Source organism: Pogoniulus pusillus, chromosome 1, assembly GCF_015220805.1.
Source record: "Pogoniulus pusillus isolate bPogPus1 chromosome 1, bPogPus1.pri, whole genome shotgun sequence".
Taxonomy (NCBI): domain Eukaryota; kingdom Metazoa; phylum Chordata; class Aves; order Piciformes; family Lybiidae; genus Pogoniulus; species Pogoniulus pusillus.
Genome location: NC_087264.1, coordinates 46887516 through 47443247, shown reverse-complemented (window position 1 = coordinate 47443247; position 555732 = coordinate 46887516). Strand labels below are relative to the sequence as shown.

The window sequence follows — 555732 nt, the reverse complement described above, 5'->3', positions numbered from 1 at the left end:
TCCAGAGGACAACAAGGCTGGTGAGAAGCCTTGAGCACAGCCCTATGAGGAGAGGCTGAGGGAGCTGGGATTGTTTAGCCTGGAGAAGAGGAGGCTCAGGGGTGACCTTATTGCTGTCTACAACTACCTGAGGGGAGGTTGTGACCAGGAGGAGGTTGCTCTCTTCTCTCAGGTGGCCAGCATCAGAACGAGAGCACACAGCCTCAAGCTACGCCAGGGGAGATTTAGGCTTGAGGTGAGAAGAAAGTTCTTCACTGAGAGAGTCATTGGACACTGGAATGGGCTGCCCAGGGAGGTGGTGGAGTCGCCATCCCTGGAGCTGTTCAAGGCAGGATTGGAGGTGGCACTTGGTGCCATGGTCTAGCCTTGAGCTCTGTGGTAAAGGGTTGGACTTGATGATCTGTGAGGTCTCTTCCAACCTTGGTGATACTGTGATACTGTGATACTGTGAAAAGAGCATATCAAGACCAATTACTAATATAGCACATTGCTTGGTTAAAGTTATTGCTTATTTCATTCATTGTAATGAGATGATGTAAGATCACATAAAACCCAGATACTTTTAGCCTCTCAGGTACTTTTGCCTATTCTGGTGGTAATTGATAGTGACACAGCAGTATTTTTGAACAGGGAGCTTCTCATTCAGGTTACAAAGTACTTCCCAGAGAAAGAATCTTTTGATAAAAGCTACTAGAATTATGTTTTTTCCCCTCTGGAAGAATGGAGGAACTATCCTGCTATACTTGCTTTGCTTCATATCCAATGCAACACTGCCTGTCCAGGAACCCTGTCAAGCAATAATATATGCTGCAAGGTTGGAACCAGAGCAACCATCCAGCTGATTTAAGGTGTAGCACTGGTGAAGATGAAGGTGAATCCTGCTAAATACTAATATGACTCTGTAAGGTACATGAAGAAAACTTAATGGGGCAGAGAATGATCTGAGCCTAAATGTGATCAGTCCTCTGCTTTTCCCCACCAACTGCTGAGCATTTTAAGTCAATATTTTAAAGCATGAGAATATTTTTTTTTTCACTAGCTACTGGCTTTATAAAGTAACATTTATTACTAAAGCAATCAAGAACCACTGTGGTCAAAACCCCTCTGTTCTGATGCTGGCTTAGCCACTGGTTTCATATGTCATGACAGGCAGCACACACACTGAATACTTCAAGTTATTCATAATAATTGCAATCCTGTGAATCAGGGCAGAATATGGTATAGCTTCTTGGAAACTATTAACAACAGGCTTTATTCAAAACAATAACTAGTTCTTTACTCAAGCAACATGCCTGATGATGTAATCTATAGGAATTTATGTTTTAGAATAGCCTTCATATTATATAGTTTAAGGTTCTAGCTATTCTTTAAAGGAAACTGTAAGGGGAAAATATTTTGAAACCCTATAACTGAGCAGATCTTTTCTCTCTAATACATTTGATGATAGCATAATAGCTTCTATCTGTAACTTCCATAGTTAGCATTTATCTCCAAGATTATGGCAGGGAGAAACAGGAGTAGATAAGCACATCAGCTACCAATTTATCTAGTGCTTTTTCTGTGAAAACTTTTCCAAATTACAGCATTCTAGAAAATTATTGCCTTAACAGCATGATGAGAATGGATGTCTAGACCAAAACTGCTTTTGCTGTGGATCCACACTGTACAGCTTCCAGAGCACTCACTTCAGTCTGTTTCTGGACTGGTCCTGAAAAATGCATTTATCTAAAGCATGGTAATGTGTGCATTACTAGCAGTTCACTTCCAGAGTGACCTGATCTGAACTATTACAGATACACCCCACAGCTGATGCTGAATTAGCAGTATTTGTGGCACATATGCATTAGAGGACTGTGTGTTCTGTGTTAAGTGTGGAGGAAGTATCTCCAAAACCAGCTCCTAAGGCCTGTGAAGAGGAGAAAATCTGCATTCATCTACGATCTCAGCTAATTCACACAGAAGTTATTTGGAACAAATCATAATCACTCCTTCCTGTAATGAATGCGAATATCCAGATTGCCAGATGGGATTCAAATGAGCGGCAGCCTAATTTTGGCTTAAACAAAAAAAAAAAAAAAACCCAAACAAACTTAAATTGAAATATTTCTGCCCCTCACCTACACTTGTTAATAATGACACGTGGGAATGTTTTGAGGAATATGAGACCTCAGGGCACTATGTAGCATTTGAGCATTTGAGCCATGGATTCTACCACGTAAAGCCTTAATACAGTGTGGCAGAAAAGTGAACAGAGAAACTGTATGCTATAGACTTATATACAGACTATAGACTTAGCATCGTGTCCACGTATGTTCAGTGTTTATACAGTTTCACCAACAGATCTTTGATTTCAGTAGTCTTAATCAAAAGTGTCTGCCCATTGACTAATATCTATTATCTATATTCAAAATTCATCAGTTCTCTGAAGTGTGAAATATGACCCTTTAGTATTAAGTGAATCTGCAGTTGCAAAAGCAGAACGTGTTTGGACAGCAGGGAATCTGCACAAAATGCATTACTAGTGGCTTTGCACTTTCTACTTTATTTCTCTGATTTGACAGTTTGTTTTCATTGCAAAGATGCCATTTCTTAGCTGCTTCTATTTGTATGTCTGCTTTAGATGGAAAATGCCTGATTTTTCTGGAAATTATTTCTTTTCTGTGAGAATCACAGTATCACAGTATCATCAGGGTTGGAAGAGACCTCACAGATCATCAAGTCCAACCCTTTACCACAGAGCTCAGGGCTAGACCATGGCACCAAGTGCCACATCCAACCTTGCCTTGAAGTGCCCCAGGGATGGCGACTCCACCACCTCCCCGGGCAGCCCATTCCACTGTCCAAATCATCACACTGTGGGACATATCAAGAACAATGGTAACATTCGTATTTGCTGTGGGATGTCTTTCCTGGTGAACTTCTTGTGCCAGAAGATGAGAGATGAGGAAAACCACTGCAAACAATAGGCTGTTGAATATCCACTCTGTGTTGTTGCACTGCATAGGAGCTAATGGGGACTTCAGAGAACCACAGGGTTTTTTTGCTAGGCTGGTAAAAATATTTCTCTAAGATCAAACTTCCAGATTGCTTCAGACAAGCAGGATGGGGCAGTGCATGGAGTAACAGGCAGTGAGACAGACTGAAAATGCAAAAGGTTGTTTCTTTTTTTTTTTCCAAAGTCTCTATATCATGAATCAAAGGCACTAAGTACATCTTCAAGGTGTTGTTCCATGAGGAGGCTGCATCTAAATGCAATACTGATGTCTATAGGATGTAGCTGAAATAATCTCTCCAACTTCTCCAGTGGTGCATGTATTGCTCTTGACTGTATTAACAAAAGGGTGCAGGCTAGAGTCTAGAAGAAACTTCTACTTCTGGATCGCTCTGGTGTACTTCTGAACAAGGGGAGTTTCTCTGGTGGAAATATTACCACATGCTCAGCAGCCTTGTTGAGCCCTAAGACTCCTCAACAGGAAGGTGGCTCACAATAGAGCACTGGTTTCTAAGGAGAGATCTCTTTCTGTCTTGCTATCTTAGCTGTACAGATTAATTCTCCTGCTGCTACAGGAATGATTCACTTTGTGCAAATCAATTACAGGTACTGTCTAGGTGTGGAAGGTGGCTGATGTACATGTAAAGAAATGAAAATGTCCTCTCTGTTCTAACAGTAGAAATGAGTAATGAGACATTATTTGTCTTTTCTGCCAAACAGAATTTGAGGAACCCCTTTGTGCCAATGGACTTCTGATTGCAGGAGGACACAAAGAATCCAAAATATCAGTCCTGATTTTCTCTTTTTTTTTTTTTCCCTGACTTGTTATTTTTTATCTTAGTTGTATGCCTCAGGCTCCTTCAAGTCTCTGTAAAACAGCTATAAGAGGATTACAGTCTAACTTTCTCATCAACAAAAATTCTCCTTATCAGATAAATTGCTACCTTGAACAATCCTCCAAATGACAGCCCACACCCTTGGAGTGTGTGGCAAAGGTGAGAAAGGTGACAAATATCTGCCAGGACATTTGCAGAGATAGGGAAGTGTCTTCATATCACCTACCATCCACTCCAACCTTGCTGACATTGCCCTTTCCCTACTACAGTAGGCAGCTTTACTGCAGGTTATTCAACACAGGATATGATATCCAGAGAGCTCCCTGTCCTGAGGTTACAGTAATGACAGGCAAAATCCAAGGGATTATGTTATGCTTCTACCATGCTTCTAAGGAATGGAAACTGTTGCTATTAGATCTTTTCTGTGATACAATGAAGTTTCAGCATCCTTATAAGTGCAAGGAGAAGTGAAAATGCATTGCCTATGACCATAACCAGACCTTACATCTAATAATTTTCTTTTTTAACACCATTTGCAGTCTATAATGTGATGCCAGCTCAGGTTCACCAGTTGTTTCCCACCTAGTGAACTATAAGTTTCCTGATATGGAAACTTAGAGAAACCATCTAATAGGCAAAGCACACTCGGGAAGGCACTTGAGAATGCCCATCCTAGCAGTTTAAGTAATACTGAGAAACGGAGTTAAGATTTACTAGTCTTTAATGATGAGCAATTTGCCCCACTAGCATTAACACCTTAACCTGTCTCATAAGTCCAGGAGATATGATTTAGTGCATGGAAGTTCACCTTCCAGGTTTACTTGTGGCTGATAACTTGTGAAGCAGTTGTGACTCATCTCCTAGACCACTTACCATCTTTGCTTTAAAGCAGATGAAGCTTTCTCTGCCTCATGCTGAAACTCACAGTTCTAGTTCTCTGAAATGGGTATGTCCTTTTCCCCTTGGAATGCTGATAGATGGGGGAAAAAAAGAAATTAAAAAACATGTAAGTGCACAGCTCTATATTATCAAAAGATCATCTTTATCCTGATCTGCTATTCTGAGGAGTAGTTTTCCAGTAAGATAGAGCCAGGGCAGCAGCCATACTCTACTTAAGATTCCATACCAGTGTGCATGGGAAGAAGGCAAACCTACTAAACAAGCTAGGTCATGGGGGCTTATCTGGTACCCAGTCTGTATGTCACTAAATACTCATCAGGAATTCGCTAGAGTAAATAACAACTCAACAGGAGGCTGAAGTTCTGTTGCTTTTTCTCAGTTGATGGACTTGTGTTTCCAAGCCACCATGTCTGGATGTGCATCCTGACTGTATCTTAGCACCATCTCAGAGTGATCTTTCCTGGTCATCTGCCACCAGCCTTCCTCAGGAGTTCCAGGCAGCAGCATCTGCAATCGAGCCTCACCACCCTGGGCTAGACGCCAAGCACATATTCCTCTAATTGCACCTGCAGCTCTTTTTAACACTTTCCTCTGAATTATTCAGATTTCCTTCTAAGTGGAAAGTGTGAGAGATCAAGCCATCTGCACTTCAACCCATAGAATCAGAGCCTATGTTAAGAATCAGGTGCTTGGCATTTGGGTTTCACTCCAAACAAATAAAAACTACAGCTCAAATGCTGCTGATAAGGTCACCACTGCTCCGGAAGGATTCCTGCAGAGATGTGGTTCCATTGAATTGAGTTTATCACTTGTGGAGACGTGGTATGACTGCACTGTAATTAAGAGGATACCTGCTGATCCAATGGGTGTGAAATATAGAAACCCTCCATGAAAAAAAATCAACATTCAAGCAGGTGATGTTCCCATTCACTATATGACTGGCAGTAGATAGGCTGTTGCCAAATGCTGTTGGACTGCAGAATACATCTGGGCTGAGATTTCTTTTTTCACAGATAACTGGAAATTAATGGCAATTATATTAGTAAGACTGAAGATAAAATTATAACTTGCCTACCATGTGATTGCTCAGTGACATTAAGTGTTGACCTCTGAGTACAAAGGACTGGTAGCTTTTCTCTTGTTTCCTACAAAGGGTCACTTTTTTCTAAGGCACCAGGGAAGAGAAAGGAATTTTGCTATCAGCCCATATCACAGTATCACAGTATCACCAAGGTTGGAAGAGACCTCACAGATCATCAAGTCCAAACCTTTACCACAGAGCTCAAGGCTAAACCATGGCACCAAGTGCCACGTCCAATCCTGCCTTGAACAGCTCCAGGGATGGCGACTCCACCACCTCCCCAGGCAGCCCATTCCAGTGTTCAATGACTCTCTCAGTGAAGAACTTTCTCCTCACCTCAAGCCTAAATTTCCCCTGGCATAGCTTGAGGCTGTGTCCTCTTGTTCTGGTGCTGGCCACCTGACAGAAGAGAGCAACCTCCTCCTGGCTACAAGCGCTCTTCAGGCAGTTGTAGACAGCAATAAGGTCTCCCCTGAGCCTCCTCTTCTCCAGGCTAACCAATCCCAGCTCCCTCAGCCTCTCCTCGTAGGGCTGTGCTCAAGGCCTCTCCCCAGCCTCGTTGCCCTTCTCTGGACATGCTCAAGCATCTCAATGTCCTTCCTAAACTGGGAGGCTCAGAACTGAACACAGTACTCAAGGTGTGGTCTGACCAGTGCAGAGTACAGGGGCAGAATGACCTCCCTGCTCCTGCTGACCACACCATTCCTGATGCATGACCACACCATTCCTTATGCAGGAATTTTAATTATTTGAATTTTTTTAATTATTGAAATTTTTTAATTCTTTGAAATTATAGGCAGTAAACAAGGTCTGAATTGACTTAATCTTCTGCTTTGGAAGTAGCTGTTATTTGATTTAGGAGAAATACAAACTGATTGCTACAGAGCAGCTGGGAAATCAAACTGCTGATTTTAAGTTTCATGAGTAGGTATGTGCTCTCTGGTGTATGGACCAAAGCTTGTCTCAGAAAAGGCTTACCAATGCTTGTCATCATAACAAGGACAGCACACCCTGAAAATCACATTTCCTGATGTGTTCGTTGTGCTGTGGTGTTATGGAAGGCAACTATGGAACCATAAATAGTTACTGAATGACAGATCAGGAAATAAATAAGAATCAAACATATACATTCTTTTTTTTCCCTTAAACATGGAACACAGTGAGACTGCCAATCAGGTCTTTGCAAGTGAGAGATGCTTAGACATAGACTGCTTATGTCATCTCTTGCTTTTCCCCATACCCAAGTGACACTGCTTAAACAGTACAGTTAAAATGACAGTTCTTATACTTCACTTAGCTCTCTTGGAGCAGTGCAAATTAATATTATGGATGAATCATGCAACCAGGTTTGAACTATGCCATCTGAAAAAAACAAACAAACACACATAACTTTCCAAGACAAGGAGAATGAATCATAGATAAAAATGTTTAAAGTATTTAAAAGTATGCCTGAAGCCACCTCTGCATAAGATTCCTTCAGCAAATCATAACCTGTAGCAGGATTATGAAAGCCAGGCTATGTGTCTAAGCTCTTCAAAATCAGCTATTACTGCTGAGTAGATGACATCAAAATGACTTGTTAAAAAGATAGAGAAAGAAATTAGGGGGAAACTGGCATTACCTTAGGTCTTCATGACTACACTTTTGTTCCATGATAGAGAGATAAACAGCGTGGAATCTAGGTAGCTAGTTCTCTTTGTTAGAGTTGTGATGGCTGGGCCATTTCCTAAGAGCCCTAATGCCCCAATAAGCCTCTGTTTCATATGCATATTTCTTAATTCCAGTCCTGGTGGTAAGGGAAGAATTCTGCCAAGTGTCAGGCTTTGCCCTGAAAACTGCAAGTAATGAATTTATTTATTGGATCTTGTCTTGCCTGCCATCCTTGCAACACTGAATAAGCTGGTATACTGTGGTTATCTGTAGGAGGAAGCAAATGAGACTATATGAGTGGATAGGTCTTTTCCAGCACTGCATTTCTGAAGACCAAGAACAGCAAATACCTTCCTCTCTGTTTTGTGAACACGCCTGCTTTTGGGGCAAGGAGGAAAGAAGAGTCAATACAGCACCCATTTTAAGAGCTAAGCTTAATTCACCATCAAAAAATATTAAACATATGACAATTTGATACAATCACATTAAGAAAAATATTGTTCCTATTTCAAAGTCTGTTCCATGATGATGACTGACTGAGTTGCTTTAGGGAAAGCTATCCCTGAAAGAAGGTATAAACAAGGACCTAGCTGCACCAGTAACTGGCTGCACTCATCTTTCAGTCCTGTTGCGCTCTACAGGGTATGACTTGGTTCTGCTGTTCAAGAACAGCAAGTATATGCCAACCTAGAGAAGCCATACCAGATTATGTGAATACTTCAGAGAGGTCTTCTTTTAAGCCTGGAAAATTTGGTCAGATTGCCTGATATCAAGAAGTCATAGAGGAAAAGTCTTGCTCATCCTGGATGTATGAAACATGCTTTAATATGCATCTGTTGGGCAATTCTGTGGGTGCTAGAAGTAGTAGCTTTCTCTTCCCTTTGCAACCCAGATGAAGTATGATTTTATGTAGCATGAGTAAAGGAATCAAAAAAGATCATCTGAAAATTATTTGTCTTCTTCCTGAAGGTCAGTGCTTACTGTGGCTGTACCTGCTTGCACCTGCTTGCATGTCTACAAAAGTTAATGACAAAACCACACTGAGTAATTGCATTTGCCCTTCTGTTCTGTATTACAGAGAAGTGATGTTGAAAATATGTCATTTGAAGGCACTTCTGTTTATAAACATGGTATGTGTCAAGCAATACAGTAGTTGCATTACTGAAATTTTTGAGATATGATAGGAGTCTTGAAAGCCTCAATTTCAAGTCAGTGACTGTCAGGTTCCTTAGTGTGTTTCTGGCATAGAGAAAGGAAGTAACAATATATTATTGACTCTGCCATCTAAAAGATCAAGGCTTTCCACATGTCTTGACAACCTCTTTTTATCTCTTTGGTGATGCTGGGAAAAAGCACAGATACAGATGAAGGTTCTAGTGATACATTTTGAATGTTCCTTATGCCTTGCCCAGAAGACAAGGTGAGTTTTAATGTATTTCTTGAAGTATGTGGAAAGCACTTCTCTACATCATCAGTACCCATCATCACAAAGCTGCAGCTTTAGGCAATACTTTAATCCTCATGATAATGATTCAAAGCTACAAAGAGTTTTTTTAGACTCTCTGAGAACAGTAGCAAAAGCTCAGCAGGAGCTCTGGATACCCTAGAGCTTTCTTTTGAGCAGGGAATCAAGAAAGGTGTCATGTCATGAGCTCTCTGCATTTGGTGATTTCCCTGACCTTGTGACACAACCCAAGAGAAGAAATGTCAGCATGTCCATCTGCAAAGTAACATTTAAGGAAAAATCAAGGATTTGGTTGTTTTTTTTTTTTAACCAATGACATAGCTGGGATGCAAATTCTTTTGATAGTTATCAACAGTAATGCTGTATCCTGGTAATTCCACAATCATTCCTCAAGCTGCACCAGGGCAGGTTTAGGTTGGATGTTAGGAAGGAGTTCTTCATAGAAAGAGTCATTGGCCATTAGAATTGGCTGACTGCAGAGGCGGTGGAGTCACCATCCCTGGAGGTATTTAAAAGGAGACTGGATGAGGCACTTAGTGCCATGGTCTAGTTAATTAGAAGGTGTTAGGTTGGACTCAATTATCTTGAAGGTCAATTAACCTGCTTAATTCTGGGATTCCATGATTCTTCTGCCTAAGCAGAAAAGTATCTGCAGGCAGTGACTGATCTTCAGAATGTGGGATGGGCATTGTATCCTCTCTGCAAAGATACGCATGTAATTGAGTTGATATGATGGGATTTGCACCAGGGGAAGGCACAGTTCTTGTGTTGTTGGGTCAGTACAGAAGCAGCACTGTCTACTTTGATGCCCTCCCACTCTGGCCTCTAGAGTTTCAGAGCAAGTTAATGCAGCTAGTTAGCTAGGAGAGATGTTAGGCCAGAGTCTTCTGGGGTTGATATCTTGCTGAGTCTCTGAACTACTTAAAGTGCAAAGAGTCTCTTAGCATTTGAGGGACGCCACCCCTACCCCGTCTCTGGAGTTACTGTGTTGGAAGCAATGAGTTCATCATAGAATCATAGAATCAACCAGGTTGGAAGAGAACTCCAAGATCATCCAGTCCAACCTATCACCCAGCCTTATCCAGTCAACTAGACCATGGCACCGAGTGCCTCATCCAGGCTTTTCTTGAAGACCCCCAGGGACGGCGCCTCCACCACCTCCCTGGGCAGCCCATTCCAATGCCAATCACTCTCTCTGTGAAGAACTTCTTCCTAATATCCAGCCTATACCTACCCTGGCACAACTTGAGACTGTGTCCCCTTGTTCTATTGCTGGTTACCTGGGAGAAGAGGCCACCCCCCACCTGGCTACAATGCCCCTTCAGGTAGTTGTAGACAGTAATAAGATCACCCCTGAGCCTCCTCTTCTCCAGGCTAAACAGGCCCAGCTCCCTCAGCCTCTCCTCATAGGATTTGTGCTCCAGGCCCCTCACCAGCTTTGTTGCCCTTCTCTGGACATGTTCCAGCACCTCATCATTTCAATGGGCTTAGTATCTAAGCAGAAATTGTTGTTTTCTTATGTGTGTTTGGGGATGGGAGCTGCTCACTTTTTTTTTGGTCTGTGTTAAAAGTAGTACAAAGCCAAATGTTGAGAACATTGGGGTGTACATGGCTACATCTGGAATGTGACTACATTGCATTCAGACACAGAATTATGCCTGTGTGCTCCTCCTAGAATCAGATAGAAGTAATTTTTTTTCATGTTTTGTTTATGATACTCAAGTCATGTGGATGTTTACTGAAAATGGTTGAGTATATCTCACTGCAGTGGGGTAATGAAGCTATTCCATGTCTGTGAGATAACATGTAGGTCGTGCAACCATGGTCTGGCAGTGGAGTGACATCCCCAAAAGCTGGAAGCCTGGGTACAGGACGGTCTCCAGAATTCAACTGTATTTCAGATTACTCTACTGAAAAAGTGTTAGCATATAAGTGGGGCATAATTCCATGTTTTCATCATTTCCTTTTCCAAGAATATACAGGTAGGTACCTGTTCTGCATCCCTAATTCAAAAGCAGCACATGTACATGGGGCAGTCAGACAATGAGAACTTCCATGTCCTGGCTATTCTGTAGCAGATGGTCCCTTGACATTTTTATCCACAAAGTAGAAGTAAATACACTGGGTCTCCTACCTTACATCCCCAACAGATCCACAGGCTGTGAATAAGGAAAGAGATGAATATGTGATTGCTCACTGCAGCTCTGGCAGCCTTGTACTTGCCTTGTGTTGATTCATGAGGTCTCTCCTGATGGCACGGTTCTAATCTGGGTGTTCCAGTCAAAACGATAAATGGCATTTGGACAACTGACCCTATGAATGCAGGTGATAATCTCCAAAGCGAGGGCAGGAACTGCCAGCTGCTTCTCTTCTCTGGAAACAAAGCACACACATAGACTAGGCATGAATGCTTTATTTGGCCAGAAAAGCATGTCCAGCATGATAGCAGTATTCAACCTGTCAACAGAGTCTGTTCAAAAAGAAAAAAAATTCCCTTCTATTTAGTAACAGCGCAGATCTTATTACCTACTGCATTAGGCCGCAGAAGTGTGTGCTGCATGGTGTGATACAATGTAGCTTGAGAGCAACAGACACAGCGTAGCTCCTTCTTGCTGGAGAGAGGTGCATTGGAAGCTTGGGCAGCAATTGCTGCAGTTGCTAAATCCTCTCTGCTATCTGAAGTTAGGTACGTGAACCATGCTCTGAAGCACTTGCATTTAATGAGAAATAGTTCTCCTTGTGCTAGCATGAGGAAAGGAATTTTTTTACAGGGCACCTTCACTTCCATTGCATCAAAAACTCATAATTGTGTTGTCTATTGATAGCTGACACTCGGCAGAGTGCTTCAGAGACAGCACAGCCATGAGCATAAGAAGTCTGAACATACGTTCACCATGTTCCAGGACATTCCCATTGAATTAGGTTTCCACAGCAATAAAAAAATGGCAAGTATAAAAGCAGAAGCCTCACAGCCATCCACAGGTATTGAGAGCTCTGCACTGACTTCTTAAACCACAATGTTAAATCACTGCAGGACATAAATTTTGCAAAAATTGTTCTAAGAGGACACTTTTCAAAACTGAAAACTTTGGGAATCACTTTGAGGTAATGAGCTTTAGATGGTTAACCTAATCACCTTTGAGGTCACCAGCCATAGTCCCACTGATTTAGATGATTGTATCATTTTGTAGTTCAATAACTTTTATGCTGTACTTCTATTTTGTTACGTCTTATTCTTGCCTCATGCTGTTTAAAACCTTGCTAGAAATCAAAGGTTAATGTTCAAACAGGTAACAAAGAAGACTGCCTGCCCTGATCATTATGAAAGCTATTTACAGACTCTGTAAAATGTATTATTCTTTAATGATAATATAGGTATTGATGTAGAAAAAATATCAGTGCCTGATCCAAATCTTTTTTGACTTCATTGATTTTAGTGGAATTCAGTAGAAGGTACTAGATTGCAAATGCTATCAATGTATTCTTTCATTTAAGATCAAAAACATGCCTTACTCTGGGTATTTTATGGATGCCTGGTTTAGGTACAGAGGAGGAAACTATGTGAGGAGTAAATGTCATATAGCCTTATATGCCTTAGGTGGTTAGTCTAATGGCCTCCCCAAACCTGTCTGCTGAATAAAAGCCACTAGTTACTTGATTCAGACATTTTTATTGTGTTACTTTTCAAAAGCCTTGCTAATTTAGTTTCAACTCAAATAGTGCAGTTGCCTGACAGCTCCAATTGCAAATCTTGCTTTATATGCTTTGAGCTGCTTGGAAGTATATTGGAGTGGAGATTGTATGGCTGCTGCCACTGGGATCAGCATGCTAACAGGACAGATATCTTATGAGGCAGCTTTATGAATTACTGCATCAATAATACTCTGCTGTAACGAAGGAGCAAGCAATAAAATAACTAGAGGAAGAACAAATACATCCTATACCAGGCCACAGGACTGCCTAGTTTAGTTGTTTCTTTGTTCCTTCTGTGTCCTAACTCACCACATCCCCTGAGAAAGGCCAAGCATCTTCCAGGTTGGAGCTGTGTCCCTGGAAAAGAGCAAAGGAAAGCCAGTTGTGCCTGCTGTTCTCAGGCCTCATTCAAGACTAGGCTGTTCTAGTGGGAGGTGTCCCTGCCTATGGTGGTGGTGGGGTTGGAACTGGACAACCTTTGCAGTCCCTTCCAGCCCAAACCATCCTGTGATTCTATGTGTCAGCATGCTCGACTTATGGTGCAGATTCCTGCTGCCAACCCTGGGTTTGCGCTCCGGGGGCTGTGGGAGGGCAGAGTGAGGGCCAAGCTGGGAAGCCATTGGGGAGCTAGTCTCAGGCTGCTTTGAGTTTCCACCTGTCCTGGAGTCCTGTATACCCCTGAATTTCCTCTCCCTCCGTGGTTTGAATGGGAGAGGAAAAGACACGAACAGACCTGTTCCCCCCACCCTGCCTGCAGGCATGAAGGGGGTGAGCAAGGGGCCCTTCCGGCATGAGGGGTGCCCTGTGCAGTGCCCACGCTGGGATCAGGCTGGGATTGGCTGTGCCCTTTGTGCCCAGGCAGTGCTAACTCTGCTCTTTGTCTAGAGAGGGTATAAATGTTGGGGGACTTCCTGCCTTCGGGGTTCCCACCTTGGAGTGCGTTCCTGCCTGAGTGTTTGTGCCTGCCTGAGACTTCTCTCCCCCTCTCGCCTGGCCTGGATACAGAAAGAGCCCAACGCTCCAAAGGCCTGCTTCAGCCATTAACATCCTCTGTGCAGACCTTAACGACCCTTAATGACTCTTCTATGGCATCAGAAGCGAGCAAGAGGGACAGGCCGTGGGACCAAGCCAGCCTGACAGTGAGTTATTTTGGCTCAGCCTTATTATTAAGTGGGAAACGCTATTCATTAATAGCTAAAGCCTTTTCCAACTTCTGACTTCCAAAATAGTCAGATTTTCAATGGCATCCTGTAGATCTTCTCAAAGGAACTGAATCTGCTAATTAAAACTAAATCAGTTTCTGTATATATTTTGGGGGGCGGGCTTTTGGGAAAATAAAATAACTCTATTTTGGTATAAAATTCCTGACTCAGCCACATGAATTCCCTGCCTCCACAACACTGCCTCAGGACAGAATGCAGAATTTACCCCAAAGCAGTAAAAAACAACACTTGCATAGAACTGGAAGTTAATAAAAGTAACAATTTCAAAAGCAAACAAAATACAGAAGGTGTTAAGGGAAAAATAATCTATACAACCAGAATTGATGATAGCCTTTCCCCCCTGGGCTAGACCCAGAGGTAAGCCTCTCTGTGCAGTACAAACAGCTTCCTGGCCAGCAACAAAGCCTCCCCAAATGCCACAAGTGAAAGCAGGGGCCATGAGAGCAAACCTTGGAAGTTCTCTCCCTGAAATAGGGATTTTACAGGAAAGCAGGAAAAGAGATGGAATAACATGTTACAATACCTGAGACCTCACTCTTGAGACTTTCCACCCCCTCAGGAGAAATTCCACTCTATGGTATAACAGTTAGCCCTTAACCTACTACACTGTTGTAATGGCTATGACAACTGTTTTGCATTGAAAAGTGAACTGGGGCATTATCATAGGGTATCATAGAATCAACCAGGTTGGAAGAGACCTCCAAGATCATCCAGTCCAACCTATCACCCAGCCCTAACCAATCAACTAGACCATGGCACTAAGTGCCTCATCCAGTCTTTTCTTGAAGACCCCCAGGGACGGTGCCTCCACCACCTCCCTGGGCAGCCCATTCCAATGGGAAATCACTCTCTCTGTGAAGAACTTCTTCCTATAGTTGGAAGGTAGAAGGGGAGCGTGGCCAGAGACAGGCAGAAATGAACTAGGATGTCTGGCCTGGAGACTATGGTCTGACAACGAAGTATGTACATAGACTGATAGCCAAGTGTTTAAAAGGAAAGTTAAGGTGAAGCCTCAGGTGCAATGTTTCCTGTCTTAAATTATCTGTCTGTCTGCTCTTACTTGTGTTGTCAAAGTAACTGAGTGCCCATCTTCAGTACTGGAGTCAGAGGAGGTGGCTGTGTTCAGATCCCCTCCTTTCTTGCCTTTGGTAGGTGCAGTTTAGATTTTTGGATAGCAGCACTAGGGATCAAACTGGTACTGTCATGGCCAAGGAAGTATCTAGGTCTTTGCTCCCTTGACAAGGACTTGCAAATATTTGAGCGATCAGACAGAAAAGTTGCAACAAGAAGGAAAAGAACCCCAGGATACTGAATTGCTCTGGAAGCCCGGGGAGACCTAGTGACTGAATGTGCATGTAAAGTAGGGTAATGCTGCAGTCACCATGGTAGCATCTCAAAGTGGTACAGTAATATTTTGAAATGTAATAGAAATTCTAATTTTTCAGTCTTAACCTATCAAGTCAGTTTTGCTATAAATATCCACACTAGCCAGCCTCTGAAACAACTCAGGCTGACAGTTATCTTAAGACTGTCCAACCAAAGATCTAAAAATAAGATTTATATTCCCTGCCAAAGCAAACTCCTTCAATTAGGAGAGCAGAAGGATTTTGATTTTAGGGAGACAAAGGCAAGACAGCACAGAAATTATGGGAGGAACATTATCTGTATTTCCTCATGTGTCTGAATTATGGCAGCCTTCATTCACCGAACATCTGGAAAAAATAGGGCTTTGTATGGATGTACACAGGCACAGTTATTACCATGAAAGGGACCTGGGGGTACTGATAGATAGTAGGCTGAAGATGAGCCAGCAGTGTGCCCAGGTGGACAAGAGAGCCAATAGCATCCTGGCCTGCATCAGGAACAGTGTGGCCAGTAGGACAAGGGAGGTTATTCTGCCCCTGTGCTCAGCACTGCTCAGGCCACACCTTGAGTGCTGTGTCCAATTCTGGGCTCCTCAATTCAAGAGAGCTGTTGAGGTACTGGAAGGTGTCCAGAGAAGGGCAACGAAGCTGGTGAGGGGCCTGGAACACAAATCCTATGAGGAGAGGCTGAGGGAGCTGGGGGTGTGCAGCCTGGAGAAGAGGAGGCTCAGGGGGACCTCATTGCTGTCTACAACTACCTGAAGGGACATTGTAGCCAGGTGGGGTTGGTCTCTTCTCCCAGGCACCCAGCAATAGAACAAGGGGACACAGTCTCAAGTTGTGCCAGGGAAAGTATAGGCTGGATGTTAGGAGGAAGTTCTTCCCAGAGAGAGTGATTGGCATTGGAATGGGCTGCTCAGGGAGGTGGTGGAGTCACCATCCCTGGAGGTGTTCAAGAGAAGACTGGCTGAGGCACTTAGTGCCATGGTCTGGTTGACTGGGTAGGGCTGGGTGCTAGGTTGGACTGGATGATCCTGGAGGTCTCTTCCAACCTGGTTGATTCTATGATTCTATGATTAGTTGTGCTACACATGACCTACATCTATGAAGGGAAGAATACATACAACAGCCTAGGTCAGAGTAAAGCATTAAGCTCTTTAAATAAACTTTCACTTGGAGGCTCTGAGCACTGCCTTTTGCAGCCGCTGACAGATTTATATTGGCTTTTTGTCAAAACCAACCAAGACAGCATATAAGTATCTTGTGTGATAAGGTACCCCATGCATTGCAGTGAGCCTGCTGACCCTGCAAGAGTTTTGCTCAATCTTGCTGTCTCCATTTTGCTGTCTCACAGATAAAAATGTGCAGATGGACCATACTTGGCCTCTGAGATGGTTGGCTCTGACCCCAGAGTTTTGTAACTGCAGTAGCCTAACTTTCTGCCTGAGCTAGATACCCACTCAGGCTGGATTACCTGAATTTCCTCCTCTGGATGTGGATTTCAGGCTCCAGACTTCAGTTATATGCACAAGGGAGGAAATAGAATTTTCTGGACTTTGCTCTCCTTCATGTGTTCTAGAAGTCATTTCTGCATGAGTTTGTGAGAACACTCTTTGTGGGTGTCCATGCCTACGAATGGAGAAATAGCAGAAAACAGGAGCCTGAAAAAAGGCAAGTTCTCACAGATGCAAAGTATGAAAGCTTCCCAAGAGCTAATAAGCACCAGAGATTTATGGCACTGTTGAATCAGCAAAACATGATAAACTTAGGACACAAAAAGACTGCCAAATCTGCACACCAGCACAAACCCAGTGTCCACTATGGTGTGTAACTCAGATCACATCCAAGAAGGCAGGGACTGCTGTATGCAGGCAAAAACTACAGGCCTAAACACATACCTAGTGAAAGAAGTGACCCCAAGGGCCCTGCAGAATGCATTGGTGAGTTAGTACAAGCCTCCATGTCTGAGGAACTAGGTGGGGTCAGCCCCCTAGCTATTGCTCCATGCAGGTAACAGGAAGCATGTGTGCACACTAGAGACAGTAATTGAAAGTACTCTGTGCTGGTTGTCTGGTCTCCATAATGAACAGCTGGATTACAGGCAGCATAACAACTTAACTGAGAAAAGGTCTTCAGATGAATGTCAGCTGTGACCTGACTCCACCTGACTTCATCCTCTGTCAGAGAAATTCACCATTAATCTCATGGGAGCTGCTGATTGCTGGAAAACATACCCTTGCTCCTCAATGTGCAAATGTAATTAGCATGCAAAGAGCTGTAAAGCGTTTTGAAGGGGTTTGCATTTGTGGTACAACTTTATACATATGCTGTTAGGCTGAAACATTTGAGTAATTACTGCAGACTAGGTTTTCTAACACACCTCCCATTTTTACCCCTGCATGCCAGACACTTAGCTAAACCCAAGACTGCTCTTGTGGGTTGGGTGCTTTGAAGCTCAGATAAGAAAAGTTTTGGAGAGACAGAAAGTGGTGTCCTCTACAAACACCAGAAGCTCAGTCTTACCCTCTGGCAGAAAGCAAAGGGCTGCAATCTGTCAGTCAGGCATGACAGCTCCGACCTCTGCTAGAACTGCTAATTAAAAACAAAAACAAAACGTTACTCCTAGTGTTGACAAGTTATATATTGCCATCTGTAGTTGCAGATACATCACAGCCAGCATTTCTTCTGAACATGAGAACAGAAACATTCAGGTGTTGCTAGCAGCTTTCCTGCTAATTACACTTATGACAAAAGCAAAATGAAATAAACAAACAGAGCATGAGAGAATGACAAGGTGCTGAGAATGTCAGATAAATAAGAGAGTAATCAGTAAACAATTCATAGAATCAGTAAGGTTGGAAAAGACCTTTAAGACCATCAAGTCCAGTCGTAACCCAACTATCATGACCACTAAACTACTCCCTGAAGCATCACATCTACATGCTGTGGAAAACAAATTATCGAACAGAGATACCAAGTCAGTGACTTAAGTACTCACTCTGAGCCAAATGTCTGCACCACTCCTTCCCAATGCAGTGAAGCTTATAGGATTAGGCTCCTTTGCAGGGTGTTGCATTGGTCCTTGCAATCAAATGAGAAAGAAGAGTTTGGCAAATGCTTGTCTACAATGGATCTTTGGTCTCTGGATAAAGCATGTCATGCAAATAAGAGTGAGCATGGAATTACATTGCAGTCTGAAGACTTTTGGTAACTCATTGCCCAAAGTTAAGAACTCAGTGGCAGCAGTGACACTTGAGAGAATTCCCCTTGGTCTCCTTCAAGGTCCCATGTTTTATCCGCTGGCCCTGAGCACATGCTTCAATTACTCTGAAATTGGGTGCATAGTCAACATACACTGAGCAGAACTAAACACCAGCTCTCAGGTGCTCACTGCCTGTCTGAATAGTGAGTGACACTGCTCCATCATTATCACTCTAGTAGTTCAGAGAGCCTCAGGAGAAACCTGTGTGCTAAAGCTCTCTACAATTGTAATAGACTATTCCACCTTCCCCGGAAGGAATGCAGATGGCAGGAACACTCAGGGCTACTTCTACTTGCCTTCCATCTGTAGCCACATCATGCACCCTTTGCAGCTGCCACCACCACCCATGTGTCTGCAGCTGCTTTGTATACACAAGTCCTTCAAAGCTGGGATTCTCATGGCAAGATCTCCCTGAGGTTGCATTTTTTACTGTGTTTTTATTCCTTTCCTTCAACTGAAGTGAGCATGCTGCAACAGGAACAGAACTTGCTTCTTCACTGTGAAGAGGAGACCCAGGTCTGCCCAACTCCAGGCCACTGCACAGGAGGACTGAAATGATGAAAAGTGAAGGACAGGCTGATAATGTGGAGGTCACTGACTGAGACGTGTGAGCAGCACAAGCGATAACTGGCAGCACTGGCTGATAGGCTCTACCAGAGGAGGAGGAGGAAGAAAGCACATGTTATTGCCTTTAAATGAAAGCCAAATGCTCGCCCACAGTCATTTTCAGGCAGAAGATTTAGATGTGGTCTTCATCCCTTTCTATTTGTACCACAGATGGTGACTACATTATCCAGATTGTCTCATTTTTCAGCTGTGACTGTTTATGTTTTCTACATGTATTCCTTCCTTTGCAGAGGCTCTAAGTGTGTTATTCTCCCCAAAATCTGACCTGATCAGGAATTACAATCACACAGTGATGGAAAAAGCAAGGCATGTTAGGAAGTGGAAAGGTCACAGTTTCAGGAACAACTGCTTGTGCCTCCTCCTTCTTGTGAGCCCTCTCTTTAAAACCTTCTTTCACTCCAGAGGCTGATTATACCCTGTTCTTTCTGCAGCATCTGGTATTAGCAAATACAAGTGTGGAACCCTTGGCATTACTGCACTGTTACTATAAATGCTTTTAAAAATATTAGTGATTTAGGAGAAACAAGGTTATTTATCTCTGTTTGGATAGTAAGATCATAGCTCTGATATTTTTTAGAATTAAAAAGTATATAGCAGAAACAATTATTTTAAAATTTCATTTTACACATTTCTGTATAAAACATGAAAAAACGTACAAAGAGCAAAGATGTTTCACAGTTCCAGAAATACTTACAGCTACATATAGAGGGCAGGGATGCCAACCAAAGGGACCTGGATAGGCTGGAGAGGTAGGCCCAGGCCAATCTCATGAAATAACAAGGCCAAGTGTAAGGTCCTGCACTTGGGTCAGCACAATCCCAAGCACAAATACAGGCTGGGTGGTGAATGGCTGGAGAGCAGCGCTAAGGACCTGGGGGTCTGGGTTATGAAAAGCTCAATGAGACAGTAACCATATCCTGGGCTGCAGCAAGAGAAGCATGGCCAGCAGGGCAAGGGAGGTGATTCTCCCCCTTTACTCTGCTCTTGTCAGATCCCATCTGGAGTACTGTGTGCAGTTCTGGAGCCTCCAACACAAGAAGGACATGGAACTGTTGGAGCGAGTCCAGAAGAGGGCCACAAAGATGCTCAGAGGGCTGGAGCACCTCTGCCATGAGGACAGGCTACAAGAGTTGGGGCTCTTCAGCCTGGAGAAGAGCAGGCTTTGAGAAGATCTTAGACCAGCCTTCCAGTATCTGAAAGGGACCTACAGGAAGGCTGAGGAGGGACTATTTACAAGGTCTTGTAATGGCAGGATGAGGAGTAATGGGTTTGAACCAGAAGAGGGGAGATTCAAACTAGATGTTAGGAGAGGGTTCTTTACAGTGAGGGTGGTGAGACACTGGAACTGGTTGCCCAAGGAGGTTGTGGATGCTCCCTCCCTGGAGGTGTTCAAGGACAGGTTGGATGGGGCCCTCAGCAACCTGTTCTAGTGGGAGGTGTCCCTGCCTATGACAGGGGATTGGAACTGGATGATCCTTGAGGTCCCTTCCAACCTAAACCATTCTACGATTCTGTGATATTCTTTCTTAATCTTCAGGTTAATCTGGAGCACTAATCTGCTCAGGCAGACAATTCAGTTGATCAAAGCAAACATTAGCTCCCAGCTTAACATTAAAACCTGAAAAGCAGTGTGATGATTTACAATAAACAGGCACTCCCTAGAGGTAAATATGAAATGCCACAGTTTCATACAAGACTGAATTTAAAGTAATAATAGCATGAAATACAATGCAGAAAAACCTCAGTAATTAAAAAAAATAAAACCCCTTTTCTAAAATGTGCTGCCTGTTCCCCACTTATACATATTTTAGAGAGAGACTGTTCACAGAAGAAAAGCTGTGAAAATATATCCGTGCTTTTAGCTGTTGAAAGCACTGAGAAGAATGCATTGGAGACAAATACATGCTTTTTTTCCAGTCGAGGAAAGGGGGGACTTTTCTAATGTACGAATTGGGACCCTTGGAGAACTGTTTGTTTTAGGATAAGGCAAGGACTGAACACAGAGTGTCACTTTTTTGTTTCTCTTCTCTCTGAACAGATGCCTGCAGGACCTGCAGGATTCCCGTTTTCTGGCTGGTGCTGTTTGCTGTTTGTTTTCCCTCATTGCATAACATAGTCTCAGTCCTCCCCGGACTGCTGCCCTTTGCAAAGCCTCTGACATCCCATATGCACCCAGCTCTGCTGTCTTGAAGTTCCTGACAAACACCCATGCTGGCCTGTGGAAGGGTAGCAGCTTCTTACATGCAGCTTAGTCTTGCTTCCAGAACCATATGGACTTTCCTGGTGAAATCAGTCAATGTCCATTGACCTCGAGTGTCCTACAGATCCAGGGCTTCTGACTCAGGTGGGCTTTGCGTTTTTGACATCTATGGTCCTGAACTGGGTTTCAGACTCTGGGAACAGTTTGGAAAGAACTGTCTGTATTTGGATTTCCATGTATCTGGTGGAGATGCAGCACTTAAGCATTAATTTGTTCTGCATGAATTTCCACAGGAGGCAAACACAGAGGTCAACAGATTATGCCATGTTGAATCATAAGGGCCTCTTAGTTCTGCCTGCCTGCCTGCTGGTCAAGGTTAATAAGAGCTGGCAAGCTCCAGAGGCCCCAGTTAGACTGGCTGCTTTAAAATCTTTCAAAGGCCACATTGACTACCATGAGTAGAATCAGCTGTTCTGGTCTCACTGGAGTTACATTTGCTTGCACCAGTTGTCAGTTTATCTGTTAAATACATTAACCTGCTGCTGAAATAATCCATCTTTGTTTAAGCTGAAACTGCATTGGAATAGGGATTGAAAGCATTCAAATAAAAAGACCAACCGAACATCTACTTCTGTTGCTGTTTCTGTGGTGCACCTCCAACATCTGCAGTGCAAAGAAAGTTTTAGAACAGGATGAAATCTCATTCTGTTGTGGCTGACATCAGACACTCCTGTGACATGAGGACTGAAGAGATTAGGCTTCCATTCTCACTAGGGTTGTTGCAAAAACATTTATCATGAAACATAAGTCTTGCTCCATCAAATAAGTCCACAGAGCACACTCAGAGGTAACCCTGCACTTCATACCCCAGTTGAACTTCTCAAGTCTGCACTGTGGAGCTACAACCTGAGGACCATATTCTCACAAGAATGAAGGCAGCATTAAAGTTTAAGAACACAGCTCCACAAAGATTGCCTGTGCCATACACACTCAAAAGCCACAAGTCTCTAAGCTCTTACATTTAAAGTTCTGCTACTGGCTGTGCCTGAAATAGCTTCCATGTTGCATGGCTGGACACCTTCATGGTTATCTAGCAACTGCACTTTGATTAGAAATCACACATTCAGTGGATGGGGAAGACAGTAGCAAAAAGACCCCGTGACAATTCCCCACAGAGTGCCTAAGGCCCAGCTGTCCTCATCCTCACACCAAAGAAGGGCAGAAGGATAAAATCCTCTGGTTTGCATGAGGCTATGAGGTGTGTTTTCACCAGCTGGGCAGAAATAGCAGCACCAAGCGATGCCAGAGCAGTTCATGCATTGGGGTTAGCTGCTCAGCCTGGACAGTAGACTGCTTTTTAGCTACCACATACTGATCTAAAATAAGACACGAGTAACCCAAACTATTTTGTGGCCGTCAGAGCAGGGGCTCTGTGGTGATGTTACACTGACAAGAATCTCTGTGGGAAGGAACAGAGTGACACTGAATTCAGTGCTAATGCTTTTGGATAAGCATAATCCAGCTGAAGGTCTTTTCAGTACAGCAGAGTTCAGTGGAGGACTAGCTCAGTGTGCTGGTTCAGAGGGCACTAATGCAATTGTGTGATTAATTTACATCTGTGCTTTCGTTTGCTTTGAAGGTTGCATTCAGTGGAGATTGGCAGCGTGATACAGTCAGTTACTCCTGCAGTGCGTTCTGCCCCCTGACAAAGACGATTGCTGGACTGAGAGCTGTCCTCTGACAAAGATGACTGCTGGACTCAGAGCTATCTCCTTCACTATTGGGTAAACAGTGAATCCTCGATGACATGATTGAAAGACAGTGAGGTGGAACAAACAAGGTAATTTCTTAATAAATATTCATTTCAAGGAAACCTATTAGGCTTAATCCTTCTTCCAGTGAAGATAATGGAAGTTATGCACTGCCAAAAGGCACCGCAACATTTCACAGTATCACACTATCACAGTATCACCAAGGTTGGAAGAGACTTCACAGATCATCAAGTCCAACCCTTTACCACAGAGCTCAAGGCCAGACCATGGCACCAAGTGCCACGTCCAATCCTGCCTTGAACAGCTCCAGGGACGGCGACTCCACCACCTCCCCGGGCAGCCCATTCCAGTGTCCAATGACTCTCTCAGTGAAGAACTTTCTTCTCACCTCAAGCCTAAATTTCCCCTGGCGCAGCTTGAGGCTGTGTCCTCTTGTTCTGGTGCTGGCCACCTGACAGAAGAGAGCAACCTCCTCCTGGCTACAACCTCCCCTCAGGCAGTTGTAGGCAGCAATAAGGTCTCCCCTGAGCCTCCTCTTCCCCAGGCTAACCAATCCCAGCTCCTTCAGCCTCTCCTCGTAGGGCTGTGCTCAAGGCCTCTCCCCAGCCTCGTTGCCCTTCTCTGGACACGCTCAAGCATCTTAATGTCCTTCTGTGATGGTTTGGGGGTTACCCCGCCCCTCCCACACTTTGTATTTGCCCCAGCTAACTCAGACGGACCCTGGGAATATAGATGAAGCAATTTATTTACAGCTAGCAGAATTTACAAGCAGCTATTTACAATATATACAGTTATATACAGTTATATACAGAAATATACAAAGGATAAACAATACAAAAGCACAACTCCCCTCCCAGAAACCAAGGTCCCCAGGAGGGGCTCTCAAACCACCCCAACACCTCCCCCCCGGCCCTCTCAACCTTACCCCAGTTCTCAGGAAGAAGAGAGGTGCAGCCAAGAGGTTAGGGAGCAAGGTTAGTAGGAGCAGGGTTAATGAGATGTGACCAGGTCTAAGGCAAAAGCAAGAGTGAGAAACAAAATGGAGAATAAGTCTTTCTTCTTCCCAAAGTTCTCAGCGTGACTGTGAGAGAAGTAGACACAATTGTTTTTCATTTCACTGCCTGTTATCTAGTTCTGTTACCAAAACATTCTAGCTTGCTTCAAACTAGCACAATCCACCCCTTGTCTACTTCGCTCAGAGTATCGCTGAGAATTATCCAATCTAATCTAAACCAATATTTACAATAAACCAATATATACAAGTTCAGTTCACACTTCAATCAGATGTAGGTGATTCAAAAGCTCAGAACAGGGACTCCCAGGTGATGTTGGGTTCGTGCTCACGTACTGTAAATTCTATCGTAGATTCTCTCAGTGTTGGGCGCCGATGCTACCTAGAACAGAAAACTCCTAACAACTTGAATTTAAACTCTCTCAGCTAAGGTTAAATTTCTCTGTGGAATACACTGGATTTCACCATTCTCCTGCATTACCCAGTATGTATGACCAGGACCTTCAGCAGAAACCACCCCTCGGACAGGTTTCCCTTCGCCCGAAGGAGAAAATACCCAAACAGTTTTCCCTAACAGATTCTTCTCACGTACAACAGGAACTTTATCACCGTCTACTGTTTGGACCAAATCTGATTGTGCAGGTCCTGCTCTGTTTACTGAACCTCTACTATTTACCAACCAGGTAGCTTCTGCTAAATGTTTGTCCCAGTTTTTCAGAGTTCCACCCCCCATAGCTTTTAGGGTGGTTTTCAGCAAACCGTTGTAGCGCTCAATCTTCCCTGAAGCTGGTGCATAGTAGGGTATATGATAGATCCATTCAATACCATGCTCTTTGGCCCAGTTTTTCACAAGATTGTTCTTGAAATGAGTACCATTGTCTGACTCAATTCTCTCTGGAGTTCCATGTCTCCACAATATCTGTCTCTCCAAACCAACAATGGTGTTACGTGCAGTAGCATGTGGAACTGGATAGGTTTCCAACCATCCGGTGCTGGCTTCTACCATCGTCAGCACATACTGCTTGCCAGAACGAGATCGAGGTAAAGTGATGTAGTCAATCTGCCAGGCTTCACCATACTTGTACTTTGACCATCTCTCACCATACCATAAGGGCTTAATTCGCTTAGCCTGCTTAATAGCAGCACAAATGTCACAGTCATAGATGACTTGGGTGATAGCGTCCATGGACAAGTCAATTGACCTATCGCGAGCCCATCGGTATGTTCCATCTCTGCCTTGATGTCCAGATGAGTCATGGGCCCACCGAGCTAAGAATAGTTCACCTCGGTGTTTCCAATCAAGGTCAATGTCAAGTTCAGAGTTGGTATCAACTTGAGCAATCTTAGCAGCTTGATCTGCCTTCTGGTTATGTTGATGTTCCTCAGTAGCTCTGCTCTTAGGCATGTGTGCATCTACGTGCCGCACCTTCACTGGAATTTTCTCCAGCCGTGCATCAATGTCCTGCCATAGATCAGCACACCAAATAGGCTTTCCTTTCCTCTGCCAACCATTCTTCTTCCAGTCCTTCAACCAACCCCATAGAGCATTGGCTACCATCCACGAGTCGGTGTAGAGGTAAAGGATAGGCCAATTCTCACGTTCAGCCACATCAAGAGCAAGTTGAACAGCTTTTACCTCAGCGAACTGACTGGATTCTCCTTCGCCATCTTTCGTTTCGGTAACTCTCCTGGTTGGACTCCAAACCGCTGACTTCCATATTCGCTTGTTCCCAACAAGACGACAGGAACCATCTGTGAACAAAGCATAGTTCTTTTCCTGATCAGAGAGATCACCATAGGGAGGAGCTTCCTCAGCACGAGTTATTTTCTCCTCTGGAGGTTTGGAACAGTCTGTGCCTTCCGGCCAGTTGGTGATCACCTCCACCAGACCAGGTCGGTCAAGATTACCCATTCGTGCTCGTTGGGTTATCAAAGCCATCCATTTAGACCAGGTTGCATCTGTGGCATGATGTGGTGATGAACCTTTGCCCTTGAACATCCAGTTAAGAACTGGCAGTCTAGGAGCTAAAAGCAATTGTGACTCAGTTCCAATCACTTCAGAAGCTGCTTTCACTCCCTCATAGGCTGCTAGTATCTCTTTCTCTGTTGCGGTGTAATTTGTCTCTGAACCTCTGTAGCAACGTCCCCAGAAACCAAGAGGACGACCACGTGTCTCATTTGGAGCTCTCTGCCAAAGACTCCAAGTTGGACCATTGTCACTGGCAGCCGTGTACAGAATGTTCTTAATGTCCGGACCAGATCTCACAGGTCCTAAGCCCACTGCATGGACTACTTCTCGTTTGATCTGATCAAAGGCTGCTTGTTGTTCAGGTCCCCACTCGAAATTGTTTTTCTTACGAGTCACATCATGCAGAGGTTTGACAATCTGACTGAAACCAGGAATGTGTAGTCTCCAAAATCCCACCACACCAAGGAAAGAAAGTGTGTCCTTCTTACTGCTGGGAACTGCCATGGTAGAGACTTTGTTGATCACATCCTGAGGAATGTAACGTCGACCATCCTGCCACCGCACTCCCAGAAACTGAATTTCTTTGGCAGGTCCTTTGACCTTGTCTCTCTTAATGGCAAAACCTGCTTGCAACAGAATGTCAATGATTTTGTTACCTTTCTCGAAGACTTCCTCAGCAGTTTGGCCCCACACAATGATGTCGTCGATGTACTGGATGTGCTCTGGAGCTTTACCTTTCTCCAGTGCATTGTGGATGACTGAGTGACAGATGGTTGAGCTGTGTTTCCACCCCTGAGGCAAACGATTGAACTGGTACTGGATTCCTCTCCAGGTGAATGCAAACTGAGGCCTGCACTCCTTTGCTATGGGGATAGAGAAGAAAGCAATAGCAATGTCTATGGTTGCATACCATTTAGCCTCCTTCGATTCCAGCTCGTACTGGAGTTCCAGCATGTCCGGCACAGCTGCACTCATGGGTGGAGTCACCTCGTTGAGGGCACGAAAGTCAACTGTCAGTCTCCAGTCGCCCGTAGGTTTACGCACAGGCCAGATGGGACTGTTGAAAGGTGAATGAGCTTTCTCGATGACAGCCTGACTCTCCAATTGACGAATCAGCTGATGAATGGGCAACAAAGAGTCACGGCTAGTTCTGTACTGCCTATGATGAACAGTTTGAGTTGCAATTGGCACTTCCAGGTCCTCTATGTCATGATGTCCCACAACTGCAGATTCATCAGAAAGTTCAGGTCTAACAGACAATTTCAATTTATCATCCTCAATCTCTACAGATGCTATTCCAAAAGCCCATTTATGACCCTTAGGATCTTTGAAACAACCTTGTCTCAAAAAGTCAATTCCCAGAATGCAAGGCGCATCAGGACCAGTTACAATAGTATGTGTCTTCCACTCTTTACCAGTTAAACTGATCTCAGCCTGTACCTTAGTTAACTCTTGAGATCCACCAGTGATTCCAAAAACAGAAATGGACTCTGTCCCTTTACAATTAGATGGCAATAAAGTACACTGAGCACCTGTGTCAACTAAAGCCCTGTATTTCCGAACTCTTGAACTGCCAGGCCACCTAATGAATACATTCCAATAGATTCGGTTCTCTCCACTATCCCTTTCCTCCTCCTGGCTGGAGGCAGGGCACCCCTAATGCTGAACATGGCATGTGGGGTGTACACAATGATTGGTGTTGTTGCGAGAGGAACTGCAACTGTTGGAACAATTGCAATTGCTCTCAGGAGCTGAAGAAGTGACAGCTACTTTTCTGGCATTGCTGCCTCTGTTTCTGCCACTCTGCAGAGTGGGCCTAAACTGGGGGGCCCAGAATTGAACACAGTACTCAAGGTGAGGTCTAACCAGTGCAGAGTACAGGGGCAGAATGACCTCCCTGCTCCTGCTGACCACACCATTCCTGATGCAGGCCAGGATGCCACTGGCTCTCTTGGCCACCTGGGCACACTGCTGGCTCATGTTCAGGCGGGTATCAATCAGCACCCCCAGATCTCTCTCTGTTTGGCTGCTCTCCAGCCACTCCGACCCCAGCCTGTATCTCTGCATGGGGTTGTTGTGGCCAAAGTGCAGCACCCTGCACTTGGAGCTATTGAATGCCATCCCCTTGGACTCTGCCCATCTGTCCAGGGGGTCAAGATCCCACTGCAGAGCCCTTCTGCCCTCCAAATTTGTAATGTATTATGACAAAAATATCTGAAGATTATGTATTTCTCACTGGGGACACAAGCTAGCCCACTGGATAAATTAACAAACACATTGTTATGTAAGTATAATAAAATGCTGATGCTTCATGGCCAAACTTTGCATGTTGACAAAAGGTAACTCAGGATTTGGTTTATTTTATTTATTAACATTTCATACTTTCAACCTGTGCTTGAAAACTCTCCAAGTGCTTCAGTTTTAAGATATTAAATCTCCAAACAGAGACAAATATTTCAGTTTTGTTTCACAGGTAGAGAAACCAAGGCATGCGAAAGATCACTGAGACTTCAGAGTCATGGGATCTGTGAGCTAAAGACTGCACCCCTGGTCACTAAAAAGATACAGGAATATAATTTTAATCATTCTCTTAATGCAAAATCCTCAGCATGCTTTCGTGAGAAGAAAGGCACCTTCCTGGTGTAAAATCATTGGGAAGGAGATAATCTTTAATATGTTTATAATGGCCAAGAAAATTTACCTTACTCTCATTGTGATTTATCTTATATTCTACTCAGAGCCTCACCATGAACACTACAAACACAGAAGACCCCAGATGGCTTTCTTTGCTTTGTGGGGCACATGTTTCTGTCTCTGAGGGGTTTGCCACTCATTTCTCAAAGCTTCTTTAAAAGTTTTTCTCATCTCTCCATGCAGATGAGTTTGCCACTTGAAGCACTGCACAGCATTGCTGGTGGGTGCTAAAGCCTGTCTGCACTCCAGACCCAATACTGCAGGCCTTCTAAAAGCCTCTGTAATTAAACCAAAGACCTTTCTTTCTCTATGGTTTCATCCAGATCACCGAACTCATTTTAAGCATTTGTACAGGTATCCTCAGTGTGGAATGGGAGAATCATTTAAATACCAAGTTTGATCTCAAAGCTGAAATGTCTAGCATGCAGAAGTGACATTTAGCAATGTCACAAACTCTAAATCTGTTTTCAAGCATTAGTCTTTACAGTGGAGGATAATTACGATCAGAGATCAAGAAAATGTAGGGATTTTTTTTTTTTCCCTTCAAGTTTAGTGATTTGTACCTTAAAGAGTTGAGTTTAGTACTCTGCTTTCTGTTTCTGGAGCCCTGATCTGCAAAGACTACTTTGATATTTATGCAATAATGTGTCAGGCTTTTTCAAAGCTTCTTTTTATAACAACACTACACAGATTGAATTCCCTGCCTTTCAGAAGTTTGGCCAGAAGCTTCTACTAACACAGGGGTGGGGGAAAAGTGATGCAACATCAAGAATATAAATAAGAAAAGAATCAAGCAAGAAAAAGATAATCAAGGAAACCTTGTGTTATTTCCTGCCATTCTGTTCTCTGTTCTACATGAAATTTGGTACTGTTTTCCTGTGGGAATGAGGTTTGGCAAGAATCTGCTCTCTTACTCTATGCCTCTAGATATGCCTTCCAGTGTCAGTGACATCTGGCAGAGGTGTAATGGTCTGAAGGAAACGATGTTTTCACATAAGCACAGGTGGTTCTCTGCAGAAGGCCAGCTCTAAGTGCATTGACTGGGAAGGAGACAGGGTGGGAATCTCACACACCATTAGACTGCAGAGGATTAAAGTGCTAAAGTCTTTATGTATGCCAGTCATAGATAAAATTTATAGATAAAGTCAATAATTTATACCTTCGATACTGTGTTGGTGGCCCAGGTTCGAGCCCTGGCCAATGCACCTAAGAAGGAGAGAAGGCTCCGTTTGGAAAAAGCGCCAAGAATTGATGTCCCGGGTTGGGGGAGGTGCCCCCCGGGGAGAAGTCGACTCAGCACAACACAAAACCCATCCTTTTCTGAAAGTCAGGGAAAGATGAAATTGTATTTTCTTATAGTATAAGTATAACAATGTAAAGAGAAATAATAACTAGAGAAGGAAGAAAGGGAAAAAAACAATACAATAACCTTAAGGGAGATGGGGGAGGGATCAAGCAGCAGCGAAGCAGCAGAAGCAGCAGTAGCCAAAACAGCAGCCGGGGAAGATAGGCGAAGCTGAAGCAGCAGAAGACAGCAGGAGAAGGAGCAGAACAAACTGTGCTTCTAGACATTAAGTTCTTGATGCTCCAATGAAATTATATTAATTTATCTATTGTTGCCATCTATGTGGCCTATCCCTGGAATGTTCATCTCTCCCCTATGTCTGAGCTAGAGGATCAGCTCAAACGGCCACAGATACAAAAACAGATGCCTCAGAAAAAATGTCCTTGGGAAACCAGCTCTACCTAGTCCTGGTTCTCAGGGATCTGCTTGTTCCCTGCCTTTTTGAAACATTTATCCACTTAGATGACTCATAGGGACAAGGACTGGCTCTTAATAGATGTCCATACCTAGCACAGTGAGTACCAGTCTCAGCGGAGTCAAGGGCTCTTCAATGGTGAAGGTAATTATACGCTGATGGAGCCTGCTTGCTATGAAACAATAATACCCAGATCAGTCAGGTCGATCACTAATCTTCCTTTTCTGCTCTTAGATACAGATAATGGAGATTTCATCTTCCATTATTCTTGTGGTATTACTGAGAGGCACTGTTTATTACTGCAGGAAATTAAAAAGTCAAAGACAAGACTGAAATTCATTCCAGCATAGTGGAGAAATTAAGTCTTCTTTAAATCTCTAATATCAGAGACATAATGCATGTAGAAAGGGTGAAGCCAGTGTCATGGGTTGGCAGTTTTAGCTTGTACTGCTTTTACTTGGAGGAACCAAGGTGGAAGAAAATCAGGCATTTCTTTCTTTTTGTTTGTTTTGTTTTACTTTTTTTACAGAAGTGGGGTATGTATTCACAAATGCATCTTGTCTTCAGCTCGCCATCACAGTCACTGGTGTAAAAAGATTCCATTGTCAAGTTTTTCTGTGCAAAGAGAGTGCCTGGCTGCTGGAGCCACATCAGTAGTCCCTGTTGCAGGCAACACAACTGGGGATGCCTCCTGGAGGTCACAGCCTGTGGGCTAAACCCAGCTGATGGATGTTTTTCCTTAGCTATTAAGCATACTCTGATAGACGTGGGATGTCTCTCTCTCTCTGGAGATATATATATAGCAGAGAGCAGGGCTTCCCTTCTCATGGCACAGCAGCTAGCATGCAGCTTTCTTTGCTTCATCACATCTCAGTCTTCCTTTCCAAAATAACTGCAGACAGAAAACAATTGCTTATGCCATATAGTTGGTAGGATGACCTTTTCCCAGTCCTAGGAGACCAAACAGACCTTCTGTCTCCTGCTCAACCCTGCCAAACACAACATTTGCCTGTGTGAGTCCAGCCTCTTGTCACCCTGGCTCATGGTGATCCTCTGCCAGTATTGCTTCCATTTCCATTTCCCTCCTCCACATCTACCCCTCTCTCACCATCTCCTTTTCCCACGAAGGTCCTGGGCAGTGTCTCCACATGCGGTGCTCCAGCTCTTCCCTTTCCAGAGCAGCTCCCACTCAGACTCTTCCATCCAGGTTGTTCTCAGCCTGCCAGCTGCGGTGACCTTTCAAGTGCATGCAGTGCCGAGTGTGCCATGAAAACATGCTTCTCTCCACATGTCAGCACAACCACAGCCTCTCATAAACTTTTGACCCTTGCTTAGTCCTCTACCATTGCCTGGCAGAAACAATGGCAGGGTTACACGCCTGGGTTCAGTTACCCAGGGCTAGGGACTGTCAGGCAACACAATGTTGCAGCTCTAATTACAATTACACGAGAGAAAAGCACTCTGAAGGCAGCAGCTGCAGTTTTCTTTTTGTTTGCACTTGTTTTCTAGGCTGTTTTGCCTCTTCTTAGATGGATGTTTTCTTTTTTCTCTCCTATTATTTGTCCTTAGGTTGCTGCTCAGGAGCCAGCTTTGAAAGGCTACATGCCTTCTAGTAACAGAGCACAGTGCCCCCTGAGCTGCATTAAGTCCCTGTTCTGGGTGGAGGCAAGAATCAGAGAGTAAGGAGGAGGCACAATCAGCCTGGACACTTAATGCAAGAAATGTTGCCTTCCCTAATTCCAGGCAGCAGGGGAAATATCCTTCCCAGGGGAAAGCAGCACTGGATACAGTTCGTTGCTTTATTATCTACTAGTAAACGAATAAATAAATGAGTGACTTTCCAGTCATGAAGCCCTGCAATGCAGAGTGTCAGTTGTTTATTTTCTACCTGGAAAAAATATATATTCATTTTGTGTAGTTCAATGACATCTAAATAAACAGTTACTGTCTTTTTGTGTCATTCTGAAACACAAACTGATCTGCAGACCATGCAGTATCCAAAGTTTAAACTGCCTATCTAGCTCCATCCAGACACTATGGCATTGAAATAAATGTGTTACACCACAGCATAAACTCACTGAGAAGAAATAACACTGATGCTAGTCACTAGATTTAACAGATTACGTTCACAAAGTAGCTGTTTCATTCATTTCTTGTCACATCCTATTCCATGTAAACTCGATATCCTATTTTTTAACAAAACAGGTCCCACAACTTTAATGACTGAGACACAGTAACTTGTTATGCTAAAAATAAACCCCAAACCACTCAACAACAACAAAACAGCTTTTTGTCAACTTCCACGAGAAAATTAGCTAACAGAGCTGGAAAATGCAGACAGGTTCAGGAACCTGATGAAGAATACAGAGAAATGTTAAATAAATTATTGCTTATACATTATTAAAAATAACAGTCACACTTCCATAGCTCCTCTCAGATAATGAACTCAAAGCTATTTATAATTAATTTCACAACTCCACATAGGTGAAAGAACTGTGCCACGTTGTTTATATGAGCAAAGAGCTGAGACATCGAGAAGTGTTTAGAGTTATGTAGTCACCACCTTGAACACCAGCAGGAAGTTTTCCCAGAGGGCACTCCACCAGACAAGAAAGGTAGGCATCCCAGTTGGTCTTCTAGGTTTTCTAGGTTTTAAGCTCCTGGAGCTGGGACCGTCTGTCTGTCCTAGATTTGGCTGGAGTCTGCCCAATGGAGTCTTCAGATTTGCCCACTGAGGCAGTGACCCAGCATTTTTAACTCAGTGGGATCTCAGGCTCTTCAACTCATCATTCCAAAACCTGGACTTGCCAAAAAGACATCTCACAGTGCAATCCTGTGACAGGGTGCTGAGGGCTTCTGTCACTGTTGTTGAAGTCTCAAAAAGTGTAATGCTGCACAGAAGAGAAAAAAGCTCCCAACGTGCACGAAAGGCACAAATGCTGATTTCATTCATGTATGGGGGAGCTGCAACTGCCAAGACTGGAATCTGTTTCGCCACATGCCGATAGAAGAGCAGTACTTGTCTGATCTGCTGACTTGCACCAAGGCAAACATTCATCTGCTGCTGAATCCAATAAGTAAATTAAAATCTTATCCCACATGATTTTGTAACATGGTATATTCCAAAAAGCTACGCTGACATTTACTGGCATACTGACAGTAACATGAACATCACACATAATGCAACTGAGTATTTTATCAGAGCTGAAGTCAACTGTGAAGCCCAGATTACTTCCACCCTTGTAGACTACACTGCAGAGAGTGCTGTGGGAAGCAGTATTTCATGAAATGGCATGGTTAGACAAGCCTCGTGAACCCAGGAGAGCGTGACTTGCCCTCCTTTTCCCTGTGCTGCTTGGGTTTCCAAATGGCACGTTTCTTTTCTTCAGCTTCCAGTCTTGCTTTGTTTCTCACTGGCAACAGAGTCAAATTGCAGTGTAGTTATACTACCCTATGACTGTGCCTCATTGAGCAATAACAACCCTGCTGTGAAACAACACATCTATTTCTTTATTGTCCTTGTGCAGATGAAGATTCGCTGCAGTCAGCACCTTCTGCACCTGCTCACTGTGTCATGCAGGGAGCAGCAGTGAGGTCCTGGAGGCAGAAAATCCTGGGTTTGGTTTATACTTCAAAAGCATATCTTTTTTCTTTCCTTCTAAAACTGTGTTTATTACCTAGTCATTTCAGAGAGGCAATGCATTTCTGCATTTCAAACACTTCCCCAGAGAGTGGTGGGCTTTCTTTAGATAAAGAAGCAGACAGGAAGGACACATTTCATTTAAAATCTCTGAAAATAAAGATCCTGGGAAATTATTATTGCTTCATTCTCATCTTGCTTTTATTTAAGATATTCCAGAAGCTTGTTGTGCTTGTGTCAGGGAAGAGATGCATGAAACTTGTCTCCAGTGTTGGGCAGCAAATGGTCCAAGGTGCATCAGGGAAGCAGATAATCACAATCACCCAACTTTCTCCTGGGCTTTCTCCAGATGAGATACAGTCAGTGAGAGCAGGTGATTTGCTATTCAGATAGCGGTAGAAAGGCTGTCAGGACTCCAGCTGCTGATGCATGAACTCTGTTTCTCATGAGAGGCTGTGCATTTCATGACCGTCAGTTTTAGTTGTACTAAATATATGATTTCCTTCTACAATGCACCATCCTTTTCATAGGATATGTTTTTGTTAGCTATTGTCCTGCAGCTTTACACTGACTTAGGGGGTAGATATGCTATAAAAACTACCCAGAAAGTGGACTAGGTGAAGATTTAATGGATACAGTGATATTCCAAATCATCCGGTGAAGAGCTGACTGTAATTTCTGTGTGTACATGGAAAGTATGAAGAGGAAATCTGTGACAAGTAATGGACACATGAATAATTTATTTGACACAAAACTACTTTGTGTCTTGGCAAAAATCCTGTATTCCTATGAAAGCAGAAGTTCCTGAGGCAGTGCAGTTTGCCTCGAGGGCCAGATGCCTTTTTTCTTATCTTCATTCCTCATTTTCTAGCAACAATCTTATTTATTCTATCAGAATTCATCATTAATGATCACTTGTCAGGAGTTTTCTGGCTTTACAGCCAGATTTTGCCATTCTGCACTGCACGTTTCCAGAGTGAACACCAGACTGTATATTCTGTATCTCGTAACAAAGATATAGCAAGAAAATATTTATGTTGTGTGAGTAAACAGAACAGAAGGGAGATCTGAACAACTGAATGATGTATGGGTTTGGGGTTTGATTGCATTTTTACCAAGTGAAATACAGCCTTAGGATTAGAAGGGAAAATATCTGCTGGAAATAAGAAAGGTTACCTCAACTCTTTTGTAGTTACAAGATGGCATTCAAAGGAAGTATTTTTATACCCACCAGGGAGCCATCCAGGGTTTATGCAGATTTGACATTTATTTCTGCTTCCCTATTCGTATCTGGAGCCTGGGGTGAACAGACTCCTTCTTATTTGCACTCTTTCTCTAAATATCTTTGTCTGGGCAGCTGTTGATTCAGGCCCTGTGAATAAATAAAATGGAGAGAATCTCCTTCCTGATTTAAGAAGAAACGCTCTTTTCTGGATCCTGACTTGCCATTTGTGATGTTAGCATTATCTTACTTAAACAAATGGCCTCTTCTCCCTCCTCATGAGCATATTAGCTTTGTAAAAGCTGCAGCAAGTGAACTTCCCTGACATTAATGGGAGGTGACGCCTACTGAGGGAAGATGCTGCCTTTGTCCAAGTGGGGGGGAAATGCTGTGAGCCCAATGCACCTGCAGTGCTCCAGCTTCCTGCACAGTTTTTATTCTCCCAGTGCTTGTGAGTGTTACTGAGGGAAATCAAAGGCAAAAGCCTTTAAAAGTTCGGTCATGCCATGCTCTGCACACTGACTCTCACCATCACTTTAGGAGGACTATTAACAGAAAACCCTCCAGTGCTCATCAGGTGCAAGCACTGGAAAAGGAAATCAGCTAACAGAAAATGCATTAACCTGTAATAATAATGATAGCAGCATCAATCCTGTCAGCCTTATGCTACACATATGAAAGTGGAGACATGGAAAAATACAGTGTGCTAAAACTGGAAGCACCAGCTAGGGCTGGCACCTGAGTGCTTCCCTTTCCAAGTCTCTCTTCTAACCACTACAAGATATTGTGTCACCATAACATGCAACTGCTACCTGGTACTCTTTATTAAGTGTGACTAGAACTTAACAGGACAGCTTCACACAACCATTTGAGGTTCAGCTGACCTTACTGATCTTCAGTCATATTTGCACTGCCTCTTGAGGACCATCAGGTGTTTTGTGTGAACATTCTTCAATTGGCAGCTCAGTGGCTGTTCATATGATTTAGCTCACTCCAGCCCTTTTTTACTCCATCAAGACGTTTGAAGGCTACCATGCCAACTACACCCCATACCTGTGTTTTAGTTCCCATTTCCTTCAGACAGTCCAAGCACAGGGAGGAAGGAGGTAAAAGGACAAAATCATAGCAACAATATACTCATACCACTGGGTAATAACAGGAAACATTTGGTGCGGGAAGCTACTAATCATTTTAAGGTTAAAAGGGCTAGGAGCACCAGAGAAAGTGATGAGTAACTTCAGCATCTGTTGCACTCAGAGACACTTAGCTTCTCTCAGCAGAAGCTAAGCATTCACCAAGATCGTCTTGATAATGAGCTCAGACAAATCCATCTCCTTGGCTGGCACAATGCAAGGAGACATGAAAGCTTCTTTAGGGCTTCCTTTGCTTTTTGCCAGATCAGAGGGATGTGCAGATGATGGAGAGGTGAGGGTGCTGATTTTTAGGTAGATCTGGAAGGACCCTTATGTTTACTGTGTCCTCATTATTGATCTTGAGGGGCACACTTCTAGCAGATCAAATTCCTTAAGTAAGCACTACAGTGCTGTTTCTTCAATATATGAAACAAGAAATAGACTTCTAGGTCCTCTCTCTGATCCAGGAGAAATTTTGGGTAGTAATGTTATTATCAGCTGACTTCTGTTCAGATCTACCTGCTGTTTTACTTTCTTCTAGCATTATCCAGGAATTTGGTCACAATAGTTTCTTCTCACCTGCCCTCCACTGAGAAAAGGACCCATGTGTTCAAAGCATGCTCCTTCCCGTTCCCCCTCCATCTCTTTCATGTTCAGTCCCATTCTCCCCAGGCCATGTGGCAAAGCTTGTACAGATGGAGATGTAGTCTGTCTTCGGGAACAGACAGGCTTACACAGTCAGCAGCTGGAGAAGGAAAGGAATACTTTTGGGGTCATATAAACCAAACTGCCTGGAAACAGAACATGAAGTCACGGAGAGTGCAAGTGCAGCATGGCAGGATGAACACATGCTGAGAGAAAAGATGAAACTAGGTCATAAAACCTAGAAAAGAAGAGAAACCATACTTATTTGTGATTCCTAGCTGCTTGTTAGCCAAGATCAAGTGTCTGATGGAGATGGATTTCAGAGTGATCAGAATGATTCCTGTTTTCAGCTCACTTTTAAAAACAAAAAACAAAAGGCAATCCTTATTCTAGAGACTAAAGGTATTCCTTACGCCAGCTGTGGCATGTCAGCCTACTCAGCCACGCAGCTGGGCTGTAACCCTCTCCCTGGGAAGATTTACATCTCCCTTATCTCACTAGTAGCATAATGCCAGCAAAGGGCAGTGGCAACCAGCCTCTGAGGTATCTAGCAGATATGTAAAGCCCTTGGGCACCCACATCTTCTTACTATATTCCTTTAAAGGTAAGATAATCCTTAAAACAAAGTCATGGGCTGTCTGCTGGGGTTTTTATCAAGTGCATCTTTAGCTGCTTAAAGTTTAATCACAATGTTAGTGGAGATGCTTAATCATAGTGAAGCTTATCCATGTAAAAGAGCAGCTCTGACTGACTACCTGCTGTGGACAGGTGTGGAAAAGAGAGCACAAAAACCCATGGATCTGTCTTGTGTCTAACTCCTTTGTGATTCTTAAAACGAAATTGTTATACTCAGCATTTCTGGTGAGACAACTCCTGAAGGGGCAGAAAAATGTTATGACTGTGCCTAGCACCAACTTTCAAATGCAGCACTGCTCCTAGAAGCATTTGCAGCACAAAGATCCCCTGCACTTTGTGGACCCCTTAAAGACCAACAGATCTATGATGAACTACGTAATATTCAAGGCTTGCTAATCTAGACCTGCTGTGCTGTTTTAGACCTGAGCTAAGGTGGGACCTTCAGAGAGAAAAGGAGAATGTATTTATGCTATGTACATCTCAGAGCCACATGTAACAACTGCCTTTGTTTTTCCTCAGGATGCTTGAATAGGCTTGCATGGGTCAAGCTCATCTGTTGGCAGATGGTCATGAACATTATACACTGCAACAGAACTTACTCTTGGAAAATCTGGCTGGCTTGCCAGGTGAAAATCTCAAAGAGACCTAGAGGTACCTCTTAGCATGAGAATATTGTTGCCAATCCAAACAACACTTTGTAAGCTTTCTCTTCTTCTTCATTGAAGATTTGTGCCTGAATTACCTTATGTGCCCAGAAATCACAGATATTTAGCCAGGAAGCAACTTGCTTAAAATGTATGTTACATTGTGGCATTGGCTTATGTTACAGCACAGTAGGGTCCACTCCTACATGATACAAATCACAGAATGGCAGAGGTTGGAAGGGACCTGTGGAGACCATGAAGTCAAGCTCCCATGCTAACAGATGAACACCTAGATCAGGCTGCAGAGAAATGCATTCAGGGGGGGTTTGAAAGTCTCCAGAGATGACAACCTCACAGCCTCTCTGGGCAGCTCTGTCACTCTCAAAGTTTCTTCTTAAGTTCAAGCAAAACCCACTGTCCCTTGTCCTATCACTGGCTACCACTGAGAAAAGCCCCATCCATATGACCTCTACCTTTAGATATTTATATGCATTTATAAGATCCATTCTCAATCTTGTCTTTTCCAGGCTAAAGAGCCTCAGGTCTTTCAGCCTTTCCCTGCAAATGTGATGCTCCAGTCCCCTAATTATCCTCATGGCCCTCCATCAGACTCTGACAAAATCTCACCCTTACCTTGAGTCTGATCCCCCAGTGGCTTTGTGCACCACCTTCTTATATTGCTGCCTGTAATGTGAAAGGTTTCTCATCTGGAAACATGGTAATGTGGCAATTCTGAGACTTCCCCTGAAGTAGGTAAGGAACAGGCTGGGATTCAAGCTTATTTTTACTCAGCTTATTTAGTTTCTTGGTAGGCAGATGTCTTTCCTCTGCATTTATCTTGAACTGATTTTTGACCTGCATTTTTCAGACTGCCCAGTTCTGTCCTTGCTGAAGTGGCACAGCTGATACCTGCCAGTAACTTGTCACAGCAACCGCTTCTTGCTGTTTGGGAGTAAAATGGCATGTCCTAGTTTAGGCAAGTGGGTTGGTGCAAAGGATTTTTCTAAGCTCTCTATTTTATGCTCTCTCTGGTAGAGAAGCAGTGTATTTGGTCAAAAATAACCACCACATCCTAGTGACAGCTTTGATGACAGAGGCAATGTGGGTATTGCCTAAAGGAGACAAAATGGCCAAAGTCCTATTCAGCTGTAGCAGACGCTAATGAAGGGGGGTGAGGTAAGTGAAGGACAGGAGTCATGAATCAGCTTGACACCAAACATCAGAAAGACGACACATACACAGAGGGACTGAACACAGAATCTTTCAAGGAAGATGCTGTGGCTGTTTTGTATCAAAATTTTCTGCTGCTCTAGCAAGTAACAGCTAGTCAAACACAAACTTGGTTCATTAGAACAAGCTCCTGGCTTAAAATGTTTGGCCTATATCATTTCAGAAGTCGACAGAATGACCTCAAACTCTCTCTCTAGCTTACAAAGACAGAAAGCAATCAAAGAAAACAACACCAAAACCAAACAAAAACATCATCACCAGCAACAACAAAACGGGCTCATTATCCAAAGTCTTACAGTGACTGAACGGGAGCCTAATTGCAAACTGCTGCTGTCCTGCTAAATAACCTCTGTAGAAACTTTCTTGCAGCCAAAATGATCCACAACCCTGAACTCTGAAAGTTTCAGCCAGTTTTGTGATTGGTGCTGTGGCTGTAACATTTGGCAAAACAGTAGAAATCTGCTAATAACTTAACTCTTCATGATCAGCTTTTAAATGGATTCATCCATGAGAAATACCCCAGCAAGAGGCCTGGTCAAAAGACTGACTGGAAGCAGTGGTAAGAGCTATGAACTGTACAGACCTTTCCTGCAGAACACAGAAACTTCAAGATCTCACACCAATCTGCTCTGAACTTCCTCCCAGGCATCGTTGTAGTGAACACCATCTCCCCTGTAGATTTAAAAACCCCTGCTTGTGGGTTTTTTTTCATTGTATTTTTATTTCCTACCTTCAGAGGGCTTTCCAAATGTTGGCTGAACATAGCTGGAGCCATGCTACAGTTTGAAGTAAAAATTATTTGTTACAGAAATGCTGCTTGAATATTAAGGTCACACCGTCCTAACATGATCTTACCACAGAGATGAATACAGATTCTGATGCATCATGTTGTGCTCTGTCAGCCTCAATTAACTGAAGACAGTTTGTCCCAAGGCTTGCCGATTCATCTGTTCGTTGGAGCTCACACCCAATTAACATACAACAAAATCAAAAGGCTCGTCGACCACAAACAGCCTGCTCATTCATCTGTTGTTTCATTGTGGTGCCATTCTTGTTACTACATTGGATTTCCTTTGTGCTAGTTCTGTACAAAAAGTATTGTCATACCCTTGCTTTGGGGCATGGAAGATCAACCAAAAAGAAAACTGCTTCCTTTTTGGGCAATCAGAATACTCAATAGGAGGTAAATTTGGAATGGCTTGCAGATGATGCACATAAAGGTATTAATCCTTACCTACAACTTTGTGCTTCTGGGTAGTGTTTTTTATAATTAACTCGCACAGGCATCTTCTGTAAATGATTTCTTTTACACACAGGAGCCTTTGCCCTTTCGGTCTCTGCACATCCCCTATATTAAAATAATGAGCATGTCAGATCTATGTTCTAAGGAGTACTGTTTGCTAAAAAGAACAGTTATTCAGATCCTTAACTTCAGCAGTGATTACAGTAAGTGAATTCTTGTGAGCATCTATGTGGAACTACCGAGCAGTCACATTGGTTTCAAAACTGAAGTTGTATTTAATAGTTCATGTAGAAGAAAAAATAATCTTACTTATTATGCAATTTTATCACTATTTTTTAATAGTATGCCATTCAAAAATTCTCAACTGTCAAGAATGTTTAAACTGCTAAGACAAATACTTTATAGTAGGTTCCTTAAGTTCAGTACTATAAACTGGAAAGACACAAGTAGAGCAGATTGAAGGAGAGAACTTCCCTACAAATTGCTCTTTTGTAGCAGTAAGTAAAACCTTTATTAAAGTAGTGAAAATTACTGATAACTAAACGTTCTCTTTTAATTAGTTTGTGACAAAGGCCCCTCAATTCAAGAAGGATGTTGAGGTGCTGGAACGTGTCCAGAGAAGGGCAACAAAGCTGGTGAGGGGCCTGGAGCACAAATCCTATGAGGAGAGGTTGAGGGAGCTGGGCCTGTTTAGCCTGGAGAAGAGGCTCAGGGGTGATCTTATTACTGTCTACAACTACTTGAAGGGACATTGTAGCCAGGTGGGGGGTGGCCTCTTCTCCCAGGTAACCAGCAATAGAACAAGGGGACACAGTCTCAAGTTGTGCCAGGGTAGGTCTAGGCTGGATATTAGGAAGAAGTTCTTCACAGGGAGAGTGATTTCCCATTGGAATGGGCTGCCCAGGGAGGTGGTGAAGGCACCGTCCCTGGGGGTCTTCAAGAGAAGACTGGATGAGGCACTTAGTGCCGTGGTCTAGTTGATTGGATAGGGCTGGGTGCTAGGTTGGACTGGATGATCTTGGAGGTCTCTTCCAACCTGGTGGATTCTATGATTCTATGATCAACATGGGAAAAAATGTATTAAAAATGTTGCATCTATTCAGCCAATAATGCACTTCACAATATGATGTGACACCAGTTAACAATGGTGTTTTTGTCAGCTACAGATTGCCTTCTCTGAGCTCCCAAACAACTGCTTTCACCAGACACAAGTGATAAATAGGAGGATGAGGAAGTAATGGATAGTAAACAGGAAGACATAATATTCATAAAGCATGTTTAGGGTTACTCCCTGAGATAAGATAATCCCTTTACGTATCAGAGAAACAAGAAAAGATTTTAAAGGCTGTTTCACAATATGCCATTCCATAGTGCCTAACAGCTCACAATTCTTAAAGGTATTTTTCAGAGGTCAGGTGGGGAAATCATACATATTTATTCCTTTGGGTTAGAATACAAAATACACGAAAAAGTCTCTGTTTGTTGCTATTAATAGTATTCTAGGATGATTCAAATATTTATTTGACAACAGTGCTTACGTGGTAGCACAGGTAATCATCCAATCAATGCTTTGTTCTCAATTATCAGTAATTAACTCTGCAAGCTTGTGAATAGCTTTTCGCCTTACTGAGATCAGGAATAAACTCCTGGAATGAAAGGAATACACAGAATTATGCTATTTTGACTAGTCTTGTGGAGTCCTTCAAAAGATCACTGATTCTCTTCTTCATGGCAATAAGGATGTAATTTTAACTTACATAAACAAGCAAGAGAAGATATACAAACTGGAATTTATTTAATTCACACAGTACAACCAGGAATACAAGAACCTCTGCTTCACATATGTATTCTAAATTCTTGTTAGGTATTTTATTTTTAGAACTTAATATTCAGTAAGAAAGTATACTATCAAAAGCCAAGTTTGAAGACCAGCTAAGATGTATGATCACTCTGTGTTATTTGACAGATTGTCACACAGGAGTATTTAAAAAACACTTCTTTTTGTTCAGTGGAAAATCAGAAAAAAATGGTTTTTAAAAGCCCATTAACATTAAATGGTGATTTACTTCCTTACATACCAGACAACTATTTCACAGCTGTCATACCAGTAGTATCCTGCCATTTCTGTCATGCCTCATGTATACAGTTGCAGCATGTCCTAGTTGCATTTTAGTAAGTGATACTTTTTAAAATGACAGAAACTGCTTAGGGCCCTTAAACCTTACCTGCTACTCAAAGCAGCACAGGCTTTGCCACAGGAATGCATTAAGTATGGTTTATCTACTTGAAGCCAGGATTTTCAAAAAGATATATGAGACATTTGCTTTGGTTACTGCTTTCACACAATTAAAAAATATGCTCATTAGAGCATAGCAAAGTGCTGTTTTAACTGTTTGAGGAGCTGTTGGGTATCAACATGGCCTGGAAATGCTTCTTCTGATTTCTGAGCAGCAGCGTAACTCCTCTGAAGATCTCCAACCTGTTAGAAACATACAAATTAATTTTGCAAATCCAAGCACAGCAGTATTTGTATCATGTGTTCTGTGCAGCACATTTCTGATGCTCACAGCTGGTCCTGAGAGTGAATGAATGAATGAATCAGAGTCAGTAATGAGGTTTTTGAGCTCAAGGTTATGTTCTACTTACATCAAGACAGGAGAAGAAAAAGACAAAAATGTAATTTTAATAGGAGGGATGCTTGAAAACAGTAACTTTACATCCCATTGCACCTGATTTCTCAGAGAACAGATAAAAGGGTACAACATGCTCAGTGCTTGAAGAGAGGAGAAATAAAAAAGAGAAGATTTGTTTTTAAACTCCACTGAAGTGTTGTATATACAGGCCAAACACAATCAGTCAGGCCTCTGTAAAAGCTGTGACTGATTACTTGCTTCCTTCTGAGAGCACAACAGTGTTGGAAAGCTGACATTGGCCCTCTGCTATTAGAGGCATGTTTCCACACTGTTTTCTATGTACCAAACTTTACTTTTTCCTAAATGGCCATATTTTTTGGAAGGAGGAAGTGTAATTAAGAAAAGCATCTCAGAAAGTGGATTTTGCAAAAAGGAACACAAACATCTGGGAACAATACATCTACTAGAAGTGATAAATCCCAGTTGAAAAGTGAAAGCAGGAGACCCTTGTTGCCTATGCATCAGTTGAAGACCTTTGTGCAGAAAGAATTCTCTGAAAGGGAAGAAATCCTTTTCTGGTCCTGGACAGAGAAGCTACGTTGGCCTTACACCAAATCCAAGGATTGCATCACCACTCTGCATCAACAGCTAGCTGATCTGGTTGCCTGTTTTCTCCCAGAACCCAAGCACATAATTTGTGCAAAAGGTACCTAAGAAGACATTTGCAGACTAGGGCTTACTCCTTAACTGGTAAGTATAAAATGCAATTATACAAAACTATTTTATGTTTCACAATGGAGAGGATATGCTTACAAATTAATGGGTTGTTCTTTCCTTGATGCATGTACTATGGTATCTGTAGGAGCTGGGCTGCCCACACAACACAGACTCATAAGAAGGTGTAGGCACAAGAAAAGGAGAATTTTTTTTCTTGTGAAAAATGTAAGGACTTGTACAAGTTTGTCCTTACCAACAGCAATGCTGGGCACTGTTAATTCAGTGCCTGAGATTCTCTTTATGAAAGAAATTAACACACAAAATTCAGAGGTTGCAAAGGTGAAGAACAGCCTTTTCTTTTGAGGTCATGGGACAAATGAATGTTATTATTTCTGTAACTCCTGATAAATCACATGACACTGTTTCACCTCACATTCTGATAACGCCAAGGAGCACAAAGATTGTGCATGGAATTGTTAACAGATTGATCATCTTCTGGGCGTTTGAAAAGTTACAAGGTTACTTTCTAGCTAATTGGCCTCACTCTGAAAGCAAATGCTACTTTCACACGCAAAGCCTCTGGGCACTAAAATCAATATGTCACTTTAGCTTTTCTTGAGTTTATGCACTCTGCCTCCTCTTTCCTCCTACCTATTTAGAATTCTCAGTAATAATAAATCCCCAACTTCCCCACCAAGCCTCACTTTTTACGTTAGAAGAATAGGACAGTGCATTGCATTACCTTCTCTGAGAGTATTGCAAAATTGAAATGGGGTTCATACATATGAGGTGCTAAAGATGAAGCAGTCTGCAGCAAAGCTCTTGCCTATTTAGAGAAAAAGAAAACAACAACCAACAAAAAACAACCAAACAAAATCTATGAGGGAGTGAAAGCTACAAGAACATAAACAAAGTTCTCATTCTTAAAAGAAATCATCCTGTGTTTTCTTTACTAAACAAACCATCTTCAACTATGTATGAGTTATACAATAGCACGTTTAGGAAGAATGCATTTTAACAGCGTTTGAATGAATAAGACTCTTAGTTGAGTTACAAAAAAGACATGTTGGGACCTTTCAATTAAGCAATTCAATTCTAAACACTGAACGGAATACACTAATAGAAGTATTTAAGGTCCCACTTGATTGTGTTTATCTATTGTCACTGACAGAACTGTCTTCAGCATCCCAGAAGACATTAAAATGCAATTTTCCATGCTCAAAATTTTTCATAAAATTATTTTTTCTCATTAGAATACAAGTAGCATTAAAAGATAATAATTAATTATCAGGATATGTATTTTCATACTGTAAATCCTATACAAAATGAAGATCAACTTGTGAATACTTGTACTAAAAATGGAGAACTTTGGAGGAAAAAATCCAAATCTTTTAGAACAAAAAAAAAAATCTGTAAATTGTTTAGAAAGGCAGAATTAGGAACTTATTAAAACTTCCCAAACCAGACAACTCTGAGTACATGCAGCAGTACTGCTGGAAGAAAACTGTGAAATAAAATATACAATCAAATATCTTCACATTTTTGTTCTTCTGTACATTATTTTATTGCCATGATGATCCTGCTTGTTCATTATACATGTGATACAAGATGAAAACTAAGACAGGAAACAAAAAAAATGGAAAGGCTCTGCAGTACTAATTAATGGCAACCACAATCTCTGCAACTGGATTCACTTGGAAATAACAAGTCTGTAAATATTATGGAACTGAAACTAAATCCACTTGAACGATCCACTGCTGGGTTTGTTTCAGTGTTCCCATGGTAATTGCTAAGTTATCTGAATAAAGTTAACTTGAGAATTTGCTTTTTAAAAACGTATTTAGAAGTCTTCATCTCAATCTATCACTTGCTGATGTATATATGAATCTATCAAAATAGGCTTGCTTCCATAAGGATTAAAACAAGCCCATGGTAGTTCAAGCTGTCCAATAAATGCATATTGATTTTCCCAGCATTTGTATAAAAGCCTGAACGCAACAAATCCCCTGTGCATGGCAATTACACACCTCAGCACAATACAACTCATTATACTCACATTTGGTATGACAAACCATCAAGCTTACTGATGTATTTATCAAGAGCCTGCTGCTTTGGGACAAAACTCTAAAGTAATCTTGTTGAAAAAGTCTTTAAAGATCTGATCTACTTACTGTCTTCTGTTACCCAACAAAAGTGTATTATCTACACTTATAACCTGAATATACAAAGTTGTCATTTGACAATTACAGAATGATAGGTTTTTGTGAGTATTGATTCAGAACAAAGATCTCAAAAACTGCAAAGCCACTGTAAACTTTGCTTGTCTTTGATGAACCACTTGGATATGCCTAAGAGAGAATGGCTTAATAGGAGAGAGGATGACAAGTGGAGGGGGAACACGCATAAAAATTATCCAAATTTTCTGCCTGTAATAGTAAGCTAGATGTTCATACAATACCTCCACTTCTTGAGTAGAAAGGGGCAAAAGGAAGCATTCTGCTTAGGCTGAGATTTAACACCTACCTGTTCGATGTGACCTTTTTGCATTTCCAGCACAGCCAAGTTGTTGTAAGCTTCGGCATAGTCATTATTGTTGACTAATGTTAACTTAAAACACTGGTAAGCCAGATTCAGGTCTCCTATTCCCTAGAAGTAAGATTGTATTTTAATTTGTAAAACAACTGGAAACAACATGCATCTGTTTTGTTGTCTGGAATATCCTTTTATCTAAAGGATGAAAGCATGGAGTACAAATTACAATGAAGTAAGAAAAAACAGAGATGTCTCTAGAAAAGAGGTCATATTGCCACTCACACTTTACACAGACTGCTAAAAAACCCCCACATGTAAGTCTAGTTTTTAGAAGATAAAAACATAAGGCACCTGACTACTCTTTAACACTCTAGTGATATGACTAACTCTGATACAGCAGCATCTTAAACATTAAAAGTGTGACAAACACCAAAAAATATAGGTATAGCACTCCTGAAGTCAATATTTTACACAGTACAAATTAATGTGCTTATCCTAGCTGCAGTATAACCAAGATGGACAGTTTGGTTTCTCTTTCACTTAAATCATAGTCAGCATTTGAAGACAACTCATGTTAGAAAGCTATCAAAAAATTCACTCAGTAACCTTCTTCTGGGCACACAGCCAAACAGAAATCTAAGATAACCTCTGGAAAACTATCTGCAAAAATGTGTAATGAATGCAAGTTAGTGCAGAAATGTAACCAACTTTAACACAGAAATTACACATTTCTATAGCTGCCTGTAAGACAGAGGAACATGCCTTCTCAACTTTGACATGTGTGTTCTTTAGTGTCTGCACACTGATGAATGTGTGTTTTTATGACAACAGAACCAGCCTAATGCTGCATGTAACATAAATAACAATCAGAGAAAAATATCTTGAATTTGGTCAGGTTACCTTATATTGCAGCAAACAGCTTCAAGGGCTGGCACATGTTACAACATTTCAGAAAGAAGGGGAGGTTAAAGATGGTGGAAAGGAGTATTTTTTAGCCATTTCGAGGCATACTCTGTAAATATGCACAGAACTTTATTCCTTTGCCACTTCCTCTCTAGTGAAGTGCAAATATGCCTTTAATCTACAGTGTATCTTATCCTGTACACTATTTCAAAGTAAGGGAGTGATTTCTGGTTATTCTTTTTCCATTTTTTTTTCCTAATTGTACTTATTCAGAAAAGTTGTTAGTATTTTTCATACCACAGCCACATGTCCCAGATTGTACCACACATCTGCTGCCTCCTCTTCATTTTCGGCCAAAAACAGTGCACGTTCAAATGAAGATAGTGTCATGTCATATTGCTGGGCATAGAAGCAACACAGACCCAGGTTGTTAAAAAGCTGACAGTTATAAACACCCATCTGCAGGAGCCGTCTAGATGGAAAGGAAAGAAGTAATTGATTTTTAAAATCAGAATTTTGTTCTAAATGACAAAGTTGAGAATTCTTCTCCTTTCTCCCTGTTCTGACAGTGTGCAGAAACTGAGTGTTGTAGTACTATACTTGGTAAAGGTTTCGTGAAGAGCAGTTCAGAGCACTCTGGATAGTAGAATTTAAGCTGTGTGAAACAGTCTTTGTGTAAATTAGCTAACTTTTTGTCTTCCTGACTGCCACATAAGACAGAGCTGTATGTTGACTTTCTTACTTTCTTCGTTTCCTCCTTCCAATCCTTCAACTTCAATTAAGCTATAATTTGCTGCAGTTGCTTTTTGCAACTCTTCAGTCTTTTTGCCTGCTTCCTGTCCTTCAGCAGTGCTGCAATCAGTAGTATTACATCTAGCATAAGAATCTACATTAGTCTTACAGCTAAAGCTTAACTCAGATTTTGATTCAAATTGATGCTATGTAATGAGTTTATTAATATTTATAGGAAAAGCAGATATGCCAAGAGAGCTAGGAAAAAAAGAGGGCTGCTGTTGGCAGCATGACTATGAGTTTCTGACCTTAAAACACATAAAAGCACTCAGGTCCGGATGGTAGTGCTTTATCTCACAGAATCAACCAGGCTGGAAGAGACCTCCAAGATCATCCAGTCCAACCTAGCACCCAGCCCCATCCAATCAACTAGACCACGGCACTAAGTACCCCAGCCAGTCCCCTCTTGAACACCTCCAGGGACAGCAACTCCACCACCTCCCTGGGCAGCCCATTCCAATGCCAATCACTCTCTCTTCTCTCTGGCAACAACTTCCTCTTAACATCCAGCCTAGACCTCCCCTGGCACAACTTGAGACTGTGTCCCCTTGTTCTGCTGCTGGGTGCCTGGGAGAAAAGACCAACCCCCACCTGGCTACAGCCTCCCGTCAGGTAGTTGCAGACAGCAATGAGATCACCCCTGAGCCTCCTCTTCTGCAGGCTAAACAACCTCAGCTCCCTCAGCCTCTCCTCTTAGGCTTTAGAACAGGAGTCAGATCGTTTGCATTGAAACAAAAAGCAAACGGTGTTCACAGGACCACAGGATGTCAGGGGTTGGAAGGGACCCAAAGAGATCATTGAGTCCAAACCTCCTGCCAGAGTAGGACCATACAATCTAGCTCAGATCACAAAGGGTCTTGAAAGTCTCCAGAGAAGGAGACTCCACAGCCTCTCTGGGGAGACTGTTTCAGTGCTCTGTGACCCTTACAGTAAAGAAGATCCCCCTTGTGTTGAGGTGGAACTTCCTGTGTTGCAGATTACATCCATTGCTCCTTATACTATCACAGGGAGCAAGTGAGAAGAGCCTGGCCCCCCCTCTCCTGACACCCACCCCTCAAATATTTATTAACATGTGTTAAATCCCCTCAGGCTTCTCTTCTCCAGACTAAACAGCCCCAGGTCCCTCAGCCTCTCCTCATAAGGCAGTGCTCCAGTCCCCTAATCAACCTTGTAGCCCTCCACTGGACCCTCTCCAGCAGATCCCTGTCCCTCTTAAACGCAAGATGAGGTCTCACCAGGGCAGAGTAGAAGGGGGAGAGAACCTCCCTTAATTTGCTGGATACACTCTTCTTAATACGCCCCAGGATCCCCTGGGCCTTCTTGGCCACAAGGGCACATTGCTGTGCCATGGTTGTTATCCACCAGCGCTCTCAGGCCCCTCCCCACAGATCACCTCCCAGCCTGTACTTGTGCAGTTTATTATTCCTCCCCATCTGCAGGACTCTGCACTTGTCCTTGTTGAACCTCATTTGGTGCCTCAGTGCCCAGCTCTCCAGTCTGTCCAAGTCCCACTGGATGGCCACACAGCCTTCAGCTGTATCAGACAAGCCTCCCAGTTTGATGTCATCAGCAAACCTGCTGAGCAGACTCTGTCCCTTTATCAATGTCATTGATGAAGATGCTGAACAGCACCAAAACCAGCACTGATCCCTGGGGGACTTCACTAGTTACAGCTCTCCAGCTGCATCTAGTACCATAGATCACCACTCTTTGAACTCTGCTGTAACCAGTTCCTAATCCACTTCACTGTCTGCTCTTCCATGCCACACTTCTTGAGTTTGCTCACTAGGATGTCATGGGAGACAGTGTCAAAGGCCTTGCTAAGGTCAAAGTAGACTACATCCACTGGTCTCCCCAGATCTACCCATTCAGTTATGGCATCACAGAATGCCATCAGGTTAGTCAAGTAAATCCATGCTGACTACTCCTGATAACTTCTCTTCCAAGTGCCTTGAGATGCCCTCCAGAAGGAGACACTCCATAATTTTTTCAGGGATGGAGATGAGGCTGACTGGTCTGTAGTTCCCTGGAACCTCCTTCTTGTCCTTTTTGAAGGCTGGAGTGCCATTGGCTCTCCTCCAGTCCTCAGGCACCTCTCCTGCCTGCCACAATTTGGCAAAAATGATGGAGAGCGGCAGAGCGATAACATCAGCCAGTTCTCTCAGCACTCTTGGCTGCATCTCATCAGGGCCCACGAATTTGTGTTGTTCAACACTATCTTTAGTACTCTGACTTAAATCTGTGGGAATCCGCATTCAAACAATGGATTTTGTGCTCTCAACTGCTCATGTCTTCAGGTGGAATCTTTTTCAAAGGGCTAAATAAGAAGTCCATGTGCATTCTGAATACAACTGAAGTTGAGAGTAACATTGTGAACTTAAACTGCTGTGAAAGGTAATTGTTTATTAATCAAATAATAACTATTTTTGTAATCTTTGTTGATACTCCTACATACTCCACATGTAACGATGACAAGTTGGACTGGATGATCTTGGAGGTCTTCTCCAACCTGGTTGATTCTATGATTCTATTCCAAGTTTTTAAGAGAGATGTAGTTATTACTGTTTGAGAAGATACTTAAGTCAGTATGCTGATTTTATGGCAATATTTGTCCAAATGCTTAATCATTCTCTCATCCCAATCACCCAATGTCCTTTCTTTGGTATGAGCATCACAAAAATCAGTCCTTCATATTACCCTCTCACATCCTCAGTTCCCCCTCCTGTCCCACAAGTGTAGATACCTATAAAACCGCAGAGCTATCTCAGGTTGGTCAGAATAAAAATGGTTACTGCCAATGCAAGCAATGGCTTCCACGTGAGTGTTGTCTTGTTTTAAGACGTCTTTATAGTATTCTGCAGCCAAGGAAATATTGTTCATTTCCTAAACAATAGGATAAAAATTAAAAAATCTGATTAGTTCTACTTTTTAATCACCAATTTTTATCATCAAACTTAATAAAATGTTAATCCACTGAGTGTTTAATCTATGCTCTGTACACTACTTAACCGAGTTTAATTATGTATGATCTTACAGTTATAAAAATGTAGAAGTATTTCTTAGAAAAAGAAACTGCTCAGAAGCTTGTGTTTGGCTTGGCTATCTCCTACTCTTAGCACAATGCCTTTTGATACACAGTGCTGTGCAATCAGTTTCCCAGTATGCTAATATACAATAGACACTTCCTCAGTCAATGTCACCATTATTTCCAATGCTTTGGAAGTCATCTCATGAATTGCTCTGAACACAAATGAGAATATAGCTGCATATGAAGAATTTCTACATGTCTTTGAAATCAGGAACTGTGTATTTATTACCAAAACTTGTACTATGCCAGTTAAGAGAACTATATTGCATAAAAATACATGCTTGGATGTAAGCTATTTGGAAGATGAATTTAGGTGAATTCATTATTGTAAACAATGTGACACTGTATCTGAGGCCTGTAAGTCATGAGAAGACTCTAACCCATATCAAGAAAATAAAAGATGAAAGCACATTTCTGCTTTAAGAGAATAAATTCTGCTGTGTGCTGCCAATACACTGTACTCTCAACATGGTTAAAGAATATGCTTTTATTTAACCTTAGCAGCATGTTTAGCTATGAAAACAAATATTGCCTGTGATTAAAAGAAATAGTACTAAAGCAGTCTCTTTAAAAATAATGTTGTGGGGTTTTTTAAACACAAAAAATGTCTACAACTCTTCCTACTGTCAAAAGGTAGTGATGGGGAAGAAAAGCTCTGACTAATCTGCTTGATGCTTATACTCCACTTGTGAGTCTGTGTAATGAGAACAGCCCTGTGCTGCAGTACAAATCTTTGCTAATGAAGCTATAATCCTGCACTCAGGTGTCACTGCAAAACTAGATCTTGTCAACTATATGCTGCTCTTTACTAATTCCTTAAAGGGTTATGCAATCTTATGTATGATTCTGCAAAATAATATCCATAATAAAAACTGTTTAACAATTCAGAAAGAAAAGCCTCCAAAAACGCAGCTGTTTTATTCTTGCTGAAGGACAAAAAGGATTTAATATGAAAATGGATTAATGCTTAGGGGTTAGATGGAAATGATGAGAACAGGAAAGAATGCCAAGTATGAATGTAGACAAAATAAATTAAAAATTCATGACTTTGAAACATTTGTTCTCAAAAAGCAAATAGCATCCTTACCAACTTTCAGAGAAAAACAGTACTAAGTTCTCTGTTTCACTTGAGAATACATACTTTTAAAATACAAAATACACAGTTACCAAGCTAAAATTAATCCTATTTGAAACAACATCTACTTCCTAAACTAAGAAACATTCACATCCCAACTGTTCTTCAGAGCTGTTTTCTGGTTTAAAAACCTAGCAGTAACGCAGAGCTAATAAAGACAACATCATCAAGTAGACTGTTTTGCTTTTAATCCTGCTAGAAGGGTGACTTCAGCAGCTTCAGTGTAATGAAACATATAAACTAGACCTAGCTAAATGGACAATATCTGGACCACTTGACTTAAAATGGACTTCCTTCTGAGTGTCAGGGGGTGTGACGGTTTGGGTGCTATCCCCCCCCTGCCTTCAGAAATCGCCCAGACTAGACTCAGCAGTCTCTGGAAATTGAATGAAGCTTTTATAATTACAGCTTAGCACAACATACAAGCAGATATTTTACAGTATATACAGTTACCCTCTCTACCTTACCCCAGACATTGCCTTGTGCCCAAGGAAGAACAGAGGGTCAGCCAGGGGGGTTAGGAAGCAGGTGGATTAATCAGGTTAGGTTAGAGAAAGTGCAGCCCAAAGCCCAGGCAGCAACCAAATGCATTATCTGTGTTTGGATTCTTGCTCTTATACATCTCAGCAAGCCTATGAGTGAAGTAGACATCACCATTGTTTCCCTTTCACAGCCTGTAGTCCAGTTCTTCTCACCAAAACATTCTAGCTAGCTTCAAACTTGCACAAGGGTAAACAGGACTACACCAGGATGGTTAACCGTTGAAGCAACTAAGACTGCAAGGCTCCCCTGACATCACTTTGGTATCTTTGAGTACTGCTACAGGTCATTGCATTTGCAGTACCAAAAATCAGCGTAGATGTTTTTTTTATGACCTTACATTCAACTATTAGGTCTTTTTCCTTGCTCAGGCAGCTAGCCTTGATCACAATAAGAATTGCATAGCAGGTGCATACCTCATGGATTCTGGCAATTCCACAAATAAGAGTTACTTCTCCAGGAAATCGATCTAAGCCTTGCTTGAAAAGGTTCATAGCTGTTACAGGCTGATCCAAGCGCAAATACACCTATGCAAATAGAGAGCAAATATAAATGTCAAACATTTGACTTTTACACTTGTACTGCTGTTTAACAAGGGACACAAAAAGAGAGTCATGACACCTCCCTTTATGCAGTAAATCATTAGCTGAAATGGTGAAGAATACTGGGGAAACAAAGGGATGAATACTGAAAAAACCTCTGTAGTGAAGATCAAATAGGCTGATGAAGATAATTAAAATTACATGCTTATCTTCTAGACATTTTTAATTCATCTGGACATTACTTATACACCAAAAAAAGTATATTGCTACTTATCATCCCATCAACATAATATACTTTGACACTGGTATCACTGGTATCTTGAATATTTGCCTGTCTTATTGTATTTTTTAACATTTATGTTTAGGCTTGAAAGAAATCTATCTCCAACTTTACTGTGCTGGAATACCAGCACACTTTAGTCAAACAGGACTCAACAGCGACATTTGCAAATCTCCTTCCTGCTCTGCCAACCTCCTTTGTCACAAACAATAATATCCTGTAACAGAACAAGGGCACTATGGTCTCTGTGATTTGGCTTCTGTCTTGATTATGACAGTGTGTGTTGTCGATATTCTTGTGTGAGAATTGGAGAGAGGACATCAACATGTTGATTAAGACCACTTCTGCAGCTGTCAGAGGAGACAGCTAAAGCCCTCCTGTTGTGAGGTATGGTAAATACAGCTACAGCAAAAGAAAAAGCTCTTCACAGCTAACTTTGGGAAACTAGATGGCTAGATTAATAAATCTGTCTCCCACTGGGTAGCAAAATGGGAATGTTCTGAGTGCTGTTGTTGGAGAAATATTACATTAAATAGTGCTAACACTTGATATGAATAAGAAAGGGAAAGAATCTGTGACTGGTATTCTGACACATTGTGCTAGTTTGAACCTAGCTAGAATGTTTTGGTGAGAAGAAATCGATTACACTTCCCGTATCAAGCTACAAAATGAATGTTTTCTTGTGAAATGCAATAAAAGAGTGAGGGTTTGGGGTTTTTGGAGGGATCATAGGATGTTAGGGGTTGGAAGGGACCCAAAGAGATCATCGAGTCCAAACCCCCTGCCAGAGCAGCACAATACTATCTAACAGATCACAGAGGAACACATCCAGACAGGCCTTGAAAGTCTCCAGAGAAGGAGACTCCACGTCCTCACTGGGGAGCCTATTCCAGTGCTCTGTGACCCTTACAGTCAAGAAGTTCCCCCTTGTTTTGAGGTGAAACCTCTTTTCCTGCAACTTAACACCTGTTGCTCCTTGTCCTATCACAGGGAGGAAGTGAGCAGAGCCTGTCCCCCCACTCCTGGCCAGCCCTCAGATACTTACAAACATTTATCAAATCCCCTATAAGTCTTCTCCAGACTAAACAGCCCCAGGTCCCTCAGCCTCTCCTCATAAGCCATGCCCTCCTGTCCCCTAATCACCCTTGTAGCCCTCCACTGGACCCTTTCCAGCAGTTCCCTGTCCCTCTTCAACTGGGGAGCCCAAAGCTGAACACAGTATTCAAGATGAGGTCTCACCAGGGCAGAGTAGAGGGGGAGGAGAACCTCCCTTGATCTGCTGGACACACTCCTTCTAGTACACCCCAGGATCCCATTGGCCTTCTTGGCCACAAGGGCACATTGCTGTGCCATGGTTAACTTGTTATATGGTACTTGGTAGACTTGGACTGCACTAATAACACCATCAGTGAACATGCTTTAACAATTTATTCCTAATGCACTCTTGCTGGGCTTGCTGTTCTGTCTAAAACAGACTTCAGGTCATTTGATATAGTTTTTTATGTATAAACTATGCAGTGGATTCTAATTAATTTTATGTCTGCATTAAATGTTGAACTAAAATCAGAGAATCACAAAATTATCAGATAATTTTGGTTGGAACAGACCTTTAAGATTGTTGAGTCCAACCACTAACTCAACTATGTCCCTTAACAGCACATCTAATTGTCTCTGTTGTGACTGTCATGGTCCTCATTTTCTTCTAGCAAGTGTTCTACAACAAAATTAGTATATGAAGAGCTTCAGTGGAAAGTACACAGATGAAAGAGAATACATAATGTAACTGAGAAGAACTTCAACTTTTCTTCACATTCTTAGAGTAACAAATATAACAAATGGAGGACAGGAACCTTGGCTACATCCTACTTTTTAAAGTTTTTTGTGCTTGTTTATGAAGTACATTTTCTGAATATTGTGACTTATGTCCATTCTATAGCTTCATCTAGAAGTTCACTCCAAAGACACTTGCTACAGATCCTCTGTGCAAATAATACATGAAGGCAACACAGCCACAGTACTCTACTACCCAATTTCCATATCCAGTGGCATATCACACTATCCAGAATCTGTACAGATTGTAGAGCTACTGTCAAGATAAGTATCAAAAGCTATTAAAAGACATGTGGGACAACTTCTACCTACTCAGAGCTGCTTTGGGTGTGACCTGATCTTTCAGGATACTAAAACTGTAGTCATGAAGCTTTGGATGCTAAACACAGAATAGCTCCATTTTTGTTTTGTATGTCTCTTATCCCTGGTAAAAAATATCCCTTTTTCAGCTATTCTGGGTCATTAAATACTTTGTAACGTCTCAGCAGCCTTTCTTTAAAGAGAGTTTTGTTTGGGGTTTTTCATTTGTTTGCTTCTTTTTAAATATCTTTTCATAAATTAACATTTCAAGGGAGAGTTAGCTTTCCAGAAAATACTTTTTTTGAAAACTAGATAGCTGTTAAAAAAATCTATAAACAAAATGTAGTTGGTAGCATAGTATTGGTCTGTTTGCACAGAACTTGACAATTCCATTATTCTTATTAATAGTTGTTTAATTCAAGTCTTATCTTTTCAGTACTGTCAGATTGAGCTATATTTCAGTGCCCTACTCTATTGCCTGTCCACCCACAGTCACTAAATCATGTTGTGAGATGCTTTACACTTGAGCGAGCTGGTCTATGGAGTGGGAGGTAGAAGTTCAAAGGCAGATCCTACTTGAGTTAATAATGATGCAGGGAGAATGTGTATCTCCCATAAAGAAACACTGTTTATTAATCCAATTACTCTGCCAATTTAATCAGTCTGTGTAGCTCACGTTTTGCAAAATGACTTCAACGAGTGACAGAACTCTAAAACTGCTAAGTTCAGTTGAGTAAGCTAACTACAACTGCTGTATTGAAGATGAGTCTCCAGACAGCTATAATAATAACTTAAATACAAAATGTAAATTGCCCAAGAAATGCAAATATAAAGCAAGTATCATAATATGATTATCTCGAGCTATCCACTAGTAGTGATGACTTTTGGAGAGGCCTGAGACAGCTGGCGTAAAGACCAATTGATTGCAGGAGAAGAAAAATAGTTCTAATTTCTCACAGGCCATCTTCTTTGAAACATCTTAGGAAAAAATATTTAGGATCTTATGTGCACTCTGGTAAACAAGTAAATCTGAGGCTTAGCTGTGCTACTCAGTCTTTTGAAGCTTTAATGCCTTTATTTTGACAGAACATTCTGTTTCAAGGTCTCTACTTCCTTTAAGCTCATTGTGTTTTGAGTTTGCTTGTGAAGCTGACTTTGAGCTTCACTCTTCACTGATTTATTACTTTATTTTCCTAGGAGACCACAGAGACCATATACAGCTACACTGTTCTTCACACTGGAACTCCAATAATTCTTTAGCCATCTAACACTCATTTGGAGTTTAAAGAACAGAAAATAGCCATGGAAAATATTACCTTTTTTTTTTGTCAAATATGTAAGCTCCAAAATCTTTTTGTAAACTACAGACTTCAGCTTCAACTGATAGCAAGCTTTGCCTCAGGTCTATATGGAAATCACACACTACTAAGTGGTGTGTCAAGCGCAATACTCAGCTGTTCTGGTGTACAAACTTCTCAGAGATAGTAAGGAATTCCACTTGATTGTTAAATAAGCAAATCTATGACTTACTTTTGCCAAATACAAGATTGTATCAACCATGTCTTGTTGCTTGAGAGCTGACTTAAATTGTTTTTCAGCTTCACGAAATAATCCTAACCTAAAGAGACAATAGATAGGCAGAGAAGGTATTTGTTTCTTGTTTTGGTTTTAGAAAAGCTTATTCAATAATGAAACAGACATGAACTGACCAAAAGCATATTTCAATGTCATACTTGTGAGCATGTTAAGAAAACCCATGTAGCTAGACATATTAAAGACAACCATTAAAAACTATTGTGACAGTTTGGGTGTTACCCGTCCCCCTACTCTTATGAAATCACCCAGACTAGACTCAGCCAGCTGGAAATAAAGTAATGAAACCTCCTATTTAGAGCTTTGCACAATATACAAGCAGATATTTACAATATATACAGCTATATACAGAAATACACAAGGAAAAGGTGATACAGAAACACAACACCCCTCTCAGAGCCCCCAGTCCCCAGGAAGGGCTACCACCCTTCCACCTCCTTTCCACTCCTCTACCTTATCCCAGAGTTTGTCTTACATGCAAGGTGAGTTTGGAGGATTGGCCAGGGGGGTTAAAAAGTAGAAGGATTAGTTACACAGAAGACAGGCCAGGGAGAAAAGTACAAGCACCAGCTGCAGGAGAGAGCCCCTGCGTTATCTATGTTCTGTGTTCTTGTTTTTATACATCTCAGCAAGCCTATGAGTGAAGCAGATATCACCACTGTTTTCTTTTCACAGCCTGTAATCTAACTTCTCTCACTAGAACATTTTGGCTAGCCTCAAACTAGCACAACTATGAAAAAGGCAAATTCACGACATTCAGGGCTACATGGGTGGCTTCTGTGAGAAGCTGCTAGAAGTTTGCCCTGTGTCTGACAGAGCCAATGCCAGGTAGCTAAAACATGGATGGGCCACTGCAAAGGCCAAGTCCATCAAACAATGATGGTAATGCTTCTGTGACAACATATTTAAGAAAGGACGGGAGGGAATTGCAGCTGGAGAGAGGAGCAAGAACATGCGAGAGAAACAGCTCTGCAGAAAAAGTCAGTGAAGAAAAAGGGGAGGAAACGCTCCAGGTGAAAGAGTAGAGATTCCCCTGCAGCCTGTGAGGATGACAATGGTTAGAATCATAGCTAAATCCTCTGCAATCACTCTGAATGACTTGCAACAAGCTCTCATCCCACCATTGCCATACTTTCCTCAGAGAGGCAAATTGCTCTATAATGTCAGGATACTCCTAAGCCATTTATATCAGATGCTCAGATTACAAGGTGCCAGCCCCTGAGGTTTTGACATCTTTGGAACTGACACTTCTTGGGAATGTACCTCTGCCAAAATGCATCTCATATGAATATCTAACTTTTTATTATTTTATCAATCTGAAGGCCTTATTGATTATAGACTTAATTTCTCAAGATAATACAGCAATATTAATTTTGTGTGGTCCAGTTTAATAATAGTTTGCAAACAATTTGACACATTAATAAGAGTGAATACACAACTTTGAGTTACTTAAAGGTAGTCATTGTTGATGCCTTTACCTCAAACATCATCTCTCTGTATATCTACTGAGAATTAACTGTAAGCACAGTGCTCTCCACTAAATACTTACTCAACTATTTGTGCACTGCACAGCAGACCCAGCAGGCCACATCCCACTCTCACAATCTCTAATTATACAACAAATGAACAGTGGCTTACCTATAGTAGCACTTCCCAATCTGGACTTTCCACCACCAGTCCTTGAACTGTGCGTGCTCAGTGGCAAGGGCCGCCAAATCTAGAGCCTTCAAAAACAAATACATGATATTAATACCTTCAATTTTTATGAACACCTTCAACCTTTTATAAAAAAGAATATGAAGTGAGCAACGTGAAGGTTTTTGTAAAGGGAAAAAAGTTTGGAAAAGTCATGGTTCACCTGAGGTTTGGGAACTGCTTTTATGTAAAAATAGTAAACACTTTAGCGCATAAAATAGCTGAAATGATAAACTGTCCCCATAAGAACCATGTAATCTAAACAACTTATAGCAATTTCAAGAAAGAAATAGAAAATTAATTTGATCAGATTCCTGAAGTGCTGCTTCAGAACACAGAATATTTGTGCAAGCCAATATATTTTTTCCAAGCTTCCCATCCTTTTGCACTAAAAGTTGTTTAAAACAAGTAAAACTATACTATGTTTGTTTGTCGTATTTTAATGATATCATCAGAAACAGTTTAAAACATTTTAAAGCAGTATTTTTCTAGCAAAGAATGGACTTGCTTTGCTTTTATAAACATTTTGCAGAATGATATGTTTCACAGAAATGAGAAACCAGCTATCTGTTACGAACGGTTCTGTGCACCAGCCACTAAATAGCTGAGGAACCAATAATTTCCAGGAAAAAAAATGAACTAGAAATAACAGAGAAATCCCAATTTTGTGTCCTACATCTGAGTTTAATTCCTGTTCTTCTTGTTAGCAAAATGAGGCTGCAAGTCATCATTAGGTGTATATTTGACATTGCATAGCAAAATCATAGTGCTATGACAACTTATACAAGTTGCTTTCTTTTGTCTCTCTGAGAATGATTTGTTTTCTGTAGCAATTCAGGTTAAGTAGCTGCATTGATGTTGTTCTCAAAGACAAAGAGACAATAGTCATCCCCTGCCTCTGTGACTGGAGAAAAAATACTGAGGAAAGTTTACAGCTTTGAAATCACTATTTATTCCAGCTACATGGAATCCTTGAAGGCCTGACATGGCAGCTCTTAATCTTAGTTGCCCTTTGTTTCTTAGTGGCTTCATAAATTGCACAATAGGTCTCCTGGAGCTGCAGGTATAACAAGGAAGATGTTTCTTTCTTTGAGACAGAAATTAGTGGTTCCTCTTCCAGAAAAATAATTTCTTTCATCTGAAGGTATATAAGCAATTTTATCCCAGTACTAAGAACATTTGGGAAAGTAGTTAATGCTAAAACACTAACTACTTTTGCTGCATTTACAAATACATAAATTATTTGTGTCTGTCAAATACCACACCGGATTCTAATGCTGCGTGAGCTAACACTTATGAGTAAGGATCATACTGCAAATAACATGCTTCAGAGACCTTTCCTTAGAACACTCCAATAACAAGCATTAAAGAAGGACTGGATTTCAGAAAACAACCTCTTCTATAGCTACACATTCAGCTTTTTTTCCCTGGTGCTGTATTATTTCTGATAACTATTTTATGCAAGGCTAACTATTCTGGCTGCTATTGTAAAGTGGGAACCAAGACTGCTTCAGGCTTAGTCGACACTAAGCTGAGCAGTTTATCTGTCAGTGAAGATCCTAAAGTCTCACTGGGATCTTATTGTTAACATAATGAAAAAAAAAAAAGCATGATTTCACTTTGAAGTTAAGTTTCTGAAATTAGGTACTTTCCTATTAAGAAAGTAGGAAAGGACTAGGAAACCCCTGTTTTGGGTACTAAACAAGTGATCACAAACTTTAATCCAAAAATACTGCATGTTATCAATATTTCTAAAATTACTTATCTGAAAAGTGTAAACATCAATGTCAGTTTTTTCTGTGCTAGTAGTTGGACTTTCTGCTGGTATTACAACAAAATCTTTTTGACAACGTGGCCTTTGAAATGCTAGAAAACTGATGAAATTAGACCTTTTAAAAGTCAAAGCCTTCATCTTGCCATGTCCCTATCAATTCCTAGCATGCTTCAATTTACATTTGCTGCAAACTTCAATTGCTCAGTTTAGGTACAAATCAATGTTCAATCTGCAAGACATGTTAACAGAAACCAGTCTGTAACAGCAGTAGCAAGTATTATGCCTGTCCTGCACTCCTGTGCATTGCTGAATGTTGGGGCAGTTGTATCAATAACCACAAGACAAAAACAGCACAGACTGTGGATTGGCAGGTAGATGTACTTGGTTTGAAACGTAGTAATTTCATACATAGTACTGCATGCACCAAGAGATTAAGTAGATGGAAACGACAGCAAGTACCTGCTGTTGTTTCACATGCTGTTGAATGGCAGTAATTCACCCAGCAACAGTTATTGACTAAAGTCTTATTTGAAGATAAATCAGCACAGGATAGTCTATAACATAGCTGAGTAAATTAAATTAGCCACAGTCAATTTGGTGAATGTCTTACAGATTTCTGTAGTTTGCAAATCTAACACCATTCCTTTATAAAGAGATTTCTATCAGAGTATTTACGTAAGAGTATCAGAAAGAACCAAGGAAATACCAGAGGTCATGACTTCTAGCCCCAAGTATATATTGTACACACACTGTTCTTCCTAATGACAGCATCTTGTCATCATTACCCACCTGTGACTAATGGCAGAACGCAATGTCAGTCTACTGCTGAAAAAAGCAGATCGGACAAGTCTTTTAAACTGCCCTTCTCTTACCTTCTTGGAAGGTAAGAGAGCCCTGCAGAGGGACCTGGACAGGCTGGATGGGTGGGCAGAGGCCAATGGGATGAGATTTAACAAGGCCAAGTGCAGGGTTCTGCACTTTGGCCACAACAACCCCAAGCAGCACTACAGGCTGGGGACAGAGTGGCTGGAGAGCAGTCAGGAGGAAAGGGACCTGGGGGTACTGATAGATAGTAGGCTGAAGATGAGCCAGCAGTGTGCCCAGGTGGCCAAGAGAGCCAATGGCATCCTGGCCTGCATCAGGAACAGTGTGGCCAGTAGGACAAAGGAGGTTATTCTTCCCCTGTACTCAGCACTGGTCAGACCACACCTTGAGTACTGTGTCCAGTTCTAGGCCCCTCAACTCAAGAAGGATGTTGAGGTGCTGGAACATGTCCAGAGAAGGGCAACAAAGCTGGTGAGGGGCCTGGAGCACAAATCCTATGAGGAGAGGTTGAGGGAGCTGGGCCTGTTTAGCCTGGAGAAGAGGAGGCTCAGGGGTGATCTTATTACTGTCTACAACTACCTGAAGGGGCACTGTAGCCAGGTGGGGGGTGGCCTCTTCTCCCAGGTAACCAGCAATAGAACAAGGGGACACAGTCTGAAGACGTGCCAGGGGAGGTATAGGCTGGATATTAGGAAGAAGTTCTTCCCAGAGAGAGTGATTGACATTGGAATGGGCTGCCCAGGGAGGTGGTGGAGGCACCGTCCCTGGGGGTCTTCAAGAAAAGACTGGATGAGGCACTTAGTGCCATGGTCTGGTTGATTGGATAGGGCAGGGTGATAGGTTGGACTGGATGATCTTGGAGATCTCTTCCAACCTGGTTGATTCTATGATTCTACATAATTCAGCACATAGCATGACTTTTAGAAATAGCTCAAAGTGTACAGAAAGCCACTTACTAATTACTTATATTTTCGGAGGGAAGCAAATCAGGAACAATAATGGACAGGGTGATAGTAACTTTTTTCAGATAAGAGTTTAATTTTCATTAAATAATCTGAAAAACTTTTGAAAACATTTTGAAGTGCTGAAAAAGTTCAGTGCTTCTCTCTTCTTGCATCCCCACATTTCTGGTAATTGATAGATTACAGATGTATTTACTTTCAATTTGAACAGAGTTCCTAGCATTATTTGGTCAGATGAATGATGCACACTGAGTAAAGATATTTCTCACCTGAAAACTGGGAGTCTTTTTTGTATGTGTATATATACATTGGCTGAATACTAATGTGATGGTTTGGGTGTTCCCTGCCCCCCCACACTTTAGAAGTTACCCAGACTAGACTCAGCTGGCTCTGAGAATATGAATGAAGCTATTTATTTACAGCTAGCACAATATACAAGTAGATGTTTACAGTATATACAATTATATACAGAAATATACAAGGTAAAAGGTGATACAGAAGCACAACTTCCCTCCCAGAAACCTGAGTCCCCAGGAGGGGCTCTCAACCACCCCTACACCTTCCCCCAGTCCTAAAGAAGAACAGAGGTTAAGAAACAAAGGTGAGTGGCAGGTGAGGTTAGGGAGATGCAGCTCAGTCAGAAGCCCAAAGAAGAGTGTGTGAGAAAAATGGGGAGAGTGTTATCTAATGTTTTCATTTCTTCTTCAGCAAGACTCTGAGGGAAGTAGACATCACCACTGTTATCCTTTCACAGCCTATGATCTAGTTCTTATCACCAAAACATTCTACCCTGCTTCAAACTAGCACAACTAAACAGAACATAAATGATAAAACTGCCTTTGCTTCAGAATGTTCCAGCTCAGCGCAATGACAAAGGAAAAATACCATCACTACTACTTCCATGTTTATCTGCCATACTGCAGGAACCAGTCTTCCAATTCTACCCATGCAAGAAGTCCACAAGTAGAGGCTTTTCAGTCTGTGTAGTCACAAGCATACCCCAACTTCCCAGGCTTCTAAGCCTTCCAAGCTCTTTCATCTCATTTAATCTCATGCAGGAAAATGTTCTTCTTTTTAAGAACATGCAACATCACACAGCAGCACTGTGCTAGTTTGAAACTAGCTAGAATATTTTGGTGAGAAGAACTAGATCATAGGCTGTGAAAGGAAAACAATGGTGATGTCTACTTCCCTCAGAAGTCTCGCTAAGGAGTTTGGGAAAAAGAAATGAAAACATTAGATAACCCTCTCACCATTTTTTCTCACACTCTGCCTTGGGCTGCTGACTGACCTAACCTCACCTTCCATTTGGCCTAACCCACCTTTGCTTCTTAACCTCTTGGCCGAACCTCTATTCTTCCTTGGGACGGGGGTAAGGTTGAGAGGGGCAGGGGGAAGGTGCAGGGGTGGCTGAGAGCCCCTCCTGGGGACTCAGGTTTCTGGGAGGGGAGTTGTGTTTCTGTATTACCTTTTACCTTGTCTGTTTCTGCATATAACTGTATATACTGTAAATATCCGCTTGTATATTGTGCTAGCTGTAAATAATAAGCTTCATTCATGTTTCCAGAGCTGGCTGAGTCTAGTCTGGGTAATTTCTAAAGTGTGGGGGGGCAGGGAACACCCAAACCATCACATGCACATAAAGCAAAGACATAAGATATGTTAGTGAATGTCCTAGCAAATGTCATCCAGGCAAGATCCAAATCAACTTTAAAACCATTAACATATGTGTTGTTTCTCTGCTGAATACTACGTGACCAAATTCTTTTCAGGAAGAAGCAAGAAAATAAATTAGTGAAATGCTATTTGTAGGAAAGGTGAATAATAACAAATGAAGACAAGTTTAAGCAGATGTTAAAACATTTACTTTTTCTTAAATTAAAAAAAATGAATGTACATGAGATTCAAAAATCAAGGGTGGACACTTTGGAGAATAGAATTACATTGAGAATCGTGTAGAAAGTGAATGAAAACAAACAAGAGAAAGCAAAGTGAACAGTTAAAAGTCTCTCCTAAGATACACATTACATTTAAAAGGCACCTTGTACTGTTCAACATGACATTACTTAGCTATCATTAGCTAAATGTGTTGATCTTCCCCTCACTAGACAATGAACAGTGTGACTAAGCTGACAGTTCCTTGTTTGCAGATGTTTATTCCAATGGTTAGGGTACATAAAAAAAACCCAAACAAACAAAATGAAAAACAGTGACTTGGGATTTTCTGCAAGGATTGTAAAACATATGCAATACAGTGTAAATACATCTCACAGGCTTTTTTTCTGGAGCATTTGGAAAATTCATTGCAATTTATAAAATTATCTGTCTAGCCTAGAGATCTTGCACATCCTTAAAGTGCAGATCACAGGGATATGTGGTATCTTACCAAGTAATCCTTTCATTCTCAGTGAACTCAGTTCTCAGTAACAAACAGCATAAATTTTAATTGGTGGCATAAAACCCAGGCACTTTCTTCATACCCAATAACAGAATAAATCTAACTGTAATTTCTCTCTGACATTTCTGACATTTGCACTTGCAGTTCCAACCACATTTTGAGTTAATAGCTCATTGCAATTCAATCCTCTTAAATGAATGCTATGCAATAAATTGACAGTGTGCACCTAGAATCATTTGATACTAGCTTAAAAAGCCATACATTTGGAAATAGTTCTGATCTATGTCAACAATAACTTTTTTTTTTGAAGAGTTTAACCTCAGACCTAATCACACACCAGTTAGCAGTACTGCACAATACTCAGTAACCATTTAGTCACATATGCAGTATTAACACAAACAGTTCTTTCAAACTAACAACAAGCAAAAAGTTCTATTCAGTTCGGACTGGGTAAATATATATCTAACAGTAGTTAAATATTCAACACTTTATCAATAGAATAATTACTTTCCTCAGCAAACTGCCAAAAAATTGCACAACCATTATCCACTTCTGAAAACTTAAGTTGATCTTACCCATTCAGTACAGTAACACAAGAAGCAAAGAAGAAATATTCTGGACAGACTGGGAGAGAAACTGCTTAATTAGACAACTTTTGGAGAATAAATGTTATAAAAAAGTCATATGGAAGACATATTTTTTCTTTTGAGACAACAAAACACCTCAGCATATGGAATTAAGTTTCTTGAAAGTGTCTAGAATTCTAATGACTTTTTTTTTGCAGTTTCACCAAATACCTTTTCTTTCCATTCACCCAAATGCATAAACAAGCATCTCAATAATTTACAATGTCAAATGATGTTCAATTCAATCACTAACTATTTTGTAGGATAGTTTGACCTTCTGTTAAGGGACAGTCTTCTGTAACTTACTGCTTTCTCTCAAGCTTCAAGAACTCTCAACTTTCTAGGCAGTTCACCTACCTGATATAGGTTAAGCTACTGCTCAAGGTCCAGTAAATTCTGCTAAGGTGGAATCATATTCATAGATGAGGGAACTAGTTTGAGGCATTACAGTGTTTTGCTTCTCAAAATAACAGTGTATGTCTTGGTATCTGCAAATTATAATACCCAAGGATTTCTCTCAAACATACAATTTAATCCTTCACTTCTGTACTCAGATGTGATGTACTACCTGGAGCTTTAGGAGAATATTGACAGAAATAACTTAATGATACTTAAGAAAAACTGAAAGTCTATTGTACAAATTACTCACATTTTTTATGTCATTTTCATGGTAAAAAATATATTCAAACAATGCCTGTGGGAAGAACATTTAAAACATTGTTACATTTGAAGATAAAAATTGATAATATTATTGATTACATTAAGCAGAAATTAATTCCTTGTGAAAGCAATCATACATCACAATTGCTGACCTGAACTCTTAATTAAGATTTGAATAGAAAAAATTATAATTGTCGTTACAGGACAACATTTTAATTCTTCATTTGATTCAAGAGATTAGTGGAATTGTTCCATATCTTTGGCCCTCAAAGTCACTTAAAATACCCACCCCAAACAGTGGCAGCTACAATTAGAAACTAAAAACAGATTTGAAAATCTGGTACCATTTTAATGACTTTTTAACTGTAAAATCAACAAATTATCTAACAAAGGCTTTTTGAAATGTATAGTTAGATGCTTATGTAGTGCAAAATCTATTTAAACACAGGTTTACTAAGAATGCAAGCTAAGCAAATTTTGCCTGAGGGAAGAATAAATAAATACAAAACCTACAGAATTTTTGAGTCTGTAAAGGAACACCTTTTGGTTTTTTTAATTTGTGAATGATAAATACTAACAATACTGCACTTCTGAAACTCAAACACACCATTGTCATATCAAAACTAAAGAAACTTACATGCATCAGCTGTGCTGTGACAACTGCTCAGAAGCCAACAATTGTACAGCAATATAACTGCATCTGTTTACTCTTGTGTAGTTAAGTAAATCATAATACCTTGCAGTACTTGTTCTGCACTAGGATATAGCAGAGGATGTAAAAGCTAATGGTGGAGGGAACATTTTAAGTGCCTAAAATGATGTTGAAAGATACTAGCTAGATAACTAAGTGGAGATCAGAAGCCTCTATTCCTAGAAATATAGTATGGACACCAGTAACACAAGGTTCAATTGAATGGAATCTTTATCTTTTTTTGCATTCAAATTCCAGTCTTTAATTACTTCAAAAGAGAACATGCAATGGAAAGATGGATAATCTAACTTAAAAAAAAAAGAGATGTAATGAGCATACTTCACAAACACATAAGGAGGAAGTATGCAGAAGTTTATACCAACATGAATACACAGACCAATTATGTGAATTTAATAGTTGGCAGACATCACCTTTTTGCACCTGGGAGACGCAACAACTCAAAGAGTTTTAAAACTTTAAGGAATGATTCTTAACACAGAGTGCTGTCTTGAATCTCATCTCCTGTTTTGAATTTAGCCTTAATACTGTCTTGTTAAAAAAAAAAAAAATCCATGTAGCTCCAACTTTAAATTTAGATCTTACATTCTGTGTGAAATGTTACTGTCATAATGTATTAGCTTCATAATACTGACAAGTACACTTGCTGCCTACGGATGTTTCTATGACTTGCTGTACAGTTTTTGCTTAAGCCTCTTTTCATATGAAACTGGAGGAAGTCAGAGCTACACCATTGCCCCAGAAAATGATAATTAAAAATCAAAACGTTTAAAATTACATAAGTTTGACATTCCTGAGAGCTGCTGTTGTAAGTATTTCATCTCATAGCTAACCTACCTTCACAAATAATACATAGTTACCAAACAGAATCAAAAGCTAGCTGTCTTTAAGCAGAACTAAGCTCAGATTTTTACAGATGTGTCTTGTGTTTCTTGATCCTTTCTAAATTCCTTACACTCTCCCTAATTTACAGACTGGTGGATTTAAAATAACATGTGTGCTGGCTGACTGCTGGAAAAAAGGCCTGTATTTTTTGCAGAACTGATAAAGAACTCACTCCTAACTGCCCTCAGATGATATTTTGGAAGTCTTTAATTATCTTGCTACACTGGAACTCACTATATTTGATATCTGTTCTTTACCTAGTTTTGGTTAAGAGGCCAAGGCACCTTGGCTCCTTGTGAGGAGCAACTAAAGAGCACAGTACAATCACATAAAATATATTTCTTTTGCAAACCAGACTGAAAAGCAATGTTCTACATCACTCTCAATTATATTTTAAAAAGCAAAGGATTTTGCTAATCATTTTTTTTAAATTAACTGAAGTTTTCAGCTGGAGGAGCTAATTTCCACTAGCAGATTATTAGGTACTATTAGCTTCCTAACAGTGTTCATTTTGCTTCTCAAAATAGTCTAAATATATGGGTTCTTGCAACTCTAGTTTGCTAGCCAAATATAGCTCCTGAGAGTATGCCTGAGGGTTGTTTAATACCTTGTGTAAAGTGAGTTGGTGGACTCAGCACAATTACTGGTTTTGGGGTTTTTTTTTGTGAACAGAACATGCACAGAAAATATCCTCTTTTATACAATTAACTGGTTGTGTTGGGGAAAGATTCAACCAAAAGGCCACTAAGGGATAAATAACTACACAGCTTTTAGTTCCTTTCCACTCAGATCTCAAATTTGTAAGGTGGGCATAATTCTACTGTATGGGCAGATAGACTCTTTCAATGGCTGTCAGTCAAAAGATCTTAACTGAACTTGAGGAACTATGAACAAAAAAATGAAGTATTAATACATAAAAGTGTTAACACATGCCATAAAACTCAAAGGATAAATACAAACCCTTTGAACATCTTTAGGCCAGGGTTGCCATCTATTTGTATACAGATCCACATTTTCAGATCCCAAAGAGAGTTCTGCTGATTTTTTTCCTTCTTCCTAGCTTTTATTGGTTTTATTTGCCCTCAGCCACTCCTATATGCACGGCTCAAAGTTATTTATCAATGAAATATTTTATACTATACAAATGCTTTTCCTAGGTTATACTTTCAACATAATCTTTTTAGACATATTTTCAAGTCTGGTAATCACTGTCAAAAGAGAAATAACGTACTATTTTTTTTAACTATCTACACCACAGTTCATCATTGTTTTCCAAATCACAAATACAGTTGCATTACAATGATGTCAGAAAATAAGGGACAGATACCACAACACTAACCAAAATAGTGTTACGTACCTTTGCCAGTTTTGGTTTTTGAGCATATTTTGCTAAATTCAGTCGAGACAGATTTATGAAAGGTCCATCTGGATTTGTTAGCATTGAAGCCTGGTGGGAAGAAAGACTTTTTCAAAATGGAAATACACTCTATACTTCCCCTGAAAACTTTCAAAATACTAGTAGTATATGAAAAAAGCCATCCCAATCACGACACTTTTTCTAGGTGCATTGCTCTGCTGTGTAGTACAGCCTCTTATTGAATTTTATCTTTTCTGAAAGCTAAGAATTTGTCTTACTCCCATAAAGTCCCTGAAACAGGCTGCATGAATTACCTCCTGGAACTAATTTTTCTCTCCCCTGTCTCCACTGTGCTAATTTGAAGCTAGCTAGAATGTTTTGGTGAGAAGAACTAGATTACAGGCTGTGAAAAGAAAACAATGGTGATGTCTACTTCCCTCAGAGTCTCACAAAGGAGTTTGGGAAGGAGAAATGAAAACATTAGATAACACTCTCACCATTTTCTCTCACTCTGCCTTGGGCTCTGACTGAGCAACACTTATTCCCTAACCTCACCCTCCATTTGGCCTAACACACTTTGCTTCATAACCTCTTGGCCGAATCTCTATTCTTCTTTAGGACTGGGGTAAGGTTGAGAGGGGCAGGGAGAAGGTGCAGGGGTGGTTGAGAGCCCCTCCTGGGGACTCAGGTTTCTGGGAGGGAAGTTGTGTTCCTGTATTACTTTTTACCTTGTATATTTTTGTATATTTCTGTATATACTGTAAATATCTGCTTGTATATTGTGCTAGCTGTAAATAAATAGTTTCATTTATATTTCCAAAGCCAGCTGAGTCTAGTCTGGGTGATTTCTAAAGTGTGAGGGGGGTGGGGAACACCCAAACCATCACATCCACTATTACCATAATGAGCCTAAGCATGCAGCTTGGACTAACTTTTTAGATAGATTGAGACGTAACAAAAAATTATGCAAGAGCAATTGAGGAAGATGAGTTCATAACTGTGATAGTGAGAAGACAACACATCTTGCCATTAACATGACATTAATCTGTATTGCATATTTGCACCAGTTAAAGCTTATTAATTTTGAAAACAAACACACATGTGAATTTATATGAATTTATGTATATTTTTAATGTAAACATTGAACAAGTAATATTTTCAAACTCTACTTTGGAAACTATTTCAATTAAAAATGAAAAACTTCCACCTCCTTCAAATCTGAGTTTAGATGCAGCTTTCAAGTCAGCTACAATTGTATCTGGACCATATACTATGACTAGGAAAACCACCATTCTGAGAAAAAGCAACATACCGTTCCTAGCCTGCCGTATCTCCCAGAAGCACTAGTAATGGGGCGAGCTGTGAGGCCTGTTCGAGGTGTTCTTATAGCCTGTTCCATAGTACTTGGCCGTCCACTTTGTGTGCTGGGTCTCACAAATCCTGTAATAGGTCTTCCTGATTGAGTTACTGGCCTGAAGATCACAGAATTGACCAGATTGGAAAAGACCTTCAAGATCATCAAGTCAAACCTACTACCCTACACCACTGAATCAACTAAACCACAGCACTAAGTGCCATATCCAGTCTCTTTCTTCCAGGAGCAGTGACTCCACCACCTCCCCATTTCAATGGCCAATCACTCTTTCTGTGAAGAAGTTTTGCCTAACACCCAGACTGTACCTCCCCTGGTGCAGCTTGTGACTCTGTCATCTCTTTCTGACACTGGTTGCCTAGGAGAAGAGACCAACACCCACCCAGCTACAACCTTTCAGGTAGTTGTAGAGATCAATAAAGTCTCCCCTGAGCCTCCACTTCTACTTCAGACACTTCTCAGAGGGCTTGTGCTCCAGAACCCCCACCAGTCTCATTGCCCTTCTCTGGACATGTTCAAGCATCTCAACATCTTTCTTAAACTGAGGGGCCCAGGACTGGACACAGCACTCAAGGTGCAGTCTAACCAGTGCTGAAAGATGTTAAGCGTGTTATCCTTAAGTTGAGTAGTATTTATTGATAGAGAATTTAAATACATATATATATCACTTAAAATTTTCAGAAGTTAAATTTAGGATTTGTTCATCTGTAAAAAGTAAACAATCACATACCTAACAGCTGGACTGGGGCCTCCACCTTGGCTAGTTCCAGGAAGCTTCAATGACGTCCCCGGTCCTACAAAATAAAAGCATTTCTCACTTCACACTGAGTTACTTAAAATTATTATCTTACAATAAACTCAAAATTCTTTGTTCAAACTGAGAGGACACAGCACTATTAAAAAAGACAGTAAACAAATACTGCATTGTAATACTGATAAATTGTAAGGAACCTGCCACAAGCATGGTTTTCTCACTCTTACCCTTCCCATTCTCTCCCCCATTCCACTTAGGGAGAGTAAGCAAGCAACTGTGTGGAGCTCAGCTGCCTACTGAGGTTAAACCACAGCAATTGTCTTCTTGGAAGCAAAAAATAGCATTGCAGTAGAAAAGACTCCTGGAACAATAGTATCACACTAAATTGAAGTGGTATGTTTTCTGTCTGAGACTAAAATAGCAGCTAGTCTTGAGTAAGTAAACCAAAAATTTCAGTGAGATGGAGAAGCATCTCATGCCATTAGACCTATGCAGGACACGTCACAATTTAGGGACCCGTAAAGTTCAGATTCACCAATATCCAAAAGTCCTCAATGAAAACACTTAATTGGCTTAAGACTAGATGAACCAATGAAGGATGCCTGTTTCCATGTATTTATCTTTTGACAGTGCATCATTAAGAATGGTTAGTTTCTGTATGTAGATTTTCCATCACCACTTCTGGCATTTGATTATAGTTAGTTTTTCTCACATTTTAAGTGAATGTCTAAAGTATGGTTATAAAAACATGGTTAAAAATCAAGATATGACATCTACACCTGGTTTGTCCACTACTTATCACCATTTACAGAAAGAAATTAAATTTAAGTTGACCTAGCCAGTTTTTGACAAATCACTGTTACTCATCTACTTACTTCTGGAACCGCTCTCATTCTTAATTTTTCCAAGAACTGAAGGTAAACTGGTAGATAGTTTCTATCCTTTTTTTTTAGCCCTTAAGATAAAGGCCAAGTTTGCTGTTTTTCAGTCCTCTTCCTTGCACTCAAGCTATAATTACATCTTAGATACTACTAGACAGACTTGGTCAAATCAGTAACTTCCAACCTTCTAGGTTTTTAAATCCATGCCCATTACTAAGCATCTCTGATTCTTACATTATTGTGGTTACAATTGTATTTAAAGTCAAATAATAATAAAAAAAGGTGTTAACCATGATCCCCTTGGTAAAGCCAAACACAATGAATCATAGAATCAACCAGGTTGGAAGAGACCTCCAAGATCATCCAGTCCAACCTAGCACCCAGCCCAATTCAGTCAACTAGACCATGGCACACTAAGTGTCTCTTCCAGTCTTTTGTTGAACATCTCCAAGGACAGTGACTCCACCACCCCCCTGGGCAGCCCATTCCAATAGCCAATCACTCCCTCTGTGAAGAACTTCCTCCTAACATCCAGCCTTTACCTCCCCTGGAACATCTTAAGACTGTGTCCCCTTGTTCTGTTGCTGGTTGCCAGGGAGAAGAGACCAATCCCCACCTGTAATATTAATATAAGGTCTAAAACTCAGGATTCTCCCTATTCTGACTGATTTTGTTGCTTAATTGCTCTTTATAGTCCCGTGAATCTTGATTTTTTTTACTTCACAGCAGAATGAACAGTCCACTCAGTAGTGCTTCTAATACACTAACTAGGGCACTCTTGTGAGAAACACAGAAAGAAGCTTTTAACTTTCCATGCTACCATCCAAAGACCTAATCTTCCACTGTCTGAGCCTTTGCAGCAATATAGAAAAGGGCACTAAAATCCCTTTTCCAGACATGTTTTAATAACTATGATTGTTTTGTGCTTCTGATGTATAGGGACAATGCCTACAGAATTTAGTTCCCTTGATCTCTCCACAGGCAAGTTAGTCATTACGCTGAGAATCCCAACTGAGCTAGCTATGAATAGCTACTGAGAGGCCACAGCAGTGGATGAGGCCACAGACAGAATCTAAAAAGCATAATTTCAGCAGTCATTGACAACTGCAGATGACTCCTTTAACTCCCTAATAAAACAGCTGTGATTATCCACAATGTCAATTAGTATGAGTGAAAAATACATTGTGAAGGTAACACTTTTAAACAAGGTTATCAAATAACATTAATTGTGTTATGAGTTTCACAGTAAAGTGGGATTTGTCTGTAAAATGTTGCTTTAGGACACTTATTAATAAACAATACTGATGGAAAATTAACACAGAAAAATAATAAAAAAAAAATATTGGTGGAAAACACACGTGTGAAGAGGAAATACAGAGCATCTGCTGTTTCCACTGGACCCTATAAAACATAGTAATTGTTTAACAATGCAAGACACAGTTTAATCTTAATGATTTTGCTACCTGGAAATTAAGATAAGAAAACAAGCAAAATTTAAATGGACATATAACTGTTGCAAAAGGATTTGCACTGCTTAGTTAGTGAAATATGCATAATACCAGTTGTAATACAGGCGCTATGACAACACATTTTCAAGTTTGTAAGACGTAATTATAGCGGGGGAGGATATTCTGGATATCCTACAAGATTTGCCACAGTAAAAGATCCTGAGTCAAGTTTAACTACAGATAACACATTTCAACAGAACTCCACAGTCAGCAAGAACATGTTTTTATTAACTCGTGTAAAAGTGGAAGTGATCACAGAATGGTTGAGGTTGGAAGGGATCTCTGAAAGTTGTCTGGTTTAAACAGGCTCAAACAGGGCAATCTAAAGCAAGTTGCCCAGGACCCTGTTTAGATGGTTTCTGAATATCCACAAACGTCCTGGGAAACCCATACCAGTGTTCAGTCACCCTCACAGTAAAAAGTGTTTCCTGATGCTCAGAAGGAATCTTCTGTGTTTCAGGTTGTGGTTATTGCCTTTGGTCCTACCACTGAGCACCACTGCAAAGAGCCTGGCTCCCTGCCCTCTGCAACTTTCCTAGTGGTATCTGTACTTAACTTTAGATAAAAGTATAACAGAAAAAACACTTCAAATGTATAAAAAGAATAAATTCAGCTGCAGAAGAAAATATATTCCCAGTGTGTCAGTGGACTTGTCTGATTTGGTGACTACAACTGAAAAGCCATGCAGATTAATTTGAAAGGATTAAGAACAGAGTTTCAAGACTCAACACAAAAATTAAATGATACACCTTAGAATGAGAAGACTTTTTAGTTTATCAAAGATGATGACTTAATAGCAGTATTAACTACTTATTTTGGAAGTACACCTTTGAAAATAAAGACTTCAAGGATAAAATGTACACAGAGGCAATGACTGGAGCTATAGTTGATAAATCCCACTAAAGATACGGCACACACCAGTAAAAGCTACTAAATTTAATAACTGCAAGGAGTTCCTTCTTACTGGAAAGTTCTTTTACTTTCTGAAACACTACAAACTAGATCCACTGGAGGTGCCTGAGCTAAAGTATAAAAAGCAAAGTCTCATCTTAGTGTTTACAGTGTTTGTACTATCCAGAAAGCCACCTATTAAAGGTTTAAATATAGGATGAATGTATTTTTCCAGAATGGCTTGTTTCTCAGTAATATTCATCAAATGATTTTTCTTAGAAGATGGCCTCTACCACAGTGGGCATAAAAAAAGTTATAATGCAATTATACAAGCAATTAGATTACCTCAATGCATAAACACAACTTGAATATTGCTTGACTATTTCTATGTGACTAAGCATGTAATGATAAATTTTGAAAAGGTAACTGGACAGATATGCAAATAACTACTTCTATCCAGATGGGAAAGGCTTTTAAAGCTTCCAGTATTGCTCTGGTATATGTCCAGTCTTTCCCCTGAATTATTTGATATGGTAGGTGATTGAGAGCCACATCTAATAAGATACATAAAAAACTTCCATGTGGATTGTACTAAAGAAATAGAAAAACAGTTGAAATAATGCCATTATTTTTAGTGGTCTTACACTAAAAAGTAGTGGAAGACTCCTGCCCTCTTAAAAGGGAACTATCTAAGCTGAAAGGAATGCATACAAGAATCACGGATAGGGATGAAGAACTCTCCTGGAAAAGGAGAGGAAAAAGTAGGAAAAAGCAGAAGAAAGAAAAATCAGTTCAGAAAACATTTGCAGGAAATTATACAAAAAGGCGATGTCAGATTTGGCCAGACTGTTGCCTACAGTACAGGCATATGGATAGGATTCACAATACATCAAGGACACAGACAACACTCTGGTTTTCCACAGTGCCTATAGAAGTTGGAAAGGAGTAAAATAAACAACTGCACTAATGGAAGAGAGATAGTGAATACAGAGACATAGGGAAAACTGAGAAAACACTGCCTAACCTCCTGTCTGACATGACCAAGTGCTACATCAAGATCACATGGTACATCTTCACATTACCATACAAGCACAAAAAACATTAGGTGAACTCAGCATGTAGTATTTTATGCTAGATGACAATCTTGACCAGAAGAACTCTCATTGCTTCAATGTATTTAAGTTGTTCTTACGTGCAACCTGAGCGATGGCATTTTCATCTAGCATCATCTCTGCGATTCCTTCTTGATCCATATCAATTTCATCCACGTACACCATTTCTGTCAAAGCTCGTGTTTTCAGGCTCCAGGCAGCCTGAACAGGATAAAGTAAAAAAGGAAAATATCTTCAGTAAATAATCCAACCAGTAATTCTGTCAGTTTTTAATTACTATTCCTTTTGTAGTTTTAATAGGCCTGAATAAGGTACTGACTTACACATGTAGGTATATCCATCCATTGCCTGATGGAGGTGAAAAGGGGACTAAGACTTAGAGAACTGTTTTGGAGTGGCACAGCTATAGTCACTGAGTCTGGAGGACAGAATTTCATGTCTCATTAAAAGTTATGACTAATTTAGTTAACAGACAACTCTCTGATGTTGTGCTTTTGAAGAAATCCCCAGCCATACAAAGCAGTGCCATACAAAGCCCTCTACTGACAGACATCTCCTTTAAATTGAGATGGGAAAGAAAGGTAAGTAAACCACTGTAGTGCAAAGTAATGTCCTTGCCAAGCATCTGTAGCAAAAGAATGAAAATCTTCTAAAGGTCAGTTAAAGATACACTACATTACCACCTAAAAGAAACAGTCTATAGAAAGATAATCTAGAACTCCTTTGTTCACAATATCAGATGTAAAAAAGCATAGATGGAGCATCTCTCAACTGTGAGATTATTGGAGCATTTGTTAGTGAACTGAACTGACTACACTGAATGTCTTGGAGCATTATGTGAGCAGTGCAAAAAGGCAAGAATAGTTCTTGCCTATGTGACAAGCTTCATGTCGACTGTAGAGACACTAAATCAATAGGAAAGAGAAAACCCAGTGGCAGCCATACAGAAGCAGCAACAAACTAAGTGCAGATCCAGCCACTTAGTGCCTGTAACATACTTATGGAGATGGTATGATAAAGGAACCTACAAGTCCATTTCCTCATCTTCCTTCAGAAACTGAACAGATCATCACAAATTTTCCAGAGTAAAAATCACTGTCAAAGCAATTATATTTGTTTCTTTTCTGACACAGGTTACAGCAGTTTGGTGGATAACTGTGTTTAATATTTACTAAAGAGACGTTTCAAAATAGAAATAGATTGATGATACCTTAATAGAACTAAAGGTCAAACACATGGAAACATTTGTTCTTTAAATAAGAGGTAGGAAAAGATCTGGACCTTGGGCTTATTTAATAATTTAAGTAATCATTCATCATGTCTCAGATAATCCTTTCCTCTACACTTCCCTTGTATTTCTATGTAACTACTTATCAAAAAGAAAGCATATCTTCTTAAAATCCTGAAAGATTTAACTCTCCTTTTAAAAAGCACTTTCTTCCAAGTGATTTAGCCACCCAATTTAACCACAAATAGAAACTATTTTTCAAGTATGAAGTGAAAGGAGCAGGACAGGATGATACAAATCTAGGCCAGACAGACATAATCCAGATCTGCCTTATTATCTTTTAGTTTATTCTTATGAAGTAGGGTGACAACCTTTAATTAGCATTGAGATTTGCAGTTGGGTGTTAAACATACTTAGCTTGTTTTCATTATTTCACAGAAGTATTTCATTAGTGGAATTTTTTTAAGAGCTTGGCTGTACACTATTTCTTGCAAAGATATATGTCTCAAGTTAACATAACCATGTCTATATTGGGAATATAATGAAATTAAAGCTATCAATACAGCCATACACAGGCTAATTTCCTAGTAGTGAAGCTGAACATAGTAATGATCTTTTCACTGGAACTGAAAGTAGCTATTTCTCTACCTTCTAAAACTCTCCTTAACATAGATATCATCACTGAGATTTTTCCAGTACCAAACATGAGACAATGTGGTTTTAAAAGCAGCATGTCTCTATCACTATTGGAAAAACATTTAACATAAAAATAGATTCCTTAGACTGCTCTTTCAGTCTCAAGTTCCTAGTCTGAGACTCTGCAGCTAATAAAAAATGTAAGTATTACACACTGTTCCTGAATTAAATACCTGCCTGTAGATTAGAGTATTGCCTGCAGCAATATTTGTTACAGGACTTCTGATCAAAACACCAGGAAAAAGAAAAATGTTACATTCATGACTTAAACTATAGAAAATTTACTTAGGGAGACAAGAAAGTTCAAAATTTCGAACAGTTAGTTACAAGGCAAACATGAGATGGAAGAACCATTTCTATGCTGCTCACAATTACGCTGTACATCTAAACCATCAGGACATGGGAAACAGAATTAGAAATGTGTACTGATACACATATACAAAGGGAGATGTAAAACTTTTTTTCTAAATAATTAAATTATCACCCCCTTTCAATTCATCAAAAAGTCACATAGGACTTTCTTAGAACTATGGTACTGTTGTAGAGGGCCTGTAGGCCCAAAAAGAGGCTTATTTATGCCTGTGCATGCCTGGACATGTTTTTCTGCCAGGACACCTTGTTGTAAACAGGTTGTGTAAGCCCCCACACACCCAGCTTGTGTCTCCCTGGGGTAAACCCATGTGATCCCCATATTTGGGAAAGTCCAGGCAAGAGCCTTCTGCCTATTATGGTAAGGTTTGGCTGACTGCCAACCTGAATGGTCATTCTAGTGGCCAAAGGGACCGTTAATGTCGGCCCACATTCGATAAATAGGGGTGCACAGGTAAACAAGGTGCTCAGCTCAGATTTGACTCACCTGCATGGCTTAGACCCCTGCACAGCTCTGACCCTCACTTGCAGTGCTCAGCTCAGACCTTCAGGCATAGACCCTGCATAGCTCAGCCGCTCAGACCCCCACGCTTGGATGCCATGGTATAGCTCCGATGCTCAGACCTCACGCTTTGACTTACTCGCAGCTCACCTGCCTGTGTATCTTTCTTGCAGAGCTCATATAAGCCTGCCTATAATATATATATAAGGAGCCTATAGCCTCCTAAGCCAGCTGTGCACAACTGTACACCACTGCTTTATCAGGACCAGATCCTGTATTGCCTTTACCTATGGAGCTCAGACTCCCAGCAGCCACACACACTTTGCGTGCCCACTGCCTATCATTGCCTGGTAAGCGCCGTTGTCACTGAGATAACCAGGAAGCAGATTCTGAATTGTGTGCACACACACACGGCCTGAAGCTGTGAACAACCGTGCCAGAGACAGCACGATATTTCTCCTGCTCCTGAAATCCTGCCAGCTGATAACTCCTGGACGCAGCATTCAGAAGAAGCCAGCAGCACCAAGGCAGAGATCGTCCCTCACCAGGAGAACAAAGGTCAGAAATATTTCCCCAGAAACTGGGAAGATTTGTCCTTTCCCCTCAAGCCGGGAAGATTCCAGCCTCAACGTCCACAGATAGGGATCCCCTGAAGTCTGGACATGAGACACAGGCTGTGACACAGCCCCGGAGGGTGACTAATAATTAATAAGAATCGTGAGTAAAAGCTTTAATACCTCTGTAATATAAGTTACCTCTGCGGTAGAGCAGAAGGAGTTTCAGCCCGCTCTGCTGGGCAAATAGCATAAAGATCCCAAATGCCATTAAGCCACGGGGAAAACATCTCTCTCTGTTTATAGTTTGAATGTTTGCTAGTCAATTAACAAATTCCTGTACATATTTTATCCTAAGTTGTTTTCATAACCGTGTACCAACCTTTAATATTAATATACAGTGGTTGGAGGTGGCAAGAGTTCAGAATATTGAATTTAGCCCTAATTAATTTCTCCCCTTCGACAAAACTGGCATAGGTACTGAGAATCCCCCTCAGCAACAGGTACAAGGCTTTTGTCTTACTTTTAAAAAGAAAATTGGAAAGATTTTTAAAGAGACTATCCCAAACAAATAATTTTTTTCTTTTTTTGTTCATAAGGATATCTTTTATCAAATGAGGTTTAAAGATTTTCTTAACACCTCAGTAACTTCAACTTTTGTTGACTATTATATAAAGAATTTCTACCAGTAGTTCTGATATTTCCTATAGCTGCTTTATCCTTGCATGAAGCCTACTTTCTGTGTTGTAGTTTTTGGTTATACAGAAAAATTCTACTAATTCTCTTGAAAGTACTGCAGTACAATATACATATTTTTTGCTCAGTGAAAACCTGCTAGGTTTTAATCTGAAACTAATACAGAAGAATTTAATTTGAAAACTTTTTAAAGGCAAGTAAAATTAATAGGAGCAGCACAAAACTGGAAGAATCACGCAGCAAGAGGAAGGCTAATTTCTAATCACAAACACATAAATATAAATGCACACATTTCTGAGTAACCACATGACAATATTATTTACACCTTGACTTTGTACAAGTTAGTTGACTCAGACTGTAACCTCAGATTCCATTTATATTAGCTGCTCTGTTTTTGTAGGATCAATAACTTTTGTGACAAGCAACAAGTCTGGCATTTATGAAGATGACTGCCATTTTTATGAAATGGACACTTAAATGGTAAGAACAAGAAAGGATTGCCTCATTTCAGACATATGCACAGTACAGTAACAGACTTAGCTTGCTTAAATCATAATCAGAACTTTACAATAGCTAATAGGAATTAAAGAGATAATCAATCTATTAAGTACTGTAAGTACAGAAATGTGATAGTATATTTCTTAAGCAGTCTGAACTCAAACCTTAAAATCTAAATCTAATTTCTGAACGTGTACATTTCTTAAAGACTTCATTCTGCAATAACCCTTTTATTATCATCATCTTTTAACATACACTGTGAGAACCCCAGAGGACAACATGCACCTTATGAAGCGCAATCTTTAGAGTCAACAAGATACCCAGCAGTATTTCAGTGAAACCATTTTGTATGCAAACAACTTTCATAACTTCATTGGAATGTAATCGGAGACTCATAAAATATGTTATTGATCTGTATTTAAAAATGCAATTTCACTTTGCATTTAATCTTTTCTGACTGTGGGCTGCAGCCAAAAGATGCCACCACCTGCACATTACTATTCTTCCCATTGCAGTAATCTAGTGCTAATGCAGACAGAGTGAAAACTGAGCAATTACTCAGTCATGGAAGACTTATGCAAAATGTAATCATGCAGTTTCAAGACTACCAGACTCTACAGAAGGCAGGCAGAGAGAATGAACTGGAACAGCATGGGCAACAGTCCACCATTATACTGCATCAAATGAAACATGAAAGCAATTCCCAAGAGCATAAATGCTGTTTTGTCTGTGAAATAAATACACATTGGCTTTTTCCTACTCTCATCAACAGATGAAGGTCATTCAGTCCAAGATAGATTCAATTTAGCTTTTAAAAGGCACTGTGCTACTGCACTGCTTATACACAGGAAAAATATGAAAGAAATAAACTTCCATAAAGGCTGCGTATTTGAAATACCCCTTATCAACTGTATTGTCTTGACAATGATAAAAAAAAAAAAGATTATGCCATTAAGGATTTAACAACTAAACAAATATTGTTCAGTGTATCAGCAATTCTTCCTAATGATCATATCTAACAATCGTATTTATGAAAAAGCATTTTACCTGAAATACTGTGTATTCAGCATCAGGCTCCTGCAAAAAGAGGACACCCATTGAGAAATGAAAATGCCAAAGAATAAAAAGAACAACACACACACAAAAAAAAGAATTGTACTCTCTGAACACCTCAAATATATTTAAATTTTCAGTTTATTATATTACCTCATCTTGCACATTATGAACCAGGTGGCCAAGAGAGCCAGTGGCATCCTGGCCTGCATCAGGAACAGTGTGGCCAGTAGGACAAGGGAGGTTATTCTGCCCCTGTACTCAGCACTGGTCAGGCCACACCTTGAGTACTGTGTCCAGTTCTGGGCCCCTCAATTCAAGAGAGATGTTGAGGTGCTGGAAAGTGTCCAGAGAAGGGCGACAAAGCTGGTGAAGGGCCTGGAACATAAAGCCTATGGAGGAGAGGCTGTGGGAGCTGGGGTTGTTTAGCCTGGAGAAGAGGAGGCTCAGGGGTGACCTCATTGCTGTCTACAAATACCTGAAGGGACATTGTAGCCAGGTGAGGGTTGGCCTCTTCTCCCAGGCACCCAGCAATAGAACAAGGGGACACAGTCTCAAGTTGTGCCAGGGTAGGTATAGGCTGGATGTTAGGAGGAAGTTCTTCCCAGAGAGAGTGATTGGCATTGGAATGGGCTGCCCAGGGAGGTGGTGGAGGCACCGTCCCTGGAGGTGTTCAAGAAAAGGCTGGATTAGGCACTCAGTGCCATGGTCTAGTTGACTGGCTAGGGCTGGGTGCTAGGTTGGACTGGATGATCTTGGAGGTCTCTTCTAACCTAGTTGATTCTATGATGGTAATTTATGGTTTACACAAAGAAAGCAGATATATAGTGAATTCATTTTTAAGATTTTTTTGCTTTTTTGCTTCTGCTGGATCTTGTTGGCCAAATCTTACATTAACATCACAAAATGATTAAACTGAAAAATGGTACATTACAAAAAAATAAACACACACACAAAAAACCTGCAAGCAAATTTCTCAAAAGTTAACCAGTTTATTAGGCCATGGCTTTAGAATGCCTATGCAATAAAAATCATCTTTGCACATTTTTGTTAGCTGCTGATGGTGATCATGCAATTAAAGAAAATTTATGCACATATGATTTTTCTTGGGTACTTTTGTGATGCAAAATTTGTATTTATTGTATTCTGGTCAGTAAAGCTGTAAGTGGAATAAACATCAAACTCATGGCTTACTGCACCAAAACAAAATCTATCAGGTGACGTTTACAACAATCTGAAGAGCAGGAACTTGCATATGCCTGAGAATCTGAAATAAAAGCAAGTAAAAACTAACGACAGGAAATGTAGCTTTAACATAATTTACTGCATAATTATCATGTTCATATGTTTAAACTATACTTCAGGGCTTTTGCTACTCACTTCCAGAGACTGAAGACAAAATTTTCCTAACTTATTACTTAGGGGAAAAGATGAGGAAGGTAAGAGAGAGATGTTACTTTCTCTAAATCACTGTTAAGTCTTTTGTAGAGTCAGATCATTTCTGCTCCTAGAGGTAGTGGAAAATTTCTTACATATCTGGTCTCCTGTAAATCTATCACAGTTAAGCCACCTGTATTAGACTGAATATAGGACCTTAGAGTAATTCAGACTAGAAAGGACTTCAGGAGGCCTCTAGTCCAAAGACCTGCTCAATGCAAGGTCAGCTCTGAAGTCAACTAAGGTTTCTCAGAGCTTTAACTAGCTGGCTCTTAATAATTCCAAGGAAGAAGACTGCACAATAACCCTGTGCAAGCTGTTTCACTGCCTGACTGTCCATATGGAGAAATGTTTTTCCTTATTATCAAGCCAAAGTCTCCTTAACTTCAGTCTGCATTCACTGTCTCTCAATCCATGCACCATTGTGAGCAGCTTAGCTTCATTTTCTTGGCAATTTCCTTGTGCGCATTAGAAGGCTGCTATTAGATCACACCAATGCCTCTGCCTCCTCCAAGCTGAAATATTGCCCAGCATGCTGTTAGCTCCCTTTGGAGCCAGGGCACACAGCTGGCTCACATTTCACCAAGAGAATGGCAAGGTCTAGCTTGGTCTCTTTCCTCACAGTGTAAGACATGGTCTAATTCTTCCAGTTTGAATATTGTCCATGACAGCAGGGACCTGAAAGGCTGGTGATGCTTTCTCATCCTCTTTGTAGTGCACTGGAATTTCTCTAGCCTTTTAAGGATCATATTTGGACTCACAGCCTTGTTAACCAGTGTTAGAATGGACAACATGGCCTATAAAATGAGTGTTCTATGGGAACTAAATGTTCATTGAGTGATTAATCGCAGTTGTCTGTGATGTACCTGGACTTGATTAAGGCACTAGAGGTAAACTAGTAAATGGTTTAAAAGCACCAGCTGATCTTCTATACCATATGTGCTACAGTAACTAATGAGGACAAGGCTAGGAATATTACATCAATACTAACTCAAACCATGCCTTGATGTTACAGATGTGTAACTCTAGGCACAGTTATTTTTTTTAATGTAAAAATAAATTTGCTTATGTAGGAACATTCATATTACTAAAAAAAAGGCAGAAATTATACCAGTCACCACTTTGAAAGAAAGTAGAGCTGACCAGTAATACTTGCTAAAAACATTCTTCTGTCCTAGCAGTAGGTGGTAGTATGCATTGTTCATACATCCTAATATAGCGTTTCAGTTTTTGAGAAGAAGTAACCTAAGATTTTAAATAACCTTCAAGCAGGTGATATGATCCTCCCATTAAACACAACTCTGGAACAAAAGCTAACTTTAAAATTGAATATATTTTAACATGGTTGGATCCAGCAGTTCCTGCTCATGCAAGTAATCCATTGGAACCAGATTCCAAATAAAGATTTCTTTGAGAGGATTAACAAATAACATTACCCTGAAAGCTTCTATCTCAAAACAAAAGGTCAAATTTATTCTTCATTTACACATATAAAGCTCCTTTGAAATTAGTAAGATTGTAAAGCAACAAAGGAAAGATTTAACCCAGATCTCTAAATCATCTGAGGGCATTTTAAAATTAATGTGCAAAGTCAGTTAGATGACCAAAATATTTAGAAAAAAAAAGTTTTCTTATGCTTATAAAGCTTCAGTAATGCTTTTCTTATGCTAATAAAGCTTCATTCTACAGTTTATTTCAGACAAGTAGGATTTAATACATGTAGCATACTAAAACTAATGTTATTTTGAAAATGCTTTTCAAATTATTAAGAGCAGGAACACAGAAAAAAAACATTACCCAAGAACATGTACTTGATTGTATGTATCATAAACTTAATAACTAGTCTTTTCAACCAATAACTGATTCCACTTGAATATACCTCTTCAAGTTCCATGTACATAAATGCACCTGGGATTAACTATTATGACCTTACAAAAAACAGTATGCAAGTAATAGTAGCTGAAAGTTCACCACTGGATAAGAAAGGGTGAATGAACAAAAGCAAATCCTCATAGTATATCACAAATGAAGTTAAAGGCAGGACACCCACTGTATGTCTATTAACTTAAGTAGGCAGTTTTTTTGTCCTTATTGCTTAACTACAGAAGGTCTCATACATGGGTGCTGGCTATTGACTTGAATCTGACATATGGAACACAAAGGAGAGTAATCAGATTAGGTAACTAAGCAGGATGATCAAAAGAGACAGCCTCGGATTGTATTTCCTCTGGGTCATGCTGTTACTATAAACATAGAAGACAACACCTATTTGCTTACAACAGAAAATAATTAAACTTAACACTGGTGCTTTATCTGTTTGCATGCTCAAATGTTAGTCATAGAAAACATAGGTTTTATTTATCCTGAGATAAGATTGTCAGTATAGAAGGAAAGTTCATCATGAAAATTTCTATTCCTAATTATGAAATGAAGAAATGCACAAGACATTTTCTAGGAAAAAATATTCAATCTTCCATAGAAATCTATCTCAGTATCAGCTAATTATTCTTCTTTGGCACATTAAGCACAATTTATTGATTAATAACTCTTCAGGAAAACATAACTGATTTCAAAAGGTTTTATTTGTAAATGTGTTCTTCAAGACTTCAAGTTTATAACAGCATAGCATTTGATACTGCTACATAAGAAAATTCCTGATTCATGCCCAGTTGGCCAAAAGGGCATTGCCCATATCTTAAAAGCCTCCTAGGGCTTACTGCATCTGGTGAGAGAGTTCAAAGAGAGTTCTAACCAATTAAGACAGCTTCTAAATACATGCACTACTGAGTCATCAGTAAATTTTTTTTCAGGCCTCAATCTTGTACCACATTCCTAAAGGAAAACTTCTTAAATATCTTTATACTCATGATTAAAATAGTTCAAATACTAAGCTATACATACAAACAGTGGTAAATTAAAAGATATATCAAGATGTACAGGTCAAGAAAATGTCTTACTACACATATAAAGGCAACTGGCAAAAATGCCTTCTAAAGTCTACTGGAGAAAGCTGACTTCAGCTGCCTTTAGTTTTGCAAATGTTGCAGATGCAATGGAGCAGAAGTGGTGTTATTATTTAACAGACCAGCTGACAACTGGGAAAAAAACAGAAAGGACTTCACACAAGCAAGGTTGTCTCTTCAGGCATGAAAACACTTAGATTATGTATTGTTAGTCTCTTCCTTTACTTATTTTTGTTACACTATTTATCTTAGAAGGCTAATTGCCTAAGCATAAAAATGTTCTGACCTTTAACAATCACAGATTAACTCAACCATTCCTGAGCACCTCATTAAAGGATACCACCACCTGTGGCTTGGTTTGTATCATACCCTAATACATACTGTTCAGAGTGAATCCCTGAACAAGTCTACTGTTACAAGATCCTTCTTTTCTTGGTTGCAGAGGTTGAGAGGCACACATTTATCAGAATGTGGAATCAGAGGATGGGAACAGATGGCACAATGATCACAGAAGTTAAGTATTCCCCTGTCCCGCACAGCAGCTCACTTAATCTAAACTTTCTGTAAGTGTTTTAATTTGTCTATTTGCTTTCCTGGTGCCCGTCATGAGATATCCCAGGCCTGATTTACAGAAGCACTCCCATGAAGGGTTTGGCTAGCAAATGTTTTAAAAACACAACAGAATTCTAAAACATAGTATTTAGTTAATATCAAAATTTACACACTTAATTTGAGAAATTTCTCCAGGTTACACTAAAATTCTACTAATGTAATTCACACAGATGGAAGACAACACCATTTTCTGGCAGGTGGCTGAAGAGCACAGAAATAAAGGTTGATCAAAATATTTAGAAACTACTGACTTAATTAACATGCCACCTTCAAAAGTAACAGACTTTGGGAATCAACAGTCAATCTGCCTGAGAATGGTCTTGGATTCTTAATTAAAAAACTCCCAAACTGTAATCTCAGATCACATTTCTAGTATTCACAACTGAAGCAACTAAACTGACATACTACCTTTAAAATAAATACAGAATAATATGATTAGATGAGGCAAGCCAGGAGAACTAAAATTTTTGAGTCTTAATTACCTGCAGACAGCCTTAGAGTTGAGTATGTTTGAAAGGCTGTCTCGGTTTCTAATTTAAATTCCCAGAGACTCTAATAAATTTGATAGAACCAATAACAATTTATAGAGTGCCCTCCCCTCTTCCCCCTCCTTTCCCAAAGATAGGGATTAGATACAGGGAGAGAGAGAGATAAGCACACCCAAATAAATCAATCTCACTCGATGTGGAAGTTAAAAAGGAAAAGTTTAACAATAACTTAGAAGGGTATCTGAGGTAGGGAAGTTTACAAAGGATAGGGAAGGGAAAAACAGCAAAATAAAAAATGTATAAATACAACCTGAGTTTGATGGTGGCCTCGTGCCTGCCACATGCTAAAACAGCTGGTAATGGTGGTATGATCGATGCAAGGAGATGTGCAGAGAGTGAGGTGTGCGTCGAGAGAGAGGAATAGGAAGTCCCCCTCATTTTATTGGCAGGAAATGGGGGGAGTGGGCTAACCATCACCTGGTGGTGTGACCCACCCCTGGAGAGGGGTCAAGACCTCTAGGGTCAGGTTCAGGGTTACTCCCCCTGGAGTGTTAACCCCATACAAAGGCTTTGTAAAAATAACAGTACACATGCTACAGTACATAAATATAATTTGCCTTTTCATTCTGTTGCATTAAGTAGGTTCAAAATAGTTTGTAAGATTTCATCTACATATAAAACACATTCTGAAGGCACGTCACGGTTTCCTTCACTCTCTCTATGCCTGAAGTCTAGTAGGGCTAACCTAGCAAATAGGCATCTGAAAGCAGCAAGTGTTACAAAATGATGAGCTGAAAGTGCAACAAAATAGCTAGGAAAAACACCTGCAAGCCTTTAGAAATGAGAACAATAAAATACAGTTTTATTGGATAGATAAGGTGAAGACAGTGTTGATAAGTATAACAAGTGTAAAATCTAAAACATCATCAGCACAGCTAACTGAAGAAGATGAATGCTATTTCACGTTCATAGAATCAGCCACGTTGGAAGAGACCTTCAAGATCATCCAGTCCAACCTATCACCCAGCTCTGTGCAATCAAATAGACCATGGCACTAAGTACCTCACCCAGTCTTTTTTTGAACACCTCCAGGGATGGTGATCTGTCTAAGCCATAGGCTTGTAATGTCTACCATGAATATTAAAGCTGTATTTTTTATGTTTTACTTTAAGGGATAACAAGTGTAACATTTTGTTTGTCAAGTTGGTATGTTTGGTTCAAGTTGCACTCTTGAAAGTTATTTAACTGATATTTTGCTTTATCCAGCCTGTGATACTAAAATAAAAAGGAAGTATAAATAATGCTACATCTTCCATCAGGAGCTGTGCTCTTTGTCAGAGCAGAGATGAATGATGAAGAAATCTATGCAGCCATTACATCACACACCATGGAGTACAGTATACTCCATGATCTTTCTCAAGAAGCATACTGAATTGTCATTTAATAACCACTTCTCCAATAATTTTATTAACAAAAAACCCCTAAACTGTTACTCCACTTATGTAGGAGTAAGATCCACTTGCTGGTGTTTGTGAGCTTGACATGTGCTTTATTCAAATGCTGCTCTATGAAATCTCTGTCAAAACACTAATGTTTTTAAAGTGCATGGAATGACTGTTCAAAGAGGGTATCACAGTATCACCAAGGTTGGAAGAGACCTCATAGATCATCAAGTCCAACCCTTTACCACAGAGCCCAAGGCTAGACCATGGCACCAAGCGCCACCTCCAATCCTGCCTTGAGCAGCTCCAGGGACAGCGACTCCACCACCTCCCCGGGCAGCCCATTCCAGTGTCCAATGACTCTCTCAGTGAAGAACTTTCTCCTCACCTCAAGCCTAAATTTCCCCTGGCGTATCTTGAGGCTGTGTCCTCTTGTTCTGGTGCTGGCCACCTGAGAGAAGAGAGCAACCTCCTCCTGGCTACAACCTCCCCTCAGGTAGTTGTAGACAGCAATAAGGTCTCCCCTGAGCCTCCTCCTTTCCTAGCTAAACAATATTCTCCATGCAAAAGTAAATATATATATATTTTGTAAAAAATACTTTTAGAAGTGATTAATTATTGCTTTAAAATAGCTCTTAATAAGGATTCCTCAAGAAGATATGGGGCCAAACTAACCATATTCCAAGGTTGCTTCTACAAAATCAGTATTTCTCTTCCATCAAGAAGTTCAGGAAGGCTTGAAATACACTGCTGCTAAAGAAAAACTTTCTCACATAAAACTGAACAGCAATACAATTCTGAAACAAACATACTGCAAGTATAAAGCCTGGACTTTTGCAGAAAACCACAACCCAGAAGTCACACTGATGAAAACTAGATCTTAAAATTCAGAGACTTCACACAGGACCTCTGCTAAGAGCTTGGGATTTGATAGGCACATTCACATCCCTATTTTACCCTATTTCTCAAAGGATAATTATCTTGAATGATTCTGCTCTTTCCTTCTTACAGAAGATTTTCCTTACAGGCCGATAGGATAATTTCAAATACTAAATTAAGTCATCAACTCTGTGTCCCAACTTTATATACTATTTGGAAAAGCTGCTATGTTAGGTCTCAAGTCTTTAAGGAGAATGGATAGTTTTGTCTAAGAAAACGATTGAAATTTACTTAAAAGTTTGCTGCCACGTGTTTTCAAAAGCCAGGTGAGATCTACATCGTCTCACTGATGTAGACCTGTTCTCTTCTTAACATTTTTCTCAGCCTTGTACATTTCAGATTCTTTACCCAACTTCAGTCAGTTGCGGATGTCCTCAGCAAGCTTCCCAGGGTTAGTGGGAACAGCCCACCAAAAAGCTGAAGTTGCTAAGTGCAACAGATCAATTTTATACTTGAGTTTCACTACACGGTAGAAGTTCCGTGGTCTTTTTATTTCCATGTTGAGACCATAGATAGGAGCCCACTACTGTCATGGTTTCATTCCTAGCACCACTCCCCCCTCCTGACTCGGTTGGGGCGGGAGGGGCACTACCAGGACCGGTGTGAGGCGTCAGCAGCCTCACACGCACCGCCTCCGGATTTAATGAGGTTAAAGGGGCCATAGTGAGAAGGCACTGCCTGGCCCGACCCGATCCTCCTCCTCCTCTTCTTCGCGGAGCACGGTGCGGCCTAACCCTCTTCGGCTCGCTAATGGGGGCTGCAACAGGTAGAGCGGAGTCCTACAGGGCCTGCGCCAGCAGGCGGCAAAAGAAGCGGGGACGCGGCCTGCTACCGACAGACACCACCCGCTCCCGCCCCGGGCAGCCACCTCTCGGCCGCTTCGCCTCCCAGTACCTGCTCGCCGGATGGGCTCTGCAGCAGCTCCGAGCAAAGCTCCGAGCACTGCCGGAACTTCCTCCGCCTGAAGTAGCTCCAGGCCTGGAACAGTGGGTCCAGCCCCATCCCACCAGCAAGACAGCTACAGCGACTGCAGCCGAGCCTCCAGTTCCTCCCGGCCTTTGAGCGCCGAGCGGGGCCGGGGCGGAGCACGGGAGGCCGATCTGCTGCGCGGAAACGAGAGGCTCCGCCTCGGCCTGGCGGGGCCTGCGTGCCGAGCCGTGAGGCTTCGGGACAACGGGCGAGCTCCTTGTCCTGCCGGGGGCTGCGGTGCGCCTTAGGACGCTGAGGGCAAACCTTTTCCTGGAAGACCCTCTCGTAGGCTGGTAAACTGACGACTGAGCGCAGTTTGATCTGCGATGCTGAGAATGGCAGATTTCAAATCGCTGTTTTTAGCTGTGTCCTATTATTTTCTGTCTTATTATCAAGAGCCATTTCGAATCGGAACGCGTGCTTAAAGCAGAATAACACAGTGCTTTAATCCTGATTGGGGTAAAATGTCTGTTAGAACCGTAGGAGTCCAGGCGGAGTAAAGATTGCTGTGAAAAGCATTGCTTTTGGTCTTGTAGCTTCCATTAATTCCTTTAGTTCTTTAGTTCTTGTAGTGAAAAGGTTAAGATTGATATATTTAGAGATGAAAAAAGCTGGAATATAGTTACTTTGTGTAGATTGTTTGCAGATGACACCAAGCTAGGAGCAGGTGTTGATCTGTTGGAAGGTAGGAGAGCCCTGCAGGGGGACCTGGACAGGCTGGATGGGTGGGCAGAGGCCAATGGGATGAGATTGAACAAGGCCAAGTGCAGGGTTCTGCACTTTGGCCACAACAACCCCAAGCAGCGCTACAGGCTGGGGACTGAGTGGCTGGAGAGCAGTCAGGAGGAAAGGGACCTGGGGGTACTGATAGATAGTAGCTAAAGATGAGCCAGCAGTGTGCCCAGGTGGCCAAGAGAGCCAATGGCATCCTGGCCTGCATCAGGAACAGTGTGGCCAGTAGGACAAGGGAGGTTATTCTGCCCCTGTGCTCAGCACTGGTCAGGCCACACCTTGAGTACTGTGTCCAGTTCTGGGCCCCTCAATTCAAGAAGGATGTTGAGGTGCTGGAACATGTCCAGAGAAGGGCAACAAAGCTGGTGAGGGGCCTGGAGCACAAATCCTATGAGGAGAGGTTGAGGGAGCTGGGCCTGTTTAGCCTGGAGAAGAGGAGGCTCAGGGGTGATCTTATTATTGTCTACAACTACCTGAAGGGGCATTGTAGCCAGGTGGGGGGTGGCCTCTTCTCCCAGGTAACCAGCAATAGAACAAGGGGACACAGTCTCAAGTTGTGCCAGGGTAGGTCTAGGCTGGATATTAGGAAGAAGTTCTTCACAGAGAGAGTGATTTCCCATTGGAATGGGCTGCCCAGGGAGGTGGTGGAGGCACCGTCCCTGGGGGTCTTCAAGAAAAGCCTGGATGAGGCACTTAGTGCCATGGTCTAGTTGATTGGATAGGGCTGGGTGCTGGGTTGGACTGGATGATCTTGGAGGTCTCTTCCAACCTGGTTGATTCTATGATTCTATGATGCTTGGGGAAGTGTGTTTGTGATGTGAAATCTCTTGATGGTTGAACACAAACATGATAGCTAAACTCAAGCCATTGGTATTTTAACAGATTATTCTGGTTTTATTGCTTCTGTGCAACCAAAACAGCTTGTCCAAGATCCATGAAACAGATATCCAACCTAGCAAGATGAATATGAAGTGGAAAGGTGCTGAAACATACAGTCCGAGGACTATGGCTTATTTTAATATGGGAATAAGTGGCTTAAACTGAAGTAACAAATGGGTTTGGCTGTCCTGTGGAGAGTGCACAGGGAAACAATGATGTGAGTGAAATCTTTTCTGGGACCCTTGGCTGCTCCCACTTGAGAAGAGTGAAAAGCAAATGGTGCTGTATTGCCTGTTCCTTTCCTCGTTTAAAATCGTTGTGGAAGCTGATATGTGCTGCATGCTCACAAAACACGTAGGAGACTTGCACAAGGAGACTGACTCTATACCTCAGGTTTTTCAGAAGAGTGGTCAGACCCATCTACTTTGATACTGCTGTGCAGTTGTGTTAGTGTGCTTGCTCTGAGTTGTGTTAGTGTGCTTGCTCACTGTCTCAAGTTGTGCCAGGGTAGGTATAGGCTGGATATTAGGAAGAAGTTCTTCAAAGAGAGAGTGATTTCCCATTGGAATGGGCTGCCCAGGGAGGTGGTGGAGGCACCGTCCCTGGAGGTCTTCAAGAAAAGACTGGATGAGGCACTTAGTGCCATGGTCTAGTTGATTGGTTAGGGCTGGGTGATAGGTTGGACTGGATGATCTTGGAGGTCTCTTCCAACCTGGTTGATTCTATGATTCTAATGATTCTAACTATGGAACTGTAAGATGTTACCTCATTTTGTTTACAAATTCTTTTAAATGGCAAATCCTTCAATGTGTTTTATAATTAGGCTTAGCAAGATGAGCAGGATATGCTGTTCAGAGTGATTGTGAACATCAGTCAAAACCTACAGATTTATTAAAAATACCAACTTGAAGTTCTATTTTTTTCTACATTTATGAAATGTACAAATGCTTTAAATGCTTGCTATTGCCATGTCAAGTAATTCAGCATGCTGTGTTGTTTTTTTTAATAGAACACAATGTGAATGACACTTTCAATTTGTAGAGACACATTTTGAGGTCAGTACTTTAGTTCCAAAGTTGTTAGCTGAAGTTAGGTGACATAAAACTGGGAGAAGTTTCATACCTCTTCAACCAAGTGACTGATTTTTATCCATCTGCCTGTCGTGGAGGGCCTGTAGGCCCAAAAGGAGGCTCGTTTGTGCCTTGCCTTGCCTGGACATGTTTTTCTGCCAGGACACCTGGTTGTGTAAGCCCCCACGCACCCAGCTCGTGTCTCCCTGGGGTAAATCCATGTGATCCCCATATTTGGAAAAGTCCAGGCAAGAGCCTTCTGCCTATTATGGTAAGGTTTGGCTGACTGCCAACCTGAATGGTCATTCTAGTGGCCAAAGGGACCATTAATCTCGGCCCACATGCAATAAATAGGGGTGCACAGGTAGACAAGGTGCTCAGCTCAGACCCTCAGGCATAGACCCAGCATAGCTCAGCCGCTCAGAGCCCCACGCTTGGATGCCATTGCATATGTCCGATGCTCAGAGGCCCAGACCTCATGCTCTGACTCATTTGCAGCTCACCTGCCTGCGTACCTTTTTTGCAGAGCTCATTTAAGCCTGCACACACACACATATATATATATATATATATGAGGAGCCTATAGCCTCCCAAGCTAGCTGTGCACATCTGCACACTACCATGTTATCAGGACCAGATCCTGTATTGCCTTTACCTACAGCTCCAACCCATTACAGTGTGTGATGTTAACACAGAAATCACCAGGGTTTATTAAGGAAAAGTCATGTGCTTGTCTTGTATAGCTATGCACACTGTATTAGAAGTGACCAGATGTGATGGTTTGAGTGTTCCCCGCCCCCCGACACATTAGAAGTTACCCAGACTAGACTCAGTTGGCTCTGGGAGTATAAATGAAGCTATTTATTTACAGCTAGCACAATATACAAGCAGATATTTACAGTATATACAATTATATACAGAAATATACAAGGTAAGAGGTGATACAGAAGCACAACTCCCCTCCCAGAAACCTGAGTCCCCAGGAAGGACTCTCAACCACCCCTGCACCTTCCCCCTGCCCCTCTCAACCTTACCCCAGTCCTAAAGAAGAATAGAGGTTCAGCCAAGAGATTAAGAAGCAAAGGTGAGTGGAAGGTGAGGTTAGGGAGATGCAGCTCAATCAGAAGCCCAAAGCAGAGTGTGTGAGAAAAATGGGGAGAGTGTTATCTAATGTTTTCCTTTCTTCTTCAGCAAGACTCTGAGGGAAGTAGACATCACCACTGTTATCCTTTCACAGCCTATGATCTAGTTCTTATCACCAAAACATTCTACCCTGTTTCAAACTAGCACACCAGATCTTAGCTAGTATGTTTTGAGAGACCTGTTACCTTCAGTGAAAGAAGAGGAAATTAAGTTGTGCTGCCTTAGTTGCAGCTGGAGTATTGTGATGACTTCACTGACTTGCAGGTAATCGAACTTGGCCTTCATTTATTTAAACCAATATAGAAAATTCAGGAATTAGAAGTAATGACCAATTGAACTCCTCTTCTGTCTATGGCTTATTCTTAATTTGAAAACTAGATATCCCTGAGACAAGCCACAACAAGAACTCTAATTGTTCCATATAGGAAAACAGCAGGGAGTTCTGAATATCAGGAATCAATGATTATTCATCTTTATTCATAAAACACATGGGTTTGTATAATTGCTTTTTATAAAATATACACTTTGTTGACAAATATATTTGTGTACTAGATTTCAGTTGTATTTCAATTAATTATTCAATTACTGGTTAAGGTTAAATACTGCTTAGAGATTTCAGCCTGCTTCCCATTTTCACCTATTTTAATACATTTTTTTTTCTTACTGACAAGGGTGCTTTAAACTGATGCTGAATACTGGCTCTGAAAGGATAGATGTATTTACATACTGTTCCAGGATAAACTATTGCTATGCCTCAAATACTTTGTATTTTCCAAATGTTATTGTGAATGTTCCTCATCAACCACTAACATTTAAACCATGCATATGAAATACCTGAATTAGATTCTTAAAAAGTGCATTTTGAAGAATAGGACCCACCAATGTCTAAGACCTCTGTGATTCTTCCATGGAAGTCTTCTGTGCACCAAAGAATCATAGTTGTTTCTTAAATCAAGAGTGCAAATTCTCAGGCCTTTTCTTTCATCATGAATGTACATTCTTATGATAAAACCAGGAACTGAACCTAAAAATAGTTTCTAATATTCTGTAGATAATTTTAGATATCTTATGCAACATTGGAGAAACATCCTGCATCACTCAGTAGCTAAGTCATTCAGAAGCTACTGCTTCTGCTACTCTCTCTTCCTTTTAGGAGTGGTAGTTCATTTTATTATGAATTTATATTTTTTGAAGTGAAAATGTGGGGAGAAGATCTATTTATTACTGTGAAAAGTGGCCACTTTATGGAAGCTTATGAACAGTAAGTTCTGCTAAAATGTTATTTAACATTCTTCCCTATATTTCTTTTTTAAAAACATTGGAATCACTTTAAATGAAGTATTAGCTATCATGAAAGTGACTGATTGAAGTGCACTATGGCTGTAGAAAACCAGCTTACAGAGCTGGGTAACTGAATCAGAAAATCATTTCAGTTTGAAGGGATCTTTAGAGACTGTCCAATTCAACCTCCCACTTAAAACAGGGTTACCTTCAAAGTTGGATGAGGTTGCTCAGGGTTTTGTCCAGCTAAGATTAGAGAATCTCTGTGAATGGGGAGTCCACAGTCTCTTTGGATCACATATTCCAGCCCTTAACCAAATTGTTCCAGTTACTAGTCAAATCTGATATCATGGAGTCAAAAAATTAATTTGAGTTTTGCACGTGCTGGGTTAATAGTGTTAATAGTGTCAGCATTATGAGAGTTAAACTGTTACTTTTAAAAATGTTTAAATATTTGATTTCTTTTGGTTCTCACTAATAAATGATGCCACATTTGATAAACCTGCATCACTGTAGTGACTAATGCAGTGACTAATGGCAAGGCTCGTTCATAATTCCTTGTGACAGCTAAGGTTTTTGAGACCTTTTGCAAAGTCAGTGCTGTGCATTATATTTCAAAAACCTTAACAACTACTGTGATGCCATCTTGAGAGAAAATTCTTCTTGCAATAATTTGCATCAGTTAGCTGAAACGCTAATTTATCCCCCTCCAAAATATTAGCAACATGTTTTGGGGTTGATCATCCTACACTATCCTAGTTATTAAGATAAAATTGAAAACAGGTAGAAAAATTACAACTCCAAGCAAGCAAGGTGTTGCTTAACATTTGTTTTGATCAGATCATCAGAGATAGCTGCCATGTAAGTAGAATTTTAAATAATCTGTATTAGTTTAGTCAGCTGTTGAAATAAATTTTAGAGTTCACAACCAGATTTTATTGTAAGTGTATTAATAAAACATTTATTGGGATTTAATCAGCCTCCCTTTATGAGTTTCACTGAAACCTGTGTAGGTTTATGCAATACCAAGTGGTGGTGCTTAATACAAGTTCTTCAAATCACCTAGGTGAATTACTTTAGTACATGTATAATTGTGCATATAATGCAAGCTGGAAAAAAAGCTGTTTAGATTCAAGTGTAAGGTGACTGCAGCCATATCATGTAAACACACTGGAAAGAAATGGAGTGCTCCAGCGAGTGGCTTCAAAATGCATTCTGGTGTCAAACTGTTGGCAGTCTGAATCACAGTAGGCTTTTACTGTATATAGACTTTAATTTGGTTTTAGTGAACTGTTCACATGTGTTAACACATATTTCAGGGCCAGTTTTTAAAACGTGTGATGGACATTTTAAGAAAATAATAGCCTCAGAAGTGGCTAACTTCTGAGACTAATATTAATCATAATCTTAATAGAGCAACTACAAATCTGGATCCAAATTTAGAAGTTCTGTTGTGTTTACTTGGAAAAAAAAGTGCTATGATGAAAATTCTTAGACTGAGATTGTTGTCATTGAAATTCATGGTAGAAAACAAACCCTTCTCTGTTTCAGAAGAGAGAGGATTTGAATTGTGGAATACAAGAGAGACCCTAAACCAAGTTCTGTAGGTGAATGTGTGACAGAATCACAGAATTAATCAGGTTGGAAAAGACCTTCAAGATCATCAAGTCCAACCTATCACCCAACAACATCTAATCAAATAAACCATGTCACCAAGTGCCACATCCATTCTCTTTTTAAACACTTCCAGGGATAGTGACTCCATCATCTCCGTGGGCAACCCATTCCAATGGCCAAACACTCTTTCTGTGAAGCACTTCCTAAACCTCCCTGATGCAGCTTGAGACTCTGTCTCCTCATTCTGTCACTGGTTTCCTGGCAGAAGAGACCTCCCCCTCCCCTGCCCCCCACACCTAGCTACAACCTCCTTTCAGGTAGTTTTATAGAGCAGTAAGTTCTCCCCTGAACCTTCTCTTCTCTAGGTTAAACAACCCTGGCTCCCTCAGCCGCTTCTCATAGAGCATGTGTTCCATAGCCCTCACCATCCTTGTTGCCCTTAAGCTAAGGGCACAACTAAGGAATGCAGTATATAGTTTTCAGTAATTGTGTGCCCTTTGCAGTTTCAGATGGTATTGTTTACTGATGTACTCACATAATTTCCTGTCCTAAACAGATTTATTTCTGCCTTAGAATGTCCAGAAGTTGTTGCTTTCTGTACTAATGATGGATTAATTTAATTTCAGTGTTTGTATCTTGCCCATCCCTTTACCAGCTGTATGTTAGGAAACCATTATGTGAGGACATTTCTAAATCAAATTTATGTGAATAAATGTACTGCAGCCCTAGTTGCTGTCTGCATTGTGAAAATTACATGTTTGTTGTCTTTTTAATATGGCTCCTACTTCTTGTGCCCAGAATGAACATTTACCAAATTAATTCAATTCCTGTGTTTATCAAAGTGTAATTTATCTTGCATAAGCAGGAAAAAATATGTCCATAATATTGTTTTATTTTAATTTCAACCACTGTATCTAGTATCACTCAGTACTAAAAGAAACTGTATAGATTTGTAGTTACTAGAGGATTGGATGATGCTTCAACGTAGGACATGATTTTAAAGAGCAGTTGCCTTTATCTCTTCACAGCATGTCAGCTACAACATTTTTAATCTGTCAGAATTGTTGGAAGTACAGTGTAATGTACTTGTGGCTTGTTGGTCTTTAGTTCCTCATTTTCCAGCACCTTACTGTGAATGTATCTCCATTTGTGACCAAACACTTGATGTGCTCCCATCTTCTATTTTCGAGACTCTTATGTGTTAAGGAGAGATGTGAAGAAATCAGTAAATATTTTTCTGTGACATTTTCTTAACCTTATTTGATTCTTTTTCTTCTGGATGATGCACTATTATCACATTCCACTTGACCTGACAGGGAGGGAGTGACTCACTGATTCCCTTGAGTGGAATAAAGTGCATGCAACACCAAAGGTCCTCTAGTTTACACTCTTTTTTTTTTTTTTTCACATAAAAGCTTCTCAGTACTTCATAAAATAATATATTTATGGTTCAACAAGATGTGGTTTGCCTTTCCTCTCACCAGAGAGTGCAAGAGAAATAGAGGCAGAGAAAGAGAGAGAGGTATCACTAATTCAAGTTCCAGTGTTGATCCTGTCGACAGGGGTCTTCAGTCTATGGGACTGCTTGTCTTTAAGCCCTGTCTGGTGCTCTTTGCCTAGTAGACCTGATGATTGTTTTCAAGGCTTTCTGCTTCTAAAACTACTTTAAACAATCCTAACCCTCTTTATTTTTAATTTACTAGTATATCTTTAATCATTTTTTTAAAAATAACTTGCGTCTTATATGTTGACTGATATGCTATAAAAATTCTCATTATTTTTTCCTTTTTCTAAAGAAGAATTAACTTGAATAGTAGTTGAGGTTGCACCATTGCCTTTTTCCCATTACTTCTTTTATGTTTATCCAGTAGTAAACAGGCCTTTGTGATCCTTAGTGTTTGCTTCAGTGCTGTTAAGGGGTAGCAAGTAATTCTTAATACCTTCTCTCTTAAATAGGTTCCTTAGTTTTCCAAACTATTCTTTTCAGACATGTTCCCATAATAGACTGAGACCTTTTTATCCCCAAGGATGTTGAGATTAATGTTGCACTGTTGCTCATCTGTTTCATAATTACTACTTGAACTAGCTACTCTGTATTACTTAGGACTTAACAGAGAATAATCTCTCATCTTGTGTGCTCTGGAATTAGCTGCGCAAGAGCATTTGTTTAAGAAATCACTTCTTTAAGCCTTGTTCCATTTAGCAGAACATGAGATACATTGTAAATATATTTACAATATGAAAGGAAGAATGTCTTCTCATAAGTATGCATTGTGAGACATTAAAATGCCACTTGATTTTGCTTAGAGAAATGATGTACTGGTGTCACTGTGTGTTAATGGAATGTTATTTGCAGCCTTGTATCTGACATTTTCAGACAGATATAAACCCCATAATTGGCAGCTGAGACAAAACAGCTAAACACCATATTTCTCTTGTGAAACACCTTGCTGGAAGTATATAAAATGTCATATTTGTCTAAAAAACCGTTTCTTTACCTCTACAGCTCTAGTAAGACCCATTCGTGCCCCTGCGAGAGCCGCTTGGGCGCGGGAGCCGTTCCTGTCTGCTCAGATCAGCACCGCGGACAGCGCCAAGGTCGCCGTCTGAAGCCGGCCGCGGCGTGGGAACAGAGAGGGGGCGGAGATGGGCTGCAGTCCTAGTCCCCGGCTACATCAGTGTGATACAACGCTGATGGAGGATATCATAGGGTCCTGGTGGCTCCTGAAGCCATGACCGCCCGGTAACAGTGACACTGGCTGGAGACGTCCAGGCTGGTAGAGGCCAAAGGAATTATGTGTGCCAGAGCTGAATGGAAAAGCTAAACAGCTCAAGGGTAAAGGGAGAGGTTGTGATACTACATTGCTTCCTATTCCTGCCAAACATAGATGCTGATTCTGTAAACTTTCACTTGCATCCCTTGTGTATAGGCATACTTTCAGCCAACTACAACAATGAATAATTTTCCTATTGGAACTTTCTCTCAGGCATTTCCTCGGCTTAGAGAGAGCAGTCAACTCCAGAATAATCATAAGAAAATACTGTCTGCTGGTGTGGTGTGTGACATGCAGGTGTTCCCATCCTCCCGGTATTGCATATATATAGCTTTTCTGACTACAATGTTGTTTTCTCCTGATCATTGAAGGAAATACAATCTGCAGCTTCCAGCTAGAGCAAATGGCATTACATGTAAAAAATTCTTCCCAATTGCTGTTTTCTCCTTCCAGTTCTACTAATGGTGGGTTTTGAACATGTAGTCTTTTGTTCTAATTTCTGAATTGTGAAAAAGATCTCACAAGATTAGAATTTTACCTCCATTGAAGTTAATACCATGCATTAGTACTGATCTCAGGAGGCTCAGAATTTCACTTTGAGTAATAACAAAATGAAAGTGCATATACAGTAGAAGAAATTAGAGACACTATAATTATGTATTTTTGTACATTTCTGTTTAAATATGAAATAAATGTGAAGAAAATAATATATTAACATATATCACAAAAAAATACTCCCACTTCCAAATGAATTTTTATAACCAAAGTATGAAACACATCAAATACCTATGTCTGATGATGATGTAACTAACATTTTAAAGTTTGAAACAAGTAATGACATACATGCAGTAATTTTTAAACCTACTTTCTCATAAGCTTCAGTTTATGAAGGGAACAATCTTGCAGTTGTAATCTTAGTTTTAGCATCAATATATTTGTAAGTTATGGAACTGCATAAACTCTTACTAGCTGTTTGATTAAATGTATATCAACATTCAAAACATTCTGTGGAATTCAAGGGGAAACAATGCAGAAATGCAGGTTCTGGGGAGTTTTGCTTTTCTGAAAGAAGCCAGTGTTATTTCTTTTCCACATTATTTCCAGAATGAGACTAAACATCATTGTTACAGACTTTCCCTGTAGCCAGAAAAGAGGTTAATCAAAAAGAGCTGAGATAACAACATAGAACAGCCATGCAGAGTTACCATCAGAAAGAATAATACATTTCATACCTCTAAGATGAGCTAGGTGGGAATTTTCCAGCTTGTTTCCCTGGCTTGTCCCACATCTTGGGTACTCCTGAGAAACTGCAGCTACTCAAGTTTCAGAGTGCTCTGGCTGTTTTGAAAGCAAATAGTAGGGGAAAAGACTGCTTATATCTGTTGTGGAAATAACATTTGCTTTATTTGTCGTTGAATATATACAACAATTTGTCCTGGCTAAGGCTAAAAACCCTCTTCTTTCATTAAAGAAATTCTTTTTTTGTAGAAGGGGAAGTTTCCTTGGCTGTATATTTGCGTCAAGTTTCAGGCTGCATGAATCTCTCTGCAGAGATCTGTTTTGTGTCTTGTGTTGTTTTAAATAAACACACGGGATTGAAAGCTGCATCTTATCCTGGTGTGCTGTCAAAGCTTGAAAAGAATACTGTGTCTGTGTTCTAAACTGTGAAAATACGGTAATATGAAGCTAACTGATTAGAATGCTTAAATGCACGTTTTTACAAAAGAATTACTCTTCCAGTACAGCAAAAGGAATAACATTAATTTACTCAAGAAGACTTAAGAGGAAAATCTCCCACTAATTAAAACCTAAGTAGAGGAGCACGAAAAAACTCTCCAACATAACTAGTTAGTTTTGTGGGAAAAGCATCAGTATGACTAATCATAGAATCATAGAATCAACCAGGTTGGAAGAGACCTCCATGATCATCCAGTCCAACCTAGCACCCAGCCCTATCCACTCAACCAGACCATGGCACTAAGTGCCTCATCCAGTCTTTTCTTGAAGACCCCCAGGGACGGTGCCTCCGCCACCTCCCTGGGCAGCCCATTCCAATGGGAAATCACTCTCTCTGTGAAGAACTTCTTCCTAACATCCAGCCTATACCTACCCTGGCACAACTTGAGACTGTGTCCCCTTGTTCTATTGCTGGTTACCTGGGAGAAGAGGCCAACCCCACCTGGCTACAATGCCCTTTCAGGTAGTTGTAGACAGTAATAAGATCACCCCTGAGCCTCCTCTTCTCCAAGCTAAACAGGCCCAGCTCCCTCAACCTCTCCTCATAGGATTTGTGCTCCAGGCCCCTCACCAGCTTCGTTGCCCTTCTCTGGACATGTTCCAGCACCTCAACATCCTTCTTGAATTGAGGGGCCCAGAACTGGACACAGTACTCAAGGTGTGGTCTGACCAGAAGAGAAATATAAATAAAGGGAGATTTTAAAATGTAACAAAATTCATACACTTGAAAAGCCAAATCTGAGCTGGAAATAAATGCAAAGGTACTGGTTTTATTTTGATTTGTAAACCTAGGTTAGATATCCAGAAGCTTTTAGAAAAGTATTGAAGTTTACAGTGTGAAACTGTTTGCACAGTCACGTAATCTGGGAAGGACTATGTTCTCCCTGAGCAAGATTTTGGACCTGGAGGCAGGCTTTTTTTTCACTGCTGGCTTAAGCACTATAGAGATGTCACTTTCTCACCTGTAGGACCAGAAAATGGTGATTTTCCCATGCAAAAAACACTTCTTCACTTTCTCACCTGTAGGACCAGAAAATGGTGATTTTCCCATGCAAAAAACACTTCTAAAGCTAAGGATGAAAAGTTGTGTCATGGAGAAAATACAGCACAGGTGTGGAAATTCCTTTCGTGTGGTGTATAAGGCAGGCAGCAGGGTTAAATACTAGCAATTAAAAATTACAGTTGACATCATCTGGGATGAAATGGCGCTGCCCACAGAGAGCAGCGTTTAAACACAGGGCTGAGGGCTTCATTCAGCCCCAGCGGCTGCTGAGGACTAGGTGGCAGTGGGTCGACAGAAAGGCAAGGAAGGGATATATTAATCAAAAGGCTAGTAAAAAAAACCCTAAATCTGGGGAACGGGGAGATGCCACAGCCTCGCTTCAACAGAGGGAGGAAAAAAAACCCAAACAACAACCGCCAGGAAAAAAGCGCGCAATGTAACTACAAAGCCTCCCGAACCCTAAGAAGGTGCGATGGTGACTCTCGTCACCTCCTGCTCGCGACTTCTCGGCCACCGGCCTCCCTTCCCTCCGCACCGCCACCTCCGCACGCCGACGCCTCGGCGCGCACCTCCCGCCGCTGAGCGTCCGCGCCGTCCCGCCCAACCGCCTGACGGCCCTGCCTTCCGCGCAGGCGCAGGCTGGGGCGCCGGTGGGGGGGTGGGGGGTGTCGGAGCGGCGCGGCGCAGCGCTCTCGCTCCGCGTCCCGGGTGGTGTCTCAGTGCAGCCATGTCTGGCGGCGCGAGGCGGCGGGGCGGGCATGGTCGGCGGCGCCCTCTGTGAGGCGGCGGCGGCGGACGCGCGGCGGCGGCGGGCATTCATGTCGGCGGGCAGGGATTAGCGCGGCGGACACCCAGCCGAGCGGAGGGGGCGGCCGACCTGTCGCCCCATTCCCGCGGGGTCTCTGGCGGGAGAGAGCCGTACCCACCTGGCGGGGGCGAAGGGATATGGCTGACCGAAGCGCGCCGAGCTGCCACCTGCGGCTAGAGTGGGTCTACGGTTACCGGGGTCACCAGTGCCGCAACAACCTCTACTACACGGCGGCCAAAGAGATCGTCTACTTTGTGGCGGGGGTCGGCGTTGTCTACAGCCCTCGTGAGCACCGGCAGAAATTCTACCTTGGGCACCAGGACGACATCATCAGGTACCACCAAAGCCGCGGGCACTTGGACTGCATCCCGCAGCGGGCCCGGGCCGCATCTGTGAGCCCTGGCCCCGCGTCTCGGCCCAACCCCGGCCCGATCCTCCCTGTCCCTCCGGGGCGATGCGCGAGTACCATTGCTTCCTCCGCCACCGCCGGCTCTTGCCCCTGGTGCCGTCCCGGGCTGTGCCGGCAATCCAGCTCCCGCGTCCAGTTAGCACTGTGGGGATCCGTGGCGCGAATCGAGGTACATCAAGGGCAGTCAGCGCATTCTCACCGGCTCTGCGTCGCCGCCGGGGCTTTGCCATGGGTAGAATCAGGCTGGAAACGGCTTTCGGCTGTCGTGTTTAACGGGCCACAGCTTGTCCCCCCGGCCACCGTGAGCGGTGCCGAAACTTGCACAGGTGGCTATAGTGAGCCCGGATGCTCTGCCCTACCCTGCAGCCTGAGGGTCTCTACTTGGACCTCGGTCACCCCTGAATGTCAAAGGGCTGGCGGGAGGAGAAGTAATCTTGTGTGCCCTGAAGTACTTGGGCTGCGGAGGAGGTTAATCTGCGGCAGGTAGACCTTTAGCTCACATTTAAAAGGCGACGATTACATGGGTAATTATTGGCCTGCCTGTAACTCAGGCAACTTTTAGCGTAAAGACCAGCCTGTCTTGCAAAATTGAGACTTCTCCTGTAGCTCAGTAGTTAAGCCGGCAGTGAGTTTTAAGATACTGAAGTTCATGAAAAAATAGTTACAAACCGATGTTGCAGAAGATGTGTGCTGGTGTTACTTCTTAATATTCTTTGCTCCAAGGATGCTTTTATAAGCCTAGTGGCGTGGTATCAGAGAGAATTTGAGGAGTGTGAAGGGCAGATGTGTGTCTGAGTCATCAATCCTTTCCTTTCCAGTAGGTGTCATTGCGGATGAATTTTAAAATCTGATTTCCTTTGCTCTTCCTGTTGGGTCAAGAGCTAGTAGGAGACAATTCTGTAGGTAATGTGCAGCACAGAATTTGTTTTTTATTATGCTTAGTGCTCCAAGGCATGCCTTCTGTATGTGTTACTCTCACAAGTAACAAGTATTGCCTTTGGAGAGCAGAACAGGTGTGATGCCTTTCGTTTAGGCTTTTAGACACACTGAAAAACTTGGTTATAATGGCCACTTTTTTTTCTTAAGCAATCTTTTTTTTTGGAAGAAATTTAAATACCAATGAAATTTGAAATATGACTGTTAATGTCCCTTAGGATGTCATGTCTGTAGTATATCTCTTGGTGCTAAAAATGTGAAGGAAAGAATAGGCAGATAATGTACCATTATAGACTGTTGTGCTATAGATGTTGAATCAAAAGTTTGGACCACTGTTATTCACGTTGTTTAATGCTTCAACATTCTCCTTGTAATCCAGGGAGGTGTTTCTTCAGGACAGCTATCAGTCTGTGTCCTTAGGTCTTGCAGAAAGTCCAGATCTGCAACTTCCCATGGTCCTTCCAAATGTTGGCTTATTACTTGCTCAGATCTGATTGTCCAAGGTTGGCATAGTGAATTTTACATGCTTAATACCATGTATTCATGAGTGCTTCTAAATGACATTGTTTCAGTATGACTTATATAGTAGGGCTATACTGTAAGAATTGCATATTTGGAGATACAACTGGGGAAGTTGTTTGTGTTTTCCTGTGGTGGCATTATTTTGCTCACTGTCTATCAGTTTTGGTACAACGTGGCCAAAACATTGTGTGACATATGCCCAAAATGTCACAGAACTCATTATTCAGAATATATTAAAATGAAAAAAAAATCTGTCAAAAGACAGTAGACCAGAGAGAAAGAATATGACTTGATCCGATTTGTATAGGTATGTACTTTTTTTTGCATGGTACTTTATCCTGGTGTACTAGAGATTCTCCTGCTTTGAGTTGCACTGTGTTGAGAGAATAATTCAAAGTATGTTAAAGCATTACAATTCTATGTAGTTAGAATTTTGCATGCTTCTTAAATGTAAAAGCTATCAGAAAAATATTAGTATGCTTATAGAAGAATGCTCCATTTAAAACCAGGATGGCTATTTCTAATAATAAGATTAGTGATCAGTGTTTCACTTGCTGCTTTTTCTGAAAGCAGTGTGGTACCATTTAACTGTTGTCATGCTGTACTTTTTCTGATTAAACTTGGGTACCTAGACATATTGGTTCTCAATATTTAAAGCAGTCGTAGTAGGAAGGTTAAGTAGCAAAAAATTGAATTTTTAAAATACAAGAAAGAGAGCAAACCCAGAATTATGTAATACAGAATCTGAAGATAACAAACTTAACTGTTGTGTTGCAAACCTCCCAATATTTGTGTTTTAATAGGCTCAGCAAGTACTGTCCAAATGCTGAGTCATTTGTGATGTTTTTGTGAAAGCAATGGGTGCATATTTTTACTAGTATGGGATCTTACTTGTGACAGCAGATCTGGTGTTTGAAAATCTGATATATTTAAAGAATCAAGCTTCCATGAGCACAGCTCCATAGCTACAAAGACTAAGTAGAATATGTTGAATGTTACATGGCGATATTATTATTACTCTTCATCATAAAAACTTTTGTATCATTATCATACTTTGGATGAGATTCTATTTTAAGCATCAGTCAGAAAGAGAGGAATTGCAATTCTTAAGTCATGGATCAGTTCACAGAATCACAGTATGTTCAAGGTTGGAAGGGACCTCCAGAGATTGAGTCCAATCACCCTACCAAAACAGGATCACCTATAGAAGGTTGCACAGGAATGCATACTGGTGGGTTTTGAAAGTGTCCAGGAAAGAACACTCCACAACCTCTCTGGGCAGCCTGTTCCAGTGCTCTGTCACCCTCACTGTAAAGAAATCTCTCCTTGTGTAGAGGTGGAACCTCCTATGTTCTTGCTTGGACCGATTGTTCCTTGTCCTGTCACTGGGCACCGCTGAAAAGTGACTGGCACCTTCATCTTGACTCTTACCCCTCAGTTATTTATAAACATTGATAAGATCTCCTCTCAGCCTTCTCAAGACTAACCAGCCCCAGTTCTCTCAGTCTTCCTTCATAGGAAAGATGACTTCAAATCCTGCAATCATTCTTGTAGCTCTCTGTGGACTATCTCCAGCAGATCCCTGTCCTCATGATTCTTTAATACTGAAAAGAAAATTAGTGAACAGATAGATGATATTTTCGTTTGGAAAACTGTTTTCCACCACTAACAATTAGTATGGCTTTTGCTGTGATGTTTTAGCTCCTTTAATTAAACATAGATATACAAAACCTATTGTAAGATTTTTCTTTATATGATATTTTAGCATAATTTATTTATAATAAAAATGTCTAATCTCAATTTTAATTAATGGCTACATGCTCTCCACCCCCAAGCCCTGGTTAACTGTGTACTAAAAATATAAAAAACTTTTTCTCAGTGTTTTGGCCTTCATTTCCATTGATTGCTCTTTTGGAATAGACAAGGGGATAGTTAAGATCACATAGGCCCTTTTTTATTAGTCTGAGTTTTGAATTGAACAGTCTAATTCTTGTATCTTCAGTTTGTCTCTAAAAAGACTTCTCTTGCTTTCTGATAAGCTTTTAGTTTTCATCTTTTGGATTTTTTTATCTTTTCTGAGAACATCCACCCAGAAATCGACCCAGTGGCCTGAAGGATAGAGGATATCATCTTTTCCATCTTGTTTATCTTCCATTTCTTAAGCATCTACATTTTTATTGTTGTGGTCCCATGTGTGTGTGGACACTTGTGGAACATGTCACTTGGATGCAGAAGTGCTTTGAAAATCGGCATTTTTTGGGGAGTGCTGATTTCCTTGTGTTTTTAGGAGTAAAGAGGGAGGAAATTTTTGTATCTGAAAACTGAAGTGACTTGCTTTGGTTATGCCAGCAGCATAACTTGGACATCTGCTGTTCTTGCAGAAGTTAAGATCCCCTGTCCAGCCTAGGCTGCATGTAGAAGATTCTCATGGTTCATTCAAAATGGGTGTTATTCCTACAAAGTTACTTATTTAAACATCTGTTCTGTAGGATTTCATAAATCATCTGACTAGCTTGTGAAGTGTAGATTGGTTTGCTTTATGGTAGAGAAGGAAACAATGTCTTAGCATGTTCAGATTATGTGTTTTCTCTGTTCTCTCTTCATAATTTTAGTGGTTTATAGGGCATGGGTTATTTAATATAGGCTGTCCTCTGAGAGACCTTAGGGGGATCCTAGTTAATCCTGATCTGTATAAAGATTCAGAGGATGCCCCCTCAGAGTATTATTTTACCATACTGGAAACAGATGCTCATGTTGAGTCTTATTTGTCTGGACTTGTTAAAGCATCTTTATGTACTGTATCTTATGGAAGGTGGGAAAATTTGAAAGCCTGAATTCATCAACCTTTTGAAATATCTGCTGGCAAAAGTGTTTGGTGTTACCAGGACTATTTTCTATGCTGACATGCACCAAAGACACTTTTAGAGTAGTTGTTCCTTTTAATGTTAGCCCTGTGTCTTTTTTTTGTGTGTGTATGTGTAAACTTCACTTTTCGCTTGGCATTGGTGATGCTATTGAAAAACAACAGCAAGCCCAGTTCTTCTTTTTGAGTTCTTTAGTAGACTTGGCAAAAATACACATTTTACGTTCCGTGGCATCTGTTCTTCGGCTCAGCTGTAGCACTCATTCACAAGTCTATCCTTGTGCACCATTATCTTTATGCTAGTACAAAGCTGCTACACAACCATGCAGGTCAGAGAAAGAACAACTACGTTTCTCTGTCAAAGGGAGACAAATTCAGAAGAGTTGTTATTGCTCTCCTGCTTTTAAAATACCTGTCATGTGAATTAGCTGGAGAATAATAGCCCTGTTGAGTATACTTCCTACAACAGTGTCTTCAGTAAACTGTGACTGCTTGAGTAAGATGACTGTAATACATTTAGGTTTTGTTGCTAAAGGTAGTGGCTGGCACATCTTGTGCTCAAAAGCACATGTGAATTTCTGCTGATAATACCATGTTTAGCTTTACTGTAGGGAAAACAGGCTGTGTCTAGTAAGTTAATTTGTCAAAAATTTTAGTATTTTTCCTTAACTTGGTCTAAGTTAGGGGAAAGAAATTATGCTTTATTTACCCTAAGGCTCATGCATAGTTCTGGTTTTAGGGGAGATGTAACTTAAATAGTTTCCAAAAAGCATTAAAATTCTTACTATTAAGACTTTTAATACAGAAACTAACAGATCCCCTGCTACAAAGACACAGAAGAAGAAAATTACTCAGTTTGGTTAAAAACACCTGGTTCTTTCCCCTTTCCTCCCCCTCTGTATCCAAGATTGTAGAGAGGTACATAACTTGCTTACAAAAAGTAGAGGTGTATGTGAGACAGGTAGAAAGAATGACAAAGCATTTCTCTGTATTCTGAAAGAGATAAGATTTGGCTGTTTTCAGCAAAATAGTTTACTTGTCTAAACCACAGCTTTTGTTAAGTCAGTTTTTCTTATTTGTTCCTCCAAATTCAGTAGGAATCACCTTGGACTTTTTTTTCACAAGGAACAAAAAGAAGCAACCAAAGCTCTGGTCACTCTATAATCTGTGATCTTTTGGGACACTTCGAGACTGTCATCTTTCTGTATTTTAGAATGTGACTCAATCTATCGAGATTGTCCTGCCTGAAATTCTGTGATCTTGCTCCTTTATTTCAGGGTGAAATAAAACATTTATTTCTAGTGTCAACATTTCTGAGGCTCTAAAATCATGTCTGAAGCACTAAAACCACATCTGCTCCCTGGTGTTAGTGCTGTCCACTGACTCTGAAGATTTTTTTCTGCCTGTTTATGCACCCTCATCATGTATCTAACTCAGCATCTAAGACACTGTTGGACTCTTATCAATTGCTTTCCAAGACTGGTACTAGGTAATGTTTTCCAGGAGGCAGGTCTGGGCTTCCTCTGTGTGTCTGTTAGCTATGGTTTGCAAACAGAAATTCTAGCAGTGCAGTGATTAGTCAAAATCCTAGTTTTGAATGACAACTCGTCTTTTCCTCATCCTCTCTTTTGTTAACTATGCGGTGTTATGACTTCTGGTGACCTGCTGTTGGACTTTCTTTGTAAACTGGCTGTGTATTTCTGCCTCATTGTATCATTCTGCGTCTCTTTGTGCCCCCTTTTCCTTAGGTTCATGGAATGTAAACCTAATGAAAGAGGAGAATATGTTTCCTCTGAAAAAGAAAAGGTTTCACAACAATGTAGAGGGAAGCTATGTTATTTCCATCTTTTCTATTCCTCCAGTGCTCTAACACCCTAAGATCCATCCTAGTTCTCAAAAACCTCAACAGATCAGAAACTGAAGGTTAAGATGCCTGCTGCCAGGTTTATTGTCTTGCTTCTGTCTGGCATAAGTGGTGTATTTCTGTGGCCTAATTCATGATGACAGTCAAGCATAAATGTTAAACAATAGATATTATGTATAGCTACAAAATTTTATCAGATAGAGTTCTGTCCTTTGGTTTGTCAGCAGATCGGAGAATTTTCTCCAGGAATTTCATGATTAGTTCTGTATTTTGAATTCCAGGGAATGTAACCAAATTAATATTACAGTTACCACATGAGGAAAAATGTCTTAATTATCCATTACATGTGCATAATTTTCCATCTCTTGAATTAGTAATTAGAAGTAAAAAGAATCTCCAGGATGTTCTGGTGAGGAATTCTTTGCATGCCCTTGAATTTTATGCATTCCAGATCTTTCTTTCTAGAAGAGAATTCTTGTATTGTTTGTTTATTTCCACAAATATAAGCTCCCAAATTATTTCAACAATCATAGATTTTGAATAAAGACAGTCGTTGTCCCTTGAATTACCTAATAACTTTACCAGAGGAAATCATAAGTAGAATCTTGAAGTGTGAAACATGTCATAAGTGGAAACACCTCAAAATGTTGCCTGTATAATACTTAGGAAACCTACGAAGGCCATACATTATGGAGTATTGACGATAGTCCTGGGAAACTGGTCTTTGTTCTTAAGTCCCAAAGAAAGTATTTTCTAGGAATCCTTTCCCATCTACTCAGTGCTGGTGAGGCCACACCTTGAGTACTCTATCCAGTTCTGGGCTTCCCAGGACAAGAGTGATACGGTGCTGCTAGAGAGAGTCCAGTGATGGGCCAGGAAGAGGATGAAGGAACAGGCCATCTCTCCTGAGGAACAGCTAAGAAACTTAGAGCCGTTTATCCTAGAATAGAGGAGACTCAAAAGGGATTGTGTCAATGTATATAATGTATCCCTGAAAAGAAAGCATGAAGAAGATGGAGCTGGGATGTCCAGTGACACATCAGGTAACTTTCTAACCAAAAATCAAAATTAGACCTCAGTCTGAACAGTGGTGCTTTCATAATTGGAAGTTCAGTTCTGGAGCTTCAGGATTTTGATTACAAACATCCATTTTTTATCTTCTTCACACATGCAAATTAAAAATGATTTCATGTAAGTCTGAAGAAACTATTTTTGAAATTATTTTGCCTGGAGGAAAATGAGACACTGAGAATAGATTGTGGTTTGTTTTTTTATGTGTAGTGTAATGTTTTCTCTGAAACCTAGCAGCTTTAATAGTCATACAGCAGCAGACTTTGGAGTATTTGCGGGTGCATTCCTGTTCAGATGTGACAACTGGGGTTTGTTCTCTGTACACCTTTGACAGGAGTACTACATTGTGCTTCAAAGAATGAGAGCAATGTAATGCTGAACTTGTGTAATAGGTACCATTCTAAGAGCTATATTACAGCAACTCAACTCATTTGAGTAGAAGTACATTAACTTAATGAATTAATTTTTGTGGATAAGGCATTTTCCTGTTCTGGATACAGTGTTTTGAGGGACTGATTGTGGTTTTCCCCTGAAAATTGAGATAAGCAACTTAAAAACGAGGTCTTCTCTTTAGCTTATTCTTAGACTTAGGTGGTGTCATGTTTGTTTTGTTTATAGTAATGATAAATCCATCTACTCTCAGTTATCTCCGGATGATCTTTAAGGGCATAATCAGTTTATTTCCCTTCACTAAAGAACTCATAATTTAGGTCTCATTAAGTCATGTTGTAATTAAACTAATGAGTCCTCTTATGAGCCTTAAGTGCAAGTATCTTTTCACTATCAGCCAAAATGGCATTTCTTAGAGAAGAAGTAATTGCTAGGACAAGAAATGCGAGAATTATTCTGTTGACTGCTTCATTTATGCCATGGTTCACAAGGACAAAGTCCCAGTTAAGCTCTGTCCAGCTCTTCATGTTAAGTGATCTCTATTTGTCAAATGTGTGGAAATCTGGAGAGATTTGTGTTCATACCTTAAACAGATCAGAGAGAGATTTAGTAACACAGAATAAAATGTGTCCTGGATTCAGTTTTGTAATGGGACTAGAGTGTCCCTGTTGTTTAATATGCTTGCATACCATTGAAAACTTCATTTTTCCTAATTAAAACCATGTGAGTAGAAATACCAAAAATAACCAACCGGAACTGAACATCTAAAGCATACTAGAAGTTGATTAAAGTAGATTGACACAGCAAGGAGCTACAGGCTTACAAGATTGCCTTCATACAGTATTCTTTACATAGCCAGCAGTCACATCGCCTTGTGATCTGATTCTGTAAGCACTCAAGAGGCACGTTTGGATCACGCCAATACTTAAATGAGAAAACATCTTGGTGCTGTATAAAATGCTTTTCTTGATTTGATAGTTGGCTCTTTTTCTAAGAACTAATGCAACAAGGTGAGACTCTAGGGCAATGTCAGAGAAGAGCAAGAAATATAATCCAGGGCTTAATAATGTTTGATAATTTTACTGCAATAACACAAGTATTGTAGGTTTTTTTTTCAAAGCATGCATTGCTTAAAAGAAAACCTGAAATTGTTCTAAAACTTTCCTCAAAAAGCAAAAATGTGAAAAAGTTACTTCTAATTGTATGTCATCTACAATTTTTGAGTGTTGAAGTTTAAGCTTATGACATAAAGCTTTAGGAATTTGGAGAACTGAGTTTTCTACATTTTATAATATCTTCAGGGTGTTTTTATTACTTCAAAATGTAGTTTATCTATTTTTTTTCGAAATATTATATACCTTACAGAGTTATGTTTTTGATTTAGGGCAACACTTTGGTCTAGCATCAAGAACTTCAAAAGAAAAGTAATTTATTACTTGTAGAAGTGGCAAATGTGGCTAATCTGGACTGATAGGGAAAACAACCCTTAGATTTCTTAAGATATGCTTAGAATTGTAATGCTGTCACAGTATTATCAAGGAAATTGATTTGTTCACAGTGTATTTATTTGCCTGGGAATAATCAGTTTTGGTACTTTCACATGGTAAACAAAGTTACTGAGCACTTGAAAAGAAAAATGAAGTTGTATTCCTTGAACTTATGTGGCAGAATGTGAAAGTTTCTCATGCCATCTTATTAATTGAGTGGAATATTTAACCTAGATGCTATTTCATGTTCTCTTCCAGATACATTTAATCAGGATTTTCTGCACACCAAAATGCTGAGATGAATGCTGTCTGGTGTAGTATGAATTCCCTTACTTTAACTCCCATCATAACAGTGATGTCCAGCTTCTTATTACTTAAATATTCATGGGGTCAACATTGACAAGTCTATTTGGGAGCTCACTTTTTTGGAGGCACCTTGGTGTTGTTTGTCTGTGGATTAGCATTGTTCTGCATCAGAATGGTGTTCCTATGCTGACAAATATTGGATTCAGTAATAACTCCTCTGGAGCCATGAATTGAAATGCTTCTTTTCCTTCAGAAAAAAATCCAGTTTGTTCATAGGAATTTGTTTACTTTAGACCATCCAAACCAATAGGTATGTAGAAATAAAAGAATCTTAAACATATACTTTAAGTTAGTTCTAAGAGATTTCTTCGAAGTTGATTCACCTAACAAGCTTCTGGGATGCACATCCAGTGTCAGAAGCAGGACCCTGTCTCCAGAAAATCCTCACTTACACATCCTTTTACAACAACCTGTGCCTAATCAGTGGGTAGTGGGTAGGATTTGTGGCAGCACAGAAGGATGCCTAGTAGATTGTTCATATCTGAACATTCCTTTTCACAAGGATTGCTGTGATGGAGTGAATATTTCTCAAGGGTTTGAATTCAAGAGTCAAGAGATATCTGTCCAAAGAGTTAGTGCCATAACCTTGGAGGGAATGTCATTTTTGAATGGAGTGGTCAGTTTTATAGGTACAGATCCTGCTTATGGTTTAGCAGGATCTATGACAGATGACATGCCTTTTATGTTGTTTTGAGAATAGGCTGTGTTACTTTTTAAACTTCAGCTTCATATGAGGTATATTGATTAGGTATTTGACATAAATTGTATATATATAAAATGCTTGGTTCAGTTGAAGAACTCAACTGAACTTGAGGCAAAGCACTCGGCATAATATTGAAGTGTCCAAGTTGAAAATCATGTTTGTAAGCTGCTGGCGTAGTTACAGTAAGTCATTGTTCTCACCTCCAACTCAAACTTCTCACTCTTACTTATGTATTGTGTTTTTTTTTTTCTTTACAAGAATTGGAGAGTGGAATTTGTAGTTATGACATGGGTTTATAACAAGGTTCTAAAACATTAGAAGGAAAACTTCTACTGCTTTACATCTTTGTGGTACTTTTCTTGTGGCTGAATCTAGTTGGATGTAATGTTAAAAAAAAAGTCACTGTACTGAATTGTCTGAATTATAGGGTAATTTAATAATACAGCTCCTGAATATATCAGGCTGTAATATAGGTGCATGCAAACTTCATACATACATACAGTTGGGGTGAAAAAGCCGAAACATACATAAAGATAGAGGTAACTTAAAAACATTTATGCATTTTAGTCATTTGAGCTGAGTGGTGGTGAGTTGTCTCCATTTTATGAAGACAGCATGCACTCAGAATGAGTTGTTTAATCCTATGTTTTGGTTAGCTGACAACTGTACAAACCTTCTCCTGATTTTTAGAACTGTGTTAATCCTTGTTCCCTGCTTATAATGCCTCTACAAGAGCAAGCAAGGTGAATGATACTTTACCTTAGATCAAGACAAGGCATCCTGCAGTAGTTGTCATTGTGTGACATTTTAAGCTAAAGTAGTCTTCCAGATAGCTTAGGGAAATAACAGGGAAATTTGAAGTACTGGTAAATGTTTGATTTGGATTTTTTTAAATGGAAGTTGCACTTCAGATGATATTTACACTCTTAGTTACAGGTTCCTTTACTTATTTCTTTATGGATTGCTGTTTCTTCCATCATAGAAATGAATACCATAAAAGTGGATAGCCTGTGGAACATTACACAGTAATAAATGAATTTGTAAGTAATGATCATTTTATCTTTTGCCAGTTACAGCATATGTTTGTGCACATTATGCTGTTCTGTGGCCTCTGACACATTTTTTGTAGTTTTTCTAAACATTAATTATGTTTTTGTAAGCAATGTTTAGATGTTGTCCCAACTTCAAGTGGTATCCTGGCTCATTTTGCCTTTCTGGGAATGAAGCTAGATGCTGGGATAGTAAACTTGATGTAAGTGTTTTGGATGTATTTGGCTTTCCTTTTCTGTCAGAAAACACAGCTGATACCTGGAGAACACCTGTAGGCCTGGTGTACTGAAGAAGAAATCTAGTGTATTTGTAGTGTCCAGGCTTGGCAAGTTGAAGATTATCTTAGTGCTTTCCTCTGCCCTGCACCTTCTTTGATTGGTAATGACATCCAGTTCATTGAAGCACAGAATGTTGTGATTCTCTTGCCTTATTTTACTCACAGCTTTGCTACTGCCTCCTTCCCATCATTCCTTATTTTAAACCAACTGCTAATTTTATCAAGGCGACCTTTTTGTACAAAAGAAAAGCCTTTCAAAAGTTGTCACCAATTATTCTGTGACTCTGCTCTTGAATATTCAGATGATAACTTCTCACATATTCAGATAGTTTTTCATAATACGTTCCATAAATCATAGAATGTCAGCGGCTGGAAGGGACCTCAAAAGATCATCTGGTCCAGCCCCCGTGCTGGAGCAGGATCACCTAGAGCAGATCACACTGGAATGCATCCAGACAATTCTTGAATATTTCCAGAGAGGGAGACTCCATAGTCTCCCTGGGCAGCCAGTTCGAGCAGTGGGCCTATATTGCCTCTAGTGTTGGTTCTGCTTGCAACATATTTGAAGAAGCCCTTTCTGTTGTCTTTGGCCTGCCTTGCAAGATTGAACTCCAAGGAGGCCTAAGCCTTCCTAGTAGCCTCCCTACATCCTCTGGCAACTGTCTTATACTCCTTCCAGGTGGCTAGTCCCTCCTTCCACAAGCTGTGGACTTCTTCCATTTGATTTTGTTCAGCAGCTCCCTACTTAACCATGCAGGTCTCTTGACTCCCTTTGATTTCCCACTCACTGGAATACTCTGATTCTAAACTTGGAAGAAGTATTTCTTGAATATTAACCAACTATCATGGGCCACTTTGTCTTGTAGTACTCTGTCCCATGCTATTTCCCCTAGTAATTGCTTGAGGAGGCCAAAGTTGGCCTTGCTGAAATCCAGAGTTGTGATCTTACTAAATATTCTGTTCCTACTACTCAATATCCTGAACTACACCATCATAGATGAGAAGACTGAATTTGTTTGATATACTTCTTCAGAAATATGAAAGGAATTTGTACAATCTGTCATTGTTTATGCAATATTAAATATAGAAGCTCTGGTATAAATTTCAAAATTAATAGAACAAAGATTAGTAGTTAAAAACTGTTGTGAATCTCTTGTAAAGAAAACAGCAAACAGTAATGGTGTTACCAGGATGGTGAAAGATTTAGAAACCAGAAAGTTTTGTATTTCAAGCAAGATTATTTAGTTAACTTGTGAGTTCAGAAACATCCAAAATAGTTTATTTTCCTTGGGAAAGACTTTTAGAAATGTTCCTGGTCAAAAGATTTGGAGCAAATGCTTCTTTGGCCTTAAATAATGGTTTTGGTATACTTCTAATTCAAGGAGTGCAAGGAGTTTTCATACACTGGAAAATTAGATAATTGTGATAAGAATTTTTGTCATTCACTTTCCCTTTGTAGCCTGTATTTTATTGCAAACATTCAAAATTAAATGTCTTCTGATTTTATAGCCATACTTGTCTCAATGTCCACATAATTAAGTGATTACAGCACAATAATACTTAATGAAGTTAATGAAATAGTTTCTTAGCTTGTAAACTGGTTAAAACGGAGTATGGGCAGTTCCACTTTGATTTTAGCTGCCTCAGGTTTTTAATCTGTGATAATTTTGTAGGTGTGTATACTTTTTCACTGCTTGCACTCAGGCATCAAGAACTGCTTTCTAACTTTTTAACTGGCAAATCCTAACTCAGTCATTTCTTAGTGCTTCTGATTTAAGTGATCTCTTTTGGGTCATCAAATGTAGTGATGCAAGAGAGCCGAATAGCTAAACTGTCTCCCTCTGAAGTTGTTGGTTGACTCCTGTACTTCTTTCTGCAGATCTTGCTCTTGTATAATATTTTTCCCCCACTGTTTTTTCCTCTTTTGATTTTATGTTGCTGGTACTGGGGAGGTTGTGTTTGACATAATTCAGGCTTAAAGAATGGATTTTAAGTTCTTGCATTTTCTCATGAGAAAAGGAGGAAGTTGAATGTTTCAGCATGTGGAATTCCATTCCTGGTTTACCTTCAGGCTTTAGTATGTCATGTTATTGTACCATCAGTTATTATAATCAGAAATGCTTCTTTTATATGAATAGCTAGTAAAAAATAGTAGAATATTGTTTTAGCAAATTTATCTCCAAATAATTTTGGAGTATATGATATTTCTGACTTCTCTGTGAGATGAGATTTTTGGCTAGAACAATGCAAGTAGTTCTGCTGCTTTCTGTTTCAAGGGGTGTGTTAGAAAAGAAATATCCCTTGGATACTCAAAACCTGGTGATGAAAGTGTCAGGATCATGTAGAATTTGGAAAAAAGCCATCACTCACAAAACAAGAGTTCTCCTATTGGCACTGGCAAAACCATTCATGTTTGAAGAGAAAGGGAATATATTTGTTTTTAATCTGTTTTCTAGAGATGGTAACCCTTTTACTAGGAAGCTTAAGCTGATCCCTTCCTCATCAGTGGAGGATATGACTATGCATCATTGTTACTGTACTCATTCTCTGTTTTCTTCTCTTTGACGTTCATCTGGTCTTTCATTTTTAATTATCTCCCCACCCCACCCTTTCTGCTGAATTTTGGAACCAATAGGAGCTCAAGGCAATTGTTTGGGTTCTCGAGGTTGCTTATAAACATTTCTTATTCAATCTGATATGGGAGAATATGGAACGGTAATGAGATAAACTGCAGCTGGGAATAAACAGCATGCAGTTTTAGTCCACCCTCCCTATCTCCAGTTCAGCCTCTCTTACTTTGAAATTGGATGCTCTTACAGTTTAAGAATCTTCAGAAAGATATATTTGGCATTACTGGTGCTATGACAATAACTATATGGAGGACCCAGCAGTGGTGCTTTATGATGACTACTGCTTTGTTTTGTCTATGGGAAATAAGTGTGTTCTGACTTGATCTAGTTAAACTTTGTTGAGATATATTTGCTGATTACAGCTCTTTCTGCTTTTAACACTTTAGTAGTATGCAAGAAACGTTTTTTAGTTTCTCCTGTGGATATGGATATGTGTCGACAAATAATAGAATACTTACAACTATATGTAAAATGTATGTAAACATACAATATAAATATTTTCATGTATTTACTTGCTGAAACAAATTCACACTTGAGATTAACTCTTAGTTAATAGATGTCTGAAATGCTGTTATTTTACTGCAGTATTCTTTTGTGCATTTTTACTGGTGCCCTAGATTTATGAAGCTCAGGCGTAGTCACATGAATATATTCTTGGATTTTCATCCAATATTGTTGCTAAGGAAACATCATCTTTAATACTGTATCCTTGTATGCATCTTGTCTGTATTAATCAATGCTATGTAAAGATGTCAAAAAAAAAATCAGAATTTCTTGTATGACAAAGTAGTATCTTATAGGCTGTTCTCCTTCAAGTACCCCTGCCACTACAAACCTCACACAGGTTGGAAGGTCTTGTCCATGTCTCTGGTCTCATTCCAAGCAGACATGGTATGGACACTTTTAATCCTTTTTTTGCCAAAAGCTGCCATTAATGTTTAATATCATTAACGTAGGTATTGTACAGTGTGTGGATCTAGTGAAAATGCTTACATGCTGCCCTAAAAGGGAGAATGAACCTTTTCTGTATGACATATAAAAGAGGAGCTTCAATGTAGTAAATTAAGAAGCATATCCTTTGCAGTATACTGTTCAAATTGTAACACTGGTAATATTGTATTTCAATCTGCTTTGACCATCTACCTGGGAAAAGACCTGTCAGTCAGACATACAGTGTATATCTCAGTTCTCTCCACAGGTCCAACCATTTGGGTTTGTGGCAGCAGTGACAGGCAGATTTTTTTTTTTTTTTTTTTTTATTTTCTACTTCTGAACTCTTCCAAGAAGTATCAAATTTTATAGCAAATTTCAAAATCAATTTTATGTAGCAGTTAGCCTAATTCTCAGTGTTTGATGGTCACATTTGCCTTTTGGACATTTTCTTTCCTATCTGTCTCTGCAGACAGACTGCATTAGATCTAACATCTGTTCTTGAAAAGCCTGGGTCAAAAATGCCAGAGGCAAGCAAGAAGGCCTGGAAAACTTCTCTTGTTAGGACTTTTTGGTTTCCTCTTTTGAACAAGCAGTGGTATTTCATTCTTCAATTTAGTCTTCCTTAAAGGGTAACTTAAAGGAAATCAAGCACAAGTTTACAGTCTAGCTGTATGGGCATTTGATCTTGGACAGGTCATTCTGGCTTTCATTACCAGCACCATAGAAGGAATAGAAGTTCTCTCCTTCTGAGTGCAGAGCTTCTCATTCTACTAAACAATCTCCTTCTTCCTGGCAGAAGATCTGTGTGAGAGGGCAAGTGTACTGAAGTCTGCAGAGCCCACCCCAACAGATTTGGAAGCTGTCTTAAGAGCTGAGCCATACTCATGTTTTTCTGCCTGTCCTCAGAGAGTGATGGGACGGATAGTAAGCAACTACTTCAAATAGCATCCCTATAGTTGTATGTTATTAATGCCTCTGTCAAGGTGTCTTGGACATCTTACCCTGGTTATCCAGAGACAGCTTGCACTCAGTGTTTGATCCTATTAACTGCATCATGCTATGAGTCAGTGGAGTCCCTGTGGAGCAATCATTTATGGTTATTTTTTCTGGGTATCTACTTTAGTGTTTTTTGGTGGGTTTTGGTGTTGTTGTTTCTTTTCTTTCTACACTGAGAAAAAGGTACTGCTCAGGACTGTTGGATGAATGAAAGATCTTGAATATGTGAGTTATATCAGTGCTTTTGCTCTAGAGGTTAAATCAAGATACTGTATTGTTTTATTAATTGCTATGCCTGTAAATCCAATGAAGGAACTGAAAAGGGTCTCCATATTGCATAAAACTGGAGTCTGATCTTTGAGTTTTCATCAGCAAATTTTCAGACCTGAAATTCCGTGTGCTGCCTCTTGGGTGTAATAATACCCAAGACTTGAGTATTGAGGGAAAGCATGTTGTCATTCATGTTTCATGTGAAAATCATGTAAATAAGTGTGGCAGTTCCTTTCCTTGGTGTTGGTATTAGAAATATCAGTCCTTTGACTCTTTCTGTGCTTTCTTTTCCATCTGTCCTGATAGCCTGTCACATAATGATTCTAAATAGTACTTTAACCTATCAGTCGCTGTTTGCTCTGGAAGAAATGGTGAGGGAAGAGTTTTTAGCCATGGCCAGCAGATCTGCTGTTATTTCCCTGAAATTACTGTGTGCTGGCATTATTTTAAAAAGCATTTTGTTTTAAAGTATTTGTCATATGTTTAATTTCTTCTGCTTTCAATGATTGTTTAGACAAGTTGTTAGCAATTTACTATAGAGACTAAAGTGATGGGGAAGGATGTTGGTAGTTGTACAGTGTTGTCTTCTGTGATAAAAATACAGGCTTTGGATTTTAGTTCGTACTGCATTATCCCATATCAAGGCAGAATTTGTGCTCAGTATACTTAAGCCAAATTTTGATGTAGAAACAATACAGTGATACTGCTATTGCTTATTATTTGACATTTGGAATCATAGAATCAACTAGGTTGGAAGAGACCTCCAAGATCATCCAGTCCAACCTAGCACCCAGCCCTAGCCAGTCAGCTAGACCATGGCACTAAGTGCCTCATCCAGGCTTTTCTTGAAGACCTCCAGGGACGGTGCCTCCACCACCTCCCTGGGCAGCCCATTCCAATGCCAATCACTCTCTCTTTGAAGAACTTCCTCCTAACATCCAGCCTGTACTTCCCCCGGCACAACTTGAGACTGTGTCCCCTTGTTTTATTGCTGGTTGCCTGGCAGAAGAGGCCATCCCCACCTGGCTACAATGTCCCTTCAGGTAGTTGTAGACAGCAATGAGGTCACCCCTGAGCCTCCTCTTCTCTAGGCTAAGCAACCCCGTCTCCCTCAGCCTCTCCTCATAAGGTTATTCATTAGAAAGAGAGGAAAGATTCTCTGTATTCACTTAGTATGCATTAAATGGAATTAGGTGGAACACATAGGCTAGGGATATGTTTTCCTGTATCTTGGTAGTGCCTTTACTATTGTCCCTTCCATCCCTGGTGTGTTGGATTTGTCACTCTGGTCTTTGCTTAAAAACATACTAACCTCATTCTCAGTTGCTGGAAGGCATTTTGTAAGGTGTGGTGTGGAGGTGCTTTGTCATTTTTGTGTGACCAGGGTGATACCTGAGCATTTTTCAAAGTTGCAGTTGTTGAGGTCATTTTCACTTGCCTGAAATTGCACAGTACACTAATAGCATAGCGAAGTACAGGTCTGAAGAGGTCAGAAGTTGAAAGACAACTGTTTTTAACTTTTGGGTTCATTCTGTCCTGTTTAAAAAAAACCCAACTATTATTCTCCTATCTTTTTTATTTCCTCTTGCATATTCTTTTCACTTCCTTTCTTGACTTCATTGTCCATATGGTCTTATCCCTCCCTCTCTGTGATATCATTGTAAAAATGAGATAATTTCAAATGCAGCATTTTCTCCCCCTCCAGATGCTTTTCCTTCTTCTCCATGCATATACCATCTGTCTGTGTGTGCTCTGGGAGATGTGCAGGTGTTGGTCAAGATTAGATGGCAGAATTAAAGTGAAATGTGACAGGTTTTGAATGCCAGCTCCTTCATCTTTTTTTAATTATGAAGTTTCTCTGTCAAATAAAGAAGGAAAGACCAGAGAAATAACTCTGGAATTAAAGAGAAGCAAAATGGGGAAATGCTGATTGCTTGGTCCTGATGCTGATGAGAACTTGAGAGGTCCAGAGGCTTTTTACTTTTGTGCAAACTTTGAAATTAAATGTTCCTCTCATTTGTACATGTGGAATTTGTGAAGCAATATCAAACAACTGAAATGCTGTGTCAAAGTAGAAGAGGAAAAAAAAATAGTGTCTTACGTAATGTAGTATGACTTACTGAAATAGTAAGCAACTTCTAACATATTTTCTCTTGCACTTTTTGTATATAGAAAATGTTATACATATTTTGAGGTACATCTCCACCCTTTATCAAAACCTGTGTTCAACTGCATGGTTATTTAACCATTGCAGGGTTCCATCTCCCTCCTTTTCACGCAATGCTGGGAAGATAAATATGTGTAGTATATGTTGTTAGTGATTCTGTCCACCATTGTCTCCAGATCATTACTCTATGATTAATTAGAGGAGGAAATATTTTTAGCCAAATAGCCAACTTTTGAAGTTTTATTTTCCTGACTAAAGTGTGATATTTTTACATAATTTTGGGCTGATGTTTGTGTAGAATATTAGTGGTTAGCTTGTTTGGATTTCTATTAGAAGGTATTCTCACCGATGTTTGTGTATTGTGAAATGTGAATCTTCAGATCTCATGTCCTTCCTTGGAGCTTTCTTGCAAACCAAAAATTATCTAGCATACTTTCTAGCTTGGTCACAGATAGGACAAAACAATTGTTGTGATCCTTTGTGGCCTTTGAAATATGAATTATAGGAAACTTCTCTGCAATGTTTGAAGAGTGAGAAGTTATTCTCAATTCTTCTGCATTAAAATTAAGACATGTAAGATATTCTTCATCTTCAGTTTAGTCATTTAAAGTCTAATCATAACATCTAGTCTAAACTTTCTCTCAGTGGAGAGATAGCTTCAGAAGGCTCTTCAGTCCTCTCATAAAAAGGGCATCAAATAGTGGAATGAAGCACTTCTGGAAATGGGTGATGGCTGTGTAAATAGCCATCAATGATAGTTGTGTAAGTAGCAAAACACCAACTTTTGTTATGCAGACTTTGTGTTTTCAAGTGTTATGAAAAAATAAAGGGAAAATGTATTTTTTAGTGCAGAAAAATCTGATATGATTTAGTAAACTGCATTTTGGAACAGAAGATTAATGCAGTTAGTTTGACTGGAGAAGAGGCTTCAAATTCAAGAGAGTGGCATACACTGTATAAAGGGAATTTTTCAGCTATTGTGGGATGTGTGATACAAAATGGTATTAATCTCTACTATCAATGGGAAAATGAGTAACTTAATTTTAAAATGAAAAATAGTAATGCAACCAACTAGGCAAATGTAAAAATATTTTGCATCTTTTTCTTTGGCAGCCTTGCTTTGCACCCTGAACGTGTATTGGTGGCAACAGGTCAAGTTGGAAAAGAACCATACATCTGCGTGTGGGACTCATACACTGTGCAAACTGTATCTGTTCTGAAAGATGTTCACACACATGGTATAGCTTGCTTGGCTTTTGATTTAGATGGCCAGGTATGTAATTAATACTTTTTTTTTTTTCAAACACTGGAATTGTTTATTTGTCAGAAATACAATTTGTCATTGTGTTAACTCTCTTGGACTCTGAATGTCTTTGGACAATATCCCCTTCTCTGGCATGTGTTTTGCATGCGTCAGTTGAGTTTGTTTTATGAATTGCTTGGGTTTTATACAGTATGTTGGGCTGTGCCATATAGACACTCCTCCCCAGCTCCACCTGCTCTGGCTACCTCGGGAAGACATTATTTATTCTTTATGTGAATCCCTGTGTAGACATGCTTAACAGTTGAAGATAAGTTGAGCTGCAAAGCATGGGAAGGTCTCCAACTTATCGTGCTGTATTTTCTTGGAGCAATATTTTTGTCCTTTCTGGTTTTACAGAGAATCTTTTTGAATTTTAGGCTTGGTGAAATAGTGTGCTTGGAGTTGTGTTGGATTCTAGTTTGAGAAAAGGTTTAGAAAGCAACAATTTTGAAGAATCAAGCAAAAGACTCTTGAAGCTTTTAATTGTTTTTAATATTTTGTTTCTTTCCAAGAATCTTGAAAGTGTTTTTTTCTTTGCATCACTCCTGAACTTGTAAAATAAATATTTAAATTCTGCAAGTTATATGTAATTAAAGGTAAAATGTGTGGTTTCATTAACTTGGGTGAGATTGCTCCTTTTTGCAGATGTCTCCTGACTGTTGCTCAGCATATGTGCTGTATACAGTCATATATATTAAACATTATAAATGAGAAATATGTTGTTATCTGAGAAGATCTTAGTTCTTTACGATCACTGTTTTGTAACCGAAGAGATGCATCTATGGAAGCTTTGACATAAGATGTCGTATCTTTAGTTCTCTTCTCTGTTGAAATGTAACGATTGCTTCTAGCTCAAGTATGTTATGAATGTGTTATAATTAAAAACTACGACTTAGGCTTTCATTAATATGCCTCCTTCTTGTTTAATTTGGACATTTTTAGCGTTTGGTCTCAGTTGGTTTGGATTCAAAAAACACAGTTTGTGTATGGGACTGGAGAAAAGGAAAATTGTTATCTGTGGCTCCTGGTCATACAGACAGAGTAAGTATAACTGGAATATTTGAGCATCAGTGTAATTTTAGTTTATTGAACCATGTCTGTGTGTAGTAGATAACAAAAAACATTTCACATATTAGAAAGTGAATTTACATGAAGCTTGAATGACTGTTTCGATATGTGCATATACTTTAGACATACTAATAAATGTGTATGTTTTTTTGAAACTGTAAACATGTAGGGGAAGCACAAAATTAATGCACTTCCTAGACCCTAATTCCCATATGGGAAATCAAAATGCAGATAATCATTTCATTTTTTCTAGTCTGTAAATGAACCTTAAGGTTGTTTGGTAGCGTATTGTAATTCCTGTAGGAGAAAAACCCGAAGATAAGTAATAAGAGCTATGTATTTATGTATTACAATTTCTAAATTGAATGAAAGGGTAAAAGTTACTCCAGTAGTTTAATTTAAAGCATTTCTGACTGTCTGTTAATTTGCTACAAGTTTTACTTCTATTGTCTATCCCATGCTAGAAAGGCCATCTCTACTGACATCCTCGATTCTTTTCTGTGCAGATATTTGATATTTCTTGGGATTTGTACCAGCCAAACAAGCTTGTTAGCTGTGGTGTAAAACACATCAAGGTAATGAAATATATGTTAAATCTTAGAAGATTTAAACTGTGGTAGTTTATAAAATATGTAAAAATAGGATCTAAAAGAAATATGTGATTATAATGTGAAACATCTTCTGTAAGAATAATAGTACTTAGAAACTGCAATCAATGGATCACACCTGGCTATACTAGACACACTAGACATTTACAAGATTATATACAGTGGAAAGCAAACCATCTGTGCTCAAGAGTTTATGCAGCCACAGAAGGAATATAGTTATCATTAGCAGTGTATGTAAATGATTGCAATATAAGCTAAAATTTAGGTTATCTAAGGTTTGCTGTTATGCTGCAGAAGTTAAATGACTTAGAGTTCAATAGAGTATGGAGGCATAGTGGAAAGAGCAAAATCCTTGATTTTTCAGTATTTTTCCTCTTCCTAACATTGTCATTTTGAGCACTCTTCACCTGTTACAGGATTCATGATTTGTACAATTCATGTTTTTTTTTCAAGCAGAGCAGAAGCACTCTGAAACACTGCTTTGTGCATGTATCAACTGCTGTGCAGAAACAGCATCTTTTCCAGCTTTAACTGTCATCAGGTTTATGAGTGCTTGAATGCCATCAGATATGTTTCCTAGTCACTGCTTTCTCCTATGCACTGACTTCTGTGTTACCACGTAACAGCAGTAGATGGCAGCTTGAAAGTTCTGTATTGCTCTTACACGTAGGTTCTGATGGTGGGAAAAATGTGTTGATTTTTATATAGTCAACTTTTAGGTTCATATGTACTAATGGTTTACTGGAAAAAATGTTCAGTGTCAGCTAGATCATAGAATCAACTAGGTTGGAAGAGGCCTCCAAGATAATCCAGTCCAACCTGTCATGATACTAATTGCCTCATCCAGCCTTTTCTTGAACACCTCCAGGGACTGCGGCTCCACCACCTCCCTGGGCAGCCCATTCCAATGCAAATCACTCTCTGGGAAGAATTTCCTCCTAACATCCAGACTATACCTCCTCTGGCACAGCTTGTGACTGTGTCCCCTTGTTCTGTTGCTTATTGCCTGGGAGAGGAGACCAACCCCACCTGGCTACAACCTCCCTTCAGGTAGTTGTAGACATCAATGAGGTCACCTCTGAGACTTCTCTTCTCCAGGCTAAACAACCCCAGCTCTCTCAGCCTCTCCTTACAGGGCTTGTGTTCCAGGCCCCTCACCAGCTTTGTCACCCTTCTCTCGACACATTCAAGTATTTCAACATCTCTCTTGAATTGAGTAGCCCAGAACTGGACACAGTATCTTTGATTTAGCATAGTGCTTAGCATGTAATTTCATAAGCTTGATTAATAAAGATCTTTATTTTCTACCTCAAGATTTAAAAGGACTGTTGTGCCAGTAGGGATCTGATATTTGGCAGTAATGATTTAGTGTATTTAAGGTGGCCTTATGATGTTAAAATGTAGCTATTTAGATCAGCAAAAAAATTGTGTGAATAGATTTTAAGGCTCTACAAAGCCTTTTAAAATAACAAGAGCACTTTAAAAATAACTGATGTTTGCTTTGAGAGACGATGAACTAAAAATCTGAATTCTAGAGATTTGTAAGCATTTGGATCATGCAGGAGCATTTTGTTGATGTGTGTTTTTCTTAATCCTTTCTTCTTGCTCTTTCAGGTAGTAATTACTTTCATGTTTGTAATACTGTTATATGTTTTCCTCACATTGATTTTATGTGAATTGTAATAATGCTTATGTAGATAATTCCAAGTGAAATGATACTGTGGAATTATCTTTTTTAATTATGTTACCTACTTCCATATTGTAGCAGTTACATCTCAGGCATACATAGATTATGGAATCTATGACCTGTGCATACTTTGGCTAAAGATATACTAGTTAAAATACAAGGATTTGTCCAATTAGTATATGGTTATTTCCTAATTACAGTATTACTGACACAGAAATCTGTGCATTGTAACTGCTTGCATTATCCTGTATGAATTGAAGTCTTGTGGCCGTTTGAGCTCAAATGGCCACAATCCACCTCTTTAGCCTCGAGAAGAGGAGGCTCAGGGGTGACCTTTTTGCTGTCTACAACTACCTGAGGGGAGGTTGTGGCCAGGAGGAGGTTGCTCTCTTCTCTCAGGTGGCCAGCACCAGAACAAGAGGACACAGCCTCAAGCTACGCCAGGGGAAATTTAGGCTTGAGGTGAGGAGAAAGTTCTTCACTGAGAGAGTCATTGGACACTGGAATGGGCTGCCCAGGGAGGTGGTGGAGTTGCCGTCCCTGGAGCTGTTCAAGGCAGGACTGGACATGGCACTTGGTGCCATGGTCTAGCCTTGAGCTCTGTGGTAAAGGGTTGGACTTGATGATCTGTGAGGTCTCTTCCAACCTTGGTGATACTATGATACTGTAAATCCCAGGGGAGGGATCCACCCTATCCTGGGACAAGTCTCTGCTAAGTGTTTTGAGTAGATTACCCCTAAGAGAGAAACTTCCTGTGAAATCCAGTTTCATAAACACATATGAGTCCAGGAAATATGCTCAGGGAATAGAAGAGTGACCTGTCAGCAGTGATGGAGTACATTCTTTCACATTTTGCGCTGGATTACTGCAGCAGCCTGCTGACTTTACAGTTTATGTATTTGGATAGGAGGTTTTGAAGGGAGTGCTGCAGACAAGCAGCACTTGCTGCAGAGGTCTCGGAAATTAGTGGCAAGTATTGCCCTGTGACAGGAGACTTTGCATGTCTTTAGTTTACAAGTCATCAGGAAAGATGGAAAAAATTCATTCTTATGTGATTGCTGTAATCACATGGTAATGGGTTGTTAGAAAGTTCTCTACCTGCCTGCCTTAGATGACTGCTTTGCATGATCAGTGGTTCTGGTGAGAAGTGGTAAGTTTATAATCAAATCATTTGCTTTCAAACACAGAAATGTCAACCTTATCAGGAACTACATTATTAGATTACATCTTTAAATGCCTTAAGTTGCATAAAGAACAAATGCAGCATGGGCCAAGTAGAAGTCCTACAACTTTTTAAAATATCTGAAGTAAACCTGACTCACAAATTATAATTTGAAGAAAAAATCAGTTTGATTTAATACTGATAGCTTAAAACTCCTTCCCAACTAGGCTGCTGTGCTGATTTTGTGGAAAGGTAGAATTGGTTAATAAAATAAAAAGTTGTAAACCATCTGGAGAACTAAATCAGGGGAAAGGGTATGAATGATGATGTATTTTGGAGGTAAGTGGCTTCCTTTTCAGATGTAAATATTAAATTATAGGATATTAGTGAAATATCAGTTTTTCTAAATTGCTTTATCTTGCAGTTCTGGAGCTTGTGTGGCAATTCACTAACACCAAAACGTGGTGTTTTTGGCAAGACTGGTGATCTCCAAACTATATTGTGCCTAGCCTGTGCAAGGGATGAAGTGACATACTCTGGTGCGCTGAATGGTGATATATATGTGTGGAAAGGAATCAACCTTGTACGGACAATACAAGGAGCACATGCTGTAAGTATAGCTCTTATAATTAATACAAAATGCTAAATGGAAATGCTGGAAAGGGCACTGCAAGATCACCTGGTCTGTGTTTCAGAACAGGTTCAGTGATAGAGACTCAGTATGTCTGACTTGAGTTTACTTTTTTTTCCCCTCTCCTTTGATTCTGTTGCTTAAGATCACTGTTACAGTAGAAAGTGAAAACTAGATTGAGAAATATACTTAGATGTCTGTGTATATACTATCTCCCATTGTCAGTGGCGGGGCACTTTCGAATCAATAGATCCTGAAATGCACTTAAGCTTGCCATTAAGTAAACATGTATTACTCATTTCAGTTACCCACACGTGGGTACATATAGTGACACATCGTATAACGCACTTGAGTATATAGCTACCTCCTCCAAAGAATATGGGTCAACCTCCAAAGAATATGGGTCAGATAAAGTTGGATGTCTGGTTAATCCAAAAGCTTCTTAGAAGGCCTGGACTCCTGTATTTATGCAGCTGGTGTTGAAACAAAGAAACAGGCTCCCAGAGAGACTGTGGAGTCTCCTTCCACATCTCTTGTCAATTTGGATGTGCTTACAACATGATGGGACACAGCCCTGAACAACCTGCTGTTACCTGACCTCTCTTTGAGCAGAGATTTGGGTTAGGAGCTCTCCACAGTTTTTCCTCAGCACCCTCTGTTCTGTCATTCTGTGAATTGAGTCCTAATGCCTGATTGTCTGATAGGTCTCTGAAGTTCATTCATTCTATGAACTGTAATGTAAGCGCAAACAGCTTACTCATTTGTAAACATACATCTTTAGTCACTTCTAGCTTGACTCAATCACTCTTTCTTGTCGTATGTTGCTGCCTTTTACTGTATTGATTTGGCTTTTTGGAACACTATATAGCTTTGAACAGTCAGGACATGCCAGCAAAAGTTCAATAATCATTTTCAAAAGGGCTTGGTAAGATATTTTTTAATAAAAACCATAATGCAAGTATGAAGTGATTCTATTGTTGCCACATCATATTTCATTATTTTTTCCATATTCTTTCAAAGCTTATGGATTTATGTTTAAAGTAGGCAGCAAAAAGCACTTAGGTGATTTACAATCCACCTGGTGCCTGCCAACCTATGAGGGTACTTGTTTCCTCTCATGGTAGCAAATCACATATGGTAATATTATGCAAGTTTAACTTCTAACTTATCCAAGTATCACTTTGAAAACAAGTAAATTAATTTGTGATTGGTTTAACCCATGCAACATGCAACTGCTGAGGTAACTTTATAAAACTGTATTATTTGCCTGTTGAAGGTTGATTTTTGTTTTGGAAACATTGTATTTTCTAGATAATAATAATCAAAGTTCCTTTATTGACAGTTTTAAGTAGTGTGAAAAAGAAACATCTGAGTTCCTATATTGCAACTTTGTAAATCTAGGTGAAAATCTGTAACAATTTATTATTTTTTCTTGTAAGAATGTATGTATTTTAACTGGCAGAAGTGGTCTGGATGGGATGATGTATGTAGCTGGAATATTAGGTAGAATGGAGAAGACAAAAATCATGAATTATATGTATACAGGAGAGGTTGCAGTCAGTCTGTAGTAAAGAAGGCTCTTGGTTTAATGATAATTTAGAAATTTACATTCAAGATGGTTGCAGCTATTGAGTTAACTAATAATTTAAAAGCATTTCGACTGCATATTCAGACACCTGTATAATGAGAGTGTATCTGATTATGAACAAAAATGAACTTTTGAAGAACATAAGTGTGGAAGGCATACTGCATTTGATATTTGTTTATATACATATAAGTGTGTGTGTATATAAAAATCACATATACACCCACTCATACCTTTCTGTATGCTTTTGCAGAGATATTAAAAGTATTCAAGGAGGCCCAAATTATCTTCCTACTTTTGGTTTATATTTCAGCTTTGAAATACTCCCTGATTCTTACGCTATACCTTCAGATCTTAGTGTTCAATAGTGCTCTGTTGTATTCTGGTTTATTCTGTGATTTCCTAAGGTGATATAGACATTTCCATCTTATGCAGAATTCAGTGAACTTAAAAATTTTTAAATGCCTATATTGTACACAGAGGCCTGGATTCCCAGGGTAAAGATTGTTTCATATACAATACTAAGCAGGGGAATAACCTCTCATTCTGTTCAGTGCTGTAGGAAACACCTGTCCTATATATTCACATATTTGTTACTTAGAGATGCAACAGTTTTATTTCTCAGAACAATGCAGTACTTTCTGGCTGTTTCAGTGTGAAATGACCCAGCTGATAAATGTAGTATGATGAAAGCTTGTTGCTCTATTGTCTTCTGTACTGTGTCAGTTCTTTGTTGACCACAGGATCAAATTTGAAATGGCATTGCTTCTTATCTTAAGCAGCGTCAGTGGACAGAGCTCAGGTGACCTTGGAGCATAGGTCTCATCTAGCCTTCTATTTTTGATTCTGTGCTTTAGGCTCAATGGAATTGAGCTTTGCAGTACTGAAAATTAAGTAGGAGCAGTAGTCCATGGCTTTGAAATTTGTTTTCAGAAGAGATTAGAGTCACTGCAAAATCACACCAATTGCACAGGAGAAAAAACATGAATAAAATCTCTTCTGGAAGCTTACTTTCCAGCAAAATGAAATCTTAGTTTACAATAAAATATTACCTCTAAGGATAATATCATCAGACTATTGTAAGCACAAAATACAGTAGCTTGGAATAAGAATGTTTCTTCAGCCAGAGTAAACTGTTACCATAATACTTGGCAGTTATGTTGTTTTGTTAATCATGACTTTTCTGTCCTGCTTTTGAAAGAAAACACAAATGAGAATGATAATATTTGTGATGTGTTGTTAAAAGCTCAGTAAGGAATTGGTTTAAATTTCAGATCACTATGTTAGTGCTGGAGTTGTCATCCCTGTGTGCCTAAATGTTTATCATCCCACATCATTATTCCTCATCAGACTGGATTTAAAGTGAAAACATACCTCATTATCTGCATAAAGTACCATATGTTCCTTTCTTGCCAAATGAACAGCAGGTATCTGAGAGACAGGAAAACATCTTCTAAAGCACATTAGTGCTGTGGGGATATTGTCCAGCCAGCTGACAGTCATATGCATTAATATAGAAGATAGGCTCTTTTCAAAGGTTGGATATCTTTGTTGTAGTTGCCCTAGGCAAAAAGACATTTTTTAATTTTAAGAGTAGTTCATTGTGACAAACAAACCATGCTGCCCCAGTATAAACAACTGAGGAAGCAGATAGCAAGTGTAATATTAGCCAGCAAAACAATAAGAATTCCCAGCCAGGGCAAATATGCTGTCTGCTGTCACAGCAATACTAAGAACTGTAGACAGATAGACAGGGAAGAGTTTCTGTCAGAGTAGAAACAAACAAGCAAAAATGAAAGAAAATAGTCTGAAAGGTCTGGAGAAGTAGTTGGAAGAGAACTGGAGAGTTGACTTAATGCAGAAGTAGAAATTAAAGATTTGGGAAAAGTGGAAATGAGCAGGAGTTAATAGTAAAGGCACAGAGTTTGTGTGCAGGGAACACTGGGAAGCTCAAATTTTAGTTTTGCTAATCTCTTCTGATAATAATACTAATAAAGAAACTTTTAGAAGGGAGAAAAACAACAGAGCAACTTGAAAACATGTATGAGTTCATTGTCATTGGTAGTACTTCAGGAGGTTGGTTGTAAGCATTGCATCTGGTTCTGAAAAGTGAATAGATACGTTGACTGAAAAGGCAAACATTAAATCTTTTATTCTTGTACCAGTACAAGGAACAGATTGCTCTATTTATTTTACCATCTTTTGTGTTCTAAAGTTGAGGTAGTCCATGATAATTAAGATTTATATGCATCCAAGATGTTACTCAGGTATTACAGCAAAATAACATGCTTATTTAAAAATGCAGTAAATTTTGAAATTTCTTGTGTGCTATGCCTTTGCCTTGCATAGTAAATGTACATAAGATGCTTTCTTGGGAGCTGAATAATTTATTTTGAGATAGGCTTTCAGAGGTACACATTAAAGTTGTGTGGATTAATGTCAGAAACTGAGGTTAAATAACAGGCTCAAGGTTAAATAACAGGCACTCTGTTAAAACTATTGCACGCCTATGTCAGCTGGCTGAATACTAATTAAATATAGATGGAAACAATATAATGAACCTAAATGAATGGTTTTAAGCTGGTATCATGTACCAACAGATTAAGTCATGCAGTATTTTTCTCCTGCCTAGACTACTTACAGGTTCAAAAAGTAACTGTCCATTTATTTCAGCCACCTACAGGTACATAAGCAACTGTGTTAAATTTTTCAAGTAATATGTCAGTTTCTTACCTATTTTACGAGCATTTTGTTAGATAGGATGATTCTGTTTCACAGTAGTGACTCTCCACTGTAAGGTTACTTACACCAGCCTTAAAAATGTCTGCAATCCATTTCCTTGCTATACAGCATATATTGGAAGAGGTGATGTATAGGCTGGATGTCAGGAGGAAGTTCTTCCCAGAGAGAGTGATTTCCCATTGGAATGGGCTGCCCAGGGAGGTGGTGGAGGCACCATCCCTGGAGGTGTCCAAGAAAAGACTGGATGAGGCACTTAGTGCCATGGTCTAGTTGACTGGCTAGGGCTGGGTGCTAGGTTGGCCTGGATGATCTTGGAGGTCTCTTCCAACCTGGTTGATTCTATGATTCTGTGTTTTCAAGTGCTCATGCATTGTGCTTGACATGTTAGCATCTCTATCTTGAATTGTGCCTAGGAATGAAAAAGGGGCACTGGACTTCTTACTGATCTGGTATAGTATCTCTGTTCTCCATATTGCTCAGTAGTAGTTGGTTGCTTCTGAAGTTTCTATATGGTCTTTCAATCTTTGCTTGATGCTAATTATAGCAAACTGCAGTCATGTATTTTAGGAATTGCATAGTCAGAGTTAGTGTGATGGATTTTATAGAAATGACTGCATTTAGGTGCATTAGCACTTGATTTTTGTCCTTTGGAGGCAACAGAAAACCTGAAGCTACTTCGTTATTGGAAGTTTCTTAGATACAAGCAGGGGCAAATATTAATACAATAGAGACTGTGTTTGTCAAGTTCTTCTTGTAATTCTCTGGCTTCCAACTATCATTTCTGATACATCAGGACATTTACTTATTTTTTTTGCTCTCATGCAACTGTTTTTCTGAATTGGAGGAAAGACAGATGTGGTACTAGCTGCATTCTGAGAATACTGCTGATTGAGATGTTATTTCCATAATTTTTCCATTCATTAGGGAGTATAAAAAAAAAAAAAAAGTAACAGAAGAATGCAGTTCATCTGTCAAACTCGTGACTTACTTTAAAATGATAGACTTTGATCTACACCTTTTTATTTTGCTTCAGGAGCATGATCAATATTTGTTGCTCACATTGTGCAATTGGATCAAAGTCAATTGTTTGCCTCCCATTACTGGTAGAAGCCTATTGACCGTCAAGAATCAAATTATGCTAATCCTTCAGCCTGAAATTGTCATTAAGTGGCACAAAGACTCCAAAGTTGATTTGCATTAACTATCTTAACATTTTCTGAATGGAAAATTTAGTGGAAGAATTATGACCAGCCAAGCTACCGGAGAAAGAGTTCTGTCTTTTTCCTATTAAGTTTGAGCTTAACAATTAAATGAAGAATAGCTAAGCTCAGCTTCTTCCATTAGACATTTAGAGTCCCAATTAATAAGAGATCCTTTTCCTAGTTTTCATCTAAAGCTTCTATTCCAGTGGCACATAGACTGAAATGAAAATGTCCTATTGCATTTCAAGTAATTGAGCAAACACAACATCTGCCAAATCTCCTTGACAACCAGTATGTCCTTTTCAAGATAAGGATATGCTGTAAAATGGAAAACAAATTAACCCTGGATCCACTTGATTTTATCTTCAGAGAGTTCAGCCAGCTTCCCACATTGCTAAATGTCTGATTCATTTTTTTAATACTAGTTAAATAATGGATTTCAGGATGTGTTAATTACAGAAAAGAGAATAATTCTATTGTCAGGGTTGCATTTCAGAAAGACCTTTAAAAGATTTAGAGGTGCCTGAACTTGGGCAGAATTCACCGTATGGTACGTAAAGATCCAGAATTCCTCTAGGTTTTTATTTGCTCAATGACACTAAAAGGTTAATGCAGTAAAACAGACACGCATGGAGAAACAAATAAATTTTGGGTTGTATTTTTAAAAAAACTCTACAGGCTCATAAAGAAATAGAAAGAGGATTTTCAGGATGTTAGAGATAATGGGAGTTAGCCTTCTAATCTGCTTATGACTTAAAAATTCCACCACGTTTCTGTTTAGACATGTACTACTCTTGAAAATATGGCTTGCCTTAAGTCTTTATCCTGAGGATGGACATGTTAAAAAAAAATTAGTTCTGTCACCCTAGTTTTTCACTTTTGATTGTCATTTGACATTCTCATAATAGGCTTTCTTTGCTGAAAGCAAAGAGCTTTCTTTTTCCTCAACTTGAAAAATTATTTTGTTACCTGATGTTAGAGAAGCAAACATAGTTCATATTTCTGTCACATCAGTCTATTACATTTTCTTTAGTTATCATTTAAGAAGACAAAAGAGCTTAGTAAAAGAGAATAGAATCATCATAGAATCATAGAATCAACCAGGTTGGAAGAGACCTCCAAGATCATCCAGTCCAACCTAGCACCCAGCCCTAGCCAGTCAACCAGACCATGGCACTAAGTGTACATGCACTTCAGCTGGGCTGCTGCCTTTACCCCTATCTCTAGCCTATCGTCCTCAGTTTCCTTTGATTTATCTCTAGTGGTGTCATGTTTAACCCTCTCCCCCTTCCACTCTAGTTTAAAGCCCTCTCAACAAGTCCAGCCAGCTCATGTGCCAGGGTCCTTCTCCCCTTCTGTGTCAGTTGTACCCCATCTGTTGCTTGCAGACCTGTGGCAAGATGAAGTTCCCCAGTATCAAAGAATCTGAAGTTATGTTGGAGGCACCAACCTCTGAGCCACTCCTTTATCAAATACGCTTTCCTATTCCTCTCTGCATTCCAACCTGTGACTAAGTGTATAGATGAAAAGACTACCTGTGCCCCTGCTCCCTCAACTGCTTTTCCCAGTGCCTTAAAGTCCCTTTTGATAGCTTTTAGCCCTCTGGTATCAACCTCATCATTTCCTGCCTGTATAACTAATAAGGGATAGTAATCAGAGGGCTGCACTACAGTAGGCAGGAGTACTTGGGAATTCTCACAAGCCGCAACATTGATGCTAATTTGTTCTTTATTTTCCCTCAAAAGCCAACCTCAACTTTGCAGAAGACTTTCACTTTGTGGGTTGATGTGCTTCATTAGTGTTAAATCCAGATCTCCAAGCAAAAATCTATTGGAACTTCACTTTTACTTCTTTACAAAACTGAAATTTCAGAATAATGTTTTAGAATGTATATATATATATATAAAAATCTTTTCAACCTTTTGTTCTGGACATGAGGTAGAGCTGGATTTTCACTTCAACCATTTTTAATGCACTACTGATTGTCTTTTGTCATAGCTGAATATTAACTATTTTTGATAAATACAGAACAGGTTTTTTAAACTTATCATACGCTTCCTAGGCAAAGTAGCTCTTTCAGAAGCTTTGCTTGCAGAAATGTGTGAACTACTTCTGAAAAGGAGACAAAGTGAATTATGTAGATGCTTGGGGTGGGGGAAACTGTATATGGCATTTAGAAAATGCATCATCTTTACTTCAGATATAGTGGCAGTGTGGATACAGTATCTTTATTTTGGTGATGGATATATCATCCTTGCCTCTTTGTTATCCTGAAGAAAACATACCTAATGTGAGTTAAAGAAAATGTGTTTTGTGTCCTGATGTCTGCCTTTAAATAAGAGCTCATATTATGTATTTTTAAATAGTATAAAGCCCTTTGCTAGTAAACTTTAATTTTCAGTCAATCTACCTTGATTTTAAAATGTAAAAAAATCCAAGACTTTTTTATGCCTGGTTGCATAGATGACTAGTATCTGCAAAGGCTCTAAACCAAGCCTAATGGAGATCATTGGATGTCTTACTGCTGACATTTGTGAGAGCTAGATCAGGCTCTAAGGCAACAGGATGTGAAACTAAACTCTTTCTGGGGATAAGAGGCAGCATCAAAACAATCGTCTTCCGGATGAAAGCAGTATTGCAACAGTTCTTTTATCTTACTGTTTGTCAGTGAATGTGAATTCTGCTCATTTTTGGTTTCTATTTCTGTCTCTCTCATGTTTAAAGTTCTTAGTAGTTGCGCTTCCACAGGGTAGGAAGACATGAGGACAGTCAATACCACTTATCATATTGGCATCTAATGTGTGCACATTGCTAAAAATAGCTTCTCTTTTTAGGCAGGAATTTTCAGCATGAATGCATGTGAAGAGGGATTTGCCACTGGTGGCAGGGATGGCTGTGTTCGCTTGTGGGACTTAAATTTTAAACCAATTACTGTGATTGATCTCAGGGAAACAGACCAAGGATATAAAGGTAAAAAGAAATCTTTTTCACTTTTGATAGACCAGTAAGATGGGAAATACCAATGATTTGAACAAACCCAGGGAGATTGCTTTATGTATGCTACTGTGCACTATTTGCAAAATAGTTTTTGAATATGCCCACTGGTATGAAAGTTTCATAGTCCTCCAAAGTTACTGTGAAACATACTATGAAGTTGTAGACACAGTTTGTTGGGGTTTTTTTTTGCTTTTAAACAAATAAAATGCACATCTTTTCTGTAGCATAGTGTTTTTTAACAAAAGAAGGTAATGCTTTAAGAGAAATTAGGAAAGACTGAGATGAACAGTGTAAAGCGAGAGAGCATACAGAAGGTGCATGTTTTCTTGCTTTTATGTTTTGTCACGTGTTATGTTACCTTGTGTTTCACATTCTCAGGATCTATATCTCTCAGTAACAATCTTTTCTACAGGTCTGTCTGTAAGAAGTGTTTGCTGGAGAGGAGACCATATACTCGTCGGGACACAAGATAGTGAGATTTTTGAAATAGTGGTGCATGAGCGTAATAAACCTTTCCTGATAATGCAGGGACATTGTGAAGGCGAGCTGTGGGCTTTGGCTGTCCATCCTACAAAACCCCTAGCAATGACTGGAAGTGATGACCGATCAGTCAGGTTAAATTTTGTTTTGTTTACCTTGGTACAGGTTTATGCAAGCAGTTTATTTTGTAGATTACTTACTTGAAATGTGTATCATTTAAAGGTATTAAAAAGTGACATTGAAGTGCTTTTCAGCCAGGCAACAAAGGGTGAGAGGTCTGGAACACAAACCCTATGAGGAGAGACTGAGGGAGCTGGAGTTGTTTAGCCTGGAGAGGAGGAAGCTCAGGGGTGACCTCATTGCTGTCTACAACTACCTGAAGGGACATTGTAGCCAGCTGGGGGGTGGCCTCTTCTCCCAGGCAGCCAGCAATAGAACAAGGGGACACAGTCTCAAGTTGTGCTGGGATAGGTATAGGCTGGATGTTAGGAGGAAGTTCTTCAAAGAGAGAGTGATTGGCATTGGAATGGGCTGCCCAGGGAGGTGGTGGAGTCACCGTCCCTGGAGGTCTTCAAGAAAAGCCTGGATGAGGCACTTAGTGCCATGGTCTGGTTGACTGGATAGGGTTGGGGGATAGGTTGAACTGGATGATCTTGGAGGTCTCTTCCAACCTGGTTGATTCTGTGATTCTATGATTAAATTAATGCTCTCCAATGTATATTTCACAAAAGTGAAACATAAAAATGTGAACAGAATTCGTTTAGCCTCACATTAAGCCGTCACAAGAATCCTGTGTTTCCTTTTCAGGAGTTCTGCTAGATGTTCACAGGTTACAATGAAAAAAAAATTAATAAAACCTTAAAATTTTCAGTCTGAACCATATTCACTTTTTCACATGCTGCAAATTCTAGTTTGGGAGTTTTGTCAAACTTAATGTATGTATAGTAAATAGAATCTATGTTCTGAGAAAGCCCAATAAGTTGCTCCTTTTTATAAGTTTGTCTTCTTTTCTTGTCAAAGCCACCTTTATCTTCTTTCTGAGAAAGTAAATGTGTTGGAATTTTTGTTAAGTAGCTTAAGTATTAGCAAACAGAAGTAGGATTATGAATATTGAAATTATGCTTTAGAATTCCAGATATATTTTGTAAATGATAGATATTGTGAAAACTTACATGTTTTCTTGTAGTAAAAATGTGCTCCTAGATAGAAGTAGATAATTGTAAGGAGTTATAAGTAATGATAGGATAAGTTTACTGAGCAGTCAGTAAAATGGTTGACAAAATAGTGAAATTGTCACAGAGTGGCCTAGAAGTACTTATTGTCATATCTTTCTGTTCCTTTTAATATTCAGAAAGTCAAATAAGATTAATCTGCCTCTTAATTTTCCCATTAGATATTTTCTTGTTATTTTGAATATAAGGATATTTTGCTATATACAAAATCTAGATTTCTGTCTTAAGTTTTTCCTTGTGGGAAATTATTTCAGCCAGGAGGAAAGGGACCTGGGGGTACTAGTGGATAGTAGGCTGAAGATGAGCCAGCAGTGTGCCCAGGTGGCCAAGAGAGCCAATGGCATCCTGGCCTGCATCAGGAACAGTGTGGCCAGTAGGACAAGGGAGGTTATTCTGCCCCTGTACTCAGCACTGCTCAGGCCACACCTTGAGTACTGTGTCCAGTTCTGGGCCCCTCAATTCAAGAGAAATGTTGAGGTGCTGGAAGGTGTCCAGAGAAGGGCAACAAAGCTGGTGAAAGGCCTGGAACACAAAACTTATGAGGAGAGGCTGAGGGAGCTGGGGTTGTTTAGCCTAGAGAAGAGGAGGCTCAGGGGTGACCTCATTGCTGTCTACAACTACCTGAAGGGACATTGTAGCCAGGTGGGGGTGGCCTCTTCTCCCAGGCAACCTGCAACAGAACAAGGGGACACAGTCTCAAGTTGTGCCGGGGTAGGTATAGTCTGGATGTTAGGAGGAAGTTCTTCCCAGAGAGAGTGATTGCATTGGAATGGGCTGCCCAGGGAGGTGGTGGAGGCACCGTCCCTTGAGATGTTCAAGAAAAGACTGGATGAGGCACTTAGTGCCATGATCCAGTTGGCTGGATAGGGCTGGATGCTAGGTTGGACTGGATGATCTTGGAGGTCTCTTCCAACCTGGTTGATTCTATGATTCTATGATTCTATTAAAAAAAGAGGAAAATACCACATCCAATGCTCTGTAGAAATTGCTGGCTTCATGCTGCATGTTACACAGCTACAAACCATTCCTTATCTTTGTAATTATTACTTTATTTTAGAATTTGGAGTTTAATAGACCATGCTTTGATTGCCCGGTGCAATATGGAGGAGCCCATCCGCTGTGCTGCAGTTAGTACTGATGGAATCCACCTGGCTCTGGGGATGAAGGATGGCTCCTTCACTGTGCTTCGGGTCCGGTACGTTACAGAAACTAAGTTACTAACTCTGTCAAGGATGTTAGGTAATTGCTTTTATAAAGTCTATCTCTGTTTGCACTGTAATGACCATACATGAGAAGATGACTTAAGTTTGTTTTAAATTGCTGATCTTGAGGGTGCTTAGGCTTTTTAAATGTGTGCTGCTTGTGTTCATATCCTTCCATAATGCATTTGAAAAAATATACTGATTATTTGTAAAGCATGACACTGTTCCAGGCAGTGTTTTCCTTCAGGGTTTAGCTTTATTAATTATTCTTGAATTGTTAAGAAAGAAATTTTCGCTATTTCCTAAATTGTTTCTGTGTGGTAGAACACTGGTATCAGGACATCACACATATAAAACCAGTGCTGCCTTCTTGCTGTAATCCCACAGTTTTAAAGGGAAAACGAAGTTTGTCTCATGTCAGTGATGTTTCCTTCCCTGAGTGAATAAAGACCGGTTAGTCCAGCTGATTTTGCTGGTGGGTTTGTTTGTTCGTTTGTTTTGGGGTTTTGTGGGGGTTTTTTTAGTTTCTTTTTTTATGGATCCAGCTTGAACAGTTGCTTTTGTTCACAATCTCTCAGCCCAGAGCATCACCTTGTGTCACTGTTTGTGTGGTGGTTTGGCTGTTACCCGACCCCCCACACTTTAGAAAGAACCCCAGCTAACTCAGACGGACTCTGGGAATATAAATGAAGCTATTTATTTACAGCAGCACAATATACAAGCAGTTATTTACAGTATATACAGAAATATACAAAAATATACAAGGTAAAAACAATACAGAAGCACAACTCCCCTCCCAGAAACCTGAGTCCCCAGGAGGGGCTCTCAACCACCCCTACACCTTCCCCTGCCCCTCTCAACCTTACCCCAAATCCTAGGAAGAAAAAGAGGTTCAGCCAAGAGGTTAAGGAGCAAGGTTAGTGGCAGTGAGGTTAGGGAGATGTAGCTCAGTCTGAAGCCAGAAGCAGAGTGAGAAGATGGCGAAAAGTGTTATCTAATGTTTACTTTCTTGTTCCCATACCTCTCAGTGAGACTGTGAGGGAAGGAGACATAACCATTGTTTTCCTTTCACAGCCAATTATCTACTTTCTCTCACCAAAACATTCTAGCCTGCTTCAAACTAGCACAGTTTGCTTCTCTTTGTGGCCATGAAGCCCTACTCAACTCTAGATACAGCAGTGTTGTGTTTGCAGATGTGGTAGTGAAGTTCACTTCATCATTTCACAGTTTTGTCCATTTCTTACAACTGGGAATATGACAGTATGATAAGGCTCTTCCATACTTATGACATGCTTTCTTTCATACCACAGAGATATGACTGAGGTTGTTCATATCAAAGACAGGAAAGAAGCTATTCATGAACTGAAATATTCACCAGATGGGAATTTCCTAGCTGTTGGTTCTAATGACAGCTCTGTGGATATATATGGTGTCGTTCAGCGATACAAGAAAGTTGGAGAATGTATTGGATCTTTAAGTTTCATCACCCATATGGATTGGTCTTCAGACAGTAAATACTTACAGACCAATGATGGCAACGGGAAGAGACTTTTTTACAGAATGCCAAGTAAGATTCTTGGTTTCCTTTTTTACAGAAAGAATGTGTAGTAGTTTTGTAACTGTAGTCAAACACAAATCTTGCTTCAAACCATTGGGTTATAGAGAATTTTCTTCTGAGTTTGCTTAAATATTTGTTATATTTGAATAGATAGAGTGTTGTCTAGCAAAGTTACTTAAATATATATCCTAATGTGCAAGAAAAGATAGTGAGAATCTAATTAGACTGTAACAAATATGTAGACACAGAAAGGGCAATCTGAGCTTGTGCTGGCAGCTTTCAACTGGAATATTAGAATATTAGAATGTGGGATTCTGAAAACTTGTTTATGAAAAAAATTTAGCAAAGTCAGTGAAGTTAGAGAAGACTTCTAAATATTTCAGAATACTGATCAGAACCATATAACACTTGAAATTTCAATATAAATGAGTAAGGAACTTACAGGTGCCTAATACAAGATCTGTAGGGATTAGTCATGGATATGACCAGTATTAGTAATCATCATTTACGTGGATTAGTGATTGAAAGAGATTGCAAAGTGTCAGAAGGTGCAGTTACTCAGTTAACAGAGCTGAAGGATCTTCCAGCAAGACACTTGACTTCCTCTCCAGGATTTAGAGTTTTAAAATTTTTACTCAAGTGATGATTTTATAATTTAAAAAAAATACTTCTTCATAAACTTTCCTTTCTGATTTATTGACCATTTTGGTTTATCTTTTCTCTGTGACTGTTCTTCGCTCTATTTAATCCAGTCCACATAAGTTCTTCCTTGCCCTATTCCTGAGGCTCAGCTCCCCACTACATCCCACCCAATCCCCTCCCACTAATCGGAATCCTATTAACAATGAGAAGGTTTACTTCAATTGTGTTACTGCTGAAGATGGAGAGGTGAATTGTCAGTGTCCTGCTTGGGTTCAGCAGTTACGCAGTGTGACACACAACTTCTGTGTTTGCTTGGTCTTCTGTTGCTCCTGCATCCTGCTTCTGTCCATTCTTGAAGTATTTATTAAATGGGCCTTTGGTCTGACTCAGTGTTTAATCTCTTATGTGAAACTTGGTGGGTTTGGAACAGTCTTACTACAGATAGAGCTGATGTGAAGCAATGTAACAAAAAGCTAAGCATAAAATTGGTATTTGCAGTAATTTACAGTGGCCAGATCTAAACGAGTTTTCCAGTGTTTGCTCTGAGTAATCCAGGCTTCTAGAACAGTTCAGCAACAGAATTTTCACAAACTCTCGAAATGGTGGCACACAACTTCAAGCAGCTCTCAGAAACAGTAAAATCTGAAGTGCCAAATAAAACTTCTGTTAGTCTTGAGTGACCTCCCTACTGATACTGTTGGTCATATGTCCTGGGTAGGGTGGATTGCTCCCCCGATAGAATAAACTCACCACAACACAGATTTTTTTTGAAAGTCAGGGAAATATGAAATTGTATTTCTTATAGTGTAACAGTAAAAAGAGAAATAAACTACTACTAGAGGAAAAAAAAAATAACCTTAAGGAAAATGGGAAGGGGTCAAGCAGCAGCAAAGCAGCAAAAGCAGCAGCAGCCAAAAGAGCGGCCAGGGAAGATAGCAGGCAGGTGCAGCTCAAGCAGCAGAAGCCAGCAAGGTGAAGGAACAAGATGTGGTTCTAGACATAAAGCTATTGATGCTCCAGTGAAATGATATTAACTTATCCAGTGTTGCTATTATATGGCCTATCCCTGGAATGTTCACCTCTCCCCTATGTCTGAGCTAGAAAATGAGCTCAAACAGCCACATCATATTAGATAAGGACAGTTTTAGATGTCAAGTTTAAGTTCTCTCTCACTTGGATTTGTTTTCTTCTTAAAGTGCGTTCTTTACAACTGCATGAGTGAATGTTGAAAAATAGGTCTTTATTTTTGTTCTCAGGTGGAAAAGAAGTAACAAACAAGGAGGAAGTAAAAGTCGTTCAGTGGGCATCGTGGACCTGTGTTTCTGGCCTTGAAGTTAATGGAATCTGGCCCAAATATTCAGATATAAATGATATCAATTCTGTGGATGCAAATTTTATTGGGCAAGTTATGGTTACAGCTGATGATTATGGAATAGTAAAGCTCTTCCGATACCCATGTCTAAGAAAAGGTAGTACCTTTAAGTTCAATTAAAAAATTATTTTTAAAAATTTTGATAATTGAAGAAAAAGCTTTTAAAAATTATATAAATGGCCAATATTTATTCTTAGAGTTCAGTTGAAGCTCAAAGATGGGAGGATGGAAAGAGACTGTTTACAAAGGCCTGTAATAGTAGGATGAGGGGCAATGTCTTCAAACTACAAAAGAGCAGATATAGATTGGGTGTTAGAAACAGATTCTTAACTATGAGGGTGGAACACTAGAACAGGTTGCCCAGGTATGTGGCTGGGACCTGTCCCAGGAGATATTCAGGCTCTGGGTAGCCTGATCTAGTTGAGGATGCCCCTGCTTACTGCAGAGGGGGCTTGGACTAGATGATCTTTAGAGATCCCTTCCGACTCATACCATTCTATGATTGTATGGTACGAACTGCTAGAAGTGCTTAATACTCAAATTGCACAAACAGTGGGAAGCAGTGCAATGATCATACATACAGGGGTGTTTTCACAGAGCTAAATATATGTAATTTACCATTTAAATAACTACCTTTTTAACGTAAAAACTATAATTGTCTAAATCTTAGTATACAAAAATGAAATTACAATAGAAATTTAACATACAAATATGTGTGTCTTCCTTTAGTTCAGCTCATACAGCACTATCATATGTCTTCTCTGTGTTTCACTCGTTAAAGATATTGGATCCTGGAATCCAAATTTGAAAAAATATCTTCAAAACATAAAAAAAACTACAAAAGGTTACTGCTATTAAATGAAATACCATAAGTAATTAAAATATTTTGATTAAACTGTTACCTCTTATAGGATTTCCTTGATATATTTTCCTAAGATGCTTCTGAAACATTTATTACACGTACAGTCAAAGAGTTTTTTGTTCTTGTTCTAGGAGCAAAGTTTAAAAAATACCTTGGTCATTCTGCTCATGTGACAAATGTCAGATGGTCTCATGATCACCAGTGGGTTGTTTCCATTGGGGGAGCTGATCATTCTGTCTTTCAGTGGAAGTTTGTCCCTGACCGGAAGTTGAAGGATTCTCTTCATATAGCACCCCAAGGTAAGTAGTTTATTAAACAATACAAACAAACAAGAAGTGGGAGGAGAGTAGGCTAAAAGAGAAGTAAAAGTCTTTGCTGCAAGGATAGAAATAAAAATTCAGAATTTTCAGGCTGCACAAAATGGTTGTCCTGTACTTTCCAGCTTCCTGAAGTACCTGATAGCATTGCCTGATACTTCCCTGTACCCTGTGTGCTTCAGTCTAGCAATTCTGTGCACAAAATTCACCACCATGTTCCTTGTGCAAAAGCAAGAATTAAAAATTTGGATTTTTATTTTGAGCACAGATTATGGGTCTGTAATACTTGAAAAAAGATACAGAGCATGTTTCCACCAGTTACTAATCAGCAATTATTCTCATGACTGAGTTTCCCATAATCAAACTACTAACTGAATGTCTCAGTTGGAAATTCCTGAAGGAGCTTAGAGACTCCTTTGGGGAAATAAGTGTGTAAAGTTGCAATGAAATAGACTGTTTCATGCTTTATTTGCTGGTATCATATGAAGTGGTATTACCACATAATAGGTAAATGAATGCAGAAATGTTAAATAGGTGCTATTTTTTTCCAGACTCACTGAAAATATTTCCACTTCCATCCCATATATGATTTTCTCTTTTTTGTTTCTGCTAATCTGTTTGTAGCTTTGCTGCTTACATCAGTGGCTCACCTAACCTTAAATTTAACTTTGGTGCCCTTCTCTAGTTTGTTTTCTGCAAGTCTTCGTTTCTGCTTTACACTCAGTACTTTATTTGCTTCTATCTTTCCTCCGGACACTAATGTTGTTTAAATAAGTTTAATGAATGAAAACTCACTTGGTTCCAGAAACAAATAAAATTTCCATACTTAAAGGCTGGTTTATTTCTACTGTGTCAGCAGAACTGATCATAGAATCATCATAGAATCAACAGCCTGTCAATTTTTAGAAGTTTCTGCTGTAGTAATATAAGCATTGATTATCAAATCAGAGACATTAAGCAGTCACTTGAACATTTTCTCATTTGTAATTTCAGTTGCTTCATTTTCTGTTTATTTTCTTGTTGGCAGAGAGTCTGGTTGATTCTAACAGTGATGAATCAGATTCAGATCAGTCTGATGTTCCAGAGCTGGACTCTGAAATTGAACAAGAGACACAGATCACTTATCGTCGACAGGTAAGGCTTTAGTTTTAATGGCAGTTGGAAAGCTTCCCAGAGTTTAAGTTGGTCTTTTATGAAGGCCTGTTGAAATGTGAAAATTGAGAAAACAGCTGAGCTGGAATTCACCAAAACTTTAGAACTGTTATCTGATGCATTCAAAATATTGATGCAATAAAGAAAGAAAAAAAATAGTGATTACCTGTATGTGTAAAATGTTCTACTAGAGTTTTGGATGTAATTTTGAAACAAGTTGCACCAAACAATTACCAACTACAGTAATGGGAAATTTTTTTTCAGTTATGTCAGTAGCTGAATTCTCAGAAGCATGTTTTTCTTGTGTATCTCTTAACTCATAAGTGTGCTCTTTCTTAAAGGTTTACAAAGAAGATCTACCTCAACTTAAAGAGCAATGCAAAGAGAAAAGAAAAAGTGCAGCTTCTAAGAGACGAGAACGAGCTCCAGGGAACAGTATAAGATTACATTTTGTTCATGGGTATGAAAACTAGGATTCTTTAAAATATGCAAGTAGATTGTTTGTGTTTTCTAGATTGGTGTTTGTAATTTAGTAATTTGATGAAAGACTTTTAGGTCAGTTGCTTTGTGATTTACTGCTTTTTATTTATTTCTGGAAAAAGAAATGTACACTAAATTGTTAGAAAAATTTGATGGCAAGCTAGAGTTAATTCTGAACGTGAATTCTGAAGTGAATTTGCACTGCAACTTTTAATTGATACTTTATTCACCTCTATGTAAACAATATGCGTGTTTTCAGTATCTGGAAACCAATAGTTCTCTTTGGTGTATTAATTTGGAATCTGCAACGGAAACTATGTGTAGTTGAAGCTGGTTGGGTTGTAAAGTGGCATTTCTCTTAAGTGTTATAATAAAAAAAATATGAACTGTTTGTACCTAAACATGTTCCTCAGCTAAGGTACTAGATGTGATGGTTAATAGGTCCTGCAGGTGCATTAAAATTCAGTTTCATTCTCTATTTGGTGTTAATTTGAGTAACAAAATGCCTTTCAGATGCATCCTTGATTCTCCTGGTTTCATCTTTAGGATTGGCAGTCTCCTATAAGTCTTCATAAGAACTAAGATGCAGTGTTTTAAAGCAAACTGGCAGTAGATATTACTACATTAGAATAATGATCAGAAATATAAATTCTTGTTAGAGCAGACTGTGTTAAACCAGGACACCTCCATACACAGAAAACTCAAAGCCTTTATTAAATGTAGGCATTGGAAATCAGGTAGTTTTCCTTTCAAGAGATGCCTCATTGCAGGAGTGCAGCTTCTTTTTAGAGATAAGTACACAGATTAGCTACAGATACTGTCTAACTTTACAGTGATGCTTAAACAACTTTTAGAAGGGCTTCATATGCAATGCTAAATAAATTAATTGGCTAAGAATAGTTCATCATTCAACTAAGCAATTTTGTCTGTAGAAGACAGAGTCTGAACAATAACTTTGGAGATAATGACAACTGAGAAGCTTATTACAGGGTTGAATGTTTTATTACTATATGATAATGATGATGATGATTATTATTATTATTATTATAATTACTACTTTTTTTCTATTTTTGATACTCTGGAATTCTCAGTTGGAAATTTTCTTATGGTTAGAAAATGCATTAAGGTGAGTAGTTGTGTATAGTCCTGAAGATCCTTAAGAAGATGTGTCACAAGCAAGGGCCCTGGATCTTTGGGATTACTGTTATTTCCTTCACAATAGAAGTGGAGCTTGACCAGAATATCTAGGAATGACCAGAAGCAGAATGTCTAGTTGAGTTCTGTCTGGTTATCCAATGGCCATCAAGGAAAGTAATGAAGAATCCATGCTGACCAACAGATTTTTCTCAATGTCCAGGCTGTTAATTTTCAAGTGACCCACACTGCCGTCCCTGGGGGTGTTTAGAAGGAGAGTGGATGTGGTGCTTGAGGCTATGGTCTAGTGATAAGGATGCTGGGATGAAGGTTAGACTGGATGATTATGGTGGTCCTTTCCGACTGTATTGATTCCTAGTGATTAGATGTTGTGCTGAGGGATTTGCTTTAGTCAGAGACTTGGCAGTATGAAACTAATGATTGGACTCGATGATCTTGAAGGTCTTTTCCAATCGAAGAAATTCTGTGATTCTGTAATCCAAGTGAGTAATAGGCATATTCTCTGATCGAGGAAGTCTTCCTTGCTTCATCTTTCTTTAGCTGATGGAAATGTCTTGGATGTTCCTTGAAATTACAAAAAGTGGTACTTTTTTGAAGTAGGTGAATAGGAAACTCTTTTTTCTTTCTTTGTGTTAGAGCACATTGGTTTTGTGTTTTGAATTTGTCAGCTGCCTTACAAGATGAATTTCAAAAGATCTCTTCATATCCTTTTAGAAGTTTTTAAACCTCTATAGTTAGTTCATGGTTTTGGAAAGGGATAAAAAGAATAATGCTGATTACGTGAGCCTGTCACTGACTAATACAGATGAGAAAGCAAATTCTATTAACAGCTTGATAGTTAAGTGCACCTTTTTCTAAGAGATCCGATGCACTCGTGGTGATCAGAAATATGTAATTGAAGTGATATGCTAGTTTGGCCTTTTCTTGACCATTCTTGCATTTTCTTTCTACCATGACAGTGGTAGTGATTCAGAAACATAATAACAACATTCAGAGGAACCACTTTCTCAAACTCAGTGCTTATACTTTCTTGTTGCTGGCAGGGAGTAAGGGTGCAGATACAAAACGTGTGTCCAGTATTCTCTCGAAGCTAAACTACTGCTCTCACAAGAATGATCTATTTTTATTTTCATATTTGATTACAATTTCAAGATGGCATGGGGATTTCTCATAGACTTAAATGAGCCTTATGACACCTTGCATAGATTCCTACCAGAGGCTACAAATAGCATCTAAAGGAACTAGGTCCTAAGTAGGTCCTACTTGAGAAAACATTATTGTCATGTTAAAAACAAATAATCACTATTATTGTGCTAAAAGTGCTAATCTCAGCCATATTTGATTTGACATTTGGTTCTTCTGGTGATTCCTGGGAGAGGGTTTCACTACATTTAGAGATTTCCTGTATATACTCTGAATAGTAACATACAATTTTCTGAACTCTTAGAGTATCATACAGACTGTGGGCATTGATTCTTTTCCCAGAGAGGGCAGTACACATGAAGCTCTTTGTTTGCTATAGGTGTGTAACTTGCAGCTGTGAGTAGGATTCAGCTACACAGTAAAGAATTTACAGTTCTGTGCCTAAAGGTAGATGGGTTTACCTAAACTTCTGTCACAGTGCATGGAGATGCAATCAGTGGAGTATAAGGTGTGATTTGGCTCTAGTGAAAATTAAACAGTGACTAGTTAGTCAGCTGAGTAGCCATGCAGCTTCCATTGACTGTATCAACTTAGTCAACAAATATTGTTGATCCAAATGTAGGTGTTTAATGTATCTAAAACACATGTTTATATGTCGTAACCTCTAACTCCAGTCTCTGCTCTCTATGACATTAGTAATAGTGAAAAAAAATGTTTCTACATAGCATTGAAGTAGCCATCTTCTGAGAGTTACTGTCATATTAACTTGACTCTGTCCTGGATTGATGGTTTCTTTAGCTGTTGCTGAGGACTACTTGAAAATTCATCAGCTACTGCAGGATTCAATGTTGTGTTTATTGTGCCTTGTTATATCTGTGATGGTTTGGGGGTTACCCCGCCCCTCCCACACTTTGTATTTGCCCCAGCTAACTCAGACGGCCTCTGGGAATATAGATGAAGCAATTTATTTACAGCTAGCAGAATTTACAAGCAGCTATTTACAATATATACAGTTATATACAATTATATACAGAAATATACAAAGGATAAACAATACAAAAGCACAACTCCCCTCCCAGAAACCTGAGTCCCCAGGAGGGGCTCTCAAACCACCCCAACACCTCCCCCCGGCCCTCTCAACCTTACCCCAGTTCTCAGGAAGAAAAGAGGTGCAGCCAAGAGGTTAGGGAGCAAGGTTAGTAGGAGCAGGGTTAATGAGATGTGACCAGGTCCAAGGCAAAAGCAAGAGTGAGAAACAAAATGGAGAAAAAGTCTTTCTTCTTCCCAGAGTTCTCAGCGTAACTGTGAGAGAAGTAGACACAATTGTTTTTCATTTCACTGCCCGTTATCTAGTTCTTTTACCAAAACATTCCAGCTTGCTTCAAACTAGCACAATATCTTATCTAATAACCGTGATTCAGAGCTTGCTTTCTTTATTGTTTAGTTTCTAGTTGCTAATCAAGATGCCCTGTAAATTATGCATCTGTGGTTTGTTTTCTGCATACAAAGACATTGTTTCTTTTCATCATTTCTCTGAGATTAGCTAATATATCAGTTATAAATTAATTTAATAATGTGCATAAGTAAGCATTTTGGAACCGTGTAGCATATTCTCAGGAATTGATACTTTACACTGAACCATGCTTCTTTTCACCTCACAGAATCACTGAACACCAGGTTGGAAGGGACTGGATTCCAATTGGAATCTCCCCAGGAGTAACTTATACCCATTACCCCTTTTTTGCTCTTGTAGTTGTAATGTTCAATAAGTAATGCTCTTGTAATATTCAGTAGGTAGTGTTCCACTTTTCCATCGCTGATACATTGCTCTTTTGATGCTGAGCAGACCTAAAAACGCAGAGTTAAGCTGGGGGGAGGTCCTCTGTTATTCTGTTAGTTTCCCTTGTCTTCAGAGGGGATGATCTGGTTTTGTGTGTTCTTTAAGAACTCCCTGCACTTGCTAGGTCTTTTATCTTCCATGGACGTTTCCCACAGGATCCCTTCCAAGTGAGTCCTGACCATGCTGAAGTTTGCTCTTCTGAAATGTAAACCTGAAAAGTACCTATATGGTCATGGAGTTAGTAAGCTGACATGTGGGAAAGACCAGATGAATTTAACAGGGTAACAAAATGTCTGTCTTTGCACGTGTTTAGTTTTAAAAGCTGGTTGTACATGAGGCTTTTTTGGTTGTTGGGGTTTTTTTTGCTTGTTTGTTTGTTTGTTTTAAATATCTGGAGGAAGTGAATTAAAATCCAAACTTCCAATCATAAAAACTTATAGATATGAGTGACAACTATTTTCCTGCATCCTAGACACATTTTGGATTTTAGGTAGTTATATGATAGATAACATTAACATATTCAGTTTCACTGTGCTAAATTTAGGGGTTATAGGTAATTTTTATTGCAAGCTGTGAAAATACTGAATTTCTGAGTTGGAGGTAGAAGGATTTGAGACCATTTTGCTGTCTTAAGGCTTTTTACTTTTATAGGTGACTTCTAAACTTGTAAGAAATTACTCAGTATTTCTAGAGCATTGTTTCTTTCAGCATACATATTTTTGAAGCTGCTTTGTAAAATAGTCTCATTTAGTGTACATATTCAATATTTTAAAAATTATGTTGTACTTGCAGAGGAAATACAGTATTTTTTTACAGAGCACAGTGCAAAGTGAAGGACAGGAAGAAGGCACCTGAGCAATGATAGGTCCAGATACCTTCTTTGGCACTGTGCCTGCCTTTGTAGTCCCTGCCCCTGAATGAATGTTGCCATGTTAAACTGTTGATGTTGGATACTGTGATAGGTCACTTTTGTTTTCTTTCTTTATAGTTTCTGTAGGTCATTGTATATTATTATGTCCATTAACAAACTAGAAAGAAAGATGCAGCTGCACAGGACAATCAAACAGTGCTTTGAGTCAGACAGAAACAGCTTTAAACAGCTGCATGTTCTGCTGCTGGCTGAAGTTGTTAGTGAAGGATATGAATGGAAAGAGAGTGAAGAATGTCTGAAGGGTCTGCATCTATATTTTGGATTTAAATTTTTGGTCACTTTGAGAAGAGCAGGGAGCAGACTTATAGCTGAGCCTCAGACCTAGTGGAGAGAGATTTTTTTTTTAAAGAGACCTTGGAAATGACAACTCAGGAGGCACTAAAAGGTTGCTGAACGAGGACCAAACCTGAAGTTAAGAACCTGCCTGTGTGTACCAGTATAAACCCTAGATTGGAAGCTTTTATTTCTGTGCTGTCACAAGTTTTCGCTGCTTTAAGAACTTCACTTGTTTGTGATCTAATGAGACACAGCCTTGGACTTCAGACAGTATCAGAGAGAATACAAATCTGGGAGGAGTGGCTGGTGCACCAAATGGCTTTGCTGCCATTGAGAGGGAGCTGAGCAGCCTAGAGAACCTGGCAAGGAGGAATTTCTTGAACTTCAATAAGGGAGAATGCAGTGCTTTGTATTTGGGAAGGAATGGTCCTAGACCATCAGCTGGTCTGTTAAAAAACTGTGAGATGAATTTAGCACCTTTTCTTTAATCGCATATCATATGACATAAGTACTGTTGCAAGTAGTCTAGGTGAACCAATGGAAATATGGTGTGTTCAGACTTGGTCCAGATAGTGTTTTCCAGTAATGCATAGATCTAGTATTTGTAAGCAGGGATTCATAGCTGGAGTTTGCAGAATAGTATTTGCTAAGATAAAGTTGATCAACTGCCTTAAAGATACATTACTTGACCAGTGCCTATAGTTGCACCACGTATTTCCATGAAATACTTATTTTCTATTTGGATTGAAAAAAAAATTGTGTCATTTAAATTTTCTAAATATCTTACATGCTATAATTGTCTTAATGCTGTCCTGTTGATTTTGTGTATGATGCTGGTATGGGTACAAGTCTTTGTCTTATGTAATAATTTATAGACCTGCACCATTGTAAAAAGACACTGCATTTATTTTTTTCTTTAAGAGAATGGAATTTGTTTGATGATATATGCTTTTAATTAAGCAAAGAAATTAGTATCAGGAGCAGTATAACTTAGACATTAGAGATTTCTGCTAGTCTGCGGCTGCTGGTGGTGAAAGTGGAGTTGCTTCATTTGTGACAAATGACTTGCTGATCATCTTCAAGGCTTTTTTCAGCTAGGTCAGTTACAAGTTGGGTGCAAAAAAACCAAAGTAGAGCCTTATGACCCTTGAATAAAGATAAGTGATGGCAAATTAAAACACATTTAAGACTGATTGCCTTCCTTTCTGTATACTTAGAAATATAACCAGATTTTCCCTGCAACCTTGTAAAATAATTAAAAAGTTGATTTACTGATGATTTGTAAGAAAGGAAGAAGGAACAGAGAGAGGTTATCTGGGAAATTAATAGCACAGAAATAGGATGTGTCAGGAGTATGTGTGTGTATATATGTATGTATATGTGTGCATATATATGTACATATATTTCAAGAGTATTGTTTATATAAGAGGAAAGGGAGGAATGAATTTAGGTTACACATTTTTAAGTGTTGCCTTCATTGACTGTCAAGGATAGCATTGCTAAAAACAGTAATTTTAAACTTGATGGTTGCTTAATGTGTTTTTGGTTTCTGAGCCTTTAAGATTACTTCTGAAGTAAGAAGATGAAACAGATCTGGAAGAAAATTTAACAAGTTTTCAAAACCTTTCAGTTGTATCATATCTGTGTTATTCACATTATTCTGGAAACTTTAGCTGGCTGATTTTTGATCAGGTAGAAAATACCCAAATTATTAGTTTTGGCTAATTTATTTATTTTGGAATGGGCTGCCCAGGGAGGTGGTGGAGGCACCGTCCCTGGAGGTGTTCAAGAAGACTGGATGAGGCACTTGGTGCCATGGTCTAGTTGACTGATAGGGCTGGGGGATAGGTTGGACTGGATGATCTTGGAGGTCTCTTCCAACCTGGTTGATTCTATTTAGTGTTGCATGCCAAGATTCTCCATGTGGTCTGAAAAAAAATTACTAGCTATTACTTCCTCTTTTAACTTAGTTGTGGAAACTATTAAACAGCCACTTTAATGTTTATCTGATGTCTGAATGTAAATGAAATTGATAAATCAGTGTTCATTTGGGGAAATATATTAATAACCTTAAAATACTGAAACTGTATTTGGTAAGTAACCTGAATTTTTACATATGCAGAATGCATCTTGCATAATTTTGGCTCAGAGCTTCAGTATATATGTGGTTATGACCTGGATGAACAAAGTTGTTTTTTTTTTTCTTTAATTAGTTACAGAGGTTACGACTGTCGAAGCAATTTATTTTACACTCAGACGGGTGAAATTGTATACCACATTGCAGCAGTGGGAGTGGTGTACAATCGGCAGCAGAACACACAGCGCTTTTATCTAGGTCATGATGATGACATTCTTTGCCTTGCTATTCATCCCTTAAAGGACTATGTGGCAACAGGCCAGGTAGGATGTATATTTATCTGCAATAAGAATTTGAAGTTGTTACTACTGAATTTAGAAAAGCCTTTTTTTTTGAAAAAGGAAGTCCAGTCTATATTTATTCAGATGGATGACTGCATGTGGCCGTTTGAGCTGATCCTCTAGCTCAGACATAGGGGAGAGATGAACATTCCAGGGATAGGCCACATAAATGGCAACAATAGATAAATTAATATAATTTCATTGGAGCATCAAGAACTTAATGTCTAGAAGCACAGTTTGTTCTCCCCCTTCTCCCACTGGCTTCGGCTGCTTCAGCTTCGCCTATCTTCCCCGGCTGCTGTTTTGGCTACTGCGGCTTCTGATGCTTCGCCACCGCTTGACCCTCCCCCATCTCCCTTAAGGTTATTGTATTATTTTTTTCCCTTCCTTCCTTCTCTAGTTATTATCCCTCTTTACATTGTTATACTTATACTATAAGAAAATACAATTTCATCTTTCCCTGACTTTCAAAAAAGAAGGGGGGTTTGTGTTGTGAATTTTCTTCCTGGGTAAGGGATCAGCCCAAACCCAGGACGCTGCATTTCTGTTGCAGATGGACTCATGTTACAAATCTGCAGCATAAGTGTTTTTTCCTATTCTTTATATTAATTCTGATAAATCTGTTAAGTTGATAGGGCTTTTTTAACTCTTTTTTTTTTGTTGTTTAAGAATAGATTAATTTTTTTATTCATCATTTCTTTGCTGCTTCATGATAACAGGTGGAAAAAATATACAATTAAGATATATTTTTAAAATTATCTTAATCGTGAATTTAGCTGTGGTATTATTACATAACATGAAGTTATCAGTTGTTATTGCATATTAGCATTTCATACACTGTTTTTGCTTATTACCTATAGCTGAACTATTTGCTGTTTGTGTATGGAACACTGATATGTATATTGCTAAAGTATTTATAATTGTGAGTTTCATCTTTTGCCAGACAGTAATTTTAGGTACCTTTTTTCACTCATATTTTTGCACAAACATCACTTCCTGTACATTTTTATACACCAGAACTTGAATGTTTGACTTGATATTTCATAGATTTTAAATTACTATTGTTACCATTATTGTTTGTGTTGTTATTATAAATTGGAGCACATGTGAACTGATTTTTTAATAGAAATAAACTTTCCCTTGTAATGTCCTTAATGTAAATAAAAATGTCTGAGCTTAACATAAATTCAGAGGTCACGTTAGAGATTAAAGGCTTAAATGTGAGAATTGATTCTGTTTAATTTTAGAGCAGTATAGAATAGAAAGGACATATGGATTAAAAAGTGTCTGGATCTAGTGCATTTTAAAATAGTTTGTGCTGTCAACAGAAAGATTCAGTCCATTATGTACAGTTTCATATAGACACACTATATACTGTTGTATACTGCATTACTTGCTGTAATTAGCTAGTGCTGTAATCAGATTCCTCATACAAGACTGATTTAGATTTTTCTGATAGCAGATGTTAGGAAAAACTTTGCAGACATGACATATTTAGTTTGTGGCAAAACCAGAAATAGAGTCTCATTCTCTTGAGTCCTACCCCTGGTCTTAAATACAAGAGAGTATTTTTCTGGTTTTACAGCCCTTTTTGTGTCTTGAAGTGCAAAACTTCTTACCAAGTTCCATTTCTTGCCAAGTTCAGTTACCTGCATTAGTGCCGTTCCTAGTGGATATGACTCCATAGGCAGCAATGCATTAGAATCTAACTTGGAGACACTTGTAATGACATCAGAAAACAGCAGAAGTCATCTTAATTTCACCAACATAGGTTAGCTTAAATACTGGCAATAAAAATTACTCTTTATTTTGTGATAGGGGATGATCGATAGAAATTTGATGGAATAAATATGCCACAGTATAGTCAATGAAGGGCTCTCCCCCCTCCCACCCCCCCACCTCCCCCCCGAATGGCTCTAATTAATTGTGATTAATGTACCTGAGTTTTTTTGAGGGAAGAATGAGCCTGATGGGGAGTGGCATTTCTAAAGCAGAAGGAATAACATAATGTTAGCCAGACAGAAGTAATACATGGAAAATTTTATTACTGTAAATTGTTTTCAAATACTTTAAAAATCACTGTGTGAAGCAACTGAGAGATTATGAGAAATAGTTATTAATATGTATAATTACAGGTTGGTCGAGATTCCTCAATACACATTTGGGATACAGAAACAATAAAACCACTGTCGGTATTAAAGGGCTATCACCAGTACGGTGTTTGCGCTGTTGATTTTTCAGGTAATAAGTATTTATTTATTTATTTGCAATTTTCCTTTTCTGCATGAAAATACAAGTTAATAAGCTCTAATGAGCAATTGTGAACTCCACCACACTGACAATTTTGTATTAAAAATATCACAGTATCACAGTATCATCAGGGTTGGAAGAGACCTCACAGATCATCAAGTCCAACCCTTCACCACAGAGCTCAAGGCTAGACCATGGCACCAAGTGCCACGTCCAACCTTGCCTTGAACTGCCCCAGGGACGGCGACTCCACCACCTCCCCGGGCAGCCCATTCCAGTGTCCAGTGACTCTCTCAGTGAAGAACTTTCTCCTCACCTCAAACCTAAATCTCCCCTGGCGCAGCCTGAGGCTATGTCCTCTTGTTCTGGTGCTGGCCACCTGAGAGAAGAGAGCAACCTCCTCCTGTCCACAACCACCCTTCAGGTAGTTGTAGATAGCAATAAGGTCACCCCTGAGCCTACTCTTCTCCAGGCTAAACAATCCCAGCTCCCTCAGCCTCTCCTCATAGGGCTTGTGCTCAAGGCCTCTCCCCAGCCTCATCGCCCTTCTCTGGACACACTCAAGCATCTCAATGTCCCTCCTAAACTGGGGGGCCCAGAACTGAACACAGGACTCAAGGTGTGGTCTAACCAGTGCAGAGTACAGGGGCAGAATGACCTCCCTGCTTCTGCTGACCACACCATTCCTGATGCAGGCCAGGATGCCACTGGCTCTCTTGGCCACCTAGGCACACTGCTGGCTCATGTTCAGGTGGGTATCAATCAGTACCCCCAGATCCCTCTCTGTCTGGCCGCTCTCCAGCCACTCCGACCCCAGCCTGTATCTCTGCATGGGGTTGTTGTGGCCAAAGTGCAGCACCCTGCACTTGGAGCTATTGAACGCCATCCCATTGGCCTCTGCCCATCTGTCCAGCTGGTCAAGGTCCCGCTGCAGAGCCCTTCTGCCCTCCAACTCAGTCACATCTGCCCCCAGCTTGGTGTCATTCTCCATTGATCAATGACAAAGAGAAGTTCTGCATGCTTTGTCCCTGGAAGTGTTTTCAGACCAAACTGGATGAGGCTTTGAGCAACCTTGTCTGGTCGGAGGTGTCCCTGCCCATGGCAGTGGGGTTGGAAACAGATTCCAGCTCAAGCCACACTAAGATTCTGTGAAATAGCAAAGGCTATCTACAAGTAATTTAAGAAGAGCTCTTGTATGCTCTGCACATCAGGAAATGTAGGGAGAGGTTCTGTGATGTTTAATAGCTTAGGAATTTCTTTTGGTTATATCAGGCAGGCACACAGATTTTGAGTATTGTTTCTGCACTTCAGGGTAACTTAAAGTCCTAAACTCTGCCTGACTGATGACCAAAGTTTAAAAGCAAATGTGCCTCTAAAGCATAAGACCTACAGTTGTTTACCAGTTTGTACATTCCTACAGTACTTGTGGCATTATAGTGTTCTTTAGTATGGTCTCTTCCTATTGTGACAGAATATTATCAATCTACTCTCATAATCATAAATTTTTATTTTCTAGCGGATGGGAAACGATTGGCTTCTGTTGGAATAGATGACAATCACACTATTGTACTCTGGGATTGGAAGAAAGGAGAAAAGCTTTCAGCAGTAAGGTATGAATTTAATTTGATTCAAAATTTGCACCTTGATTTGCTCTCAAATGACAGAAAGCAAAATAGATTCATTAAAGAATAGTAGATCTGCAGCAAACTAGCAATTTCTGTCACCTAAGTGATACAGGCAATAACATTTAACACAGCCTTAAAACTTTCTTAAGAAGAAAAAAACCAGAAATCAACAAGAATTATTACAATGTTGTTTTTAAAACATGCTTTGTTCTCAGTAAATGTAAGCAAGGTAGAGAAGGTATACATTAAGAAAAAAAATCCTAACAAAAAAAAATATTTAAAATTATAAATAGCTGTATTGTATAAAATACTTTGCTTTTCATTTCAGGGGAAGCAAAGATAAGATCTTTGTTGTTAAGATTAATCCTTACATGCCTGATAAATTGATTACAGTTGGAATTAAACACATGAAGTTCTGGCGTAGAGCAGGTAAGGAAACTTTTCAGAACTACAGCTGTTTTTAAAAGGGTAAATGTTGCATCTGTTATGGTAGGTTTTATGCATTATTGGAAAGTATTTTCTCTGTATGCCTAAGTTAGCTTTGCTTTAGTGCAAATAACATTGTTTGGCATTATGGCAGTACTGGAATTCTTTTCAAGATGAATTTGCTGTGAAGTTAGAGCTACACAAGTAGAAAGGACCTTGCATTTCCTACCGTCTGGTTTTTACATCTAATAATAGAGCACATCTGAAAATGTTACAGACTGCTAAAATCATAGAACAGTTTTTGAAAGAGGGGATCTTTCTAATGTGTATGTTATAATGAGGCATGAATTTAGATAAATTTATAAAAATCCCCATACAACAATTCAGACAGTCCTTGAAGAGGATACATGTGCTAAGTGAAACCTGTGTGTTTAAATACTTCTGCTGAATTTGAGTTAAAAAACAAGATAATGCAGCTTGTTTTATCTGCTGGAAAAATTCTGAGGAGTGAAAAAATCCATTCTCTGATATTAATGTCAACTCTAATATCTGTATGGGCATATGTACCTATCCAAATCCAGATTCAAGTACCAAGTTAAAAGTAAGTTATTTTTCTTTTTTCTTGAAAGATGTCAAATAGCACAAAAATCTTATTTTCTGAGAGTGCTTCTGACCTTTGGGGGTCCCTTCCAACCCAAACCATTCTATGATTCAATTTGTTGGGACTGTAATAGAAGGTGTAATTAATTAATGCAAGATGGGATTTTTTTCAAAATTAGTATTGTTTATTAATTTTCAATGTTCAGGAGTCTTGCCCCCACCCACCACTAATTTTAATATTAATCAGGTTCTTTTTAAACAGTCATGGAAACATTATACATAAAGGAATAACTAAGACTTTACTAAAGAGGCTTTGAGTATTTACTCACAAAAATTAATCTCCCAACTCGTGGGGCTAGCTTCAGAGAGCACCCAAACACTTTCAGGGAGCTCTGTTGGTGCCTTCTTAGCCACTTCCCAGGCTTTACAGGCTGCTGGGGAAAAGAGGCACATGATCTCTGACATGGTCCTGATTCCTCTGGTCGATCTGTGTGCTTCCAGGACTTCCCATGTTGACACAGATGTCATCCTGGCTATGCAGGCTTATTGCATGAAGGCATTTATGTCTGCCTGATAAACTCAAAGCAGGCAGTTTCCAGGCAAAATAGCCCAAAGCACAGGGCCTATTATTTGGCAGAGCTAATTTACAGCTTAGCAAAGCATAATACTGTAAAGCATGGCAGGATGCACGAAAAGCAGAACACCGCCAGAAGCAGAGAGCATGTTAAGGCAATTGGTGGCAGCAGCAAGCAAGCAAGCACATAACAAGCACCTTGTCTTTATCTGCTTATCTCTTTTATCAATACAGCCTGAGACTAATGGGCCTTTGGATACAGAATAGCCAATCAGAATGGCAGTTAGCTGAGCTTGACCATATTAGGTGAAGTCATAGGCTTGCTTTTTTTTTTCTTTTTACCCAAATTCAGGAGAACATAGGCCTTGCACCTTCCCCCTGCCCCTCTCAACCTTACCCCAGTCCTAAAGAAGAATAGAGGTTCAGCCAAGAGGTTAAGAAGCAAAGGTGAGTGGAAGGTGAGGTTAGGGAGATGCAGCTCGGTCAGAAGCCCAAAGCAGAGTGCAACAAAATGGTGAGAGAGTTATCTAATGTTTTCATTTCTCCTTCAGCAAGACTCTGAGGGCAGTAGACATCACCACTGTTATCCTTTCACAGCCTATGATCTAGTTCTTATCACCAAAACATTCTACTCTGCTTCAAACTAGCACATTCCCGCAGCTGCTTCTCCTACCAGCAGAAGGAGGGAGAGCAGAAAAACATGTCTGGGCAAGCCAGGACGTGTATAAGTCTATTTTGGAGTGAATTGGGAAAAAAGGATGTCTTGCTATGGGAAAGATTGTATGGCTTAGGAGAAATAGGTCTAAGCAAACATCTGATGACTTCTTTTTGATTTGAACAGGTGGAGGGCTAATTGGGAGAAAGGGCTGCATAGGTGCATTGGGAAGAACTGATACAATGATGTGTGCAGTGTATGGCTGGACTGAAGAGATGGCATTCTCTGGAACTTCCACGGGGGATGTGTGTATCTGGAGAGATGTGTTCCTCATGAAAACTGTCAAAGCACATGATGGTCCTGTGTTCAGCATGCACGCGTTGGAAAAAGTAAATAAGCTGCTTGGGTTTTGATATCTGAACAAAAATGTCTATGAAGTTAGGTCTTTCCCAAACTCAGAAATCCACGGCTTATTTCCACTTTGTAAAGTCCAGATTCAAAGCACTGTTTTATTGACACCTCTAATTCTTCTCATGTAGCTTGCTGATTCTCAAACCCTTGTGGTCCAGTGACAATGTACTCAATTTTTCATGACCCCTTATTAAAGAAATAGTAGTAATTTGTGACAAATAAAAGTACTTTTTTATATAAGCATCCATAAGTTTAATGGAATATGTGAGCTTCTGAGAGAGGAAAAAAATCACACTCTTACTATTTTATGCTGTAATTGCCATTGACTAGTGGAAGTATTCATCTGTAGGTCACCTCTTAAATATGAATTGGTATTTCAGTGGGATTGCTTGTATATTTGAAGTTACGTATTTTTCTAGCTGAGACCAAGTTACTCCACCTTCTAATATTTGAGTTTTAGTATAGTAGCTTTGCATAAAACATGTTGATATATTCATATGGCAAAAACTAAGCGCTCTGAAAGTGTTAATGATTTCGCTGTTAAATATACCTGTTGCTTCTCTTAATAACCTGCAAGTAATTATTGCAGATAGAATGGCACATGTATGCATGTATTTGAACAATTTAAACACTAATACATATAAGTAATGGAGTAACAGAGTGAAATACTAAAGGGATATTGAGGCTAAATATCAACAAAAACATTTCAATGTGTCAGCTAAATTATTTTTCTAGTACTGTAGAAGCTTATTGGTTAGTCCAGCCTGTGTACATGGGCTGTACAGAACTGTGTTGCCTTGGTCAAGAGAAGCATACAATTGTTTTGTTACTCTTGATCTTTTAATCCCTAACATCTGTAGTTCTCTGCATTGCAATGTTGTATGTAGTCCATTTTCAGTATTGGCAGAAATCACTGAAAATGTTAGGGAATATAATAATTGATTATAACTGGAGATTTTTGTTTGTTTGTGGTTTCTTGGAATTTTTTTTGCTGCTAGGGATTTGTCACAGGAGGAAAAGATGGAGTAGTAGCTCTCTGGGATGATACCTTCGAACGTTGTCTCAAAACCTATGCCATCAAAAGGGCTGCTTTGGCCCCTGGGTCTAAAGGTACACAGATTTCAACCTATTTCTTACTCTATTTAAAGTAATTTCTTTAGAAAACTCTCTTTATGGAATTACTTTCCCAGTGGGAGGAAATCCATATTTGACCTAAATACTAAAAATTTTTTTCTTAAAGCTTTATTGGTTGTAAATGAGTAATTTTTCTGTTGGGAGGGAAATGGTATGTTGTAGTGTCTGTTTACACATTTCATGGGTGCAGATCATAATATTATCTGCCATAATTAATTAATTTAGCCTTGTGTCTCTCACTAAGGTGATTTCCTGGGTGTTTTTTTAAAGTGGCAACCAAAAAGCCTGCAACATTTCTAGTACTGGTATATAGGAGAAGTGTTTTGTCTGATCTTTTTTCGTTTGGAAGAGGAATGAAATGGAGAATTGTGGTTAGTTTTGTAAGGTGTTAGTACATTTTATGACTTAATTATACCTTTTGAAATTACTTAAGAACATTTTCAATCCTACATTCCTGTTTCTTCCATTTATTCTTGATTGTAGTGTTGATTTACAGGTCTGATTTCTCTATGACGTTCTGGATAGCCTTTCCTTTTCTGCCCCACTGACACTCCCCATAAAATTACTTTTGCTGTGCTCTAGTTTAGATGGTTACATTTTCAAAAATTGTGAGTGGAAACACTTGTTAACTAAACCATTTTACTTAGAGTGTGTCTCATTCTCACACACATTTAATAAAAAGGTAGATCTAAAGGTACCACAGATTTTAGCAATGTGGTAGTACAGCTGATACTTCACATGGGCATTTTTACACCAAGATTGCCAATGGCTCAGGCTGATTGAATTTCAGATAGTTGAGAGGATGTCAGATGATGTCAGTTGAGTATCAGATGGGTGACTGCTAAATATTCCTAAATGAATCCAAACATGTAAGTTCTTCCATGCAGGGATGTATTTTCACTTGTTTGCAACTGTGTATATTTTTCTACAGTGTGAGTGCAGCATCTGTGTGTGTGAAAAATCCTCTTTAAGACATACTTGAGAATCTTCTGTCTTGTAACATTTTAACATTCTAGGTCTCCTTTTAGAAGATAATCCTTCTATACGTGCCATATCGTTAGGACATGGTCATATTTTAGTGGGCACAAAGAATGGTGAAATATTGGAGGTGGATAAAAGTGGACCAATAACTCTGCTGGTTCAGGTACATGTTAATTATCAGCCAAATGTTCCATATCACAACCACTATGTCATATTTCAAGCAAAGTCTATTACGTATAAGAATTATTCTCATTACTAGTGAAATTAGCAAGTTACTACCACTTCATAGCATTTTAATGCTAGGCTAGATCTTTAATAAGCAAAACAGATCACAGAATTTCATATCTTAATTTGTTCAACAAGTTCATCCTTTCACAGTATCAACAAGGTTGGAAAAGACCTCACAGATCATCAAGTCCAACCCTTTACCACAGAGCTCAAGGCTAGACCATGGCACCAAGTGCCACGTCTAATCTTGCCTTGAACAGCCCCAGGGACAGCGACTCCACCACCTCCCTGGGCAGCCCATTCCAGTGTCCAATGACTCTCTCTGAAGAACTTTCTCCTCACCTCAAGCCTAAATTTCCCCTGGCGCAGCTTGAGGCTGTGTCCTCTCGTTCTGGTGCTGGCCACCTGAGAGAAGAGAGCAACCTCCTCCTGGCAACAACCTACCCTTCAGGTAGTTGTAGACAGCAATAAGGTCACCCCTGAGCCTCCTCCTCTCCAGGCTAAACAATCCCAGCTCCCTCAGCGTCTCCTCGTAGGGCTGTGCTCAAGGCCTCTCACCAGCCTCGTTACCCTTCTCTGGACACGCTCAAGCATCTCAATGTCCCTCCTAAACTGGGGGGCCCAGAACTGAACACAGTACTCAAGGTGAGGTCTAACCAGTGCAGAGTACAGGGGCAGAATGACCTCCCTGCTCCTGCTGACCACACCATTCCTGATGCAGGCCAGGATGCCACTGGCTCTCTTGGCCACCTGGGCACACTGCTGGCTCATGTTCAGGCAGGTATCAATCAGCATCCCCAGATCCCTCTCTGTCTGGCTGCTCTCCAGCCGCTCCGACCCCAGCCTGTATCTCTGCATGGGGTTGTTGTGGCCAAAGTGCAGCACCCTGCACTTGGAGCTATTGAAGCCATCCCCTTGGACTCTGCCCATCTGTCCAGGCCGTCAAGGTCCTGCTGCAGAGCCCTTCTGCCTTCCAACCCAGTCACATCTGCCCCCAGCTTGGTGTCATCTGCAAACTTGCTGATGACTGACTCCATGCCCCGATCTGTCCAACAGACCAAGATAGTATTTCTAGGGTATTTTTTTGTTGGGTTTTTAGAGGGAGGTTTGTTTGTTTCTTTGTTTGTTTTTTAAACTGTGTAAAACAGCACATCCCCTATAATTAGCTTATTCTGAGTACTAACTACTTAGATTATGTTTAAAGTTGTCTCCTTGAGGTTATATATTATATAAATATATTTTTAAAAAAATCTCAGTGTTTTTTGGCGTACCAAACAGACTACATTTTCTAAACCTGATTACAAAACAGATTTGTTTAGTTTTTTTTCTTTCATACTTCTATAAAACCATATACTGTTATAGGCCCCATTTAAGTACTGATAGGCTGCAATAAGGTCTCTCCAGAGCCTTGTCTTCAGCTGAACAAATCTGACTTTCTCTGCCTTTCTTCATGGGAGAGGTATTCTATTATTTTGGTCATTTTTGCAGCCCTCTTCTGGGCCGACTCCAACAGGTCCCTGTGCTGAGACCTCCAGAACTGAACATAATAATCCAGGTGACATCTCAGGTGAAGGGGCAGAATCACTTCCCTTGACCTATAATCAGCATGGCTTCACCAAGGGCAAATCCTGCCTGACAAACCTGGTGGCCTTCTGTGAACAGGTCACAATATTAATAGATGAGGGGCAAGCAACTGATGTCATTTACCTGGACCTGAGCAAGGCCTTTGACACTGTTCCACACCACATCGTGGTCTCCAAGCTGGTGACACATGGGTTTGATGTGGGGACCACGAGATGGATAAAGAACTGGCTTGATGGCTGCAGCCAAAGAGTGGCTGTCAATAGGTCCATGTCCAAATGGAGGCCAGTGACAAGCGGAGTCCCTCAAGCATCAGTCCTGGGACCAGTCTGGTTCAACATCTTTTTTGGTGACATGGACAGAGGCATTGAGTGCAGCCTCAGCAAGTTTGCTGACGACATCAAGCTGTGTGGTGCAGCAGACATGCTGATGGAAAGAGATGCCATCCAGAGGGATCTGGACAATCTGGAGAGATGAGCACAAGCCAACATCGTGAGGTTCAACAAGAACAAGTGCAGTAACTGACTGGAGAGCAGCCCTGAGGAGAGGGACCAGGGGGTGCTGATGGATGAGAAGCTCAACATGAGCCAGCAGTGTGCACTTGCAGCCCAGAGGGCCAACCAGATCCTGGGCTGCATCCAGAGAAGTGTGGCCAGCAGGTCAAGGGGGGTGATTCTCCCCTTCTACTCCACCCTGGTGAGACCCTACCTGGAGTACTGCATCCATTTCTGGAGCCCCTATTACAAGAAGGATGTGGATGTGCTGGAGCCTGTCCAGAGAAGGGCCACTGGGATGATCAGAGGGCTGAAGCACCTCTGCTATGAGGACAGACTGAAAGAGTTGGGGCTGTTCAGTCTGGAGAAGAGGAGGCTCCGAGGTGACCTTCTTGTGGCCTTTCAGTATCTGAGGGGGACCTCCAAAAAAGCTGGGGAAGGACTTTTCAGGATATCAGGGAGTGACAGAACTAGGGGGAGTGGAGCGAAGCTGGAGATGGGTAGGTTCAGACTGGATGTGAAGAGGAAGTTGTTCAGCATGAGAGTGGTGAGAGCCTGGAATGGGTTGCCCAGGGAGGTGGTTGAGGCCCCATGGCTGGAGGTGTTTAAGGCCAGGCTGGATGAGGCTCTGGCCAGCCTGATCTAGGGTAGGGTGTCCGTGCCCATGGCAGGGGGGTTGGAACTAGATGATCCTTGTGGTCCTTTCCAACCCTGACTGATTCTGTGATTCTATCACCTTCTGGCCAAGTTCCTCCTGATGGCATTCCATCCCTTAGGCATGCCAACTACACCACTTAGCTCGGTGTCATCTGCAAACTTACTGAGGTGCACTCAGTCCCACGGTCTGTGTCACTGGCACAGATGTGTGTGAGGATTATTTCTCAGGGACAGGTTTCTTGTAATACCAATTATTCATTTGCTCTTTTATCTGTAAGTAGCAGGGTGAGGATTTTTTGAGGTTTTCTGTATTTCTGTTCAGCTGTTTCATTATTGTCCTCTAAAGATATGCATATTCTCTCCTGGGTTTTTTTGTTGTTTGGTTTTGTTTTATATTAACTTCCTTAAATGTATTATTTCAGTTTAAAATACAAAGTCATCTGATTCATTATGTTTTTTCAGGGTCACATGGAGGGGGAAGTTTGGGGTCTAGCTACTCATCCTCATTTACCTATTTGTGCCACTGTAAGTGATGACAAAACCTTACGAATATGGGATTTATCTCCTAGCCATTGTATGTTAGCTGTTCGCAAATTGAAGAAGGGTAAGATGCTTAGTATGAAAAAATATTTAATTGAATTCAGTTGTTGTGTGCTAACAGAACCTTTCAAAAGCAAGACTGAAGTTTTTTCTTTGCTCAAATCATAAGTGCTGAGTCCACGAGTTATGTAGCCTTTAAGCTAATGTTTGAAAGGTTTCTATGTGTTACTGCTCTTATGGCTGTTTGCAACTGTAACATATTTAAGTTAGTGAATCTACAAGAAAATTTGATCTAATTACATGAATCTGTGTTATTTACAGTATTTCAGTCTTTGCTGAATGGTGGATGACTTCAAATCTAGATTTTTTTGGAAGAAATCTTAGAAGTCATGTTGAATTTCTGTGTGAATTTTAGAAGAATCTGGTGTGTCAAGGGAAGACAACAGTCATAAAATTCTTACTTGTTTTATACATATAAGTGAATTCTGTTTTGACAGATGGCAAAATCAGTTGTAAGTCTCATCCTATCAGGAGACTTACTTTGTGATTAGACCAGAGTGGCCTTAACAATGATAGATATATATATATAGATAGAGAGAGATACATATATGTTCATATATATATATATATATTTCTCCTTTGCTAGGTGAAGACTTTATTTGCTTGGTGTTTAGTAAAGTATTTTGATTGTAAACTTTTAGGTAGCTTAGTTGAAGGTGATTTTGGTTAATAAAGTTAAATATAAGGAAAGTAATCATAAGGAGTCATGAGCTGACACAGGTAGTGAATAAACATTAAGGTTTCAAGCTGATGAAGTCTGCTCAAGTTTTAAAGATGATATTTCATAATGTTTTAATGATTAGTTCTGGCAGAAAAATACTGCAATGGATTAATTTTTTCATGAGGCACATTTTGAGGTGCTCTGATCTTACAAATCACCTGTGTGCTGTACATAAAGGTACTCTGGATACTCTGGAAATAGTATTTGATAATTAAAAATGGCAAGACTCAGTTACTGTAATCAAAATGTGTAGCTGAGGAGTAACTGAGCAGCAGAAGTCTCAGGATGTTCCAATTGATTGCAGGATGACAATTTTGTGTGACAGTGTACTTTCCACAGTACTTACTGAAGTATTTGTGTAACTTACAAGAGACTAATTAGAATATTTTTGGTGTACAGTTCTCATCTTTGTTCATCTGAAAGAAATGAAACTGAAAGTTGAGCATGGAGAAGGATGCATTAGGGTATCGTTAATGAGAGGGTTTGTGATGAAGTCAGCTAAATGAAGAAACACTGTCTGCAAGTTAGTCAGAAGAAGAAATAGTGTGGAAAATATTTGTGCTAATGGAAAGCTCTGGCATGGAAACAAATCTGTATAATCTGACCACAAATAAATTTAGATTGGAAATTATTTTTTTTCAAAAGAAACTTGTCATTTTTATTAAAAATGTTATAGAATGTAGTGATGGTAGCCAACAGCTGGATTCTGTGGGTCTAGGTCTTTTTTCAGCTGCTTTCTCTTTACCAGAGCAAATGAAAAATCTGAAGACTATAGTGATTAATCTGTATTACTAATATAGAACACATGTCAAATAATATACAAGTATATAATTAAAATTCTGGGGCTGTGTACCTGTTAGTTTGCCAATAAATTCTGTGTTCTATCACAGATGTAGAGCTTGGAAATTTTCTTGGTAGCATCTAAGAAAATTAATTAGACTATACTAGGAGAATGGCTTTCCTTTACTGTTGGAAAAGTAAAGTTAAATGAGGGCTGCCTGTGGGGGTTGTGGAGTCTACCTCTCTGGAGATATTCAAGACCCACCTGAATGTGTTCCTGTGTGCTCTGGTATAGGTGATCCTGCTCTGGCAGAGAGATTGGACTAGATGGTCCAATCCAGCCAAGGTCCATTCCGACCCTTAACATTCTGTGATTATGCACTGTAAATATATCTGAATGCCATTTCTGTATCCTTCATAGGAGGTAGATGTTGCTGCTTTTCTCCTGATGGAAAAGCATTGGCCGTTGGTCTCAACGATGGAAGTTTTTTGATAGTTAATGCAGATACCCTGGAGGATCTAGTCTCTTTCCAGCACAGGAAAGATGTTATTTCAGAGATAAGATTTTCTCCTGGTAAGTGTTTTTAAAGTGAAGATTTTTATATTATGATTGTCCAAACAAGCTTTGTAACCTTTAAAAGATAAAAGACATAGTGATTTATAGTACTCTTTCGCATGTACACAAATGATAGACTGGTAGAATATCCCATATTGGAAGGTACCCATAAGGATCATGAGTCCCAACTCCCTTCTCCTCACATGACTACCTAAAACTGAACCATATGATTAAGACTGTTGTCCAGGCACTCCTTAAAGTCTGACAGGCTGAGACCATTTCTCTGAGGAGTCTGTTCCAGGACACAGATTTTATCAGATGCAGCCTTGGACCAGCTTGGTCTGGGTTCGAGGTGCCCATGGAGTAGAGGAATAACATGAGATTCCATGCAACCTGTGGATACACGGCTCACTGGTAGGGACACAGACTCAGCACTGGTAAAGCCTAGTGCCAGCACTGCTGGGACCTGTTGACCACATGCCCAGCCTTGGACCAGAGACTTGTTGATCTGCCATCGTGAGAGCCTTCACATCTGAATTAGTTTTAAAATCTGAGATTCTGGATATGGCAAGCACCATGTAAAAGTCGTTTGAGCAAAGACCCTACATCCCTGTCTGGCTCTCATTTAGAGTGGAAGGGGAGAGTAAGTAAAAATAGCTTTATCTATGGTTCATTACACACTAACTGAAGAAATGATAGCATTCAAGGTGGAAAGGAGAAAAATCAGTACTTCCTCTCCAGAATAGCATTCACTGCTGAAAAATAGACCTGCATGGAAGTGTAAGACTTTAATCCTTTCATCTCTATATCTCTGAACTAGAACTGCCAGCACAGAAGAAATGTTCTCCTCTAATTTCTTGACTTAAATTTCCAAGAGTAACTTCTTTCACAGTGATGGAAGGAACTGAGTGTGCAGTCAGATCCTCTGTCTCAGCTATGGGCAGTACCTTGAAACCAAGCAGCTCACACTATTAGCAACGCTTTAATGCCACTTACAATTTGCACAACAAGATAAAATCCCAAAGATCCTCTCTGCATCTGCACATATTGAGATTGATTTCTGTGTCCTGGTGTGGACCAGTAAACATGCCTGTAAAGTTTTGACACTCTGGAGTATTTGCAGTGTCTTCCTGGGACTGTCCATACAGAAGAAATTTCACCTCAGCATATACAAGCTGAGGACAGGCAATGAAACATATGTCCACGCATGTCAGTAGAGATGTTCTTCACATATGCCTTGGTTTTCACCAATTGTGAAAACTATATGCTGGCAAACAGCTTCTGCATAGCTTTTTGGAAAATCCTGGGACAGGAGAAACAGAGAAAGAGAACGTACATGCACCCAAAAATACTAGTGATTTGGAAATTTTGTGCTGCAGGCAGAGCCATTTCACCAAAGACCAAGATCTGATCTGCAGCTTTAAAATGCCAGGCTCTTCGAAGCATTACATCCCAGATGTTGGCTTATGAAAGTTTTTGGAACTGATTTGTCCAGAAAGTTTTGGTGTCTTATTTCTTCTTTATCCCTCTACAGTGCTTAGCACTCCCAGTAAGGCCATTCTTTTTTCCAGTACTACAGCTCTTAGTTAGGAACTCAAGTGTATGTCTTGATCTCATAATACCACTTCAGTGAAGTACTCTCCTGTAGGAGAAATTTTCTGGAAATTACTAGTACAAATTCTAAAGCAGTGTTACCACCTGATTACCTAAGCCTTACCATGCTCTGGTTGCAATAGATGTCTAAAATGTCATCAAATAGTTTTGTGTTGATGTAGTGATTGTATATTTTATACTGGTTTTGATTATGTGATATGAACATTAATCTGTTTGGGACTGTGTATTAATTAGCAAGCTAATTTCAAAGAAATCTTGAGTGGCATATAGCTAAATTCCAGAATGTGCTTGCTTGTAATACACAGAATACTATTTTTCTTTTTAATGTCTTGCATTTCTACAAATATGTTTTAGGAGCTGGCAAGTACTTAGCTGTTGCATCCTGTGATAACTTCGTAGATATTTACAATGTAATGAGCAGTAAACGAGTAGGAATCTGCAAGGGAGCCTCCAGCTATATCACCCACATGGACTGGGACATAAGAGGTAAGTAGCATTCATTCTAAAAATCTGCACTGATTGCATTGTAGACTAAATACAGTACATCTACAGAATGAATTTGTGATATCACTGACAGATTTGTTTCTTCAGTTTATTAATATGTTCGCAGCATCTGAATAAATATAAAACCATTGGTCAGGCCACACCTTGAGTACTGTGTCCAGTTCTGGGCCACTCAATTCAAGAGAGATGTTGAGGTGCTGGAATGTGTCCAGAGAAGGACAACAAAGCTGGGGAAGGACCTGGAACACAAACCCTATGAGGAGAGGCTGAGGGAGCTGGGGGTGTGTAGCCTGGAGAAGAGGAGGCTCAGGGCAGACCTCATTGTTGTCTACAACTACCTGAAGGGACATTGTAGCCAGGTGGGGGGTGGCCTCTTCTCCCAGGCAGCCAGCAATAGAACAAGGGGACACAGTCTCAAGTTGTGCCTGGATAGGTGTAGGCTGGATGTTAGGAGGAAGTTCTTCCCAGAGAGAGTGATTTCCCATTGGAATGGGCTGCCCAGGGAGGTGGTGGAGGCACCGTCCCTGGAGGTGTTCAAGAAAAGACTGGATGAGGCACTCAGTGCCATGGTCTAGTTGGCTGGATAGGGCTGGATGCTAGGTTGGACTGGATGATCTTGGAGGTCTCTTCCAACCTGGTTGATTCTATGATTCTAAGAAGTTGTGCAATTTGAAGTAAAATAGAAGTGTCTGTAGATTGATTTGTTTGTGTTCGTTTTGGTTTGTTTTTTACATCGTCTGTGTTTATTGTTTAACTCCTTGAATAATGTACTGCATAATACATTTGCATCTGTAGCTCAGGAATTTGTATCCTTGTTGTCAAAAATAGCAAAAAGACTGATTTTCTGCCTTGTTGGGTCTTAATACACGATTCATTGAAGTACTAATGTTAGTCCTCTTTCATACAAACACAAGACAGTGTAGTTATGCAGTCTATTAGTTCCTGCATCTACGCAGTCACCTTTAAAGTAGTTTAATTTGAGAGAGTATTGTATGTTAACTCCCTCTAAGAATTTGGAAAACAGGAAGAGGACAGAAACATTAATGAGAGTTTCCCTAGAAAAGAATCATAGAATCAAGCAGGTTGGAAGAAACTTCCATGATCATCCAGTCCAACCTAACACCCAGCCCTATCCAGTCAACTAGACCATGGCACTAAGTGCCTCATCCAGTCTTTTCTTGAACACCTCCAGGGACGGTGCCTCCACCACCTCCCTGGGCAGCCCATTCCAATGGCAAAATCACTCTCTCTGGGAAGAACTTCCTTCTGACATCCAGCCTATACCTCCCCTGGCACAACTTGAGACTGTGTCCCCTTGTTCTGTTGCTGGTTGCCTGGGAGAAGAGACCAACCCCCACCTGGCTACAGCCTCCCATCAGGTAGTTGTAGACAGCAATGAGGTCACCCCTGAGCCTTCTCTTCTCCAGGCTGCACAACCCCAGCTCCCTCAGCCTCTCCCCATAGGACTGTGTTCCAGGCCCCTCACCAGCTTTGTCACCCTTCTCTGGACACATTCAAGTACCTCAACATCTCTCTTGAATTGAGGAGCCCAGAACTGGACACAGTACTCAAGGTGTGGCCTGAACAGTGTTGAGTACAGGGGCAGAATAACCTCCCTTGTCCTACTGGCCACACTGTTCCTGACATAAGCCAGGATGCCATTGGCTCTCTTGGCCACCTGGGCACACTGCTGGCTCATCTTCAGCCTACTATCTACCAGTACCCCCAGATCCCTTTCTTCCTCGGTACTATCCATCCACTCTGTCCCCAGCCTGTAGCACTGTTTGGGGTTGTTGTGGCCAAAGTGTAGAACCCTGCACTGAGCCTTGTTAAATCTCATCCCATTGGTCTCTGCCCACTCATCCAGCCTGTCAAGGTCCCTCTGCAGGGCTCTCCTACCCTCTGACAGATCAATTCCTGCTCCTAGCTTGGTGTCATCTGCAAACTTACTGATGATGCACTCAATGTAAAGGTAATCAGAAGTCACGTGCTTGTAATCAGCCATTGGCCAGGCAGTGTATGTGCATCTTAGTCCTAAGAGCAGATTGCATATTGGTCAGGCAAATCAGTTCTTGCAAACAAGCTCTGAATTAGTACATTTTGTCTACCATCTGGTGAGATAGCCATAGACAGGAGAGAAGTGATGCATTATTACAGTTTTCAAAGAGAAGAGGAAGGATTGCTAATTTAGAGTCAAAAGAACCTATATCTTCAGGAGCCCAGACTTCCAGATCTGCTGTTTATGTATGCAACCTTTTGACATGGAAAGAAACAATTTGTGAGCAACAAAACTGTCAAAATAGCCTTTTTTCCTGTTTCAGTTTTTGTAAAGTGGAATATTCAGTATAATCTTAATATGTAATATATTTTATAGGGAAGCTCTTGCAAGTCAATACTGGTGCTAAAGAGCAATTGTTTTTTGAAGCTCCTCGTGGGAAAAAACAGACAATTCCTAGTTTGGAGGTGAGGAAATAGACTTCCTTCTTAAGTTGCTACCAATTAGACTGATAATATAGCCATCTATACTGCACAAGGGAGAACGATGTATAAAACTGTAATTTAAACTGGCCTGTCAAAAATACCTTCTGTTTAGGCATTTGCTGTCCTTTATGCTTTTTTGCAGCCTATTCAATTAAGTAATGTAATCAGAATTATAAAATATATAAGGGCTATCAGATTTGTCTCTTCTGTTAAGAAATGGATGTTCGGTTGACCTGTGCGCTCATGAAGATCTCACTGGACTTCTATATGCCACTTTTGGTACCTAAATGGACTTGAAAACCTATTGTACATTACTGAGCCCTAACCTTACTGTCTGTCTTCACATAACAATACAGTATAATATATGTAATATAGGGAAATGCATAATGTTTTAGCTGTAACATTGATTTGTTTTCTCAGTCATAGAGCATTGTCATAGGAGAGTGAAATGGAATAGTTTTCAAATGGTGTTTTTTATGAGATTTGAGGGTAGTGCTGAAAAATGTAGTTTGTTTTCTGTACCCTGGGAAGGGCAGAATTTGTCAAATACTTGTAGATGTTTTGGAACTGGAAATGAATAGAGGTAAAATGAAGGATCTCAAGTGAAATCATTAATAGTTAGAAAATAAGTGGATATTATGTTAAAGTATTTTAGATGTGATGTATTTTTCAGTGCTTGAAATCAGGTATGGAAGAAAACCACCTGAGAAGAAGCGTTCTCTGTCTCAAACAAGTTGTTTCTGTAGGTAGAAAAGATTGGCTGGGCATCATGGACAAGTGTTTTGGGCTCTTGCTGTGAAGGAATCTGGCCAATAATTGGTGAAGTCACAGATGTAACTGCTTCATGCCTCACTAGTGATAGTAAAGTGTTAGCCACAGGAGATGATTTTGGATTTGTGAAGCTCTTTCGATACCCTGCTAAAGTAAGTAGTTTTCAGCTGTTCACGTAGAAGATTGATAAAGCTGCCTTTTCAAAACTGCAAAAAAATATCACTCAGAAATAGTGCTTTTATACTTTTGCCCTAATGATCAAAGAAGGCATTCAGTATTACACTACGATTTGCAACTGAACTTTCAGTTAGTAAGAATGACCATTCTGGGTCAAGCTAAGAAGTCATCTCATGTAGTGCTCTATCATTGACAGTGCCAAATGCATAAGAGAAACTGGAAGACTGAGAGTGTGTCAGGGACTGTCTGATAATATCTTGGGCATTAATACCTTCAGTGTGTTTGTTATCAGGACAATGCTTAGTAAGTAAATATAGAAATAAGGTTAGCATTTCTGCATTTCTATAGCATGAAGTTGCTGTAGGAGGACTTAGAAAATCATATAATACATGCAAATAGAAACCAACTGAAGTATAAACTGGAAAGAAATTAAGAATGTGTTGTGCACTGGCAACTCATTTCAGTTTTATCTAGCATAGTGGTTGGATTCAATCTGTGCTTTTTCTTCTGCCTTCTTAGGGAAAGTTTGGAAAATTTAAGAGGTATGTTGCTCACAGCACCCATGTAACTAATGTCCGTTGGACCTATGATGACAGCTTATTGGTCACTGTTGGAGGAGCAGACACCTCTTTAATGCTGTGGACTTACGAAATGGAAGGACATCGGGATAGCAGGCAGTGTGACAGTGAAGAGTCTGATCTAGATTCCGAAGAAGATGGTGGTTAGTAAGAACTGATAAAACTAGCTGGGTTATGCTATCTCCAGGAGACTTTACCAATGGAAAACTGCTAATTCAGAAACAAACAAGTGTTGCATATAATTGGTTAAATCTTAAACAGTGCAAAAGCTTCCAAAAAATTAAGTACAATTTTCGTTTGGGGAAAGGGCTGATAAACTCTTGTGAAGAAAATGGTAATGGACTGCTTGACACGCTGCTTTTGAGTCAGAGTATACAAAGAGACTTAACATTCTTTCAATGGAAAAATCTATGTAGAAAAGCACATCAATCACAGTTTAGATTTGGACACTGATTATCACAGTATCACAGTATCACCAAGGTTGGAAGAGACCTCACAGATCATCAAGTCCAACCCTTTACCACAGAGCTCAAGGCTAGACCATGGCACCAAGTGCCACGTCCAACCTTGCCTTGAACTGCCCCAGGGACGGCGACTCCACCACCTCCCCGGGCAGCCCATTCCAGTGTCCAATGACTCTCTCAGTGAAGAACTTTCTCCTCACCTCCAGCCTAAATTTCCCCTGGTGTAGCCTGAGGCTGTGTCCTCTCATTCTGGTGCTGGCCACCTGAGAGAAGAGAGCAACCTCCTCCTGGCCACAACCACCCTTCAGGTAGTTGTAGACAGCAATAAGGTCACCCCTGAGCCTCCTCTTCTCCAGGCTAAACAATCCTAGCTCCCTCAACCTCTCCTTGTAATTGTGTTGAAATCCATATAAAGTGAGATCTTAGTTATCTTGATGTTACAGCTAACTTGAAAGGATAGTAGACTAAGGCAGACTGATGTTCATATATGGAACAATGTATTGCAAGAACATAATATCAATAGTTACAAAGTACTATTTACATTTTGTACAATAAAATTATGTTGGTTTCACCATACATATTATTTTCCTTCTCATGTTACAGTTCCAAGGGTTAATGAGCCACCAAATTTTGTTCTTTCTGCTCCTAAGTGCAATTTTTCCTCCTTGTCAATTCCCCAGTTTTCAAGCATTTTTAAATTACCACTGCTACTTATAAAATAATTCTGTGTAATAAATTAACATCAGTTTTCATTGGAATCTGCTCAGAGAACAAAGAGACACTCCAAATATTAGAGGAATATTCCAGCATTCATTGGAAAAGAATTTTTATGCACTATCTTTCTGCTTTTCATGAAGTGTCCTTTATTAAGAGTGTTCAGGATTTCCAGCTGATTTCCTCTTCTTATGTAGTTATATTAGTAATCATACATCGACTAATTGTTCTTCTAGTCCAGTATGTCTTTGAAACCCACACAAATTATGATTTAATTATTTTTGCCTGATATCTTACTTTGTTTTGATACTGTTTGCTCTGATTTCACTAGGTTATGACAGTGATGTGACAAGGGAAAATGAAATTAATTACACCATCAAAGCCTTATCAACGAACATTAGACCAATGTTTGGAATTAAGCCTCATCTACAACAAAAGGAGCCAACCTTAGATGAAAGGTAATTGCTAAATTACAATTCTAGCCAAGAAAACAATTTGGAAAGATGAGTAATAGTAAATCATTTGAATGATATATGCATTGTAAAAAGGTGTGTATAAAAAAGAGAAGGAAAATGGTTAGGAAAAGTTTTGCTTAAGGACTTGACAGTATCCTTTTTTCAGGGAGTGCAAATGAGTACAAATTATGTATATGTGTTGTTGAGGATGTTCTTTGCTGATGCTTGATTTTATGTCCTTTTTAGAATTTAAGTACTGAGTGGTATCTCTAACTGCTTCTTGCACTATTTCCAGATAATTACCACCTTTAGTTGAAAAATTCTGTCCATGTGGTTGTGCAGTTTCTACTGATGAGTCTTAGAAAATTGATTGCTTTGCAGTGTTAGTTGTATTTCTTGGTTCACTACTGTATGCTTTCGAAGAAAAGTCAGTGGGGAGAGAGTAGAGTAAGACCATCAGGTAAAGCAGATGTGAAATGAGAAAGAATTTATGACCAATAGAACATAATTTCTTGTTGCATCCACAATGAAGCACAGGACTCTGAAAGTTGTTCGCTCTTGTCAGTGTTGGACAGTGTATGCGAAGGAAAAGGAAAGGGAGATTCCTAACGTGAACACAGTAGCAATTGAGGAATGCTAGAATTAAATAGGGAAGTGAGGAAAACTCAACACAGTATCATTAGGTGTAAAGATGTGTGAAGGTTTGGGCTCTTACCTGCCCCCTCACACTTTTGGAATTGCCCCAGCTAACTCAGACGGCCTCTGGGAATATAAATGAAGCTATTTATTTTACAGCAGCAAATATACAAGCAGCTATTTACAATATATACAGTTATAAACAGAAATATACAAAGGATAAACAATACAGAAGCACAACTCCCCTCCCAGAAACCTGAGTCCCCAGGAGGGACTCTCAAACCACCCCAACACCTCCCCTTGCCCTCTCAACCTTACCCCAGTTCTCAGGAAGAAGAGAGGTGCAGCCAAGAGGTTAGGGAGCAAGGTTAGTGGGAGCAAGGTTAATGAGATGTGACTAGGTCTGAAGGCAAAGGCAGAAAGAAAGACAAAATGGAGAATGTTTACTTCTTCTTCCCAGAGCTCTCAGCGTGACTGTGAGTGAAGAGACACAATTGTTTTTCATTTCACTGCCCATTATCTACTTCTTTTACCAAAACATTCTAGCTTGCTTCAAACTAGCACAAGATGAAATATCAGACTAGAAACTTCCTACAGGGACGTGAGGAGTTGTGTTATGATGCACATGCCTCATTTCCGCATTGAAGCTGACAGATCTGTGATACCTTTGTTCAGAAAGGCAACCTGACATTTGTGGAAGCGTTGGTGTCGTCTTTTGTTTTCAAATGGCGTTGCTGAAGGAGAGAATGGGTGCTTGTGTGTAATGCCATGGCTCCCTGTCTTGCATTTAAAATGAGATATGGTCTTTCTACTCATTAATTAGAGATAGCCAGTGCAGAAATCAGAAATAATCTGCATAATATTAGCCTTCTGGATTGATATTTACTCTTGTTAATGAAAGATTCTATTATTTATTCTGAAAAGGAAATTATAGACCCCTTGTATTTCAATAATTGCTTCTGGAAGTAGAGTGAGGTGTTTCAGTTTCAAGTAAAATATTAAGAAAATGTAGTAATGCAACTACAGTCTGATTCAGAGTTTATAAAAGTTTGTGAAAGAATCCTGATGCCTGCATTGTTTAAAAGTTTGGGACCATCAAAATAAAATATTTTTTTGTGAAAAATGAAACCAGAATGTGGTTACTGTATGCAGTTTAGCTTCCATTCTGTTGAAGTAATATTGTGTGAGATTGGTAATTATTTTAGTGCTTTCATAGATATTAATTTTTATCTTTGTTTCCCTTTCGTTTTGCTTCTTATGAAGGCAGGGGGTAGTGAGGTAAGTTCATTTACACAAAATCCAGATTCAAACACGTTCTAATAATTTGCTTCAGAAAGTGGTTATACTTTGAAACTGAAATGAAAGCTCTCTTAACTATTAAGTGATAGCTTGCTAAGGATAGAAAAGAAACAAGGGACAAAGAATAAGCCTAGTTCTCAGTTTGTGTGAAGATGAATGGGTGCTAAATAGAGTATTTTGGAGGAAGTGAAGAAATCTCATCCTCTTTACCTCAGTACTTTGGTGTAGCTGAGGAATGGCTTGATTGATGTATCTATAGTCAGTGAGCTTGCCTAACTTCTTTTTAATTTCTGTATCACAGTGTTTGTGTAGAGATCAAACATGGAATCAAAAGTGCAAGGAACATATTGCAGAGATACCTGAAGTGGCCATATAAGCAATATCACCACATCTGTACCATGTTGGTGCTGGCTTTATAGCTTCAGGGACAAAAGGAATTAGGACTCCAATCATATCTCCATATATGTAAATATTTGCCAGATAATAATCAAGTACTTCACATATGGTCCACGTGGAAAATCTTTTCCATACTTAAATCATAAGACTAAAGAAGTTCAATTGGAGATTGAAGAACTGAAACTGCCAAATGAAAGCTAAATTTTTTCCTCTGGCTATATGAACATTTTGGTTCATTAGACTAATGAAAACCTTTAAGAGAAAACTGTGCTCTAATCTTGAATAAATTCTCATTTCCCCTGCATAGTACTAGGTTTATCTGAAGGTATTTGAATTCTGTAGTTATTGAAGAACTGCATGTTATTGATTGCAAAACCTGCTTAAGATACTTTTGAATTTTATTGGGAGAGAAGATTTAGCTGTTTTCTGTATGAAGAAATAGTGCATCAGTCTTGCATTGCAGAATACAGTTGGAACTTAATAGAGGAGATTCAGTAAAACAGATTATTTTGATTGTGGGGAGGAATCCATTTGTAAGTTGTTGACACTGTTTTCTTAATTTTCTGGAAAGTTTTCTTTAACAAGTGGGACAAAAATATGGTTTGATTCACCTATAAGTGAAAAAGACTGATGCCCTCTTTGCTATAGTGGAATTAATTGCTTGATGGTTCTTAAATGAAAAACAAAATAAAACACAGGGAGTGTACCTGCTAATGAGAAGTGCCCATGAATAATACAAATATTAGGAAACATGTTGTGCATTCCCATATATTCTGTTGGTTGGTGATTTTTATGCTAGTCAAAGTACAGGAGTATGCATCTTACATGACTGAGAAAGCCCACTCAGTCAAACAAGTCTATGAAACACATGCCTGAATATTTTCAGTCAACATAAACTGAATTAGGAGGAGTATATATGAGCAGTGCTCAGTCCACCGCATATTTTGACTAGCTGAGATAATTTTGTTTTAGAATAACATGGTATTTTTATGAGTTAACTGGAACATCTGTCTTTAAGATCTGTTCTATCCCTCAGTTCATTTTAGGAATTTAAACCTGCACAACCTTTCTTTGGGTATTGCAGGCATTGCATTTGCCAAGTCTGTAACACTTGATATGCTAAAGAGTTTTTTTGGGGTCTGCCTCTGCTTTCTTCTTCTATTTACAGTAGGAATAATTCCTAATACTATATTTTTGTTTCAACACTTTTATAATTCCTATTTAACTGGATGGTATTTTTCTGTACAGATGATAGATTTAAGTAACCTTTGAAGTTACGAATAATCCCTTTGTTAGAAGAAGGTAACAAAAGAAAAAGTCAATGATAGTTATTTCTATGAGACCTAGCTTTCAGACAAACTTGTATAAGTAATCCTTTTCTCTTTCCCATTTGCTGCTGAAAAGAGGTTCCAGGTAATGCTTTTATTTTGCTAGCTAGTCTGTATTTTACTGTCATCTCCTATTTTCTTTTTAAAGCCACCTATCATGTTGGGTGCTGTACCATGCACTTATCACTCTTCAGAATATTGTTGTATTATAAATTTCAAATTTATAGGTATTATTGTACTTCTGTTCCATGTGATAAGATAGGTATTTATTTGCCCACCAATATAAAGTTAACCTCTTGGACTGTTAAACCTGCTTGTTTTACAAATAGTAATTTTTAATAATATTTATTAAAATACCAAAATTTGCCCTCATTGGTCCCTGCCTGTGAATTGGTTTACATTTGATGGAACAGTCTTACCTTACATGTCAAGGTATGCATGTTGCTAAATTACTTAAGTATAAGATTACCTATATCTACATTAATGTGTACAAAATGGCATTGTTCTTAGGACACATGAAAATGATTGTAACTTATCATTGTCAAGAAGCAGTATTTAACAACTACCAGATTTCGTTATCTTCTAATGGAAATCAGACTGTAAGATTCCACAACTGACTTGGAAAATCTTAACCAGGAGAAAACGGAAAGAACTCCTAGTGTTAGAATTCAAGTACTTCTTGCTTGCTCAGTGCATTTGGGAAGGTCAGTAAAGTCACTCCATGCTGAAGGCTAGTGCAAAATCAATTACCAAGTTCTTTGCATGTCCCCCAAAGGATGAGGTACCACTATGGTAACCTTCACTTGCAATTTGCTCTACAAAATCATGCCCGAAGTAACACTTAGATTTTTACAATGGAAATAAATGTTGTAATTGTCATAATGTGCCGTAGAACTCAAAAGGATGCATGGCAGTTTGTATTAACCACAGAAGAACACCTCTTGTTCTGTTAATAACTTTAGAAATTCAGTGTCAGTATTAAAACTAGGGAGTGAAATACAATGTCAGACTAGGTCTAAAACCACAAAAAAAGAGATTTGTTTCACAAACTACTCCAAAATGTTTGTATTCCCTTTTTATGGTTTTATAAAAAGAAATATTGAAATACATGAACTGATTACTGATTCTATTTTCATGTTGAAAATACAGTGCCAGTATTTAAAGTATTTATTTCCCCTGTGATAGATGGCTCAAACTCTCTTTCCATGTGTTCATACTGACCCCATCCATAAGTGCATTCACCCAAAATGTTACTCATCCTCTCCTTGCCGTCTTTTGCACAAGTTTTTAAAGCATGCAGGCAGTTACATATGCAGGAATATGCTGTATGTGCCATTAGCCACTTTCCTACATGTTAAATAGCAAATGAGAAGTATTTTCAACTTTCATACCTTTAAAAAAAAAGCAAAACCACTTGGAAAATGTGTTCTGGTGTCCTTCAACATTCCTGCTTTTAAATGTAGAACTTGTAATCTTGAAAGTTGATTGGGAAAAAAATACACAGATGATTGTAATTTGCATTCCAGTTTCACTGCTCTGGATCAGTATAGAATTAGTCCCTCACAGATGGGTGGATACTTGTGTAAATTGTCTGGGTGACCTGTGGTGTAGTATAGTTCAGTATAAATTGTCAAGTTTTATTGACCAACTTACATTCACTTTACTCATTTGTGTGATAATGTGCATGTACTCTAATGGTTGGCAATAGGATAGGTATCAACCTATATTTTGTTCATCTGTACAACCTTTAAGTATAAATTATATGTTCAAGTAGTTGTATACTGTGAGATTGTTTTACCTCATCTCCCATTCTATCACAAGGGATTAGCAGACAGCAAATGTTATAAAAATGCCATGTTCTAGAGCCAAGCAGCAGAGGAGTCTTTGCTTTCAGGCAGTTCTGTTCCTGAACCATATCCCTTCAGGATTTACTGCTTTAATGAAACTTCAGATATTCTTTCCTGCTTTATTTAGTTTATTTAGTTATCTAGTTTAGTTATCAAGTTTATTTAGCTTGGAGAAGAGGAGGCTCAGAGGTAATCTCATTGCTGTCTACAACTACCTGATGGGAGGCTGTAGCCAGGTGGGGGTCAGTCTCTTCTCCCAGGCACCCAGCAACAGAACAAGGGGACACAGTCTCAAGATGTGCCAGGGGAGGTATAGGCTGGATGTTAGGAGGAAGTTCTTCCCAGAGAGAGTGATTGGCATTGGAATGGGCTGCCCAGGGAGGTGGTGGAGTTGCTGTGCCTGGAGGTGTTCAAGAAAAGACTGGATGAGGCATTTAGTGCCATGGTCTATTTGCTGGGACAGGGCTGGGTGCTAGGTTGGACTGGATGATCATGGAAGTTTCTTCCAACCTGGTTGATTCTATGATTTATGCTGTATTTTATCAGTTTCTAGAGGAACAGTAATAATGCTGATACTGCTGGATTGTCCATGATAAATCAGAAATTAAAAGTATAAAGTATTTGGAAGTGAGCAAGAGGTAAGATTGGTCAGTTTTGTTCAGTCTTCTCCTATGCTCGTATGTAAAGCAGGAGAGACCTCCAGTGATAGAACCTACACTTCACGTACTGCCTGCCTGCTCATCAGCAATATTGCCTGTTACTTCTACTCCAGAGTTGTCTGTATAACCTATGGTCTTTAAATTTCATGCTGGGTTTGAGTTTGGTGGTTTGGGTTTGGCTGAGTTGTTTTGTTTTGGTTTTTGGGGTGATTTGTTTTGTTGGTTTGCTTGTATTTGTATTTTTGGTTGATTGCTTTTTGTTTTGGGAGTTTTTGTGGTGGGGATTTTTTGGGGGTGGGAGAGGTTTGTTTGTTTTCTTTTCCAAGTGAAAACTTGTTGAAGCTGCTTTTCATTTCTTTACTTCTAACACATAATTACAGGGATTTTGTCTGCTATTTTAGATGTATCTTTTTTATTTTCTTAATCTCCCCTGACTTATGCAATCATCCTTTGGTCTCTTATTTTTATGTGTCTTTGCAACAGCAGTCAAACAGGTCTAGCCTCTGGCAAGTGAAAAATGTACACTATTCCTCCTAAATTATAGCATTTCTGAAAAAGCCTTCTTTCTTCTTAGAAGCTGTAAATCAAGATGGCCATAAAATGTTTTTTATGATTCAGTTATTAGGGATTATTCTAACAGAACTGGACTCAGATCTCTACAGTTTAGACTTCTTGCTTTAGGTCAGCTGGGGCTTTTGGTGGTAATGAATTGTCGTCTCCTGTCTTTGATCCAAAGTTTTCATTTACTCTCTTGCTACTTTTTATGGATTATTTTTTAAGAGCACCATTAGTCTGCTGTTCAAAATAACAGAGACTTTGTGCAAGATTACTAGATCTAGAATCTGACACTTGTGTTCCACGTGCTGTCGTTTTCTGGTAGTCTTATCTAAAGGAGGCTACTTTTCAAGATTTCCTTGCTATCTGAAAAGCATCATCTGGATGCCTTTATCTCACCTGGAAAGGCTATCTGGGAGCATATTGTTATAAATATATAAATTTAATATGGGGAAATAGGAAAATATCCAACTTTATTAACACAAATGTCTGCACAATATGAATAAACAAACAGAATAAACTATTTACAGCTTATTAAAGTTTTGAATACCTAGTTGGGAATCTATTTATGCAAAATGTACAACAGGGATTTTTCAAAAGCAATTTAGGTACGGAAGAGAGAAATGTAAATATTGATATCCTGCACACAATTCAGATTGGAGGGTCAGGAGCTGCAATTGCCGCTGCCAGCCACAAGGTAGATTCCCTTTGCCCTCAAGCAGGGCTATTAGTGGGAAAACCAGAGACCCCAATAAACTAATAGCCAAATTTAGAATCATAGAATCAACCAGGTTGGAAGCGACCTCCAAGATCATCCAGTCCAACTTATCACCCTGCCCTATCCAGTCAACTAGACCATGGCACTAAGTGCCTCATCCAGTCCTTTCTTGAGCACCTCCAGGGACAGTGCCTCCACTACCTCCCTGGGAAACCCATTCCCATGCCAATCACACTCTCTGAAGAAATTCCTCCTGACATCCAGTCTATACTTTCCCCGGCACATCTTGAGACTGTGTCCTCTTGTTCTGTTGCTGGTTGCCTGGGAGAAGATGCCACCCCCCACCTGGCTACAATGTCCCTTCAGGTAGTTGTAGACAGCAATGAGGTCACTCCTGAGCCTCCTCTTCTCCAGGCTGCACACCCCCAGCTCCCTCAGCCTCTCCTCATAGGATTTGTGTTGCAGGCCTTTCACCAGCTTTGTCGCCTTTCTCTGGACACATTCCAGCACCTCAACATCTCTCTTGAATTGAGGGGCCCAGAACTGGGCACAGTACTTGAGGTGTGGCCTGACTAGTGCTGAGTACAGGGGCAGAATAACCTCCCTTGTCCTACTTTACTCATAAAGTAATATCTGATCAATCCTAGACTCTGCGTTGAGGTAATAATCTAAGAAATTATAATCCCAGATTGTGTTCTCAGTGCAACCACAATGCAAAGAGAGTAGTGAGAGCCAAGTGTGCTGCCAAAAGTAAATGATGGGAGCCACGTGTCCTTGGCTAGCTAGATGGCAATGCAGAACCAGCAGCAGGCGAAGAAGCAGAGCCCGATGGCAAGTGAAGTCCAGCCCTCCCAGAGCAGACCCCTTCAGTCACCCCTCGAGACAAAACAGACCACTGGCAGGAGAGGAATTTGAAACCTAACCAATCAACCAGGGTACTAGCATTGCAATGAACTCAGGGTCGGTTTTGCCAGAGCAGGACACAGCCTTTTCTCCTTCGAGAAAGTTTGGAGGCTTTTTTTCTGCTGGCAAGCATATGTGGGCTGTTGTTGCTTCACAGCTCAGTAAGGTGGCTTTGCGATTTTCTGTGTAGTCTTTAATATGCCATTGACAGTTGCCAGAAGCCTTTCTGAGTTCTACAACAAGCCAGTAGAATTGTAGAATCATAGAATCAACCAGGTTGGAAGAGACCTCCAAGATCATCCAGTCTAACCTATCCCCCAGCCCTAGCCAGTCATCTAGACCATGGCACTAAGTGTCTCAGCCAGTCTTCTCTTGAAGACCTCAAGGGACAGTGCCTCCACCACCTCCCTGGGCAGCCCATTCCACTGGCAAATCACTCTCTCTGGGAAGAACTTCCTCCTAACATCCAGCCTACAGATTGCCAGTCTTAACTTTTCTATAGTACCCCCTACTCTACTTGCTTGGTTTTATAACTTTTATATGGGATGAGAGAATAAGTAACATGGCGGTGAAAAATTAGTGACCATTGATACTACTTATTATAAGGTCTTCTTTTTTTTTCCACCACTCTCTTAGGGAAAACAATGAGTAGGACCAACAGACTCACTGGTATACACTCTTGCAGTTTTCATCATTGTGCCAGATTTCCATGTTTTAGAAGAGAAAGGTACATGTTGTGGTTGCTTAATTAAAAAAAGAAAAAGATGGGAAGTCAACATTATGTAGGTGTTTTTTTTTTAGTAACCACTTTTGTGTAAACTTGTTGGGTTTTTTTGATGCATTTATACGTGCTCCCAGTTACTTAATGAATGAGTGGCAATCATGGAAGTATCAAAACAATTAAGGAATTTTAATTATAGTTTGAAGTAATGAACCGTAGGCAGGAAAAAAAAATGCATAGCAGCTCTTTATCTCATTAACCTGTTTACAGGTATTAGATATATTTTAATAACCATAATTCTTAGCTATAAGATAACAGGATATGCATAGTTGTGGGTGTGTGCAATTCATTTAGCTTGTTAACTTTGTTCATTCATCAATAGCAGCCAGACAGAGAGGGATCTGGGGGTACTGATTGATACCCGCCTGAACATGAGCCAGCAGTGTGCCCAGGTGGCCAAGAGAGCCAGTGGCATCCTGGCCTGCATCAGGAATGGTGTGGCCAGCAGGAGCAGGGAGGTCATTCTGCCCCTGTACTCTGCACTGGTTAGACCACACCTTGAGTACTGTGTTCAGTTCTGGGCCCCCCAGTTTAGAAGGGACGTTGAGATGCTTGAGCGTGTCCAGAGAAGGGTGATGAGGCTGGTGAGAGGCCTTGAGCACAGCCCTATGAGGAGAGGCTGAGGGAGCTGGGATTGGTTAGCCTGGAGAAGAGGAGGCTCAGGGGAGACCTTATTGCTGTCTATAACTACCTGAGGGGTGGTTGTGGCCAGGAGGAGGTTGCTCTCTTCTCTCAGGTGGCCAGCGCCAGAACAAGAGGACACAGCCTCAGGCTGCACCAGGGGAAATTTAGGCTGGAGGTGAGGAGAAAGTTCTTCACTGAGAGAGTCATTGGACACTGGAATGGGCTGCCCGGGGAGGTGGTGGAGTCGCCGTCCCTGGGGCACTTCAAGGCAAGGTTGGACGTGGCACTTGGTGCCATGGTCTGGCCTTGAGCTCTGTGGAAAAGGGTTGGACTTGATGATCTGTGAGGTCTCTTCCAACCCTGATGATACTGTAACTTGTGATTTAGCAGAGAACTAGTTCCAATTTTGCCATTGAACTTCAGATATTGTCAGACCTAGTGTTTGTTCTGTTTCAAGCAATACTTGTTTTGAAAAATAGACTCCAGAGTCTGAAACCCAAACAAAGCTTTATTTATTAATATTTTGGGAGGTCAGCGTGACCATTTCAAGAAATTTGTTGGGTTTGAGTGGATTCCTTCTAATGGGAGACCTCAGACAGGAGAAAAAAAAGGTCTGTAGCTGAAGACCTTTCAGAATGAAGTCTGAGGTTACATTCACACCTGATATTTTTCAAGGAGGACTGAAAGAATGCATTTAAATACTGCTGTCTTTTAATATTTGTGTATGAGCAAGGAGACCTCTTGCCCATGTCCACATTGGACTCCTTTCCTGACCTGCACTGCTGTATCTGAGAGATGTCCCCAGATTTTGCCTTTGCTGACAAACCTCCTCCCTCTGGCCCTAAGACAACAGTGAGATTTCATAAACTTGGTCATGTTTATGTGATCCAGACATCTGACAGACTTCTTTACCAGAATTTTTTCATCATCAGTTTTACTTCTGAAATTCATTTTTGCTCCTTAGATAATTGTACAGGCTTCTAAGCATAGAGGAAGTAACTGAAGTACCTTGGAACACAGTTTATACTTGCTGTGCTATTTTGCAGTGTAATCAGTACAGATCTTTTGATTGGTACTATGGCATCAATTTATGGAAATATTAGGCAGGAAAAATGCTCAGAAAAAATGTATTATTTAAATAACTGAAAAGATACTAGCTGAATGTAGTTGATTGAATGTAGTTGAAAATATACAGTGTACAAAGAAATTGTAGTCTGTTCTTAGAAAAGCCACAATGATTATTTTGCATCAAAGTTGTTGTTTAAGAGCAGATATGGAATTAGAAGTACTTCATACTGAAAAAAGCATATCAGAGAGAGCTGACTCTGTTACTTTACGTGTAATATTAGTTTGTGATACTGCCTACTGGATTTTTTTACTGGATTTTTTACTGGATTTTATTTTATCTGGGTTTTATGGAATCTATATGTTGTTTTTTGTAATGACTTGTTCCTCTAGGATCTGATTTGTGGGTTTGTTTTCATGGCCACATACAGTGTATAAATAGAATCAATAATTGTAAATCATTATAAGAACTGCATCATTTTGATAAAACTTAGATGTGTGTTTCTTTGTACATGCACTGTTTAACTATCTGGAAAATACATTACAGATACTTATCAAACATACCTATTTACATTTCTTTATCAAGTCTGGGGCATTCAGGACAGTGGAACATAAGTTATGTCTGCTATGGTGATAGTTTACTTCAAACTAGATGTTGTTGATCAGGAACTTGTTTCTGTTGATATGAGTAAATGAGCAGGTATACCTGGAGTTCCTGATGAACTACTAAAACCAGGAAAAGTTAGGGCATGTGGGTACAGAAATGGCTACCTCAGGTAGTTAGATTAGTTAGGTAGGCCCTTAAAGTTCAGCCAATATAAGTTGCTATAGCGAATATGGGGGTACCTTAATAGTGTAACATAAAAAAGCTGAGTATTGCATTAGTGGTCCAAACTCTTATGTTAACCTCATGAGTCGTTGAAGACTCATCAGGAAACCTAGCATGTTAAACAAAGGTGTTGCTTTATTTTCCTTTGACAGAGTGTTTTGGGTTTTTTTTCTCAAGTTGAGTACAAGTATCAGGCAAAAATAGGGCTGTAAGTTTTCCATATGGAGTAGCAGTTTGGAAGTTACTGTGTTAGTATGGAATGGGTGACGGACAGCCTTCTCTTATTCGCAGTTCTTTGTTTCAGACCACCAGTTAGTAGGGCACTGCCACAGCCGGAGAAACTGCAGACAAATAATGTTGGGAAAAAAAAGAGACCCATAGAGGTAAGGAAAACATTGATCTGCTCTTCCTTTCTTGGGCTTTTTTTTTTTCTGGTTTGGGTTTTGGCCAGAAATTGACACATTGATGGACGCACTAAATAATCACGTATTTTAAAATGTACTAAAGGTGGAAATTAGTTGTAAGTAGCAAAAAAAGTGCAACTTGTACTGCCAAGTTTTTTAACATTTATTTTAAAAGTGTTTTTAAATTCATCATTGTTAACAGTTTGAAAATAAAAGATTTTCTAAAAATCTGTTAATGATGCCTTTAGCTCAGGCACTGAGTTTTTGGTTGCTGTTGTTTCTTGGTTTCTTTTTTCTTTGTTACGTAGCCAGTGCAAATAAATATACTTGCTTTTGGTTAATCTAACGTAGAAATGTCATCTAACTTTGAAAAATGCAGTTCTTCATATCAGCTGGAATGTTTTCAATGATACAAAGCAAAATGTTTTGTGAGGCATAATCAATGGCTTTTTGGCATCGGTGCTCTAGAAGTTTTAGGCTGTAATTCAGCTTAATTGCCAACCAGTGTTTGTCATTGTTTCTCAGTGTATTCTGCATCAAAAGAGCTGTGCTCTGCTTGGCTCACTATAATTTATTTAGGTACCTCTTTCTGTACTTGTACATGTCTGTATTCTAAATTGCACATATCGTACAGTATCCACCAAACTGATGTGACTGTGTATGAACAACCAGCACAGTAACCTAACAGAGGAGGGAAGGATCTCAGTTTCTGTTGGTTTGGAACATTGTTAAACTGTTTTTGCATTACTGCATAAGAATGTACTTGAGAAATAAAATAATGGAAAAATATGGTAGATTTCATAATTGCTTTAAGGTTTTGAATATCTAATATAAGTTAATACCTATTTTTTAGGACCTCATTTTGGAGCTGGTATTTGGGTACCGAGGCAAGGACTGCAGAAATAATGTGCACTATTTGAATGATGGTGCTGATGTAATATATCACACTGCATCTGTTGGGATCTTGTATAATGTGGCAACAGGTAGGAGGGAAAATGTTTCTTCACACATGGAGTTGCAGTTCATTAACTAATGTATGGTTTATGGGAAAATTATTATTTATTCCTCAAAATTCACTCTGTAGAGATGATTCATAATAGCTTCATAAGCAAACTAAATGTAAATGTTTCTGGTGACTGAATTTTGGAAGGAAGTAGATTTGATTATTTTGATATTAGCTTTCTGAAAATTGCTTGGTGATTTGATCATAGAAATTAAAACAGCTGATAAGTGGGATTATGGGAGTTGTTTAATTTTTTTTTTCCTAAGACTAACTATTTTTTATTTAATTTACTTTTCAGTCCTCTGTGTCACATAGCTTTCTTGTCAACAGCAAATTTAGTTTAAATAACCTAGACCTTTAAAAGAGTAACACAGTGTAGTGTTTGTTTTCCCTCCGTGATAACTTGGGCACCTTGATGTAGAAAACTTGAGGGAATGAAGTTATTGAGTGCTGTATGTTAAAATTGAGAAGTTTTTATTTCCTGGTTTTAAGTTCAAACATCATCATAGTGCTTTGTTCAAACAAATACTATACAGTTTTCAAACATTAGCCATGTCTATGTTTGTGCAAATTAAACTTGGACTCTTTTTTTTTTTTGTTTAGGCTCTCAGTCTTTTTACCAGGAACACAATGATGATATTTTGTGCCTCACTGTAAATCAGCACCCCAAGTTTACCAACATAGTGGCAACTGGCCAAGTAGGTATGTTTGTATATTTGTGAAAAGAAATTAACATAAGAGCATACATTTAGGGTCTTGTGAGTTCACAACAAATCACAAAAGAGTTGATTACGCTATCTCTGTTTGTATGAGTGTTACTCAGTTACCTGTCCTCTATATATGTTTCTTTGAGTGTAATTTAATAACACTGAACAAAAAGCATTGAGGCATGAAAGATGAAACTTATCTTTTGTTTTGAGCATTAACAAAGAAATCTTAAGCCCCATGAAATTAATCCAATTTTATTTAACTATCTGCTTGTCTTAGGCCTTCCACGGAGTCATAGCCCTTTCAGAGAAGCTTAACTGAGCTAGCCTTCATTTATGTATGGACTGAACCCAGAATTCTTAAAATAGGTGTTGGCTTGATGTAGATTTTTATCTCATCAAGCAGATTTGTAATGCCTACTTGGTGTTTTGACAATACATAGTAATATTCTAAGCAGAACCAAACCCATAGTTGCATTGCTGTTTTAGATTCAGAAGGGAAATACGTGTTTCGTAGTAACATTAAAATTGCTCTATGGATTAACCAGCTTAAAAAAGCCTGACCAACCAAACATAACAAAATCCCCCTGTGCATCTCCATAGCTGAACTAATACTGCTCTTCCTAAGTTCTGTTAGTGTAATTTTTGCAGTCCTATAATCCACTTGCAGCTTTCATACCTTCTAAGATCTCTTAGCGGATTCAAAACCACATTGTTTTCCTTAGTGCATAGAACAAAAAACCCAACAACCCAACCCTTAGTTTATTTTAGCCAGAATAGTTATTTTGGTTTTTTAACCTGTAGGTTTGTTTTGTTTTTCATCTAATTATGTTCAGTTTGTCAGAGTATTAGCTGCCTCCCTCTGTTTTTTGTATTCTTAGGTGCATGTCTCGTTAGAATTGACTCACTGATAGTAGTAACTGCTTAGGTAAAATTGCTTCATTTATTTTTGAGTTTGCCTTATGTCAATTTAAAGGAATCACTAATGTAAATTATTTGGATGGAAAAAATAATCAACAGCTTTTTCTTTGTAATCTGATTTCAAAGAAAACTTACAGGAATTACAGACCTTTTCTCAGTGTATTTCTTAACCTGGCCCTATTTACCTTTCTATCTGATAGAACCCTGGAAAGAATGTAGACATAACATGAAAATCTGTTCTTTGTGTGGATTTTCCTCAGTGTTATTCTTAGCCCAAGAAGACACACAGGACCCTTAATGTTTTTTTTTATTTTGTAATCATTTCTGCAGCAACTAGCAGCAGAATGATTTTAACTGTTTGGTAATGTGAAATAAGGCATACAAATCAGGAGAAGGTGACACTTAAGGATTAAACAACAAAACGTGTTTGAGGAGAGAGTTAAAGCTGAAAAATGAACTGGCAAGAAAATACCTCCAAACAACAGTTATTTTTAGATTCTGAACAGATGTTAAGGAGTACATACTCCATAAAGGCCATACTTAACTGCTGCTACTTATTCTGCTGATATGAGTAACACAAACATAGCTTCATCATGATGATTTCAATCTTCAAATGTTTATAGAAATACCATTGCAAGTATTTTTAAACTGTAATGCTGATCTGCAGAGTCTCACTAATACTTCCCAGTAGCTGAACCTTCATAATCCTGATTTCTTAATGCTCCTATAGAACATAGTCAAGATCAGACTCAAACATTACTTAGCAGAATAGCAATCATAAATTTCTAAGCTCAATCCCTATAGTAACAAAACCATGTAAGATATGGATTTTTTTCAATGTAATTTGGCAGAGAGAGACACAACACATACCAAAACTATTTTTTGTGTTGTAACTCAAAATGGAAATTTAAATGTGCTTATTCTGTGAATTTTTATTTCTGATGTGACTGCCTTTTATCAGCAATTGCTCATCCTTAACACTAAAAGCAGTATTGGTGCTGCTGCAATGCAAAGACATGACATCAGATTGTGTGTTAAGAAATTACACTAAATGAGGCATATATTTTCTTTAGCAGTTATCTTATTTCTGATCTAATTATTTTTCTGCTGCTTTTCCATTACAGGAGACTCAGCAGATATGTCAGGTAAGGGAAATAAAATTTTAACATCTTCAGGTGTAGTTAGTGTTTCAGTAGCTGTGTACAGCTTTATAGAACAATAAGTGATGTGAATCCATTTTTAGTTTATTAAAACCCTGTATCAGTCTTTATTGCTGTCAGCAGTGAATAGAAACCAAAACAGCTCAGCAGACCATAAGAACAGAAACAATTAAAATGTTAGAACATACTTAAAACCAGCTTTTGTTCCCTTCTTGCTGCCCAGTGAGTTTTAGTGCTACAATAGTGTTTATGGACATGTTGGGGCTGACAATTAACATTTGGCTTAGACACTCAATTGAGTGTAGTTTAAATAATGCATTTCTAAAGTATAATTTCATTGAGGAGGCCTAGGTGACTGAGTGAAAAAAAATTATCACCTTTCACATTTATTTGTGGTTGTCATGCAATTATTTCCACTGAACCAAAATGCTTGTTATGATGTCATTTTAATTATTTTTTCTGTATCATTTTGGGTCTTTGACAGTTTGACAGTCTTGACAGAATTATTTTTTATTAATATGTTGTTTTTTTCAACTGTAATCTTAAAAATTTGTCACCATCATGTGTGAGTGAGTTCATTGCTGAGAAGCCATAATTATCTTGTGACACATCTTTAGAGATGCATAAATGTGTGTTCGTGTGTACCTAGAATGTATAATGATCTTCACGTGGATCTAAAGCATGTTCTGTGAAGAACAAATGTACAATGGCATTTTTAATATGTGTTGACTTCTTTCATATATGCCAAATTGTGCTTGCTCTAAGGATGGGAGAAAGAATATAGATACCTTTTCCCACACTTCTTAACTGTGTAAAAGAAGCAGTGATGATATAGTTGTTTCATATGAGAGAACATCTCTATTCCTGCATATAATGCCTGGAGACCTTCTCTCTCTCACCTGCCTTCTTTCCACTACAGCTTTAGTTTGAGCTTATGTATATTAATAAATCCTGTTTTCAGGACCCTTCTGTATGGAAATGTTAGTCTGGAATCCAAGCTGCTGCCTACTTTCCTTTAGAAAGTTGCATGGTTTCACTTAAAATTTATTGATGGTTATTTGGCATCTTTCTTACTGACAGCTTTTACTTTTCTAGTTTTGATTTTCTGTTGTCTGCAATGATGCAGGGGTTCTTGGAACAGTAACATTTGTAATAGACTGGAATGGCAAATTAAGTGTCATAATGACTCAGTACAGATCTGTTTCATCTTACTGAAGGTATTTTTCATCCTACCAGCCCATGGTAGCTTTATCTAACTTCTCCCAGAAGAAGATGACACCTTAGAAAATCTCTTTTCTAAAAGCAGATGTTAAGCAGCTGGAGTACTCCACAAGCAGGGCACTGTGTCTGGACAGACTTTGAGAAGAACACTGTCAAGCAGAAGGACTCAAGAGTCCATGTTCTCTGCCCTGAAAATCTTACTCTGAAGAATTTTGTCAATTGTTATTCATGAAGTCTATATGAAAAATTCTACCTGCCACCCAAAAGGAAAATTCCAGAGAATGTTGTACGGGAAGTACACAGGTCAAGGGCAGTACAGAGTTTTAGCAATGGGAATGCTGAAGAGGAAAATAAAATTCAGAGCCATAATAAAGCTTTCCCCTTCCCTCAGCTGTCCATAAAAATGGCAGTTGTTGCCACCCCTGCCTTTTCAGTTTGATGGCATGTCTATGGCTGCTGCCATGAGAGGAAATTTCAGTGAGGAAGAATTATCTTCCTGATTACTTTTCTGAAGGTTGTTTTGGAGCAGCTGTGGAATTGTGCTCAAAAACTTAGTTTCAAGTGTCTAAAATTTTACCTGTGTCCCTGTGCCTATGGTTTCACATTATTTATGTGCTTCTGAGGGATTAAACTATTTAGAAATATAAGGCATGGAGCTGAAATAATGTAGTGTATATGAATCTGAGTCTACAACAATAACCAGTAACTTCCAATTTCTGCCATCAGATTTACTAGAGATTAGAGGCATAGATGTTGGAGAGAGAAGCTTACTGTCCTCCTGGAAGTGTCCTAGATGCTATTCAGGGACTGCAAAGTATACATGGCTTGCAAGACCTTTGGAGAAGGCATTGGCATTTGGAAAAAACTCTAGCTGTCATCGCAATAGGAGCAGAAAGACACTTAGTACTGCAAAGAGCTTGCAGTCTAGGCAATGCAGACTACATTAAATACCCTAGTTCTTCTACATCAGTAAGCAAGCTGATTATTCAGCAGTCATTCTCCCAAGAGAGCATGCATTTCAGACAGATGGCCATTTTGTAGAAAAGGAGATTTTGGCCTTGCACTGTAAACTAAGTTCTCTGCAGCTATCAGTTGTCTGAAAGGTACATGCAGAAATTACATTCTTGGTGTTGTATTTAGCATTTATGAAGGGTTTTGAGTTAGCTTGCTTAGTTTTAGTTAGGAGGAAAACAGAAGACAGCTTGCTTTCAGAGCTCCTCCTGTGCTCCAGAAGTCTAGGAACAGGTTAAGGCAAGTTTACATCCCCAGCAGTGTAGTGAGGCAACCTTCTTAGCTCTTCTTGATCTTCTTTGCTATAAATTGGTTTCCAAAGGGAGGCTAAAACCTCCTTTATTTTTTTCTTTCTGACCAGAACAATCTTCTTTGTCTTATTAAAAATAGTAACTGCTTCAATAAGCAAATCCTTAGACATTTTCACAACATATGCTAATTGCATGTTTTTATATTTGTGTAGCTACAGCTCCTTCTATTCATGTGTGGGATGCAATGAATAAGCAGACACTGTCAGTACTGAGGTGCTACCACTCAAAGGGCGTTTGCTCAGTCAGTTTCAGTGCCACTGGTAAACTGCTGCTGTCTATAGGGCTGGATCCTGAACACACCATTACCATTTGGAAGTGGCAAGAAGGTAGGAAAGTGATGGTTTTTGTAAAATATGTTTATGCTGTTAGAATTATGTTTTCTTGAGTCAAGAGCAATTGTAACATGAAAATGTCAGCACATTGAAAGTTACTACAAATAAATGCTGTACACTCTGCACTGTACGAGAAGAGGTAAAGTGAATGTACTTGCCCATTCTATTACCTGCTAAATATATCTCCTCTGCTATGTAAACATCAAGAGAGTTCATGGATTCGAGGTTAGAGTAATTAAAGAAAATTGTAGCCTTTGTTGCTTTGGTTTGGTTTGGTTGGTTGGTTGATTTCAACTCAGTCTTTTTTTTGCTGCTCAGTAGAAACTCTTTATTAAATCTTTTTTTGCTCCCAGAAGAAATGTTCCATTTTTCTCTTACTCTTCTCTGAAGTGTGATTATTGCCTAGGTTTTTGTACTCCTGAAGTTACCCTCCCAAAATGACAAACTGGAAATGTGAAGCTACAGTTCCTATGTGCAGCTGTGTAACTGATGTCTTAAGCTATACTGCGTGTTTTCAGGTTGCCTTTGATATGAGCTTAGGCTTCAGACTAAAGTGATTTGGTTCACTCCTGTCTTCAGCTCCTTTCTGTCTGTCAAAGCCATGCCCAGATTATGAAACATATTCTAGTCTTAAGAATTTATTTCCTCTCTCTTTGGAGATTTCTGTTGATCAACTAGTACCTCTCAGAAGTGTAAAGATCAGCTATAAAGTTAATAAAAAGTGAGCCTTCACAGCTTGTCTACTACCTCCTGTGTCAAATGTGTATGTATACAGTCTCAGGCAGTGTGAAGGATGTGTTGTAGAAGTCCACTGCTGTTTCACTCAGAATGTGCCTATGCTCATTCTTATGAGATGATACAGCTAAACAGCTAAACATGGCAGCTAAGGATTTAGATCAAGGAATCTTCATATGGGTCAAAATGTCTGGTCTTAACACATCCAAAGAGACTGGAAAAGCATTGCCTTTCAACCTAAGACTGTATAGTGAAGTTAGTTTCTGCATTTTCTGCAGAAAGAAGAAAGTTTTATTACTCTAGACAAAATTTGCAGAGAAGTCATTCATTAGCCTCTTGTAATTGGATTTCCAAAGCTTGGGATTTTCAGAGGACTTGTAGGAATTTCAGAGGAGATGGAAATGAAATTAGAGCTGCTAACTCTTTTATACTCCTGAGGAAATTGAAAATTATAAGTAGATGGCACCTTTAATAGATACTACACTTTGCTACTGGGTCATATGAAAAGGTTTTTTCAATCTACGCGTTAATTTAGTTTTGTCTTAAGGGCAGTTTGTGCTTTTCTTCCTAACCTTTGTGGTCTTGAATGACTCCTCACTCTCCATAATTTTTTATACTTTTTTAAAAGCATAAATACCTATTTTTCTCAATGAATTTGAAATGTCCTTTTTCATTCTGCCAGGTGCCAAAATTGCCAGCCGAGCTGGTCATAACCAGCGTATATTTGTAGCAGAATTCAGACCGGATTCAGATACTCAGTTTGTTTCTGTGGGAGTAAAACACGTGAGGTTCTGGACACTGGCAGGGAGAGCTCTTCTGAGTAAGAAAGGACTGCTGAGCTCCATAGAAGATGCCAGAATGCAGACGATGCTATCTGTAGCTTTTGGAGCGGTACGTACCTTAACAAACTGTTTTAAAACGCATGCAATCAAGAATATCTCACCTTTTCTGCCCATATTCAGTCAAACGAGACTTTTCTAACCTGCTAATGAATGGGTCAGCTGTTTCATTAAACTTGGTTAAGTGTTTCTAATACCTACCTGCTAGTTAGAAGTAAGACCAGCTTTCCTTGGAAAAGAAAGGTGGTATGTTTTCAAAAGAGGCAAACATAGGTGCTTTGGATGCTGCTTGGTATCTAAGCCAGGTAGAACAGAGCTGACTCCTAGACTGCAGGAACCATTCAGTAGAAAGAAGGCTAACTTTATGCCTACCTGGGAAGGAATGTGTTATGATCCATATGCATTACTTCACATGGGTGATCTGAGAGCACCATTGTGCTGGAGCATTCATTAACATCTATGACAGTACTGCAGTAAAGTTTTGTTTCACTGTGGAGGGTTTTTTTTTGACAGGTGCAGGCATTGTAGCTCTGTTCCATGGCTTTGCCATTTCAGGAGTTGCTCAGCACTCATCTCTTCAGCTGGGCAGATAGCCATAAATTTCCTTTGTGGAGTGGTGCTTCTCTTCTATTGTGTGCATTACTGTCCTGCTTGCTGATCTGCCTGTTGGGTTCTGGCTGAATTTATGCTACTGATTTTGTTTTTTGAAGCTGAAACTGGCCTGTGGTTTCATTTTGTGTGAGACTGTCACTTTTCCAGAGTGGTGTCTTTCTCAGATACCTCTGATTTAAAAGAGTCCTACAGAGCAGCAAGATACCTTCCACATGATAACTGTTAGAGAAATCTCTGTGAACTTTCTTATGGGATACTTAGATACTTAGCATAATAAATCAGTCTATATGCTTAATGTCCTGGACTATGGTATAAGGTTCTTGAGGATGCAGAGCTTGCAAGGGTTTTGCAAATAGATGTGCAAATTGAATCAAGCCAAAGAAGGTGTGATTTCCTGTAGGAAGCAGTTCTGGGAATGCATTTCTTCTGTGATTCTGTCTCAGAAGGAGCTAGTTCAGGTGCTCCTCAATAGGAGATAGAAACAGCCCAACAGTTATTCCACATTAATTTCCAGTTCTCTTTTATTTTGTCATTTATTAGGCCATCTGCACACACAACCCTTAAAATAGGAGTGTAGAACATCAGCTGAGAGCACCTCAAGTCAAGAAAATTTTTCCTGCCAAATCTATACATGCACACTGGTACTCTAAAATGCTACATATAATACTGAATTTGAACATTGCTCATGTAAGTGTCCAGTTCTGGGCCCCTCAATTCAAGAAGGATGTTGAGGTACTGGAACATGTCCAGAGAAGGGCAACGAAGCTGGTGAGGGGCCTGGAGCACAAATCCTATGAGGAGAGGCTGAGGGAGCTGGGCCTGTTTAGCCTGGAGAAGAGGAGGCTCAGGGGTGATCTTATTACTGTCTACAACTACCTGAAGGGGCATTGTAGCCAGGTGGGGGGTGGCCTCTTCTCCCAGGTAACCAGCAATAGAACAAGGGGACACAGTCTCAAGTTGTGCCAGAGTAGGTCTAGGCTGGATGTTAGGAAGAAGTTCTTCCCAGAGAGAGTGATTGGTATTGGAATGGGCTGCCCAGGGAGGTGGTGGAGGCACCGTCCCTGAAGGTCTTCAAGAAAAGCCTGGATGAGGCACTTATTGCCATGGTCTAGTTGATTGGATAGGGCAGGGTGATAGGTTGGACTGGATGATCTTGGAGGTCTCTTCCAACCTGGTTGATTCTGTGTAAATCTATGTAAAACGATTTTGCCCAGTAACCAGTTCCTGATGGTTTTCTTAGAATCACAGACTGTTAGGGGTTGGAAGGGACCTTGAAAGATCATCTAGCCCAACCCTTCTGCCAGAACAAGATCACCTAGAGTAGATCACACAGGAGCACACACAGGCACATTTTCAGTGACTTCAGAGAAGGCAACTCTACAGCCTCACTGGGCAGCCTGTTACAGTGCTCTATCAAAGTTTTTCCTTATGTTTACATGAAATCTCCTACACTCCAGTTTGCACCCATTGTCCCCTTTTTTAAGGGCAAGTGTTTCAAGTGCATGCTAATAAATTGCCCTTAGATTTGAAGGACAGTGACATTTGTTTGGTATTGCTTTTAAAAACCAGGAAGCAGACATAAAGAACAGGCATCTTTTAGTTCCGAGTTAAGTCACACTGCTTTCTCCATAAACTAGTGGTTACAGTAATCTAGTGAGTACCTTCACACCATGTGTGAGATGTCAAAACTATTTCTTGGGTTTATGCTTTTTTACCACATCTGGCACATCTGACAGGCTGGAAACAGATATCCCTATGGCTGAAGCTTGTCGTTGCATTTCTTCTTGCAGTGCAGAGCCTTTTAGCTACAAGAAAGCATTCTACATTTCAGACTTCAAGGAAAGAATATTGTAGCTCATTGTCTTGTTCCTGCAGGTGCTTATTACCCCTTTGACAGTTTGCTCTGCTACAGCAAATAAAAGCAATCTAGCCTAAATGCAAATGGTGATATCTTTGTTTCTGAATGTTTTTCTTCCTGCCCTGCTCAGAATCAGATGATGAGTACATTTTTCCCCTTTTCAGAATAACTTGACATTTACAGGTACTATCAGTGGAGATGTTTGTGTTTGGAAAGATCATGTGTTGATACGAATCGTGGCCAAGGCTCACAATGGACCTGTTTTCACAATGTATACCACATTAAGAGATGGTTTGATCGTTACAGGAGGCAAAGAAAGGCCGTGAGTCTTCTTTTTCCCTTGTTTTTCTGCATGCACATGTATTCTTTAAAAATGGTTTGGATTCATCCCACCTAACACTAGGCAGTTGAGACATCAATGCTAGAAGAGTACTCACTTTTGGATCCCTGAATAAGTGGTAGGAAAAAAAGTAGCCACCACCTCCAATATGCAGGTAAGCCTTCAAGTACCTGGTTTTCTTTCATCGATTATAAGAGGAAGCCTAGAGTTGCTGGGGTCCTCATCTGCTTGGTTCACTTAAGTACCTGAAGTCAAGGGTTATGAATCAGAATCTAAATGCTGTACAAGTAGTTCTTTGTAATTTTAGCTTCTAAATAACAGTAATCTTTTTAAAGCACATGTGCAAGCTTCTTGAGACATTTTATCATTACTTTACACTATTTTGGTTTAAAATAATAGGCAAGTGTAAAACAAATTATATTGCATTGTCAATTATACTACTTTATGTCAGCTAGGTAATGATCCTCTAGGTACAAATACACCATTACCAAAGAGATGAGATGCTTCTCCTTCCTTAAGCTGAAAATGCCTGAGCTATTATATCAAAAAAGCCTTGAAATCACTGTTTCATGTTACTAGATGGTTCAGTGATATTTATCACAACACTATTATTTTTGAGAGAAGGCAAAACCACTTAGTTTGAAATGTGGCTTTAAGCAATTAAAAATTACTGATTCCCTGATAGATCATTGCCTTTTCTGAAGCTCAGCTGAGGTTGTTAGCCTGGGTAATTTTCACAACTGTGATTAAGTGAATGAGAAACATCATAATGGCATAATGCAGAGCTTCTTTTGAAGGAAGGATCTGTTTAGTTCAGTGGCAGAGGCAAAATATCTTCTCTTAGATCTAAGATAGAGCAACATCCTTCGTTTGTGGGGTTGTAGGCAAAATATATCTTCAAGCATTTAATTTTTGTCTTCGTGCCTTGCTAATGATGAAGAATAAAAACTTCAGCTATAATTCAGGCTATCAGGTAGCAGTTTGCAGGGCACAGGCCATTTACTACTATTCCTCTAAACAGTACTTACTATTCCTCTAAACAGTACTTAGAGATCAATATTCACAGTATCACACAGTATCACCAAGGTTGGAAGAGACCTCATAGATCATCAAGTCCAACCCTTTACCACAGAGCACAAGGCTAGACCATGGCACCAAGTGCCACGTCCAGTCCTGCCTTGAGCAGCCCCAGGGACGGTGAAAATTTATCTATGTGTTTTTAAACTGTTTTTTTCTAGTATTTCTTAAACATCACCATGATTTTATTTGGAGAATGATCTCTCTATTACTTCACTTCAGAGCTTCTTAATAATTAGTATTTGACTTGAAGTACGTAGTAATGAATAGCAGTAAGAACCAATGATTCATCTGTGGGAAAATGGAATGCTGAGTGTATGCAAAGCAAAACCTACATTCAGGGAAAACCACATGTTTTCTTTGGCCTTGGCATTATTAATTGCAGTTCACCATCTTCTTTTGGTGAAATCTTTCTGCTGTGTGTGATGACCAGTCATAGGTCAAAGCAGTGCTATTGCAAAGCAAAGAATATAGCATTGCAAGGACTAGCAATTTGTAGTTCATTAAAGGTATTCTAGCAGCAGTAGTGCAAAAGCAGTAATTGTGATTAAACTTCTTGGAGTTCTTGTCGAAGTTGCAACACTGGCAGCTCAGTTTTGTGGAGCCTTTTTCATTCTTTGCTGTTGCTGGAGATTCTTTTCTTTGTGGAGACATGTCCAAGCTCAACTGAAAATGCCAGATTCCTAAGTGTTTCGTTAAACATTGTCTCCTTTTTACAAACTCTTTATTTGAATATGCTCTTTACTGAAATACCAGTTCTCTTGAAAATGGGTGGGAAATACTTAGTGCTTTCGTGATTAATGCCTATTGATTGGATTTCTTGTGCAATTAACGTGTGTGATTTTTCTCCTGTAACTGCCGTTTATTTCACAGCAGTGATAGTAGTGACATTTTCCAAACCAGTGAAAATCTTTTGTCACTTATTTCGTGTTTCTTGTTTCCCTTAAATATATTTTCATGATCTCAGCCTTTCTTAATAATAAGATAGAAGTTTGTTCGTACACCTACCTGTTCCTTTGACTAGACAAATTCCCTGTGAGCTACTAATTCAGACTAAGCTCAGCAGTGATCATCCTGTAGCTCATTCTGTGAAGAAGTACAAGGAGAACTTTTTGTCAGTATTTCTTATCTGGGAGGCTCAGCATGTTAACATCACCTGTTCAGTAAAAACAAATAGACTCTTTAATGACTTCAAACATACTGAAATGCCTCATTTGTAATGCATTGTGTTAAATAATAGAGTTCTTTCATACTTTAATTGCCTTTTTGTGCCTGACATTATACTCACGACTGTTCTTGATTTTTCTGTGTAGTTCCAAGGAAGGAGGAGCAGTTAAGCTGTGGGATCAAGAGCTGAAACGATGTCGTGCCTTCAGACTAGAGACAGGACAAATGACAGACTGCGTTCGTTCTGTTTGTAGAGGCAAGGTAGAGAGAGCATCATATCTTTAAAACAAAGTTTATCATTTGTGGATTGATCTGAAGCATTAAATAAGTGATAAATTGCTTCCTCTTGGTATTTGAAATTAAAGGTTGATCTAGAAGTTTTCTACAGCTGATTTCACAATGGGGAAAAAAGCTACTTTGTGACATCTTAGTCTTACTTAGGATATTATTCAGTATATATTAGTATTAAAGACTAACTAAGCAATGATACTCTATTTCCTTTTCACATTTCAGGTATCTGACTTACAATAATTTGAGTAGCTTCATGATTTGCAGACAGCTTTGAACTTGAATGAATCATTGAGGAGTTTTAAAAAATGAATTATCTGTGATTTTTTGATTATTGGATTTCAGCAAACACTTTTGACAGAACTATTTGTGTCGTGTATTACTATTCATCACCAGCAGTTCCTGTATTAGGGATAATTCTTTCACTGTTGTTCAAGGGGAAAATCCTCGTTGGGACAAGAAATGCTGAAATAATTGAAGTTGGTGAGAAAAATGCTGCATGTAACATTCTAATTAATGGTCATATGGATGGACCAATCTGGGGTCTAGCAACACATCCTTCCAGAGACTTTTTCCTTTCTGCTGCAGAAGATGGCACAGTAAGACTCTGGGATATTGCTGAAAAGGTAGGTGCTGGAGGGAAGGGACGCCATCCAGAGGGACCTTGATAGGTTGGAAAGGTCCTTTCCCAACCGCAGAAGGTTCAACAAGACCAAGTGCAGGGTCCTGTATCTGGGTTGGGGCAATCCCAAGCACCAATATAGGCTGGTCAGTGACGGGATTGAGAGTAGGCATGAAGAAAAGGACTTGGGAATGCTGGTAGATGAGAATCCAACAGTGTACGCTTGCAGGACAGAAAGCCAGTAGTGTCCTGGGCTGCATCAAGAGAAGTATGGCCAGCAGGTCGAGGGAGGTGATTCGCCCCCTCTACACTGCTCTCATGAGATGCCACCTGGAGTGAGATACAGATGTGCTGGAATGTCCAGAGAGGGGCCTGGAGCATGATCAGAGGGCCAGAGTTCCTCTCCTGTGTGGACAGGCTGAGGGAGTTGGGGTTGTTCAGTTTGGACAGGAAAAGGCTCCGAGAAGACCTTATTGTGGCCTTCCAGTATCCAAAGAGGGCCTACAGGAGCGCTGGTGAGGGATTTTTTAGGGTGTCAGGTACTGATAGGACTAAGGGGAATGGATCCAAGGTAGAGGAGGGGAGATTTAGATTAGACGTTAGAAGGAAGTTCTTCACCATGAGGGTGGTGAGACATGGGAAGAGATTGCCTAGGGCGGTGGTGGAAGCCTCGTCCCTGGATGTTTTTAAGGCCAGGCTGGATATGGCACTGGGCAACCTGATCTAGTGGAAGGTGTCCTTGCCCATGGCAGGGGGGTTGGAAATAGATCATCCTTGAGGTCCCTTCCAACCCTGACAATTCTGTGTTGTGTGTTAGGAAGTAAAAACAAATAAAAAATCCTAGACTTAGGGTGGTGGTGAAGATTTGAAACTTGTTTTGTGTTGTATTCTGGGAATAATCCATCTGGTGGTGGCAAATAATTAGCACAAGGTGCTTTTGAAATGGGAGCAAATAGAAACACTTACTCTTCTGGGTTTTTATTTCTTCACAGAAGATGCTGAACAAAGTCAGCTTAGGGCATGCAGCTCGTACTGTTTGCTACAGCCCAGAAGGCGATATGGTAGCTATTGGCATGAAAAATGGAGAATTTATTATCTTGCTTGTAACCTCTCTAAAAATCTGGGGGAAAAAAAGGGACAGAAGATCGGCTATTCAGGATATCAGGTCAGAAAATATAATGCCATGGTCTGTTGTAGTATTCTAGAAATCTGTGTTGTTCTGATGTTTAAAAATAAAGTGTCCTGTTCTCAGGTGCATTGCAATGGTATTTCAGAGAGCTGAAATCAATGAGTGAATTGTGGAGTCTGTGTGATGATTCTGATATCAGGAGTAAAATGGAAAGAGGAGGTACATGAAGATAAGAGGTAGCAATCAGTCAAAAACCATTCTGTACAGTAGGGGCAGTGTCAGATCATATTGCCAAGGATTGGTTAAAATGAAGGATGAATGGGGAAGTAAATGAGCAATAGGAAGAGACCATCACAATCAAGGGGAAGATGAGGTGTGAAAATGTGCAGGATGTGCAGGAGGTGAAATGAGACCAGAAGTGTACACATGTGAAGACCGAATGTGAGAGGTAATGATGTTGACTCTCTGTAAGTTTGGTCTTTGTTGTGTTTTGTTAGACAGGATTTAACAGAAGCAACATTTTGCTTCTGTTTCCTGAATGGAGGACAAGACTGTTTCTCTGTGAGATAAATTTTACCACTGTGAGAGAAACTTCTGGGAATCAAAGTGGGATGAGTGGGAGAAACAGAGCAAATGGGGACCTTGCTGCAGGAAGGCTTGAGAGCCCTGCTCCATGTTTAGGGGGTACCTGGAATCAGAAAGCTGTCCCAGAGTATGTCCTGGATATAGTAAAAACAAAGGAACTTGCCTATTAATGGAAAAAGGGCTGTGGGGAATGTATTCAGCTCAGGAAGCTACTTAATTCCAAGACGAGGGGAAAACTGGAGAGAATAAACCACTGCACTAAGAATACTCTGAGCAGATAAAGGGGTTGATTTCATGTCTTTTTAATCAAGACTTTTTATCCGGAAGGTCATTTTTAAATTGACAGCATTTAAGTTTTCTAGCTTAGAGCCTTGTAAGAATAGCATTAAAGGGTCAGACATCAGATAATGAACAGCTATTCCAGAGATGTTCCCAGTTCACTTACGTGGGACAGCTGAACCAAAATTACTGCTACCTTCTGTTACATATATGTTCCCTGAAAACTTTGTTTCAATAGTTATTTTCCTTATGAAACAAAATGCTCTGCCTCCCTCTTTAGTTCTCAATAGCAGATACATGAAATGCAAATTTATCTGTGCTTATCAAATATTCAAATCTGTTGGAAGTGCCAAATGTGTCCAGAAATCCCCTTTTGTCTCTTCAGGTTTAGCCCAGATTCTCGTTACTTGGCAGTTGGTTCCAGTGAAAATGCTGTAGACTTCTATGATTTGACATTGGGTCCCACACTAAATCGAGTCAGCTACTGCAAAGATATCCCAAGTTTTGTGATCCAGATGGACTTCTCTGCAGACAGCTCTTATCTCCAGGTATCAGATATTAATTGTTTTTCATCAAAAAGCATACTTAGGACAGATACTGTGCAAGTGTTGTCCTTCACAACTGCTGAATTTTGTGATGAGATGTTGAAGTAGTAGGTTACTGTTGCTACTTTGTTGTAGTGTTAAGTGGATGACAAAAATAGTTATCCTGGATACCAAATACAACAAATATGCATAGAGATGAGAAACCTATTTCAAAATCTCTGTACTGTGTCATCTTGCCTTTTTACCTCTTTGAAGCTGATGGATTCTCATAGAAAGGAGCACAGTCTGTCATTCTCCAAGCCCCAGAGACCTCTGAATCCTTCATATCATTGCCCAGAATGGTAGCATTGCACATTGCCTCAGTGCTGGCCATCATGGAGCAGCACCGTAGAATCATAGAATCATAGAATCAACCAGGTTGGAAGAGACCTCCAAGATCATCCAGTCCAACCTAGCACCCAGCCCTAACCAATCAACTAGACCATGGCACTAAGTGCCTCATCCAGTCTTTTCTTGAAGACCCCCAGGGACGGTGCCTCCACCACCTCCCTGGGCAGCCCATTCCAATGGGAAATCACTCTCTCTGGGAAGAACTTCTTCCTAATATCCAGCCTAGACCTACCCTGGCACAACTTGAGACTGTGTCCCCTTGTTCTATTGCTGGTTGCCTGGGAGAAGAGGCCACCCCCCACCTGGCTACAATGCCCCTTCAGGTAGTTGTAGACAGTAATAAGATCACCCCTGAGCCTCCTCTTCTCCAGGCTAAACAGGCCCAGCTCCCTCAACCTCTCCTCATGCTGTTACAGCTCCCAGCCACAGAGATCAAGATATTTCTTAAAATCATTATTCAGAAGGCACACTTTGCTTTCTATATTTTGCTCACATCTGAGAGGAGGAGTAAACTTCTCTCATCCCTTGGTTTACACTTTGCACAGCAACGTGTAATAGAATTGGCAAGGCATAAATGTTAGGGAAAAAGTCTTCTTTTATTTATATCCAGTAAAGCAGATCCTTTACAAGCAGAGAAAGGAAACAGGTAATGAAGAAAAAAAGCAGTAAGTACAAAGGATTATCTTAGAAATACCTTACAGTGCCTGCTCCTTGGTATGAACCCCTCAGAAACACATCCTCTTCAGCTGAAGTCTTGAGTCTAGTTGTGAGGCATCCCTGCCCATGTTAGGGAGGTTGGAGTAGGTGATCTCTAAGGTCCTTTCCAACCTAAGCCATTCTATGATAATCAAATCAACTTCTACAGTCTGAGAGGAATACCTTTGGGTCAGTTCTAAAGATAAGTTTATTTTGCCTACATACTAACACACAGTGGAGAAGTAATATGTGCAGAATATGAGGCGTTTCATGTTTTTAATCAGTTAAATATTTTTAGATGTAGGATTTCCTGTGCTTTGTCACTGTTGTATGGATTTTTAAGCATTTTCAACTCATCAGGCAAGTTGTATTAATAGCTGTTACTTACAAAGGTACATATCAATAAAATGCTTTTCAAATCCCTTCAGAATTAAAGTTCATGTCTTCTGAATTCCCTGTGGTTATCTCAAAGGTCTCTACTGGGTCTTACAAAAGGCAAGTCTATGAAGTGCCTTCAGGAAAGCAGCTTGTGGACCAGGCTTTGATTGACAGAATAACATGGGCTACATGGACAAGGTAAACGATTCACACATTGACACCTGTTAAGACATAACTTCTAGGAGAAGCACCTGCTGTTTAAAAGCATAATTCATCCCTTCATTCAGTCAGGTAGTTTCACTGAGTGCACCCATCTGCTCCAGCTCAGGTAAGTAGAGTAGTACAGAGCAGATTCCCTCAGTAGAACATGACCTGTTTGACCAATAGGACATCTGATGATAAAAAAATGACCTCTCTGATAGGTGTCTTCCTACTCACCATGTATCTCTGACTTCCTCTGGGACATCTCTGGCAGCCTCAGTAACATCTCACTGCACTGTGCAAATGTCCTGGAATACTGTGGTATTTCCTTACAATAGTGATTTGAGTGTTAGAATACAAAGCAAATGAAAAGATATCAAAGGGTGAAGAGATAACGTAGGACTGATAAAATTTGACCTGTTGACAGTATTATGGTATCTAGTGGCATTAAAGTTGTTATTAACATTTCCATATTAAAAGGTATACAACAGTACTTCAAAATATGTTAAAGTTACTATGTTTCATTCAAAATAGGCTTAGTCATTACCTGAAGAATTATGCCATTGTTTATTTTTAATCCCACATTTAAGTAATTTATGTTCTAAGCAGATCTGATTGCTTATGCCTTTTTCAGTCTCCTATGCATGCTTTCAGTTATTAGTCTGATTAGCACCTTCAGGCAGAAATTGAGAATAAATACTTGAACAACTTCCACATATGAGCCACTTTAAACAATCCGTACTGTTTGCCGCACAACCTGACTAAGAGGGGTCTGAAAACCTTATTTTGCTGTCTGTTTTCTATTTGTGTGATCCATTTTGTCACCTCTTTGATACAAAATATAAACTGACGCTTCCCAATCCAGGTCAGGATGTCTGATGTGAAGTGTTGGCTTTTTAATGTAGTGTACTGTGCTCTGGTTTGGAGGGAAAGAGTCATAGAAAAATTCTCATATCACTCATTGTTCCTGTGCATTCTTGGAAGTATGCACGTACATCATAAGCAGAGCTGAATAAAAAGCAACTCTTCTCAAGGCTTTGCAAAGGAAATTTCTTGTAAACATCTGTTTTGGAATCTTAAGGTGTTCCTTGTTAAGGACAATTTTCTCTTTCTCTCTGATTGTAGTGAGGAAGCTTTAACATGCTCAAGGACCCTTTTAATCTAATGGATATGAAAATGGTACAGAGTGAATGAAGCATAGTTGTAATGAAAATATGCCAGCTTTAATTTTCCTAATGCCTCGCTGGACAGTACTAATTTAGCCTCTGCTTCTTAGTCCTGTCATGACCCATATTATTTTGGGGACTTATATCTCTGCATGAGTTTCATAAGCAGCTATGTGGCATGATACAAATAAAATAATTGCAGAGTAAAACCTACAAGAGATATGCATGTATGAGAAGAAAAGAGAAATATTACCTTTTCATAAACCCAGTTATAATAAGGGACTTGTTTACTGTTTCCTTATTCTGTTGTTTTTTGATGTAGTGTTCAAAAGAATCTCTTGCTTTTCTGTTTCAGTGTTCTAGGGGATGAAGTAATTGGAATCTGGTCCAGGCACACTGAAAAAGCTGATGTCAACTGTGCCTGTGTCTCTCACTCGGGAATCAATCTTGTAACAGGCGATGACTTTGGCATGGTCAAACTGTTTGACTTTCCATGTCCTGAAAAATTTGTAAGAACTTGTTTTTTGCAGTTATAACAATAACTATGGTTGATATTATGGTCTTGTATTATTTTTTTCTAGAAGATATAGAGTGGAAATATTGCCTTTTCTAAATTGGTAACTTTTAAATGCATCTGTGTAACTTCAGGTAAGCTTGCTTCACCTCAGAATCTTCAGACCGTATTTTGGAAGAGCTCTTGTAGGTGCTAATAATGTCTGCCAGTCAACATTCTGCCTTCACACTGAAAACCTCAAAGTCCTTAGTTTTATTTTTCCACATCTCTGTCTGTTTAGCAGACAAGAAGTACAGCTGGAAATTCTAGCCCCATCTCTGTATTTCCATGGATAAAGAGTTTGTGGATTTTTCGCAGACACTAGCACCGTTCATTTTCAGGATTTGAGACTGCACAGTGCAAACTCTTTACACACTTTTAAAATATTTTTTTCAGTGTTAGGGTTATACACAAAATCTAGAGGTTGATGATGTGACAAGATGTATTTAATTTTATTGAGTTGGCTAGAGCATTGTCCCAGATTTGCAGGTGCTGTCTCATTTGCTCTCAGTTTAATCTGCAATGCAGCTCAATAGTAATTCCCCTCCAAGAGATCTTTCCCATTTGAAAACCCATAGAATGTTCTGAATGATGCATAGAAGCATAGAATCAGCCAGGGTGGAAGAGACCTCCAAGATCATCCAGTCCAACCTATCCCCCAGCTCTATCCAGTCATCTAGACCATGGCACTAAGTGCTTCATCCAGTCTTTTCTTGAACACCTCCAGGGACATAGAGGTGATGCATGAAGAAGGTAGATAAAAATATGTATGCCTTGTTTGATTTAGAGTAATAGAGAGTACTCAGACTTTCTTACTTCATTGTTGATTTTTGTTGTTTAGGTTTGGCTTTTTTTTTCCCCTCCAGGCAAAACACAAACGATTTTTAGGTCACTCTGCCCACTTAACTAATATTCGATTTACAAGTGGAGATAGATATGTGGTCAGTGCTGGAGGGGATGACTGCAGGTATGTATGCTTTCCATTATTGTCAAACAGTACACAGCAGTGGGCTTGGACAGTCTAAAGCTGAAGTTCAGAATCTTTGGGGTTTTATCTGTGTTCTTGCTATTCTGTGTTTTGTATTAAAAGTGGATATTTGCAACAAAATAAATAGCCTAGATCTTAATACGAAGAGTTAAGATTGAATAAATTCAGAGCATCACAGTTTTAACTGAAATTTTGACTGTGTTAGCCATTTCTTTTAACAATATTGCAGTGTTTCATAGTTCATCTTTCATCTCTTTCTGAAAATTAACAGCTTATTTGTTTGGAAATGTGTGCATATGCCTCATTGAGAGAGACATGGAGGCTTGCAAAGAGGACACTGCATGAAGTACCAGGCATGAAATACCCAGGATTGCAATGTGACATTCTACTGTGCCCTGCATGCATGAGAAGTGGTGCTGATCCAAGACACAGAGCAACCTGTTTCTGGAAGACAAGTATCTAGAGCCTGTCAGAAGGATGGACTGTAGGAGGTACACTGAGGCTCTTAAATTTGCTTCAGTATTGGGTAATCTGGGTTTCTATTTCACTCACTGCCAGATGCTGACAATGAAGTGTGTGGATAACAGGAAAATGTGAATGGTTACTCAATGTACAGTTTCACAGTAAGATCCTGGAGCTCTAATCGAGACATGTATTTCTGGCCTAATGCTGTACATTGATCTGTTTTCAGCATGAATGTTTCTTCTTTGAGTTTTGGGGTCTGGATATCATAGAAAAAGGAAAAAAAAAAGGAAAAAAGAGTATTCCTTATTTTATTACTGAAAGAAACTGTATATTAACTCTTAAGTATATAGTATTTTAATAAATGTTTAGTTATTATTATAATGGAAATGATATTTCTATGACTGGTCAAAAGGAACATCATCTGGTGAAGCAGAGAATAATAGAGCTAATTTCTTAGGATTTAAATATTTCTGTATTTAGAGGCCTGGGTCACAGTCATGTCTGGTGAAGGCCATTGGATATGCATGATCTTCATGGCTAATTTAGTGTTTTTGTTGCACTTAAACATTAAATTAGTTCTGTGAGCAAAAATACATTTGCTCACTTTGCGAGTGCCTTGCCCACAACCTAAAAGTCTAACTCTAATTCTTGCCTTGTGAATAAATGTATTCTCAGTGGAAGAGAGATTATTGCTGTGTTACTTGGCTGGGCTGTTAGCCTCTGTGCTGGAAACGTGGACTAGAGTGAGGATTTTGTAGTCTTTGTAATGGATGAAGCTTAGGATGTCACCACTTGCAAAAATAGAATTTCATAGCAATATGAACTTAATTTATTTTCTCAGCATCACAGGGGGGGGTTCGGAGAGAATAGAAAATTTCCAAACATTATATTTTGTACAGTTGAATTTTTTAAGAGTTAGGACTAGCTGGGAGAGGTCTCCACTTGAGTTTCTTTCCCAAATGTAAAAAATGTCCAGTCATATGCTTCTTTAATTGGACCTGCTGTCAGCTCCAGTGTTAAGTGCATTTATTCTGCAGTGTAACTGAGTCTCTAGGTTAGAAACAAAAAGATTGCAGTGATAATGAAAACCTGAACAAAGCTGTGTTTTGGGTACAAGGGAGGGAGATTTAGTCAATTGTTTGTCTAAGTCATGTCACAGAGATGCATTACACACCGAACCTGTTTTTCAATCAGTGCAGTGGATTTTCATGCAACACAGAAAGGAACAGAAGTCACTGGCTAGGAGCACTCAATGTCATTCTGCTGTGAGTGCAAAAAAAGCTCTTTTTCTCTGTGCAAACCAGCACTGCTGTGGCATTTGTTATTCAGCTGTGATGTTATTTAGCTCTTGCATTTTCTTACACCAGGTAAAAGTGCAAAAGGAATAAGCCTCATCTCTTCTTGTAAGCATCTCGTATGCATGGTGGTTATAGAGGGAATGGGAGGGCTTGCCTTTGGAAGAGAAGGGGAAGAAAAGTTAATGAGCCAGACTTCTGTCTAAATGCTTGTTACCTGCTATACAACAGTAGTTACCCAGTGGTCTTAGAGAATATATTTTATATACCATACCATAATGAATATTTACTGTAAAAAAGCCAATGAACTAAACACCAGATGTTTAGGCATGAAGCTTCTCAGGAAAGTCTTACCACTCACACAGCTGATATCTACGGGAGAAAAAGCTGTGGATTTGGTTGTTGAGTGAACAGGGAGATCTTGCTGGTAACATTTCCTGCTTTAGGGGAATTGCAGATGAGAAATGAGATTAGACCTGATCTATCTTACAACCATTTTGCCTGCCTGTTTTACATGTCTTGCCTATGCCAGAGTAATCAGTTGCAGAACGTTGTTCTATATCTGTGATTCTAGCCCTTGTTAAACACATCTGTGTAGGATTTCCTGACTTGAAGTGAGATTTCTCCTGCCTCTATTTTAAAGTTGCCTTTCACTGCTTTGAGTTGGATGGCTATTAAGAGCTCCCTTGTAGTCTGTCCTAGTGAACTGCCAGATCGAAGTCTCAGTTTTCAGTCTTTCTGAGTTTTCCCCTCAAAATCCTAGGCTCAGTGTCTCCTCACCTCATGATTGGCCCTCACCCAATGACAGGGGTTTGTTCCTCTGACCCCTGCCATTGTTCATGTCCTTCCCTCCCCCCATCCCCTTCATTACTGCTGTGCCTCTCCTCTGATAATTTGTAGTTGGTGCTTTTGCCCTGAGGAGCTTCAAATGCCGCACCAGCGGTGAAGTACTAGTCAGAAGCTGACAAGTGAATTGCAGCAAGGCTGTCCACGGCAGTGCAAGGCTGATAGCTGCAGCACAAGTCTGAGCCTCCAGATCTCCCTGCTTCTTCCCTCTCTTCCAAACCTCACTGCTGCTGTAAAGGGCTGGGGTGGGAGCTGGAAGCTGAGGAGCTCTTTAAGGAGCACAACTACCAGCCTTGTTTCTCCTGTTGCAGCCAGTACTGGTGGCTAGAGTTTTCCCTGGCACACCACTCAGGCCAGCCTGCTGGGAATAGGTGTGAATGCTGAGTAGTGAGTAGAGCCTCAGTTGCAGCTTTCTCCTGGAGGAAAATGTGGAGCATATTTTCTAGGACAAGGTGCAGTTCTCTGCTGAAGGGAACAGGTGGCTGTTAAGTGTGGCTAAACATGGCAGCTTTGTGCTGTTTTTTGTCTTTCTGTCTGTGATGGTGCTTGTTACTGTGCCTCATTTGCTGTTTACATTAAATGCTACTGAAGTAACTTGCTAACTGTTGCCACCCAAGCTTGAAGCAGACCTATTTGGGAAGGGACTGTCAATGTCTGTAGGCAGTGGGAGCTCATGGCTGGTTACTCAGCAAAAAAGTTAGAGCTTGACATAGCCCTGTAGGATGTGCCAGGGAAAAAGCTGGAATGTGGAGAGACTAAGTAACAGCCTTTTGTTTGGCTCTGTCTGAAACTGGAGAAAGCTTTTTCTGTGATTATACAGCACCAAGGAAGGGGAGGCAGAAGTTCTTTGTATAATTTATTCACCCATATTTGATCTCGTTCTCTAGCTTGTCTAACTCTAGCTACTGGCAAAACATACATCTTTGGGACCTTTAAAGTCAGTGATATTTTTTGTAGTAAACAGAGAATTGATTCAATAAAAGCAAAGTGACATTTCACTCAATAGAAATGTGCCCCTGAAAGATATTTAAGCATGCTTAGAAAAATGAGAGAAGGAAAGTACAGCTGTTAGGAGCAAACAAAAATTGAAAACAAACACATTTAGAACTGAAAATTGCCATAGTGCAGGAGCTGCACAACACAGTTGAGCTTAGGTTAGGAAGAGCAGATTAGCCAAATGTATTGAATCATTTAGACTTTTAAGTCTTATCTTTTTTTTAATTGTTATTACTATTCTTAAAGAGACAATCATTGTATATGATGGCAAGAAGAGATGATGTAAAACTAAAGATGAGGAAAGCACTTCAGGAAATTAAGTCTTCTTTATTACTTGTTGCCAGTTGAAGGAAAGTACACAGCCTAACATCTGACTTTGCTCAGTATCAGGATTTCCCTGTTAGCAAAATTAATTTCAGAATAACTTCACACAACTCTAGTTAATGCTGTCCTGGAATTGTACTGTCAGGAAGCAGACAGACTGCAGACAAGTTACCTCCTGTGTCTGGAAACTAGATCAAAAGGAAGGCCTTCAGTACTAGGAGCAGGACTTTGATAGCATTCATTCATGGCATAGTTGAAAACCACGATCCTTTTTTCTCAGCTGCTGCCTGAACTGCACTGTTAGACTTGCAGTGTTGCCAAGGCAAACAGTGCCCTTCCTCCAGCAAGCCCTGGGCAGCACCTCACCTGCTTTACGGCTTGCACCCAGCTCCACTTGAACATGGACTTCACTCTAGGCATGTGCAGTGGAGCCCCTTACAGGACTTGCTGTTTGTGGTGTAGTAGTGTGACAAGGGAAGGATCCTGGTTTCAAATACATTTCTTACAGCAGCAAGGTGACATTTTCCCCTATTTCATTATCAGTGTCACAGTTGTGACAAGCCTTAATCTTTATAGATTTTTTTTAATTAGCATAAGGTCTAGACAGATGTCAGTGCTTTGGACTAAGTGACTCATCCTGTAGGCTGCAGAAGGGAAAGCAACAAAGTCACAAAAGCTGGCACATCCGTGATTTTTAACGTTACTAGCTGTACTGCATTTGCAAACCCTTTCATTCTCATGGGGTTTGTTATGCTTTCTTGTCATCTGCTCTGCTGCCCTGTATAGAGCCATTGGGTAAGTACATGAGCTTGCCAAAGCCTGCCGTGCATTCTCTGTACCAGTCACTGTGATGTGGTTACACCAAGACCTTTTCTTTGGCTGTCTCCAGCCAATGTCAATTAACTTTGCCAGTTAACTTTGACTTCAGACTTAAACTCTGCATAGCTCATTTCAGAAAACAATGAACAGTTTAAGTGCATAATATGCATAAAAGTCACAACAGATTTCCTTGCCAAAGTCATCCATAAGTAACTAAAAATTAGTAAATGGTTTTGATAAGGAGTTTTCTCTAGGCTACTACTTGATGCTAGAACAGGTAACCACTCACCATCTCGTTGCCCAGTCACCAACAACATGCCAGTCATAACCTTGCTGTTTTTGTTAACTGTTAAGCCAGCAGTCCAATCAACTCAATTTTCATTTGGAAAAAAAAAAAAAGAAGAAGAAAGACAGGTGTGGAACATGTTCTCTTCTCCCCCACCGAGTGCAAAGCCAAGAAGTGCAAGGTCTGAACACGGTGACAACTGGAACTCAAACCCTATGAGGAGAGGCTGAGGGAGCTGGGGTTGTTTAGCCTGGAGAAGAGGAGGCTCAGAGGTGACTTCATTGCTGTCTACAACTACCTGAAGGGACATTGTAGCCAGGTGGGGGGTGGCCTCTTCTCCCAGGCAACCAGCAACAGAAGAAGGGGACACAGTCTCAAGTTGTGCCAGGGGAAGTATAGGCTGGATGTTAGGAGGAAGTTCTTCCCAGAGAGAGGGATTGGCATTGGAATGGGCTGCCCAGGGAGGTGGTGGAGGCACCATCCCTGGAGGTGTTCAAGAAAAGCCTGGATGAGGCACTTGGTGCCATGGTCTGGTTGACTGGCTAGGGCTGTGTGCTAGGTTGGACTGGATGGTCTTGGAGGTCTCTTCCAACCTGGTTGATTGTGTGATTCTATGATTCTTTTTGAAATTGTGGAACATAGGATGAGCCAGTAACATTTAAGCAGAAAATGTAAACCTGGAGAAAATGAAGAAGGAAGGAAAACAGGAAGGCACACCCTTCACAGGCAGGACCAAAGAAGCAGCAGGGGGAGTGGTGAGTGCGGAGCCATGCCACTTTCTGGCAAACACCTTGTTTCAGTTTGGAAGCATCCAGTGGTGGCTGGTTGCAAGCAGTGCTTGAGGAAAGGCTGCAGACAACCTTGCTGACTCTCTTGTTTTGGGCAAGATGCAGCTGCTTCCATTCATTGTTTTTTCCACCTCCATGCCTATAAGACAGCTATTTAGTGCTGAAGTACAGCAGCCAACAGAGATTAACCACTGTTGCAGTGTGGCTACAAAGAAAACACTATAAGTACAGAATTGCTATGATAGCACTGAGAGCTCAGGTTTCCCACATAGGAAAGAACCCATAGGTTGTTTTAATAGGCCTCTTCTGAGTTATCCATATTTCACTTTCCTGTGCATCTGAGCTTAAATGCATTCTTTAAACAAAACCACAAACAAAAATTAAACCAAAGAAATGCTATTCTTTAGGAAACTCTTCATCACCAAGCTGTATCAATTACTGCATCTTTCATTCCTGTTCTATTGAAGCATTATTCACCAGTTCTTGGTTCTGTTCCCAGATACGTGCAGCATTTCAGATGCCAGATTATAATGCTGTGGCTTCTGTTTGTTCTGTTTAATTAGAGGAGACAGGTGTCTGCAGAGGGCAATTCAATTCAAACATGAGCTCAGTTTTACTGTGGCGATTCCTTGCCTTAGGCCCCCAGATAGTATGGTAAGTCAGGGAAGGTGAATGTAACTTAGGCTGACTAATACATAGGGATAGAAATAAGTTAGAAAAGTTCTTGATTTTATCCTGTAATAAACCATTAGGAAATAAGGAAGTATTTGACTGAAGGTGCCACTTGGACAACTGAACTGCACTTTTGCCACAATAGCTGGGCTGATGTTTCACCTGCTAGAGGACAACTGGGTTTGGGACATGAGAGGCAGTGTGTTTTCTATTGCTCCGTGTGTTTGGATTTCTCTTCCAAAAGTCAAAACAGGAGTTCCCCGAGTTTCTGTTGCTCCTTGTGGGTTTAACTTCAAGACCTGATAAAGCGATTTTTGCACTTAGTGGTACAATGTCTTGCTTAGCTTTAGGCACAGTTGTCATGTGAGAGCTTATTTTAAAACAAAACCCCTACCCCAACCAAACCTTTGGCTGCTTCTTTTTAATTTTTAAAAGATATTCCCCAAATTCCTATGTCCACTCCAGTGATGTAAGATGTGTCTGGTTCACACAGTTCTATGTTACAAGAAAGCTAGGTGTACCCACTTAGCTCTTATCATAGCAGGTGTTTTAAACCAGAGGTCACTCGTGCTTTACCAGTCTTTCTTAAGATGAATTCTTCTTCTGCAGGGAACAAAAGCTGCTGTCCCATCAGCATGGGTAACTGCAGCTTCCATAAAGCCAATGCCATCTTCAACTGCTCGGTGAGGGTGGGGCAGAAGATGACTGCTTAAGGGAAAGAAGGTAGATGATTGGGACAAGTTTTGCATTGGTGGGTTTTGAAAAGGGGAGGCAACAGGGGTATTTTTGTATCAGTCCTCTGCAGGATTATCAGCTTTCCTGGGGAAAGAAGAATGAAGTTTTTCATGTAATGTGCTCCATCTATTCATTCCTTAGCTATTTTTTTCACTACTATTATTTTTTAATCTTTCCAAAGAAGCTCTTAACCCAACTCTCCCCCTCCTAACTCCCAAATAAGTAGTTTTTCAGACGTAGTGGCTGTGAGAAGTCAGCTGACTTCAGCCACAGCTCCACTGTAACTGTGACAATTTGAAATACCATTATGTTGATGAAAATGAATTTTCTATTCATTTAGATGCAAATTCTTGAGACTGAGGAGGAGAGGTTGGAACTTTCTATGCCCAGCAGGTAAAAAAAATATAGAAGCAAAGCATTTTATCTCCAGCACATTCCTTAAAACATCTGAATGTTTGGTGTTTCAGCTGTGGAGCTGTAAATGTTACTTCCATAACTCCCTAATTTTTTTGAAACACCAGTCACCCCCAGGCCATGCTCTGTACTGTACTCTTTGGGAATTTAATACACACATGTTCAAAAAGAACCTCCCAAGCATGAACACAGGCACAGTCTGCATGAGGAAAAAATGTTTTTCTGTACTTTTGTGAACTGTTGGTGCTGTTGGGTACTACTTTCCAAGTTTCTGGTCTGTTTTTCCTTTGCTTGCTACTACTTATCATTGTGGTGTGGTTTTAGATGCAAAATAGCTTTTTTCCCCTTTTTTATTTATTTTTTTAAACACAGAAAAACAGTATTTGGTAATTATAAGCTTTGTTTATGCTTTTTAGTTCCTTTAGGGGCATAGAGCATATTATATTAAGTAATGGAAAAGCTGCATTAGTTAATGCATTTGTTAATGTAATCTTTTACATTAAGAATACACTCAAGACCACACCGATCACTTAAAATAACATAACGAACTAAGTAGATGCATTAGAACCACTCTCTTCAGAATACAAACATGTTTAGCTTTGGCTTTAGTCACTTCTTTTCTTTCTTTGGCAGAGAAAAAGCAGCAGCTTGCCTTATGGTAGACATTGCACAGTAGTAAGTTAAAAAACATCCAAGCTGTTGAAATTCAGCAAGGGAGGTACTAGTTTTTTGCTGCCCTTACAAATTATTATCTCCTCATCTCACACTGTGAAGGAAAATAGCTTCATGGTGGCAGCTATTTCTGCAAGGGACAGCTAAGGAAGGCACAGGAAAATTCTGTAGACAAGTGATGTAATTGTAGTCTTCTATATGGAAATCTATTTCAGCATTGCTGTGTACAGCGCAAGAGCTCACCCTCTCTTCCTCCACTCCTCTGTCAGGTCAATGTAGGAAAATATTCTACTGTAGTTCTTTAAGCTTAAAATCCAGTTGTCTGTTCAGATTTGTTGTTTCATTATGGAGTGTGTCAGGTAATCCCTTTTGCTTTAACAGGAAAAAAATGCAGGGGGGCTGTGTGGAAAAAAGGGTATTTTAAACCAGTCCAAAGGTATGGTCATGTTCTGCTGTAGTAAGGATCACGGGTTTAAGTGTATTCCATTTTGGTTTCAGCCTGGACATCTAATCCCTGTAACAATGTTGTATGTTTAAAGTATATACATATATATATATATATATATAAAAATTAAATGTCAGATTTTTGCATTAATTTTTTTTTAACTTGAATATTCACTTTGAGTACTTTATTTCACAAAAAAAAAACAAAGAAAAATACTTTGCTAGAGTGTTAAGTTTCAGAATTTGAGGCTCTATTTGTCAGATTTACGTTTCAAAGATGTAGCTAACACTGTTTTCTGGTACTGAATGTAAATATTTGTATAAAGAAATTCTTTTGTATATTTTTGTGAAAATGTAGTTCCCCAAAAGATATAAAAGATTTAATAAAAAAGGGCATTTATGTTACTGCTCAGTACTTCTCATCATTGTCATACCACTTACTGTCACCAAACAGCTGATGAGTTGGGTTTGTTAGGGCTGTTGAAAGCTCTCAGTAATGGACCACAGCAGAGGGAAAGTGGGAATACGAAGGGGAAAAAAAAACCCAAACCCATAGATTTAATAAGTAAAAGATATCACCAACCTTGCTTCCCACACCATCTCCCAGGCATAGTCCAAGTTGTTGGCGGAGGGTGTATATTACAGTAGGGACTTCTGTGGTAGATTCAACAGGTGGACCCTAGAAAAGTACAGTCCTTTTGTGTCCTTCCCCCACAGCCACCAAAAGGGTATAGTCTCTCCAGATCAGACAGCAGTGCGGAGTGAGCTGTGCACAGAGGGGTAAATGCTCCAGTGCACTGTCTGCCTTTGGCCTTTCTGTAGCGTTGCAGCAGAGTCTCTTTTCATTCCTGAGTCATCTGCCAAGCTAGCAGCTCTCTTGGTTCTCTTGGAGCTGGTCCATCAAAGCCATTACCCTGTGTATTCATACCAGGTGTGTCACACCGTGTTTTGAGACAATAGAGTCATTTTGCCCTCAAACATATTTCGGTCACTTCTGCAATTACTGTTTACAATGTAAGTCCCCCCAAAAATTAAGATAATGAGACAGTATGTCCAGAAATCACAGGTACTGGAAGAAAAACAAAGTCTTGAGGAGATCCAGAGAGGTACTTTGTATTTCCCAGGTGTACATGGAGACAGCTGAAACATTTCAAGTGAAGTGATATTTCATTTTGTAAGCTTTTTAAATGAAGCACTATACTACTAATTGTTTTTTCTTATTGTTGTGTGAAGTGGGGGTCAATTTGGTAGGAGATGAAGGTTGTTGCCCTCTAGCTGAGTCCCCAGATATTGATTTACACTTGCAGCATGTATACAGGTTCCCATTGCCAGTGATGGGGACTTCACTGCAGAAACTGCTGTATGGCTTTAAGACAATACACTAGTAACTACTCACTTCATTACCTGGGACACAATACACTCAGTAGCACTGCAGATGCTTGCCACAAGGGCATTCCTCCTGGAGACAAGGAAAAAAAAACAGACAAAGTCTTCCCAGAGTTTTGTTTGCTGAATTCTTGTTCACACCTTGGGTTCCAATAGGGATGACATCTATAGCTCAGTTTTCTGCTGTGTAAAGTGTGGGGGTGCCTTATCACCTGAGTGGGCTTTTAATTGGACAAACATTTCTTCATGGCCTTTCAAGCTTGACTGAAAAAGTCAGCTTCCATCAGGAATAGCTAACTGCTGTGATGAGAGACAAAGGCATTCCACACCTGGCCTCATCTCCAAATATGGACAAGCTGCGCCTTCACCCAGTAGCAGTGTCTAGTTCAGACTCTGATGCTTACCATCAAGTAATGCTTTCCTCTTTCAAATCTTTGTGCTTCCTGTCTTTGTTTCTTCCCTGTTTGAGAAAGCATTAGAGGTATGGTAACTGTTACACAGGAAAAACACCCCTAAGACAAATCCTTTACCCTTTTCACTGGTGAAAAGATCCATCACCATTTGCCAGGACATCACTTGTGCACTGTACCAAAAAACTACTTTCAGTATGACTAAGTACAGAAGTAAGTTTTCTAAGAGCTCTTGGTGACACTTCAACACATCTAATCCTAAAGAAGAAACAGCACCCAATTAGAACACAAAATGTTCTTTGAAAGTTTTAATGGAATTCACAGGCATTTTCTCCTTACAGTGTAAAAAAAATGTAAAATTGCTTAAACTTACAAACTTGGAAAATTAGAGACATTTCAAGTATGCAATCAACATCATTTTATGAAAACAATGTGTATTAAAAGTTCAAAATGCATGAATTTTTCTCACATCCTGTGCTCCTCATGGTTATCATCCTTTCCACTACTGTCCAAAGGAGGCAAAGTTCAGTCCCAAAGTTGGATCAATCATTCGCTAAGGGGAAGGAGAAAAACAGTTCAGGTAAGTAAGAGCCCTAGCGGTCTGTAAAAAGAACTTCAGAACTGATTTGCATCCCGCCTCTGTAACGATCAAGAGCTTTGCAGAGGAGGTTAGTCAGAGTGAAAGGGTTATGCAATTCAACTGTCTTTATGACAGGCCAATGACTGCAACTTCGGTAAGCCTGCTACCAGTTTATGAAGTCATGAATAGCTGACACGATGAAGCTGTTCTACCAGAAACACTATGAGAAGCATCCGGACATTCTGTGGAAAAGACAGCTTGGATATAAGATGAAATGGCAGCAAGGAAGAGCTGAGGTTGGATTTTCAGCTTTGTTCAAATAGAACTCAGTAAACTCATGTCCAGGTAAGGAATCCAGTGACTCTGCCGTATCCTGTCTGCAGGGTACTTGTTTTTCAGGGTTGCATCACATTGGTTTTCAGCAGTACAAACACTAAACAATATGGATTCCTCTTTAAAAGAAAGATGCCTGTCACAAACAGGTCTCTTTTTTCCATACAGTCTTTGTTGTTCGTCACACACACAATTCCTGTAAAACCACACTGGTGACCTGAGTCACAGCACAGACTCTAAACCTAACCCAGAAAAACAATTTAAAGTGTCTCACCTGGTTTGAGTCCGAGTCCATTTCAAGGCATGGCGTGGAGGTACAGCAATAGTTGGATGATAGAAAGTGCAGTCCGGTCTTGTACACTGTGTATTAAATCTACAATGCTAAAATAAAATGAAAGCAAGTCAGAAGAGGCCACTCAAAGTTGGCTGGCTGAACTCCTGACAGGCTAACCTACAATACATTGCACACAAAGGTGTGTTACTGTATGACATACCCAACAGGTAACAGAATCAACAGCTACATAGGCTACTGCATTCACTTCAGCTCAATGAGAGAGAGAAATCCTTGTTCAAAAGCACTTATTAGGAGATAAATGCTTCAAATCTGTCACTGCACTGACAGGTGAAATCTGTCAGTTCCAATTCAGCTGTGTGTACAAGTTAGGCGCATCACACACCGTTATTTGAAAGAGGAAAGGAAATCCAGTGTGCCTGACTAATGGTATCTAGGCACCAACTCCTGAGGACACACAGCACTTCTGCATTACTAGGGTTTGAAAACAGCACTCAACTTCCTGGTGCAGGCAGAGACACAATCCTACAGAAGCACCCCAGTTAGTAACTCTTGCACCATATAAGTTACATTAACATACCCCAGGGTAAGTGAGCAATCTTTAAAGTTCTTGTATATTGCAGCACATTTGAAGAGTCAAGAGTTTGAAACACACTCCTCCTATACAGGCTACAAGCTGTCCCCCTCCTCTGCCCTCAGCATCCAGGCTGGGCTTGCATCTGACAACTGCTATGAGTGACTGCCTGCCTGTTTGAAACTTCCCAGAAGTATCCTGTAGAAAGACTATTTAAAACACAGTTTTCCAAATTCTTTGAGACCTTCCTTCTGCATATTCTGCTTCTGACCTAAAAGTTAAAATCTGAAAAGCAAAAAGTGTGACATTTCCCGACCCAAATTAACATATTTCAAGTTCTTCCTAGAAACTAGTGTAAGAGATAGGAGAGAATTCTTACTTTTGGGTGGTAAAATGGGCACTCCATTTTCTTACAAGCAGGAAAAAACTTGCACAGCGGGTTACTAGAGGATATAGATGGTGTGGGTAGTGGTGCTATAGTAGAAAAGAAAGGACAGGAAGTGAGCCTAGATCAGAATAAAGTGTTTTTAAAATATAAACATTAAGCTATCAATTCTTCTGCAATAAAGTATGTTTTAGGAGACACCAAAGTTCTGCAAGAAATATGAGCGGCCTATCACGGTGCACTAAATGGATCTCATCCTGGGGCAGAACAAGACTATCCAGTAACAATTAGTCTTGGTTCCTCACCATTTCAGGACAGAAGGTAGCATGGTCATAGAAATGCTTCCAATAGATTAAGCAGAGATTCTGGTAGGGAGAAATTCGAATATTAATATACCAGGCTTGCTGCTGTCTCAGTTTAAGCTACCCAGACTGAAAAGTGCAGGCTGCACACTTTCCAGGAACAGAGAGGAGCTGTTGGAAATGGTACAAGAGATAAGCATAGGGTACTCTGCCTTCTGGCAGAGCAACAAAACTGCATCATACTATAACTAATGGCTAAGCTGCTTCCAGGATATGATGCCTTCGGTGGAGTAAAGGCTTTCCACCTTGGCACTGTTCAAAGGCTCTGGAATACCAACCCGGAATCCAAATACAACTACAGCCTTCACTGGGTAACCTCATCCTTCAAAGTCATCTCATCTTTACATAAAGTTAACTCCTACAGTCACTGAGGAAAAATGTTCTACTCACACCAAGACAAAGATTTCTGTTTTACAGTCTGTGTCACAAGCTCTTGGTAGAACATGTACCAAATTTAAGAAACGTGTTTGCATAAAGCTGCAATGCTGATTAATCTACCAGAAGATGGCACTACCTACTCTGGCTCTAACATTTGTATTAAGAGTTGAAAAAAAAGAAAGTCACAACAATCAAAAACTTTTTTATTTTTCCCACTGTCAGTTTCTGCATCCAAAAATGCTTTTTTCCCTTCAGCACTTTCATTTAAAGCTCAAAAGAAAATCAAAGTCTCACCTGGTTTAGGACTTGGATGGGGAGTTCGTCGACTGGCATGAGTGTAAGGGCAGTCTGGCTTAGTGCACTTTGCATCATATTTACAGTTTGGATGGATGAACAAGCATTTGTCAGCAAATTTGCAGTTAGGAAAAACTCTGAGAGAGAAGAAATTGAGTCATAAGCCCATGCTCAGAGCAAAATCCCCAAACAGATGTCGTACACAAAAGCGAGAATATCAGAGCTGGAACTACAACAGGGCTGGTGCACATGTGTCAGTTACTTGCAGAGCAGGGCAAGCAGATGCAGTGTGCCAGCTGCACACAAACAGATCTGTATCTGGATGCTCCACGTGCAGTAAAAGCTCAACCACCTCACATTCAGTGGGGGTTGGTAGTAAGCTCCTTGTTGCGAGCTAAGACGCTTTACTCCTAGCATGCAGTGCAGAGCAGTGAAGGCACTGTCAATTCGGGTCATCACACAGGGAGACACAGGTCTGCCCAGGTAACATGGTTCATACACTGAGGACATAAGTGTTCCTCTGAATGGGTTGGATTTTAAAATGACATTCACACGCCTAAGTAAAAGAAGCTGCTCATTCTGATAACATTTATCTTAGAATTGTTTTGCTAGACTGCTGCTGCTTGTGAAAGAGAAGCCAAAGGCACAATGTGCATCCGAGAGTTAGCCCTTGCTTTCAAATAAAAAAATCAAAATCAATCACTGCATGACTATGTAGTGGTACCCTAACATGTAAAGCATTTTGACCATTAGCAGAGGAATGCCTCTTGTTTTCAGAATACTCCAATTTCCACATCTCTAAGCAGCACAGAAACACCAGCCTGCATGTCAGACTAACACAAGCACAGCTGTGACTCTACTTATGAAAAACATCACTGTAGTCTCACACATGGCAGATGGGATGAAAACAGAAGAAATTACAACGTGATGGTTCAGCTCTGAAGCTACCCTAACAGATTTACACTGTTTGGAGTATTCATTAACACTGAGGGAAATCCGTAGCACTGAAATGAAAATGTTAGGTGCGTGAGCTTTGCACTACTCACTTGCAAGGTAGCGTGGGGTGATGGTACACACACTCATCTCCATTTTTACATGCAGGCCAGTATTTGCAGCGCTCAAGCACCTTCTCCTGCTTTTGCAGGACATTTAACTGGTCCATATCCACTAGGAAGGAAAGAAAAAAAAAATTAAAAAGCCCAAGCTAGGACCTTTGCTTCTATATGCAATTCAGCACAAACAATACAGGATCATTAAAACCCACAGTACTGCCTATTCTGTATTTTAATTTCCCAGATCTGCCTGAACTTACAGCTTTTCGTAGCTCTCCAGGACTGCTAGACCTACCTCTGACCTTACTTGTGACATACTTTGCTTCAGTTTCATTCCATTTTCAGGCTCATTTATGCCATCTCCTTCCAATGTACTGAAGCCAAACAATGCAACCCTATTGTAAAACCACACCACCTGTACAAATCAGTTCCACACTGATGTGATTCCGTGTGAACTTCAGTCACATCTGTGCTACTTCTGACTAATGCAGCTAATCAAGTAAGAATCCCTAACAGAAACAGAGTTACATTGGCAGCACTTGCCTGGACCAAATAGCATCAGTCAGAAGTAAGCAAGACACTATGCTAGTACTGTTAAAAACATGCCAGTGGATATACAACATTTCTGTCTTTGTTTAAGACTGCCTAATGTGCACAGGGCTTCTGCAGCCACTGGAACTGAAAGGATGTGAACTTAGGAGTTAATCTTTCAGTTTTCCCTTCTGGTTCTCTTATAATTGAATTACACATGATTTACAGCTGGATCCGTAAGAGTTCTCTGATTAGCATCAAATATTATACTTTCTTTAGTTCAGAAAATTTGGATGCACTACTACCACAGCAAACAGAGGTCTTTATTTTTATAAAAAAACTTAAAAAAAGAAAAATATTAAAATTAATCCAAGCATGACTTTAAGCCAAGTACACAACAGGTCTATCAGAAAACACCTGCTATATTTTCACCACTGCATTACTGTTCTAAGTAATTAAAACTCACAGTTCAGCAAACAACTCCCCATGTTATCCAAAAGGTATCCTGAATATACAAACCTTGGTGCAAAATCATACATTGTTTAAGTTCTACTTTCAGAGATTCTAGCAACTTGACTCTAACAGCATCTTGAAATTAACCAGGCTCCTTTTGATACCACAAATCTACCTAGACAAGAAATATTACTACCACATGACATACTCCTGGGAGTGCTGGTTGACAGCTAGCTGAATGTCAGTTAGCAGTGTGGTCAGGTGGCCAAGAGGGCCAAAAGCATCTTGGTCTCTATCAGGAACAGTGTGGTTGGCAGGACTAGGTAAGTGATTGTGTCCCTGTAATCAGCACTGGTGAAGACACACCTCATGTACTGTGTTCAGTTTTGGGCCTTTCATTACAAGAAGGACACTGAAGCGCTGGTGCGTGTCCAGAAAAGGACAAGAAAGCTAGTGAATGGTCTGGAGAACAAGCATGATGAGGAGCAGCTGTGGGAACTGGGGTTGTTTAATTTGCACTCTACACCTACCCGAAGGGAAGTGTTAAGTGATGTGGGTGTCAGTCACTTCTCTCTAATATCAAGTGATACAATGAGAGGAAACAGACTCAAGTTGTGCCAGGGCAAATTTAGATTGGATATGGACAAGTATTTCTTTACTGAAAGTGGTCAGACACTGGAACAGGCTGCCCAGGGAGCTGGTGGAATCACCATCCCTGAAGGTGTTAAAAAACGTATAGACTTGGCACTTCAAGATGTGGCTTAACGGCCATGGTGATGTGAGGTCAGTGGCTGGACTCGGTGATCCTCGAGGTCTTTTCCAACTGAAATGATTCATCATAAAACCTCCTGTCCATCAACATGGGGACAAATGCTAACAGGTCAAACAGAAATGCATGTTTCTAGCACTGAAGATAAACTGTATTTTCAAAACAAAACCCCCCAGATTTTACCAATACTGAGATGTGTGAAGAATTGCCTATGTGCTGTATTGCAAAGGCTTCCAAAGACATCATCCCACTGAACCATCACATTTCAATTGCCTAAAAAAATACTCTAATTTGAAGCATAAACAGCATGACTGATTTCTTGGGAATCGTACATCCAAGAGTTTTATCCACAATCAAGCCACCACATTAATGTCAGAACCTTCTGGTAAGCATAATTACCATCACAGGTCTCTAGCTGCCTCATTACAATTGGCATCTGCTGTACTTGAAGACCTTTTAATCCTTTACTGGCACACATATTTTGGGTAACTGGCTTCAGTCCTTCAGTCATACACATATCTTCCTCTTCTTGATCAGAAAGGTATCCTGGTGGACTGGGCACACCATCCAGTGTCACGATGAATTTGGGACTAGATGGTTTCTCTGGCTGTGCAACCTGGTCTCTATCGAACAAAGAAATGGAGTAAAAATAGATTTTCTGACTTGAGAGGTTTGAGTAAGCTAGAAGTAGTACAAATTAGTCTATGGAAAGTCACACTGTAGCAAATTAATTATTTAATACCAATACACTCCAATTATCAGTTTGCCTTTTAGTCTCCCTGAAGTACTAATAAGAAACACAGCTTTCAATGGTATACAGCAGAGAATCTGGCATGTATACTTCAGTTTATTGTATTCTTCTCAACAGACAGATTGAAAAGCTGATTTACAGGCACAAATAAATTGATTTTAATAGAGAAATTTACAGTCTTGAGATAAAATGTGAGGGCAAATACCTCTCTTGGAATCATGAGCAATAATATACAAAACAATTTTTTCCTCAAAATATTGAAAAGTGCATTATGAAACAGTGTGTACAAATCTTTAGGACTAGGAACTGAAATACACTAAGAACTTCTATGCTGAACCTGACTGAAAGATCAGCCCACCCTAGTATCCTGTATCTGACAGTACTCATCATGGATAAAAGAGGTAGTATATAAAAAAGAGGTGCAGACACTTTCTCCAGTCTCCCACTGTCCCACCCCTCCTACCTGAGGGATTTCCTGAGTAGCATGTTATTCCAAAAATCTGAAAATGCACTGTGGAGTTCTCATCTCTGACACAGATCTCTGTGAAATCCTACAGTGCAGAATGCCTTTAACAAGAGAGACAAGCGACATACTAAAAATGCCACTGGCCAGAAATTTCAGGTTGAGGCAGTTAGAAATTGACCTGCTCACACAGAAAGGTCACTTCCTGTAGCTCAGTCAGTTTTCAGGTGTAGTCAGTTTTCAAGGGTGACACTGCAAGGTTAACTTTTGGGGTTTGTTTGTTCTTGGTTGGGTTTATTTTTCATTTAACAGGGGCTGTTTCAAGCTACTCATGGAAAGGAAAAAACCAGTTTTTCAAACACTGCAGCCCACAGTGATTTAGTACATCACACTGTTCTGAGAGGTTTTTAACTCAGGTAAAATACAAAAAATTACTTGGTAGCAGGAACTATCAAGGCTGTTAACAAGTTAAGAGAATGTGCACTGGCTACTGCTCCTTTGAAGTAATGAAAAGACATCATTTGAAACTGACATAAACTTCTCTTGGCCAAACTCACCAGTAAGGAGCCTTAAATCACTTGTCTCACGTGACACACTGCTGTTCATTTATGGATACTAGGCTACCTGCATCCAGAATGTCCTGTTTCCCCTCCAGCACAAGAGCTCAGGATCCACCAGACTCAATATTGTGCTAAAATACATTTTCAAAGTTATTTCCACGTAGATGGATTTCTGGACATTTTTCTGCTCTTGTTTTCTGACTTTGCTATTGAGTGTCAGCTCATTTTCCACAGGTGCTGACTACAGTGACAAAGCACAAGTATGACTGATTCCATCTAACCCACAACCAAGGCAATCTGACCAGTAACAGTCCTAAAAGCAGTAACTTTTTACCGTGTCTGTATTAGACGTCCTGAAAGGACTCGTACTGCCTCTGCAGGCCTCCTTCCCAATTGCTGGTTCTGCGACATTATCTCCTCAGATAACTTGGGCTTCTTCAGGATGAATGACCTAGTATCTGTATGGACCATAGATTCTGCATCATAGTAATCTGCATTGGAAGAAAAATTACATGGAAAAGACAAAAATGAAATTGTAATTGTACTCTCACAGCATCTTTTAAAATATGAATTTACACTCCTGATGAGCTAATTTTATTTTAATTTCTTACTAGTAGCTTCCAGAAAGCTTTTATTTTTTTTTTTACTTCCTTGCTTATTCCATGGAAGAAGATCACTGGGATACACAGGCCATATTAGGCCAGGCAAGAAAAGTTTTTTTACTAGAATGGCTGTGCTGAAACAGCACTGAAGAGGGTCCACACACCTCTAAAACCTCTTAGGCTTTGAACACCTAACTTAAAAAACACTTTTATTCCTTAGAGATGTATGAAACTAGAAAATACTAGAAAGCAATACAATTAATTGAAAAGGAAGTTACATTTTAACATTCACTGATTAGGAGCAGTAAATTTGAGAAATAGAGACTTCTTATTAAGGAATTAAAAATCACAAGGCTTAACCTTGAGTCACTTGCAGAGTATCTTCCATCACAGGATCAATCTGGAGCCGAGAAGAGAGCTCCTTTTGCTCAGGTCCTAAAAAACATAAATATTCACTAATTAGAAGCACATTTTACCACTTGTCAGAATGAAACTATTATGACCTGAAGCATACTACTTGAATTCCTTTGATAAAAACCAAAACCCTCCACACTTCTAACTAAAAAAGAAGCCACTCTTGCTATTATTAATTTTTTTGTTGTTTCAGAAACAGTACTGTTTTCTCCATTCAGATGGCATGTCAAAATCTAAGTCCTGAAACACTCTGGTCTTCCCTGCAATCACTGCTCAGTACTACAACTACCTGAAGGGGCATTGTAGCCAGGTGGGGGGTGGCCTCTTCTCCCAGGCAACCAGCAATAGAACAAGGGGACAGTCTCAAGTTGTGCCAGGGTAGGTATAGGCTGAATATTAGGAAGAAGTTCTTCCCAGAGAGAGTGATTTCCCATTGGAATGGGCTGCCCAGGGAGGTGGTGGAGGCACCGTCCCTGGGGGTCTTCAAGAAAAGACTGGATGAGGCACTTAGTGCCATGGTCTAGTTGATTGGATAGGGCTGGGTGCTAGGTTGGACTGGATGATCTTGGAGGTCTCTTCCAACCTGGTTGATTCTATGATTCTACTAACTAGGCCTGTGAGTACTGCAACTTAAAAAGACCAAGTTCTTCCTCTTCATTTGTAGAGGTGTTGAGAACACAGGGAAAAGCAGCAAACTACAAGGCACTACTTTAAGGTCTTCCTAAAAGAGGTGAAACAAATCAGAGCAGTGATGCTCCACGTTTGACTTATGGCTGAAAAAAAATCTCTTTTGCTTTCTGTATTTTCTAAGCAAGCTGTTATTTCAATGGCAAAAGAACAATAATATTTAGTGTAACTTTTCTGTACATTAATTCAAAAGCTAATTAAAGCTGATTATGTACAATTTCAACTATTTTATGTTATCAGAAAGATCCCAAACTATCTATATGAGAAATAAGAGACTGAAAAAATTACTCTTTTTAGTAACAAGTATTTATCATTCCAGCACTGACTGTAAGCTGATGTCACAAAGACCTTACTCAAACAAAAGTTCACACAATCTAAATATCTAAACACTTATCAGGATTAACTACTTTCTTACAGAAGATTTTTCCCACTGTCTTATTTCCATGATGCCTTGTAACTAACACAGACACATACAAACATTCTTTGTAGCAAAATCATGCTGAAAAGGTACTTTGATTGCCTTTAAATAGTATGCCATTTTCCTGCAGGAATTTTGTAACAGAAGTTAAAACAAAGCTTACTGCTCACACAGGTATCCTGCTATCAGCTGTCCTGTAACAGCTAATAGAGTACTTCAATATTTACAATAAGAAAGCTCTCACTAGAACTATCTGTGTGGTAGCAATATGCTGGAATCTTTTAATACTTCAATATGCTGAAAAAATATTCCAAATGTAGATAATTCTCTTTTGAGAATTTCTTTGTTTTCAGGGTATTTCCACATGCAACTTTTGATGTTGACTTCAAAATTAAAAGCATTTCTTTTCTCTGCTCAGCTTGCTGTAAAATGACATTCCCTAGTATAAACTTCTAAAGAACATGATCAGAGGACCTTGAATTCCTTCAACTGTCTGCTCCCTTGGCTCTTCTGCTTGAAAATGAGAACTCAGAGCAGGCAGCCTGTTTTGCACATGGATTACTTCTAATGGAGATTCTTCTGAGCTAATTCGAGTTCTTGGTGCAACTGGAACAGTTTGCTTCTGTGGAACTTGAAATAAAGAGACAATGGTAAATCATTTACATACAACCTTAATCACACAACAGCAATATATTCCCTTGTAGTGCTAAAATAACTAACATATTCACACACAAAAGCATTCCAAGCATCTTTCTCCATAAAAATCATCTTTAGCTATCTGCAGAATTCTTAGTGTGAAAGTACATTCACTCATGGTGCACAAAGTACTCTACAAGCAGCATCTCAGAACACCTACTTGTAAGACAAGACTGTATGAGAAGGATTAAAGTGACATCACCAAGGTAGTCATTGATCCACTTCTACAATTTGGTACTTTCTTATGGCAACCACTTTTCATTCCACCTTTACTATGTCCCTAAGTTTCACATCCACATGTCTTTCAGTACATTCAGTATGCGACTCAATTGGTTATTTTCCTGCACAGCTTCTTCTAATGCTTGGCAACCCTTCCAGTGAAAGAACTTTTCCTCGTGCCCATTCAAAACTTCCACTGCCACAACTTGAGGCCATTTTCTCTTATACTATTACTTGTTAACTGGGAGAAGAGACTGACACCCACTTCGCTACAGCCTCCTTTCAGGTAGTTGTAGTATGGAATTTAGGGAGCAGCAGTACAGCAGGTTGACTCCTTTATTTGCCTTCTACTAAGACCATCAGAACAGGTGGTGAACAGATAAGCATTTTCTTCCCTTGGCTGAGTATCACATCAGCACTGAACTTCTGACACATACAACTGAAAGGTGCCCCTCAGTACTAGATTTCTCATTTACAATCTTACACAGGTCAGATTACCTATCAACTTACCAGCACCTGTATGCCCTTGAAAATAGAATGACAAGAAAACAGGGAGGAAGTTCCCAGTGACCTTCTGTGTAAAAGGAAGTTATGTGTTTCCTACAGCTACTTTGCAGGTTTTGAGAGACCTTAGACAAGAGATTTTGAAGAGCTTTCAGTCTTGCTCCAGATGGTACAAAAGTCAAGGTTTAGGTAGCAAATGCTTCTTCCCTGGCAATGCACAATGCTTACTGCTGACAACACTAGATTTATTACCACCCAATTAAACGAAAGCATATGAGAGAATAGCTGGATTTGTCCTGCTTCAGCAGAAGCCTCTTCTAAGCTAGGAGAACCGAATGCCTACACACAGGCAGCTGCTCAGTTGCTGTATCAGCTACAACTCAGTACCTAAAACTACTGAACTAAAATTGCAGCCTCATCGTTTAAAGACAATGCACACTGCTATATCAATTGCTATGCTGCTTCATAGTTTGTATTTCTATTACCTATAACCAGTACATTTGGTATTTTGCTCTTTGTCTCACTTTTCTTCCTCTCTCAGAAGGAAGGGAATGGCAGAATGGCAAAGAAGAGCCACCTAATACTGAACACTTTCTGCCAGGCAACTATTAACTGCAGAAAACTTCTGGCACTTCCATTTTGTCTCTGTAAGCTGTATGGACTTACTATCTTGATTAATTTATTTTAAATAGCTCTTTCCTCTCTTGTTGATGTTTTTATAATTCATCACTGGAGAATAACATTCACAGGACATGGAAAATCCCCTATGTGTATCTCTGACACAAGGTTATTTAACATTTTGCTTTATCTCTAAGTGATACCTTTATCTTGGATTTATAAAACAGAGCTTGGAAATACAGATTAGGACAAACAAAATTGATGTTAATTACCCGTGGAATAATTGGTTGTTTTCGTGACCGATTCCTGTGCTTCAGAGATTGCTTTCAATATTAAATTCTTATTGGCCTGTTTTGAAGGTGGCAATGAAGGTCTAAAGGAGATTCACAAACGATAATTAATTGTACATGAATTGCAAAGACAACTATATCCATGTTAGATACAGGTATTTTAACAGGTTAACAGTTACGCATAACACTGATAGAAATCACCACCTGCAGTCACCTTATCCTGATTTGTTTTCAGCTTGCTAATCCATTCTCTCAGTGGACAGAGATCCACAAAATGCTCTCAAAAATGTAAGTCCAGAGGTGTGATTTCACTTCTCAGCTTAAGTTGCTGTAAAACCACACTGCACCTGAATGGCACAGATGTTGCCATTCATTTCCTCACATGCCTGTTTCTACCTTTGTGTTGGCACTTGTAATTATGCAGCTGCCCTGGGGAGTAAGATCCAGATGAAAATCAGCTCTGTTAAAACGTATTTTTAGTTTATAAAAAAAGCTTTGTCTTTGAACACAAAAAAATAAGGAAAGTAAATAAATGTGTCGTGGTGCTAAAGATAACTTCAATGAAGTGTATTTGCTTAAAACAAATCTTACACAAGCTAGCACTGTAGATCAGTAGAATCACCTCTTCCATAGTTTAAATGCTCCACCTCTCATTGTAAAAAATCAAACACTGATGTACTCTGACACCTGATATTCAGACAGCGAGCAGAAAAAAGCAACTGCCAAGACTTTACAGAAGTTAAAATCACATTAAAGAACAAGTGATAATTGGCATGAAGACTATTCTAGACAAAAATAAAGCAATTAAAACAGCTAGAAAATTATTTCACCACATTAAATACCTCATCTGAAATACACCAACATTAATGTTCTTTTGCCAGTACTTTTCCTAAATAGTGTAAAACTGCACTTGGGGCTTGTGAGCTACTTGATGCAAAACAGTACAAAACTGGAGGAAAAAAAAGGTGGTATAAACAGATATCTCACCCACAGAGTTGTGAAATAGTACAAAACCTACAAAACCGCCTCACTGAATTTTGTTTGTCACTTTTCAAAACTGCAAATGGTTTATCAACTTTCAAAGGGTTTGGTCACTAAATCCCTTCTGGAAACCACACAGAATCACTGAGGTTTTAAATACCTTCTTTCTGGCTTTGCAGGTACAGACACACTGCTGGAGATGCCTCCTGTTCGCAGTCCATAGTCTTCCTCCTCCTCCTCTTCATCTTCCCCATCATTACAGAACTTTTTCACTTTGACTACTGAGCTTACAACAGGCAACCGTCTCTTCCTGGAGCTTTCTTCCTGCAACAAAGGGAGCAGCCAAATCAATTAATTTAGCACAAAATACACATCAATAAGCCAGCAACGACAATACTGCAATTCTATCCATAACCAGAAGGTGGAGAACTTCCATTGGAGTTGCATGAATCTAGGACTACTGTAACTATCTGCAGAAAGAAGTGAAAATACTACAGAAAAAGAAAATCAGACACATTTAGCCTGAAACATCTACAGAAAAAAAAATAACTGTAAATAATGTTTAGAAAGGGGTAAGTAAAAAGTCTAAAGTACAGACAAGTTATGCAGCATTACAAAAATTCCCAAAGAAATTCATAGTACCCTTCAAGATGTACTGGTTGAGTTTGATGAAGTGAACTCTATCAACTCTAATTTCAGATTAGTGTAAGAATTAATTTCCAGCAAGCTGACACTTTGCAAAGGACACTCAAAAGCCATGCAGAGACAGGGCGATCAGTTTAAGTAGTGCAAAATCCCTTTCTCACACCAGCCACTCACCACCACAATGCATGTGGTAATGACAAATTCAAATGCTGGCCTGAGTGAAAGCACAGGAGAAAGCACACATCAACAATTCTTTAGGAACCATTATGCAACACTTAACTACACAGCAGCACAATGAGGCATCAGGATGCTAGGTTTGAACACAGTACTCATTAAATGATCCTACATCCTTCAAGAAGAAAGAAATACCCTAAGAGATGGACCTGGACTACACTGATACAGAAGATTCATACAGTACAAACCCAATACTGAAAGCAGTTACCTTTTTAAAGGTAAAACTTTCCAAAGCACAAGACCTGCTCTAAGAAAAGGTAGAATACAGCAAGGTCTACAGTTCTGAGAAACGGTTCTGTAACAACCCTCTTCTGGATATTACTCAGGAAATACTAACAGGAGAAAATTATCATAAACCCTTTTCCTAACATTTCCCAGGAGCATGTGACTGTCAGTCATCAGTGACTTACAGTCCTAAACACATTACTTTCATTTTCATTTTCACTTCCCCATATTAAAGACACTGGCACCTATCTTTGTAAAGCATTCTAGATTTCAGAATAAAATGTTGTTGCCCTTTATACAGAACTAAGTAAAAGTAGCAAAGACAGAGAACTATATAAGCAGTAACACAGATGCACCTGGACTACAAGGCATGTAAAATTCCTACTTCATTACACTATTTGCCATACCAATCTTTATTCCTCATTCAAAAGGCTCTTAGCTGATTCATATGGATAGTCTTAAAACTGTCAGGTAGGCTTATCACCCTGTCTGACTTAGTCTGGCCTCCAAACTATGCAGGGCAGCAATTATCTTTTAGTTTGTCCTTGCATAATGCCCATTTCAAGAGGTTCTTAAACGGCACGATTCTAAATAATGTAATAACCCTACTAAGCAGTGCATTTGGGCTTTAGGGACCAGTGCATATCCAGCATAGGTACAAATACACAGCATCCCAAAAATTCTGATTTACAAAGCTGTGTAAAGCTGGTGATGTACACAGCACTCAAGAATCCTATTCCAGTCATCAAAATCATTATTTCAAAATCATCACATACATCATAACAATGTGCTAACCCATCAGTCCAAATCAACGTGGCATGAAGATTTACAAGCCAATTAACCAAGAGATGCAGCAACCTGTCAGGTGATGATGTTAAACTGTGCAAAGTCTTTTTATCTAGTGGGCCCCAAAATTGAGATCCCAAACCTACTATCTGTGACAGAAGTCAACTTTGATTCCTCTGGCATCCAGATTTTACTGGAATTGTACCTAGTAATTTAGGCTCCTATCAAGTGTACAATATTGCAATAGTTTGGACCCTACTAACCTCACTGCCTACTTTATCGGCACTAAGTTTGGAGTTGGGTCTGTAACTTTCTGCTAAGCTGCTAAATGCTTCTGGACCGCAGAGCTGGCCTGCTTCCAATGACTTGCAGCTTTGAATGTCTAACTGCCGGCTTCCCTGTAAGTTGCCCTGTTGTGACAATCTGTGCACATGTATATTTCCATCTGCACTTCTGCTAGCTGGCGGTCGGTAGATTTCAGCAGAAGGACGAGAAGAACCATAAGTTACAGTTACAATAGGTTTTTTCCGTGACAAAGGATTCTCCTGCATGAAGTTCAGGTCCTCATCAATGAGGTCATCTGGTTCAGGTTTAATGTCAATTACAGCTTCAGAAGGTGACAACTCCCTCAATGGCTTGACTGTAGATGTTAAGCGAGATGCTGAACCATCTTCAGAAGACTGCCTGATAAAATAAGAAACTGTCAATTAGTAACTCATCTGCAAATAATTTTTAGATGAGAACTGTCTTTTAAACAAAGCCAGCAGGGAATAATGGTCAAAGTATTACTATTTCTACAAATCTAACACACTGATCACTTTTTTTAGCTTAATTAATATTAATATCCTTTGTTTCTTGAAAAATGGAATTAAATTCCTGATTTAATGTTTGTTTATGCAAAAAAGTTGCAGCAAAGCTTTACTCTTCAAAACAACTTTGATCTTTCTAAATGTCTGTGCTCTTCAGAATGGCTACTACAGTCACACAACTACTAATGTCTGAATATGCTTTAGTAAGTAATCAGAAGTTTTACCGTGCAGCAGCATTCCTTTGCTCCTGTGAGCTTGTTGAAACTCTTGAGTCATTTCTTTCAGTTCGAGTGCTGGAAACTGCAAGGGGTGGCAAGGTATTTTCACGCCTCATTTCATCACTTGAGCTGCTTTTGCTGGAAAGCAGGTTGCCCTCAAAGATACTAGGTTCTGAAGATTTTACACTAGTTGGTTCTGTGGAGACAGGTATCTTTCATTTTTACATGAAAGCACAGTATACAGATTTTGCAGTTAAAGTAGCTAAGAAACTGTAAAGAAGACATTGCACAGATCTGAAAACACAACAAGCTGTAAGCTGCTTCAGTTGAAAACATCATTAAGAAACATCCAGAAATTAATTCTGGACTGAATTAATTATTTACCTGAAAATATAAAGCAATTAAGAGTCAGGACCCAAAAGATGATAAAAAAATAAAATTAATGGAACAATCAGCTAAAATATTTTTTGAAACTCCTAAGACACACAACACTATACAGAAAAGATAAAGCTGCTTTCACTCAGAATTGAATTTCATACTCACCAGTAGTCACAGAACGCAGTTTATCCAAGACACCATGGAGCCTGAAATATGTAGGCAACAGGGCAGGAAACAACAACAAAAAAAAAGAACTTTGATTCAGAATAATCATCTTTCAGAAACCAGCTGCTTTTCCCCCCATAAAAAAAAGCATCCTATTTATCCAAGACTTCACGTTCCATTAACTGATGTATATTTAATCCCAAAATGGAGGCTTTAAGCATGTTGCCTCCAGAGTCTTCACACATGTAGGTAGGGTATTCATCACACCATCTACTTTTTGCATTTAGTTGGTTTACATAATTAAAGCCAGTACTTTCAATTCTTTCACTGCCATTAATGGTGCGAGTTAAGCATCTTCAAAAGGAGTGATTCAAAAACACTAAAATAGAACTTAAAGTGTAGATGAAAAATTTACTTTGTACATGAAACTTTGACTACACAGCAGTTAAACATAATTCTAAACATAAACCTAAACAGCATATGATTCATAGCATTTAACATCACACAATCACAAATTTTGTAGGGTTAGAAGGGAATCTACCAAGTCATGTCCAACTCCCCTGCAGTAAGCAGGGGCATCTCCATCTAGATCAGGTTGTTCTGGGACAAATCAAGCCTGACCTTCGATCTCTCCAGGGATGGTGCCTCCACCACATTTCTGGGTAACCTCTGCCAGTATTTCACCACTCTCACTGCAAAGAACTTCCTCCTCATGTTTAAACTCCAGTTTAGAGCCATTGCCTCTCACCCTACTGCTACATGACCTTCTAAAAAGTCCTTCTCCAGCCTTCCTACAGGGCCACCTCAGACGATCTCACTGCAGCCTTCCCTTCTCCAGGCTGAACAGCTGCAACTGTGTCAGCCTGTCCTCATTGGAGAGGTGCTCCTCCAGCCCTCTCATCATCCTCATGGCCTTCCTCTGAACACACTACAGCAGGTCCACATCCTTCCTGTGTTGGGGGCCTGAGACAGAGTACCCCAGGTGAAGGTAGAGCAGAGAGGCAGAATCACCTCTAGGTCTGCTGGTCACACTTCTGGACGTTCTTTGCCTGAAGGATGCTTAAGTCCTTTGCTGCAGGGCTGCTCTCCATTTCATCATCCCCCAGTCTGTATTGGTATCAAGGATTGCCCCAACCTAGGTGCAGGACCTTACAGTCTGCCTTATCAAGATTCTCCTTGTGAGATTTGCCTCATGAGATTCTCCTAAGCTCACCTCTCAGCCTGTCTCGGTCCCTCTGGATGGCACTCTTTCCTTCAGTCTTATCACCACACAGCTTGGTATCATCTGTAAACTTGCTGAGGGCGCACTCAATCTCACTATCTGTGTCATTGATGATGGTATCAAACAGCACTGGTCCCAATACAGACCTCTGATAGACACCACATGCCATCTGTCTCCATCTGGACATTGAGCCATTACCACTACCCTTTGTATGTCATCACTCAACCAATTCTTTAGCCACTGAATAGTCCACTCATCAAATCTGTATCTCTCCAGTTTAAACAGAAGGATGCTGTGAGAGACTTTACAGGTGTACAGATCGATGACATCTGTTGGCCTTCCCTTGTCCACTGATGTAGTTCCACCTGTGTATAAAGCCACCAGGTTGAAGAAGGACTTGCCCTTGGTGAAACCATGCTGGCTGTCTCACATCACCTCTCTGGGCTTTAGCATAGTTTCCAAGAGGATCTGTTACAAGATCTTTCTGGGCACAGAGGTGAGGCTGACAGGTTGGTAATTCCCAGGGTCCTCTTTTCCACCCTTTTTAAAAATGGGCACAGTATTTCTGCTCTTCCAGTCACCAGAGACTTCACCTGACTGCCATGACTTTTCAGACACTAATTTTCATTCTCAAGGTTCTTCCAGCATGCTTTGTATATACTAACAATATTCCTTCACAGAATCACAGAATTAACCAGGTTGGAAAAGACCTCTAAGATCAAGTTCAACCTGTAAGACATTGATGAGCAAAATCATTTCCATGAGGTACCAAATTTGCCCCTTGCCTGGGAAAAAAGGCAACAAGCTGAAGCAATTAAAAAAAAAAAAAATCAAAATGCTTTAAAATAATGCTATTGTAAAAATAAACATATTGCAGTGAAAATTAAAGAATATCCTAACACTTAAATGCATGTCTTGCTTGGAATTCAAACCTTATCATGGGCTTCTCCATAATTTAGACTGAGCATTGTTAAAAACCAAAAACATACTGAAAACTGGGAAAAGTTTTCAGACGCAGAAAATGAACTTGAAAAAATACACAACTCTGAAAGCAAGAAAAAAAACTCTCTGGAGTAAGGCATCTGTGTGGATATTTAATTAAAGTTAATTAAAGGTTTATACTGTAAGCAATATCTAGCATTAGAAAACACATGCAGCATAATGTAAATTAATCCACAGTCAGGAGTTCAGAAACGAGTTTATCTGCTACTGATGTGCCCCGCTCACAATAATTCTGTGGTTTCACTTTTGTTTTGTAGAGCTGGGTGGTGATAATAAATAAACAGCCTGAGAGGTGAGAATACCTACACATTCAGTGCTAAGCTGTGTCAAAGACGGCACACAGAATTAGATCCACTGCTCATCTGTCCTGATATAGTAATTCCCATGCACAACAGCAATCTGAAGTACTACCAGCACAAAAGCAAAGAATTTTGTCTTTGAAGAACTGTTTTCCATTTAATACAGTGAATAACATTCTCATCCTCACAGTGGGCTTTACAGGAATAATTTTATTTTCAAATCAACTTTCAGCCTTCACTTACCTGAGCATTTCACATTTCATTCAAATATTTGACTAGACTTCGGAATAAAGAAAGAATCTAAGTCCTCCCCCATCACTGCAGTAGCCTAACTGTGGATGGACTACAAATAATTTACTTACCAGACACACAACATAAAGGTTTTGATTAATATAAGATATACAATGAGAATACAAGGAAAGTCCAAAAGTCTCAGCTTTCACTTACAGAAATCAGTCCTGATTACCAGTAAGAAGTACAAGTAGTTGACAAACATACCAGACTGTAAACCTGACAGTATTGTTTCCAAGGAAAAGAGAAAGGTCTTCTGTCATCTGCTCCTGACTCTTCTTATTGGCCACCATGACCATAATATAATCTGGAAGCTCTTCATCTAACAGAAAGAGAAATATTGTTATTTCAAAGCATAAAAAAAAATCATAAACGACATAACAAACATCCTTAAACATGCAACAACATTTTTTTTTTCTCCACTTTTATCATAAAGATGCTGCAGGCAGAGGACTAGGTAAGCAAGACTTCAATTTCCTCTGAGATTTAATGCAAGTTATAGCAGAGGAATTAGAGATCATCACCTTCACAAAAGTATAAGATGAAGGTAAGATTAAAGTATTTTTAAAATGAGCAAATAAAATACAAAAACAAGATAAAAGAAAGCTACCGTCTATACACTTTTACTTGAACATTAGCAATCATCTACTTTGAATACTGCCAAATATAGCACCTTATCCTTGTCAAACTTCCTTTTGTTACAAGGATGAAATAGGTAAATATGCTTTCTGATTTGTGCATTAAAACAAATAAAATATTAACTTCCAGATTTTTTATCTACCAAACAACCACCCCCCAAAAACATCAACACAACCAAAACTTAGCAGCCCTGAGCATCTGATTCTCTAACTCCCTAATGTATGCAGTATATCAAGCAGTGAGAAACCCACTCCCTTTTTGCACTGCTCACACGGGGTATGCCTACTCATTGGGAAGTGCTAAGAATCTGACATTAATACAGTAAGTTTGAGGATTGAGTATTTGGCTTTTTATTTTGGCCTAGCTTTGATTCGGTCTGAAAGACTGCATGGTACATTGGCTGCTTGAGGGCATTATGTATGCTTTTGAGCAAATACTTCAATTTAGTTTAATCAAACACCTCACACTCTTCAACACCACTCCATGACTTGTACACAGCAATAGTAAGTGAAGAAAGCCAGGAAATCCATTTGAAATTGTGAATTTTGAATCAGGACACTAATACAGCTGTACTCATTTCATCAGGTCAATTTTTCTCTCAGTGACAGTGCTGGCATATGCCAACAAATGGCATGCAAAACTACAGCCTGCTGAAAATTTTCATAGCTGATTAATATTTCACTATCTTTATTTTGCTTTGAAAATACTAATTTTCTTTGTACACAACAAGTAAGTTTCGACTTTCTGAAATAAAAGACAGATAGATACAGAAAGATAAAAAGCATGTTTTTTGCTCACAGTGGCTAGAATGAGAGAGAACATTTTTCACCAGTTACCTAAAAGAAGGAATAGAGAGTTTCTAAAAAACATTACTTGAAAGTTGGCCAAAATAGTAAAAAAAAAAAGAAATCTGGAAAATGACATTTCTGAAGAGTGGTTTAAAAACTAAAGAGGGAAGCTTGACTTGATGATAAAGAATATAAAGTTACTTAAAGAAGTTCTGAAGCTGACTAAGAAGAAAGTCCAAATACTGTATGCTGATCTTGGGAATTAGCTTCTGAATGAAGAGAAGAGAAGAGAAGAGAAGAGAAGAGAAGAGAAGAGAAGAGAAGAGAAGAGAAGAGAAGAGAAGAGAAGAGAAGAGAAGAGAAGAGAAGAGAAGAGAAGAGAAGAGAAGAGAAGAGAAGAGAAGAGAAGAGAAGAGAAGAGAAGAGAAGAGAAGAGAAGAGAAGAGAAGAGAAGAGAAGAGAAGAGAAGAGAAGAGAAGAGTCAGAGAAAAAATAATCAGCCACAGTTGAAATCAAAGATTATTAGTATTATACCAGCATCTATCAGACATAAGAGGGTTTTTTCCCCAGAAACATAGGACAACGCAAAGAAGCATTGAAAAAGTGAAACCTGGAGTGATAGTAAAAAGCCAAAACCAAGCTATGGAAAAAGACAAGCTTGCAATGAAAAATTTATAAAACACAGTTCTCTGACACCTTCTGAGTTCAGAATGTCAGCTCACAGGTGACTCCCTTCTACAGAGCCAAGGTATTTTGATTCCATAAATACAATGGTCCCCTTTAAATATGAGATCAAACTACAGACTTTAAACTCAGCCCCAAAACTCATGGTTTCTCACAGACTACACTCTCAATTCCTTTTCTTTACATGAAATCCAGTTAGTACTACAAACAAGGCAACTGCAAGACTACTTCCAACAGAACACTGTGTTATCAACTTTTACTGCAGTAAAAAACTAACTGCTCAAGTGCAATATCCATTTAATCCTGGATTCACGTGACAAAAAAAAAAAACAAACCACAAAAACACAAACACATAGATATTCATTCACACTGCTTCTCTCTCTCCTCACAATCCAAAGTAAAATCTTATCTTGCCTCTAAGATTGTTAAGATTCAGGTATGTTTTGTCAACGTTAGCTTAATGTAGAGCTTTTACGTTTTGCAGATTTGTCCTACATAATGTTTCTGACATGGCCCTTCCCTCTCAAAGGTCAGCCTATTATCTCTGTCTTATCCTTCCTCCTAGTTTTGACAAATGTCTCACCCTGAATTAAAAAAGGGTTGAAAGGATACCCAAGGCAGACTGACTGACCCTATCTCAAAGTTGTCACGGGTTAACTGCTGCTGTATGTGGAAAGATGTTGTTTTGTGTAACTATGTTTCAAAAAACCTCCTTAAATATTCATAGACATATTGTTGCTTGCTTTTTTCCTTCAAGTACCTTGAGACTCATTTGTACCTAGAAAGGGGAGATTATTATCTTTCTTAGGTATCTACTTTTAGTTCATCGTATACATCAATGTCCACATGCTGCCTTCTTTTACAACTAGACTACATCTATTTGCCTAAGTCTTTTTCTTTCATAGTAGTCCAACACTTCAGATAATTCATGTCATGTTTAAGGCTTCTGTACAGAGCGAAACAATAAGTAAATCTGTCATTCCACTATCTGATTGCTTCCTACCTAACAATGATGAATGTAAGAAAGATTGCTAAACACATGATAAAACTTACCAACATAAGCCCCCAGCTCCTGTAACTTTCCTTTTATAGCACCCTAAAAAACAGTGAAATTGTATTTAAAGGATGGAGCAACAAAGTATTGCTAACCACAAAACAGCAGGCAGCTTATCAAAGTTCTTCTCATTAACCGTTTGAATAGCTTAGTTTAACATGTTAGCTTTCCTGCTCTGCACTGCTTATTATGCAAACGTTGCAAGAGTGGTGGACTGACAGCAGAATAGTAAGAACTGCCAGAAATCTCACACTCTCTATCCTACTTCCTATATACCAGCTCCTGGTGCTACCAGACGACCCCCAATTTCCAGCTGTCCTTTTTCAAGCTGAGACCATCCAGGCCTCATAGAGTGCAAAGCAAATGCATCCCGGATGGTTTGACAAAAGATCATTCCCAGCTCAGCAAGGAAAGCAACCTGACAGGATTTTCAAACTGTGGTTGCTAAGAGGGAGCAGCTGGCACTCAGCTACCGCTGCTCCCTCTCCCGAGCAGCCCTCGGTTTCAGGCCTACGTCCCACGCAGGCCGCTGCAGGGCAGTAACTCCAGCTCTGGGTGAGAAATGGCAGCTGCCCTTCGGGGTACGGTGGGGACATGGCTCCCCTTCCCAAAACCACGACTCTCCAGGTCGTGCCTCTCCCGGGGAAGCCCCCAGGCCTACGACCGCCCGCTGCCGGGAAGTCCCGATAATCCCGGCCAGGCCGTGAGTTCACCTCGCTGCTTCCTTCCGCCGAGGGAGGGCTCGACCGTGGAGCGGCCGCAGCACCCCGCTACCTCCGCGTCTGAGTGGAGGCCGGAGCGGGCTCGGCGCCTGAACCATCGGCCAGGCCTGCCCCCAGCGAGCGGGGTCAGGCCCCTGCCAAGGGTGGAGAAGGAGAGACCTGGGTGTTTCTCTCTCACCCGGATCTTGCGGCTGATCTCGGTGCCGATCTCCATGGTCACACCGGCCCGGTCCCGTCCCTTCCCGCCGTGCCGTGTCCCCTCCACTCCCGCCGCAGGCGCCGCCAGCTCGAGCGTCGCGCCGCCGAGTGCGCGGCCTCCGCCTGCGGCGCCCCCTGCCGGGCAGCAGCGCTACCGCCGTGTCGCTGCTTCACTGCTCCGCGGCAGAGGTCTGCAGGGTGGGTGGGCGAGCCGGGCTTGCGGTGAGGTACGCCCCAGCAAACGACTACGCACTAGCGATGGTGAGGTGAAAGTCTTGACTCTGGCGCCCCTCAGCAGTGTCTGTCTTCTCCCCGAGCTGCCCCAGCGGCTGCCTGGCGCTGAAGGCGCGCACCAAACTCTGCCGCTTTACCTGTGAGAATTGGGGCAGCGCAGGTCCGAGCGCGGCCAGGTGGGTCAGGGCACTCCTGAAGCGGTGCCGTGGAGAGAACGGGGACTCCCATGGCTCCAGCTGGGAGGCCGACGGGCAGGAAAGGGCCGTCATGGACTGTCAGCCACAGACCGCTCCTGAGCATGTGGTGGTGGCCTGTCTTGGTTTGCAAGCATCAGGCACCCATCACACGCTCGGGAGCCTGACTAAAGAAATTAATCTTAGCATATTCCTAAATAGTTTCGTTGCTTCTTTTTTTTCCCCCCTTTCCTAAATGTTAAAAAATGGTTTATAAAGTTCTTCCACGTGGGTTAGGAGAAGTACAAAGACTTAATGTCTTTGAGTTTTAACATGTTTATGGTGTAGCAACACACAAAGTACCAAAGTAACTTGTAGTGCTGTACTACAGGTATACTATTAAACGGGCTTACTATTGATTTTTAGTTCTGTGGTGCCATGCTAGACTTGCCTCTTGGTTTGGTGGTGTTAGTTTTATTTGTAAGAGGTTACAGCATCTACTAGTCTTTATTGCTACAAGGGATCAGCTGTAGAAAAAGAACTAGCAGACGTCATGTTTGAGCCACACCGTTTATCTTTTATGCCACTGTCCCAGCTTCAGCTGATTCAGTGAGTAGTAACATTATGGAATACCAGCCTACAGATAAACAGCCTTTTACAAGTAATGCCACTGGGTAAAATCAACTCCAAGCATTGTAGTTAACAGCTGTGTTAATCTCTTTCTGCATCACTGCTCCTAATATAAACCAAACATCATACAGAGATAGCCTAGACTAATTATTGGTAATGATCTGAGCTGTTTGCCTGACTGCACTTAGACTGGTGTAGCAGTGAGATGCAACTAGGAACAGATTAGTGTACTTAAATTTCATTTTAACCTTCAAGAGATGTTTTGCTCCCTGAAGACTTCAAGTGTGTTCCTTTATAATTGGAACAAGAAAATAATTGTTGAAGGGTGGAAATAGGAATACATAACTAACAGATTTACTTCAGAAAGAGAGTGTGTTTAAAAGAATTATCCTCTGTGAATAACATTTCTTCAAATTCAGTGCTGTTATGTGTAGGCAGACTGTCCATTTTCTTCTAATACTAAAATTCTATGACTTCAGTTACTTAGTAGGACATGGTTCAACATATTACAGTGCTTTATTATAAGTAAAAATCTTGCAGATATAAAATTTCAAGCTTCAAGCATATAATAGACATGTTGCATGCTTGTTTTCCTAGCATGTTCTATTCTTTCCACTACCATCAGGAAGTAATAATTCAATAAAGCTCCAGTTATCTCTTGCTTTTTCACCAATGGAATGATGATAAGCCAGGGAGGCTTCAGACACAGAGCAAAAATGATGGATAAAGTTCACTTGTTCAGAGAACAATTTTCAGTCACATGTAGAATCAGAGGTATTATGACATTTCAGTTCATTAAATCCTTATTTTGCATAGCTAGTGAGTAAATCAAGGTATTTTTCCACATGATTTCTTCATTGTTTCAGCATCCTGGGAATGCCCCTGTAACTAGTAGTTTCTGGATTATCTGGCCTGTGTTTCTATCACAAATGGATAACTCTCTGCTAGGAGGATGACTGATTCTGCTTCCTATTTGGCTCATTTTTAACTTCCTGTCACACTATCATTCAGTGCAAAGACCTGATGCTGAACAGAGTTGCTAGCAAGGTGAATACTTGAATCAGTCTTCACTGTGTTGGCTGAGATACTAAAATGCAATCATGTATTTGCACCAGCATGTAAGGAAAATCAAAACTGTTCCAGAATGGAATATGTCAATAACAAAATGGGTTTACCCCTGTTCCACTATGGGCAGGCAGTATCCAATTCACTGGGCAGAAACCTTTTAAGTTTCAGAACAAAGGCTGCAACATTCAGCTGTAGGAAATTAGTCTCTTCTTCCCATAATCTTCAACAAGAAAGTAAAGAGTACATCAGAAGATGTGTTTCTACCCACACATGTCATGAGGGTTGAAGGGGGAAAGCAGAAGCATAGTATAGTGCCCTGAGGCATTCTCTCTTATTGATAATCTTTATCAGAGTTCATCACATGTTCATGGATGCCTTTGTCTCTTGGCTCTGCTTATTAATAGTTGGAGCAGAGCAGGTTATGGGGAGTTGATTAGGAAAAATATTATATAGGGCAAAATATTCAGATAAACACAGAATTATAATTCAAACTGGGATTACAGGAAGCAAAAGAAAATTTCATTCAGGAATGAGTTTGATGAGCTTCAGAAAGAAAATGTAAGCTGCAGAGGAGCATATTGATGGTGTCATACTTGCCTCTTTTAAGGGGATGTGCTGTCTTTAAGTGCAGGGAATTGGGCAGGAAATTGATGTAATCAAGATTTAGAATGACAGAGAACTGAGACCTTGTTTCCATTATGAATTGTTTAGAAATATGAAGGTTACCTCTGTTAGCCTGAATTTTCGTGGGTCGGATTTGTCATGCATCGTATTGGTCAGTTTCATCCAAAAGGACCATAGTGCTAGAAAAGAGTATCTGCTTAGTTAAGTTCAAAGTTAATTCATTTTACTCAATATCAAATTCCTCTGAACAAGTTCTTTCCTTGTGTTAAGGACTCTGTTCATTGCAACTATGGCAGGAGGGGGAGTGTGTGTGTGGGAATATTACTCTGATTAAAGGAGAGCCCATTGTGTCTAAGAAATAATTCAGAATTACTGATAGTATAAAATTACCAACGTATTTAATCTGAGATTAGTGTCCTTCTGAGTAACTTGCTATTTGCATAGCAGTTCTGCAGGTTAGACCTGCTCAGACAGCAGCATGTTTTGTGTGCTTTACATTACTGAAACACTTTCTAAGTTTTACAGTCATGAGTCAGCGCTCATGTACTCACTTTACCTTTTTGCTCATCCCTGACCTGTTTCAAGTTTGTATATGCTTTTGCTTGGCTCACAACAGGTGAAGAGGCATACAATTTCAAACTGCACACAATTGCTGATGGAGAACACGTGTAGCAGTCTACATACATTTTTAGGACTGGAGTGCAGCCCCTTATATGATATTTGAATCAGTTAAACAGTATTGTTATTACTTAATTTGTATGCATTTAATACTTGTGAAAACAGTCGTTATTAAGGACATAATTTCTTCTGTCACCTTTGGGTATCTTAAGTCCAAACAAAGGCTGAAAGATCAGTCTTTAATTGGCATTTTCTTGCTGAGTGTATCACCAAGAGCTGAAGCTTTTCAAGGACTTGTTTTTAGCGGCAGACATGAACATATGTGCATAGAACATTTGGTGTGGCACATGTAGCTTAAACCTGTAAAGTATTTCCAAGCTGTGTGAAAATAAGGCCAGCAGATTTTCCTGGTAAGATTTGTCTTAATTGAAAAGACTTAAAATAAATGATCATACGATTTTAAAAAGCAAGGATTGCCTGCTATTAGTTGTAACCCCTATTTCTGTAATTGCCCTGTAGCCAGAGAAGCAGCTGTTCATCGCTGACATTCTCCCTGCCAGGCATTCCAACTCCGTGAGGTAATGGGCTACAAGCATACGGGCCTTCGCTTTAATTCTTTCAGCGTATCCTTCCGCATGGGTAGAGCGAGGGGAACGCCTCCAGGAAAAGAAATTAAATGAACACAGACAGAGGCAGAGAGAGACGGGCGATTTGAAAATATTCCCGAGAACGCAGTTTGTGCTCATGCAGCACAGCGTCACAGCGAAGAGGCTGCCTGAAGAGCTGGCTGGCACAGGTTTATTTTGTTAGAATATTTTCTTCCACCCCCAGCTCTTTACCCAGTGGAATGATATCCAGAGCAAGTTTTTTGAGACAGGAAGTGAGGAATGTTTTCACTATGAGTGATCTGAGAAGAAGGTGGGTTAGCAGAGATAGCAGCTGTTTCAGACAAGAGGAACACAGTAAGCAGTTCCCGAGGAATACGGATGAGATGGCTCCGGGAGAAAAAGTCTTGGAGTGCTCCAGGGGTTTTTTTGTTACACGTATTTGAAAGGAGACTCGGTGTCTTTGGATCGCCACACAAGGTAAGAGAAAACAGCAGATAGTTTAACAAATAGCGGGTGCTCATCCCCGCTGAGTACCGTACGTGTGAAGAGTTTCAAGCGTTTGCTTTTTGAAAAACAAAGGCTGTAGAACTCTGTTTCTGGAGGCAGGGGAGGTTTGAGATGTGCGCTTAACTGCTGCTTTTTCAGTCCAAGAGTCATGTCAAAGATTAACTGGTAAAACAAGGGGAGGGGAGGGTAATGATTATTTTGGCTCCACAGGTATTTCTCACATACATGTACTGTAGACATTTGAAATAATAGGAACCCGTTCTCATCGTCGTATATAGCAGTTTTATCTCACATGCTGTCATTCATGCAGGCTGTTTTAAAAGTCTTTTGAAAGCAAAATGGTAATCAGTGAGGGAGAATGGGAGGTGTACGTAAAGGGGAAAGTTACTACAGTGCTCAGTAATCATGTGTCAGCAAAGGCCATGCTGCTGTAATTCTAACAATTTTGAAACTATGTGTTTGTGTTAAAATATAAATAGACAAAGTTTGGCCACTCACTGGTTTTAGTTTTTATGTGAAGGTTCCAGGCTAGCTAAATAAAGGCGTGTTATTGTAGAGGTAAGTTCTGGCATTATGTAGTTCATTTTTGCTGAAGTAACTCTGTAACAATGCAGATGTATCCAGTTTAAAGTAATGCAGGCGGCAAATATGAGAGAACTTAGCACTGCAGAATGCTCAGCTGCTGAACAAAACCAGTACAGCTGTGTTAGCTAGAAGTACACATGGCTAACAGTAGAGGTTACTGAATGATACTTTAGTGTTACTCATCAAATAGCATTATTCTAACATATTTATTATGTCAGGAATATTTTTTTTTTTTCAGTTGGATTTTGGTAACATGAACTGGAAGTTTGTTACTTAAGTTTTCTTTCATATAAATGGGTTCCAGAAGTCATGAATTATGTCAGATGTACTGAGTTAAAGTGAAGTAATTCAGGATAAACGCTCAGTAGCACAATCAGTGCAAACTGTACTGTTGCTCCCTGTGTTACATACTGAAGTATCTGAAAGTCTGAGATTTCCAAATCATCAACGCTGACATGATGCAACTGGTTGTGGCTTTGAAAAAGACCAGTAAGTAGGTTTCTGTCAGTGCTCTAGCACCAAAGAAAGTGTGAAACTGTGCACAGAATGTGTTGGAAAATGGGCCCTGGGGATGTGAGCTGAGGTCAATCAGCCAGAAGTTACTCTGCTAGGAGTAAACCCAGCGAGGGATTCTGCTTGCAATGGGCAGAAAACAAAAAGCTCCTATCTGTACAGGATTCCCTGCGTGCTGCTCCCAGGGGGGCAGGATTTGGAGGATCAAAGTGCAGAGTGAGTAATAAAGTGAGAAGTCCCTGTGTATCCCTAAAGTTTTCAGAGAAACCTGTTGCTATCAGTTGTTACTCTGAGGCTGCACCCAAAATTAAATTGAATTACACTTAAAATCTATTTTTTTTCTGTTGAGGGTGGGGGTTGTGTATGATGGTATAACTTCTTCCAGAGTATTAGAAACCTGGTCATGAAAGGCATTTATGCTCATTCTTCAGAGCACAGTTGCAAAGATGTCACTGGGGAAAAATGCTGTGCTGCCTCCTCTTCCTCCCCATTTTTGGACTTAAGCATCTTTTGCCTCCTTTGCCATGCTGCTGCTTAAAAGGGAGTAGGAAGCCATGGAGGTTTTCACCCTAAAATCTGTGGTTGTGTTGAATCATAGAATTGCAGGGCTAGAAGGGACTTCAAGGATCATCTAGCTTCAACCCCCTACATCAGGTTGCTCACACTACATCAGGTTGCACAGAGCCCCATCCAGCCTGACCTTAAAAACTTTCAGGGATGGGGCTTCTGCCACTTCCTTGGACAACCTACTCCAGTGTCTCACCACCCTCATGGTGAAGAACTTCTTCCTTACATGCAGTCTGAATCTGCCCACTTCCAGTTAACATTGAATTTCTGGGTATGTGTGACGGTCTGGGAGTTAGCTGCCCCTCCTACCCCCCTTACGAAAATCACCCAGACTAGACTCAGCTGGCTGGAAGTTAAAGAATTCAGCGCTCATGTGATAAATCTGGACATCTGAGGTGAGACTTCAAAAAAGACGACAAGGAGGTTAGAGGAAAAAAATGTACAGGTTTGTTTATAGCTACACCTCTGAGTTTAAAACCAGGTGTGCTAGGAAGACTACTTCTTCTGGTTCCCCCACCTCAAATAAATGGCTATCCGATGTTATTCCTGCCTGATAGTTCTAAGAGTCTTCAGAAACCAAGCGACACTTTCTATAAGGTGCTACTAATACATATTAGCCTGGGGGGGGGGGGGGGGGGGGGGGAAATGCAGATGTGGTGGTTTCTTTTCAGGCGGTGCGGCGCTGCCACTAGAGGTCCTCGGGCAGAGGTCCCCACGCCAAGCACGGCTAACAATGACAGGAAGAAGCTCAGCTCTTGCCGGGGAGGCCCGGCCCGCCCGCAGGCTATGCCCTGAGGCGCAGCGCGGGCAGTGCAAGCCAGGGCGCGGCCGCTGGCTCGGCGCGGAGCGGGCAGCGCTGCCACGCGCACGGCGCTTGCTCCTAGCGCGGGGAGGCCTTGCCCAGCTCCGCCCTGCGCCGGGCGAGCTGCGCTGCGGGCGGGCCCGTGCCAGGAGCGCTTAGGCGGGGCTGGGGGCGCGGGAAGCGGTACGAGTCCCGGAGGGGCCGCGCTTTCGTTTCGTTTGACAGCACGGTAGCGACTTCGCTCGCAACACGCGTCCTAATGCCGAAAAAAAGCGCTGTGCTTGCCAAATGCTTTCATTTCGCGTGTCCCGAAAACGAGCGCCAGTGAGAGTGACAGGTTTTTTAGGCTAGGGTGCATTCAGTAAGCAGATGGCTTGATGGGAGAGAAGCGCGAAGCTTGTACTGTGCGGAGTTGACAGGAGAGGAGGCGCGAAGGTGTTTGTAAAAGGTGGGGATACGTATGTTTTCCATGGGAAAAAAAACCATAAATGTAATTCGCCTGCTCTTTTGGGGAGGCAAAACATGACACTGGAATGGGCTGCCCGGGGAGGTGGTGGAGTTGCCGTCCCTGGAGCTGTTCAAGGCAAGGTTGGATGTGGCACTTGGTGCCATGGTCTAGCCTTGAGCTCTGTGGTAAAGGGTTGGACTTGATGATCTGTGAGGTCTCTTCCAACCTCGATGATACTGTGATACTGTGACCTGAAACGTCATAGAGCAGTCGAGCTGCACGGTACAGTTTGCTGCAGCCCAGGGAAGATTGGAGGAACTAGGTTTTAATTGATAGGAAACGGCTAACGTGTGAGCTTCAGTGACACTCTTCCTGCCTTTATGTTTTTTCCATAATGAATTGCTCTTAAACCAGTGGGTCTGTTCAGTCATTAGTAACTTGGGCAGCTCAGATTTTGTGGGTGTTTTTTATTTAAATCCTGATTCAATGTAGAAATATTTTAAGGTGTTGCAGCCACACTCGATTAAGAATCGGTATTTGCTTGTGAGAGGTTTGGTTTTGCCGAAGACGGGTAGTGTCTGTTGAAAAACCAGAAACTCTGGTGCTAATTTCGTTATTTGAATATATAACAGCTCTGCATTTTGGAAAAGTAGACTGATTATTCTGATTATTTAGATTTAGAAAAAAATATACATGCTATTTTCCCATGTTGCCATTCCCCTTTCAGTCAGATTCCTTCTGATTGTTGTATTTATTCTCTCTTTCTTTTGACTCTGTACTAGGATTCCAGTGGATGCCCCTTCTGATAGTCTCTTGGTGGGAAGCTTGCTTGTCTTTAATGGATACTGCTGCTGCTGCTGGTTGATCTCTGGAGACTTTACAGCTCCTTACGTTTTGAAAGGAGATAGCTACCTGTCTCCTCTCAAGGTCCTGTTGGTAGTAGCTTTTTAACAGTAACCATCTGTGAGCAAAAAAGAAAATGCCTCTACCTTTTGGGTTAAAATTGAAAAGAACTCGACGTTACACAGTATCCAGCAAGAGCTGCTTGGTGGCTCGTATCCAGCTTCTCAACAACGAATTTGTGGAGTTCACGCTGTCGGTGGAAAGCACGGGCCAAGAAAGTCTGGAAGCTGTGGCTCAGAGGCTTGAATTGCGTGAGGTAAGCAAACCGTCGACTTTGGGTTTTTTACCGTGTCTTGGAAGGCCTGACCTACCAGGTCAATCCATACCATCTGGAGAAATCAGTTTATCTACTGGAACGGCTTTTGTGTGTTCCCATTGTTTTTTCACCTTTGCGACCTGATGGGGACTTGTTTTTCTCTGGAAGAGTTGCACAATTTACAAAGCTAGAGAATGCCCATGGGGAGATTATGTGAGAGGTAGCAGTGAATGGAAGCTTAGAGCAATAAAGAAACCACTGTTTTTAAAACCTGACACTGTTGATATTTCTGTTTAAAAAAAAAACCCCAAAGCGAGCACAAAAATTTCTACCTAACCAGTGTGTTTAAGAATGACTGCAAGACTTGAGACAACTTTTACCTAACAGTTTGAAAGAGAGTGCTAGTTGGGTGCGTGTTTTTTTTTAGTGATGTATTTGTGCTGGTATTAGTGCTGTGGAAAGAACTTAAAGCACAAAATGTGATAAGTGTACCAGTGACCGACTGTTTGTATTGCTTGTTCAAATACCACAGACGTATTTGCAGACAGTGTCTTAGAGTGAGCATGTAGTCGTTTAATTCAGGTGCTGGCCTCATGAGGAGACATGGTCTGTGCTAGTTGACTGTGTACGTATATGTGTAACCTATCGCTTTTGCCCTGGATTTCTTCCTTTGCTGGAGCGTTTATTTTGATGTTTTGAAGGATCCATTTGGAACTGAAATTCACTCTTCTCCCATGCATTTAGCGATTATTGATACATCTCCTGTATTAAGTTAATTACTTATGAAATGCTGAGCTGTAGAATGTTCTTTATAGAAATTAACATGGCTTACCAACAGATGAACCAAAGTCATGTTTGATAACTTCGTTGAATGCATATGGATATGATTGCAATTGTTAAATGTTCTTGGTCCTGTCTGAAGTGACATTTTCCACTAGGGTCTCAAAGGCTTTGTTCGTTTTGTGGCCATTAAATAGTGATAGCACATACACTTTTGGGGGCAGGAGAGAAAACAATCTTGTAATAAAAGTTTAGTCTTGCTAACATTCTTCTGAGACTGATGCTTTTGCTTTCATATATGGTCTGTCATATAACAGCATTTTGAATTTGGGATTCAAATATAGGTTTGAAAACCCTGCACTTAGATAACCGAACTAAGACTAATCACAAAAATAACTCTAATAACTTTTAAAATGCATTTTCCTTATTAAGCAATGGAAACTGCTTGGTCAAAAATTTGAGGAAATACATTTAGGACTCAATCTTGTAAACATTTGTTACCGTATGCAGCATTTATTACTGTATGGTTTCTCAGTAGGAAATACTTTATACGTAGTTGCTTTGAGATTTTTTTTTTTTCTCTTTGGAGAGTAATTAATGAATTAAATGGACATGAATTCATTTATTTCTAAGTATTTGCTTACTATGGTTGGTTTCAATCCCAATCTGTATTCCTATAGATTCTCCAAATACTGTTTTTAGTGTACAGTTATTTGGGGGAAAATGCAATTCTGTGCAACAGTATGACTTTTTTTATATATACTGGTCCTTCTAGCAAAGGGAGACTCTAACTACTCTTGCAGCTTTGGTGTTTACTCATAGCACATCAGATATCATATATTTAGAATTCAGTCATTGTTATGTGACTGGAGTTTGTCAGTTTTATCTATCCACTTTCAGATGTCTCTGCTAAGTCAACAGAAGGTAAAGAATTTTAACTATATTTGGGTTGCAAACCACAAAGACTTTGTCTTTCTGAATGATGACTGCTAGCTTTTATTGAACTAGTCACAAAGTGTTGGAGGTGCAGGTTTTTTCCAGCAGTTCTTGATTATCTCTTTCTTTGGAGCTATTCCTAAAAATCGGCTAGAAAAAAAAAAAAAGGAAAAAAAAAAAGATGGCAGTTCCCTCAATTAAGAGTCATATATCAGGCTAAGGGAGTTGACAGAACTCTGAACAGATTCCTTCAGTCATGCATTCTTGCATAGATTATTTTGGCAGAAAAATGTGTTCCAATAAAAGGGAATGGAAAATAGGGATATAAATTACTTTCCAGAGTTTGCATTCAAAAAATGTTGGTCTGCCTTTAAATAGTCAGATTTGTCAAGCAGATACTGGATCATTCCTGACTGCTTGCTTAGTAGAAAGTTTTAAGACAGAAAACTTTGCTCAGCACTTTGCTTAAATATGCAAAACCAGTATTAGTCCTTGATAATGTAAACTGCTAACTGCTTTCTGTAAGACATTGTGTATTGTTAATATGCTAAACACTCTTAAAGCACGAGTGCGAATTCAAAATGTTGAAGTAGGAGTGTTTGTTTAATACTGAGGTTTAATGTGGTTACAAAAGCCACGGCATCAATTTTGGATTTCTGTGTATGGGCCATGCAGTTATGGCAAGTGGTTCCCATGCACCTACAAAACAGGCTTTTGCAGGAGGTGTGAGGAGAATCTTGACTGTTTTTACACACTGAATGGCAAATCTTGCAAATTTTACCCCCTGTTGTAGTTTACAACTACTAAATTTGGACAGTGAACTTAAAGCTAATTTTTAATGCCGTGCCATCTTTTAAGATGTTTAACAGATCTTTATGTAAATTCAAATTACACTCTGTATGGCAAAACATCCATTTTCTTGCAATTTTTTACCGGAGTGCTTTCAGTTTACAAACAGCATACTTGTATGGATACATAATTCCAGTTTAGGAAGTGTTAAATATGTTGACGATTTTACTTTTTTTACTGAATGGTAGACTTTACAGAAATGTGAAATGAATGCTCTAAACTAAGAACATCATCTAGTATTCCCAGAATGTGACTCATCAGCAGTGGGTACGTAATCGTAATCCAGCTCTGCTGATCTGAGGAACTGGGGAAAGACACCAAAGGGAACAGGGAACATAAGTTACTTACCCTTTGTAGCACAGCCTGTCTTTTATCATGTGAGAGAACTATAACCAAACTTGATCTATGCAAAAAAGCTGGTGTGGAAAACCATTCTGGAATTACAAGTTCTGAAAAACTGCTGAGAGCTGGGATTGTTGACTGCCTTAGAAAGCATGTGCAGCACTGTTCATCTTGCATCTAGGACAAGAAAACACAAAAAAATATAGAAACACTAGATTTTTTTTTTCTTAATCTTAGTATGACTAGATACCTATACAAAATTTAGCAGGAAAGAGCACAACTGATGTACTTTCTCTTTCTGGGTCTTCTTTCAGTTCTGTTTTCTAATAACACTTCTAAAACAGAGTGAAGGGGCAAGTTGAGCTACTGTGTACAAGTAGAGTCTGACTCAACTGTACGTTCATGGTAGAGAGTTGCACCTAGGTACAAGAACTAATAGTAAGGAACTTCTCTGGAGAGTGTGTTGTGCATATGCAAGTTCCTGTGTTTGTTTTGGACATGAGTAGAAAAGAAGGAATCAAGGTTGTCCAGAATAACTTCGAAGTTCAGAAACACTTAAAAACTTTGCTCTGAATTTTAAAATGCCGGATTTTGTTTGGTGAAAACACAAATAACACACACACACACACACACACACACCCCTTTTTAATTCAGTATGGTGGTTTCTTAAATGTGTGTTTTGCATACTTAATGCTTTTAAAGTAAGACCAAGTGCAAACATAAAAATTCTTACATGTGTGTGTTAGTAAATATATTAGCTGGCAAATGAAAGTCGAGCTGAATCATGACAAGAGGGGTCATCAACATTACTATGTTTACGCCTTGTATCAGAGTTAGCCAAAATTTTAGCTAATGCTTGAAGAAGTAAGAGGGGAAGCAGTGCTTGTAGTTGAACTTCCATGGTTGCCTGTCTGAACCAAATCTTTAAAATCAGAAAAGGAGAAATTGTCATGGGAGAATGTTTATTGAAAAACTAACTTGACTCCATCATATTAAGTGTAACTGTAATTCAGGATCCGAGATAAATGGAAGGCAGAGCAGCCAGCCAAGAATCAGTTAACAGCCTCATTGTGTTTATTGTAGTTCTTCCTTTTTATGAAGGGAAGTGTAGGATTTGCATTCAGTGTTGTTACACTGAGCAGTAGTGGCAATTAGGAAACCTTGGCCTTGATTTCTTTAGCCTTTTTACAAAGTGAGGTCAGAATTTGCATGTACCACTTAATTGTCATTTTTTCACTGTCACAGAAGGTATTTTCTTTACTTCAGTAGGAAAGATACTAATTTATTTATCATTATTATACTAGTTTGAAATTTTGCTTTTTCCTGTTGTAAAGCAAGCAGAATAAGCCTCTGGTGAATGGGAACACAATGTGTTTAATGTCAGTGCTATGTAAGATGTAAGTTAAAAGCGCCTATATGAGTACATCTTCCTCGGAGCCTTGGAGTGTGTACAAAAAAGTAACATGATTAAGAAAAAAAAAGTATGTTTCTACATTTTGTAGTCATCTTCCTAAGTGGCCTGTTTCTGCAAGACATTAAAATATGGCTTGGATATAATGTCTTCTTCTACACACTATGAAAGTATTGCTTGTAAATTAGCCAGTTTAATTTTGTTGAATGTACTGATGAGTATAATCTGCTTTCTTGTAAGAAAACCATTTTTTCAAGATATTTCAAGTGTATAAAACTGTGTATTATAATTTGGGTCATACTGCAATTTGAGTAAATTAGAATTTCAATTTACCTTGCCAAGTGTTGATTTAATTTCTTTCTTATCCCTGTTGTCGTGTTTTAAACTGTAGTCAGCATTTTTGTAATTTAAATAGCATTTGTGAAACCCATATTGGAGTAGTTAGGAGAAAATAGTTGTGTAGGTGTGGGGAAAAAAGTTTTCTATGATGGAAAAACTTAGACTTAAGACTTCTCCCTATATTTGTATAGCTATCCTCCTAAATACTCCCTCCTGCAGCTGAAGATCTTGTCAGTAGAACAACCACAACAACAAAAAAAAGTAAAGCAAAACTATCCTAAAGCAAGTAGCTTCAAGATGGAGAAAATAGAAGGATTTTTATGAGGCTACCCAGTTGTCTTTTTTCCTGGAAGAAGAATTGATTGTGGTACTATGTAGAGTTCTGCAACATTCCACTCCGTGGCTGGTACCTGGCAAGACTCAGGGTTTTTTTTCTTCCCAGACTGCTTGGAAGTGGTGATCTTACACACTAGTCAGTCCAAGCTGCTCCAAATCCTTTCTCTCCTAGAAATTGAGAAGATTTGTGGAGGAGGTTGTCTGCTGTGATAAGAGTGGAGTTTCTGGAGAATTTTCAGGGCATCTTGTCTCTTTCCATAGCTCTTAACATCAGGCATCCGGTAAAGCTCTCTCTTGCTACCTGTCAGTCATGCACAGTACCAGATTATTGACTCAGTTCTTCTGCATGCAATTGATTTAAACCGAACAGTTCCCTGAATGCAGGAGCTGTTTAGTATCCAAGCATATAATAAAGCTAGACACAATGGAGCCCATGGACTAACTGGGTTTTTATAACTTCAGACACAGTGCTTATCCTTCAATAACAAGGTGGTGTTTTCAACACTGTATTCAGGCAAGTCTGATAGCTTGTTTTATTTGTTTGTACCAGTGTAAAAGAGGAAAAGCTGAAAACAAGTTTTATTTGCATTCTTCTCTAAATGCCAGTACTGTTTCCTTTCTAAAAATTTCTTGCCTCACCTTAGGATGGGTAATTCCTCAGGTCACTGTACCCTTGAGACAGGTAGCAGCTGGCATTAATTAGAAGGCACTGCATTAACAATTAAAAAAGCAATTCTCCTTTCAATTCTATTTGTTACTGGTAAGATTTATAATACAGGATATGGACATTAGCTGGGAAATAGGTAATTAAATACATAAACTCTGAATACTGCTGTGCTGCAGAGAAATGTGTGGCAAAGTCTATTTGTCCTCCCTGCTTTGTTCCACAGAAAGTGGTTGGGCTTTTTTTCCTTAGTCCAAGCTTTTATAGAAAATGTCCTTCCTCCCTTCCTCCCTTCCTCCCTTCCTCCCTTCCTCCCTTCCTCCCTTCCTCCCTTCCTCCCTTCCTCCCTTCCTCCCTTCCTCCCTTCCTCCCTTCCTCCCTTCCTCCCTTCCTCCCTTCCTCCCTTCCTCCCTTCCTCCCTTCCTCCCTTCCTCCCTTCCTCCCTTCCTCCCTTCCTCCCTTCCTCCCTTCCTCCCTTCCTCCCTTCCTCCCTTCCTCCCTTCCTCCCTTCCTCCCTTCCTCCCTTCCTCCCTTCCTCCCTTCCTCCCTTCCTCCCTTCCTCCCTTCCTCCCTTCCTCCCTTCCTCCCTTCCTCCCTTCCTCCCTTCCTCCCTTCCTCCCTTCCTCCCTTCCTCCCTTCCTCCCTTCCTCCCTTCCTCCCTTCCTCCCTTCCTCCCTTCCTCCCTTCCTCCCTTCCTCCCTTCCTCCCTTCCTCCCTTCCTCCCTTCCTCCCTTCCTCCCTTCCTCCCTTCCTCCCTTCCTCCCTTCCTCCCTTCCTCCCTTCCTCCCTTCCTCCCTTCCTCCCTTCCTCCCTTCCTCCCTTCCTCCCTTCCTCCCTTCCTCCCTTCCTCCCTTCCTCCCTTCCTCCCTTCCTCCCTTCCTCCCTTCCTCCCTTCCTCCCTTCCTCCCTTCCTCCCTTCCTCCCTTCCTCCCTTCCTCCCTTCCTCCCTTCCTCCCTTCCTCCCTTCCTCCCTTCCTCCCTTCCTCCCTTCCTCCCTTCCTCCCTTCCTCCCTTCCTCCCTTCCTCCCTTCCTCCCTTCCTCCCTTCCTCCCTTCCTCCCTTCCTCCCTTCCTCCCTTCCTCCCTTCCTCCCTTCCTCCCTTCCTCCCTTCCTCCCTTCCTCCCTTCCTCCCTTCCTCCCTTCCTCCCTTCCTCCCTTCCTCCCTTCCTCCCTTCCTCCCTTCCTCCCTTCCTCCCTTCCTCCCTTCCTCCCTTCCTCCCTTCCTCCCTTCCTCCCTTCCTCCCTTCCTCCCTTCCTCCCTTCCTCCCTTCCTCCCTTCCTCCCTTCCTCCCTTCCTCCCTTCCTCCCTTCCTCCCTTCCTCCCTTCCTCCCTTCCTCCCTTCCTCCCTTCCTCCCTTCCTCCCTTCCTCCCTTCCTCCCTTCCTCCCTTCCTCCCTTCCTCCCTTCCTCCCTTCCTCCCTTCCTCCCTTCCTCCCTTCCTCCCTTCCTCCCTTCCTCCCTTCCTCCCTTCCTCCCTTCCTCCCTTCCTCCCTTCCTCCCTTCCTCCCTTCCTCCCTTCCTCCCTTCCTCCCTTCCTCCCTTCCTCCCTTCCTCCCTTCCTCCCTTCCTCCCTTCCTCCCTTCCTCCCTTCCTCCCTTCCTCCCTTCCTCCCTTCCTCCCTTCCTCCCTTCCTCCCTTCCTCCCTTCCTCCCTTCCTCCCTTCCTCCCTTCCTCCCTTCCTCCCTTCCTCCCTTCCTCCCTTCCTCCCTTCCTCCCTTCCTCCCTTCCTCCCTTCCTCCCTTCCTCCCTTCCTCCCTTCCTCCCTTCCTCCCTTCCTCCCTTCCTCCCTTCCTCCCTTCCTCCCTTCCTCCCTTCCTCCCTTCCTCCCTTCCTCCCTTCCTCCCTTCCTCCCTTCCTCCCTTCCTCCCTTCCTCCCTTCCTCCCTTCCTCCCTTCCTCCCTTCCTCCCTTCCTCCCTTCCTCCCTTCCTCCCTTCCTCCCTTCCTCCCTTCCTCCCTTCCTCCCTTCCTCCCTTCCTCCCTTCCTCCCTTCCTCCCTTCCTCCCTTCCTCCCTTCCTCCCTTCCTCCCTTCCTCCCTTCCTCCCTTCCTCCCTTCCTCCCTTCCTCCCTTCCTCCCTTCCTCCCTTCCTCCCTTCCTCCCTTCCTCCCTTCCTCCCTTCCTCCCTTCCTCCCTTCCTCCCTTCCTCCCTTCCTCCCTTCCTCCCTTCCTCCCTTCCTCCCTTCCTCCCTTCCTCCCTTCCTCCCTTCCTCCCTTCCTCCCTTCCTCCCTTCCTCCCTTCCTCCCTTCCTCCCTTCCTCCCTTCCTCCCTTCCTCCCTTCCTCCCTTCCTCCCTCCCTCCCTCCCTCCCTCCCTCCCTCCCTCCCTCCCTTCCTCCCTCCCTCCCTTCCTCCCTCCCTCCCTCCCTCCCTCCCTCCCTTCCTCCCTCCCTCCCTTTTTTTGTGTTGGTTGGTTTTGCCTTGTTTTTTGTGGTTTCTTGGTTGGTTGTTTGATTTTTAAAGGTGACAGTAACAGTAGTGTTGTCCCAAGATCCTGGGGAATATAGTTTTCTGTTCATATTAGTGAAAAATGAAAGGCCCAGTCCATTGTGGGGGATCATAACAGGTACTGTTAAGCTCAAGTGAAATGGTTACATCTATTTGACATCTGTCATATGCAATTGTAGTGTTTATTTTTTTTTCAGGCAGTGTAAACTGTGACCAAAATAGACCCCTCTGTGATTCTATATAAAAACGTATTTCTTATACTGCTTATTAGAATAACTGAGATAGACAAATGACATTAAGATTAGAGCCAGAGTGGAATTGTGTTAGGGATGAGGCTGTTTCATATTAAGGAAAATAAAATGAAATGCAGCAGTTAGTTGCAGCTAACTAATATCAGGTGGTTGGTATACAGAAGAATGACTCTCACTGATGCCATTTCAAACTATAAAACAGGTGAGGAGTGGCAAAGGATGTTTAGTAGATATGGAAATTGCTGAGAATTTTCAGATGTAGAGGTCAGGTATTAGTACACTTTAAAAATTATTTATTTAAAAAGAGATGTTATTTGTATACAATAATTTTTCAGTAAGCTGTTTCACTTCATAGTTCCAATTCTATAAGGATACTGAATTCCATAATATTTTTGAGTTGGAAGTGACCTCTGAGGGATGCATGATCCCACCACCCTCAACTCAGGAAGCCAGCCTAGATCAGGTGGCTGACAGATTGATTGCCTTTGTGAGTTTGAATGCTTCCAAGGGTAAGGATTTGGCAACTTTTTGGGTTCCCTGTTCAAAGTTTGGCTAGTCTTGTGAAATTTTGTCCTGATTTGATTGGAATTTCCCATGTTGCAGTGCTTCTTCCGAGATGCAGTCTGTCTTTGCTGTAGCCCACTCTTAGGCAATTGCAGTCCACGAGATTTTACATTACTTTCTTCTTAAAACTGATCAGCTCCACTTCTCTCACATCATACTTCTTGCCAAGAGGTATAATATAGTCACGGCATGGTAGATCTGTGGCAGTCACACCCAATGAAACTCTTCTGCTTAGCTTAGAAAGTCTGGTTGACTTCATAACTCAAGTCACTCCGTTTTTGACCAATTTGTGAGCTCTAATACTGTGTTGAGCCTTTGATACTTTTGTGTTCTTGATACCTCTTGAAATTTTGTGCAGAAATGCTTACTATTCCTGTCTGTAATGGCAGAAAGCAGCTAGATAGAGAGTGACTGTGTTGAAATGACATGTTGTTTTTATTTCTATTGTCTTTTTTCTTTAAAGGGTCCAGGTCACAAATAATTCACTACAGTGTACCCCGAAGTAGTATTAATCTTAACAGCTTAACAAATGTTGAGAATTCTGTCATGGTGTTTTTTTTAGCATCGGATGTTGTCCTGAACTGCTAATAATAAAATGTTTTAGCGATGAATAAAAATGGATTCTATTTTAATCCCTGCAAATATTCTAGGGTGCATAAGCTCCTCCAAAAACTCACAGGATCAAATTCTGTCCTTGAAGTTAAGTGAAAGGTTTGCATGCAAGTCAGAAGACAGGCTTTGGTACATCGCATTTTGTTTGGGTTTAATTTTATTCTTGGTAGCCCAAATTGCCAAAGTTTGCAAAGGAAAATATACTTGGAGGGTTACCCAGAACCCTGTAAGTATACACTCTTCATCTTGTTCAGGCTATAAACTAAGATGTCTGTATGTGGATTTTCAGATGTCAATATAAACAAGTTTTCACTGAGAAGCACTAAAGTGACCTTTGTCTACTACCAGCTGTCACCCACCTGGTGAATTTCAGATCTGTGCTCCAAGACTTTGAAAAGTTAGAGCTTCAGAGAAAACTCCGGTACAAACTGTTTCCTAGATAGACAGTTTTCCCATGTCTAGTTCACAGAAATTGTTAATGTAGAAAAATCATTGTAATCAATGGTCTTTTGTTTTGTAACACTTCATCCTTATCAGCTTTATTTTGTCTAAGTTAAAAACAAGCGCTGGATTAAAGACGTTGGTATTTCTGCCATTCCTATCTATAGTAACTGTTTGTGTAGCAAGGACTTGGAGAATTTCCATGCAAATACCTACAGAATTAATTGATGATTTGTAGCATTCCCTTGTCCCTCTCCCTCGATTTAAAAACTTGAAATTATCCTAGTTTTGCTATGATGATAATATGAGTATTTTCCTGTCTGTGTCTGGTGATCCAGAACTGAACGATGTAGCTGCTGCAGGAGACAGTATTTTAATAATTTTGAACATACTGGAGAAATTGATATTTGAATGAGTGCTCTACCATTTGGATTTAGGGCTGGACTGTGGAGAGATAGAAAAATATTCTGGTCCAAACTCCTTCTCAGAGGAAATTTAATCAAAGTTAGATTGCACGTTGTCCAGTACGCGTTGACATTCCAGAGGTAGACATCACTCAGACTCTCAGGGCAATCTGTTCCAATGTATACTGCATTTTGTGTTTTGTATTGATCAAGTTTCCTGCCCATGCAAGGTAGCTTGCTGCTGTATCTGGTAATTTTCTTGCTCATTGGATAAGCCACACATGTACTGTAATGAGCTCGTCTTTGACCAGCTGTCCTGTGCTCTTTTGTCCTTCAGCATCCTCCACGTGAGCCTGCCTGCCAGTTCCCCAGAGAAACCATATTTTTTCTCTCTTGTTGTCCAGTGTCTTTTGTGTTTGTCCTCCTCACTTCCATTATTTTTCCTGTCACATGTAAACACTTACTGTTGTGAGGGTCAGGGGCTGTTAATAAATAAAGAATAGTTTTAATAATGTTTGAAGTTGGGGAGGGGGGTCTTGTATACATGGATCACTTATGTGAAAATAATTTCTGGTTTTGATAATAAATGTCTCTCCAGTTCCCTAGGTTTTCAATAAACCCACAGCTGTAGTCAGTATTTAAAAACCTTTATTTCTAAGTATCAAGATTTTAATGAAATACATTTTATCTAATATCAGAATATTAATATTTTTCATCATTGAAATGCCTGTTTTGCAGATTACTTATTTCAGTCTGTGGTATTATAATAAGCAGAATCAGCGCAGATGGGTAGATTTGGACAAGCCTTTGAAAAAACAGCTGGACAAATATGCCTTGGAGCCAACAGTGTATTTTGGAGTAGTGTTCTATGTGCCCACTGTTTCTCAGCTTCAGCAGGAGATTACCAGGTAGTATTCATACATATGTCAACAATTTTGCATTCAGCATTCTCAAATATATGATTTGTTTTAAAATTGTCTGCTTTCCCCTTCCCCACCCCTATAGAAATGAAAATGATTGCTTTAGGCATAATTTATGTTGAAACTGTGTATTTTTTTTCCTTTCAAATACTTAAAATATGCAGCAAAATCTATGCAAACTAACTTTTTGGCGATCTTAGGAATCTATTCAAAACTGTTTTCAGTAATAGGCACACTTGCATGATCAGACTTTTAATTGTTGTAGTCTCTTCATGTTGGTATCTTTTTTAAGCCACATGTTGCATCTGGGGATGTCCATCCTCAAAAAGCACATGCAAATTTTATTGAGCTGTGCTTTCTGTTATTTTGATTTCAGTACAATACATTGGCAAACTACAGTCTAATCTTCATCTCATTGTGTTTGTGCATCACTGGATAATGAAGAGGGATGTTAGCTTTGATATTGTATGTCCATTTCTACTATGAATCTGTGGAACATTACATAAGTGGTGATGAGCACAGGGAAAAAGTAAAGTTGAGCATATATACTGGCCAGTTATTCCCATGAGCTTGTACATTGGCTTCTAGTGTCTCAACGTGTGCAGTTGCTCTGATGTAACAGGGAAATTAGTACAAAACCAGTAAACGCATTAGAAACTTAGAACTGTTGTTTCAGAAATATGTACTTGCATTAATTAACCCATTTTCACTGGTTGCTTGAAGTTGGCCCTACTTTGAGTGGGAAATTAAACCACATGATCACCCAGAGGTCCTTTCCAGCTTAATTTATTATGTGGCTACGTGAAACTGCATCTGTATTGTCTGATGCTAAAATACTTTGCCAGAGTCCTTTCCTACTGATATGATGTGAAAGCTTTTCATGGAAATAAGCTGCTCCATACAGACACTGCTGGTGTGGTGTATTGTTCAATGCCTGGGATCTTTAGTTTTTGTTTTATGTGTAATTTCTGTAAGATTATTTCCTTTCTGACATAGTGTTGCATTGAATAAATACATTTCCTGAAAAACCTTGACTGTTGTTCTCTGGCATTTACTTAAAGAATATGATGCCTATGCTAGAACTTTGCAGTGTACTGCCGTACAGAAAGCAGGAATGTATGTGCCAACCTTATGCATCAAGATGATGGTCCTTTCTGTGATGTGTAACAGTGAGACTCTGAAATAGTTGTGAAACTATTCTGTGCATTTTTTTCATGCCTTTTCAATATATATGGTATTGAATGTGTTTAAGCAAATTATATGTTCAATTATGCCAGGAGGTAGAAACCTCATAGACAAAGGATATGGTATTTGTGCTGTCTTGAGGTAGAGTCAAGATTTTTTTGTTGTCTGTATATTTACTTTTGATAGCTGTTCTGTGGAATGAGCTTATGTTCTGCTGCTTGACTGGCAGAACTTATTTCACCAAATGCCTTGATATGGTATGGCTTTTTCCTGTCCTCTTTTTTAAGGCTTGGGTTTAGGATCAAATGTTCTTGTGTGTGCTGTATAAGGATGTTATATGGCATACTGTTTTTCCAGTAGGAGTGTTTGAAAAATACTTACAAAATATCACTGTATTTTAACAGATTGTGTTAAATAGTAAGGGAAGAGAATGATTTTTTACCCTCAGGAAAATTTCTCTGGAGTTTACCTGACCTTTTCAATCATTGAATGATTTGCAGCACACACTTCTGCGTTCTCAGGATTAAAGCCGTATTTCCAGAGATTTAGCATACAATATGAAGAAGTAAAGAAGGTTGTAAAACCAGGCTTGTAGAAGAAAGACACTCTTCTTGGCAAAGTCTGTGTAACTATAATGGCATTTTCGAGTTTTGAGGTGCTTTGGGCACTGGATAGAGTGTTCCGTGAATGGCTGAAAGGGCAGAAGTCAACTCAATAGTTGTTTTCTGTGGACAAACTGTACAGCCAGTAGTGGTTGCATGTACAAGAGATGGCCCAGGAAAATATTAAAGGCAAAGGGAAAACCAAAAATATTTGTTAGTGTTAGATAGAAATTGTAGAGATGCTTTATTTTAGGAGGTAGCAGTATTTGATTCTGCATTGACATGTGAAGGCTGAGGGAGGACTTGACAAAGGCTGTGAAATACTGGGTCTGAATGATGAGGAAGATTACCCTCCACACAAACTGGGAAGTGCAGAGAGGAATAGGAAATGAGGGAATAGGAAATGTAGATGTATTGATCTATAGTCTCTTCTAATTAAGAAGTCCACATTCTCTTTTTTTCTCACATAGGTATCAGTATTATTTGCAATTAAAGAAAGATGTTTTGGAGGGTAACATTCCTTGCACGCTGGAACAAGCAATACATCTGGCTGGTTTAGCTGTCCAGGGTAAGTAACGCAGTTTTTGTGAGTCTGCTAATGTAGCATCAGAAACTTTGATACACTTTCTAGTTCATATTTTCCATTTGTCACTCAAAGACACAATTCATTAAGTTATGAAAGGCTTACTCCTTCAAATGTTGTCATATCTGTAGTCCTGAACTTGCTGGTATTTCTGTGCAGGCCTCAAAAGTGTGCCTAACTATATAATGTGCTGGGTTTGAATTAGGCATCGTAGTTCCCTTTGGGGCAAAGGCTTTAGTCATCTGCTTAAGTCAACAGAACTTTCATCTCTTTCTGTTAAAGAGGACCCTTCATTCTGCCATGGTAACAAGAGAAAGAAGCACATTTTAATAAATAAGCAAATTTGAATATAAAGTAGTACTTGTATCTCCACTTTTTCTCCAAAATATCACAGTGTCACAGTATCACCAAGGTTGAAAGAGACCTCATAGATCACCAAGTCCAACCCTTTACCACAGAGCTCAAGGCTAGACCATGGCACCAAGTGCCACGTCCAATCTTGCCTTGAACAGCCCCAGGGACGGTGACTCCACCACCTCCCCAGGCAGCCCATTCCAGTGTCCAAAGCCCATTCCAGTGTCATGTGACCCAATGACTCTCTCAGTGAAGAACTTTCTCCTCACCTCAAGCCTAAAGTTCCCCTGGCGTAGCTTGAGGCTGTGTACTCTGGTTCTGGCACTGGCCACCTGAGAGAAGAGAGCAACCTCCCCCTGGCCACAACCACCCTTCAGGTAGTTGTAGACCTAACACCTAAGATTGTTTCAATTAAATATGCTGTATTGCTAATAATTCTTGTGTTCAGATCACTCCTGAAGACCCATTTATGTGATACATGTAGGAAAATTTCTGCTTTACTTTTTCTAGCCAAGATGAGATTGAATAGAGTATACATCAGAGAACCACCAGTCCTGAATCTGTGTGCACTGATCATGTCTAGTGTTCTATTCTACCATGCTTGTCCAATCTTAAATATCTCAAAATAGATATTTGTTTATGACAGCAGCTTTGTTTAGTGTGTTTATATTTTGCTTCATGGTGAGTGCCACTCCAGTGTATCTAACAGCAATTGCAAATATGCCAAAACTGAAAGTGACTTAAAAATCATTGACAATACATACAATTTAATGGTGGGTTTTTTTTGTCTTTGATTATATGTATTGGTAATCACCTTGAAGACTATGACTGTTTTTTTTGAAAATGTATTATCAGTGGGGTGGAAATAATATGTTAGAGCCTTGTTTTCATAATATAGTAAGTCTGTTTAATCCTGGACAGGATTGATTGGTCTTCAGCTGACAAAATCTTGCTTTATTATTTTCGTATCTTTAGACAGTATAAATGTCTCTCTGTTCAATGAGTTGTTTATAGAAATCTTTTAATATAATTGCCTGTTCAGATAGAAAATATTTATCCTTTTAGCTTTCACATTCCATTTCCAGTCATAAGAGGGGAACTGTGTGTGCTGATAACACTGTGAAAAAAATCAGAAAACAATGCAGGTTCTAAACTGAAGTTCTTTGGCTGAAGTAGCTTATACCAGATAGGTTAGTTAATTTTAGCTGGTGAGCGAATAGAAGCAGTTGTTTGTCATTTCAGGTGAACTGGTTTCAAGAATATATGTTTTTTGAAATGATTACAATAGGCTAATTGTAAACCCTGCTCTGTCTTGTTGCTGTAGCACATCACAAGTTCTCCTCGTATCTGCCATATTAATTGTTATGCTTAATAAAAATTGGCTCTGAAATGTCTCAGAATTTATATTACTGTAGGTGAGAAACTGTGGTAATGTAAATAGGATCTGTGGACTTGGGGATTGTGTTTATACTTTTGGGAGCAGCTGTTCCATACAGACTACTGTTTCAGTTTCTCTTGTGAGACTGGTACATAACTTTGCCTATTTAGACTGGTTTACATCTCTTCTCTTGGAAACAGGGAATGAGACAAAGTCCTTGCAATGCCCTTTGGCATGACATAAAATCAAAACTGTTAAGTGCCTTCTGATCATGCTTCTGAGTCCGAGGAGGCTTCTAGGTGCCACTTTCTGTCTATTTTGGAGCAGGGAGCTGCAGAAGACTCGAGAGCACTCCATCTGCTCTGCAGAGTGTTTGAGTCCAGCTGCAGGGTAGAGAAGTCTGATGTCCTGCAAGTAATTAATTATCTGACAAGAGGGAGTAAAAAAGATAGAGCCTGACTCCTCTCAGGCAATTGGCACAAACAGGGCTTTTTTTGTAAACATGTCATCTGTCATGAGAATGGTGAGGTGCTGGAACAAGTCCAGAGAAGTTGTAGAGTCTTCAGCTTCTGTATTCATAACTTGATGAGAGAAAGCTCTGAGACAGTCTGCTGTAGCAGACCCTGCTTAGGGCCTGATCTCCAGAGGCCCCTTCCAGCCTTTACCATTATGTGATTAAAAGCCAAACAAATAAAAATCCCAGGCAGTTGGAACAATACTTTGATTGTTTTATCATTTCTTCTTTTCCTGTCCACAAGGAGTGTTATCAATTTTTGTGAACAATGTAAAAGGATGGGAAATGTTTTGGTTGGCCTCTTTGTAAACATTACTGGTTGGTTTGCTCTGTTGTTTGGCTGTCAGATTATGATTCAGTGGGATGGAGATTTGCTTCTTGGAGATCCTGCTGCAACTGTTCAAATATTGAGTAATTTTCTAAAAAATGTTTGAATACATTTTTTGTTTGTTTGTTTTAGCTGATTTTGGAGACTATGATCAGTATGAATCTCAGGACTTTCTACAGAGATTTGCTTTGTTTCCAGGGGTAAGTACTTATGTTAAATTGATACATTTAAACTCTTAATCTGATACATTTAGACCTTTCTTTGGATTGCTAAAAGCAAATAATTATTACAGACATTAAAGACTCCATGAGCCATTTAACTTATTGATCCCTCAATTGTCAAATTCAGTAAAGGTCTTTTTTGAGACTGGAGTGAGATATGAGACCTTATCTTACAAAGAGGCAAAGATATTGCAAGATATTGTCAATTTTACTGGTTTATTGAAAAGAAGATTGGGATAGAAGTGGGAAAGTGAGTAAAACCACTTCAAAACAGTGTTTAGCCTTGAAGCTCAGATGCTGTAATATGCACAAAGTGGGGGGTTGGGTCAGCTGTGTAAGGAAACTGTGACCATTACATTTTGTAGATTTTTTTTTGGTTTTTCATTTTATAAATGCCATCTTACCTTAAGGGCTGGCTACAGGAAGAAAAAATATTGGAAGAAGCAACACAGAAAGTTGCCTTGCTACATCAGAAGTACAGGTAAGATTTCTAAAATACTACTCAATTTTGACTTGATTGCTTCAGTAGCTCAGAAGGTTGGGAATCTCAGAAGACAGCTGCAGTCGTTTCACCTCTCATTTAAAGGACTTTTTCACTGATAAATCTGCATTAAAAATACAAAAAAAAAAGTGTTGAATGCAAGTGGAAAGAGAACAGAATGACTTCTAAAATAAATACAAGGGTTCTGCTTGAAAATTAAGAATGCAGGGCACAATTAAATGGTATAACTTCACTGCTATAATGTTTCTGAAACTTGTTTGTATGAAGTTGTGACCCCAGTGAGGATGTTTCTTGATGAACAACGTTGGCAGATACAAAGGGTAGTAGAAACGTAGAGGCAGTCACTGTGCCAGAGTGCTTATGATATTATATAAAATGTATCTAAATGCAGTAGTCCAAGACAAAGGAAGGTTGTCTGTCATCAGTTCATCTGTGATGATTGCTGTCTACTACTACCTGAAGGGACGTTGGGGTTGGTCTCTTCTTCCAGACAACCAGCAATAGAACAAGGGGACACAGTCTCAAGTTGTGCCGGGGTAGGTATAGGCTGGATGTTAGGAGGAAGTTCTTCACAGAGAGAGTGATTGGCATTGGAATGGGCTGCCCAGGGAGGTGGTGGAGTCACCGTCCCTGGAGGTGTTCAAGAAAAGACTGGATGAGGCCCTAAGTGCCATGGTCTAGTTGATTGGCTAGGGCTGGGTGCTAGGTTGGACTGGATGACCTTGAAGGCCTCTTCCAACCTGGTTGATTCTATGAAATTCTATGAAATGCAACTATGTGAGTAATAGTGATTATTTTTTCCAATGTAGTTATAAAACAACAGTTTGAAAAAATCAGATCTGTTTTTTTTTTAATGCTGTCAAGGTAGCATGGTTAAGATTCAGCAAAAAACCCAATCTGTTCGACATTAGAAACAAAGTGAAGAAACAGATTGATGATTGAAAAGTGTCAAGAGACATAAGAGTGATTTTACAGGTAGAGGCAATGTCTTTTATGAGATCAACTGAAACACAAGCCTTTAATCCCTGTGACACTACTGCAAGTCTGTGGGAAAACTATCTTTGCCAGTTGGCCTATATAAAAAATCCTCTTTCCATGCAGGTCTTGTCCTTCTTATGTTTGCAAACCATTACAGTTCAAATGGTCAGCATTTAGAAAATGAGACTCCTGAAATGTGGCAAATCATACTGATCCTAAATATGTGTACTGCAGTAGGAGGAATTCCGTTCTTGAACACCTGTTCCAGAACAGTCATTCTGATAAAGGGAGAAGATATGGTGACAGTGTTGGACTTGAAGAAGAATGTGGTAATTGTCTGCATCAGCAGAGATGATAATTTTAACTGGTCTGTGTTGCTGTTTATACCTAGAGATGCCTGAGAGAAAGAAGTCACTAGAGTCAAATTGTAAAGGCTGAGACAAATACTTCAGCCATTGGTGCGGATGAAAACAGCATGATTTGCTCACTGCCTGGATGTCTTGGGGATGCTTTTCAAGCTTTGATAGTCTCAGAGGAAAAATAAAAAGATTATTTTTCTTATTGACAGTTACTAGTTTGTTGTTGTTTTCATTTGTAGAGGCCTTACTCCTCCGGATGCTGAAATGTTATATATGCAAGAAGTGGAGAGAATGGAGGGCTATGGTGAAGAGACCTATCCTGCAAAGGTAAACAGGGCTTTGATCTTTGTCTTGGTTGCTTTTTTTTTTTTAACCCTGTGTGGAAAGGATTGCTTTCTGCCAGAAATAAATAAAAATGAAACTCCACATCACCTTTCTTGCCCATCAGATTTGTAAAAGTTGCTTCCCATGCAACTTTACTTTCAAAGATTTTTTTTTTTTGGTTAATATTTGCATAATTCTTACAACTTCTTACAGGATAGCCAAGGAAGTGATATATTCATTGGAGCATGTCTTGATGGTATCTTTGTGAAACACAAAAATGGTCGTCCTCCTGTTGTGTTTAGGTTAGTATTGTTCTTTATTGACATTAATAGAATTTATAAATTCAATAGCAGTGATTGACCTTCACAGAAGTATCTTTGCTGTTGATAGAAGAGCTGATGTCCAGTTTCTTTCAATTGTGTAGAGTAGTAGAAAGTGCCCTGCTCTGCTTTCTGGTAGTATGGGGCAACAATGACTCTGCTGTCTAACTTCAGAAGCACTTAGGCCAGAGGAATAAAGCTTTGTCCACGTGTTTCACCCAAGCTTCCAAAGAATTCTTTATGTGATGTCTGTGTAAACATAAGGGAAAAAATGCACATTGGGGAGCATCAGAAAGTATTCATACCCAATTTCATGATCCAGTTTTCTGCTCAGTTGCTTATTTGTTATATAGCTATGGGCAGTTCTGCTGGGGAGAGATACATCGTGGTGCTTGGGTGGCAAAAAAGCATAAATGGTCCACTAATAAAATTTACAAAGGCTTCAGATTGTTTTAAGTAATTTTATGATTGTTTCTATAAGTGCCTGTGAATCAAGGCCTTAAATAAATATGACATAAAAATGGGGATGTTCATGTTTCTCTGCCTCGTGCATAGCTGTAGAAAATGCTGTCAACCACACGTACATAATGAAAATGGAAGCCATACAAATGTCTTGAGAGAGAGTCCTGTGTGTACATCATGGGTTTTTTCCCCTCTATGCACTGTAGAATACTCTTTTAAAAAATCAATGATATAGGCTTTGTTTACACTGACAGAAGTCTAATGATTTGAACTGCATTTATATTTAAAAGGAGGTTGGATAAATGTATGATATGGTATTTTTTGCAGTCTAACCTTTTCTGTCAAAATATAGGAGTTCTAGAAAATAAGGATAGAAATATAGCCAGGTGGGGGTTGGTCTCTTCTCCCAGGCAACCAGCAGTAGAACAAGAGGACACAGTCTCAAGTATAGGCTGGATGTTAGGAGGAAGTTCTTCCCAGAGAGAGTGATTTGCCACTGGAATAGGCTGCACAGGGAGGTGGTGGAGTCACCATCCCTGGAGGTGTTCAAGCAAAGCCTGAATGAGGCACTTAGTGCCATGGTCTAGTTGACTGGCTAGGGCTGGTTGCTAGGTTGGACTGGATGATCTTGGAGCTCTTTTCCAACCTGGTTGATTCTGTGATTCTATGATTCCATGTCTAAATGCCTTAATGGCTTGGTTTAATGTAGGTTGGTTTGTTGTTTTTTTTTTCCTTGACTGTATGGTTTGCTTTGAAGCAATTAGGACATTATTATTTATTGATGACCAAATTTATCTAATTTGATATTTTTAAAATTAGTTTTTTATTTAAAAAGAACCCTGAAACAATTTCAGGTGGAAGGCAAGACAACTCATGCACATATAATTATATATTTTGCACATGCTGAAGAGAGTCAGTTACAAATTTTGCTTTCAGCAACCTTTTGATGGTTATAGTAGTGATGGTCTGCAACTTGTTTAGACAGATTTATGAACTTTTTATTTGTGTGCAATTCTTTATCCATATTTCTGGTAATGGTTCTCTTTTTCCAGTTGTGTTTTCTGTGGTTTGAAAATCAGAGCTTGTTCTCTCTCTTTTACCTCCAGATGGCATGATATTGCCAACATGTCTCACAATAAATCCTTCTTTGCGTTGGAGCTGGCGAACAAAGAAGAGACAATCCAATTCCAAACTGTAAGTAGATTTTTACCTTTTTTTTCCCATTAAGGTATCAACTAGAAACTAAGACTGCTAATTTAACTCTAAGGATGAAACTTACTTTTCACATATTTAACAACTTTGAACTGTATGAGTCAAAACTGTCTCTGGCTAGCTTTCCATAGGAAGACATTAAAAATCTGGCTTTTTCTTTGAGTATGTAGACAAACTTGTTTTCAGGTGGTCATAAACATTTTCATCCATTCCAGTAGAACTTCTAGCATGTTATTCTTATTTGTAAATCTGTGGTATTTAAAGATAAACATGGTCTTAGAGCTTTGCTGGAATGAGCTGCAGTGTTCTTTGCAGAATTAATGTTATGTAGCATCTATCAGTTGCCTTTGTCAATAGTAACAACATTATTAGGCTAGAGTTTGTGTTCATGCCCAGAAAGTACTGGTGACAGCAATGAGGTTACTTCAAAATGAATTGGTCAGTGATCTTAAAAAATTCAGTGGCTTTTCTGAAAGCAGATGAAGGGTATGCATATTTGGCCTAATATGCAATTTTTTTTTCAGGAAGACATGGAAACAGCAAAATATGTGTGGAGGATGTGCGTGGCTAGACACAAATTTTACAGACTAAATAAATGCAGCCTGTAAGTACATTATTGGAACTCTTGGTGCCTTTGGAGCTTCCATTGGGAAGAGAAATATTTTAGAATTGTAATGTCTTTCTTGTCCTTTTTAGCTGGTAGTAATTAATCATTTGGGAGGGTTTTTAGTAATCTTTTGTGAGAAAATACTTATCACCAGTTCCTCAAATACCTTCTACTTAATAACAGTGGACAATATTAAACACTGAAAGCTTACCAAAAGTAATAGTGTTTGGTTCCTGCTGCTTGATTTCAGTGCTGTGACCGACTTTAGGGGCTGCTATTACTAGAATGTTTGTGAGCTACTAGAATCATTGGGATTTTGCCCTGGGCTTGCATGAACTGCTCTTAAAGGACACTCTAGAAGCCTTTAAAAGGGCGGGAAGTGTATGTGAAGCACTCCTGAAATGTGCTGGATTGACAAGTGAGAGGTATGTGGTCGTTTGGATATCCGTGGAATCTGTGTAGCTCAAGTAGCACCAATGCAAAGTAAATTTAATACAATTCTTCAAATTAAATTTAAATGGGCTGATCTCCAACTTGTAAACGGGGGACTAGATACTCCACTTCTACAGCTTTCCTCAGTTGTGAGTTACTTCAGTGAAAGAATAGAAAAACAAACTCAGTAGATAGTCTGTCATAAAAAAAAGTTGAGTCCTAAATTTTTAATTCCTCTTCTTTGTGCATGGAAGACATCTGTGGAGAGATTGGTCCAAAATTTGCTGAGGCTAGTGGAAAGGTAATGGAATATTTTGTACCACAGAGGAGTTGCTAGTGTGTTTAATGCTAAGTTATTTTATAAGAGTAAGATTGATTTGGAATAGTTTAGACCTTATAAAAATTTGTAAACCTGGCAGCCTTTTGAGGGTGGATAAGAAATACTGCTTGAAGTAGTGCATTTGTGAGACTTGAGTCAGTTTTATAGTTTTATAATGAATATCAGTCTCTAGGACTACTTATTTTAACCTCTTCACCACAACATGGTTTTCTTAAGAGGTAAAGTCACTTAAGGTTCCCTGTCATCTGCTCCTGAAAACTGTCTTATGCATGCCTGTATTACATTCAGGTTTTCTTTTAATCTGCACATACCTTGTCTCTAGAGATTCCCTGGACTCTCCACCTGAGGAGGGCTTTCAGAAATCTTCCCTCATTCTTTCCCTTCCACGCTTTCCAATCCTTTCTCGTCCTTCACTTCCCAAAGGGTGAGCTGAAAAGTCATCTTTTTTCCTGAAATCTGGCACTTTCTGCATTTGTATTATTCTGCTATCTTGACCTGTCTTGACCTCTGCAAGATGCAGAGTATGTGTGCAGTGTAGGGTGGGAAAAAAAGAGCTTAAGTTTTCTGAACCTCACATCTTGGAGACAACCCAAGACAGAAATTATGAAAATCTATGACTGTTTGCTTGAATAGTGGAACATATAAATGCAAATACAGTATAGTCACACTTCCCAGTTCCTGTAACATCTGGAACATTACATTCTGCTAATAATTATATGTCTGGTTGTGTAGAACAGATAACTTACAGTGTGAGAATTTATAAAGGGTTCCAGTTTTGAACTAGTCTCCAGCAACTCTCTTGCTTTTTCTGCCTGGCTGCACTGCTTCAGGGATGTCTCCTTTTTATGATTGATAGAAAAGAAGCAAAGAAAGAAACAAGTGTTTTTTTATCCTGGTGTTGTGATTCTGCTTATACTGTTTGTGATGGTGGCTTATCCATAGAACTCTTTCCTTTGGGTAAGACTATTTCACACAGGGCATGGCTCCAGGAAATGTAAAGTGATTTTAAACTGAACTTGGAGCATGATCTGAGGTTTGAAATAGGTCATGATGGCATTAAGAATAATTTCTCACCATAAAATTTCTTCTGTAGGCAAACACAACCTGTTACAGTGAATCCTGTCAGAAGGCGGTCTTCATCCAGGATGTCTATGGTAAGGAGAGCAAATAGTTTTATAGTTGCATTTTTATGGATTTAAGTTGACACTAGTTTCAGACAGTAGTTTCATTCAGTGAAATAAAATGAGCTGTGTAAAAGATGAGTCTAGTATGTGAGGAACTGTTTATGACTTGTAGAGAAAACTGCTATGTAGTATCTGAATAATGGAACCAAAATAATTGTGTTGAAGCACATTTTGAACACTTCTATTTCTAGTTGTATTGCTCTGTCTCTAGGAGACTAATCTAGGAGACTGTCCTGGATGTCAGATGGTAAGAGAGTCTTGGATTTGTGGTTTGTGGGATTTTTTTAACTTTTAGGGTTTTTTAAATTAATTCTTACTTGTCCTCACAGGAGAAGCCTATACTGCAGATTTAGAGATGGTTTAAGACTAAATATATATAAAACACATGCTGATTTATTAAAAAAAAAGTTGACTTATTTTTACATTAAATCATGAATCTTTAACTAACAATAAGATGCTTACATTTTTTTTAGCCCAAACCTCAGCCTTATATGATGCCTCCACCACCTCAGCTGCATTACAATGGTCATTATACTGAACCCTATGCATCCTCCCAAGGTAAGTTCATTAAATCCAAGGACACACTGCACAGCTTTAGAAGGTAAAATCTGTGATTGACATCTGCATTATCAAGAGCTGAGTGCATTCATAGGGTGAACATAGGGTAGGTTTGTATTACAACACTCATTGAAGTGCTTGCAACTTCTCTAGGCATATAGGCTATTGTGAAGTAGAATCATGGAATGATTTGGGTTGGAAGGAACCTTCAAGATCATCTAGTTCCAGTCTCCCAGCTATGGGCTGGGACACTTTCTGTTAGATCAGAGTGCTCAAAGCCCTATCCAACCTGGCCTTGAATACTTCCAGGAAGGGAGTATCCATAAGTTCTCTAGGCCAACCTGTTCCAGTGTCTCAGTATCCTCACAGAAAGGGATTTCTTCCTAGTATCCAATCTAAATATCCTCTCTTTCAGTTTCAAACCACTACATCTTGTTCTAGCGCTACATTCTGATGAAGAGTCCCTCCCCATCTTTCCTGTAGGTCCCTTTAATACTGAAAGTCCACTTTAAAATCTCCCTGGAACTTTCTCTCCTCCTGCCTGAACAACCCCAACTCTCTCAGCCTATTCTCACAGGGGAGGTTCTCCAGATCTCTGATCATCTTTGTGGCCCTCCTCTGGACCCACTTGAGCAGCTCTATGCTGCTCAGGATCCCAGAGGTCGACATTGTGCCTCCAGGTGGAGTCTCACGAGAAGAGTAGAGGGAAAGAACCAATCCCCTCAACCTGCCAGCCATACTTCTCTTGATGCAGCCCAGGATGTGATTTGCTTTCTGGGCAGTGAGTGCACACTGCTGGTTCAAACTCAGTTTTTTATTCAACACCTCCCAAGTCCGTCTCCACAGGGCTGCTCTCAATCCACTCATTTCCCAGGCTGTATTTGTGCTTGGATTGCTTGGACCCAGGCGCAGGACCTTGCAATTGGCCTTTTTGAACTTCATGAGGTTTGCACAGGCCCAACTCTCAAGCCTGTCAAGATCCTTCTGAATAGCATCCCTTCCCTCCAGCATGCTGGTGACATCACACGAGTTGTAATGGTGTAGCAGTCTTGCTGAGGGTGCACACAATTGCACTGTCCATATCACCAACAAAATGATAAACAGTACCAATACTGACCCCTAAGGAATAACACTCATTGCTGGTCTGCACTTGAACATCAAGCCATTGATGAGAGCTCTGAGTGTGATCAGCCAGTTAATGCCCTTTTTGTTGTGCAGTACAGTGTTGAATGTTTCTCACAACTCTGGGTTGGTGATGTCAGAATAACTTAAGTTGATAAAGAGCTTTAAGATCACCAAGTCCAACCATTAACATAGCACTGTCAAGTCCACCACTAAATCATGTACTGAAGCACCACATCTACATGAGTTTTAAATACCTTCAAGGCTAGTGACTTCACCTCTTCCCTGGGTAATCTGTTCCAATGCTTGACAACCCTTCTGATAAAGAGATTTTTCTTAATGTCCAATTGAAATCTTCCCTGGTGTAATCTGAGGCCATTTTCTCTTGTCCTATTGCTTGTTACTTGGAAGAAGAGACCCACATGCATCTTGTAACACCCTCTTTTCAGGTACTTGTAGAGAGCAATAAGGTCTTTTAGCCAAGGTCTTTTCTCCAGACTAAACAATCACAATTCTCAGCTGCTTCTCCTTCATATGCACTCCTATGGGATATGAGCAGAGTTAGTTAATAATGGCGTATACAGCAACTATGGACTGTGAGTTTAAGCTGACCATTTTTTTTGTGGTTCAGGTACTGAACCCAGTATGTTAGGGCATTGTGGCAGCCTTCTCAACACTGATTTTACTAGTTATAAAGATCAAGAGAGCCCTCCAACAATTCAGATAACTAAAAAATAAATTGAAAAAAAATAATGACAGGGTGCCACAAGAGAGAAGTTTCAGAGTTCACTGGACTTACAGGGTGGTGGTGAATTCAAGGGCTAAGGAAGTCTGCAAGGTACAGAAATGGGAGAAAAAAAAAGAAAAAACCTTCTAAGCAACTAAAAAATAGAATTCTCAAGGAATGTAGACTCCTAATCTAAGTGGGTTACAGTAGAGTCACAGCTGCTTTCTCTCCCTTTTTTTTTTTTTTAATTTTATCAGCAGTGTGTCCAGGTGGCCAAGAGAGCCAATGGTATCCTGGCCTGCACCAGGAACAGTGTGGCCAGTAGGACAAGGGAGGTTATTCTGCCCCTGTACTCAACACTGGTCAGGCCACACCTTGAGTGCTGTGTCCAGTTCTGGGCTCCTCAATTCAAGAGAGATGTTGAGGTGCTGGAAAGTGTCCAGAGAAGGGCGACAAAGCTGGTGAGGGGCCTGGAACACAAACCCTATGAGGAGAGGCTGAGGGAGCTGGGGGTGTGCAGCCTGGAGAAGAGGAGGCTCAGGGGTGACCTCATTGCTGTTTACAACTACCTGAAGGGACATTGTAGCCAGGTGGGGGGTGGCCTCTTCTGTCAGGCAACCAGCAATAGAACAAGGGGACACAGTCTCAAGTTGTGCCAGGGGAAGTATAGACTGGATGTTAGGAGGAAGTTGTTGTCAGAGAGAGTGATTGGCATTGGAATGGGCTGCCCAGGGAGGTGGTGGAGGCACCGTCCCCGGAGGTGTTGAAGAAAAGACTGGATGAGGCACTTAGTGCCATGGTCTGGTTGACTGGATAGGGCTGGATGCAAGGTTGGACTGGATGATCTTGGAGGTCTCTTCCAACCTGGTTGATTCTGTGATTGTAATTAACAAAACTGCTGCCCTGAAGGCTTAATCATATCTTATGCAAAGTTGCCTCAGTTTTGTTAGGGACCTTCTAATGCTACAAGGCAGATGGATTAAAAAAATACTCTCAGCAACTCACTGATAAGGGAGTAATCACATTTTATATCTAAATAGAGTTAGACAAGTATTCATGAAGGTAACTGATAGATAAATTCAAAATTCAACTGAATTCTTTTCAGCATAGTGTTGGAAGTACAACTGGATGCTTGCAACTGTTTTTGCAACTTGCCTTGGTTTTGATCAGGTTTTTCACAAAGGAGGCTGTTTGATTGTCAGCAAATTCATTAAGTGAGGCAATTATTTTGGTGAATGTGCAACGTTTAAATCGTGAAAGACATCTAAAGCAGTGACTATGTTCTTCTCTTCTGGAGTACATTAATGGCTAAGTTATTAAATGTGTATTAGATATCTAACAGATCATTTTCTGTACCCATTGGAGCAGGTGTACGTTAATGGTCAAACAGTATATAGTGTCTCAAAAACTTCTGGAGAAAAGTTAACTTGTGGGGTTTTTGTTGTTATGGGTTTGGGTTTTTTTAAGGTCTTCTGGTACTAGGAGGAAAAAAGTCAAGGTTGGTGTTTTTTTTCTTGGTTGTAGTGGGAGTCTAGAGTCTTGATGCTTTTTGTTTGTTTCTTTCTTTCTTGCTCTTTGAACTGATTTCATTAGTGCAAACCCTTTCAGTTTGTGTGATTTAAGGCTGATAAGGATATTTACTTGGGCTGAAATTTACCAAACCTGTCCTAAAGGGAAGAAAATCTTTCTTAAACTGAGACAACATTTTCCAATAGGAGTTTGCATCATCTAAGTGAACATAATGGGTTATTCTGCTGTATGTACCATAGGTATCAACTACAACAAAGCTGGGGTGTTGTTATCTATGTTGTTATGCTTAGTTTTATTTTCATTATTTTTATTTCCTTCCCATTTAAATACATGGTAAAGAGCAACTGAGATTTTCAAGATATCAAACATTATGTCCAAGACATGAAAGAAAGACATATCTAACTAAAGATTGTTCTTAAACTTTACTTTCAGATAACCTCTTTGTGAACAATCAGAATGGATACTACTGTCATTCTCAGACTAGCTTGGATAGAGCCCCTCATGACTACAGTGGTCGGATCCGCAATGGTAGTGTCTATAGCGCACACAGCACAAACTCCCTGAACAATCCACAGCATTATTTGCAGCCGTCCCCCATGTCCTCTAACCCAAGCATTACTGGAAGTGATGTCCTCAGAACTGATTATGTCCCATCCCATAGACATAGTGCACTAATACCACCTTCATATCGCCCGACGCCAGACTATGAAACCGTCATGAGACAGCTCAACAGGGGAATGGTGCACACAGACAGGCAGAGTCATTCAATGAGAAATCTCAATATCAGCAATTCGTATGCTTACAGCAGGCCTGATGCCTTAGTTTACAGCCAGCCTGAAATACGTGAACATGCTCACTTGGCTTCCCCGCAATCTAACCATTACCCCTTTAACCTGAACTACAGCTTTCACAGCCAATCCCCCTACCCATATCCTGCTGAAAAGCGCCCCGTTGTTGGGGCGGTCAGTGTGCCTGAGTTGACAAATGTGCAGCTCCAGGCTCAGGACTATCCAGCACCTAATATAATGAAAACTCAAGTCTATCGACCACCTCCCCCATATCCATACCCAAGACCTGCAAATAGTACTCCAGACCTTTCCCGACACATCTACATTAGCAGCAGCAATCCAGATCTTATCACGAGGCGAGTGCACCATTCTGTCCAGACGTTTCAGGAAGACAGCCTGCCAGTGGCTCATTCTCTTCAGGAAGTCAGTGAACCTCTAACATCAGCACGCCATGCTCAGCTGCAGAAGAGGAACAGCATTGAAATAGCAGGCCTAACACCCAGCTTCGAAGGAATAAGAATTAAAGAAAGGACCATGTCAGCTTCTGCAGCAGATGTGGCTCTTCCAAGAATTATCTCGGAAGGATCACAACCTGCCATTCTTATGGAGAGAACAAAGCAAAAAGAAAGTGAGCAGGAAGGAAGTGTGAACTGTGATCACAAGAAAACCCTTTCAGATGCCACTATGCTGATTCACAGTAGTGAGGAAGAAGAAGAATTTGAAGAAGAAAGCAAGGCTAGTACAAGTCTTTCTCCTCTCCCTGAAGATCAATCCCAACTTTCATCTGTTATGGGTGGTTATTCTCACAATTCAGTACTGAACTACCCTTACAGCTCTGTTGCTTCACCTGCTGGCCCTTTACATATTCTTGAGCCTAAATTACATATTACAGAGACGGAAAAAAGAATGAAAGATTTGAACCCTGTTCATTTACTAGTAGAAAGCCAGGTACAGAGAAGAGGAGAAGGACTGCTTACTCCATCAATGTCAGAATCTGATCTTACAACATCAGGGAGATACAGAGTAAGGAAAGATTCAATAAAGAAGAGACCTGTGTCTGATCTTTTGTCTGGGAAGAAGAATATTGTGGAAGGCCTTCCCCCGCTAGGTGTAAGTGGATACTATTACTCTTGGTTTGGGTTGTTTTTTCATGGGAGTTCTGTGGGTTTTCTGTTTCAAGCTTGAGGTTTTTTCATGAACTTTTAATCAGTGCTTTTAAAATATGTAATTTAAAGGCTATACTAAACTTGACCCTTATTTGTCTGTTTTTCCCTGATCAGCTTTGTTTAGCTGTCTTTTATCTACTCTGCTGTGTGTGAGTTCTGCTTGCGTTGTCTTCCCTCACAAATCCAGCTTTGCTACCTCCCTCCACTTCGTAATCTAGTTTGCAACTGTAGATTGAGCTAATTTGAAGTAATTTCTCAGTCCCAAATTCTCCCCTAGCTGTTCTTATCTGGAACAGACACAGCTCTTTCCATTCCACTAGAGCTTTCTTACATTCTTTTCACTGAAAAATCAGGTACAGCTGAATATGTACTTTTTGAAATCTGTTTTCTTTCTTTTTCTGATGGAAGAGGGGACCTGATGCATTAGGCAATAAATTCTTCCCTTGCATTCACTTCTTTCCTCCTCCCATTCTCGTTTCATATCCTTTCCCTTTTGCTTTCTCTTCAAGCTGGTTTTAACCCACTTAAGGTATTTCTTACTGGCTATGTTTCTTTCTCCTACTCCAGTCTTACAGAAGCCATAAATAGTGAGCAACTGCAAGTTTCACCTTCCCTGTAATTCCCACCTCATAAAAACATGGGCTGTGTGGGAGTGTACAATTTCATTGGCAGTCCTTACCACTCATTTTGCTTTAAACCTTTGTTCAGATTTCTGTAGTCTGTGGCATATTTTAGATGCATGTTTTGTATTTCAGAATTATTTGTTGTTAACTTTACCTGCCAGAGTTAGCTTCAGATAGTTTTCTGGACAAGCTGGGCTGCAGTGGAACTATCGTGTGACTGCTGCTGTGGTAACTGTTACATATCATAGAATCAACTAGGTTGGAAGAGACCTCCAAGATCATCCAGTCCAACCTATCACCTAGCCCTAACCAGTCAACCAGACCATGGCACTAAGTGCCTCAGCCAGTCTTTTCTTCAACACCTCCGGGGATGGTGCCTCCACCACCTCCCTGGGCAGCCCATTCCAATGCCAATCACTCTCTCTGGGAAGAACTTCCTCCTAACATCCAGCCTATACTTCCCCTGGCACAACGTGTCCTCTTGTTCTATTGCTGGTTGCCTGGGAGAAGAGGCCACCCCCCACCTGTCTACAATGTCCCTTCAGGTAGTTGTAGACAGCAATGAGGTCACCCCTGAGCCTCCTCTTCTTTAAGCTAAACAACCCCAGCTCCCTCAGCCTCTCCTCATAGGGTTTGTGTTCCAGGCCCCTCACCAGCTTTGTTGCCCTTCTCTGGACACTTTCCAGCACCTCAACATCTCTCTTGAATTGAGGGGCCCAGAACTGGACACAGTACACAGATGATGCTGCAAAAGCTAACCTATGCGAAACCTGCCTCTAATTACTGCTTTCACACATTTTTGTCTCGCTATGGGTGGAGTTGATTGCAGTGAAATGTACCTTCATCAGCTTCATATTATAATTGTGTATGTTTTTCTAAATCTGCTTCCTCCTGTTTGCTATGTAGATACAGGAAAAAAAAGGTGGTAACTTTCTCCTTGTGTCCACATGTAGATAAAGTCACTCCATATTTTGTTCTCTGAAAGAGACATTTTCAGCCACTGATGTGTCTACTATAATAATACTCTGCCTTTTCCTTCCTTTTATACTGACTTCCATTTACATTCCTATGTTAAATCTTCAAATGAGCTGCTGAAATTAAATTAAAACTGAAGAGGTGTCCAGTAAAATAGTTTTAAATTCAGTTATCTTTTAAGAATTCAATTGTATAGCACAGAATATTACCTTTATATGTTTGATACTGAGGTGAATATTCTAGTAAAAACTGGCTCCATCCACTATCTGTACAATTTGCTCTTCAGTGAACTCTTACTGTTGTGTTTGTATGCACTTTTAAATGTGGTCTTGTCCTCTTAGATTTGTGTTCTTTCTCCTTTACTACCATTTAGCTTTCAAAAGCAGTGGTTATCATTCAAGCAGCATGTACACTCAGATTTTCAGTGTAATTTTGTAAACAACCATATATAGCAACTGCAGGAATAATGAATTTTTCTCTTAGAGTTTAAAATGAATAATTCAAGTGTATGCCTTCCTAAAAAATACCCTTGAGTATTTCTTTCAACTAATAGATGGTGATTTTAATAGTTTAGATTCATGATCTGGTTCAGGGCTTAGATTGGTCTTCAGTTCTGTGTTCATGTTTTTTGTGCAGTTTGGAGACTTAGTTAAACATTTAACTGTATTCAAATATCTTAAAGGTATGTGCTCACTGTTGTGCCTGCTTGTGGTGAAAAGAAATGCCTGGAAACTGAGTAGTCTAGTAAGGAATAATCTTTATGTATTTTGTGGTTGGAGAGTGATTTCAAATCTGTCCAAGAATGTTAATTATCCAGAGTTGTCACCTTGGTTGTGAGCTTTGTAGGAACAATATTTGTCATTCTTATGCAGTTTCATTAACCTGCCTGGAATGAAGACAGACTTGTGTTGTGTCCCTGGAGGAATGTAGTCCCACCACCCTAATCTCTCACTGCAGGGCTTATCAAAAGGGAAAAAAAATCAGAGCTGTTTGCAGAATGGGTCAGAAAAGTATCCTTTGCTTAGTTGAACTAATCTAGTTTCAGCTTCATAACTTCTTCAGCTATTTAAGAATCCTTACAAATTTAATTTATTCTTTCGTAGGGTATGAAAAAGAGTAAAAATGATGCCAAAAAAATAGGGCCTCTGAAGCTAGCTGCCCTAAATGGACTAGCTTTGACCAGAATGCCTCTGCCAGATGAGGGAAAGGAAGAATCAACAAGAGCAACAAATGACGAACGGGTATGTTAGAGTGTTTTATGCATGATTTCTATGTTATACTGGTGAGTTGTCAAAATAAAATGTACATGAATGATGCTTTGTGTTGACATTTAAAATGCTTCGGTTTCAAAGCAATTCAGATACCAAGAACAGAAACAGTATTAATAATGAGGCTCTTAATTGATGTCATTGCTACAATTACTGGGTATAATTCAGATTTTTTTTCCTTAAGATAGCAGTGGCTCAGGTTATAGATCATGCTTTGAACATATAGGAAGCAGATTAACTATTATCTACTGACACGTTTTTGGGCCAAGTTTTTTCTGATATTTACTTTAATTTTTGAATTTTCCAAGCTGAAAATGTGTGAAAACTAAAACTTTCTGAGTGCGAGATAGAACTTAGGTGTAATTATTCATAACTCATACATACAGTACATAGAATCATAGAATCAACCAGGTTGGAAGAGACCTCCAAGATCATCCAGTCCAACCTAGCACCCAGCCCTAGCCAATCAACTAGACCATTTTGTAGTTAAATTGCAGCCCCAGGATGCAGGTGTGTTTCTGTGTTTTTCTCAGGTGGATCTCTGAAAATATAGATAGGTGGAACTTGTGTGATCTGCAGAAAGTTTAAATTTTGTAGAAGATCTGAGGTCACTGAGACCACATCAGATTCTAGAATTTGAGGACTCTCCCTTGGGAAGTGTAAGGCTCTGTCTGCTTGTGTCAGAGTAAACAGCATTGGTAAACATACTTCAGCCTGCCTCATATATCATTAAATAGGTGCAGGAAAATGAAATGCAGTCTGTGATAGGCTGTGTGGAGCAGTGCTGTCATCACACTTCTGACCAAGGTCTGTGGCGATTATTGTACAGTCTGCAACTAGTGATCTCCTTAGTATCTGTTTGTGAGCATGGTTGGGCATCCTCACCTTCAGACTCCCTCTAGCTCAACTTGTTGTCAGACACTGGGCAACAATTAGAATCTGAATGAACAGTCCTGCTCTCCCCAGCTGCAGTTTTAAGGAACAGGCAGTGACAGAAAGTCAGTCACATGGTAGAAATAGAGTCTTGGAGTTTGAAGGTTTGGAGGGAGATGTATAGGAGGAATTGACTTCCATTTCAACACAGTCAGAGTTCTTTTTGAAATATACACACACACTCCTTAAAGAAGCTAAGGAACAAAGATTAATGTTGTGTTATTGAGATACAGTTCTGCATTTAGTACCTGTGTTGGTTATTTCCTTTTATGGCCATAATCAGCTCCTGGATTGATCCTTGTTGAATTCAGACATATTATTATTACTCAGCTAGCTTTGCCCAGAGTGTTGAGGGAAAAGAAGTATCCATGAGGTCAAGTGAAAGAGATGTCAGTATGCTTTCTCTTCAGGCAGTTATGCAGAGGCAGAATAGATACCAGCCTGCAGATACTTCAGAAGACAACTTTCAAGTTGATACAGTGCTTATTTTATTGCTCAGTTTTATGTTATTACCAGTTTAAATGATGAAATTTCAGTTAAAGGTAATAAAGGAGTTTGTACAGTTGATGTATTGACGTGCAAGTTGTCTATGATTGAGATTTTACACTTTTCCTCTGCAACATTTGTCAGAGGTTATTTGATACAAGACACTTTTCTGACTTGATACCACAGAGCAGTTGGTGTGAGAGGCTGGGGACATGTGACATAGATGAAATTTTCTGGCTGAAATCTTACATATTATTCCTCTAATTATTGTTGGCAAAGAGCTGCTGAAATTCCAGAAGTGTCTTATGATTTAGAAAGAACTTGGTTTCGCAAGAGTAAATTTGCAGGGTAGGGAGAGAGGGAGCAGCTTATTAAGTAAACTATATTGAATTATACCAGTAAAAAAAAAGAAAGTTTATACTTCAGCTGCAGCTAGAAGTTCTGAAAAGGCTTTGCTGCTGTATGCAAAGTTGAGTATCTTTAGCCTAAGAAAATGTAGTGAATTATTAGCTTGACTGAGGGAAGCATTTGACATTTTTAGATGTTTTTTTCCCCATCCAAATCACAAAGTTGGCTTAAGATTTAAGGAGATCTTTTCAAATGATGTAATCTAATACATTGTGTTGAACAGAAGGATTAATAACTATTTGTTGTTCAAATGTGATTTGTGGTATAGCATAGCTATCTAGGTTCACCAAACATTGATTTGCCCAACTAGGCTGTTTTTATAGAAACTGTGAAGTCGTTTTTCTTTCACCAGTGGTATCCACATTTTTTTGTGACTCAATGAAGTATCACAGGCTTCTTAGTTTTCACTTAAAATTCCTTGCTGGTTAGGGTTGCTCCTAATTTATTCTGGTATGTTTGTGAAGACATTAACAGTTGGAAAAGCATTGAAAAATGAGGTGGGAGAGGAAAACACATGCATTTTTTCCTTCGTGAGCACTCTGTTATAACAGGCTTGCCTTCGAGTGTGACCTTGTGTGATTATTTGTGCGCTGTCTTACAGTGTAAAGTCCTGGAGCAGCGGTTAGAGCAGGGGATGGTGTTCACTGAATATGAGCGTGTTCAGAAGAAGAGACTTCGGGATGGTGAGTGCTCAATAGCCAGGCTTCCTGAAAACGCTGAGAGAAACCGCTTCCAGGATGTCCTTCCTTATGATGATACCAGAGTAGAGCTAGTCCCCACCAAAGAAAATAACACGGGTTACATCAACGCGTCTCATATCAAGGTGAGAGAAGTGCTGTTGGAGAAATGTTTTTTCAGTTCATTTTGTAACTTAGAATTGGATTTAGTTATCAGTTTTTGGTTTGGTCAGGTGAGAAAGAATCCCTCTCTTTCTGCAGAGGAGCCTGTTTGTCCTTATTGCATAGAATAATGGAGGGCTAACTGACAAAGAGGTCTACATTTCAATTCTGTATTGATCTGTTGTTTACTTTCTCTCTCTGTCTTGTCTTTCTGTGGCTAATTACTAAGAAAGGAAACATCCATTCTTCCCACAGTTAAGAAGACAAACAGCTTTGTAACAGATTTGGATCCTTTGCACTGATTATCATATTTTTGAACTCCAGTGATAATCCTTATTGTTTCTTCCTCTTCTGTACTCTCAGACTAGACTGCTGCAGGGTTCCTGGTTTGAGGTTGGGTGGTTTTTTTCTGGTTTGTGCATCTTCAAATAGCTGACCTAAGAGAAGAAGAAAGGGAATTTTCAATAATTACTAATCTAATGTCTTTCTTTTTACAGATCTCTGTTGGTGGCATAGAGTGGGATTATATTGCTGCGCAGGGCCCTTTGCAGAATACATGTCAGGATTTCTGGCAGATGATCTGGGAACAAGGCATTGCCATTATAGCTATGGTGACAGCAGAGGAGGTGAGTATAAACTGAGTCAAGTTTCTCACAGAAGTTCCACAGTGATTTTGTTATAATCTCTTAAAGGGAAGGGATCTTTGCTCCAGCAATCAAAGATAAATTTCTGGTGTCCCCTTTGCCATTCTGTCTTCGTTTCCTTGGCAGAAAGATGCCAATTTGCAAACTCTTCTTGTTGAGAGGTTGTTTTACTCGATGAGAAACCATAAGACTGTACTAGTACTTACTAGGAGCATTAGTTACATGGGTGTCCTTATGTTTCTTCTTAAGCAAGTGTTTCGCTTCTCAGGAAAGTGGGCGAGAAAAAAGCTTCAGATACTGGCCACGCCTTGGTTCAAGACACAACACTGTAACATATGGGAGGTTTAAGATCACCACACGATTCCGTACTGACTCAGGCTGCTATGCAACTACGGGTTTGAAGATTAAACATCTTCTCACAGGACAGGAGAGAACAGTTTGGCATCTGCAGTATACTGACTGGCCAGAACATGGCTGTCCAGAGGATTTAAAGGGATTTCTCTGTAAGTAGTATTTAATAGTTTCCTCAAATGGCCACTATACACCAATTAGCTTTTTGGTAAGTACATCACACATTCTGTATAAAAGGTTCCTTTACAACAGCAAGAGATACTGCACTTTAGTTTTGATGAGAATATACCTGCCTGTTTGTTAAAGTGACTATCCTGGATGTATTCCCATGTCGCCTGCCCTGGGTGATCCTGCTTTGGTGGAGGGGGTTGGTCTAGATGGTATCTATAAGTCCCTTCTAACACTTGACATTCTGTGATTCATACAGATTAAAACAATTGCATCACATACTACACGTTCGACTATGGTAGCACAGTGGCCGTGAGCTGCCTTCGATGGGGAACAAGGCAACGAAAGCCTTACAGAAGTTAGACAAGCTTTATAGATCTGTATTGCTCTGGTTGGGAGATGACTTGTGATTTATACAGTGTGTCACTTTCCTGTGGGATGCCTTCTGTTAAATTACTACTTTTCTGGTGGTCACACAGTGTAATAGCATGGTTTACAGGACTTCATCTCCTAAATGTATTCTTTTTCTCTTGTTGAATTTAACAGCATACTTGGAAGAGATACAGTCAGTGCGGCGCCATACCAACAGTACTGCGGATCCTAAGAACTCAAATCCTCCTCTCCTGGTACATTGCAGTGCAGGTGTAGGAAGAACTGGAGTGGTCATCCTTTCAGAGATCATGATCGCCTGCTTGGAACACAACGAGGTGATCCCTTTCTTTCTCATGCTTTAGATTATGTTAGATGCCAAAAGGCACATAGAGGGACGTCATGCTAGATGTCAAGAGGGACATAGAACTGCTTGAGAGAGTCCAGCACAGAGCCACAAAGATGATTCAGGAGATGGAACATCTCTCTTTTGAGGAGAGACTGAGGGAGCTGGGATTCTAGCTTGGAGAAGAGGAGGCTGAGAGGTGACCTCAAAAAACATGGAAAGGGTGAGTGCCAGGAGGATGGCGCCAGGCACTTCTCAGTGATGCCCGGGAACAGGACAAGGGGCAGTGGGTGGAAGTTGAGGCATAGGAAGTGTCATGTAAACATGAGGAATTTTTTCACTGTGAGGGTGACAGAACACTGGAACAGGCTGCCCAGGGGGGTTGTGGAGTCTCCCTCTGGAGATATTCAAAACCCACCTGGACATGTACCTCTGTGATCTGGTATAGGTGATCCCGCTCTGGCAGGGTTTGGACTGGATGATCTTTTGAAGTCCCTTCTAGCCTCTGACATTCTGTGATTCTGTGATATGCCTGCGTTCAAGAACATGTGTTGTATCTAGTCTCTCTGGTTGTTACTCAATGCACTGTTGTTCAGTGTAGTGTATTTGCAGTATCAGACTCAGCAGAGGACAAAGGAATAGTTTAATAGAATAAAATCTAGTCCTATTAGCTTGTAGCCAGAAGTGAATAGCTATAGAGTGTTTATTAATAATATAATATGCCAGCTGAGACTCAACAGTTTCGTTTTGCACCCCTGTGCTAGCACTTTGACAGACTTCTGCAGCCATTAGAGTTGTGAAGACCCCACACCCCATGAGATAGGCAAGTTTAACATAATGCATATTTCACAGATGAGGCAGTAGGCATAGCCAATAGTGTAGTACAGTCCATACTGCAGACATAAGCAATTAACTGTCAGAGCTGAAATTAGAGCAGATGGTTCTGCCCTTAGATCACTAGTACTGCTCTGAACCTCTTGCTGAAAATGTGCAAGCCATTCACCTTCCTCGCCACTCACTTGTAATGTTTTGTTCTCTTCCTTCAGATGCTGGACATCCCACGAGTGCTAGACATGTTGAGGCAGCAGAGAATGATGATGGTGCAGACACTTTCACAGTACACTTTTGTCTATGGAGTTCTCATTCAGTTTCTCAAAAGTTCTAGACTTATATAATCCCTGCCACTTCCTGAGGAACACTGCAAGAGATTACAGGAATAAGATAACAGTTGTCCAGGCAGACCTGCTCTCGCTGGTGTTTTCCTCATCTGATGAAGTAACTGTTTAGGGCTGGTATGTGACTGTTCAGTGTGAGTCAACGTAACAGTCCCTGCAGAGCAGGATCTTCGTTGGACTTCATTTTTCCCACGTTCAGCTGCAGTCATATTAAGGAATGATTTTACTTGTACTGGTCTGTAGTACTTACATATGCTCTTTAGAGTGGTGTTACTATGAGCAAAGTAAGTATCTTGTGGAATGGAAGTGCTTGGCGCAGTTTCACTAACGTGGTGGATTTTAGCATAATGCTTAACTGTGCAAAAGCTAAGATCTGTGCACATGGGGGGAGAAACCTACCCCTTGTGAATGTCGAGGTCTTATGCAGTTTAATTTTGCTTTCAATTTTATATTTAGAACAATGTATCTGTAATTTTTAAAAATAACTTTTGGGTTCCTCTGGTATACTAAGCAAAACTTGCAGCTCTTAAGTATTTTAAGCTGCTGCTTTAAGGACAGTTAACTTTTATATTCAGCATTTTTAAACGTAAAACAAAAAAACCCCAAGAAAACACACAACCAAAAAACTTTTTTGAACTCTATAATATTTTCAGGGGAGAAGTGACAATGTTTGATCTAACTTTTCAAAAGCAATGCAGAAAACACTAGGAGAAGCTATTGATATAGTGCTGTGTAATAAAACTGACTAGTGAAAAACGTTAGCTGTCAATAACTTCCATCTGAGCGGAGGATGTTAAGCTGCAACAATATCCAAATTATTTACAAGGCTATTGGAAGCAGATGGATGAGCAAAATTACATATTCAGTATTATTCATGCTTAGAGAGCAGTTTGATTTTACTGGCTGAAATCAAAGCGTTCACAAAGGTTTAAGCACTTTTCTTGCGCTATCATTTATGTAGTTAAATGTAGAAGCTGTATTCATGCATTTTTTCATATGGTATTTTAGGAAGAGCCTTTTAAGTCGATGAAATGGGAGAACCAAAATAGGAGTAAGAAGGTGCATATTGGCCAAGTGGAAGGGATTGTATGAAGCATAAAGGAGAAGGAGATGTGGCAGCTATGATTGCTGGTTGATACAGTGCAAAGGTGACTTGTAAAAATGTTTATGTGCTCAGTTAGGAAACCCTTCAAAGCACTGGAAGTTTCTGTGGAATCCTCTAGATTACCTTGGCATTACTAGAAGAGATGTTGCTAATGCTGTGCAGTGTGGCAATGAAGGATATTCGTGGAAGTTGGTTGAGAAGACCTGCAGAACCTAAGTGCTTTTAGAGGTAATGTTGGAGATGGGTATTTTAGTAGCTGTGTAGTGGCTGAACCGATGGACCTGAAGATAAGTCATGCCTTTGGTAAATTCCATTTTGTCCCATGGGTCTGATCTAATAAGAATATCCCTAAATAATCCTTAGTCTGTGGTTTTCAAATGGAGACAGTGTGGAATTACCTGCCTTTTCAAGTGTTTTGAGATACTGGGTTGAAAGTGGCTATTCAAAAGTCAGCTATTAGTTTGTAGGTATCTGGTTTAATTTAAAAACATGTCTGTGGGTAGAACAGTCTGTGAGCATGTTTAACTGTCCATTTCCCTTGATACCTGCTTAGCAAAATGAAATGAGAGAAAGTAGTTTTGGTTTTCTTTTTTTTTAACCACTGGTGAAATTATTTCTCTGAGCTGTTACAAGGATTTGGAAGCTATTATGAATAATTAACCCCCCCTGAAAACACTTCAACTTCACACTGTATGAACCCGGTGCATTTTTTCTGCTTTCAGGCAGTCTGAATTGTTCTACTTTTATCTGCCAAATGTGAAACTGGAAGTCTAGAGGATACCAGTTACTGAAGACTTTATATAAAAATCTTGCAAACAACCCAATTTGACATTATCTTTGTTAACAGAAGTACTGAAACAAATGTACTTAGCTGCTTGTATCATGCTGTGTTTTCAAAACATTACTTTTTTTGGTCACAGTTCACTTCTATCTTCAGAAATAGGAGCAGTTAAAACAAGCAAGTTAATCCAAATTCAAAGGATTATCTGAGGAAATGTGTATCCTTTGATGTTCTGTTTTGGTTTACTGAAAGTTGTGTGGTTTAGAGGCAGTTGCTCTATAATCTGGTAGTCACAGTCTTGATTTTTTTTTTAAGCATAACACTGCTACCTCCTCTACTTCAGCTTTCAGTTCTGTCCATCAGTGTCCATATTTGCATTAATAGGTTGGAACTCGATAGACTAGAAGTTATGTGAGTTTTCCTACTGAAGAGAGCAGGGTTGCTTTGTATGTAAGCAAGTGACTTCTAGTGAGCATTGAAAATAAGCAGTTTCTGTTCTAAACGATACCAAATGAAAATGAACTACATAACCTCCTGTGAAAAAAATTAGCTTTGCAACCATTGCTTAGATATTCCATAAAGTTTTGAAGGAGAATTCAGTTTTTAGCACTTTGTTCTGAGCCTTGAAAAGGGATGCTTTTTACATGTAGCTGCACTGAGTGCTTCATGGTGTGTTGGGCATCTTAAGAATATCCACTGTCCAAATCCAGTAATAGTGTTAGTCAGAGGTGAATTTATTTGTCAAAAGCTTAAAATTCCACTGTAGGCCTATTTTGCCAAATGTGCTTCTGTTTTTATGGGGATGAAACCAGATGATTAAGCAAGATTTGAGCTGACTTTCTTTTAGAAAAGGTGTATGAAGACATTCTTGCAGTAAATGGCAAAGAATGTATTAATCTGTAGGTGTGTCAGAGCTCTCAGGGATAAATAAAGGTGCTATATACTGCCAAGAGACAGATTTGACTGTCTTTGGTGGGCTAGGTGGAAAATGCTTGTAAGAATTGGATTCTGTAAAGAGTTGGGAGAAGAACTCACAAATTGTATTAAGGGCTTCTACACATTTGATTTCTTTCTTGATTTGAGAGAGATTTGGGCCAGTGAATCTTTGCAGACTTGGGCTAGCAGCTCTTCTCTAAGAATGGAAGTCAAAGCCCTACTGATTGCAAAGATGTCACTGACTTAGCAGGCTTATCTGTAGGCTTCAAATTCCTCACTCTGTTCTGTAAGGAAGATGCTACACAGGGGAGTTTTATGTAGCACTTCAGGAGCCTGCTCATCAGTGCTTTCCTACTGTCCCCCATGAAGAGCAGAAAAGATTTTATGCCTCAGTGTCACTGTCACTGTGACACCTTTTGCACAAGTGAACAGTAAAAGCTATGTAGGGTGCCATGGTTTGTATCTAGAATACATTTAATTTAAAGCAGATAAGCAAAGCAGAGGTCCTGTAATTTCTGGATTAAAAGCTGCTCTAAGTGACCATCAACATTTAGGGGAAAAAAAAATAAAGTAATAACAAAAAAAGAGTAAAATATATGTACTAAAATGGAAAAAAAATCTTGGCATTTTGAGACATTTTGGCTGCTTTGATAATCCTGTGTATCTTCTTTGGAAATGGATGGCATTGGAGACAATGTTCTCAAAAAACACCTCCTTAAATGTAATGAGTAGGACTGTATGAGGCAGCTGCTACGTTATTCTGGTTGGAGCAGCTATAAAATTTGAGTTGCCTATAGATTTCAGTGGCCTCTGGAACAAACTTGGGAACTGCAGGGTTGTTTATCATACAGGCTAGCTATGTAATGAGACCTCAGTTTTTATATCAGTAACTGAAACCCTGGACTTAAGTAGTGGACTCATTATTATATTTCAACAGTGAGTTCACATTCTTAATTTAAAAGAAGCAACACGTGCTAAGAACTCTGATATTTTAGAATCTCTGGGGGTTTTGAGTTTGGCATTGTTGTCTTTTCAGTACTGTGAGGCCATGGTCATAGTCCAGTCCTGTGAAGCAAAGCCATAGTCCAGTCCTGCAAGATGCAAAATTCCTGCAGTTCTCACTGGTACTGTGTAGGAATTACAGTGGGCTTACTGCCAGTGAAAGCTCAAGCTTTTAAAGCACGAATACTCACATGTCTGCTTTAAACTTAAATACGATTACAAGAATTAACCAAAAGCATGCAGCAGGAATGTGCAAACATGAAGCTACAGCATCCAAAGGAAAAGTGGCTAAGACAGTTTAGAAGAAATTGTCCTGTGAAAGTATGAAATGTTGGAAGTAAAGAGTGAGGATTTGAGAAGTGGCTGGAGGCATTTCAAGGAGGTTTTGGTGTCTTTTGTGTCCACAGTAGAGCTTCTGGAAGGGTTTGATTCATACGATATGTTTTTCATGGCACGGTAGGCTAAATGAATATGTAGTCATAGGAGCTATTTTTACTGGCTTTTTAACATGTGATTTCTTGAAACTTCAGATATTTTTTTCTGAGAGGCTCTGTTATTTTTACATACCTTAATTTCCAAACATATTCAGTGTAATCTGTCAGCTCAGCTTCTGTTTACTTCCTAAAGGTCAAATTTCTCTGGTTTTCCACATGTAAAACACAGAGGGGAATAGGCACACATGCAATTTAGCAGTGATAATTTCTGAGGGATGCAGGTTAGGTTGATTGAGAAGTCTGAACACTTTATGAATGCAGCCAGGTTGTTTACAGTGGGTGTGAATTGCACCACGTTAAGGCTGGGATGAAAATCAGCCATTGTAATGTGGAATTTAACCTGTGCTTAGAAATCATGTCGCAGTGCAGCATTTACAATACAGTGATATTAAAATAATATAATACTGTGCTAAGGGAAGGGAAAACAATCACAATCTTTTAACAGCTGTTGCAAACATGTATGTAAAAAGAAAAATCAAAATATTCATAGGAAGCTACTGGGGACCAGCTAACTTGGTGCATTCTGTTGGCATCATATGTTACTTGAAGGCTTAAAAAAAAGGTTTTGTTAACTTCACTGAGCATTTAAAAATCCAGTTGCTAAAAGGCCTTTGGTTCTGTTCTTTGCTGTTTTCCACATGATGCTGTGTTAAGTGGTAAAGAATAAGTTCCAGTGTATTTTTGTTCTTTAGAAGTCTATTCTTCCTCTCTAAATAGAGAATGAAGGTAGAAAGAAATGCAGAGATCTAGTGAATAGAGTTCAAAACAGATCCAGCAAGTTAGAGGGCAAGTCTGTAGATACTGTAACTTTATTTTGGTTCAGATACATGGCAATCAAAATTACCAAATTATTCATTTTATGACCACAGTTTCAGAAGGTGCCTAACTTTTATAAAGGGAATTTAAAGACTGTTTTTCCATTTGGAAATACTTGGGTAAAATTAGGAGACTTTAAAGACTTTGCCAATGCCATTAATTTTTAAAATGATAGGAAACTTGGTGGGGCAAAACTATGCAGAACCCTCTAGTTTGTCACTTTGCCAGTCCTGGATAATTCTGACAGACAAGGTGTATGCTTCACTGTGAAATGCCCACCCTGCCTGTTGTCTTTATGGCTGACCTGGGGGGGAGCTTGGATGGAAATTTTAGAGGCTTGACCTAGCAGATCAGTAAGTATGTGCGCTCCCATACAATGCTGAAATCTCTTCATTCACTCAAAGAAATGGGGTGTTTGAAGTCCTTTCAGCACTGTTGTAGGATTGAGACCTTAATGTCAGAGGAATGCAGCATCTGGCTCCTTTTTTTTCCATTTTCATTTGATCCAGTATGCAAGGATTTCAATGGGACTTTGTTTAAAGAGTAACAAACATGAAGTATTATTTTCTAGTACTAAGCTAGTGGTTAACACGTCCATTTTTGCTGTCTTGCAACCAATACTGTAAAAATGTATAATCAAAACAGCTTTAATTCTTGTAAAACTGAAATTGGTTTGTAAAGCAATGTACAAATTGTGTTTCATAGACAGGAAAGCTTGTATTACTGAATGTAATATATGTGAAATGAATATATCATAGTCTATTTTTGCCATGGAAATAAATATTTGAAGCAACTATGAGTTTTTATTGTTCCATTATTGTGCTGCTCGCTTAACTGTGTCTGAAAAGATGAGGCTTTTAACTAACATTTGTCTTCTAGGTATGCTCAATTTGATAGCATTAACCAGCTTAAGGTAAGACAACAACATACCAGCTATCCATGTACTTGGATCAGTTTTTAAATCCTAGGGAATGTCCTGTGTGTTCAGAGTGGGCAAAGCTCTCTTACTTGGCATGGAGTCAAAATGGGAAATGTGACTCCCTAGGATCTTAAGCACATAGTGAAACCACCCAGCAGTTCAGATCAGATATTATTTATACTGATTTTAGACCTGAGGAAAAGGTCTGCTCAGACACTGAATTTCCTCTAGATCTAGGTTGCTCTAAACTATAGCTGTTATTTTCCAGCCACTGTAACATCCCCATTAGAGCATTTTGGTGACCAGAGCTTGCTGACAGGGATGCAGACTGATTCTTGGATTTGTCACAGCAGGGCTGCAGTTTCTTCCATGGGAGCTCCAGGACTTGGTATAAGAGAAATTCGGGGTTCCTAGCCGAGAGCTTTGATGAATGGCACTGAATTAGCTCTTATTCATCTCTTAGGCTTGTTTAAATCTGGAAGGGCTGTGAATAGATGAAGGTTACATGAAACTCGGCAATGGTAGGCACCTAGCTGAAAGTTTTACAGTTTTACATGCGATAGTTGCTCTGCTTAGGATCTCACTGCTTTGCTTCCCCCACCTCCTGCCTCCATTCCTTTTCTGTGAGGGGTCAATGACAGCCTGTAAGTGTGTGTGTGCTCTTGTTCTTCTCTCTGTTTAGGAGCATTGTCTGCAAGGCTGGACTCTGCATCAAGACAGAAGCTTCCCAGGACCCACAGACATGTTGCCAGTTTACCTCCTGCAGCCTGAGAACTATTTGTGGATGATCACAATTTGTGAGTGTGAAGAGAATGTAACCTGGATATTGCTTGCAGCATCAGAAGGCAGCTGAGCCACAGAGAAACCAGCAAGGGATCATCGCTCAACTACCTCACCTTGGTGAGTAAAGCCTGCTGTTCCCTTAGATTCTCTGCTCAGCCTGATTGACAGTGGGGGTAAAGCTGTGGTTGTAGCTTAGTCATTTCCTTTTCAGACTTCCTAAATCTCTACATTTGCCCATAGCATCCTGTGAAGATTTTTCCCAATCAAATTAGAACCTGTAAATAAACCTAAACTAGTTTTGTATATAGTCTGGGGGCAGGAATTTCAGGGAAATAAAATAATTCTGGTTTTATAATTCCTGACTTGGCCACATTAATTCCCTGCCTTCACAACAGTATTTTAGAATCATAGAATCACGCAGATTGGAAGAGACCTCCAAGATCATCCAGTCCAACCTATCCCCCAGCCCTATCCAGTCAACTAGACCATGGCACTAAGTGCTTCATCCAGTCTTTTCTTGAACATCTATAAATTTAGAAGGAGGCAGGGAATTAATGCCACCAACAGGCCTGGAATTATCATAGTATCATCAGGGTTGGAAGAGACCTCCAGATCATCAAGTCCAACCCTTTACCACAGAGCTCAAGGCTAGACCATGGCACCAGGTGCCACGTCCAACCTTGCCTTGAACAGCCCCAGGGAAAGTGAATAAAGACTTTTCACTGGTGTTAAGTACCTGAGAGGAAAGCCCCTGTCAAGCTTGGCTAATGCTGACAATCAGTGATTTGAAGGAGCTGCATACTTTGCTTATGCATATGTATATCTGATTTCTTTTGTCTGCATGACATGACTGATTGAAGATGAAAATGTCTTTCCATTGACAAAACTATAGCAAAAGGCTTCAGGAAATTACCAAATCAAATCTTCTAATGCTGAAGATACTATGTTAGCAAGTTTATCAGGATTTATTGATTTTTTTCCTACACCATAGCATTATAGAACTCATTTGTTCTGAAGTGACTATCTCTGAGCCCCAGAAATAGCAAGGGTGTACTGTATTTCGGTTGTTCCTTGAAGACCAGGAGCTGTAGGTCTCCAGCACTTTAAATTCAATCAGTTGCCAAGATGTTTATTTCTCTCCCTGAATTAGGACAAGCAATTCAACCTCAAACTATAAATCTTAGGGAATTGTACTGACTTGATTCCTGTTCAAGCCATCCTTTCACCCTAAAAATATGACACATTTTTTTATTTCCTGACTCTTGTGGTCCTAAAAGCTATTTTGCGGAGGTAGGCCAACCATGACAGTCAGTACATCTGATTAGATTTTCCTTGAGGGTGGCTTCTGGCTTGAAAAAGAGGTGGGTGGTCAAGAGTCAAGTTGATTAAAACTTGGGCTTCAATTCAGTTCTTGGTGGCAGTTCCAGAACGATTAAGAAGAAAATCACATGCAGTGCAACAGCTCAGACAGCCTGCTGATTCCTACTTGTTACAGTGAAATATTCCTTTGGAACATTGGGCCCTAGGTCTCAATTTTTTCCAGGGTGCTGGTGGGTGATTCTTTCTTCCTCTGGATGGCTTTTTTTAACCTTACCTGGAAGTGATCCCTACCACCTTCCATAAATGCACTGTGACTCTTAGGCTGCATAGGCTCCTGTGACACTATTCTGTTCAAATGGTGACATCTGTTTTCCCCTTCATAAAGAGAGGGGAAACACTGCATTGTATTAGTAGTCAAGATCAAAATGTACTTAGGAAGGAGGAGGAAAGTGCAATTGTTCACCAAAAATAGAAGCAAACATAGAATGTTGATGAAGAATTTTTCTTCTTCCCAAGATCTTCTTGAGTTTTAAAGGGCAGAAGGAGCTGTTCCATATCCACCTTAATCAGAAGAGTGATTGGAATCTGAATGACAGGCATTAGATGTAATAACTTTGATGCCCTGCAAAACCCCACAACAACTGGCCTAAAATAAGCATTGGTGGGTGTATGCACTCCCTGTAGTCAGTGCAGAATTTATCTTTAGTGCCATGGTGTTAGTTAGGAGGGCTGCCAAGGTGAGTTTAGCACTTAACAGTGTATTAATGCTTTCAAGCTGAAAATAAAATGCTCCATTTGAGCCTGTTTTCAAGACACAAGGTCAGCCTTATTTCTCTGTATAATGCTAGTGAATGAGTAATGATAAATAAGCATATTAGGCACAATCCCAAGCACAAATACAGGCTGGGTGGGGAATGGCTGGAGAGCAGCCCTGAGAAAAAGAACCTGGGGGTCTGGGTTGATGAAAAGCTCAATAGGAGCCAGCAGTGTGCACATGCAGCCCAGACAGCAACTGTGTCCTGGGCTGCAGCAAGAGAATTGTGGCCAGCAGGGCAAGGGAAGGGATTCTCCCTCTTTGCCCTTGTCAGACCCCACCTGGAGTACTCTCTGCAGTTCTGGAGCCCCCAACACAAGAAGGATATGGAACTGCTAGACTGAGTCCAGAGGAGGGCCATGAAGATGCTCAGAGGTCTGGAGCACCTCTGCTATGAGCACAGGCTATGAGAGTTGGGGCTCCAGCCTGGAGAAGGCTTTCAGGAGACCTTATAGTGGCCTTCCAGTATCTGAAGGGGCTGGGGAGAGACTATTTACAAGGTCTTGTAATGACAGGATGAGGGGTAATAGGTTTGAACTGGAAGAGGGGAGATTCAAACTAGATGTTAGGAAAAGGCTTTTTACAGTGAGGGTGGTGAGACACTGGCACAGGTCACCAGGAACACACTGGAGGTGTTCAAGGCCAGGTTGCATGAGGCCTTGAGTGACCTGTTCTAGTGAGAGGTGTCCCTGCCTATGGCAGGGGTGTGGAACTGGATGATCTTTGAGGTCCCTTCCAACCTAAACCATTCTCTGATTCTAATTCAGGTTAATTTACGTTCTCTTTTGAGAGAAACTGGAAATACTGCACTAATCCTACAGGCTAAATTGTCCTGATAACTTTGGCCTTGAGCTGGTATGTCCCTTTGCTCACCTGCCCCATAGCTTTGCTACTGGAGCATGCCTGAGAATGCATCATGGGTGCTCTATGGCAGGGGCATGCTCTCAGCTGTTTCTTGTTTCTTTGGGTAAATGGATGGGCAACAAGGAGCTTGTTGTGCAGATGTGGTGGAGGCACTGTCCCTGGGGGTCTTCAAGAAAAGACTGGATGAGGCACTTAGTGCCATGGTCTAGTTGATTGGATAGGGCAGGGTGATAGGTTGGACTGGATGATCTTGGAGGTCTCTTCCAACCTGGTTGATTCTATGTTCCCAAGAACAAGCTCTAGTATTGAGGAACAACCATAGAGAAAACCCATGCTATGGAAGGCTACAGAGAGATCCTGTGAAAGACCTATATTGAAGCTGAAAGCCCCTGTGTAAGGCTTAAGACTTTCAAGGTGGGAGTGGGCAACCTGCCATGCAAGCTTATTTCTGGGTAAAGGGAGACTGAGATAAGGGCTTGAAGAGCTCTTTTTTTCTCTTAAAATCCACTGTTACCTGACATGATTGTGCCCAGTATTTGAGAAGTCTCATAGCCAGCTCCCAAACCTGTGCTGTCTGTGCCTCTGAGTTGAATTTCTGTTTGAAGAAGCTGTAACTCTGAGGTCCTGCGGGGAATTCTTGTGCTGAGACAAGAGTTGGTGGCCTTTTACATGTTGCTTCACATCTTATTTGGCATGTGAGCATGCTTAAGAGTGAGAGAAACAGCTATCTGGGAAGAGCTGGGGTCACCTCATAGTTGTGTTACTCATCTTCTGGAACCAGGCTCTGGCAGCTAGGAGATGTAAGGTATGCTGCAGCCCTTGTGCCGATACTGTACGGGGAGTCCGACTGGGCTGCTGAATTCTTCAGATAACTGCAGAGAGCTCTGCACCTCGTGCTACAGATCACGCTGCCTGTCCTCTGTAAGAATGGGACAGCATAACTCTCTGGCCTGCCAGGCTAAGGCTGTGTTTCTCTCTCAAGTTTCATATGCCTCTCTACTCGATTTATGTAGCCTTTGCTTGCCCTTCTCAAGGTCTAATTTCGCTGCCCTGGTGCAGAGATGGGAAGATTGCAGTGAAGGCAGCCTGTGCCCAGTGGGGATAGGTGCTTGGCACCTGTGGCATTCCACCAGCCTGAATTGTGGTGCTGGATTAAAGCCCACACCTTTTCCAGGACAGTGTTACAGTTTAAAAAATGAATGAAAATATAATGTCTGTGTGTTGCCATCTGGGTGCTGGGCACATAGCCTGCCTTCCACTGTCTGCTTGGAATTAGCTTTAGTGGGTGAACGAAAAGGATCAGACCCTTTTTAGGAAGTCTGAAGTGAGAGCCCAGCTGCTCTGGAGGCTTTCTGTAGAGAACAGAAAATTCTGTGCGTAGTAGATCCAGCATTCTTAATTTTGGTCCCATTCACTTGACCTAACTCTTCTTCCTGCTCCTTGTGCACTGCCCGACATGCTGAAGTCCTCCTAGATTGTCTTTAAGGTGGTTGGGATGGAAATGAGCTATGGGTGCTCTACAGTTCAACTGATGATTTATCATGCCAGTGATAACTGCTGATTCTTCTCTCCCTTCCCAGCAATGCTTTATCCCTGTGACATGCTCAGCTTCCGCTGGCCCACGACCTGCTACAGGCTTTGAAACTGGATCCCTTGACTGGTTGTGACCCGTGCAGGCACAGGGGCTGGTGAGGCAGATTAATTTACCACTCACCTGTTTGCGTATCACTTGCTTTGCCACTTGGAATAGAAACTGAAGATGACTGTTTCTGAATGAAGCAGATTTCACTGCAATAAAGGAAGCACTGAGGCAGACTACTTATGTCTGATATTGTTGTTCTGGGGAGTGGGAAATAGTTTTTATTAAAGTCACTGGTTGCTATTTTGTTCTTTGTGTACAGACTAGGTGTTGGCTCCTGAGAACAACAGGTTAAGTGCCTGAGAAGTGCCAACGTTTTGGTGGCTCTAGAGACATCATGCAGCTGTAGTGCCCTGCACGTGCTTATTAGTGTATGCACCAGGTGGTCAAAAACTACAATGGGATTCTGAGGTTTCCCATAGCCCCTTGAAATGCACTCTGAGTTACAATTCTGTGGTTTTCCCCCTTTTTATTATTTCTTAGTAATTTTGCAGCTAAGCCTAAATGAAAAAAAAAAAAAAGTGTAGGTGTCTTACGTTGGTGTTGATCAGAGGTAAAATGATAACTTGGGGTTTGATTGCAGTTTTTGTCTCTTTGGTCAACCCAAGACATCCAAGCACATTTTTCTGTCATCATCATTTTTACTTCAACTGACCAAGTCCCACTTTGCTTTCTAAATAAACAGAATCCTACCTTTGAATACAAGAGCCATGATGACCAAACTGTAGGCTTTAAAGGTAAGAGAAGCTTTGGTGCATCTGAAGTAAAAGATGCTGTTATGCCTGTGCTTATCACCCACAGAAATCTGGGCAGAAATGGGTTTTTGCATGGAAGATCACAGCTGCTGACTGCTCCCAAGGTTTTTACTTCTGAAGCATTCACATGTGTAATAGTGCTGTGAGTATCTGTTTTGCTGTTGATATACTCGTCTTCACAAAAGCAACTTAAATGTGGTGAGGAAAAAACCAACCACACCACACAGCCCACACCTGACCCCCTCTTGAAAAAAAAAAGGGAAAAAGTAAAGCTTGCACTGTTGATTAATCTTATCAGTGATGCCTGTTTGGCTTGCATATCAGGCTGCTTAAGTTCAAACGAAGCACTACCTTAAAGTAAATGTGAATAAAAGGGGGAAAGTTTTATGCTGTAGATAGTCTGAATTTGCTTTTGTGTCTGCAGGTAAATGATTTGATTTTATATAGAAAACATTTATCAGGTGTGGGTTTTCCCCACTGTCTGGTGAGAGCAGCTGTACAATGAGAAACCAGTGCCTTGGATTGGGCTGACTGTGCCAGCAGCTGGGATACTGGGGTGTGTGGCCTGGTTCTTCACCAGAAATGTTACTCTGGATCCAAGAACTGTTCATAGTTACGGTTTAGGCAGACAGATGCTTTCTCTGTAAAAGGTCTGTTTTAATGAATTTGCTTACAGTTGCATCTAACCAAAAAAATGCCACTGATACTCAGCTTCTCAACAGGCAATATGGTCAAGGAACTGTTTTTGTCTATGCTTGTGTTACTCATGCTACAGGAAATGAGTGTGTCATTATTTGCACCTTTCTGTGAGGTGATGTCATGGCCACTTTGACTGCTGCAGTGTTTAGTTTTTAATTTGTGGAATTTAAATGTGAAATGCTTCATCTGTAATCAGACTCATGTTGACCACTGGCCAGTTGGCTGAGTGATCTTTTTATAAGACATGCACGTTATATAGTGTAGTGATAAGCTGGGATAAAAAAACCTTTGAATCCCATTATTGAGACCAAGATTGGAGAAGTCACACAGAATGTTAGAGGGGACCTTGAAAGATCGTCTAGCCCAACTGCCCTGCCAGAGCAGGGTCACCTATGAGTAGGTTACAAAGGAATGCATCCAGGCACATTTTGAATGTCTTCACAGACAGAAGCTCCATAATCTCTCTGGGCAGCTTGTTCCAGTGTTCTGCCACCCTCCAAGTGAAAAAGTTTTTCAGTGAGGAAGTTTTTCCTCCTACACTCCACCTCCCACATCCCCAGACATCACTGAGAAGTGCCTAGTTCTGTCCTCCTGATACTTGCCTTTCACATCTTTATGAACTTGAATGAGGTCACTCCTCATTCTTGTCTTCTAGCTAAAGAGACTTTTCCTCATAAAGGAGATGTTCCACTCCCTTCATAATCTTTCTGCACTAAACTCTTTCAAACAGATCCCTGACGCCCTTCTTGAACTGAGAGGTCCAGAACTGGACACAACATTCCAGATGTGTAGAGGGAAGGACACCAAGAGTGGGTGAAGTCCTGTCTCAGGAGCAAAGAGGCCTTATACGTATATGCACCTAGCCACACTTCAGTTTTTTAACCAGCTTCCCCCCAACTCTCCCCAGCACTGTGGGGTAAAGAATGGAGAAGGAGTTTACTCAGGAATGGAGAGTAGTTTTGAACACTGGTGAGAGGACAAATCATCCCTGCACCCTACTGAATCAGCCCTAGGGGTGTGCCTTTCTAACAGAGGGATGCAAAATCCTCACGTTATCTGAACTACTTTTCAGTGTGTCGGAGCACTCAAGCTGCAGGCCAGATTTACAAGCCAGCCAGCTGAGTGCGGCAGATGAAAGGCTGGTGTCCATCTGCACAGCCACATGTGCATGGCTAAAATAAACCCAAGTCTGCTGTCACTGTCAACAAGGGCAATTTATTATTGTGGCCAAGGCAGCCAGGAAAGTGCCTTTTGCTTTTTTTTTTTTTGGGGGGGGGGAATTATGTTCTGCACTGGAATGCTGACAACTGTGCCAGAAGTACTGCTTTTGAATGGCTTTCTCTAGAGCTTTTTTAAGACTTTTTTTTCCTCCCCAAAAAAACACTTCCATTCTTCCACAGATGAAGCAGGGGTATATGTCTAGTGAAGATACCTAACAGCCACAATCAGTCATCATGGAGGCAGGTGGTAGCTGTAAGTATGAACTGCAACCAACTGGCTTTGTCACCAGAGGAAGCAGATTAAGACCAACCCTAAGAGGTATCTGAGGGCAGGCTTTATCCAGTTCCTACAGCTTTTTATAGTTCTTCACCTATAGCAAGACAATATAACTGCTGTGTGTTTCCTTGGAACCACGAGCTCATTCTGTAGTAGTGTGAATTCCAGGCAAAAGCTGTACTCTGGTTAGACAAAGAAATTTGGGCTGATTTTGTGCAACGCATGCACTGATTTAAAATTTAACCATAAAACAGAGCCTGTGTGCTTCATTTGGTGCACAATGCATCTTACATGTCTCCTGCTAGATAGTCCTAGTCAGCAATCAGTACCCAGCTTTTTTAAAGCCCTAAACTTGATGTAGAATTCTATGGCAAAGTTGTCATTAATGCAGGAAACCGGACTGTGTAGTTCAGTGTTGTGCAGTCGGAAAAGTGTTGTGGTCTTCACTTTCCAGGAATAGCAGCTGAATCATGGACAACTAGGATTAAACAGCTTAAGAGATGCATATAAAACAAACAAAAGAGCTGTGTATTAAACAGCTGAAGAGCTGCCATATGCAGTAGCTAGAGATAAATGTAGTTTTCAGTCCAGAAAGCTGACAGGAGGTTAGGCAAAGACTGAGAGCAGCTACTACTGCAAAACAGCTCTTTATACCTATTGGTATAAGGAATAAGACCAATGAGTTCATGGTTGAGGGATGAAGAAGGGATGACTATTTACTATTTACTACCACCAGATTATCTTCAGAAAGTTGCCTGTCTGTGCTCATTCCTAACTTCACCCTAGATAATGGAAGGAAAGGGTATAGGGGTATGTTCTTATCTTCTACAGTAACTGTAAAAGGAAAAAGGTTGATGATAAGAACTTCACACCTCAGTAGGATTTAACATCAAACAAAGTTCCTCTCACAGGACGGAGAAATAGCTCCACCTCTGCCCTACAGGCATGTTGCCTACAGGGTTTTGATGTGGTTAAGTTGAATTCTTGCAGATTACAAAATCTGGGATCTTTACAGCAGCACCCCAACTGCACTAGTAATTAATTTATTGGTAATAAATTATCCCCCAATAAATTTCATAACTTAATATTCTAGATTTCTAAAAATACAGGTCTAATTTTTGATATTCTCAGAAGTTCTGAGTTGCACAATTATAGACAAAATATACTCTTTTAATAACAGACATGATATGCTTTGGACTCTTATGTTAATACAGAGATTGATTAATGCCCAACTGACAGTACTCTGCTAGAGAGATTTTGGCATCATTTAAACAGAAGTAAACTGAAAATGAATCAGATAATTTACTTCTGTTTAAGAAACAACAGTTCTCCATAGAACTAGCTCTGTCATTATTTAATACCTGAGTTTTGGCTACTATTATGGATAATCATGTGAGATATGAAGGGCCTCTGCAAAGCTTTCCTCAAGTTCATCAATTTCCTTGGTGGCTTCCAAATCACTGCCACAAGTGACCAAGTTTAAAGCTGCCTCGCATGAGGGTGAAGTGTCCAGGTTCTCCTCAGCTTTCACAGAAGAATCAGATTCTGTCACAGCATCCATCATTTCAGTGACATCTTGTGAAAAGTCATCCTTGCTCTGTGTCTGCTTTGAACTTTCCCTGATTACTGATGATTCACACTGGTTTGGTTCCTTCAGTGGTGAATCCATGGTCCCAAAGAACTCTTCACCTTCTGTAGCTTTTCTTTGCATCTGACTTCCTTCATTGATAAGCTCGAGCTCTTCCATCCTATCAAACTCTTGTAGATCCAGTGAGTCAAAGGCTTCCCAGCCTGTGTGGATTTGCTCTGTGCTGCTGCTTAGGCTGCAGCTAAGGTCTGCCTTCAATACATCCAACAAGTGGCGCATTTTGCTCTAGGGGGTGAAGGAAGAAAGAGGTGACACTGCTCCAGCCCTGCAGCACTCGTGTGCCCAGAACTCAGGGCTCGATTCTGATATAAGGGAAGGGAGGCTGCTTGCAATCACATATCTAAATGATACAGAGTTTCACCAGTCTGAGCTGACTAGTGTCTCTTTTTTTGTCACTGCCTCCTGCTCTACTGTGATCCATGAGTCTCCAACTCTCACTTACGGAAAGAGATTGTTACCTCTACCTGCAAATACAGCAGTGCATTTACGCTGTGCTTTGGAAACATTGCTCAAGTCATAGGCAGAGAGGGAGAATATTAAAGAGGCAGTACCTACCTCATTTAAGTGGTTCTTGTTTTCTTGTATGTGACACTCAAACAGTTCTTCCAGAACTCTGCAAATGAATCATTAAATGGTTTTACAGGAAGAAAAACAACTTTTAACAGACTTACACACATTAATGACTGCAGTTTTAAAATTTTACTTTGTAGCTGGATAGGAGCACTAAGATTTCTGCCTGGAGGAAAAGGACTTGGGGACATTGGTCAACAGGTGAATGAATATGAGCCAGCACTATGCCTAAGTGGCTAGAACGGCCAACAGCAAAGAGGTTTGTAACAGAGGCTTTATGTCATGGCACATTGAAGCACAAGCTAGCTGTGTGTATATATGTTCTTACAAGCAAAGAAATTATCACAGAACACTAATTCCCTTTCCTTGAGGAGTCCACATGGTTTTGACACAGCATTACAAATTTGAACACAACGGTAACCTACCTGTTAGAAAAGAGCCCAAGGTTAAGAATTTCATTGGTTACATCTTCAATGAAAGCTAAATATAAAAGCTCATCCTCTCTGCAGGGAGAATAGAAGACCCAGTGTGAAATGCTTTAAAACAGAGATGCATATTAGATAGTGCAATGCAGTAGCTTCCCACACCTTTATAGGAAATGCCATTAAGATTATCTAGTTTTTGGCACCAGCTGCTGCTTTTAAAAGATGCCATTCTACCAGGACACGCTAAGGATTTTTCAATTTGAGTAATCATCATAAACACTGTGCAAAACATCAGCCTGTTACAAAGGCTGCTAAGGTGCCCATGGTTATGCTTTCTGTTGTGGTATAGATTGGTACAGAAAACCTGAGCAAAGAACTCAGCGCAACCTAAGATGCATTCAGGACCTGCTCTGTGCTCATGAAGAAAGGGTTGCTAAATGAGAAGAGAGCGTGCAGTTCAGTTGGATGCTTTGAGTAAAAGCTTTCAAAGTTGCTTCTAGAGAATCTGGCTGCAGCTGAAAATTGCTAATTCTCAATGGAAGCTCAGAAAAATATAAGTGCTTATTTGACAGTCTCCATCCCTTTCAAACAACTCTTTGATGTTCATAATCCTTGTTAATGTGAGTTGTAGCTTTTACCTCTTTGATCAATTTTCTCTCTATCTTAATACCTCTTAAAGCCATATTGATGCCAATTGCTCTAAACTGGAGACTCTTCAAAAGTTTGGAGTTCTGTTTGGAAAACAAGAAAGAAAACCCCAAAGAAAACATTTCAGTGCTGCTTCTCCTTCATAGCATCTTTCTAAATATCCTAAAGTATCCAATCAAGCTCTATCAAATCATCCTGCAGTCTAAACAAAAAATAAAAGATGGGACACATCTTGCATGACTTCCAGTATGTAAAATTTGTCAGGCCCAAAAATTATCACTCTGGTTCCCTCTATAGTCAAGAAAGACACCTGCAGCTGATCTCTGATCCCTATACCACATCCTTCAAGATAGGCAAGAAGGAGCCAGTCCTACAGCAAAAAGACTTAAAATAGCTTTTCCAAGTTCCAGTATTAAAACATTTGTAGTGTTTCTGAATGTAACTCAAACCTTTCCTAGTTGTCACCAAATTCGAGCACAGGAATGGGGCAAGAACGCCTTTCCATGTGATATTTTGTCAATGGTCGCATCACAGATAACAGCCCAAAAAAGAGCTGGAAATGTTTGAAGTGCAACAATGGGATAAGAGATGAAGTCTATCTTCTGAAGTTAAAATTAATTTTTCACAAGGTTTAGAAGCACATGGAGATTTCAAAGCACTGTAGAACAATTCATAGTCTTGTCAATTCTTCTGTGGATTGTGAACAACAGTTTATTTGGAGCTCTCATTTCCTCTTTCAAGATCATCCGTTTTGAGGAATAGTTTCTAGTGTAACATGTTGTGAACTAGCAGCAGATAAATGTTTTAAGCATACTTACTCAGCCTCCACAATACTCCTTGCTGAAAACTGCTGAGAATACAATGATGTCTCTCTAAGAAAAAAATGAGAAGGTAAGAGAGAGAGATTCTAAAACCCCTACCTCCCATCTCACTTTCTCCTGGAGCCATGCTGTGCCATTATCCCAGTTCCTCTTGCAAACAAAACCAAAACCATCAGAACACGCCCAAACCCTGCCCCAGAAGGAAAATCCACTGCTTATAATGAAGCCTGAAAGGTTCAAGAGTATCGTAACATCTTACTTGATTCACTACTCTAATATCTCAAAAGACGTTGGTCACAGGATGTCAGGGGTTGGAAGGCACCCAAAGAGATCGAGTCCAACCCCCTCTGCCGGAGCAGGACCATACACTCTAGCTCAGGTCACAGAGGAATGAATGCAGACAGACAGACCTTGATGTCTCCAGAGAAGGAGATTCCACAACCTCTCTGGGGAGCCTGTTCCAGTGTTCTGTGACCCTTACAGTAAAGAAGTTCTCCCTTGTGTTGAGGTGGAACCTCTTGTGCCGCAATTTACACCCACTGCTCCTTGTCCTATCACAGGGAACAAGTGAGAAGAGCCTCTCCCACCCCGCCTCCTGACACCCAGCCCTCAGCTATTTATGTTTTAAATCTCCTCTAAGTCCTCTTTTCTCCAGACTAAACAGCCCCAGGTCCCTCACCCTCTCCCCATAAGGCAGTGCTCCAGTCCCCTAATCATCCTTGTAGCCCTCTGCTGGACCCTCTCCAGCAGATCCGTGTCCCTCTTCAACTGGGGAGCCCAAAACTGAACGCAGTACTCAAGATGAGGTCTCACCGGGGCAGAGGAGAGGGGGAGGAGAACCTCCCTTGATCTGCTGGACACACTCCTAATACACCTCAGGATCCTGTTGGCCTTCTTGGGCATATTGCTATCCCATGGATAATTTGTTATCCACCAGGATCCCCAGGTCCCTCTCCACAGGGCTGCTCTCCAGCAAATCACCTCCCAGCCTGTACTGGTGCAGCTTATTATTCCTCCCCAGATGCAGGACTCTGCACTTGTCCTTTTTGAACCTCATTTGGTTCCTTTTTGCTCACCTCTCCAATCTGTCCAAGTCTCACTGGAGGCTGCACAGCCTTCAGCTGTATCAGACAAGCCTCCCAGTTTGGTGTCATCAGCAAACTTGCTGTTTGTCATTGATGAAGATGTTGAACAGGACTGGCCCCAAAACTGATCCCTGGGGGACACCACCAGTTACAGCTCTTCACCTGGACCTGGCACCATTGATTACCACTCTTTGTCTTGTAACCAGTTCCTAATCCACCTCACTCTCTGCTGTTCCATCCCACACTGATGTCACTTCAGATGCTGTACAGACTTAAGAATGCTTTTTTTTTTTGAAAACTCAGATTACAATTCTTTCCTCAGATAAAAATATCTTTGCAAGAAAAAGGTTAGAGAGCAAAGCAGCAAGTCATGCATGACACTTTGGTCAGCAAGGAGGAGACTCTGGTGGGAGCCCTGAGGTTCAGGCCTGAATTTCAACACTGTCTTTGTATCATAGCCAGTATTCTAAATCACAGAATTAAATTTTCAGTAAAATATGTGGGACATAGTTCTGGTCTAAGTTCTTGGCAGATCATAGATGCAAAAGGCTGGATGTCTCAAGAGCCCTCTTCCTGAAAGGAAATTCTAATTAGAATACCAATCCATGATTTAGTTGTAGCATTGTATAAGAAATACATAATCAGCAAGCTTAGATGTAATGCTTGGACGTACACAACTAATGTCTGTATTGATATGCTTGCTTTCTTAATTGGCTTCCTGGTAGAATCTTAGAAGAAGAAAACAATGAATTTTGAAGTTAGGAAAGGCCATTGGTGTGAGAAACCCAACAAATAAAATCCCTGTGGGAACAGACTTATAAAGAGAACTGGTAGTGAAGGCTTGTGGCGGCTGTGTGAAAAGCAAGAATGAATTCTTCAAATCAGGCACCTTAGGAAGGAGTATGGCAAAGCAGCTGTTCCCCTCTCAGGCTCATTCACAGTGTATCTCCTATCTTCAGCCTATAACACAGACATAAAATCTTTATTAACAGTGCAAATAAGCAGCAAATTTTACTATATAATCTGTGATTAAACAGCCCTATACACTTTATGTCTTTTAGAAGAAACTCTGGGTAAACAGAGACATGTGGCAGCAAAGGGTCAGCTTTGACATCCAGAACTTCAGTCAGGGGCAATGGCAGTTGTGGAAGATTTCTCACCTGACAGGTACATAAAAGATGAATCCTCTGAAGGCCAGAGGGGGTCAGCATCACTAAAGTCTGGTTTGCAAAAACAGAACTCTTAAGTCACATCTCTTGAGCTGCCTCCACAAAACTAGTGGGAAGTTGCTGAATTACAGCTGTCATATTTACAACAACCAAAGAAAAAGTCAGATATGACAGTTTTGATATTAAATTAGAAGTTCTCCATGAAAGTGGAGTGAAACTTTCTAAATAATCATTTAACATCTTCTTCATGATAGCTGATGCAGATCAAGTCAGGTTGTCATTTATTTTCAGTAAAGCCATAAATACATATTCTCTCTCACCTCTCTCCTCCAATGGATAAAGCATAATTATTTGCAATTTTGAGCTAGATACATGAAGACTCTGACCCTATAGCCTACATTCAGGAAAAGAGTCTAGTTATTCAAATACTTTTTAGTTTGATTGGGCTGTTTAAGATCTTGTCTGTATGGTGTCCACAAGATAAAGTACACTGTGAAGAATCCAACTTCTCATCAAATTCTTCCATCCAAATATTAGTATTAATAAAGACAATGTAACTTCAGATTTAAGTCTTAAGAAATAGTTCAGGTGGTTTTTTTGCCTGCTTTCCTCTGCTTCCTACAGATGATGCTACCACATTTAATCTATAAAATTTAATTGTCTTAAACCACCACACACTAAGGCAATTTCTGCAAGAGCAAATAACTGAAACACTAAGTTCAATGGTCACAAGTACATAGCAATTGATATCAAAATAGTGGATGCAAACATTTCTGACTATGACAAAAAAAATACTAGGAGCTGGTATTTGAATTTGAAGTGGTGTGATTTTTGCATTGAAGCATTCCAGATACATTCAGCAAGACAGAAAGCAAACAGTATTAAGGAAAACTTCACTGCCCACTAGTTTGGGTGCTTCCTCAGGGTAGGAGATGCCTGTTTCTGATTCTTTCTGTTGAGCGCTTTCTGGAATAAATTATCCAATGTAAAAATGAAGAAAAAAATATCCTTGAAAAAGAGGTACCTTCTTCTAGTGTAAAATATTATAATTATTAAAATAATATTATGATGTCAAATTAACTTTGTCCTTAAGTGAAAGTGCACTTTTAAGAACTGTTGAAAGTAGTTTAGAGTTTCGTAATACCCTAAGATCTTTTCAAATCCCTGAGTACTTTTTCTCATTCTTTATGCTCATTTTTCTGAAACTCTCCTTCACAGAACTAATTCACCTCATGACAATAAAGAAAATTAAATAAATCAGTCATTATACTGAGAGAACAATTACCTTCAATGTGATCTTCTGCTCTTCAGTCTTAACTTTGCTCTCAGATGCTTTGTCTGAAGATGGAAAGCTATAAAATTTAGAGATGCATTACATTTCCAGGAAGGCTACTCTTAAAATATCTAGGATGAGAATACTTGTGCCACTTCTGAGCAATCTCAGTGGGACCTAGTACTAAAATGTCTCAGACAGTTTAGAAAAAGAATTTCTGTCAGACTTCCATTCACATAAGAAGACTAAGTTGCAGTGCATTTTGAAGCATTACAACAGACATACTGTGATCCAAAGCTGTCATCTAGCTGCACAGTTACAGGGCCAGCTACAGCATCCAAAATAACTGTTCAGAATTGAGAGTGGAACTGATCCTCTGCATTAAAAATACACCAGGAAAATACAGCCCACAGCCAGAAAATAAATAGTTGCAATATGGCTCCAAAGCTATTGTCATTCTGGTCTTGTGAAATTCCTACTTTGTTCTAGGACAAAACCAGAGTTAAACAAGCAGTCACCAAAGAGAAAATATTTCTGAGGTGACATCAGCAAAAACAAAGCTAAAATCAAAATTTTAATTTGCTAAGGAAGTCAATGCAAGAAAAAGACTTTTCTGTTGTATAAAATATTTCACGTAGGATATGTATGAAGGCATTAAAATGAAGACAATGAAAGGCAGCATTCAAAAGATTTAAAAAAATGGATCTTTATATGCTTTGCTAATTAATGAATGAGAAAGTATGAGACTAGAGGAGCAAGAGTGGGTAACTGCTTGCATGCTTACAGGGGTCAATTCTTTAGAAAACAGAAAGCACAGCTATATACCAGAGACAGCAAAGAAAAGAAAAAAAGGAATGATTATCCTCACCAGACCTTACAGTTTGGATTTAGTGCCTATCTGAACCTAGTTTGTACAGATGAAACCAGTTGCTCCAGAGGGAAGAGAGGAAGATATGCCAGTGAAAAAAGGAAAAACCACATTCTGCTCTAGTATTTGCTGAGGCATATCTAGAATAATTTCAAAATTATTATTCTGGGTTTATACAAATGTAAATGAGAGCCAAACGTGTTGTTTTTATGAAGATACTGTTATGATAACATCTAAACTCCACAGTTTCAAAATAAAGTTTGAATCACTGTACCTGATCACATCGGTCTGTGTTTGCGCTTCCACGTGCTGCTTGCAGTGAGTTGTCCTTTTCCTCCGGGCAGGAGTGTAATATCTGTACTCTGACAGGAAAGATTTAGCACCTGATATTAATGTACGTGGAGTAAAAGGTTTTTGGCTATCAGTAAAGAATTCCGAATGCCTGTCCAGAAGATCCCCACTGCATACTTTGGGGTTGCTTCCTTGACACCTCTGGGAATGACTAATGCTGACAAAACTGTCAGTGGAGTAATTGCATGAAAGTCCAGAGCGTTTTCTTGGTGTGCTTGAAGAACTGACACTTGAGGTCGAGTTTGAGGCATTAGATGGATTCCGAGAACCTTTTCTGGCGTAGTGCACTGGAGCAGAGTGAACCAAGCCATGCTCGCTGTAAGGAGAGAGCGCTCCTGGTAGGTACTGTGCCTGCCGAGCACAGGGGAAGGGAACATCTTTGTCTTCTGCTGCCAAGAAGCTCTGGAAAAAAAAAAAAAAGACGTGATTGCTTTGCAAGTTGCCACCCTTGCTCAAGTTGGTACTCCTAGGTATTACCTCTACCAGCTTGGAGCTACCTTCTGTGTAAAAACTATTAACAACATTCTGCAAACTGAGCAGCCCTAGTGCTAATAAAATTTATAACCTTGTCACTTGAAATGAGACAGGACTAAGACCATGGTTTGCTTAATTAGCAAAGCACTGGTGTTTTGTACAGAATACTGATAGTGATGTGAAACCAGGAGTTTTTATCCAAAGCCTCAATACTAACTTTAGTCTAAAGGCTCAACATGTTGTTAAAAGTCAAGGAATCATTGCATTGAGGCAAGTTATGTTATCTAAGTATGCTTTGTTCATTTAAACCTGCCCCACCTCTCCAGCAAGGTAAGGTAGATATTATCCATAATTATCCTGACAAAGAGTTCATAGTACATATTCTCTTCAAGTGTGGAGCTGCTACCTTTCTTTCTCAATCCTATTAGCTTCAAAGCTATCACACACCAGCTATCTTTATAAAATGTGTATTCTATAAGGTCCTTGTTCCTGAAGAACAGCAAAGGTAGAAGCCAGATATGTTGAGGTGTTGCCTTGATGGTACACAGCCTTCTGTGATCTGGATTTTTTTCCAGTGGATTGCTGTGTGGCCCAACGAGGGGATATCACACCCTGTACAAGCAGCCAGTGAGTGAAGGGGATCGTACCACCACACAAACCCCAAGGAATTCAGTTTTAAAGAACTAGGCAGGCACCAACAGCAACTAAATTTATAATTAATCCATATGGAAATTAGTTTGAGACTAACACTGAACCATGGATTCTGGAATTTCCAGAGGTACTTCACTGCCTGAGTACAATATAAACCTTGACAAAATCCTTAGGAATGCCTCACTAATAATATAATATAATATAATATAATATAATATAATATAATATAATATAATATAATCTGATCATTAGAATGTGGATAGACGGTTGGATGTGTGATTTGCTCCAGCACAAAGCAGCAGTAGACTGAATGCCAACAAAAGAGGCAAAATGAACTATGAAAGAAAGACAATCAATACTTCTTGTGAGACTTTTAAGTTTCCTACCGAGGAAGGCAGTAAGGGGGAAAAGTCCAAACAACCAAGCTTTGAAATCCTTTACATTAGTTGAAAATTCTTGACATTGTAACCTACTAATGTATAGCATAGGACAGTAACATATTACTAGTTAACTAGTATAGCATATTAAGCTAATATAGCTTGTCAATATACACAGATTTTCTGTTCTATCATTCAAATCCCATAATGTGTGTTCTTAAAAGTTATATTACTCTTACTGTATAAATACTGCATAATCTCAAACACTGCTGCTGTTACCGCTTTGAATCTACACTACTCCCATTTCTTCTTTTTTTCTTTCAGAACCACTGAAATATTTTAAATTAAAACCTGAGATGATGAATATATAACTTACTATGTCCCACAAAGTCTGTTTAGAGGACTAATAAAAAAATGCATACAGTTTACCACCAAAACGAAGTCACAAATCACACGACTGTCAAAACATGTCATATCCTCATGATTCCACGCAATTTTCTCTCACATCAGTAAGACCTATCTGTGCTATTCCAGTATCCCAAAATATCCATAGTTACTGACACCTAATGCAAAGAGGTAGTTTTTTTCCTTTTTCTTTTTTTTTTTCCTCAATTAGCTGGGCTGAAATAACACCTTCTTGATGATGTCTCATGTAAGCCAATTTTATTTTACTACTACAGCATAATTAAATGCTGAACTGATAACATGCAGTAACAACGCCAAACAAATGCCTGCGTTAGCAAGCAGTATAATAAGGTTTACTCTGGTGGGTTGACTGTGGCTGGGTGCCAGATGCCCACCAAAGCTGCTCTATCACTCATCTCCTCAGCTGCACAGGGAAGAGAAAAATTACGAAAGCTTGTGGGTCAAGACGAGGACAGGAAAAGGTCATTCACTAATCACTGTCACAAGCAAAGCTAGATCAGACCAAATAGCTAAAGACAATGACTAGATAAAACTGCGAACCCAAGATGTATTTTTCTTAGTCCTGAGATGTACTCATTCAAATACTGAGAAATAAGAATATCTTTTGAAGCCTTTATCTTGGGGTAAACCTTTACTGTCCAAACAGGCAGGCAGTTCAGCCTTTGGATACACAAAGAAACAGTATCAGACACAAGGAACTATGCTGGCAACTTCAAAAAGATTTTAAGGAGCGTTGAGAATACTGTTTGTCTGCAGTTTGTCACCAAGCTCAGAGAAAATTGTTTGTACATCTGTGTTAGTGTAGGCAAGTTAACTGTAAGCAAGTAGGTTCATTTTCTTCTCTAATCTTTATCTGTAAAGATCAGTATATAGGTTTAGCTGGGGGAAAAAAAGGGAGAATAAAAACATGCCTATGAATATCCAGTAACACACTAATTGAAAGATACTTAGCTCTAGATGTCAAATGCGATACTCTGTTCAGAGATAATGAAAAAACAAATCCATGGAATTATTGTTGGTTTGGATATTAGCTCTACCAAAACCTGTAAGTAATGTAACTTGGAATGAATAATCTTGAGACCTATCTTGCTTAGCAATATATGTTCCTATTCCACTAATTCAACCAACTGTAATTAGCTTTGAAAGATATTTACTCAATGATACATTTCAGCAATAAGAACTTCCTTGAAAAGGTTTCATAAATTACATATTTATGCCTGATTTTTTTTTTGAGTCATAGAACTGGGATAAACAGAATATTACTTGCAGCAAGCTTGTATGGAGAAGATCCCTGAAAGTTCAATAAAAGAAAGCCAGGGTCTAGTTGATTAGACAGGGTTGGGTGATAGGTTGGACTAGATGACCTTGAGGTCTCTTCCAACCTGGTTAATTCTATGATATTATGATAAAGTTCAATAAAAAAAAGACCAATTCATACTGCTGGGCAAGAGAAGTAACATAGAGAAGGAATAAAGAAGTTACTTTTACTTTGTAAAAGAAGTGTAGTTTCTCAACTCAAAAGCCACTGAGGTGTTATCTGCTTTATGAAAAGCAAACTTGGAAAAGAAATCTTGCTAAATCTTTTCTCATGTAAAAGGTCTCACTGGGGCCACTGAAGTTACATCAAGTCTTGAAATGAAGTTATTGTATGAAAAAGTCCTCCAATAGAATTCCATCTGCCATCACAAAATGAGATCAGAGAGACATGTCAAGATACATAAACTGTCATTTCATAATAAATGAGCTGATTCTTTTAACTTAAGAGAGCTTCACTTATAAGCCACTGTAGTATTGCTCTGTGTGGGCTGAGCACCTGCTCTCCACTGCCTGCACAGAGCAAAGGTCTTCTGCAGTAAGAAACAAGATGCCTTTACAGTTGCTGTTCTCATAATCCCCTTGTACATCATCTATGCATTTCATTACACCCTGACATAATCAGTTAAGAATTGAGAAAGAGAAAGCAGACAATTCACACAAATATGGGACCAAGTAAGACCCCTAAGAATATAATCAATTTGCATACTGGCATCACTATGGACCATTTTTCTCATTCAAAACTATGTTCCTGTTTCATTCTTCAGTTTTGAGAGTGTGTGTGTGGCATTCAATTGTCTAATGTAGTAGTTCATTAAATACAAAAGTAGTTCATTTGTTAATACAAAAGAGTATTACTGAATGTACATATAGAAATACATTAATTCAAACCAAAATGAGATGTGATTGCAACTATGAAGTCTGAAAGGAAATCTGTACTGAAAGGAAATCCATAATTAATATTCCTGATCAAAACATATTTCTTTGATGCTCAGAAGGTTCTTCTCCTTTCATTAGTCACTTGTAACTCTCATTCTGACAAAACTACTGCAAGTACAATACATCTTCAGTCTACTATCAGGTCCCATGAACTTGTGAGGATCCAAGTGGCTCAGCAGGTCCCTTACTTCTTCCTTGTGGATTACAGGGAGACTATACTGGACCCTGACTCCATCTGCCAGTTCAGGAGGCCAGTTAGTAGTAACTAAATGTTCTGCCTTGGGAAATAGTTAGAGCACTCTGGAGCGACAGAGAAAGAAAGGAATTTCAGCTGAGATGAAAGTGAGAGAATTCAAGTGTAACTAGAGTCTGAATTTACCACAAGCACTCTTCATCTAGATACTTGCAGTCTTTGTCAGAAGGCCGACACATGCATTTGGTGTTGAGCATATGTGAGGAAGAAGCTCATCTATTTTCCACTGCTTGAAATATGCTGACTCTCCCTCATAAGCTGCTGCACAGCAATGATCAGCTGTTATTATGGGAGGCAGGTAGACGAAAATATCTAGTAAACAAAATTTAAATACCTACCTTTCCAAAAGAGGATGGCAGCAGCCGTCCACTCTCTCTTGAGCTGGATCGGGAGGCAGTTTTACCCACACTCCTTTCCTCTTCACACCTAGCTATCTTCTTTTTCAATTTCTCTCTTCTTTGCTGGTCAGCAACTTAGGAAAGAGACAATATTTGTCAGATGCAAAGTAAATCACTATTCTTTTATTTTTTTTCTGTCCTAGGTGACTTGAAAACCTCACAGGGGTTTCCAGTTGCTCAGTAAAGTCAGACTATGGAGATACATTCCCACAACTAATACACTGGTCTGCAGGAATTCTAATACTAATATTGATAACAGAGCACTCTGCTCAAAAACTCACAATTTGCCCTCAACTTTTTGCAGATAGAACTTTCTTGACTATACTCTCATCCAGTATTTTATTAAAAACCCCTATTTACTGTTAGCAAATTTAATACATAAAAAACCCCGTGCTCACACCATGGACAAATAGTCTCCCAAGTACAGAAATCCATAACAAAGCAATCATGTTCATGTCAAGAACATATAAAAAGAAGGTGAGCACTGTTGTCATGGTTTAGATCCAGCTGGCAGCTGATCCCTGTGCAGACACTTACACAGTCTCTGCACCCTGCAGATGATATAGGAAGGAAAATCAGAAGCCAAAAAAAAAAACCTGTGAGCTGAGAAGAAACAACAGTAGGAATACTAACAAAGTACTATAAAAAGCAAATTATATAGAAGATAACTATCACAACCAGTGCTACCCAGCATCAAAATCCACCTGTCCACCTCAGCCTCTCCTTATATAGCAGGCATGACATCAGTATGGTATGGAGTACCCCACTGGCTGGTTGGAGTGGCTATCCTGGGTTTGGTCCTTCCCAGCTTAATGTGAGAAAAACAACCCTATCCTAGCTGAACCAGGGACAACTCTGAAAGGGCCACTGTCAGATAAAGAGGGGAAATTATCAGTCTGCATTGATTTACAGTACAAGGCCTTGTTCAGTGTCTATGCAGCACAGGAGTTAAGCATCTGTGCCGTCAGACAGAAGCCCAAAAGATGGGTACATTTTCTGGTTTTGAGTTTGTTATCAGCTACCTACATCTGATACCCCACATAATACAATCTAGTTTTTGCACACTGTGAGCACTCAGAAGCCACAGATGAAAATCCAAATGAGGTTGATAAAAGCCATTAATGATTTAATTTCCATATGGGAAAGAAGAAGTTTATACAAGCTAGCACACTTCTGAAGTCTATGAACACAATGAAATCTGTTTTAACTCTCAACTATGTTTTTCGTTCACTTAACACAGACCCAAGTATAAGAATAGTTTGTTTTGTACAGACATCCAGACAGAAAGACCCTTACAGATTTCTTCTTTGGTTCCATAATGTATTTTTATCATACCCTGGTAGACTCCAGTCTACACACATTACTATACTTAATGCACAGAAATAGATGTAACGGTGGATTGGTGTGGTACATTCTTGTAGACAGCTGAGATCTACAGCAATCTGAGGACATTTGATCTCCAAAATACATTGGTCTGTGTACATTAACCCAACAGACATGTTTATCTGTAGGAATTATTTAAGTATATGATTTCATTTTATTAAATGTTTTAGTCCCCTTTTTAACTGAAAAATATTCTTTCAGATGCAAAATACCTGCTCTCATTCCTCAGGGAAATTACTTTTTCTTTCTTTCAACTGTTAAAATTGATATGTAAAAGTCATTCCTTTGATGGCTGTTGATTTATTCAGCATATTCCATTAGAGTACTTAAAACATGAAGTAGCTTTTATTGCTGAAAAAAAAATTAGCCAAAGTTAAGATACACTAAACTCCACAACTCTGAATTAAAAATATGGCTTGTAACATGGAAAACTACACTGTATCATTTAATAATTAATGAAAGATTATTTATTTCCTACATTACACTACTATTATGTGGCTGTTCTAAATTACTACTATTTCTAATTGTCTTCAAGTGTACAGCTGAGCACTCAGAAGTCAGCTACAGGTCAGAAGTTTTGTATGTTTGAGATGAATAACACTGGGCCAGCACAGTGTGTCTGTGTGCACATGCATGGAAGCTGTAAAAATTCAAATCCTGACTACTGCTCAAGTGAAATGGCAGTGGTTAAAATGACTGTTGACTAAGTCTCTAAGGAAACAATGAATGAATGAGAGCTCTACAAAGCAAACCCACAAAGCATACAGAAATATGGGTGTCTAGTTTTGTAAGTGTGAGCAGATGTCTGAAAGAAATTTCCTTACACTCAATTGCTTAGGTGAAAAGTGGGTTTAAGACAACACAGGCTTAATCACGTGCCATGGTTGAACAGGAGGTTGTGGGCAAAGTGCAAAGAAGTGTGAATATTAATGACAATTGAGTTCTCATGTTGTCCTTACTCTGCTCTTATAGGATAACATTTGAGATTTACATGCACAAACTATGCCTTTACTACTGGCATTCAAAGCTATAAAAGCCAACCACTACACACCTCCTCCAGGACTGTGGGCTCCAGCTCTTCCCAGCCAAAGCACAGCTTGTGCCCATGAGTAAAGAAATAAAGAGTGCTAAGCATGCCAGCTAATGCTACCTTTGGATGTCAAGAATGATTCACTGGGACTACTGTCACCTGCACTGGAAATGTAAAGTCTGCCTTACACCAGGCATATACTGAGCTTGGCTCAGCTAATTAATTTAGTGTGTTCCAAAAGCTATAAACTCACTCATGCATAGTGAAAGGCAGAGCAGACATATGCAAACCAGAATGGCAGAAAATCTCAGCAGTGTACCCACCTACTTGCCAAACTGGGATTTTTTTCAGGCTAGACGGGCTGCAAAAGCTAGGAACTGTTAAACCAGCAAAGCAGAAGATACAGAAATCATTCTCAGAAAGAGCTAATATAGATGTAAACAGATGTAAGTTAGAATAGCCCTGAGACAGTCATCAAATAACACAGACAAGGATACGGGTACAGACACAAAACCATGCACAGTGCCTACCTCCCTATTTCATATGTGCTTTCCCTAAGCACTGACTGGAGAATCCAGTCCTTCTATTTCACTTTAGTCAGGCAGAGAATGGTATCACATCAGTGACCTGAACCTTCGAGGCACTAATTACATATTACTGATGGGAGCTGAAGATGCTTAAAGCTGCCATATATAACCACTTGTTCTGCAGCTGTGGATACATTAAACCCAGACAGAATGAGACCAGCATTCAGGAAGAAACATGCAGTTTTAAAAGGGATATTTAGCTGTTAAATGGAAAGGTTGTTCACTGCTGAAGATATCTTCTGCTTCAAATGAATCACAGATATAGCTTTAGTTTTCTGTGAGGTTAATGAACTAAATGTGGCATACTAATGACTGCATTATACATAACAACTGCAATAGTTAACATCTACTTAGCAATTTCACTGCAGGTAAATTTTAGTGTACATTGGTTCCAGAAACATCTTACTTTTGCAGAGTTAAAGACGGGAAAACTTCAAGCCAGTGAATAAAAGAAAAAAAGAAAACCACTGTTTTTTTTTTTTAAATGGCTAAAACAAAAAGTATTTTTGAATGAAAAAATGCAGTCTACAGATACAAGCAACATGAATCTCCTTAAAAGCTTTATTAGACTTTGAGATTAATTTTATCTCATTAATTGCTGTGCTCAAAACCACCACAAAGACGTATTAGAACATAAACAAAGTAGTGATTTTTGTAAAACAGATAAATTCAGAGATTGTGAAGCTAAATTTCATAACGAATTCACCCCATAAATCTGTCCTCTTAATTCTATTGTTAGTGAGAGGAAGCATAAGATAGACCATAAATCTTAGAAGTTAAACAGCAGCATTCTTCATAAAGAGCAACCTGGGAAACAGTTGAAGTGTGCCACAGAATATTGTAATACTTTGCCTAGACAAAGCCATTTTCACAGAGAACACCCCACACTTCCAAAGCAGAGATTATATTATCACATTTCCTTGGTAAAATATTCCCTTTATAGGCTTGATTCTTTACTCCTTAAGCTTAGGCTGCAACAGAATTTCTAGACACACGCTTAAAATTATAAAACAAATCTCATAAAGCTGGAAGGAAGAAAATAATCATACATATCACACTCCTAAGTAGCTTGAAAGCTTTATGCTTACAAGGACAGCATGATTTGGAATGACAGTGGCTGTCCTTTGCTCTGAACTCCCAATCCCTATTATCATGTCACATTGGAGTACAATTGGCAGTTAGCCTTCAAATGACTTAATTTTGTGTAAATATGAAATATTAAGTTAGATTTGAATTCAACTTGCAAAACAATCTATCTCAAAAAGTTGTCAAAGAGTAAGCGTTTCTCCACTGTTTTTGTATCAGCTATTTTTGCAGTAAACCACTTCTGGTTATTATTTCCCTTATCAACAAATAATGCAAATATCAATTTCGTTTCTGCTGAGCTTGAAGTGCCTGCAGTGACCACAATTGAAGTGTTCAGCATATCAACTGGTGATATTCTTTCTGAAGCAAGCTCTTCCTCCCATAAGAATTTTTACTATCGGCTTCCTAGCTCTACACAACCTCATCGACTACAAACTGGATTTTGGCACTGGATGTGAAGTTTGGGTATCTCATAAATCTCTATCTAAATCTCTCAACATGAAAATTCTAGTAACTCTAAAGAGACAATTTTGCATATTCATTATCAGTAGCACTGTTTCATCCAGTAAGAGATGAAAAACAGGTGACAAAAGTTTATTAAAGGCTTGATACTACAGCTTTGCTTGTATCAAATATAAACAACTGTTTGTATCAAGAGTATGTACTTCAGAAATATGATACTAGTGCTTGGCAAAGTTACTAATGGCAAAAAATCTGGCCATTTCTAAAGCTTGGAAATAAAGCCTAACAGCAAGACATGAATCCTTCAGAGGAATTTCAGGAGAGGCTAGAAGCACAGGATTAACTCAAATCCAGCAACCTCTGATACTCACATGGGGCCCTCATCTGACAGACATCTCATTCTGTCAGGCATATGAACAACACAGCAGCCTGTGTACAGCCTACTACGCACAATCTGTGGAATGCTGCACCAATGCTGAAGAAAACTGAGTCTGCTCAGGTAAACCTCCATTTGTATGCCCTAAAGAGAGGTCCATCTGGCTTCTAGGTGGTCTTGGACAATGGCTTTTGTCTCATGCTACCACTGGAACAGTCCTCAAGGACCACTTAAACACACTGTACTGAATCAGTGTTAAGAATAAGTGAAAAGTGTAATTTCATTCCTGTTTTCTGGTATGCTATAGGTATTTTGTGATCTTCAGTAAGAGGGGAAAATGGTATCAAAACAACAACCTCCTCAGTGGGCAGATGGTAAATCTGGGCAAACTGAATTAAAATTCAGGGCCACGTTTTCAACAATAATGTCGATTCACTTCTGAAACAACTACCAAAAAAACCTCTTTTATAAGTCAAGACTGCAGACCTTTCTTGTTTATGTGCTTTATTTACCATATGCAGTATAGCTGCTAAGTTCTATGTGGATGGCTGCCATTTTTGGTCTGCTTAACCCATGAGGTCAGACCAGATGATCTGACTCGGGGGAAAATGTATTTTTGATGTACTGAGTACATACCTAATATGAACTACCTCTCATTAAAAAAAAGTTTCTCATTAAAAAAAAAAAGTAACTTCTGCAAAAAGAATAAAATTACTACAGCTAAAAAAGTACAGTCTCATAAAGACTTTTTACACATTGAGTTTTCCTGCTCTCTAAAAATTCAGACTTGATAAATATACTAGAACAAGTTTCCAGAGACATACTTAAAAACTCTGAAAACACATATGTTAGCATTAGCTGAGTGTTAGAATCTAAAGAACTTATGTTAGTTGCTTTTAACTTTCACTTTCAGAGATATATTTGCAAGGACAAGACTCAACAGAGAAGTTAATTATCAAAGATAGGGAGATTTTCTAAAAGCTTTTGTAAACCAATAACAAAATACATAAGACACCTTTTTAGAGATCTCTGCTTCTCACAGCATTAAGAGTTGACATACAATGTAAAATATGTGATCACATGAAAATTTTAAACACTGAATATAATGTATTTTTGATATTTCCACTTGAATCTAACCTCCTAAAGAGCAGAAAAACAACACTACTGACTGATCTGAATTATTGTGTCTCCCCATTTCACTACCCCCCTCCCAAGTATTCAAGTTCCTTCAGTCTAAAATAGATTTCTGGTGGTAACTTCTGGGAACACAGCTTTTTCACTTGTTTGTCCCTCATCCTCTGGTATCAAAGAGACTTGCATTCCCAAGCACACCGATTACTGAGCTCAGGCTGTACTATCAATATGCCCTGCGGAAAAACCTCTAAACATATGGGTTGAAAAGTTAGTCCTGTTAGAAACCAAGCATGTATAGCAGCAGCTGTCTTACTTGGCAGAGCTTTTGTCAAGTTTTCTGGCACAAATTCCACAACCACAGACTTCTAATGGCCATTGGCATCAATCAACATGCTTGGACTAATTCTGAACACAGAAGTTTCACATTTCAAGAAGTTTCACATTTTAACAACTATTTTAAGTCAGTAAGGCTGATCTAATACACAAGAACATGCTCACTGCCAGTCCAATGGCATGGCAGCTTGCCAATTTTGCTGTCAGCTAAGATATCAGGAAAAGAACAGTGGAAACTAGATCTACTTTAAGGATAGAACACATTCAGTCGGCCAGGGAGAATGTGAGCTACAGTATCATGTTTAATTCTTAAACACTAATGACTGACTCATGGCAACAACCCCAAAGGGAAATACCTGCTATTTTAGCATTACATGATGCACTTCTTCATGGGATGTTTTTTAACAGTCTGCAGGAATACTGTTTTGTAACTCTGTGCTATTAATAATCTTAGCATTTCAAACCGAAAATGTACCCCCTTCCCAAGTCTCTTTTGAAATAGAGGGGGAATGGAAACCTTATCTGGAATGCAGTAATTAATAAGACAAGGAACACAAAAAGAAGAAAGTAATAATATGCTTCAGCTGAGGCAATAACAGGCACTGAACTACTGAAGAATAAAGGTACAAACCCCTCAACTATTGAGATTTCCCCAGTCTTCAGTTAGATTGATATAGCAACAGTGCCTGGACAAATTATACATCTCATCTACAGCAAGAAAAAAAGAAATGGGTTTGAAATTTTGTAAGAATTATTCATTTGATTCCTCAGCCATTTCCACATAATCTGTTTCATAAATGTCAGAACACCACAACCCTTAGTTGTGTTGCTATTACAGTAATCTGTACTTCTTGATGAGTGGTAGGGAGAAAAAAACCCAACCATTCAAATTTTAGGCATGAAATTAAGTGAAATAATTTTCAATTTCATTCTAAACATTTAGAGAATAGTGCAGGCACTGGGTAAGGGATGTCTGAGTAGTCTTAACCTTAAATACCTTCAAAGCTGTAAGACCAGCAACAAAGAATTTGAAAGTTTGCCCCACGGAATTCCCCCATCGCTAAATCTGCACAGATTTCATTGTGTGTCACAGAATCTCTTAACTGTTTATAAACTGATCTCAGTCAGGAGACAAAACACAGGAAGAAAGCACATCAAAAAAGAATCAGTTACATGCCTACATTGAGCATAGTTACTAATCCTCAAAGATTTTTATTAAGAAGGAATAATTTTAAGTATCTGGTATGAACACGTACATGAAAATCCCTGACCTATCGAGATACTTTTGCTGTTGACCATTATAAAACAATTTCAACTATGGCATCTAAACTCGTTATATTCCACTAATCAAAATTTGCCTTTTGAAACTGAAATTACCAGGATGAATGCTTCATATCTAATCCTGACAGGGTTTGAATTGGATGTCTGGAAATTTTTTTTTACCTATGTAGATACTGTGACACTGAAACAGGTTACTCAGGTTGCAGAATCTCCATCGCTGGAGGTTTCCAAGACTTGGCCAACTCTTCTAGTGTTAGTGGAAGCTCTATTTTGAGCAGGAAGCTCAAGGAGGAGTAAATGATCTCTGAAGGTGCTTTAAAATCAACATTTGTTTGATTTTATGAAGGTGGGTATGTGAATGAAATCGAGCTTCTAAAACAACAGGAGAAATTACAATGTATACAGACCAAGCTGCTGAAGAGAAATCACTAGATGGGAAGTGTATGTCTCTCATCTCTATCAAGTAGAAAGACTCTCTCCTTAAACTGTAAACAGAACCAGTAAGGAAGCTATGTAACTTCCAGCCTTGTGTCTGGGGCAAGTACTGGACCCCAGTGAAAACAGATATTGAGACCCTTCTCTCTTGCAGAACAAAAGAGGAATTTTCTAGTGTGAGAAAAGTGTTTGTAGCATTTTATGCAGGCAATTTAAGATGAATGTATAATTTGGAACATTTTTCAGCACTACAAAATTAAAACAATATGTTGATGAATATTCTAATAAAAAGATATTGTTTACGTATGTTTGCTTTATTACTTTGCTTTCTATCTTTCACCTCACACTCTTATTTTCATTAGAGGACATGAAACACCTCTCAAAATAAAACCTGAAAACTGGGGCAGAGATAAAATACTGTCTTGAGAAGCTATTTGTATGGGAAAAAATATGTTTTGTTAAACAGGTTTTGAAAAATGGCAAAGTCATTGTTACTTTATAATTGGGCAATTCCTCTCAGAACAGAACATTAAGCAAACAGTTTTTTTAGAATTTGGCTAAACTGAAAAATAAAAAGCTCTAACCACACTGGCTACTCAGCTCTGGAAGGCTGAGCAGCAAGTTCAACATTTCTTCCAAATTAATCCTCTGGTGCTGACCAAGATCCTAATCTTTGAGTGATCATGCTTAACTTCACTTCATGAGCTAGCTCTATTTTGGGAATATCATCCACTTCAAGAATTAAGCAGCAACTAGCACTCCCAGGTCTTAGTCTGGAATAACAGTACATAAATGGAAGACTTTTTTAACTTTTTTTTTATTTTCTTAATTAAAGGCCTAGCTTTAAGTTTTTTTTTAGTTTCCATCACACCTTGTATAGGAGATTAAGGGTTTTGTCTGTGACCTGAACAGCACTACACAGACATTGGCCTGATTAAGATGAACTGAAAGAAACACATTACACAAAGCCTTGCTATCTGAAACAGAAATTTCCTTGCTTATAGCACACCTGCTAGTATCATGACAATCATCTCTTAAGGTTAAGCCATTCCAAAATGAATTCATTATCCAGGGAAACTCATTCTGGTGCGAAACACACAAGCTATAAGCTCTGAAGCATTTTATCTGTAAAGAGAGCAGACTTGAAAATAAATGAGCATTTGTTGGTGCTGAAGACTGAAAAGGTATGGAAGAATAATTGATAATTAGAGAATCTAAGAAAGAGTTTAGCAGGGACAGAAAGAAAAGCTAGATGAGGATTTTATTACAAAACCACATACATACAATTTTTTTTCTTGCATCAACTCTGTATTGTCATGCTTGTTTCAAAGCAAATCTTAGTAGAGCTGGAGCATGAGAAGGAAGACTTTTTTCAGATTACTGCAGAATGGGTAATCTGAAATTCCTGCTGCAGTGTGAAGACATGAGATATCCCTACAATGCTGTTGCTGCTTGTGCTGCACCTTTTAAAACAGGAAAAGACAAGCCTAGATAGAGCACCTTTGATTCTGCTGCAGTTTATTGCTTTTTTTTCAGTCTCAACCCATTACATAGAAGTACTGAAAAAAAATCTAATGAGATTGAGCCTTTCTCTCAAAAGAATGACTGATGTCCTGCACCAGCTCCAGTTATTCTGATCATTTTACAAGGCAGTACCACTGTGGTTCAACAGGATTTGAGACTAACCACAAAGTACTCTGTCCTCTTGAAATTTATTTTTCCATCCTAATGACTACATTTTTGCAGTACCTCTGCAATTGTTACTAAACACTGAAGTCAAGAATGAAGAACTCCCTCTAATTTCATCAGTGAAAAAGACAACAGAAATACATCTTTGTCAATTTAACAAACACCTGCTATTTATCTTCCCTAGTCCATTTCATTCAGTATTCCATAAATCAATGACTTGAAAGTATTGTTCTTTAGCTAACACTATGCAGCAAAGCTACAATACTGATATCTCTAAACGGTGTTAAGAAATGAGACAACTCTCAGGAAAAATAGCTACACTTTAATCCAGGCTGTGTGGCTGAGTGCTTGTGACTGACTGTTTTCTGTGAAATGGAACAGTCCCCAGATGCTCACATTCCCAAAATTCTTCTTGATGTTGCACTAGTAAGGTCTCTTCTTAAAAGTTCTAGCTCACATTGTATCAGAAGAGAGATGAAATTCTGATCCTTAACATAACTGATCACAAAACAGCCTCAGTCCGTCTCACTAGAATTACATTCACTGCAGATTTTTACAAATAGCTGCAGCAATATAGGAAATACTGAAGAAACCAACTGAGAGATAAGAGCTTTATTAAGGGTTATATCCTATTGTTACTCTCTGTTTCTCTGGCTCTTTTGTTTTGTTAGTTTTACAGAAACTTTTGCAGAATTAATGCATCATAAATACTTACGCTTGATGTTGGCCAGTCTACTTTTGGGCACTGAACAGTCTACGGCAGCTAAAAATAGGAAACAAATAAATATTGTATTTACTTAGTATTTGTGTCTAGAAAACAAGTAGCAATAAACCAACACAGAACAAAGGCTAATTTAATTAGAACATGGTAATTTTTCTCTATTTTAAAATATGCTAGTTACTCTGTATTAGACTGTTATTAATACAATCGGAGCATTTTTGAGATAAAGACGTCAAAATAAAATACATATTTGAAGGAAAAATCATCATTTAAATTAAGGTTCCTTAAGGATGAAAATTTTCATACACTTTGTGCTGTTGGCATTTAACTGCACAGCTGAGAGAGCGAGTGTGTTACATGGCAGAAGTGACAGTATACGTGAGTGCATGGACTCCGGCAGAATTCAAAGCTCAAGTGTACCCCTCCTTAAACCAGACACAGTAAAAGGAGGGCTGGAAAGAGAATCTGCAGAACCACCTCCAAACCCCTCTTTATGACAATACCTGGGAAAAGAGCACAGAAAATTTTGGAAGGCATTCAACAAAACATTGCTCTCATCACCTGTGAACTTTAATGCATTTAATTTATATTGTCAGGATATCCTGACAAGCCCTAGCATTAATATCTCCAGGACTGAGATGCTCAAGACAGGTTTATATCATAAGGAAAGAAAATAGGCTGTGAACTGTAAACAACATTAACAGCTATCAGTGGATTTTTCTTAGCTCTGTGCACAATACTCAAATGCTGCACTTCATGCTCCTTATATGACCTTAAAAAAACAACTGTTTCTAGAATGCAGTTTGTTTTCAATTATAATACTGACAGCAGAGGCTTGATTGTTTCAAATCTGAACAATTTCTAATTAGGGTAATTGAGAATCATGCAACCTTTTACAAGTCCATCAAGCTTTTAAGTTTCTTAACATTTGTCTTTTGAGAAATGTACATTCTAACACTAAAATATGTGAAAAAAAATATACATTAGCATATTTAGTGCACAATAATACAGATTAGTAGTATGATTTTCTTACCTGCAAACCCACAAGGCAATTTTTAAACTAAAAAAGACACACTGGTCTGAGTTTAATTGAACATGTTCTGCATTCATCTCTGAAATAAATTCCATGTACTTGCTCTTTCCATGATTTTCAGTTCAGCATATTATTTCATAATTTATTATTTCCATCAAAATCAGAATGAAGAGAATACAGCATAAAGTAACTTAAAATTAAGGTGGTATCTTTGGTAGCACTTCAGGAAAATGTTTTCATACAAAACTTCCCATTGCAATAATATAAAAGTATTATTAAGTAGGAGCTGTATCTCCATCCTGACATCAGTCTGAGAATGAAACAGGAAGACAACTACACTTCCTAAAACGCGGTTTGTTCCATCTTGGTATGAGCCTATTCTGAAAGAAGCACCTAAATGTGTGGGTAGAAAGTTCATTCACATATCCCCTTTTTACCTTTGGCTGAAAGGATTTTGTTAAAATGAACCACCATGTGATCTCTGATGAGGTACTGGCTAGTTAGACTTCGAGAGGAGTCGATGCAGAAAGCTGTAAGATTAGAAGATATTTAGACATTATGAAGGCAGGCACAAGAAGACTCAATTTTTTAAGAGTTATTGACCACATTTCAAAGCCACAAATTTTAAATTACTGTGTGCACAGCTTCTTTACCCAATGGCAGTAGTTTTTCTTTAGCAGCTTCCATCATGTGAAAGCATCCTGTCTCTTCTGTTGTTTTGTTTTTCCATGCTGCACCATTAACTCAAACAGCTACTGAGAGGGCCTGAAGTTGGACTATGAGAATGTCAGCAGGGAAACTTTCTGTTTCTCCATTCTATGCTTCTGAAAACAAGTGTCTGATGTGGTAGTATGGCACAGAAACATACTAGCTCATGTAAACTACTGACTGTAAGGAGTAAGCAGTAACCATATTTATATTTCAGTTGATACAGATGTCACACACACACACATACATATTTGGATATCTTGCTAAGAGTTTCCAGCTAACAGTATAGCCAGGTCAAAAACCTCTCCTCAAAAGTATTTTCAGTAAAGCATACTAAATGCAAGTACTATTAAACCTCACCAGTTGAGCTCAATGCAAAGTTTTTTATTGTAAAAACATTTTAATAATGAAGTAAATGAACTTGTAAAAGCAACCATGTCAATCTTCATGTGAAAGCACATGTATTACTTACCGTTACTCTTAGTACTCAAGTGTCCTTTAAATGGACTTGCTGGACCACATTTGGGAATGCCAACAGTTGGGTATTCGCTCGCTTTAACCAAATATCAAACAAAACAAATGTTAGGAAAAAAAGATAATATGTATTTTGACAGACAACATGAAGCAAAGAATGCTTCATCAGAGAACTCATGAATCACTGTAGTGGACATTCTTCATAGAGGGGAAAAAAAATCCTATTCAAATGCCATATTATCACTGAAGTATGACAGTACAATTAAGCAATTTGACCTAAACACCAATACAGTGGTAATACTTTCACTGGTTCAGGGAGATAAACAGCAGAAGAAACAATTAGATCACTTCAGTCTGAACTTTAAATTGGTCATTAAAGTACACAGAGGCATGGCAACAGTTCTGTACCTATGCTAACCTCTCATTTGAAGTTTTATTGATAAAATTTTATTATCACTACATAAACTGACCAATTCTGTATGTAGGCAATAACTGTGGTTAGTACTTATTGCAAATAAATATGCAAGTTTAAAAGACTAAAAGACTATGGTTGTCTGAAAATAATCCTATCATTGAGAACATGTTATTTTAGTAATCTGTTGTTAATCTAAGAGGAATTAAGTAAGAAGCTGCATTGTTTTTTAGGGCAAATTTTAGCAAAAGATACCCTATGACCAGTGTATACATAAGTATCAGTGCACATAAAGGATTCCTTTAAGGTTTCAAAAACTGCTTAAAATGTAAAGCTAAAAAACAAGGTTTCTTTTAACAGAATATACCTCACTTAACATCAATTATAAAACCATGCAGCCAATTTGTACAAATGTATTATTACTACCAAGGTCCATATGGCAGTCCCATTCCCATCCTACTTCTCATCTGTCAGTTTGAGAATATGTAGTTGCTATGTAAGCATTTCCTAGCAACTGGAGGCACTACAGCTCTGGGCAGTAACTCTACTGCTCTACACCTGCTGGTCACCTACAGCTTTCCATCCTTCATTGGAGTAAGCTGGACCTACCCAAGAAGAATGGGAATCTCATCTCAGTGGCCTTCAGCTGAGTTGACAATGGCAGATATAACTACAAACTAACTAAAGGCCATGTATGTTAAAAGGCCATTAATTACACCTCTCATGGCTTCTTACCTCCTGCATACCCAGCATGTGTCTCTTGAGATGCAGTTTTTCTATTTCATAGAATCACAGAATCATTCGGGTTGGAAAATACCCTTAAGATCATCAGGTCCAAATATTAACTCTACTCTACAAAGTTCACCACTAAACTACATCACTAAGTGCCACATCTAGACAAGCTTTAAACACATACAGGGATGGCGACTCAAACATCTCCTTGGTCAGCCTGCTACTGTATTTGACTACTGCTGTGACGAATCTTTTTTTCCTAATGTCTAGCCTAAACCTATCCTGACTCTTGAGGGTACTATTGCAACTACTACATTCTGTAGTACTTTAAGTGCAACAGAATGTTGCACAAAATAGTTAACAAAGTGTCTATGAATTAGCAAATTGCATCAAAACAAACAGTTCCTTTAATAATGTTTTGTCATCATTTTCCCAAGGGCATTCTAAAAAAAAACTTATAATTTCAAAGATTAGTTGGGAAAGCAACAAAAAGTGTGAGAAAATTAAATTAAAGTAATATGTTGAACATTGCAGAGTATTTTCTTGGAACCCTGTTGTGAAATGACACTAAATCTGAATCAATAAATTCAGTCCCCACTCTTCTGATGCCTAACAAATATCAAGGGAATTCTGAATCAGTACTTAGAAAAGTCAGCTTGTATATAATAGGGCCTCCTGTGGCTTTAGAGTATTAGAGGCAGTGTCTGCAATAATAGTGCTCCCATTACTCCTTGCTGTTAGGTTGCCAAGACCACAGCAGGAAAAGGACAAGAAAACAGAGAAAAAAAAGAAGGAAAAAATTACTGCAGACCAGCACTGACAAACTGCTACAATTGCTTTATCTTTATATGGATTTCTTGCTCATTGCCATCATATTCACATGGTTTCATTTTCTTTGTGGTACAATTCTTCCTAATATATAGCTGTGATTAAAACATACATAGGGACAATGCTAAATTCTTTTAGAAATACTTACATTACAAACATACAGCATTAAATTATTAGATTTAGAATGATGGTCTCCAAAATGGTTTCAAGCCCTTGCCACTAATGGCCATTTTTCTTTTTTAAGTATTCTATTTCTCTACCATTCACTATAACATATCAGTAGTATTCAGTGCATGAGTAGTGTTTAGCATCTAGCTGGATACTCACCCTGAAGTCACAATACTCATGTGTTTAAAGAACACAAGTCTTTGAATGCTAGATGATAGTATCTTAGTGGGTAAAAATGTGTCTTAATGATAAAAAAAAATTCAATACATGTGCACTAGAAATCTAGATTATAGCAGACACTCAAGAACTGGAAGGGTTTCATTCACAGATCCTTAAAATAATCTAAATTTGACAGTATTTTCTGCACTTCAGAGCTAAGTTATAATTCCTAAAGCAAACACATGCTCATAGATAAATGCTTACAAGATCAACTCTAACTCATTTTTATGAGGAAAGGTTGAGGGAGCTGGGCCTGTTTAGCCTGGAGAAGAGGAGGCTCAGGGGTGATCTTATTACTGTCTACAACTACCTGAAGGGATATTGTAGCCAGGTGAGGGGTGGCCTCTTCTCCCAGGCAACCAGCAACAGAACAAGGGGGGACAGTCTCAAGTTGTGCCAGGGTAGGTATAGGCTGGATATTAGGAAGAAGTTCTTCACAGAGAGAGTGATTGGCATTGGAATGGGCTGCCCAGGGAGGTGGTGGAGGCACCGTCCTTGGGGGTCTTCAAGAAAAGACTGGGTGAGGCACTTGGTGCCATGGTCTAGTTGATTGGTTGGGGCTGGGTGATAGGTTGGACTGGCTGATCTTGGAGGTCTCTTCCAACCTGGTTGATTCTATGATTCTATATGACAGAATCATGGAAGTATGTGCATCTGAAAAATGAAAAGACGTTGTAATATTTGCAGTTGGTTCTCTTCAGATAGAATAAATGTCTTTGATGTGATTTAAAAATGATGAGAAACAGGCAGAAACTTGTTGCTTTCACTGTCCTCAGCTGCAGATGCATCTGTTCGACTCTACAGGAAAACGAGACTATTGCGAAAGGTTCACTTGCTTACCATCACCAGCAGATGGCACATGGATAAACTCTAACTAAAGAGCTTCACGATTATAAATAAAATATAATTCTTAAATATATTATCTTTTATATATTTACATGTTATTATTAAATTATAAACTACAATTAAAAGAAATCAGCTGCCTCACTCCTTACTCTTTCATATAGAAGAAAACAAATGTCAGAAAGTGTCAGGAGGAGAAATACTTGACAGTTTCTTCTGACTACTTTGATTTTGGATGTATGCACACTGCAAAGATCATCTCCAATTCACACAGAATTGCAGAAGTTCCAAAAGCACTGGAAACACACCACCATGTGAAGATGTCTTAATGCAGGCACTCACGCTCCCTGTGCTGTCTTCTCAGAATTCAGTTTCTCTTGCATGCTGTAACTTCTATGTCATCAAGGTTTCAGGTCCTCAATCCAACCAAACGGATTTCCAACCAATCTCCTGCTAATTGCAGGACAACAATACTTAGTTCTTTCACAGGAATCTCTGAAGCCCCTAGGAAATATCTAGGCTATTAGAATATTGAACCATTTTCCAGGAAATGGAGGAACTTAAATGACAAATGTTTCTGACTGCTCAGATTTTAGGATGCCCTTAAATAGTCAGGGTTGCAGCCCCACTAGGACATGCTGAAAGCTTTTATGCTATTAACAAATCACATCTTCTTGCTGTTTAGACCATTTCCTTGCCAGGAAAAACTTTACATTAAACATTTTTTTGTAATACCTACTTGAATTATAGAGGTTCTACCCTGGCAAAGAGTATACTTTATAACAACTTCAATTAAAGAAATCTTCAAGCTAAAAAGTGGGATGGCAAGCAGAAAGTTCACCAAAAGGCTCAAGGACCAGGAGAACTCACTCACCAGTTATAGTCATGGGCAACAGACAGATTTCATGTGCAGAAACAAAATCAATTTAATTTAAACAAAATCACCACCAATTCACCAATTGGATCAGAGTAAAGCAGTGATAAATACAACTGGATCTCAAATTCACCTTCCCTCCCCTCCTTATTCTTGGGCCCAGCTCTGCTACCTCTTCCCCCTCAGCAGCAAAAGAGTGAGGGAAGAGGGTCTGCAGTCAGCACCAGCATGTTCCAAGTTGTTTCTGTCACTTTCTCCTCGGAGGGAAACTCCTCACAGTCCTCCCCTGCTACAACATGTTGTCACTCCCACAGACAGCAGTCCTCCACAAACTTCTACAGCATAGATCTTTTCAAGCAGTCTGCAATCCTTCCAGGGATGGACTGCTCCAACATGAGCTTTCCTCAGACTTGTGGCCTTCTTCAGAACCAGTCCTCTGCTCCAGGCTAGGGTCTTCCTCCACAAGCTGTAGCATTCTGCCCCACCATTGATCTCCATGGGCTGCAAGGGCTCAGCCTGCCATCTCACCATGAGTCAAAGGTTGGTATGATGTGCTTCCATCCCTCATTCTCATGGATCTGGGTGTCCATATGGTTGTTTCCACCAAGTCCCACTCCTACATTTTATTTCAAAGTTACAGTGAGGTAAAACTAAACACTTCATAATCACAGCTGTATTTTTTTCTTGTTCATGCAAGTCAAATAGAAGCAAGCATCCTGGACCCATTTCTGGTTTCACTGATAAAAAATCTCCAATCAATTTTGAGACTATAAAGGTTTAGAAGTAAAGATGACTTTAACAGAATCACATTTAAGTTTTCTTAATAAATGACGGAATCCACCAGAGTTCAAACTATAGTTGTTTTCTGATGTAAAATTTGATTAATAAAGCTCCAAGAAGCTATAATATCAAATTTTAAAAATAAAGTCCTAAATGTTCCATTGGAATCTTGCATGGGATCATTTGTGTCAGAAGCAAAATATATTGAATGCAGTCACTTCCTGACATATGTACCATACATAATGTCCTAAGCTGTTAATTAGGTGGGTGCTATTTATACACTTACTATGCTGGATTACACAAAAGCTCTTCTTTACACCTTCTCTTAATGCCTAAGAGTTAGGTCTCTGTGTCCTTTATGACTAATAATCTAACAGTCCTCTGCATAAATAACAAACATTCAACCAAAATTCTATTTCCAGTCAAAACCCATTTTGATGTATTTAAGGAATCTACTGCAAAAGCTGTATACAGGAGCATCAAAATATGCCGAGTCTTATTTGATTAAGCAGTTATTGAAAAATGCTTGTTACAATTTTCCTATCTATAAGCTTCACACAACCAGAAAGGAAAGTTCTGGATGCAGGTTATCGTTCTATTCATACTTAAAAAGCAGAAACAAACCACTGTTTGTTAGCAGCACATTTTGTGGTTCAAACTGCAGACAGAAGCAAATGAATTTGCATCATTCCCCTCATCATCTGCTTGAGTGGCACCACTATAGATTTAGCAGAGGCATCAGCCATTTACAGTTCTGAAAGGTATGTGAGGGATAGTGTTCCAGAAGCATCCTTACGCTACTTTTAAGTGGTATGTGTACAACAGGCAATACTCATATCACACTTTAGAAGCTTACAGCTTAAATGGTTAATAACCTGAGTTCACTAGATAGTTGCCTGTCCAAGTTGGCACAGCATAAGCCAGGACCATATGCTAACATATGGTGTAATAACAGTGCTGCTACTCAAGGGTGCTAGAACTAGCTCACGAGCAAATGTACATGCTGGATTTTACTGCTATAAGCAGATCAATCTTATGTCAACCACATGCATTTTCAAGGCAATTCAATATTTAGTGTCAAACTGACCAACTGTATACATCTAGATGTCTGCATACACTACATAGAGATTCTTCAATATATATTGGAAAAAAAAGACCTCTTTTGTTAGCACACAACCTGTGCCAATAAGGAAGCTACCTGTTAGTGCTCTCTGCAAACATGCAAAGTATTTCCATTTTATTTTAGCATCTTTGAAGCTTGTGCAAACTGCCTAAACCTAACAGTAACCTCCATGCAGCAATGATGACAACTTGCCCATTGTTGTACCCTAACAGTGGCATAAATATGTGTCATTGGTTAACAATAAGCATTATGATTTTTTTGCTGTTCAGGTATGTGTCAGTCACTGCCTGTGGAAATTAACCAGCCCAGTGAGAAGTCTGGATTTAGATGACAAAGCTGGTTTAGAGTTACAGTATTCAGATTAGTTGAGGTCATACTGTGATTGTATTAACCAACTCCTGAAATCACTATAAGAAATAAATTAATTTGAGTTTTATACCTGGAATTCACAAAATCATAATGCATTAATTTTTCAGTATTTTTATAGCAGAAAAATCTCAGCCTTATTTAAACTTTGAATAGATCTACATCCAAATACTTAGTGCCATGGTCTAGTTGATTGGATAGGGCAGGGTGATAGGTTGGACTGGATGATCTTGGAGGTCTCTTCCAACCTGGTTGATTCTATGATTCTATGATTCTATATAGTCCAATCTATATTATATAGATAGATATTTTTAAGTTTTTGCTCTCTGCTCTCACTAGACAAAGAAAGAATCCTGATACATAACAAGTATAAAAATTTGGTTGTCTCTTTACAATGATGATGCCAGGCCCAAACAAGAAACTCTGAACAGAATACACTAGGACATGAAACAGAGTATCCCACTCTTCTGTGTTGTCTTGGATAGCCAGTGTGTGAATAAAATTATCATACAGAGAAACCACAAATACAATGTGTTCTGCCTCTTTCACAAACTGTCTGCAAGCAATTGAATGGCTGTTCTGTCAAGGTTGCTCAGACAGAGATTTCTAGGTTAGCTCGCCACAAGGAATTAGTATCTCCGCCTGTGCTAATCCCTGGTGCCTATAAAGATCCTTTTTGCCTGTCTATGAAACTGGACATTGGGCTGCTCATTTCACATACTACCGACTCTGTGATTATTTCCTACACAGACAAGCAGTAGGTTCCCATATAAACAGAAATACATTTAGTCTTTTCTACTTTTGAACTCTGTTTGTTTTGTAAATGAGGAGTCATGCACAGACTTCGCTGCAATCTGAACGAAATCTGGATCTTCTGCTCCTTCTATGTTCATTTTACGGTCAACAAAGCAATCAGCATGCTTTCTGATCGACTTAAATATTTTGAGAATAAGAATAGGCAGAAAAAAGATATATTTGTGATTCTGTGTAACAAAATTGCTGTGGTGCTACATGAGAAAGTGTAAAAATTGAATGCACAAGATACTACATTTTGTTCTAAATTTCAGATTCTTACGTAGGACTAGAATTCACGTTCAAACCCTAGTATCAGACATCTTCTGAAGCGACATTTATCACTGTCTCCAAAGACTGGAAGTGACACAGAGAGACAACATGAAAGCATAATGTTATTTCAGAAGACCTGAACTTCTGCAGCTACATATGCCTCTGACATTACAGCACAGCACTGAGTAATTCCTACCACTGTTTTACATCATGCATGTCACCTAGCGCAGATCTTTTAGATATTTTCCAAGAGCCAGAGTTGGCTCACACAAACATTGCTGAAAGTTTATGCCTCTTTTTAACATTAATAACAAGTGCCCACAAGACTATTCATAGGTACAGGGCACAAGAGCAGTCCACAGCTGTTGAAATCTGGGTAAGGAATCACTTTAGAAGAGCTTCAAAGCTTCTAAGTCTTTTATTTCTCAATTATACTTGCATAAAAAAACCTACCAAACAAAAAAAAAATCTCTTGGATTTACATCCAAACACCATGTAAGCGATGTTCTACACACAGGGTAAAATCCACTACAGTCCGTGAATACCAGCTCTGGAAAAAAAGTTGACTCCCAACGGCCGAGAAATTTAGGCCTTGAAAATGAAGCGGCTGATACCGGCGGCCCGAAACATTCATCATTGCTGTTAAAATGCATACGCATACGTGTCTGCAAACTGGACAATTTAAGGTTAGGTTCCTAGAGATTCTAACCTTTTATAACCTTTCGCACATTTTATATGTAATCTTTCACAGCTCCGGCTCTCAAGCCTCGCTCGCTGAGAGCAAGCGGCTGCGTTTCGCCGTTTTCAACACCGCACGAACGGCACAGCAGCGCTGCCGCACAGCCCAGTCCCGGCCACAGCTCCCCAGGCGTCACAAACAGCGTGGCGCATCTAAGGGTAGTCGAGTATGAGAGCAGCAAGCCCGAGCACCCTGCAGCGCCGGCTGCAAAAGCCACGGCGTCTCCGGTGGGCCCGGCAGCTCCGGGCCGGCTGCACGCCCGTCCCCTAGGCTGCCGTACTGCCATGCCCGCCGGCACACGCCGGCAGGGAGCGGGAGGCACTGCCTACCCCCATCCCCGCGCAGGAAGACGGGCCGCGGCCGGCACCCCCGCGTCCAGCAAGGACACGGCAGGAAGGCAGCCTTCACCCCGCCGCCTCCCGCGCCCCCTGCTTCGCCGCAGAGCCACCATCGATTCCCCCTTACCTTGGCTCCGCCTGCTGCCGCTCTCCATCCTCAGCCCCATCCTCCCGGCCCGGCCCGCTCCAACTCATTCTCCGCCGCGAGCGGGAGCTGGGGCGGGGCGGGGCGCGGGGCCTGGCCCGCCGAGGCCTCGTTCGGCGCCTCCGGCGTTGCCACGGCCACGGGGACGCGGGCGGCAGCCTCTCCGCCTCAGCCCTCGGCTTCCGCGTCTCGCCGTAGGGATTGGCGAGGTGGAGGAGGCGCAAGGCGCTGCCGGTGCCCTCTTATCCCTCAGCCTTGGCCCCGAAGTGGTTCTTCATTACAGCCGAGCGAAAGCTTTGCCTCAGTGAAAGGTGCCTGTTTGTTCTAACTCGAGAGGAAGTGGAAGAATAATGGGCGCCAGAGAGTGATTTGAGGCAAATCGCTCATGTTACAGAGGACCAAGCGGCAAATTGAGAGCCTAAAGCATTCACAGTGACTTACACTGATGGCATTAATTCTCAGTGTCCTTCGAAATAAGAAACACTTTAGAATTGAACCAGTAACCTTCCGAAAAGCAGCATTTGATCCCATCGCTGGTGCACGCGTATTTAGTTTTTGTCAGGCAGGTTGGCGTATTTCTCAGTGTGAAACCTCGCAGGTTTTTTGCCAGAAAACCGTTTCTTGTGAGCTTTCACTCACTGATCGGCCAGGGAAGGACACTGCAGTCATCTCCACGGGCTGACAGCTCAAAAAAAGGCTACGTGCTGTCCGAGATAGAGGGACATTCCCCTTTACCCTCTAGAAAAGATTATTACTTACAGACTAAGCACAGTGCTGTTTTGTGTGATTTAATACTGTTACTTATACGTTAGGAAAAACAGTTTGACTACAGTTCAGAACGGGATAGTATTTGAAAATCCATCTTCTTCCTGACTTTCACCTTGTTCAAGGCTCCCAGTAAGTCATGCAAGTGCTTCATGCTGCTTGAAGTCTACCTCAGTACCTTACGTAGATTCTAGGAGTACTAAAGAAAACTTTCCAGTAATTGACTATTGAATGTGAGATGAAATGCTTTACTAACTCCTAGCTGTTGGTGGTCAGCCTGTGATTTCCTTTACAACTTTAGATAATTGCCATTAGCAGTATGCAGTATTTGGATGTGGCCTCAGTTCATAGTTTCACTGGTGCCTGGTGACAGGACAAAGGACAATGTATACATACACACATTGTTTATTCTGGAGAAGAGGAGGCTCAGGGGAGACCTTATTGCTGTCTACAACTACCTGAGGGGTGGTTGTAGCCAAGAGGAGGTTGCTCTCTTCTCTCAGGTGGCCAGCACCAGAACAGGAGGACACAGCCTCAAGCTGCGCCAGGGGAAATTTAGGCTTGAGGTGAGGAGAAAGTTCTTCACTGAGAGAGTCATTGGACACTGGAATGGGCTGCCCGGGGAGGTGGTGGAGTCGCCGTCCCTGGAGCTGTTCAAGGCAGGACTGGACGTGGCACTTGGTGCCATGGTCTGGCCTTGAGCTCTGTGGTAAAGGGTTGGACTTGATGATCTGTGAGGTCTCTTCCAACCTTGGTGATACTGTGATACTGGAATGCTGCAAGTTCTTTCTGAACATAAGGACAAATTTCTGTACTTTGAGGGCAATGAAGCACTGGAACAGGCTGCCCAGAGAGTTGTGAAGTCTCCTTCTCTGTGGATACTCCAAAAATGGCAGGATGCACTCCTATGCAGCCTGCTCAAAGTAAACTTGCTTTAGCAGAGGGGTTGGTCTAGACGATCTCCAGAAGTCCCTTCCAACTCCTAACACTGTCATTCTGTGATTTCCTCTCGTGTCTCTTGGATGTGAGGGTAGGGTACGTGGAGTGTATCTGATCCTCTCACTCCTCCTTACAAGGCCTACAAATCCACAAAGTCCCAAACTGAACATATTTTTTTCCATTTGACTGTGGTTTTTTTTTTTTTTCTCTCTGAGGCACACCTTCTGTTGCATACAAAATTAGAGATCTGAGGAAAGGACTTCCATAGTTCTTGTGTTTCAGCATCTCTAGTTTAGACTTTGGTATAATCCAAACAGTTATATCTGTAGATTGTAGAGGCAGAGATAAATCATAGAATCATGCGACACTGGCACAGGTTGCCCCAGGAAGTTGTGGCTGCTCCTTCCCTGGAGGTATTCAGGGCCATAGAATCAACCAGGTTGGAAGAGACCTCTTAAAGCTGTTTCCATTTCAGATATCTGCAGATTCTAGAGAGAATATTAGTCTGAGATTCTCACCTCTTTGCGATACCTTAACTGTTAGCTGTAATAGTCTTTGGCTGTAGAGATCATGCTACAGATTTTTTTTTGTTGTTACATATGTTGCTCATAGTAATATTTTTATACTTTTTACATTGCTTCATTATCCAGATTCTGAGTTTCAGGTTCCCAAATTCTCAGTGTGTAGTGCCCAACATGCAGTAAGTAGGCTGCTCTGTCTAACCCAAATGACAGTGACAGATTTCTCATAGACTCCTCTCTGTTGTTCCTATATAATTTTTTCATCATTTGGTATTAAAACTTTCAAATGTAAGTGACCGTTTTAGAAACAGACCACAACTGTTTCTCTGGTTCCTAGGCAACGCTGAAGAAATGCAGCAATATTCACTAGTTACTTCTCAATCAGCGGCTACAGCAACTTGGAAACATCCTGTCTCCAAAATGTTTGACCTGCAATGGTAAAGTATACTAAATTTCTGTGTATTTCTAATTGCTCTGACTTATGAACCTTTGGCCTGTGAAAGCACACACATATATATACACATATGATGCCCACATCCTTCTACATGATTAGCTCAGAGACAGGACAAGTTTCCTCTGAAAAAGACCATGTCTGGCAGGACCTCAAACAGTTATCTGCTCATGTGCAACAGAGATCTGTTTAAAATGTCAGAATGGTGTATTTGAATGAATTTGGATTTCTTGGAAAACATAGTTTATATATAAAGTTCAAACGTGCAGGTTTTTGGAGAGTCTGCTGATTTCAAACCACTGATTTTGTTTCATGCTTCCTTTCCCTTACAGTTATATTTAACACACAACTGCAGACTGCAGTCAGAAAACATTGCAACAGACAGATCTGCACAAAATATTCACAGAGTATTCTAGGAAACCCCTAAATTCATCACACTTTGTGCTTTATGATGGAAATAACCTCCCATGTTTAACTGAGTTTTTATATCCAGTTTCCTTTCTCAGTGTGGGTTTTTCACCTGACCTTGAGTTGAGATGTCAGCATTCTAAGCCACTCATTGGTGCTTGCAGCAATCCCCAGCCAGCACATTTGGACCATTAACTTTGCAATCCATTTCTCTATGACTACATGGAAAGCCAAATGTTTCCCTGGAAGATGATAAGAGACAGTGCTTTCTAAATGTGTTTAAACAGACTGTCTGAACAGGTTGCTTTGCTACCTATTTAGGAAATTCTTGTATAAAAATATTGCAGTAGTTCTGAGGCTGGTAGTGTGAGGGGAAAGAACGCTTGACTGCTGAAATAGTAGTTCTGTTTTGTTTTTTTGTTAGGTTGTTGGGTTTTTAAAAAGCATATTTTCCCAGGAAGAGTAACAGGTTCTCTTCTCCCTCATGTTTGCTGCATATTCTTTATTTAAAATCAAGTACAGTCTTGAAATATTATTGCACCTTTCTCAGTGATAGAAACAGTTCAGGTAAAATAAAGATAACACCCCTCAGCAGTTAGCCCTAATAAAGGACAGTTTTTCACATGCAAGATATATTGGAACTTTAAAGGGAAAAAAAAAAAAGATGTCAATGACATAACTCAGTTGTCCAGACCATAAGATATACTTTTAATAGACTTAGCTATTGTGTCACATCAAATGCTTACTCATAGTAATTAATGAGAAACAGGATGAAAACATTCTTAATATTTTAGTCAATATCAGAAAATAAGGACTCAGGCACATATAAATGATGCAACTCCATTAGATCAAACAAAACTCTTCTTTTTTAGGCTGCAATGGATCACCTATGTCCACCCAGCCTGTGGCAGACACTGGAGAGTGTCAGTGTGCCATTTGTGTGGCTCCTCCACCTTCTACACAGCTACTACTACTTGAGGCTTGCCTAGCAGTGTATTAATCCACACACATACTTGAACAAATGGGATCCTGTGTGCCACAGATAGTTCCTTCACCTTTATCAAGGTCAAGAAGGGGAGTTCTCAAAGGCAGCTTTAGAATTTCCACAGCACATTAATACACATTCATGTTGTGGTAGGCCTAAACAGGCTTACACATGTCCTGACTTGCCCAGGCATGTTTTTCTGCTCTCCCTCCTTCTGCTACCGGGAGAAGCAAGTGTGGGAAAGAGGACAAAGAACCTGGAACCACTGAGTCTAAGGACCCTAGCTTGCCCACACTTGTTTTGCTCCTGTTTACATCCTGTGGTGAACAAGGTACATACACTTGGCTTATGCCTGCCTCATGCAAGGCCTACATTTTCCCCAAATTTGGGTAAAGCAAGCCTATGGCTTCACCTAATATGGTCAGGCTCAGCTAACTGACATTCTGACTGGCTCTTCCATGTCCAGATGCCCATTAGGCTTGGGCTATATTGATAAAGAGATGAGCGGGTAACACAACATGCTCCACTGTTGTATTCATGCTTGCTTGCTGCTAGCTGCCATTGCTCTCTGCTTATGGCAGTGTTATGCCTCAATGCCTCATTGCATACTGCCTACACCTGCCAAGACAAGAAGCCCTGGAAGAGACACACAGAATGTCCAGAGGGGCCAAGATAAGGTCAGAGATCATCTGCCTCCTTTCCCCAGCATCCTGTGAAGCCTGGGAAGAACCAGATGCCTCAGTGGCTGACAAGGCATCGACAGAACTCCCTGAAAGTGCTGTGTAAAGCTGTAGCTAGCCCTGTGAGTTGGAGGCTAATTTTTGTGAGTAAATATTCAAAGCCTTTCTCTAAGAAATTATCTAACTAGATTCTGTTGTGCCTTTCTGCCTTAGTAGCAGAAAGGAGCTTCTCAAGTACCCTGGTGGGCAAGAAGTATAATTGAAACTAAGAACCTCTTTCCATTTCTAATGTTTGCATTTGCCAGTTATTTCTTAAAGTGTCTAGTTTTGCCTGCTCCCTGTGTGTATGAGTATCCAAAAAATGCATTTTGAACATTGTAAATAAGTTTTCTAGTGAGATTTAATGTTAATAAACAAATTTCATAGCTATTGACAATCTTCCCCAGACAAAAAAAATATTGATTAATTTTGCATAATTCGTAACAGTTCAATATCTACATTAATGTGAAATACAGTTTTACTAGAAATAGGCTGAAATTCCTATCTGGAAGAGCTTGGAGGTTTTATTTTGCTTTAAAAAGACACTGTAATGACATTGCCTATATGTTTATCCATACTGGAAGATTAAGAAAACAAAAAATCTCTTGAATTCCATGTTTCATAAGTGATAACAATTTTGATCATGTTAACTGCTTGGAACTGCGTGTGAAATAAAGCAATGAGCAAGAAAATGGCAAGATTCCAAGCAGAATGTGTAAAGTTTAACTATTGCAATGAAATCCTCTAAGAGTATTTTTTTCTGCAGAATTATTTTATTCACACACCCATACGCACACAATATTAGGAAGAATTGCCATGAGTATTTTCTGTTGCATTGTCTAGGACTTCCCATCAGCTGAAAGTTATATTCCAAGGAAACACTTGCACTAATTACCAAATTGGTGTTGTTACTGACATCATAAAACTTCAGGAATATCCATGTTCACATTTAGAATTGTACTGTTTTGAAATCTGATTTTTTTTTTCATTAACATGTTGCATGTATCAGAAAAAAAAAAGGGATGTCAGTTTGATGAATGTTTCACATGCCCAAGAGTCAGGATGGTCAGTTCTGTTTCTAGTTTCGTTAGTGTCTTGTGAGACCTTGCGTACACCAGTTTGGGTGCTGAGTAAGTTGCAGTCCAAATCACCTTAATATGATTCATAGTGGGAGGTGGTGGAGTCGTCGTCCCTGGGGCAGTTCAAGGCAAGGTTGGATGTGGCACTTGGTGCCATGGTCTAGCCTTGGGCACTGTGGTAAAGGGTTGGACTTGATGATCTGTGAGGTCTCTTCCAACCTTGGTTATACTGTGATACTGTGATAAAAATGGAGACATTTTGAGTTAGTGCACTTGTCTGCATTTTTGGGATGAGACTTTTTGCACTCTGCATCAATAGAAAGAGAAATGACATGTGTCCTTTGAATAATAAATATCAAAATGCAGATGACATTATATGCATGAGACCTAAACAAAAGCAATATTTATTCCTAATCTAATTGCACAGAACCCAGTAGGGCAAATAGTTTTTAATATTAAACATGAATATTTATAATGCAATATTGTAACTCCACTCAAGACTAGTAAGGGTTGAATTTGCTCTCAGTAAGCAAATCAGTTATGCCATGAAGAAGTAAAGGAAAAAACGGGAATAGCACAGAGGGAAGTTTTGTGTTGCACTGGTTTCTGTAATGGCAGAAAACATTATCATATAAATCTCTTTCATAAGATGTTCAATCACTGTCTTAAAAGTCACATGCTTTTATTTTTGAAGCTCTCTGACATTTTGCTCAAAAATTCAATTCCTTAGATGTCTAGAAGCCCTTAAATTAATGATCAGTGTATACTTATATGGTGGTTTGAGAATTTCCCCCTGCCTTGAGGCTCATCAGGCTAACTCAGACAGCTGAAGTTAAGGATGAAACTATATTTTACAGCATAGCACAAGTTTACAAACATATATACACAATATTTACAATTACATACAAGTTAGAAGTAATATTGAACAGCTAGACTGCCCAGGAGGGCTCCCAACCAACCACCCTCCTTTCCACCCCACCCCTTATCTCAGAAATAATCAGATAAAGCTCTGTACAGCTCATGTGACTACTTTTGCAGAAATCTGAGGTGAGATGTCAAAAGCTGAGAAGGAGTTATGAGGAAATGGTTAGATCAGGTTACATAGGTTTCATGCAGAGGAGTTAAGGCAAGATGCAGCCAGACACAGAGCAAAGAAGTGAAGTGCCCTTTATTTTATATTTTGATGATTTACATTCCTCAGCAAAACCAGTGAGTAATATAGACATCACTATTTTCTTTTCACAGCCAATAATTTAATTTCTCTCATTAAAATACTCCAATTAACCTCAAACCAGCACAACTCAGTCTTGTGCTCTTCTACTCACTTTTCAGAAGTTAAAACTCTAATTCTCTCTGTTCATGTTTTTATTTATATATTCTAGAAAGAACTGTCCTAGAAACATTTACCTTATTGATATGAATTTTATTTTCCAGACTTCCCACGCTCAGTTAATATTCCTATGCCTCTTTCTTCCTATGCCACCTACTGTTCATAATAACAATTCTTTTATCTTCAATGCATGTCTTTACACTTGGTACTACTAGTACTATTTGTGTTCTAACCTGCACAACATAGATTTGCAGTATTGTTATATACTTTCAAAATTACAATGTATTCTATCTTAGTATTGGCAATAGCTTCCAATTTCTGCCATTCCTACATCCCATACATTATACATATGCACAGTTATTTCACTAGATGTACTGTAAAAGTATCAAAAGTCTCCAAGATTAGTCTTCTAGGTTCATCATCTCTCTCCAGTCTCTGTACATTACATATCAGTAAAGCCTGTTTTGTCTCCCTTTTAGCTCAGTGCTTCTAAAGAACCCTTCAGCTTGCATTTGTTAGGTAAAATGCATTAGGTTTAATTGCATTTGCTAATTACTTGCACATGTCCTTGGTTTCTGCTTCCTTTCAAATACACCATAGAATGGTTTGGGTTGGAAGAGACCTCTAAAGGTCATCTAGTCCAACTCCCTCTCTAGTAAGTGGGGACATCCTCAACTAGATCAGGTTGCCTAGAGCCCTGTCAAGCCTCACCTTGAGTATGGGCCCTCAAACACCTCCTTGGGCAATCTGTTCCAGTGTTCTACCACCCTCTTGGGAAAGAACTTGTTCCTAACACCCAAGCTAAATCTACTCTTCTCAAGTTCGAAACCATTGCACATTGTCCTGTCACTAGATGCGTTCATGAACAGTCTCAATCCACCTCTTTGCGGGCCCCTTCAGGCACTGTTAGGTCCTTGAAGAGTGTTGAGGTTAAACTAGCAGACTTGTGACTGGATTACAGATACTACGTTGAGTTTTACTTTTTTCAGTATCGCTTTGAGCTTGGTAGCCAGTCATGTTCCTCTCCCTCATACAATTTTTTTTCCAATTTTCTCAGAACTATAAAAGCTAGTGACCAATGAGGACCAATGTCATCACTTTCATCTGTGAAGGGCTGTGACACTTCACTACCATAAGACAGCACATGCTCTTCAGTAAGTACCCAGTAACTCACACATTAATAACATGAGTTAGAAAATATTAGCAAGTTCTTCCATTCAGCAGAAATTATGGGGAAGGAATTTCTATTCACTTCAAAGGAGGTGTAGTAATTTGGTTCTTAGTGATGTTTGCTAATAAGTCTAGGAATTGAAGAGGTAGAAATATGACACAAGTTACTTGATTGATTAAAGCTTAATACAAGCTTTAGTCTCAACTGTTCTTGGAATTACAACACGAGCAATTTTTTAGATGGAATAAAATGTCTGAGAATAAAGAAGACTTGGATAAAACAAAGCGGAGGTAAATGCAAGGCTCCCTGCAAGGTTGTTGTGTCTAGATTTGCAGATACACAGGTATCTTTTCCTTGCTGCTGTGGAAATGACTGAAGAAAAATGTATTCTTTTAGTAAAAGTTGAGACAGTAGCAAAAGTGTTTGACTTACAAAGTGCAAATGGGAATGGTGGTAGCTCAGCCACATCAATTCTGATGTTTTTTCTTTGTGTATCAGAAAGTAATAATCAGTTGTGAATTATGACATTTCTTTTCTGTATGACTATTCATTTTTATTATTAATATTAAAAATCGGGAAAATTCCCTAAGATTCTTTAGATTTTCAGTCGACAGGAAGCAATTACAGAGAATTAAACAGTTTAAACAATCAGAACTTGGAAAACTTCTAACTAATGCCTATGAAATCTTGGCATTCAGTCCAGCATATACTCACGAGGCCTTTGGTCCCGAGTACGTCTCCTGTATGAAAGATGCTTTCAAACTCGCGATGACCCCGGGGTAAAATACAAATACTTCAGGCAGAGGAGGAAAGAGATGCTGCTAAGCTGGCCGGTGTGAGCTACACACGTGGCCGCCTGCTAACGAGTCGCTAACGAGCAGAGGCTCCGTGCAGACAAAGGTACAGCGCAGAAAGGCTAGTGTAGAAAAGGCTAAAGTAGAAAGACATGGTTTTTAAAGCATCCCCCTTTATATACTTGATTTTGAAATCAAACTGGCCAATAGGCAGTAGCACCCTTGTTCTGGCCAATGAATTCAAAGCTTCCTGCCTCCTTTGACTACGCAGGGACATTGAGGGCAGCACAAGACACCTGACATAAGGTGCTGAGGCCCCTAGCCCTCGAGGCTTTGCTGGGGCAAAACCCTTGTTGTTTGCTCATCTACTTGCTCCGGACAGGATGACGAGAGTCCGGGTTAAACCTGCCCGGCAGGATTTATGCCCTACGAGGACAGTGTGTAAGAAAAAAATGACTCTAATTTTATTTTTTTTGAAAATAGAGCTAGGCTGCCCTTTTTTTTTTTTTTGTTAGTTTATTTGGGGTTTTTTTTGTTTGTTTTTTTGTTGTTGTTGTGGCTACTGATAATTTTATTTTCATTTGAAAATTAGTGGTAATTAGCTCCTGTTTGCTGTGTAGTGGCCGCTGCAGTGTTACTGATCTTAAAACTTATTTTTCCAAAATAATTAAACATGTAGCTATATTGGTTTACTTTTTTCAGTTCCCATGACATCCTCTCTATCTCTAAAGATGCTATGGGTTGTCAGGGTGTTGCGTCTCCAGCGTTTGCAGCAGCTGGATTTCCTCCTACCACTATGCATGAATCAGAATTTACTACTAACAAAAGGAAGTTGACTGCCCTTTATTCGTAACATTATTTAATGAATAATGTATGTCATGGTGGAGGATAAAGTAGGCCAAAACCAGATGTTTGTTTTAATGGCATAATTCCTAAAGTCAAAACTGAAATAGCATTAATTCTGGAAAATTTTGGGACAACCAGCCACAATCTTTGAGAATTTTCATGCACAAAGTACTTATTCACTGTATCTCAAAACCTGTTGTTTTGTGGTCATTGCATAAACAAATCCTCCACTTCAAATTTCCATCCTAAATCAGAGTGAAGGAGAACCAAACCAGGTCATATTTGTCATGAAGATGCCACAGCTTTGAAGCAGAAAAAAACTGTTGAAGAATGACATACTAATTATCACCTTACTTAGTTTAGGGTTCCTCGCAGTCTGAGTACTGATTGCAGTGCCTCAGTGAACTTTCTACTAGAAATGGGGAAATTACATGATCCCAACTTTTCTGTAGTACATCTTGACTGCACGTCTTTATCTAGAAGCAAAATGCATTATGGTGTTCCAAAGCATGACAGATAATGAGGTATTTATTATAAATAAAAGATGGTGCTGTATTGCCAGAAAGTAGTATGAAATGCTGATACCCCACATAGCTAGCATGCATAAGTTACTGGCATCTGTGATAATTGAGAGGGAGGGTGCTTTTATGCACGATTTTGTATGGAATAAATTGCTGTAATAAGACATGTATTTTTACCAAGTTAAATGGTAGTAACAGATTTGTGTATGTCTTGAGTCTTAGATTGTTTCTTTAACAACAATAACTTTTAGTATATCATTCTGGTTTCTTATATCATAAAGTTACCATTTTTCTCTAAGTGGTTTGGCTTTGAAAAATCTCATTTAATTTTTCACTGTATTCATGATTCTCATGAAATTAGATGAGATGCCAGGCCATTCTATATACCAGTTCTTTCATCTGTAAATGGCCATAATAATACTTATTCTAGAAAGTTTCCATGATTCCCTTTCGCTAGTAAAGTATTTTGAGACACACATCTGGAAGATGCTAAAGAAATTAGGATTAGGTCTCTTATTTCTCCTTGGAATATCAAGTGGAGTCATTGACAAAGGCAAGTTATTGATCCATCTAGCAAGGACCTGTCATAGCAAACTTCCATGACTGTTTATATATTTAACAGCACCTAATGTTAGTAGAGTCAAATTTCTGTCAAGATATCTGCTCTGAGTTCCAACTTGACATTCAGAAAACTTGCACCATAAATGTACCCTTTCGCAGTGCCAAACTCTGTAACAGAGGCCATTTTTACCACTGTCTGTGCATTTAGCTAGTTATGGTGGTAGCAGAATCTTTACTTATTCTATCACCTTCCTTTGCTTAAAATGCTTGTCAGTGTAGTTCTCTGCTAAATTCTTTTCTTCTTTGATTCCATTAGTGTGATTACAGTACTGATGGATTTGGTGGTGTGTGCTTATAATCAGATTCACAAGACATTTAGGTTTCTAACTGTCATTGACTTAGAGCTGCTTGCCTGAATACCTTTGGGAATTTGTGCTATAGTGATTTATAACTATAGATCAGAGCTAATTGTTTTGGATTGCTGGATTTTTGAATGGTCAACTGGAGGTGTTTTAAAGTGGCATCATTTTTTTTAAGTGAATACTCAGCACTGTCTGATAACTGGTTTTTTTTTTCCAAGGTGTTCCACTGGGGATAGAAATCACTTGTGACTTTTGAAAGCTTTGGCTAACAGCTTCTATAGTAAAGCAGTCATCAATCCCCAATACTATCTAGTATTTTAAAGAAGTGTTCTAAATGAAATAGGTTTCTTTCCCTTAATAGATGGCCTTGTGAAACTTTGTAATAAGAAAAAGTTACAACCCCAGAAAGCTTATCTGAGCTGTACATGCATTTTGAAATATGAGTAATTTTGATCTGACCATCCAACAACTGTATGAAGCCTCAGGGAACTAGAGATTACCTGCATTACATTGTTTTTTATCATAAGATCAAAACTACCGTATGAGATTGTTATAGACAAATACAGCTTAGAGATGTAAATAATATCTAGTGGTTTATGTTGTTCCTTTTAAATAGAAGTTCTCAAGGCTTTTCTGTGTATTCTATACAGAGGTAACTGCTACTGTTTCAGAGCTGTAGGATTTGGTTCCTGCATTTAAAATGTAAATGTGTAAAGGAGGCTGCCTGTAGACAACATACAACCATTAGCTTGGGAAGTTAATGTGCATTACATTTTCCCATTGTTCAGCGTACAGATGTTATCTCAATACAGTTCTCTGTTCACATGCCCTCTTCATTGCATTTATATTTCCAGAACACATAGTCCGTAGTCTTATAATAATTATATATGGTGACATATTTATTTTCATGGGTAGCAGAATGAAATTAAAATCACCTATTGGTCTACTGGCTGTAGCAGATCACTGTTAGAAACCGCTGCCTATGGGTTGATTCACAGTGAACTTCTCACTTTGCTAAGAGTATGTCATGTGTGAATAACACTGCAGTCTCTTGCCATGTTGCATTTAAACTCTTATAATTCCATTACATCTTTTCTCACAAAACACTATGAAACAGTTAATGAAATGGAGAATAACAGCTGTTGTAGAAAGGAACATTGTATGCTAGGATGAATATATTTTTTCATTGATTTACCAAATCTTTTTTATTCTACTCAGAGGATTGTGGTTTTGTTTCTTTCGCTTAAGTCTAAATGTGTGTGGTTGCATAATTTGTGTAGGAACTCAAATTGGGATGTACCTGCTGTTAGGCATTTCTTCAGAAATGCAGGGACAACTTTTTTATTGCTAGTATATCAAGACAGTCACAAGCTGTTTTCCCAATTGTTATTAAAGTGCCTAGCACACTATTCATGTAATTAATACTAATAATTTCTAATTTATGCTCAGAACATAACCTCCACTCTTCACAATCATTTATTGATTCCATTTTACTTGAATTGTCATCCTATTTTGCAGTCATTTTCCCTTGAGACATCCAGCACTGAAGGTGCTAGTAGTATGCAGATACAGGACTCAGGTAATTGATAGTGTTAGCCTTTCAAATAATGGCTGAAGTACTGGTTACAAAACTTCTGCATCAGTGTGGCTGAGAAGATGCATGTCCTGGGCTACAAAGTTGAGAGAAAGTGTGGAAGAGTGCTGGGAGTGAAACTGAATAGGAAGTCTCATCTCATCCATTTTCCCACAACTTCATACTAAATAGCATTGCTTTCACATTTTGGAAACAGCTTCTTACTAGATGAGCCACATGAGAAATATGTTACCTAATTTAGAAAGTAGTAGAGATCTTCTAAGTATTGTAAAAGTAATGTTGATTAGTGCAGGAGTTGTAGTCAGCCCTTTAAATGTTCATTACAGTTTTTTTCTTCCCTTGCTGCTCAGGTTAGAAAAGAAAGAAGTGAGACTGAATGCTGTAGGAGGACTGGACACAGTGAATGGTGTCTGTGTGGATTGTTCCCACCTTCTTTGACGATTCTGTAGCAGCATTAATCCCCACATTTAATAGGCTGCTGGGATGGTAGTCTGCATTGAAAAACACTGAAAGGAACAGCTGCAGATACTGGAATATTTTATTCTAAGAAATGATGAAAGTTCTCAGTAAAATGGGTGGTAAGACAATGCCTCAATGTCTTTGGTCTGTATGACCCCTGTCACTGCCCTGCTCACTGATGAGGCTGCTGTCATGTCTGCTGGAAGTAAAATCAGACTACAGAATAAGCTTTCTTCCATGTTGCTGAATTAGTTCTACTACTCCTGCAAATTGAGAAGGAGATAGGCTGTGCAGCAATACAGAAAATAATGTGAAGTCTTGCCCAGGATCTCTGCATGTTCTAAGTATGAGGCTTTCTAAGTGTATTTCTTACAACTGGAAGCATTAAACAAAAAAGTATTAAAGCAACAAGCAAATACATAAAACAGTTATTTGCCTCTATTTCCCTTGATCTATTGAATTAGTGCAATTTCACACTACTTGAATTACTCCTATGTGGCCAGGTGTGATTTAATATATTTCTGTAGTACATTAAGGAGTTCCACTTGTTTATCCACCATTCTGCCTTCAGGCTAAAAACGCTGTCTCCCACCCATTCATCCTTACCCTTCTCGTATCAAGGTCTTTCATTTATACCACAGGCTTGGTTGTGATGGTTTTGTGTTTGGCTTTTTCTTTTTTCCCTCTTTACCTCATTATTAGCATGGTTGTCAATATTTCTGTCAGTACATTCCCGATATTGACTTCCCTTTGGTGCTTCTTATTTTCCCCTCTGGATATTTTGTGTGCCACTCTTCCTCTATGCCTGTTGCTATGTTCTTTCACAAAGTCTGTGTTGTCACTGCACTGATGCTGCATTGCCTTGGCGGGCCAAGATGTCACATAGGGCCAGGAAGCTCATACAACAGGGAGGCTCATACCTGTGTTTTCTGGCATGACTGATTTCCTCCATACAATCAGCCCCAGGGGTCACAGAATCACAGGATATTAGGGGCTGGAAGGGACCGAAGGATATCATTGAGACCAATGCCCCTGCCAGAGCAGGACAATACTATCTAACACAGGTCACAGAGGAATACATCCAGACAGGCCTCTCTAGAGAAGAAGACTCCATGATCCATGACCTCCCTGGGGAGCTTGTTCCAGTGCTCTGTGACCCTTTCAGTAAAGAAGTTCCCCCTTGTGTTGAGGTGGAACCTCTTTTGCTGCAACTTAGACCCATTACTCCTTGTCCTATCCCAGGGAGCAAGTGAGCAGAGCCTGTCGCCCCGCTCCTGGCCAGCCTTCAGATACTTACAGGGGTCCGCGCAGCTTCTGTCTGGTGGATGAGTGGACAGCAGGATGGCAGGGGTCTGCCCGCCAGTTCGTCACTGTCCAGGGTCCTGAGAGCCGCCAGCAGAACGGGTTACTTCTGCCTGTATGAAAGGAATGTTGTGACTGACACTGATGTCAGTGTCAGAGAAACTTAGGTGTCTTCGAAAGTTGACCCCCGCATTTCCGGTTTGATATAGTAGAAAGTTATTGCCCTTCTGAGGGAAAACATTAAGGTTAGGGTATTAAGTAGTAAGAAATTGTAGAAAATAAAAGATTATAATGGAAGAAAACAGTACTGCTATAAAATGATTTTTTTTTGCTTGCTTTATTAATCAGGCTTGCTATTTTTGTCGGATATCATCGTTTGATCTTATGAGGATTGTTCAGGGATATCATGGAAAAAAAATGAGAGCCAGACTGTGATTCTCCCATGACTATGATTCAGGAGTAATTGTACTGAAGTAAAATTAAACTAATGTGAAACAGATGTAAGTGGGTTCAGACAGAGAGTCAGCACTATGTAGCTTAAGTTAATATTTATTGCAGATTTTTTACTTTAAAAATATGCTACAATATACTGTTACACTAATAATGTGCATTTAATTTTTGGGGGTAGAACTATTCCACTATAGGCCTTGTTGTCCTATCAGTCCCTTGCTGGGACTGATATAACGGATGTCTGAAGGCTGGAGTCTGGCTAAGGAGAAATGGTTTCTGGGGGGAAGAAAATGAGGATGAGAAGATGATTACTAACTGTGAATCAACTGCCCTTATCCTGTTCTGGCTTGTAGAGAGTGGATGCTTTAGTTGGATCTGATGATATGAATGGTGTGTTCAAATACAAGAGGCAGGATCCGTAGTGTACTCTGCTAAAGGTCACTGGTCAAAGAAACCTGCAGGCGTGCTATGGTAACTCAAACAGGTCAGATCTGAGAAGATACCATCCTGTCAAAGGTTATTACTGAGGTGTAGTTGCCTCAGGTAGACTCACTTATTTAATTGAAACTATTTCTGATGATAAGTGAATTTTCTGTTCTGTGGATTCATTTATGAATGAATCAAGACACAACACTGCAAGCTATGACTTAAAAAGTGGTATGAAATTGCATGAATCATAGAATCTTTGAGGCGGGAAAAGACCTTTAAAATCATTGAGTCCAACCACTAACCTAGCACTACCAAGTCCGCTGCTAAATTGTTTCCCTAGCACTGTGTCTACACATCTTATAAATACCTTCAGGAACCGTGATCCAACCGCTTTCTTAGGCAGCCTGTTCCAGTTTTTGTATCACAGTATCATCAGGGTTGGAAGAGACCTCACAGATCATCAAGTCCAACCCTTTACCACAGAGCTCAAGGCTAGACCATGGCACCAAGTGCCACGAACTCGTGATCACTACACCCCAGGCAGCCTCCCACTGCCACATCTCCTACCAGCCCTTCTCTGTTGGAGAGCAGCAGGTCAAGCTGAGCTTGACCCCTAGTAGGCTCACTTAACAGCTGGGTCATGAAGCTGTCCTCCATGCACTCTAGAAATCTCCTGGACTGCCTCCTCTCTGCTGAATTAAGTTCCCAGCAGATATCTGGCAGGTTAAAGTCACCCACAAGGACAAGATCTGATCTTGAGACAGCCTCCAGCTGTTTGTAAAATATTTTGAAAACCCTTTCAGTGAAGAAATGAAGTAGAAGACAACAAAAATAATAGTTTGCTTTGTCACAGAGTCATAGAATCACAGGAAGGTAGGGGTTGGAAGGAAACACTGGAGATCATCTAGCCAGTACATAAGAGTCCTGATTCTTAGTTTGCTTCTTGATTCCTAACTATACTGAAGCTTCTGGAAACCACCTGAACAAAAGATTTTCAGATTATCCTAGAGAAAAGGCTTTAAATGTCCACCTAGACCGAAGGCTTCCTAGAGAATGAAAAGTTACAAAAGGACTGTGCACTTTGTTTTGTTCAAATTCATACTGTTAAAAGATGGGTGAACAGATTATAAAGAATAAGATGCACTTTGCTTGGATTATTCTCTGGTTCTTTTGGTCTGAGTGTAAATAACAGTGCTCTTATGGCAATAAACTGAATGACTTCACAGTCAGAAATATTAGATTTAAAAAAACCCATGTAGTTAACCATAAACTGAATATACACAAATAAGGATATTGCAAAGTAATGACACAGAGTTGATCTAGACTTCCATCTAACCATGTGTCATCTCTTTGGTGCATCCAAGAAATAGAACCTACAAGTTACAGCTGATTTCTGCCTATTATTGGGGAAGTTTCCATTCCTGTTTACCGGACTTATGTAGGTATAGGAACTATTTATCCATCTGTTCTGCTATGGCTTTCTTTCAATTAATCAAAAAAAGCTTCTATGTCACTCATGCCATATTAGAATGAACAATAAAAAAGTACTTGTTATTTTATTTTTCTTTCAATGAGATTACTTGTAATAGAAAGCTTCTTGTCTATTGTGTTGTGCCTGGCACAAGACCAGTCCTGTAAGGCAGTGCTTCTCAACTAACAGCAGTTCTAAGTGCATTAAGTGTGAACAATGAGCCCTAAATGAAATGATTTAGGCAGACCAGGTTGATAAACTGCTGATATTAAGTGGAGCCCTGAAAATTCTTGTGCAGGTAGTAAAATAGATAGATTTTTTTTGGTGGTCTTTAATTTTGAAATTAAAAATGACTGAATCCACTTAGCTTATAAAAGTTGACAGAGTAACAGCTTGAACCATTATAGCTTCAAGGCACCAGTTCTCCCTATCATGAGAATTCAACATCACTGAGGAGTGAGAGGCCTTTTATTTGCATAAGATAATAGTTAGGTTTCTATGCAACAGCTGTGCTGTCAGTGAAAGATGCGCTCATTGTGCCATATCTATCTCTAGAGTAACCCCATTGATTTAAAATGAGTTACTTGGGAATAGATTGGCCCAGTAGATAAAACTGCAGGTCTGAGGTATGAAAATAATTGATGAAGATTTCCATGATCATATAATGATAAAAAACTTCAAAACAATTACACGATGTCATGTATTTGTGTACCTGACAGATCACAAGCGATTTGCCACAAGATTGTTAAACTATATAGTTAGAGCAAACACTTAAGTGGAGCTTACAGATGCTTTTTGGGACTATGAGAACATTAGGAGGAGACAAGAAACAGGAATATGGTATTTTGTCGTTGCTATCTACGTAATTGGTACTGTAAGTCAAATGACTGTGAGATGTTTCCTTATGGTCAGTTTAATAGTAAAGGATTTGCATGGCCACATGAATATTCCTCTGATTTAGACAGGATGTGTTTCTGGTACCTTAAGATATCACCCCTAGACTATGTTAGCAGGAGTTTTATACTGTTAGTACTGTTAGCAGGAAATTAATACTGTTTGCCTCTCAGTGGCTTGAGTTTGGTGGTCTTAGGTAAGTTCTCAGGGGACAGATGTCTGTGGCATGACAGCCACCTCATCAGTTAGCTGCTGATAGTTGTGGCACAAAGACAAAGTAGTGCTTGGATTAGGGTGACACAACTATGTAATATATGTCTATATATTAATTTTCCCCAATAAGGTAAAGGAAAATTCCAGTAAATTGGAAACTGTTTTGAATGCTGAGGAAAGGTTATGTACATGTATATGCATGCTATATATATGTGTGTGTGTGTGTGTGTATAAATACATAGATAGCTCTTTACAGATACATATTTGATAGGTGATCTTGTTGGGGGTTCAGAATCCTTCTTTGGAGTCTTTTTTGGTTATTGGAATAATTTAAAAGACTTATCAACCACGATTCAAGAAATCACAGAGCGCAACTGCAAAGCCTACCCTCAATTTTCTTTCCTTTCAGTTTGCAGCAGTAATGTCGACAGAAATCCCAAAGCCTGTTCAGAATGCATCATGCTTTGTTTGCAAAGGAAATACCTTGTTCTTCTGATATCATCATTGCAATCATCTCGGATTCAAATCTGACTAAGCAGGCTTATTATCATTCTCACCATGTCTGGCCTTAGAACAGCCTCTCCCGCCTCCTCCTGTACCACACAAAACAAGAGCCACAGGGGTGCTTGGATTAGGGAAAGGAGAGATACCCAGCACCTCCCCCTCCAGGAAAACTCGCTGCATTACTTCCATTTAGTTTCTTCAGACTACATAATGCTTTAGAAGACTTTGCACACTACTACAAAATGCAGGTGTGAATTCACAAATAGTGATTTCCCCTTCCTATTTAGAGTTTGAGCAAAGACTGGGGACAAGCATGTATATATGTGTTTATTTAGCTTCTGAACGTGGATATGAAAAGAGTGTACCAACTCTCAGTGTGGCTGAGGTAAGCCACACTTTTTAGACTGCTTTTTCTTCTTCTTCTTTTTTTTTTTTTTTTCTTTCCACTAGGGCAGATTTCTCCTTTTGGTCTTACAGTGTTAGCTAACATCTGAGCAACAGATAGGAAAGCAAGACAGACGGGTGTAGTTGAGCAAAACGAAGTATAGGGCAAGAAGCAGGGGACAAATTATCTCAGGCACCAGCTTTAGGTCACAGCCATGTTTTTTTGAAAATTCAGAAAGACTTGGCTGTTGACCTCAGGACTGATTTGAATGTGGGTCTCTGAGCTACGACCCACATGAATTTATGAATCTCTCCCCTAAGCCATGCCCAATGAATGATTCCCTTCACACGAGGTTGATTTCCACTGTGAAGTGGAGGAGGCAGGACAGGGTTAACCTCACACAGTCTTCCTTCAGGCCCCAGGAGAGGGGCTAGGGTTTTGTTTTCCTAGCTAAGGGAGGGGAGCTGGGGCACTATTGTAATTGGAACTGGAGACCTTTTTGGTGTTACCAGCCTGGTTTGGGTTTTCGGGAAAGCCTGGAGCAGGAGGGAGAGGAGGGAAAAGCAGACGTCGAAGGCAGCGGAGTGTCTGATGATTGCATAAGGTAAAGCCAAGTGTTCTCTATTTCCCTGAAGCCCTCTGAGAGCTTAGGGGGGCTCCGAGAAGCCTCCAAGCTCTCTCTCAGGCCTCCTGCCCCTTCCCTGCAGCCTGGCCACATCTTTCTGCTCTGCCGTGTCAGCCTTTGCCTTGACGCGAGGTGTCTGTCCCTGTTCACAGCGTGGAGAGGAGCGGGGACGGAAAGGGAAGCATTTAGACCCCGGGCTTTCACGGTGTGCAGTCCTAGTCCCCCAGAGCCTGAGTGGGCTCGGACGATCCCCTGCCCTTCCCCTCCCCCTGCGCTGCAGAGGCTCTGGAGGCTGCCGTACTCCTGCCATGTGCTGCTGCTGCCACCGCCGCCGTTGCTGCTCCTAGCTTAGCCGAGCGTGTCTCCAGCTGCAAACTCCTTCAAACAAGCCTGCATCCTTCTCAAGGGAAGGATACCCAGTAAGTACCAGTCGGAGCCTGCCTCCTCCCTAGGGCGCTCCGCCACCACCTCTTACAAAGGGACTTGCAGTCTCTCCCCACCCCTTTTTTAAACCGGTGCCGAGGGGCTCCGCGAATTCCTTCCAAAGCCCTCCTCCTCCTCGTCTTCCTGCTCCGGCTTTCCCCAGCGAGCCAGGCTGCTGCTGCATTCAGCTGGGGTGGCCCCCAGCCTCGCCCCAGCCATGCTGCTGCGGCTCACCCCTCACGGCTGACTCGTTACTCCTTAGTGCCTGGGGCTGAACAGAGGTGGGCTCATTTTTGGGAGACGGCGGAGGCTAGAGAGCGTGTGCACGTGTGGGAGGCGTCCCTGGGGGTGGGGGTTGACCTGTCTTGCTCCCCGATCCTCACCAGCCCGTGTGCCCCCTTGGGTGGGCGCAGCAGAGTGGCTGGGCTGCAGCGGAGACCCCGCCACCCTGACATCTGCAGGTGGACTGAGCAAGCCAATTGCGGGGTCCTTTCCAGGAGCCAGTAGCATCCTGGAACCACTGCCTATCTCAGCCTGCTCCGTTTCGCTCTTCCCTAGACCCTCTCAAGTCCTCACTCCATCCCTTCTCCTCTCCCTGCTAGGGTACTTGCACCCCTCCCCACCTCGTCGGTATAAACCCCTCTACTCCACTCCCCTCCCCTCCCTGCCCGTCTCCACCTTTGATTTATTTGTGTATTTCTTTCCTTGGCAACCACCAGTTCTCCTCAGACAAGCAGCGCAGGCTTCCTATAATTCGAAATTAATTTGTTTGACTGCAGCATTGAGACAGGAAGGTTGGGAATTTATTTAATTCTTTTTCCTCCCTGTGCAAAAAGGAAGCGATGAAATTTCCAATCGAGACTCCAAGAAAACAGGTGAACTGGGATCCTCAAGGTTGGTGATTCTCTGTTACTATCATTACTATAGTAACAACAGTTATTATTCCTTGTGTCTAGTGACTCGTAGGAGACTATTTGACTCCAAATGGGAGGAGACACTTGGATGCTTGTCTGCTTCCCATATGCACTGCTCATTCTTTCTTGCTCATTCTTAGTGCATGGGAAAATGCTACTCAGATGTGGGGTTGGGTGAGTGTGTCGGTAAAACCTCTTCTAGGTGTCAAGTTTTATAGTTCTATATTTGATATCACTATTCCCTCCCCTCTGTTTTTCTTGAGTATTTTCATGGCAAACTTGCCTAGGATGGCAGTGTTCTCTGTCTCACAGCATTGTTTGTTTTATCTGTGGCTCCTTTGTTGTTTCTAGTGATCATTGTCTCAGCTAAATGGGTGGTACAGGAGTGGACACAGATGTAACTGCTTACTCAGGGCTCCTCGATGACAATTTTTTGTTGGCAAGCAACTGAAGGAAAATGCTGCTGCAATATAACCTATAGTGTGGATGGTATAAAAAGATGCATTAAATAATTGAGCCCAAAGAGACATTTAGGCTCTTCACTCTGTCCTGTTAACAGTTGATCAGCCTAAGTGGATAGTTTGCTTAGCTCTATAGCTAGGTTTGAAGTCTGCCTTGGGAAGTGTGTTTGTGTGATGGTGGAAGGAGATTTGCGCCAGTGCAGTGGTTTTCAATAAAACCATCCAAGTAGTGTTTTAAAATAAACCATAATGAAATGCTCTCCTTTGCTGGCATGGGAAGGAGGCTCATAGGCAACCTACAGAAGAAGTGACTGAAAAAAATCCCTCCTGGCAATTTGTGTACTGATGTGTCATATTTCTGTGCATTGATACAGGAGTAGAGAAACTTGAAACCATATGCTCAGATTTGCAGCAGAACTGCTGGCAGCCAGTCACTGTGCAGCAGTGCTTGCAGGAAGTATGAAGTGATAGCATGGGCTTTGATTATTCACCTTTATGCTGCAGGTTTGGTTTTAGTGGTCAATTTGTCTGTCATCCTATTTGCCCTCGTGTCTACAAAATGAAATGTTAGAGACTGTTTCTTCTCATGTACAAAGAATACAGCAGAACAGACATTTTTCTGCTGAGCAGATCTGATGTGCTGTTTAAACAATATACACAAGACTTAGTTTAAACCTTACTACACCTTTAATTAGATGAAGGATAGAATCAACACATCAGCCTCCTCCACCCTCAACTTCACAATGAACACATGGATAATGGTGCTAAAATACTTAATTATTTTAATAGCAGTATATTCCTCACCATAGAACCATAGAGTCATTTTCATTGACCATCAAGATCATCAAGTCCAACCTTCCCTAACTCTACCAAATCTGGTGCTAAACCATGTATCTTACAAACAGGTCTCTTTTAAACTCTCCAGAGACAGTGATTCAGCCACCTCTCTGGGGAGCCTATTGCAGTGGGCAATAACCCTTTCAGTTCCTTATAATATTGAGTTATACCCTAGGGTCAAAATTCTTTGTGGTGAAAACTTGCTCTTCTCAGATGCTTTTCTGAATGTATTCACTGTTGTTTCAATTTACGTACTGCAAAATACCTTCTAATGCAAAAACTCTTTAAATGCAATCAGCTTTAAAACATATAGATCCAACAGGTGGTTGGTCACAATTTACTAGTATGTCCAAAACTGTAGAGTAATATAACAGTCAAAAGACCTTAAACCAGCAGGTTTGTTCTCTACCAAGCTGAATCTCTTCTAAAAGACTGTAGAATCTTACCAGCTAATCTTGCAGTTATTTCCTCTCAGTGTATTGACTTTGTTATCCAGGCAGCAAGGATGAGAATATATAGCCAGGAAGGAAGCAAAAAAATGTTGATTTCTAATTCTCCAAGGGACTCAACACATAGATAAAGTTTGGTGGAATGGAAAAAGGCAAAGAATTGTAAAGAAAGGTTATTTAATGCTCAGTCCTTTAAGAGGAACAATGCAATGACATTGTACACATGTAATCCCACTGAAGAATTAGTGATGTGGGTAGGAGAGCAGGTAGAACAGGGTTCCTTTGTTTTTGAAATAAAAACGTTTATGTAGTTATAAATCCTAGAAACGACCTGCAAAAAATCAATTAGAGAATTTGATTTACAGTCATATATGTAATCTGTTCTTTGCATGTAAATGAGAAGAATGATGTTATGTTTTGCATCCTATGTGATATCCTTGGAGTTAAGAACTGAAGTAGCTTTTCTCAGATACAAAGATCAATATGTAGAAAGCTGATGGTGCAAGAATACAAAGTCCTAAGTATAAAAAAAATAGACTTCACATTCACTTAATACTCACATTTAACTACCAGGCCCATTTCAGTGTGTATTGTAGATTGTGCCTTGTTCTGGTTGCCAGACAGAGAACGTGCAGTTTCCACAGTTTTGTCTAGTAGGAATTGTGCTAACTTATGCTAACAGCATTTGAAATATATCAACTGATGTTCCTGGCAAGCAATCTAGCAGTCCAACAATGTAAGTGAGAGCTAGGGTATCTCAAAGATTGTTTAGATCTTACTATTGCAGGCAATATTTTCTAGAAACTGTACTCATTTCTAAAGGCCAGGGTCCTTGTTGTGGAGGTATGGCTGGCTTGGGACTGATGATGTTGCTGGTTTGAACCCAGGTCAGAACAATAGTCGTTGAAATGAGTAACTCCATAATGCATACTGAACTATAAATATATACATAGATAAATAGATTAGAGTCTGCTGCTAACTCTAATCTGTCATAAAGCTGGTATTCTCAGTTCGCCTGAGTGAAGATCAATACACCATAGAAAGACTTTGTGGAGAGAAAAGGTTTAAAAGAATAGAACTGATGTGAGGCAATGGTGTCTGGCAGACAGCTAATGAGAGGCTGAATTCTTAGCCATTAAACTGGAATGATCAGAGGGGGCATCAAGATTGGACTTTGCTTTTATCTTGCTGTGCAGTGTCTTCACATGTCTTTGGTATAGAGTATATTTTTACATTCTTCTGAAGTGCTTCATATGTTTTCTAAATAATCCAAATATTTCATAAACCTGGAGGTATATAGGGTCCAGATTCCTCCAATTAAGTCTCTTACTATCCCAGGTAGTCAGACTGTATAATCTCAAGTACAAACAGATCAAATTCTGCCCCAAAAGTCTTTGGGAATTGCCCCTAACAGTCCAGTGTAAAATATGATTCTCACATATTTAGTAAAAACCATGCTATTCATATATATTGAGTGAATGGGGTAGGAAGGAAAGGATGCCATCCAGAGAGATCTGGACAGGCTGGAGAGGTGGGCTCAAGCCAGCCTCATGAGGTTCAACAAGACCAAGTGCAAGGTCTTGCATCTGGGTCGAGGCTATCCCAAGCACAAATCTAGGCTGGGCAGTGACTGGCTGGAGAGCAGCCCTGAAGGGAGGGACTTGGGGGTGCTGATGGATGAGAAGCCAGCAGTGTGCTCTTGCAGCCCAGAAGGCCAACCAGATCCTGGGCTGCATCAGGAGAAGTGTGGCCAGCAGGTCAAGGGAGGTGATTCTCCCCCTCTACTCTGCTCTGGTGAGACATCACCTGGAGTACTGTATCCAGTTCTGGAGCCCCCATTACAAGAAGGATGTGGTTGTACTGGAGCGTGTCCAGAGAAGGGCCACTGGGATGATCAGAGGGCTGGAGCACCTCTGCTATGAGGACAGACTGAAAGAGTTGGGGCTGTTCAGTATGGAGAAGAGGAGGCTGTGAGGTGACCTTCTTGTGGCCTTTTAGTATCTGAAGGGGCCCTACAAAAAAGCTGGGGAAGGACTTTTCAGGATATGAGGGCGTGACAGGACTAGCGGGGAATGGAGTGAAGCTGGAGATAGGTAGGTTCAGGCTGGACATGAAGAGGAAGTTCTTCACCTGCAAATTACCCACAGAAAATTGCTATTCCTTTGTAGAAAAGAAGAATAGATGAGACTTTTCCCAATATGCTCAGAAATTATCCTCAAGCATGACTGTCTTGCAGGGTGATGGTAAGGTGTCTTTTCCAAGGGATGAATGTCTACCTCAGTGGTTCTCTTTGTAGGCAGATAATGAAATTTAGTCTTTACCCATGCTTTGTGTCTGCATTCCTTTTACTGTCATTGCAGTGACATGGATTGTCAAAGCATTTTGACTTTCCAGGTAAATGTTTTGTCTTTACATTGATATTTGGAACTCTCAAGTTTTGATAAAAGTTCGTGTCCTACTACAAAGACATTGTTTGTGTAGGATGGCTTTCTGCATTTTGGGATCCTAAAGTCACACATTTGTTATCATCTTTACATTTAGCACTAAGGTTTGTGTCTTTGGGGAATTGAAGCTGGGGTTGAGCATCAGATTTTGTCAATGGCTTATTGTTTAACCTTCAGTAAGCCGCTTACCCTTTGTTTTCATCCCTTTTTCCTTCACTGAAAACCAGGAATATTAATACTTACCTAATGCACAAGGGTGTTGTGAAATATAATTAACTTGTTTAGTGCAATCTAAGATCTGCTGTTAAGAGAAGAGCATGTGTTGCAATCAAATGCTAAAACAATTAGGAGAGAGCAAAACATCTTGCGCAGATCACATCAAGAAATAAGATTTTCTCTGCACTTTGTAACTAGAGGAAACTACTGTAACTTCTTCTTCTTTACAGACAGTGCAGACTCAATTGAGTTTCCATTAGTGTTATGTAGAGATTTTTCTGATATTCCCCAGCAGCTGCTACAGAGGATCTCATATGCTCCATAGGTCCTGTGTCACCTCCCACATTGTGAATTTCTCAATTCACCTGAGACACCTCAAGCAGCACTGAGTGTCTTTATGTGGAACAGCTGAGCTGGGTCTCAAATGCCTTTTTGCAGGTATCAGGATTGGATTATCCCTTGATGATTGTTGTAAAAATCTTCAGCATCAGCTACTCAATATGAATTGATGCTGCCTGAAGAGGATTATAGACTGCTGCACTTCCTACTTTTTCTGTCCTTCTGTACAGAGACCAACCAGAAGGCTAACTTGATTGTAAAGGCATAGATGAGTAGAATGAGGGTGTGCATTTTTGTCCTCTGTTTTCAATAAGATATATGAAAAGAAGTGGAGTGCAATTGTGAGCTAGACTTTATCTTTCTGCATTAGTACGTCAGTTCTTAGTAGATTAGTCTAAGAGGACTGCTGTAGAAAGCTGTAATGTGTAAAACTGTAGCTCTGATCCCAGCAAATGACACATGGTCAGCATGTGAGGTGCTGAGGTACTTGATCAAAAGTTGTGTTGGCTGCTGAATCATTCAGTAGACCGGGAATCAGGTACCTACACTGAGCATGAGTTTTAGAACAACTGTAAGTAGTTTATTTTAAAGAGAGGTTTGAAAGAAAATAGAAATGCATCAACAGGAAGACACTCCTGGCAATGCATGATGTAGGTGTAATAGTGCCAAATACAATGAGGTGGAAAATGTAAAGAGTTTGGTAAAAAACTAAAAGGATGAAAATATAACTTTACTGAAGGCTATGGTGAAGCCTGCAGGGGAGACAGATAGATATAGGTGGGCTCTAATGTGACAAGAGATAGGAAGATGTGACTGAATTGGCAGGACAAGAAGATAGCAGAGAGCTATTAGTTTCAACACTGCTGTCATTAGGATACCCTGAAAATGCAAAAAATTAAGGGTTCATAAAATTAAAATTAGTAATAAGAGATTGGCAGAGTGAAAGATTGGACTGCAGCCTTTTTAGTAAGGGATGACTGAACTCTAGTCAGTAAGAAAGATAAAGGGTAGGGTATCATTAAGATGTCTTCTTTACTGGGAGAAAAAGGGTCTGTAAGTAATCAAAGGCAATATGAAGCTGTAAGTCTAAGCAGTAGAACTGTCAGCAGTGGGAGAGGTTAAGACAGAATTTTTATTTCAGTGAAGAATACTAATGCTATTTTTTGCTACATATGTATGAGACTAATCTATTTGTAGGCTGTCAAAATGAAAAGTCCCTTGGGCGATTCTTGAAAACTGATGCTACCTGCAGTGATGAAGTTTGCTTTGGAGAGAACTACCCAGGGAAGTGGTTGAGTCACCACCTCTGGAGGTGTTTTAAAAACGTGTAGATGTGACACCTAGGAACCTGGTTTAGTGGTGGACTTGGCTGTGCTAGGTTAATGCTTGGACTCAGTGTTGTTAAAGGTCTTTTCCAACTTAAATGATTCAATTCTATGGTTGTCTTACAGAACAGTAGAAGTTACTTTGCTATCACTGTCCTACAGGTTGATCACAGTGCTTTGAGCACCTAGATTAGTTAGAGCCATGTATTCCTATCTCAGCAGGACTCACTCATTTTTCTCTTCCCTGAGAGAAAAAACAACATGTTACTGGCTTTACTGGATGAGGATTTTGGCACCTTAAACTTGTGCCGCTAAGATTCTTAAGATCCATTGATGCACTGTTAAAGGGTATTTGGATTCACAGAATCCTCATGTTTGGAAAAGACATCTAAGATCTAGTCCAATCATTATCTAACTCTGACAGGGCCACTGCTACACCATGTCCTTGACCACCATATATAGATGACTTTTAAATACATCCAGGGATGGCAATTCAACCACTTCCTGGGACCATTCCTGTCTTTGATAACCCTTTTGGTATAAAAGTTTTCCTAATGTCTAACATAAACTTCCCTTGGTGTAACTCGATTCCATTTCCTCTATCAGTTGTGACTTGTGAGAAAAGGCCAACACCTGCCTCTCTATAACCTTCTTTGGTTATTTCATCCTACTTGATACTTAATGTAATAGTACTGGCACAACTTGAAAACAGCAAATATATATTGACAAATTGTCATAGAATCATAGAGCATAGAATGGTTTGTGTTGGAAAGGACCTTAAAGATCATCTAGTTCCACACCCTTGCCATGGGCTGGGACACCTTCTGCTAGATCAGGTTGTTTGCTCAAAGCCTCATCCATCTTGGTGTGGAATACTTCCAGAAAGGCAGCGTTTTCAACATCTCTGGGCAACTTGTTCCAGTGCCTTGCCACCCTGGCATTAAAGAATTTCTTCCTAATGCCTATTCTTAATTCAACCTCTTTCACTTTAAAACCATTACACCTTGTCCTGTCACTACACTTACTCACTGATAGAGTCAACCCTGCCCATCTTTCCTGTAGGCTTCCTTTACTGGAAGGCTGTGAGGGTTTTTGTCCTATCACATTTTTAAAGAAACAAAAAGCAGTCACTAGCTACTATGTGTGAAAAACCTCAGTGATGAAAGAATGAGTGAAAAAATTTGTACTGCAAAAACTCCCAGCTAAAATGAAGGAATCAGTTGACACATATCAAAGGCAATCGTCCAGGCTAACTCACTAATTACTTAAATGTTAAGACTATTGAGTTTGTATTGCAGAAGAAGTAGTCAAGCAGATAGGTCTTAGGTGGCAGTGACTATGACAGCTAGAGAAACATCAGAGCCACCTCTTTATGGTGCTTCAGCCACCACACTAGTTTGCTTTCATGAGAACAGAGTTCATTACTGGGTTACATTGGTATACTAACATATAACCTTGTGACTTGAATTTCTCAATGCTACCAGTCATTTTTTGTCATTTAAGTTTTCCAAAAGTAAGCATCTGCTGCCATTTAAGGGTCTTAAGAGAGCTGAGACATTTACAGAGATCCAGCATATATAATAATGGACATAACGGAGATCTCTGCTCTTCTGGAGCAACAGCTTAAGGCCAGTCACCCTCTCTTTTGGTATTATGTAATATGCATGAGCAACTGAATTAAACCGTTTTCCTATGAATTAGTTAGAGAAGAAACCACTTAAATATAGGTAGATATCTGAAATACAGAGATGTTCCAAGTTTCTAAGGACCTGCTGTGGTTAGGGGAGATAGAATCAAATGTGGTTTGTGGAGCCTGGAGAACTTTCAGTAGATCCCTGGTTTAGGATCAGCAGAATCACTCTCCTGGCTCAACTGACCAATTTGAGCATATCTATATTGACTCTAATGGGATGTAATCCAAGTTATAGCAAAGGAAAGAAATGAGACCATTGTTGCTCCTACTCAGTTTTTTAACTTCAGCTCACATGACATTGAGTAGCTTCTTCTTTTGTGATGAATTAATCCTCAATTTGTGCATGCTCTGTGGTTACAAGAAGTTACACCATCCTTATTAGTGCAGCTCTGCTGAAAGTTATAAAATATTGTTTTGAGCCTGGCCTTGTTAGTAGTGATTTCTTTTACTTTCATCAACTTTGAATGCAGGCTAGTCAGTTTATATACACTGTGCAGACATACTTTGGTTTAAATGAAGTTTAATTATCAGCAAAATTGATTAGAAGGCCACAGCTCTCTTAAGTCTGAGCTGTTAATGCAACACCATGAGGCACTGTGAGATGTTAGAAGCCATAAAGCATCAGCAGATGCTGTCCTTGTGTAGCTATGAAGTGTTATCATAGTTCAAATTACAGCTGCATTTCTACAGCACTATCTGAATACAAGCTGAGCACGAGATAAGAAAAGTCTTGTGTAATTCAGTTGCTGTACCAGACTCCATATTACTTAAATATCCTAAATCATATACTATATAGCAAACTACAAGCCAGTTTTGTGCAGCCAGAATCAGCCTGGCATTGACCTGGAGCTCTGTGTGCCCAACCAGCCTCCTTGTGACACTGTTCATCTATTCTATTATATACTGACATATGCAGCATAAGTAATCTCTTTAGTTTACTTCCATTTGCTTCCACTTAACTGTTACTGTGCATAGGCACTTCAGATTGCTACACAGATTGGATTCTCAGGATATGCAGCCAGTATAGCTCCAGTGAACTAAAAAACCACCCTATCTGAAGCGTGTCTTAGAAGATTTTTGATCATAGGACAAAAGATGGATTTTTATTGCTGTTGTCCGGAAAATTTGAGTAACTATCACTTAATTCAAGTGGGGAGCTATTAATGAGATTTGCTTGAATTTGTAGTATTGTTCTGTAGATTCCAATCATTAGTCAGACACCACTGGACTGATGTAGAAATTTTTACTTCTTGTTTATACAGAGGAACATCAGTGTGACCTCTGTATGAGGTTTTGTCAGTGATGTGCAGATACATCTTTAAGGATGTCCCAGGAATTCTTTGAAAGGGAGAAATTGGTGCTGTCATTATTCTTATTCTGGGGCTAGAGTGTTTTTCTGACCTTACTTGTATGTGAAAGGTCTGTTCTTTGGCTATGCACTTAAGAGAGTCATGCAGAAGATACTGTACTGTTGCAGTTGAAAATCTCAGTCTAGCTACTCTAGCAGAAAGACACCAGCTGAAATCCTGACCTTATATTATCCTTTGAGCACTTTGAAGAATACCTTGGACTCCTGTGCTTGGAGATTGAGACTTTTCCTAAATGTTGGTGGAATCCTGGGTCACTTCCTAGTGAGGAAAAGTAATCAATGCTTTTAATCCAACAGCATGTCACAGTGCAATGGAATTTTGGTTATTAGTTGTTGAAAATGAGATTTTAGATCAGCATCATCATCACTGTTTTACCCTGTTTATTATTCATTAATGGGTGAAATTTGCAGAGAATCAGTATCTATTTATTTCTTGGTGCTTGTGAGATGCTAAGAAGTAGTAATTTTTTTTCCTTATATTTCCTAGTGAGAAAGAACAATGCCATGTTCATCTCTTCTGATATGAACTGTCTTTCATGAAATCACCTCTATATTCCAAGATCTTGAGCCAGAAGTGCTTGTTTCCTATTTGGCTCTTGGCAGGGCAGAGGTCTACATGAACTAGAACTCCTAGGCAAGAAATACTGACTTAATGCTAGGGAAATGGGCTTTAGCTGGGATCTGTTGATTTTAGTCCTATTTCAGAATGGGAAAAACGAGAATTTCTCTTGGGTTTCTCTGTATTCAGTTTCTCTATAAATAGCTTCATAAACCGGAACAAGCATAGTCACCAGTCTTGAAGCAGGAGTGCTCCTTATTTGGGACTTGCCCCTGTCAATCACTTTTAATCTCCCCTCAGCTCTTCCTGCTTCTCACTGTAATGCTCTTCTACTCTATTTTCCATTTTCTTATACATGATGTTCATTGATGAGTCGTGTCACATTTTGAGCCTGTTCTTGGCTCCTTGCTCTGGGCTCAAGTGTCAGAGGCAACAGGGAGGGTAGATGAGTGCTGAAAAGAGGAACTGAGCAGAGAGTTACAGGTATGCTGCCTACCGTGCTGCCAGAATGCTTGGAGAGAAGTGAGGGACAAGAGCAGATGTATGGATTTGGAGGAGGGCACGGTGGAAAAGAAGTCAAGAGAGAGAGAAAGCAAAACAAGGGAAACAAAATTTGATCTGCCCTACAGCAGTATACAATCTCACTCCAGCACAAGACACATCTCCCTCAAGTATTCATCTGGACTTAGCAGCTCTGTAAGTAGTGCTACAAATGGTGTCAGTAGCAGTGCATCTTCATGTTAATGCCAATAAGCGTTAGCTAGGAATCCCCCAGGACTACTGTCCTAAAGCCAAACCAGAGAGAAAAAAAAACAAAGCTGCTTTCAGCTGTTCCTGAAGTTCATGTCCTGCCTTAGCACATCCATTCTGTCAACCAGCAAGCTGGCACGTATGCCTCAGAAAAGTGCAATGTCTGGGAGTGAGAAGGGGGTGGGGGTGGGGGAGGAGTATCCCAGCATCCCATGGCTGTGCTTTTTTTTCCATAGCAGTGGATGAAATCTGGCTGATACCTGCACAAACCAGCCTTGGGCTTCCTGTTGTTTCCCTTCCATTTGCATAGCCTCAGTAGGCAGAAGCTCTAAGGCTATATTTGTGAGAGGATAATTCTTGAGTGGCAAATTTGAGGTTTATGGGCAGGCACTGACTGTGGTTCTGACAGCAGAGAAGCTGCTTCAGAATCTGTAAGTTCTTGTAAATAATCGGCAAGAGCAGCTTGCACATTGGTCACATTTTTGCTTTGTAATCAGCAGAAGAAAGGAGTCTGATTTATGTCTGTCTATTAATCTTGTAACAGACAGATGAGTGTTTTGTTATGTATAGTGAAAAGAGCAGGTCTCCTAAAAGAACTTGAGGATTTACTAACACATTGATGAGAACTTGAAGTACCTGCTTGATGCACATAGGACAACGACCATGTTTTAAACTTTTGGAGTTACCCCTAAATTTAATTAATTTGCTGAAATCTCTGCAGCAGTGCTCAGATAAGACAAACTGTGAACACATACAGCATTGTTTTTCCTTGCTGTCACAGGGATTTATCTATCATTTGTGAAATGCTCTGAGATATTTAGACAATCATGAAAGATTATAGTAGACTGGCAGAACTAATGCAAAGAGATGTGTTTGAGTATCTTACACGGAAGAGGAGGGAAAAGATATCAAGAGCATTTTCCCACTGTGAGTCAGGACTAGAATATCAAGATTTATTTTTTTTTAACTTTTGAAACACTTGGCATTTCACCACTTTGTTTACAGATTCTGAGTGATGATTACAAGCCTACAACATTAGGCTGTCTGTTACCATTCACTGACAATAGGTCCATAGGGGCAGGGCACAGGCTGAAAACACTGATCTAAATGATTTCTGGTAGATATTTTATACCCTGTTCTTAGATATTTGCAATGAAGGTGATTTCAGTATCTTGATGGCTGTTACCATGATCAGTTATCCTTGTAGCTAGACTGTTTTCCTAAGCTAGATTGTTTCCCTAATATATAACCTCTATTTCCCAGGTATAGATTAATCAGTTATTACTTGCCCTATACTTAAAAGTATAGGGCAAGTATACCTTTGCCCCATACCTTGCCCTATTCTTAAGTGATCTAGTGAAGAATTCATCATTGTCTTCAGTTAGTGTCTTATTTTCCTTTGTGAGACTGCAATTCACAATTTTTATGCCTTAACAGCATTTTCATGGAATCATAGAATCAAATATTAAGATAATATTTTGTGAAGTTGCAATGGAAGTTGAAGTGGAATATTGAAAACATGACTGCATTGATAACAGTTTTGTGTCATGGACAAATGACATTTGAATGTTTGGACAAATGACATTTGAATGTTTGGACAAATGACATTTGAATGTTTGGTGGGGTTTGATTTACCGTGGTTCAAACCAAGATCAGAGATCAGTCAAAACTGACTGCAGGAAGAGATTGATATTTCCAGTGTTCGTTAAATACAGCTCCAGTGTTTTCTTTCTGTAGTTTGCTTTACTATGTTCTTGATATTTTGTTGCAGTGGCAGTATTTAGTCACCATGCAATATTTTGGTGGTAAATGGAGAAAGATATTGACTAAAGCAGCCTTTTTTGTTGCATTCAGATTTAGCTTCCATTTTCTATTTGTCCAAAGAATGAAAAGCCTACCTATGTTTTCACTGGTCTCTAACTGTCACAGGAAAGGTTGAGCAGAAGGCAGAAATGGACATAAAGAAATAAATTACAGATGCCTGAAATAGGAGTGGTTTTTCTGGGGTAGGCTTTAAGATACACAGGTTTGTGAGTAGGATAGTGGATTTCATCTTCAGCCTTGCTGCTGTGTGATCTTAGTTAAGTAATTTCTTCTTTTTTTTGTTTAATGTGTGTGTGTGGGATATGCTTACACAGTTGCATTTAGTGAGAGTTGAACGCTGCTCTCTGAGCTGAGCCAACCCAAGGAAACTGAACCGAAAATGGTCTGGAACAGCACTTTTTTGAACCAAATATGCCCTGCTTATGAACAGAAGCTCAGCACTATGCTAATGAAAGTTGGATCAGTCTGCAAAAAAGGAGCCTAAAAGTACTTTTGAATTCCTCACATGAAAGATTAAGGAAAATTACTGTTGTCTCTCATCAGGTTGTTCCCAAATGAATTTAAAAGCAATGATATATCATAATTGCTGCCATTTTTAAGACAATGACACTCTTGTCATAAGCAGTGACGATCCTAGGGTTCCTATTCTGAAGAGTTTATTCTCTATGAAATAAGTAATATGCAACTATTAAGAAGGACATATATAAAAACTGAGTTAGGATTTGCTTTGTTGACATAGTGAGCTTTTCTGGGGTTTATATGGTTAAGAGTACTGAGATTTTATTTCTGCAGATTGTTTTATGTTCCTGAGCAGCAACTGTGAGTATTCCTTCTCCCTGCTTTGAAAGCCCCTTGTGATATGCATGCCTGAACTGCCACTTTTCTGTGCTTTAAAGAATTTATTATTAGAAATGGCAGTACCTTCAGAAATAAAGTAACTATAAAAATTATATTCAGACCCTCCTGTCTTTCCCACTATACTTTCTTGACTGAAATTGAATTTCCTATCACAGTATCACTAAGGTTGGAAGAGACCTCATAGATCATCAAGTCCAACCCTTTACCACAGAGCTCAAGGCCAGACCATGGCAGCAGGTGCCACCTCCAATCCTGCCTAGAATAGCTCCAGGGACGGCGACTCCACCACCTCCCTGGGCAGCCCATTCCTGTATTCAGTGACTCTCTCAGTGAAGAACTTTCTCCTCACCTCAAGCCTAAATTTCCCCTGGCACAGCTTGAGGCTGTGTCCTCTCGTTCTGGTGCTGGCCACCTGAGAGAAGAGAGCAACCTCCTCCTGGCCACAACCACCCCTCAGGTAGTTGTAGACAGCAATAAGGTCTCCCCTGAGCCTCCTCTTCTCCAGGCTAACCAATCTCAGCTCCCTCAGCCTCTCCTCGTAGGGCTGTGCTCAAGGCCTCTCACCAGCCTCGTCGCCCTTGCTGGAGTACAATGGCAGAGTACTGGACAGTTTTTCAGTGGCCTGACAGAATGCTTTGAAAACAAAGGAAAAGAACATGGCATAGCTCAGGGCAATGGTAATTGCATGGATTTTTAAATCTTTTGCACACTTGTTCAACTAAGCACAACTTGATTAATAAGTAAGCCAACCATGCAAGTTTACCCAGCATCCAGTTTCGAGCCATTTAACATTGGGAAGCAGACTGCAACTTTCTTACACTTCAAAAAATTGTCAGCCAGAGATCTCACAGTGCTGCTTCTTTCCCTTTATTGGTAGGAGTGTGTGCCAGAATGAAATATTTAATGAATTTGACATTTGGCTTTATGTGAGAATGTATGCTGCTAACATCCATTTTATCAAATGAGTCTAGAAAATGAGTGAAATCAAATGCTTGTGTTTGGGGAGGAAAAATGAGAATGAAAGGTGATAAGAAGTGAGTAACTCAAATCCATTCAATGAGACAAATTAATGTTTTTGTTACGTGTTGACCCAACTCTAGTAGAGTGACAAAAAGGCATTATTGTTGGAAGGCTGCTTGCTCTCTCTGTAGGTAGCTCGTGTTCATCATCATAGTTTAAGTGCTGATATATATTGTTATTTTTAGGGCATGATTGGAATAGAGTGATGTATTTTTCACCAAAATCTTGGTAAGACTCAGAGGAAAAGCAGTGCCAAACAATGCAGCCTGACTTGCACCCTCAACTTTATTGCCTCTATGCAAACTGTGATGGGCTGACCTTGGCTGGCTGCTGGATGCTCACCCAACTACTCTCTCACTCCTTATCTGGAGCTGTGTGTGGGAAATAAGATGGAGAAATTTGTGTGTCAAGAGGAAGACAGGGAGTTCACTTAGTAATTACCATCCTGGGCAAACCAGATTTGACTTGGGGGAAATCAATTTAATTTATTGCCAATTGAAATAGATGTGGATGGTGACAAAGATTAAAATACCTTCCCACTCATTTTTTGTTACTACTTAGGCCTAGCTTCATTCTTTTATTTCTGTCTCACTTCCTCCTCCCCACCTGACGTGATGCAGGAAAGATGGGGAATGAGGGGCTGTGGTGAGCTTACAATAGTGCTTTTGGGCTGTACCTTTCTCCTCGCACTTTGTCCTCGCTCCAGCCTGGATCTTTCTTATGCTGCTCAGTTGTTTAGGATAAGGCTGCTCCAGCATGGTCTCTTCATAGATAGCAGTCCTTCAGGAAATATCAGCCTGCTCTGATTAGGGGTCCTTCACGTGCTGTAGTGGATATATTTGCTCAGCTATGGTCCTATCCATGGGCTGTAAGGAAATACCTGCCCCACCATGGTCTCCTCCAAAACTTGCTCAGACTGCAGAACATCTACATCTCCTGGAGCTCCTCTTTGTCTTTCACTGACCTTGTTTTTTTCAGGATTCTTTCTCACACTTCACCCCTCTCACTCCTCATTGCTTGCACAACATTTTTTCCTTTCCTAACTAGCTTTCACAGAGGTGCTGCCAGCTTCACTCACAGACTGAGCTGCATCTTGTTATGCATCTGCTGGAGTCAATAGGAAGTGACTGTCCAGCATGGGGCAGCCTCTGCCTTCTTCTGCAGAGACCACCACTATAGCCACCCCACTAACAACACCTGAACTAAATGCACTGTCCTGGAGACCAGGCAGATATTTGGTTTCAGTTGGGCACTTGCTGCGCAACTAAGTGGAGGCAGCAGTATTCTGGTAGTATGGAGAGTAGAAATTGGAGAAGATTCCTATGAGATTTATCTTTTGGAAGAAACTGATATGAAATAGGAGTGACAGTGTACTTAGTGGAAGGGAAGATTAATTATGATGTCTTATTGCATAGCTAAGTTTCTTATCTCCCACTATAGAAGCTCTCCAGGAATAGAGAAGAGGCTTAACTTCCTCTTAGTTCTTCTGGTGTGCAGAGCACCAGCATCACCCTCCATGAGGATGTTCATAGCTGGGGAGCTCATTCTACAAGAAGGAGAGCCCTTAACTTGTACCACACTGACTTCTTAGTCTTTGATGTGAGCCAGTTTAGACTATTTAAGGTTCTTTATTTTCGCCTAAACAATAATTTTCTACTGAAGAAGAATGAAAGCCAGATTAAAATAATAGGGTGGGTTTTTTTGTTTGCTTGTAACAACTGTGTTCCATATCAATTAAGCAATTGTGGTATTCCAAGAGCTATTAATAAGTATGTTACAATTATAACTGATGAAGTAGAATTATGTAGATTTTTTTTGGATGAAACACACAAAGAATCATAATTTTGAACATTAGCTGGGTGTCGCAGAGTGGGGTTTCTCAGTACCTATGCCTATTTGGTGGAGGGGAGAAATTAATTGGGGTGATATAATTTTATATAAAAATATATATTTATTAAATTCAATATTCTGAACTCTCCCCACCCCCAACCACTGTATATTAATATTAAAGGTCGGTACATGGTTATGAAAACAGTTTAGGATAAAATATGTACAGGAATTTGTCAATTAACTAGCAAACATTCAAACCATAAACAGAGAGAGATGTTTTCCCCACGGCTTAATGCCATTTGGGATCTTTATGCTATTTGCCCAGCAGAGCGGGCTGAAACTCCTTCTGCTCTATGACAGAGGCAACTTATATTACAGAGGTATTAAAGCTTTTACTCACAACTCTTGTTTATTAATTATCCTCTGGGGCTGCATCACAGCCTGTGTCTAATGTCCAATTCTCTATGGTCTCTGCCTGTGGACTCTGAGGCTGGAATCTTCCCAGCTTGAGGAGAAAGGATAGATCTTCCCAGTTTCTGGGGAAATAGGTTTTCTCTAACCTTTTCTCCTGGCAAAGAGGTGATCTCTGCCTTTGGTGCTGCTGGCTTCTTTTGGATGCTGTGTCCAGGACTTCTCAGCTGGCAGGATTTCAGGAGAGTATTGTGCTGTCTCTGGCATGGTTCTTCACGCAGCTGGCAGGCCGTGTGTGTGTGCAGACAATCCAGGGTCTGCTTCCTGGTTATCTCAGTGGCAATGGCTTTTAATAGGCAATGATAGGCAGCGGGCATGCGAAGTGTGCGTGGCTGCTGGGAGTCTGAGCTCCGTAGGTAAATCAATGCAGGATCTGGTCCTGATACCGTGATAGCATGCAGATGTGCACAGCTGGCTTAGGAGGCTATAGGCTTCATATATATATATATATATATGTGCAGGCTTAAACGAGCTCTGCATCTAAGGTATGCAGGCAGGGAGCTGCGAATGAGGGTCAGAGCCGTGCAGGGGTCTGAGCCATGCAGGTGAGTCAGATCTGAGCTGAGCTGTGCAGGGGTCTGAGCTGAGCACGTTGTTTACCTGTGCACCCCTATTTATCGAATGTGGGCCAAGATTAATGGTCCCCTTGGCCACCAGAATGACCAAACAGGTTGGCAATAAGCCAAACCTTACCATAATAGGCAGAAGGCTCTTGCCTGGACTTTCCCAAATATGGGGATCACATGGGTTTACCCCAGGGAGACACGAGCTGGGTGCGTGGGGGCTTACACAACCTGTTTACAACCAGGGGTCCTGGCAGAAAAACATGTCCAAGCAAGGCATAAACAAGCCTCCTTTTGGGCCTACAGGCCCTCCACGACACTGGGAATATATGACAAAACATACAAAATTGCAGGAGCTTTTTTATGTAACATTTTCCTCAAAGCTGCTGCCAGGATTGGCAAAGCAATGGTTAGACATAATTCCCTCTGGTACATACTACTGACATTTCTCTCCCCACCAACAGAGAGAACTCAATATATGAACTTGTGCTCTGTTTCATTAGCATTATCCTATAATAAGAATCACAGTGACTTTGTTGCTCACACCTTTTTGTAATCTAGCATACCCTTCCCTCCTCACCACTCTGGAAAAGGGGCAATTGGTGCTACTTTCTAACAGTACATGCAATCTTTCTGATTTAATATATGTTGTCCTTTCTGCCTTTACCTGACACTCTGTATGTTGTTGAATACTTTGCCACTGATGACTGCATGTGCAGCACACTGCTGAGATGTTGCTGAAGTCAGCAGCACTAATACTTCATTGAAGAATGCACTTAAGGGAAAACAATATTGGATTGAACCCATGGGGTACTGCTGGAGTTGAAAACTGTGTTTTGAGAGACATTCTGTACATTTTCCAAACAAGCAATATGTCAAGCTTTGCTTTCATAAACAGTAAACAATAGTAATGCTTCTCACTTCAATGGCATTTTGCAGCAAAATGCTGTATGAACAGTAAGGTGAAATCCCACTTGTGTGGCTGACTCTCAATAACTTTCAGTACTTGAGCCATATGGTTGGACACTGTGGGGATATGCAGAGAGGCCAGGGCAAAACATGTCAGCACTGAGAACAGTTTTCTTGGTCCCTAGATAACATTGCTTATTATTATGCCTCAACCTAGAACAACAGCCACAAGAGTACTAGTGTTCTGCCCCGTGTGTAAGTGTAGCCTGCAGGCAGGATTTTGTCTCCCATTTCTTGATCACAGCTGAAATGTCACTTGTTAATTAGCCCCCATCATGGAAAGATGATGCACAAACACAAAGGCAGACACAGGCATTGTCTACTGGGGTTTTTGCTTTGAAAGACAAGCTTTCTGAAACAGTGTCATAGGGTGTAAAAATCCAACACTCATTGTGTTGGTTAAATTGATGGTCTCCTCAAAACCTGTTAAAATAACACAACAGAGAGAGATGAAGAATAGGAATGGTGGGGGGCCTGGAATAACCAACAAAGCAAGTGGTGGAAATGATTAGTCATGTCCTTGTAATGCAAAATTGTAACAGATGAATGATTTTTTGGTTACACATGGACAGAAACTTCCATGCTTCATTAGTTCTATTATGATGTAACTTCCACTTGCTTCCTGATGAACATCAACATTTTCTTCAAACACGAACCTGCATGCATTTTCTGCTTGTGACATATTCATGAGAGATTCATAGAGCTGATAATGCACCAATTGCCTCTATTCTTACTCTGATGTATCTCTTATCCTTGCTCTCACTTCCAGGCACAGCCCTGCCTTCTTCACCCACATAGTCAGTAGCTGAAATCACTTTGGTGAGTCTGTGGGAAGGTTTTAAGATTGGAAGCAAATGGTAGATACCCACATGCCCCAGAAACTTCCACTTGGAAGCCAGAGGTTAGAAGTGCAAGATTGTAGTTTACCCACTGGTGGACTGCTAATTTTCTTGCCTTTTCACACTATTAAGTCAGGAAGCTTTTTGATACTATCTTCAGAGTGTGACCATTTCAGACATACCCAAGCCTTGGTACTCCAGATCTCTATTTTGCAGCTTCATACACTTGACAAAATCTTGTATTTCTCAATTACTTTGGGAGTGAATGCTGGCTTATTAAGCAGTGATGCAGGAAGGATGTAAAACTGCTGATAACCCAACGTATGGTTGTCCTGGTTGTGGAAACTGTAGGAAGGGTGAACTCATGAGTTTCCTCAGTGAAACTAGACTGTACAATAAGATTACTTTACAATTTGAACTAGCTTCCTACTTTTAAAACAAATGCTTGAGCGTGTCCAGAGAAGGGCGATGAGGCTGGGGAGAGGCCTTGAGCACAGCCCTACGAGGAGAGGCTGAGGGAGCTGGGATTGGTTAGCCTGGAGAAGAGGAGGCTCAGGGGGGACCTTATTGCTGTCTACAACTACCTGAGGGGAGGTTGTGGCCAGGGGGAGGTTGCTGTCTTCTCTCAGGTGGCCAGCACCAGAACGAGAGGACACAGCCTCAAGCTGTGCCAGGGGAAATTTAGGCTGGAGGTGAGGAGAAAGTTCTTCACTGAGAGAGTCATTGGACACTGGAATGGGCTGCCCGGGGAGGTGGTGGAGTCGCTGTCCCTGGGGCTGTTCAAGGCAGAATCGGAGGTGGCACTTGGTGCCATGGTCTAGCCTTGAGCTCTGTGGTAAAGGGCTGGACTTGATGATCTGTGAGGTCTCTTCCAACCTTGTTGATACTGTGATACTGTGATAAAGAAGACTCCATGGAAAATTTTGAGTGCTCAACTATGTAAATGAGGAAAGCACAGTTTGCTTTCTTATAAAACCTCTTCTATCATATTATGAGCATTTTGGGGAAAACATGCTGGGGCTTACCTTCAGAACCACATCAAAGGACATTTTTACTTGAGTTGAAAGTACCTTGTCATCTTCTGTGGGTGAATACACAAAAATGAGAAATGAAGTGTCCAGTTTCATTTTTGGTCAACTCAGGTATTAAACCTAAGGCCAGCTGTTGCATTTATGAATGTGTAAGGATATATGCCCTCAACCTAAGTCTGTGCTGAATCATGTGAAAGCAACACACAAAGTGTACTCTCATATGCTCTCATTAAAATGCACATACATTGCTGTGCATTCATGTCACATGGGAATATGGCAGAAAATAAAGTACTAAATAAGACCATTCATTAAACCTGACTTACATTTTCTCACAGATAAAAAATTGTGACAGCAATACAACAGGGTGGGGCATGTTGCTTTAAAAAAAAAAAAAAGGATTGTATTATGTAGTTTAAACCAGTTGAGAAACCTTCTAAAACCTATTTTCTTTGATTTCGTCTATGTTCTTGGAGTATTGGTCGAGATAGTTGCCAGGATGTAGGTCAGGGTGGCAAAGCCATGCTTAACATTTTCATAGTCAAAAGCCAGCTGAGCATCTTCTCAGCATTTTGACTCTTATTTGGGAATAGCTTCAGAGAATGCAGCCCGAGTGACTATATTTTAACTGTAATCTGATTTAGGTCTGATATGAAATAAATCAACTTGGTTTCAAAGAAATTACAGGCCAGTGACAGCTGCACCACAGTAAGATTACAGCAGGTTTACCAGTGGATGCTGGTGAATCCAGCCTCATCCTGCCATTATTAACACTGGCAAGAGAGAGGTGAAGTGTGATGTTGAGATACTTGAATTATTTGGAGGTGAGACAGTTTTTATTTGGGTGCCTTGGTAGTTTTGACACAGTGATTTGGCTAACAAGTTTGGCTGGAAGGCATAGCTTACAAGCTCTGATGTACTGCCCAGGTGTCTCAGTCTGAGGTTGGGAGGTCCATCATTGTACTTGGCAGATGAGTGACTTTGACCTCAGATACCTAGTATTCTTTGACTGGAGAAAAATTTATGCTAAAATTTGTGAAGCCCTTCTGGGGTGTGGCTAGTAGGTCAAGAGAGGTTCTCCTGCCCCTCTATGCTGCCCTGTGTCCAATTCTGGGCCCCCCCAGTTCAAGAGGGACATAGAACTGCTTGAGAGAGTCTAGCTCAGAGCTACAAAGATCATTAATGGAATGGAACATCTCATGAGGAGAGACTGAGGGATCTGGGGCTTTTTAGCTTGGAGGAGACTGAGGGGTGACCACATCAATGTTTATAAATATATAAAGGGTGAGTGCCAGGAGGATGGAGCCAGGCTCTTCTTAGTGATCCTCAATGACAGGACAAGGGGCAATGGGTAGAAGTTGAGGCATAGGAAGTTTCATTTAAACATGAGGAGGAATTTTTTTCACTGTGAGGATGACAGAATGCTGAAATAGGCTGCCCAGGGGAGTTGTGGAGTCTGCCTCTCTGGAAGTATTCAAAACCCTCCTGGATGCATTCCTGTGTGATCTGGTATAGGTGATCCTGCTCTGGCAGGAGGGTTGGACTAGATGATCTTTTGAGGTCCCTTTCAGCCCCTGACATTTTATGATTCTGTGATTCTAGGCTTTAAGAACATTTTCAGAAGTGATATTTTTGTGAATCTATGTAAATAGTATGGCTCTTCCAACCTTGGTGATACTGTGATACTGTGATACTGTGACTTGGTGTGCCAAACAGCATTGTGGTTTGCAAAGCATTTTCTGTTCCTGTCTATACCAGGCCAGGTAGTAACACTGATCATTAATAGTTCAATTTCCTAGCACTGTTAATGCTAATACTGCTAGTATTAAGATTTAAGGAAGTAAATCACTGCCCTGACCAAACACAAGTTTGTATAATTTATATCCTAACTAGTCAAAATGTTTATGTTCTTTTCACATAAATGATTTCTGCATCTTTCTGTAATTGTTGCATGTGCAGCTGGCTTGTCCAATTCTAGAGGAAATGAGTGAAACAAACCTTTGAGATGGCTTGTGCATGGCTGGAAAAAACACACATAAAGCTTTCCAAATGAGAAGAATCACATCTATGTGAACAGCATAGTTTATGTAATAGTGTTGCAAATGGCATTTAGGAAAGTTTTATATGAAGATTGAGGCCAAGCCCTTAGGGATTTGGTTTGGAATAAGAGTTTTTCACTTTGTGTTTCAGTGGCTGTTCCCTCACCAGTGCCAGCTTGTGAACCTGAGCCTAAAACTAACGGGCACTACCCAACTCCACGACTCTCTGTTCCACCCCGAGCCACTGTTGTTGCAACCATGGAAGCCCCTTCTCAAGGCCTGCAAACAGTCATGAAGTGGAAGACAGTCGTGGCCATCTTTGTTGTGGTGGTAGTTTACCTGGTGGCAGGAGGACTTGTCTTCCGTGCCCTGGAGCAGCCCTTTGAAAGCAGGCAGAAGAACACGATTGCACTAGAGAAGGCTGACTTTCTTCGGGAGCACGTTTGTGTAACCCAGCTAGAGCTGGAGACACTGATTCAGGTAAGCCACGTGAAGAAGACTATTTCTTGGAAGTTAGGATAGACAAATTGGTGGTTCATTGATCAGCTGAGTTGTTGGGGGAAGATATTGTTACCAGAGCCCTCTCACTGGGCAGTGTGAAGAGCAGGCTCTTAGTCATTTTAAAGTCTGGGGAAAAGAATGTATGCCTCCAAACCATTACAAAAAGAGATTTTATGTATTACTAAGAGTAATAAGAAGTGTGCAGTGAACATCAGAACTTAATATCTGGAAGACATTTTTGTGAGGGGTGATGTATTTGCTCATCATCTCTGTAAATTTTCAAACTATACTAAGTTCTTAATTCTTCTTCCAAAATGAAACACAGCAGCCAAGAAGGCTAAGAGAAAATGATAGGTGGGAAATTTGAAAGAAATATTCAGCCAAGAGTTCTATACTTACTAGTTTATTAATTTACAGGTTTGCCCTTGCAAATTTGAGCTAAGTGAACGATGATCAGGTGTACAATGAAAATCAGAACATTACTGGCATTTAAGCATTACAGAAGTTTTAGTCTGGTCTAATATGCAAAGCTTTAGAATCAGTTTTGAAGAAGATAAATATGAAGTATGTAGGGATAAGTGGAAAATGGAATACCATGCAAAGAATGGCCTAGGATGGAATTATTTTTCATTGGCTGAAATTCTAGACAAGGAAAGTATTATGGGTCTTACAAGACTTCAGTGGAGTATCTTCTAGGATCTTATGTAGCAACCTATCAGTCAGGCTGCAGTAAACAGAGATTAGATAATAAACCATAGACTCATAGGACTGATTTTGAGTTACCTAAGAAATATATTCCAAAACTGAGTTTCAGCCTCACATTTCAGACCTAAATTTGTGTCTAAGCCTTCCAAAAGTACCACTTGTTTCCCTTTGGGGTGCTGCAGGAGAGCTCTGTTGTGATTTCAGACTGAAAGAATGTAGAAGTATCCTCTGAATTCTTGTGCCCATCGATACAGCTGTGTTATAGAACCCTTTCTGTAATGGAATCAAATTTATAAGCTTAGTATTTCTTTTAAGAAGCTGTTCTAGTAGTTCATTACTGTGATGTAGAAATCATTCTTCTGTTTTTTGACCTAAACTTGTCCAGTATCTTTGATGGACATCCTATTGCTTAATTGATTCCTCTCACTTGCCCACATGTATAGACAGCAACTCTGTTCTGCTTCTCCTAAACAAACCAAATTCTGTTTCTTTGCAGATAGATGTGGGCTGTCTTTGCTTGTGCTCTGTGTTCAAGAATACAGGTCACTTCTGAGTCAGAAGCTGTGTATCTGTACCTTTGGTTAGCCTGGTACTGTAGCTAAAAAGCCAAACCTACTTCAGCAGGAAGTGGTATTTTGCTGATGTGACTATGCAGCTTTTGGATCAGGGCTGACTTGGATCATACCCTTCACCTGTCTGCAAAAGACAGGTGAACATGCTTGGTTGTCAAGGTGAATTCTGTTCAGGGATATTGGTTCACATTTGTTTCTCAAGGCAGTGTTGCAAGAGATCCTTTTCCCCCTCAATCCCGTATCTCTAATGTGTACTGACTATTACAGGGTTTTAAAAAAATACTAAAAGCAAGAAGCTTGCATTCCCCTGATGGTCATATCACTGTTAAAACTTATGCAAGATGTTTTCTTTTTAAGCACAAAGCATAACATGTGATAGGTGCAGCAGGCAAAGCACCCCAACAGGATGGTAGGATCTTGCATCCCAACTGTGGTACAAAGATTTCTAAATAGCCCCTGTTCTCTAAGCTATGCACCGGTTTTAATCCTTTATTTTACACTATATTTTACTTCTTTCACCTCAAAAGTCATGATGCTTAAAAAAAAACCCCAAACAACAAACCAAACAGGCATACTGTGTCATTAGAAGGCAAATATTCTGAACAAAATTAGCAGTCTTCTGAGATTTCAATGTATCATCAGGTGTTGCACTGGATAACTGGAAGTCATTTTGCAAAGGTAAATTAAAATTGGTTTAGCATCTTAGCATGTGAATGTCTTAGGGCTAGGTGATATGAAATATTGAAACAGATTTATCAGTAAAGGAATTTGTATTCTTTTGTATGTTTGAGGGTGAAACTAGTTCCAGGGAGCTGGGTATGCTGATACAGAAAACTCTGATTGTAGCTGACTTGTACAGAATAACAGTGAAGTACTGCTTGAATATAATGTCAGGAGGTTAATGTTGTGCTTTCATGTTTTATGTCAATGATCTCAAAAATGATTATCTCCCTGGCTGGTACAATACATTTCTGCATTGTACCAAAAGCTGCAATTGCCTTTACAGCTGTGATTTCAAAATGGTGTGGCAACAATCTCCGTGGATCCTAGCTGCTGTGCTGTGTGCAGTCAGCACTTGGCTACTACTGAGTTATTTATAATTAGTGTTATTTGACTACCTGGAGTCAATGTTATTCAACTACCTGAATGCCTTTGGATGTACACAGGTCATACTCTCTGGAATGACTGCGTTGACTGTGTTTTGGAGAATATGGTAAAAATACAAAGAGAGACCTTAGAGTGGGCTTTTGTCTTTCTACTGTGAAGGTGGCTTCAGAACAATATTTTAGGAAGAGAAGCAGAGGAGTGTCATGGCATTTACAAGGCAAATGGTGGAAAAATGTTACTCTTTATCTAAATGTCAATCATTCAAAGGGTTGTCCTTTGGAAAACTTGTAAGGAAGATGCATGGTGTCGCATGAGAAAGCTGTTAGAATTTAGTGTGAATGAGAAGCCCTTTCCAACTTGGTCTCTAGTAACCTGCTGCAAGTATTAGCACTTGAAGCACAAATGTGAATTGTGGAGCCCAGACCGTGAAGTTCATTCACAGACTTGTGTCTTGCTTGCTTGCTACTGCAAAAATTTTGCATAGTGTATTGGTGGGCTGCTTTTTTCTTCTTTTTTCCTTCAAAGCTTAATTTAAAAGTGTAAGTTCCCACTTGGGAACTAAGTCTTTTTCTCAATGTCCACTAATGACTACAACAACTCATTAGAGTAAGCCCGTAAGCTGAAAAGGAAGCAGAGCTGGAAATAAGCTAGTCAGGCTTTACTGGCTCATGACGTTGTAAGATTTCATACTTTGGATAGACACTTTTGATTCTTGTTCAGAACTACTTTTACCTTGCAAATAGGCAAGAAAAGGAACATCCTGCAAAGATGTTTCAGTTTTCAGCTGCATGACAGGTTCAGTAACTTCATAAGCCAGTTTGTTTTCTCAGGGTGTTGCCTTGTAAAATGAAGAGAACTTGAGTGGCTTTGATGTGCTAGAAGAAGGCTCTAGATGAAGCACATAAAAAAAAAAAAAGTATTAACTGTGTGGAAGATTTGACTGCTGCTGAAGACAGAAAAAGACTATTTGAACTGTGAAGAAAAACAATGCTAAATATCTGTTGAATCTGCCGCCTGTGGCTGTGGAGGTTATCTTCTCTATGTTGCAATTTCCCTTTTACCTCTAGTCTTTATTTTACCTTATTCTCCCCAAAGGAATATGAAAAAAAGAGTTCAAATCCCTTGAGTCCTGTCTTAGGGACTAGGGTTCAGGACCTCTAGTTTCTGACTCCAGTCCAGAGATGTTCCATGCTCCAGTTGTGTAGCAGACAAGCTGAGCCTAGGTTGCTGCATAAGTCTGCAGCTGTGTTGTAGCTATGTTGCTTTCAGGACTTAGCTAAGAAGTTTGTAGGGAGCTAAGTCCTTTGGACTTAGATCTCTGTGCACATCTCTTACTGAATACTATAGGTCTGCCCTCAGTGCATGCACAGCAATTAAATCACTCTAAGTGTAGGTAAGATCACTTGCTGGGTGATTGTCACCAAAAGACCTTTATGGGATAGGCAGAAATATTTAAGGAATGGGATTTCAAAGGTAATTTATTATTTTTGGTTGTACCTGAACAAAAATTGCTGCTCTTAGTCCTTTGAAAATGCCATTGTGAAAAAGAGAATAAATGAGATTGTATAATAAGGATTGCTTAATCACAGTATGAAGAATGGTGAGCATAATCAGAGAGTCAGAGAGCATAGAGAAATTAGTCTTTAAAAGCTGCTTTCTAAGAGAAGCATCTCAGAAATTATAATAGAGAAACATCAGAGTGTGAAAAGCAATTGAAACAACTTTATTTGTATGCTTGGTAGGAATCTGGTTGGAAAAGAATTGTAGAGGGAGATAATCATTATTGGATTAGCGTGGTCTTTGGAAAGGAATTAATGAAACTAGAAAAAAGATTACAAGAATTTTCTTATCAAATTCTTACCTCTGGTTGTACATAGGGTACATCATTTGAGTGGTTCAGCATTCAAGAAGGGTATTATGCTTGTCCTTGGAAAAGAGTTGTCTTCTTCATGCTTCTCTTGCTAGAGAAATTGAAGTAACATGAACAAATGAAACAGATAAAAACATTTATTTCCAGAGAAATCAGAAACAGTCTGGTTCTTGTCTCCTCGTCAGCTGCACTAGATCCCAGCCCAAGGACATGACTCTAGACCTGTTGATATAATTTAATCAAGGCACAAATATGTTAGTACATGTACTCAATCACACACCAAGGAGGATCTGGGCAAAATGATGACTGTCTGCACCCCAGAGGATAGGGAACTGGCACCTGTGGACCCACCATTGTGAGCTGGGAATGCCCCTGGCTGGCCCCAGCCTAGATCCCCAGGCACCTCTATGGGGATGAGATGAGGCTGGGTCAGGGCATAGCCCCCAGCTCAGTGGAGCCTGTTGCTGAGCAGGGCAGGGCTATGGGGAGCTGGAACCCAGCCAAAACTTGTGTAGAGGGACTCAGGTAATGAAACCCCAGTATTTTCTGGTTTATGTAAAGAAGTATAATTGATTTTATATGTAGAGAAGAGATACTCTTTTGATATGATGTTGTGGAGGAGAAGTCGACCCTGATGAGTCAAGTTCATTATACCTTTCTTTGGGCTTTTAATCATTTATGTTAGTAACAAGGCAGCCCAGGGTGGACTGATGCCTCATGGCCTTTAAGTATTGCTCCCTGAAAATCATCAGGAAGAACTGAGAAAGCCTATTCCAGACTGAGACTGGATTGCATTCTCTTTGTAAATATGGAATCCAGTTGTCCCAGTATCACTTCATATGCTGGGCTTTTGCTGTGGGATTTGCCTTCAGTCCCATGCAGATTCACCAGACTATGTCTTTTAGTTAAGGAAGGACTGTAGTGTGCTGACATCAAAGGAACTAAGAGTAAAATATCTATACAATGCTAGGGAGCCAAAATGAAAACTGTGATCAAACATATATGTGTTTAAAAAAAAAATTGTATTTGCTTCAGTAGTTTTGTCGTTTTCCTCACTCCTATCTGCCTCTTGGATTTAGGACATTACTTGAAGAGCAAGAAAGACAATCTCAGCCCTTTGAGATGTTCCAAGTTATTGCCTTCCCTGAATGCCTGAATCTCTGAATAACCTGAGGATGTAGGCTATCTCAAGTTTCACAGATAGGTCTGTGTGAATTGAAAGTCTTGCCAGCAGTAGTGCCCTTGTTTGAGTTTTGTGCCAGTCTTCATCTATCAGAACACTTCCGTGTAGGTGAACTTGTGGTGGTTGTATTAAGCATTCAGGTCCTGCACCTGGGTCAGTGCTATCCCAAGCACAAATACAGGCTGGGTGGCGAATGGCTGGAGAGCAGCACTGAGGAAAAGGACCTGGGGGTCTGGGTTGATGAAAAGCTCAACACGAGCCAGCACTGTGCACATGCAGCCCAGACAACCAAATGTGTCCTGGGCTGTAGCAAGAGAAGTGTGGCCAGCAGGGCAAGGGAGGTGCTTCTCCCCCTTTACTCTGCTCTTGTCAGACCCCACCTGGAGTACTCTCTGCAGTTCTGGAGCCCTCAACACAAGAAGGACATGGAACTGTTAGAGTGAGTCCAGAGGAGGGCCACGAATATGATCAGAGGGCTGGAGCACCTCTGCTATGAGGACAGGCTATGAGAGTTGGGGCTCTTCATCCTGGAGAAGAGAAGGCTTCAAGGAGACCTTATAGTGGCCTTCCAGTATCTGAAGGGGACTGGAGAGGGACTATTTACAAGGTCTTGTAATGACAGGACAGGGGGTAATGGGTTTAAACTGGAAGAGGGGAGATTCAAACTAGATGTTAGGAAAGGGCTCTTTACAGTGAGCGTGGTGAGACACTGGCACAGGTTGCCCAGGGAGGTTGTGGCTGTTCCATCCCTGGAGGTGTTCAAGGCGAGGTTGGATGAGGCCTTGAGTGACCTGTTCTGGTGGGAGGTGTCTCTGCCCATAGCAGGTGGTTGGAACTGGATGAACTTTGAGGTCCCTTCCAACCTAAACCATCCTATGATCCTTTACTCCTCGTGTAATCTGAAGTTGCCCCTGTAAGTTCTGCTAACTGCAGGGCTGCTCTCTGCTTTCTACTTCCTTTCTGTCCTCTATCTCTATATGCAAAATACTTCATGTTAAGAGATAGCATGGAGATAACTGGATATTTATAAAAGTATGATGTCAAACTGTAAAGGAAACATGAATTTGTTCTGGATGAGAAGGGAGCTTGAGAAGCCTAAGGCAATGGGAGGCTCTTCACTTTAAGGATTGGTGCTTGGCTCTAATAGACTCGCTAAACTGTGTAAACTCAAAAGTGATTAAGGTGGTGTAATTAGCTTGCTGATATTCACACACTCAAGGGGAATTGAAGCTTTTCCTGGCAGAAGCAACCTGCAGGGTAGCTGACAGTGTGTCATGGCCTATTTAAACAGCCAACCTGTCTGTTACGCTGATTTATGCTCTTCTGGGTAAACAAACAAATGATCTCTGCTTTCACACCACCTCCAATATGCCGGCAACTGGTACCACAGCCCTTTCAAAGAGTCTGGTCCTAAACATTTCCTTTCTGTATATCTCTGTTTCTTGAGGTAGGGACAGGTGCTGAGGAACCCTGGCCTTCTGCCCACGTGAATTGCACCAGTCCAGTGTGGAGCTTGCTCGTGTTGTAATTGCACAATCAGCTTAGCCTGGCATGTAGCAGCTCTAATGTTTAAAGTGGCTGTCCTGTGCTGTCTCTTTAGATATGCCTGGCCTCTGTTCCTGCCCAGCACCTCTTCTCCTGCTCTTTTCCCTTTTTGTGGGGCAATATGAGGAATAACTAAAAACTGAGGAGCAGATTAACTGCAACTAGACAAGTGAAAAAGTGTAGTAAAGGAACATTTGTGACAGTGAGGTCAGTTGAAAACATAAGCAAAAAATAAGTGAGGAAAAGTGCAATATAGAAGGGGAAGAAAAGGGGAAAATGTTATAAATGAGCTATCTAAGGTAAGAGGTGAATGAGAAGAAGAAGAATGGTCTTCAAGAAAAGACTGGATGAGGCACTTGGTGCCATGGTCTAGTTGACTGGATAGGGCTGGGGATAGGTTGGACTGGATGATCTTGGAGGTCTCTTCCAACCTGGTTGATTCTATGATTCTAAGAAAAATATTTCATGAAAGCTGCACATAGAAGAAGTCTTAAATGGATGTTATTAAAAATCAGTGCTAAAAGCAGAGGAGAACATGATGTTATAGAGAAGATTGGACAAGAAATAATAGACATAAACAGATGACAAGTGGAAAAATGGTACAATACAATGGCTAAGTTTGCTTCATACATGGTATAGAAAAAAGGGAAATGAGAAAAAGTCATGGTGACAGTTTGTAGATCGTAAGTCAGAGAGAAAAGAGAATTGACTAAAAGAATAAGTGAAAACAAACTTGTTTCTTGTGGTGGGAATTCTATGTTGAACAAAGTCAAGAGAAGAGAGGATGTAAGAGGCATCACTTCTCCTTCAATTTTGATCTCAGCAGAAGTTCACTGAAATAGCCAAGACTAAAAACTAGTGGCAATATTTAGTAGGAAATACCAGAGTGAGAGGAGAAAAATCTGGCAGTAGTGTGAGTATCACGAGAACAGCAACATGAAGTGAGGTTGGGTCATTTTAGCTGCTGTCCCAATTTCTCTGCAACAGGTAATAGATTGCATAAGCTCTACAAGCAAATAGAGAGTATGTGCCAAAAGGCATCTAAAAAGTGAACTTAGAGCAGTTCAGCTGAACGTGAGAGATTCAGATGAAAGATTTATTTCTGTGCTTTGGAGGCTGTCGTGTTTAGTTATTTGGACTGTGAAGCTGCAGTGAAAGACAAATGTGTGTGTCCCCCTCACACAATATGGTGCATTTTTAGAAATTCCCAAGCAAACATTCAGCAAACTTGTATGTGTGCCTGGTTTGAATCAGTGTTGTGTGAGGCACAAGACACTGACCTGGAAGATGTATAACTTGTGGATTTAGTTCATTCCAGTACTTAGCTGTGAGTCTCTATACTTATATAGAGTCTCTATATTTGTAGAGATGCTGTCTTGTCCAATGTAGCAACTGGGAAGGCCTAGTTGACCACAAAGTTGTTTCATGATCAGGTTACCTGCCTGGTGAATGTGGGGAAGGCTGTGGATGTAGTCTATTTGGACTTCAGCAAAGCCTTTGACACTGTCTGCCACAAGAAGCTCCTAGCCAAGCTGGCAGCTCATGGTTTGGACAGATTCACTCTGTGCTGGATCAAGAACTGGCTGGATGGCAGAGCTCAGAGAGTGGTGGTGAATGGTGCCACATCCAGTTGGCAGCCAGTCACAAGTGGTGTTCCCCAAGGATCAGTACTGGGCCCAGTCCTGTTCAGTATCTTTATTGATGATCTGGACGAGGGCATTGAGTCCAGCATCAGTAAGTTTGCAGATGACACCAAGCTAGGAGCAGGTGTGGAGCTGTTGGAAGGTAGGAGAGCCCTGCAGAGGGACCTGGACAGGCTGGATGGGTGGGCAGAGGCCAGTGGGATGAGATTTAACAAGGCCAAGTGCAGGGTTCTGCACTTTGGCCACAACAACCCCAAGCAGCGCTACAGGCTGGGGACTGAGTGGCTGGAGAGCAGCCAGGAGGAAAGGGACCTGGGGGTACTGATAGATAGTAAGCTGAAGATGAGGCAGCAGTGTGCCCATGTGGCAAAGAGAGCCAGTGGCATCCTGGCCTGCATCAGGAACAGTGTGGCCAGTAGGACAAGAGAGGTTATTCTGCCCCTGTACTCAGCACTGGTCAGGCCACACCTTGAGTGCTGTGTCCAGTTCTGGGCCCCTCAATTCAAGAAAGATGTTGAGGTACTGGAACATGTCCAGAGAAGGGCAACAAAGCTGGTGAGGGGCCTGGAGCACAAATCCTATGAGGAGAGGTTGAGGGAGCTGGGGGTGTGCAGCCTGGAGAAGAGGAGGCTCAGGGGTGATCTTATTACTGTCTACAACTACCTGAAGGGGCATTGTAGCCAGGTGGGGGGTGGCCTCTTCTCCCAGGCAACCAGCAATAGAACAAGGGGACACAGTCTCAAGTTGTGCCGGGGTAGATATAGGCTGGATATTAGGAGGAAGTTCTTCCCAGAGAGAGTGATTGGCATTGGAATGGGCTGCCCAGGGAGGTGGTGGAGTCACCGTCCCTGGGGGTCTTCAAGAAAAGACTGGATCAGGCACTTAGTGCCATGGTCTAGTTGATTGGTTAGGGCTAGGTGCTAGGTTGGACTGGATGATCTTGGAGGTCTCTTCCAACCTGGTTGATTCTATGATTCTATGATTCTATAACGTTTCCTCAGATATCCTATTTGTTAATTTCAACTGGGAAACACACACACACACACACATATATACACACACACACATATATACACACACACACATATATACACACACACACATATACACACACACTATTCGTTCCTTTAGTTAGCATAAAATATAAATAAGAATCAATTATTAATTGTCTGGGAATTAAAAGTCCTTCAATGACTAATTTCAGCTGACTGCACCCTTTTTGCTGCTTCTAACATCAACTATTCCCTATGGGGAATTTTTTCTTTCGTAGTTATTGCTACAAGAGTGATAATTACAGATCCTTTGTGATGTCAGTCCTCTTCTTCTCAGTTGCTTTGTATCTTTGGTGATTTGTCTATGCATTATGTCTTTCTTGCACTTTAATAGATATTCAATTGTATATTCAGCTTTGTGTACAGAGAATGCTACTATACTTTGACCAGGTATTAAAAAGTTTAAATTAAGCTACTTCCATGGTCCTAGAAATTTCCCTTTGGAGGTATAACCTTACCATATCCATGCATAAGGCTGATTTGTTGTCTCTTTCTTTGCAGCATGCTATCGATGCTGATAATGCAGGAGTCAGCCCCATAGGAAATTCCTCGAATAACAGCAGTCATTGGGACCTTGGAAGTGCCTTTTTCTTTGCTGGAACAGTCATTACAACAATAGGTATGGTCATTGCTTCTGTTTTAAAATACATAGATACACTGAGGCTTGGATAATGAAGCAAATAAAATGGGTGAACTGTATTTCAGGTCTCTGTGGTGTGTGTCAAGTGTATTGAACTTCTGAGTATTTACCACAACTATTTACACAGAGTAGAATAGCAATGCTGAGCTGAAAACAAGTAGCACTGATTTAGCTGAGGTTTTATTACTCTGTCTTGATGGAGGTGCAGATGCTCTTAATTTTTCACTAAAAAGATCAAGATCCCAATAAAATAACTATTTTGGATTTTAATGTTGTAATTGAATTTACCCATAATGGTAACTTTCTTCCTAAGTGCACTAATGCACTTAATTCCTCAGTGAATTAATTTTGGCTTACGCTTTGAAGTTTGGTAGAAGTAATTCTCTTTGCAACTGGAAATGAATTCTCCTAAGTATCACATCCTATTTAAAATCCTTCCTCCGTGAATTGTATGCTGTGCAAAAAACCCCAACTTTTTCTTTTTTTTCCATTTTAGAATTTGTGGCCTTGAAATATTGATGCATTTCTTTGTATTAGATGAGTATAAAGAATTGATCCGTTCACTTGAACCACTCATTTTAGTAAGCTCATAATTTAGGCCCTTACTATCTCCTCTATATATTGTGTCCAGTGTATTTTCTCTTGATCTCTGAATGATGGCAATAGATATTCTAAGGCTCCTCTCCTCTCCTCTCCTCTCCTCTCCTCTCCTCTCCTCTCCTCTCCTCTCCTCTCCTCTCCTCTCCTCTCCTCTCCTCTCCTCTCCTCTCCTCTCCTCTCCTCTCCTCTCCTCTCCTCTCCTCTCCTCTCCTCTCCTCTCCTCTCCTCTCCTCTCCTCTCCTCTCCTCTCCTCTCCTCTCCTCTCCTCTCCTCTCCTCTCCTCTCCTCTCCTCTCCTCTCCTCTCCTCTCCTCTCCTCTCCTCTCCTCTCCTCTCCTCTCCTCTCCTCTCCTCTCCTCTCCTCTCCTCTCCTCTCCTCTCCTCTCCTCTCCTCTCCTCTCCTCTCCTCTCCTCTCCTCTCCTCTCCTCTCCTCTCCTCTCCTCTCCTCTCCTCTCCTCTCCTCTCCTCTCCTCTCCTCTCCTCTCCTCTCCTCTCCTCTCCTCTCCTCTCCTCTCCTCTCCTCTCCTCTCCTCTCCTCTCCTCTCCTCTCCTCTCCTCTCCTCTCCTCTCCTCTCCTCTCCTCTCCTCTCCTCTCCTCTCCTCTCCTCTCCTCTCCTCTCCTCTCCTCTCCTCTCCTCTCCTCTCCTCTCCTCTCCTCTCCTCTCCTCTCCTCTCCTCTCCTCTCCTCTCCTCTCCTCTCCTCTCCTCTCCTCTCCTCTCCTCTCCTCTCCTCTCCTCTCCTCTCCTCTCCTCTCCTCTCCTCTCCTCTCCTCTCCTCTCCTCTCCTCTCCTCTCCTCTCCTCTCCTCTCCTCTCCTCTCCTCTCCTCTCCTCTCCTCTCCTCTCCTCTCCTCTCCTCTCCTCTCCTCTCCTCTCCTCTCCTCTCCTCTCCTCTCCTCTCCTCTCCTCTCCTCTCCTCTCCTCTCCTCTCCTCCAGAAGATGGCCTTAAGATAAAATATGATAAACTAATGATAAAGATATGCTGATAATTATACAATACTTTTATAATTTTAAGACTGATTCTGGAGGTCCTGAGACATGGTTATTTGGAAATCACTAGCAAATAGTTGCTTTTTGTTTGCATTGTCCTTGATTAGTATTGTGATGGTTTGGGTGTTCCCTGCCCCCCCCACTTTAGAAATCACCCAGACTAGTCTCAGCTGCTCTGGGAATATAAATGAAGCTATTTATTTACAGCTGGCACAATATACAAGCAGATATTTACAGTCTATACAGTTATATACAGAAATATACAAGGTAAAAAGTAATACAGAAACACAACTCCCCTCCCAGAAACCTGAGTCCCCAGGAGGGGCTCTCAACCACCCCTGCACCTTCCCCCTGCCCCTCTCAACCTTACCTCAGTCCTAAGGAAGAATAGAGGTTCAGCCAAGAGGTTAAGAAGCAAAGGTGAGTGGAAGGTGAGGTTAGGGAGATGCAGCTCAGTCAAAGCCCAAAGCAGAGTGACAAAATGTTGAGAGTGTTATCTAATGTTTTCGTTTCATCTTCAGTAAGACTCTGAGGGGAGTAGACATAACCACTGTTTTCCTTTCACAGCCTATGATCTACTTTTTCTCACCAAAACATTCTAGACTGCTTCAAACTAGCACAGTATTCTGCTTTAAATATTGGACAAAGTGATGCACACACTAGTGGATGTACAGACGAATAATCTGACATTCACACAACCCTTCATTAATGTGTCACAATCTGACTGACCTTTCCAAGTTTTTATTGTGGCTAATACAACAACAGTAACAAAACTATTGTGGCAATTACGAGACTGGCTGTGGTGATCATCTCAAAGAGTGGAGTCTGAGTGTTTGGCTCTACTTCTTCCTTGTTGTCAGAGTAAGGGTGATTGTATGGAGCATACACCCACTGTGCTCCTCTGTAAGCTGAGCTACATTTCCATTTAACAGTAGCATAAAACCAGTGAGCGGCGAGAAAGAAAATATTTCTGAATTAAATGTAAGAAAACTTTCTGTTAGTATTTGTTCACTCAATAGACCAAAGTGACAAGCTTTTAAATTATTCATTAAAATAAATGCCACTACGTAGGCATGGTTTATGTAGGCATATTCATTGACATCTGCTATTTAAATAGCTTATTGAAAAGAGCTTGGAATTTTGCCCATATTTGCTTTAAAGCCTCTATGAATGATTTTTTTTGTAGGCTGCATAAAGTCTATATGCCGTGTCCAGGCATGAAAGTGATTTTAGTTTATCCACCTGTTAAGACTTCTCTTAGGCAGCCACTCAGCATACTGCCTGGTCAACCTCAGTGTGCTGGCCTATGGATTTCATGGACTTTTAGGAGCAATCTGGGATCACAGATGCAGTTATGAAAAGGACTGTGGGTTAATACTAAAATAATTACATATACTCAACATACAAATATCTGTATTTTAATAAAGATACTTCATCTTAAATTAAAGGGTACAGATATTAATCACCACAATACATTTTTTTTCTCTTTAACATGAATAATTTAACAGAAGTAGCGTGGCTACTAAAACCATAATGTTCTGTGCCAATTCCTAAGGTTACGTTCACATGGACTGTGCACGAAGGGAAGAAGTGCATGAATGAATTGTGGTGACTGTATGTAGTTTAATGCATAGAACAGGTGCAGAGGAGTCTTTCTACCAATATCAGGTGTTCTGAAGCATACAAAAGTGGGAATTGAAACCAAATGTGCCCAAACATACTTGTGCCAAAACGAGAATTTTTACTCAGAATATTCAGCTGTCTTGGTCAGAAACTGCCATCTTTTCAACAGCCCCAGGTTACTCTAAGAGAGGATGGAAAGCAGGCATGATGTACCTTTATTACAGCATTAATAATGATTTTTAAATAGAACTGGAGTAGTAACTTCAAAGGGAAGTCACACAGACTTCCTTGTTAAAAGTGATTAGAACCACTTAATGAAATACAACCGTTAGGCTCTGTACTGTCAAACTGAAAGATGAACTGAATAGAGTTCAAGGGCAGATTTGCATAATGTGGAAACAGTTTGGAGGATGCAATGCAACATGTCTGAAAGTCTGACGATTGTTATTCTCCTTAGGGTATGGGAACATTGCCCCAAGCACTGTTGGAGGCAAAGTTTTCTGCATCTTGTATGCCATCTTTGGGATTCCACTGTTTGGCTTTTTGCTGGCTGGGATTGGAGACCAACTTGGAACTATCTTTGGGAAGAGTATTGCAAGGGTGGAGAAAGTTTTCAGAGTGAGTTCACTTTCAGTTTTTTGCTTATGTTGTGTAACTTGCTTTTAATTCTGTTGCTGTTACCTGCAATCCTTTTTATGTGTTTGGCACCATGAAATATTTACACATCTAGTTGAGGTGATGCTTAATGCTCTTCTGGGTCTCTGCAGTCAGTGGAGGGAAATAGGCCTCTTTAGATGGTTATGCAGACATTACCAATCAGGCTCTGTAATTCCTTCTTAAGGCAATCTTGGGGGAACATATTTCCTAATCTAGGTTCTTTACAATGACTGGTTGTAAAAGCATTCAAAATACCTTGGGTTGTTTTGGACATGAATGTCTATTCACTGAAAACAGAGAGAAGGTAGCATAACTTATGCAAAAACAGGGATGCAGAGCAGGTCTTGAACATATTACTAATAAAGATTATAAGATCTGGGAAGAAGGATTACTGGAATGAATGTGAACTTGGGAAGAGAGATGGCTAAGTGATGTGCTTTGACTGCAACAGGACAGGTCCATTGGAGTAGATCTTCAGCTGCAAAAACTGCCTGGCATGGTGGCTGCAGACTGGAATCATCTTCCTGGGATTTACCTGCCCTGCCTACTATGGATACACTCTGCGCTAGATTTCTGTATAGACTTTCTCATATGCAATTTCCCTTTCTGTTGCCAGTATACTCTAGTTCTGAGTCTGTATCACTACAAGCAATCCTTTTGCAAGGAGTGCCACAGACTTAGCAAATGCTGTTTTGTGAATTCTGATGATTCTCTTCAGGAATTCTCCATTTGAAGCAGAACTTTTAGAAGTGACCTGTGTGATGTTGCTCTTGAAGCAGTTTTTCCAGGGATGGAGTGCACAGAGAGCTGTCCAAGCTGGTTAGTTTAATAGGCATCTATTTCTAAAACCTTCCCATAGATGAGAGTAGATTAATAATCAATTACTTCCTCTCAAAAACAGTTATAACTAAACTGGAGTATGAGCAATTTCCTGTTTGATTGAATTACTGTGAAGTGTCCCAGACCAGTCATAAGAGTATCTCTCTGGCTAAATATGGAAAAGGTGCCTAGCAGTTATGGGTGAGTGAGCATGTATGTGCCTGACTGGAGAGCACTTGGAAGTGGCTTATATTTTTGTAAAATGGATATAAGATTATTGGAAGGTGGCTCAAGCTGGGCCTGCAAAGCCAGAAGTAGCTAAGATCCCTAGATTTTTATACCTACTTCATTTCAAAGGAATCTCTGAACCTTCCAGTCTGCTTCTCCCCAAGCAAAAAACTATTATTATGACTGAAGTAATAATATAAATCAAGAGTCATCTGTAGTGTTGGCTTTCTGGGTGATGTGGACAGGACCACTAATCTGCCAACATGATGGTTTGTTAATAAAGTAATATGTACTCAAAGTACTTTAAGATTCACAAATGAGTGCTGATACTAGTGTTTCACACAGAACACAGCCTTTTGGCACATAATAGGGACTCTTAAGGTACTCCTTCCTTTTCTTGAGTTAATGCAGTTACTTGTCAATTATAACCATCTAAACCATTTCTTCTACTCCTTAGTATTTTATCAGCTTCCAAGCAAATTAGAGATTTGTAGTCCCCTTGTTTAGCCAAGATGTGTGTTTATTCCTTTAACTTTGATTCTCATACCTCCATTGTATCTCTTCTTTTGTGATTTGGTGGATGGGGCTACACATGAAAAAAGACTCAAATATTCCTGCTAATGAGGTTCAGCTGTATGAAATATTCCTGATATAGTCTGAAATCTCTATCCATCTTAGTCTTAATATCAGTGATTACAATTGTAATGATTATTTATATAATATTTGACATACTATATATGATATATTAATGATCATATATAATACGTCAAATACTGAGTCATAAAAACATATACACATATGATATTTGTGTGTATCTACATTACAATCTATAATGCATAATATAAATTGTGTTAGCATTGTTAGGCTCCATAGATCTTTGGTCCTTATCAGATAAGTCCACAAGTGGAATAAAAGTTATTGAACAAGAATTGGCTCAATCTGTAGCTCTTTTTTCTTACTTTGTAACTCTTTCCCTAATGAACTCAAATTCAGGTTGCTGGTGTAAAGCAGACTGCTGTGACCTTTAAAAAGGGGCACAAAATTATGTCTTTACTTGTTTTGGAATAGCTAAAAGGGAAGCTGCAAAAGAGTGATAAGATAATAATGGATTCCAGTGTTGGCAATGCAAAACAATGCATATTTCTGAATTCTGGGGAAAAAAATCCTAATGCATTCATACAGGGACAGCATCACATTTCACCACTCCAAAAGGACCTGAGATTACTAGGGATAGTTGTCTGAAAATAACACTGTGGGATTTAGCAGCAAAGTAGCTGAAAACCAAAAGACCATTTTACCACTACACAAATCCATCATGCACTCGCACCATCAATACCACATGCAAATCTAATCATCCCATTTTTAAAAGCAATTAAAAGAAATTAAAATTAGTGCTAGGTCCACTCACCTTGTAGCTTGTAGGCCTTGCAGCTGAGTCTCTTCAAATGACATTCACTACCTGTCTACATTATTTGCCCTCTAGCTGGTCCTCAATTTAGGTATTATTTGAGAAAGGAATGAGAAAGAACTTTGCATGTGTGGATGTTATAATATATTGAGTTTCCATGTGCATATGCCTCATATGCCTCAGCACTCTGCTCTTTTCTGTCTCCAGTTACCTCTCTTTATCCCATTTACCCTCAGGGATGTTACATAGATGGTGTTGGAGCACCCAAGAGTGCCTGAAAGTCTTGTAACTTCATCATCAGCTGTCCAGGTAGACAGGGTTCAAAGGCATCTTGACCTTGCATTGTGGTTAAGATCATCTCTGAAGCTAGGTAAAAGGTAGTATGCATACCTTAGCAGGAGAGAAGGAGAGGGTTTTGCTGTCAGCACAGCAATCATTTCACCCAACAGATTTTCTCAACAGGTCTCTTGCTCTACCCAGCAGCATAACTGTGAGTATGGTCCCACAGCACACAATGGACAGCTTGCCCCTGGCATCCTCCAACATAGCTGGAAAGATGAAAGGAGAACTCCTCTCAGAGGAATTGTGCTAATAAACTTCTGCTGCCTCTGACATGACCTGTACAGAGCCCCACCAAACTTATCTTAATTAGCAGCACAAATTAGAGCCTAAGAATGCTACATTTAGCTATTGCAGTGATCAGACCACACACCCAGTGGGAATTTTAAGAACAATTTGAACCCCATAAAAGGGTAAAGATATCTGCTTTTATCAGATACACACTACCCCCACTGTATTGACAGAACATAGCAGCAGAGGAGCTGGACAAATGCCACTGCTCATCTTGCAATCCAAAATGCTGCCACTTTTTCAGTGTGTGTTGATAACCAGGAAAACAACTGTTCATTTGTGACTAGATGGGGTTGGAAGTATTTAATTGCAAAGTAATGCTTTGTTAAAACAGGAACTTTTCATGTTTTCCTTTTAAGGAAAGGAGGCAGTGGCAGAGCAACTCTGTTTGGGATACAAGGAGGTATCCCAAACATCACACATTGGCTAGTCTGTGCCCTCTGTCCTACTGGACTGATTGTGTTTGATACAAGTAGATAAACCATGTCAAGGATGTAAACCAAAGCACTCCTCATGGATGCCCTACCTACTCAGCTACTGATAATTCCTATATATCCCATCTTCAAGAACCTGGGGCAGGCTGGGGTTGGACAGGCTGGGGTCAACAGGCTGGGGTCAGAGTGGCTGGAGAGCAGCCAAACAGAAAGGGATCTGGGGGTGCTGATCGATACCCGCCTGAACATGAGCCAGCAGTGTGCCCAGGTGGCCAAGAGAGCCAGTGGCATACTGGCCTGCATCAGGAATGGTGTGGTCAGCAGGAGCAGGGAGGTCATTCTGCCCCTGTACTCTGCACTGGTTAGACCACACCTTCAGTACTGTGTTCAGTTCTGGGCCCCCCAGTTTAGGAGAGACATTAAGATGCTTGAGTGTGTCCAGAGAAGGGCGACAAGGCTGGTGAGAGGCCTTGAGCACAGCCCTACGAGGAGAGGCTGAGGGAGCTGGGATTGTTTAGCCTGGAGAAGAGGAGGCTCAGGGGAGACCTTATTGCTGTCTACAACTACCTGAGGGGTGATTGTGGCTAGGTGAGGACAAAGTTCTTCACTGAGAGAGTCATTGGACACTGGAATGGGCTGCCCAGGGAGGTGGTGGAGTTGCCGTCCCTGGAGCTGTTCAAGGCAGGATTGGACATGGCACTTGGTGCCATGGTCTAGCCTTGAGCTCTGTGGTAAAGAGTTGGACTTGATGATCTATGAAGTCTCTTCCAGCCTTGGTGATACTGTGAAATCCTGACTACTAGTCTGTTCTCACATGCATACAAGTGTGATTTGCCAGAAAATGGTTATATACAGGGTCACTACATGCACTGTCTGCAAGCATCCGATCTCTCTGTTCAGGGATGCTTCAGTTCTCCCAGCCCAGCTGAGAAAGCCATGTATACATTCAAAATGTAACTAAAATGTTAATAATTCTTATAAATATTTTTCACATAGCAAAGCCTTCCAGACACTATGGAAATGAAACATGCATTTCAAGGTGACATAAAGCTACAAAGCAATGCTGTTATCTCACATGTGCAAGGGATCTCATGAACAACCGGAAACTGTTTCTATAATAAACAGCAGAACAATCCCCATTCTTCTGGCTTGCTCTGCACAGACAGGGACTTGAAGCATCTAAAGATAGAAAGAAAAGCACTCCATAGGCAGAGTGCACAGTTACAGAAGACAACAGCTGTTGTTATCGTGAGTTAAATATAGGCTAAATTCAGATAGTCTTTTTTCAAACCTTGTAATGGGTCTTTAGATTCTCACCAGGAATCTATGGAGTGAGCATAGAATCATAGAATCAACCAGGTTGGAAGAGACCTCCAAGATCATCCAGTCCAACCTAGCACCCAGCCCTATCCAATCAACTAGACCATGGCACTAAGTGCCTCATCCAGTCTTTTCTTGAAGACCCCCAGGGACGGTGGCTCCACCACCTCCCTGGGCAGCCCATTCCAATGGGAAATCACTCTCTCTGTGAAGAACTTCTTCCTAACATCCAGCTTATACCTACCCTGGCACAACTTGAGACAGCCATTTTGGCTGCCGAGCCGAGAGAGTGAAAAGCTCCGCGGGGGTTGCTGCCGGGTTCGGTTTTGCTGCTCCGTTCTGCTGCTCTCCGTGGTTCTGAGACACGATAAGGTAAGCAGAGGGGACGGCTGGGCTGTGGTCTCGCGATACAGTGTGAGACTGTGACGGGGCTGGTGACGTCAGCCGCGGGAGATTTAAAATCCCGCCGCGTGCCGCGCCGGCCGCCATTTTGGCTGCCGAGCCGAGAGAGTGAAAAGCTCTGCAGGCCTAGCTGCGGCTGAGAGATTTTTTTTTTTTTTCCTTTCCTTTTCTTTTCTTTTCTTTTCTTTTCTTTTCTTTTCTTTTCTTTTCTTTTCTTTTCTTTTCTTTTCTTTTCTTTTCTTTTCTTTTCTTTTCTTTTCTTTTCTTTTCTTTTCTTTTCTTTTCTTTTCTTTTCTTTTCTTTTCTTTTCTTTTCTTTTCTTTTCTTTTCTTTTCTTTTCTTTTCTTTTCTTTTCTTTTCTTTTCTTTTCTTTTCTTTTCTTTTCTTTTCTTTTCTTTTCTTTTCTTTTCTTTTCTTTTCTTTTCTTTTCTTTTCTTTTCTTTTCTTTTCTTTTCTTTCTGACTATCAGTATCTCTGTGCACTATGCCTGTCACTTGTGCTACAAAGGGCAGGAGGAGCGTGTGCACACAGACTGATGCGACCTGGGAAAGCACAGGAGTCCAGGCCACTGGATGCAGGGAGTGCTACAGCCTCTCGCTTGCTGCTGAAGGGGAGGGGGAGAACAACTGCACCAGGTGTGAGCAGGTGAACTTCCTTCTCACCTTGGTGGCGGAATTGAAAGATGAAGTGGCCGAGCTGAAGGACGAAGTGTCCAGGCTCAGGTCAATAAGGGAGAATGAAAGGGAGCTGGATCTGTGGGTGCAGGCTCTGCAGATCCCCCCTGCTAAGGAATCTGCCCCTGGAAACAGTGAGGGATGGGTGCAGATCCCTGTCAGGGGTAGTAAGGGAAATCATCCCCGGCCCTCTCCTTCTCCTCCTCTGCCCTTGCGCAACAAGTATGAGGCGCTGCATGCAGAGGGTACAGAGGGTGAGAGCAATGAGGATCACCCCACTGAGACATTGCCTAGGGTAGAGCAGTCACCACCAACTGTGGTGACTAGCTCCACAAAAAACAAGAAAAAGAGAAGAGTTGTAGTTGTCGGGGACTCCATCTTGAGGGGGACAGAGGGACCCATTTGTCGTCCTGACCCGTCTCACAGGGAGGTCTGCTCCCTTCCTGGTGCCCGGGTTAGGGACATCACCAGGAGACTCCCAAACCTAATCCATTCCTCTGATTATTACCCCTTGTTGGTAATACAGGCTGGCAGCGACGAAATGGAAAAGAAGGGGACCAGGGCAATTAAAAAGGAATTTAAAGCCCTGGGGAAATTGATAGATGGGGCGGGAGCGCAGGTGGTGTTCTGCTCAGTTCCCTCTGTGGCAAGGGAGTTCACAGAGAGGAATAGCAGAACCTACGATATCAACAAATGGCTGAAGGGATGGTGCGAGCGGCGGCGTTTTGGGTTTTTTGACCATGGGGGAACTTTTACTGCGCCGGACCTGCTGGCTTGTGATGGGGTGCAGTTATCTAGGAAGGGCAGGAGAGTCCTGGCACTGGAGTTGGCAGGGCTCATTAGGCGGGCTTTAAACTAGGTCTGAAGGGGGTGGGTGAGGAAATTACTCTCTCTGAGAAGGAGAGAGATGGAAGGAAACTAAGGACAATTGAATCGAGAGCCCAGCTGAATTGTATCTACACCAATGCACGCAGCTTGGGTAACAAACAGGAGGAACTGGAAGTCCTGGTCCACCAGGGGGACTACGATGTAGTTGCCATTTCAGAAACTTGGTGGGACGACAGACATGACTGGGCTGTTATACTGGAGGGATATAACCTTTTCAGGAGAGATAGGCAAGGGAGAAGAGGAGGAGGGGTGGCCCTGTATATTAGAGAGTCACTCCATGCCATTGAGCTAGAAGTGAGGGATGAAGGGGTAGAGACCCTGTGGATTAAAATCAGAGGTAGGACTAATAAATCTGACATCCTGGTTGGAGTCTGTTACAGACCACCCAACCAGGATGAGGGAACAGATGAGATATTTTACAAACAGTTGGAGGCTGTCTCAAGATCTTCAGATCTTGTCCTTGTGGGTGACTTTAACCTGCCAGATATCTGCTGGGAACTTAATTCGGCAGAGAGGAGGCAGTCCAGGAGATTTCTGGAGTGCATGGAGGACAGCTTCATGACCCAACTGTTAAACGAGCCTACCAGGGGTCAAGCTCAGCTTGACCTGCTGCTCTCCAACAGAGAAGGGCTGGTAGGAGATGTGATAGTGGGAGGCTGCCTGGGGTGTAGCGACCACGAGTTAGTGGAGTTTTCAATATACAGGGAGGTAGGGAGGCACTTCAACAAAACCTACACCTTGGACTTTAGGAGGGCAAACTTCAATTTGCTCAAGGAACTTATTTCCAATGTCCCCTGGGCAGCAGTTCTTGAGAACAAAGGGGTCCAGGATGGTTGGACTTACTTTAAACAGGAGCTCTTGAAGGCACAGGAACTGGCAGTTCCCACGTGCCGAAAGATGAGCCGCAGGGGGAGGCGACCAGCCTGGATGAGCAAAGAGCTCCTGAAGGAAGTGGGGGAAAAAAAGAGGGTGTATCGCCTCTGGAAGGAGGGGAAGGCTTCTCCTGATGTGTTTAAGGAGGTAGCCAGACTATGTAGGAGAAAAATTAGAGAGGCTAAGGCTCAGCTAGAACTTAGGCTGGCCACTTCCGTGAAAGTTAACAAAAAACACTTTTATAAATTTATCAACGCTAAAAGGAAGGGCAAGAAGAGCCTCCACTCCTTACTGGACCGGGAGGGGAACACTATAACTGATGATGAAGCAAAGGCAGAGGTCCTGAATGCCTTCTTCGCCTCAGTTTTCAACAGTAAGGAGAGAGGAGGAGGAGGCAAATGGCCTCTTAAACTGGGGGATGGGGTCGGGGAGCAGTGTGTTCCCCTGGAAATTCATGAGGAATTAGTTCAGGACCTGCTGAGCCACCTGGACACCCACAAGTCCATGGGACCAGATGGGATCCATCCCAGGGTGCTGAGAGAGCTGGCAGCTGAGCTGGCCAAGCCACTCTCCATCATTTTCCAGCAGTCCTGGCTCACCGGAGAGGTCCCAGGAGACTGGAAAATGGCCAACGTGGTCCCCATCCACAAAAAGGGTCGGATGGAGGAACCTGGGAACTACAGACCCGTCAGCCTGACCTCAGTGCCAGGGAAACTGATGGAGCAGGTTCTCTTGGGGCCAATAACTGCGCACCTGAGGGATGGCAAGGATCTCAGGTCCAGCCAGCATGGGTTTAGGAAGGGCAGATCCTGCCTTTCTAACCTGATCTCCTTCTATGATCAGGTGACCCGCTTGGTGGATGTGGGGAGGCCTGTGGATGTGGTCTATCTGGACTTCAGCAAGGCCTTTGACACTGTCCCCCACAGCAAACTGCTGGCTAAGCTGTCAGCCCGCGGCTTGGATGGTAACACTCTGTGCTGGGTTAGGAACTGGCTGGAGGGCCGGACCCAGAGAGTGGTGGTGAATGGTGCCACATCCAGCTGGCGGCCAGTCACTAGTGGTGTCCCTCAGGGATCAGTGCTGGGCCCCATCCTCTTTAACATCTTCATAGATGATCTGGATGAGGGCATCGAGTCAGTCATCAGCAAGTTTGCAGATGACACTAAGCTGGGGGCAGATGTGACTGAGCTGGAGGGCAGAAGGGCTCTGCAGCGGGACCTTGACCGCCTGTACAGATGGGCAGAGGCCAATGGGATGGGGTTCAATAGCTCAAAGTGCAGGGTGCTGCACTTTGGCCACAACAACCCCATGCAGAGATACAGGCTGGCGTCGGAGTGGCTGGAGAGCAGCCAGACAGAGAGGGATCTGGGGGTACTGATTGATACCCGCCTGAACATGAGCCAGCAGTGTGCCCAGGTGGCCAAGAGAGCCAGTGGCATCCTGGCCTGCATCAGGAGTGGTGTGGTCAGCAGGAGCAGGGAGGTCATTCTGCCCCTGTACTCTGCACTGGTCAGACCACACCTCGAGTACTGCGTTCAGTTCTGGGCCCCCCAGTTTAGGAAGGACATTGAGATGCTTGAGCGTGTCCAGAGAAGGGCGACGAGGCTGGTGAGAGGCCTCGAGCACAAGCCCTACGAGGAGAGGCTTAGGGAGCTGGGGTTGTTTAGCCTGGAGAAGAGGAGGCTCAGGGGTGACCTTATTGCTGTCTACAACTACCTGAGCGGTGGTTGTGGCCAGGAGGAGGTTGCTCTCTTCTCTCAGGTGGCCAGCTCCAGAACAAGAGGACACAGCCTCAGGCTGCGCCAGGGGAAATTTCGGCTCGAGGTGAGGAGAAAGTTCTTCACTGAGAGAGTCATTGGGCACTGGAATGGGCTGCCTGGGGAGGTGGTGGAGTCGTCGTCCCTGGGGCAGTTCAAGGCAAGGTTGGATGTGGCACTTGGTGCCATGGTCTAGCCTTGGGCACTGTGGTAAAGGGTTGGACTTGATGATCTGTGAGGTCTCTTCCAACCTTGGTGATACTGTGTGATACTGTGTGTGTCCCCTTGTTCTATTGCTGGTTACCTGGGAGAAGAGGCCACCCCCCACCTGGCTACAATGCCCCTTCAGGTAGTTGTAGACAGTAATAAGATCACCCCTGAGCCTCCTCTTCTCCAGGCTAAACAGGCCCAGCTCCCTCAACCTCTCCTCTGAGGATTTGTGCTCCAGGCCCCTCACCATCTTTGTTGCCCTTCTCTGGACATGTTCCAGCACCTCAATATCCTTCTTGAATTGAGGGGCCCAGAACTGGACACAGTACTCAAGGTGTGGTCTGACCAGTGCTGAGTACAGGGGAAGAATAACCTCCCATATACTGTCAGATCTTCCCTCTTTGTGCAGTTCAGTACAGATTCAGGCATTCAGCCTAGGCAAAACATGCTTGTGAGAGCATTCCAGGATTTTCTGGCTTCTAAGATGAAGTCACTGTGAGCAGTTTCTGGACTTGGTTACTACTTTCACTCCTCTGGCATACAGCATGACTCTGAGGGCTGGTCTAGCAACACAGCTGGTAGGGTGTGAGTTGCAACATAGAGATGCGAGAGATGCGAGAGAGCAGCCAGAGACACGGCTGGTGACAAGGCTGCACCACTGAAGCTCACATCTCAAAAAAATACACTACTCTGCACAGAAACACAATGCCCCTGTAAATAACTCATGCTTCACTGAGCTGGGGTCTTGTCAGAGCAGACACATCTGCTGTGTGCCTGTCAGCTTTTCAGCTTAGAGAACCTGTTTGCCCTTTGACCTCTTGAGAAATGGTTTGTTCTAGATTATGAACATGTAAGTATTATGGAAATGCTATACACTTATTTTTCTTTTTTTCTGGAAGTCAGTAATAGGCATCACCTTAACCTTGAAACAGTCCTAGAAAAGTAATTCTTAGTTGGAATATGGGGCTGAGACAAGAGTCAGAGATATACTACTGAGCTGGTGGAAAGCAACTACCAAAGATCTGCCTTTCCTCAACATTGTTTTTCTTTCTGAATACATAAGAGCTACAATAGATACTCTTTCACTTAGCTATTCAATTTCTTTTTAGAGATTTTTTTTCTTTCTCTGATGTTTTTTGTTACTGTACGAGTCACAGGAATGTCTTTACAAATCCTTATCCTGGAAAAATAAATCCTGGGAAAGAAAGTTTGTACAAGAGAGTAACTGCAAAGGAGGAACAATTAAAACCATGGTCTTGTTTCTTTGTCTCCCCTCTGTCCATCCATTTGCTTTATTATCTCTCCCTTTGCTTTCTCTTCTCCTCCTCTTGCTCTTGGCTCATATCAAACCCATACCTGACATTGATATGGGACTGGTGAATGAGTTCTCTGCAAAGTGTGCTGTTCATAGAAGTTGTTTGATGGTATCCTGGAGTACCACCTTTGCCTCTTCTTCCCTGTGCTAATGCCATAGTGCAGAAGTCCTGTCTGCTTCATGCCAGGCAGCATTCATCCTCCACTTTCTAGCCCTAAAATGGCATTGATTCTTCACAATTTTGGCAGTTGAGTCAAACTTTCAGATTAATTGCCCCCAAAGTCAGAAACTCAAATCCAGATCACTGCTTAGCCAAACCAGTGAAATAGTTCTGCATCTGCACTCTTGTCACTGAGTTCAAAATTTGGAACATGTTCAAAAAGATCAGTATTATAACCTAGGTGATACATTAGCTAGTAAGATCCTCTTTGTAGTTCTGATTGCATGGCCTGGCAGGTATGATTCTGAGCAGATTAAGTTAATGGAAGACTGACAGAAAAATTTCCTCAGCACTTGCTGATATCTAATCAAAATGTACCAAGAATACAATCTCCATAATTTTGTTTTGTGGCATTTCATTAGTAGCCAGCATCAGTATGTTATTACATCAGCTGCTAAAAGCCCAGTGAGGATATTAACACCCTATCTTTTCTGTTTTAATAAAGTGTTATTCATTGTGATTTTCTGTAAGGGAAAACCCTACAATTTCCTTTTTAAAATTCAGTTAAGAACTTCCACAGGGCAATGATCAATCTGCCATCTGCTGGCATCCAGTCTCTGGACAGAGCTGTCGGGCTGGGGTGTGAAATTCAACCTGCTGGTGCCTATACACAATATTATTAAAAATAATACAGGATCTATGAGTTTAAATGTCAATGTTCAGAGCTTAACCTAACAATTTCCTAGTTTATTTCCACCAAAACCAGACAGCTGAGAAGTATAAAAAAATCATTCATCAGAAAGAACTGGCTGATGTTATTGCTCTACCACTCTCCATCATCTTTGCCAAATCGTGTCAGACAGGAGAGGTGCCTGAGGACTGGAGGAGAGCCAATGGCACTCCAGTCTTCAACAAGGGCAAGAAAGAGGTTCCAGGAAACCATAGACCAGTCAGCCTCACCTCCATCCCTGAAAAAAAGGGGGAGCAGCTCCTGCTGGAGGGCATCTGTGATGGTTTGGGTGTTCACACCCTTCCCCCCCCCCCCCCCCAACTTTAGAAATCACCCAGACTAGACTCAGCCAGCTCTGGAAATATGAATGAAGCTATTTATTTACAGCTATTACAATATACAAGCAGATATTTACAGTATATACAGTTATAGACAGAAATAGACAAGGTAAAAGGTAATATAGAAACACAACTCCCTTCCCAGAAATCTGAGTCCCCGGGGGGGCTCTCAGCCACCCCTGCATCTTCTCCCTGCCCCTCTCAACCTTACCCCAGTCCCAAGGAAGAATAGAGGTTCGGCCAGAGGTTAAGAAGCAAAAGTGGGTTAGCCCAAAATGGAGGGTGAGGTTAGAGAGATGCAGTTCAGCCAACAGCCCCAGTGAGAATGATGGTGAGAGTGCTACCAAATGTTTTTGTTTCTTGTTCCTTTACTTCTCAGCAAGACTGTGAGGGAAGTAGACATCACCATTGTTTTCTTTTTACAGCCTGCAATCTAGTTCTTCTCACCAAAGCATTCTAGCTTGCTTCAAATTAGCACAGCATCTCGAGGTACTTTGAAGAGAAAAAGGTTATCAGGAGTAGTCAGTATGGATTTACCAAGGGGAAGTCATGCTTGACTAACCTGATAGCATTTTATGATGCCATAACTGAATGGGTAGATTCAGGAAAAGCAGTGGATGTAGTCTACCTTGACCTTAGCAAGACCTTTGACACCATCTCCCATGACATTTTAGTGAGCAAGCTGAGGAAGTATGGGATGGAAGAGTGGACAGTGAGGTGGGTTAGGAACTGGTTGCAAGATATAGTTCAGAGGGTGGTGATGAATGGTGCCAGGTCCAGCTGGAGTGCTGTAACTAGTGGTGTCCCCCAGGGATCAGTGTTGGGGCCAGTCCTGTTCAACATCTTCATCAATGACATTGATGAGGGCACAGAGTGTCTGCTCAGCAAGTTTGCTGACAACACCAAGCTGGGAGGCTTGGCTGATACAGCTGAAGGCTGTGCAGCCATCCAGAGAGACCTGGACAGACTGGAGAGCTGGGCACAGAGGAACCAGATGAAGTTCAGCAGGGACAAGTGCAGAGTCCTGCATCTGGGGAGGAATAATAAACTGCACCAGGACAGGCTGGGAGGTGATCTGCTGGAAAGCAGTCCTGTGGAGAGGGAGCTGTGAGTCCTGGTGGGTAACAAGTTAACCATGGCACAGCAATGTGCCCTTGTGGCCAAGAAGGCCAATGGGATCCTGGAGTGTATTAGGAGGAGTGTGTCCAGCAGATCAAGGGAGGTTCTTCTCCTCCTCTACTCTGCCCTGGTGAGACCTCATCTTGAATACTGTGTTCAGTTTTGGGCTCCCCAGTTTAAGAGGGACAGGGATCTACTGGAGTGGGTCTAGCAGAGGGATATGAGGATCATTAGGGGACTGGAGAGCATGGCTTATGAGGAGAGGCTGAGGGACCTGGAGCTGTTTAGTCTGGAGAAGAGAAGACTTAGAGGGGATTTGATAAATGTTTATAAGTGTCTGAGGGCTGGCCAGGAGTGGGGGGACAGGCTCTGCTCACTGCTCCCTGGGATAGGACAAGGAGCAACGGGTGCAAGTTGCAGCAAAAGAGGTTCCGTCTCAGCACAAGGGGGAACTTCTTGACTGTAAGGGTCACAGAGCACTGGAACAGGCTCCCCAGGGAGGTTGTGGAGTCTCCTTCTCCCTGAGACTTTCAAGGCCTGTCTGGATGTGTTCCTCTGTGATCTGTGTTAGATAGTATTGTCCTGCTCTAGCAGGGGATTGGACTCGATGATCTCCTTGGGTCCCTTCCAACCCCTAACATCCTGTGATCCTGTGAAAGGAATTCTGCATTTCCACAAACTAGTAAGAATTTTGTTGTGTTGCAGTAAAGACAGTAGAGAACTAATTGCATTCTGCTGTTGGTTATTAGCACCTCAGTACTATAGAAGCCAGCCAGAAATGGGGACTCAGTGTACTAAGACATTGTGGAAACACTGCTCTGTAAACTGTGCTTATAAATGGTCAGGAGAAATACATAGGTAGGGAAAAGGCAATAGTAACAAATGTCAGATTTGTTGTGAAGCTGACAGTTTTGGAGGGAAGAAGCTAGGTGCAAATTTAAGATGAAATGAGGCTGAGAGGATGGAAGAACTGTTTAGGTATGATAGAAATGATACCTAGGTATCATTTGATAGAAATCATACCTTAGGTATGATAGAAATGATATGTAGAAGATACTTCTAGAATAATGGGAAAGTAGAAGCAAACAGACGCTTGCTCAGAAGGACTATAAAGTGGTGTTGAGGGACATGGTTTAGCACCAGACTTGGTAGACTTAGATAATGGTTGGACTTGATGACCTTGGAGGTCTTTTCCAAACTAAATGATTCAATGATTCTATGACAGAGGAAATTTTCCCTCAGAATTTCCAGAATTCCCTTTCAACAGCAAAAGTAATGTTTCATATGAACCTGGAAAGTCACCTGCAGGAATGTTTCAGAAAGTACTGCCTGATAACAGTTAAAGTCTGTTGAGCACTCCTGAAATGCAGGGCTTCCTTGTCAAGATGTGTTCTCCAGGTTGGAAGACTCTGGGTGTGTTCTCATCTAGTTCATCAGTAATGTGTCTGTCAAAAAGAGAACAGTTAGTCTTGTACTTCCCAAATGTGTTCCTCTCTGCTTCCTCCTGCCTGGTTTCTTTCAATGCCCTGCTTAGCAGGACTTGTAGTTGCTTTTCTTGGATGTAAAGCAGTCCAGACTCAGGGCCATCTGGACACTTTAGTGTGTCTAGCAGAGGTGTGACCACAGACTCATCCAAAATTGAACTGGAAGATGAAAGGCAGGAGTGGTAAATTCGCAATGCCTGTCTCTGAAATACCTTTCTCCTTGACATGCTGCAGGCCACTTCTTCTCTTTTTTCTAGCTAGTGCTGTGATTATAGTGATGGAAAGATAGGTGGAAATTTTATTTTTGCTTTTCATTATCACCTGTTCTCATGCTGGAGTGCTCAACAGAAGATATAGGCAAACAATAATCCTGTGGGTGAGCTAAACAACTAAAGGTGTAGGCTGTGACTTCATTACTTGCAATGACTTCTCATTCACCAGAGCCAAATTTGTCTCTGGATTCTACTTCAGTTCAATGACTGGCTTATGGTATGGTCCTGAATTATGTTTGGATTGCTTTCCCTCTCCATTATAGTTGAGGAGGAAAATATTTTTTTTCCTGCACAGCACTGAGATAGTATGATAGTAGTAAAAAACTCATGAGTCTCAAGCAATTATCTGCTGGGAAACATATGACAAATAGGAGCTGGAAGCACGAGTAACAGTTTATTGAGCAGCTAGAGTTTCTTAGATACTCTGTGTGAAGCTTAAAAAAGAAGATACTTCAATGAAAACTGCTGATTAATGCCAAAAGATGTGAACTTTTTGTCTGTCAGCCTGAAAGGTAAACTCTTTCCTAAGCACTAGTGGCAAATATCCTCCTTTTATTGCCTTAAATTTTGGTCATCTCATGCTGAGTTGAAGATTGGACTGGATGATCTTCCAACCAGAAGCTTTCTGTGATTTCTGGAAACTTCTCTGTCTTCCTGACAGCGTAGTGCTGAAATTCCAAATAATTTTGATGCTGGATTTGTCATCTTTGAACATCTGCTTTATATCTGAAAGAAAATCCTAAACTCAAGATTGTTTGATTTTTTTTTAGTCTAGAAATATCAGGACAGAAATATAACCACAGCACAAAATCATTCATAATACAGCAATTATTGATCCCTTCTCTTCCCCAACAACTATGCAAAGACATTTTTGTTAATGTTCAACAGAATATTCTCTGAAGCTCCTCTGGGCAACCCTTTGGAAAAGCATCAAAGAGTCAGTGTGAGGGCATGATGGATCATGAAAAGCAGTAGATAGAAATTACTTTATGAAAGGATCTTTGCTTGGTGCCTCACCTCAAGCATAAGCACTGTGCTGCTATCCCACTTAAGAGATGCTACTTCAAGGTTATGTACATGTAATGTAAAGGTGGAGAATTTAGTGTTATTTTGCTTTACATATTCAACCTTCACCTTTCAGGACTTCTATTGTATTAACCACTGGAATGGTTGCATGTTCATATTTGTTCACACATGTTCATATTTGTTCATACATGTAATGGTACATGTTCATATTTCCCACTGCGACCTACACGTTATTGTGGAGGTAAGAACTGGTTTGAGCCATGAGACAAAGCATTTGATGCTTTACCCTTTATCCTGCACAAAATCCTTCCTTTTGAAGGTGCTCCCTGCCCTCCTTTTAGTTTTGCCAGTAAGTGGTGGCAACTCCTACAAAATGTTGGAGAAGACTGAGAGGGGCAGGGTGGGAGTTGTGGCACTGACGAACACTTCTAGGGGTGACACATTTTCCACTCTTTCCTTGGTTTTGCCACAGGGGAACTGCTCTGCCTTCCTCCATTTACTCTCCTTCAACTCTTCTGGGATGTATATCCCACCTTGAATAAAATTTACTCCCTTTGGGCTAGTTACCTGAGAGAATGTTCTTTGGTTTCTTGTCTAGTTACACATAGTGTTTTTTCTTCAGAACAACTGCAATATTCCAATCTTTACAGTGTTAATATCAAAAAGAAATCTCATGTTAAACCTAAAATATGCTTACAATGCTTCTGCAAGGATTTCTTGCAGAAGATAATGTGTACTCTTGTACCTGAGAAGGGGAGAGGGAAGGTTGCTCAGACAGTTATTCCAAACTAAAGAGACATTGAAAGCTGCAGGCTAGGAACAGATATAGGAAGGTTAGCCTAAAGAGCTACTTTCTGTTTGCAAAGGTCATTTGCTAACCTTTGGATATCTAGTCCAACAAGTACTCATACCAGCCTATGCCTGGAGAAGAGGAGGCTCAGGAGTGACCTCACTGCTGTCTACAAGTACCCGAAGGAGGTTGTAGCCAGGTGGGGGTTGGCCTCTTCTCCCAGGCAACCAGCAACAGAACAAGGGGATGCAGTCTCAAGTTGTGCCGGGGGAAGCATAGGCTGGATGTTAGGAGGAAGTTCTTCCCAGAGAGAGTGATTGTCATTGGAATGGGCTGCCCAGGGAGGTGGTGGAGGCACCGTCCCTGGAGGTGTTGAAGAAAAGGCCGGATGAGGCCCTTAGTGAGTGCCATGGTCTGGTTGACTGGCTAGGGCTGGATGCTAGGTTGGACTGGATGATCTTGGAGGTCTCTTCCAACCTGGTTGATTCTATGATTCTATGATTCTATAAGTACAAAGACTAGTTTTCCTCTTGTTAAAATATTTTGATCTGGAGAAAGTAATTTAGAAGACACACTGGTTAGTGCACGGGCAGAGACAATCTGTTCCAAAAATAATTGGCAGTAGGTGAGGGGAACAAAAGAAATGTTAAAGAAATGTATTTTCTTTGGCAGTGTGTTCCAAAATGCAGAGTCTTATGGAGAGATGAGGACAGTATTTTCCGTGAAGGTACAGTATACTAGCACTAAAATGATGCCATTGGTCACCTAACCAAAAAGGTGAACAACATGCTTTGAATCTTGTGGACATTTGTCAGTAATTCAGGAAAGAATATCTTTGGAAGATAGATGAACCATCTGAGCTCACTGTGAAGCAGCAAATGTTCCAGTGCTATTTTTGGTTGAGTAGTATTGTATATTGAGGGAGTTTCTGTGAAATGGGAGGTGACACTACAGAAATCTTGGAACATGTCTACTTGATACATGCTGTTTGTGGAAATGAATATATCCAATCCTTGCGGCCTCAGCTTGGGAAGTTAAGAACCTGATTGAGTGAATGACAAGAAATGATCCCTCATAGGTTGTTATATGAAGGAAAACTATCCAACTACTCTTCTTAGGTTCCTCCTTTGATCTTTTCCAGATTATCTTGAAGTTGATTTAAATTGAAGCCTCTCTTATTAGTAGACACTAATTTATTTATATTTGATGAATGTCTCAGAAGTTATCTGCCTCATCAGTATGGGTAGTACTTGTTGATAAAACAAAACAACAAACAAAGGAAACCAAAACCCAACCAGCCAACCTCCCCCCCTCCCCCAAACCACAAAAGCAACACCAAAACAAACAAACAAAAAACCCCCAACCAAACACTTTGACATCTATAGAAAATGATGTATTTATGCCACAAAATGGACGCAGAGGATATGTTAGCCTGGATTGAGTTGGCCAGCTACTTGCCTGTGTTTGATTTCAGATTGCAAATACTGTTTGAAATAGAAAGTTCCTTCAGTATTAGATTCCTAAGCATAATTCTTGTATGTTAGTAAAGCCAGTGTACCACTGAAGAACATTTTCCACAATTCTATTACTTCATATACTGTGGGAACACTGGAGACCTCTTTGGCAGCCAGACCTATTACACTGCAATAATCTGCAGTACTTTATGAGTTTATTTTGAGTTCTATATAAGAGTCTGGTAAGACCAGGCCAGGAAGGAGGAAGGAAAGGTGACAAGTGGAAAAACAATTCTACACCATGGTGATCAGGGCATTAGGCTGGAAAAAGAGATCAAAAGGCCTAAAGTGGCTTTTCCTATGAAATATATTGTCCTGAAGAAAAAACCTTAATTTGCAGAATTTATGGGTTGTTTTAATCTTGTGCAAATTGTAGTCTAATTTTTTTTTTCAGACTCCATAAGTCAAAGGCCTGAGATATGAAACCTTTTCAGATTTATCAGGCTTGGTATATTTGTATCTATCTATCTACATCTGTCTAAATAATCTATATTTTAATAATGACCTGGTGACAGTGTAATACTGCAGTGGTTTTGGCTAATCTAATCTCGTTTTACCATAACTGTGCCAGAACAGCAATATAAAGGCTGTATTTCCTTATTTCTGAGCACCTTGGCAGCACAAAATTATATCCTTTGTAGGAAAATGGCAAGGCTAACTCCATCTGCAAGGAAAACATGCAAGTCAACATTTTTGTAGTGTGCAGTTACTACAATGTACATGTTCCATGAGTAATAACATTTATGCCTTAGCATTTTTTGGTCTCTAGTGGTTATATTCTACTATGAATGCCCCTAGAATGCATATCTAGCTGTAAAAAGACTCCCTTTTCACTTGCATCCTGAATTTCATGTCATTTTCCATTAAGTAATTCTACTTCTATGTATTGCTTTCATGGTGTTTTTTTTAAGTAGCCCTAAAAACCCTTTGCCTGATTCAATTTTGCTTTCTGACTTCATTTGTATTAGTGGAAGAGTAAAGAAAAAGCAGACCCTCAGCTGTCCTGCTTTTGTGGGAGTGACTGAGGTGTACAATAACCATGAGTCAGGCTTTTCAGAAGAGCTTCTCATCAACATCATTACCATGTTTACTTTAAAAAAGCCCAACAACCTTTGGCTAAATTAATTTCTTATGAATAATTGGATGTCCTGAACATTTGGTACTTATCCGTAGTCCATTCTTTCCACTTCTGTTTGTATCATGAGACAAGACAACCTTGGCATGTATTAAAATGCATTTTAATATTGCTTTATGGAGGCTAGATGGAGGTTTACTATGCATAACTTTGTTTATTTGGCAGCTCTGAAGTATCACAGTATCACACAGTATCACAGTATCACCAAGGTTGGAAGAGATCTCATAGATCATCAAGTCCAACCCTTTATCACAGGGCTCAAGGCTAGACCATGGCACCAAGTGCCACGTCCAATCCTGCCTTGAACAGCTCCAGGGACGGCAACTCCACCACCTTCCTGGGCAGCCCATTCCAGTGTCCAGTGACTCTCTCAGTGAAGAACTTTCTCCTCACCTGGAGCCTAAATTTCCCCTGGTGTAGCTTGAGGCTGTGTCCTCTTGTTCTGGTGCTGGCCACCTGAGAGAAGAGAGCAACCTCCTCCTAGCTACAAGGATTCCCACTACTGTACAGCACTGCATGTCCCTTGTAACTTCCACTGTGACGAGGTGTCTCCCATTTTATTTTTATGTACCATGAAACAGAAGCATTTCATAGAAGTGAATAAGTCATCGTGGTCAAACAGGTAGATAAACAAGAACTTGGTTAGATCCTGGTCCTCCACAACTGGTTTTTACCAGTTGTGCCAATCCAAGACAGTGCGTAACGTCCACGTGATCAGTTACTTTCCCTTCACTACACATAATGAAGTCTGAAACCCTGCTGTTGTGAATGTGCATCCTTCACTCATAAAAAAATTGGATTGTCTTGTAGTATTTTAGCAAATTGCTTAAATAGCTTCTCTGGAAAAGAAACCAAGAGGTCAAGTCAGGTTTTATATTCTTGTGTTTTTCTCCTTGGTATTTCATTGGCAAGTTTTTCCTCTGTCTTGTATTTGATTAGCCTTATTCATGACATTACTATTACTATTTCTATTTAACTGGTTTTGTTCAGACAGACACAGGAAACAGTGCACACACACAAAAAGAAAAGAAATTATGTGTAAGGATCATCTCAAACAGTTTCAGAGCTAAAACTGTTTCTGAAACATGATATATTTATTCTGCTACCTGGGTTCTAAAGGCAGAGCATCTCAAGTCAGATGAGTGCCTAATGTAGGTCAGACATTGCACCTCATGCTTCAGTAGCACCAGTAGTACTGCTCACAAGCTGCTTAGATATTAACCAGTTCAGGCAATATCCCTTCTGTATATTATAAAGATAACTTCTGAGACCTTATTTCCTGTCTTGGCAATGTCATAATCTGAAATGAGATCTCTTTTCTATGTCAAGGAAGATACTTGATTTAGAAATCTAATTTGGAAATATGTAACTTGCAGTGACCTCCATGTTCCTTTTCCAGGATAAATACAGAATTTACACTGCCACTGTAATTAATCCAGTATGATTTCAATTAATTTCTTAGGAATATGTATTGAATTTTGAGTTTATTTACAGCACAGAAAATCTGAAAGGCATCTGTTGGGTCAGTTGTGTTAACTCAGGCTTGCATCAGTTTTAATGGATAAAATCTAAGTTCATATTAAATAAATAGAGAGCTTATTTGACCTAGGAGTTTAAAATGTGATTACACTGCTCATATTTGTATTCAGTTTATAGCAGCTAGTAACATTCATACTATTTGTTCAAGAGCTTTCCAGTGTGGATTTATGTAGGTAATTTTATCTCAGGTTGCTTGATATTTGACATAAATCCTTTCTTTCTAGACTAAACCAATAATACAACTATCTGTTTTTAAAAAGGAGATTTAGCCTTTGTGTCTGTGAATGAAAACTGGAAATCTTGAGCTTAGAAAACCCAAGGCATGAATTATTTCTACATAAAATCTGAGGGGTTTAGAGAAAAAAAAAAAGATTAATTTTCATTTTAGGCTTGGTCTGGTTTGTTGAATGCTTGGTGCTGCTGAGGCAATGTGGGAAATAGATAGACAGCTGTGTGCGTATGCACTTTTTTCTTATGCATCAAACCTGAACTGAAGCATACTGGAGCCTTCTTGAAGCTCAGGGTTGCAAGCTGTGTTTCTAGTAGGTTAGTATCTGCCTAGTGCATGGAATCACAGTTTTCTGGGGTCAGACACAGAGATTCCTAATTTTTTGGCAAGGTTCAAATGGCAACCTTTCTTTTTACCTAACATGCTCACAAAACACGGCAAGAGAAACTTCAGATGATGCTGGCATGATCAGTCTGCTGTTCACAATGTGTACAGTCACAGAAATCCACTCAAAAATATGTTTTTTTGTTTTTTTTTTCCTCATTTCTTTTTTTCTAGAAAAAGCAAGTGAGTCAAACAAAGATCCGTGTGATTTCTACCATCCTCTTCATCCTGGCAGGCTGCATTGTCTTTGTGACCATTCCTGCAGTTATCTTCAAACACATTGAGGGATGGACAGCCTTGGAGTCCATCTACTTTGTGGTTGTCACTCTGACTACTGTTGGCTTTGGTGACTTTGTAGCAGGTGAGCATCTCCAAGCATAGGTGCTGTGGATGAGAGCCTTGGCTCTTAGAGTTTGTTTTCTGATATAAAAGGGGGGCTTTTCACAATGTATTGTATTCCAGTGAAATGATGCCAGGTGTTTTCTGTTGGGGTTACTCTGCAATGGGACACCAGGTTGATATGAGTTCTGGGTGCTTTGCCATCTGCAGGTTGCAGGCTTTCAGCAATGTAGATAATATGATCCTAGTAAGTCCTGATAATCTTTTATCATGCAATGAATTATGCACGAGTCAAATGACTTTCTTGAATTAGAGATTTGTATTGGTCCATTAGGCTTCAGTCTGAAGCTGATTGCTGAAGCAAGTAACCAGAAGTTTGTAGATAGGAAGGCTGAGCTGTAGGGCTGGAGAAATCTCTGTTTGGCTGCAGTAGTGGGCTGTTACTGCAGGAGCTGCAGCATTTACGAAGCTGCACTTTGTTCTCTAACCTGGGCAGAAATTTTGACATTGCAGTTGCACTGTTAAGAAAAACTGATTAAGAATGAGGAGTAATGAGGTATGCATCTCAGTGCTAGGAGGATGCTACAACAGTAGCAAGAACCATAAATATCCATCCTTATCAATTTCCAAGGAGGGAGTCAAGATTGCTGGCTGGAGAGATGAGAGATTTTTCTTTCTTGCTTTACTGCTTTGCTAGGAAAAAAGGTGGTTAAGATAAGTGATATTTTTTTCCTGTTAGTGCATGACCCCTACACCTCATTCCTGTTAGACATCCTAATTGGAGGCATTAAGATGCCTGTGTTACAGTCATATTATGCTACTGTTTTACTGCTTTCTATGTATAAATTAGTAAAATATGAGTGAGTTAAAAACATCAAATGAAACTACAGGGGTATATAAGATTTTCTTTCTAGAAGAGCTATAGACAGCTTTTTTGTAGACAAGACTGTGACTTGCCTTTTTTAAAACAATATAGTAGTCATGAAATGCTGAGGAAGAAAAGGCACTGAAAAAAAGAGAGTGCCAGATATGAAAAAAAAAACGATTCATGTACAGATGTGACTGCATGGGCTCTTAGCTACTTGAATGTGCACAGAAGCTTGCTGATAAAATATGTTGCCTTTGTGGTAACACGGTGTGGAGTAAAAAAAAAAGGCACAATATTTTTCCTCAAGCATATCACACTTTGGTATTGTTTTCTTTAATAACAGTAAAAAAAGGCCTGAATGTTAGATGGAACTGTTCTAAAGGAGAATAATATCCAAAGCTGGGTGGCTACTAGCAACCAGAATTTTTCAAAAATCAAATTAAGGACTCAGAATGCAAAAAATTTCTGATGACATCTCACGATAAGAGTTTAAGGTAGATGATCAGCAGGAGATTTGGATTTCATTGCTGATTTTGGGACAGATTTTCTGCCCTTTCATTGTCTGCCACTTCAAATTCTCAGTATTTGTGTCCCTTTGACAACAAAGGGAAAATACTACATTTTATTGAAGAAAACTGCATCAGTGGAGCAATGCTTTTTTCTACCAAGAATGTATCTCAGCTCTTGCCAGGCTGGGAAGGTTGCTGTACTACTATTGCAAATAAAATTGTAGGTGGAGCCAGAAAGAAGAGAATATCTGATAGGCTGAAAAAAGTGGTCTCATACTTTCTCAGTCGCCTGATGACTGTAAAAACAGACCTAGACAATCTGCTTAATAGCAAGCTTCCTCAGGGACACATATGATCAGAAGAGCTTCGTTGTGCCATAGCAACAGCGGCTCCCACCTCCCATTGTTTCTTTCCCTTAAAGACTGGAAAAAAGAGAGCGATTCATGCAGAGAGATTAATATCAACCCTGATATTTGGGTCCCTGCCAATTCTTAAATAGCTGAGATTATATGGGGAATCTTTGATTACATTCCTCCCATCTGACAGGCCTCTCCTATCTATAGCAGTTTTGGTAAGAGTCACAAAATACTTATGGGAATTTCTCACGATTACAGATATTTTGTCATCATTTTAGCATCTCATGATTGCTAAGCATAAATGTGTGCTTCTTTCAGGAGGAAATGCTGACATCCATTACCGGGAGTGGTATAAACCCTTAGTGTGGTTTTGGATCCTTGTTGGCCTTGCCTATTTTGCTGCTGTCCTGAGTATGATTGGAGACTGGTTAAGAGTATTGTCTAAGAAGACAAAAGAAGAGGTATGACTTGTCATTTGTCAGTGGTCTGTCATTTTATAAAAGTGCTTTAAGTGCCTGATTCCTGCTTGTCTAAAGAAGGATGCTCCTCTGCATGACCAGTACTCAATATTCCCAGTGATTTACTCCACTGACTGTCTTTGGTATCCAGTTAGTTCTGATCTTTAGCCTTTTCAAAAAGAGAGAAAAAAAGCAACTGAAGCAGCCTAGACTGTTACAGTATTGTGTAACTGGATACAGTATTTGGATACATGGAACACATCAGTAGTATTGCAGTTGTGGAATAAGAGAGGCCAATCTTTACCTGAAACTTGCTGCAAATTAGGACAAAAGTGTCAGTGCTGTTTTAAAAAACTGGAGATCTTGGAGGTCTCTTCCAATCTGGTTGATTCTATGACTATGTGGCTATCTTCATTACCTAACAAGCACTTACCTTTAAACCAGGGTTTGAGTTTTCCCACCTTTCCCTGTGTCAGAGAACATGATTCTGAATAAGAGTTTAATGTCAAGTCCCTTACAGAGTAGCATGAGTAAAAATAAAAAAAAATGAGTAGTGAGCATCAGCAAAAACATGATTAAGTTCACTCAGAACATGTTCTCCATGCTTCAAAGACAGTGTTGTTAAAGCTTCACTCAAGAGTGGAAAATAGAAGGCAGTAGCCATGACTCCAGAGATGAAGCCTATTATTGATGATGTTAATAAGATAATTCCAGTTTTGAAGGCAGTGTCCTCCTTCATTACTACCAAAGCATTAGCCAAAGAGCAGGCATAGACCAAGTTTGTAATTTTGTGAAGGCATCTGCACCATGCAAGTTGCTGTGCATTCCCTGTGCACCTCCACGAACAAACTGGGCTTCATAACGCGTTTATTTGTCAGGTTCATCATCATCAGGCACCTAAGGATGGGAATCCAGTTGCTCACAGTGAATATGTGATGCCTACTGCCACAAGTTATGCAGTTTGAACTGCACACCTGCATAACTGACCTGAGGAACCAAAGATGACTTTCATGTTGATCGTTGAATGCACAAACTGAGTTTTAGCTACAGCACCCAAAAGAAACCAATGACTGATGTAAACATCATACTCCTGAATGTGTTCATTAGCTGAACTTCAGAAAAAAATCTTGTGTTGACTGAGATATTGCTTGATCATTTTCCTTCTTTTTCTCATTTTGGACTAAATCTTTATTCAGTACAGCAGCCATGAAGGTGTTTTATTCTTAGCCATTATTCTGCTCCCAGATGCAATGGAGGAAAGTAGAGCAAAGCACATTAAAAACATGCTCACGTGCCCACACAGAACATGTGTTTGCAACTCCTGCAGCTGGCTTGAGAGGGTCGTATTTGGACAGTTATGCAATGGAAGCCTCCATTAAAGACAGCTACATTTGTTCCTGAGAATGAATTCTTGACTGGATCAGTCAGAGCTTCTCTTGAAATTATCAAAGAGGCATTTTCTGCCACCAAACAGAACCTTCAGTGAGATGGAACAATTCCACCCCTGAGCAATGTGGGAAGATACACTGCTGTACTGCTACACTGGTTGTGCTGTTTTAAAACTACAGGTGTAATTGTAGGAGATGTAATTTTGCTCACTCCTGACCATCTACCACTGACCTTGCAAGTTGGGAATTTTGTTCTTAACTAATGAGGGATAAATATGAACCCCTCCCATCATGTCCCACAGCTATAAAATGTGTGGGGTAGCAAAATGTGAAAGAGCAGGCAAGTTATATGCCACACAAGTCATTGGCTAGTCACTAGTTGATGTTCTTAGAACTTCCCCAGTACAGCCAGTGCTGAAGTTTTGGTTGAGGTAGATGTGCTGTAGCTGGGACCAGTATCTGATTCTATGCCAGACAGTGAAAGGCTTGTACTACTCTTCTATAGCCTGTCGCTTCATGTTGGTCTCTCTTACTCATCTCTCTTTCTTGTTGCTGTAAAGGTGGGAGAAATCAAAGCCCATGCAGCTGAGTGGAAAGCGAATGTGACAGCTGAGTTCAGAGAGACACGGCGGCGGCTCAGCGTGGAGATCCATGACAAGCTTCAGCGGGCAGCCACCATCCGGAGCATGGAGCGCAGGCGCCTGGGCCTGGATCAGCGAGCCCACTCCTTAGACATGCTGTCTCCAGAGAAGCGCTCGGTCTTTACTGCCTTGGAAACAGGACGCTTCAAGGCTTCTTCTCAGGAAAGCATCAACAACAGGCCGAACAACCTGCGCCTTAAAGGGCCAGACCAGCTCAACAAGCATGGGCAGGGGGCATCTGAGGACAACATCATTAACAAGTTTGGATCATCTGCTAAGATGACCAAAAGGAAAAACAAAGACCTCAAAAAGACCATCCCTGAAGATGTGCGTAAAATTTACGAGACCTTCCGAAACTACTCCCTGGATGAAGAAAAAAAGGAAGAGGAGACGGAGAAGATGTGTAATTCTGAGAACTCTTCTAGCACTGCAGTCCTAACCAACTGCATCCAGCAGCACTCAGATCTGGAGAACGGAGTGATCCCCAATGAAACCAAAGAAAGGGAACATGAAAACAAAGCATTACTTGAAGACAGAAGTTAAATGTAAAAGATGCTTGACTTGAATTAACAATGTTAATGTTTTTATATACATATATATATTGAGACACGTGCCTTATACAGACTCCTTATTCAGTCTGGATTATATAGCATTGAAGAATATTTCACTGTGCCATAAAGACTCAAGCTTGCTCTGCCAAAACAATTCAGGAACACAGCACTGCATAATGGCAACAGAAAGCTACGCACATGGAAATTTCAGCCTGTGTAAGATTACTGGGGCAAGACACAAAGGAAGAGACTGAACCATGGCAATATCACCAGTGCTCCTACCATATCAGACAAAGGGCAGCTACGTAAGAAGAGCATTTGAAAGGGATGAAAAGGAGCCTGTCTTTGTAACAGAGTAGGCATCCGTAAAGCCTTCCCCTGGTGATTTAAAAGAGGAGAAATGCTTGGAATGAACTAGAAACTTTCAGTAAGGCTTAGTTTATGTTTTGGCACGTGATCCAAGCTAGATTTTTCTTGGTTTTGTTTTGATTTTGAATGAGATGCATTTTCTTTCTAAACTGCAGAAGAATGTCCACAGACACAGCCACCAGCTGGGTGCTGGTTTGAAAAACACAGACGTCTTTAAGGGTCAGATTGCTCTTTTCATTACAATTAAAATAAAATAAAAAAAAAATTTAAAAAAAAGAAAGAAAGAAAGAAAGAAAGATAAAAACCTCTGTGGGTATTTAACCAAACCACTGACAGACAAAAAAAAAGAAAAGAAACAAATGGATTTTTTTTTCTTGTGTAGGAAATATTCAATGAACTCACAGCAAGAAAGAGCGTATGAAGAAAATCTAACATCTTGTGCTACGTTGTTTAGAAGAAGAGAAGCATTAATTTAACATTTGGCCAGCTGTATAAAACAGTGGGCCAACAGGTTTTTAAAAAGAATTTCTCATTCACACTTTCTACCACTGAGAAGCACCCTTTGATTTTAATGCTCTAGGACTATGAAGACAGAAGGAAAGCTATAGCTTTTGCATGTCAGCAAACTGCTGTTCTCTGTAGCTGAATCTGACTTTTTAAAAATAGACACAAAGGCATATGTGTTATTCAAATGAGGGCCAGGGCACCATAGAATCTCAGGGCTCTCTACTCCTTTTGCTGGATTTTTGGGTTTAGACACGAGCTGCAGTCATAATCTCAGAAAATGTAAAAAAGCAGAAAAAGAAATTTAGGAAAAGAAGTTGAGAAAATATGGTGGTGATCTTTGAAGTGCTTCAAGCTTTAAGTGCCATTAATGCTGTCATATTTTGTAACTTTTTAAACAAGTGTTTTGAATTATTTGTTTTATTTCCTTTCAGGTCCTCTCTTTATTTGACATTTGCTCTCTTGATAAAACCTGAACATGAGCTTTCTGCATTTCTAGACTTCACTGAAATGTAACCAAACTATGGGCTTTTTTAAAGTATCTTTTGTGGGGTCTGGACATATATGGATTTAAGAACTACAAATATCCCTAGACTTTGCAGTAAACAGTCAAAGAAAGGCTGCAAAATAATTAATGGAATTGCAAAACAGGGTAAATTCTGGTAGCCTCAGCCTGTGGGCTACTGTGTTTGCCATGGCAGATAGAAGATTTTGCATGTTGGAAATGAGATACACACGATCGCACCAGCAGTGCTTTCCCTGCGCCTTCACAAAAGCCTCAAGAGCCTGCAGTTCAGACTGCAGTCTTACAGATAAAACAAGCGCGGATGTAGGTGGCAGAGACATACATACAAATTTGTCACACACACAGGCAGTCACAGGTCATACAGGCACAGACTTTGGGAATGCATGCCCACGTCTGCGTACACAGAGATGCATGCTTCAGTTTCTGTGGTACTGTCTAAGATTTTATGCACAATGAGCCAGCTGCAAATCTAATTGGTCATTGCAGCACACTGCCATGGCTATGAATAGAAGCATGGCAATGCAAATGCAAAGTTTGTGTATGCCTCTTTACATACCTAGTTGATTGGACAATTTGCAGCAGTGAGCCCAATGCCACTAGCACGAAGGCGGGAAGAAATTCCTGTGTGTTCTGTCTGCAGGTTCACTTTGCTTGAAATACTGCATCATCTTTCTAATGTTGTTATCTGTCTGAAAATTAAGGATGAAAAAAGAGTATTTGAAAAATGTCGAGTCATTTGGGATTGCTTTAACTCAATAAGATCCAACAGAAATTAAGTTCTGCTTAGTACACCAATGAATCTCTTTCAGTGCAGGGCTGCACTCTGGCTTTAGCTTACTGGAGGTAGAGCATCAGCCACATGAAAGCATCTTGTCTGACTCTGAAAGCATGCAATGCATACAGATTGTGCTAACAATTCTCCTTGGTTACCAAATGCCAAAACCAACATCATCCATGCAGTGTTATTTGTTCCTCAACTGAGTTCTTCTCACAAGAAACGTTTGCCTGTAATGGAAAAGTCCTGCATAGATGCAGAGGCAGCTGTAAGAATATGGGAGATGCATTTGCTGTATGTGAAGCATAAGGCTTAGTCATAGCCACAGCATTTCTGCTGACCAGGGTCAGGGAAAGCGAAGTCTGCCTCAGAGGACTTGTCTGTGTGAGCAGGGAGCTGGACAGTGGGTGAGTCACAGAAAACATGACAACATGAACAAAGGAACCGAGGAGGCAAAGTTTAGTGCCCAAATTCGGAACTAGTTATTCTGATGCATTCTTGGCCTATTCTTCATCTCTAAGCTTTCTGAGCTCTCCATCTGTCCTCTGTCCAAGTTCTAGCTGATGATGTGTGTGTCTCACTCTAGTTTCTGCCCGGCCATGCCATGCCATGCCATGCACAAATGCCTGTCTGACATCAGATGTGTCTTCATCAATTGCTGGTTTGGGCTAAGATAGTTTCAGGGTCAAAGGGTAATGCTGAATAAATTTTCAGTGAGGTACTGAACATAGCATCTAATGATCTTTTACATGAAAGCAAAATGCTCTCTTTCATTCTCACATTTCTGTGCATGGAACTTAATGAACAAGCAGCCAGTCCCCTACTGGAGAAAATATTTTCTCCTATATGATTGGTTATAAAATACCTCAATATATATATATATATATATATATATATATATATATACTTTTTATTACTATATGGGAGTTACAAGTGGTGTGTTGCATAAGAGGCCAGGCAGAAATGTCTGACAACTAAAATGACATTTTAATGTCCTAAATTGCTTCTCCACTTGTAAAGGCCATCCCCTGGTTTTAGTAATATGCAACACCTTAGGGAGGGAATCTCAGTTCAAACATCAAGTGTTTTTATGGGGAAAATTCTCATCCTTTGACATATAATAATACTTATAAAGAACTTCTGATACTACTTCTAGTGAGGCTATTCCACCCTGATATAAAGTTCTAGCAAAAGATTGTCTGAACCATTATCCAAAACTCCTTGCTCTAAATCCCAGACTTTCACAGCAGCCTGAAAATACAAAGTTTAACAAAAGGGTGACTTACTGGCTTTAACTCTCAGATCCTGCCCAGAGCACAACATCACTTGACATGGGAATTGGGACCTGAAAGATCAAAGGATACATGGATTTTCTGTAGCTGCAACCCTCACACATAGAGGACAACTCAGCTTCTGTTCTTCTACAGCCTTCAGCTCTGCAGTCCCACTTCCTACTGTCTTGTGCAGGAGAATTTTAGTATGCTGCTTTGGGGATCCTGTTGAACTATTAACCATCACTGAACTTGTGCAGATTTTGCATGAGTGGTTTTGAAATCTTTGAAACCTGATTCGTGTGGCAATCTGTGATTTTCATTATTCTTTAATAGGGAATATTATTTCTAATAAATATTATTAGAAATAACAGAAAAAAAAACTCACAGTGATTTATGTTCATTAAATCTGCTTTTGGTTGTTGCTGTAAATTATTAATCATCAAAGCTTCTGCTGCCTGCCTTTATGGTGTCTCTAGTACAAGTCTGCTTCTTCCAAAGCCACTAATGAGCTCTGCCAGAGACTTTCTGCAAAATTCTCTGACCCAGGAAAAATGAAAGTATGCCAGCTTTGGTTTTCTCAGGGGCTTATTTGTGTTGTCAGGTTGCATGATGTCTGTGCTGGTCTTAGCTTTTTCCATCATGTCCTAAAAACAAGTAACAGGCAAAGACCAAGCTTTATGTTATGTTGCACACTAATCTAGAACAAGAACTACGTAACAGATATCGATTTAAAAGGTTACTGGGAACTGTTTTAGTCCTTCCTGCACATCTATTTGATCTGAACTATATTTTGTCTAAGCTAAGGCCAAAATCTGCCCCTGATCAAGACAGTGCAGCAAAATGGAACTAGCTTGCTATTTTTAAGCTTTTTAGAGCAAAGACTTGCTGTTTTAACTCATCTCTCCAGTGCCATTTACACTGACTAAGGTGGCACTATATCAGTACTAAATACAAATAAATCCAGCCTCAGAAACAGTTCTTTAGGTAATTAAATACCAATGAAAACAGAAATGCAAATGAACACAAATCTATGAAATTCAAATAAAGGCTTGTACATTAATGTATGAAGCTACTTGCTTGGAATATATCATTAAAAAAAAAAGGCACATCTGAAAAATCCTTTAGGTTACCTCATTCTTCCTGAGGTCCTCATCTCCTTAGCTACCTGTAGCAGTTGCCCTGTTGCTGATCTGGATCTTCGTCCCTGGTGCTGTTCAAGACAGGATTGGACGTGGCACTTGGTGCCATGGTCTAGCCTTGAGCTCTGTGGTAAAGGGTTGGACTTGATGATCTATGAGGTCTCTTCCAACCTTGTTGATACTGTGATACTGTAATTTTTAACCTCCTGCTAGTGCATCTGAAGTACTTCATGATGTTAGACTCTACTGACTTGTGGTTTTGCAATTAAAAATTGAGGAAGCAATTGTGGAAGCTAATCTGAGAGCGTCCCGATACAGCCAGAACATGCTTTCTGAGCTGGGTCATGCTGGGTTGAGAAGGTCACTCTAAAGGCAGGTCTTATCCACAACACTGGTGAGTTCAAGTGGGGAAAGTGGGCATTTCTCCAGCAGGTGGGCTTTTGAAACAAATAGGATTTGCTTTCCTTGGCTGAACTCCTTATAAGCAAATCACAGGCAGGTGCTAGCTGGCATGTGAGAGAGAATATATTTTAGTCTCCCAAATATGTTCCACCTACACTCTCTTTTTCCCTTGTGAGAGCTGAGCACATAAAAAGGAAAACTTACAGTGCCCATTGCAAGATGTAAGCAAAATATACCAGCTTTCAGCCTACTATTTAGCAGTTTCTCAGATCTTAGAGTCACGTAGTAACTATAAGTAGAAAAAGGCAGAATTCGTGTCTGGATCAGAGCCTCCCAAAACTTTAAATGTATCCAGGTTAGTGTTCCAATGTCATTTTAGACTGATTTTTTTTTTTTCAAAGTTCTAATGGGATTTTACCTAGCCCTTTTGGACAGGGCTGAGAAACCATGATAAGTCCTTTTCAGCTTTGCACTGGGAAAAAACCCACCAACTTTCTTAATACTTGGGAAAGCATTTCAATGGGATGCTGATCTATTATCTTTCCTGATCAAGTTACAGTATAAGCAACCAATAAATCCACTTATAAGGATGTTATATCTACTCCCTTGTCTCTGCCCCATTCTCTCTCTCTCTCTCTGTGAGATTATATGGTGCTTTAGAAAGGCATTCTCAGAAAAAGGACAGTTTCAAAAGTGTCATGACCAGGGTACAGAGCAGAACATGATTGTACCTTCTTCATAAGTTTTGCTGCTATTGTCTTTACTTTATGATGTAACATTTTACAAAGATGGAGAACAAAAGAACTGCAACAAAGACCTGGATGATGAAAATGCTTTTTCTGTTGGTCTTTTTCTTTCTTTGTTGTCCTGTCTTCCAGCAAGGGCAGAGGAGCTGTAATTAATCTTGCCTTTTGCTAATCTCTGTGAAAAACAAAGCACTGCTAGTAATCTCACTCTTGTCAGATATTTGTGCTTGATTTTGTCCCTTCTGCCTTTTCTCTTTGGTTGATGATCCAGATTCCACTGTAGTGGAAGTAGTGAAGTAGTGGTGCTGGGTTGGTTTCAAAAGAGAGGCACAAACCTGTAGCCATACCCTTACTGGTACCGAACTACATTTCTGCATCTGGTGACCAGCCAGTAGGGAAGCAAGAAGCAGAGCATTCAGAAGGTTTAGAATCATAGAATCAACCAGCTTGGAAGAGACCTCCAAGATTATCCAGTCCAACCTATCCCCCAGCCCTAGCCAGTCAACTAGACCATGGCACTAAGTGCCTCATCCAGGCTTTGCTTGAACACCTCCAGGGACGGTGCCTGCACCACCTCCCTGGGCAGCCCATTCCAATGCCAATCACTCTCTCTGGCAACAACTTCCTCCTAACATCCAGCCTGTACTTCCCCTGGCACAACTTGAGACTGTGTCCCCTTGTTCTGTTGCTGGTTGCCTGGCAGAAGAGGCCACCTCCCACATGGCTACAGCCTCCCTTCGGGTAGTTGTAGGCAGCAATGAGGTCACCCCTGAGCCTCCTCTTCTCCAGGCTAAACAACCCCAGCTCCCTCAGCCTCTCCTCATAGGATTTGTGCTCCAGGCCCCTCACCATCTTTGTTGCCCTTCTCTGGACATGTTCCAGCACCTCAACATCTCTCTTGAATTGAGGGGCCCAGAACTGGACACAGTACTCAAGGTGTGGCCTGACCAGTGTTGAGTCCAGGGGCAGAATAACCTCCCTTGTCCTACTGGCCACACTGTTCTTGATGCCATTGGCTCTCTTGGCCACCTGGGCACACTGCTGCCTCATCTTCAGCCTACTATCTATCAGTACCTCCAGGTCCCTTTCCTCCTGGCTGCTTTCCAGCCTGTAGTGCTGCTTGGGGTTGTTGTGGCCAAAGTGCAGAACTTCTTTTCCTACTTTCTCTCCACTGAAATAGTTTGTCAGGCTGCCTGCAGAAAGGAGGCAGGTGGTAAAGTTTTTTTGATCTTGGGAATTACAGATGAGGTTGGGGTTATATCCTTTACTGTGATTTTTTTTGTCTTTTGGTAGCTTTTTTGATTTTCTCATCAACTTGATAAACTGCAACACAGGCCAGTCATACTGCACTCACAGAGAGTGAAAACTATTGAACTCTGTCAAGAGAGTAATGAGATGGACACTGCATTTTGTCCTTGTCAGCCTTTCAGAGCTAATCCAGCAAAGTGAAAGTCATCTGGCTATTCATTCCTTGCAGGCACAGCATACAGGTGTAACAAGTGCAAGTAAATGGTTTCCTCTTGCATGACTAGCTGGGCAGGAAAAGAGACACAGCAAATTCTGTGGACAGAGTTTGGCCTGCAAATCTTTTCTAGCAGAAGGTAGGAATGCAAGGATTGAAAAAGAAACAAAACATCATGTAAACTGCAGAAAGGCTGTTCTGCAAAGAGACAGCAAAGACAGACAAACACCTCACAAATCTCTTTCCATGTGTCATTACAGACCTGCAAATGACCTTAAGATGCTATAGCAGGGGAATACAAGAGCTCCAGAAATCATCATCATCTGCCACAGAAGCGTGTGGAGAGGGTGGAGGCAGGCTCAGTGATATTCCTCCACAGCAGGCTTGTGGGGAATTAGACAGGAATGATGACTGCACATTTTTTGTTACAAGGGAAATAAGCACTCTCTGAGTCATAACAAGATTCCTGATGAGCCTTAGGTGCAGAAACTCAAAAGTTGTGTTGTCAGGTCTATACTGAAGTGTTTACTCCTCCAGCTGAGTGGGTTCTCAAAGATGACAGCCTACTCAGCTGTTCAACCCAGACTCTTTTCCAGAGCAGCTCCATCTTGAGGGAAATGCCTGCTATGCTGTAAAGCCAATTATATTAGTTTATTTTCATTTCTTACTCTGATGTAGCTCAATTTCATAGAATCATAGAATCAACCAGGTTGGAAGAGACCTCCAAGATCATCCAGTCCAACCTAGCACCCAGCCCTATCCAGTGAACTAGACCATGGCACTAAGTGCCTCATCCAGTCTTTTCTTGAAGACCCCCAGGGATGGTGCCTCCACCACCTCCCTGGGCAGCCCATTCCAATGGGAAATCACTCTCTCTGTGAAGAACTTCCTCCTAATATCCAGCCTATACCTACCCTGGCACAACTTGAGACTGTGTCCCCTTGCTCTATTGCTGGTTGCCTGGGAGAAGAGGCCACCCCCCACCTGGCTACAATGCCCCTTCAGGTAGTTTTAGACAGTAATAAGATCACCCCTGAGCCTCCTCTTCTCCAGGCTAAACAGGCCCAGCTCCCTCAATTTGATAACCAAAGCCTAGTTTGTCAGGTGAAAGCAAAACAACAACCCCCTTACAGGCTGCTGTTTTCACCTTCTCCCCTTGAAGCCCTTCTGCACAGCTGCCTGCTGAGAATGATTTGTAACAAACAGCAGAATCCTCCTGTTGGAGGGAAGGCTTCTAACTGGATTTTTCATGAGACAGAGAAAAGGAAGGATTTCCCTGAAGTCTGGGCTTGCCTTAAAATAAACTGGAAAAAAAACATTTTCTATCTCACCTTGCAAATATGACTTCCTTTTTAACAGGAACTTATTTTATCTTTCACTGCTTAACAATAACTTTAAATAAATAATTTCATTTCTTCTTCCCATCACCAAAGCTTTCTGCTCTATTAAAACAGGTGACTGCTGCTTTGCAGACCAGATCTCCTTCACTGGGGCTGAGCACTAATAAATTAGCAATGCTCACTTGTAATCCTCCATGAAGCAACCTGATCTCATTAGCTCCTATTTGGCAGTATCCAAACAAGGCAATTTAATGCAACAGCAAAATAGGTTCAGGCTGTGCTTGGCAATTTCTCTTGCCCATCATCAGTCACACATCCCTCCCTGGGATTCCTACTCCTCATCTGCTCCTCATTTACACCCCTAGCAAGGGGCCCACCTACAGTAAATTTAATCCAAGCTCTCTGCAAGGTAGCTGCTGATGTATTTTTTTGCCATGTGTAAGAAGCTGTGAAGGCCAAGAAAAATGAGGTACTTTCTATAAATATGATGGTGACTATCATACTTGTGGTCCTGATGCTATTTTAGCAATGATCATCTCAGCCACTGTGTGGATCTCTGCATGTTGGTCTACACAGACTGACCTGTTTTTTTAGCATATGTGGTAAATTCTCATTGAGAATCTAGATTATCCATTCTGAGGGTGCCTTCGGGTGCTGAAAAAAAAAAATCAAAGAAATAAGATCTTATAAATCCAAAACTGTAGCTCAGTAAGAGTCTATTCCTCTGTGTGTGCTGGTACTGCTTAATTATTTAGGCATTTTACTGGTCAGTTTGTACTAAGAATTAAAAAGGAACTTGCAAGTGCTTATGGAGCCAGAAAAAGAGGTTTGTTTAACAACCTTGTGAACTTTGAAAAGGAAAAAAACTGCCACGTAGAGTGAAAGTGCAGACTCTTTGGAGGAGGTTTTCATGTCTATTAATGTAATCATTAATGGCTTGGGTGACAATCAATATGTATGTGCAGAAGGTCAGAAAACGTTGGCTGAAATGTCAAACTGTCAAGCAGTAAACTTGGATACAGCAGGGTCTCATGCCTAGGCAAAGGCTTGAGTGTCTTATTTGCTTTGAAACAGATGGATGTTAGGACACTGCAGTGCCAGCATGATGTGAGAAATAGTACAGAGCTGAGAGATGTGGGGAGTCTTCTTCTGTTGTGTTGGGGAGGGACTTCTTCAGCATCTCTGGCTCACTTAGAGGGCAAAAATATCACTGTTTCTGAGGATTTTAATGACCAAAATCTTAACGTGTTTTCATTGTATTAAGAATTCTGTTATATCTTGACAGATACTGGGTATAGTTAGAGACAAACTAAATAGTATGTTGAGTTTTTCCTTGGTGTTTGACAATTTTAGGAAAGCAAAATGGGAGTGGATTACATTGAGGGATATTATGTCTGTGTCAGACTTTAAGTAGTGGTTTGGTGAAGAATTAGGTGCAAAGGTGGACAGCACTAGGGAAATACTGCAGAAAAACCTCCCTCCCTGGGTTAAGAATAGACTGGGAAAGAGATGAAAATCTTGTTAAAATTGGAGCTCAGAATTTCTGATCTTTCAGCTGAAAGCTAAAATTTGGAAGACAAATATATTCTCAGTGAAATACAAAAGCAGAAACCAAACTCAGTCTGCATTAAATATCTTTTCATGCTGGACCAGAGCTTATTTCCATTTAAAATGAACTTTTCCTTGGAAGTGAAAGGTACTGTGTATTCACATGAAAAAAATTGGCTTACAAACCCTTGATCGTGTGCCTCATTTTGGTTTGTCAAACGGTTTAGCCAGCAGGAGGCATAAATAGTTCAAGTAGGAGAAGGTCTAAGCAGTGTGCATGTAACAAAACCTCTAGAAATAACAAGCTAGTGTTTGGGAAACCAGTGCTTGTTCTTGGAATGACTGACAAATAGTAACTACTCTTCTGTGATGCTACAGAGAGGCAAGGCAGCAGCATCCCTCCATTAACAAAAGCAGGCATGAAGCAAAGAGGGCATCTTTCCATTAATGCTATGGGTTCAGTCTGAGCAGTTGGGAACCTGAGGTTTTTGGTTTGGTTCTTGTTTATCTGTGGGGCTTTTTTTGGGTTGTTTTAATTTTTTGGTTTTTTTTTTTTTGTTGTTGGTTTGTTTAAGGTTTTCTTGTTTTTTAATTGCTATAAAAATGCCCCAATTCATCCTTTGGTGACCTACAGAAAATACCTCTTTTTCCATGGCAGTGGCAGACTAGGATCTCAAAGTCTTTGGTATAGAGCATTAAGCAGAATCTTTTTTGCAGTAGCCATAGTGAAGGTCTGTTTTATAAAGCTCTATGTGTTGTATGAAGCTCTATCCATTTACCTCTCTGCTGGCTGAAACTTCTGTGGTGGCTGAGCCCACTTACATTTATCTCAGTGAGGATCAAGTGAAATACAGACAAAAAGTGGGTCCAGTGCCATCTCATTTGGCCACATTAACTGTGATTTGCTAACAGAAATAGAAGCAGATGGCAGTTTTTTGGCACTGCTTTGATATGGCTTTGAATACACACCACAAAGTAGACAAACTCAATTACCAGTTTTACATAGCAGCTTGTTAGAGTGGAACCGCACTACCAGCTTTGCATTTATTAGCTGATTTTGAGATCAAAGAAGCATGGATTTGCCCCTTTCTAGGTGTAAAACATGCTCTACTGGGGGTACTGGTAGATAATAGGCTGAAGATGAGCCAGCAGTGTGCCCAGGTGGGCAAGAGAGCCAATGGCATCCTGGCCTGGATCAGGAGCAGTGTGGCCAGCAGGACAAGGGAGGTTATTCTGCCCCTGTACTCAGCACTGGTCAGGTCATACCTTGAGTACTGTGTCCAGTTCTGGGCTCTCAATTCAAGAGAGATGTTGAGGTGCTGGAGAGTGTCCAGAGAAGGATGACAAAGCTGGTGAGGGGCCTGGAACACAAATCCTATGAGGAGAGGCTGAGGGAGCTGGGCCTGTTTAGGCTGGAGAAGAGGAGGCTCAGGGGTGACCTCATTGCTGTCTACAACTACCTGAAGGGGCATTGTAGCCAGGTGGGGGTTGGCCTCTTCTGCCAGGCAACCAGCAACAGAACAAGGGGACACAGTCTCAAGTTGTGCCAGGGGAAGTACAGGCTGGATGTTAGGAGGAAGTTGTTGCCAGAGAGAGTGATTGGCATTGGAATGGGCTGCTCAGGGAGGTGGTGGAGTCACCATCCCCGGAGGTGTTCAAGCAAAGCCTGGCTGAGGCACTTAGTGCCATGGTCTAGTTGACTGGCTGGGGCTGGGTGCTAGGTTGGACTGGATGATCTTGGAGGTCTCTTCCAGCCTGGTTAATTCTATGATTCTATGTCACACATTACCTGCAAAACTGCAAGGATAAAAATCTGTGGCTCATCCTGTAACTCTTCAAGGTCTGTCACAGGTATTGCAGCTTAAAAGATTCAAAACGGGAAATGAAATGCAGTTTTGCTCAGCTCCAACAGCCTGTGCTTTGAAAACTTTTGTTCCTGAATCAGGTGGAGTATTAATCATGGAACAGATGAATTTGCCAAAGAGTTCAGTTTTAAGTTCCAGCTAAAACTTCCTATTCAGTAAACATTCAGAGGAAATGACTTGAGTATAGTATTATCAAAGGGCATTTAAATCATATGTGAACAAAACCCTATGAGGAGAGGCTGAGGGAGCTGGGCCTGTTTAGCCTGGAGAAGAGGAGGCTCAGGGGTGATCTTATTACTGTCTACAACTACCTGAAGGGACATTGTAGCCAGGTGGAGGGTGGCCTCTTCTCCCAGGCAACCAGCAATAGAACAAGGGGACACAGTCTCAAGTTGTGCCAGGGTAGGTATAGGCTGGATGTTAGGAAGAAATTCTTCTGAGGGAGAGTGATTTCCCATTGGAATGGGCTGCCCAGGGAGGTGGTGGAGGCACCATCCCTGGGGGTCTTCAAGAAAAGACTGGCTGAGGCACTTAGTGCCATGGTCTGGTTGATTGTCTAGGGCTGGGTGCTAGGTTGGACTGGATGATCTTGGAGTTCTCTTCCAACCTGGTTGATTCTATGATTCTATGGTGGAAACAAGGGAATTTTACTTCTCATGCAAGTCACTGAGTTCAACGTAGGGATTTGTGGACCTCTGTGAGTAAAGAGGAATGGAGAACTGAAAATTCACCCTTTGGTCCCATCAGAATATATTCTGGTTTACAACCATAAATTGCAAATTCATTGAAGGAATATGTTCAAAGACCTCTTTATGTGCTTATTTTTCCTATTTACCTGACAACTGAGCATGACAGAGCAAATATGACATTTGTCAGGAATGGGGACTGTCCAGAAGTGGGGACCTGTACATCTTTGTTTCCTCTCTTATTCTGAAATAAAAGAGTTATGCTTCCATTTGCTGACCTAGACAATATTTACTTTATACTGTACAGACCCAGCAACTGAAAGAGCCCCATTCTAGAAAACTTAGTGGCCAGGATTTTTCATTTATGGAAAATGGTTGGGGGTGAGGGACATATTTCCATCTAGGTCTACCCATTGGTGATAATAACTTTGTAAGCAGTGAAACCCTCAATATACATCCATTCTTCTTGTGTCTTGTGGGGAAAAAACTTGACAGAGACATGTATGTCCAAATGAGTTGTCATTGGTAAAGGGTTGGACTTGATGATCTGTGAGGTCTCTTCCAACCCTGATGATACTGTGATACTGTGATCTCTACTTTTCCCTTTGGAGCAGTGAAGTCTCTCTGGGAACCAAAGTAAGATATCTAAGCACCTAAAAAGAATTTTTTTCCCAGACACTTCATTGTCCTTAGTGTTACTAAATGATTCACCAAACCCTCAGAGATCTGGCAGTGTGGTTGGGACCAATGCTGCCTGCCCATTTCCTCTTTGCTGCTTTTGATGGAAGTCCAGCTGCAGTGGTTTGTGACACAATTCATTTTACTATCAATGAAATGAATCATGTGGAGATAAAGACAGGTATTATGGCCAAAGGAGAATCACAGCTGCTTTGCTTCCCTGCAGTTATGTCAGGAGTTAGATTTATTTAAATTGGGAAGGGAACACATTTTTTTTGCCCATAGTATAGGCTAGAATGGGTCCTGCAGTTGCTGGGGGAAAATCCTACCAAGAAGAGGTCTCTCTATAAAGCCCACTATTCACAGGCTTTTCTACTTTCTACTGTTAATAGCATTGTATTTATTTCACTGAAAAGTTTAGAAAGTAGGAATGATGATTTCCAAGTAAGAAATCTAAATAGAGATTTCTAATTGTCCCATAAAACTTTCCTGTGGGGTTCATGGGTAAGAACTAGGGCAGAAAGCCAGACAGTTCATAGCCTTTGCTACTTAGAGAATGAAATATTTGGAACAAATCTTCTTCCTGAAATGAGGTCCTGAAGTGCTGTCTAAAGACTAGCTGCCGGGGTAGGTATAGGCTGGATATTAGGAAGAAGTTCTTCACAGAGAGAGTGATTTCCCATTGGAATGGGCTGCCCAGGGAGATGGTGGAGGCACCGTCCCTGGAGGACTTCAAGAAAAGCCTGGATGAGGCACTTAGTGCCATGGTCTGGTTGATTGGTTAGGGCTGGGTGCTAGGTTGGACTGGATGATCTTGGAGGTCTCTTCCAACCTGCTTGATTCTATGATTCCTGTGCTCTTAGGTGTGCAAATCCAGAATTACAGAGCTGGATTTACATATCTGTGTAAGTATATATAATTGTGTCTTGGATAAGGATGGAAACTTCATATCAATATGACAATATGTCTCTGAGGACCCTTCCTCATGGTCATAGGTAAATAAAACAGGGCTGCACGTGTCCAGTATCATCAATATATGTTATCATGCCATGACACTTCAATGAGGTTATCTGTTCATATATGCATCAAAGAGGATTAAAAAGTGTTTAACTTCAGTGAGCTGTAGGCAGAGATGATAGCAGAGGGTTTGGAGTGTTCTGCATCATTCCTCATTCAGGCAATCTTCTGAATTATTGATTAAGCTTTTCTTCTCTTCTTCCATTCTGTGAGCCACTCATCACATTCATGTTAGCCAGACATAGTCTTCTGAGGTTATCTACATTCATTTTCAAATGACTTCTAACTGTCATGCTAGTGTGCCTTTTTTTTTCCTGAGATCCTCAGCATCCAGTATGGACTAATTAATGTGGATTCCTGCCTGCCACAGAATGGCTTGACAACAATACCTCCTTTCTGTTGTCTCCTAAGCAGGTATAAAGGCAACAAGGGCCTTTGGTGAAAGAAAGGATCCAAATCCAAATATGTCATTTAGAGATGTTCACGTCTGCCTTTTTCAATCAGGCTCATGAGTGTGCTGTCTCTCTCCCCCTCTTGGAACTTCATGCATTTTTACTGAAGATTAACTTCAAAAAGAGCTTGTGCTACTTCATCTGGAAAGATGTGCTGTCGCTCTCCCAAACAGGTGCTGACTGTCTGTCTGGAGGACCAAACTATCCAGAAAGGGAGGTCTGAGAATCATAGAATCAACCAGGTTGGAAGAGACCTCCAAGATCATCCAGTCCAACCTATCACCCAGCCCTATCCAATCAACTAGACCATGGCACTAAGTGCCCCATCCAGTCGAGAGGGGATGAGCTCTCCCATGGAAATATGGACTCTGGCATACTACCTGGGAGCGGCTGTCCTTTGTGGCAATGCTACTGTGTGTGCTGGATGCTTTGTGATAGAGTAGTTTTGGGCAAACAAGAAGGTGATGACATACCTGCTTTGCCCTCCACTGTGTAGTGCTGTGTGTGGCTGCTTGGTAATCTCTCTGCTCTGCAGCAGCGATTAGCTGTGGCTCTGAAGTGTGCAATTCTTCAGTGCCAATGAAATACACGATGGCTTTCTTCAAGGGACACAAAGGGAGAGGGGCAAAATCATCTCTGCAAAAGTGTTATTGGCTCCTTGAGGTCCGAGTGCTCAGCTAGATGGTCCAGTGATTACTGGTAAGTCTGCAGGTAATTCAGAGGGCTATTGGAAACCATCCAGATTAGTCTTCAATACATTTCAGTCTTCACTGTGCAGTAAATACACAACTAGCAGATGGTAGCAGGTGAGAAGATTATGCCCTTGCTGTGTGTTGAGGTGGTTCGGGGCTTCATTGCCATTCCCTGGTGAGAATGGTCCTGGGTGGCTGCTGTGCCATGCCATGCTGTGCATGCTCAATGTTCCTTCTCTGACCCTTATGGAGGCAGCTCCTCTCCTCACTGCAGGTCCTTCTCATCTGCCTTTTCCATGCTATGTCCTCATAACTCCCATAAGGAGGGAGAGGATGTCAGATGCTCTTCTAGCCAGTAAAAACAGCTCTTTTTTTTTAACGTTGGGAAAACTGCAGCCATTGCCTGGACTTGTCAGAAGCATGACAATGAAGCCATTGTTCCTTGGGCCTTACCTTTTAGCGTACTTATCTCATTTCAATATAGCTTTTCCACTATCCTCTTATCAAAGGCAAGTCTCTAGTCAACACATGTCAGATTGTGTGAATTTTTATACACAAGCTTTTGATGTTATTTCATGCTGTTCATGATATACTCATTTGGAAAGAAACAACTAGGAACTTCTTATCACCTCCCTTTATTGCTTGTTTTCTCAGATGACAGAGAGATGAAATTCCTGAATTCCTTCTTTATCTTCCACCTGAAGCCTTGCTAGAGCTCACCATCACTTATTTAAGGGTTTCTAAATTATCACAGTATCACAGTGTCATCAGGGTTGGAAGAGACCTCACAGATCATCAAGTCCAACCCTTTACCACAGAGCTCAAGGCCAGACCATGGCACCAAGTGCCACCTCCAAGCCTGCCTTGAACAGCCCCAGGGACGGCGACTCCACCACCTCCCCGGGCAGCCCATTCCAGTGTCCAATGACTCTCTCAGTGAAGAACTTTCTCCTCACCTCCAGCCTAAATCTCCCCTGGTGCAGCCTGAGGCTGTGTCCTCTCGTTCTGGTGCTGGCCACCTGAGAGAAGAGAGCAACCTCCTCCTGGCCACAACCTCCCCTCAGGTAGTTGTAGACAGCAATAAGGTCACCCCTGAGCCTCCTCTTCTCCAGGCTAACCAATCCCAGCTCCCTCAGCCTCTCCTCATAGGGCTGTGCTCAAGGCCTCTCTCCAGCCTCGTCGCCCTTCTCTGGACACGCTCAAGCATCTCAATGTCCCTCCTAAACTGGGGGGCCCAGAACTGAACACAGTACTCAAGGTGTGGTCTAACCAGTGCAGAGTACAGGGGCAGATTACCAGCTGAAGGACAAAATTCTTTTGTCTCAAGCTTTTAAACTGTCTCTGCAAAGTATATTCTTCTCTTCACCTCTAATTACATCACAGCTAATTGTGGTGCCCAGCACTGCATTCAGTGCAGCTGCCACCTCATCCCAGGGAAGGCCACTGATCACCAGATGCACACATGGACAGAGACCCTGTTGATGTCTGAAGGGGCAAGAGTACTGCCAGGACAGCCATGGGTAAGACCTGTTGTGCTGCTGATGGTCATCACCCTTTTAAATCACAAGCCCATGGGAGAGGGTGAGCCTAAGCATCAAGAAGTAATACTGAGATGGTTTTCTATTCCAGAGGAGAAGGGAACATCCTCACATATTTAGTGAAGTTCTTCAGAGAGCAGACTGACTTGTGAGTTAGGAGCATCTCTCAAGTATTTGCCACACAAAGAGACTTGTGCAATTTAAGCTGTCCCATCAAAGAAAACTAATACTGGGGCAGCAGGGTTAGCAGTTCAAGTCAGAAGCTTTGCCTGATAAAAGCTATGGCAGCTTAATAAAAATTCTTGTCTTGGCAGTCCAACACACAGTGTTCAGCTGTCAGCATAGCACAAGCCCTATGAGGAGAGGCTGAGGGAGCTGGGATTGTTTAGCCTGGAGAAGAGGAGGCTCAGGGGTGACCTTATTGCTGTCTACAACTACCTGAGGGGTGGTTGTGGCCAGGAGGAGGTTGCTCTCTTCTCTCAGGTGGCCAGCGCCAGAACGAGAGGACACAGCCTCAGGCTGTGCCAGGGGAGATTTAGGCTGGAGGTGAGGAGAAAGTTCTTCACTGAGAGAGTCATTGGACACTGGAATGGGCTGCCCGGGGAGGTGGTGGAGTCGCCGTCCCTGGGGCTGTTCAAGGCAGGATTGGAGGTGGCACTTGGTGCCATGGTCTGGCCTTGAGCTCTGTGGTAAAGGGTTGGACTTGATGATCTGTGAGGTCTCTTCCAACCCTGATGATACTGTGATACTGTGATATGTCTCAGACCCTCTGCAGCAGCACAGAGCATCCATGTCAACTGTGGGTATTTGCTCTCCTCAGAGTCACTGTGCCTGGGTCAGCTGGTTGATGCGATACACTCTACTCTAGTAGTGTATCAGAAATTAATGATTGTTATGAATGATATTAATTTCTGTATGATTAGTAATTTTTGTTATTAATATTGAAAAATTGGGGGAAATCCCTGAAGTTCTTTGGATTTTCAGTCGACAAAGAGCAATTGCATAGAACTAAACAGTTTAATCAACCAGCACTTGGAAAACAATAACGCGAGAACAGGAAAAATTCTAACTAATGCCTGTGGAGTCTGAAAATTCACTCCAGCATATACTCATGATGCCTTTGGGCCCTGAGTAAGTCTCCTGTATGAAAGACGCTTTTAAACGCTGGTCCCGAGGTGAAATACAAATGTTTCAGGCAGAGGAGGAAGGAGTTCAGTTCTGGGCCTCCCAGTTTAGGAGGGACATTGAGATGCTTGAGCGTGTCCAGAGAAGGGCGACGAGGCTGGAGAGAGGCCTTGAGCACAGCCCTACGAGGAGAGGCTGAGGGAGCTGGGATTGGTTAGCCTGGAGAAGAGGAGGCTCAGGGGTGACCTTATTGCTGTCTACAACTACCTGAGGGGAGGTTGTGGCCAGGAGGAGGTTGCTCTCAAGTGGCCAGCACCAGAACGAGAGGACACAGCCTCAGGCTGCACCAGGGGAGATTTAGGCTCGAGGTGAGGAGAAAGTTCTTCACTGAGAGAGTCATTGGACACTGGAATGGGCTGCCCGGGGAGGTGGTGGAGTCGCCGTCCCTGGAGCTGTTCAAGGCAGGATTGGAGGTGGCACTTGGTGCCATGGTCTGGCCTTGAGCTCTGTAGTAAAGGATTGGACTTGATGATCTGTGAGGTCTCTTCCAACCCTGATGATACTGTGATACTGTGAGATGTCGCTAAGCCACTGGCGTGAGCTGCAAGCAGGTGGCTGCCTGTTAACGAGCCGCAAACGAGGGGATGCTCCGTGCAGACAAAGGCACAATGCAGAAAAGCTACGGGTAAAAAGGCAGCAGTAGAAAGGCCAATGTAGAAAGGCACGGTTTTCTAAAGAATCCCCCTTTATATACTTGATTTTGAAACCAAACTGGCCAATAGGCAGTAGCACCCTTGTACTGGCCAATGAATTCAAAGCTTCCTGCCCCCTTTGACTACCAGGCACGTTGAGGGCAGCACAAGACACCTGACACGAGGTGCGGAGGCCCCTAGCCCTCGAGGCTTTGCTGGGGCAAAACCCTTATGGTTTGCTCATCTACTTGCTCCCGGACCCCGCTTTGACAGGGTGATGAGAGCCAGGGTTAAACCTGCCCGGCAGGATTTATGCCCTACCAGGACAAGTAGTGCTGCTCATTGGGTTTGGAGAGGAAGGGGAGTGGCCATGAAGTGTGTCTGCCCATCATTTGGGTGAGGAAGAGCTGTGGGCTAGGGAAGTGGATGAGATAGGAAGAAACTGAACATATGAGATGGCTCTAGCAAAGGGTTCTCCAGAGAGCTGAGCATCTTCTTCACTTGAGCAGCCTGCCACTGGCGCTTATTTTGTGAATCTTCACTTTCATGTTTTCCAGGCTGTTTCCCAACTAAGAGAGAACTACAACATTCACCCCTAGAAGTAGAGTGAATGTGGGTGGGCATGGGAGGGAAACTTGCTGTTCTCTCCTCTATACTAGCTCCTCCACCTGCCACTCAGCATGGACTCTGCAATCCAAAGAGGAAAAGGGAGAGCACTGCACACTGCAGACACTGAAGCCACCATCCTCAGAGGCAGATCACTTACCTCTTCAGACCCTTGCCTGAGCTTTGTGATAAATCCAACACTTGAAATAAGCATGTCAAGATCAAAGTAATGCTGTTCAGTCCTGAGAGGCTCAATCCAAGGAAAATACTGCAGAACACCACTGGGAAACTAGTTGTCTGATTGAGAATCAGAGAGTGCTTTAGAAAAGAGCTTTAGCACTCCATACTGATTAAGAACATTGTGCTGGGCTGGACCAAGTGTCTGCCTTGGCTTCATGTCTCACTAAACTCCCTGTTAGACTTTACATGAGTTGCATGAGATGTGGAAGCAGGAATGAAACAGGCACCAAATCCTCATCCTCATGCCTGCTTGCTGCTGCTTTTCCACCTCCCTGTTCAATGTACCAGACAATACAGCTCATGAGACCTGCGACCTCCTGGCTGATTATTACTATTAGTGAAGGAGCTGGACTGTAATTTTCTCCCTCGTGCTGCATTTTAGCAAAAGTCATTTATATTGCTAATAATCCAGATGGCTTAAGGCAGCAGTGTAAAATAAAATAGAAAGCTATTTAAAAAGAAATTAGTTCCTTGCTAGACTGAACAAACATTTTGACTCTGATGCTGCAAATAGGAGCTGAAAGTTTGGAAAGTAACACAGTAAGAGTGAACTTTTTAGTGCTGAAGAAATGCAGCAGAAGCAATTTCAGGACAGATAGGCATCTCTGTAAGTAGCTTCATCATAGCAAGCACAAGTAAATAGAAGCAGACCTAGAAAATGTGGGTGAGTGGATGCTATAGATCCAGAAGACTAAGTATATACATCAGTTGATTGGTGCCGAGGAGAACAAGGCCAGCCCTGGAAATGAATTGCTCCATTGATTCTGCTTGCTGGGTATTCAATGGCCGTAATGTATTTAATGCTCCAGTAGACATCTAAAGGTAGGTGCCCCAATCTGGACCCGCTGCCTGCGATGTCACATCCCATCGAGGCTGACTGAGCAGGTTGTGGTGAAATTTCACACCAAGCAGCTCCCCCGTGGGCAGCCAAAGCCAGGTGGGAGTGGAGCAGGCAGGGCAGGGCTCTGCCTGACCTCAAGGAGCCAGGCGGGGAAGGTCTGCGCTGCGGACGCCTTTCCTCTGCAGCCCACGCACCTCCCGGCTCGGCTGCCAGCGCACCGCGCTGCTGCGTCCCCTGCGGCAGGCAGGAGAAGACTTCTTTCGGTTACACAGCAGTTAGCTATGACAGCGTTAGCTAGCCTTCTTTCCCCCTCTGCAAGAGTGCAGGCTGCCTGCCTGCCAGCCCAGGAGAAAGAAAGAGTTCAATGGTAGGACCAGCTCATATCTTCTTTACTCCCCTCGTATGGGTTAAATACATTTATTTCCCTGCTCTTTTCTTTCTTCTTTTTCTTCTTCAATAGTAATAAAAAAATATCCTTCTTGAAACATTCAGAAAGCCTTTCATGACAGTTCTCAAGTGGTTTCTGTGCATGGGTGAAGCAGAGAGGGCATATGGATGTGGGACTGTGAGCTGGCGGCGGTGGCAGGAAGGAGGGCTGGGTGCCTGTATATGGGTTAGCGGTGCTACATGAGATAAGTGGGCAGGGGCAAATCTGCAAGAGAGTTATGCCTTGTCTGCTTGAAAAGGTGACATCTGAGACGGTATCAGAGTACAAAAGACTCCTATTGCAGGGTGTGGGTGATTTTGGTTGAGTGTTTTTTCCAGAGAGGATGGGGATTTCGTAACTGTTCCACAATGACCCCTGCACAAGAGGTGAGAAGTTACAAGGGATTTGAGAGGCTGTTTTTTCTGCAATGATAAATGCTGGCGTGTTCATCCTCCCTGGATGTGAAGGTGACGAAGGAAAGTCACAAGCACCTTGTTTAAAAAACTGAGATACTATTACAACTGGAGCTAGAGAGGTCTGATGGCTGAAATGCAAACATTCCCAGTATATAATAAATAGCCTTTAAAAAAACATGATGAATATGTAGATTTTGGAGAGAAAACTCTCCATCCTATTTTTGACTTGTGTCTCAGAATACAATTAGGTATGTAGATGCCTTTATAAAAGAAGGTAGTTCTGTGGTTGCTAAACACTGATTATCCCCAACTTTGTCACAGAAGTGAGAGTTTTGCATAAACAGAAAATAAGATTTTAATTTGTATTACATATATAAACTCATTGTTAACAGTAATTAGTTTGAATAGACCTATTTTGGAGCCAGCGATGCCCTTGGACAAAACTCATGTGACTCCAGTAAACATAGAATTTAGCTGCTTTACAAGTTATTAGAAGTAGGTAGAGCTGTATTATAAAAGATAAAAACCCCTCCAAACTCCTCCCAGGAGACCAACGGAAATGTAATAATCTCTTGCTTTATTGGCAGAGGGAACCATTATGCAGGAAATAGTTTTTTAAAGAATTCAATCAAGGGCAGATGAAGTCTGCTTGAATATGATCATTACAAGCAAGGAAATGCTATTTGATTTGGTTTTACTTTAAATCGATTAGGAAAAAAACCTTTTCTGCTTGAGGTTACCTACATCCCCGCCTGAACATGAGCCAGCAGCGTGCCCAGGTGGCCAAGAGAGCCAGTGGCATCCTGGCCTGCATCAGGAACGGTGTGGCCAGCAGGAGCAGGGAGGTCATTCTGCCCCTGTACTCTGCACTGGGTTAGACCACACCTTGAGTGCTGTGTTCAGTTCTGGGCCCCCCAGTTTAGGAAGGACATTGAGATGCTTGAGCGTGTCCAGAGAAGGGCGACGAGGCTGGGGAGAGGCCTTGAGCACAGCCCTACGAGGAGAGGCTGAGGGAGCTGGGATTGGTTAGCCTGGAGAAGAGGAGGCTCAGGGGTGACCTTATTGCTGTCTACAACTACCTGAGGGGTGGTTGTGGCCAGGAGGAGGTTGCTCTCTTCTCTCAGGTGGCCAGCACCAGAACAAGAGGACACAGCCTCAGGCTGTGCCAGGGGAGATTTAGGCTGGAGGTGAGGAGAAAGTTCTTCACTGAGAGAGTCATTGGACACTGGAATGGGCTGCCCGGGGAGGTGGTGGAGTTGCCGTCCCTGGAGCTGTTCAAGGCAGGATTGGAGGTGGCACTTGGTGCCATGGTCTGGCCTTGAGCTCTGTGGTACAGGGTTGGACTTGATGATCTATGAGGTCTCTTCTAACCTTGGTGATACTGTGAAAAAGCAAGGGGTTATGGACTTCAGAAAGACCACTATTGCCTCCCTCTGAAGAAGCACTAGTTGTGTTGTTCCCCCTCAAGAAATACTACAAGAAAGCCTAGAATGAGCCATTCTCTTCTTTCCCTACCCCTAGTGCCATGGTCTCAAGGTGTGGTCTAACCAGTGCAGAGTACAGGGGCAGAATGACCTCCCTGCTCCTGCTGACCACACCATTCCTGATGCAGGCCAGGATGCCACTGGCTCTCTTGGCCACCTGGGCACACTGTTGGCTCATGTTTTTGCTGGGAAGCCTTGAATTTGAGTCTGTCCCCCATACTGAAAGACTACATCCCAATAATCTCTGACCTTACAGTCTCAAATGAACAAAACTGTTATGATCCTGTGATTCTACTAAAAAGATACTTTGACTTACAGACTGAACATGGTGGTCCATGGAAGAATGAAACAAAGTAGGAAAACTTTAGTCCACAAAAGAAGAACCAAATTCCTTTAAAAGCAGAATTAGATGCACTTCTAACTGGAGCCCGCCTGCACAAAATGCTAGATCATACACTTAATGCACTGGGAGGAACAACTTCTGCTCTAAACTGTGGACTTGCAAGTTTGAAGAATAGGAGAAAAATTAGAGTGGGTGGGTTGACTGAATGATGATGAAGAAATGTTCAACTGGTTCATGTCTGAAAAAGAATTTTAGCTGATATGACTTTACTTTTGTCATTCAGCAAGCTTTGGTTTGGAATACTGCATAATGCTGTCAAGAAAGGAGTTTAAATGAGACTAGATGCAGGTAAATCCACTAGGATGATTGCAGAACCTGATATTTGAAGCAAGACTGGTGAGGGGGCTGGAGGGAGAGTTGTATGAGGGAAGACTGAGGGAGCTGGAGTTGTTCAGCCTAGAGAAGGGGAGACTTAGAGGGGACCTTGTAACTTTCTACAGCTACCTAAAAGGAAGTTGTAGTTGGGTGAGAGTCAGGCTCTTCTCCCATGAAACTAGACAGGACAAGAGGGCATAGTCTGAAGCTGTGCCAGGGGAGGTTTAGGTTGGATTAGGAAGCATTTCCTCACAGAAAGGATAATTAGGCACTGGAATGGTCTGCCCAGGGAGGTGGTGGAGTCACCATCCCTGAAAGTTTAAAAGAGAAGATTGGATTTGGCGTTTGGTGGCATGGTTTAAATGATGTCGTGTTAGGTCATAGGCTGAACTTGATGATCTCAGAGGTCTTATCCAGCCTCAGTGATCCTGATTCTGTGAAACACTGCTTGTTTATCCTAATTAGTCAGAGAGAGAGTTAGAACGAATGTTAAGTATGTTTCAACAACAACATGAGGTGAGGGGCAAGGTGGGGCTATGGAAGGAGAATATTGTTTAAAGAAGAAAAAACATTTAATTCTTGCCATAGATGATGAATCTGACTGATGGTGAAAAAAAATATGTGATAGAAGTTATTGTTATTTTCTAGAGTTAGCTTGATTTTGTGAACTTTTCTCAAAGCAGTAACCTTTCTGACCTGAGATCCACATGTGTGCCTTGTGTCTCTTTGTGCTTAGTCACTTCTAGATACAGCCTGATTTATAAGAGCAACAATTTAATTAGAGACCTGTGGCATCAGCTGTGGCATTGATGACTTCTTACAGGTTCTTATGGCACATAACTGTGACTTTTGTGAAGGTGTTGGAAAGTAGCTAATGTTTGGCAGAATATGTCATATGCTTCCTCTTGATACTGTATGCAGCACATTGTAGTCTAAGTGGGCATCAGTCTAGGTGTTGTTTCTAGCCATGCACTCTTGATGAAACTTCTGATGTACAAAACAGATCTGAGCAGCCTTAGGGGAAGTGAACCAAAGTCTTTCCCTGATGGAAGCAGCCTACTCTTGCCCAACTGTTATTCAAGCTATTCCTCAGACCCAAACTGGGATTGGGCTGCCAGAAGGAATAGATATAAGCAGAACTACTATTTCTTATGCATGTCAAAAATTATACTAAACTTGACTTATTATAATGTTGGTATAATGTGTACAGAGAAGTGTCCAAAGCCAGGCCTTGGTATCATTTGCCCTCAATTTCATGGAATGGTTGCACAGATGCTCATTACTTTACACAACTAACAAAAAAGGCTTGACAGACTCCAGTCAATCCCTCACCCCCTTAAACCCACAAAACAACAACAAACCTACAAAAAAAACCCAACCAAACAAAAACCCTCACCAGAAAAACCCCAACACCCCTACACCACTCCCCGAGGCTTTCCTGAATGGTGATTCATTCCAGTATTTACTTTGATGACCACATACTCTACTTTTAATAATGACCAGGAAAAGGAGATCTGGGGGACAATTAATTGTTTTGTGGAGATAATGATTTGTCCATTCATCTGAGCCAGTAGTTAATACCCAGGAAGTGGATCCATAGTACTTAAACAGTAGTCATACAACATTTCAATTAAAATGAGCATAGGAAACTTAATTCAGCATGAGTGACTGTAGGAATGTGCTACCCTTAGCTCAATTCCGGCTGAACTGCATTCTAAAGATGCCTCTGATAAGTCCTGTTATGAGCACGTGTCCCTGGCATACCCACAAAGCCACATATTTGTTGTTGTGGCTGGCATTTTCATAGATTTAAAAGGTTAGGGCAAACAGGTGCAGCCAGTTTTGGGATGAGGTAAGAGCCCCAATACTGGTTATGCTTGTTTAACCCAACCGACAGGAACACACTGTATAGGCATTCCTGCAGTAACCTGGGTAATACTTTGCTGTGGCACGTATGGCTTTTTTGCTGTAGCAAAACAGAATCATAGAATCAACCAGGTTGGAAGAGATCTCCAAGATCATCCAGTCCAACCTATCCCCCAGCCCTAGCCAGTCAACCAGACCATGGCACCAAGTGCCTCAGCCAGGCTTTTCTTGAACACCTCCAGGGATGGTGCCTCCACCACCTCCCTGGGCAGCCCATTCCAATGGCAATCACTCTCTCTGGCAAGAACTTCCTCCTAACATCCAGCCTAGACTTCCCCCAGCACAACTTGAGACTGTGTCCCCTTGTTCTGTTGCTGGTTGCCTGGGAGAAGAGGCCACCCCCCACCTGGATACAGCCTCCCTTCAGGTAGTTGTAGACAGCAATGAGGTCACCCCTGAGCCTCCTCTTCTGCAGGCTGCACACCCCCAGCTCCCTCAGCCTCTCCTCATAGGGTTTGTGTTCCAGGCCCCTCACCAGCTTCGTCGCCCTTCTCTGGACACATTTCAGCACCTCAACATCTCTCCTGAGTTGAGGGGCCCAGAACTGGACACAGCACTGAAGCTGTGGAAAAGGAAATTTTCTAGAAACAGGATGTGGATTTTCCACACACCCCCCCCCCCTCCTTCTTCAGAAAGTTTTTTCTTTGTATGGTTTCTTTTTCTCCCCCTCCAGAAGGAAGTGGAGATCATACCACATTGCTCTTTGCATAAGCTCCACTTTTCATATGACTGTGTACTGTTTACAGCCCAGGAAAAAAGCCTTGTGCATCTCTTTCAGTGAGACAAAGGGATACCATTGTAGGACAGAGAAGAAAGATTAATCACAGCTTGGGTCTGGACCTGCAGTGTGCTGACACAAAGTTAATTTAGAAGGCCACTACAGCAACCATAGATATCTTCATCTGAACGGAAGGCAGCCCAAAACTACCACAAAGAGTATTAAAATCACTTGTAGTACTGAGCTTCTTAGGTCAGAGATTGCTTTATTTCTGAGAACAAGGTTTGTTGCTTCCTGTCCTGTGGTTTTTTAGCATTTAGTCACAGAGAAGGCTGTCCAGCACAATCACTTCACTGGGTAAAGGAGCAAGTTCCTGATCTTCTTTCTTCACCCACTCACCCACCATAACTTGATGACTTTTTTGTCATCAAGGTCCCAGTTTGAGTGTAAATGTAGCAGGCAAGGCTGTTCAGTTTTTACCCTTTAGCAACTACTTCAAATGCATCTAAGAGGTCAACATCTAAAGAGGCTAAAATTTCCCCCTTAAAATCAGTAAGGAAAGACACAGCCTTATGGCAAGTATTCTAAATCCCCATGAAATGAAAGGTCAGTGCAGGGCAAACACTGGACTTTCTCACAGCTCAGGTTTTCTGCCAAACAACACAGGTAGTCAGATTTTGAGCAGCTTTCAGTGAGCTGCCTTTTCATCTGAATTAGAAGCAGAAAGTGAGAATTCTCATTCCTCCTAAGACTGGAAAGAGAGGATCTTCTCTGCTCTCTGAAGTGAACTGCTCTCTGGACTGTCTGCTTCTTTGTGCTCACATGTATCAATATTAAACTGCCCCTGTGTCTTGTAATTTGTATGCACATGATACCTTCTGTGGTTGTGGCCAGGAGGAGGTTGCTCTCTTCTCTCAGGTGGCCAGTGCCAGAACCAGAGGACACAGCCTCAGGCTGCGCCAGGGGAAATTTAGGCTTGAGGTGAGGAGAAAGTTCTTCACTGAGAGAGTCATTGGACACTGGAATGGGCTGCCCGGGGAGGTGGTGGAGTCGCCGTCCCTGGAGCTGTTCAAGGCAAGGTTGGACGTGGCACTTGGTGCCATGGTCTAGCCTTGAGCTCTGTGGTAAAGGGTTGGACTTGATGATCTGTGAGGTCTCTTCCAGCCCTGATGATACTGTGATATGATACTATGAGATATGAATTTGTTTAGAGCTATCTTCTCATCTGATGTTGCTCACATGTAGTCAGCAGTTTTCAACTCAGATCTCTAGCTGAGAAGGAGCATCTGACTGCAACTTTAAAAATATGAGCAAAACATAAAAAACAAAAGCAGAGGACTGGAACGATGTAGAAATGTAGCAAGCATTAATGATAGATGTCACTGTAATAGTCTTCAATATCTGCTGGCAGGTAACTGCGCCTTTAATGGAAGTCTGATGTAAAGGAAGGTTATGATCTTTCTTGCCAGAATTTTCTTTTCTCCCAGACAGAAGCAGCAGACCAAAAAAAAAGAAGTTTCTCAGCCCTTTAAAGCATCGATCTCTGTGGATTGCAGGGACATATTTTACCAGGCTGTTTCAGCTGCATTCCTAAACCACCAGTTTGTTTTGGTCATAAAGACAATTTCAGGATTAGGTAGAACTAACAGCTTGACAAAAAACACAGCATGTATTTCAAGTTTTGCCCTAACTGCTTTTTGAGAAAGAAAATTCTCTGTCAAAGTGGCAAGTAGTTGTCTGTGGATACAGTAGCTAGCTCTTTGACAGCTTCTTGACCTGCATTTCCCATCCATCACTAAAGAGTGACAGCCTTGCTACTGTTCTCTCACTAACCCCATTTCTCTACGGTACTCTATAACAGCACTCCATGTTTCAGATGGATGCTTTGATAATAGTAATGCTTAGGTTATACCTAATGTTTCTTTTTCTCTGAACAAAGGATTCCAGATTTGCAGCCAACATCTTTTTCCAAAAACAAATACTACAATCTCTTCCCCCTGCTTTCTTTGCATGGTTGTAGTTTAGCTGAAAATGTACAGGAAAGGAGAAAAGAAATGTATCAAAATAATTTAGTCATGACTGCTTTCACATGACAGCTTTCTTTTGCTATGACCACTTATTCCAAGATGCTTTCTGGTTTCTTCAGATCAACACAGTCTGCCTCGTTAGCAATAAGATTTGCAGTAATGGCAATGGGCTGCCCGGGGATGTGGTGGAGTCGCCGTCCCTGGGGCAGTTCAAGGCAAGGTTGGACGTGGCACTTGGTGCCATGGTCTAGCCTTGAACTCTGTGGTAAAGGGTTGGACTTGATGATCTGTGAGGTCTTTTCCAACCCTGATGATACTGTGATACTGTGAAACACAAAAGAAGCTGTGTTTCAAAGTGGATGAACCTGAGATGTATTCTATAGCAGAGAAGTGATTGCAAGTGTCCTCTGACACTGAACATAATTAAATATCATTTCATATTACTGCCATATTTTTTTCCCCTGCATTTAGCTTTTTAATGAAGGCTTCTGACATTTTTTCCTATGTTTCACCTTTTTTGGCTTCATCAAAAGTTAGGTATTTCAGCAGGCCACAGAACTGATGTGGCATCTGTGAACAACATGGTTATTCACCACCTCACCCTTCAGGGCTCTGCTTGGAGAGCATTGGGCAAGCCTGATTCTACAGGTGTGTTGCTGATTTGAACGTGTGCAGACAGTTCTGCAAGGGTCAAGTTGCAGAGACTCTGGACACACTGACAGCAAGTTTAGAGATACTTAGGTTCGTTTCTTACTAAGTGATGTTCAAACCTCAAAAGGTCTCAATTTACACATTAAAAAATGGATACATACTGTGTGAGGGAACCATTTTCTTGAGAATAGTAATAATAATTAGTTTTAGAAGTCATACTGCATTTGTTTGAAGGGTTCCATGCTGGGACAACCAGAAGGAAATGGAGGCAAGACAGGAGAATATTTCTAAATACCTACAGCTATCAGAAAAAACAGGGGGGAACAAATGGAGATTTCAGTGATGTTTTATACTGAGATAGCTTATGAAATTCAATACATGGCTTGTTGTTGTTTATTTCTAAATGCCTCCCTCTAACAACTGGTAACTTACTGCTCATGTTAGTAAAACGCTTCTAAGATGCTTTGTAGTTAATCCTTTTTCATGGAACTGTTGGAAAAGTCACTAAGATTTAGAAAAAACAGTTGGCATGAGTAGACTGAACACAGGGAAAATATACTGGTACACTTGTCATTTAAATTGGAGATGCTTTCCTGATGCATAAACATGGGAAACAGAAGGTGCACATAATTTCGTAATTCATTGGGTGGAAGATCATTGAGAAAAGATCCACACTTCTGGTGTCAGTGACTACCTCAGGTACATTGAGCTATTCTACTCTGGCAAGCTGTGAATTAGAGCAGTACCAACCCTTAATTTTAATGAGTATCCTGCATTTGCAGCAGGCAATCCTGTTTCGCTCATAGAATCATAGAATCAACCAGGTTGGAAGAGACCTCCAAGATTATCCAGTCCAACCTATCACCCAGCCCTATCCAGTCAACTAGACCATGGCACTAAGTGCCTCATCCAGTCTTTATTGGATAGGGCAGGGCGATAGGTTGGACTGGATGATCTTGGAGGTCTCTTCCAACCTGGCTGATTCTATGATTCTATGATTCCTGTTGAGCTTCTCCTCCACCAGCACCCCCAAGTGCCTTTCCTCAGGGCTGCTCTCCAGCCTGGCACCGCCCAGCCTGGATTTGTGCTTGGCATTGCCTCAACCCAGCTGCAGGACCTTTTGGTTCTGCTGAGGATGTTCCTCTTCAGTACCACAGCTGGTTTGTATTGGCAAGGGGTGTTTGTTTTTTTGGTAAGGTGGGGTTTGTCGTACTGCTGAAGAACATATGTAGTGTTCAAAGCAGGAAAGCAACTGTGTGTATGAAAGTCTTTCAACAGTACTTAGGGATCCACAGATTGCTGAAAAGAGTGGGGTTTGCATGTTTATGAATTTTAAATGCAAGCACATGTTCCTAATATTTTGCATAAATAAAAACTACAGCAACTTTCCCCAGTTACCTAGAATAGAAAAATGTGCTTACCTGTATCATATGCTCCTCTATCCTTATACTATTTGACACAGCATCCGTTAGGTGTAGTGAAACACCTGAGGGCAGCCCTGAGTTTCTACTGGGAAACACTGCAAATCAAATAGATATTTCTGCTAAATTGTTCTGTAGTGTAAAAAAAAATAATGAGTGATCTTTGGTACTCTGCTCCTAATACATTGATGGATCTCATCAGTTCCCATGCTTCTCCCTAACCCCTCATACTCATATTCAAAGGCTCCCTATAGAAGTCCTGTGAGAGGGAATTTTATTTTGTCTTTACAGCTTACAGTGCTGTGGCACTTCAGAGAGAACTTCAATAGATGTGTGGTTAAGTTAATGATTAAAATATAACTTTATTGGTCAGGAAATTATATTCTGAAGTCTTCCTCAATGCCATTGGATTGCAGTAGTGTGGGAGGCAAATTAAAACAAGCAAAACCCCCCAAAGATATCTCATTATGGTAAACAGTAGCTTCCTCTGGATCATGTAAACAGGTCAATATACTACTGTATGCTTCCAAATGTATTTATTAGCAGTTTACTTTCAACATGTTCTTTAGTGATCTTTCTTTCATTAGCTAGCTGTTAAACTGTATATTCTCTGTATGTCAGCAAATGATACCTTCTGCCACTTAAAATGTGAATGGGTAGGACAGGACTGATACATCTGTTTGAATTGGTATAAATATAGGAAAAATCCCATCCTGTGCTGGTAGGTTCCTTCAGAAGATTGTGCCCACTTTTTTAGTGCAAACAAACTGTACTATTTGAAAAGATTTGCAGCTTTGAAAAAAGTGTAATGTCAACGTAGAATGAAACTGATGTAGAATAAAAATAACTCAGCTTGGGCACTTTGTGAACTCTAGATAGTGTTGGAAGCTGCCTTAGCAAAAGTGCCTGGACTTGAGTTTGAAAGCAGTGCATGAGTGTAGTATCCACCACTCTGTCTAGGGCTGCTTGTTCCACTCAACCTTGCATTTCTAGTTGTGCCACCTAAGACTTCATTGTGCCTCATTTGCCCACTCTGAAAGAAGCTGGTTGCCATCTGCCTTTCTCCAATAGACCTATCTCTGCAGGCAGATAGGTACAGACTCTCACAAGGGTGGAGGAACCTATCTCAGGGGCCTGTGTGAATCTTTCCTTTCTCCAAAACACTGACATAAAAGTAACTGTAATTCTTCTGCATATTAGGGTAAATGTGATCATAGTTAACCTGTTTCTGCTTTTCAACATGATGTATCACAGTATTATTAGGATTGGAAGAGACCTCACAGATCATCAAGTCCAACCCTTTACCACAGAGCTCAAGGCCAGACCATGGCACCAAGTGCCACGTCCAGTCCTGCCCTGAACAGCCCCAGGGACGGCGACTCCACCACCTCCCCGGGCAGCCCATTCCAGTGTCCAATGACTCTCTCAGTGAAGAACTTTCTCCTCACCTCAAGCCTAAATTTCCCCTGGTGCAGCCTGAGGCTGTGTCCTCTTGTTCTGGTGCTGGCCACCTGAGAGAAGAGAGCAACCTCCTCCTGGCCACAACCACCCCTCAGGTAGTTGTAGACAGCAATAAGGTCACCCCTGAGCCTCCTCTTCTCCAGGCTAACCAATCCCAGCTCCCCCAGCCTCTCCTCAAGGTGCATCTTTGTGATGGTGGCATCTTTGATTTCATGGACCGTTTACTCATCTTCCATTGCCCATCCTAGCCAGTTTCTTGCTTGCACTCAGAGGGAGAATTGGAATAATTGTGATGAAATCCTATGGTGCAAAAATGTGTGGCAGACAACAGACAGTTATTTAACTTGTGCAGAGAAAAAGAACCAGTAGTGGTAATGATGCTGGCCAGTGGGGGTTTTGGCAGAACAGGATTTCTGTAACATAAGAGAACCATAACCAATCAATTCTGTACCACCTAGTTCCAAACCAAGGGTAAATATAAACAATGAAAGGATACAACACACAAACCCAGCTTTGCACCTGATAAATTGCAGCAGTTCTTGGGCTTTCCTGACAAAGGAAAGTATAGAGGCACCAGAAGGAATAAGATATCTTTGGGACTATACACCTTCTTTATACTGCTGCAAAGCAAAACAAAATGAGCAGCAGAAGTCATGAATCTAAACTTGTTGCATGACTAAAGCAGCTGGGTCATGACTAAAGCTGTTATGAGAATCTACATACAAAACCTGCCAACATTTAGTACAAGGCTCAGCTGAGTTCCTAACAAATATTAGAAGCACAAATTTGCCAAATGTGTCTGGCTTGCAAAGTTCATTCTGTTTTATTCTGGCTGTTTTCGTCCCTATGCTGCCCACTCACATCCCCTGTCACCAATAACCCTCTGGTGTGTAGAATGATGATTGTGTGCCTTTGGAGAGAACAAAATCTTGATTAATAGGAAGCATATTGTAAGAATTTCTTTCATAGAAGAGCACTATGGAAACAACCTGTACATGCCTACTTCTATCAGCTGAAGATAGTCACCTGAGGAGCTCCTGGGTGCTGGGCATATCGAGAAGTCAAAAGTCTATCCCAAGGAAACTGAGCATCTTCTTCCTCGATGAATAGGTATATTGAAAAAGCCATCTTTTCCTTGTTCACTTCATCAAACCTGAGTTCTGGCTTCTATAGTTTCTTTTCCCCCCTTTTTTTCCTTTGGTGAGAGTGTGAGATGCTTTTGCCCGTCTTCTTTTGTATGATACATTGTAGATTTGGTGCTCTCTTGATGCTCAGAGTCTGAAATGTGGACAGAACGGTCGAAGTGAATAGTCCTGATGGCATGGTCTGTGAGGCAGGCCAGTATTCTGAAGACATTAAGTTTAAGAGAATAAAGCATCATTAAAGGACAGTGAGGAAATCCCTTTAGTGGCTGTTACTGAACAATTGGGTATAGAGAGGCATTCCCTAGGCAGCAAAATCAAAAACCCATGTAGTCCACTATCTTGAAATAATGAAGTATGCTTGCCAAAAGAGTGAACTGAGAGCTATGTTTATTTTCAGACAGAGGTGCAAGGTAGGTTTCACAAAGCAAAAGGGGGTTTTGCCTTCCTTTCTAAGTGGAAGTGTCACATAATATTTGTGCTTAGACAAGGTATTCTGGAGTCAGGTAATGAAAGGCCCAGAAGAATGTTCACGTGAATGTGTTGACGTTACGAACGAACTGTGCTTCAAAGGCACATTCAACACAAACAGCCTGTGACAGGAGAATGAAACTGTTCATGCGTGTTCTCACCACAGCAAACCAAGCACGGGCATTGGCTGGCTGATCCTTTAAAAGCTTTTACTTTTGGTTAGAGGCCTTTTTATTACACCTCTTTTCTTGATGGATGAGAGCAGCAGGAAAAGAATATCTTTGGATAATTTCTATTTACAAAGATTAGGCACTTAGATATTTGGGTTTGTGCTGCTTTTTCTGTTTTCGCTCTGACCTATCTCTCCTGCTGCCACCTCCAAATTAATTTTGCACAGCCTTACAGCAAAAGCATTAATATTGAAGAAACATTTTCCCTGCAGCTATTTTGAGGCTGTTTTACAGATACAGCTTATGAGTAAGTGCATGAGAAGTGTCAGTGTAAGGGACCAGGAGTACAAATGGCTGCATGACATGAAAAAAACTCCTGTATGAAAGGAACAGGATTTTCACTTAATAATAATTTTAGGACTTCCACTTTTCCTGAATTGTTGGCTGACAGATTGCAAAGTCTTGGATCTGTTAATTATTTGATCTCTGAATTTCCTTCCTGAATAATTCCCAGGGTGCAATTTATGTGTAGCACAATAAATAAGCAGCTGAATGTGTGAGGTTAGTTACAGGGGTCATGTTCTGTCCTTACGTATGTAAACTGAGATTTATAGTGTAGCTTGTCACAGAGTGTGAGCAAAAGCAGCAGCTGTATATGAAATGTGTCCTCAAAGAATACTTTGACTAAGTGATCTTTCCATATATTATATGTGCTACTAGAGGTCTAGACTGCAGCCTAGCCAAAGGAGAGTTCACCAAGAACCTACCATAGTAGGTATGCATAAAGCAGCAAATGAAAAATGAACTGTAGTATTTGATGAAAACAGTTAAACATGATCTTTTGTCTTCTTTCTTCTCCTGCCTACTGCAGACTGTAGAGATGCTCTGCCTCAGCAATCACAAGAAAATCATTACAGTAAACACAGCTGCAGTGTGCATGCTATGTAAGCAGGGATATCTGTAGGATAGGGACCAGATCCTCCTAGATCCTCAGCGTCAAAGAGTCCTGAAATCAGGGCCTCCAGTTCTCTTAAATGAATGTTATTTCTTGTCACCCTTATTTTGGGGTCTATGAAGGTCATGACAGAAATCAAGCTGGATGGTTCTTCCCTATCTGTAATGGCATAGGATGCTGTGAAATGTGGTCTCTCCAAACCCTGCAACTGAGTTTCATGCTGGACCTATTTTTTGATGGTTTGGAGTTAGGATGAATAGCCACACAGCCCAGCACCCGACAGGCTGTGAGCCAGGAGATAGCTGTTTGAGACTGCAAGGGGAAATCTGAGGAATGACATAGTCATTAGAGTAGGAGCTTGCTCCAGGCACTGAGCTCATTATTCCTGCTTATGCAGGTGACAGGCACGTCTGTGGGTGCACCTATGTTTGTGTGAAAGAATGCAAGAGATATTGGGCAAAACAATCTTCGACCAAAAACAAGGGTCTTGTACCTCTGTATCAGCTTATACTTTGAGAATGGTAGGGGCAACCATCACCAGAATTTAATAGACCTCAAGTTTAGAATCCGAAAGTCTAGCTTCCCACTTGTGCTATGTGGTGATGACACACAGGCTAGTACCTAACTGTGTCACACCAAGACACTGAAGCATACTGTGCCTGCACAGTGCCCTCATTGAGGATCCCCACTGGCCAAAAGGCTCTGGAGTCATCACTAGGTAGAAGTAACCTCTTACTGAGTCAAATACTACATAACAGCCTACAGTACAGGCAGGTGATAACCTCAGGCTGCAATGGCTATAACAGCTATGGTCTAGCTCAAGCTTTAACATAATTTTTAATCCAATCCTTGAACCACAACACAGCATTTGTTTCCTGGTGTTTTTGAGGGGAAGCTGCTGACATCTGACTCACCATTTCCTCCAGCATGTTGGTGTTTTATGGAGCTCTACCAAACAATGACCCATCCTGATGCTACTCACTCTGAATCACAGCCCCTGCTTAAAGCCAGAGCACCAAGGCTATTCCTGTAGAATAACAAAATGGATAGGCAGTAATTAAATGCACCTCCTGTATCTTTCCTGCTTTGTCATATATTTGGTTTTGTTTTGCATATTGACAACAAAAGATGGAATTTAATTTCTTGTAGAACCAGGATTGTTGCAGTGGATTTGGACTAAAACTAAAATGGCCCCAAAGACTTGATTCACTGCCTGCAAAACTGAACAGCAGAAGGATTAAATAAATGGTAGCAGGCAAAGGAAGCTTTCCCTGCCCATCACTAAAAGTCAAAAGCATTGCAATAATAAACATGATTGTCATGGTGACTGAATGTTTGTTTATAGTAAAATACATAAAGCAAAAGCTGAAATGTTTCCAACTTAAAACTCAGATAACAGGAAACTGAGTCATGTAAGCAAGAGGAGAAATATATTTTTGGTAGATATATACAAGTAATTAGTCCATCACTGCTCAGTATTTTCCCTATACTTACCTTCATTCAACTTCTGAATGTGTTTGCCTTCTGCCAGCAAAAGTAGCCAGAAAGACAAGTTTAAAGGAAGACAGAAATGGGTGCTGCTGTGAGGCAGGCTCCCAGTGGTAAACAGAAAACAGGCCCTCTGATAGCAATGTTTTAAAGAGAAGAGCAATACTTAAATCTGAGTGCTGCACTATGCATTCTCTGGTCCTAGCACCTGCACATACAAAAAGCACTCAGCTGAATAATCTGCAGCATAGCATTAGTTCAGAATTTTTTTTTTGATCCTGAAATTGTCAGATGACTCAATTTTCTGGGCTCCATAGACTAAAATTCAGTTTTCTTTGCCTAAAAATAGCAGTCATTAAAGAAAAAGGTAATGAAATATTCAATTTGCCTCTATTTAAATCAAGGGGGAAATCCTGTTAAGGGAGGAAGTGCCTGATAGCCTAGAAGATAGTTTGCTACGTGATTACAGATTAGTTGCATGTAAATTACTCTTGGTAAGCTGTAACAGACCCTACTTGTGCAAGGAGCTTTATGAAGCCACTGAGGCAGAGCTACCCACTTGAATTTGGTAGGAAACTTCCCAGTGACTACAGAGCCTCTGGGCTCAGTTGAAGACTAATGAGCAACTGCATCTTTACCTACAGCTGTGCAGTTCCAGATGAAATGTCACATCTATGGTGAGATAATGTCCAGTGGACCTTAACAGACCTTTTTGTGAGGTCTGGAGCACAGGGCTCAATTATTTAAGTGCTGGAAGCAGCAGATTTCAAGAAAACCTAAAGATTGCCATAGATATCATCTTGTCTATCCTGTCAGTCTCTGTTTAAGGGTAATGGATGTGTTAAATTGAGTTGAATATCTAAATGATTTGTGTGTAATGGCTGGTAGTTTCCAGGGAGCTTTTGGATGGTAGAAGTAAGGAAAGAACTAAATCCTTTTTGTATTTAATGATATTTTGGGCAACATACCATTTTAATATGCTTTATGATTTTAAATGAGCTGCTAAAAAATAGCTAGTAATAATCATTACAGACTATTCATCAGAGGTAAATCTCACTAAAAGCAGTATCGAGATGTATTCACTTTCACAGGTATGAGATGGATGCTTGAATATCACTTGAACTTATGAAAATCTTCTTTTGAGGGTGACAGAGCACTGGAAAAGGCTGCCCAGGGAAACTGTGGAGTTGCCTTCTCTGGAGACTTTCAAAACCCACCTGGACAGCTTCCTGCGGGGCATAATCTAGGCAAACGTGCCTAGATTATCAGGGGGTTGGACTAGGTAATTTCCAGGGGGTCACTTCCAATCTTTACCCTTCTGTGGTTCTGTGTGAATGGTACATGACACAAGCTAGGAATCTTTTGATCACTTAAGGAAAAATATTTGAAGTTCTCTTTCTGCTAGACAGGAAAAGATGTGGGTTTAGGTTAAAGTTGAAACACCTATCAGTTGACTGCTAAATAATTTGATTTGTTACATAATCAGATTTGCAGATTCCTATATGGATTACCAAACTAGTAATTGTTTTCATGGCATTATTATCATCCACAACATTATTATTTACAAATTGCAGAAAAAGAAAACAAATATAAGGAACATGAGAAGTCTGCAGGGCGAAGAAAGTAGTAGGAATGATTTTCTCACAGATGATTGAGTGCAGAAGAATCAATATTTTATAAAGGGCTTTCCCCCCCCTGCCATGTTTTCAAGATTACTAAACCCCACCATTTCCCTCAGTCCCTTTAGCCACATTTTAAGCAACACATTGATTTTATGAAAGGAGAGCTGGGTGAAATGTTTATCACAAAAGCAGCTATTGAATGCTTCTGCAAAATATTATCAATTTTGTTTACTGGATTTTCACAAAACCAGTCCTTGGTTAGGGGTGAAAGTGAAGAATGAATGTTATTGTTTGGCCTAAGCAGACCTGTTAAATCCAGGCAGCTCAAATGATTCCAACAGTTGCATATTTCTTACAGTCCAAAGCATGTGCCTTTTAATTCAGTGGATAATACTCTCAAGGTTTTCATTTCGTAAAGTGCAGCATCTTTGAGATGCAAAACTGGGAAATGATGCACCATTAGACTGAGGAACACATCAGTTGAAAGCTTGGTTTCAGTGACAGCTGCAAGTATTCATCCCTTGAAAACTGAGTATGGAATGAGCATTTGTATCTAGAAAGCTTTGAAGATGGCTTTCTTGAGAGGTGACAGAATTCAACAGACCTAAGACCTAATACCAGTTCTGCTACTGACTACCTGTAGTACAGGCAGCACAGGCACAGCTAACCATGTTAGACATGGTGAACAGCGTAGATATTGCCTTTCTTCCACTGGCCTGACTCTTGAAGCAGAGAAAAATGCTTGCAGTAATGAAAAGTTTGTTTTTTCATCTTGGTCTTAATAGTTCTGAATGATGCCATGAGCTCTGTCATGAGAATATTTGCTTTCTAGAAGGTGGAATGAGATCCTCTCACCTTCTTTCATAGATCATAAGAGCTTCTATTGCTGTGGCTGAATTTCATGCATGTTTTTGGGAACACTACAGTTCTTTAAAGGTTTCCTCTCATGTTTGTCACTGTAATATTTGGGCATATTATCCACCTCCCAGTCAGGCACCAGTGGTGCCATTGTGGAGAAAAGAACTGGTCACATAAACACAATTTTCTTTGTGTTTTGATGCATTTAAAGTTGCTGTTTTGTTCTTACTGATTAATTTTGTTAGATAATTCAGATCTGAAACACTAGCAGGCAAGCTTCCAATGGAGTGTGTTAAAAGGGTATCTGATTTCCTGTCTGTTTCACCCGTCTGCTTTATAAATGTTCAACAGAAACACAAAATTAAGGATACAGATTTTCAGCACAAAGAGAGAGAGATGTTAAAACACAGAATGTGCCAAAGCTTCCTTGCCCGTGTGAAATCAGGCATGTTCTTGCCTGTCAGCACAGCTGCAAGTCACCTGCTCAGCTTCCAGCCCTGTGCAATTACTTAACCCTGCACAGCCAGACTAACATATTCTGATGGAAGGGTCACAGATGAAATAGGAGACTTTTTTTTCCTAAACCAGGGGGAATTGCATTTCCAGTAACATATGGGCACAACCTTCAGGGTGTCAGCGTTTAACCACAAAGGTTAGATTATTCAAAATGCAGAAGAGACAGAACTGATGACACACCATCCATATAAGCTCTTGTTTTCCAGGAAGGTTGAATACTGCATCTCTCTTGGAGCCCAGCTGGAGTTCTTGACACTTAGGAAAATCAGGCTTTTTATACCTAACGATCAACCACAAACCAAATCCAGACATATGAAGAACAAGTGCAATTTTTTTTGGGGAAAAAAACCCAAACAACCAAACTCCAAATACCTGGAATTTCAATAATTCATGAAGTAGATACTTATTTTGAAGGAATCCTAGTCCTCAGTTATTTTTATTGATGGTTTTCTGTCTGAGGTGAGAAACCTAAGAAGAATTGTGGTTAAGCTTGATTAGAAGTCTTCTGGCTACTCTCTGGAAAGGCAGATAAGTGCCCCAAAATCAGCACCTGTACAGAACACAATTCTAAACACTAAAAAGGCTCCTACTCATAACATTTTCATTATGATTTTTTTTTTTTCTGTGTCAAGAAATGATCCCTTAGCTTTTTTTATTCCAAAGAATACTGGTATAGAATTTCTTGGTAATTTCAGAATGTTCAAGCTCTTCAGTATCTTTAATGTGTTCTTTTGGCAGCAGTCAGCACTTTGGATCAGTCCAATTTTCTTATCTATTGGAGTAACCTTTCATAATGCTAAAGGTTACACCAGGGAGTTTCATAATCTTGTGTGGTGTTTATCTGTACCTAGATAGTCTCAGACCATCTGTCAGGATTGCTTTTCCTTGATTATGGATCAGAACAATTATAGTGACAATGAATAATTATTTTCCATGGTAAACCAGGAGATGGATGACTCAAATGGCTAGTAATGCCTAGAAAACAAGCCTCTGACTTCCACTTCACTGGTTCAAATGCAGCTTGATCCATGATGGACCAGAAATCAGACCCAAATAATTCTTGGGGTGCCATAAGGAATGAGCTTGGTTGTACTATTTTGGCTGTTGTGGCACTTAATGAGAAAGTTTGGAAGAATGATGAGCCAACAACATCAGGATAGATTCAAAATCAAGTTAAAGTAGATAAAAAAATCTGAGGAAGGATTATGTATACCTGTCTCTGTCCATCATTTGCTCTTTCCTCTTCTTTAACTGAAGGTATTAACCTGCTGAGGCACAGAATCATAGAGTTGTCAGAGTTGGAAGGGCCCTCAAGGACCTTGGGCAGGGACACTTTCCATTTAGACCAGGCTGCTCAGAGCCACATCCAGCCTGGCCTTAAAACTTCCAGGGATAGGGCTTCCACCATGGCATGGAGTGAAGTGCAACTCACCAACAGAAAAATGCATATGAAGATCTCCTTGCACCATGAAAATTACATTTTACTGAGTAAGAATAGATATAGGTGGTTTTCTTATCTATCTTAGCAGAAAGGTTGTGAAAATAGTAAAATATGGAGAGCTGACTCTCTGTCATAGTGAATTAGAGCTGCTCTGAGCCTGCACTTTTCCTGGGAAATGGACAGACTAGGATACAGTCCTAATAGAGGTGCCCACAAATGCCTTCACCATAAGTTCTGCACACCGGTGAGACCTGCAGAAAGGACAGAGCTGTGAATATAGCCAGCTGGAGCTGCAATGTTGATGCAGAGGGAAAGCACTGGCATGGGCAAATGCCTGCCTTGGTGGTTAGGAATTAGTTGTTGTGTATTGCTCTCTTTATTTCCCTTTTCAGCTGTTCTCTCTCCTTCCTATAAGATAAACTTGTTAAGCCAAGAAAAGACTAAGATAAACTTGTTAAGCCAAGAAAAGCCTGGATGAGGCACTTAGTGCCATGGTCTAGTTGACTGGATAGGGCTGGATGCTAGGTTGGACTGGATGATCTTGGAGGTCTCTTCCAACCTGGTTGATTCTATGATAAGAGAAAGTACAGGCAGAAAACTGAGTTTTGTTTTTCCTGGGTTTCCTAGCAAGATGCTGTAGCTGGATTTTTATTAGTGATCCCTTTAAATTCGAACCCAACTCTAGTTGTGGTTAGTGATTGGCAGAAAGATTGCAATAATAACATAAACCATCTAGCTTTGTGATGGTAATGTGAGGCATCAAGAAGTGGTCATGGAAAAGTATCCAGTGTTTTAGTGTCTCTCCTGGCACACATGAGAACCAGACACCCAGACTGAGACTATCTTGAGGACAATTAGCAAAGCAGCTGAAATACAAGTGTAATAGAAGAGGCAGTGGGAAACCAGTCCTGGAAAATGAGTACGAAAATAATAACTGTTTATACACTTAATGTATAAGCTTTCATCTGCCTGTCTCAAATAGTTTTATAAACACTGGTGAAAGAAGTTTCAGTGCACCCTTGTGAGATACTTTACTCCCATAATTAATGTATAAATAAATGCACAGGAAGCTGAAGAGATTTGGCCATAGGAGCGCTGTAATTTTATGTGATATAGTACAAAAATAAGGCCTAATGGTCCCAGCTTTCTGCACCACAGCCGTCAGAAACTTGGGCTTCCAAGATAATTAGTTAATGCACTTAGAGCTTTCCAGGTTGTTAATTTTCTGTTCTTATAAAGGACAAAAAGAAACAAGGGAAATGATCTGAATTTCCATGCGACTCTTAGAGATTCTATTCCCATCGATTAACTGGCACCTAGCTAGGTGCATTTGTCTTCCTGGTTACTTAGGTAACATGCATGATGATGTCTTTCACCTATTAAAAATGCAGGCAGAGACAACTCTGTGAATTCTTTTTTTTAAATCTATGCAAAGGTTAGAGAGAATTATTACATATAATGGCCAGCCATGCCAATAGGGAGTATGGAAAGAAAAGACTCAAAGATTTATACTGAACTCCTTTCTTCTTGAGTTCTGACTGGTTCCAATAGATTTCAGTTTTTGAATACCTGCAGAAAAGGTGCATTATAGAATGTCTCTTTTTGATCTAAAGCACACGAGAAATGCTTATTCTTTGAAAGAACAACTCTGACCAAAACCAAAATCAGCTGTCTTCCTATAATCAAACCTGCTTTTCCCTTTAATGACTGACATGTGATTAAAAAAATTATATCTTCTGGTTTTGTTTTTTTTTTGATTCAAACATCAAAAGATCTTTTTCATGTAACAGCAAGTTTTTTTTAAAAAATGGCCATTTTGCAGAGAGAGAAATGCTCTTTATGTGTAGTTTCCTTTGTTCCATCTACTGTTGTTGGAGGTTTTGTGCTTTATCTCCTCACCTGCTGTGTCTCCAGAACAGCCTTTGATTCTCCATGCCCTGAGTCTAGCCTTAACTCTCCTGCTGTTTCCCTGATTTCAGGAGAGTATTCCTGATTTTATTCCTTAGGGAGGCAGTTGTTGCTGGAAATGACAGCAGGGTGCTAGAGGTATGGGGGGTGGCTCAAGAGCCCTCAATGACAGTTTGGTGTCTCACCGTCAGTCTTAATGTTCTGCTTGAGTCTGGACTTCAGTCCTAATCATGTAGAACCTATCCTCAGTGTGTAGATAATTAAGAAGAAAAAGTTCTGACTTCTGTGTGAGAGAGATGAAGCTCAGCCTTCTGCACAAGAAGCTTTGGTTACAGTACATAGGGAGAGAGAAATTCCAACATGCACAGTTGCATTGCACTGGCTTGCTCTCTTCATTCAAAATATTGGCTGCTCACAAACCCTTAAAAGCTTTATCAAACCTATAAGTGTACATAAATCTGCATCTAAAAATGTGAAATGTCTACTGGGAGGATTGTCAAAAGCATATGAAAGACTTAGGAACATAAATTATTTGGCTTTTGAAATGCTTATCTCCTGTTTTAACCCTTTTTACCTATACATCTGGTGATAGTACACAAGGCAGTCCTGTTGTCTGTTTCTTCATATCTTGGCAGACTCGCTACTGAGAAAGCTGATAGCTCAGATGATGCCACATATGACAGACTTGTGTGTTTGAAACATATATTAATCTTTTCCCACTACTTTACACACTCGTGACACTAAATACTTTCCTTGACTATCACTTCTTCAGCTGGGAGAGTCTTTAAGGTTTCCTTTTATGGCTATGTAAGACTTGATCACAGTGCTGGATCTCTTGTCTTACAGTTTCCCTGCTAGGGAAAGCACACTGACACTGCCCTTGAGTTCATCTACTTTGTGTATTCTTTAAAAATGCTCTCTCCTCTCTCCTCTCTCCTCTCTCCTCTCTCCTCTCTCCTCCTCTCTCCTCCTCTCTCCTCTCTCCTCCTCTCTCCTCCTCTCTCCTCTCTCCTCCTCTCTCCTCTCTCCTCTCTCCTCTCTCCCCTCTCCCCTCTCCCCTCTCCCCTCTCCCCTCTCCCCTCTCCCCTCTCCCCTCTCCCCTCTCCCCTCTCCCCTCTCCCCTCTCCCCTCTCCCCTCCCCATCTCCCCTCTCCCCTCTCCCCTCCCCCATCTCCCCTCTCCCCTCTCCATCTCCCCTCCCCCATCTCCCCTCTCCCCTCTCCCCTCTCCCCTCTCCCCTCTCCCCTCTCCCCTCTCCCCTCTCCCCTCTCCCCTCTCCCTTCTCCCTTCTCCCCTCTCCCTTCTCCCTTCTCCCCTCTCTGCTCTCCCCTCTCCCTTCTCCCCTTTCTCCTCTCCTCTCTTCCCTCTCCTCTCTTCCCTCTCCTCTCTTCCCTCTCCTCTCGCTCTCTTTCTTTGCTAGCTTGAAGCTAGCTAGAATGTTTTGGTGAGAAGAACTAGATTACAGGCTGTAAAGAAGAAAAACAAGGGTGATGTATACTTCATTCACAGGCTTGCTGAGAGGTATAAGAACAAGAATCCAAACATATTCTTTCTGCCTTTCTTTCTGCCTTTCTTCCTCCCTTTCTTTCTCCCTTTCTTTCTCCCTTTCTTTCTCCCTTTCTTTCTCCCTTTCTTTCTCCCTTTCTTTCTCCCTTTCTTTCTCCCTTTCTTTCTCCCTTTCTTTCTCCCTTTCTTTCTCCCTTTCTTTCTCCCTTTCTTTCTCCCTTTCTTTCTCCCTTTCTTTCTCCCTTTCTTTCTCCCTTTCCTTCCTTGAGAGGGGTTTGGGGAGGTGTTTTTGATGCATGGGAGTAAGGGAAAATAGGCACTCCGTGGATGTTCCTGTGCCTCCTGCTGTGCAGTGAAGTTTTTGGCACTCCGTTCTCTCCTAGTCTTACAATTCTACAATCCCAGTATCTTTTTAATTAACATGGAGAAGGTTTCACGTTTATGTATCATAGGAAAATGGTTTGGAAAGTAGAAGTTTTATAGGGGTTTTAGCTGGCTGAAAAGGAGAAAAAAACCCCCAAACACCACCGGAGGGAGCGTGAATGGTGAAATGTATAGCTAAGGCAATTTCAGATAGCGGGCACAAGCTTTTCTGAGATGCCATGATACAGGGGACACTTGGGTTAAAATAAAGTGCCCAGGGTAATAAAGAAAAATACAAATTCTCAATTCATTGTAGGAACTGGACTTCCAAGGAAGTGAAGTAATTGAAGTCAGACACTATTAGCCAGAAGGGAAAGCATAAATCACTAGCTAGAGGGAAATAAGTGACAAATGGACAGGAGTGTTGGGGAATTGGCACTAGTGCAGCTAAAATGACAACAAAAGACCCCAAACCCAGCAAAAGGCAAAGTCCATAGCTCCTCCACAATGCCAAATATTGTGGGTGGAGAGAAATACATTACCCTGGGTTAGTTACTTCTAATATTTTTGACAGCTAATTTCTGACAACAAACCTACTCCTGTTGTTTTGCTGGTGATTTCCTCCTAATTATGGACAAATCATGGAGAATATCTTTAGAAAGCTTCTTCTGATATCTGCTAATTTTCTTGGATTTGAAAGGTAATGTGTACACCTGCATAATAACTGGTATTTTCTGTCCATGCAGTAATTTCATTCTGCTGAAGATAGTGGGCATTTTGTAGTAGATTCAATTGTTGTGTGCTCCAGACTTGTATCTCTACTTCGATCTGGACTCCAGACGTTTTGACTGCTTTTGATGTGAAGTTGTTTCAGTCTACATTGCAGCATGCCTTTTGTGATGAGGAAACATGATGTAACAGAAGGCAAACTTCCCCTGGAAGGTAAATTTAACTACAGACTGCAGTATTCGAATGTAAATCTATAAATCTGGTATGTCATAGTTGTTTCACCAAACTCAAGAATATTCCTAAGTTTAAAGGGCATTATTTAGATATGGAAAGGCTGCCCAGAGACAGCACAGCACTTTCTGCTAGAAGTTTTTTTTCTTTGAAATGCTTTAAACACAATGTCACATAAAAATAAATACTCAACCTCCTTCTCTCCTTCACAGGAGCCTGCATAAAGATTTTAGCACATGGTTTAGAATCCCTTATTGTGCAGATTCTCCTGTATCTCAGGTGAATATCCCATCTAATTCACAGCTAGCAATGTTACTGGGGAAAGCAGCTCATCTATGCTTTGGACCTCTGACTTCTGCTGTAACTATTCAATCTGTCTTTCTGTTTCTCTATGTGACATTTTCTGCCCTTTCATTCATACAAAATAGGTTTTCTCTTTAACCTTCTGGTACCAAATATTGCACTGTATTTGAAAGTAATGGCATTTGGTAATTGGCCATGCAGCAAGTGGTAAAGGGCACCTCCAGTAATTTACTTGAATGCTGTCTGTATCAAAGCTGAAATAATTTGATTCTTTAGCAAAGGAGTATGAACATACTAACAGTGTCTTCCAAGCCATTAGTATAAAGAGGCTGATGGCAAGCTGCCTTGGCTCTGCACTTTCTTTTTCACTGCTTTAGTTAAAATGAATAAACAACAGTTATTGTTAAAGAGAAAAAAAAATTAAAGGTTTAAAAGAGTTTGGAAGAATTTTCATAGTTGTGTTTGTTGGTTAACTTACAGAGTGGCATTGCTATAGCTGGACATCTAAATAATTAACTAAAAATATTCAGCAACTTTTAAGGCTATGAAAAATTTCCTATCTATATATTTGAAAGTTCAAATGTTTCATATGATGAAATTGTAGTTTTCTGGCCAGTCCCAAGTATTATATGTATGCCCACATGGTAGAAGAAAATGAAGTATAAATATACATTTGTGCGTGGATATGAGTGGATGCAAAAGGAAATGTGTGCAAGCATCACTGTGGATTAAAAATCAACATGGGGCTGTAAGCTAGAAATTAAAAAGCATATGATGCTTCAACAAAATTAATGAAATAGAATCATAGAATCAGCCAGGTTGGAAGAGACCTCCAAGATCATCCAGTCCAACCTAGCACGCAGCCCTAGCCAGTCAACCAGACCATGGCACCAAGTGCCTCAGCCAGGCTTTTCTTGAACACCTCCAGGGACGGTGCCTCCACCACCTCCCTGGGCAGCCCATTCCAATGCCAATCACTCTCTCTGGGAAGAGCTTCCTCCTAACATCCAGCCTATACTTCCCCTGGCACAACTTGAGACTGTGTCCCCTTGTTCTATTGCTGGTTGCCTGGGAGAAGAGGCCACCCCCCACCTGGCTACAGCCTCCCTTCAGGTAGTTGTAGACAGCAATGAGGTCACTCCTGAGCCTCCTCTTCTCCAGGCTAAACAACCCCAGCTCCCTCAGCCTCTCCTCATAGGGTTTGTGTTCCAGGCCTCTCACCAGCTTCGTCATCCTTCTCTGGACACATTTCAGCACCTTATTCAATATGGAAAGATGAATTCATTCTATGGAACATTTTGAGGTCTTCATATATTTGCTCCAGGCAAAGAGGGACAGATGGAACAAGGAGTCTTGCTAGCTGCTATTATTTTCTTCTGTTGATAGAAAACCTTAAAGATTAATTTTGCAAATCTATAATTAGGTCAGTGCTTTTAAGTTCAGCTTAGTAGGCATCATTATCTAATTACTATAAAAAAATGTAAGCTTTTTGTTAAGTTACAGGTGAGAATTATTTGCCTAAACAGAAAAAGAAGGGAGAAAGAAGAGAAGCAGAGATACATAAAGATACTTGTGTAATGATGTGGCTGAGAACCCCCATCATTTCTGGAGCTGTTGAGAAGAGGTTTCTAGATGTATATTTTGCTATGCAATGGAGATTTTTTGGTGTGCTATTTCTCATTCAGAATGACTTGCACTCATTTGCATGCCATTATACAGTGCTGATGGGCTTCTTAGTGACGAGCATCACGTAAGCCTGCAGGTTCAGCAATAGTTCAGCTACAAAGAGAGATGTTCCTTCATTCTTAATGGCATCAGTCTGGGTGACATTTGTCTTTCAGTGCACATTATTCATGCTCAATTACGGTGGGAGAGATAAGAATTGGAAGACACAGTTGCATCCGTGTTCCTGAATGAAGAGTCATTATGCCATGATTAGAGAGACTGCAGTGTCATCCAAGAGAATTAATTACAGCAATATGTTTTCCAATCCAATCTGCCAATTATTGCCTTTTCAAAACAGTCAGCTTTGATTTTGTTTATAGATTCTGTACAAACTTTGCAACAAACCCATAAGCACGTTCAACATTTCACTACATCTTCAAAGGTACAGGGAGTTGACTGTGTATTTGTGGAGGCTGCAGTAACATTGAGCCTGGGGGTGAAGGCCTCCAATTTCTGCCAATGCCTAAGAGCATTAGGACAACTCTATTTATCTTGAATCACAGACCAAATTTCTGAATATAGATAATGAATGAAATTCATTAATGAATGAGGTACGCCAGATAACTCTGGTGCTCAGACTTCCCAGTTCTGACATCTTAATCTGTTTCTCTGCAGTGCATAATATCTACTTTGTGGAAGTAGCATCTTAATTGTTTTTCACAAAGCATTTTCAGCCATTTATGCTGGACTCTCCAGAGGAAGAAGAAAAGAAGCTGGATGTGGCTCATGTCTGTCAGTGTGGATGTATAGAAATAGTAATGTAATTTCTTGTTAGACTGAAGTGCCTTTTAAGACTCATAACAGCGTCTTGCAATGTTTGTTGCTGAGAGTTGTCTTCAAACTGCAGCTGAATTTCACACATGCTGCTGGGGTGCCTTAATCCTCAGCTCCCTCAGAATTACATCTGTGATAATGCTTTTTTATCCTCCACATCACGACTTTAAAAAACTTTGTCCCTTTGGACATTTTAAGGTTAATATCAACTATATTTTTTCCTAAGTGTAATAAGATGCAACAGTCATTAATACACTTTTTTCATTAGTGGGATATCTCCAAATTAATCCTACAAATAACTTGAAGTACTCAACACAAATTCAGAGCACAAATAAACAGGATCCGGATTTGCATCTCATTATAGGGAGTCTGAAACTGGTTCTTAGAGTTCTTTAATGTCCAGCATAATTTAACTAATGATGGTTTTGTGTTGAATATTGGATGGAGGTCTGCATACAGGTGTATGTGCATGAAGTGAGATTATTTCTATGAAAAGACATTCCATTGGATTTTTCAAGAGGAGTGAGGAGCTGCAGATTGAGGGAGCATTTTTTTTTCCTAATTGAAACATATTAGATGTCTTGTGGTTGTTTAATGAATGAATCCATCATGATAGTGTTGCCTCCAGAGAAACTTTGAAAGTTATTACCTAGAAACTCACCGAAGATCAATTGTCTCCTGCATGTGCAACGTGTTTACAAAATGGCAAATGCATGGAATGGAAATCGTGGCAAAGATTGCTGCTTTTTTCCCTTCTTTTGGTGTATCAGTCATTGTAATCAACTGCTGCTTTCTGTGTCCTAACAGATGAAGTATGAGGAGGATATGCTTGGAATGCAAGGAGAGATGTCTTGCCAGCATATTTCTCTTTGATTCGTGGTTTTGAAGCATCCTTACAAAAGGTATTTTTTTTCCTCCATGTCAGTATACATGAAGAATGATCTCAAAGCAAAGATCCTGATGGCTTGGCCAAAAGTTGTGTCTTGGGTTTGCTTAATCAGCAGGCGCTGCCAATTGTCAACAATGGCAAAGGGTGTGGAGATTCAGAGCCCCCCCTTCAGCACTGTAAGAGAAGATTTTTACACGTGAAGGAACAGCATGAACTGCTGCAGAAGTGATTCCTTTAATGATTCGTGGATCTAATTATTATTATTAATGATGATGCAGTGTTTAGAGCCATTAGTACAAATCTTAAATAAATGCAGGACAAGCAGTTTTATTTATAGCCTGTAATTACACCATATAAGGGATATTAATAACTAGAAAGTTGCACTATAAAATATGCATTGTTGTTATTATTGTCAGTTACCTGTACTGAATTAGTCTCCTTTCTGGATTTACTTATAAATCTTAATTAGCCACTGTGAAGTTGAAAGCAAAGAAAAAAACTATAGAAAATAAAATAGCAAGTTTAGAATCATAGAATCAACCAGGTTGGAAGAGACCTCCAAGATCATCCAGTCCAACCTAGCACCCAGCCCTATCCAGTCAACTAGATCATGGCACTAAGTGCCTCATCCAGTCCAACCTAGCACCCAGCCCTAGCCAGTCAACTAGACCATGGCACTAAGTGCCTCATCCAGTCCAACCTAGCACCCAGCCCTAGCCAGTCAACTAGACCATGGCACTAAGTGCCTCATCCAGGCTTTTCTTGAAGACCTCTAGGGATGGTTTGGAATAAATTCTGTCACAAATAATAATAAATTAATAAACTTCAGATCTTACCATAGCCTCAATAAGAAAGCACATTTTAAGTGTTTTTCAATATTCAGAGCAAGTTAGCTTTGCATTTGCAAGAAAGCAAAGGGCTATGAATGTAGATTGTTATGGGCATGCCATGGATGTCTCTCTGAAGTGGAGACCGTGGGTTGGCAATGTCCAATGTCCTCTGAGGCTAGATGGGCATGTGTCTTCAAAAGTAATTTGCTTGTGTAAAATTCAGACTGGATTTGCCTCTTTTCAGCACTATAGTGTGAGATACTTATAAATATACAGTAACTGTCTCCTTTTAAAGTTTTGGTGTGTTGATGTGAAAAACTTAATCACCAATGAAAAGATCAGCAAAGTAACTAAGAACCAGAAACTGTTTGCTATATTCAAGACACCTACCTAGACATCAGCACACACCTCGCTCCTCACATCCAGTGCAGCCAGCCAGTTTAAATGAAAACCTGATAGCCCAAGGGGAGCCAGCAGCTGCCAATACTGTCAGACAAGATGGAAACTCAGAGAAGCAATAAGAAGCCTGGAGATCCTCTGTCCTCTTTGATTCTGAAATGCCTCAACCTCCTTGAGTGTTACCTTTGTCACAGTTATAGATCACTCACTTTTTTTCTCCCCCTGTCCTTGGTATAGAGTTACTCAGTTTCAGCAGCGGTGGCCATAGCTGCAAAACCGAGGAAGCAGCAGGAATGAAACCTCTCAAGGCACAGCCTGGGCTCCTTCATGTTGCACAGCACAGATAAAACACACCTTGTCCTAGCTGTGCAGAAGGTACAGCTTTGGCTCCTACAAGCTCTCAAGAAAATGTCTGCATTCAGGGTAAGTGGTGAGGATTTACCAACAGAAGAGGCAGAACAGGCTACTCTGCTTATCTGTTTTGCAGCCTTGTATGTAGGATATTAACTGGAAAAAAAAGGACTATTTATTTTTTGGAAATCATCTTGCATCATTTTAGAGACCCTAAGTGATGGTGCTGGTGCCTAGGGATTTTTACCAATCTTTAAACACCTTGACCACAAGGAAGCTTGGCATTTTTCATGCATGAGTGTCAAACTGCACCTTCTAAGCCGCTTGGTTCTGTGATGCATTCCTTGCTAGCCAGAAAGAGAAGTCACATGCAGGTTTTCAATATCTAAACATGTAAGGAAGTGATCAAAATACTTCTCAGCTTCTTTTTCTTTCAGTTAAATCTATTGAATCTTTGTGACATGCAGTATGGTTTTCTAGGCTTTGGATGAGTTCTGTGAAATTTAGACTGTGCAGCAGAAAGTAATTCACATGTCTTAAAATTTTACAGGCAGTTAAGAATTTAGCATACAAAATGATCTGCACAAGATGCTTCTTTCCTACCATAGGCTCATCTGTGCTTTGCTGGTGATAAATGAAAATCTTTCTGTCCACTGGTGTGTTTCCAAATGTCATAGCTATTGAACATCCCAGTTACTTAGCCCTGGCATTACTCGTTGGACTTGTTCTCTCTAGGAACTACTCTGCCATAGGTAGTGGTACTAACAAAGATTTGGTTTATTGTCCTGGAGTCCGTAGACCCCAAAGTCCTCTTCAATATCTTTATTGATGATCTGGACGAGGGCATTGAGTCCAGCATCAGTAAATTTGCAGATGACACCAAGCTAGGAGCAGGTGTGGAGCTGTTGGAAGGTAGGAGAGCCCTGCAGAGGGACCTGGACAGGCTGGATGGGTGGGCAGAGGCCAATGGGATGAGATTGAACAAGGCCAAGTGCAGGGTTCTGCACGTTGGCCACAACAACCCCAAGCAGCGCTATAGGCTGGGGACTGAGTGGCTGGAGAGCAGCCTGGAGGAAAGGGACCTGGGGGTACTGGTAGATAGTAAGCTGAAGATGAGCCAGCAGTGTGCCCAGGCGGCCAAGAGAGCCAATGGCATCCTGGCCTGCATCAGGAACAGTGTGGCCAGTAGGACAAGGGAGGTTATTCCTGCCATGTACTCAGCACTGGTCAGGCCACAGCTTGAGTGCTGTGTCCAGTTCTGGGCCCCTCAATTCAAGAAAGATGTTGAGGTGCTGGAACATGTCCAGAGAAGGGCAACAAAGCTGGTGAGGGGCCTGGAGCACAAATCCTATGAGGAGAGGCTGAGGGAGCTAGGCCTGTTTAGCCTGGAGAAGAGGAGGCTCAGGGATGATCTTATTACTGTCTACAACTACCTGAAGGGGCATTGTAGCCAGGTGGGGGGTGGCCTCTTCTCCCAGGCAACCAGCAATAGAACAAGGGGACACAGTCTCAAGTTGTGTCAGGGTAGGTATAGGCTGGATATTAGGAAGAAGTTCTTCACAGAGAGTGATTTTCCATTGGAATGGGCTGCCCAGGGAGGTGGTGGAGGCACCATCCCTGGAGCTGTTGAAGAAAAGCCTGGATGAGGCACTTAGTGCCATGGTCTAGTTGATTGGTTAGGGCTGGGTGCTAGGTTGGACTGGATGATCTTGGAGGTCTCTTCCAACCTGGATGACTCTATGATTCTATGATTTCTCTCCCTCCATGGTTTGAATGGGAGAGGAAAGGTGTGAAAAATGTGTTCCTGCCCTGCAGGTGGGCAGTGGGGGAGCAAAGGGCCCTTCTGGCACGAGGGGTGCCCATGCAGGTTGGGATTGGCTGTGGTCTTCGCGCCTAGGAAGTGGTAACTCTGCTCTGTGTCTAGGAAGGGTGTAAATATTGGGGGACTTTCCCACCTTGGGGTTCCCGCCTTAGAGTTCTCCTCCACCTGGATAGTTCCTGCAGAAGGAGTCCCCTGGCACTCTGAAGGACAAGCTCCTGAGGGACATGACCGTCCCTGCTTTAGATGGCTTCCCACCGTAAGCACCCCCTTTATCACACACAGTATCGCACACAGTATTATCAGGGTTGGAAGAGACCTCACAGATCATCAAGTCCAACCCTTTACCACAGAGCTCAAGGCTAGACCATGGCATCAAGTGCCACGTCCAATCTTGCCTTGAACAGCTCCAGGGACGGTGACTCCACCACCTCCCCGGGTTGATAGGCTTGATAGGCCCTAACGAGCCTCGGATGTCTTCTGAACAAGAGTGAGGGGACAAGCATCTGGAGTGCTCTTTCTCTCAGCCTAACGCACCTGTGAGTAAACTTCTGGCTCAGCCTGATTAATAGTGGGGAATGCTGTGTTTGGTAGCTTAGCTTTTTCCAACTCCTGACTTCCAAAATAGTCAAATTTATCTATGATATCCTTGTAAGACCTTCTCAATCAAACTGAATCTGCTAATTAAATTAATTTCTGTATATAGTTCTGGGGGCAGGCTTCAGGAAAATAAAATAACTCTGTTTTTATATATATTCCTGACTCGGCCACATTAATTCCCTGCCTCCACAACATTTATACCTCACATATTGACACTGATGTGTTATTTCACAAATATGCCTTCTCTTGTGTTGTTAATGCAGATTTAGACTGTAGCCTTTCTCATGTGAAAGGTTAGTAATTTAGTAATGTCAGCTAGCTGTCTCTTTTCTTATTAACTCATTAATATAACAAAGTGCAGTTGTATCCAGAATGCTTATTATGGAGTATATGTTATGTCCATGTGTTACAGTAGCATATTGAGTGCCTAGAGAAAGGATGATTCAGGCAGTGTCCTACAGATAGTATAGTGCATGGTGGCAGATGGAAAAAGGTGGATCCAAACAAATGGATCTGGGCAGGGATCATGTCATACACACTGATTTACACTGGTACAGAGCACTGGGGCTAATTTCTTGACAGCAAGAGAAGCCTGCACTCGGAGCAATCACCAGTGATTACCAGAATAACTCAGCTGAGAAGGTGAATGTGCTCACAGTCCTGTGTATTCCAGTCTGAGTGCTGGCAGTGCAACTGCACAAGAATAGCCAAGAGCAGTATTTTACCTCCACAATAGTATGTCAGAGTGGCAAACTATGTAATGTGTTCAGGCATGACTGCTGGTGGTGGCTAGGTTTATTTTGGATTGATTGATAGGGTTTCCCATTGGCCCAAGGAAAGTAATTCTGCAGTGAGGGTCAGGTGGCACTGGCAGCAGAATGTCCTCTAGCATACATCTACTGCAGTGGTAATTAGTACAGCAATGCCTGGATCTGCAGCTCTCAGTAAAGCTAAAGAATATGGATAGAGTCACAATAAAGTGTTTTCAAAACAATGTAGCAATACTTAAGATGCTCCTATTACAAGAGGGATGAGGACATGCTGGAGCGTGTCCAGAGAAGGGCCACGAGGATGACCAGAGGGCTGGAGCAGCTCTCCTATGTGGACAGACTGAAAGAGTTGGGGCTGCTCAGTCTGGAGAAGAGGAGGCTCTGAGGTGACCTAATTGTGGCCTTCCAGTATCTTAAGGTGACCTACAAAAAAGCTGGGGAGGGACTTTTGAAGCTATCAGGGAGTGACAGGACTAAGGGGAATGGAGCAAAGCTGGAGGTGGGTAGATTCACATTGGATGTGAGGAGGAAGCTCTTCAGCATGAGGGTGGTGAGAGCCTGGAATGAGTTGCCCAGGGAGGTGGTTGAGGTCCCATGGCTGGAGGTGTTTAAGGCCAGGCTGGATGAGGCTCTGGCCAGCCTGATCTAGGGTAGGGTGTCCATGTCCATGGCAGGGGGATTGGAACTAGATGATCCTTGTGGTCCCTTCCAACCCTGACTGATTCTATGACTCTACTCATTCTGTGAAATAGGATGTAGTCCAGATCTCACCAAAGTCATTAGGAGTATTTTCTCACAGTTTGATGTGAACTAGCTTATGCCTTTTGTACACTGATACTGATTTTGAGAATGAAGTTGCTCCATGAATGAAAAGAATTTACAAGCTGAGACAAGATGATGAGGAAGAGAAAAAAAGTTATATACCTTACTACTGTTACCATTAATTGCTTCTCTAACCTAAATTCTGTTCAGCTCAGAAACTGTACTGTCTGGGTTTGAGAAGGAAATGTTCCCAATGTACCCCTGAAAAAGGTTTCAGACCAAGTTCAGTTCTGGGTAAGTTTCCAGTAGCCTACTAAAATCTTTCGATTTAGAATCTTTGCGTTTAGAACTGCTCTATTCCACAACCCCCCTCCCCCCCCCACTTTCCTTTGATCTGCAGGTGGGAACTATTTATCAGTTGTCTTTTAATCAGTAGTGGGGTTTGTCTGCACAAATATGTAAAAGTTCATTTCAACAACCTTCTGGAGCCCTGTGAGGCTGTTTCTTCATGACCATATCTGCCTGCAAAGAGACACAGCTTGAGAGAAGAGAGAAATGCATTTGAAATATGCCAAAATGGATCCCTGTGGCCAAAGGTTTTCCACAGAAGCTTGGTCTCAGGCCCAAGGGCACACTATGATTTAAGACAAATAGGTGTGGCATGGGCTTGTGTGTGTTTGATAGCTCTCTCCCTAACATGCACAGAAAGAGCTCAAATTGCACTTTTCATCAGTGCAGGTAGCAAGATTCCACTTCCACGAGATTTCACGCATCTGTCAGAAGCTCAGCAGCCTCCTTTCCTGTTAGTGCTATGCTGTCTTGGATCTTGCTCTTCAAAGCCTTTGGGTAAGCTATAATTAGTAACTTTAAAGCACTTTGAGAACTTCTCATGATCTTTGCAAATCAACTTCAACTCAGATGCTCAGAGCAACTAAGAATCAGCTTATCAGGAAAACCAGCATTGTAAAATAGGCTATATTTAATAACTGCATGCTGCCAACAGCAGTAAAATGCTCAAGAAAGGGTACATGTTGGTCACATAGTCACATTTTGTACCTTCCTCCCTCTCTGTTCCCTTCAAGAGGATTTCGACAGCTAAATTTCCCATTCCGGACTTTCTTCTTTTATGTCTATATTACAAACCCCACTGCTGTGAGCTGCAGAATTCAGCTGTCTAGCAGCCCAGTCTATTTTAGGAAAACTAATGATTTACCTATAAACAGAAAGTCTGCAAGGTTCATCATAGTAAGCCTTGAGCTTCTAATAAAATATTGATTTCATCTCATCAAATAATTTATGTCTTCAATTGGCTTGTCCAGGTACCCTGCTATTTTTTTTCCACAAGCTACAGCCATCATCAAGGGACTTAAGGTCTTTTTTAGAACAAGAATCTGTTTTTTTTTTTAAGGTAATGTGTCCCTGTGCAGTTTTGAAATGGGTGTTGTTACAGAAAGATGAATTCTTGCAAGGCAAGCGCTGCTGCCATACCCAAGGGAATCGCAATTCTATTTTTGCACTTACCTGAATTAATTGATTGAATTGGTGCATGCTATAGTTAAAGGTCACTCACTACATGCACACAATTTCTAATAGCCACAGCTTTTTTTATGTGAGTTCTAGAGTGCCATTGATAGAAAAATGAAAGCCACTTTGAAGACAATGAGGCTCTCACATTCAATGGTGAGATGGAAACTTCTTCAATACCCTTGCACTAAACATTTTGCACTAAACAATACTTTTCTATAAGTGGCTGATAACAAGGAAGAAATACAATGAACCGAGGGCAAAGAGGTTATTTTCAGAGCTCTGTATTGTCTGCTTGGTATCAATTTTCTATAGCACTTGATACTAGCATGACATATACAACATATAAAGACTGCCCACTGCACTGTATTCAGAGCCTGCTCTTTGTTGTAGGAGGTTCACATCCACACGTGGTGACTGGTCAGCACTGCCATAGCCTATATTTTACTGTTTCTCACAGTCACTAGGAGTGCAAATGCTGCTGACAGCACAAGAAAAATGAGTATTTGAGAAACAAACAAACAATTAAAATCTATGTTTTTACATTAGCTAGAAAATAGAGACTGCGCTGGGGACCTGTGCTTAAGATGATCTAATGCTAGTTAGGTAGGGGTGGCCATGTGGTAGTGGATCTGTCTTGTCATGGTTTCCCATGAGTCAGGAAAGGGAATTTGCTTGGTTTTGGTGATTCTCTACAAGACTGTTTTCCAGCAGTCTTAGGTTTCTGTGACTGCCCATATACACCTGCACACATGTTGCTCTCCTGCTGACTACATGCAGCATATCCTCGAGGAGAAGTGATAACCAGTGCAAGAAAAGAGCAGAACAGTGTCCCAGAATGACAGCATGGTAGAAAAGGGGAGAATGTGAGCAGAGTGACTCAGGCCTGGCAGACAAGGCTCTACATCATTCAAAGATCCTGTGTGTGGCTTATTATGAATGTCAAGCACAGACATTGGTAATGCTGATTAAATAAACAGCACAGCATCAGGCCTGTATGTTCCTTTAGTGTCTGTTTTATCTGATCATGCTCCCACAAGACCAGAAATTTCAGACAACTTCCTTATTGACAAAAATGTCTAACACATATTTTCTTATTCTGTCTTGAACAGCATAGAATGGAAACGATTTGGATGTCTGTTTTGGTGAGTTATAAAACCATTTGTTCTTGAAAAAATACTGTGTTAGTGGAAAATGATAATAATAATAATAATAAGTAGTATTGGTGGGAGCTATTGAGAACATTATCAAAACATATTCTAAGGCAAAAATGTAAACTTGGTTCCAACACTTCACAATATCACAGCATCACAGTATCACCAAGGTTGGAAGAGACCTCATAGATCATCAAGTCCAACCCTTTACCACAGAGCTCAAGGCCAGACCATGGCACCAAGTGCCACGTCCAGTCCTGCCCTGAACAGCCCCAGGGACAGCGACTCCACCACCTCCCCGGGCAGCCCATTCCAGTGTCCAATGACTCTCTCAGTGAAGAACTTTCTCCTCGCCTCCAGCCTAAATTTCCCCTGGCGTAGCTTGAGGCTGTGTCCTCTCGTTCTGGTGCTGGCCACCTGAGAGAAGAGAGCAACCTCCTCCTGGCTACAACCTCCCCTCAGGTAGTTGTAGACAGCAATAAGGTCTCCCCTGAGCCTCCTCTTCTCCAGGCTAACCAATCCCAGCTCCCTCAGCCTCTCCTCGTAGGGCTGTGCTCAAGGCCTCTCCCCAGCCTTGTTGCCCTTCTCTGGACACACTCAAGCATCTCAATGTCCCTCCTAAACTGGGGGCCCCAGAACTGAACACAGTACTCAAGGTGTGGTCTAACCAGTGCAGAGTACAGGAGCAGAACAACCTCCCTGCTCCTGCTGGCCACACCATTCCTCATGCAGGCCAGGATGCCACTGGCTCTTTTGGCCACCTGGGCACACTGCTGGCTCATGTTCAGGTGGGTCTCGTTGCAAAGTCGGAAGCTGAAACTGTTCTCTTTACAAAGATTCGTATTGCCAAAACGTGAGTGTACCACTGGTCCTCCTGACCCATTATTGATTAGTTCTGTTTTTCTTGTTGGTGAGTGTTGTGGCATTGTTTACAACTACAGAGCATGATAGAGTCAATACTAATTGAGGAGAGAGCATGCATCCTCCCTGCATTCAGCTGTGACACAAATTACTCTTCCTAGACTGGAAGAAGGAAGGATGAAGGACATTTTTCAAAGGGAAAAAAAAACCCCAACAAAACCTTCTCTTCTTGAAAACTGAGTATAAATAGAACTAAAAAAAAAATAATTATCCATTTCCTTAATTCTTGATAAACTTGCTTGGTCTGATAATGTGGAAATGGGTTTAGTCTGTGGGTAGGAATAACGAAACCATAAAAGAAAACAGAGTGTGCATTTTAAAAGCAATGGCACACAAATACCCACAAGGAGCAGATGCATTAAAGCAATCTGAGGACACACAAATGTGTGGCATACTGAACTAGATGATTACTTCCTCATTCTCTTTTTTTATAGTAGTGGCTAGACTGAGTTTCAGGAGTTTTTAAATCTCTGAAGACTTTGGTGAATTTAATTAAAGGAAGCTTTAGGTAAGAGTGGAAACAGACTGCAATTCTGGAAATTTCTGTGTGTTTCTCATGGTACTTTGAGACCTTTTCACAAAAACTGCAGGCTAAGTATTAAATAGTGGCAGTGGGACCTAGAGCTAGAAACCACACATCTCTTTCATCTTTGTTAGCTATGTTTTCTCCTGTCATCAAAGGACAAGTTCTGTCATGGTTCAGACAAGCGCTGTCTTGATATCTGAAGTCACAGCGTGGAAGCAGAGCAGGTTCTGCACTAGATGAAGCACTCTCAGAAATGGCAGCAATTAGACCTTTTCTGTGAGCATTTTCACTACCCATCCCAGGAAGTTTTTCACCTGTGTGTGCAGTGCTGTCCATGTGTCCATCTCACAACAGTCTGCCTGTCCTTTTAACTGTGCTTCCTTGGCCAGCTGTACTTAGAGGACAAGCAGGTAACTTGTGCTAGTTTGAGCCTAGCTGGGATATTTTGGTGAGAAGAATTACAATATAGGCTGTGAAAAGGAAACAATGGTGATGTCTACTTTACTCATAGGCTTGCTGAGATGTATAAAAACAAGAACACAAATATTGATAACAGAGTTGCACTCTGTCTCTGCTTGCCTGCCCTTCTCTCCCTAACCTACTGTCTGTGCAACTAATCCTTCTGCTTCCTAACCCTCCCCGGCCAATTCTCCAAACTCATCTTGAACATAAGGCAAAGTCTGGGATAAGGTAGAGGGGTGGAAAGGAGGTGGAAGGGTGGTTGGGAGCCCCTCCTGACGACTCGAGTTTCTGGGAGGGATGTTGTGTTTCTATATTACTTTTTAACTTGTATATTTCTGCATATAGCTGTATTTATTGTAAGTATCTGCTTGTATGTATGTATGTATGCTAAGCTGTAAATATAAAGCTTCATTCTAATTTTCAGCTGGGCTGAGTCTAACCTGGGTGATTCCATAAGAGTGTGGGGAGTGGATAACACCCAAAACATCACATAACTCCAGTTTGGTATTTGCTTATATTTTTAAGAGTCTAGAGGTAGATTCCATACTTAGGTGTTAGAAAAGCATTATTGACTGTTTAATTAGGTTTTCAATGGATTGATGTTTTGGGTTTTTTTTTGCTGGTGAATTTAGCACAGGCATAATTAACTTATATTGGTACCCCCACAGCCTGATTCATGGCTGAATTTCTAAAACACAGTTTCATTCTGTACCACAGCTTTTATTACATGTCTTTTACCTTAACTGTCACTGCAATGATGGATTTCCTATAAAATAGCTTATAAAATACAAATCAGTCTTTCCTGAGTCAACAAGACTAGAGGAAGACTCTCAGGCCAAGAAAACTACACTCAGTAGATGGTGCAGGACAAAGAAATCTATTATTTTATTTAAACTAGAATGCATCTCATTCTCTGGGATTGTTTTTATCATTCCTTCAGCCTTTTGTTGCACAGAGGAAAAAACATCCTGTTTTAAGTAGTTGTTATTCCTGCCCAACTTAGCACCCTACAGTTATTTGTACTGCATTTATTCCCATATAATTATTAATATGATGTAAGAGCTCAGTAAGAGTCTTCTCATTATTCTTCCCAAATGAGAGTTAAATGAGCTACCAGTGAGCTACCAATAGCTAAAGCAGCATGTGGAAGAACACTGTGGTAGTAAAAGGTTAAAGATCTGTCTTGCTGGCCCTCTGAGGGGGCAGTTTTCCAGTAGGTGTGCACCAGAGTGCTGAGTGACACCTAGAATTTACAAGTTGAAAGTGTTCCTGGCATAAAAGCCTGATGTGAGCTGACTGAAAGAGAGGTCCTCACAGCAGCAACAGGAGGTTTTACTATCCAAAGTCTAGCTTTGTAAAGCTGCCTGTTTCCACTGAAAGTATCTTCTCCTTATGCCCAGTGTTCTTCATTTTCATTTAAATATGACACCAGACTCAGACCTTTAGGTGGGTTTCCTGCAGAACACAAAAGAAACTGAGTAATTTTGTTTCTAGTTAAACTGAAAAGTAAAAAAAAATTGCTCTTGATGTTAGTTTCAAATAGAAATGGCTTTCAGTTTTAAAATAGTAACATCTCCAAATCATGAGAAAATTGTGTAAAGAGAACACTCTTTCAAATAATCCACCAAGATTGTGGTAGGAAAATGTGGAAAGAAAGCAGTACTGGTTTTAGAAATATTGTCTTCTAAAGTATATGGCTTCAGCTGGCATCAATTAATAAATGCATTCTACTTATCTGTTTTATTAAATAATTATTGTTTTCATTTAGCCATCTCCAAAAAATGGAATGTCTAAGAAACACCATTACATTGCTCTCTCCCTAGCCCCTGCAAGCTACATAAATTCCTATTATATAGGAATTTATGTGTGTAGATGTGTGGACATCTCAAGGAAATGAAAGCAGCTACAAATCATCTTTTCAATTACTGTTTTGTTTTTTTTTTTTTCTTTTGTCTGTATGTAAATGTACATTATAATCTATTCTGTAAAATACTCTTCTTTCATCTGAAGGTAGGAGGCTTCAAGCAAATGGGAAATTTAAGGCTTGTCTATCATGTGAAACATCATATTGTCCACCTGGGACAAGAGTTGGGAACTGCACGGTTTGGAGATCTTGGCACTATGATTCTGATTTGAAGGCTGATAAAGGGCATTTTACAAGACCCTTAGTCAGCCAGGGCAAACCACTGTGACATCAGTGAGCCTGTCTTTACTTGGTATGCGGGGAAAGTACAGGTTGGATGTTAGGAGGAAGTTCTTCCCAGAGAGAGTGATTTCCCATTGGAATGGGCTGCCCAGGGAGGTGGTGGAGGCACGGTCCCTGGAGGTCTTCAAGAAAAGACTGAATGAGGCACTTACTGCCATGGTCTAGTTGACTGGCTAGGGCTGGGTGCTAGGTTGGACTGGATGATCTTGGAGGTCTCTTCCAACCTGGTTGATTCTATGATTCCGGGTGTTGGCAGTACCAGTGGCACTGCTGATGGCAGTAATCAGCAGCGGTTACAAAGACAATAACGAAGCTCATCAGAAGTACAAAGTGCTCTTGTTAGGTTTTGGAGCAACACAGTTTGAGCCAGCTGGAATCTTTGTAACCAAATGGAACTGCCTGAATTCAGAGATGAACTCCATGACTTTCTAAAAAAGTGCCTCTGAAGGCAAGTAGTGGTAGGTGAATGGCTCCAGGACAGAGAGAGATTCCAAACTTGAGAGGTTCATAGGTTTCTCAGAAACACTCAATCATCACTATTATGTCCAAATCCATATTTTTTTCTGAGCAGCACTGGTTTATCTGGTTGTAGTAATTTCTTGAAATTCAGCATGAATTTAGATCAAAGTCATAGTTATTCTAAGCTAAGGTAAAGGCATTATGTTTATTCTAATAAGTAACCTTTAATGTTAAACCCAGAAAAATAATAACTCAATAGGAAAAAGAAAAGTGGAAAAAAAAACAAACCCAGAAGGTTACAGTAAAATTGGAATATGAGTTACGTGGCATGAATTTATTTTGACATCATATGTGTCCTGATTTTGGCTGAGACTGAGTTAATTTTCTTCCTGGTAGCTGGGACAGTGCTGTGGTTTGGATTTTGTATGAGAATAATGTTGGTAACACACTGATGTTTTAGTTGTTCCTAAGCAGTGTTTACCTTGAGTTAAAGATTGTTCAGTTTCCTGTATATTGCCACTGAGCAAGTTCATAAGAAGCTGGGAGAGAGCACAGCCATGAAAGCTGACCCAAACTAGCCAAGGAGATATCCCATATCATAGGACATTATGTTCAGTATATAAACTGGAAGAGTTGGTCAGAAGGGGCCAAACATTACTTGGACACTGGTTAGTAGGTGGTGAGCAACTGCATTGTGCATCACTTCTGGGTTTTTTTTTTTTCTCCTTCCCCTCCCCCCTCCCTGGCTATATTCCTTTGCATTACATTTATCATTGTTGTTATTATTAGAGTTAATTTTATTTATTAAACTGTTCTTAGCTCAACCCACAAGTTTTACTTCTTTTTTCCTGATTCTCCTCCTCATCCCACTGGGTGTGGGCAGAAGCGAGCAAACAGCTGCATGATATTTACTTGCTAGCTGGGGTTAAACTGTGACAGCATGTACATAAGACTCCCATGTATGGTGGCTTCATGGTGGTAGTGAATTCATTCTAGCTCTGAGAAAATTCTTCCGAATCCTGCTTGCAGCAAACGTTGTGGTAAACGTGTCCTTTCTGACCCACACAAAATACTGGTACCTGGTGAGCTTGCTTTTTCACTTCCCCCAAACATGACACTGCTCTGTATTGTGCAGTGGCCCAGGGTTGCTTATGTTAGCCAAAAAGGTGTGAGGAGGTGAGTACACATGATTTCATAATTATTGTTCTGGACGTGTAAGGGAGCAAGCTGAAGCAATTCCAAAGAATGAACGTAGGAAAAAAAAAAAGACAAGAAGGGAGTGATATCAAGGACCAGTGAAATAGAGGCAGAAAGAAAAGGAAGATGGACTACTACAACCTAATTTTTTTTGTTGTTCAATTTAATGGATGTGATGCAAACATTCCTTATTGCTGAGCAGAGCTTACACAGAGCTTCTCAAACCACTCCACCTGCAAGAGGTTGGAATATAGCTGACCCAAACAGACCAACAGGGTATTCGGTACTATATGATGTCATGCTCAGCAATAAAAGCTGCAGGAAAAAGGTGGCAGTGTGGACATTTGGAATGATGGCATTTGTCTTCCTTTGTAACTATTACACAGGATGGAGCCCTGCTTTCCCAGAGACCACTGAACACTTGCCTGCTGATGAGAAGTGGTGAATTAATTCCTTGTTTTACCTTGTTTCTGTGTATGGCTTTTGCTTTACCAATTAAAGTGGTTTTATCTTAGTCCAGGAGTTTTCCCACTTTTACCCCTATGATTCCTCCATCCCACCAGGGCAGAGCAAGTGAGTGGCTGTGTGGAACTGAGTTACCTATTGGGGTTAACCCGCAACAGCTAGTAAAAGAGTTAACAGGAAGAAGATTAATCCCTCTGAGAAGCAGACGTGGTGGTTATAAAGCACCTGAAGAGCTTTACTCTGATGTGGGCTCCTGGGAGAAAACAGGGAAGAGCCAGTACTGTTTAGGACATGAAGCTGGATGCCACAAAGATTAAAGAAGTGCTGTGGAAGAGGGTGACTCCAGTGCAGCAGCTGAAAGGTCTGATCATTCAGAAACCATGCAGGTGAAAGCAATTTATCATGCTTCAGGGAAGTGAACATCTGTAAATAAATAAAAAGGTAAAGCATCAATCTTTTGTGGGGTGGGGTCAGGGTGGGAGGTCATGTGGGGTGTTACCCAGAAGTACAAAACCTATTCTGATGTGCTTGGAGGCTGACAAGAAGAGACCTGTAGCCTTGGGAGCTGTCGGCTACAAACGCCTGAGGACAGGAGATGTCTTATCACGAGTTGGAACTGCTGGTGAAATGTGCCATACCTGTGCTGACGTGATGTATCAATTATGGTGTTTTGCAGACACATGGGAGTGTTATAGCAGCTCTGAGTGAGCACTGGTGGTAGCCTGGCACTGGTTTTAGTCCCAAGAACAGAGCTCAGCTAGGACACAATCAGTAAAAGGCCAGTGGGCTGACTTTGAGAACTAATGACAGGCTCATCAGGCTAGAAGCTAAAAGAGCCTGCTTTGTTTAGCAGCATAGATGCTTGTTGCTTTTATATGTACATACATACTTATATTGGGGTAAAAAGGAGACACAACTAAACAAAAAAGTTGTTACAACCTAAGTATAAACTAACTGCTAATAAATTCAGGCCAGAGGAAAGTTCCCAAGGCTCAGTGTTAGGTCTTTTGTTTCAAGCTTCTGGATCTGATATATTGCAGCAGCTCAAGGCAGAGGCTGAAGGGACCACGATGGCTCATCCCAGTTTCACAGGAACTCGGGATACAGTGGCCAGCTGCTCCCAGACTCCCTTTTCTTCTAAGAAACACATCTTTAGACTGGGATTTTATTGCTCCTCTACAAAGCCCAGCTAAACAGGCCAAAATCGCCACCTAGTGAGTGAGGAGAGTCTCTCAGTCCTCTTACTTCAGAGTCTGCTGTAAACGCAACATTTTGCTGCGTTTCTTTGAGTGACAATGATACATATACGTTGCAAGAACAAATCAAGCATTTAAGGAAAAACCGACAAGAAAGTAGACACTTTTCCCAGGAAATAATATGTATCTAAGCATGGAGATTCCTACCACCTCTCACTGCAATCATTAAGGTACTTTAATGTCTTTGGAGTAAATTCATAGGGGCCAGACTTAATGTCTGCACTGGGTGTTTTATGCCTCCTGCACAGACAGTGATTCACAAGGTCTCTGAGCTCTTAGTCCTAGTTTCTAAGAATTAATTGCTAAATGTAATTAAACGGTATAATTGGCTACTAGCCAAACAAGTGTCAGGAAATGGTTTCATTTGTAACAAATCTGTAATGGATTAAAATCAACACACAAGGAGGAAATGATAAACCTCTGTGTAACAAGGTAGAATGTTTTTGCAAAGGCTTCCAAGTTAAATCAATTTTGTGCGCTCCTTCAGCTGTGTCCAGTTCTGGGCCCCTCAATTCAAGAAAGATGTTGAGGTGCTGGAACGTGTCCAGAGAAGGGCAACAAAGCTGGTGAGGGGCTTGGAGCACAAATCCTATGAGGAGAGGCTGAGGGAGCTGGGCCTGTTTAGCCTGGAGAAGAGGAGGCTCAGGGGTGATCTTATTACTGTCTACAACTACCTGAAGGGGCATTGTAGCCAGGTGGGGGGTGGCCTCTTCTCCCAGGTAACCAGCAACAGAACAAGGGGACACAGTCTCAAGCTGTGCCAGGGTAGGTATAGGCTGGATGTTAGGAAGAAGTTCTTCACAGAGAGAGTGATTTCCCATTGGAATGGGCTGCCCAGGGAGGTGGTGGAGGCACCGTCCCTGGGGGTCTTCAAGAAAAGACTGGCTGAGGCACTTAGTGCCATGGTCTAGTTGATTGGATAGGGCTGGGTGCTAGGTTGGACTGGATGATCTTGGAGGTCTCTTCCAACCTGGTTGATTCTATGATTCAGCTTGACCTGAGTGACTGAACACGAACTCGTAGCCTGCAAAACTTCTCAGAGCTACCAAATAATTATTGAAATGGAAACTTTTCTATCATTTCTACCCTAATACCCTGTGTGTGTTGCTTTCTGTCACAGTGAAGAAATAAACTGAATGTTAATGTTTAAAAAAAAAATTGCATAGCAAATAACTTTAAAGACTTTGTTTTACAATAGCAACATTTAAAGCACGCTGTATTTCATGTCCTTTCCCCCCTTTCCTCTATTTAGGCATTTGAAATTCACATTGTCAAGACTTTGTGCAGTGATAAAACAGAAGAAATGGTATGAGAAAGTACACAAGAAGCTCCTGTTACATCAGCTGTGACTTTTGAATAACCACATAGAAGAATTCTGAAGAAATGGTGAGTATAAATAAGGGTGAGACAGGAAACACTGGGCTGTTTTTCTCAAATCAAGTTCCTTTCCTTGACTTCACTTGGCAGAGATGGAGCTGTGGTGCTCACTGCTGATAAATATGTCATGATCTTTTTGAACCTGCATATGCCTAACTTATGTAGGCAAATCCTGAACCTGTTAGTGAGGCAATAGGCGTCTAAAAAAACCTTCAGGACTGTATTTTGCCTTTCCAAAAGGACCTAATTTTAAACTGCCATATGCTACTGTCTAAATTTATTTCCTACTTTCCACAACAGTAATCACCTAAGTGTAAACACTAGACTTAGTGATGAAATGCCCTAGTCAAGCAGAATGTGGGGAATTACAATGGATGCAAACCTCAGTGTAAGGTTAAATGTTGAGTCACTGGAAATGGTTTCACAATACATTATAGTATCTTACTGTTTCTGTTATGCGTTCCCAAAGTAATATGTGGACTGGATTGAGACACTGCATTGTGCAACAGCTGTATAGATAGGGAAGGAAGATTGGCACTGAGCACATCAAAAGAGATATCTAAGAAATGATATCTTGTATTTGACATGTTTCTAGCACTATCTCTCTAACCATGTGTTATGGCTTCCCTGTACAACATCTCAGTATGAAGCTTTTTCTTAGGTTGGTTACAGTACACAGAACCTGTAGTAGGTTCCTATATGCTGACTGAGCTGCTAGACAGCGACGTTTTCATTCTCTGTGTGCCAGGAAGGAGAGCTCCCTTCTGCCCACATGAAGTTACCATGAACATATCAGCCACCATTGACACATTGACCTTTTCTGGGTTTTTCTGCTGTGCTGCTTTTTAAGAGGGAGCAGAAACTTTAGTTTACCGACAATTTATTGTGTTGCACTCCATGAAGATAAACAAGATGGGTGAAGCCATGTGTTTATCCCCTCACTCTGGAAATACAATCAACCTCAGGAAGTGCTTCATAGGGATTTGACAACAGAGTTCCTCTTGCCTTCCTAGAATTAGAGCTTTCTACTGTCCTTCACATACATGAGTCTTTGGGTCTCCTAAGGTGAGAAGATAACTTGGAAGATGAATTGAGTTGCTATAAACCAGCCTGCTTTGTGAGACCCTGGAGATGTCATTTATGAGCCCTGCTGCCTCTTACAAGGATATCAGCAGGAATAGTGGGTGTCAAGGGAAGCAGAGGGAAACAGTGGGCAAGAGCTGTGTTTTGAGGCCATTGGCTGCCCCCTCTCACACCCAGTACTCATCTATTATGTGGATAGACTGTGGAAAGCTGAAGTGGAAGGGACTGTAAGAGCTGCTGAGCCAGAAGGGCTGACCTGATGTAGGTGCTTTGACTGTTTTCTATCTGGCACCAAGAAGTAGCTTGTTGAAGGGAATATGGAGGAAGCAGGTATTTTCACTGGAGTTGTCTTTTCCAGCCCTTCCTTCTTTGTGTTTGTTGGAGTAGAGCTGCTAATCTCTGCAAATTCCTCAGAAAAGTCAGTCTCATTGGTCATGCTTCCTCAGTCTCATTGGTCATGCTTCCTCAGTCTCACTGGTCATGCTTCCTCAGTCTCATGAATTCATTTAATTTAAAGATGTGAGCCTAAGGGATTCTGCCCACATTGCTTTTACAGGTTGCACTTCATTTTACTTATGTGTTTCCTCACATATAATTAAGAATATGAAACAAAGACTGTAGCTTTCTGGATTTAGTACTTGCTGTGACATCTGCTAAGGTAGCAGCTATCAGATGAAGGAAAGTGAGCTTATGTTTTTTTTTTCCAGTAGCTTAACATATCCCTGATATAGGGCTGGGATTGAGACACAAGCAAACTCTGTGCACAAATGTTAGAAATTTGGAACAAGCTTGTTCCTGGGTTAATTTTTAATGTGGAGTTGAAAAATGGACATTATTTTGCACGTCACTTTGTTGTTAAAGGGGTTTCAAACAGTAAGAAATGACAGGTAAGGTCAAGGTTTTGCAGCATATAAAAATAAAGCTTCATCTCGGCAGTATAGGGCAGGATTGTGGATAGTAGGACCACTGTTTGGAAAAAAAAAAGTGAAAATCATTGTTTATGCAAAATGAGCTTCAGTATCTCATCTGAAATGCAATGTGCCACATCTAGATAATCTAAAGAACCGTGGAGAAAGCCATAACAAGGCATGAGCTGCACTCTTATCTTGTTTGCTTTATCTTGATATACAATGAAGACAAAGTTAAATGTGATGTTGATATATGTATATATATATATATACACACACATATGTATGTGTGATTAGACACTAGTACAGTGTCTGGCTATGCTTTTACTCAGTCTGTCACCACCTTCATTGTTCATTTAGCATCAGACCTTGGCTTTATCAGAAAAGCAAACAATGGAAAAGAAAAAGAGTCTTCTGTCCCTGATATTGAATCTTTAAGCAAGTAGTTGCTATAGCAATAACATTTCTCAAAATACTAAATTTAAAAAGACAGCTCCTGAGAACAACCTCATCTCTTGTGAGACATCATATTTTAAGAGGATTTTTTCCAGTTTGTTGCATTCCACTTAAAGAAGCTGGAAGTCTATGCTCTTTTCACCAAAATACTCAAAGCTAATTTTAAAAATAGAACAAAAAAGAGACTGACCTATTTTTGCCACTTTTGTTTGTTTGTTTGTTATTTGCATGTGTTTCAGAACCTCCCATTGTTTTATCATTTGTCTTCCACATTAGGGATGTCTTTAGTATATATGTGTGCACTGATGTTCATTGAGAGATGCTGTAGGTGCCATGCTCTGGTAACCATGCCTCTGGGTTGGCATTGAATCACAGAATCAGAATGCACTGAGTTGGAAGGGACTGCTAGATGTCATCTAGTCCAACTCCCCTGCAGTAAAGAGGGACATCCCCAATAGACCACGTTGCCCATCAAACTGACTTTACATGTCTCCAGGGACAGGGCCTCCACCACCTCCCTTGGGCAATCTGTTTCAGTGTTCCACCACCCTCATGGTTAAGTACTTCATCCAAATATCCAATCTAAATACAAACGTTTGTAGTTTAAAACTACTGTCCTCTGTCTTACTGCTACAAGTCCTTGTGAATACTCCCTCCTCAGCTTTCTTTTAGGCCCCCATCAAGTACTGAAAGGCTGCTATAAGGTCTTCCCTGAGCCTTTGCATGTCCAGGATGGCTGTGTCTTGGGTGGTGCCTTTGAAATTCACCTGGATCAGGTCTTTTACAAATCACTGGATACAGCCTTTACTGTTCTCTGTACAGCTGCTTCTTGTTGTTTTGTTTGTCTGTTTGCTGTTGGGTTATTTTTCTTCCTCCAAAGCCCAGTCCAGAACAGACTTTCTGCCTTTCAAGGATATTACAAGATTTAGGTGAAACGGCTTGGTTACTTTTAATTCATAGCTAAGCAGCCCAAACCTCCCTCTTTCAGCTTAGAATAACAGCTTATCAGTAAGGCAGCCTTTGTGGTGCATCAAAGAAAAACCTTTACGGTATGCAAAAAGTGCTTCACTCTTTCCCCTTATCGGTGCTGGAGCATTACTTATGAAACGTTGCCTTGGATCAGTGCTTTTGGGAACAGTGCAGGTTGTGGTGGAAAAGGTGGCCTTGGGAAGGAGCAAGCTGCCATCTCACAGGGCTCTGGGGCCACGAGCAACTAGCATTTCACTCAGAAGAAAAGCCTTTGCAATTGGCATCCATGGCGTGTGGGTGCAGCAGCTGCCCCCGTCTCTCACTGAGCTCAGAGCCACACTTTGCTTGCTTTCTTTTGTGCAAGAACATCTTCTGCTATTGCGGTCACGCTGATCCCACACACCCTATTGCTCCCACTCATGGGCTCTTTCTATGCTGTGTGGCAGCCAGGAGAAAATAGTTGTTTGCTCCTTTGAAAACAGAGAACTAGACTGATGATGATGACACTGATAAAACTGCTAAGTAATATGGAAAGCAGCACATAGACAAACTCTGGCCCAATGCTCCCTTCTCCCTTCTTTACTGGCATTAAGTTAAGACTGACATGCTGAAGATTGTCCCTAGATTAGTAAGAATTATTTCAGTAGTGTCATTGTCTGTGAATGGAAACAGGAAGTGGAATATATAAAACCTGTACCTTGAATTCACACTTCCCTTCAACTTTCTCAGTGGTTTTGAAGCTAGATGTGTTAGAGGCTTAAAATAAAAAGGCCAGGCAAGAGTCTCCGTGAGCCAGGACTGACCCCGGTGAGATCAACAAAGTAAAGCTGATGTGTAGTTACGTCAGAAAAGAATAACAATCTCCATCTCGAATGCAGTGATGCAGGCTGTGGTTAAGATTATGGGAAAACCAGACTAAATTAAATCTGAAATACCACCAGTTAGGTCACCACAGTTCACTGAAAAGCCCCCAACTCACCAAGTTGAAGCAGATTTGCTGGATTCTTGGCAGATGGATTCTGCTTCAAGTGAATTATTGACATATAAATTTACCTTTGCTGTTGTTCTGCTGACAACGATATCATTTGCCACTGACAGCTCCTATCCTCTGGATATTAACTAAGTTACTATCATAGTCCTTTTAATTATCCATATTATTATTGTATAGATTGGGAAGGAGATATGAATCGCAGAGACCTATTGAGGCCATACAGTAATGCTTTTAGGCATTGTGTATGAGGAAAACTGAATTTCTTCCCAATATTAAATAGACATTTCTGTAAGGACTGCTCTTGCTTTGGGAAGAGCTTTTGTGAATTTGCACCTGTTTCTTGCCTGCACAGCCATTAGGAGGAATATTCAGTAATGATGGCACACAGTGTGGACTTGAGCCTGGATGAAGACATTAAATTCCCACTATGCCACTTCTGCATAGTGAAAAGTACCTCTCTAAAACCACAATTTTAGAAAGAACACAGTTGTTCACTTTCACACAGTAAATTTGGTCCAGTTGGGACCAACAGATTTGGAGAGATCGAAAAAGTCTAAGTTTTTTAGCTGTGTAAGATTAGGCAAATACAAAAATAATTGAAATACAAGATGCTGTTGTCTCTATATCTGAGTTTCCTCATGTCTCCAGAGGCTTGTGATTTGAATACATTTCAGAACAATCTGATGGATTAGGTGCCCACATTTTATTACCATAAGGTGACAGGACCCTTTTCATGATGCACAGCCTACAGGCCAGTTGTCATTGTGTTCCTTTACCTTTAAGCTGATCTTCAGAAATGCATGGAGGTACTATAGGAAACAACGTTAAGAATCACATCTACATGTACCAGTGCAAGCTGGTACAACATAAGGCTTGCATGAACATTAGTTGAATATTAAAAAGTATAAAACCTCAGGGTCAATTTTTGTGAAAATTAATTGCTGTGCACGTGATAATGGCCCTAAGTTTGCCACCACTTTGTGGTCTCTTGCCTACTTGAGGTTTGGTTGCTTGTGTTGAGGCCAATGCTCACATGGTGTGGCTGTGCCTGGCCTAATAGCTTGCTGATCCTGACCTTAGTTTCCTGACCTGGATTCCCTACCTGACCTCAGACCTGCCTTGCCACTACAGATTTGTCTGGTGATCACAGAGCTGTTGGCCAACACTGGTGAACATCACCAGAACTGCTCTGTGTGCCTTGCTGGAGTGCTCTGCGTATGCATGGCTTCTTGGTGAGAATGTTGCCCAGCCTGTCTACCTGTCGCTCTTGGCTCCTGGTTTCCCATCTCTCACAGGGCAGCCAGTTCTCACTACTCTCTGAAGCATAAGTTAAATTTTACTCTGTTTTGTTGCTTACTTTTAACTATTCTTTATTTGAAATAAATTCAAATGCTCTGTAGAATTAACTTCCCAGGCTTTCTGGCGTGTCAAGAAATGAACCACTGAGTTAATTTTTCCATGAGGTTACAGTGAAGCTCAGTTCCTCTTTTATTCCAGTGCTGCAGTGAAATTTCACATTCTGTTGCAAAATACATAGGTCAGCACAGTAACAAAGCTGTGATGAAATAACTTGCACTGCTGCTTGCATAGTTTTTCCTTCACAATATATAAGCAGGTATTACAGGGGAAAACTCACACTGAAACAAAGCAAAATCCAACAAATGGAAACAAAGAAAGCAAGGGACTAAATTTTAGAGGGGAGGACAACAGCTAGAATAGTGACAGACACAGTTCATAGGATCACAAGACAATTCTGGTTGGAAGTGACCTCAAGACATCACTAGTTCAACCTTTGCTCAGGGGAAGGTCAGCTATAAAGCCAGATCAGGTTGGTTTGAAAACTTGTGACAGTGGAGTATGAAGAACATCTTGGTGCAACTCGCTCAACTGCTTGGCAGCCCTCATCGTTCAAAAGTTCTTCCTTGTATAGACTCTGACCCTTCTTGCTTCAATTCATGCACGTGATTTCTTGTCCTCCTGGTGTGTACTCTTCTGAAGTGTTTTGCTTCAGCCTCTTGAGTTCCCTTTGCAGAATGTGCAATTAATTGAAAGTATAGATAAAAGTGGGAACTCATGAAAATAATAGAAGTGTCTCATTTGTAATGGAAAACCCTGTAATTTACCTGCAGACTGATCTCCTAAGAATTTCCATGCTGTTTGTTACTGCTGTTTGTTTATGCTCCAAGTATAATATCAGACCTAGAAGTGTGGTGAAAGAAATGCTACTTTTTCCACTGCAGAGCTGCTAGAGGATGATTTTTTGGATTAAAAAATTAATTTTACCCTATGAAACTCTACAACTACCATAACCAACATTCTTCCTGACAGCTGAACAAAAGTTTTAGGTTTTGACTAAAACTGGAAGACAAATGACTAGGGTAAGAGGACTCCAGCCTTCCTCCAGCTTGATAAATGTTTATGTCCATCCTATGAGCTAGCTAGTAAGCAGCTCATAGGCAGTTCTGTGGGGAAACCTGTGTGTCATGGTCATTCAACTTTGATTGTTGACATTAATTTCTGTACCATGCCTGATTTAAAGATATGTGTTGATGCTCTGTTGATTTCATTAACCCTGTCATAACTTCTTAGCTCCAGCTACTGGTTTCACTCAGATTAATATCTGCGACTTGGCAGGTTATTTCCTAGGTTCAGACTGGGGAAGAGTTTTTCCTTCATTCTCTCCCCTTTAGGCTACCCACTTTTACTTTAAATGTGCTTGCTTAGGCATTTTTGACAGTCACCATTTCACAGGAAGTTCTGTAGGTGATTAGTGCACTGCTCTTTGTAGCAGAACTGTACAGACAAATGTCTTTTGTTTGGTCTCCGTCATGTTTTTGTAGGCACAAGCAACACCTGAGCAAATTCAGTACATCTGTCCGTGCAGTTTCACTCACAAAGCAGTAAAGAATGGGATCAGCAATGCAATTCAAACTTGTTATGGCCTGTGTGATTCTATAAACCTTATACATCAGCTGCAGAATCTGTGGGTCTTTGGTGTAAGGTTCTTTGATGCTGCGAATAAGCAATACAATGTGATAAGGAGTGAAGCAAACAATGAAAGTAACTGTGATATTCAAAATAAGTTTCTTCACCTTTTTCTTTTCTTCATCTACTGTGGCTTGATTACTTCTCACTACCTGGTAAATTTTATGGTAGCAAAACACAATGATTATCAAAGGGAGCAAGTAGCCCGAGCATATCCGGAATAAATTCATCCATGACTGCCACTGTTCCAGGGGGTATTTATCATAGCATAATGTATGATTAGTGAAATTGCAAGGATCACTGAACACTTCTTTATTCACCAGTATGGCTGAATTAAAGACACTTTCCAGGAGCCAAACAATTATGCTGATAAACAATGAAAATCTTCTTGTGCGCAGGTGCTGGAGCTTCAAGGGGTGAACTAATGCCAAGTACCTGTCAACAGAGATGCAAGCAAGGAATGCAGTGCTGGTGTAGAAATTCATATACATAAGGAATGCAGAAATCTGACAAAGCAAGGCAGAGAGCCTCCAGTTATCACCGTTCCAGGCATAATCTATCCACATAGGCAGAATCAGAGAGTACAAAAGATCAGCCAGGGATAGGCTGAAGATGTAGACTGCTAATTCATTCTTTTTTCTCACCTGAATGCAAGATGCATAGAGGGATATGCAGTTAATGGGAATACTGATGATCATCACAGTGCTGTACACAAATGGAAACAAATACTTATCCAGAGTGTGATCATCATGGCACTTAGCAGTGTTGTTCATTGTCCGCCCTGAGTATTATCTTTGGGCTAATTCCAGTCTGGATGCAATGAAAAACCCTCTGTAGTCTGATGGACGGTCATCTGTTAGTTCTTCAGGACCTGGTTGGTAAAACTCCAGCCTTCTGTTACCAAAAGGAAAAATACCAGCTATAATAACATTTTTTTGGTGTTTTTTTTTTTGCTTCTTGATGGGTGTGGGGGTTTTTTGGCTGTTGTTGGTTTGTTGGTTTTTTTTTTTGGGTTTTGGGGTTTTTTTTGCTTCTTTGGTTTTGTTGGGTTTCTTTAGAATAAAGAAAATGTGTTTGTAGGAAGTCAAAGGTTTTATACACTCCTCAGGTTAAGAGTGGATGGGAAAAGGAACCCAAATCTCTAATGTGGTCATTGTCAGTTACATGCAAACTCATATGGTAGAATCAGGATAAGTAGTTAAGACATTTCAATCAGGATAAGTAGTTAAGACATTTCCAGGAGGATAGGGTCCTGCAATCCCAGGTCTTTCTTGTGAGAGTTGAAGGAGATGATAAAGGGCACAAAAAATAACAGAAGTGTACCTTCTACTATTCTGGTGGGCAGAACAGAGTTTCAGCCATAGGAATACAGCAAATTTCTTATCCTAAATAACCTCCTCCCCTGTAATGGTGAAACAAGGATAGACAGACAAGGATTCAGGTACCACTAGATGTTGAATCTGCTCAGGAGAGGAGAATGTATGATTGGTGTATCTCCTTATTGTGAATCACTTTCTTCTCTTGTTGCATCCTCATGTTTTCCCACTTCCCCTCCCCTTCCTTGTACGTGATCCGCCAAGAATTTCTCATTAACTGTGCTATTGTACCAAAGTTTACTGCATGTCCCAGGAACCTTGATGTGAAATCTGGCAGGCTGCTGGGTTTCTGCATGCAGAGGAGAATCTGCCAGGATGTCACTTAGACTCATATGAAGTGGAGAGCCTCTCAGCATAACTTTTCATTTACGCTTCTTTCCTCTAAGAATTGCAGTTGCCATGCATGAGTTCATAAACCCATTAACAATTAACCTTATATTAGATATTGCAAACACTGTCAGTTTCAACAGTGCCAGTAAAATGGCAGCCCTGACTAAAGCAGTGTGACTGGAGGACTTGCATGCATGACTCCTAGAGGCATTTAGAAAAGATGACCTTAAAGTAAGAAAGGGTGTACAGCCAGAGCTATGAGGCAGCTTGTACTCACTGATTAAATTGCAGCTCTGAGTAATTATCCAAAGATCTGATTGTTATAATCAGGAAATATGAGAATGATGAATATTTCTTGTGACCCAGTTCTACTGCCAAATGTACTGTTTCAGAGACTGACTGTGATAACTCATCTGTAGTTTGTGCCTAGACTGCCAGCAGAGGTGAAAAGGTTGTCGAACGAGTAGGATAGAACTATCTACAACTGTTTCCACATAGGAAACAGCTCAAACTGAGGACAACTTGAGTGCAGGGATTTTCCCATCTGGTAGGCAAATTCATTCTGCCTTTTATGGGTTTGTTGTGTGTGCATGTGTAGGTTTGTGGGTTTATCAGAGAAGTTCAAGTAGGTTTATTGCCCTAACCCATAATAAACCTCAAACACTTTCATGCATGTTCAGAAAAAAAAAAAAAAGAGGAGCAATGACAAAACTAGTCAGAAAGCACATATTTCATTTTACCAGCTATTGGTGTCTTTGATCAAGTTGGCTAAATTTTCAGTTAGACTTAAATTATTCCACAAGCTTAAAGAAAAAGGAAGATACTGGAGCAGGACTTGCCAGTTTGGTTTATTGAGCAGCTTTACTTGCATGATGACTAATTACAACAAACACAGTGTCTCTTATTTAAGACACACATAAGATGTTTGCTTTTCAGTGTTGTTCAATAAAACCACACAGTAAATAGGGCATCACAAGCTTATCAGTATAAGTAAGTATCATAAACTAAAAATCTATCTCTAGTAATTGGATCTCAGTGTTTTGCTGACCCAGTTCTCACCAAACACAAAGCATGACATCAAATGAGTGAAAGATAAAATACCTACCTCTTTGTCTAATCACATTTTAGCATCTTTTTTTTCTTATGCATTCTTTTAATGTGTAACAGGAAAATCATGCCCTTTCAGCAGTATGTGTGTAATGTAGCAAGTGTATGAGGCAGTGTTTACTAGTCCTGTGACTGAGAAACTGGAATTCCTTCTCCCTCCCCCACAAACTCCTTCTCCATTGTTAAGTCAACTTGCTATGTTACAGACTTACCACCCTTACAAGCTCCCCACTTGTCTCAATGTTACTGACAGCTCCTCTCTCGGTTACCTTTATCCGTATGTACTCACAGGCAAACAAGCCTATTTCTTTATGCCACCCACCTTCTTTTCAGCTTTCTCTTTCAGGCTTATTGTTTCTAAAAGCTTTGCTCTGTTAATCGCACTGATCGTAAAGCAGAACACTTGCCCTTAACACTGCATATATCTGAATAAACTGTGTGTTCTCTGGGGAAGACCTTGCTTTTCTACCATAGGCCATATCACAGAAACACCACAGAAACATCCAGGTTGGAAAAGACCCTCAGGATCACCAAGTCCAACCTACAACCCTACTCTACAAGATTTGCCTTAAACCACATCCCTAAGCACCACATCCAAACGACCCTTAAACATATCCAGGGTTGGTGACTCAACCACCTCCCTGGGCAGCTCATTCCACTGCCTTAAGGAACTAATATATTAATGTATCACTGGCTAATGCCAGGCTGGAGCACTGAAGATGGCATTCAAAGCAGAGTTGACATCACGTGAAATTTGCCACCTCAGCAATTTTTTGTCTGTCCTTCATGTTCACAGGTTGCTATGCCCCATGGTTTTATTTTCAACCAATACCACCAAGAGATTTTATGAACAAAGCCCTGGAGGCTGTATAAAATTCCCCAGGTAATTCATGTCCCAGTTTTGATGACACATTAATGCTACTTACATGAGGACATGCTTTCAATGACAATAATAGCAAATGTGTCATTCTGGCATGTAATGATGGAGTTTAATGAAGTCTGTCAAAGAGCCAGCAAATGAAGTGTATCACAATGCATGCTGCAGCTTCTTACACAGAAACAAAAAGCACTGTTTTGCTCTGACTACAACACATTTAATTACATTTACTTGGGGCCTTATCTCAGGGGAAGTGGATCTTATCATACTTCCTTGCATAGTTATTTTCTGATAACTAGGACTATGCAATGAAAAATGATTTGTCTTACCTGACTGAATGATCCGAAACATTCAAAGGTTTTCTCTTGGTTATTAACATGTACCTGATGGCTTTTCCCAGGAAGATGGCAGTGGACTACTGCTATCCTGAAAACACAATATTTGATAATTTTTCCCACTGATTATTATTTCTAAAAAAGTATTGAGAATTTTCTGTTTAGCTGCATAGTCTAATGGTTTGACTTTCATGGCCCAAGCCCACTGTGACTAATTCTGTACACTGGTGATTTATTTTGTAGACTCTTTTTGGGATCAGGTATGTTTCATGTGAAAGAAAAATAAAATTCTACAGTTCGTTTTTTTTAGCCACATTATTCAATGATTACCATTGCCCTTATCTCTTTGTCGTTTTGCTACTGAAAATCTTCTGCACTGGAACTCTAAAAAGTTAGTCAGATGTAAAATTAGTAGACAAATGGATGAACAAATGCTATGCTTCAAGTAGCATATGCAAACAAGCCTGTAAAGAAAACTTATGAAAGCCTCTGGAGAAAAGTACTTGTTACATATTGTGCAGTCTTGCAGCTCTTTTTCAGGTCTTTTCCAGATTCAAAGAACTTCATGCAGTCTCCATTTATGACATTTTGAAATTAACAAAGTATAAAGTTAGTTATGCTTTCATAAGTACAAATACTCTAGCTGTAAATGACTCTCTAAAGGAAGAATGGAAGAGTATTTTTCACCTAAATTAATTCTACTAGCTAATCAACAGCAGATGAATTTTGGAAATATCTGCAACTGATACATGTCACCTTTTATTTCAAATTCAAGCTGATAAAAGGGTAAGTTGCTGTAAGTAATATTCAATATAATTTGGGAAGTTTTTGCAAGTACTTTGCTTTTTACATAAGTTTCAGTATGAGCTACTACAGTAGCCTCCATACTTGTGCTGTTGTAGATCAGCCCTAAGATGGAAGGACAGATGGTTTTCTTGATTACTTTTTTCTCTCAGAGCAATTTTGACATAGTAGGTTGCTATGTGGTCTCAAAATAAGTAAAGCTGATTTCCTCAAGTACAAGTTCCTTCCACAAGTGAACCTTTTTTCCTCATGAGCAAATCTAAAACTTAATTCTTAAAAAACTGACTGTTCAGGAGATTTGCAGGACTCCATGAGTTTCTGCAGAAATAAACTGGCCTAAAAGGGGATAGTCGTTTTGAGATACATTTTAAGTACTGTTTCATAGCACAAAAAAACCCTGGTAATACAAGCAAATAGAAAGAAAAGCTTTGTTGGATTTTTTTTTAATGATGCAGGTCATGTGGGTGTAATTTTGCTATATTGTTACATGTATCAGATTTCCCTTCTATGCATACAGAAAGATTCTGTAAAAAAAAAAAATCCATACCTATTGCTTGGTATTCTAAGAAGCTATTTTTAGCACAGCTGCTTTTTCTGTCAAGTTTTAAGCACTGTTCATATTCATTTAAATAGTGATGAGTACCTTGCTAGTCTCAAAATATATTAAAGATCAGTAACAGAAGAGCTACTGGAACCCCCTGTGATGCCAGAGTCATTTGTTGCAGTGAAAGTAAAACAGTTCGGAATCCTGAAAACTTGATCTCAAATACCGTTCCTCTCCATCCGTCCCTCCTCCCCTAAACAACAGGTATTTTGATTGTGGAAACATCACCACAACAATAAATCAAGCTGACATGCCTTCCTAATTTTATCTTGTGATGGAATTTGTCCTTTTGTCTCAAGTTTCACTTGTGCCAGGAATGAAATACTCCCTTCTCCCAAAGCAATCTTTTCCATCCCCTTTTGTGTCCTTTCTTCTTGTATGATGCCAGCAGCACATGAAGTGATGTCTGTAGCAAACATAAATTGTGCAGCTTACTTTGATTTAGAACACTCACCCAGGCAGCCATGTGTCCCCATGTAGCAGTTTTGCAGCGATACCATCAGTAGTGTAACCAGTGTCTGCTGGTGAGAAGAAAAGCTTCTTCACCAGATAAAGCAACAGGAAGCTGCTCTACAACAGCAGTGAGGCAACAGCTAATATGTTTCATTTCTTTATTTTTTGCTCTTTTTTTTCCCACCCAGTCTAAACTTCTCCATGACAAGAAAGACAACATAGTTACATAGAAGTATGCACAAAGGATGATTCCAACATTGGTAATCTAAGAATGCTTTTAGTAAGTTTATACAAGTTTTATGGAAAATATTGCCTAATTACACCCATGGGGTACATTACAAACCTCTTACCTAGGACACCATACATTCCACAGAGGAATTGCTTCACAGAAATAAAATACTGTAGAATGCATATGTAATTATTTACATTTACTCATATATGATCAGAACATAGAGTCTTGACTGCAAGGACTTGTCACTTGCCTTTCCTAACAGATTTCTCACAGAATCAAATAAGAATCCACCTAAGAATAGTAAAAATGAAATAAAAATTTACCACAATGACTTTAGGAATTTGTGCAAAAAGAATTATGATCAGAATTTCTATCACTGTTTGTTTTTTTATTTGCCTACTTACAGAAGAAAGTCTGTGAGCAGTTTTAACTAACAAAGAATAGCAGAATTTTATAACAGATTATATATGTTTTATATAAACTGAGGTTGAATGTGGCTTTCACAGGATAAACAACAGATAATTCAGTTGGGTGGATTACGAGTTTCTCTTTTCCCTCTGTTATCAGAATAACTTCTTGTGTGCTCTGATTTTTTTCTTAAATTCCATTTAAAATAATTCAATTCTGCTTCTAAGAAACTGGGAACAATTTCACATTAAATTAACATGTATTGGGTAATACAAAAACTGGCCTGTTTGATGATTCAGATGCTAAGAAGAAATGAAACAGAACTCTTAATCTGCTCTTCTAAAATAGGACACAGTGGCTTCCTTAATACCAGGCAGCTCTATAATATTTAACCACTGGATGCACAGAATTGGTTCTTTTTTTGATCCAGAGCATGACTTTCTCATCCATAGTTTTTTTACAGATGTGCTTGTTATATGAAACCTAAACTAAGCAAATTGTGCTGTACTTGTAGTCATTCCTGAACTGGCACCATAGTTTGGTGAAAGGGAGTCTTTCCAGCTACTTAGTCAAGATTAACTTCTAAAATAAATTTCAGTGAAACCTTTCTTTTCACTGAGAGAAAAGTCACTAGAAAAAGGCCTGTCTTATCACCTTCCACCTGCCTTTTCATGGTGAGATGGTTCTGCTTTTCTGTCAAGGGTGCCTATTCTTCACTGAAGAAGTGATTCTTATCAATAGAAATGTATCTGCTATGTTTCCCCATTTCTAAAATTCTTCACTGTAATAATTCAGAGTGGGACTGAAAGATGAAAAGAAGCAAAGAGGGGTCATGATGCATTTTATACATTCTGGAAACAAAGCCATATGCAAAAAACAACTCTTGACTGGAATCATACAAAATCAGGTGATTTCTGACATCTTCCAAGATTGTTTTATTTATTTATTCATTTATTTGAATCTGTAGATACATGGTATCTCAAATCAGTCATCTCACAATAACAAATGTTTGGGTTGGCTGAGGTTAAAGTACTATCGAACAACCAAGGTAGAAAAGCATTAACAGTGGAAAATTAGCTTCTCTAGAAAAGAGACAATGAGTGAGTCCTTAATAATTATATTGGTTATATTTGGGCTTACAAATGCTCCACATCACATGTTCTTGCGTCATGGACAATGGTGTAAAGAAAACAAAACAGGTAAAAAGCAATTTCCTAATGCAGAATAAATATCCCCAGAGACTCACCAAAATATCCTTTGCACCACAACAGATTCTGTTTCTCTTTATCTACAGAGAAGGAGAGGCAATCAGTACACCTTAAGATAGAAATATGAATTTTGAAAGTTGACATTTTTTGGCTCCCGTGAATGAGTAAGAAACGTTTTTTCACATCTGAAACTTTCTGCCTGAGATAAATTGTCGCATTAATTTAAGGGAGTCGTTAAAGTTAACTGATTACTAATTCAGTATGGTTTTGCAAAGTTGCCAGGTGTGTGAAGTTGCCCAGTCTGTTTGAACGAATCTGAATTAGGCCCATGAGCATAATTCTACCTCTGCATCTGACTCACTGTAGCCTTGAGGAAGTCACTATCCCTCTGCCATGTAATGATGACATCTTATAGCTCATTTAAGTGTGAGCAGGTTCATTAGTTGGTGCCTGATATTGCTGTAAACTGCAAAATGTTTTGTGTTTGGTATTGTTCCTAAAATAAACAGGAAACGACAGTCAGGTAATGTCATCACTGAGACATTCTATCCCTCAGTGACACTGACAGGTGAGGCAGTGGCTCTAGTAACAGCACTCTTTATGGACAGAAACATCCCAAACCTAGTCTTTTCCAAAGCTCTAACACACTGCTGATATGACATCAGCCACTGCATCTCCCACGTCCCATTCCTCCTTTAAGTGCAGGGAGCACTGACTTTGTGAAATGCTGACGTCAGCACACAGTTCTCTCGTAAGGATTTTTACAGAATAATGAAGCCGATCGACAGTCTCCTGATTACTTTGTCCTCTGAGCTGAACGCTTTCATGAGCTGGGGTCTGGGTAACACCTGGGGTGTCCTCATGGAGACTTCTACCTTGTGGCACAACTGCATCTCAGCTGGTTGTATTTTTGTGCAGCTGCCCTGTTGTGTGTCCCATGATGGCTGTACAACGGAAAGGCTGATTCAACTCTGCTAGCATCACAAGTCAAAAGCAACTTTTAGGATCTCTCTCTGGGGTCTTGCTGTCACAGCTGTGGATGTAACAGAGGCCGGCTCTAAGTCCCGAGGAAACCCCTGAAGCTTTCAGCATTCTTCTCCTGAGCAAAGGCTGGACCTGTGCCCCAGGCCACACCCTACCTGTTCCTGTGCAAGGAATCAAAGGTCTTTCTTACAAAGTGCTGGAAGTTTCTACTTCAAAATGCCGAGCGCTGCACACTTGAAGAGGGACTTGGTGGAGCCCAAGAGCAGGGCAAACCCAGGAAAGTGACGGCTGGGTCCTGGTGAGGGCCTGGAAATGAGCGAATCCCTGGGAAACAGCATTCCTCTCAGGAAACTGTCGTGCCTTGCCAGAGCCCCCCAGACTAAGTCCAGTTTGGCCTCGCCGGCACGTCCTGGCTGTTCCTACGCCGTTTCCCTGTGCGTTCTCGGAGAAACCCTGCCCAGTAACGAGGCGCGTAGTCCGTCAGTTTTCCCTCCACCAAGATGGCTCCACAACAGCTTCACTCGCTATTCAGTGCCCACTTCCAGCATGGCGGTACCGCTCCTACGAGCCGGAACTTGCCTCGCCCGTTCTCAAAATAGCAGCTGCTACCTTGAACCTCGGAAGGGGTGGCCCGTAAGGGCTGTTAGCCTTCCCCTTCGCCTTTTCGTTTACCGAAATGGCGGCGAAGGGCGCTCCCGCCCCGCCTCCAAGGTGACTGCCAGGTTGTGCGGTCACGTAACAGGCGGAGCCGGGTAGGGGCGAGTCGTGATAGGGACGGGGCTGCGTGCGCGGGTGCTTTCGGCGGCGCGGCGCGACGCGACGCGGATGGTATGGGGTGCGCGGCTCTGCTGTGGGGCTGGCTCCTGCTTGGCTGCAGCTGGGGCCCCGGGTCCCTCGGGGTTGGTGCCGCTGCAATCGCGAAGGCCGCCTACGTACTTGACGATGCCGGTGGGCTGGGCAGACAGTTCGACGGGATCGGGGCTGTCAGCGGCGGCGGGGTGAGCGGCGCAGGCGGGCGTGGGATTCCTTCGGTGCTGGGATTGATGCTAATAACGCTTCTCGGGGCTGTTATTCTTAACGGACACCTGATTCCGTCAGTGGGAGTTTGGTGGCTTCGGTGCAGGGCCTGGGGCGGAGGGCACCCCTGAGGGGGAGTCATGAGGGCTGTGTGGTGTTGCTGAGAGGAGCCGTATGAGGCGGGGGAGAGAACCTTCGGGGTAGCCCCGTGGGGAGGTGGGTAAGCAAGCGAGAATGAAGTTCTGATGGAGAGTCCGTGCGGCCCTGAGAGGAGTTGTGCAGGCAGGGGTCCCGGCTTCGAGGGGAGCTGGAGCCGGACCGTGCTTAATGCCTGCCTCCGGTCAGCTGTGCAGTGGCTTTCTCTCCACATCCTCGGTTCCGTTGGAGGAGCGGTAAAGCAGGGTAGCATTTTTTATTGTGGAAGATCTTCCTAGTGCTGGACGAGACCCCAGCCAGCTGTACACTTTTCTGTGGTTCAGCAAACATAGCTGTGAGATCCGCAGAGGTCTTACCCACGCGTGGACCTGGTGTGCTGCCCTCTTGCCCGTGTCCCTCGTGAGCTCCCGTTACAAAGCAGGGAGACTGGAGTAGAGTGGGGGACAGAGTCCTGAGAGAGAGCTGTGTTTTGCTTGTGCGAAGTCTGTGAGGTCTTCTGTGGCCTCTCTTTGCAGTAAACTACAGGTAACCAGAGTACAAGGCAACTGCAATCTGCAGAACCAGAAATTCGCCATTGAAAGGTTATGAAAGAGTTTTTGTTGGGTTTTAGCTGAGTTCCTGTTGTTGTCAATATTTTGTAGGTTTGTTAGCTATGTGAGTGATAAACTAATGAGTTACAGTGTATTTGCATGTTTGAAAGTCAGTTTTCCATGTTTTCTTTCCATTTTAGGCCACATCTAGACTCCTGGTGAACTATCAAGAACCTTATCGCTCCCAGATTTTAGATTATCTGTTCAAGGTAAAGTCAGTTTCATAGATACAGTAATGTCTAGTTTCATGAAGAATTTCTTACTGTGTAGTGCTGGAACTCCTATAGTATATTCAGTACTACTTTACATTAGAAAATACCCATCTTGCGAAGCATCTACTGCACTGCTGATTTTTATCAGAACCTACCTTTTAGCTGTTATTTTTGACAATCAATGTGTTGTTCAGGACCTCTCTCTTCAACTTAGGAAAATTCCTTACATGTTTTCACAGTGTGTTTGAAAAAAAACCCATGTTTTCAGCATATTTTGATCGTTCACTTAATGGATGTGATGAAGGTTAAATAGCTTTTGTGCCTTAAACGAGAGATTGTGGAGAGGTTGGTGCTGGTCTCTTCTCACAGGTAATTAGTGCAACTGGGTAGGTTTAGACTGGATATTATGAAAAAAAAATTCACAGAAAGAGTGGTCAGGCATTGGAATGAGCTGCCCAGGGAGGTGGTGGAGTCACCATCCCTGGAGGTGTTCAAGAAAAGACTGGATGAGGCACTCGGTGCCATGGTCTAGTTGACTGGATAGGGCTGGGTGCTAGGTTGGACTGGATGATCTTGGAGGTCTCTTCCAACCTGGTTGGTTCTATGATTTGCTTGTTCATAGTGATTGCAGGAAGTGGGTCTTTGAAACGTTTTCTTGGTTTTTGTGTTTGGGCATTGTGGTTTTTTTTTTTTTTTGGAGTATAGCTACATTCACATAATGTAAAAAGGTCTGTATACTGCATCGTTTTCATAGCATATGCATTCTAAACTAGTCTCAAATATAAGTTCAGTTACTCTAGAAGGTGTATTCACAGCATTGGTTTGTAAGCTGGTTTAGGTAGTGAGTGCAACCTGTGTAGTTATCCAGCTTAATATATGGTAAGATTATTGCACTGAATAGTCATAACTTGCTTTGCTTTTGGCACTGTAAATTACACTGCTGCAAGAGGATGTCATGTTGCTTTCAAGTAGTGCAATTCAGATGGCCGGAAGGGCATAATTTACTGTGTAGTTTAACGACTTGGTTTTAAAAGGTGGAGAAAGGCATATCTGGCTGGTGTCCCAAAATCTGTTTTTGGGAGACTGAAGATGTGTGTTAGGAATATGGATTTTCTGAAGGAGTCAGTAGGTATGTGGTTAAAGAAAATCTAGCTGAGAGATCGTGACTTTCCAAGAATTTTTAATGTTGTTTTTTGTTAAAATCTCTTAAGCTGTTGTGAGGTACCTGGCTGTAGCTTGTCTCATTCGCCTTGTCTTTTAATGTCATTCAACTTGTGGGATGAGATGGGAAAGCCAGTACATTAAAAGCCTTAAATCAGAAATGACTGAAAGATAAATGGTAAGCTTGCAGTATTTTGTTGTTCTTATTTTTCTCTCTGTCTTTATTTGTAGCCAAATTTTGGTGCTTCTCTACATATCCTCAAAGTAGAGATTGGAGGTGATGGACAGTCAACAGGTACGGATTTTGCCTGAACAGCGTTTAACTTTTCATTGCAGATATGCTGTAAGTAATGTCCTGCATGTGTCACTTGAGCTGATGCATGGAGATGCATTCTATAGTTGTGCTGAAGTTGCAGAAACACATTAAAAACGTTTGCTAAATGGTAGAGGAGAAGTTTATGTTAACACTATGGAGACAGTTTGCACTATTGTATAGTTAATGGGTTGCATTCTAGAGCAAATGAGCTTTTCCCCCCTCCGGGATTAAAGGGGGAAGATCAGAATCATAGAGTTGTTTTGATTGGATAAGACCTTTATGATCGACTGCAGCCATTATCTAACTACCATTTTGTCACTAAATCATGTCCCTTAGCACTACATCTCTGTCTCTTTTAAAATGCTCCATGGATGAGGATCCAGCCACCTCCTTGGGAAGCCTATTCCAGCCTATTTCAGTAGAAAGTTTCTTCGAATATCTAAATGTCCTTTGCTGGAACTTCAGGCCAATTCCTACTATGCTGTCACTTGTTACTAGGGAGAAGAGACCAACACTCACCTTGCTAGAATTTTTCAAGAGTTTCATACAGAGCAATAGTTTTCCCTCAGCCTCCTGTTCTCCAGACTAAATCACCCAAGCTCCCTCAGCTGCTCTTCATAAGGCCTATTATCCAGAGTTTTCACCAGCTTTATTGCCCTCCTCTGGATCTGCTCCAGCACCTCAGATGCCTTTCTTGTAGTGAGGGTCCCAAAACTGAACACAGTACTCAAGTGTGGCCTCACCAGTGCTGGGTACCGTAGAACAGTTGCTTCCCTGGTCCTGCTTGTCACACCTTTCGTGATACTATCCATGATACTGTTGACCTTCTTGGCCACCTGGATATACTGTTGACTCAAATTTAACCAGTTGTCAACCAGCACCTGCAGGTCTCTCCCTGATGGGTATCTCTCCCAAACCTGTAGCGTTTCATGGGTGGTTGTGACCCAAGTGCAGCACCTGGCACTTGGCCTTGTTGAACCTTACACATGTGGCCCCAGTCCATTGATCCAACCTATTCAGGCCTCTCTATAGAGCCTTCTTATCCCCAGGCAAACTAAAAACTCCTTCCCAACTTCGTTATCTGCAAACTTGCTGAGGTATTCAATGCACTTGTCCAGATTATTGATAAAGATGTTCACACTGAGCAATACTGGGGATTAGTAGCTTTCTGAATTGCTGACCATTTCTCTAACATCAGTTTTGCAATGCAAACTGTAAAACTTGTGCCTAGATAGTTTGTGTCTGAAAAGCATTAAAAATGCAGACAGATGGTCAGAAGGAACTATAGTTTTTTTCTTTTTTTTGATAGGGCCACAGTTGCAAATGAAAATCTTTTGACAAAATTTTCCTGAGACTAGACTTAAAGCAGACTCAGATAATAAACAGAAAGCATAGCATCTGTCTTTGTACAATCTTAGAAACTTTCCTTTTAAAATTACATATTTGCATAATTGGATATTGGTTTTCATTCTTTGGTTTACTTAAGAAAGAATAATATTGAAAATTGTTATACTGGATTTAAGAGCTCAGTATTTGGTCAATAGATTGCTGGTTAGAGGCAAATGAAGTTGCCTTCATATATACACAGACCTCCTCTTCAAACACTTGCTGCTGGCTATGGAGAATGTTAAACACTTTCATGATGACTTCCCAGATTTTATGAGAACAATGAGATGCATGTCTTAACACACTAGACTGCAGACCTTGCTCTGATGTTAGAAGTATCATCAGAATAGAAGTCTGGTCAGGGGTCTAATTTTGGAATGTAATTGTTGTTCTATGTCTGACAAATAGAACTTCCAAAGACTAAAGTGTTAATAAGGTTAAAAAAAAATCAAACCACAAATGAATTGTATTTTCTATAATGAATGCACTGTTTCAGCAGGCTTCATTAACAAATATAAGATAGACCTCTGGAACAGTTAGGCATATAGTTTAGCATAAGTAGTTGTTGTGTGCGTAAGTCATCAATTAACTTTTGTGTGTAATGACTTCTCATGCAACACTGACATTTCCTTTTTTTGTCCCCACTTTTTTTTTCCTCACCTTTGTTTACCTTTGCCTGAGGCAGATTAGTGCAAAGCATTCAATGTGAAAAACTGTTCTGGCAGTCGTGGAACATCATGGAAATTATAAATTAGATCTTCACTATAAAAATAAAATCTCTTTCCTGTCACTGAAGACCTTCATGGCAATTTCTTTCTTTTCTGTTCCTAGACTTGTCTTCCACTGAAGAAACATACCAGAACATGCTTTTGTTTTCTTTTTTGTTTAGATATAACCTGCTTCTACAATTTATAAACTTTTTCCCCTTCTGTTCTTAATTCTGTAACTCTCTTAGTGGTTGTTGTGCCAAGATAATAATGAATATAGACTTTGTATTGATACAGCGAGAGATATAAATTGCTCCACAGTTAATCACATTCTGATGTTAGAAGCAGGCATAATCCCTTGAAATTATTACATTTATCCTAAATTAATAACTAAGAATGAAGGTGGCATATTTCCACCCCTCCACCTCCTGCTTTGCTTTGACTTATGTACAAAGACTATGTGAACCATGTTGGAGGTATGTGCTTGCATACTGTGGCAGTGAACAATGCAGAAAACATTATGATGTATGACACATAAGATAATTATGAGCTACCTGTCTCTTTCCTTCCCAGATGGTACTGAACCCTCCCATATGCACTATGAAAATGATGAGAACTACTTCCGGGGCTATGAATGGTGGCTGATGAAAGAGGCTAAGAAGAGGAACCCCAACATTAAAATGATTGGTAGGCTGTTTCAGACTTAAGGATTTGAGTGCTTTATTCCCCATCCCCATTATCCGACCCTTAATTAGCAAAATTATTTTAATGGACAGATGTTTTGATGTTACCTTAGACAAATTAAAATCTCTAATATTTGGTAAGCTTGCCTTGATGCTTCACTTAAACTTAGTGTGTTTACTTAGTTACAGTTGCACAACATTCTTATGTTGTGCTACCCTAAGAAATAGCATAACAGACAGCACAAGGTAAGAAATGACTCTCTAGAGCATTTGCTTGTTTCAAGTAACATTAATGTTTAGACTGTATCACAGCAATAAATGATTTATCTTGAGAACCGAGTTTCTGAATATTGGAGTAAAAAGTGGGGAAGGATAAAGTAAATTTACAAAAAGCATAAATCTGTAAATTTTACACACGTTAAATTCCACTGCAGGTTCCTATTGTTTGATTCTTAACCAGTATAGTGGATCTTGCCTTCTGATTTGTCTTATATGTGTAGTTGAACTGTAAGAGGACTTCCCTGTCTATGTTTTGATTTTGGGTTGTGTGCATAATGTTACTGTACAAGTATGTAACCCTAGATTGTAAGTGATATACTTTATGCAATGTATTTCACATGAAACAAGGTAAGAAATCCTTCAGTTAAAAAGATATAACCTCCCCTCTTTCAAGGATCAGGGTTTGTCATATCCAGCTCCAAGACTAGTGCAGGATATGCTGGTCAGGCACTGTGACAAGCAGTAAGCTTACCATCTGTGACTAATTGTAATTATTAAAAACCTCCCTCTTTACTCAGATCAATTTCCCAACAAAAGAAGGAGGATTTGTGTTTGAATTAGTGTGTGGTACAATTGTTGTTCAGATTCACTACAGGATGCAGTAAAAAGCTAACACTTGGAAATCTTTTCATGATCCTAATCTTTCTTTATTATGATCATCACTTCTGAAATGCATATTAGGAGTTTAGTGATTTTTTTGGTCTTCAGTAGTACACAACTTTGTAATTTTTATCCTAAAATCTTTGGAATTCTAAACCTGTTAGAGCTAATACCACAGAATAGAAAGATTGTATATAGTCGTTCTCTATATTAATAAAGGTTTTCTGCCTTAAAACCATCCCCCCAGGTGCTAATGTTTGATTACTGTTTATAGTCAGACATACTTGCCAGTTATAATTTATATAATCATAATTTATGTATTGTCTTCACTGAAATTATGTGAGTTTGAAGTGCATATTCTATCCTTTAGGTAGAAGAAATTACAAGTTGCTGTTGAAGATCAGTGAGTACTGTAGACCAACCACTTACACATTTGTGTTTTTTTTTCCTTCTTTTCCAGGATTACCGTGGACATTTCCAGGATGGATAGGGAAGGGTGAAAACTGGCCTTATGACTATCCAGATGTCACTGCTTACTATATTATTTCTTGGATATTGGGAGCTAAACAGTATCATGATTTGGACATTGACTATATTGGGGTAAGTAAAGCAAAAGGTCCTCTATATTTTATCCATTCCTAAGGTATTTGTTTTGTCTTCATTGATTATTTGAAGAGAGTCATAGGAAGAGAAATTGCCACTACAAAACAATTTTGGCTTTTTCTGTTGGTAGGGGAAAGCCAGAAGTTGTGTTAGTTTACAGTCTTTCTGCAGTAATGGTCATTAAAACAGAACCAGTGTAAAATGCTTAGTCTCCTGCCTTTCCAATTCTAGAACAAGTCCCATCTGCAAGAAAGTCTGCTTGTAGACAGTTGGGTAACCTACACCTACAGAGCAGTACTTTTACCAATGACTTGAGGCCACAGGGTTCATATTGTGCTTAGAAAACAAATTAAGAATGTTTCTGATTGTGTTTTATTGGTCAGAGCTGTATTGAGCTTAAACATTCTTTCCATAGCAGATGAAAAATCCAGAGCAACATCTTCCACCTAAACTTAAAGTTTTTCCTTATGGGTGACATAGCATTGGAACAGGCTGCCCAGGGAGAATGTGCAGTCTCTGTCTCTGGAGGCTTTCAAAATCTGCTTGGACAAGTCATTCCTGTGCAACCTGATCTAGGCAAAAATGCTTCAGCAGGAGAATTGGACTGGATGATCCCCAGGGGTCCTTTCCAACCCCTACTATTCTGTGAGATCATTTTGTGTCTCTTTACTTACATTATGCTGAATCTCTCTTGTGTTCAAGTATGGATATAATCCTGTGTAAATTGGAACTCTTTAAGTGCCACTGAAATGGTAGGCAGTTTTTCAGTATATGCTTATTCCTATAACAGGGCCCATTCATTAGACCCATACCTGGAAGCCATAACATGTTCCTCAATGTTTTCTAACAAACTAGGTCTGTTGGTGGTAATGTCATGTGTGTACCATTGTAGAGCTCAAGCAGCTCTAGAATTCTTTACAGCAAGAAGGCAGTCAGTAGACCTTAGTTGCTGATAGACAAGCAACTATTTTGAACCTTCATACAGCACTTTCCCCTGAAGAGCTGGTAATGGAAACAACCAGAGCATTCACTGTAGCAAAATCAAACCATGCAGCTCATTAATGGATTGTATAATCATAGATAATAAAAATTCTCCTTGGCTTGTTACATCCTGACTTTTCTAAATGACTTTTTACTTTTCCTTTATAGATATGGAATGAGAGGGCTTTTAATAGCAAATATATTAAGGTATGTATTTTTTGCTTATTTCTCTAAAGTGAAATGTTTGTTTTTGTTACAATGCGAAACACAAGTAGCTTTTCTGAATTTGTCTAGAAAAGGAACCTTAATCCTGCTTCACTTACTGAACTCTTTCTTGTAGTTGCAGACATGGCACTCTAACAGGATCACATCTCTAGATTTGTTTGTTTGTTTTTCTGTATGTGTGTCTGGAACTATTATTTTGAACTTCAGGTTCAAAATAAGCTGAATGTTTGGGACCTCTGTGTTTTAATGGAAGCTGTAACTGATGCTATTGAAATCACACAAATTGGTTGTGTTTATGCTGGCATGGTTATAGCTGTAATTCCAAACTCTAGAATTACTTAAAATTCTGTAACAATATTCCAGTGGATGTAATACCCTTACATTATTGCTATAAAGCTCCAGGTTCTTATTTTATAGAAAATGTGGTTTTCAGCAGTGCAAAATTCAATCCCTCCTGTTCTAAAACAGTTAGAAGAACACAGTATTTCACATAACAAATCTGGAGTTCTCTAGTGTCTCTCACTGCTACCTGCCACTGCTAGTCCTTTGCCCTTCTTGGAAAGTAGAATCTTAAATACAAGCTTCTGCTTTGTTCATTTCCTTATTGCTGCATTTAATCTAAGTAACAGTAGCATTTCCTCTTATTAAAAAGGCAAATAAGACTTAAATTGAGTGTGTAGAAAAGCAGAACTTGGCAGAAATTAGATCTCATTTGCTTAAAACAAAATTTATGTCTGAAACATTGCATTTCTTACAGTTTGTGTATGCTGAATGAGGTTAGTCATATCATTTGTCTTTGGCAGCTTTTGTAGTGATTTTGTCAATGATTAGTTTTAATAGATGATACAGAAACTTGACATGACATTAAAAGAAAAAAAAATATCTTTCATAAGGCTGCAATATATAATACTGTCCTGTAAAAGATCTACTTTAAAGATAACATTTCCTAGAATGTAGAATTAGTGAATACTTTTTAGCTGCTTCACATGATGTGTGCAATGCTTTGAGAAGGGACAGGGAAACACTGTCAGAAAGGTCTCTGCTGGTTGTATATCATATAGCAAGGAGGAGGAATACTTTAGATCCAGCTTCATGGGTTTCTTGTTAACAAATGTTAACCAACCATGTATTTTAAACTGATTTACTGCGTTCTTTGCCACCACAGTAGTTTCCAGGTCTTATTGTGCTTTAGACCAAGTCATGTATGCCTCAGTACTAATTTCATTAAAGGTATTTTCTAGAGTCTTATTTTTGTAGGCATCTAGACTGTTCCTTTTGGACACAGGTTTGGTACTAGAGTTTTTGACTGAGTTACAAAATCCCTTTCAGGGAACACACAAATACAGTGAAGTATTGCACAAGCTATTGTGTCATCTATGTCAAGCTGTCTCATTTATTCAGGCAAGTTGAGTAACAAAACTGGTGACCAATGTGTAGATGCTTCAGATTTTGCTAGCAAAGCTAAATTCCTGTCTAAGCTTGTTCAGCGAGTGTGCTTAGAATCCTCTTAACATCTCATCCCAATGTGTTCGGTACAAACCATACCTAACTTTTCTTAAAGCAGTGGAGAAAAGGGAAAATCACTAAGGAATCTAGTAGTTTTCTAGGGGAGGAGGGGGAAATGTGTGTATATATTTCAAATAGAAATCTCTAGTTCTTCTGCAAGTATGTTACAGAAGCAAAACCGATCAGAAATGAAAACATTTTTTACAGGCTGAAATAAAAGTTAAAGTAAGGTGGAAGATACATAGCGATTTTTTTTTTTTTTTTAGTTTGTTTGTGTGTGTTTTCAAATACTTTTTTTTCCATTGGATTTTGCTTTTTTTGATCCTCAAGTTTTATTTCTTCTCTGACTAAATAATAGAGTGCTTGGAATACATACAAGAGTGAACCCTGTGTGAAAGGAATCATTAGAGAGAAGGCAGATCTTAACTATAAATTTTGTTTCTGTATACCACTGATTTCCTTAAAACCTGTTTTCCTGCCTTTCTGTATGTCTTATAAGAAATAGAAATATTCTGTTTTTCTCAGTCCTATGCCATGTCACCTAGAGATTTTCTCACTTGTTTTTCTTGGCTTCCTAGTGTATGGAGACTAAACTGTCAAGTGTAGGTGTGTCATTCTACTTGTTAATTTTTGGTTGCCATTGAGCTGAGACAGCTTTTGACTTATAGAGCTAAATGCTTATTTTAAAATGAGATCTTAAAATCACCCAGATAGTTGCTGAGAAGTGTCAGTCTTTGCTGTGTGTAGATTGATATAAGGGTTTTTATTTAACGCCATTCATTCTCTTAGTCTGTATGGTCACATGGCATCTATTCTCTGATTAGTGCTAGCTAGAAAGCTTTAAACTGCAAGGACCTTACTATAAATATTTCTGCCATTAGGAATTTATGCTTCAAAGTCTTCAAGCAGTTCAACAGAATTTCATTGCTACCTTTTTTTCCTTCCAAACTTCTATATCCTAGGTTTTCATTGTCACCGACACTTGGGCTTTGCTTTGTGTCCTTATCTGACTACAAGTCTAAATAGAAATGCTCCTTCACCTTGCTGGTGGGCTATTACAAGAAATTCTGTAAGAATTTAAGGATTCGTGACTACCAATCTTGAAATGGTTGGAAAAAACTTGCATATGGATGTGTGCATGCATACAAGTAGTGCATAGTACATCATTCCTTTATATCCGAGGCTGAAGAAAGGATTTTTGACTGTGGACTGATGCTTTTTTCAGATGCAGCTGTATGTGGAAGCTGTTGAAAGTTCTTATTTTAATTTTTATTTCTTTGCATTGAGTCTTTAGATATATGGGGCTGTTAAAAAAAATACTATTTAAGCCTGATTCATTCCTAACTGTTAGACCTGAGTATGTTTTGTATGAGAAAGAAGTTCCATGGGCAGATATAAGAGTTTTATCATCTTTGACAGTGAAACAGTAGGGAGAAGTTGGAAAGATAGAATAGGAGTTCTCTTGTCCTGGCATATTCAGAATTCACTGCACTCAGTTTTGTTGTAAATATGCAATTCAAGTTTTCTTCATTATGTTCCTGAAAATTAGTGAGCCATATAAGAGCCAAATATTGAGTAAACTTAAATATCAGGCAATTAGAACATCAAGGATTTATTATTTTGTTCAGCCTATAGAGAGAATGTTTAAATGTGCTCCACTTGGAAAGGACAGATGTTTGACAAAGTTTTCTGTTGTTCTTTTTCTATTTTAAAATCTCAGTGGTTGTTTTCTCAATCTTTTTTCCTTCTTTTTGTTGAGATCAGGTTAACTTTAACTTCTAATTATTTATGTAAGTATATCTGCTTCCACACTCCATCCACTCATCATTGTAAAATCATCTTAGTTTCACTGACTTCATGATGACACCATTAATCACTTTTGATGCATTACATACAGTTGATGGAGTTAGTATGTCATGAACATTCAAATGGACTACATGTATACACATAGGGTGTTAAAAGTAATCCAAGTGATGGGAAGCCCATTTTTTGCAATGACTATCTGAATGCCATAAATAACCCTGTAGTGTTAAAAATACTTAGCAATAACTTAGTCTTAGTTGTCTTTTTCACTCTCCTTTGAGAAGTGAGGGCTTGTCTGGTCCATCTTGTTTTGAAGGCATGCTTCTGCCAACTCCTACAGAATTGTTTTCAGCCTTGAATTTTCATGTTACTTGGTCGATGAAGGCTATACTTTAAGTGGTGTTATCTATTACTAAGGTACTTCGACAATCTTTGGACAGACTGGGTCTAAGGAACATTGGCATCATCGCTGCAGATGGAGATTGGAGCATTTCAAAGGAGATGATAGTTGATCCCTATCTTAATGATGCTGTTGAGGTAGTCGGGTAAGTGTGGGAGAAGGGAGGAGTTTTACACATTGCTTATTGTTTCATTTCTGTAAGTCTTCATCTCCATTTTGAGAAGTCACTTCTTATTTCATACTTCCTAATCATTCCCAGGGTTTTTTTTCATCATCATGTACAGTAGTGACTGATTACTGTCTTCCTCTCTTCTTTCAGTTCAGTGCATGCAGAAAGGAACCTTACCACTCCTCCATCGTTTCTTTAGGAGCTGTATTTTAGGCTTCTTACCTTGGCACTAGGGAATATCAGGAAACTTCTAGCCGGTCTGCACATGTATCTTCCAAGTCAGAAAACCCTCAAGGCTGAATTCTTGGTCTGCAGTCAGTTTTAATTGTAGGCAAACTTGAATTTCCACACTGAAACTTACCGCACTGGGACTTTCCCTGTTACTTATCCTTTGCTTGAGATTTTTCTGGCTGTGTCCTATAACTAGGAGGTTCTGTTTGTTGCTTATATCTGGTAACCGATAGTATTCGAAGCACACGCAAAGACAAAGTACAAGTGAAAATGAGCATCCAGAGATTTGTAGGCTTTTGTCTGTGTTTGCTTTGTTTGTTGATTTTTAGTTTTATTTAAAAGAACTCAAACCTTAATCAAACCTGTTTCAATTTAGCAGTGAGGGATGCCCACTATTGTTCTAGAAAATGACAGCTTGATGGTTTGCCTTCCCTCTTGCTTCACAATGTGCTTTCTTAGTACCTTCTATCAGCTGGCTTAATACCGATTCTGCTGCTCTTGCTTTCTTGGTAATCTCCGATTTCTCAAAACTATAAAAAGTTTCTTTTAAAAATTGTAGCATATTCCTAGTGGAAATTACCTATAAGTGTATGAATTCTTTGCTTGTGTTACATCTGCTAACTTGCTTACCACTGTTGTTAACCTTACTGTGATAAGAGCTGATGAGGGGCCTGGAACACAAACCCTATGAGGAGAGGCTGAGGAAGCTGGGGTTGTGCAGCCTGGAGAAGAGGAGGCTCAGGGGTGACCTCATTGCTGTCTACAACTACCTGAAGGGACATTGTAGCCAGGTGGGGGTTGGCCTCTTCTCCCAGGCAACCAGCAACAGAACAAGGGGACACAGTCTCAAGTTGTGCCGGGGAAAGTATAGGCTGGATATTAGGAGGAAGTTCTTCACAGAGAGAGTGATTTGCCTTTGGAATGGGCTGCCCAGGGAGCTGGTGGAGGCACCGTCCCTGGAGATGTTGAAGAAAAGACTGGATGAGGCACTTGGTGCCATGGTCTAGTTGACTGGCTAGGGCTGGGTGCTAGGTTGGCCTGGATGATCTTGGAAGTCTCTTCCAACCTGGTTGATTCTATGATATGTGGTCATAGTGTACCATTTAGAAATGGTAGAATGTTTTGTGTTGTCAGACTAGGTCATCGAGTCTAACACTCCAGCAGTGAGCGTGGTCATCTTCAACTAGATTGGGTTGCTCAGAGCCCCATCCAGCTTGACTTTGAGAATGCCTCCAGGAACAGGACACCTACCTCTTCTCTGGGCAACCTGTTCCAATGTTTCACAACACTCTTTGTAAAAAATTTCTTCCTTATCTAGTTGAAATCTTCACTCTTTTGATTTAAAATTTGGGTTTGATATACAATCATAGTTGTTTAAATTAATACTTGATTTACAGGTTATAGCAAGTCAGTTAAGGACAAATTTTATAAATCTCTTTTATATCTTGATCTTGTAAACACTGATCACCTGGAAGTGTGTGCCTGAGAAATACTGACCTTGTCAGCACTGAGTAACTAATTTGGTGTAAAAACTTAAGTTTCTTATGTTAAGAAATACTTGAACCTCAGCAAGTTATAGTGCATTGTGTGGATGTGTTCTGGTTATGATTTGCATGCAGATGAAATGTGCAGAATGAAGCTTCTGATGTTTCTGTGCTAAGTGTGTGCAGCTTTTTTTTTCAGAGCCCAACGGAACCAAGGCTAGCAGTACATTTTTGTTTGTAGCCTTTAGGACGTGTTTTAGTTGTTCTGATAAAGAGAAATTCCATCTCGAAGTTTTTCTTGAATGCCATACAGCATTTTTTTTTCTCTGACTCCCCCATCTCTTCTGATTACAGAACCCAAAGAAATAGTTGAATACTTCCTGTGCAGTAGTGTTGTTATCTATCAAGAAGTTAAGGTTAGTGCAAAATGAGAACACTGTGTTTCTCTGCCAGTGCTGACTTTAAAGTACAAACTGTCAAAGAGTTCTTGCTGACCTAGAAAAAGATAGTATTTAAGTGTCTGTCCTTCAAAATGGTCAGCTTCATAAAGTTGCTAAAAGCACACATCTCTTAGATAATGGTCTCTAGTTGTTACAAAATCTGCTAGTCATTTTTTTCTTGAGCAGTCTTAAATTCTTTTCTGAGAAATCCTGAGAAATATTGCCCTTTACCTTCTTCTCAAGTTATAACCCTTTGTCTGACTTGTTAGTTCTTCTGGTTTGGAATGGAATCCTGAAGCTAGATTTTAAATTATTTAGAAATTATCAAACTAACTGAAGTGATTGCTTTGGCATCCATCCATAGATAGTAACCAAGCTAAGCATTCTTGGTTTCCTTTAATTTTGTTTCTACCGTTTTTTTTGTGCATCAGGTAATTTTTACCTTGATATCATTTACTTTCTGGTGGAGCATGCACATGACATCCACTAATTTCACCTTGCCTAAACAGTCATCTTGTGGAAAGCAATTGTTTGTCAGGCATAATTTGCCTGACATGGTGCTGTTCCCATTCATTCTCCTATACTTGTGCTTGAAAATGGCTTCCTGGAAGTCTTGCTCTGTAACCTCCTTGGAGGCTGAGTTTTTCAGATCCTTCTTTCTGAAGACAAGCATTAAAACTGTTTTTCTCTGGTTATCAGGAACTTCACCTGATTGCCAAATACTTGAGCCTTTGTGCATATGTTAAGTGTACTCCCTTAATCTAATGCAAGATATAACAGGAAGATACAAATGCAGAAGTAATACTAACATTGTGTTCAAAGTACTTAATACTTTGGGGCAGGAAATCTTGATGTTTCAGGCCACTATCAGACTGCACATACATTAATTTAGATTCTGATTTGTGGAAAAAAAAATCTTGCAGCACTGTTTCCCACAGGTAGTGTTTCCTGTTAGAGAGAACTATATGTAGTAGAGTTATATGGGAGGTTTTGAAGGGAATTGGGCATTTCATATTATCTGCACTCACAGCAAACATGGTTTAGGCAGGTCTGCGCTTCAAGATCCTACGTTGTTGGACTCTGTCTTGTGTGACATTTCAGATTTGTTTCATCATGTCTTGAGGCCTTAAAATGCCTCTAGACAAGTGTATAGGTGTTGCTAGTGTAAATCTTGAAATAAAATGCAGTTGAGTAATAAGGTGTGTATGTGTCTGGAGCTTTCCTTATTTTTTGAGTTGGCTGTGTTTAGGAAGAGCTAAGAGATTTCATTCGTATTGATTCACTGCTAAATAGTCAATTAGTATGGATAGTAGGAGCAATCAACTTGTTAAATGCAAATTTACTGTACTTTCACAAGATTTGAGTTGCAATTCAGTTGTTCTTGTCCTCTGTTCTGCCCTTATAGCCTAACCCTTAGCACTGTAACATCTAAATGGTTGATCTGCAAATGTAGTATCTTGCATGAAATGTGGTATGTTTTGTCTTCATTGTGGTTATATAAGAAGCAAATGTTTTTAAAATTTCCTTTTGTTATGTACTTTGTGGTTTGGTATGGTAGAGGAAGAAAGTGTCCTTCTTGGAAGCCACTTTGTGCATGACAATCTATTACATTCTGTTTTGTGTAACAGTTGCTGTCCAAGTTGTTGTTCAAATAGTGATGAAGAAGATGCTGCCTTTCCCAATATAAATTTTTGACAATTCGAAAACAATTTTTTTTTGTCTCTTGTTCTTTGCTCTCCTTTTTTTCCCCAAGCTGTTGAGGTACACATTGGATAAGCATGGTCTGCAGCAGGTGAGGATCATAGCCAGCGATAGACTGTGGGAGCCCATTTCCTTTGTCTTGCTGCTTGACTCTGAGCTCCATGGAGTGGTCGATGTCATTGGGTATGGGGTTCTCTCTGTTTTTCTTTCTTGATGGTTTGTTCATAGTTTGCCTTTGTCTTGCTGATTTATAACTAGCACAGCCAAAACTTTATCTCTTAATACTTTTACCTGCAGTGAATGAATTGGTACTATATTTCTCACTCACTGGCAAGTCACATGGACTACAACCCTTTGTTTGAATCATGAGACTCCTATCATGTGGAAGATTACTATTGCCTGTGTGGTTACAGTGTTGGTGGATTGAAGTTTTTTTGGGCAAGCTTTTTATATTGAGGGTTGTTTTTGTTACATTTCGGTATGCAAAAAAGTACTTTAGAGCTTCGCATACAGCTTTACATCACTGACTTCCACTGGTCCGTTACAGAACTGGATATGATCCAGAAATCAATTTGGGATATGCTTATTTTTTTAAGTTGCAGTACTGTCTTGGTTTTTAGTTCCCATTTTGTTTTGATAGGAAGGCTGTATTTGGAAAGCATGAAACCAGCTGACTTGTTTTTCTAGTCCTGTGTTTCATCATATGATGTTAATATTTTTCAGTAGTAGATTAAATTTGAGACTGATTACTGACTTGTCTCCTGAATGGAAATAATATGTAAGACTTTCTTAATAATTTTACAGTGGCTCTGAATTTAGACTGTTAGGTTCCACAAACTTGCCAGACCCAATCACATGCTTCAAATGTGTCTGATCTTGCTTCAAATCTTTTGCTCATTTTTTATATATCTGACCCATAGGATGTGTTGAAATGAATGCTTTCCCTCCAGATGAAGACAGGCAGTCAGTGTCCCTGTATCAACCCCTCCTAGATAGTGACAAATATCCTGACATTTTTTTGCAAGTGGAGTCTTGGAGCATATGCAGATCAACAGGTGAAAGCAATTGCAAACTTCATAGAGTCACAGAATTAACCTGGTTGGAAAAGGCCTCTAAGATCATTGAGTCCAACCTATCACATAACCCTTCTAATTAACTAAGCCATGGCACTAAGTGCCTCATCCAGCCTCCTCTTAAACACCTCCTAGGTGGTGACTCCACCACCTCCCTGTGCAGCCCATTCCAATGGGCAATTACTCTTTCTGTGAAGGACTTCTTCCTAACATCCAGCCTAAACCTGCCCTGGTGCAGATTGAGATTGTGTCCTCTTGTTCTGTCACTGGGTGTGTGAGAGAAGAGGCCAACCCCCCACCTGGCTACAACCTCCTTTTAGGTAGTTGTAGAGAGCAATAAGGTCTTTCCTGAGCCTTCTCCAGGATGAACCACCTTAGCTCCCTCAGCTGCTCCATGTAGGGCTTGTGCCTCAGCCCTCTCACAAGCCTTGTTGCCCTTCTCTGGACACGTTCAAGCACCTCAACATCTTTCTAAAATTGAGGGGCCCAGAACTGGACACAGTACTCAAGGTGTGACCTAACCAGCTCTGAGTACAGGGACAGAATAACTTCCTTGGTCCTGCTTGGCTACACTATTCCTGATACAGGCCAAGGTGCCATTGGCCTTCTTGGCCATCTGGGGACACTGCTGTGACCAGATGTAAATCTAAATTGCCATGATCCCCAGGTAGTGAGTGTGCTTCTGTATGGTTTTGATAGCTGCAAATATGCACCCAGAGTCAGTTCCTGAAGCTCAGCTGGTTTTACACTATCTCAGTAAGTTGTAGTTGCTTAAATCATTGCAAGTTTTACATTCCTGCTCAGATTTAGTTTTAACAGGGATGTGAAATGCTCTTTGTATAATGGATAGTCAGTTGGCTACCGGACATTTAGAGGTGCTCTTCTTACCATGTCTTGTAAAGAAAATTGTTGTCTGTCTTTGCTTCTTTTTAATTTGAAACTGTACAATGTATTTCAGATAGGCAGAGCTTTACTTGAATGCATGTAAAATAGATTTTGGACTTGGTAACATGTGGCATGTGAAGTCTCATCAGGCAAATTAGATGGGAGATTAGTTAAAGCTGCCACTATTATTTTGTGCTGTTTGCATCCAGGCTTCATCTGCAAGATATTTTGATGGTTAGAAATGACAGAGAGCCTTGAAGAGACACTGTAAAACTATTAATAGATGCTCACTCACGTAAGAATGACCTGGGGCACCACAGCACTTTATAATGTGATATTTCCAAGCAACTTTGTAGACCTATTATGATTGCATTCATTTCATCATTGAAATGAAATATGGTGAATTACAGGTATTACTCCTACTTTCAAAACATGTAAATTACATTGTAGGTCTTGAAAACAGTGCTCTTCAAAGACAAGCCTGCAAATTGTATGGCTTCTCATAGGAGTGCTTTAGATGCACTACTGGCTTGTAACATAATTAAAGCAGTTACATTTTTGCATGTTTTCTAGTTGGAGACCAAGCTATTCTGTTATTGTTTTAAAATACTTTGCCAGTCTAGCAGCTAAGGGCCCTAATGATGAACCAACCATCTGCTATCTCCGGGAGGGAGCACTGAAAATAATATTTTAGTAAATGGCAGTAGTTTGGGGAGTGCAAACACTGATAGTAAAGGCTGCTGGTGAATTCTTCTTTTGCAGTGACAAGAAGTTGTGTTGCTTTTGTTGTAATTCTGTTCTTACTGTTCTTTTCATTACCTCTTCTCAACCAAAATCCATTCTTTTCCCCTTATTTTGTGATATAATCTTTTCTTATCTCTTCATAATGGTCTTCTGTTACAGTGTGTCTGACTCTTTGGTCTTTTGAGCAAAGAATCAAAAATCCATTTTGTTGAAGCAGCACATCTATAAGAACAAGTCATCAATTTTACTCCAGTTAATCTTTTCAGAGAGCAAAAAAGATAGGTGTTTGGAGTCTGTGGTTCTTCTTGAAATCTTAATCAGGATACACAAGTCTCTCCAAATTATAATGGTCCTTGAGTGGACCAGTTATTCCCTACGACTACAGTGACCCCTTTTTTTGAGATTTCACATACAGTGAAGTAAAAAGATTGTTTTCACTACTGAAGGAGCAGAGCATACTGTTCTGGACGTAGCTAATCTGTCCTTTGCTGCATGCCTTGTGTTAATTGTTGAAGCTGTAGAGTAGCACAAATGTCTCAAAGAGGGCTATAGCTTGATGTAGTGTTCTATTCAAATATAAATCACATAAAGTTCAACAAATAGAGCACATACTGGGTGTGAAAGCCGTTGCTGTAATCTGATAGCAAATGTTTATGTAGTGCATTAGAGTGGGTCTTTTTAAAGTGCACACTGAAGTGCTATTGAAAGTTAGGGGTTTGGGTTTTTTAATTGGTGTACTTATTGGTGTAAAAATGTTTTCTTACGGAAAGGAGTTACCTCCTTCTTAGTCACGTCCTACCTTTTAACGACTGATATATGGATTAATGAATGTAAAACAAAACTCACTGACTGACAGCAGTATAAGTGAAAAGAAAATAGAAGTGTAAATGTGCTCATTACCAATAATGGAAATTAGGAGCAGAGAAAAATGATTGATTTCTCAATGGGTACTGACACAGTTTTACCTGATTATATATCAGTGGGACAAAACGAGAAGGGTAAAACTGTGTCAGTTTAAGTGGAGCAAAGCTGCTAATAAAGAAGTCTGCCTCTTGAACCTGTTACCCTTCAAATTCTTTTTTTTTTGGTCATCCCTATTTTTTTCACTTTTTATCCACAGCTGTAGTGTTAAATTATCTTGCTTCTCTCTTGTGAAAATAAAGGTGACCCTCATTCTTAGTGCAGGAAGTCAGAGCTCTATAGATCTTGTTCCTATGTAATCTTAAGTAAAGCTGTCTGTAACACCCCACTCCCCTTTTCCCTCTTTTTCCCCCCTTGTTTGTATAGTACAGTTTGTATTTGCAAGGGATGTTGACTTTTAGAAAACTGCTTTTCAATGTGTGGAGCACAGAAAGACAAATTATTCAGTCTTTGATTCCGTCTTTGCAAGCTGCACGCTTTATGCTAGTACAAAAAACCTTTGTTTGGTGTTAAAGCAGTACTTGTGTTTCCAAGACAAATGTGGAATATACAGTAATCTTGTACAGCAGAGAGGAATGTAAGTATGTTATCATGGGAAACTATGTGTGAAAGACTGGGAAATACCCAGTAGTGAGGTAGGGGTTGGTTAGTCCCTTCTCCCAAGAAGCAAGCCATAGGACAAGTGGAAACAGCATCAAATTTTGGCAGGGTTGGACGTTAGGAAGAATTTTTTTCTTGAAAGGGTTGGCAAGTCTTGGAACTGGCTGCCCAGGAAAGTGGTGGAATCCCAGTTCCTGGAAGAAATGAAGAGCTGTATAGATGTGCTGAGGGATTTGTGGTTTAGTGGTGGTCTGGCAGTGCCTGGTTAACAATTGGGTCTGATGATCTTAAAGGTTTTTTCCAAAGAAAATGATTCTGCTATTCTATGTTTAGGTCCTAAGACATTCATGCAATGAAATTCTCAGAATAATACATAGTACTTGTATCTTACTGTTGATTTACTCATTACCTACATTTTTGCTTAAGATAGTACAAGGTGGCATACATTACTCTGTTTAGCACGTTACAGTTACGAAAATCTTCAAGCTGAATTCAAAGATGAAGCTTAGTTTTAGCAAGTTGCAGAAGTTGTACGACATAAAGTTTACTTATATGCTGGCATGTGTCAAAATAATCTACTGATGCAAATACTACAGAATATTATCTCTCTCTGTCATTCCATTTTCTTGTATATCATTAGCATTATTTTGCAGAAATGTTACGGGTGTGATCTTTTTCATTTTGGAGGAGGTAAAAAATTGCTGTTGTATGTACTTCCAGGCTCTGATATTTTTGTGATAAGTGCTTTTTCTTTTTAAAATGTGGTGTAGTGCTCACTATCCTGGGACAAAAACAGTGCCAAATGCCTTATTAACTAAGAAGAAGCTGTGGTCTTCCGAAGATTACAGTACTTTCAATGACGAAGTAGGTGCAGGCTGCTGGGCTCGGATTCTGAACCAAAATTATGTGAATGGAAACATGACCTCGTAAGTGTTGTGCACTGCTCACTTTCACAACTTCCTCTATAAGGACTGTTTAAAGTGCTGTAGAACCACATGCATCTGCTATAGTGAGGTAGCCAGTAAACTGAAACTCTCTGCCCTGTCAATCTGAATTAAAAGATATTAGGGAATGAAGTCTACTGTCCTTACCTCTTTTGGGGTTGGTAGTCCAGTAAGTTTAGATGTATTCTTGAGTTGTTGTTCAACAGCATCCAGTGCCTGACTTCAGATGCTTTTGGTGATATTTGTTAAAAAATTCTTAAGAGGAACAAAAAGAAAAACCTTGGAGTAAAATTGAAGCTGTATTGATCTGTATTTTTCTTAAAGTCTTTATCGAGTTGTTTGTCTTCAGTTAAAAGCAGTAGGTCTGGATGTAATTATTTAGTTTTTCCATACAGCTTCTTTCTTGGCCCCATTCTGAACCATGCTGCAGTCTTTTAATATGTTTGCTGTTTTCCACATTTTCTTTCCAAGCTTAAAGCAGGAATAAAGCTGTTCTATTTACTGTGGAATTGTACAGTTTGCAGTTTAAGAAGAGAATACAAACATGCTTGGATATTTCTGGTGCACTGACTACTAACTTGAAAAATAAATAAAGTCCTGTTAATGAAAATGTCAATGTCAAGATGTGAACAAAACCGTTCAAACCTTGTAGATTTTATGTAACTTAATTTTGGAAAAATACAGATAAATCTTTTTGTCTGAGTTGCTTCTAACAGACCACAGCATGAAGGACTTAGGTTTCTATGAATCTTCTGTCTCCTCTGCAACCTGAAATTGTTCTAATATGATTATTTCCTACAAGAATTCTTGTCCGTTCTGGTTGCCTTTTGAGACTCGTGTGGTAATATCTGACTTCGGGGTGTTTCTTTTCCCATTGTTTTTTTTTGTTTTAAAAGTCCTTTTTAATTATGTATTTGCTTAGCAACCTGACAGCCACATCTATATATTGTATTCAGAAATTGTTGTAGAGTGGTTTCAAGTCTGTGTATCCAATATTGAAGTTATCTTGGATTTAATATTGAAAACAGCCTACCTGATGAAAGGCAGGTTCTTTCTGCTAGTTTTTTTTTTCTCTTTGAACTTAATTCCTTGCATTCCTTTAGAGAACAAGTTTAGTGGGAGCAAGCTGTGTTTACAGCTCAAGAGTTGTGTTTATTTTCTAAGCACCTTTTTCCTTCTTGTAGGATTTCAGAGTATCTTTTGAAATGCATATATTTATGGCACTGACTTCAGAATGAGGCCTTTGCACTTATGTATATACAGTAGCAGAATAGCATGTCAGCTTTTACGTTTTACATAACTGCTTTATTCAGCTGCACTCCCATACTTAATGGCAAACTTAAGTTTAAAGTCCTAGCAAAAAATCAAAAGATCTGAAGTAGCTAACCATGTCAATATCCTGACAACTTCTTGAAATAGCAACAGCTATTGTTTTATTTTCCTCTTCTGTGGTTTTTGGATTTTTTTTCCTGTTGTTTTTCCCAGCTCCCTCAGCCTCTCCTCATAGGGCTGTGCTTGAGGCCTCTCACCAGCCTCGTTGCCCTTCTCTGGACACGCTCAAGCATCTCGATGTCCCTCCTAAACTGGGTGGCCCAGAACTGGACACAGTACTCAAGGTGTGGTCTAACCAGTGCAGAGTACAGGGGCAGAATGACCTCCCTGCTGTTCAAGGCAAGATTGGATGTGGCACTTGGTGCCATGGTCTAGCCTTGAGCTCTGTGGTAAAGGGTTGGACTTGATGATCTGTGAGGTCTCTTCCAACCCTGATAATACTGTGATACTTCCCTCAAATTTCTTTTCACTATATGCTGGAGAAAAGAGAGAAATTCGTGTATGAAATTTATCTAATACCATCCATCTAAGTGGAACAAACAAACCTGTTTCTCATTTCCAGAACTATTGCATGGAATTTGGTGGCTAGTTACTATGAAGAGTTGCCCTTTGGTCGATGTGGATTAATGACAGCGCAAGAGCCATGGAGTGGCCACTACAAAGTTGAAGCTCCTATTTGGATTACAGGTAAAGAGTTTGCAGCTAAGTTTGTCAGACTGACAAAGTATAACTGTATTTTCCAAGGCCTTTATTTGTTTGGTGGTTTGTGTGTGTATTATTTTTAGTACTAAATTAATGTAGATTTATGGAGAGTTTTGCGAACACTTTAAAGAAGAGGAAGAGCTCCTCTCAACAGAAATGAGAAAGATGTAATAGCAAGGGAAATCCAAATACTTGGCCATTGGATAGAGCATAAATTAATAAATTACTTCCTTTTATAGCTGTTACTATTAAAATACTTTGATCTGAAGTGCCAGTAAAGGTTAGTGTGCTTTTTCTAGTTCCTTTTCCTTTTCAATTTTTAATCCTTAAGTAGACACTTGATATCTCTGTTTGAGAAAATGAAACAAAGAGCCTCTGTATTCTTGTCCTGCTTGAGATTCTTAGCTTGTGCAAGTCAGTACTTCCTTATGCTTGAGGGAAGGGTGGGTGTGTGTACATATTGTCTACAGATAACCTGGATTCTCTGGCTGTTCTATAATCGTGTAACATTGTACTGTCTATGGCACAGTTCGGTAGAGAAAGTAGCTTATATAATGCTCTAAATGAGGAACAAGATGTTACTCTGCTAGTTAGCTGTATACATAAAAACATTACAATAAAGGAAAAAAATTACCATACTGTCATATGAACAGTTCAGGACAACTGAGCAGTTTCTGTTTCCATGTTGCTCAAGATTTTCATGATCTAGCTAATACTCTTTGGTTCTCTCCCTTATATGCTGAAAACTTTATTTTGGAACAGACTAAGCTTTGATGAATATTCATATTGCTTGTACATTTTCATCTTAGTCACATAGTAATTTTTTTGTTCCTGTCTAAGTAATCACTAACCTTTCCACTGTTTCATTTGTCACAGAGCTGATGTTTTCAGTTGTGCCTTAGGATAATTGTTTAATCTTTATTCATATATAGGTAAATTTTGTTTTGGAAATTCCACGATTTCCTTCCAAAAATCAAGTGCTTGTGTGTGTATGAGAGAAGTTTTAAATCAGAATAGTAATGGTATTATTTTTGAAGGCAAATAGTTTCTTACTCTTTTTTTCCTCTTTTGTCTAAGCACATACAACACAGTTTACTCAGCCAGGCTGGTCATACTTGCAAGTGGATGGACACTTAAAAGGAGGTGGCAGTTTTGTTGCTCTGACAGACGGCCTAGGAAACCTCACCATCATCATTGAAACTATGGTGTGTACATCAGCAATTCCAATGAACTAGAAAAGATAAAGGAAGTGTTTTATTATGAAGAGCCTGTATTGATTTATGTAGTTTGATATCTGTGAGTATGTTCTTTGATGCTTGTGTCTTTGTTAGTGAGACAACTAGAAATCCTTTTTTCTGTCTAAACTTTAAATGACTAATTAAATTTTCTTGGAGACCAATTTATACGTCCTCTTATATCACAAATTAACTTTAATTGGATGACGCACTCGGGGAAATTAAATAATGGGTGTTTTAAAGCAGAATTCAAAATAAAATGTTAACCTAGTGTAATTGCAGTTATCAGTAAGATAACAGTAAAATAAATAGTTGCAAATTGATCCTATTTTGCTTTTGTAATTTCAGTTTATCTGTGTGTTTTCATGAGCAATGCTATGTGATACATTCCAGTAATATGTGTTCTGTTTCATGTGTTTTTTTTCTCCAGACTCATAATCACTCTCAGTGTATCAGACCTCCACTGCTTCCTTTCATTGTGACACCTCAGACAGCAACTTTCTACCTTAAAGGGTCATTTGTAAGTATATCTTGACCACGTTTCATCAGTCTTCCAAAATGGATGCTGTCTGTAATCATATACATGCAGTAACACACGTCTTCAAGAAATGGAAGTTCTTTACCTCCCATACTAGAGGCTTTTACCTAGCAAAGTTTTAAGCATTCTAGTTCTGCTTTTATCATGAGATATCATAACTGAATTTGTAGAATTACTAACTCATAGTCTAATGATCTGTATATTAAAGAAGAAGCTTCACAGAAATGCAATTGGATTTTTCTTTTGCATTTATTCCAAGTGTGGGTACTCTGACATACTGATAATCTTTGTCTGGCCATCAAGACCATGACTTTCTTAGGTCTTACCAGCCTCTTTCAGGGAGCGCAACTGCACTAACTTATGTTGTTCCATTCTGTGAAGAAAGATTCTGAAAATCTCCCAGTTTGTGTTTTTTTTTTAAGCTAAAAATTTAATCTGTATCTCCCTTTGAAATGTGGACAGTGCTTTCACAGTGTAATTGGATTGAATCATTGTTAGTTAATTTGTTCTAAGAAGTTGAAGGTATTTACTTATTTGGAATTTGATTTTTGGTGACATTAGTTTGTTTTCATTTAGGAGGAGATCATTTGGACAATGCTTCTGTCCATAAAATTAATTGGTTAGGAAAAGTAGTTGAGTATCATTTGTGATATGCAGCTCATTCTAGGGGAAGTATCAGACAATTTACTCAAACCAAACTGTGAGCTGCTTGCTTTGTTACTCACCTGAGAAACTTAAAAAAAAAATGATGGATGCTGGATACGACTAAAATACGTAACTAATGTAGTTGATACGCCACAGTATTGCAAAAGTTTGTAAGTGAAATACTTTGCTCAAAATTGAATATCAAAGAACCAGCAGCTAAACTACAGGTCTGGTTAAATCAAGATTAGCAGGAGGTAATTTCAACCTGGTTACTGCTAGGCAGAGAGCTTGTATTGAAGAGATGCTGTTGTTGGTAGTAGAGAAGCTGAAGACTGCATGTGGGATTACAGTGCTTTCTAAAGTCTTCATAAGTGGTTTTACTGCATGTTAAAACAATCACTTACGGTTTTATAGCTTATACATTAATAAGTCATGTGTAATAGAATCATAGAATCAACCAGGTTGGAAGAGACCTCCAAGATCATCCAGTCCAACCTGTCACCCAGCCCTATCCAGTCAACTAGACCATGGCACTAAGTGCCTCATCCAGTCTTTTCTTGAAGACCTCAGGGGACGGTGTCTCCACCACCTCCCTGGGCAGCCCATTCCAATGGGAAATCACTCTCTCTGTGAAGAACTTCCTCCTAAAATAGTTAGCAAGATAGAATGGTAGCATCTAATGGTAGCATCTAAATAGCTCTAAAATAACAAAAATGAGACATCCATAGAGCACTGATATTTTTCAAGATGAATATTAAGGTTATTTCTTGGTTTGCTGTGGTTTTTTTTCTCACGTTTCATTGGTTGTAAACTGTGTGTGCTGTGTTCTTTTTTTTTTACTTAATACTGTGTTTCATTGTAGTATATGATAGAAACCCTTCAGGTGTGGCATTCTAGACTTGGTTTCAAATCTGGAAACACTAGTCTTTTCCAGCAACTCGAACCTGTAAAGGTAAGTAGATCAGTTTATATTACAGTCTCTATGCAGTTTCAGGTGTTTCTTCTTCCTTGGCTGGAATTCCTGGACTCTTATGCTTAAAGTGCATAATTAATGAATGTTTCATTAATTGTTTGACTACAATTTTACTAGCTATTTATGAGCTTACCTGTGGGTAAGAAAGACTGGGGTAAAGGAGTTTTCAGAATAGCTTGGAGATGCACAGTGTTGAGGCAAGACAGTTTTTTGGCCTGAAAGCAGGACTTCAGAGAACCTCTAATACAGGAACTTGGGTATCTTGTTATTTAGTTGTTACATCTTGTACACCTCGAGCTTTCTTTACTTCTAGGTATGGAGGGGAAGTTTTTCTTTAGATCTAAATGTGGATGAAGTCTACACTTTAACTACACTCAGGACAGGGCAGAAATGTGGTTGCCCAGAGCCTCCCCAACCTCAGCCCTTTCCTTCAAATTACAAGGATGATTTCAATATTCGTAAGTCGTAATTTTCTTATCCAAAAATTCACACACAGATACAGTCTTAATGTAAAAAGGCAATAACAATCCCGTTAGTCACTTAACTGATGTGGTCTGAATGTGTTATTTATTTGCTTATAGCTGTTGCTCCAACAACACAGACTTGTATACTTCACTTGGAATAAGGTATATGTAATTCCATATGTTGACATGGTCTTATTGCAGATTATATAGCTCATAACTATAGTGAAGTAGTGAAGGAAGATAGGAAAGAAGGTAATTTACCTTGTTCATATGTGTTTTAAAAAATTGATGTCTGCTTAAACCCACAATTACAATTACCTTCCAGCTCCCAAAACTTCAGTTTTGTAGACTGTGCTTTCAGTAATTCAAAACCCTGGAGAGAACATTTTCGAAGGACATTTCAGAACACAAGAGTGCAATCAGAAGAATAATGTGTTGGTATTGATAGGTGTTTTATTTTCTGAACAGGTAATCCACCTTTCAGTGAAGCCCCAAATTTTGCAGATCAGACAGGTGTTTTTGAATACTTCGTAAATGCTTCTGACCCTGGAGATCATGTGTTCACACTCCGCCAGGTGGTGGTTCAGCGACCCATCACTTGGGCTTCTGATGCAGACCAGACCATCAGTCTCATAGGAAATTTTAAGTGGTATGTATAGACTATTTCCTGGTGACATCTGGGGAAATGTTCTCCTATCAATGTGAGTTTTGGTCAGTTGATGTGTCTCAGACTTTTCCTCAGACAAAAGGCTTTTGCATTCAGTCTCTGTAGACTTGTGAAAATGATGACTGAAAGGAACTTCCAAAAGTCATTGAGCCTTGCCTCAGTGGCCAGCTCCAAGATGCTTTATCTAAATGGATCTTAAACTGTCCAAGGTTGGAGAGCCCATCATACTTCTTGGTAGCTTGGCATACAGCTGCACTGTCTTGGAGTTTTTTTCCCCTCTAATGTCTTGTTGGGTATATTCAAGCTGATTTTCTCAGAATAGTGGATCCAGGTTGATGTACTATAAAGACCAAATAAAAATCCTATTTGAAAATGTGCAAAAAAAATTCAGAACGTTTTATTAATGGAACAAAAAAAAAAAACAAGATCCAGTTTAAATGACTTAATTTTGAGCTGCTTTGCTTGATTGATAATGATTTGTTCGGTCTTCTATCAATGAAATAGTCTGGGAGTTGAATTCAGTTATTTGTTGCAGACTGCCACCTTCTGAGCAGTTCTAGAATTGTGTGGATTTGATTGAATAGCTACTTAAACGCTTCTATTTCTGAGTAAATATAACGGAGATTTACTCATTTGATAAGAATATGTTATGATTACAATTCTGGAAATTATAATAATGGAAATTTGGAAACTAAAAAGGATTTGGGAAAAACCCTATTAACTAATTGTTTTAGTAATACTAAGTAATCGTAATCTTCATGCTTCAACCTTTTCTTCTGTTTGGAAGTCTGGCTTAAATTCTTGTGATATGTTTTTAAAAGTAGTTATTCTGTCAGTCTTTTTTCCAGTTTGAGATAGATCATTGAGCCCCTAAATGCTTTTTCAGAACATGCTTCGTGCTACTAATTTGTCTTGGATGAGTGAATCGCTTTGCTCTGAAGCTTGGAAGAATAGCACCACTTTGTGGCTGGAGTTTGTTCTTCAGTTACTTGATGTTTTCTTCTGCTGTCCTCTGTAAACCAGTCTCTCATGCCCCCTGTATCAAGCTTTCCTCACTGAATATCTCATATTCAGTGCCCTGTATCAAGCTTTCCTCACTGAATATCTCATATTCAGTGATCTCTAAGTTACACAGGATATTTTCTTGCATTACTGTGCTGAGATTCCTAAAAACCTCCTCTGTTATTTTGTTTCGGAGTTTGGAGTTTTTTTTTTTCATAAATAATCTTGTTTTCAGAACCAGTTTGCTTCCCGAATATTCAGCTGCTTATGAAAAGCTACAAACCAGTAACATGAATGCTGATAATTCTGAATTTCAGGCCTTCTGATTTCTTTGCTTCATCCTCATTTTAAAGCTCATTTTGTCCTAGGTAGCTGTTTTCACATATCACTGCATGCTGTTGACATACTGAACCAATCTCGCACTGAACTTCTCTGTGGAATGGTATTTCACTTCAGTCATTGATGACAATTTATTAGGATTAACTTCCAGGATTACTTAGCTGGTTTTACTTTCGATCTTAATCTTGTGCTTGTGAAAGCTTTTTTGTTTCTATTCCTGAATTTGTTAGTCTTTTGCTCTGATGGCTTTATTGAACCTAACTGTATCCTGAAATTATTACTGTTGATTTATTCTGCATTACTTTCAAATCTCTTTATAATGGTTTAAGCAAGATGCAATTGGAAGTCTCCTGTTTAATACTCGGGGAGGCAAGAAAGAAATTGTTTAATGTAACGTTACTAGAAGAATCAGATTTTTGAATACATGTTTATTACATAGAGTGAGCTCTCAGATGGCTTTTATTTTAGCAACTCTTACGTTGTAGTAAATATTCTGTACGATTTCATTATCATGTGAGCTGACATCTGAGGGAGTCTTTTCACATTCTTTGAATAATTACAGGTAATTAGGCACTTTCTAAATCTGCACTCTAGTGGCTCTGTCTGTATTGCAAGTTCTTTCAGACAGGATGTAGACTTTTCTTTTTTTATTTGAATACATGTTAGTACAGATAAAGAATGCTTCAAATTTTTATTGTTAAGAGGATTTGTAGTGCTACTTCAGGGCAGGGAAAGTTGTGTAAACTTTCTGGGCACTATTTAACTAGTTGTCCTGGTATTCATTTGCTTTATTTTCCTTTTACAGCTCTCATGTATATAACCTGGTGCTTTACTGTTGAGCCTCAGGAAAATCAAATAAATTCAGCCTATTTGAACATTTTTGTTTAAAAAAGGTTATGTTTTTGCTTTTGGGCAAGGGATCTGCATTACTTAAAACTTGGCCTGTATTAAAAATCCTGGCGAAATGAAGCTCAAATTTTAGCAGATGTGGTGCTATGACCTTGAACCTTGGGTTTGATTCAGTTATCTGAAAGTAATTTTTCATTTTATGCACCAGAAAGAAGTTTTTCTGTGAAATTGCAACCTTTCTGTGTGGATTTTGGGTTTTTTTTTGTGGTGTTTTGTTTTGTTTGGTGGGATTTGTTTTTTTGTGTGTGTTGTTTGTTTTTGTTTTGTTTGGTGAGGCTGTTTGTTTTCTTCATTTCAGTGGGTTTTTTGTTTGTTTGGGGTTGTTTTTTTCCATTGGTGTCAGAGAAAAACTGCTCTTCCTGAGAAAACCTGTGGACTCACAGGTGGAAAACAACCAGTCTGGACAAGTCGTGCATGTCTTGTACCTGTAGGATTGCCAAATCTTTCCTCACAAAGATTGCAGTGCGACATACAGAGTTCTCTTTTATGTCTTCTGCTTGCTCAGAAAAATCAGTTTCTTGCTTAGTAAAATGCTAAACTTTTCTTGTAGGGTAAACTTGACAGTCACATGTGACATCTACATAGAAAATGCACGTGATGGGGGCGTGTTTATTGCAGGAAGGGTCAACAATGGTGGGATATACGTTCGACGTGCCAAAGGAGTTTTCTTCTGGGTTTTTGCAGATGGCACCTACAGAGTCACTAGTGACCTAGGTAAGCAGCTCTTTATCGGTATCCACTCTGGCATATGGACATGTAATTTTGATAACCTTGATAAAAGTGCATTAACATCCAGATTTTGTAATTCACTTGTCATCGCTATGAATTTAACTCAGGGTGCTCTGCTGATGACCACCTTTTGTATGTAAAGACAGTGTCTAAGGGTTACTGGCTGATAACCAGCTTTATGCTTACCATGATCTAGTTGACTGGATGGGGCAGGGGATAGGTTGGATTGGATGATCTTTGAGGTCTCTTCCAACCTGGTTGATTCTATGAGTCTATGATTCTATTATTTTTCTGCTAACAAAACTTATTTTACATTAACAAAAGTAAATTACTTTTGCTTTTCATGAATGCTCTGATGTAATGTGAGTTCCCTGTTAATATTATACCAGAGTATTTATGAAGAGGTTTGATCTATATTCTCATACTACACCTAAAAAGGAATTCCTGCTTGTCTTGGAGAGCAGCACAAATCAATGTATGTGCATCTGGCTTAGGTGATGATGATGATGATGAGTGGCCTGTTTCCACAACTAACATGTTCTATTCTTATTAATCTGTCTTAGTGAAGTGAGAACATATTCTGCCTGTGATGCTAATGTTTTGTATGGTCATCTAAAGAGCACTTGGCAAACATTTGAAAGAGTGCATGCAGGCATGCCGTAGTACTTCATCAGTAATTAAAAGTTGTTTTTAATTTGCTTTGAAAGAGTGGCAGTAGTGTTGTTTAAATGTATTTCCTAATACTTCAGGAGTATAAAGGAAAAGATAAGTAGTGTGGTGAGCCAAATATAACTTCCAAAACTATGGTATATCTGATATGAAAACAGCCTATAATCACCTGTTCCACACTGTACTGGATCTTAAAAGGAGTCTCATTTTTTATTTGGTAGCTGTAGCTTCTCAGTTCCCTTAATTTTGGGGGTGTGTTTGTCTGTCTTGTTTTGGTTTTGTTTCCTTTTTAGGATGAATGGGTGATGTAAAAGGACATCACATTTACCTTCTCTTAAAATATCAGTGCTACCTGAGGAAACTACACAGTCAAACTTCATAACAACTTAAGTTTTAGCTGTGTGTGAAAACATACCCCTATTCAGGATTGACTCTGGCATTTATTTTAATAAGCTATAGCAGCATTATCTGATTAGTTTCTCAGGCTGTCAAAAATAATTTTTCCTAGATGAGAGTATTTTGAGTAACCTGTTCCCTGGTTTTCAGTCCATTTTATCATTTTGGTCTAAGACACTTGTTACACAATATAATAACTTTTCTGTACAACTATTTTCAATGTTGTTTATATTTTTCTCAAAAATAGTTTGAATGTTAAATTAACTTTCAACTAAAACTGTCTGCAGAATAACTGAAGATTCTACTTAATTTTTTTTCCAGATCCTCTATACAAATGTTAGCCGCACTCAGTTTTGCTTAAATTTGACTAGGTATAAGCAAAGTGATGTGGCAACTCAAACACTCTGATTTAAAGAAGCTCCTTTACATAAAGAAGGAGATATGTTGAATAAGCAGAGCAGTAGCTACTGTCATGCTCCATAATCCCACGCTCTCAGTAGAGGGATTCTGTGTCTCAGGCTAAATTCCCAAAAGCATTGGAGATTTCAGTGGAAAAACAGTCCTGGCAGAACAGGAGGATGTACTGATAATGTGGAGCCTAGGTGTGCATGTGGCCTGCCATGCTACAGTTAAAATTGGTGAGATGTCAGTCCTGAACATTTCTGAAAAATAGGTATTATTTTACTTTTGCTGGCTTGTTATTTCTCAGTTTCAGCAGAAGAGTGAAGTAAAATTTCCTAACCCTATGCATGTTTTGCAGCTGGAAAAGAAATATTGATGAAAGGACTTTCTGGTGTCCGGGATAACACATGGCACACTCTTACTCTGAACATTCAGGTAAGGACACAGAACAAGAGAGGGAATTAAAGAACTGCCTGGGAAGATGAGCTGAAAGCTGGAAACAGAAAGGCTAGAGAAGCAAATCTTAGATGTGACTTAATGAAAAGATCATGACCTGACTTTCTATTCTGAAGTTTGTCAGTAAACTGCTAACCTAGCCTTGTTTTACATACTGAGGGCTTGTATGTGAAGCTAGTTAAGGACTGGGAAACTCAGGTGAGCTGCCATCCTTCTCTCCTGTACTAAAGAGGCATGGGCACAGTGTTGCTGTAAAACCTTTCAGATTTTACAATGAAGTTTACAAAGCTGTGAGTTAGAGGAAGATGAGTCTTCTGTATATTAACTGTTTCAGAGAGCTGATAGATAATGGAGGATTTTATGCAATATGTAAAAGCTCCTCTGCATGGAAAATGTGTGAAATGTAGTTGGAAGTTGACTTGACATCTTTCTGGCATGTCTTTTCTCCCATGTGAGCAGACTCATTGACAACACAATCACTGGATACAAAGCTAACTCTTTCATCTTTTTTTGACAGGGCACTTCTGCCTCAGGACAGCTAAATGGTTATCCACTCTGGGAGAATGTCACCATTTCTAAACCAAGTAATGGCTGGGCTGCTATTGGAACTCGCTCATTTGAGTTTGCACAGTTTGACAACTTTCATGTTGAAGCTAGCTGAGGTGGCTTTTGCATTTGGTGACCACAGTTCTTGTATTGGAATACGAGCCAGTTCAGACTTTGAGAACACCTTGGTGCTATGCTGAGATTGATCTGATGTCACAGAATCTGAAGTCAGCCCTTGTTATTTGTTAAAGGTTTACTTCACTAAGTATCAACATGACTGTAATTTTATCCCCTGGTTACTGGGAAGTTTTTGCCATTATGTTTTTTGGGGGAGTTAAATTTTTGATCAATTAATGATGAAAACAAGCCCATGGATTTTAAATCCATTTTAATAATGACAACTTAACTTCCCAGATACTTTTTAATGTACATAACAGAAGACAGAGGCATCTCAAGCTGTGTTTTTTTCACTACATGACTGTGTCCATTCCTTTCACTCTGAAAAGAAAGAATTAAATGCCAGTAAGCCTTGAGCCAGTGGCTCCATACTTCTGTATGCTTGTCATTCAGATTTCATTTGGATGAAGTACCTACTGTTTTTGTAGTGAAAAAGATGTGTGATTTTTTTCTGCTGCAGTCTAAGGCTAAACATTACAAGTATTTCAAATGCACTTGATTACTTTTTCTGATTTTGATTAACAGCCTTCAAATAGTTCTTATTTTCAGTGGAATGGAAATGTGCTTTATGGTTGATCAGACAGTGCAGGATGTGCTTTACTCCTAAACTACCTCCTCTTTCCAATGAAAGAGTTGAAATGGGTGAAAAGATAGCATAACTTGTAGTTTGTTAATTGTAGCTGCACGAGTGTGTGTTCGTTTTGTTTGGTTGTTGTCTTTTTGTGTATGTGTCTTATTTTATTTTGCTTTATTCCCTCACGGTGCAAAGAATGAAAACTTTGCATCATGGATGCTGTCAAACAGACTGCTTACTTTCACATCAAGTCACATGTGGAAATAAGGTCCTTTGTTCCTAGAAACTTGGGCAATTATCTCTCACTTAGAGCAGAAAAAAAAATATATGAGTGTAGCACAGAGGTGATACAGATATTATCACTCTTTGCCCCTAAGAGATTGTATCAATTCATAAGGTAAGTGACAGCAAGCAGATTCAGAATCATTTAGAGTGCTAGGCAATAGCATTGGCACACATGTCTGTTTCTAACTTTTCTTAGCCATCACAGCTTGAAGTACAGAGGGTATTTTAGATCCTTGTGTTTTTAACAAGTGACTGATACAAAATAATATTAATTGAGAATATCATGAGGTACTGAATGATGTTTTCATCACACACATTCCAAGCCATGCAGTTGGCTTCTGAATTTGTCTTGTTTGCTGTTGTTGATTGAGGATGATGTTGTCATAAAACATGGCTCTTGTGTCCATCTGCTTTTCAAACTCATGTTCTGTTTAACTGACAAGTAAGAAGTTCCACAGAATTGATAGGGCACTAATAGCTGTATGAGGTGATCTGCAGTAGGCAATATCTTGAGTAACAGATTTGCAATATAGTTTGATTTTTGTGGATTATTATTTCATCCACTTTATAGGCTGATTCCAGTACATGTTAACTTCAGTCTTTAAAGTTGTCACTTAATAAAGAGTTTATGTAATATGAATCATTACTTGAAATTTTGTATAAAGGTTTGTCTTCCAAATTAGCCTTTGGAGCAGTGATCTCGAAAGTCCATCTCTAATATGTAAGAGTGCTTTTAACTATTACTCTGCTGTGAACTGATTGAATCATTCACACATGCAAGTTTGCTATGTGCTAGTAACTTTGGAAAGTGATCCAAACCACAAAACTCTTACAGAAGGCTTCCAAGTAGTAAGTAACAATTTACTTACCTGGGTGAAAAATTAAAGGCATTTTTCCACTTCAATTCCATTGGATGATTGAAGTTTGGATGCAAATCTGTTTATTACTTGCTTGGTTTCAGAAGGGATGTCACTGGTAATACAAGAGATGTATCTCACAGAGTAAACTTATTTTAGTTGTGATGGTTTCCCTACTTCTTGGAGACCTCTTGGTAGCTTATGTGTCTACAAGCAGTGTTTGTGTAAGAGAGAGATCAGCGATGATGCAGTTAAGTCCAAAGGAGCTGTCCATTTTTTTATATTTAATGCACTAAACATTGGATACTAAGCACATTTATATTTTGTCACTTAAAGTGTTGATTTTATTTGTTGTTCTAATCTTAATTTATAATATTAGAGGATTAAACTGTTACAAACTGAATAAATAATTTAATAGTGTTATTATTCATCTTTATATGTCTGTAATTCTTCACCCTTCAGCAGGCTGTAATATGTTTGGCAATAAGAAGCTGTCAAGTCTTTTACAGAGGGGTGGATTTATGTTGTTAATTATAAATACTAATAATTTTAAATGGACAAATAAAATACTTAACCCTGCTGTATTTGTGCAGAGAGCTTCTGTAACAGCGTCTTGTTTTTCTCCAGTAAGAAAGCTGGCACTTGTTCCCATTGTGATTCTGGATAAATATGCTTGTCATTGGCTTAACTGGGTTGAAATGTTTTTTATGACACTGAGTAGCCAAACAGTCCTCATTAATAAATAACTCAGAATTTGAGGTGGAAGTATTGTGCTGTGTATAAAACATGTTGTTGTGGCTGGTTGGCTGTCAGGTTTTTTAGTAGTGCTCAATATACATTTTGCTTCTTTGTAGTTTTTTTTTGGTTGTTTTTTATTAGTTGCCTTTTTTAGGTTGGAATTTTTTGGGTTTGTGCAGGAGGTGGTTTTTAAAGTACTATAATTTTTATTTATTTTAAAGGACTTTAATTTTTTTATCCCCTGAACTGTTCAACTTTATAAGAGGAGGAGAAATTCCATAGAGCTAGTTGTATTTTCCAGCCCATTGTGCCAGTGGATATTAATTACCTTGAAAATACTGTCCAGTCAGCAGGTGTGTGCTACTCACCTACACATACAGTGAATCAGAATTACCTATCCCTTCTCTGCCACCCCATCTTTGAGGTTAGACCTGATGAGCAGTTCTTGGGGTTTTCAAATTCCTGCAGAGCATAACGCCTTTGCTTTAAAATTATGAAAAACTATTACTTTAGGCTACTGATAATGGTTCCTTTTACAGCTGGGTCCTAATTTCACTTAAATGTCCATTTCAAGATTTGATTTGGAGTGGTAGTGGTTTACTCTTGCCTTATGAAATCAGTTTTATTGCATGATAGCAGGAGATTGGTGATAATTTCATTGTTTTACCTGAGTTTTCTATCCAGAATCTATTTTCTGGAAGGTGCACATATAAAAGTAGTCACCATAGCTAATGTTGTTTACAATTTCTGCACAACGACCAAAGAGGAACAGTGCTTGGAGACTTGATGATCTGTGAGGTCTCTTCCAACCCTGATGATACTATGATACTGTGATACTGTGAATTCTGTGGCAAGAAGAAGAAGAAGAAGAAGGTTTGGACAGGAGTAGGAATAGCAGCAGCAGATTCAACTCAACTCGTGACAGGCTGAAAATCATACCAGTGGTATGTAAATTGACCTTGTTCCTGACTGCAGAATGTTTCTTCTCTGCAAGCCTAGCAGCAGAGCTGTAAGGAAAAGGGAAATGTTTCTGCTACTGCCACCCTCCTTCCAAGGTTTTAGGAAGCTTGATGTACACCTGCCAGTCTGAGATTGGAGCAGCATTGTGGCCTCCTAACTTAACTATAGAGAGTTAAGCAAGTAATTTGGCAACGATAAACAGCAAATCCTATTATGGATGTGCATATTCCTTTCTGATAACATTGCTGCTGTAGCAGCAGCACTAACTTGTAGCATTTGCTGAGTAGGTGTTAGGTTTTGTGCTGAGCTGAGGTTTACACTAGTGTCTCAGTGCAGAGACCTGTGAAGCTGCACTGGGATGAACAGTGTTTCTGGCACAATCTGCCTCTTTTTGCAATCAAAGAGTGCTGCTTAGCAGTTTTTTTTCCCTTGCTGCTCAGCTGATACTTTATCCTAAGAAAAGTGTTTTGCCACTGTTATGAGAAATGCAGGCAGTGCAGTGAGGCTTCTGTACCAGAAGGAGGAGGGTTAGAATGCCCTGTAATAATGCACCCCACCTCCTTGCCAAATAAGAATTTTCCCCTGCTACACAACAGAGTTTTGTGTCCTGCCTTGGTTGTGGGCCGAGACAAAAAGGTTGGGGAAGCTTCCAATTCTCTTTTGTAGGTTGCCATTCAGATACTGATTTTAAACTCAACAGCATGATTAGTTTTATAATCTGTGTAGGGTGTGATGGGAGATAGTCCAGCTATTCTTCCTGTTTCGTGCTGGAAGAAAGGCTGATACTGCAGCATGTTTATTGAGCTATAGTATTTGTTTGTGAGATGGCTTGAATTCTTCATGAAACACCTGTAGCTCTAGCTTGAGAGACAAGCTATTTAGATTAGATGGATGCTTTTGCATAGGTAGGTCAACTATGAATGCCTGATTCCCATGCCAATGGGAATTTTTATTACAGTGCTACTGAAGCTGTGTGGGAGGCTTCTTTCATTAGCATGACAAGGACATAAATAACTTTCTCTTAATGATACTTCTAGTACATTTTTGCAACAAAGACCCTTCACCCTCCCAAATGTAAATTAAAGATAATATTTACAATCCTTAGGTTCATTCTGTTTCCTTCTTAGCACTTTTAAAATGGTGAATATTCTCAGGCATCCCCATCTCAAATACTTATCAAGGTGAGAATGCAATGATCTTTATCTTTTGTAAAATTCAATCCTCTGAGCTCTGTATTGTGGCTTGCTATTTTTTTTTTTGGGTGCTGAATGTGATTATTGTCACTTCATTGGGTTTTGCTGGTCCATGCTTAATGAATCTGAGTAGTTTTCCAGTGAAACTTGATTTTTTAACAAATTGAATTAATATAAACTGTGTTCTGCAAGGGAGCATCAAGAGGATCCTGTAGGAAACTAAACTTTCTTCCAGTGTTTTAGCTGCCAAACCACGAATCAATTTTGTCTTTCCTTCCTTATCACCTCGCACACTCCCCAGCACCTTATATGATGACTATCAGAGTATAGCACTCTTAATGGTAGCTTCTCCACCTTTTTTTGAGAACTCAACTTCCTTAACGTCAGGTTTTTGATTGTGTCAGGCATTAGAGTGTTAATAGCTGAATTATTTTCTTTCTTTTCTTTTGCACCATGTTTCTATTTATCACTTTTTTTACCACCAAGTTGTTCACATTTGACATACCCCACACCAAAGTCTGATGCACAAAGAATCAACCAGGTTGGAAGAGACCTCCAAGACCATCCAGTCCAACCTATCACTCAGCCCTATCCAATCAACTAGACCATGACACTAAGTGCCTCACCCAGTCCTTTCTCGAACACCTCCAGGGACGGTGACTCCACCACCTCCCTGGGCAGCCCTTGTAACACCAAAACCTGATCGCAGCAGTTCTGTGTTTAGCAGTTTCCTTGACGAGCATATCCTCAGATGCCTTTGAAGATTTCTGGAGGCAGTTATTCATACTATGTCATTTCAGAAGGCACCTTCTCCAAAGAAGCTGCTAGCTTCTCCTAAGGTAATGTTCTTATCGGTGTGGTGATGTTTACTTCCTTCCCGGTGAGGTTTCAGCCTTGCATTACCTGACTGAACTGTCTCTCTGTGCCTGCCTGCATTTCAGTTCTTTAATCCTGCAAAGGAGCTCGTTACCCTGTGCCCTCTGCTGTAGATAAAAGAGAAGAGCATGTTGCATGATGTGCGTTTCTGCGGAGCTGCAAATTCTCTGTTTAGGCTTATCTCTGTTGAGTACAAAGCTTTGAGAGCAGAATAGAATTAAATTACCTGTGAAGCTGTATTGACTTTTGAAAACGTCCTGTTCAGTTTTTCAGCGATTATGGAGTGCTGTGTGTAGTCCTGGAGTTTTCCCAGAACATTTACATTCACTACAATTACCAGAGCTTTAAGTGGGTGCTGCCTGGAGATTTGGACTGCATCAGCCGCAGGACAGACAACTGCAGCTGTTGTTCACAATGTCTGTGCAGCCCAGAATGAATATGAGCAGTCTGAAGATTGAAACAATTCTCAGGTCTCACAGTATGATTTTTGTTCTTAACAAGTGTCCATGGTACGCTCTGTGCCTCAGTTTCCTCATTCGAAGGTGGAGGCACAGGGGCTTAGTGGCACTGAGCACTGTTGCTTGGTGGTGAATGGTGCCACATCCAGTTGGCAGCCAGTCACTAGTGGTGTTCCCCAAAGATCAGTGCTGGGACCAGTCCTGTTCAATATCTTTATTGATGATCTGGTCCAGGGGATTGAGTCCAGTATCAGTAAGTTTGCAGATGACACCAAGCTAGGAGCAGGTGTGGAGCTGTTGGAAGGTAGGAGAGCCCTGCAGAGGGACCTGGACAGGCTGGATAGGTGGGCAGAGGCCAGTGGGATGAGATTTAACAAGGTCAAGTGCAGGATTCTGCACTTTGGCCACAACAACCCCAAGCAGCGCTACAGGCTGGGGACTGAGTGGCTGGAGAGCAGCCAGGAGGAAAGGGACCTGGGGGTGCTGATAGATAGTGGCTGAAGATGAGCCAGCAGTGTGGCCAGTAGGACAAGAGAGATTATTCTTCCCCTGTACTCAACACTGGTCAGGCAACACCTTGAGTGCTGTGTCCAGTTCTGGGCCCCTCAATTCAAGAAAGATGTTGAGGTGCTGGAGCATGTCCAGAGAAGGGCAACAAATCTGCTGAGGGGCCTGGAACACAAACCCTATGAGGAGAGGCTGAGGGAGCTGGGTCTGTTTAGCCTGGAGAAGAGGAGGCTCAGGGATGACCTCATTGCTGTCTACAACTACCTGAAGGGGCATTGTAGCCAGGTGGGGTGTGGCCTCTTCTCCCAGGCAACCAGCAATAGAACAAGGGGACACAGTCTCAAGTTGTGCTGGGGTAGGTATAGGCTGGATGTTAGGAGGAAGTTGTTCCCAGAGAGAGTGATTGGCATTGGAATGGGCTGCCCAGGGAGGTGGTGGAGGCACCGTTCCTGGAGGTGTTGAAGCAAAGCCTCGATGAGGCACTTAGTGCCATGGTCTAGTTGACTGGCTAGGGCTGGAGGATAGGTTGGACTGGATGATCTTGGAGGTCTCTTCCAACCTGGTTGATTCCATGACTGTATGATTCTATGACAGACCTGAAATAGAGCTGCTGATCTCATTTTCTTCCCACGAAGGCTGAAGTGTTAGTAGGAAAAAGCACTAACTTAAAGCTCAGTGCCACCTCCTGTCCAAAGTGTGATGGGGGGAAAATGACAGCGCTCTGCGAGCAAGCCACTGCCGATGTGCCTTTGCTTGGCAGCTGTCACCTCTGCATTAGTGGTGGTGGGGGATTGGGAGGGGCAACTTCATTTGTTTTTCAGTCTGCCTCTGAACCTGTTGCCTTTTTTATTCTTCATGTCCAACACTCTACCTTTAACGATACTCACACCATGGATGAGGCATCTTTTCAGAGAGTTTTGGAAGGAACTCCCTTGATTCCATGTATCAGCAGTTCACTGGTGTGCTGTGGCTTCTCTACCCAACAGGCAAAAGTGATGGAGTCAGTGCGGTGAAACACAGGCACAACACCAACAGCTGCCACTGCCTTCAAGGAAATCTTCCAGAGAAGGTAAAGCAACTTTCTGTGCTTCATGGAGCTGCCTTTATAGTGGAAACAGCAGAATGGAGATGACTAGGATATATTGGGCCCCCCAGTTTAAAAGGGACGTTGAGATGCTGGAGCGTGTCCAGAGAAGGGCGACGAGGCTGGGGAGAGGCCTTGAGCACAGCCCTACGAGGAGAGGCTGAGGGAGCTGGGATTGGTTAGCCTGGAGAAGAGGAGGCTCAGGGGAGACCTTATTGCTGTCTACAACTACCTGAAGGGTGGTTGTGGCCAGGAGGAGGTTGCTCTCTTCTCTCAGGTGGCCAGCACCAGAACAAGAGGACACAGCCTCAGGCTGTGCCAGGGGAAATTTAGGCTGGAGGTGAGGAGAAAGTTCTTCACTGAGAGAGTCATTGGACACTGGAATGGGCTGCCTGGGGAGGTGGTGGAGTCACCGTCCCTGGAGCTGTTCAAGGCAGGATTGGAAGTGGCACTTGATGCCATGGTCTGGCCTTGAGTTCTGTGGTAAAGGGTTGGACTTGATGATCTGTGAGGTCTCTTCCAACCCTGATGATACTGTGATACTGGAGGTCACCTTGCTAGGTATAGAAATGCATGAAGCAATGCTGTTTGGCTTACATAGATAGGGTCTCCTTGCAGTTGTATCTACTTGTCACGACTTAAAAGGGTATGAGAATCTGTAAATAGCCTGAGTACATAGTATGCCATCAGAAATAACTCATTTCCAGGCTCTCTCATTTCTTTTCATTGAAAAAACGTGGTGTAAATCATATCTAGTAGATGAGCAGGATGGTATGAGAGGGAAACAAGGCCAAGTGCACCTGTTTGTATCTGCAGTCCCCTTTTCTCAATGCTGTATTTCTGAAGCTAGTGAATGCTGATCACACTGTTGCTTAACTACAGCTACTACTTCTCCTCTGAAGAACTAATTCCCTGTGAAAAGTCTCTTGGTTCTAACCAAAACCAGATAAACAGGAATGCTATTCCAGCTCACTGAGTGTGACTGACAGGGGTATTTGAAACCAGCCCTCTGCCCAGACAGTCAGGAGGGGTAGCTCATTCTTCAGGCTACCGAAAAACCCACCTCATTACGGCAAGTCTGATCTGTACTGAGGAAAAAATCTTATACTGGTATCACAAAGATTGGTTTCTGTATGAAAAATCGAGGTTTGACATGAACCTCAGGACTTTTTATCTTTTGTGACAAGTTCATCAAGAGATTGTACCTCGCAGTCTGTGCTGGAGGCACTAGGTGGCAGTGGAAGTATGAGTAAGAAAACAGGTCTGCCTGGGTTTGGGGCCAGCTGAGTTAGGCAAACAAGGAACAAAGGCAGCTTTACTAGAGAAGATAAGGCTGAAACTGTGGATGGTCTTCTGTGCACAAAACGCAAGGCTTCCCTTGCAAGACATACTAATTTGTCTTTTAATAACCGTGCACCTGCATCTGCTTTAAGCAGATGAACCTGTGAGAAATCCAAAAGCTTTGTAAAGCATCTGTTACCTACAGTGGTTTGTCTGGATAAAAGTGATAAAATTAAGAAAAAAACACAGATGTCCAGTTGCTGCCAGTGGCATAGTTTTGTCTGCATCTTACTAATCTAATCTAATTTTTTACGTGGATCTTTGGAACAGGTCTTATATGGCCCTGTCTTGTAGAGCAAGAAAACCCCAGGCCAACTGTGTTCTGTGTAGTCAGTGCAGAGAGGCAGCTTGGCAATCTGTAAGCAATGTCTGAGTCACTCTGAAAAGTTTCTTGTGGATTATTTGGGGAGCGAATTTACTGAAGACAGAGAGGAACCCAGATGAGCTGCTGTTGCAAATCTACGCTTGACAGTTGCTGGCAAGAGCTCCTGTTTCTGGCTCCCCCATCTGTAATGACACCGAGTCCATGTGCAGTGCTGGTGGGCGTTTGAGCTGCTTCCTGCTGCAATACATAGCACAGGACAGTAAAGTTAATACGGAAGAGTTCTAGTACCAGAGCTAAGCTATCATCTGATGCCTCAGAGAGCCATATGTAATGCTTGGCAGAGCACATTCTTCTGAGAGCTAGAATATGTAAAATGCCACGTCAAATGAAGGACTGTCTGGTGCCAGACTCTAGGTTAAGGGAGTGAGACAGAGTACCTGGGAATAAGTGGCTGAGGAGCAACCCTCTATTGATTCTAAGATGTTTTAAGTAAGGGAATGGACCTAACTTCCAGAGGAAGTGAAAGTATGGAACTTGATGACCTTCCTCTGGAGCTGTGGGTAATTAGCCCTTTTGCAGATCAGGTCTGTGAAGGTTTCTGGTTAGGCTGCATTCATGCAGTCTTCCTAACAACTCATTTGGTGAAAAGGCAGGAAGGCTACTTGGATGATTATGGGAGTTTAGGAGTTAGTTGACTCCTCTTGATGCATCTGGTGTGCCCCTTTGACTCGGATTAAACCTAAAAGCACCAAAGCCTGTGACTTCAAGCTTGACTCGAGTGCTTTCCATGCATACTTCATGAATTGCAGCAGATATATTAGAGGCCTTCTAAATGCTGGTATGAAAATGATATACTGCCATTGCAGAGCAGATTTGGAGGAATAAAGGAAGATTAGGAAGAGGAAAGAAGAGTTCACAATTCAGAGCAACATGCAGCCTGGCAGCCAGGTTGGTGAGTCTAGATTTGTAATAAAAAGATTCAGACCCTTGTTCTCTCTGATTTAGCCCTGGAAATTAAACTGGCAGCCCATTTCCCCCTAATGTTGACATTGTTTGCTGTTTTAGAGGGCCACATTGAGGGCTCACACTGGACCCAGTCTCATTTTATGGTGGTTTACAATTGCTGTCAAATGAGTTATGATATTTGAGCTGTTGTAAAAACATATGTATATTCTTAGCTTGCAACAAGTTTTAGTAATTTAATGATGCTTAAGACAGCTCCAGTATAGCAAAGACACCCTATTAAATTCAGTAAATCAAATTTTGCAAGCGTGATAGCTGAATTGGAGTTCGAGCTATTCCCTTGTCTTTTCTGTCTGCTTCTTCCCTGATGTGTGTACACACAGGCATTTAAAGTATTTGCATATATAGTTCTGTAATTCAGTGTGTTGCTCGCAGCCACAATACATTTGATGAGCAGCAGCACAAATTTTTGAGATCTCCACAACACTGTGCCAGATATCAGCAAGAATGATAGTTTTGCTTCATGAAATCCTCCTCAGTACCTTCCTTCTTGCCTGAACTGAATATTTTCATAAACCACATTTTGAAGCATCTTGTAGGTGTATTAGAAGGGCTGTGGCTAGGTCAAGAGAGGTTCTCCTGTCCCTCTACTCTGCACTGGTGAGGCTGCATCTGGAGTACTGTGTCCAGTTCTGGGCCCCACAGTTCAAGAGGGACATAGAACTGCTTGAGAGAGTCCAGTGCAGAGCCACAAAGATGATTAAGGGAATGGAACATCTCTTTTACAAGAAGAGACTGAGGGAGCTGGGCCTTTTTGTCTTGGAGGAGAGGAGGATGAGAGGTGACCTCCTCAATGTTTATGAAGATGTAAAGGGTGAGTGCCAGGAGGATGGAGCCAGGCTCTTCTTGGTGATGCCCAGTGACAGGACAAGGGGCAGTGGGTGGAAGCTGAGGCATAGGAAATTTCATTTAAACATGAGGAGGAATTTTTGCACTGTGAGGGTGACAGAATGCTGAAATAGGCTGCCCAGGGGAGTTGTGGCGTCTCCTCTGTGGATATTCAAAATCCATCTGGATGCATTCCTGTGTGATCTGGTATAGGTGATCCTGCTCTGGCAGAGGGGTTGGACTAGGTCATCTTTTAAGGTCCCCTCCATCCCCTGACGTTCTATGATTCTATGCTCAGTAGCTACTTCCTTCCACTTCTTTGTATTCTACAGCTACACAAAATCCTTCCATATCTTGTCTTTCAGCAACTTGAAGAAACACTGTTTCTAATTCCAGAGGCCTGTCTTTCATATTCCAGGAGCCCCTGGGAAGTCAAGAAATGAAAAACAAACAACAACCAAAAAAGTTGGATTATTTATTTATTAGGTCTATGCTACATTTCTGAGAAGACCTTGTGGCATTTGGTCATAGCATCCTTATGTTGTGTCTTCTAAGATAACAGCAGTGTAAATATGTGAGAAGTAATTTGGTGTTTCCCATAGTACAATATGTCTATATTGCTCTGGAGAAATAATTGTGTTGAAAAAAATACTTCCCTCTTCATTGTTTCCTTTGCCAAATTACTTCCTCAGATCTCTGTTTTATTTTTGGTGCTTTTTAAAAGGATCCATTAAAAAATGCTTAGTGCAGGAAGGACCAGGCTGGTCTTAGACTTTAACATATTTTCTCTAACCCAGTTTTTCTCTAAACGAGTTCCAAATCATGACATCATAACATGTACAAAGAATCTCATAAGGATGATGCTTATACCTTTTTGTATGATCCAGGTAAAGATTTATGGCTGCAGCACTGATGATAGCAGCTTCCTAGTTACACATCTGATACCCTGTAATGACTTACACTTCCCAGTGATGCTGTTTGATTAGGCATACTCTGCCTGTCAGCCAGCTTTGGCTAGCCACAGATAGATACAGATGGCTAGCACCATCTCTCCCATTGCACTGAATCAAATGATGCAGACAGCAGCTTTCTCTTGAATCTGGATGTCCCACTTATGGATGTGACAAGCACTGTATTGTCAGGCCCTCCTGTGATTCCTCTGGAAGTCACACAGTGTCAACAGCCTTTAGAACAGAAAGTTGCAGAGATGAGAGAAGTCAACCCTGGTATCAGTGGGTCCTAGAGTCTCCCCTCTCCTTGTCCCACCCCCCATCCTCACAGCTTCTGTGTGACCCTGTTTTTGGTTCTTGGCTGTATTTTAGAGTTCAATTGAGATTTTGCTTATGTAAGACCAGTCTCTTAATTCACATGGGAAAGACAAACACATTTTCTCTGTTAGTGGTATTAGGTATGGTCTAGCCTGGTAAGTGAAATAAGACAAAACCTGTAGCTTTCATGGTCTGCACTAACCTTTCAGATCAGTTTGACAAGACAAGGGACTGCACAGAAACAAAAATGTGTTATGCATAAAATAAAAAGTCACCATCCACAGCTTTGCAATGAACTGAAAGTTGTGCATAGCATGCTCATTCTGGACTTCAGAAGATTGGCCATTCTTGGCTCTTTATCTGCATTCAGTAACCATCTCAATATGTGGCCTATCATCCATAAAGGGACAAAAGGTCATGCTGAAGCCTTGATTCAAACCAGTAGTTTATATTTCAAACATATTGCCCGCCCTGAAACTACTGAGCCATGTCTTCTCAGATCCAGTGTCTGCTACAATGTGATAGTTAAAGCTGGAAATTGGTAATACTAATTAAATGAGTTCTAATAACTTCTTTTGGGCACTAATTTGTCAATAGGCCTTGTTTTCTGTATGCATTTGTTCCTCAGTCTGTTGATGTGAACAGCTTTCACTCTGTTATTCACAAGTTATTCTCTGACTTTGCTGTTCTCCTTCTGGAAGGTGTGGATAGCTGGGTGGACAAGGTGTGGGTTTTTTGATCAGCTGATAACTACATTTTTATACCTAACAAGAAGTAAATCAAATGCCTTTCAAAATAGTCCCATGCATATTTCTGGCTTGTGGCCTTTGTGATGCCATTTTTATTCTCTACAGTAACCTGTGTGCACAAAAAGATCATTCATGGCCTCTTGTTATGATCATGGGTAAAGCTGACATCAGGCTTGTCCCAGTCCAGAGGAGTCCTGGGTATGGGAGGTTCAGAGTCTTGGGCACATAATTAAGGCACAAATGGTGTCAAATGCATAGGCTAGCTTTACTGCACGCACACAAGGACAGGGAAGGATGAGGAGAGGGAAAGACAAAGAAAAGAAAGAAATAGCCCCACACAGAGAGAAGAAAGGTCTCCTCAGAGTCATTCAGCATCCCAAAAGTCTGTTTGAAGAGAGTGGATGGGGAGTGCTCTGTCTGCAGGTTGAATCTTCTCTTCTTTCCCCTGGCTGCCTCACTGAATATGCATGTTTTTCTGAGAGTCACTTAGCATTTTCCAGCAGTGATTTGCTTAGCCAGGCCCACTGTCCAGTTGTGTTGGGCATGCTGGGTGTGGTAGGGCATTTCCAGAGTTCAGCCCCCCTTGTCCGGCCAGTTTCTCCAAAATGATCGCTGCTGCTGCTAAACCAGGAGCTGCTACGCTGCCGTTGGCTGGGAATCAGCATCACCTGTCACAACAGGTAGCCTTCACCTCCTATGTTAGGTGACAGGAGCTCAGTTCCAGGTGTGGTGGTCCAGAATGGTGGTCTTTCAGTCCATGCACGCTGAAGCTGAGCAGTCAGGCAGGTGGTCCCATGTTAGCATGCACAAGCTCACTCTGCATTCCCCAGCTGGTTTCTTGTCCAGTTGTTGCATATTGGGGAGCTCCTGGGAGTCTGAGCTCATGCAAGAGGGGATCTTTGGGACAGTGAGTACAAACAGGATGCTCACTTAGCACTTATCAGAAACTTAGCTCAAACCAAGTTTTTTTCTGAGATGTTGGGACATATGGTTTATCTCAGTCTCTGACAATGCTAGTGAACAAGTATCCACTAATGCCTGATTTGTTTTCTGTGTTATCTTTAAGACTTCTGGTCATGTGTTGGTTGCTTTGCAGACCAGACAAGGATGCAAGAGCAGATTGCCCAGACGATTCTGTAATAAGATGTAGTGTAAGTAACACCTAGGGCAGCAAAAAAAAAAAAAAAAGAACTCTGAGAGGGAATACAGCTTTCCTCTAAGTCATTAGGTTCAGGTAGGTCTGCAGCTTGATAACTTACTGAGATGGAAAAACATTCATCTGAGTATGCATGAAATCTTATTTAATATGCCAATTTAGGACTAAGCTAAAGAATTCTAAGGTTAATTGTTTGTGCTTTTCATTACTCTATAATAAATAAAGTGGTTGCCAATGCCATTGGAGGACCATTTTACTATGAAGGTGGAGTGTTATAGAATCTGCAAGGAGGTAATAATTCTTGGCAATACAATTCTACAGTCAGCTGGGAAAAGAGTTTATTACTGACAGAATTTTTATTATGCTGGCTGTAAGTTTATTAAGTACTATACTGCATAATTTCTGTCAGCATATTGTATCACTTTCTGAGCCATATAATAATATTGCTTTGAACTTCTGCAGTGTCTTCCATTTCTGTACCTTTCTAAAAAGTTATATCCTTTTTAATTGCCAAGGCACCTCAGAGTGGCAAAGAAATATTCTCCTCCTCTCGGGCTAATCAGTATTACTTTTAGCAGTGAAAGTGAAGTGAAATGAAATGTTCAAAATCAAGCTGAAAGCTTGCCAGGGCTGGGCATACAAAGGAAAGAACATTGTCATTTACCTGTTAGACTGACAGGTCTCAAAGCAGCTGGTCTTGGCTACAGACTTCTGGCACCAAGCACTGTTAGTAAATCTCTTAAGCTTAAGATTGTCAGATGTGACTGTGTTTCCTGCTCCTACTCTTTGTCTTAGCTTTTGTAGGAACCAGTTCATTGGAACAATATGCTCTCTGGAGTGTGCTTTACACAGCAAAATTGTCTGAGTTTTTGGACCACTATAATAATAATTTAAAAAATGAATGAAACAAAACAACCCTCCCCAAATAATGATGTATGTTTACAGGAGTAGCATTTTCCCCTAGACAGTGGTAGCAAGGCTTTCTCTATATAGTAGGGTTTATGGAGTTAACTGGGGGTGGAAGCATATGCTGATTATCCCAGCACATGTCCAGAGCACAAACACTTGGGGAACCTGATCTTGTTGGTCTTCATAATCTGGCTAGAACTTTGACAGAAAAGCTCTCAGGGAAGCCCAGGGTGGTCACAGGATCACAGGATGTTAGGGGTTGGAAGGAACCCACACAAGGAGATCATTGAGTCTAGCCCCCCTGCCAGAGCAGAACAATACTATCTAGTGGTGCAGGCCTCTGAGCTGAAGATTTGTTTCGCTGGCCCATGCATCAGCCAGATTAGGGTTCATAGTACTTCCTCCATAACTGCCTTTTTGATGTGGTATGAGGTAAGGCTTGATTATTTGTAGG

General features: G+C 40.4%; 8 protein-coding genes and 2 long non-coding RNA genes across 24 annotated transcripts; 6 read left to right on the top strand and 4 right to left on the bottom strand.

Moving 5' to 3' along the window:
* Positions 1-42664: 42664 nt before the first annotated feature.
* On the bottom strand, positions 42665-90750 carry TTC8 (tetratricopeptide repeat domain 8). The gene is made up of 15 exons (XM_064151423.1): positions 90559-90750; positions 81778-81807; positions 76268-76388; positions 71772-71835; positions 70982-71141; positions 69670-69759; positions 66708-66752; positions 59417-59502; positions 57716-57803; positions 53650-53760; positions 51214-51353; positions 47976-48150; positions 46767-46889; positions 44986-45069; positions 42665-43372 (listed from the first exon to the last, which is right to left on the bottom strand). Exons 1-15 carry the CDS (start codon positions 90664-90666, stop codon positions 43256-43258), a joined length of 1542 nt encoding a protein of 513 aa, XP_064007493.1. The 5' UTR covers positions 90667-90750; the 3' UTR covers positions 42665-43255.
* Positions 90751-103554: 12804 nt separating this feature from the next.
* On the top strand, positions 103555-210994 carry EML5 (EMAP like 5). 8 transcript variants are annotated; one of them, XM_064151393.1, is made up of 44 exons: positions 103555-104011; positions 123725-123884; positions 124857-124955; positions 125489-125557; positions 128864-129049; positions 137434-137569; positions 138009-138210; positions 140366-140503; positions 141821-142077; positions 143967-144179; positions 145076-145243; positions 146289-146395; positions 146755-146873; positions 154452-154638; positions 156792-156897; positions 158423-158516; positions 158860-158960; positions 160973-161175; positions 162196-162307; positions 163348-163475; positions 166735-166876; positions 168795-168947; positions 170898-171029; positions 173422-173510; positions 174275-174451; positions 174996-175197; positions 176564-176690; positions 178587-178601; positions 180423-180431; positions 188632-188710; positions 189585-189714; positions 190338-190436; positions 192487-192507; positions 195218-195391; positions 196815-197023; positions 199606-199763; positions 202172-202286; positions 202751-202939; positions 203928-204100; positions 205314-205476; positions 207032-207135; positions 208660-208813; positions 209724-209824; positions 210117-210994. In XM_064151393.1, exons 1-44 carry the CDS (start codon positions 103815-103817, stop codon positions 210151-210153), a joined length of 5934 nt encoding a protein of 1977 aa, XP_064007463.1. In that variant the 5' UTR covers positions 103555-103814; the 3' UTR covers positions 210154-210994. The 8 variants fall into 8 exon arrangements, with proteins under 8 accessions (XP_064007463.1, XP_064007405.1, XP_064007410.1 ...); XM_064151335.1 differs by lacking the exons at positions 178587-178601; positions 180423-180431; XM_064151340.1 differs by lacking the exons at positions 178587-178601; positions 180423-180431; positions 192487-192507.
* Positions 210995-220690: 9696 nt separating this feature from the next.
* On the bottom strand, positions 220691-244156 carry ZC3H14 (zinc finger CCCH-type containing 14). 2 transcript variants are annotated; one of them, XM_064151291.1, is made up of 17 exons: positions 243943-244156; positions 243042-243084; positions 240085-240199; positions 237064-237104; positions 236527-236716; positions 235757-236177; positions 233764-233927; positions 232605-232705; positions 230770-230925; positions 229137-229211; positions 228509-228665; positions 226800-227023; positions 224642-224762; positions 223596-223732; positions 222556-222650; positions 221585-221691; positions 220691-220950 (listed from the first exon to the last, which is right to left on the bottom strand). In XM_064151291.1, exons 1-17 carry the CDS (start codon positions 243976-243978, stop codon positions 220944-220946), a joined length of 2190 nt encoding a protein of 729 aa, XP_064007361.1. In that variant the 5' UTR covers positions 243979-244156; the 3' UTR covers positions 220691-220943. The 2 variants fall into 2 exon arrangements, with proteins under 2 accessions (XP_064007361.1, XP_064007370.1); XM_064151300.1 differs by having other exon boundaries at positions 236009-236177; positions 243943-244151.
* Positions 244157-247842: 3686 nt separating this feature from the next.
* On the top strand, positions 247843-296080 carry PTPN21 (protein tyrosine phosphatase non-receptor type 21). Its single transcript, XM_064151332.1, has 19 exons — positions 247843-248394; positions 252122-252498; positions 263610-263779; positions 266049-266146; positions 268868-268935; positions 269367-269437; positions 271035-271122; positions 271333-271421; positions 273008-273095; positions 273638-273717; positions 275586-275646; positions 276150-276234; positions 280046-281511; positions 284269-284406; positions 286862-287083; positions 287597-287725; positions 288012-288246; positions 288809-288969; positions 290024-296080. Exons 2-19 carry the CDS (start codon positions 252319-252321, stop codon positions 290150-290152), a joined length of 3558 nt encoding a protein of 1185 aa, XP_064007402.1. The 5' UTR covers positions 247843-248394; positions 252122-252318; the 3' UTR covers positions 290153-296080.
* A 9664-nt stretch (positions 296081-305744) lies between these two features.
* Positions 305745-339821, bottom strand: SPATA7 (spermatogenesis associated 7). 2 transcript variants are annotated; one of them, XM_064151314.1, is made up of 12 exons: positions 339613-339821; positions 330997-331077; positions 330254-330346; positions 328778-328825; positions 318207-318340; positions 313358-313836; positions 312228-312294; positions 310663-310733; positions 308686-308739; positions 307220-307297; positions 306780-306837; positions 305745-306449 (listed from the first exon to the last, which is right to left on the bottom strand). In XM_064151314.1, the coding sequence occupies exons 1-12, from the start codon at positions 339650-339652 to the stop codon at positions 305955-305957; spliced, it is 1698 nt and encodes a 565-aa protein (XP_064007384.1). In that variant the 5' UTR covers positions 339653-339821; the 3' UTR covers positions 305745-305954. The 2 variants fall into 2 exon arrangements, with proteins under 2 accessions (XP_064007384.1, XP_064007390.1); XM_064151320.1 differs by lacking the exon at positions 330997-331077.
* Positions 339822-349077: 9256 nt separating this feature from the next.
* KCNK10 (potassium two pore domain channel subfamily K member 10) lies at positions 349078-427160 on the top strand. Of its 2 annotated transcripts, XM_064151277.1 has the most exons (8): positions 359990-360112; positions 360668-360725; positions 382780-383108; positions 393308-393425; positions 397117-397277; positions 419169-419355; positions 421385-421527; positions 423473-427160. In XM_064151277.1, exons 2-8 carry the CDS (start codon positions 360674-360676, stop codon positions 424094-424096), a joined length of 1614 nt encoding a protein of 537 aa, XP_064007347.1. In that variant the 5' UTR covers positions 359990-360112; positions 360668-360673; the 3' UTR covers positions 424097-427160. The 2 variants fall into 2 exon arrangements, with proteins under 2 accessions (XP_064007338.1, XP_064007347.1); XM_064151268.1 differs by lacking the exons at positions 359990-360112; positions 360668-360725 and adding an exon at positions 349078-349233.
* A 42320-nt stretch (positions 427161-469480) lies between these two features.
* On the top strand, positions 469481-472196 carry LOC135180909 (uncharacterized). Its single transcript, XR_010304602.1, has 2 exons — positions 469481-469549; positions 471415-472196. It is a non-coding gene; the product is annotated as an uncharacterized LOC135180909 (long non-coding RNA).
* Positions 472197-472883: 687 nt separating this feature from the next.
* LOC135180902 (uncharacterized) lies at positions 472884-498430 on the top strand. Of its 3 annotated transcripts, none has more exons than XR_010304597.1 (7): positions 472884-472974; positions 474428-474613; positions 478708-478786; positions 479226-479338; positions 481129-481161; positions 489915-490048; positions 497830-498430. It is a non-coding gene; the product is annotated as an uncharacterized LOC135180902 (long non-coding RNA). The 3 variants fall into 3 exon arrangements; XR_010304600.1 differs by lacking the exon at positions 497830-498430 and adding an exon at positions 497287-497553; XR_010304601.1 differs by lacking the exon at positions 474428-474613.
* On the bottom strand, positions 497167-498828 carry GPR65 (G protein-coupled receptor 65). The gene is made up of 2 exons (XM_064153741.1): positions 498755-498828; positions 497167-498325 (listed from the first exon to the last, which is right to left on the bottom strand). The coding sequence occupies exon 2, from the start codon at positions 498202-498204 to the stop codon at positions 497167-497169; it is 1038 nt and encodes a 345-aa protein (XP_064009811.1). The 5' UTR covers positions 498205-498325; positions 498755-498828.
* A 7951-nt stretch (positions 498829-506779) lies between these two features.
* Positions 506780-542459, top strand: GALC (galactosylceramidase). 3 transcript variants are annotated; one of them, XM_064151236.1, is made up of 17 exons: positions 506780-507147; positions 508053-508121; positions 509517-509580; positions 512268-512381; positions 513717-513856; positions 515009-515047; positions 522852-522982; positions 527793-527948; positions 529861-529985; positions 531078-531205; positions 531666-531755; positions 533281-533370; positions 533705-533849; positions 534324-534504; positions 537323-537486; positions 539327-539403; positions 539942-542459. In XM_064151236.1, exons 1-17 carry the CDS (start codon positions 506980-506982, stop codon positions 540083-540085), a joined length of 2025 nt encoding a protein of 674 aa, XP_064007306.1. In that variant the 5' UTR covers positions 506780-506979; the 3' UTR covers positions 540086-542459. The 3 variants fall into 3 exon arrangements, with proteins under 3 accessions (XP_064007306.1, XP_064007314.1, XP_064007323.1); XM_064151244.1 differs by lacking the exon at positions 522852-522982 and adding an exon at positions 518792-518919; XM_064151253.1 differs by having other exon boundaries at positions 506813-506901.
* The last annotated feature ends 13273 nt before the right edge of the window (positions 542460-555732 follow it).

Bases quoted from the DNA above. Each gene is read 5' to 3' on its own strand.
- PTPN21 (XM_064151332.1), top strand. From the start codon at position 252,319: ATGCCTCTACCTTTTGGGTTAAAATTGAAAAGAACTCGACGTTACACA. The intron at 252,499-263,609 runs GTAAGCAAACCG...CCTGTTTTGCAG, and splicing joins AGAGGCTTGAATTGCGTGAG to ATTACTTATTTCAGTCTGTG. The intron at 266,147-268,867 runs GTAAGTAACGCA...TGTTTGTTTTAG, and splicing joins GGCTGGTTTAGCTGTCCAGG to CTGATTTTGGAGACTATGAT.
- GPR65 (XM_064153741.1), bottom strand. From the start codon at position 498,204: ATGAACAACACTGCTAAGTGCCATGATGATCACACTCTGGATAAGTAT.
- SPATA7 (XM_064151314.1), bottom strand. From the start codon at position 339,652: ATGGGGCTGAGGATGGAGAGCGGCAGCAGGCGGAGCCAAG. The intron at 330,347-330,996 runs GTAAGTAATACA...CTAATCTTACAG, and splicing joins CTTGAGTACTAAGAGTAACG to CTTTCTGCATCGACTCCTCT. The intron at 306,450-306,779 runs GTAGGTACTGCC...TTCACCCCCTAG, and splicing joins ACAAGAACCACTTAAATGAG to AGCAAAATGCGCCACTTGTT.
- TTC8 (XM_064151423.1), bottom strand. From the start codon at position 90,666: ATGGGGCTGGACCCACTGTTCCAGGCCTGGAGCTACTTCAGGCGGAGG. The intron at 46,890-47,975 runs GTATGAAAAATA...TCTTACTTCTAG, and splicing joins ATCTGGGACATGTGGCTGTG to GGAATAGGAGACCTGAATCT. The intron at 43,373-44,985 runs GTAATGCAATGC...TGTTTCTAACAG, and splicing joins TTGCAATACTCTCAGAGAAG to GTTGGAGATCTTCAGAGGAG.
- ZC3H14 (XM_064151291.1), bottom strand. From the start codon at position 243,978: ATGGAGATCGGCACCGAGATCAGCCGCAAGATCCGG. The intron at 236,178-236,526 runs GTAAAACTTCTG...TTATTTTATCAG, and splicing joins CAAAGGAATGCTGCTGCACG to GCAGTCTTCTGAAGATGGTT. The intron at 221,692-222,555 runs GTAAGAATTCTC...ATTTTATTTTAG, and splicing joins GCCCATTTTACCACCCAAAA to CATTGTAGATTTAATACACA.
- EML5 (XM_064151393.1), top strand. From the start codon at position 103,815: ATGGCTGACCGAAGCGCGCCGAGCTGCCACCTGCGGCTAGAGTGGGTC. The intron at 137,570-138,008 runs GTAAAAAGAAAT...TCTTTTCTACAG, and splicing joins AACAGACCAAGGATATAAAG to GTCTGTCTGTAAGAAGTGTT. The intron at 208,814-209,723 runs GTAAGAACTTGT...TTTCCCCTCCAG, and splicing joins TTCCATGTCCTGAAAAATTT to GCAAAACACAAACGATTTTT.
- GALC (XM_064151236.1), top strand. From the start codon at position 506,980: ATGGGGTGCGCGGCTCTGCTGTGGGGCTGGCTCCTGCTTGGCTGCAGC. The intron at 509,581-512,267 runs GTACGGATTTTG...TTTCCTTCCCAG, and splicing joins AGGTGATGGACAGTCAACAG to ATGGTACTGAACCCTCCCAT. The intron at 529,986-531,077 runs GTAAAGAGTTTG...CTTTTGTCTAAG, and splicing joins AGCTCCTATTTGGATTACAG to CACATACAACACAGTTTACT.
- KCNK10 (XM_064151268.1), top strand. From the start codon at position 349,176: ATGACGAGAGTCCGGGTTAAACCTGCCCGGCAGGATTTATGCCCTACG. The intron at 393,426-397,116 runs GTATGGTCATTG...TATTCTCCTTAG, and splicing joins AACAGTCATTACAACAATAG to GGTATGGGAACATTGCCCCA. The intron at 421,528-423,472 runs GTATGACTTGTC...GTTGCTGTAAAG, and splicing joins CTAAGAAGACAAAAGAAGAG to GTGGGAGAAATCAAAGCCCA.